This window comes from Protomyctophum bolini (assembly GCF_963924005.1).
Source record: "Protomyctophum bolini genome assembly, chromosome: 19".
Taxonomy (NCBI): Eukaryota; Metazoa; Chordata; class Actinopteri; order Myctophiformes; family Myctophidae; genus Protomyctophum; species Protomyctophum bolini.
This window is the reverse complement of record NC_137880.1, coordinates 12,929,093-13,505,808: the sequence shown is the minus strand read 5'-3', so window position 1 is coordinate 13,505,808 and position 576,716 is coordinate 12,929,093. Positions and strand designations below refer to the sequence as shown.

The window sequence follows — 576,716 nt, the reverse complement described above, 5'->3', positions numbered from 1 at the left end:
GTCATAACCATGTTTATTGAAATTATAGCTGTCATACATTTACACCTAACACCGATTGCTCCATCACCTCTCTTATGCTGTGTAATGTGTTGGCATGCTCTGAATGAAGAAATAACACTAATATGTCATATTAACCATGTTTATTAAAACGGTTTTAGAATAACACAGATTGCTCCAGGACCTTAATCTTTCCACTGCTGATCATGTCCAGCACATGTAAGAAACTAAGAATTAAGCAATATCGGCAAGTTAGCTGACGCGCGACGGAGAATAGTGTTTATGTTTGACACATGCTGCATGGATGCGTCACCATGGCAACCAATGTCACCGGAGGCTGTTTGCTTAACGATTTTGACAGCTACGGCGTGGGCGTCATAGCCGCCGTACTTCCGCGTAGCGGAGCCGTCCTGAAAACAGTCATTGCAAGTCCCTAATGTTGGCACCCGGGCCTAGGGTTGCCTATCCTTGCTCTAGTCTAAACCAATGACATCGTCCTGCACAACAAGCCGTGCCCTTATGATGAGAAAGCAGCTTTTAAACAAACTGTAAAAGGTATCTCCCATACTATCCGATCCATCACTCTTATTGCCACATACCACCAGTCACAAACACAACACCAAAGTGAGTAGAGTGCTCTGCAGCAGCATTTATAACAACCTTTACCACGTGATGGTGGTGTTAGTGTAAGTGAAAGAGCATCTCATAGTAAGTGAGTAGAGCTTTGGTCCCACTGGGATGACAGTAATTGCAAATTGCTGACTCACTGGCCCTGGTCTTGGATTGTGTTCCGCCTGCTATTAACGTGTCCTTCTGCTATTAGTGTGACTCACTGGCAGTGAATCATCATGCACACAACAAATCACTCTGCCACTACGAGAAGACTTAGGTCACCCTTCTGCTGCTTGATCTCTGTCCTGTCCGTCCGTCCGTCCTTCCATCCGTCCGACTGTCCGTAGGTCTTTCTTTAGGGTTTGTGATTTGTGTAATTTTTGTCAGGCACAGTAATATTTTTTTTCTAAATAGTTGTATCTTGTAAGTTAATAAAGGCTTGTTTTAATACAATACAAAAATCTTTCTTTCTTTCTTTCTTGTAGATTTCTCTGTCACTCGGTTCCACTTGCTGTGCTGTTTCAGAGCCAGCCCAGGTTGTGTGTGTGTGTGTGTGTGTGTGTGTGTGTGTGTGTGTGTGTGTGTGTGTGTGTGTGTGTGTGTGTGCGTGCATGCGTGTGTGTGTGTGTGTGTGTGTGTGTGTGTGTGTGTGTGTGTGTGTGTGTGTGTGTGTGTGTGTGTGTGTGTGTGTGTGTGTGTGTGTGTGTGTGTGTGTGTGTGTGTGTGTGTGTGTGTGTGTGTGCGTGCGTGCGTGCGTGCGTGCGTGTGTGTGTGTGGGGGGCAGCCTATGTACATTATTGATTGATCATGCCCAGGCAGCAGCAGTCTCTGCCCTATTCTGATTGGCCGGCCCACTTCCATCGGCCCCTCACTACCTGATGTGTCCAGGCCTCTGGTGATTGGCTCTCGGTGTGCTGTCTCATTACGTATTCATGGTGATGCAGGCTGAAGTCACACCACCGCTCAAACAGATGAGCTCATTCCACCTGAGCCCACGGGAGTGCCCCCCCCCCTATATATTACTATACTTGTGAGGACATCAACCTTTCATAGGAAGGTGATTGTGTCACCCTAAAGCCACAAATAGCAGATCTACAAACTCAATAGATCGGCTATTTTCCAGCACGCAACTAAGTGCCAGGCAACTACCATTTATAGTATTATGGTTACGCTCTATTTTATACGAAACATTATTCCCAAATAGCCGATTTACAAGCTGCAAAGCGTTGTGAGCTTGTAGATCTGCTGTTTCTTTTTGTGTTTTTTTTCCCACGATTTTGCAACCCATTTTCACCCAGTGTCAATTATCTAATGTGAACCTGGGCTAGTCTACACACCCTCTGCCAACCTGGGGAGAGCAACGGACTGACCTCATGTTTCCTTCGATGCATGAGCGTCCAAGCTGCTTCTTTTCACCTGACAGGGGGGAGTTTCCCCGGGTGGACGTAGCGCGTGGAAGAAACACGTTATTCCAACCAGTTCCTTTCCCCTCCATCAGGCGCCCCGACTGGCCAGGGGGAGGCAGTTTAGAGACCAGGATTACTGCATGTTTTTTGTGAGGGTACCTACCTTAGGGAACACGGGGAGAACCTTCTAGCTGTGAGGTGACAGCACTACCGACTGTGCCACCGTGCCAGGTATACGCCAGTGTTAATATGATTAACAAGTAATCCCTATTCCCAGTTCAGAATCAGATCAGGTTAACCCTGCACATCCCAGTCCCGCATGGGGGGGGGGGGGGGGGGGGAACTTGCAGGCTAATTCCGACCCCAAAGTCCAGAATCTACAAGCATTCACGTGACTTTCCTTCTATGACTATCACTCCTGTCAGTAACACTAACAGCTACTTTATCCGCAAGCACGAAACGGTATATCCTGTAAAACTATAAAAGTGATTGGCCATTTAATACGTGGGAAATAAAACATGTTTCTCGGACAGGAGCGGCGATTGGAAATGTCATCATGAGGGTGGAACAGTAACAGTGATGGTATCAAACTTCCCTGTGCTTGTAAAATTTGATGGACATTGCTGGAGGGAAACTATAACAGATGACAAATAGTTGTCATTGCCAGGAACACAGACTGCTGGTAGAGTCTACTTCAGCATTCCTCACAGCATACAGTAAATAAATAAATTCATTCAGGCATACAGTAAATAAGAATCATTCCTTCCTTATACGTTTCTTGGAAATGGTGTTAGGCCACAGAAAGTTAAGGAAAGTTATACTCTAACTTTCAGTCTTTTCTATCTTATACAGTACATGCATGGGTTCATAGAGTGGGGTCCGTGGACACCCAGGGGTCCTTGAGGAGTTTCCAGGGGGTCCCCCATGCAAAATGAGTTAGTATCGCAACCATTTTAATCCTATTTTATATGTCGCCTAATCAAAAATAGTCAATATACTAGCTCATAAACCTGTGAGCTTGTTACATCTTTTAACACACATCTTCTCTTCTGTTGGTCCCTGGCACAGAATCTTTTAATTTGCATAAGATAGCCTGGCAGCATGAGATTGTGACGGTAAGTGACAACAATTGGGAATGAGTCAGCAGAATATAGCTGCTATAGGGTCATGATAGTTATACCTCTATAGGCCAGTCAATCTTTGATTTGACCCAAAAGAAATTGCAATATTAATCGTTCAAGGTTTTTTATGATCCATAGGGTCATCCAAATAACATATTAAAATTGAGTATTATCTAAATTTATGGCCAAACAAATCTAATTATGCTTCAAGAAGCATGTAATGTGTCAAACTAGGGGTTTTTAATGATTCTGAATCTATTCCAAGCATTAAAAACGGCCATAGCCACTTGCCCAAATGTGATCAGCCCATTTGGGCACAAAGTGGCTAAGGCTAGGGCCTAATTTAACCCAATGAGTGTTTTTCGTGCAAAACTAATGCGCGGAATGGATTCAGAATCATGAAAAACCCCTAGTTTGACACATTACATGCTTCTTAAAGTAGATAATTAAATTTTGATTTCATAGGTTTTAATGGTAGATACTCAGGCCATTGTCAGTTTTTAGCTTGTATTGACTGGCCGACCAGTGTGTGTGTGTGTGTGTGTGTGTGTGTGTGTGTGTGTGTGTCTGTCTGTCTGTCTGTCTGTCTGTCTGTCTGTCTGTCTGTCTGTCTTATTATTATTATTATTAAATAGTTGGGGAACAAGGAGAATATAAACATGTTTACTCTCCCATGACTGAGTTACCAATAACTCATGATGACTCATTAATAATAAATAGCCTTGGAGAACATTACATTTTGGAAGATAACATAAACCATGTTTTTGTTATCTATCGATCGTGTATGTGCGCATGCATGCACGTGCGTGCGTGTGTAATATAATTAACCAAAAATAATTAGACACAATGCAGAATGTGCTTTTCTTTGCCATTTTTTTTTTTTACACACTATATTTTTTATAGTGCACTTTGGACGGCAGCAAAGTGCATTAGGCTCTATGGACCAGAGCTACGGTACCTTGAGCCACATCATGCAGGTCAGTTGCAGTTTAGTCTCGGAAACCCGGACGTTTTGAGAAGTGTCTATTTGTACGTCTCTAAATATTTTGATGAATTGAACAAGGTGGACCCTCACCCTCTTGTAAACAAGTGTAATGCTTAAGTGGGTTGTCCACTCACAGTTAACAGTCTTTGTGTATTGAGTTTGTGCTTGAAATGTAGCCTACTGTAATTCTGCAAACTGTTAATAAATATTTAAATCAATCAATCAATATGTTGCCCCGCCCCCTTTCCCCCCACACCTGCCGTAAACCGTCCTAAACAGCGATATGTTAATTTGTTTGGAAGTACCGGAAGTAAAAAGAAACAACTTGCCGTGTTGTCAGGGAGTGAAGGTGAAAGACTGACAAACTGTCGGTCGTTTGCTTTCCATAATGTGTTTATTCTTCTCCAGGTAAAGTAAAGGTGGTTGCAAACGCTGCTAAAAATCCGAAAAACGCGCTCGGTGTGTGGGGATCTTTAACGTTTGTGTGCGTGCGTGCGTTTGTGATTTGAAACCTTACAGACAATCTAGGCTAGCAGTAGGCCTAGCACAGCAGTCATATTGGAAATAAATTCCTTACTTTCTTAGTTCCTTCACAGGTGTTACCAATACAAATATTAATTAAGGCTGTGTTCTGTGTATCAATAAGGTGGAAAGCCTGGTGACGCGATTAAGCAATTCATATCAAGCCCCCCACACACACACACACACACACACACACACACACACACACACACACACACACACCTGTAAGTGTGGCCAATTTAGCAGTGACACAAGGGAATTAAAGGAACTATGGAAAGTGGGACATACTGGTATGGTATGACCTTTTGGCTGTAAAATAATAATAATAATAATAAAGTCTGCATGTGAACAGTAACGTATGCATTTTTGCCATGAACATTTTGTGACTAATGTTGTATTGATCAACTGCTGTAAACTATTGACTAAATAAAATAAAATGAAAAGTGAAATTGACTGTCCAGAATAGAACAATTATTGGAGCAAGTTTTTACTGAAGAATAGCACATTTAGTTACAAAAAATACAAATATTCAAATGTAATTATTGTATGTCTGCCCTACAGATGCCCTGGCCATTATGCTGCACCAGCTATGTGCAGGACTTACTGGACTAAATATCAACCAACTAGCATGATCTATCGTCGGAGCTCCCAGCTGGGGAGGAAAGTACAGGCGAGCTAGCCTGATGTATGGAGATGCTGCTGGAGTTTGACCCTACGCCTACGGTCTATGGTTTGACCCTGGCCATCACTTAACACGGAAGTAATAGAAGACAGCTCAAGGTAGAAACATTTATTTCTTAAGATTTGGCTGCTGCTGCTGCTTGTGTTGAGCAGTGTGTATCAAACTATTGTACTATTGCTGTTATGTGACTGTTTCTGGCTCTGGGATTGAATGCAGTTTAGTGAGTTGCTCTTGGTCACTTATCCCATGTGTGAGTTTGCTTCACTTTTAAGTTCAAGTTTTGGGTTTTGACATAAACAGCAGTCAATTACAAAGGTTCTTTTGGAATAGAAGAGATGTGGATTGTGATGTGTAGATCAAGGTTTTCATACAGATGCAATGTTGGTGAGTTTGACATTGTTTAATACAATCGGATAGGACTTTTCTGTTTGGATGAATGGGCTGTCAATGGAATAGTTGCAGCGGTGTGCATTGGTTCATGTTCTGTGTCTCTCTCTCTCTCTCTCTCTCTCTCTGTGTTTTTGTGTCTATGTACCTAGGACTAAGTTAAGTGCTGTATAACAGTCATACTTTGTTACTTCTCACTTCTGCTGATTGCCATGGTGAAATCAATGACACAGCTCCATGGGAACCACTCCACAAAATCTGTTAAATACAGCATTTTCCTGTAATTTACAGTTTCCTTTAGCTGTGTTGACACACCCATGAGAAGAGCTCTGAAGTCCATTTATGGAAATAAGAGCGAGCACACAAAAGAAAAACGTTAGATAAAATTTGTCTCATCAATGACAAAGCACAAATTGTTCTGGTAATGAGAGTCAGTCATAAATTGGCTAATAGCGATATTCCCACTGCAGGCATACATGGTGGGAAGTTTCAAATAATGTAATTGTCTCCACCAGGCCGAAGGCATTGGTGGAGTGTATGTTTTGCACTCCATCCGTGTGTGTGTGAGACTGTGAGTCCGTCCGTGCGTGTGTGAGTGTGTCCGTCCGTCCATCAGTTACCAGCTAATCTCCTGCACAGTTAATCCGGTCGATGCCAAATTTTGCACACACACTCCCTGGATGCCAACGATGAACCTCTGCCCCAAACTTTCCAGAACGGCCTGTTATAGCGCCACCAGGAGGCCGACTTTGAAAAACATTTTTTTTATATTACTCCTCCAGATTCTGTCCAAAAATCCTGCAAATCGTTACACACCATCTCTATAGTCATGTGTTCAAGACGGATCTGTCCGATATTTCATATTCCATCCTAATTGACTAACATTGGCTTTCAAAATTTGCAGGATTGGCCTGTTTTGAACAAAAAGCCTCAGATCATGAACACAGCGTGCAATTTACGTGAAATCTTTCAGGTGGCACCCTTTTCACATTGGCCTGTTATAGCGCCACCAACAGGTGGCACCCTTTTCACATTGGGCTAATGACCTTTTGCAGACCGCGGCCATCTTGCCATCAGAGTTTGGAAGCACTCGTTTTCAGTAAAGCAACCTCCTGCTGCCTCCTGCATTATGTGCCAATTCAAAACAGGTGGTACTAGTTTATTATTTTGATGCCAGTACTTTTGTACATTTAGTACATTTCGAATACTTCTACTAGTATTGCAGTATTGATACTTTTAATTAAGTGAAACATGTAAGTGCTGCCAAGTTCAACACCCGAGCTCAGGAATGTGGGTCTGCCCCTGACCATGTGCAGCTGCATACTCAACTGGACTCTGTCGAGCAGAATGGGCACGCAGGCACGCACACAGAGCTAGTGTGTACACACTCACACACACTGAAAACCCTGGACCCCCACCCTAACAAGCACTTGGAATTGTAGGCATTACATAATATGCCAATCTCACAAGGCCTCTTGTATATCGACTATTTCATCATCTTTTGGGACTTTCATCTTTCTTAGCTAATATTTGGCAATTTGGCCAATGTTTGATAATTTATAATTATTATAGTATAGTTTGTTGTTTACTTTTAACATCGCCATGGTCTTATTTTTAGGGCTTTTATTAAGAAGCCTTTTTAAATAGCAACTTTAGTATATGTTTACTGTATGTTGGATTGTTGGTATGTTTCTGTTGAGTCAGACAACAATGTTGCCACATTAAGCAATTCATCCCCCCCAATACATAAACAAATAATTAAACAACAAACACATTAATTAAAAAAAGGGGAACCAGTGCTGTAAGGTTCCTGGAGCCTTTTCCAGGCACCAAGTCTTATGACACATTATATCCTGTACATGTACATGACATGCCTCATTCTGGCAAACCCCTCAGAGCTGAGAGGATGTCCAGCACAGTCTGAAAAACCACATAATGAACAGGTAGTATCTGTATCACATGACAGCCGGGGGGGATTTTTCACTTTTCCACCAGCGGGCACACAAAAGAGCGCTGTGGAGCAAAGGGCTGATGAGCAAAACAAACACCACAACAAAAGTTGCGTGTGACACATGGTCATGAGGTTCGTTGCAGCTGAACCTGTTTTGTGGTTTTTAAACCTGACTCGTCACCAGTGTTGCCATGGCTGCTTATTATTATGCAACCTTGGGCATGCTTTTCTGTAAAGTTGCTCATTTTTTGGGGGCTTGTTTCTAGTGTAGTTCAAGAGTAGTCGCTGCTTATTTGTTTTTTCCCCCTAATGTTTAAATCAGTGGTTCTTAAACATGTTCATGTTGACCCCCAAATTAATTTGCATATGTCTGCGGACCCCGAATCTGAAAACTTTGTGCCAGGGACCCCCATACAAGATGATGCATTTCAAATGAAAATAGCAGATCTACAAGCTCACGACATTGGTAGCTCATATGGCTCGTAGTCTTTTGCGATTCTTTTCATAGACCTGGTTTCTTGTTTCTCTTGCAACCTCTGGCAACACTGAAACGTGACTTGTTGTCACATTCATTATCACACACAGTGTGGAAAACACCCTCAGTCACCATGTCGGGTTACTCAGCAACTAAATGTCTATTTTATGCAACAAAGAGCTTCTATTCTCCTTCAACTCTGTGATTTGATGTGTTTGTTTACCCGGATATCTCACTCTATTTATGGGTCATGAAAACTGTTTCGTCATTGTGACTGCATGGTGAAACGTCTCGTTTCTCTCACACACATTTCGTGCAATAGTTAGTGAAGGAATGCTATCAATGTTTAGCATCACTGTTAGAATTAAAATGCAAGATGTTTTGGGGGTCTGACGCTAATTCCTATTTTGTATAGTCCTGATTAACAATGGTTGATTAACTTGATTGATTGGATACTTAATTAGACAGACATTTGCATACATTTGGGCTAAAAGGCTGACACAAGTCCTGAGAGGACTTATTTTCATTGTGGTCCCATGCATTCAATTCATCAACATGATGAATCATTATGTATGATGTTTTGTACAAAATACAAAATAAAAAAGAAGAAATGTGTTTCTCAATTTGATAAACTTATATTTGATCAAATCCTCAATTCATTCAACATTCACATATCTTTTAATAAATTAAGTACACTGTATCAATTTATGAATAGAACTTCAATTATACAATCATGAACAAGCTCTAACGGGTTCAATAGTTGGACAGCTGACAATTTGTATGTTTACAGTATGTGTTATGTCAGCCGTGGCTGTCTAACACAGTGGTTCCCAAACCTTTTCGTGTCAAGGACCCCCACATCAACATGTATTAGGCCATGGACCCCATTTGAAAACATATGCCAGTTACCCCCCCGATAAGGGAGGATTTTTACGGCTCTAGCAGTGATTCCGAAACATATTCATTTCAAGGACCCCCAGTTTTACACGCATTATGCTTTGGACCCCCTATTTAATGGCATTTCTATCTGTTACCCCAATTTATATTGTAAAACCACTGTTAGGGCTAGTATCTCTAATTTTGCTAGGTACAGTACCCCCTGGAACTCCCTCAAGTACCCCTAGTACCCCACTTTGGGAACCACTGGTCTAACACATGAATATAACAATAAAATCTACTAAGCTGAAAAAATTGTCACGACTCAAGACGTGTTACAAATCGGCTGAATGATGGCCAATACAGATATTAAAACCAAACCAATCGGTCAGGCTCCACTCCTGACCGGTGAGGTAAAGTCTGTCCCTTTTCTTTAGATCATGTTATGTTTGACTCAATAACCCCATCATTTAACACCATGGAGTTGTTTCAATCCTTTAATCGTACCGTGGAGTTTCAATAAAATCCTTTGATCGTATCTGACAGGCACCGACTGACACTGTCCAAGTGTCCATATACGGTCAAATCTGAGGCGACCACACAGATGGGTCAATAGAATGATGATGCCATTGTTTGAGTCACACGGGCAACCAGGAAGAAAATTAGCTTTGTAATCATGATGATTAAGTTACATGATGATCGCACGCAGCCACGCACACAAACGCACACAAACGCACACAAACGCACACCCATTCCCCTACATGCAGTACTGTACTGTGCATGACTTTGTGATGTCAATCACAAATATCATATAGCCTCTCTCTGTCGGGTGGATGTCCAAAACTGTTACTTTTCATAGGATTCAAATTCAAACACTAGTTTTGATGAATTTGTGTGACTCTGTAGTATGATTACTATGATAACATTTTAGAGTTAGAATGTGGAGATAAGAGATTCCTGCCCGATAGCAACGATAATATGTTACATTGTACAGTGTTATATATATTATATAGTATAGCTCTTCATATCACTCTGTCGGCCTATCATCTATAAAGTTCCGTGTATGGATTGATTGACAGTCTCTGTACTCTCCTGTAGGTCATTTTCTTGGTCTTAGTGTTGCATTGTGACTCTTGCCCAGTACAGTGACACGCCTGTATTGCAGCAACTGTCTTGTCCTTCTGTTTACATTTCGGTTCCAGTTGTTAACGACACCTAGGCATCATCATGCCAACCTCAAAGTGACCTCATCAGCCCCGTTAGTCATTCAAATCTCTGGCAATTCAGAATTGCCAAATCAGCTTATGTCACGAAACTAATTTAATCTTCTCTTGACAGTTGGTTTAATAACACATCAAGACCTGAGGCCGATTCTACAAATGCCTTCTACATCCTAACAGTTTTCTGAAAAAATGTTGTTTTCTGTTTTTAATTTGAATCCTGAACTGAACAGAACAGTTCTGGACATATGCCATAATGTTTCCACCCAACAGGATAGCTAAAATCTAAAATGACAGAGATGCTTTCCCGGTTTTAATTAAAAGGGAAACTAAACCCTAGGCAAAGTTTGAGTTTCTTGATCATGCCAAGATAGTAAAGTCAGTGCTTGCTCATTGCACACCTACATTTAACAGATCCGTTATTAACTTATTATTGTACACTAAGTGTACAATACATAGGGCTGAAGTGTTTATATGTTTTGCAATAATCTACAAAGTAACTACAACTAAATATTTAAAGTAATTTTATTGAAGTAACAATTACAACATCTGCCTCTGGGATGTAATGGAGAAGTAAACGTATAAAAAATTAGAAACACTCCAGCAAAGTACAGTACATGGGTAAATGTACAGATTAGTTTCTTGAGCCATTCACACTTCACAGTCTCTCTGAATTCTATGCAATTACCTTATTTATTAAGTCGCTCTGGATAGATTAGAGCACCTGCTATCAGCTATGCCTAAAAGGTAAATTGGCCAAAGGAGTAGGGACCAAACTATGGTTATGGCATAAAGCCCCAGTGGCCTACCATGCCTTCTCTAGGCTACTTTCACTGTGTTATGTACTTAACGTAAACTAAACCGTGGCCCTGTTGTATATGTTTATGACATCAGGGCACTCCATATATGGATTTATGTAAAATACTTTTGGGTCCTTGGCAATATTATACTGGCTGACCGTCACCAACGTGCTGTACAAGTCAATGAAACAAAGACAAGGAACTAATGAGACAAAACAAACAAAACATTACACATAATAAATACAGAAATAAATCCTTATAATAGCAGTGCACAGCAAAGCCGGGGGTTTTTATCATTATGCTCATCTAGGATTCAAGGCCAGGGAGAAGTGAGTTTTTAAGATTTAAAAGCCACAAGGGACTGGGCAGAACAACTATGCAGGCAAGCTGTGCCAGAGCATACGGGCAGCCGCTGCAAAGGCTCGGTCACCTCTGTTCTTTTGCCTCGGTCTTGACCCCAGATCTACGGTGACACTGTATGAGTTTATATATATATATATATATTTTTATATATATAACTACGGAGGAGCCAGCCCATTTAGGTCTTTAAAAACAGACAAATAAAGTCTAAAATGGATGTAGAGACAGTGGAGTGAGGCCGGAACTGGGATTGATAATATTATGGTCTCGCCTTTTCTTAGTGAGGAGGCAAGTGGTCAATGGGCACTGGTCAATGCCCAAATTCCGGGAGATGCATGTGAATCAAGCTTTGAGGAAACTTTGGCCTTTATCTAGGCTAAAGTCTAAATCCCACTCCCACAAATGATTCACCATGCAAGCATTGGTGCGGTTGATGATAACCTTAAAACTGTTTAGTTATAAGGAGTCGCGAGTATAATTTGCATTGAAGAGGCTGGTTTTGACGAGAGCTCTCTTTGTTTCTGGTTTTTGAGGGGCGCTAGCCCCTCCTGTGCCCAGCTTTCCGGGTTTGTGTGAACACAAACATTGGCTTGTGATCGGCTGATCACCCCATAGCGATGATTTGATTGGCTGAGCAAAGTACAGTACATATTGAAGCTAAAAGTGAGGGCAGAAAAGTGAAGACACAAATTGTGATTGGCCAGAATGATGCGTGATGATAAGAGCACCCCTCAATTCACACGGGTGTGATTTGTTTTTACTTCATACTAGAGGGCGGCACGAGTGTGTCTGTATACATGCGGTGGATGTGGCTGTGGTCCACGAACTGCTTCAGGTTGCCCAGGTTGTCCCACCACTCGAAGAGGAAGGTCTCGGCAATGAGACTGAACCAAGGCGTGATCTCTAGCTCCTTGCGCTTCGCCCTCCTCATCATCTCCTTCAGCTCCTCCCTGGAGACATAGCGGTGGGCCTTGACCTCGTTGGGGTCGGGGCGCACCTCCACGTCCTTTTGCACGAGGAGGACGTAGTCGATCTCGTGCTCTCCCCACAAGCCGTCCGACCGGGCCTTGTAGTGGATCCTCGTCAGGTATGTCATGTCGTCCGGCGTCACCTGCTCTGCGGGGATTCCCAGTTCGGCTTTGAGTCTTCTCTGCGCGGCTCTCCTCACTCCCATGGTGTCCCTCTCCTCCAGCTCGCTGGCCGTGTGCAGAGGGTGACTGCAGCACGCATTTGTAAAACAGCCTGGGAATGTGATCTTGGCGTCGGACCTCTGCTGCAAGAGCAGCCTCTCTTCGCTGTCGAAGAGGAAGACGCTGAAGGCTCTGTGCAACGAGCCTTTGTCGATGTTGGCGTTCAGGTGGCAGTTTTTCTTGGTGTCTTCTCCGATCTCGCGGTCGTCGTGGTCGACGAGGATGCACATCTCCGAGAGGAGCTGCACCTGCTTCTCGTCCAGGTCATCTGTGTTTATTTCAGACGGGGTGCGGCCGCCTTCCAGTTGCTTGTCGGCAGGGATCAGCCTCTGCTGGTCAGGGTGAACGCCTACCATGTCCTGGATGTTGGCCTTGACATTCTCAGTGTGGTCACTCGGCTCAACGTCCAGGGTGGTGGTGGTCTTGCCGGTAAGGGTCTTCATAAGAAGCTAAAATGGATGTTAGCTAATGTTTTGCACAGTTTGAGTCATTGCTACTGTGACTAAGCTGTAAAGTTGTGAAAAATGCTTGAACGCTCTCTTTTATGTTGGCGGTGACATCACAGTTCCAGACTCACATTGTGGCTGAGCCGCTGCAGAGGTATTGTCAGCGTTTCCTAAATTAGAAATTCTATAGTACTACCTGTTGTACCCGCTGTACTTATTGCAGCATACATTATTGGAGAACTTACACCACTGTGGTTGTGTAGGGTGACAGTATTGTAGCATCAAGACTTGGACATTTTTTTTATATTTGAGAGTAATTATACGTCATTATTACTCACAGACTGTAAAAAGAAACATGGACAGTGTCACAGTGACATCATCATCACCCCTTGGTTTGTGGTGTCCCTTTTAGAATCCTGCAGTTCATTAGATTGATCGATTCGTCATGAGCTGGTCTATGGTAGCAGAATAGCAGTTACTGTTGGTTTTAATTCCTCAATATTAATTATGCAATTACAGAAATAATCTAGTATAGAGGTTTTCTGGACCCACTGAAAACTTTCCAATTCATTATTCTAAGCCTAGAATCAAGTCATTCAGGATACTGGTGAATCATGAGCATAAAACCTTTGATTCTGTGGAAAACAAAAGAAAGAAAAATGAATATATAATTATGATATACTACATTTTATAAATACTCTTTGTTTAGTGATTTTCTTTTTTTCACAGAATCAAAGAAATGGTCATGACTCACTGTTGATGGCTTGTTTCTAGGCTTAAATAATTGATATAAATATTTTTGTGATTCTCTATGGGAAAGATTAATAGTAATTTTTTCAGTGGCTCCATAAAAGCAGGCCCACTGCTATGCTCTATAGCAGCACTGTGTTTCGACCTGGCAGATCTGCTACTTTTGATGCTTAAGCTTTTGTGTCACAGTGACACTGTATTATGATCAAGTGGCCCTACTTGATGATAGGCCGGGCATTAATTGACGAAAAAACCCCACAAAGTTAGAATATGGAGAAGAGGTTTCTGCCCGAAAGCAATAATATGCATTTATTATTTTCATTTTAAAGTACCGATATGACATTGTAACTTGTATGGTGGGCACTGGGCAGCATAGAAAATTACAGGCTATTGGGCTCATACAGTACGTGTGCTTGCGTTTTGCTGCCATCTAGTGGCCGAAATGTGGTGGCTGCAGACAGAGAAATTGGATGAAAGTTGTACTGGGCCTCCGTTCCTGTCCTGTCTTCTCGTTGTGTTGCCGGATAAGTTGTCCTCAAGGTGCGGCCCATCCTTGAGTTGGTTCCAGGGGTCCCCCATCAATTGCAAAATTAGTTAATTTAGATGACAATGCTTTTGTATTTTTACTAAGTATATTTTGAATTTCTGACATTTTCTATATTGCAGTATTATTTAAGTAAAATGCTTGAGTACTTTCTCCGCCTCTGTCTGCATGCCAGTCCATCGTTACGTGTAAACCAGCTCGTTCACACGGCCCTGCTCGCCCCCGGTCACCCCTCGCCTGGAGCTGGAAATGCCATGTCAGAATCATACAGAGATGACTGGCTTACTATAGAGCTCCAGAGATTAAATGAGAACTAAAACCTCTCTGGTAATTGGTCTGTCCTCGTGTAATAAATCAATTACTGTGCATGATACTATAGGGAGAGGATGATTAAGCTATTAAGACCTGACTGAGGCAGATTCTACAAATGGTTCTCAAACGTTCACGTTTTCCCCCCAAAAAATAGCATATGTACGAGATCGCAGTGCGGCACAAAGTGAGCTTGCACATGTACTTTCATCATTTTCATTTCATTTCAACCTTTATTTAGTTCTCGGAGAACACACTGAGGGCTGAGACCCTCTTTTTCAGTGTATGAGTGTCTATTTCAAGTGTCTTTTGACTGGGGGGGGTCATATTTTGACAGCAGGAATTGCCTGTCATAATTTGACCACCCAGTATTAGGATGTATTAGGATGTTGATATTCATTCATCAGCCAACACTCCACTGACAGGTAGTACCCCCCCCCCCCCCAGATAGGATGTACAGGGCCTTAGTCCTACTCCTCCTCCCAGCCAACACTCCCCACTGACAGGTAGTTACCCCCCCCCCCCAGATAGGACGTATAGGGCCTTATTCTCAATGTCTGAAAGTCTGTCTGAATGTCTGAAACACTGTCATTGCTCCTCACTGGCTGCACCAATCGCTCTGACTTCTGACCTCACACCCCCACCCCCTTGCATCACAGGCCACCGTTCTCTGTGTTACCCCACTGTCATACTTCCTCTGCTACAGCCGCAACACAACAAACAGTGGCCTATCCAACACACTGTGACGCCCCTATTTCATCTGCTGCACAGTGTACTGGACTGTAACAAACTTCCACCACGGCGACCACACGCATTCCCCACATGTTGCTGCATCACGGACGAGGACACACTGCTGATCACTTTCCCAGTAGCCTAAAGGTGTTTAGACACCACAAAATGGAATGACCAGGTCCATTTGGTTTAATACACTCCCAAAGTTTAATTACTGTGTACTATTTATATCTGTTTGTTGTATCATAATATATCGAAAAATGCATCCACCACTCGAGGGAGGGGGGAGACAGCAAAAGCTCTTGCATGATGGAAAGAGCTTTAACCAACGCTGATTCATATATTAGAATGGGTAAGGACTATAGTAAGTAAAACATGTGAGTACTTTTTCCACCAATGCGCGTGCTAGATTAGACCTAGAATGTTTTAACATGCTGAATAAAATATACAAAAAAATATAATAAACATGCAGACTTGCATCATCGGAAGATTCCAAACAATAAGGGCCTTTCTCGGCCCCACCCCTCTCCCAACACAATATAAACAAATGAGAGAGGGGTGGGGCCGAGTTCCAAGCCAGAACTCTAGCTTGTACCACTACCTGGTGCCCACATTTGGTTCTGAGAACACTCAATGTGAAAATCCAGAACCTGTGAAATACGCTAACACGGCACGGCTCGCTTGGGTCTCGCGGTGGAAAAGAGCCGTTGGTTGCTAGGCAACTGCAGGGTGATGTTGGGTGAAAGGTTCCCGAGGGACAGGAAAGGATCAAATGACATCCCTTTTTAGCAGGAATCTCAAAAGTGTCATTTCATCTTTCTTTGTTCCCCCCTAGAGAGGCAAACATAACTGCACCATTTGGTGCTGTTCCACAGTGTTTTGAGTAGAACATGAAATGACGTTTGGTTTGCTAACTTGACGAGGCAGCGCTGCAACCTGTTTTCAACCTGAATTTTTAACATGTTTACTCTGTTTAAGCAGTGGTGGAAGTACTCACATTTGTTTTATTAAGTAAAAGTATCACTAACACAATATAGAAACTGATCTATTTAAAGTCCTGTATTCAGCATTTACTTTAGTAAAAGTAGCTACAAACGTATTGGCATCAAAATACTTAAAGTACCAAAAGTAAAAGTACTCATTATGCAGACTGTTTTCAAATGTACAAAATGTACAAGAGAAAAATCCTTTGAAAATAGCAGATCTATGATGCGGTGCATTCAGTGAGCTTACATTGGCTAGCCTATTTTCAAATTGCCAATGTAAATTAAGTGGTTAATGTATGTTTTGTTGTATATTCTAAATCTGCAAAGTAACTATTAACTAAAGTTTTCAAATAATTGTAGTTGAGTAAAAAGTACAATATTTGCCTCTGAGATGTAGTGGAGAGTAGAAGTAAAAGTACTCTACTTGGGTACATGATTAAATTAAAGTTACACTGACGTCTGACTTCATACTTTGAGGCATCACTGCAATGTGTATACATTGCAGTGATGCTTGTAACCTGCTTGCAAAAGTCCATTAACGGGTTTACTCAGTTTAAGTGTCGTGATTTAACGTCATTGTAGAACAATTGTTTTCTTATCTTTTTACTTGACATGTGGGTATAGTAAAAGCTACTGGGACTTCAAAACGTCAAATAAAATGTCTTTTAGTACTGCGACACGTCCTTAAAGCCAACATCTACACGGTATAAAACCTACCCCTATTTATTATGTTACAGTTACAGTGAGTGACGCGTCACATTTTCATTTGATAACCTCGCGAGGCCGGTATCTATCTGAGTAATGCTGATGCTGATGCTGAAGAGAGAGAGATTAGGAGAAGAGCCAGTAGGGGCAGGCCAAAAAATCTATTCACTCAAATATCATGATTTTTAAAATCTATTTTAAAGTAGGCAGGCTAGCAGCCATACTCCAGAGCGCCACGTACATTGCATATATACTGCCGGAGTGTCGGGCAGAGACCTCTTATCTCTGTATTTTAACTTGTTTTTCGTAAATTAATGCTCTACTACTTTGTCACACCAAAGCAGCAAAAATGTACAAGCTCAACACTCGATGTAGTGCGGCGCGTTTTGAGCTTATAGATCTGCTATTTTGCTATATTTGAATTGGAATCCTTAAAAGTAAAATGTATTAATTTCAAATTAATTTAGTTAACTTTATGGACTTAAATACAAATATATTGGACATAAAATAGACTACATTTTCAATAGTCCTACTAGTAATACTAATTACTAATAGTAATACTAATAATTAAGGTACTTATAGACTGAAGTAATTAAAGCATTTGCATGTTTTGTATTGTATTGTAACGCCTGAAACCAATCACATATCAGTATTTGTATGTTAACCTGTGGGCCACCAGTTGCCATAAATGTTCTAATCTAAACTATAATGTCTAATCTGATATTCTATTCTCAGTGCAGTTACTCCACTCCGCCACAGGGGGGCAGTGTATGTACACGGTTGGACTGGCTAACGGGATGCTTTTAGCTCCACACAATAGAGACTGGAGAGGATGAATGTGTTCAATAATGAGGTTATAGCGCCGCAGTGTCAGTGGGGAAAATGGCGCAATAATAATAACACTCCATAAAGACCATTAAAGGCTAGGGCCAGGTGCATGCTGGGATAAAGGTGAATACAAATAAGTTTAGGGTCCTTCTGCTGCCATTCACGCTGGTTATACTGTGTAAAGTGGGAACTGTTTATCGTGTGTGTGTGTGTGTGTGTGCATGGGTATGCATGTGTGGGTGTGTTGCTGTCTTGAGTGTTGATATGGAGGCCATGAATAAATTATCTGTAGTATAAAAGTGTGTGTGTGTGCGCACGATACAACCTCACGTGTGTGTGCGCATGCATGCACGTACATGCGCGCATGTCACCAGATCGTGTGTGTGCGTGTGTGTTCGTTCCACGGGGTGCATACGTTTGTAAGATATACTAACAGTCCGACAAAAACACCTAACGCGTGGCAGGTTAAAATTCACCTGTGGCTCCCGACATGCATGGCAGGTTAAAACTCACCTGTGGCTCCGGACATGCATGGCAGGTTAAAACTAATCCGTGGCAGGTTAAAACTCACCCGTGGCTCCCGACATGCGTGGCAGGTTAAAACTCACCCGTGGCAGGTTAAAACTCACCCGTGGCTCCCGACATGCGTGGCAGGTTAAAACTCACCCGTGGCAGGGTAAAACTCACACGTGGCTCCCGACATGCGTGGCAGGTTAAAACTCACCCATGGCAGGTTAAAACTCACCCGTGGCTCCCGACATGCATGGCAGGTTAAAACTCACCCATGGCAGGTTAAAACTCACCCGTGGCTCCCGACATGCGTGGCAGGTTAAAATTCACCCGTGGCTCCCGACATGCGTGGCAGGTTAAACTAACCCATGGCAGGTTAAAACTCACCCGTGGCTCCCGACATGCGTGGCAGGTTAAAACTCACCCGTGGCTCCTGACATGCGTGGCAGGTTACAACTAACCCATGGCAGGTTAAAACTCACCCGTGGCTCCCGACATGCGTGGCAGGTTAAAACTCACCCGTGGCTCCCGACATGCATGGCAGGTTAAAACTCACCCGTGGCAGGTTAAAACTCACCCGTGGCTCCCGACATGCGTGGCAGGTTAAAACTCACCCGTGGCAGGTTAAAACTCACCCGTGGCTCCCGACATGCGTGGCAGGTTAAAACTCACCCGTGGCAGGTTAAAACTCACCCGTGGCTCCCGACATGCGTGGCAGGTTAAAACTCACCCGTGGCTCCCGACATGCGTGGCAGGTTAAAACTCACCCGTGGCTCCCGACATGCGTGGCAGGTTAAAACTCACCCGTGGCTCCCGACATGCATGGCAGGTTAAAACTCACCCATGGCAGGTTAAAACTCACCCGTGGCTCCCGACATGCGTGGCAGGTTAAAATTCACCCGTGGCTCCCGACATGCGTGGCAGGTTAAACTAACCCATGGCAGGTTAAAACTCACCCGTGGCTCCCGACATGCGTGGCAGGTTAAAACTCACCCGTGGCTCCTGACATGCGTGGCAGGTTACAACTAACCCATGGCAGGTTAAAACTCACCCGTGGCTCCCGACATGCGTGGCAGGTTAAAACTCACCCGTGGCTCCCGACATGCATGGCAGGTTAAAACTCACCCGTGGCAGGTTAAAACTCACCCGTGGCTCCCGACATGCGTGGCAGGTTAAAACTCACCCGTGGCAGGTTAAAACTCACCCGTGGCTCCCGACATGCGTGGCAGGTTAAAACTCACCCGTGGCTCCCGACATGCGTGGCAGGTTAAAACTCACCCGTGGCTCCCGACATGCGTGGCAGGTTAAAACTCACCCGTGGCAGGTTAAAACTCACCCGTGGCTCCCGACATGCGTGGCAGGTTAAAACTCACCCGTGGCAGGTTAAAACTCACCCGTGGCTCCCGACATGCATGGCAGGTTAAAACTCACCCGTGGCTCCCGACATGCGTGGCAGGTTAAAACTCACCCGTGGCTCCCGACATGCGTGGCAGCAGGTTAAAACAAAACCGTGGCTTCCTGTGAGGTTAGGTATCAAGGTCGGGTTTGGGGTAGGGAGTCAGACTAATGCCTGTCGGATGGGAAGCCCTTCCCTATGCATCCCTTTTAAGATGTTAATTTAATTAATCATTTTTGAGTGGTGCTAGCCACTCCTATAGACAGCTATGTGTGTCCCTGACTGTGTCTGTCTTTCTGTCTGTCCGTCCGAGTACGAGCTTTTTTTTAAAAACATACTAATACAAATCTGGTACGGGGCCCCCGATTGCACAACACATTTTCAGATGTGCGGTGCCGCGTTTAGGGGCAAACAATTTAAACAATACAAAATGTGGACAGCCCCCCCCCCCCTAGAAAGAAACTACCAATATTTTTCAAGCAACTGCAGAAAAACAAGCCCAAAGTCGCTTATAATAACGCTGAGTGCTGACGCAGTGTATAGTCTCTACTCTCTAGTAGTGGTCTATTTTCATGGCTTTCATTCCATCTATATTGCTTCAAAGCCTGCGTGAGTCAGAGCACTTCTTTCTTCTTCTGAGGGCGCGTTGCTCACCCCTTGCTCCACCCCCCCTGAGGCGAGCAGTGGGAATAACGCGCCTCATAATGGAATGAATGGTCTGGTGGCCTCTGGGCTCACTGTGGAGACTGTCTATCGTCTGTCTATTACTGTACACCCCCTCCCCGCAGGGTGGAGTTTACTGTATCGTAGGCAGCAGTGGTGGAATGTACATTTGTACAGTACTTTACTGGAGTATTTTCAATTTTCAGTCAGGGAGCTCCACTACATCTCAGAGGAGAAAAGTCGGAAAACTTTAGCTACTTTGTAGATTTTACTCTTATTACAATACATACTTTAACCACTTCAGCCCTATTATTTTGGCCATTTTAAAATAGCCGATCTACAAGCTCACAATAGTGCTGCCAGAATTTGAATTCGAATGATTTCGAATGTATATGATTTGATATGATAATATGAATATGATATGAATATTGCAGAATAACATGCTGTAAAACGTTCTCTTTCTTTATCTTTATGGTCCGGTCCTGTATGGACCGCCATTGGTGCGGTCTTGCGAGCTCAAATGAATGATTCATAATTATCTTATTTATCTTAGTTTACGTGGCACAGAGTCTCGCCAGAACTCTCACAGCAATTTTTATTTTATTTTATTCGAATCTTAATTTAAAATATTCGATTATTCTTTTATTTTTTACATTCGAATATTCATTCGAATATGGAATATTTGTTGGCAGCACTAGCTCACAATGTGTCTCATTGGGAGCTTGTAGGTCTTTTTAATTGAGCAGTATATAGACTGGAAAGGAGGAGAGAGATGGGGAGTGACACGCGGCAAAGGCCGTCGGGCTCGGGAGTCGAACCCGCGGCACGCCATCCGGCTGGCTTAGCAGCCTAGGTTCCCAGACGGTTGAGCTAAACGCAAAAGATTTGTATACATTTTAGGCATTTGAAAACTTTCCACTTCTCGTACTTTAAGTACATTTTTATAGAGCACCGAAGTCCTGACGTAACTCGCTCATCCCGACGATTCCCCTGGTTCGCTATAATAATATAATAATTTCTCTATGGAGAATAACATGGGGTGATCTTAATATCGTCTACTATAAGCGTTGTGGTCCAAAAATAAACAAGCTGTCTCTGCGTTATTGTTAGGGAGGTGTCTCTGTATCGTTTGCAACAGTCAGTCACTCATATATGATACAGTCTGCTTCTAGCGAAAATCTAACTAATTCAGCAGCAGTAACATTAGCGTTTTCTCTCAGTCAGTTGATTCTTCATATCCATATGAGTGAAGCGGCCGAGATGACATGTTTATTTTTCAAACACAGTTGTTATATGAAGCAATCTAAAAATCCTCCTATGGCGATTTCAATGCAACTAAAAAAATACATGAACCTGGGGACTGACGCCCTCTACTGAAAGTGACGTCAGACTTCGGTGCTCTATACCAATGCTTTTGTATTTTTACTGAAGTAAATGTTGAATTCTGTACTTTTACCTGTAACAAACGGTGTCGGAAACTTTAAAGTAATATTTCTTTTTTCCAGTAACTACTAGTAATATAACTAATTACTTTACATTTTGAGTAATAATACTAATATGTTACTATTTTACAAAAGTAACCGTCATGAGCCTTGCTGCCTGGTACTGTGGGCTGGAGTGTTTATTAATGGTAGACTTGGTTGGGATGGAGTTGCTTTGCAGGCTGCTGAGCCGGTCTAGATCTAGACTCTTCACTCTGGAGAAGATATGGAAACGATGCGCACTTGTCTGCACATGTTATATTATTATATTATATTACTCAACCAAAACGATTTTTACATTACTCAACAAAAGATATTTATACATTACTCAACCAAAACGATTTTTACATTACTCAACCCAGAACAAAATGATCTTCAGATTACTCAGCCCAAATCAAGCATGTCATAATTTACTCCAGGGCTCTGTGACAAGAGAACATCTGTCCAGCATCTGTCGGAAGGAAGGAAGTCAGAGCAGTTTTCCTTTTTTTTCTCTCCGTAAAGCAAGCTTTGACAATACAATTTGAATTTGTCGTGTCTTATGACTGCCCTTTATCTGATTGACCCAGCTAGTACATACATGTGTTGATTGAATCACTCATCTGCATTGAGCACATACATACTGATGCATTTGACGGCATGACAATGAATCAAGTGCTTTATCAGATAGACTAACGTCCCATGCACAATGACATGAGATGCATGTTCTGTTCCTACTCATTCTGTTCTTGTCCTTGTGTCATATCTTCTGGTCACGTCATGTCACGTTATTTTTTGGTTTCCTACATTAAAAATGAATTAATTAAAAATTAATTATGTGATTTTCCCCCAGTAATTCCATGTAAAAATTAACTAAAAATGTAGGAAACTAAACGAATGTTTAAGAAGTACTGAAGTAAGAAGTACAAGCTCATAACGTGAGCTTGTATATCTTCTATTTTCACTAGTTTGGGTCCCGGGCAAACATCACATTTCTCGTTTTGATCACAGGCTAAAAAGTTTGATTGATTTTGATCATCATACAAAACCTACATTAACCACTTCAGCCCTATATCCTGTTGATCGTCTATTCGAAAATGGTGGATTCTCAAGCCACAGCGGTTCCGCAGGCTCCACCTTGCCCTTGGTGGTGCCGCAGGCTCCGCTTGAGGCTTGAATGGCCCTCCTAAAGGCCTCACCGTGGGTTTGTTGGGCTTCTTCCTCACGGAAGACACAGGCTGGGGTGCCAACCCATACTGCTCCCGGGTGCCGTCTAATTTCCGTCTGCCACCCGTCTCTCCGGTGGTCACCAGACTATTCCTGGTTGTCACGTAGTCCATTCCCATGAGTCACTATAAATAGAATAACTATAACAAAATACATACATAAATGGATGCACCTGGGACGTATCCTTGATGTATCCCAAGGTCATCAGGGTTTCGGGTCTCCCAAAATCATACCCCTCACTCAGGTGACACAGCCGAGGTGATCAAGTCCCAACTTACGTCCCAGTAGCTACCCTCGATCAGTCCCATTAGGGAAAAACAATTCTATTAATGTCTTCTAAATGCTGACGCATGTTTCTATGTCGGTCGTTCGCAAAAAGATTCGCGTCAAGGACCCCCAAAAATGTTCGCTCTGAAAGAATATATATTCAAAGATTTGTGCCACTTGTAGACCTGCTATTTTTCAATAACTAAAGTATAACGTAATGCTTAAATGACCATTTTTTTAAACAAGATTTTTTTACAAAAATGTTTAGATTTTCATTATCGTGAGAACGATGGCTTCCATTTTCGCATTGCAACTTTTCAGGACTAGAAAGCCTGCAGTTTCTATTAGCTTGTATTCCCCATCGATGATTTCACTGGAAGACGGTTTCTGAACTGCCCACTTTAAAACACCAAAAGGGGTTCCCGCCCTGAATGGGTTAATACTATACTTATGCCAAATTGCCAATACTTTTGTACTCTTACTCAAGTACATACCGGACTTTCACTTGCAATATTGATGAATTTACTTTTTTTTTTAAAGTGAGTGCTTTATCCACCGCTGGCGTTTGGGGTAGTGTGTACTGTGTAGGCTGCCTAGCCTGACGGGGAGAATGGCTCACAATAGTCACTGGTCCCAGAATATCATCACGTGGTCGCAGCCAGCCAGAAGCTCTTCCAAGTCCACGGAGAGCATGCAGGCAACCAGGCTTTTGGAAGTCTTCCAGGACGGGGAGCTTATAGCCCGGAGATCTTACAGCCCACGCCTCCCCTGTCAGATATAATCTCTGCCGCACGCCGCCAAAACAGGCCTTATTAAGAGTTTAACTGAGATCAGGCCGGCGGCCCCCGATCCGAGGAATGGGGGGGGGGGGGCGGCGCGATGGCGCGGGGGGGGGGGGGGGGAATCGCTCACCCAAAAAAATCTCAAAAGGATCTCAAAGGAGGAGGTGGCATATGCGCTGGCACCGCTCAGCGGCGGAGGCCCCGGCCATATCGTCACCGCGTTGCCTTCCCTCTCTGTCCGCTTCCCCTTCTGCTTCCTCCATGCCTCGTCTGTTGAGCGCTAATTAGAAACCAAAGAGGAAGGAGATGGATTTGAAGTTTTCAAGCTGGAGCCGGGCCCAGTGTGACATCAATCCACCCCGCAAGCCAGACGCTTATGTCAACAACATCCCCTTTCTGAGCGGAGTGCCACCGGGCTCCCAAAATACACTCAAAGCAGCCATCGTTTACGAAATATTGTGTCTGTCAGGTGGAGACATCATATGTCCACAATGGTTAACTATTCAGAATTCGAATTCAAAAACATCAAAAGTAGCAGATCTACAAGCTCGACACGCGGCGTGAAGGGACTCGTTTCAAGCTTGAAACGTGTCCCGACAATATGTCTTTATTTAGCGCTGTCAGACATTGTAGCACAGTACATAGTAGAAGGGGAAGTAACGGATAAATAGAGGAGATGACATTGGGCATTTATTTCCCCAAGAGGTATTGAAAGATACAGTAGGTGATTTATTGATCCTCAGGTGTGAATTAGGCTGTCTTATAGCCAAGACAGAGACAGGAGGATCTAAATGTAATTTCATTTAGCAGGCTTTATACTTTTGCTTCCGGTCCATCTCTGTTGTTCCATGATATGCATGCTATAGCCTCTATAACATCGTAATGTCATGTTTGTCATCTATAGTGATGAGCATAATGTACATGCCACAATATGCATATCAATGCTTTCACTCAACGACTCAAAGGTCTTAAAAGACCATACATTGTCACTATAGAAATGTGCAGATACTGTACATGTATGTTGGTTTGTTCACTGTCCCAGAAGAGGGATCTTAGGGAGGGAGACAGTTCGATGGGACAGTGACGTTGTCAAGACGTCGATGTCATTGGTAGAGCTGAGAATCAAGCTGCGTTCTCTCTCTCCATGTTTTAATTCACTCGTTTGACTGATGAGATAATGTGACAAATTCGATTGGTTTCATTTTTGGGGGGGGGGGGGGGGGATATGTCCCCAACATTTATCACAAAGAATTGGATGTGAGAAGAATTGTGAAATTTGATTGCATTTTCAAGTCATGGTGCGTTAATTTTAAAGGGTGAGAATACTTTAGTAGCGGTTTGGGTTGTGAATGTGTATCTTGCCATAATGTGACTACAACGGTAGTTGTATGCATGTTGTGCTGCATGTTGCTGGCTTTGGTTAGGTGGGAGTGAGCTTCGCAGTGGAAAAAGCTTGCACACAGGGTGCAGGTTTTATGTGCTATGTTCAGCTGAACTCGAACTGACCTGGCTGCCAGAGTGAGCCAACCCAACTGCTGGAAATGCTGTTTGGTTTTCCAACACGCTCCCTTACAGACAGCCCCAAGACAACCCTGTCCAACATGCTCCCTTACAGACAGCCCCAAGACTACCCTGACCAACATGCTCCCTTACAGACAGCCCCAAGACAACCCTGACCAACACGCTCCCTTACAGACAGCCCCAAGACAACCCTGACCAGCTTATTCTGAGAAACCTGCAACTTGTCCATAACGCCCACATCCCATTACTCCGATTTACGTGGCTTCACGCGTGGTTAGGGTTACAGTAGTAACGCGGCGAGTTGGACCAAATGTTCCGTCGGAACAATGACATGACAACTTTTGGTTAGGCCACCGACACCGTACCATGAGCCACTGGCATAATCGAAACCACATAAAACCAGTGAGTTTCAAGAACAACCAAGAACTTGGTTGTGCCATTCACCTTGCTCATGGTCCTAAGAGCCACCCAGGCATCTAGCAGGCAACCACGGTATAGGTTTCTTCCTAATAATAGCAAGTTGACATTCTTATTTATTTATTTTTTAACGGCGTTTGGTGATGTTCTACATTTTCTACGTTTGTGTAGTGTTTGTGTTTGTTTACGGGCTAAAAGAGTGACTTTGAACGAGGAGCATATTTTCTTTTATCAATGTAGCACTTATTTTAGAGTTCCTGTCCATTTTTGTTGTTACATCATAGCAAGGTAACTTCACCTCTACCAAAGTGTTCTTGACCTTTTTTAGTTTTGAAAATGAAAAGGTTGAAGGTAATTTAACGTAACAGAGACTGCATTGAACAGGTTGGCAATGAGATAAGAAACCTTTTATCGATTCCCGTAGGGGAATTCAGCAGCACCAGCCTTGAAGTGTGAATCACAGGATAAGGTGATAGGTAAGGTATAGGTAACACTAGAGAGATAAAACTTGAAATAATATAAATAGCCTTAGAGTCTGACACTAGACGACTGCACTTTAAACACAAGCGGTTTGAAAAACTCTTGCTTTTGCATATATTTTGCAATATATGCATTTGAGCTTGTAGATTTGCTAATTTTTAATAGACAAACAATGTATATATATATATATATATATATATACACACACACACACACACACACACACACACACACACACACACACACACACACACTATACCTATACAATCTAAAATGACACGGATGCTGTCCCAGATTGAATGAGTTGAATCTCTGCAGAGTACATGCAGCGCTCCGCCTGTCACACTCATCGTAACGCCTTTAAACCTCACAACTTTATCAATCACATTTGAACACATTTTTGTTTTTGACTCATTGGAAAACAAAGTCTTGTATCTGAATGCCAAATAACCTGCAGGCAATTGTCAGGCAGTTGTACTTGTTTTGACTGCATGCACCAGAGCAGTAGTACTGTACACGCTGAGTGTGTCTGGGAAATGCTTTGTTGGATACAGCGTGTTTTTACATCCAGCCAGAGATTGGACAGGGATTAATCCTGATAGCCTTTCTTATAATAATGTCCACATTATTTCCCTGTAGAGTTGCTACTGAGTACTTGTAATGATTTCAGTTAAATCGTCTCTGTGATTACCGTTAAAACATACTCATGATATGGAATAGGTAGCAGAAGTGAGGGGCTTGCTAGTAGGGATTTTTATTTCAGGTAAAGATTTGGGATAAAAGTTGTTCACTTTCCTTATTAAAAATGTCCTGTGCCAGTGGCTGTAATGGCGGGGCCAGTGACCTAGAAACTCCACGGGACCGGAGCACCCTGTATGTCTACCGCTGATGAAGGACCACCTGTTTTAACACTTTAAACTGAACCGATCAACAGTATTTTATCTACTTTTGATATTTATTTTGATAGGTTGAAATGGCTTAGGGTTTGACGACGGAGTTCAGCATCTTGCAATGGGCCTGGTCTACATTCTACAAGATTCCAAACGCGTCTCTTCGTCGATCTGCTACTTTTTGCCGTTATGGAATTTGAATCCTGAAGAGTAATCTCTTTTATGTTTTGGACATAATGAGGTTTCCACCCGGCAGAGACGTCATGTTTTATGATCCTTGCAGATGTTGCAGAGGATCAATCTCCTCCAACGGCTCGCATGATGATGACATGAGTTTCTTCAAAGTTTTCCATATAACGTTCAGTCGAAGCGGTGACTGTGCCACGCTTAAAATGTGTGGTGCGATGTCGACGCTGACAAGGGATCAAATAGACGAAACATGGAGCATGAGAGAGAGGGAACGAAAGAGATATGGCGAAGGCAAGAGAGAAATATGCTATCCGTCAAGTAGGCCTATTTGTTTCTTTTTTTTTTTAACTTAATTTCTTTGCATTGGCTATTCAAATAATGTACAGAGCTGCGAGCTTGTACATCTGCTATTTTTAACCATTACAAAAAAGTGTGAGAAGGCATTTTGTAGAACCGGCCTCAGGTCTTTTATAGGCTACATGTCTTCTGAAATTCTCTGCTCAGTTCGGTCACTGGACATAAATGGACATTTGTTCCTCCACGGAGCACCTAGTCCCCTGTGGTGGATTTTTCAGGGGTGAAATCTAAAAGGTTTTTTATTGAGGAGAATGACAGCATCAAAGCAATAAGCTGCAACACAGCCTGGCCTCCCGGCTGGCTGGCTTCACACCTCAAGTCCTTTCTCTGTGCCCCCCTGTGTGTCCTCCAGTCCTCCAGTCTGAGCTCTCCCAAATAAGAATCTTCAAACGCCTATTAATACCGGCCAGGGCATAGCAGTGGTGGGCATTTTGTGGTGCAGCAGATTCATTTTTCTTGTGGAGATTTCTGAACATATTTATTATTAGTATGGTTGGCCACAGGGCAACCAGACTATTGTTTATTGTATGTTTCTAGAGTAACTTCTGACGTCATGTGGGTCTATGGGATTTTCTATTAGTATGCCATCATGCTGATGCCATAATAATCTATGGGGTTTTCCATTATTAAGATGTATGACATCAGCATCTCAACTTATATAAACCATATATGGAGCTGACCTGTTGACATTCCATATGTTGATCCTTCCCCATCCATCCTTCCTCTTCGATCTCTCCCTTTTAATTAACAATTTGTGTGCCCAAGACGTCCACAGACGTCCTGAGAATTACCGCTATGCGGTGCCCAGGACGTCTGTGGACGTCTTTCAAAAAAATACCACACCTGTGTGAACTGAGTGGTGCAACTCCCCTCTCCCCTCTCTCTCTCTCTCTCTCTCTCTCTCTCTCTCATTAGCAGGCAACAGTGCAGCACTAATACTATCTCTCTCTCTCTGGCACAACAGCGCCCCTACTGGTACCCTATAGTCATTGCGAACGCAGTGAGCACTTACTATGAGACCTAGCAGATCATGTCTGTGTGTGTGTGTCTGTCTGTCTGTCTGTCTGTCCCGCTTTTGTGCCCATATATGGAGCTGAGTGATTTGTTTGTGATTGATGCAACACACTCCATATTTGGACGTATAGCTGCTTTGGGGACTCCTTATATGGTTATGGCTAAGTAAAAAACTTAACTTAAAAATAAATCTTAAAAAACCCCAAATATGTACGAGCTGCGTTCGCTTCCCGTGTTTGCGCGTCTTACTGGTATACTGGTGCTCATGGCCACATAGGCGCATAGGCGGACACGGACATTGCTGTTCCTTGGAGTGGTTTCACCACTCAAAAATAACATTGGGCACCCTGGGTCACTATTGAAAGGGCACACAATGTGTTTAACGTGAAAAAATGGTCCATCCAGGTATTCCCAGACCTGTTGTTTCAGCGTGAGGTTGCTCTCCGACAATTGCGTAATAGGCAAGCCACGTCTGTGTCACTGTGTCATTTGTTTAGAGCCCAATTATAAATTCCCCAACGCGAGACAAGTCTAGGGACTAAATACTGCCCTCACTGCGCCCCTCACTTCACACAAGTGTGAATTTTCTTTTCACATTACACAGGGTTTCCAGTTCTCCACCGCCACCGCTGCGATATGTAATATGGATAGCTGTGGAAGACGGACAGACAAAGAGCGGAGCCGGCAGTGATGCCCGTGATGTATTCTGGCATTGTTCAGTGATATTAGCCAGAAAGGTCAGACACCGTCCGCACAAAGAGCCCATTGTGGACGAGGGTGAGTGGGTCCGTGGCATGGACGCTCTGCTCGGGGCTTCCTTCCATCATGGTCGTAAAGGACAAAGCACAGATGGCAGATATAACAGTATAGCGTATACATACAATGACAGCCCCTCAGGTGTCACTGGCAGAGAGAGAGAGAGAGAGAGAGAGAGAGGAATGTAATGTTGTCTGCCTAATATGTTTCCTGTTTGTCATATGTGTCTGGCAAGAGGTGTAGTAGTTGTAAAAAGTGTGACTACCTCCAAACTACCCCCCCCCCCTGTGAACTGTGTCTGAGTGACTCCCTCCACAGCAGGAGAATATATAATATAATACATAGTTTCCAAACATGTGAAACAGTGCCTGTGAGATTGTAGATCTGCTATTTTCCAACATATAAATGGTGCAGCTGGTTAAAATGATTGTGATGCTGTATTCACTACTTTATCTCGGGACCCCCTGGTACCCCTCAAGGACCCCTGGGGGTCCGCGGACCCCACTTTGAGAACCACTGGCATAGGCTGGCATAGGCTGCATAGGCATGATTTGAGTCACAAAGTATGAATTATAAGATTTCATACTTTGGCTAATATTCGGAAATAACGGATTTACAAGCTCTATATGAACTTGTATACACTCGTGCGTGCGTGCGTGCGTGAGTGTACACCGAGGGAGATGGAGATAGAAATGACGAGAGAGAGAGAGAGAGTAAAAGAACGTCCTCTCTTTAGTCACGGCCAGTGGACTGGAGCTGCCGCTGAGTAATATTCACCATCACAGCGTTGTGGCTGACGTTTCCTGATAACACAAGGCAAGAGGAGATTCATCAGTATTCTGCATGTTGTCGCCCGCAGGCTGCAGCACCATCAGTCCTTTATCACGGCGGCAGCAACTGTGGCCTTCCTCCAGGAGTAAGGTTAAAATGGAGATTAGGCTTTTGTTCCTGTACAACCTCCTCCTGTAATGAAGCTTATCTCGCCCTCTCTGTGGTTCGTCTCTTCATACCGCCTCTCTCTTCTTCTTCTTCGCACGATCGTTGCACGCACTTCCTGTGTCACTTGCACTTTGGGGACGTTCATTTGTCGTCCTTGTGACGATTCTGTCAGTATACATTTTCGATTTGAGAGGCACATAACTGATATTATATATCAACGACTCGACAGGAACAAATTCTAATCGTTTTTAAATAATCAACTAATTCAATTGGTAGGATTAACCACTTGATGCGGCACTAAATTACAACATAACTTATACTACTACTACTACTATACTTACTAATATACAATTGGAGTGGTTGTATTTTTTTTATCTCCCTGCTCTTCTATTGAGACATTTAGATTGTGTCAAAGGCCATACTGTATGTCTTACCTAGACACAGGATCTGACACGAATTTTGACCTGAAGGTCAAGATACAATTTATCCCCTGAGCAAGCAGGCCGGCTCTATTAGGAAGGGTTATTCTTTGTGTGCGTCATTGCATAATGCACACACACACACACACACACACACACACACACACACACACACACACACACCAAAGCTCTCTAGAGCTGGCATGATAAATCTACATCCACATTTGCCAAAGAATCCTTCTCCCATGTTTCTGTTCCCCTCCATCTATCCTCTCCTGCTCCTCTCCTCGCCAGCTCTTCCCCTCTCCTCTCCGTCTCCATCTCTGAGTCCCGTCCTCATTTGATTTGGGGTGCATGTAATCACAGGCATGGATCAGTGGTGGCGGGGGGTGTGGAGAGGAGAGATTGTGCTGTGTGCTGCTCCACTGAATGCTGGGGGACGGCGATAGGAGAGTGAGTCGTACCCAGGGGACTTCAGTCATCCAGGCTGCTGTTAGTTAGCTGCTTACCCACAGCTCCGAGCTCAGTGCAGTATACCCGGCGATGGAATGCCAAGGTTGGCAGCGCCAGCCAGTCTCTGTGCCATTGCCACACACACACACACACACACACACACACACACACACACACACACACACACACACACACACACACACACACACACACACACACACACACACACACACACTCTCTCTCTCCTCTGTCTTACTCCCCTGTGTGTGCTACTTACTGTTTCTTCCATTCTTCTCTCAATCACCCTCTCTTTCTCAGCTTCTGTCCCACATGCAGTGACCGATGTGAAGGTTTCTTTCTAAACATTTTCGATAAACACATTGTCTGCTGAAAACATATATATATATTATATACTGTATACCTTTTATAATAGCCATCTGTTGTCTGCGATTGATGTATAGTGACGAAGTTAGGGGTGCCTGGTAATGTGTGTTTAATGTGCTCAACATTAAAAGTCCATATAGGCCTTGCGGCGGAAAGCAGTGGGAGGAATTAATTGGCACGATGACGAAATTGGAAGAAACAAAATGGGTTCAAATAATTTGCTGCTCTAAACAAATGATAAAAGCATGGATTGTTGACCATTGTTCTGAATGCACTTAGTAATGTGTTTTCAACATGCCATGAACAATTCTATGAGGGATATGTGTGATCCAGGATTACTGCTGCAATGTTTTGTTGGCAATTAAGTCTCGACAGGTTGATTTAAATGCTGTAATATAATAATCAGTGCTGCGCAAACGGTACGTATCTGTGGTGAAAATGTGTGCTCATAATAACATAAATGTGTGTAAATTACCATTTGTAGTTGATAGAATAGGGGAATGTTTGGTTTATGTTAACTCCCCGAGCGGCAAGGACGGAGTTCTCCGTTCAATCAATTAGTAACGCCCAGCGCTCAGGACGGAGATTGATAAAAGGACGGAGATTTATTGATATCTAAACCGATCGCATCGCTCCACAGGCTGGGAGCGTCTGTTGCGCAACATTCAATGTTATTTTCCGGTGGGACATCATCGAAAATGAATAACGACTAATTCCATCGCGGTCCCGTCGCTAGTCGGTTTAGAATGAATCATACCTCCCGTTGTTGTCGATCGCATCGGGAGTGTTTTGGCTACATCTAGCTACTTCAGCTACATCCGGGATAGCTCCTGGTCCGTAAGGAAAATGTGGTAAATGTGCTCCGCTGCTATAAATCGCTGGGCGCTCTGATTTAATGGATTAAATAACCCCGGGCGTTCGGGGTGTTAAGAGAAGGAGAACAGGATAAACAATGCTTATTGCATAATAAAACGTCTGCTATTTATAAGTACAAAACATTTTTTAATGGGGTTCCGCCGGCAAAAATATATCAATCCTTGGGCATGGAAAAGTTTGAGAACTACTGTTTTAGAAGACATTAGTAGAATTGGCCTCACGTCTTAACTGGATGTCCCGATCATGTTTTTATTGCTCCCAATCTGATTCCGATCATTTGATTTTGAGAATCTGCCGATTTCATTTAAACCAGGAAATCGCCTGTGTTGTTTTAGATTTTAGCGTTGGCTATTCAAAAATAGCACATCTATACAAGCTCGTGCATCTGCATTTGTAGAATCAGAAGTCTTAACTGGTTATGTACAAATTCAGAGTACTTATTCCACCACTGGTCATCTCGCCACACCTGACGGCACTAATTCTTCTCCCACTGTGCCTTCCTCCCTCCAGACTGTGACCATCCACTATATACTGACTGTACCGCGGCTGCCTGCCACCCGGTAATCAAGTCCCTCACACAGAATAATTATGCCGACACAAGCGACTGTTAAAAGCCCCATCAGCCTCCTGTGGTTTTCAGGCCCACATACTGTACAATATGAGAGTCACTGCAGCAACGGGGGCTGTAATTACAGTCAAGACACATACTGTACACTTATGCTATGGACGGAGACAGAGAGGAAATATTAAGCTACCTCCTCCGGGGAGCTGAGACCTAACAATTAAAGCCTCAGCACGCTCCAGTACATAGCAATCAGAGTTACCAGGGTTATGACACTTAATTACATGACATTGACAGTGCAAGGCCCCTCCCCCCCCCCCCCCCCCCCATCCCTCCCTCCTAAATTGGCTCCCATAAGAAATTAAGTGTGCTTGCGTGCCCCATGGTAAATATTTTAAGTAGGTCTATTTTGGTATGGTAAATATTCAGACTCAGCTCCCCTTGCTCTCCGGCGCAGCCTTGAGATCCAGGGTTGTGACTGAGGTGGGTTACCCAGGGCCGTCTCAAGAAATGATTTATTCAGGAAAAGGAGGTTTGTGGTGCAGGACACCCCCCCCCCCCCCCTCGTTTAGGCGAGCGTGCTTCAAATTCATTCATCCTCCCACCACCCGTCCCCCGTGATCCTCACACTTTTATTGATTAACCCATTCTGACCTGAGATCAGATTCTAAAAATGTCTTCTACATCCTGACAGTTTTCCATTCTGACCTGAGATCAGATTCTAAAAAATTCTTCTACGTCAGTCGCTCTTCGATTTTTCAATAGCTAAAGCATAACATACCAAAATGGGTTCCCGCCCAAAATGGATTAATTTATGGCCCTGATTAAATTTTCACAAGTTGCCAAGTGTCCTTCAACAACTGCTGACTCCCACGTGGTGACGGGTGACCCTCCGGGTGATGGGAGAAAGGAGAGGGAAAATTGTTGCCCCCTCCAGATCATTTACTTCCAGACCACGGAACCAGTTGGCCCAGACAGATCCTGCTCTGAATATTTCTCAAATTGCAGCAATTCTTTAAATATATACATTTGTTTTTCTCCATTCCTTTATTTTTACCATGCAAGGTTAATTAAATATTGATGATATGCTAATTAATATGTGGCAGGCCGTTTGGATAACAGCCCATATACGGGCTAAGGAGTGTCAATTTAGCAGGATGGCAACGGAATGGAAATGAGTTGTGTGTCTTTAATAGGGAGATTCTGATGGATTAGTAGAGGTGTTGTAATGAACCGTCGGTTCAATAATGAAAGACAACTTTTCACGATAGGAACACTCTTTTATTATCTCCTCCAGGCCGGAAATGGTAGGGGGGGAGAGTTTGTTTTCACCTGTCTGTCTGTCTGTCTGTCTGTCTGTCTGTCTCTCTGTCTGTGAGTGTATCCACAAACTATAGTACCTTGCAAACTAGCACTAAAGAAATCGGTGTCATATTTAATTCACAGCACACACACAAACTGTGAATTGGGGCGTGCTTCCATGTACTTAATCATTCTGTGAAGAGGACCATGTGGACCATAGGTTAGGAATAGCTGCGGTTATATGATTTGCACATCAGAATATGCACACGCACGCACGCGCACACACACACACACACACACACACACACACACACACACATTTTAACAATTTATGTCCACATAAATTGTTAAGGAAATTGCATACTTTCATGTGATGGATCAAGTATAGGGCATTCATTTACGAAAAGAAAAACACAAAAAGAGATTTCTGCCCCCGCAGAAACGGTATACTGCATTTCCACGCTGTAGTGTAGAGGCGCAGACGGATGTGTCTGCGTAGGTATAGCCTGCGTCTAAACACCTACATGTGCGTGTGGTCAACTTCCTCTCTGATTGTGTGGAACGGCGTGCAGTTCCACATTGGGAGGTGGAAGGAACGGCGCATCACTCCCGTGTAAATGTACATTGGTACGTCCTCGGCTTTACCATTCTAGTCGAGTCGTACATGTGAAATTGGAAAGCGCGGAAGGCAGTCGCCGTGGTAATTGGTAACTCAGAACTCGAGGAGGATAAAGACCATGTGAAATTGAAAAGTGCATGCTAGTTGGAGAGAGCCAGCGAGCCAGGAATGATATGATGTATATCAATATCTACATACATCACATACTGTAGGGAGGGGGGGGGGGGGGGGGTGTTGGCAGCCTGCCTTTGTTTGCCCCAACTTTTAGGTATTTTTCAGGGGCGCAATGGCCCCTCCAACGTCTGGCTTTCACTCATAATGTGGCAGCCAAGTCCGTCCCCCCGTTTTCAGCGTGCCCCCCATGACGTTATGTGGCAGCCACAGTGGGCGCCGGGCGCTATACAGTATACACACTGACCTGCTGTCACCATGAGTGAACTGGCTAGCAGATTAAGCAGAAGGACCTCAAGATGTCTTTTTTTTTTTTTTTTTTTTTACATCATAGCAATTGAGTTGAGGTATTATTTAGTTTGACTCGGTTCCGCAGATAATACTTGTGAAAATAGCACATCTCTTGTAGATCGGCTATTTTTTTTTAAATGTTTGACTCATTCCTATATTCTGCTACAATGGAATAAATAAAATCGAATTATTCCAAGTAAAAAAAAAAACATATTTAGAAAATAACGATGTACAAGTTGTTCTACAGTGCATGGCTTTGCGGTGCGCTGTGAGCTTGTAAGCTACATGGGCTCTTTTCCAAGGGCCAAGGTATACGGTATTACCCTTGAACGTTGCAGCGTAAATTGATAGGTCATGTGTCATGATTGCTGCCTCCACAAAACTTACCAGGAATTGTTGTTGCTTTTTTAACACCATCTGGTAAAACAATGTTCACAAGACAAAGGTACTGCAACAATATAACCTTGACACCTGTATGAATGTGGTAGCAATAAAGCTGCGTTAGTGAACGTATCAACTTAATTCCCCCAGGAAATGGCTAAATTCTCTTCCATGTCTTTTGAGAAGAATCGACGCATACCGGTAACTGTTTTTCTTTCACATTCCGCATTCCACAAAGCAGCCTCATCTAACACAGGAAAACTCCTCTGACTATGAGGAATCACTTTCATTTCTCTGCAATAATAGAATTGAAACCTTGCAATATTTCCCCACAACTGATTGCCCGATACTGCATGTGCACGCGCGCACGCACGCACACACACATGCACACAGTATTAACAGACATCTTACAATAAAAGCACATAATCTCTGTAAATATCTTTAATCTTTAAACTTGGAACGATGCAAGTAGGAAATGTATGCCCCACCCAGTTATTACTTGCGCAAGCAGAGAACGCAGGTATTGTGGTCGTGCTGGTACGAATGTACGAATGTGCGTATGTTCAGAGGTATGTATACTGTTGATGGTGACGTAATTAAGATATGTTTCAATGTCGGGTTATAAGTGGCTATTGATGGTGACGTAATTAGGATATGTTTCAGTGTCTGGTGAATTAAAGGTAATGTCTGTACAGTATGTGTATACATGTATGTAATCTGAAACCTATCTTTATTACGTCACCATCAAAAGCCAGTTATAACCCGGCATTGATACATATCTTAATTACGTATAAAACTTATAAAACATCCAGCCGACCACAGTATAGTACTTTCAACTTACAACTTACATACATGTTACCTGTTACCCAACCAATATTGAAACATATCGTGATTACGTCACCATTGACAGCCAGTTATAACCCGACTTTAGTATTTAATTTAAATGTTTTACAGAGAGGCTGAGATTTGAAAGTTCGTAGCGGTCGACAGTAATACTTGTTTGCAAAGCACAAGTAGGCACTCGACAGAGTGCAGTTCTAGTTATGTCTGTGTCCCTTTTATGCCCATATATGGAGTTCTTTGTCAGGCATGACCAAATATGGAGTCTATGCACACGTCGGAACGTATTTATGATGTCAGAACAGGCCACTATGGACACTGGGCAGGGGCTCTGTCCAGAGCCCGGGCAGAGGCCTTTTGTGGCGGTTCTGGACAACCGTGGGTCAGACCGACTTGACACCTGTCACTGCACTCTCTGTGGGGGTGTGGAACGCGTGTGTCCAATTTGAAGTCGGTGGGCCGAACGGTTCTTGAGTTACGTCGATTACAGCCGTACGTACAGACAGACAGAGACGTGTTGCATGTATTCGACCATTGGAGCTTAAGCGATGTGTCGCTTGGCGACCACAGAGACGTCGAGTCGGTCGGACAGACTCGGCGATGTGTCGCAGAGTCTGTACCTCCACATCCACAGTCTAGTACATCCACAGTCCACACAATGACAAAACTAGGAGAAAAACTTTTTGGCCATAGAAATATAATATTTGTATCCGCTACAAGATGAAACTGATTTCCATAAGCAGAGGATATGGGCTCTACAGTGAATTATCGGTGCACAAATATCTGTGGGCCTGAGCACAAAAGGATTGTGTGTGTGTGTGTGTGTGTGTGTGTGTGTGTGTGTGCACGTTTGTTTGTGTGTGCTTGTGGTTGTGCGTGCGTGTGCATATGCCTGCTGCTTTACAATATTATTATTATTATGCTGTATAATGTTGGAATTCATTTCTTAATCCCTTAACCCAGTCCTGAGGCCATTTCTACAAATCTTCCAAATCCTAACACTGTTCTGAAATTATCGTTGCTATATCAGTGGTGCCCAAAACCTTTTCATGTCAACGTCCCCCAAAATGTTTTTGGCCCCCTTCTCTAAGTATTTTTTCTAGGGACCCCCAGAAGAAAGGATTTGAGTTAGAAATGATTACTATGAAATCCTGCAAAACCTGTCAGTCAGTCCGTCACGCCACCATATATGGCCGTCAATAGCCATCACGCCTCGTGACAACTTTAATTTCTGAGATAAAAAAAAAAAGCTCATAGCACGGCACAAAGTGACGCACTATGAGCTTGTATATCTACTATTTTTGAATAGCCAAAGTACAGTATGAAATAATGGTTAAAGTGTTTTAAATGATTGTGATGCTATATGAGAACCAATGTGCTATACAGCAAAAAAATCTACCATGCTTTCCTGGTTTTAATGGGTTAAGCACTCTATGTGTACTATGTGTATGTATACTTAACAAAAAGCCACACTGTGCAGATGCTGAACAGCAGAACAGCTGAGTAGAGATACAATTCTGTGGAATCTATACACATTCCTGCTGCTGTGCCCACGGGCAGACAAAAAAAGCACAGATACTGTTAAGAATGCATGAAAGGTAAATGGATCCTTTTCACAGCAGGCCTTTTTACAGGTACACTCGGCTGAATGTAATAAAGTTAAATGGGGCATCCACGTTGGCGCCTTTAGGTTTACATGCACTGTGCAGTATACATCAGTAGCTCTCAACCTTGTCAGGCCCCCCCAAAAGAATCACATTTGAACTATGGATACCTGATCACGGGATCATGCGCATACCCTCTAAATGAATTGTGAAAATATTAGCCTACAGCAATTCAGAAATAAGACTTTTACTGTTACTTTTACTTTTACTTGTACTGTTTGAGTATCCGCTTCCCCTATTCCCTACATGACGTATGCATAGGCAGAAGGTTAGAATCATAGTCTATTGTGCAGGTGACTTTGCTGTAGATGTCAGACTTGTAAATGCATCCATAATTGATGGTGGCAGTGCAGCAGCAAGTGGAGTGTATAGTCATACTGTACACATGCAGTGATAAGGCCTTGCCTGCATGTGTGAACTGAAGGGATGATGTGATGGTGACGGGGATCAGGCCATTTGTTCAACAACTTAGACCAGTGGTTTTCAACCAGTGGTCAGGAGACCACCAGTGGTCCCTGAGTGGGTTCCAGGTGGTCCCCAGCTAGCTAAATGAAGGAGAGTTGGTAACCAAAAGGACCCTTTTAGATGTTTAACTCTTCTTGAGAGTGTAAAATGAAACCAAATGAATCTTACAGGTCCATTTGGTTTCATTTTACACTCTCAAGAGTTAAATCATTGTACAACTGCATTACTACTTTACTACTACACAATTAGACAATGTAGAAGAATTGTTATTTTGATCAACGTTTGCCTGTTATCTCTCCTAATGGTATCTAGTCAATACACTGAATACAGCATGGAATTGTGGACAAAATCTGATCCAACAACAACAAAATATTCAACGTTTTGGTTCTGAGAGGCTAAATGTCATGAATATGTCTTTGATATGAAAAGGTTTAAAAAATACTGACCTATAGCCGGAGGACTATAGTCTGGTGGAATGGCCTTACAGTATTTACAATTTAGTGAGTGACTTACTTACACTAAGCAAGGTAAACACGAGGTGTGGAATAGTCATCTAGGATCATAGGCAAACCAAGAACCTATCATCGGTCTAAGCAGAATAATATCAAGAAAATAAATAAATCAGTAAAACTATAGGATGCCATGAACCTGGCATCTGTCTACATACTGTAACATGCTATCTAAATTACATTTTGCACAAGTCTGTCAGGGCAAGTGCTCCGGTCTGAAGAGTTGCACTATGGCGGAAGATTGGTAGTGCGGTCTGCAGTTCCAACTGCAATGGAGAGTTCTTTCCACAGTAGGGAGAAGAGCCTGCATGGGACTTTAGACACAGGCCGTACTGTATACCGCTTGAGGCAAAGTGATGTATGGATCTGATACAGAAGCATGCAGCGTTTGTGTGTGTGTGTGTGTGTGTGTGTGTGAGAGAGACTGTGTGTGTGTGTGTGTGTGTGTGTGTGTCGTGTTCCTATAATGTCTATTTTCCTCTCTGCTGTGCTTTCCTGTAAAAGTTAGACTTGCATAAAAATAAACTTTAGAATGCCCACAAGAAGAAAAACAGTGGTAGCATCATCAGCAGACGGTAGCTTGATTAATGACTTGAGGGTTCCAATGATGACTGTGGGCTCGCCAGCTATGCTCTTTAACTGTGGCACACACATCGAGATCAAACGCTATGATGACTCAACGTTATTATATCCATAGTCTTGCTGTCGTCCTACAGTCTGGAGCACGGAAGCCCTGAAAGTGATGGAGCGATAAAGCAGATGTGCCCTCCTCCCTTTCCTCAACACATATTGCACAAATCTATCCAAATATAAGTCAAAATCATCCAAGTATAATAGCTTGCTGCTTAGCAGAAATACAAATTAAAACATTACATGTTTTAATTAAAACATGTAATGTTTTAATTAAAACATTACATGTTTTAATTTAGGGGTCCCCATGCAGCTAAATTCGTTAATTTAGCGTAAAAGTCATTTTAATCACTTTAGCTGCATTTAATAGTTTGGCTATTAAAAAATATCAGATATACAAGCTCATAGCGCATTATTCTATACATCAATATGAGCTTGTAGATATGCGATTCATTCTTTTTTTTACAAATCATATCAATATATATATTTTTTTCTTCTTTTAAAGGGAATATGTTTTACTCAAATCTTTACATACATAGACACTATAGTTAACAGCACTAGTCTACTGAATTGTAAGCTATAGTGGCTAAGAAAAAGCCTCTCTCTCTCTCTCTCTCTCTCTTGCTTTTTTCTGTATACCATTTTCATTCCAGTGCTCCGGCATCTGGCTGAAGGGGAATAATAGACTAATGTTCCCTGCTGTGCTGGTATCAGACTATCATCATCTGGCTCTGTGCGCATGCTCTCTCTCTCTCTCTCTCTCCCCCTCCAGTTATATGACCCGCTGGCATGAGCATCACTCAACCCCTTCCATTCCCTTCCCGCTCCCTCCTTAACACCTACACCTACACTTCCTCCACACAAAGTCCACTCCTCATTTCCCAGCATATCCAATTGTCCTCGCATTCTTTGTTGCTGCACATTTTTTTCTTTCTTTTTTTCCACCGTTTTCCTTCATACTTGTTACGACCCAATTTGTCTAGGGGTAATTAAGTGTAACATTTAATGGATCGACAGGACACCAGCTTCAAAATGCGAATATTTATTTCCTTAAAGATGAATTAAATAATGAATGGGTACAGAATACAGATCAAACTCAAAAGAAAATATACCTAGCAAACAGACACAAATTAGCACTACAACTGAAAAGCAAACGAATTCCTTTCCGAAGGGAATAAACTAAGGAATAACGTTTGGCGTTAGTCCACAGTCAGTGTGGCGGCTGGGAGAGAGAGGATTCCGGCCTGTCTCCCCACCGCCTTCCAGGAACAGACTGACTCGTATAGTGAGTAGGGAGAGCCATATGATCAGGAGCACTCCCACTCTAGACCGACAGCCAGTCAGGGCCGATCACTCCCTATACCCAGTGAAGTAAATGTTCTGTACTGTACTTGAGTGCAAATTCGAGGTATGATTTTGTTTTACTTTTCCAATGTTTCAATTCCAACGTCACTTCGACTACGCATGCACCTCATGGTACCATAGCACCACAAAGGCCTTAAGAAACGATGCTCCAGAGTAGACGTCCCAAAACAAACTGGTGAGGCTACTGCTTGGCCTTACATCTACAATTCGTTTGACCCCTGCTTATTTTGCCAGGATGGGATAGCTCAGGGTAGAGGACAGAGTACAGCAACTTGCAATGGGCCTGGTCTACAAGATACAGTATAGGCCTACACCACAAAGACACCCATGTACCCGTCAAACACCAGAGAGAGCTCCACAAATCACGTTTAACCCAGATTTGGCACAAACAAGGGGCAAATTTTTTTCTACTGCTATGCCACCAAAATGTGGAACGCAAAAGTCTTAACAGACTTACTGCTTGTGACGTAACGCTCCACCATACGGAATCCAACCGGCAAGTGCTCTTGGCGGATTGATCCGTCTGATAAGCTTTATTATATTGATATCAATCTGGATCGCTGATTTTTTTTTGTTTTTGTCTTGGCCTTTCCTTCTTTAGCGATCCTAGACTGGGTTGCGCAACCTCACCCCAGTCGGTCAGTCCACGGAATAACTCCTAATCTACAGAGCTCTCTGCATGATTTGGATAAAATGCGCGATGTTCTGAGGTCTTTGCTGATTATCTGGTGGTTTAGATGGAAACATTGGCACTTTCTAGAGCAAGGATGGCTTCATTCTAGCTCGCTAGCATTGACGCTAATTATTTAGCATCAACAACGGAAGCCGTGCTTTTAGTATTTCTACATTGCAGTATTGATACTTTTACTTAGGTAACCTTGAGTACTTTTTCCGCCACTGCTCCACACGCACGCACGCACACTTCTTCTTTACCTTTCTCTCAGTCTTTTGCTCAGGTTCGGGGGGTCGCGCACACGACCCCCATGGGGGCACTACTATCCCCACTGTAAACGAATGAGTCTGTCACTCCGCAAACAATCTGCATTCATCACAGTCTTATCTGCCTCGCGGGCTTCCTCCGCAAGCTTGCAGACGTGCAATGCTGTCCGGTGGTGGGGGTGTGGGGAAGGGGGAGAGAGAGGAGGGGGGGGGGGGGTAAGTGCGGGAGAGAGACGTGGCGCGAGGGTCAAGGTCTGCACTCTGCAGCCTGATGGGAAAACGCACTATGCATCTGCAGCAGTCACGGTTGCCATGACCGCTTATTGTTCTGTAAAGTTGCTTGGAAATATTGGTTGTTGCGGTTTCTTGAAATGACAAAAGCATAGTCCGAGGAAAGGTGCCTGCGTGCGTGCGTGTCCATGAGATGGAGAGACTGAGATAGAGAGAAATGTCTGTCTTAACTAAAGTGTAATTTATGGCGCAAAGTGTTGCACAACACATTCTCAAAGTGTTGTTGTCACTCACGCCATGGTGTTGTTTTAGAATCTGGCACACACTCGTTTTGCAAGACTGATTCGTTTTGGTGCAATTAAGGCTTTGCTGATTGTTGGCAGCGGTCCTGGTAGACATTTTTAGCCACTGTTAAACACATTTCTGCTTCGCAGCCGTAAGTCATAGATAACGTCCATGCATACGACAGACAGAATGCAAATGTAATTGATCAGGGCTGAGAACCAAAAGCTGTTTCCTAAATATAGACCATAACGAATAATAACTATACCATAACATAATGTGTGTTTATCATGGGTGACAGCGACTGTAGTCTTCTAGGAATTATTGTATATTTGGAAACGTAGCCTACTTACTGTATTGTCTCTCCAACTGTCTCTCAAGTGCTTTCCCATCACAGGTCCTAAAAGGGAATAGCTACGTTCAGTGGTCTTCAACAGGGAGTCCTTGGAGTTACTACTGCGGAGACCACCAAATCTTTGTGTGATAGCACTTTTGTCTTTATTACATTAACCACTTGAACCTTATGGCATCCCTATTCTGAGGGGAACATTAGCAGTAGAAAATGTTAGAAAGAAAACTACATCCGCAAAATAGCTATTCTTGTAGAGAACGGAGCTTTTCAGAATAATAAATAGGGCCTAAGTGGAATATACATTCACACATACTGTACGTATAGCAATTCTATGGAGGGATTTGAAGGAGGCAGTTTGCAAAACGCAAACCCAAGAATGAGAGTGAACCAGAGGCCATTCTTGTGCATGCAGCGTGAGGAATGGGCTAGGATTACTCAGGAGTGCTGCCAACAGCTGGTGGCTGCGTGGCTATGCATCATGTTTGCAGCAGGTCATAATTCATCAAAAACGGGGACTCTACTAAGTAGACGCTTGTCATGAAGGAGCTGAATAATTTTGAGACGGCAGTAGTCATTGAAAGTGTCATTTAGTGTTGAATCTGACAAAAACAAACTGACACAAACACAATAGGAAAGAAATGAAAGAAAGGAGCTTATCTGTTTGGATGCTGTACAAATCCCCAACACGGTGCTCTTTGGTACAACTGGTTGACAAAGTTAATGTAAGAAAAGGATTAAACCAAGCCTGTTGTGGAAAAGTTCTAAAGCCTTTAATAGTCTGGCAAATCCATATAGGAAAAACACCAAACTATGCGTTATGGCGGCAATGCCTTCACCAGGGTTACAATAAAAGGGTGGCTGATATTGTCCTAATGCGTGAGGAGTCTGTGTTTTTCCAATTACCCTTTTCATTTATTTATTTAATTTACCCCCATTTTTTAAATGAATAAATACATGGAAATCATAATTGAACAAATATGGTCATCTCCTCATGCATTTGAAGGACAGTCTCAGTCACCAGAACCAAGGACAGGTGTTTTTCAATGAGCCTAACCTTGTTAAAATGGAGTTTGAAGTTACAATGGGTTTGTATAGGAGGCAGGCATGTCTGTTAAAATGAATATCAAACATCAGGTCTAGCCCCACACGTGTGTCCAAGTGAGACGTACATTTTGAGCGAAGGCAGAGAGTGACGCGTGTTTGGCCACTGATGGTGTTGTTCCGTGGTGTTGTTGTTTTCTCCATGAATAAGAGAGAGAGACAGAGATGATCCGTGGTGTTGATGCTTTCCCTTGGTCCATACAGAAATAAAGGGCTCTTTTAGTTTCACTTTCAACTCAAGACTGAGCGACAGACTGACTGCTGCTTGTAGTGATTGGCCAGTAGTCGCCCCTCCCCACCCACACACACACACACACACACACACACACCCACACACACACCCTGATGGGTTGAATACGCAGAGGTAACGTGAGTGACGTACCACGGCCAGAAAGCACTGGCGTGAATGGGACTTCTGCATACTGGGCATACGTCGCGGTCTATGACACCTGAACTGGTGCACAATATTATACAAAATTGTGGGCATGGAATTGTGGGAAATGTAATTATCATCATACTATAATTCTGACAATGTCTGTCTGAATGTGTGTGTCTGTCAGAAACACCGCCGTATCTCCTCGCTGCCTGCACCAATCGCTCCCACTTTTCACACAGGCATTGACCATAATAATATGGAGGTCTTAACAAAGCCCTTTTTTCGATTTTACACATTAATGATATATCGGGTATAACGGGTACTCATTAATATATGGGTGTTTTGTACAGTAATAATAATCAAAGTCTACAAAGTAACTAACTAAACTAAAAGTACAATATTTGTCTCTGAGATGTAGTGAAGCAGAAGTAAAAGTACTGAACATTGGAAATACTCAAAATTGCACTTAGGTACTGTGTACTTGAGTAAAAGTACACGGTAGTAGTGCAATACTTAGTACTTATGGCAGAAGCATGAAAATGCCTTTAGTGTTTTTTTTTCTTCTTTTCTTGGAGGAACAAGGCATGATAAAACAGAATCCACATATGCTATTCCTGTGATCTAGGACGGATTCAATAAATATTTTATATCTCTCTCTCTCTCTCTCTCTCTCCCCCACAGAGCTCTGTACTCCGACATGTGTGTAAGTTCAGGAGGATGAGATGGTTGACATCAACAGATGTTCTAATACAGTCGACTCACCGACGGCTCCGTCCAGAGGCTCACATCTTCCGAGACTTGAACAAAATGGTAAATGGTGTATCTTTATCCAAGGCGCTTGACATAGATTGTGCATTACATTCACCCATTCACTCACACATTCGTACACAGATGCAAACCATGCAAGGCACCAACCAGCACATCGGCAGCAATTAGGCGTTCAGTGTCTTGCTCAAGGACACTTTGACACTAACTCTGGGGGAGCCCGGGTTCGAACTGGAACCCTTGCGGTTACCGAAACGTGTCGCTTCAGAGTTTGTGGATCTGGTCATTTAAATGCTTTTGTTGCGTGACGCTGTGGAATAGGGCATTAATTTACGGAAAAAACACAAAGATGAACATGTAGATGAGAGGTCTGTTTTATACTCTTACTTTACCATTTACATTATTATTATTTTACTAATTTGGAGCTGCACTACATTTTTATTCATTCCGAGATCAGTGGCACTGAAACATTTGTAGTGTACAAGTGCAACCAAATGGACACCACTTCTAGAGCCACTATTTTTAAATGACACACTGGTATCGGATCGGTACTCCCTATCGACCGATATTCAAGTTATGTGTATCCTATCGGAAAGGAAAAACACACATGCACACTAGGGCTGCCGTAATTGTCCAAAAATTGGATTCGGATATTCGTTTTAAAAACCCACGTGGATTCAAACAATTCGAGCCATTCGGATTTCGGATTTCAATTCGAGCCAATCGGATTTTTTAATAATTATATTTACACCAATACAACCTGAGACATAACATTTAAGATCGCATTGCTGGCGCAACTCTCTCTCTCCGCGCATTGGTGTTGCTGAAAACTGAGATGGAACGGAACGCATACATTCTCCCTTCTCCAGTAAAACATTTTTCTTAAATGAGCAATCCTACCACACAGCCTTATCAAAACGAGGCACGGAGGCAGTGTTAATTCTGCTGCATTATTATTATCTGTGGACTGTGGGTCTGCTGCCGAGTGCCGACGTTATGAAACTTTTTAGCTGGCTAGCGCCTGTGCTCCGCTGTTATGCTCAAATTAGTGACCCTAAAGAATTCTGAGGCAACATGGCTGGAGACGAGGCAGCCAATCAGAACTGCGCTGCGCTGCGCTGTATAGTCTGTGTTTAGGAAATGTGGCAGCTGATTTATTCTTCAATGTATGCCGTTGTCGGCGTGTCGCGTGGCAAATATAACTAATCTACAAGCTCACAAGTCACAACGCTTACCCATGGCACCGAAAACTAATAATAATAATAAATAAAAAAATATTTTTTATTATTATTTTTAATTCGAACCTTAATTTTATATATTCGGTTATTAATTATTTTTTTTGATTCGAATCTATATTCGGATATAGAATATTCGTTGGCAGCACTAATGCACACTGCACAGCACACGCATGCAAACGAGACTGTATCGGTAGTGAAAATACACAGCCTGAGGTGTTTGCGACATGTCTCTCTCGTCTTTCCATTACATTCACACAATCAATGTTTCATCTGTTGCTCCTTCTGATCTTGCCTGAATCATAGATTATATTCTTGTCTGAAAAGTGCATTGTGGGTGTATGGGATTTTTCTCTATCACGATATCACTAAACCCCAACACTTGCCTGTAGAAAAAAACAGGGATGTGAGCAGTGATACAAACCTACCTTCTATGATGTCACTGAGCTCCATGAAGCTACCCAAGGACCAACTCACCTCAGATATTATGTTTATGTGAAAATCACATAAACATAATAGTTGAGTGAGAAAATAATGTTGCACATTATAGGCTAATCATCTGGGGACCGGCAAAACTAATTTGTCGACCCCCATGCGGTTTGGGAACCATTGAAATAGACCACTCACCTATTAACCACATCAAAACGTATCATATGGCTCCGGCTGTTCACAGCACCGATTGTTTCCAAAGTCTGGTTTCATTCCATTGCATCAGTGTGTCTGTGTACAAGACAAAGCCTTTAACCAACCTGAACCCATTCCTCCTTTCCCCGATAACATCCAACACAGGTTCCGTACAGAGACTCACACTAATGCTAACACCAGCTCATTTGTAGATAGACCAGGGTTTCTCAAAGTGGGTGTCGCCTCCCCCTTAGGGTGCCGTGACGCCAAGTCCAGGGGTGCCACAGACTACTTTGATAATATTTGTAATTAATCAGTTTAACCACCAGATCCTCCTCCATACTTAATAAAACGGCCCTGAGGTGCACTGTACTAGGTGCGTTCTTATTTTTAATCTGCACCAAATGTCTTTGCCAAAAATGGCTCACAACGCGCCACAGTATGATGCGTTGCGAGATTGTAGATCTGCTATTTTTGGTGAATGTTCCCACCTCAGGGATAGGGATGCTGGGGTGGTTAAATATCAAGTCTAAAAGTTTTTTTAATCTGTCCTAGGAAATGGATATTCTCTCATGCTTTCCTTGTGTCATTCTGTATCTTGGCGGGTGGGGGGGAGGGGTTTGGAGAGATTAAGCCTACATATTTACATACTGTCTGTGCCCTTGCCCTAATGTGACATAATGTAAGGTTTTAAAGATGGGGTGCAATGGAGCGTTGCATCCCTTCAGGCTATGGGATGTAGCTCCACGACGCGTGGAGTTGTTTGTTTACAAAACCTTACAACTCAGAGACAGACGCGCAGAAAAGCATGCAGCTGCTATACGTGGCTTATTTCTAACCTATAATGTTTTGCTGATTGAGTTTAAAATTAGTAATATACACTAAGTACTTCTGAGTACTTCTGTAATCATAATCAGCTGTGTTTGGAGGAACTGCAGCAAACGAGCAACGGGAATCAAATGGGTGAATGTAATCAAGACATTTCGTTCAAAGGAACTACCGGTAATTCAAATTTGATTTTTATGGACTTTTGCCAGTTAAGACTCACACGTGGCTCCAACATACTTGGCCGGTTAAGACTCATTCGTGGTTAGGTTAGGGTTTGGTGTAGGGTGTCGGACTATTGCGTGTGGGACTGTTAGGATGTCGGACCAAAGATATGCACCCGGTAACGGTAAACGTCTAAACCCAAGACCACAGGATATTTACAAATCACATAGAGAGAGAATAAAAAGTATTCCAACATCTTTCTGGGTCTAGCGAAGCTGTGTGTGAACTGAACTGGGGCTGCTAGAATGAAACCCGCTGCTCTTGACTGATAGCTACAGAGCTCTGCTAATGCATATTTAATCGCGTGACCCATTAAGACGGTGGAATATTTCAATTACATACATGCATTATGCCTTCCTCGGAGGAACGCGCTCCGCGCTTTAATTTGATTCTGTATAATTACTGTAAAATGAATTTTAATTGTTAGATCCATTCCTAAAATAAATTCATTTTTTTCCCCCTCCCACTGCACACCCGCAGCCGTGAGAGACGACTTTTCATGCAAATGGGAGGCGTCGGGCTATATTTGGGGCTAAATTAAGAAAACGCGAGTCCATACTGATAACTTTGTTTAAGGGAAAACCATGATGACAATAAGTGTTCAATTATGAACCACTGTGCAGGAAATAGCCCCAGTGGTAATCTCATATGTAAGTGGAGTCACATTCTCAGGCTATGGTGGTGAATGGATTTCAATGGAAGCGGAAGAGAGAAAGAAAATAAAATGGGACTGGAGTGGCAGTAGTGGAAAGCAACAAAGTACATGTACTCAAATAAGGGATATTTTACTTTGAAATAGAACAGACATTCATGGAAAAATCACAGCTCCCTCATACATCAGAATGTCCTTCTAATCAATCTAATGTGAGAGGCCGGGCTGTGATTTTTCCATTACTTTAAAATAAATGTTTTATTGGATTTTATTATGCGACATGCAGGTTGCTGGAGTGACAGAGGAAGACGCAGAGAACAGAAGCAGACGGAAACATGTGATCCGCTGTGGCCAATCGATCAGAAATATCCAAAAGAAGAAGACTTTAGTTGAGTATGTTGATGTTTCAATACTTACTCCACTGCTAGCTGGACACTGACCGAGCCTGAATTTTCATTTTGTTTCACTCGTGGATTGCGATTCAGGGCCACGTTACTCCACTGCATCTCAGATCCATCCGCAAATTATTTTATAGCTTTTTTTATAGATTTAGATTATTGTTTCAAAATGTACATGAACCACTCTGTCACACTTCAGCTATTCTAAAATAGCTGATCTACATTTTCTTCTTTAGTTGTAGATCTGGCCCTGCTTGGGAGTATTTACTCCGCCAGTGGATGAGTTAATAATTATGACCCCTTGATGGAACGTGCCATGGGGAAAAAAATGTTAGGAGCTTATATTGACATATAAGTTGGATCGGCGGTGCACATAGATATGAGGGCTGCGTACAGTAGTATTTCTACATTGTGCTATAAATTACTACTTTTACTAAAGTCAAGTCAGTACACCAGTGGAATTCAGTGGGAGCTGCAGAAAGAGAAATGGACTTAAGGCACAGGACTCGGAGTGAAGCCTGATTGGGCATGCTGTGACTCCATTCACCGGTTGTCATGGATATTATGGGGGATTATGAGGGCCTTGATATCATGAGTGTGTGCTGTGTCTGCCACAGCTGGCCGTCCACTCTTCTTTATTCTCACATGAACAGTGCTATAGCTACGACTGCGTCAGCCTCCATGAATTCTTTCTCATTATGAGTACATCTTGTACTTGTTTCTATTTGACGCACGCGTCCCTGTGTCTTGGCGCAGCGCCAACCTGTCAGGCAGTACATATCAGTTTAACCACTTAAAGCCCATTATGGGTGAGCGGAGTCCCTCGGGGCTCTGTACTAGTCTCTCTTATGTTTTGTGATATCGTGGTGGAAAATATTTTCCGCAAAAGCTTCCCCCACAATATGGATGCTTAATAATAGCACAACTCTAGCTAAGATCTTTCACGCTTTATAAAAATGTGTGAAAAAGAAAAACAACAACAACATGTTTATGAAAAAAAATTATGAAATTTAAATATAACCAATTAACTTAGGTGTCCTTGACATGGGCAAGTTTGAAAACCACTGGTGGTGTATAGCAGAGGTTCCCAACCACTGGTACGTGGAACGGTGCCGGTCCGCGGGACACGTGCCACTGGTACGCGAGAGGGGAATTCCAAGTTTTGCGTCGTATAAAAATTGAAAACACTGAGAAAAGAGAGAGGACACCAGACCTGATGGCCGTTGCGCGTAGAGCGCGACGCTCAATCACCCATTGGAATGCAAATGCTTGCCTTTCAGGCTGCCTTTATATCCTACTCGTCTCTTTGAAAACACTTCTGATTGTGATGGTGGGTGTCAGGGGGCGGACGGACGACGGGGACCAAACGGCAGGGGAAAAGTTGACTCGTCCGTTCACTGACTGATTTATAAACGGATTCGAGTCAGTGTTACTTTCATGTTGCGTAGCACGGTCCAATCCTTGGTAACTTTACCGTTCATGTATGCTCTGCAGGCAGCAGCAGCTGTAGGCTATTTTGTCACGATCGCGTTAATGAAACCAAACGCTACACGGTGACGGTACAGGATTATTATTTCATGTCAAAATGAAAAGATGATGTTATCCAGGTAAAGTAGTGGCCTAATGCCTAATGTGTCACTATACGTTTTCCACATGTCCAAAGCAATTTATGGAAAAGACCCTTTACATTTTTTTATCATAGCCTACTATCATTGTTGATAATGATATAACGCCATTTAGGTCAATGATATATAACAATACTAGGCCTATAGCAGCGGGTAGCCTATTTAAGGGCCAGTCAACTGTCTTCCATGAGAACGTTAGGTTTTGGTACGATGGCGCGTACTTATATCTCTCGCTATGTCTTCACCATTCGCCAATATTGTAGCTCCCCTCTCTCCTGCCCCCACCCCTCTCCACTCTCTCTTTCTTTCTCTCTGGCGGGTCTTGCCGTCCGAGTGAATCCAGCTAGTCTCCGTCGGGCAGAAATGAAGCTTCCCCTCGTCTAAAACCCAGAGACGCACAGCCTGTCTGATAATTAGATTTGCTTTCTGTGTGTGGTGCCAGTCCCTTCAATCTAATCTATTTATTCATTCCATCTTTCAGGCCTCATTGAGATTCTATCACCTTGTATTTGTACTGCAGGCTGACTGTCAAAACGGCCCTCTTTTCTTCTCTCTTGGCCATTTTGGGGCTCATTTCAGCGGCGGAGATGGGAGATGGTTTTGCCCGCTGGTCTCATTGCAAAATGCAATGTGCCGGAACACACTATGCCTGTTTTAAAAGGTGTGTGTGTGTGTGTGTGTGTGTGTGTGTGTGTGTGTGTGTGTGTGTGTGTGTGTGCGCGAGCGCATGCTCGCAGGTTTATTGAAATAGGACACGTGCTAGGGCACATGCTTGGGCCAGTGTTGCACGATTTTGTGGGAGAAATAAGGTCAACCAGGTCTATGGAAACAAGCCCAAAAGAAGCGACTATAGGCCACATCGTGAGCACTTAAAACCTACAGTATACTCCGTTTGGAAGAGTTTGAAACATTCTAACAACACAAATCTGGTGAGTGGATCTCCCTGGCGCAAAACATTTTCAGATGGGGGTGCAGTGACAAATACATATTAATTGGGAGGACCACCGGTTTAAATGATAATTATTAGTGGTGCACATCTGCATGTGCACGTAAACATTGTGATGGGTTCCACTTAACGCTGACAGGCTGACTCCGGCGCCTCACTGTGTGAGTCACTTGGAAGCGCTGAGCCTTGTCACAGTTCCCTGCCAATTCTATCAGCCATGAATGGCAATGTCCCCGCCGCCAAGGACGTGGCAAGGCCTCGGCACATCCATTGGAACAACAAATTACCTCGCTGACAACAATGAGCGCTATTTCCCCCAACTAGTCTGTTGTGATTTTATCATTGTCCAGCTGACGTCGAATAAAGCAATGCCGAGCGGCGGTCGGGGCCTTCGTTTTGTCCTATCGGACGTTTTTCTGTGATGAGGCTGTTTTGCATCGAAGGACGCCCGAGGAAATTTGGAATCGAGGTGAGCGAGCTTGTTGGAGAAAGTACTAATGGTAGTGGTGTCAAAAAGAATCGATTCCGCAATAATCATAATCGATAATGGTATTACGACCGAAGGTCGCAGTTAACTATGGAATCGTGCGTTTTTCGTCACTCGAAATCCCCATACATGGGATATTGTGCCCAGGTCTCGTGGCATCAATATGACATCATCATCCCTATACATGGGGAAAGCCCCCATATATTGTGCCCAGGTCTCGTGGCATCACTATGACATCATCATCCCTATACATGGGGAAAGCCCCCATATATTGTGCCCAGGTCTCGTGGCATCACTATGACATCATCATCCCTATACATGGGGAAAGCCCCCATATATTGTGCCCAAGGTCTCGTGACATCACTATATGATGTCACGAGATGTACACTCAAGACAAGCTCCATATATGGCCAGCGCACGCGACCTCACTCTTTAGGGCAAGGTCGCTTCTCGCCCTCATGCGTCTTACTGGTATATAATTATAATGCTGTATATAATTATTATATATAATATCATTCTAAATAGAATATGTAGTTCAGTATATATGCTTGTATTGCAATATTGCCACGTGCAGTATTATAGAAAAGTGTGATGCATTGCAGTGCATCACAGAATTGAATCAAACATTAAAAGTGAATAGACTTGGCTGCAACGAAAACCAGACAGTTGGCCTAGCGCCCTTCAAAACGTGGCTTTCGTCTGGGGAAAGTAAAGCTATAGGCATGGAGCAGATTGTGAATGCAAGAAACATGCAAATGCGAGATTTAAATATTCCTCTACGCTTTATGAAAAGAAATGAGCCGGCCATGAGGGCAATATTCCATGGCCAAATAGCTTAAGCAGAAATAAACACATACCATGCACATCGGCACATGACACTTTGCATACTGCCCACACAAACATAATTATGCAAACAGTGAAACATAAACATACACACATGCATGTAAAACATTGATATATTGTTGCTGTCGGGCAGAAAGCTCCTATCTCCATATCTCACGTTTTTACGAAAATGAACGCTCTGTGGTATCATACTACAGCGTTACACAAAAGCATCAAAAGTAGCAGATCTGCTACTTTAGCATTTTTTCCTTCAATGTAACAGCTTTGGACAAATGAGGTTTCCACCAGACAGAGATGATATACGTATATATTTCTAAACATAATGCACAGTGCGCACATACACAGATGGCTATATCATATTTAGAAGTATATAGGAACCATGCACACAGCACCTTTTCAGAATAGATACTTCGTACTCTTACTCAAGCAACTATTTGGATGACAGCTTCTACTTAAGTCAACGTTATTTTAAAGTAACAATAGCAATTGTTTTAGGCTACTGTAATCGACCGGCTTAAAACAGCTGTGCGGTCTGCTATAGCTTTGCAACTCAGTACGACGTCAAATAACTCTGAAAAGAATGTCGCCATGATTTCTCCAATCTGGGAAACCATTCATCTTTTTTTGGTCTCTGGGGGCACCACTTGGTTTGGCTCCTCCCCTTCCATAGTCCACTTCCTCCCGGGTGCTTCTTTGTGTATTCCTAGATTTCCTACTAACAACATTACACGTTCAAGGCACTGGTGCTGACAGATTCTGCTGTTAGCAGAGGTTATGACTATGATTGAGAGATTGTGATATTTAATCCTTAAAGGACCACTTCACCACTTTTCAACCTATCTTCATATAATAGGTCCTACACTAATAATGACTTAGTAGAAAATAAATCGTGCCATTTCATCATGATTATTAGTGAGGACCTATGAAGATAGTTTGAAAACTTGTGTCGTGGTCCTTTAATTCTTTGTTTCAAGCATTTTCTTTTTAATCGTTTAAAAAAAAGCAAAGATCTTCATGAATTAAAACCAAACTCAGTGATTTTTATAAATGTAATAAATATGTAATAAATGTATTAAATACATTAAAACAATAAATAAAAAATATATATCAATGAATTAGAAAACAAATGTTTAAGAAGTAGTGAAAATAGCCGATATGCTTGAAGCTCACAACGCGGTGCAAAGCGGCGAGTTGTTTGCTTGTAGATCTACTATTTTCAGTAGTTTGAGTCCCGGGGCGGCAATATGTAGGTAGATGGCATGCCACAATGCTGAACTATCATATCGTTGCTGTCGGGAGGAAACCTCCTAACTCCGTTTTAGATGAATCGGTTTTGGCATAAATCAGTGCTTTTGAACACCCTTTATGTCTGTGTTGTTTCGAAAATATTGAACCAATGGAAAGTACACGTAGTTAAAAACACTTGGGACAAAACCTCTTAAAGTTATTATAAGTTATTAAAGTTATTATAAGTTATTAGAAGTTACTTCTAACTTCTAACTTCTAATCACAGTAGGCTATTAGGGTTATTACACTATTACATATATTACACTATTGCACTATTGCACTTATTACACTATTACAGTTACTACTATCTCTATTATTGTGATGCCATGTCCTAGTGCATGATGGGTCCAATTTGACCCAAACAGACAGTAGTCCTAGTGCCTGATAGGTCAAATTTGTCCCAAACAGACATTGCCAAATATCTCAGACAAAAGTGAGGTCAATTGTAATCTACTTCAATATTTCTATAGTTGAGTCATCGAGTTAGCTGGTGTGTATTTTTATTTTAGCACAACTATTCTCAGATTTGGGCAGTAAGTCATGTACACTGGCAGCCTAGAGCCATGTGCCGTCATCTCCACTTCCTGCTTTTTCAAATGCATGTAATTTATTCACCAAACCACTTGATGGCTGCCAAAGTGCTTCCAGTCCTACCTTGGCATGTGCCAAAACTGACCTATCACCTATATTTGGCCATTAACTGGTATTTGCCAAATTTGACCCAGTCTTCCAATAGTTGAATTTTCGATTATTATCACAACTTTGTCATAATTAAACTCAGACAAAGTAGATGCCAGCGTGATACTTTGCCTTTAATGATTAATCCACAATCTGGCTTTAGCTTCCATGTGTTGTTTTGTGGTGGTTCTTTTTTGGCTACCTGCCCAGGGATAACGGATGCAAATTAGCTGCTGGCTACGCTAACTCGTAATTACGTTTAATCAAGAGCTGTTACTGTAACAGGTCCACATGTAAATGAAATGTCACCGAAATGAGTGAAAGTTCAAGTCGTATGTTTTGCAATTAGCAATTTTCACACATCTTATGCTGCGTTGATGCATTTTTATGTACAAATGTATTTGTCAGCTTACTGATCCAAAGAATTTAATCATAATAGTTTTAATGGATTTGTACAAAGGGACAAAAGGTATTCCTATTGTTACTGGAAAATACTGCAATGGATGTTTGTGTCTATTTCTGTATTGTGAACAGTGATCATTTCTCAATTGAATTTAACTAATTAATTAATACTAAGCTACTAAAGGCCTATTCATAGTCTGGATTTTCGATGGTGAGGTGACCACCGCTCCGGTGGTGAGCTGACCACCGCAGCTGAAATAACGTTGAGCGGTGGTGAGTAAGGGCTGGAGCGGTGGCGGTGGTTTGCTCTTCACCGCGGCTCGTGACGTCATGTTGTAGTTCGGTGGTCACCCCACCACCGAAAATCCAGACTATGTATGAGCCTTTAAAGTTTAAACTATATGACTAAATAGTTTTAAGAAATAAAAACTAGACAAAAATGTTAGGAAGAGCCTCCTGGAGAAGAGATCCAGTTGAACTAAAACAAGTCATGTCATGGTTGCACACGGATGTTGCACTCCGAAAATAGGTGATGCACAGTACAAGCTCACAGCTTATACATCGCCTACTTTCAGCATGCAGCCAAGTATAAATCAGCCATTATGCCATCATGGGCCACCAAAATAAATTGTAGTCGACTAAAGCAAGTACTATTTAATCACGTAAAACTAGACTAAAACTAAAACATTTCAGAATGAAAAAAATAAATACATTTTATTTAATTTAAAAGATATTCGGTCCAAATCAACACTGATTGTGTATCATCATTGTGCCATGCTCTGTTGCTAATGTGTCTGGAATAACGTACCACTGCTATTTGATAGCTGGCATCAACATTCCCCTAACAACAGTGTTGTTAGTTGTTGGATGGCATTATGCCGTGCATAATATGGGGCGGCAGTGGCTCAGGGGTAGAGTGGCCGGTAGAGCAACTGGATGGGAACTGTGAGGTTCCCAGTTCGAACCCGGGCTCCCCCAGAGTTGGGTGTCGAAGTGTCCTTGAGCAAGACTCTGAACCCCAAATTGTGTGAATGTGGGAAGTGAGGACGCTGGTGTCGGCTGTTCACCGCTTCACCTCGAAATGTATGAATGAATGGACCATTGTAAAGCACTCTGAGTATAAGCACTCTGTGCATAGAAAAGCGCTATAAAATGCAAGCCATTATTTAGGTGTGATTTAGGGGTGCTGATTTTAGAGGGTCCTTTCCCAACGTCGCAATCTGGATGAATGCATTGTATGGGGAACTGAGGTCTGATGCCAGGTGTAGTGCATTCTGGGTAGTGATATTTGGCTACAATCAGGACAAGAGGTGCGAGTTAATGACAGATGTAATGGAGACAGACCATCAATCTCATCAGCAGATTCATCTAGATCACGCTGTTTCAAATTGTATCTCGTTAAATCATGGAATAGTCTTCCAGAGACCTCTTTGCGGAAATGTAAACAAACCCCCATGAAGTAATTTCCATGAAACAAAACCATCCCACCTCTGACTGCTAAGCAAGAAGATAGAACGGCAAAGGTGGAATAACTTACATTTTCCTTGGTTAACTTGATGTGTTTTGGTTAAAATAAAACGTGTAATATTAAAAAGCTCTAAATTCTAATCATAATCGTTGCTATAGAGTGTTTGTTCAGCATCAAGGTCTCCTCGTCTCTTCAGCTCTTTAACCCATTCTGACCTGAGATCAGATTCATACGAGGTTTCCACTGGACACACACTGGTCTGATGAACCCATTCTGACCTGAGATCAGATTCTAAAAAATGTCAGTCGTTCTTCGATTTTTCAAAAATAGCAGACCTACAAGCTCGTAGCGCGCCACTCGGTGGCGCGATATGAGCTTGTAGATCTGCTATTTTTCAATAGGTAAAGCATAACATGATGCTAACACCAAAATGGGTTCCCGGTCAGAATGGGTTAATAAACAGAAAAAACATTTTCAGCTGGTTAACTTTCATCCAACCCCTCAAAGCTCATTTATCAGCTTGTGCTCCAGTTCCAATTTTGTCTGCTCATTTGTTTGTTTCCCCCGACTTCCAATTTCACTTGTTTATCCTTCATCCTGTCGACTTCTCTCTCCTGATGGGATGCAATTGGTACCCTGACCTGAAAATGTATTTTCTGCTTATTAAAGAGCCGGGGAGATGGGGAGACCCCTGTTGTTATAGAACATAAACTCTATTATAGCAATCATTATTATGGACATACTGTAATTGTCTATGTCCAAAGCTGTTACTTCTCAGCATTCAAATTGAAAAACGGCAGAAGTAGCAGTACTTTGGATGCTTTTGTGTCACGCGGCGGCAGTGCGATCAAGTAGGACGTTGATTTACGGTTCAGAAAGTGAACATTTGAAGATATGAGGCTTGCCCGACAGACGATATAATGTACATCTACTGTATTAACATATAAAAAGTGACTCACGGGCACAGCGTGAAAAGTTTTATGAAAAGTGACCGAGTGACAGCCTGTATTTGTGCTGTCTCCCCTTGTCTCTCATCATTCACCTCTGTTTGTTAGCGGCTATGTTGCAGAGCCAGCAGGTCCTGTGAGCTCCAACCAACAGGCGCTCGGCCCCATAGACAGACAGACAGACAGACAGACGGACAGACGGCGTACTTGTGTGGCTGAGTGATGGTCTGTGTGGCAGGCGTGGTGGGGGCCTCTGTCACCATCACGCATGAGCCGTCAAAACCAGACTGCGAGCTGGTACCATGTCCCCCGGCTCCCCGGGAGCCCCGTCCCGTTGCCACTTGCCAGAGGGATAAACACTGTCACTGCTGCTTGGGTTTTTAATTCATTTCATTTTAATAATTCATTTCCGACTAGTTGAGCATTTGAAGTGCTCAATAGTGGTCTCAAACGTATTCATTTGTGTTCAGTGTTGATGTGACATGCAGTTCAGGCAGCGGCTATGAACACACGCTCTGCGGTGGAGTTTCTCTAGTGTTTAACGTGTGTGATGTTTGATCCCACTAGAGTTGCCGATACCACTGGGTTGTTTGTGGTCCAGGGACCCTCAGGGGTCCTTGAAGGGGTTCAAGGAGTCCCAACATGTGCAAAAGGTTAAACGCTTAGGCCCCGTTTTATTTTTCAGCTATGCCAGAAAACAAAATAGCAAACCCAAAAGCATTCATGGCATTCATTGTGAGCTTATACACCAATGTTTGAAACATTTTGACGAACTCTGTCCGGGCCACGCCTCAACGTCATTTCCTTGGAACTTCCTCCAAATTCCATTACTTCCATTTAACCTGCAGCTAGGTCTTGCCCAGCGTGCTAAAGGACAACTTTAGTTTTTTTCAACCAAGGTTCATGTTTTAGGTTGTTATTAGAGAAACTAAAAGGTGAGTGTTCATTTTCTTTCATTTGCTGCTTTCTTTTGTTTTTGGGATTTAAGCAGTTTTTGACAGGGGGGCGGGGGCATTCGAGCATGGGGCTAAATATGTATTTTTTAAACAAAATATTATGGGGATTAATTTTTGTATTATTTACTATAGTCCTAATAAACCCCAAGAAATTACATCTGACCACAAAAGATCACAGGATCTATTGAATGTGACAAACTGACATATTGAGCCTATACACACAGTATAAGCCTTCCCCCAGTAGGCTACCTTCACATTCAGTAGATCCTGTGATCTTGTGTGGCCAGATGTAATTTCCTGGGGTTTATTAGGACTATAGTAAACAATACAAAAATAAATCACCATAACATTTTGTAAAAAAAATACATATTTAGCCCCATGCTCGAATGCCCCCGCCCCCCCCTGTCAAAAAGAGCTAAATCGAAAGAAAGCAGCAAATGACAAAAAAATAACACTCATCTTTTAACTTTCTCTAATAACAACCTAAAACGTTGAAAAAAACTAAAGTTGTCCTTTAAAGTCTGGCTGGGAAGCTTCTTCCCTTTCTTTGGATCCCTATATCTTCTGTTATTCAGGGAGACTAGAATTTAATTTCAATTTGACCTGGTGTATATCAGTTGTATTTATTATCCAGTGTATCTTTTGGGTTTGTTTCGACCTTGGCCACCTTGGCATCTTCGTCTTTCTTAGGTCAGACAGTAGGCCTATACATGTTTAAGGTAGTGTTGCTGACAGATTCTGCTGTTAGTAGAATAATGTCTTGAGAGTTTAATTCTCAGGTTACCTGACTTGGGTGTCGGATACATCTCAGAGGAAAACAATGTACTTTTACTCCACTAACCACGTCAGCCCATATACTTTGGCTATTTGGAAATATCATTGTGAGCTTGTAGAACTGCTATTTTCAAAGGACTTTCATACATAATGAGCACTTTCACATTTGGTACTGTAAGTAATTTGATGCTAAATGTTATTTTACTCAAGTACATTTTGAATACTGACCTATTACCTGCAACAGAACATTTCTACATGATGATGGTATTGATACTCAAGTTCAAAAAATTTACCTTTCCCACCACTGGCTATAGGTACACACTGAGTGCGTGACAGGTGACGTTTGCGTGCAGCCACATGCATGCACAAGCCAGCTTCTACAGTACAGTAAACGTTTTCATATCAAAAATTGAGATTTATTAGCCTGCAAACCCCCATTTGAAAAGATGTACCAGGGACCCCATAAGAGAAGACTTTTACGGCTCTAGCAGTGATTCTTCTTAATTTAAAGGACCCCCAGTTGCATTAGCTTACGGGCCCCCATTTAATGACATCTCTGGGATCCCAATTCATATTGTAAAATCTATGTTTATTTAACTTAAAGTGTAGAAATGGAACCAAATGGACCTGTTTGGATCCATTTGGTTCCATTTGTACACTCTCAGAATTACAGATCCATGAGGATCAATTTGGTTCCTAACTATCTATCATTTAATAATCTCTCAAGAACAGATTTCAAGCTATGCTAAACAGCAGAGGATGCTGTTTTGCTGATGGGTTCCCAGATTGATCATTTAGCTAGTAGAACTCCCGCCTTTGGACCACAAGTTCATGGGTTCCACCAACCGCCAACTCAGCGTATGAGTTGCACGGCTTGAGTGCGGCATGTTGTGCGGGAAGTACTGGGAGCTGATGGTAGGTGTGGCGGTCCACCTCAGCAATCCATCTCCCAGGGGTCTAGCGCATTGTTATGGGGACAGACTCCATCTCCCAGGGGTCTAGTGCATTGTTACGGGGAGAGACTCCATCTCCCAGGGGTCTAGCGCATTGTTACGGGGACAGACTCCATCTCCCAGGGGTCTAGCGCATTGTTATGGGGACAGACTCCATCTCCCAGGGGTCTAGCGCATTGTTATGGGGACAGACTCCATCTCCCAGGGGTCTAGCGCATTGTTATGGGGACAGACTCCATCTCCCAGGGGTCTAGCGCATTGTTATGGGGACAGACTCCATCTCCCAGGGGTCTAGCGCATTGTTACGGGGACAGACTCCATCTCCCAGGGGTCTAGCGCATTGTTACGGGGACAGACTCCATCTCCCAGGGGTCTAGCGCATTGTTATGGGGACAGACTCCATCTCCCAGGGGTCTAGCGCATTGTTACGGGGACAGACTCCATCTCCCAGGGGTCTAGCGCATTGTTACGGGGAGAGACTCCATCTCCCAGGGGTCTAGCGCATTGTTACGGGGAGAGACTCCATCTCCCAGGGGTCTAGCGCATTGTTACGGGGACAGACTCCTGCGTGTTACCGGCTGATACCGACAATGAGCCACTCCCGATCTACTTCTAGGTGGGGACCCCTGGAACTCCCTCAAGAACTCCTAGAGTTCCCCCGGACCCCACTTTGAGAACCAATGCAGTTTGACGAAATGAGACATCACGCATGGGAGCACCTTGGGCTTATACATCCCCTCACAATACTTGAGCAAATAAGATTAGACCAATTTAATTAGGCAAGAAAGCCGCCTTAATAAAGCCATCAAATTAGTCACCGGCATTGGGGCAACGAGTGGAAAAGGATTCCTACTAATTAACCTTTGTCTCTCAGACTCTCACTGCACACGGCTCGTCATTACCGCTTGGGTTTGATGCCGCCGTGACCTGAACGTCCTCACCTTGTCCAAAGCACTTATATTCTCATCTACTTTGAAAATTGGCAAAGTTCATTAGGATAAACGTGGCCGAGGTGAGCAGTCATTCTTTTACCCTCCCGCCTCGATCCCCTCAACCGGATGCTTAATGACTGGCTAATGTAAGGGCCGTTAGAGCCCGGCGGCTTCAGAAGGCATGCTGACGTGCATGGCCTCTGTGCGGCTCAGATGATCGCTCTGGCTTTCATCTGTCGCGAGGGGAGAAATTGTCCTCGTCGTCTGGACCCTTAATTAACTGGGTGTAAACAACAATGCAGTGATCACACCGGAGGTGGAAAAACCACACCTAGGCTTAAATTGGTTTGTGTTCTGTAGCCTGGCATTGCCATGCAGACTAATCTCACTACATAGACATTAGTCTGGAATCTCTGCATGGATCCTGCATTTCCAAGGAGTGGATTAAAAAAAATGCCGCAGGAGATAAACCCTCCCCATCTTTGCATAAGGGCCCTGATTTTTCCCTCACTACTTGAGAGGGAGTGAAATCCAATCACAGCTGAGCGGTGCCTGACCAAATTTGCAGAGGGCAATTTTCTTTTTTGCAGAGTTTAATTTGCACTAGCACAGCTAGTGGTTCTCATAGTGGGGGGTCCGGAGACCTCCAGGGGGTCCTCAAGGTGGTTCCCAGGGGGGAACAGTTCAAACACTTAAGCCTGTTACTGTCCCTTTTGTTGATGTATTACACATTTTATTTTACAGCTCCTCAGGAACCCCCCCCTTCAAATGGAGATTGTGGGGCAATTGAGCAGTAGAGGAAAATGATAGATTTGTCTACCCCAAGGAGAAAGACAATAGACTTGTCACTTAGACTGTCTTTTGTGCCGGTAGCCATGAAGATTTATAATGAGGCACACGGTTGTAAATGGTGCCAGTCAGTGTCTTGGACTGGGAGGGAACCCCCAAGTGATTAGAAAACAACCTGTGATATGTCTTTTTTTATATTCCTTAACAGATTATATATTATAACGTCTCAATTGTTCAGAAATAATATTCGTTTACGAGCTGGTCCAGCCGGCTCCCTTCCGGTGCGAGATTTGCCTCCCATGAAAGCGCCCATTATAGCAATCCAGCCATGAGACCAGTGTCCTTGAAATACTAAAATATCTAGAAACACAAACTTCCCACGTAAAAAACACCAGGAAAGTGTTTCTTAATTGTCTCCCATGTAAACATCATTAAAATAATGGTTTCAAAAGGGTTGAAGTGGCCCTTTAACTGCTGTGCTTGCGCTGTGCTGTCTTATCTTATATTGTGAGCTTGTATACAGTACGTCTTTTTTGGAAATATTTAGAATAACTTCATCCTGTTAACACCTGTTTGCTTACGTGTATGTCTCTACAGTGTCTTGCAAAATCTGGCAACAGTGTTTCAGATGCGTCTGCGCGGCCAAATGCGTATCAATTTGGGAGTCCTTCACATGAAAATGTTTAAGAACCACGGCTCTGGGTGGCCGCTATACTGCTCGTATCAAACAGGCCTTATCACACTTTTTCTGGAGCCAAAAGCATAGCAGAGAGAGAGAGATATAGAGAGGGTGAGAGCAGCAATAAAGAGCAAAAGCCCATGAACTTATATAAATCACAACTCAAAATGATTTTTTTTGTTAGACTGCAGAAAAATCTCGTCTTGGCCCATCAGCCCGTGGCGGCTTGATTTATACCACCGCATCATAGAAAATTACTTGAAAGCAATCAGAGAAATGCATTTTTCATTCTCATGCGGGCTTGTGGTGGAAAACATGAAATGATATACGCATCTTAGTGATTGCTTTTTTTTTCTTTCTTTTTTTACCTCTCCCCCGTTGCTGTTCCTCCCTCTGCAGGTAGAGGGCAAGCATAGCACAGAAAGAAAGAAGCATCACATGTTACAGCACCTCTTAGTTACAGCATGTTGTATGCATTCAAAAGGTTGGGAGAAGGGTTGCCATGAATACTTATTATAAAGCGACTTTGGGTCGATGGCCATCAGGTTTAACCTCATAGATATGAAGACCTACATGCCTCATTGGCTGCTGCAGTTCATTGGAGCGGCCTGTATCGTGGAAGTGCAACGGAAGTGCGGAAGGCATGCTGCCACTGGCCAATCACATCTTTTCCGGGACTTATCAATTCAATTCAAAGGAGCTTTTTTGGCAAGAGAAAACAAACGTTTGCATTGCCTCTGACTGGCCTGCCGAACGTGTGCGTCACAGAAGCTTGCCTTCCCTCGAGATCCAGACGTCCCAGAGCCAAAGCAGGCGTCTATACCTTTCTAAGTCTATGGTTAATGCTTCCCATTCCCTCCAGACGGAAACACTAGGTTTGACTGAGTACAAGCGGTGTAGTGATCCTTCCAGTATGGAAGACTGATGGACTGGGTTTGTCCAGTTTTGGCTACACACATGAACAATTCCTAATTGATTTTTTATTTTATTTTATTCCTAGATCAGTTGTTCTCAAACCTTTACATTTTAAGGACCCCCATAACTTTGAGCATGTACGGGTCCATTTGGAATCCCCTCAAGAAACTCTGATGGTCCCTGGACCCCACTTTGAGAACCACTGGCATAGATTCATTTTTTAATGAGTTTAAATTGCAGACAGAGCGTCTGCTAAATACCTAAATTGTAAATTGTATGACTGCTGTAACTGCCTTTGGCAAATGAATACACCTTGCGGTATCCGTCATCTAATGCATTTTTAAAGCTTTATTCAAATGGCGTGAAGAGCCAGTAAGAGAGCAGAGGGAGTCGAGCTATACCGTATAAACATGACAGGAGTCAAGTCTATATGGAACACAAGTAGCACATGGTCAGTGAGTGCACTAACTGGCTGAGCCATCAGATGACATTTTTAACACTTCCCATCATGGAAACTTGCTCAATTATGGAACGACGACCATCCAGATTAGCCTACTTGACAAACCAAATCCACAGGCCCCATGCCTGTCACTCAGTGTTATGCTGAAAGGATGTGACACGCGCATCCTCCCCGCGTATGCCATGGCATCCCGTGAGAGTCACAGACGAACACGAAACATGACATGTTAAAAGATTCAACATGAAAGCCCTCTACGGATATGCGTGCGCTCCCATGTTGACGCGCCACTGGCTTTGGGTTCTGCCATGCCTTGACCAAGCGTATACCCATGGGGCCTCGCCTAGCCCCTGGCGTTGTCATTGTCCATTGATCAGAGGCGGGGAGAGGCTAACAAGGCCTCCAGGCGACGTTCCCCCCGCTATTACTGCTTGCCGTTATAGACCTTCACTGCTCGACACGCAGGCTGTGTGGAGGAGACGGATTGTTGTTGTTGCTCGGGAGCCACAGAGGATTCCCGAAGGCCTCTCTCGTGCATGCAGAAGCTTTGCTGGATCACTAGAAGCTAAATCTGCAAGAAGATTGGTGATCGTCATCTCTTGCAAGTTGTATGACCGGATGGCGCCGACCACTTATCGCTACTGTACATACCCTACTTGATACCGACTGGAGACCCTCCGTTAGGCCCATTTACACTTTGATTGATTCATTGATTGATTGAATACTTTATTAGTCAGGAATGTAAACGGCACATGGTATACATGTGGTACAGTCAGACATAATGCTAAAATACCCAAGTCCCAGGGACTTATTTCCATTATGGTCCTATTTATTCAATTCATCATAAAAACAACAACACAAAAATACATACACAAATACAAAACGCTATATGTACGTTGGAGGACAAAACGCAGTGAATGTCACCTCCTTTCGATCGGAAATTGAAAAACGTTGAACAATTGTTAACAGGCCGACGGTAGGCCTCAATGAAGTTGCATGGGATCAGGTCAAAAGGGGCGGGCGGCAGGACACCAGAGATAAAGGAAGGCGCGAAAATCAAGCGCTGGTTACAGAGCAGGGGCGGGTGAGTGTTCAGGACAGCTCACAGTTGAGGAAAGGGTCACCGCGCCGGCTAGTGGCACAGCCTTCCGGTTATGAGGAAAGCTTTCCCAGGTTGTTTACTGGGCGACCCCAGACTGATAAAAGCACACAACAACAGTGGGGTCACGGGGCTTACAATAAGTACACCAGGGCGGAGGAGTTATCTCCCACCTTTCATGTGCAGGAGGCACGTTCTTGCCAGGATGGCAGGGCCCGTAAATCTTCTCCTCCAGCTATGGATGGTTACAATGGAGAAGTCGGGGCAAGGGACCGGGATATGAGAACCGAGCAGAGAGGTCCGGGGCTGCCCCAGGGGAGAAGGGTCGACGGTGTCAGAGTTGAAGCAGGATTCAGGGCAGGACGTGTGAGGGGCCGAGGCGGAGCCAGTGTGAGACCTTACCGCAGGGCTGAGGATTTTTAATAGATCCACAAAGCAGGCCCACAAAGAAGGGATTGTTTTTAGTGATGAATAAACTAAAGTAAATGAGATCTTTAGTATATTTCAGTTAAATGATTGTTTGGTATGGAACCATATTTACTTTTAAGTGCGTATAAAGATGCCTTGGTTTTTTGTTTGAATTTGTTTTGGTTTTGCTGTATTTGAGTCTAGAGATAAGAGGGAAAGATGGAAAGATAACAGGTTGTGTGTGTGTGACAGATCTAGTTGTTAACTGTCCCCCTCTCTGCCCCCCCCCCCCCCCTTCCCTGACGGTCAGAGGATTAAGGGAAGGGTTGTAGCCAAGCCCCTCTCAAGGAAGAGAACAGGATAATTATGTGTTTTTATTTTCATTTATTGTGTCGCTTTTTAGGATATAGTTCGATTAATGGGATAGAAGTATGATGTTCCGTTAAACAAAGTTTTAGCGTAACATACCCACTAAGAGTCTTACTCATGGAACGGTTTATTATTTTGTTTTTGTATTTTAATGTTTTAAAAGTGTGATTACAAAAGAAAAGGGGAAGATTTTTCACCTCCCTGCCAAAAATAAAGAGAAAAGGATAGAGTAGTGAGTTTTTAATATAGATTGTGCATGCCTTTGGTAGGATTAAGCTTCCAGATGTGCATGTTAAGAGTAGTGTTTAAATGTGTGTACTAAGGGTATCTGAGTCATAATTTTGAAGGAGGGATTAACATTTTGAAGTGTTTGTAATAACAAAGTCATGAAACAGGCCAGGGCCTGATGGTCAAAGAAGATAAGGATTTGGGAGGAGGGTATTTGAGGAGGGAGGCTAGAGGAGAGAGGGACCTTTTTTCCCCCATTGCTAGCAGTGTCCTCAGGAGAGAACAGTCCTCTGTTTTTGTGCTCCCGGTGAACATTGAATTTTTTCCCTATAGTTTTAGATAAGTTTTTTTTTCCAGTCATTTCCTTTTTACCTATTTGATATTCTCTTTTCAACGGATATTTTTCCTATATCCCATAGCTTTTCTAACTTTTTTGGTTGTATTTTTGACTATTTTGCCATTTAACCATTTTTCTTTGCTGTAAACCGTATATCTGCAAATTATCTGGAGAAATAAACACATTTTGGATTAACAAACAACTTCCGCTTGCCGTTCATCTATGCTGGTGAGTAATATTGATGTGTTTGTATGAGTGTATGTTTATATGATGTTATGAGGCGGATTTTAATCCCTGCCTCATTTTATGTACTATCTGCTGTTATCTTATCATAGTTGGTATATTTTGGACAGATGCAAAGTGAACAGGTAATCTGAAGAATTACACCGGAATTGTGCAGCAAGCAGTGTCCACGGGCGAGTCACTGGGAACTCTTGCTGTTTTTCCTGTCAAAGAGGTGCTATCCCGCTCTATATGAGAGCCGGTTTGTACCCTCTCAGGACACCTGAACAGTGGTATTTCCTGGGTCCTATTGCCAAGGGCAGTAGGGGCCTGGGATCTGACTGCATCGGAGCGTATACCTGGATTTATCACTATAACCGACAAGGGGTGTGATCGTCGGAAATCGAATCTACAACAGGGAAAGATTTGTTGCGGTGACACGCTCAACTGGTCGACAACAATATGTGTCGAGCGAGAACACGTTGTCTCTCAACGTTTTGAACATTCATACCGTCTGCAACTGCATCTCACTGACACGACAGGGTTGCCACAACCTGTAAGCAAGGAAGTGAATGTAGTCTTGTGCCGTGCGTCTTCCCAACCAATATAGCATTATGCAACATAGTATCCTGCTCTTCCATTGAAATATTTAGATTGCGTCAAAGGTCTCAAATGTCTCAACTGTAGAAGTTTGACCTCATGGACAAGATTCAACTCATCCCCTGAGCAAACAGGCCGGCTCTGTTAGCTCCATGGTTTCAATAAAATGTCAGCACACAGGAAACTGGGTTCAAACCGGGCTAGAAGAGGAAACTTATATTGTACATCCTTAACTGCAAAACTAACTAAATAAATAAATAGCCCCCCCCCCCCCCCTCATGGCCCCTGTCGTCGACCATTAAGCCCTGGAAAAAGAGAAACCCATCATGACCACAGAAAAACGGGGACCATTAGCGGAAGGCGGACGAAAATGTCTGTCGCGGGGCCAAACCCCCCCGTTCTCTGTACACAGCGTATAGCTCATTAGATTGTCTCCCTTGCCATCAGATCCAGAGCGGTGATCCCGTCAACCCCCTCGTACTGTACCTGCATACTGCATAGCAATCACCCCCCGGGCCTCAGCGCTGACCTCCGGTGGCGACCCCGTGCCGGCTCCTCCCCTCTCTCTCTCTCTGCACACCTCCTCGTTAGCCTGGCTCTCCCAGCGAGAGATTCTATTAGCAGCTGTGGCGGTAAAGGTACTCAATTATTTCACTTAAGTTAAAAGTGGCAATACTGCTAAGTAAAAGTACAAAAGTATCGGTATCGAAAATGTACTTAAAGTACTGAAAATAGAAAGTGCTCATTATGCAGAAGTATATATCCTAAATGTATACAATGGACATATATATATTTTTGAAAATACCCAATCGGCAAGCTTGTAGATTGGATATTTTCTAATATTTATTGTACATTTTTGTATACAGAGCTGAAGTGGGTAGGTTTTGTAATAACAAACAGCAGCTACAAAGTAACTAGTAAAAAGTTTTAAAATGATTCTAGTGGAGTAAAAAGTATAATATTTGCCTCTGAGTTGTAGTAGTGGTGTAGAAGTAAAAGTACTGACAATTGGAAATACTCCAGTAAAGTAAAAAATACCGTAAAACATACAGTAAATGTAGTTAGTTCATTTACAGGACTGATTAGCAGTCTGTTCCCTCTCATTGCATGGCTTTACCCGTTTCTTTCTCGGCTCCTTTCTTTCTTTCTTGCTTTCTTTGCCTTGACAGTACAGTATAAAATCCTGAGAGTTCGCATTTGGAACCTAAAGTAAAAGTGGAACTATTTCTAAAATAAATACATATATTTAAAAAATAAATAAACTATTTAACATTTTTTTCTTAAGTTTAAATGTTAGTTATAGTCCTCGGTTTCGTGTACTTTTTTATTTGTATTATAATCCATATATGAACTGTATTTGAAAAATAAACAAATCATCCCGGCAGTTTCACTCATATGGATATGAAGAATCAACTGATAACTGAAAATGCTAATGTTACTGCTGCTGAATTAGTTACATTTTCGCTAGAAACGGACTGTATCAAATATGATTGACTGAATGACAGAGACACCTCCATGACAATATCGCCGGGACAGTTTGTTTATTTTTGGACTACAATTCTGAGATTTTAAGATGACCCCATGTTATTCCCCATGGAGAAAAACTTCCATGAACCATGATATGATCAAGTGACTTCAGGACTCGCAGGAAATACGAGCACCAGGAAATAATTCCCCATACATTTTCCCCATAGACCTTTCAAAAAGTATTTATTTAAAGACCTATAAAGCCTCGGACAAAGCCAACTTGGCAGGTGACAACTCATGACAATAAACACATTTTTTGAGCCGCACAGATACACTTTTTTTTGTTGTTTTCCTCTTTCTAATTATTTGTTCAGCCCAAAAAAAAAGTTTATTGTCATGAGTTGTCACCTGCTGAGTTGGCTTTGTGAATATTCATATTTGCACATGTGTCCCTGTGAATATTTATGTAAGCCATCTACCACTTGAGTGAAGTAATGGCAATCAGGCATCACAGATGGCTAAGAGGTACGGCTGATGCAACAGACATTCTGACATGAATTATAGATTTCAGTAGGCCATAGCATGAGGCAATCGGGCTGATTCATAATAAAAATTACAGATTAATCGAAAATGGAGATATGCAGTGCAATGTCGCATCCATTCGTGCACTCTCAGAGTAAATTAATGGAGAACTTCACTTCGGTCGGACTTTTTTTTCTCTTTCCACAAAAACAATGGCTTCCCCATCGATGATGTCACTGGTAGGCAGGTTTCTGAACTTTTCACAGCCCTCCTCTGACACACAGACCGAGTAGACAAAAGGTCGTCCTAAAACAAACAAACAAAACAAAAACATTTTTAAAACTCTTGACCAAACCAAATTATGTCACTGGTGGTGCGCAGGTTTCTCAACTGTCCACGGCCCAGAATGAATAGAAATGGTACCATCTTTTACCAATATTATTATTATATTATTAATTTGAAGATAGGTTGAAGTGGTCCTTTAACACTCAGAATTTGACAGTGTAGCTCTGCAAAAAAAAGAAAAAAAACAGCAACTGTGAAACCCCAATCAGGCTGAGAAGTAACAAACTAATCAGGCGATCTTCTAATTAATCTCACTATCTAACCTGAATATCTTCCAGAAGCAACGTGACACAAACCTCGCTAATTTACACCAATTAGGTTCAGCAGTGAAGCAGTAGGTCAGGGTGCTCTAATTAACTTTTTTTTTTTTGTGCTGCAATTTTTCGTAATTGTAAACATCATGAAAACGCATGTAGCAACAAAGCGTGGCTAATTGTAGTGTGGCTATAATAGCAGGCGCCAGGAAGAAATTAGGGGAGGTGTGTGTGTGTGTGTGTGTGTGTGTGTGTGTGCGTGTGTGTGTGTATGCGTGGTTGGATCCAAAAGGAGAAAGGTGGTGGATGTGTAAGCACCCTCTTTGAGACAACACACACTCACAGTATAGAGCAGGGAAAAAAATAAACAACAAATCAACATTAAACAAGCATGTCAAAGATATCATATCCAGATATTTACATACACATAATAACAAAAGACCCACAGATAGTATGAACAAGACTTTGGTGAGAGAGTGGTACACTGGGACTTATATACTTCATACTGTACAGTAGCAGCAGTCGACTATAGATGTAAGGTGCATACAACTAAAAACAATTGTCACTACAGCTGTACTAATCATACCAGGCATGATGCATTACACTTCCAAGCTGGCATACCTATTTTGGTCATTCACCTCAAAGGCTAATGACTGACCGGTGCATATAAGCAGGAAGGTCCAGATGTTCAGAAAGTGACTAAGTGCATTTACTTGAGGTATTTGTACATTACTTATTTCCAATACTTCCAGTACATGTCAGAGCCAATTATTGTACTTTTACTCCACTACAATGATTTGAAAGCCTGACATATTCTTAATCTGCTGTATTTAAAAAAATAATGTTTTTATTTATATTTTCCTGAAATGGAAATCAAACTGTCAAAATCGGGTTTCATGCCCCATTAAAACCGGGAAAGCATCCGTGTCATTTCAGATTTTAGGGTTGGCTATTCAAAAATAGCAGATCTACAAGCTTATATACATCTGCTATTTCTGAAAGAAAAAATTGAGAAAGTGTTGGAAAGATAGATAGAATAATTTTGAACTGTGTAACACAAATCTACTCCTTCTGAGGGGTCCCTGCAAGACACAAAACATTTTCAAAATGGAAAACTGTCAGGATGTAGAAGACATTTTTAGAATCTGATCTGAGGTAAAAATGGGTTGAAGTGGTCAACCTCTGTCCACGGCCACTCTGCCATCCTAACGCTCTGAGGGGGTTCAACGGCACGCAGCCCTTTTTATTCAATCTAGCAGTCGATCATGCAGATAATGAGTTTGGGGAGGGAGTTCGGCAGACGGGGACATGAGGAGGCTCAGTTGGGGCGTGACAGCCACCATCCACCAGACATGATAAAAAGACAGCTCGGGCTCTGCCAGAGAATGGCAGCCTAGCTGGACAACATTCGTATCCCGCACGGAGTTGCACTGCACTGCATTTTTTTAACTTGTGCTGTATGAAATACTTACCATTAATATAGTGGTTGCAACTGTATTAATTGATTGCCCGAGTCCCATGGTGGGAGTTCTGCTCTGGTTTTGGTGAAATATTAAGTAGTTTCGGTCAATTTGTGGGGGGACACTGGGGGCCACACTTTAAAAGTAAATGAATCCACAAAACTAACGTCATTTGTAATGTTGACCTACAGTATTTCTAAAATATTAGTGCAACTTTCGTTCAATTTTGACCACTCTATCACACGGAACTATGTTTTTTGTGTCCATATCACTACGCCCTAAAAATAGTTCCATGTGATAGAGGGGTCAAAGTTGAACGAAAGTTCAACTTTGTCCAGCTTTTGGTGTGTTCCTATGTCCAGCTTTTGGTGTGTGTAACCCAAATTTTGTCCTAACACAAACATTAAATGCCATGGACAATTAATGGACAATTTTGAGTGTTTGTGTAAACACAAAGACGAAGGTGAGGAGTGGACGCAAATTCTGATTTGCCTGGAATGAGATGATGTAGATGATAAGAGCTCCCCACACTTCACACGGGTTTGATTATATACTGTGTGTGTGTGTGTGTGTGTGTTATGGATGAAGTGCTCACATTTTTACTTGAGTGACATTACATTGAGGTATCAATACCACTATCTTATACGTATAAAAAAATGTATGAGTAAAAGTTCAAATGTATTGAAATGAAAATGTACTTAAATGTACTAAAAGTAGTCATTATGAGAAATGCCCCATTTCAATGTATAGGAATGTATATAGGAATCGTTTGAAAATAGCACATCTACAGGCTCGCATCGCATTGCGAGTGTGACGCGTTGTGAGCTTGTAGATCTGCTATCTTGCTGAGGTATAGGGCTGAAGAGGTTTTATAATGACATTGCAAATCTACAAAGTAACTATAGTAACTAATGTGTTCAAATAATTGTAGTGAAGTAAAAGTACAATATCTTCCTCTGAGATGCAGTGGAGTAGAAGTAAAAGTAGCCTACTAATTGGAAACAGTCCTGTAAAGTAAAAAAAAATGTACTTAAGTTCGGCAGTAAATATACTTAGTTACTTTCCACCAATGCACACGCGTGTGCGTGCATACATGCGTGTGCAGCGGGATGCTGTAGTCTGAGTGTTAATGGAAGCCATTTCCCATAATGTCATATCCAGTGAGAACAGCTATGACATACAGTTGTATTAACTCGTAAATGTCACAGCACAAACCCCCTCCAGACACCGCTCCCCCCCCCCCCCCCTCTCTCTTCCCATTCCTTTATGCTTTTCTTGCTTGCACAGGAAACCTCAGCGGAGATCTTTCCCCGGAAAGATGCCCATTCTCCGGAGGTGAGGAAAGATGCCCATTCTCTGGAGGTGAACGCTCCGCTCTTCTCAGTCTAAACATCAGAGATCTTCAACGTCGTTTGGTAGGTTGCACTGTTCATTTTGTCGACTAAAACTATGAAACTTATTCGTCGACTACCATTTTTAGGGATGAGTTCCCAAGTTTCCCCCTCCTGCCTCCATCTGGGCTCTTTCAAGCGGAGACAATGAACCGGAAGCAGCGGGACAAACATTTGATATCTCCCTAATAATTTCGTGTTGTAGTCTTGTTAGGTTGTGTTTGCATTTGCGCTGTGGCACCGCTTCATTATGTCATAAGTCTCTCGTTGATCCCACCTCTAGCGGCCGCATACGGCTGCATATCGCTCCGGTCTGATTTGGTCCGGAGTACATCGTCTCTGCCCGAGAGATACCAGACTCACCTTCTGGCATACATGGCTCTGTGCAAATGTTGTCCAGCAGGGGGAGTGGTTACACCAGGCTATATAGTAAATCACCTGGCATAGTAAATCACCTTGATCATTCTACAGCGTCACCAAAAGTAGCAGATTCTACTTCTTTTTTATCTACAAGCAGTAGCTTGTAGATCTGCTACTTTTGCTGTTTTTTTTATTTCAATCCTGAAAAGTAACAGTTTTGCACATCGACAGAGAGAGACGATATATTCCTTGTTCAAGCCAACTTCTATTTAGTAACTAAATACCTCACCCCAAAATTAGTTTGACATCCCTAATCAAAACAACAAAAAAGGATCCCCTGACCCAGCAAATTTTTATTTGGTTCAGTCACAAAAATGACCCATTTTCTATGACTAACAATGGTTTTGTACACCAAGTCGCCTTTCTTTCTGCTCCAAGATTGCGAGCGTATTCATGTCATGGAGGAGAGAGAGGAGGCGAGGTGAGAGGCATGGAGTGCTTCAAACAAAACCAAGATGCACCCGAGAGGCTCTACTTGTGTTTTTATTCCAAGACACAAAACGTGGCCATGCGTGGCTGACACAGATACTGTACAGTCTGGTCCCACATGGCCAGAGAGAGACTGAGACAGAGAAAGGGAGGACATGCCACTCTCTCCCAGAGAGAGATGGCTCGTTTGCTGTACAGATGGGCACAGCTGTGGCATGCTGGCATCCGCTGTACCCTGCTCTGGGTGACCCTCCCCTGTGCCTGGCTGGGCTAAACGTTGCAGCTGTGAGAAACCTTTGCCATACACACTCGATCACAAACACCCATTTCTCCCTGGATCTGGCTGTATGCCGCTCTCTATCTCTCGCGCGCGCACACACACACACACACACACACACACACACACACACACACACACACACACGCATATGGTGACAAATACAAACTGCCATCATACACAGCATATGGTGTGTTTCTAATGGCGCTCATCTCTGGGGTTCTTTCATCGGTTAGTAACGTAACACACCGTTCGAGCTTTGATATGAATTATGTGCTGAATATTACAAGCACACCATTGTTTTTTATGTACAATCGTTTGTACAGTGTATTTGTACAATAATTGCTAGTTAGTTGGATTGCCAAGGATGGCTCGAATACTGCATTCCACCGATTTAAAAAGGAGCCTAATCGTTTCATTTATTCTTACGCAGGTGGCACTGTGTCTTGTTTGACGAGGACGACCTTGCAAGTGGAAATTATATTCCCGAGGTGAGACGCGGAGGATTGAGAAATTGAGAAAAGGACAAAAGAAAAACCTGGTTCAGTCACACAACAACAACAAAATGAAAAGACCAAACTCCAAGGACAGCGTTTGACGATGACAACAGGGCGACGCAAACCCGAGAAATTGGCAGCTGACAGGTAAGCAAAATCAACATGAAAAGCAAAACGAAAGTAAGCATGTGTCAGAACTAACACAATAATACAGATAGCATAGAGATTCATAGAGACACACACAAGCTGTGCATATTTGTACATCACAATATTGATAATCTAGGGTTTTATCTTTAAACAGTTAACAAAAGGTACAGGCGGTACAGTCAAGGAATCGCTTAACAGTTTGAATGCGGGACATGCTAAACCTGTCTTTGGTTTCATATGTTTAATTCTTAAAAGTGATCAAATGTTTTTTGATCACTTTTAAGACACCTGTGATACGTCACACGTTTGGATCACTTGACCGAAAAAACCCCACTGACGCTCGATTACTAAAACCGAAACCGAGGCCCAATGCACTGCCTACTGTGCGTTTCGGCCGATCCGGCTTGATCTGTTCCTTGTTTATGTTTTGCATCGCCGCAGTGGTGGAATCCCCGATTCAAATGCAAACGATGGGACTATTTGGATTTTCATGAAATTTAGTTACAATTGCGATTCTTCAAAGGTCAGTGTAAACACCGGCAGGGAACGGGAGTTAGATATTGATTTATAACCCAGTAAATGTGTTAACAGAAGGAAAGGTCGCTCTGGATGCCGGGGAGGTGCCATGACACTCATCATATGGGTGGCAAACCTCGCACCACAAGTTTGATGAAACACATGGCAGTGGATGGAGCCGGCTGAACCAGCTCATGATCGTAAAAGAAGACACATCACAGGTTGTTTTTCGAATTACTTGCTCTTCGATGTGTACAGTACATAATTGCATTGAAGATCATTGAAGTGGAGTAGAATGTATAGCATCTTCATTGAGTCAGAAAAAAACACTACTTCAAAACCCTTCTTGACTACTAGAAAACACAAGTACGGTAGCCCACTAAAGATGGCAATAAAAAAAAACCCACTGGTATTTCTCTTTCATTAGCCACTAGAACAAGCAGAAATATAGGAGCACACACACTGTATTGTTTTATCCATAGCACTGTGTTCGTTCAGTACTGTGGTCATGTGGTGTATGTAGCCTATATAGCGGCCTTTCATCTGACATGAAAAATTCACAACGTGGCGTCATATCACCACCATCGCACCCAGGGAGACATACATGCATCAAAGCGTGTGCTCTGGGTTTTTGTTTCGTAACATCCGTGTGCCTTCTTCCTTCATATGACAAAAAAACCTCCCGGCTGATGTAACAGAATAATACCCACATGTGTGCTCATTCCACGCGCGTGGTGAGGAACAATGGTTCAAAGTACTGTAACTAAGTGCATTTACTCAAGTACTGTACTTAAGTACAATTTTGAGGTACTTTACTGGAGCATTTCCAATATGGTCAATGGCCCGGTTTCCCAAAGGACACATGGTGTAAGAGGTATGGTGTTGCACATGCTCAGATGCCCTCTAGGCCACACAGAAGCCTGTGAACATAGACATTTCGTGCATAGATGTGCCATGCAATGGTAGTTCCTAAGGCCTCAGGTCTACCATTCTGAAATTTAATTTAATAATATTTGGACTGCTGGACAGCTGACAGTAGGCTCTCTGTAAAAAAGAGTTAAAAAAATAATAATTATATATATATATATATATATATATATATACTGTCAGCTGTCCAGCAGTCCAAATATTATTAAATTAAATTTCAGAATGGTAACCTGAGGCCTACCATACCAGGCCTGAGCCTACCATTGCGTGGCACATCTATGCACACCATACCTCTTACACCATGTGTCCTTTGGGAAACCGGGCCAATACTTGTACTTTATACATTTGTGTTATTAGGCTGATTCTAATGCCTTCTAAATCAATATTTCGCACACTTTCGAGATGGCAGATGTACAAGCTTGCAGTGCGGCACGAAGTGACACGCTGGTAGATTACAACGTCTTTGCTCAAGAGAAAAGGCACCTCTGTGAGCCTGATGAAAGGTGTTCTGGTTATATAAACTCATTTGGTGTGAGCTGGTGCAACAATAATGGCTAATCCTAACCACGACCTGAATTTATTCCTAATTATAAGTCTCACACCCCGAATCATTTTCAACCATAAAACAACCATTTCTCTGGTGAGGACGGATATTTTGTCCTCACAATTGTCTACTACTCTAATTCTTCTGTTCTTGTAGGGACATTTGGCACTAATATAGCAATACACGCACATGCCACACGCACGCAGTCGCTCGCTCACGCAGTCGCTCGCTCACTCACTCACTCACTTACTCACTCACTCACTCGCTCGCACACTCACTCGCACACTCACCAGCAATCATTACTTCCCTGCGTGGCATATAAACCAATAACGTGATGGAGAGAAAACCGATCCAAAACCATAATACTGTAGCTCAACAAAAGCAGCTCCAACTTTAAAAAAAATCACTACTCAGAAAGATTGAAAGTTGAAACAGAACCCACAGAAGTGAAGTCCTGCCAATCAATGGATGTAATGTCGCTGAATGATTTTTCAGCTTATGTAGATGGGTTGTCTTTCTTGGCTTTGCATGCAATTGAATCCAATTAAGAGCCAATTAAGAGTCTGAGCGTCTTTGATTCATGCAGCGATGGATGATGGATCACAGCTCTGAGCTCGCTTTAAGCCACCCAGTGGGTTCATGCACTCGCACGGCATTGTGGGTGAGTAGCGGGGTGCAGCCACCTCCTTTCACTCCCCCAGAATGAGGAGGTAATTGCATGTCCAGAGTAGAACAGCCACTTTAGGATTACGGACATGTGTCCTCTCACTCACACCCACACTCCCCGCAGCGATTCTCAGCCTGTGATCCCCAGCAAAATGCAGCAGCCCACCCATCTGACCTTTTGCTGCCGAAAGGCAAATAAGCTCTCGGCCACACAGATGGAGTCTCTTAACAATCGGAGAAAATGCAGTGTTACGGACGGATCCATGCTATGCTGTTTTTCATACTGTTGAAATAATAATTCTATTTCTAACAGCATGCAAAACAGTTTGTGTTCAATATGATTATAATGCTCTAAAGGTCAAGTCACACTTACTATACTTCAAAACACAGACAAACAAGATGTCATATTCCTCCTTTTTTACCTTGAAGTGAAACGGGGAGAGAGAAAAGGACTAATCAGAGAAAAGTGTAATCAAGCGTTGATGGAAGAAATGACTGCAAGGGATTGAATCATAATTGAATAAATGCTCCGTCACATTCAATGTTGAAGGCTACGGTACATTAATGAGTATTGTGTGCAGAACTGACATACTGCGTAGAGCGGGGGGGGGTCCTTGGGGGAGTTCCAGGGGGTCCCCAACAAAAGTATAGTAAACACAGCAACACCATGATTTTTAACCACTTTATCCATTAAATGCGTTGGCCATTCAAAAGCAGCAGATGTAAACGAACACGGAGGGGTTGTGCAGTGTATACTGTAGCTGTTGCATTGACTTTGTGGCGGTTAATGGAAAGGGCGAGGGTTTAATAAGAGAACATTTACGTCAGGTCTCTCCTTCCCTGACGGTATTCTCTCCCTGGCAGTCAGTCAGTCCTCCAGAGCCGTATGGTCCTAAGTGGCCGGGCGGTCGACGTTTGCCGCTGGCTTGGCTCTCCTCTCCTCTATCCACGAGGGCCACCGTTTTGCTGTCCTTTTACTGTCACTACATTCTTCTCTCCCTACTCTCTTATATTAACCTAATCGCTCAGGCAGTCTCATTCCCTCAACACGTGCACCTCTCTCCGGCCTCCACGAGTCCTCTGGTTGCTTTTTCCGTCCCGAAGGGGAGCGCTGTTGAAGGTGAGTCGGCCGATTAAGCGTCCGGCTGATGTACTGTCCTGTCCACCCCCAACCCAGCACCTCCCACTGGGTCAGACCTCGCTGAGGTGTGTGGGACCACAAGGTCAGGCTCAACCTGGATGGGGCTTTGAGAAGAGCTGAGCCAGGCTGGATGGATGGATGGATGGATGGACGGACGGATGTATGGATGGACGGACGGACGGACGGACGGACGGACGGACGGAGGTATTTCTTACTTCTGTGTGATCACAAGTGTCAATACGTTTTCTCCACTACATCTCAGAATAAAATGTTGTACTTTTACTCCACTACAATTATATAAAGACTTACTACTAACTAGTTATTTTGTAGATTTAGATTAACCACTTCAACCCTATATAATTTTGACAGTTGAACTCGGCACATTTCAAAAAAGATATATTTTCTTTCTTTAAATTGGACATTCAAAATTTCTGCACAATGAATATAGCTACTTTTACTTTTGGTGGTTTACCGCAAGTACATTTTGATGCCGGTACTTTTACTCACGTACATTTTGAATACAGGACTTGCAAAATTGATACTTTTCAATAAAACATGTATTCCTTCCATCACTGGGAGCTGTTTACATAACTAGAGCTGTACTGCTGCTGGTGGTGGTGGATCACCAGGGCAGGTCAAATGTCCATGTGAACAGCTGTGCAAACATCTCGTCCTCAGTTGAACCGTCCTTCAAAATGATACATCCTTTTAGGATAGAGGAGAGTGAGGATTACTGCTTAATAGATACACCTCTCTCTCTCTGTCTCTCTCTCTCTCTCTCTCTCTCCCCCTCTCTCTGTAATTATATATCCTCAGATCAAATTAGCCTGGAAACCAAACAAATCTGCCACAGGGATTCTTTTACCAGCAGGCATTGCTGCGGTGATCTGTGTGACGTGATGCACAAGACATGCGCGCCCAGCTAATTGTTCGAAACCTCTCATGTCCATATTTCATCGTTTTGTGTTTTCTCGTAAATGAACGCATTGTGCAGGTGCTTTTCTTTGTCATTCAGAGATCCCTTTTGATTTCGCTTGAAAGAGACAAAATATGTACAATGTTCTTCAATTATTAGGAGGAGAAGAAGCGAGCAGAGAACGCCAGTGGGAGTTCTATTCTACTCAAAATAAAGGATACGGCCTGTCAATCAGCGACACTCGCCACACAGGAGGAAGAGGAGGAAGAAGATGATGATGACAACACGTCACCACAAGGGGGCTGCGCTGTAGAACCAATTTTGAGGTATTTGTACTTTATTTCCAATTTTCTATATTTTTACTTTTACTCCACTACATCTTCAGAGGCCAATATTGTACTTTCAAAACTTTAGTTATACTTTTTGATGATTATTACAAAACATACATTAAACACTATACATTTTGGTCATTTGAAATAATAGCCAATCTACAAGCTCAATGTGCATCGCAATGCAACGCATTGTAGATTTGCTATTTTCAAAAGATACATTTGAAAACGTTCTGCATAATGCGTACCTTTACTTTTGGTACATTTTGATGCCAATACTTAATATGTACTTTTACTCAAGTACATTTTGAATTCCGGACTTGTACTGTTGTCATATTGCAGCATTGATAGTACGTTTTCCACCATACACACGTAGATACCTCATGCTGCTGCTGTTCATCGGAGTGATGCATCAACCCAGCCGCTATGTTGGTCTGATCAATCTGTGTTCTCTCCAAGCTCACAACATCACCTACTGCGAGGCGTTGTGAGCTTGTAGATCTATTTTCACAATGTTTACCTCTTTGTTACCTAATACTTCACAATATGTCTAATTTGGCATCAAAAAGGTCTCACAAGTCATTCAATTGCAGATAATATGTATACACATATACGGTATGTTGGTTTGTTACTGTTGAGCAGCCTCGGTACCCAGGCTTTTATTTGCGTTCGCATTCGGCTCTGCTGAGTGATAAAACAATGTTGCAGTGGGCTATATAATACCCGCCTGGCATTAGCCAGAATATCTGAAAATTATTTGTGCTTTTCACTGTTGTACTGACAGCAGTTGAAACGCAGTCAGTGATTGGCCCCGATCAGTTTCTGATTTCTCGCCTATATGGGCCGAAGTCCAGACTGATACCGTGGAGCAACGTGTGAGTGAATCCACATTGTCAGTCTGGCTAATGCCAGGCTACTATAATACAGCATACATGGTTACATTTAAATTGTGTGCTTTCATTTCATACAAAAATGACAGTAACACTAATGGTTATAAATGAGAAAAAATGCGTTAGTCTCCACCAGGTGCTGATTTCTGACTCGGGCATATTTCTTGCAGTGGAGTTATGGCAAGTTGCCCGGACCAATATGGTGGGCGACGTTGATGTACGATCCAGTGGCCAATGCAATGTGGCGTCTACAGTACGTGTGTTATGTCTGTGGTGGTGGGTGATGGCTGATTTAAGCAGTCACACCTGGTCTGAGTTAAACTAATGAATTACCCTCTGAGCTGGGTGTGACCGGCACACCTGTTGTGTTGTTCATCAAGCAGCTGTTTGGTGCACACACAAACCAGCCAAACAGAGACATTATACCAAAGATGGTTAATTTATGAAGATACAGTACACACCATCCCAATTAGAGCCACTAGAGGCGATATGGTACGCAAATCCTACAAATGGACTCCTAATGGTCTCCTAAGTGGTTACCATTGTCTGACAGCAAATCTCGTGAACTATGTTATTCTGGTGTTTATAACCCGCAAGAGTGTGTTGCTGGGAGAGAGAGAGGTCGATAATAAAGTTGATTTTCTCCTTATTCGTCTCTCTGAAAAAAGCCATTTCAGTATGAAAATGTCAGGAGGATTGTGTGGCTTGTGACGATTGATCAGGTCCAATATTTAGTTCAGTGACAGTGACCATGGGGCTAAAGAATGGTTCAAAAGCTTCACGTTGAAAGTGTTCACGTTCACTCTTCCATTGGAATTAATAGACTCCAACTTGCTTCCGGTCTTCTAAAAAGGCTGCCACCCACTCAAGCCTCTATACAGTGATGACAGGTTGTTTTATCTACTCATATTTCAATCTTATTAATTCTGTGTGGCGATGATCATACAGAAGCAGCACACTTTAATGTTACCTAACTCACAACTTGCAACCTTACAAACCATCTGCCAAATTTTGAGTTCAGTTTACAGAAGAAGCTTCGGAGAAGTTTGTCTTAACAACTTTAAGCTCTGATGTCTCTGTTTTTGGGGCACACATTTGGCATACGATGAAGTAGCTACAACAATTAACTCAACAATTGCCCTCTTCAATTCATGGATTAGAATGCTGCAGTGCTGTATCTAAATCGGTATTGTGTCTTCCCCCCCCCCCCCCCCGGCTCACCATATGTTGTTTATCATTTCTGCTCACCATCAAAACCCACTCCCCGCAACGTTCATTAAAAAAAAACGGAAAGAATGAAAGAAAATTACATCAATGTCCATTTCATGCTGGGTCCATCTTTTCCTAAGCTTTAGCTGTATAGTCTGCTCGGCCAGATGGATTGCCTTGCTTATTGCCTTGCTTACTATAAGTTCAACGTGAAACCACATAGAACCAGATGGCTGAACCTTCGCTCGCAACTTCGCATCCCAACCAAAAGCTAGGGCATAAATGTATTATTTAGGGTTGTGCACTTTATAGTTACAGAAAGGTTGATTGTTTTTTTTTTTTTTTATAACTTTATTTATAAGATTTCCAATTTTTGTAGACAAACAACCCCACATATACCCCACCCTCCCCGGTTCCATCACAAAGCAAGACAACAACAACACACACAAAAAAAAAAACAAAAAAAAACATCATAATAAAATAAACAGGTATTAAAGGATATAAATAATAAATTAAGTAAATACAATAAAATAATTTTTTTGCCTTTTACTAGATTAAGGGGCTACACAGTGAACCAAATTACATGTAGGAAAAACACTTAGGACACATCATCAAAGGACAGTGAGTCGGAGGACAGTGAAAGGGTGAATTCAAGGAAAGGGGACCAAGCCTTTACAAATTTCTGGCGAGATTTGAACCTGTTGTATCTGAGCTTCTCCAATGGAATAAAGGATAGAACATCCTTGACCCAACTTGTAAATGTTGGAGGTTTATCAGATTTCCAATTGCGGAGAATAAGTCTCCTCGCTATGAGTGAAGCAAAAGCTATGAAATTGGCTTGGGAAGAAGTAATTGGTGCATCGTCGTTGGGAACTCCAAATATAGCAGTTATCGGGTTGGGCGCAATTGGCATATGACAGATGGTTGAGAAAGCATCAAAAATACTATTCCAAAATGGGTTCAAGGAAGTGCATCCCCAGAACATATGTCCAACAGAGGCTGGCTCCAGATGACATCTTATACAAGTAGAGTCAATGTCAGGATAAATTTTAGATAGTTTTTCTCTCGAGAAATGCAAACGATGTACTATTTTGAATTGAATTAGGCAATGTCTAAGACATAAAGAGGTTGTATGAATACGCCTCAAAGAGAGTTCCCACAACTCTTCCTCCAGCTCTAAATTCAGGTCCTGTTCCCAGGCTAATTTTGTTTTATCCAAGAGAGGAGGGCCAATCTCCTGTAAAGCCTTATATATATTAGATATGCTACCTTTGGTGTATGGGTCCCAGTCTAGTATGGTGTCTACTATACTCTTATCTGGCATAGCTGGAAATGGAAAGTGTTCCTTAGCAAAACTTCGAACTTGGAGGTATCTGAAAAAGTGAGAATTTGGTAGCTCATGGTCATCTTGGAGGTTTTTAAAGGATGCAAATGTGCCATCTATGAATAAGTCGCTAAAGAAAATCAAGCCATTGACGTGCCATGTTTTAAAAGCTGAGTCCTCTCGCGAGGGAGGAAAAAGATGATTGTTGGTCACGGGCATATGGCCACACGTATTATTAAAATCAAAGTGTTTTCTGAATTGGCGCCAGATTCTGAGAGAGCTATTTATTACTGGATTGCTAGAGCGTATGGAATTACCATTTGGCAGTGAGGAGCACAACATGGCCACTAGAGAGATCCCGGGATCAGTTAGAGTTTCCATACTGGCCCAAATTGGACCATGTTTGTATTCATGGACCGCAACCCAATAACTCACCTTTTTAATATTTGCCGACCAGTAATAAAACATAAAATTAGGCAATCCCAGGCCTCCTGATGGTCTTGGTAATTCCAAAAGAGCTTTTTTGGCACGCGGACGGGCTTTATTCCAAATAAAAGTAGAAATACAACTATTAAGGTCCCGGAAGAAGGTTTTAGTTAAGAACAAAGGAATCATTTGGAATAGATACAAAAAACGGGGCAAGACAGTCATTTTAATTGTGTTAACTCTGCCTGCTAACGAAACGGGCAACGAAGCCCATCTCACGAGATCCAATTTTGTGCGGTCTAGAAGCTTTTTAAAGTTGTGTTCATACAGATCCTTATAGGAACGAGTAACGGAGATTCCCAAGTAGGTAAAGGAATGAAGTTCCAGCTTGAATGGGAGGTTGGTATAGTCAAGATCTAAGGCCAGGTGGTTAATTGGGAAAAAAAGACTTTTAGAAAAATTCAATTTATAGCCTGAAAGCCTGCCAAAGTGATTGAGTATGTCTATGAGCGGAGGGATGGATTCGAGTGGATTTGAAATATATATGAGCAGGTCGTCCGCGTAAAGCGAGGCCTTGTGTACGGAGCCCCCCCTCTCAATGCCAGCTATTCTGTCATCTTCTCTAAGAGCTATAGCTAAGGGTTCAATAGCGATATCGAATAAATATGGTGAAAGACTACAACCTTGGCGGACCGAACGCTGGAGCTGAAAGTAATCTGAGCATATAGAATTTGTCAGTACTGCAGCTTTAGGAGCTGTATAAAGAAGTGTGATCCACTTGATAAATGATGGGCCAAATCCAAACCTCTCTAAGACCGTTAGTAGGTACCTCCACTCAATTCGGTCAAAAGCCTTCTCCGCATCGAGCGACAGTACCGCCTCCGGCCACTGGGTCGACTGAGAGGAGTAGAGTATGTTGAACAGTCGACGCATATTATAAAAAGACTGTCTACCAGGCACAAAACCCGTTTGACATGGTGCGATAACCTTGGGAATTACTGCATCGAGCCGATGGGAGAGGATCTTGGTGAGGATTTTATAATCACAACAAAGAATACTTATAGGCCGATATGCACCACAGTCTAGAGGATCTCTACCCTTTTTAAGTAAAACTGCAATAGTTGCTTGTGTCATTGTCTCCGGCAACTTCTTGGCTATAAATGCTTCTTTGTATACTGAACCTAGGATGGGGGTCAATTTTGCGGAGAAGGCTTTGTAAAATTCTATAGGAAAACCATCAGGCCCCGCTGCCTTGCCGCTGTGCATAGAAGTAATAGCTTGAGCGATTTCCTCCAATGATATGGCAGCCCCAGTACTAGCCTGGGCTGCTGGGCCAATTACTGGAATGTTAATTTCGTCAAGAAAAGCATTAATTTCTGAAGTATCAACATTGGACTCTGATGTATAAAGATTACTATAAAACTGTCTGAATTGATCATTAATGATTTTAGGATTTGTGGAGGTCTCACCCGGTGCTACACGTATCTCTGGAATAGCTCTGCCCGCCGCTGCCTGCTTAATTTGGTGGGCTAGGAGTTTACCCGATTTATCACCATGCTCGTAAAACATTTGCCTAGATTTAAATAGAAGCTGTTCAGTATGTTTTATCGATAAGTTATCAAATTCCACTTGCAGCAGTAGACGTTCTTTATATAATTCAGGATCAGGGTCAACAGAGTATTTTTTGTCTAATTCAGCTATTAGAGTGGACAGTTCTGTAATACGTTGGGTACGTATCTTCTTATCAAAAGCTGAATAAGAAATAATTTGTCCTCTTAGGTAGGCTTTAAGGGATTCCCAAATAACAGTAGAAGACATTCCTGGGGTAGAATTAGTAGTTAGATAAGTATCAATATGGCCATTCATTAATTTTATGAATTTATCACTGGTTAGTAATAGAGGGTTTAGACGCCAGGTTCGCTGAGGCGCTACACTGTTGGGGAAACACATATCCAGTTGGACTGGGCTATGATCAGATATTACTATACTGTGATATTGGCAATTTGTAACAAATGGGAGAGAGCCACTATCGAGGAGAAAGAAGTCGATTCTGCTGAACGAGTGGTGAACGGGGGAAAAAAATGAGTATTGTTTAGCTGTTGGATTAGCCCTCCTCCAAGGATCTGAAAGTTTATAGGAGTCCATAAATGATAAAACAACCTTACCGGATTTGGAAATTGTACTGCCGGGCCTAGGTCTGGATCTATCTAAGTCTGGGTGTTGAACAAGGTTCCAGTCCCCAGCTTGGATCAGATAATGTGTGTGGAGATCTGGTAGCTTTGCTATAAAACGAGAGAAAAACTGTGGATTGTCCCAATTAGGTCCGTAAACATTAGCCAACACCACCTGTGAGCCAAAAAGACTTCCAGAAACTATTACGTATCTGCCATTGATGTCAGAAATCACTGAAGTGGGGACAAAAGGGACCCCCTTCTTAATCAGTATGGCTGCACCTCTAGATCTATCATCAAATTTAGAACAAAAAATCTGTCCGATCCAACCTCTTTCAAGTTTAGATGCATCACTTGTACGGAGATGGGTCTCTTGTAAAAACATGATTTCTGCACCCATAGATTTCAAATGCGTAAATACACGAGTACGTTTAATTGGATGGTGGATCCCCTTAATATTCCAACTAATAAATCGAATTGAGCCTAAGTTACCGACATTGGGACACATCATGATAAATTAGTGAAAATATTGAAAGAAAATATCAGGTACAACAGGTCCAGCAGGTCCAGATACGACGTAACCCTCAAGCATAATCGTTCAAAAGTGAAAAGGCACACATTATAATAATGAAAACCATATTTAACAAAAAACAAATGGGGAAGGGGGAAAAAAAGAAAAAGGAAGGAACCTAAACCCCTGTGCTGATCAACTAACCCGAAAGAGATCGCACGTTCCTCCTCTAAGCTAGAGAAGGAAAAGCACATAGTGAGTGCTCAAAACGCTGGGAAACCGCAAAGCAAAAACGGAGAAACCACACTTTAAGAGTGTAGTTAACGAAGAGCCCTGAACCTAACAGACGGGGCTCCGCCAAAATCCAAATTGGAAATAAAAATATAATAATGAACACATTATTACACATTATACATAGCCTAACTCAAATATTCAACGCCAAATATATCCCTATTATTGATTTTCTTTTAAAGAACAGAAAGAGTATAGATGTGAAACATTCGGTTAGCTTAAAGACACCCATACTCGTATCAATAACAAATCTTTGATTGAATATATATACTGTATAAGTGTGTATACCGAACATAAAGCATACAGTATGTGGGAGGTTTTGATGATCTAAAAGTAAATGTGCACACACACACACACACACCCACACACACACACACACACACACACACACACACACACACACACATACACACACACACACACACACCCACACCCACACCCACACCCGCACGCACACACACCCACACACACCCACACAAACTTGTGACTTGACCAGGGTCTCCACTAGAGTGGGAAACATCAAACTCTCACGCACGCACGCACGTACGCACGCACGCACGCACGCACCAACCTTAAACCAAATTTCCTTCTGAAAAATAATGATAATAATAATAATAATAACAAAAAATAGGGAATATATCCGAGTTTGTTGTGCTGTTCAACAAACAGCATGTTAGATATCTGAAATATAACCATCCTGTCATATAAGCTACAACACAGCGATAGAAAAAAAAATGATATATACAATACACGGCTCACAAGGAACAGAAAAGAGTGGACACGAACATTAGGCAGCAGACAGTGTCTGTAAGCATAAACAGTGTCCGTAGAAGCCAAGCAGGTCTAACTAATAAAATAATACAATGAGAACAAACGCAAGGGGCAACGACACAGCCTCTCACACACAGAAAGAATTGTTAATTGTAAAGGGAAAAAAATAAAATAAAATGCACTGCACTGGTAGTATTTATCATGATATGAAGTTCAAATACACAATTATGAAAAGAAAAGAGCAACAGTAGTCATAAATATAGTTCCAGAATAGTCAGCCAACAGCAGAAGTATAAATGTGGACGTGAAAAATAGTTGGCAAACTCGGCATACATAATAAAATAAAATAAAGTTGTCCATTATATCAGCTTCTTTGTGTTGCCAATCAAAATAGAATTAGATGGGATCATGGGCCATATTTAGAACGATGTGTGCAGTCACACTGACAATGCACATTATTTACTCACCCGAGGGAGATTACCAGGCAGGCAGGAGTCATTTCTGAGTGAGAGGGTTCGAGTCATTTGTGTTACAGTCTAGACAATCAAGAGTCACGGCATCAGTGCGTCTGTCACTGTCATTATGGAACGGAAGGCGCAGGGGCGTCTTTGCTGACTTGCGATGATGGTGCCGCTTGCCGAAAGATGTGCTTCGCGTATGTCATGGCTTCGTCGGCATTCTGAAACTGCCTCTCAGTTCCATTATGCTTTATGAAGAAGCGCGATGGGTAGATGAGACCATACTCCTTGATCCCACGGTCACGGATGAAACGTTTCACTTCTCTATACTTCAGCCTAGCCTTGGCCACAGCCTGGGGGAAATCTTCGTTTATGTAAATGTTGCTTCCGTTGTAGTGGAGGGGGCCTGCTTCTCTGGCACGTCTCATGACATCAACACGGTCTTGATGGTAGTGCAATTTTGCCACGATAACGCGAGGGTTACCCCCCACTCCTCTTGTTTGCAAACCTCTGTGCGACCTGTCAATCACAATGTCCCGGTCCAATCCCAAAACCTCTTTTAATAGCTTGGAAACTGCTGTTGGTGAGCTTGAACCTGCCGTTTCAGCTACGTTTGCAATTCTTAAGTTGTCTCGTCTCATTCTTCCCTCTAAATCCAATGATTTCTCCTGTAAACTTGCCACTTCTGACTCTAGTTTACTTATTTTCGTCTGCGCCACAGTCATATCGTCCGAGCACGCCGACAGGCCTCTTTCCATATCCGCCACAGTAGTTTTCATCTTCTCCACATCAGAGCATATTGTTGCTGTATTCTTTGCCACTTCTGTCTTAAGTGAGTTTAACTCGGACCTGACACTGTCAAATTCCTTAGCCATCACAGCAGTTAATTCAGACCTGATCAAGGCGGCGATGTCATTTTTCAGTGAAGAGAGAATTTCAGCTTTCATGTCTGCTGGGTCGGACATTGCGTCAGGAGTCCGGGAGGAGTGGCTTTCCTCCTGGGTAGTAGAGGCACTCGAGACCGCGGCTGCAGGCTTCGGTGCGGGTGTTGATTTGGTGGCCGTGGCGAAACTAAACTTCCGTAGATTATATTCCATAAAGCAGGCAGGCCGGGATACAACTAATGTATCTTGAAGATAACAGGTTTGGCGATACTTTACGATATTTTTTAAGGTTGAGTTGTGTTCAGAAATAACTTTTTTAATAGATTTTGGCGGAGCTCGTCAAACACACAACCTACTCCATTTCTTGCTCGTTAGCGCCCCCCCAAGGTTGATTGTTAAGACATTTTGTCTCATTCTCTTATTCTATGTATGAACAGCAATGGATTGTTTTAAAGAGCATACGAGTTTGTCTAAAACTGTACAATTTTCTGATTCCTCCCCACCACATTGTCACTGCTGTACTGACTCACCTCCCAATGAGGAGCCCTCACTAGGAGGACTTGGAGCCTTGTGCTTCTCCTCCCATGCCCAACACGCCCTGCTGACAGGTGCTCCCAGCCCGTAGGATTACTGACATGACAGTATTGGATGACATCCAGTGGTCGATGTCATAGTTTATCCCTCTTGATCCTTCCTTTTTATGGGTGGTGCGGATATGTTTCATCCCTATTTCCGCTTAGGCCCGCTACAATAAATGGTAAATGGTGCATTTATATAGCGCTGTTATCCAAAACACATAGACACACTTTACCCATTCACACACCGATGGCGGAGGAAACCATGCAAGGCACCAACCTGCACATCGGGAGCAATTAGGGGTTCAGCGTCTAGCTCAAGGACACTTCGACACTAACTCTGGAGGAGCCTCCTTTAATAAGTGGTTAATGTGCAAGAAATATGGATGGGGGCACTCAGAACATAAGAACACAATAATGAGACAGCTGCTGCTTTTGCTACGTCTGAATTTGAATCAGGGAAAGTAACAGTTTTGGACATATTTGGTTTCCACCCGACAGAGATGATATAGGCCTACTTCACGTGTCTGTGTGATGGTGAAACAAAGGCATTGCTGGGGAAAAAAAAGCATTTGCGTGCTCAGCGAACCTGCCATGCTTAAATAAAGGGTAAAAAAAAGTCCCTCCTCTGCCCTTTTTTCCTTTACACATCAAAACCCTGATGACATTCACATGTGCGTCACTTTCAGTTCAGTTCAAACCAGTTCAAACTGCTGTGTTTGGATAAAAGCGCTACATGCACCGTTTTTCATTTAATGACACACCAAGTTTCTCTCTCTCTCTATTTCTCTCTTTATCTCTCTCTCTCTCTAGTAACATAGTCCTGTATTGATTTCTCGATGTTCACCAGTGCCGATTGATGGATATTTTTTTGATAAACACCTTTAAACAGTAATATCCCTGTAACACCAGGCAATGAACAAACCTTAATTAATAGACCCAAAATAGCAATTTAGACGACTCCGGAATATATACACATGACACCGGAAAGCAAAGTAACAGTTTGTTTTCCTGTTGTGGTTGGATGAGGATGGAGTTCCGGCGGTGTGGCGGTTGATCCGGCGAAGCGATGATGGTTGTGACGTTGAGTCACAAGAAGATAGATGGTTAAGTCACGTTGTTGTAGTAACCTGTAGACAGGCCAGACTTTACAGAGTAAAACACCTCCTCATGCAAAACCACACCTTTTTCATACCAAGGGCTGGATAACGAGGCTATACTGTAGCAGGCTTTAACCAAAACATTGTCATCAGTATTAGAAGTTAGCCGAGTGGGGACAGAGACATTATGATGAATGTGGTGACAGAAATATGATAAATTATGGTGCCCTGAGATTTATGAACTTTGGACGGAAATAACAAGGTCACTGCAAAACAGGGACTAGGCCAAAGCTAAAATGATTAGAGACTTCTGTCTAACAGGACATGGAGTTATGAAGACAGAAGACAACATATGATACAGAATATGACAAAAGGAAAACATGGAGAAATATAATTTATAACTGATCTCAAATTTAGTTCCATCACCGATTGTTGTGTTTTCTGTCTCCTTGCTTTATTGTTTTTTTACATGTTTTGCTTTTATGGTTGTGAAGCACTTTGTGACTCTGATGTCTGTGAAATGTGCTCTAGAAATAAATGTACTTACTCTGTGTGTCTCTCTCTCTCTTTCTGCACGAAGAGAGAGAGAGAGGTTTGTCACCGCCTTCGCAGGTTTGTCACCTCCTTAGAGCCTTAGAGAGCAATGTGTGGGGATGGGCTCTGTCAGTGGCAGCGCGCCACTGGAGAAGCATTCATTTTTGGTGATGTACTGCCAGGTTTTACTCTGTATGTGGCAATTTATCACAAGGGGCCACTTTCAAATTTCATTTGGGGCCTCCTCCAGATACACCCCTGGAACTGAGTAACGCGAGCAAATAAAACAAATTCTATTTTCCTGGCTAATGGCGCTTCTGTTGACAGAGAAAACAAAGTAACAGCTGGAGCAGTGGTTCTCGGACCTTTTCATGTCAATGCTGGCCTTGCGGTTCGGGCACCTAGGCCAAGTAGCCTGCAGCGCACCCGCACCGCAGGTTCGAGTCCGGTAGATCTGCTATTTCTTTATATTAAGTATAAAATATGGTTAAAGTTGTCAAATAGCAGCTCAGTTGGCCTCGTGATTAGAGTGTCTGCCCTGAGACTGGGAGGTAGGGGTTCGATCCCCGGCTGGGTCAAATTAACGTGGTGCTAATTTAGCTGGGGACCTGTGACTGCCTGTCGCTGTCCATCGTCAGTGGTGCTGAAACCAATAACCTGTAGAGTGCCGTGTGCTGTCCTTGTAGCCTGACACTCAGCCTGAATTTTCATTTAGTTTCACTCAATCATTCAGCCAAAAAGCCCTCTCTGCGCAGGGCGCCCCCTTTCTGAAAGGGGGCGTGGTCAAAGTGGGACTCTTTATCTATTGGTTACTGGATTATCTTGATCCCGATTTGCCCGGGCCACCGGTTACATTTTCAACCGAGAAGACCTCGCCTTCAACAGCTTCACCAGATCCTGAATGCGAGGCTAGAGATCTGCTGGCGATTCAGGGGCTGGACCGAGGCTACTATGTCCTTGGTTTTATTATGGACAATATTATTAAAGTACATGAGTGTAAGAGTAAGGATGGGGGAGTCAGCTCTTAGATTGACACCTGCAGTCGAGTTAGAATTATCACATTGATGTGGGAAGTTGCCTGACGAAGGCCACATAGGCCGAAACGTTGTGTTTTTGACCACCATTTGGTAATTCATTCAAAATGTTGTGCAGACCTCCTCCTTCTCAAGTTCCAGACTAGACATTCAATGGGACACATAATACATAATATTTGGCAATCTATAAATTCTGCCATGACAGTGGCAACTCTCACACAGCTCAAGGTGTTTAATTGTGCATATTATGTATTGTATAATTGGCATACAATATTGATAAAGCACTTTTCATTCATCTCTTTAGACCAGGAACCCCTATACGGAACTATATCTTTCAATCCGGGAACCCCATTTGAGGTTGTTGTTAACTTGTTGCTAATACTACAGTTAACCCGTAGATCCCACTCAGGACACTTTGAGACCCACTGGTGTTTCCAGTGAGTCAACACGCACAATAGCAGCACCCTGACTCTGTTTGACCAGAATGGAGCAGAGCCTTCATTAGTATCATTGGTAACACCTGTGAAGGATGCAGGGAAGGGACCCAAGTTCTTTCCAAAAGTATGTGTGCTTAGAGCCCATACACGGTTTCTCCCCTTGTGGCAGTGTACGGGGAGAATGGCTAATGTTATTTTTTACAGTAGGTCCAGCCATACAGCTACTGTACAGGCAATCTGTTGCTTTGGATTCTCTGAGAGATTGTTGACGGATTTAACAGGAACACCATGTATTGACCATGAATCAACAATAAAGACAGAAGATATGGTTGACAAACAGTCGAGTATGCACTTGACTTCCACAAACACAATATCTATAATCCTGCATCCACCTGCCAACTGCCTTTTCTCACCAAGATGGGAGAAAGAAATTAAACCTTCAACAAACACAGCTGAAATCAATCCCAAAGGAACCTCCAGCCATCTGGCCGGGTAGATTCGTACAAGCTTGTAAACAGTATAGCCAAGAAACAAAACTCTTATGTCTCCCACAGGCCCACGTGAAATAAAAACTTCTCAAAAGTTCACCTCACACTCACGGTACCTAACCCAACATAGCTGAAGGAGTGAGTGCATTCTCCGGCACCGGCAGCAGCCACGGCACTGCCGCACACCTCCCGGCACGTGCCGCACACCTCCCGGCACGTGCCGGCACCTTCCGGCACCTTCCGGCACGTGCCGGCACCTTCCGGCACATGCCGGCACCCCTGCCGCCCTGCCACTGTCTTTGGGGGTCTCAAGGTTCGGGACCCCCAGGGACCCCCCAAGGACCCCCGTCTTTGGGGGTCTCAAGGTTCGGGGACCCCCCCCGAGACCCCCCAGGGACCCCCAAATGGTAATTGTCATTTTTCAACCGTTTTGGACGGGGGTGGGCTCGTTGTGATTGTGTCGCCCCCCTGGGGGTCTTTGGGGGTCTCAAGGTTCGGGGAACCCCAGGGACCCCCCCGAGACCCCCAAATGGTAACTCTGTCATTTCTCAACCGTTTTGGACGGGGGTGGGCTCGTTGTGATTGTGTAGCCCCCCTGGGGCTTTTGGGGGGTCTCAAGGTTCGGGGACCCACAGGGACCCCCCCGCCACCCACCGGCACGTGCTGGCACGTGCCGGCACTTCCCGGCACACATGCCGGCACCGTCCGGCACATGCCGGCGCCCCGCCACCGTCTTTGGGGGTCTCAAGGTTTGGGGACCCCCCGAGACCCTCCAGGGACCCCAGTCTTTGGGGTCTCAAGGTTCGGGGACCCCCAGGGACCCCCCCGAGACCCCCCAGGGACCCCCAAATGGTAACTGTCATTTTTGAACCGTTTTGGACGGGGGTGGGCTCGTTGTGATTGTGTCGCCCCCCTGGGGGTCTTTGAGGGTCTCAAGGTTCGGGGACCCCCAGGGACCCCCCCGAGACCCCCAAATGGTAACTCTGTCATTTCTCAACCGTTTTGGACAGGGGTGGGCTTGTTGGAATCGTGTCGCCCCCTTGGGGGCGTCTTTGGGGGTCTCAAGGTTCGGGGAACCCCAGGGACCCCCCCGAGACCCCCAAATGGTAACTCTGTCATTTCTCAACCGTTTTGGACGGGGGTGGGCTCGTTGTGATTGTGTAGCCCCCCTGGGGCTTTTGGGGGGTCTCAAGGTTCGGGGACCCACAGGGACCCCCCCGCCACCCACCGGCACGTGCTGGCACGTGCCGGCACTTCCCGGCACACATGCCGGCACCGTCCGGCACATGCCGGCGCCCCGCCACCGTCTTTGGGGGTCTCAAGGTTTGGGGACCCCCCGAGACCCTCCAGGGACCCCAGTCTTTGGGGTCTCAAGGTTCGGGGACCCCCAGGGACCCCCCCGAGACCCCCCAGGGACCCCCAAATGGTAACTGTCATTTTTGAACCGTTTTGGACGGGGGTGGGCTCGTTGTGATTGTGTCGCCCCCCTGGGGGTCTTTGAGGGTCTCAAGGTTCGGGGACCCCCAGGGACCCCCCCGAGACCCCCAAATGGTAACTCTGTCATTTCTCAACCGTTTTGGACAGGGGTGGGCTTGTTGGAATCGTGTCGCCCCCTTGGGGGCGTCTTTGGGGGTCTCAAGGTTCGGGGACCCCCCCGAGACCCCCAAATGGTAACTCTGTCATTTCACAACCGTTTTGGACGGGGGTGGGCTTGTTGGAATCGTGTCGCCCCCTTGGGGGCGTCTTTGGGGGTCTCAAGGTTCGGGGACCCCCAGGGACCCCCCCCGAGACCCCCCAGGGACCCCCAAATGGTAACTCTGTCATTTCTCTACCGTTTTGGATGGGGGTGGTCTCATTTGAATCGTGTTGCGTCCCCGGGTTATAGCCCATATCGTACAGCATGCGATAGCACGCCGTTTTTCATCATTTTTGAGGATTTAAAAAAAATGACGAAATGACAAAAACGATGGGTTATAGCCCATGTTTTTTGAAATTTTGAAAAAAAAAGTTATCCTCGTTTCTCATCATTTTGGACCATGGGCTATAGGCCATATCGTACGGCATACTATGGCACGCCGTTTTTCATCATTTTTGAGGATTTGAAAAAAATGTAAAAATGAAAAAAACGATGGGTTATAGCCCATGTTTTTTTAAATTTTGAAAAAAAAAGTTAGCCTCGTTTCTCATCATTTTGGACCGTGGGCTATAGCCCATATCGTACGGCATACTATGGCACGCCGTTTTTCATCATTTTTGAGGATTTGAAAAAAATGAAAAAATTCACACACAGAGCTGTGCTGTGAGTAGAACACCACTGAACCACTGCACTGACACACCATGCATTCACACACTGAGCTGTACTATGAGTAGAACACCACTGAACCACTGCACTGACACACCATGCATTCACACACAGAGCTGTGCTGTGAGTAGAACACCACTGAACCACTGCACTGACACACCATGCATTCACACACATGGACGGGGGTGGGCTCGTTGTAAAAAATAGACGTCTAAAACACGTCTATTTTTAGACTTTTAGAAAATAAATTACCCTCGTTTTTCATCATTTTGGACCATGGGCTATAGCCCATATCGTACGGCATACTATAGCACGCCGTTTTTCATCATTTTTGAGGATTTGAAAAAAATGAAAAAAACGATGGGTTATAGCCCATGTTTTTTGAAATTTTGAAACAACCAAAAGTGTCAAATAATGGTTAGAAGCTGTTTTTCAACAACCAAAAGTGTCAAATGCAGTCCTACTTTAGCGCGACACTGTCATTTCACAACGTATAAAATAGCTCATTAATTTATGGGGAAAATATGATAAGATAAAATAAAAATATGAAGATACAAGGTTTCTGACTCAGTGTGTTTCTTGCTGCAGGAACGAGGCTCCAATCCCCACCCATTTCTTCGTAATGCTGTCCAGCTGTGCGAACTCTAGCTTCAGCCCTATGGACTGTGAGGGTCCCCTACAGGTTCAGTCCTACATCCTGCCCCACAGAGCAGACCACACCGAGAGCTGTGCTGTGAGTAGAACACCACTGAACCACTGCACTGACACACCATGCATTCACACACTGAGCTGTGCTGTGAGTAGAACACCACTGAACCACTGCACTGACACACCATGCATTCACACACTGAGCTGTGCTGTGAGTAGAACACCACTGAACCACTGCACTGACACACCATGCATTCACACACAGAGCTGTGCTGTGAGTAGAACACCACTGAACCACTGCACTGACACACCATGCATTCACACACAGAGCTGTGCTGTGAGTAGAACACCACTGAACCACTGCACTGACACACCATGCATTCACACACTGAGCTGTACTATGAGTAGAACACCACTGAACCACTGCACTGACACACCATGCATTCACACACATGGACGGGGGTGGGCTCGTTGTAAAAAATAGACGTCTAAAACACGTCTATTTTTAGACTTTTAGAAAAAAAATTACCCTCGTTTTTCATCATTTTGGACCATGGGCTATAGCCCATATCGTACGGCATACTATAGCACGCCGTTTTTCATCATTTTTGAGGATTTGAAAAAAATGAAAAAAACGATGGGTTATAGCCCATGTTTTTTGAAATTTTGAAACAACCAAAAGTGTCAAATAATGGTTAGAAGCTGTTTTTCAACAACCAAAAGTGTCAAATGCAGTCCTACTTTAGCGCGACACTGTCATTTCACAACGTATAAAATAGCTCATTAATTTATGGGGAAAATATGATAAGATAAAATAAAAATATGAAGATACAAGGTTTCTGACTCAGTGTGTTTCTTGCTGCAGGAACGAGGCTCCAATCCCCACCCATTTCTTCGTAATGCTGTCCAGCTGTGCGAACTCTAGCTTCAGCCCTATGGACTGTGAGGGTCCCCTACAGGTTCAGTCCTACATCCTGCCCCACAGAGCAGACCACACCGAGAGCTGTGCTGTGAGTAGAACACCACTGAACCACTGCACTGACACACCATGCATTCACACACTGAGCTGTACTATGAGTAGAACACCACTGAACCACTGCACTGACACACCATGCATTCACACACTGAGCTGTGCTGTGAGTAGAACACCACTGAACCACTGCACTGACACACCATGCATTCACACACAGAGCTGTGCTGTGAGTAGAACACCACTGAACCACTGCACTGACACACCATGCATTCACACACAGAGCTGTACTATGAGTAGAACACCACTGAACCACTGCACTGACACACCATGCATTCACACACAGAGCTGTGCTGTGAGTAGAACACCACTGAACCACTGCACTGACACACCATGCATTCACACACTGAGCTGTGCTGTGAGTAGAACACCACTGAACCACTGCACTGACACACCATGCATTCACACACTGAGCTGTACTGTGAGTAGAACACCACTGAACCACTGCACTGACACACCATGCATTCACACACATGGACGGGGGTGGGCTCGTTGTAAAAAATAGATGTCTAAAACACGTCTATTTTTAGACGTGTTTTAGACGTCTATTTTTAGACTTTTAGAAAAAAAATTTACCCTCGTTTTTCATCATTTTGGACCATGGGCTATAGCCCATATCGTACGGCATACTATAGCACGCCGTTTTTCATCATTTTTGAGGATTTGAAAAAAATGAAAAAAACGATGGGTTATAGCCCATGTTTTTTGAAATTTTGAAACAACCAAAAGTGTCAAATAATGGTTAGAAGCTGTTTTTCAACAACCAAAAGTGTCAAATAATGGTCAGAGAAAGTTTAAAAAATCAAAGCAAATACAGGTAATTCGAAAATGTTATTTTTTTACTTTTGTTTTTCTCTTCTTTATATATTACTTTACTGTTGAAATGTAAAATGTAATGTAACCAGGTAGACCTGTTACTATGGCAACATCAGCCAGGTGCTCCTTGTTTCAAATTAAGGGTGGGGTTTATTGGCAGACCCCCCAGGGACCCCCAAATGGTAACTCTGTCATTTCTCTACCGTTTTGGATGGGGGTGGTCTCATTTGAATCGTGTTGCGTCCCCGGGTTATAGCCCATATCGTACAGCATGCGATAGCACGCCGTTTTTCATCATTTTTGAGGATTTAAAAAAAATGACGAAATGACAAAAACGATGGGTTATAGTCCATGTTTTTTTAAATTTTGAAAAAAAAAGTTATCCTCGTTTCTCATCATTTTGGACCATGGGCTATAGGCCATATCGTACGGCATACTATGGCACGCCGTTTTTCATCATTTTTGAGGATTTGAAAAAAATGTAAAAATGAAAAAAACGATGGGTTATAGCCCATGTTTTTTTAAATTTTGAAAAAAAAAAGTTAGCCTCGTTTCTCATCATTTTGGACCGTGGGCTATAGCCCATATCGTACGGCATACTATGGCACGCCGTTTTAATCATTTTTGAGGATTTGAAAAAAATGAAAAAAACGATGGGTTATAGCCCATGTCTTTTGAAATTTTGAAAACTCTAGCTTCAGCCCTATGGACTGTGAGGGTCCCCTACAGGTTCAGTCCTACATCCTGCTCCACAGAGCAGACCACACCGAGAGCTGTGCTGTGAGTAGAACACCACTGAACCACTGCACTGACACACCATGCATTCACACACAGAGCTGTGCTGTGAGTAGAACACCACTGAACCACTGCACTGACACACCATGCATTCACACACAGAGCTGTGCTGTGAGTAGAACACCACTGAACCACTGCACTGACACACCATGCATTCACACACTGAGCTGTACTATGAGTAGAACACCACTGAACCACTGCACTGACACACCATGCATTCACACACAGAGCTGTGCTGTGAGTAGAACACCACTGAACCACTGCACTGACACACCATGCATTCACACACAGAGCTGTGCTGTGAGTAGAACACCACTGAACCACTGCACTGACACACCATGCATTCACACACTGAGCTGTACTATGAGTAGAACACCACTGAACCACTGCACTGACACACCATGCATTCACACACAGAGCTGTGCTGTGAGTAGAACACCACTGAACCACTGCACTGACACACCATGCATTCACACACAGAGCTGTGCTGTGAGTAGAACACCACTGAACCACTGCACTGACACACCATGCATTCACACACTGAGCTGTACTATGAGTAGAACACCACTGAACCACTGCACTGACACACCATGCATTCACACACAGAGCTGTGCTGTGAGTAGAACACCACTGAACCACTGCACTGACACACCATGCATTCACACACATGGACGGGGGTGGGCTCGTTGTAAAAAATAGATGTCTAAAACACGTCTATTTTTAGACGTGTTTTAGACGTCTATTTTTAGACTTTTAGAAAAAAAAATTACCCTCGTTTTTCATCATTTTGGACCATGGGCTATAGCCCATATCGTACGGCATACTATAGCACGCCGTTTTTCATCATTTTTGAGGATTTGAAAAAAATGAAAAAAACGATGGGTTATAGCCCATGTTTTTTGAAATTTTGAAACAACCAAAAGTGTCAAATAATGGTTAGAAGCTGTTTTTCAACAACCAAAAGTGTCAAATAATGGTCAGAGAAAGTTTAAAAAATCAAAGCAAATACAGGTAATTCGAAAATGTTATTTTTTTACTTTTGTTTTTCTCTTCTTTATATATTACTTTACTGTTGAAATGTAAAATGTAATGTAACCAGGTAGACCTGTTACTATGGCAACATCAGCCAGGTGCTCCTTGTTTCAAATTAAGGGTGGGGTTTATTGGCAGACCCCCCAGGGACCCCCAAATGGTAACTCTGTCATTTCTCTACCGTTTTGGATGGGGGTGGTCTCATTTGAATCGTGTTGCGTCCCCGGGTTATAGCCCATATCGTACAGCATGCGATAGCACGCCGTTTTTCATCATTTTTGAGGATTTAAAAAAAATGACGAAATGACAAAAACGATGGGTTATAGTCCATGTTTTTTTAAATTTTGAAAAAAAAAGTTATCCTCGTTTCTCATCATTTTGGACCATGGGCTATAGGCCATATCGTACGGCATACTATGGCACGCCGTTTTTCATCATTTTTGAGGATTTGAAAAAAATGTAAAAATGAAAAAAACGATGGGTTATAGCCCATGTTTTTTTAAATTTTGAAAAAAAAAAGTTAGCCTCGTTTCTCATCATTTTGGACCGTGGGCTATAGCCCATATCGTACGGCATACTATGGCACGCCGTTTTAATCATTTTTGAGGATTTGAAAAAAATGAAAAAAACGATGGGTTATAGCCCATGTCTTTTGAAATTTTGAAAACTCTAGCTTCAGCCCTATGGACTGTGAGGGTCCCCTACAGGTTCAGTCCTACATCCTGCTCCACAGAGCAGACCACACCGAGAGCTGTGCTGTGAGTAGAACACCACTGAACCACTGCACTGACACACCATGCATTCACACACAGAGCTGTGCTGTGAGTAGAACACCACTGAACCACTGCACTGACACACCATGCATTCACACACAGAGCTGTGCTGTGAGTAGAACACCACTGAACCACTGCACTGACACACCATGCATTCACACACTGAGCTGTACTATGAGTAGAACACCACTGAACCACTGCACTGACACACCATGCATTCACACACAGAGCTGTGCTGTGAGTAGAACACCACTGAACCACTGCACTGACACACCATGCATTCACACACAGAGCTGTGCTGTGAGTAGAACACCACTGAACCACTGCACTGACACACCATGCATTCACACACTGAGCTGTACTATGAGTAGAACACCACTGAACCACTGCACTGACACACCATGCATTCACACACATGGACGGGGGTGGGCTCGTTGTAAAAAATAGACGTCTAAAACACGTCTATTTTTAGACGTGTTTTAGACGTCTATTTTTAGACTTTTAGAAAAAAAAATTACCCTCGTTTTTCATCATTTTGGACCATGGGCTATAGCCCATATCGTACGGCATACTATAGCACGCCGTTTTTCATCATTTTTGAGGATTTGAAAAAAAATGAAAAAAACGATGGGTTATAGCCCATGTTTTTTGAAATTTTGAAACAACCAAAAGTGTCAAATAATGGTTAGAAGCTGTTTTTCAACAACCAAAAGTGTCAAATAATGGTTAGAGAAAGTTTAAAAAATCAAAGCAAATACAGGTAATTCGAAAATGTTATTTTTTTACTTTTGTGTTTCTCTTCTTTATATATTACTTTACTGTTGAAATGTAAAATGTAATGTAACCAGGTAGACCTGTTACTATGGCAACATCAGCCAGGTGCTCCTTGTTTCAAATTAAGGGTGGGGTTTATTGGCAGACCCCCCAGGGACCCCCAAATGGTAACTCTGTCATTTCTCTACCGTTTTGGATGGGGGTGGTCTCATTTGAATCGTGTTGCGTCCCCGGGTTATAGCCCATATCGTACAGCATGCGATAGCACGCCGTTTTTCATCATTTTTGAGGATTTGAAAAAAATGACGAAATGACAAAAACGATGGGTTATAGCCCATGTTTTTTGAAATTTTGAAAAAAAAAGTTAGCCTCGTTTCTCATCATTTTGGACCGTGGGCTATAGGCCATATCGTACGGCATACTATGGCACGCCGTTTTTCATCATTTTTGAGGATTTGAAAAAAAATGTAAAAATGAAAAAAACGATGGGTTATAGCCCATGTTTTTTGAAATTTTGAAAAAAAAAGTTAGCCTCGTTTCTCATCATTTTGGACCGTGGGCTATAGCCCATATCGTACGGCATACTATGGCACGCCGTTTTAATCATTTTTGAGGATTTGAAAAAAATGAAAAAAACGATGGGTTATAGCCCATGTCTTTTGAAATTTTGAAAACTCTAGCTTCAGCCCTATGGACTGTGAGGGTCCCCTACAGGTTCAGTCCTACATCCTGCTCCACAGAGCAGACCACACCGAGAGCTGTGCTGTGAGTAGAACACCACTGAACCACTGCACTGACACACCATGCATTCACACACAGAGCTGTGCTGTGAGTAGAACACCACTGAACCACTGCACTGACACACCATGCATTCACACACAGAGCTGTGCTGTGAGTAGAACACCACTGAACCACTGCACTGACACACCATGCATTCACACACTGAGCTGTACTATGAGTAGAACACCACTGAACCACTGCACTGACACACCATGCATTCACACACAGAGCTGTGCTGTGAGTAGAACACCACTGAACCACTGCACTGACACACCATGCATTCACACACAGAGCTGTGCTGTGAGTAGAACACCACTGAACCACTGCACTGACACACCATGCATTCACACACTGAGCTGTACTATGAGTAGAACACCACTGAACCACTGCACTGACACACCATGCATTCACACACAGAGCTGTGCTGTGAGTAGAACACCACTGAACCACTGCACTGACACACCATGCATTCACACACATGGACGGGGGTGGGCTCGTTGTAAAAAATAGACGTCTAAAACACGTCTATTTTTAGACTTTTAGAAAAAAAATTACCCTCGTTTTTCATCATTTTGGACCATGGGCTATAGCCCATATCGTACGGCATACTATAGCACGCCGTTTTTCATCATTTCATCATTTCATCATTTCATCAAACAACCAAAAGTGTCAAATAATGGTTAGAAGCTGTTTTTCAACAACCAAAAGTGTCAAATGCAGTCCTACTTTAGCGCGACACTGTCATTTCACAACGTATAAAATAGCTCATTAATTTATGGGGAAAATATGATAAGATAAAATAAAAATATGAAGATACAAGGTTTCTGACTCAGTGTGTTTCTTGCTGCAGGAACGAGGCTCCAATCCCCACCCATTTCTTCGTAATGCTGTCCAGCTGTGCGAACTCTAGCTTCAGCCCTATGGACTGTGAGGGTCCCCTACAGGTTCAGTCCTACATCCTGCCCCACAGAGCAGACCACACCGAGAGCTGTGCTGTGAGTAGAACACCACTGAACCACTGCACTGACACACCATGCATTCACACACTGAGCTGTGCTGTGAGTAGAACACCACTGAACCACTGCACTGACACACCATGCATTCACACACAGAGCTGTGCTGTGAGTAGAACACCACTGAACCACTGCACTGACACACCATGCATTCACACACTGAGCTGTACTATGAGTAGAACACCACTGAACCACTGCACTGACACACCATGCATTCACACACAGAGCTGTGCTGTGAGTAGAACACCACTGAACCACTGCACTGACACACCATGCATTCACACACAGAGCTGTGCTGTGAGTAGAACACCACTGAACCACTGCACTGACACACCATGCATTCACACACTGAGCTGTACTGTGAGTAGAACACCACTGAACCACTGCACTGACACACCATGCATTCACACACATGGACGGGGGTGGGCTCGTTGTAAAAAATAGATGTCTAAAACACGTCTATTTTTAGACGTGTTTTAGACGTCTATTTTTAGACTTTTAGAAAAAAAAATTACCCTCGTTTTTCATCATTTTGGACCATGGGCTATAGCCCATATCGTACGGCATACTATAGCACGCCGTTTTTCATCATTTTTGAGGATTTGAAAAAAATGAAAAAAACGATGGGTTATAGCCCATGTTTTTTGAAATTTTGAAACAACCAAAAGTGTCAAATAATGGTTAGAAGCTGTTTTTCAACAACCAAAAGTGTCAAATAATGGTCAGAGAAAGTTTAAAAAATCAAAGCAAATACAGGTAATTCGAAAATGTTATTTTTTTACTTTTGTTTTTCTCTTCTTTATATATTACTTTACTGTTGAAATGTAAAATGTAATGTAACCAGGTAGACCTGTTACTATGGCAACATCAGCCAGGTGCTCCTTGTTTCAAATTAAGGGTGGGGTTTATTGGCAGACCCCCCAGGGACCCCCAAATGGTAACTCTGTCATTTCTCTACCGTTTTGGATGGGGGTGGTCTCATTTGAATCGTGTTGCGTCCCCGGGTTATAGCCCATATCGTACAGCATGCGATAGCACGCCGTTTTTCATCATTTTTGAGGATTTAAAAAAAATGACGAAATGACAAAAACGATGGGTTATAGTCCATGTTTTTTTAAATTTTGAAAAAAAAAGTTATCCTCGTTTCTCATCATTTTGGACCATGGGCTATAGGCCATATCGTACGGCATACTATGGCACGCCGTTTTTCATCATTTTTGAGGATTTGAAAAAAATGTAAAAATGAAAAAAACGATGGGTTATAGCCCATGTTTTTTGAAATTTTGAAAAAAAAAAGTTAGCCTCGTTTCTCATCATTTTGGACCGTGGGCTATAGCCCATATCGTACGGCATACTATGGCACGCCGTTTTAATCATTTTTGAGGATTTGAAAAAAATGAAAAAAACGATGGGTTATAGCCCATGTCTTTTGAAATTTTGAAAACTCTAGCTTCAGCCCTATGGACTGTGAGGGTCCCCTACAGGTTCAGTCCTACATCCTGCTCCACAGAGCAGACCACACCGAGAGCTGTGCTGTGAGTAGAACACCACTGAACCACTGCACTGACACACCATGCATTCACACACAGAGCTGTGCTGTGAGTAGAACACCACTGAACCACTGCACTGACACACCATGCATTCACACACAGAGCTGTGCTGTGAGTAGAACACCACTGAACCACTGCACTGACACACCATGCATTCACACACTGAGCTGTACTATGAGTAGAACACCACTGAACCACTGCACTGACACACCATGCATTCACACACAGAGCTGTGCTGTGAGTAGAACACCACTGAACCACTGCACTGACACACCATGCATTCACACACAGAGCTGTGCTGTGAGTAGAACACCACTGAACCACTGCACTGACACACCATGCATTCACACACTGAGCTGTACTATGAGTAGAACACCACTGAACCACTGCACTGACACACCATGCATTCACACACAGAGCTGTGCTGTGAGTAGAACACCACTGAACCACTGCACTGACACACCATGCATTCACACACAGAGCTGTGCTGTGAGTAGAACACCACTGAACCACTGCACTGACACACCATGCATTCACACACAGAGCTGTGCTGTGAGTAGAACACCACTGAACCACTGCACTGACACACCATGCATTCACACACTGAGCTGTACTATGAGTAGAACACCACTGAACCACTGCACTGACACACCATGCATTCACACACAGAGCTGTGCTGTGAGTAGAACACCACTGAACCACTGCACTGACACACCATGCATTCACACACTGAGCTGTGCTGTGAGTATAACACCACTGAACCACTGCACTGACACACCATGCATTCACACACTGAGCTGTACTGTGAGTAGAACACCACTGAACCACTGCACTGACACACCATGCATTCACACACATGGACGGGGGTGGGCTCGTTGTAAAAAATAGATGTCTAAAACACGTCTATTTTTAGACGTGTTTTAGACGTCTATTTTTAGACTTTTAGAAAAAAAAATTACCCTCGTTTTTCATCATTTTGGACCATGGGCTATAGCCCATATCGTACGGCATACTATAGCACGCCGTTTTTCATCATTTTTGAGGATTTGAAAAAAATGAAAAAAACGATGGGTTATAGCCCATGTTTTTTGAAATTTTGAAACAACCAAAAGTGTCAAATAATGGTTAGAAGCTGTTTTTCAACAACCAAAAGTGTCAAATAATGGTCAGAGAAAGTTTAAAAAATCAAAGCAAATACAGGTAATTCGAAAATGTTATTTTTTTACTTTTGTTTTTCTCTTCTTTATATATTACTTTACTGTTGAAATGTAAAATGTAATGTAACCAGGTAGACCTGTTACTATGGCAACATCAGCCAGGTGCTCCTTGTTTCAAATTAAGGGTGGGGTTTATTGGCAGACCCCCCAGGGACCCCCAAATGGTAACTCTGTCATTTCTCTACCGTTTTGGATGGGGGTGGTCTCATTTGAATCGTGTTGCGTCCCCGGGTTATAGCCCATATCGTACAGCATGCGATAGCACGCCGTTTTTCATCATTTTTGAGGATTTAAAAAAAATGACGAAATGACAAAAACGATGGGTTATAGTCCATGTTTTTTTAAATTTTGAAAAAAAAAGTTATCCTCGTTTCTCATCATTTTGGACCATGGGCTATAGGCCATATCGTACGGCATACTATGGCACGCCGTTTTTCATCATTTTTGAGGATTTGAAAAAAATGTAAAAATGAAAAAAACGATGGGTTATAGCCCATGTTTTTTGAAATTTTGAAAAAAAAAAGTTAGCCTCGTTTCTCATCATTTTGGACCGTGGGCTATAGCCCATATCGTACGGCATACTATGGCACGCCGTTTTAATCATTTTTGAGGATTTGAAAAAAATGAAAAAAACGATGGGTTATAGCCCATGTCTTTTGAAATTTTGAAAACTCTAGCTTCAGCCCTATGGACTGTGAGGGTCCCCTACAGGTTCAGTCCTACATCCTGCTCCACAGAGCAGACCACACCGAGAGCTGTGCTGTGAGTAGAACACCACTGAACCACTGCACTGACACACCATGCATTCACACACAGAGCTGTGCTGTGAGTAGAACACCACTGAACCACTGCACTGACACACCATGCATTCACACACAGAGCTGTGCTGTGAGTAGAACACCACTGAACCACTGCACTGACACACCATGCATTCACACACTGAGCTGTACTATGAGTAGAACACCACTGAACCACTGCACTGACACACCATGCATTCACACACAGAGCTGTGCTGTGAGTAGAACACCACTGAACCACTGCACTGACACACCATGCATTCACACACAGAGCTGTGCTGTGAGTAGAACACCACTGAACCACTGCACTGACACACCATGCATTCACACACTGAGCTGTACTATGAGTAGAACACCACTGAACCACTGCACTGACACACCATGCATTCACACACAGAGCTGTGCTGTGAGTAGAACACCACTGAACCACTGCACTGACACACCATGCATTCACACACATGGACGGGGGTGGGCTCGTTGTAAAAAATAGACGTCTAAAACACGTCTATTTTTAGACGTGTTTTAGACGTCTATTTTTAGACTTTTAGAAAAAAAAATTACCCTCGTTTTTCATCATTTTGGACCATGGGCTATAGCCCATATCGTACGGCATACTATAGCACGCCGTTTTTCATCATTTTTGAGGATTTGAAAAAAAATGAAAAAAACGATGGGTTATAGCCCATGTTTTTTGAAATTTTGAAACAACCAAAAGTGTCAAATAATGGTTAGAAGCTGTTTTTCAACAACCAAAAGTGTCAAATAATGGTTAGAGAAAGTTTAAAAAATCAAAGCAAATACAGGTAATTCGAAAATGTTATTTTTTTACTTTTGTGTTTCTCTTCTTTATATATTACTTTACTGTTGAAATGTAAAATGTAATGTAACCAGGTAGACCTGTTACTATGGCAACATCAGCCAGGTGCTCCTTGTTTCAAATTAAGGGTGGGGTTTATTGGCAGACCCCCCAGGGACCCCCAAATGGTAACTCTGTCATTTCTCTACCGTTTTGGATGGGGGTGGTCTCATTTGAATCGTGTTGCGTCCCCGGGTTATAGCCCATATCGTACAGCATGCGATAGCACGCCGTTTTTCATCATTTTTGAGGATTTGAAAAAAATGACGAAATGACAAAAACGATGGGTTATAGCCCATGTTTTTTGAAATTTTGAAAAAAAAAGTTAGCCTCGTTTCTCATCATTTTGGACCGTGGGCTATAGGCCATATCGTACGGCATACTATGGCACGCCGTTTTTCATCATTTTTGAGGATTTGAAAAAAAATGTAAAAATGAAAAAAACGATGGGTTATAGCCCATGTTTTTTGAAATTTTGGAAAAAAAAGTTAGCCTCGTTTCTCATCATTTTGGACCGTGGGCTATAGCCCATATCGTACGGCATACTATGGCACGCCGTTTTAATCATTGTTGAGGATTTGAAAAAAATGAAAAAAATGATGGGTTATAGCCCATGTCTTTTGAAATTTTGAAAACTCTAGCTTCAGCCCTATGGACTGTGAGGGTCCCCTACAGGTTCAGTCCTACATCCTGCTCCACAGAGCAGACCACACCGAGAGCTGTGCTGTGAGTAGAACACCACTGAACCACTGCACTGACACACCATGCATTCACACACAGAGCTGTGCTGTGAGTAGAACACCACTGAACCACTGCACTGACACACCATGCATTCACACACAGAGCTGTGCTGTGAGTAGAACACCACTGAACCACTGCACTGACACACCATGCATTCACACACTGAGCTGTACTATGAGTAGAACACCACTGAACCACTGCACTGACACACCATGCATTCACACACAGAGCTGTGCTGTGAGTAGAACACCACTGAACCACTGCACTGACACACCATGCATTCACACACAGAGCTGTGCTGTGAGTAGAACACCACTGAACCACTGCACTGACACACCATGCATTCACACACTGAGCTGTACTATGAGTAGAACACCACTGAACCACTGCACTGACACACCATGCATTCACACACAGAGCTGTGCTGTGAGTAGAACACCACTGAACCACTGCACTGACACACCATGCATTCACACACATGGACGGGGGTGGGCTCGTTGTAAAAAATAGACGTCTAAAACACGTCTATTTTTAGACTTTTAGAAAAAAAATTACCCTCGTTTTTCATCATTTTGGACCATGGGCTATAGCCCATATCGTACGGCATACTATAGCACGCCGTTTTTCATCATTTCATCATTTCATCATTTCATCAAACAACCAAAAGTGTCAAATAATGGTTAGAAGCTGTTTTTCAACAACCAAAAGTGTCAAATGCAGTCCTACTTTAGCGCGACACTGTCATTTCACAACGTATAAAATAGCTCATTAATTTATGGGGAAAATATGATAAGATAAAATAAAAATATGAAGATACAAGGTTTCTGACTCAGTGTGTTTCTTGCTGCAGGAACGAGGCTCCAATCCCCACCCATTTCTTCGTAATGCTGTCCAGCTGTGCGAACTCTAGCTTCAGCCCTATGGACTGTGAGGGTCCCCTACAGGTTCAGTCCTACATCCTGCCCCACAGAGCAGACCACACCGAGAGCTGTGCTGTGAGTAGAACACCACTGAACCACTGCACTGACACACCATGCATTCACACACTGAGCTGTGCTGTGAGTAGAACACCACTGAACCACTGCACTGACACACCATGCATTCACACACAGAGCTGTGCTGTGAGTAGAACACCACTGAACCACTGCACTGACACACCATGCATTCACACACAGAGCTGTACTATGAGTAGAACACCACTGAACCACTGCACTGACACACCATGCATTCACACACAGAGCTGTGCTGTGAGTAGAACACCACTGAACCACTGCACTGACACACCATGCATTCACACACTGAGCTGTGCTGTGAGTAGAACACCACTGAACCACTGCACTGACACACCATGCATTCACACACTGAGCTGTACTGTGAGTAGAACACCACTGAACCACTGCACTGACACACCATGCATTCACACACATGGACGGGGGTGGGCTCGTTGTAAAAAATAGATGTCTAAAACACGTCTATTTTTAGACGTGTTTTAGACGTCTATTTTTAGACTTTTAGAAAAAAAAATTACCCTCGTTTTTCATCATTTTGGACCATGGGCTATAGCCCATATCGTACGGCATACTATAGCACGCCGTTTTTCATCATTTTTGAGGATTTGAAAAAAATGAAAAAAACGATGGGTTATAGCCCATGTTTTTTGAAATTTTGAAACAACCAAAAGTGTCAAATAATGGTTAGAAGCTGTTTTTCAACAACCAAAAGTGTCAAATAATGGTCAGAGAAAGTTTAAAAAATCAAAGCAAATACAGGTAATTCGAAAATGTTATTTTTTTACTTTTGTTTTTCTCTTCTTTATATATTACTTTACTGTTGAAATGTAAAATGTAATGTAACCAGGTAGACCTGTTACTATGGCAACATCAGCCAGGTGCTCCTTGTTTCAAATTAAGGGTGGGGTTTATTGGCAGACCCCCCAGGGACCCCCAAATGGTAACTCTGTCATTTCTCTACCGTTTTGGATGGGGGTGGTCTCATTTGAATCGTGTTGCGTCCCCGGGTTATAGCCCATATCGTACAGCATGCGATAGCACGCCGTTTTTCATCATTTTTGAGGATTTAAAAAAAATGACGAAATGACAAAAACGATGGGTTATAGTCCATGTTTTTTTAAATTTTGAAAAAAAAAGTTATCCTCGTTTCTCATCATTTTGGACCATGGGCTATAGGCCATATCGTACGGCATACTATGGCACGCCGTTTTTCATCATTTTTGAGGATTTGAAAAAAATGTAAAAATGAAAAAAACGATGGGTTATAGCCCATGTTTTTTGAAATTTTGAAAAAAAAAAGTTAGCCTCGTTTCTCATCATTTTGGACCGTGGGCTATAGCCCATATCGTACGGCATACTATGGCACGCCGTTTTAATCATTTTTGAGGATTTGAAAAAAATGAAAATAACGATGGGTTATAGCCCATGTCTTTTGAAATTTTGAAAACTCTAGCTTCAGCCCTATGGACTGTGAGGGTCCCCTACAGGTTCAGTCCTACATCCTGCTCCACAGAGCAGACCACACCGAGAGCTGTGCTGTGAGTAGAACACCACTGAACCACTGCACTGACACACCATGCATTCACACACAGAGCTGTGCTGTGAGTAGAACACCACTGAACCACTGCACTGACACACCATGCATTCACACACAGAGCTGTGCTGTGAGTAGAACACCACTGAACCACTGCACTGACACACCATGCATTCACACACTGAGCTGTACTATGAGTAGAACACCACTGAACCACTGCACTGACACACCATGCATTCACACACAGAGCTGTGCTGTGAGTAGAACACCACTGAACCACTGCACTGACACACCATGCATTCACACACAGAGCTGTGCTGTGAGTAGAACACCACTGAACCACTGCACTGACACACCATGCATTCACACACTGAGCTGTACTATGAGTAGAACACCACTGAACCACTGCACTGACACACCATGCATTCACACACAGAGCTGTGCTGTGAGTAGAACACCACTGAACCACTGCACTGACACACCATGCATTCACACACATGGACGGGGGTGGGCTCGTTGTAAAAAATAGACGTCTAAAACACGTCTATTTTTAGACGTGTTTTAGACGTCTATTTTTAGACTTTTAGAAAAAAAAATTACCCTCGTTTTTCATCATTTTGGACCATGGGCTATAGCCCATATCGTACGGCATACTATAGCACGCCGTTTTTCATCATTTTTGAGGATTTGAAAAAAAATGAAAAAAACGATGGGTTATAGCCCATGTTTTTTGAAATTTTGAAACAACCAAAAGTGTCAAATAATGGTTAGAAGCTGTTTTTCAACAACCAAAAGTGTCAAATAATGGTTAGAGAAAGTTTAAAAAATCAAAGCAAATACAGGTAATTCGAAAATGTTATTTTTTTACTTTTGTGTTTCTCTTCTTTATATATTACTTTACTGTTGAAATGTAAAATGTAATGTAACCAGGTAGACCTGTTACTATGGCAACATCAGCCAGGTGCTCCTTGTTTCAAATTAAGGGTGGGGTTTATTGGCAGACCCCCCAGGGACCCCCAAATGGTAACTCTGTCATTTCTCTACCGTTTTGGATGGGGGTGGTCTCATTTGAATCGTGTTGCGTCCCCGGGTTATAGCCCATATCGTACAGCATGCGATAGCACGCCGTTTTTCATCATTTTTGAGGATTTAAAAAAAATGACGAAATGACAAAAACGATGGGTTATAGTCCATGTTTTTTTAAATTTTGAAAAAAAAAGTTATCCTCGTTTCTCATCATTTTGGACCATGGGCTATAGGCCATATCGTACGGCATACTATGGCACGCCGTTTTTCATCATTTTTGAGGATTTGAAAAAAATGTAAAAATGAAAAAAACGATGGGTTATAGCCCATGTTTTTTGAAATTTTGAAAAAAAAAAGTTAGCCTCGTTTCTCATCATTTTGGACCGTGGGCTATAGCCCATATCGTACGGCATACTATGGCACGCCGTTTTAATCATTTTTGAGGATTTGAAAAAAATGAAAATAACGATGGGTTATAGCCCATGTCTTTTGAAATTTTGAAAACTCTAGCTTCAGCCCTATGGACTGTGAGGGTCCCCTACAGGTTCAGTCCTACATCCTGCTCCACAGAGCAGACCACACCGAGAGCTGTGCTGTGAGTAGAACACCACTGAACCACTGCACTGACACACCATGCATTCACACACAGAGCTGTGCTGTGAGTAGAACACCACTGAACCACTGCACTGACACACCATGCATTCACACACAGAGCTGTGCTGTGAGTAGAACACCACTGAACCACTGCACTGACACACCATGCATTCACACACTGAGCTGTACTATGAGTAGAACACCACTGAACCACTGCACTGACACACCATGCATTCACACACAGAGCTGTGCTGTGAGTAGAACACCACTGAACCACTGCACTGACACACCATGCATTCACACACAGAGCTGTGCTGTGAGTAGAACACCACTGAACCACTGCACTGACACACCATGCATTCAAACACTGAGCTGTACTATGAGTAGAACACCACTGAACCACTGCACTGACACACCATGCATTCACACACAGAGCTGTGCTGTGAGTAGAACACCACTGAACCACTGCACTGACACACCATGCATTCACACACAGAGCTGTGCTGTGAGTAGAACACCACTGAACCACTGCACTGACACACCATGCATTCACACACTGAGCTGTACTATGAGTAGAACACCACTGAACCACTGCACTGACACACCATGCATTCACACACAGAGCTGTGCTGTGAGTAGAACACCACTGAACCACTGCACTGACACACCATGCATTCACACACAGAGCTGTGCTGTGAGTAGAACACCACTGAACCACTGCACTGACACACCATGCATTCACACACTGAGCTGTACTGTGAGTAGAACACCACTGAACCACTGCACTGACACACCATGCATTCACACACATGGACGGGGGTGGGCTCGTTGTAAAAAATAGATGTCTAAAACACGTCTATTTTTAGACGTGTTTTAGACGTCTATTTTTAGACTTTTAGAAAAAAAAATTACCCTCGTTTTTCATCATTTTGGACCATGGGCTATAGCCCATATCGTACGGCATACTATAGCACGCCGTTTTTCATCATTTTTGAGGATTTGAAAAAAATGAAAAAAACGATGGGTTATAGCCCATGTTTTTTGAAATTTTGAAACAACCAAAAGTGTCAAATAATGGTTAGAAGCTGTTTTTCAACAACCAAAAGTGTCAAATAATGGTCAGAGAAAGTTTAAAAAATCAAAGCAAATACAGGTAATTCGAAAATGTTATTTTTTTACTTTTGTTTTTCTCTTCTTTATATATTACTTTACTGTTGAAATGTAAAATGTAATGTAACCAGGTAGACCTGTTACTATGGCAACATCAGCCAGGTGCTCCTTGTTTCAAATTAAGGGTGGGGTTTATTGGCAGACCCCCCAGGGACCCCCAAATGGTAACTCTGTCATTTCTCTACCGTTTTGGATGGGGGTGGTCTCATTTGAATCGTGTTGCGTCCCCGGGTTATAGCCCATATCGTACAGCATGCGATAGCACGCCGTTTTTCATCATTTTTGAGGATTTAAAAAAAATGACGAAATGACAAAAACGATGGGTTATAGTCCATGTTTTTTTAAATTTTGAAAAAAAAAGTTATCCTCGTTTCTCATCATTTTGGACCATGGGCTATAGGCCATATCGTACGGCATACTATGGCACGCCGTTTTTCATCATTTTTGAGGATTTGAAAAAAATGTAAAAATGAAAAAAACGATGGGTTATAGCCCATGTTTTTTGAAATTTTGAAAAAAAAAAGTTAGCCTCGTTTCTCATCATTTTGGACCGTGGGCTATAGCCCATATCGTACGGCATACTATGGCACGCCGTTTTAATCATTTTTGAGGATTTGAAAAAAATGAAAATAACGATGGGTTATAGCCCATGTCTTTTGAAATTTTGAAAACTCTAGCTTCAGCCCTATGGACTGTGAGGGTCCCCTACAGGTTCAGTCCTACATCCTGCTCCACAGAGCAGACCACACCGAGAGCTGTGCTGTGAGTAGAACACCACTGAACCACTGCACTGACACACCATGCATTCACACACAGAGCTGTGCTGTGAGTAGAACACCACTGAACCACTGCACTGACACACCATGCATTCACACACAGAGCTGTGCTGTGAGTAGAACACCACTGAACCACTGCACTGACACACCATGCATTCACACACTGAGCTGTACTATGAGTAGAACACCACTGAACCACTGCACTGACACACCATGCATTCACACACAGAGCTGTGCTGTGAGTAGAACACCACTGAACCACTGCACTGACACACCATGCATTCACACACAGAGCTGTGCTGTGAGTAGAACACCACTGAACCACTGCACTGACACACCATGCATTCACACACTGAGCTGTACTATGAGTAGAACACCACTGAACCACTGCACTGACACACCATGCATTCACACACAGAGCTGTGCTGTGAGTAGAACACCACTGAACCACTGCACTGACACACCATGCATTCACACACATGGACGGGGGTGGGCTCGTTGTAAAAAATAGACGTCTAAAACACGTCTATTTTTAGACGTGTTTTAGACGTCTATTTTTAGACTTTTAGAAAAAAAAATTACCCTCGTTTTTCATCATTTTGGACCATGGGCTATAGCCCATATCGTACGGCATACTATAGCACGCCGTTTTTCATCATTTTTGAGGATTTGAAAAAAAATGAAAAAAACGATGGGTTATAGCCCATGTTTTTTGAAATTTTGAAACAACCAAAAGTGTCAAATAATGGTTAGAAGCTGTTTTTCAACAACCAAAAGTGTCAAATAATGGTTAGAGAAAGTTTAAAAAATCAAAGCAAATACAGGTAATTCGAAAATGTTATTTTTTTACTTTTGTGTTTCTCTTCTTTATATATTACTTTACTGTTGAAATGTAAAATGTAATGTAACCAGGTAGACCTGTTACTATGGCAACATCAGCCAGGTGCTCCTTGTTTCAAATTAAGGGTGGGGTTTATTGGCAGACCCCCCAGGGACCCCCAAATGGTAACTCTGTCATTTCTCTGGATGGGGGTGGTCTCATTTGAATCGTGTTGCGTCCCCGGGTTATAGCCCATATCGTACAGCATGCGATAGCACGCCGTTTTTCATCATTTTTGAGGATTTGAAAAAAATGACGAAATGACAAAAACGATGGGTTATAGCCCATGTTTTTTGAAATTTTGAAAAAAAAAGTTAGCCTCGTTTCTCATCATTTTGGACCGTGGGCTATAGGCCATATCGTACGGCATACTATGGCACGCCGTTTTTCATCATTTTTGAGGATTTGAAAAAAAATGTAAAAATGAAAAAAACGATGGGTTATAGCCCATGTTTTTTGAAATTTTGAAAAAAAAAGTTAGCCTCGTTTCTCATCATTTTGGACCGTGGGCTATAGCCCATATCGTACGGCATACTATGGCACGCCGTTTTAATCATTTTTGAGGATTTGAAAAAAATGAAAAAAACGATGGGTTATAGCCCATGTCTTTTGAAATTTTGAAAACTCTAGCTTCAGCCCTATGGACTGTGAGGGTCCCCTACAGGTTCAGTCCTACATCCTGCTCCACAGAGCAGACCACACCGAGAGCTGTGCTGTGAGTAGAACACCACTGAACCACTGCACTGACACACCATGCATTCACACACAGAGCTGTGCTGTGAGTAGAACACCACTGAACCACTGCACTGACACACCATGCATTCACACACAGAGCTGTGCTGTGAGTAGAACACCACTGAACCACTGCACTGACACACCATGCATTCACACACTGAGCTGTACTATGAGTAGAACACCACTGAACCACTGCACTGACACACCATGCATTCACACACAGAGCTGTGCTGTGAGTAGAACACCACTGAACCACTGCACTGACACACCATGCATTCACACACAGAGCTGTGCTGTGAGTAGAACACCACTGAACCACTGCACTGACACACCATGCATTCACACACTGAGCTGTACTATGAGTAGAACACCACTGAACCACTGCACTGACACACCATGCATTCACACACAGAGCTGTGCTGTGAGTAGAACACCACTGAACCACTGCACTGACACACCATGCATTCACACACATGGACGGGGGTGGGCTCGTTGTAAAAAATAGACGTCTAAAACACGTCTATTTTTAGACTTTTAGAAAAAAAATTACCCTCGTTTTTCATCATTTTGGACCATGGGCTATAGCCCATATCGTACGGCATACTATAGCACGCCGTTTTTCATCATTTTTGAGGATTTGAAAAAAATGAAAAAAACGATGGGTTATAGCCCATGTTTTTTGAAATTTTGAAACAACCAAAAGTGTCAAATAATGGTTAGAAGCTGTTTTTCAACAACCAAAAGTGTCAAATGCAGTCCTACTTTAGCGCGACACTGTCATTTCACAACGTATAAAATAGCTCATTAATTTATGGGGAAAATATGATAAGATAAAATAAAAATATGAAGATACAAGGTTTCTGACTCAGTGTGTTTCTTGCTGCAGGAACGAGGCTCCAATCCCCACCCATTTCTTCGTAATGCTGTCCAGCTGTGCGAACTCTAGCTTCAGCCCTATGGACTGTGAGGGTCCCCTACAGGTTCAGTCCTACATCCTGCCCCACAGAGCAGACCACACCGAGAGCTGTGCTGTGAGTAGAACACCACTGAACCACTGCACTGACACACCATGCATTCACACACTGAGCTGTACTATGAGTAGAACACCACTGAACCACTGCACTGACACACCATGCATTCACACACTGAGCTGTGCTGTGAGTAGAACACCACTGAACCACTGCACTGACACACCATGCATTCACACACAGAGCTGTGCTGTGAGTAGAACACCACTGAACCACTGCACTGACACACCATGCATTCACACACAGAGCTGTACTATGAGTAGAACACCACTGAACCACTGCACTGACACACCATGCATTCACACACAGAGCTGTGCTGTGAGTAGAACACCACTGAACCACTGCACTGACACACCATGCATTCACACACTGAGCTGTGCTGTGAGTAGAACACCACTGAACCACTGCACTGACACACCATGCATTCACACACTGAGCTGTACTGTGAGTAGAACACCACTGAACCACTGCACTGACACACCATGCATTCACACACATGGACGGGGGTGGGCTCGTTGTAAAAAATAGATGTCTAAAACACGTCTATTTTTAGACGTGTTTTAGACGTCTATTTTTAGACTTTTAGAAAAAAAATTACCCTCGTTTTTCATCATTTTGGACCATGGGCTATAGCCCATATCGTACGGCATACTATAGCACGCCGTTTTTCATCATTTTTGAGGATTTGAAAAAAATGAAAAAAACGATGGGTTATAGCCCATGTTTTTTGAAATTTTGAAACAACCAAGTGTCAAATAATGGTTAGAAGCTGTTTTTCAACAACCAAAAGTGTCAAATAATGGTTAGAGAAAGTTTAAAAAAATCAAAGCAAATACAGGTAATTCGAAAATGTTATTTTTTTACTTTTGTGTTTCTCTTCTTTATATATTACTTTACTGTTGAAATGTAAAATTTAATGTAACCAGGTAGACCTGTTACTATGGCAACATCAGCCAGGTGCTCCTTGTTTCAAATTAAGGGTGGGGTTTATTGGCAGACAGGTTTAAAAGGGCTGGGCTGCTTTCATTCAGGGGATCCCCTAGCTTGCTGTAAGGTTGACGTATCTGAGGAGGACAAGAGTTTGAAGGCATGGCTTTCCTAAATGTATCAGCATACTGGCTGCCTGGTGAATTAATATAGAAATGCCCTTATTCCATGCTGCTGTGCTCCTCCTCCGGTACGCCAGCCAAGTGTATATGGTACAGTATAGTATGGCCTGTTTTTTTATATGATGTTGACTTTTAATGAGTATTTTAAAAGAATAACTGTACAAAACGAAAAGAGAATAAAATGCCTTGTTTGAAATCCCAATATGTCTTATTTCCATGCTCAACCTTGGTCACACGAACCTGTGCTTTATATTGTTAAAGAGGACCTTCCCTCTAGAAAAAGGTGGCGTAGTTTAGTAGGCATTAAGTATATATTATTAAGCATCCCTCAAAAGTCCCCCCTGCTACATTTGGCGTAAGTCGGCAGGACCAAGGGTCCGAGCATGGAAATTGAGTGTATAAAAAAAAAAGGGTGTAGAGTAAACGTATGATTGATGTATATTTGGATCTGATTACGTTTATTTGATACTGTCAATGGAGTGGTTCTGTCCTAGAGTTATTGAGGAGCCAAGCATCTGGGACTGTGGGAGCTCTAGAGTGCTGTTGCTGTCATGGCTGCATTCTTCACTACTGCTGCTGCTTCCCCTCAGAGGAACTGTATGAAGAGCATGTGTGGAGGTCCAGAGCTGAAGGTCAATCTATGGAGTGTGGGCATATCGGAGGCCGCACTCCTGTCAACCTCGATCAGCTGACCTCTTGTGTGAATTGCTGAGGAGCCGTGCCAAAGGTCCCCTCCTTTGGAAGTGGTGTGAGAGGCATCATAGCCACACTCCTTTGAGCCTGGATCGACTGGCTTGGGATGAATTGCTGAGGAGTCGAAGGTCCCTTCCTTGGGATGCGGAGTGAGCGGCGTCATAGTCACACTCCTTTGGGCCTGGATCGACTGGCTTGGGATGAATCGCTGAGGAGTCGAAGGTTCCTTCCTTGGGAAGCAGAGTGAGCGGCGTCATAGCCACACTCCTTTGGGCCTGGATCGACGGGCCTCACTGTGCTGTGTAACGTGTCGAGTTGGATGGTGTCACAGCCGACGGAATGACTGACTACTGTGTGTGTGTATACTCCTGAGGTGGACTGTCTAGCATGATTCCCAAATGGTGATGTCCCATGATGTGTCTGCACCCACCAGATTGATGAGCGAGCCCTGACTGGAGGGGGGCCACGATGACAGGCCTATGGACTGGAGATGACCCCCACATGTTTTAATGTGGTTTATTTGCTTCACTGAATTGAAGGTTATTTTTTTGTGTGTTTCATTGAGTTTAATAGCTTTTTGTGTGTTTTGTTTTGAAAAATGTGAGGACACATTTTAAAACTTTGTGGGGAGATATGTAACCAGGTAGACCTGTTACTATGGCAACATCAGCCAGGTGCTCCTTGTTTCAATTTAAGGGTGGGGTTTATTGGCAGACAGGTTTAAAAGGGCTGGGCTGCTTTCATTCAGGGGATCCCCTAGCTTGCTGTAAGGTTGACGTATCTGAGGAGGACAAGAGTTTGAAGGCATCGCTTTCCTAAATGTATCAGCATACTGGCTGCCTGGTGAATTAATATAGAAATGCCCTTATTCCATGCTGCTGTGCTCCTCCTCCGGTACGCCAGCCAAGTGTATATGGTACAGTATAGTATGGCCTGTTTTTTTATATGATGACTTTTAATGAGTATTTTAAAAGAATAACTGTACAAAACGAAAAGAGAATAAAATGCCTTGTTTGAAATCCCAATATGTCTTATTTCCATGCTCAACCTTGGTCACACGAACCTGTGCTTTATATTGTTAAACCTTCCCTCTAGAAAAAGGTGGCGTAGTTTAGTAGGCATTAAGTATATATTATTAAGCATCCCTCAAAAGTCCCCCCTGCTACATTACATTTCAACGAAAGGACCTGTAAATGACAACACAAAAACTAAGGCACTGGTGTCGTACTTCTGGTTTACCGGAACGGGGTGCAACTCCCTGCAGTGCCCTGCTCAATTTGTTGTATTTACATGGTTCATTGGTCCATGGTCTCAGAGGTCATCGCTATAGTCTTCATCATTGTTGAGGATTTAAAACACGACACAGCATGCTATAACACGCCGTTCCACATAATTTTTGAGGATTTTTAAAAATTCCGCAATTTCCGCAATTTTCAATTTCCGCAATTTCCGCAATTTCCGCAATTTCTGCAATTTCCGCAATTTCCGCAATTTTTGCAATTTGCAATTTCCGCAATTTGCAATTTCCGCAATTTCCGCAATTTCTGCAATTTCCAAATTCCGCAATTTCCGCAATTTCCGCAATTTCCACAATTTCCACAATTTCCAAATTCCGCAATTTCCACAATTTGCAATTTGCAATTTGCAATTTCCGCAATTTCAATTTCCGCAATTTCCGCAATTTGCAATTTCCGCAATTTCCGCAATTTCCACAATTTGCTATTTGCAATTTGCAATTTCCGCAATTTCCACAATTTCCGCAATTTCTGCAATTTCCAATTTCCGCAATTTCCGCAATTTCCAATTTCCGCAATTTCCGCAATTTCCGCAATTTGCAATTTCCGCAATTTCCGCAATTTCTGCAATTTCCAATTTCCGCAATTTCCGCAATTTCCGCAATTTCCACAATTTCCAAATTCCGCAATTTCCACAATTTGCAATTTCCGCAATTTCCGCAATTTCCGCAATTTGCAATTTGCAATTTCCGCAATTTCCGCAATTTCCGCAATTTCCAATTTCCGCAATTTCCGCAATTTCACGTGTTTTCCGCAATTTCCGTAATTTCACGTGTTTTCCGCAATTTCCGCAATTTCCACAATTTGCAATTTCCGCAATTTCCGCAATTTCCGCAATTTCCAATTTCCGCAATTTCCGCAAATTCCGCAATTTCCGCAATTTCCACAATTTGCAATTTCCGCAATTTCCGCAATTTCCACAATTTCCGCAATTTCCGCAATTTCCAATTTCCGCAATTTCCGGAATTTTCAATTTCCGCAATTTCCACAATTTCCAAATTCCGCAATTTCCGCAATTTCCGCAATTTCCGCAATTTCCACAATTTGCAATTTCCGCAATTTCCGCAATTTCCACAATTTGCAAATTCCGCAATTTCCGCAATTTCCACAATTTGCAATTTCCGCAATTTCCGCAATTTCCACAATTTGCAATTTGCAATTTCCGCAATTTCCGCAATTTCCGCAATTTCCACAATTTCCGCAATTTCCAATTTCCGCAACACTCTTTTTTAAACACTCCGCAATTTGCTAATATTTCTCATCCTCGGCAACAACGCAATTTTTTCGGTAAATACACACATTGAGCAGGGCACTGCAGGGAGTTGAACCCCGTTCCGGTAAACCAGAAGTCCGACACCAGTGCCTTAGTTTTTGTGTTGTTCATTTACAGGTCCAGGTGTGCATATACATGTGCGCCTGTGCGTGTGTAGGTGCACGCTTCAATATAACCCATCGTTTTTTTCATTTTTTCAATATTGTCCAATTCTCCATGAGTAGCTGTCTGTCTGTCTGCCTGTCTATGAGTAGCTGTCTGCCTGCCTGCCAGCCAGCAAGTTGGTTAACAGAAAATAAATTGTTATGGCTGAGTAAAATAAAATACAATATCCATTTCCACCATTTCCACCATTTCCGCAATTACCATTTCCACAATTTCCGCAATTTCCGCAATTTCCGGATAACTTTTTTTTTCAAAATTTCAAAAATTGCGGAAATTGCGGAAATTGCGGAATTTTGAATTTTGAAAAAAAAAGTTATCCGGAAATTGCGGAAATTGCGGAAAATGAAAAAAACATGGGCTATAACCCATCCTTTTTTTTCTAACACTCCGCAATTTGCTAATGTTTCCCATCCTTTCCGGTAAATACAACACATTGAGCAGGGCACTGCAGGGAGTTGAACCCCGTTCCGGTAAACCAGAAGTCCGACACCAGTGCCTTAGTTTTTGTGTTGTTCATTTACAGGTCCAGGTGTGCATATACATGTGCGCCTGTGCGTGTGTAGGTGCACGCTTCAATATAACCCATCGTTTTTTTCATTTTTTCAATATTGTCCAATTCTCCATGAGTAGCTGTCTGTCTGTCTGCCTGTCTATGAGTAGCTGTCTGCCTGCCTGCCAGCCAGCAAGTTGGTTAACAGAAAATAAATTGTTATGGCTGAGTAAAATAAAATACAATATCCATTTCCACCATTTCCACCATTTCCGCAATTACCATTTCCACAATTTCCGCAATTTCCGCAATTTCCGGATAACTTTTTTTTTCAAAATTTCAAAAATTGCGGCAATTGCGGAAATTGCGGAATTTTGAATTTTGAAAAAAAAGAGTTATCCGGAAATTGCGGAAATTGCGGAAAATGAAAAAAAACATGGGCTATAACCCATCCTTTTTTTTCTAACACTCCGCAATTTGCTAATGTTTCCCATCCTTTCCGGTAAATACAACACATTGAGCAGGGCACTGCAGGGAGTTGAACCCCGTTCCGGTAAACCAGAAGTCCGACACCAGTGCCTTAGTTTTTGTGTTGTTCATTTACAGGTCCAGGTGTGCATATACATGTGCGCCTGTGCGTGTGTAGGTGCACGCTTCAATATAACCCATCGTTTTTTTCATTTTTTTATTTTTGTCAAATCATCAAAAATGATGAAAAACGGCGCGCTATAGTATGCCGTACGATATACGCTATAGCCCATGGTCCAAAATGATGAGAAACGAGGATAACTTTTTTTTCAAAATTTTGAAAAACATGGGCTATAACCCATCGTTTTATTTTATTTTTGTCAAATCATCAAAAATGATGAAAAACGGCGCGCTATAGTATGCCGTACGATATAGGCTATAGCCCATGGTCCAAAATGATGAGAAACGAGGCTAACCTTTTTTTTCAAAATTTCAAAAACATGGGCTATAACCCATCGTTTTTGTCATTTCGTCATTTTTTTCAAATCCTCAAAAATGATGAAAAACGGCGCGCTATAGTATGCCGTACGATATGGGCTATAGCCCATGGTCCAAAATGATGAGAAACGAGGCTAACTTTTTTTTCAAAATTTCAAAAAACATGGGCTATAACCCATCGTTTTTTTCATTTTGTCATTTTTGTCAAATAGTCAAAAATGATGAAAAACGGCATGCTATAGTATGCCGTACGATATGGGCTATAGCCCATGGTCCAAAATGATGAGAAACGAGGATAACTTTTTTTTTTTAATTTAAAAAAACATGGGCTATAACCCATCGTTTTTTTCATTTTGTCATTTTTGTCAAATCGTCAAAAATGATGAAAAACGGCGTGCTATAGTATGCCGTACGATATGGGCTATAGCCCATGGTCCAAAATGATGAGAAACGAGGATAACTTCTTTTTTTTTAATTTAAAAAAACATGGGCTATAACCCATCGTTTTTTTCATTTTGTCATTTTTGTCAAATCGTCAAAAATGATGAAAAACGGCATGCTATAGTATGCCGTACGATATGGGCTATAGCCCATGGTCCAAAATGATGAGAAACGAGGATAACTTTTTTTTTTTAATTTAAAAAAACATGGGCTATAACCCATCGTTTTTTTCATTTTGTCATTTTTGTCAAATCGTCAAAAATGATGAAAAACGGCATGCTATAGTATGCCGTACGATATGGGCTATAGCCCATGGTCCAAAATGATGAGAAACGAGGATAACTTTTTTTTTTTTAAATTTCAAAAAACATGGGCTATAACCCATCGTTTTTTTCATTTTGTCATTTTTGTCAAATCGTCAAAAATGATGAAAAACGGCGTGCTATAGTATGCCGTACGATATGGGCTATAGCCCATGGTACAAAATGATGAGAAACGAGGATAACTTTTTTTTTTTAAATTTCAAAAAACATGGGCTATAACCCATCGTTTTTTTCATTTTGTCATTTTTGTCAAATCGTCAAAAATGATGAAAAACGGCATGCTATAGTATGCCGTACGATATGGGCTATAGCCCATGGTCCAAAATGATGAGAAACGAGGATAACTTTTTTTTTTTTAATTTAAAAAAACATGGGCTATAACCCATCGTTTTTTTTCATTTGGTCATTTTTGTCAAATCGTCAAAAATGATGAAAAACGGCATGCTATAGTATGCCGTACGATATGGGCTATAGCCCATGGTCCAAAATGATGAGAAACGAGGATAACTTTTTTTTTTTAAATTTCAAAAAACATGGGCTATAACCCATCGTTTTTTTCATTTTGTCATTTTTGTCAAATCGTCAAAAATGATGAAAAACGGCATGCTATAGTATGCCGTACGATATGGGCTATAGCCCATGGTCCAAAATGATGAGAAACGAGGATAACTTTTTTTTTTTAAATTTCAAAAAACATGGGCTATAACCCATCGTTTTTTTCATTTTGTCATTTTTGTCAAATCGTCAAAAATGATGAAAAACGGCATGCTATAGTATGCCGTACGATATGGGCTATAGCCCATGGTCCAAAATGATGAGAACGAGGATAACTTTTTTTTTTTAAATTTCAAAAAACATGGGCTATAACCCATCGTTTTTTTCATTTTGTCATTTTTGTCAAATCGTCAAAAATGATGAAAAACGGCATGCTATAGTGTGCCGTACGATATGGGCTATAGCCCATGGTCCAAAATGATGAGAAACGAGGATAACTTTTTTTTTATTTTTATTTTTTTTAAACATGGGCTATAACCCATCGTTTTTTTCATTTTGTCATTTTTGTCAAATCGTCAAAAATGATGAAAAACGGCATGCTATAGTATGCCGTACGATATGGGCTATAGCCCATGGTCCAAAATGATGAGAAACGAGGATAACTTTTTTTTTTTTAATTTAAAAAAACATGGGCTATAACCCATCGTTTTTTTCATTTTATCATTTTTGTCAAATCGTCAAAAATGATGAAAAACGGCATGCTATAGTATGCCGTACGATATGGGCTATAGCCCATGGTCCAAAATGATGAGAAACGAGGATAACTTTTTTTTTTTTTTTTTCAAAAAACATGGGCTATAACCCATCGTTTTTTTTCATTTTGTCATTTTTGTCAAATCGTCAAAAATGATGAAAAACGGCATGCTATAGTATGCCGTACGATATGGGCTATAGCCCATGGTCCAAAATGATGAGAAACGAGGATAACTTTTTTTTTTTAATTTAACAAAACATGGGCTATAACCCATCGTTTTTTTCATTTTGTCATTTTTGTCAAATCGTCAAAAATGATGAAAAACGGCGTGCTATAGTATGCCGTACGATATGGGCTATAGCCCATGGTCCAAAATGATGAGAAACGAGGATAACTTTTTTTTTTTTAATTTCAAAAAACATGGGCTATAACCCATCGTTTTTTTCATTTTGTCATTTTTGTCAAATCGTCAAAAATGATGAAAAACGGCATGCTATAGTATGCCGTACGATATGGGCTATAGCCCATGGTCCAAAATGATGAGAAACGAGGATAACTTTTTTTTTTTTAATTTCAAAAAACATGGGCTATAACCCATCGTTTTTTTCATTTTGTCATTTTTGTCAAATCGTCAAAAATGATGAAAAACGGCATGCTATAGTATGCCGTACGATATGGGCTATAGCCCATGGTCCAAAATGATGAGAACGAGGATAACTTTTTTTTTTTAAATTTCAAAAAACATGGGCTATAACCCATCGTTTTTTTCATTTTGTCATTTTTGTCAAATCGTCAAAAATGATGAAAAACGGCATGCTATAGTATGCCGTACGATATGGGCTATAGCCCATGGTCCAAAATGATGAGAAACGAGGATAACTTTTTTTTTCTTTTTTTTTTTTTAAACATGGGCTATGACCCATCGTTTTTTTCATTTTGTCATTTTTGTCAAATCGTCAAAAATGATGAAAAACGGCATGCTATAGTATGCCGTACGATATGGGCTATAGCCCATGGTCCAAAATGATGAGAAACGAGGATAACTTTTTTTTTTTTAATTTCAAAAAACATGGGCTATAACCCATCGTTTTTTTCATTTTATCATTTTTGTCAAATCGTCAAAAATGATGAAAAACGGCATGCTATAGTATGCCGTACGATATGGGCTATAGCCCATGGTCCAAAATGATGAGAAACGAGGATAACTTATTTTTTTTTAATTTAAAAAAACATGGGCTATAACCCATCGTTTTTTTTCATTTTGTCATTTTTGTCAAATCGTCAAAAATGATGAAAAACGGCATGCTATAGTATGCCGTACGATATGGGCTATAGCCCATGGTCCAAAATGATGAGAAACGAGGATAACTTTTTTTTTTTTTAAATTTCAAAAAACATGGGCTATAACCCATCGTTTTTTTCATTTTGTCATTTTTGTCAAATCGTCAAAAATGATGAAAAACGGCATGCTATAGTATGCCGTACGATATGGGCTATAGCCCATGGTCCAAAATGATGAGAAACGAGGATAACTTTTTTTTTTTTAATTTAAAAAAACATGGGCTATAACCCATCGTTTTTTTCATTTTGTCATTTTTGTCAAATCGTCAAAAATGATGAAAAACGGCATGCTATAGTATGCCGTACGATATGGGCTATAGCCCATGGTCCAAAATGATGAGAAACGAGGATAACTTTTTTTTTTTTAATTTCAAAAAACATGGGCTATAACCCATCGTTTTTTTCATTTTGTCATTTTTGTCAAATCGTCAAAAATGATGAAAAACGGCATGCTATAGTATGCCGTACGATATGGGCTATAGCCCATGGTCCAAAATGATGAGAAACGAGGATAACTTTTTTTTTTTTAATTTCAAAAAACATGGGCTATAACCCATCGTTTTTTTCATTTTGTCATTTTTGTCAAATCGTCAAAAATGATGAAAAACGGCATGCTATAGTATGCCGTACGATATGGGCTATAGCCCATGGTCCAAAATGATGAGAACGAGGATAACTTTTTTTTTTTAAATTTCAAAAAACATGGGCTATAACCCATCGTTTTTTTCATTTTGTAATTTTTGTCAAATCGTCAAAAATGATGAAAAACGGCATGCTATAGTGTGCCGTACGATATGGGCTATAGCCCATGGTCCAAAATGATGAGAAACGAGGATAACTTTTTTTTTATTTTTATTTTTTTTAAACATGGGCTATAACCCATCGTTTTTTTCATTTTGTCATTTTTGTCAAATCGTCAAAAATGATGAAAAACGGCATGCTATAGTATGCCGTACGATATGGGCTATAGCCCATGGTCCAAAATGATGAGAAACGAGGATAACTTTTTTTTTTTTAATTTAAAAAAACATGGGCTATAACCCATCGTTTTTTTCATTTTATCATTTTTGTCAAATCGTCAAAAATGATGAAAAACGGCATGCTATAGTATGCCGTACGATATGGGCTATAGCCCATGGTCCAAAATGATGAGAAACGAGGATAACTTTTTTTTTTTTTTTTTCAAAAAACATGGGCTATAACCCATCGTTTTTTTTCATTTTGTCATTTTTGTCAAATCGTCAAAAATGATGAAAAACGGCATGCTATAGTATGCCGTACGATATGGGCTATAGCCCATGGTCCAAAATGATGAGAAACGAGGATAACTTTTTTTTTTTAATTTAACAAAACATGGGCTATAACCCATCGTTTTTTTCATTTTGTCATTTTTGTCAAATCGTCAAAAATGATGAAAAACGGCGTGCTATAGTATGCCGTACGATATGGGCTATAGCCCATGGTCCAAAATGATGAGAAACGAGGATAACTTTTTTTTTTTTAATTTCAAAAAACATGGGCTATAACCCATCGTTTTTTTCATTTTGTCATTTTTGTCAAATCGTCAAAAATGATGAAAAACGGCATGCTATAGTATGCCGTACGATATGGGCTATAGCCCATGGTCCAAAATGATGAGAAACGAGGATAACTTTTTTTTTTTTAATTTCAAAAAACATGGGCTATAACCCATCGTTTTTTTCATTTTGTCATTTTTGTCAAATCGTCAAAAATGATGAAAAACGGCATGCTATAGTATGCCGTACGATATGGGCTATAGCCCATGGTCCAAAATGATGAGAACGAGGATAACTTTTTTTTTTTAAATTTCAAAAAACATGGGCTATAACCCATCGTTTTTTTCATTTTGTCATTTTTGTCAAATCGTCAAAAATGATGAAAAACGGCATGCTATAGTATGCCGTACGATATGGGCTATAGCCCATGGTCCAAAATGATGAGAAACGAGGATAACTTTTTTTTTCTTTTTTTTTTTTTAAACATGGGCTATGACCCATCGTTTTTTTCATTTTGTCATTTTTGTCAAATCGTCAAAAATGATGAAAAACGGCATGCTATAGTATGCCGTACGATATGGGCTATAGCCCATGGTCCAAAATGATGAGAAACGAGGATAACTTTTTTTTTTTTAATTTCAAAAAACATGGGCTATAACCCATCGTTTTTTTCATTTTATCATTTTTGTCAAATCGTCAAAAATGATGAAAAACGGCATGCTATAGTATGCCGTACGATATGGGCTATAGCCCATGGTCCAAAATGATGAGAAACGAGGATAACTTATTTTTTTTTAATTTAAAAAAACATGGGCTATAACCCATCGTTTTTTTTCATTTTGTCATTTTTGTCAAATCGTCAAAAATGATGAAAAACGGCATGCTATAGTATGCCGTACGATATGGGCTATAGCCCATGGTCCAAAATGATGAGAAACGAGGATAACTTTTTTTTTTTTTAAATTTCAAAAAACATGGGCTATAACCCATCGTTTTTTTCATTTTGTCATTTTTGTCAAATCGTCAAAAATGATGAAAAACGGCATGCTATAGTATGCCGTACGATATGGGCTATAGCCCATGGTCCAAAATGATGAGAAACGAGGATAACTTTTTTTTTTTTAATTTAAAAAAACATGGGCTATAACCCATCGTTTTTTTCATTTTGTCATTTTTGTCAAATCGTCAAAAATGATGAAAAACGGCATGCTATAGTATGCCGTACGATATGGGCTATAGCCCATGGTCCAAAATGATGAGAAACGAGGATAACTTTTTTTTTTTTAATTTCAAAAAACATGGGCTATAACCCATCGTTTTTTTCATTTTGTCATTTTTGTCAAATCGTCAAAAATGATGAAAAACGGCATGCTATAGTATGCCGTACGATATGGGCTATAGCCCATGGTCCAAAATGATGAGAAACGAGGATAACTTTTTTTTTTTTAATTTCAAAAAACATGGGCTATAACCCATCGTTTTTTTCATTTTGTCATTTTTGTCAAATCGTCAAAAATGATGAAAAACGGCATGCTATAGTATGCCGTACGATATGGGCTATAGCCCATGGTCCAAAATGATGAGAACGAGGATAACTTTTTTTTTTTAAATTTCAAAAAACATGGGCTATAACCCATCGTTTTTTTCATTTTGTAATTTTTGTCAAATCGTCAAAAATGATGAAAAACGGCATGCTATAGTATGCCGTACGATATGGGCTATAGCCCATGGTCCAAAATGATGAGAAACGAGGATAACTTTTTTTTTTTTAATTTAAAAAAACATGGGCTATAACCCATCGTTTTTTTCATTTTGTCATTTTTGTCAAATCGTCAAAAATGATGAAAAACGGCATGCTATAGTATGCCGTACGATATGGGCTATAGCCCATGGTCCAAAATGATGAGAAACGAGGATAACTTTTTTTTTTTTAATTTCAAAAAACATGGGCTATAACCCATCGTTTTTTTCATTTTGTCATTTTTGTCAAATCGTCAAAAATGATGAAAAACGGCATGCTATAGTATGCCGTACGATATGGGCTATAGCCCATGGTCCAAAATGATGAGAAACGAGGATAACTTTTTTTTTTTAAATTTCAAAAAACATGGGCTATAACCCATCGTTTTTTTCATTTTGTCATTTTTGTCAAATCGTCAAAAATGATGAAAAACGGCATGCTATAGTATGCCGTACGATATGGGCTATAGCCCATGGTCCAAAATGATGAGAAACGAGGATAACTTTTTTTTTTTAAATTAAAAAAAACATGGGCTATAACCCATCGTTTTTTTCATTTTGTCATTTTTGTCAAATCGTCAAAAATGATGAAAAACGGCATGCTATAGTATGCCGTACGATATGGGCTATAGCCCATGGTCCAAAATGATGAGAAACGAGGATAACTTTTTTTTTTTTAATTTCAAAAAACATGGGCTATAACCCATCGTTTTTTTCATTTTGTCATTTTTGTCAAATCGTCAAAAATGATGAAAAACGGCATGCTATAGTATGCCGTACGATATGGGCTATAGCCCATGGTCCAAAATGATGAGAAACGAGGATAACTTTTTTTTTTTTAATAAAAAAAAACATGGGCTATAACCCATCGTTTTTTTCATTTTGTCATTTTTGTCAAATCGTCAAAAATGATGAAAAACGGCATGCTATAGTATGCCGTACCATATGGGCTATAGCCCATGGTCCAAAACAATCAGTGCAACTGCCATGGCCCTGTATTTCTCTACAGCAGAGTATGCCTGCTCAAGCTGGAGCCGATCACGTCACACCAAATTGGTCGACACAGCCCTAAATAACAACTCCTTTCGTGGCTGTTTAAATTCGAGGGTCGCCGGTCCTCTCGAACGGAACAGTTTAACGTCATGCCCAGGACGAAAAGATATAGAGAACACCAACATGAAAAATAACAGTATATAGCGTTGTCTATATAGCGCGCCGCTCAATGACCTGAGACCATGGACCAATGAACCATGTAAATACAACACATTGAGCAGGGCACTGCAGGGAGTTGAACCCCGTTCCAGTAAACCAGAAGTCCGACACCAGTGCCTTAGTTTTTGTGTTGTTAATTTACAGGTCCAGGTGTGCATACGCATGTGCGCCTGTGCGTGTGTAGGTGCATATGTGCATTTGTGTGTGCACGCTTCAATGACCACTGTTGGACCCCATGGGGATCAAGGACCTCTGGGAGCCACCCATAATTCACAACGGTCACAGCGAACTCTGTTGCATCACAACTGGTGGCCAACAGTCGTAACCAACACCGCCGCCGACCCACAGGAGAATACCATCGCACAGTGGTATCAGACCAACCACAATCAGCCAACGCTCAAACCAAACCCTTCGACCTAGAAGAACTCGGAATTGCAATGGGAAAGTTGAAACCCGGAAAAGCAGCAGGGATTGATGACATACTGGCAGAAATTATACAGCACCTGGAACCTAACGCAAAGACCTGGCTCGTGGGGATGCTGAACACATGCATGGCACAGAAAACCATCCCTTCTGTCTGGAAAAAGGCCAAAGTGGTTGCAATCCACAAACCTGGCAAAGACCCATCATCCCCAAAGAGCTACCGACCCATGTCCCTCCTTTGCATCACCTACAAGCTCTATGAGAGGCTGCTACTCCAACGCCTTCAAAATTTAAAAAAAACATGGGCTATAACCTAAGTTCTCAGTTATTCCACCTTATCAACATCGAAAGCTGATTCAAAGCGATATAATACTCTTCTTCAAGTAGATCATATATGAAGTCACTACTTAATAGCATGACCGCTGGTGAGGGGCAAGGAGATCATTGGACAGCAGGAGGGGTGGAACCTTGTGGCGACATGTAATCAGGGCATCGTGATGAGAAAAGGTCATTAAGCGCTAATGCAACACTTTTTTTATATACGATGATGAAGACGTCAAGCTACAGTAGTGTTAGATTGATGATCCAAAGGTCATCGGTGTCACTGCATCTATTCTGCCCCGTGGGGGTGACACACGAATACAGTGGTGGATGGAAGACATACTCAGATGTTTTCATTTACAGTGAATGGATATTTCACTTAACTTTGGGTCATTTTGTGTTTTATTTTTATTTTCCAAATAAATTATTAAAAATAAATGAGCTTGGCAATATCAGTGACCAGAAACAATCTAACGTGGATAAAATGGAGTTTGATGTGACAACAGGTTTCAAACAACAAGGTAGACAATAAAGCCTGAGTAGATGATACAATTTTGTAAGTGAAATATCTCATTAACGGGTAGGGTAGGTGATTTGCTTTGGTTTAAAAACAGTGTCAAATTGCCCTGGTGGGGCCCCTCACTGCATTGCATCGGTAGGATACATTAAGACCAGTGACACCTCTCACAATGCGTGTGGGGAGGAATTCATTGACATTCTGACTAATTTGGGGAATAAAAGGGGTACAAAAAAGAAATGTACTTCAGTAAAAGTACAGAAGTATACTTGTTGTACCAAATGTATAGAAGTACCATTATGCAGAATGACCCGTTTCACAACCATATTGGCTTGTAATTACACATTTATGTGTTCAGCACTTTAAATGTTAAAGCTGGTAAAGGCCAGTCATCATCATTTATGTGTGTTTTGAACTGATAGTAGTTGCATCCCTAAAATGTATTGGCATCACTGCACGTGTTAGAAATATATATGCTATATCACTTTGACAGCTCTTCTGCAGTAACTCTGAGGACCTTAGGGTACCCCCTGTTGAAGACCCCTGATTTAGACACCAAATTACAAAAAAGAAAATCTGTACAGTGATATTTCTATTGGCATTGCTTTTGTGCTGCACCATTATGTGATGTAAGCAAAACAATACACCTTTACAATATAGTCAGTGGCGATGAAAGAACAAAAAACACATTTGTACTTACAATGACATTGTATAATAATAATGCCTTCTAAACTGCAATGCAGATTATATTGTCCAACTTCATAAGCAATAATTTCCAAGGCAGTTATAGCCAGAAAGGGTGTATAATTTTTCATTCCAGAGAGTATTAAGAATAAAAGGCTCGTCCCAGGGAACAAGGTGCTAAAACGTATTGCTAAAGGTTTATAGGCCACGGCTATACTCTAAAGTTTGGCTGTGTCCTTTTATGGTCACGTTTTATCCTGCGTGCCCTCCGCGAAGCGTGACCGCACCTCCTTTGTGTCCGGATAATAAGTTGGTCCCATAAAGAATTCCGATTGTTTCTGCTGCCGATAACCCCTGGTAGCATTTTGGCCTTTAAAATCCCAGGCACTTTCGATTTACCTCGGAGCCCCATCCCGCGTCCCATAGCCTACTGCCTTATCGTCTCACTCCTCTCGTTTCCAGCCCGGCCAGAGGTTAGCCCCTGTAGATTTCCACATTAGAATGCAGCACCCGGTATCGCCGCGGACAAACAATGCCATTTTACATTACATTCACTCAGTGGTGGAAAGTAACCTTTTCAGGCATTTGACAATAGCCGATCTACAAGCTCTCAATGTGTCATAATGCGACAGATTGTGAGCTTGTAGATCTATTTCAAAAACTTTTCTATACATTTTAGAACTTGAAACAAGTCATTCTGCACATCGGTTACTTTTACTTTTGGAATTTTGATAGCAATACTTTGGTACATTTACTCGAGTCGTAGCCCATAGCACTTGCAGTAGGCCTATAGCACTTGCACTAGCCTTGACGACGACAGGTGTATGCAAAGGAGCCTTTGCGCAAATAAGGTGATAATTTTTGCTTTACCTCTGGTGTGGTTTCCCCCTTTTTTGTTGTGGCCCTGGAAATCTGCCATGGTAAATATACTTACTTAATCTGCCATGGTAAATACTTACTTACAGTACTTTAAATACATTTTGATGCCAATACTTGGTGCTTTAATCAAGCATTTTTTTTTTAAATTATTTAATTATATATATATATATATATATATATATATATATATAATTAATATATATTCTTTCCCAGACTTTTACTTGTACTTGAGTATTTCTCAATTGGCGCTTTTGTTCACAGGGATCCGTTTGCTTCCCAAACGGATCAGGGGGAGGGGGAAATGTCAGGGAATGCTAATGGTCTGCTAATGCGTCCTCTGAAGGGGGCCAGAGACCCACGTCAGTCAAACCAAATCTATTCAGCCGTTGCCAGCCTTGCAGCACAATGTCATCGGTGCGGGGCAGACAGTCGGTGACCACGCCTGAACCCCCTGTCCCAGTATTGACCACATTATGAATGTCAATCTTCCATCTATTTAACGTCAACACAGCATTTCACTACGGCGACATTTAGACTGATCTGTGTTCCGGACCGTTGAGGAGGGCTTCTTGCAGGAGTTGATTGCATGACAGTATACATGCATCATCGGCGGTTAAAGCTTAAAAGAAACCCTCGAGCCTCGGTGCATGTTTTATTTGATTTAATAAAGCCCCAGTGAGGAGTCTTACTTAAGTAACCTTCCAAGTTGTCAAAAGACATCAAGATGTCAGAATAAGTCATGACAATGACTCTTATTAGGAACATACTTTTTTTATTGCGACTTACACAATGCAAGCCACAACGGAAACAAGCCTTTCTTGGCTTGACAAGGCTTTCTTGTGTCTGTATCCTTTTGAATTAACTTTCAATAAAGGTTTCAATAAATCAATCAAAAGTACACAACAATAACAGTGTGTGTGTGTGTGTGTGTGTGTGTGTGTGTGTGTGTGTGTGTGTGTGCGCGCATGCGCCTGGAGGATGCTGGGAAAATCCCTCTCCCTTCCATTGCGCACCCCGGGACACTTACAATAGCAAAATAATATTAATCAATTGAATAGACCTATATGCAGGTGCATTCACTGCGCTGCATATCTCTTGGCATCTCTCTTCATCAATTGCCTCTCAATTCCATACAAGTTGCATTTCAAACCAACTCGTACAGTAGCGACCGCCGTCAATTATTCATTCTTCCATTATCAGCAGTGCCGACTTGCCCTCTCTATACATTCATTTGAGTTCCTCTCCCACTTCAACTTGTGGGTCTGAGAGACGCCGCTGTACGCTCATAGATATGACATAAATGAATCCCTCTCATGCGCTGCCATCGCAGCCCACATGTCGTTGCAACAAAAAAAAGCAGAATAATTTATCCGTCTGCCCTTCAGAGAGGCTGGCCGGCGTCCCCACCATGTGCCACTGCGCATAACGAGAAGTTCTCCTCAGAGTCTGCATGCTGCTGGCGCTGGTTCACACATCTGTGCCATGTGATAAGAAGAGCACACAGCAGGGAGGGAGAGGCATCAGATCTGGTCTGATGCTTCTATAAGCGCTGTGTTGGATCCGTTTTCCCACCCCTTGTAGTCTACGGCTGTCGACTTGCGATCTTCAAATCAAAGGCCGGATGATGTTTGGGACTCTTGAGTGAAACGGAGACAGAGGTTCCGCGGTTGACGAAGATTGACCGAAGCGCAGTGACAAAGACTGTCACCTTGGACTCCCAACTACTACTGTACTAGGGTTGTGAGGGGTGACCTAGCACATAGCCATGCCATTAACCACGATATTGCATTCATGCTTGTGTCTTATACTCTTATTGCTCATATAGCACTGACAAAGGCTGGCCTTCACCATAATGTGGTGAATTGGTTCCCAAACATTTTAGCACAGGACCCAAATGGGTAATTTGATGTAAGTCCAAACACAATTTTCTCTCTATATGTATTCATGACATTCATGCCTGTTTACAGGCTCTTAATTTAAACTTGCACATCACATTAACACCTTGAATTGAATGCCCGGATGTAGTTGGAACCAGTAAACAGGATGTAGTTGGAACCAGTAAACAGGATGTAGTTGGAACCAGTAAACAGTGTTGGGCATCGTTACTTTCTAAAGTAACGTCGTTAGGTTACTGGATTACTTCCCATAAAAAGAATCCCTTACCGTTACAGATTACCTTCTGAGAAAAGTAACAAGTTAGATTATTTTCCGTTATTTTCCGTTACCAGACAATTAAAACCCATTTTTTTATGCTTGCGCAAGTTGGTTACATTGTATTAGCCCTACTGCCTACCGTCAATGAGCTGCATTATCATGGCCCGGTTAAAAACGAGAATGATACACACCATGAACTGACCATAGACAATATCCCCTTTAGGGACTGATCGTTATTTATCAAAGGTTGGTATGGTGCAAAAAAGGGGGGGGTCATTAAACTATTTTTTGAGCCTGAGGGGGGGATATGTTTATTTTTATTTTGGCTTGGGGGAGGATGTACAACTTTATTTTGCTGAATTTTGTATTTAAAAAATGTTTTGATTATTTTGTTTTTCATAGTGTTTCACTCATATATATCTATATAAAGTTTACCCTGTGTGGCGAGTGTACTTGGTATCTTCCATGTGTGCGCAACTGCGCATGCAAATAGAACAGATCTACAAGCTAACAACGTGTTGCTTGGTGACACGTTGTTAGCTTGTAGATCTGATTCTGTTCTACCAGCAAAGGTCCCTCCCCCGGCCGCTGATGTAGTTTACGTCTGACGTGTACCCACTTCAAAACAGCGCGGGACAGATTGATTCTGCGTTCATAACATTTCCAGTAGAAAAAGCGAAAAATGTTTCAAGCTATGAACCGCGATGTTTGAATTGTGGGCCAGCAGCAGCAGGCCGCTGTAAAGAGCGAGTGTTGTCGGTCAGAGAGGAGGAAGGCGAGGAGCAGGCTGACAGCACCGCTGCAACAATAATAATAATGTTGGGGCTGAGGTCGTGGATGATGTTACGATATAAACTTCTCACAAGTTACTGTTTGTGACTGAAATTGATTGTGAACGAACATAGAAAGTAGCAAAACATCACAGGAACACCTTGAGGCCTTTATGTTGATGGGCATGGAACATTTTGATGGAAGAGACTCTACCGTCTTTGGACAACGCATCGTCAACATGGTGGCATGCAGGCGAGACAGATTCTCATTCAGAATACGGTAGGGCTGGTCTAAAAGCATGCAGCTATCATATCATGTGCATCTTTGCGCACTCGCATTGCAATGGTGGATTGTTGGTGTGTGCGTCACAGTAGCCAGGGCTGCCATGTCTCACCCTTTGAGTGTGACAGTCACGCAATTTAACCCTTTACCACGCACCACGCCAGTGACGCCACACATGCCATTTGATTTCACACGCATTATAAATAAATAAAATCTCCGCGGCTCCGCCGCGTAATAACGCGCACTCATGTGTGCGTCCTCACAAACGGAAAAATAGCCGATCTGCATGCAGCGCTGATATATGCAGTAGGAGGGTAAACAGTGGACCAAATCCTCAGCAGGGTCCCTGACTGTGTGACGGATGGAAATGAGCCACAAGTTTAGTAGCCTACTTGTGTTTTGTCCGCGGTGCCATGTACTTTTGTCTGCGTATGTGGTTGTAATAGATTAAAGAAAGAGTTATACTATTTGGTGGTGCCTGGCTGGCTAAATGAGCCGAGCAGGCAGTTGAACGTTGGTGTTGCGCAAATTGTGCTTTTCTCTGTGGAGTATGACGCTGTAGTATTATGGTATGCGACTGCGTGATTTATTTAGCATTCATTCATTTTCATCATCCTGGGCTTGGGCACAGAGGCGAGGGGTGCCCACTGCCTTGGCAGCTTGGCTAGAATGACTTTACGCACGAGGCTCACCTTAAAAATAGCCAATCTAAGCTCATACATTTGCGTTGTTGTTGTGAGCTTGTAGGTCTGCGTATGCTATTTTCGAAGCTGCCAGATTCATATTTAAATCTTTAGTTGGAAGAATGCAATGGCATATCATCAGTGTTGAGTGTTGACCATAATGTAATGACGGATATGGAACCAAATGAACCCCAGACGGCCGCCGCCTAATAAACGATCAGCGTTTACTTTATGCTGCTATACTGTTGGTTTGAATATAAAATAAATATGGTCTATGGTGTTGGGGGGGGGGGGGGGGGGGGGAGGTCATATATATTCTTCCAGTCCCTGAGGGGGGGTCCCGAAAAAATATTTGGAGGCTGGGGGGGGGATGAGGTAAAATAAAAAAATGAAATCACATCTGCACCACCCCCCCTGGTGGATAAATAACGATCAGTCCCTTAGAGCTCTCTTTATTAACGAATATAAGTCGCCACAATCGCCAGCATATACACGTAGGACTGGACAGAAAGAGCTAGTGCAGAGAGTACAGACAATAATACCATACTAGGCTGTTGCGCTGCGCTCTGATGCCCTCTCCACGCCGCGCACCGTGGCCCATGAACAACAATAACAACTCCACGTGGACCCACGTATGAATTAGATAGTTTATAAGAAATGGCACGGCGGCCATCCTTGCAGGCAGTGACACTGTGACAGTAACATAATGAGAATCCTGTAGGCTGTGTAACCTGTTCATTTTGGGGGGCATCATCAACAACAGCCTTTTGATGATGAATGATACTATGAAACTTAACAATGAATTTACTAGTACTCACCTAATGACGCCGCCACGGAGGATATACCATGTTTAACGTAATTCCAAAGTGTTTAGCCTACATTGTTTAAGTCATAGACGCATGCGGTTTTTATGAACTTTGGCTAAAAGCATGTTTTTATTATTCCACCACCAGGAGCGGATGTGACGTCGGTCTCCTGCGCGAAGCCTGGCGAAGGACGGACCCCACAGACATTTGGCAGCCACAGAGATCCGGTACTCACAGTAAATCAGTAAATCAGTGTGCCCAGCGATTTGCAGCTTCAGAGCCCATTTCAAGGTGACACAGCCTCCATCTTGGATAGCATAAATAGCATATAGCATCCTTCCAAAACACCACCCAGAGGAACGCCGACCAATTGGTTACTTCTAGCGTGACTATACCGACAGGACCGCGATGGGCCGTCAAAACACAATCTTTGATTAGAATTGGTTCAATTGGAATCATTGATTTAGATTCAGAGTTATTCGCGTTTATTTTATTTTATTACAATGTTCACCGTTTCATACAGGGCCATATGGAACCGACTCAAGGACACTTTGAGACACACTGGTGTAGCACAGTGTTTCCAGTGAGCCAACATGCACAATAGCAGCACCCTGACTCTGTTTGACCAGAATGGTCCGGTTAATACTCTATGGGGCATGCTTTAGCCCGTTTAACCGTACTAATAAGGAGAACCCAGCCATTCAGCACATCAACTTGCTGTAGGGTATATAATTTAGGGTTGTCCTGATCGGATCGGGTGATCAGAAATCGGGGCCGATCACGTCATTTTCAAATAATCGGAATAGAGCACCGCAGTCCCTCCCCCTTTCAGAAAAACGAGTGGCCCAGGAAATGAAACCCCAATGCATTCTCCCATCGAACTTCTTATTTAATTTATTTAAAGACGGTTACGCTGCGGACAAAGCCAACTCGGATCGTGACAAATCATGACAATGAACACAATGTTTTGGGCCGATCAAATCATTGGAAAGAAGAAAAGAAAGTCAGGGGACAACACTATTTGTTTTGTTTTTCGTCATATAAATTATTTGATCGGCCCAAAACATTGTGTTCATTGTCATGATTTGTCACGATCCGAGTTGGCTTTGTCCGCGGCGTAACCGTCTTTAAATAAATTAAATAAGAAGTGCCGATGGGAGAATGCATTGGGTTTCCATTTCCTGTGTGTGCGTGTGCCACGTGTTATTTTCCACTATGATCGGCCCCCACTTTGGGAAAAGAACCCTGTGAACTAAGCAATAATTGTATACATTGCCATAGGTGGCGAGAGCAGTGAAGCACTGTAACACTATGTGTGTGTGTGTGTGTGTGTGTGTGTGTGTGTGCGCTCACGCTGCGGTTGTCTCTCTCCACACACATCACACCCAGCCTCACGCTCCAGGCACGAAGCAACGGCTGTTTCTTTGAAATCTATATGATAATGTACGTGTCAAAAAAGAGAAATGAAAAATATTCAACACCCACTGTGTGCCATGCGGGGATCCGTCTAACACGAGCACAAATGCATGCGCAGGCGGCCACAGATCGAACCCTATATTTACAGTCAAAGCGACTCCCACACTTCACTCCCCTACGTTTCATCCCTCATCCCCGCATGGCTGCACAGTGGTCGCTGTCGGCTGGAAAACTTGTATGTTTGGAAAGAACCTGTGTTTTATTCACAAGTCACAAGATCTTGTTAAAGTGGCTGTGGCATCCAAAAAAGGGGGGTATAATCGGAATATCTGATTAGCTAATAGTTCTATGACGCCACGCCACCTGGGGAATACAGCGCATGCATGAAGTGAGTGTCAAATCGAGTGGCAAAGTGAGTGACAAAGTGAGTGGTAAAGTGAGTTAAAAGTCTATTAATGTCATTTAATGCAATCCCACAGGACTTTTCTGTTTGGCTGTCAATGCCAGAAAGTAGTTTTTTGGCCACTCGACGTTCCTGCATACAGTAACTTCCGGGTATAATAATGACGATGTCACATGCATAACCTCTATTTTATATTGAATTTTAAACTATAAAAAGTCAAACTATAGCGATTTATCATTTCGATAAAGTAGCATAAAACAAACTACTCCATATGTACAATGTTAGTGTAACTTTGGTGGGGAATATATAGGAAATATATAGGAAATTAAGTTTGTTGCAGTGGCAGACCCTGCATTTCTCCAGGCAAATCCCCCTCCCCTTTAACCACTTTCACAGAAATAGCAAAACATGGCAGATTTACAAGCTCACAACAACGTGTCATCATGTCATGTTGCGACACTTTGTGAGCTTGTACTCTTTTTTGCTACTTTTGTGTGACGTTTTTTGTGTGAAGGTGTATTTGCGTGCACGTGCACACGTGCACGCGCATGCACGAGCGCGCACACACACACACACACACACACACACACACACACACACACACACACACACACACACACACACACACACACACACACACACACCTATTTAGCGGGCAGCCTCAGGATAGCCCTGAGGCTGAAAAAAGTGGACTGATGTCTGTCACGTCTGCATCTCATAAAACAATAAAAACCTCCTCCCACTGTTCCCTCAGGCTACAAGACTGAACAACAACAACAACACCCCCAACCCACGCATGCCTTCTCTCCAGGAGTGAGTTCCACAGCCAGTGGCATGCAGGCCGTGTGTGAGTGTGAGTGTGTGTGTGTGAGTGTGTGTGTGTGTGTGTGTGTGTGTAGTGCCGTCGCTACCTATAGGGCAACACGCCGAGGGGGGGGCAACAAAATGTGCCAAGCCGACCCTCAAAATAACAATTTTCACAGCGGTTCCGGCGCGTAATAACGAGTGGCCGTGTGTGCGTCCTCGCAAACAGCGAAAATAGCCGATCTGCATGAGGAAACACAGCTCACTCATCGGGAGGAGGGCAGCACAAATATCCTACGAGTATAGGGTAACCAAATGGTCAGCTACGGCCCTGTGGATGTGTGATATGTCAGTATCTACGGCCCTGTGGATGTGTGATATGTCAGTATCACTCAGCTACGGCCCTGTGGATGTGTGATATGTCAGTATCACGTCAAAATCACAGTCAGTGTCAGGTCTGCATCTAGTATGGTTAGTGTCATGTGAGGGTAACTGAGAAATCTAACGAGTTAGTTTGCAATTTAGAGTAATCCGTTACTTAAGTTACATTTAAAACATATTTCCCCGTTGTTTTCTGTTGCCACAAAGGAAAAATAATCCATCCGACACATTTTGTGCCGTTTACTGAATGAGTGAGCTCTCTCTCTCTCTCTCCATCAACGGAGAAGTGACAGGCTGCGGGCATGCACCGTCGTGTCGCAGTGTTACACAGACATTGTGTGGAGAAAAGTGGGGAGGAGGCTTGGCTTCACATCCAGCTTCATCACTTGCTCATTCTCAGAGCTTCCGTGCTCCAGACTGTATGACGGAAGCATTTGAAAGTTTCAGGAGGCAAACAGGTCTGGCCACGCAAGACTAGCCTAGGCATGATGCTGGGGTTGAAGTGGTTAACAGAGGGGAGGACAACTCATTGTCAAACTAGCCCACAGCTGTACCTGTTGAATAGCTACATTATTAACTTCAGCCAGTGAGGAGGGAGGCGTCCTACAGCTGGCTGACCTCTGGATGACTTCCAAGTCTCTCAGCACACCATTGTTATTCCTTCATATTACCCTCTGATGTCCCTCTCCTTTTCTTTTTTTCACCTCGATCAAGTCTCAGAAGCGTCTGTGACTCTGAAGTCTAGAGAGGTCTGAGCGAACACAACAATTTGCACAACATCACAAAAACACTCTCATTTCCCCACCGGTCCTTTAAGAGGTGGTCACTATGGAAACAAACAGAGGTGTCGAGAGTGAACATGGACCAGATCATCGAAGTCTGACGGGATTTACACATGCTACCTGGTTTACGGTTCCCCCTCCATTCTGAATTCCCATAGACGTTTTAATTTTATTTTATATTGCGTCACATAAGAACTGCTTTCCAAAAAAACTCACAGATCGTGGATATGAAGAATCAACTCACATTACTGTTACTGCTGCCAAATTAGTTACATTTTCGCTAGTATCAAATATGAGTGACAGACTATCGTAAACGACAGACCGATAAGAAACCCAATGTTCTCCATAGAGAAAAACTTCCGCAAACCAGGGGATGAATGAGTGACGTCAGGACTTCTGTTCTCTATAAATGTAGTTGTGCTTATCACGGCAACTCCCCGTCCTCAATCGCTTCCCTATCTACCACATGCCCTCACTCAGCCACTCCCCATTCACAATCACCCGTATCCACTACACCTGCCTCCACTCACCACAGCCAATCTTTGCTGCAAAACACCAGTGATATCTCGGCCGGCTTGTCTGTTCTGCTTCACAACATGGGTCGTGAGTACTGCTCTTGTAGATCGGCCAATCACTTTGCTTTCAAATTCATCGTCCTCCTCTACCCCAACCTCCTCCTTCCTCGATTCTCACTCTTCCTTCTGCATGTCTCCATTTCTCTAGGAACCCATGGTGGGCAGTGACGAAGCAGAGACGACCGACCGCTCCTCGAGTCTCGCCCTAACCTTTGGTTCCTCATTCCACATGCATCTGATTTCGTTTCAATAAACTGTCAAACTTAAGTAGAGGTGTGAATAACGGCACAAAAAAAGTCCAAAAAACATGACTTCTTTGACACAGAGCATAAAATATTCCTTTTCTTTATTTTATCATTAGTTGCAGATATGGCACATAAATGGGTGATAAATCCAAAAGGAATACCGTGAAAAAGAAGCCGGATCATACTGTATATAAATATAGAGCACAAAACAGAGAAGAGCGACAGGTCAGGTTTTGTTGTTGGCACAGTACAAGTTAAATAACATCGGCATACAACATCCACGACAGCCCTAACAGTTTGGGGACTGCGTTACTGTACACAGCAAGATGCTGTCCATTCATAACTCTGAGAGCATAGGAACGTAACCACTTTTTGGTTATGTTCGTGTACTCTCAAGAGTTAAATTACCACTGCGAAACACAGTCAGTGTGCTCTCTGTGTTGCTCAGCATCAATTCAACAGCGGGCGATTTTCAACAGCGGGCGATTTTCAACAGCGGCGACTGTTTCCTCTTTGTCCTTCACGTACAGTCAGCTGTGCTGATGGCGGGAAGAAAAAAAAGTCTTGGCAGGTGGGAACAAGGTCTTTGTGAGTGTACCACATATTGTTCCCAACCACACTGTGATTTATAATCAGAGCAGGCGACAGAGAGAGAGAGGAGGGGGCGGGGGGACAAAGCCATCAAGGACTCACAGCAGCAGAGCAAGAATTCAAGGTACCAAAGAGGGTTGGGTGGGGGAACGCTTTTGTCCCGTCGGTGCCATCGATTGCTGCTTCTCTCAGCGAGACAAAACTATATATATTATATATCAATATCAATTTCGATATATATATTTCAATCAGTTTGATTGAGTCGACAAAAGTGCTGGAGCGTTTTAAAAGTAATCTCTTAAGCCGCCATATACTTCGTCGCACGATAAATGCCTGAAATAGATGAATAGGTAAACATCTTCGGGCTGAAAGTGGTTAAATCAGAAGATATTGTCTGTCGGGTGGACGCCTCATTATGTCCAAAAAACAAAACCATTAAAATTCAAAAGTAGCAGATCCACACGCTCGAAACTTGTCGCGAGCTTGCGGATCTGCTGCTTTTGATGCCTTTGTGTGACACCGTAGTATGGCGTGAAAAAACACAGTTAGAATATGGAGACAAGAGATTTCTGCCCGACAGCAATGGTGAGCTCCTGAGTCATTTGGTCCATTTAGTTTTGTTGCTGCCAAATGAGTGTTCACGCGTACCATGACGCGTTCACTCCCCATTCCTGGCAACCGCCTGTACTCTCTGCTGAGTCAGAAAGTGGGGGTGTCGTGTCGACGGGATAATTAGGGCTACCAGCTGTGATGATATATGCTGCTTGCGAGACCGAGCGCTTATCTGGAAGGGATAAAGTGGCGTGGGAAAGAAACGGCACGACGTGACACAAAGCCCTTCTTAGCACGAGGACCGTTTCCTCTCAGAGGGAAACGTCTCGGCGAACTCAAATCCAACGCTGACGAAAATAAGAAGTACTGTACTGTACGGACTTTGGCACTTATCTTCATGAGGATATAGTCAAATAACAGCTTGGATATTTAATCTCCCCGTATATCTTTGAGCAGCGTTAAGTCCATGCTTGATTCAGACACGGATGTACCGAAGGTGTCCCCGCCAGCCGGATGCCTGACAGGCTCTCGATCGACACGGAAAACACACAAATGTACCGTTTCTGAAAACGTTACACCTCCCACCGCTAAGAAAAGATTAGCCTTCTCGAAACAAAGACATCGTATTATACCCGCTCCCTTTCACTTACATTTACATTCATCGTGATCTGGGCATTGTGTGGCAATGAAGAAAAAGGGAACAAAATGCAGGGTCCTCAAATGAGATGGTGGATAGCAGATAATATATGTCTCAGTTATAACATCGTATAGATAATGATCCAATACAAGGACGCCCTGAATGCCTATCATTCTGCTCTGTTTTGCTTTGCTATGTTCATCTTCTTTACATGTAGGCCACCTATTGTACACTGTTATGCTCACACACGTATGCGACTGACTCCGACCGACCCAGGCTAATTATGCAGAATTCATGCCCACCTCGCTACCGAAAGTATGGACAAGCTTACGACGCGTTGCGTCGCCACGTGCCGTAAGCTCGTTCATCAGGTATTTTCGAGTGATGCACGTGGCAAACGTACAATGAAGCATCGATCAAGGTTTTTACCCTGAACAGGGCTACGTTTCTCCACAGCCACTTCAACAGGAATACCAAACATGTATTTTCAACCGGCCTCGTCGCCAGTGGCCAGTTTTGCTTTTTTTCCTGCCGTCATATTTTAAAAAGCTTGACTGGTGGGAGTAGGTCACATATGTGCAGATACTGTATATATATATACTGCATTTATTCTTTTTATTATGTCAAGACCTTATGTTGTGCTTCCTGTACTCCAACATAAAACGTTTACCATAAACCTCTGAATAGAACGTCTTCTACATTTACAAGTTATACAATTTACCAGGAATACACAGTATAATCCCCAGTTTTTTTTTAATTAGACTCCACTCGGTTTGAATTGAACGCTTAAAGAGTTAAATCTAAAGCCTCTTGGGCGTTAACTCAACAGGTTAAATCTTAACACTTGGGAGTTTAATTAACGTGGTGGTGATTTTACTGTGTGCGTTTACTTGGTATGCTTCCATCGGTTTTGATACGTCAGCGATGCAAAGGGAGACAACAAGAAGAGAAAGTAAGTTAAAAGTCATTTTCAACAAAACAAAACAAAACAAAACAAAAAACTGAAAATAAATGAAAATAAAACAAACAAGACAAGTCCTCAAAACATCATATTTTTTCATAACCAACAATGTACGGAATTTCTCATTTTCTCATTTTATCTTCGTTTTTTTTTTCTCTCCTTTTTTTAACAATAGATTTTTAAAAAACCCCGCTGGTTAAGGTTATGGTTGTCAGGTAGATCGTCCACACAGTCTATAGCTTCACAGTTTGTGTAAAAGCAGAGAAACATTCTCGCTTGAGTAATAAAATATCATGACTATTATTATAAGGATCAGTCTTTTAGTTTTTTTTTCTTCTGAATCTTTTGTTCTCATAACGTAGCATATAAATGGTGGAGGTGGGTGGAGGAATATGAACCTTTAATGACGTGCTCCTTATAGTCCCGGAGTCCTCGTCTCCCCGCCTCCTCCCTGTACAATGCCACGTTTTATTTTATTTTTTATTCCATAATTGTTCCTCCTCGGCATGTTAAAAAGCATCCTTTGCCGTCGCAGGGAAAAAGTGGAGCCGCGGGAAGAGGAGTGAGCAAAGCGAGGCGTTCATTCAAATCTTCGTCCAACCTGAACGATCCTCAACCGTCTCTCAGGAAAAGAAAGGTGAAGCAGTAGTAGTAGTCCCGGGGTCTTGCTTTTACAGTCGCCGTCATATTTCGTATCCCCATTCCATCCCATGTGATGGGGGCCTACCCGCACTGTCTGGTTGGCCCTCCTCACATTTAACCACTTAAACCCTAAATACTCCGTTGACCGGCGTCCCACAGGGGTCTATACCTCGCCCCCTCCTCCCCCAAAATGGGACGGCCTGGAGCTGAGTAGGTTGAGAGGCCATGAAGGTCACCGCCGGTACGCCTCCCAGTCCCGCCCATGTCCACGCGTCCCTGAGCAAGACACTTAACCCCTAATCATCTGAGCCGCCATCAGCTGATGGCCAAACTCCCCCCCCCTCCATGGGATTAACAAAATGCCTCCTGTCCCCAAAGCTCTTGGACCAAATTAGCCAAACTTCAAGCGTACAAACATGTCACAACTGAGCTTCTAGATTGGCTATTTTTGCAGAATGTTTGCCTATTATTACCTGCTCAGAATTGGGACGCTAGGTTTTAAGTGGTTAAACCACACTTCATCGCGCACACGCGCGCGTGTGTGTGTGTGTGAGCAACATCCAGGTGCAGCACAAGCCTTCTGAACAAGCTTTCCTTCTCGATCAGCACTTGTGGGGGCAATAGTAACATGTAGAAAATAGCCCATCAGTGACAGAGCAAATTTGATGTTAATCAACAAACACCCTGCAGGCTCACGACTCGGATTGTATTCTGAAGGCACTTTGTTTCATGGCAGAAAGTGGCTTCTAGGTTCCAACAGGCCGACCGCTCCGTCTGGGATAGTTTGAGGCAGGACTCTCGTGTGTGGAAAAGCCTTTTTACCTTTCCACAGTAGGGCTGGGTAATTAACCGAAAATACTGTATATCTCTGTGACTCTGTGACTGTTTGAGTCGGGACTCTCATAGCATGAGTTTTCACCTTTTCCCCTTTCCACTAGGGCCGGGTAATTAACCCAACTAGCCGACTGTATCTTGCTCATGTAGGTTAATCGAAAAACCGAGATTAATTTTTTATTTCTTATAGATCAACGAATCAACAAGAAAAAAAATCTAATAGTTATTTTATAATCAACTTAATCAATTGGTCTTATTATCCACTTAAGCCCTGTGCTATACTTTGTCGTAGCCTACAACGGCATCGTACAAAAATTGGCCAGCCCGTAATATTTACAGCACAGACCTTGAACTACGAGTGCGGTGTACAAAAAAAGGGTATAAAATAATCGTTCATTAATCGCAATCGAGGCAAAAGTTTGAAATAATGGTGATATTGATTTGACTTCGTATCGCCCCCCAGCCCCGTCCTGCTCAATCTGTTCTCTGCCTCTTTCTTTTATCGTCTGTCTTCTCCTCTGTCTCGGCCTGCCGTTGCCTGCTGATTTCTCCCCCCCCACGTGACTGCTGTTCATTTGTTCCGTTATCAAACCTTCAGTTGGCCACTTGGACTCGTGAGCACAGTGTTGAGAGATACATACTAGGCAGCTACATGGGCGCACAGGGCGGACGGAAATGAAGGTGTCCAGTTCTTGTTTTCCTACAACACGGCACCGAGCAGATCAAGACATGGTGCGGTTGTGGCGTGATGCTGGGTGGCAAAAAAAAAAATGTGTTGGTGATTGGTGTCTGTAGCAAGAAGATGAAGAAAAAGGTATAGAGAAAGGTCTTTGTAAGGTATTTCCATTTTCAAAAAAGTTCAGCAGTGTCTCGACCCGTCCCCTCGCCTTCCAAGGAACATGTTCATACCTGTCAAAATTGTTATTGTGCTTTACAAATGGTCCTCCTCCCCCTCGATGCTCGGGGAACTGTTTCACCAAAGTCCAGGTTTTTGTTTGTCGATGTTACCCAACCTGTCTTTGTGCTCGTAGCGATGTCCAATGTCCTGCTCCCAGACAAGTGGCCGTCTGGAAAAAAGAGGTCTCTTAAAAAAAAAAAAAAGCGCATCTTTTTCTTTATTACTTTTTGTTTGTTTTTTTCTTCAGTTTTTTTTATTTTCTTCCCGGTCCCTCTCGCGGTCCATTTCGGGGTCCTCGCCGCCTTCCAGAATGCGTGACTCTTTGGTGATTGGATGCAGAGGGTGCTAGCTCACAGACGTCGGGTCTGACGGTTCGCCTCCGAGACGACGACGACGCACAGGAGGGTCACCTCTGGCCTTCCAGCAGGGTCACCACCAGGGTGACGCACAGCAGCCATATATGGGCAAATGTGGGCGGAGCCGTGGATCTGCTATCTAAAGACGGGAAGGGAAAAAAGAAAGTGTCATCCACATAGAAATTAGGGTTTTCTTCACATTGTTCAAAGCAGAGCAGAGCATGGCCCTTTACATCTGTGGTTCCCAACCTTTTCTAGATCGCTTGAAAATCTCGAAAGTGTCCGTGGCCGAAGTGTTTTGGAGGAGACCGGTTAAGGGTCCACTTGTTATATTAGAGTTATAACACTGATTATTTTTACAGTGTATATTGGAGTCCCCGAGAGAGTAAATCCGTACTCCGTGGTTTCACTTAGTAAGAGACCACACCTTCGCTCAAGATTAACAGTTTATTGAAACAGAATGAGATGAATGCATGGAGTGGAGTGAGGAACCCAAGGTAGGGCGAGACTCAGGGTGGGGGCGTAGTCTCTGGAGCTGACGGTCATCTTTGCTCTATACTCGGAATGAGCGGCTGGTCGTCTCTGCTCCGTCACTGCCCCCCCTGGACTCCTAGAGAATCTAGGCGGAAGGAGGAGGTTGGGGTGGAGGAGGATGGCGATCTTGAAGAATAGTGAAAATGGCCGATCTACAAGTGCAGTACTCACAACCCATGTTTGGTCTGTCGTGGAGCAGAACAAACAACTTGGTTGAGAGATCGCAGGTGTATTTATGCTGTGGTGATTGCGCCAGGGATTGGCTGGGTGATAATGAAAGGCAGGTGAGTTGATGAGGAGGGAGGAGTTGTTGATAATGAGGGAGGAGTGGTTCGGGTGAGTTGATGAGGAGGGAGAAGTTGTTGATAATGAGGGAGGAGTGGTTCAGATGAGTTGATGAGGAGGGAGGAGTTGTTGATAATGAGGGAGGAGTGGTTCGGGTGAGTTGATGAGGAGGGAGGAGTTGTTGATAATGAGGGAGGAGTGGTTCAGATGAGTTGATGAGGAGGGAGGAGTTGTTGATAATGAGGGAGGAGTGGTTCAGATGAGTTGATGAGGAGGGAGGAGTTGTTGATAATGAGGGAGGAGTGGTTCGGGTGAGTTGATGAGGAGGGAGGAGTTGTTGATAATGAGGGAGGAGTGGTTCGGGTGAGTTGATGAGGAGGGAGGAGTTGTTGATAATGAGGGAGGAGTGGTTCGGGTGAGTTGATGAGGAGGGAGGAGTTGTTGATAATGAGGGAGGAGTGGTTCAGGTGAGTTGATGAGGAGGGAGGAGTTGTTGATAATGAGGGAGGAGTGGTTCAGGTGAGTTGATGAGGAGGGAGGAGTTGTTGATAATGAGGGAGGAGTGGTTCGGGTGAGTTGATGAGGAGGGAGGAGTTGTTGATAATGAGGGACGAGTGGTTGTGGTTAAGGTCAAGCGGAAGGAGGTCTCTTCTCCCTAAACTACGTTGTATAGTACAACTTCCCCTAATGCACATCAAACTAGGGATCCAAAGGATATACAAAACACTTATCCTGGGATTCATAACTGATTCGGCATGTTCTTTTTTTCTCTCACTTTTCAAGGGCCATATACGAGAGAACTATTATTTCAAACGTCACCTCACCAAGTCAGGAAGTGATGTGAATTTGACACACACGCACGCATGCATGCAAGCGCGCACGCACGCACGCACACATTCACCGTGGCGCTAGGTGCCCGCTTTGCCCCTTGGATAGGAGTTCCAGACTGAGAAGCGAAGTGGTAAAAAAACCCAAAAAAAGAATCCGCCAAATGGAGAAATTCTGTCTGAATCCCAGGCTACAAAATACTCACAATTCCACGTATTATTCGCCTAGCATCACATAAAAAAATATCAAAATGACAAAGGGCTTATTCATTTCAAGAGCCTGCCTCACAGAAGAGCAAAGAGCCTGCCTCACAGAAGAGCAAAGAGCCTGCCTCAGAATGCACGCTCTGAGGAAGGCTCTTTCCCGAAAAACGCGTAAAAGCGTCTGTCTGATGTGAGCCAAATAAGTGGGGAATTGTCAGCGTTTTGTCCTCTGTGAGTTGAATTTTGAGAAGCGCTACGCCGCTACCCGTTTCATAGCTTTGCTGTCTACTACAGCGTCACACAAAAGTAGCAGATCCACAAGCCCGAAACGCAACGCAAATTGACATGTTTCAAGCTTGTAGATCTGCTACTTTTTATATATTTCTGGACATATGAGGTTTCCCCCCCAACAAAATATTGCTTTTTAGAATATGTTTACTGGATGTGTGGGGTTTAACACTCCACCGAGAATTGTGCAGTTGAATCGTAAGCTCTTTTCTTCCCCCTAACTTAATTTTTTTGGGGCTGTTAGCTGCTTTTATAATGGGTTCTCAGTTTTTTGGAATACATTAACGAGAGAAACTAAATTATTTCAAGACAAAGAACTTTAGACAAGGGCTAGTTTTGCTCACTTGACGATTAAACACACCAGTTATATATTCATATAAAGCATTCTAAAAAGCAAAGAAAAAATAAAAAGATATTCTACTCTGTCTTCCACAGCAGTTGTTCTCAAACTTTACATTTCAAAGAACATAACTCTGAGGATAACCACATTTGGTTCCATTTGTACACTATAGAGTTACAGAATTGTAAGGGTCCATTTGTACACTATAGAGCAGTGATACTCAACCTCAGGCCACATCAGGCCCGCGGGACCATTATGACTGGCCCACCAATGAAAATCAAAAAAAAAGAAAAAAAAATCTGGAAAATGAAATAAAAATAAATAAATCTGAATGAAGTTATCTTTAATTACATTATTATAAGTAATACTATTAGAGTTGTACTATTACTCGAACGAAAATAAAAGCTTGGGGCGGGGGAGATGCAATGCAAATGAAAGACATATACTGTGTATCCCTATTCCCTGACATAATTTTATAGCTAAACGGACAGAATTCTATTTTATTTGAATGATGAAACCCAGCTGCCATTAATAGTTCTTCACTTATAGCTATCTATTTTCAGGTAGATTGTTTTATTTTACTCAGTCAGCCATATCACTACTAATTTTTTTTCATGAAAAAGGTCATAGCTGGGTAATCTATTTTCAGGCAAATTGTGTTTATTGTATTTTATTTTACTTAGCCATAACAATTTATTTTCTGTTAACCAACTTGCTGGCTGGCAGGCAGGCAGACAGCTACTCATAGACAGGCAGACAGACAGCTACTCATGGATAATTGGACAGGCAGGCAGTCAGACAGCTACTCATAGACAGGCAGACAGACAGCTACTCATGGAGAATTGGACAGGCAGGTAGACAGCTACTCAGACAGGCAGACAGACAGCTACTCATGGAGAATTGGACAGGCAGGCAGGCAGACAGCTACTCATAGACAGGCAGACAGACAGCTACTCATGGAGAATTGGACAGGCAGGCAGGCAGACAGCTACTCATAGACAGGCAGACAGACAGCTACTCATGGACAATTGGACAGGCAGGAAGGCAGACAGCTACTCATAGACAGACAGACAGCTACTCATGGACAATTGGACAGGCAGGAAGGCAGACAGCTACTCATAGACAGACAGACAGCTACTCATGGACAATTGGACATGCATGAAGGCAGACAGCTACTCATAGACAGACAGCTACTCATAGACAGACAGACAGCTACTCATGGACAATTGGACAGGCAGGCAGGCAGACAGCTACTCATAGACAGACAGACAGCTACTCATGGCCAATTGGACATGCATGAAGGCAGACAGCTACTCATAGACAGGCAGACAGACAGCTACTCATGGACAATTAGGCAGGCAGGCAGGCAGACAGCTACTCATAGACAGGCAGACAGACAGCTACTCATGGACAATTAGGCAGGCAGGCAGACAGCTACTCAGACAGGCAGACAGACAGCTACTCATGGACAATTGGACAGGCAGGCAGGCAGACAGCTACTCATAGACAGGCAGGCAGACAGCTACTCATAGACAGGCAGACAGTAAGACAGCTACTCATTGACAGACAGACAAATAACTACTCATGGACAGACAGACAGGCAGGCAGGCAGGCAAAGAGCTACTCATGTTATGTTATTATGTTATTATAACAGCTACTCATGTTATGTGCAATAATTTGTGCAGTTATGGAAACAGCTCTTTGTGTTTATGCAAGAAAATGTAACACATTTATTTATTTACATATTGTGTGCATGCACATTGTACTTTGATACATTTTGCGAAAATAAAGCAATTGAAAGAGAGAAGTTATCAAGTATCATTAATGTCGTAATTTTATCTACTGGCCCCTGGCCCCTTGCCATTTTTGTAATGTGGCCCACAGGTAAATCTATTTGAGTATCCCTGCTATAGAGTTACAGAATTGTAAGGGTCCATTGAGATCCCCGTCAAGGAACAAAGGGACCTCACTTTGAGAACCACTTTAGTTGCACAGTATTGGTGGAGACATGGCGAACACACACACACACACACACACACACACACACAATGGCAATATTTATTAACCACTTAAACCCCAGCATTTATGTTGCGGGGATAGCTTTCCTTCTTCTTCCACCACTTTTGACAACCTGTATTGCCATGTCTGCCTATTATAAGTGACTTAGTTTGTTTTCTTTAAAGTTGATCATGAATGTTGGTAGTTGCAGCCATGTAGTTGCTTATTTTGGCTTGTTTCCTAATGTTGTTCACCCTAGAACACCAAACACGGGGGTGATTTTCACCCGGACAATTATGTATTTGTAATTTTCATAATGTTGCTGATGTCTGAGGTGGGAGGGTCTTTCAGTACCTTCATGGTGCTCAGTGACATCATAGAAGGTAGGTTTGTTTCCCTGTCCACACCCCTGTTTTTTTCTACAGGCAGGTGTTGGGGTAAATTTCACCTGTTTAGTGATAGATAGTTCCAAACTACATTATTCTTTTTTTTGCCACCATGGGACCCACGACGTGTCCAAGATAAACAAAGGCAAAATACATTGTAAACACGATCCTACTGTAGTTTCTTTAGTTATGGGCCGTTGAATATAGCTTGTTTTGACTAAAAACGCGACCTGGGTAAATAATCAGAGATAAATGTATTTTCTGAAATCTGATAACGTGGAGGTAGACAATAGCAAAAATCACTTCCGGTTCACATCACGTTGGTATCCGTCTCCTAGCAACCTTGCATCAATCATACGTTGGCGAAGGGCGCCCTCTAGCGTAATCACTGAAAACACGCCATTCCATGTCCATGGCAGTCAAATGTGTTTTAAATCATATCATGTTTCAATATTTTTCTATATATAGGTCCAATATAAGGTCCAAATGACCCACAGTACTATGGCAGCTGTCTACAAGTGGGCCTCCAACCCTCCTCAGGGGGGAGGGGCAGGGGGGGAGGGGGTCTACTCACTGGGCTGGAGGTCTCGACATTCCCCTTCCTCAAGGGTCACGTCATCGATGGCAATGTCCCCTTCAATACCAGAACCCCGGATACCTTCCAGTACCACCTAGAGAGAGAGAGAGACAGAGAGAGAGAGAGACAGACAGAGACATCAAGTTTTGCCAGGAGTAGGCTGAGCTGTGGACATTGCTTTTGTCTATGTTTTTATGTGCACGCACGCACACCCCCCCACACACACACCCCCCCCCACACCCACACCCACACCCACACACACACAGCTGCTGCCTGTGTTGTGTGTGATTGATGAGGTGAGTCTATTCGCGGTACTTCCGTCTCACCTGGAAGGATGCTGTGGGGTGGATGCTGACTTTGGCCTGCCTCCAGCGGTCACCTTGGTTACCAGTCAGCGACCACACAGGACCCTCGGAGGTTGTTTGGCCCTTCTGCTTCAGCAAGGCGTTGAGCGTCCCTGTAGCAGAGAGAGAGAGAGAGAGAGAGAGAGGGATGATGTTATGTTACACTGCTGCAAAGCGGGCAGAGACCTCTTATCTCCATAGTTTTTCCGTAAATTAACGCCCTACTTGATCATACTACAGCGTCACAAAAAAGCATCAAAAGAGACGAAATACAGATGAGGTTTGCACGCGCGCACACACACACACACGCACACACACTGTTACACACGCCGTTGTAAAATACTCAATAAAGTGGTGCATTTATATACAGTGTATAGTGCTTTCAAATGTGCATTACATTCTCTCTCTCTCTCTCTCTCTCTCACACACACACACACACACACACATGCGCTTGAAAACACAGGTCAAACTGATACGTATAGATTTGGAACTTCATTCAAAACTTCATCTCTCTCTTTAATTAACTTTAACTCTCTCTCTCTCTCTCTGTTCCAAATGTATGAATTCCTCTGCATGCATTCAAAGCAGATCTGGAGCGCTATCAAAAGGTTAAAAGTGGGTCATAATGAATGCATGCATTTATTAATTAGGTGGCTCTGCGAGCAACGATTAAGTACCGGTAGTCCTCAGCATTATAATGCAGACATAATAATGGAGTCATCAGTGCCCAGTGCCCACACCCGGGGCGGGGTGGGCGAAAGGGCCTTTCTGTGTGGAGTTTGCAAAACATGCAGTAATGCTGGTCTCTAAACTACCTCCCCCTGGCCAGCCGGGACGCTTGATGGAGGGGAAAGGAACTGGTCGGAATTAAGTCCACGCGCTATGCCCGACCGGGGAAACTCCCCCCTGACACAAACCCCCAAAGTATCTTTGCAGTGAAAAATAAAAGAAATGCAACAGTCAAGTCTGGCTGTTTTCAAAGCCATTTGAAATTCATTTCTATACGTTCCATTCAGCCGTGGGGACCCCCTGGGGTCTGCACCCCGTGGGGACCCCCCTTGGGTCTGCAGCCGTGGGGACCCCCTGGGGTCTGCAGGACATTGACAACCACGGCTTCTCTCGATGAATACCTGGCATCCTATAGTATAATCCCTATACCACCAGTAGCCTATAATAACCAGTAACAAACCTTCCCCCAACGACGCGTATATACGGAATTAGCCCAGATTAAATTAAATTACATTAAATTGAAAGAGAGAAAACTATTTCTGAAATAGCATTTCTTTTTATTCATTTTGTGTTACTATAAAGATGAGACACACTATAGCGTTAGGTTGAAACGCATACTGTAAGTAGGTTAACAACCGGAACATATTGCCTTGTAGCACAGGAGAGTTGTGTTAAATCGTTTGAAAACAGGACAGGGAAACAGAACGGCTTTGATCTTGTTTTGGCAAAAGAAAGAAAGAAAGAAAGCGCGCATTCACAGCATTTATCTCAGGTTTAAAGGGAATGTGGTGAAGGAGATGACAGTGTCCCTTGTGGCATTGGCTGGGGTCCGACTGGGGACAGGGGTGTGTGTCCCCCATGCAGTCACAGCCAAAGCAGTTAACGGAGCGTCACAATCTTAATCACGTTTTCCATTTACAGTACATGTTGGCTATACTAAAATAGCATTTGCTATTTTATTCTCTCGTGGCTCAAGTCCGATTTAGACGCAGTACCTCTTTCGTTTTATTTTATTTTACGTCTCGGGTTTGAGAACGGAGCTTCCGTATTCCTGGAGTGCGGAAGCCCGAAAGGCGAGTGAGAGTGCGTTTTCTACAAGCTCAAAACGTGTGTCTTAGTGCCGAGTTTTGAGCTGGTAGATCTGCTACACTTTTGATCAAGTAGTGTGTCAGTTTGCAAAAGAAAAAAGAAACGCAAAAAGTTTCGCAATATGGAGATAGGAGGTTTCTGCCCGACAGCAATAATATGCTAAATCCCATCCACATCACATTCAGTGTCTCATTCTAGCCCTTTTTATTTCACTGAACCAGGCCTAAATTGTCTACAGCTATAATTTGCATGCTCACACACTTTTCAATGTGCTTAAAAGGCATAATCATTGTTGGGGCTATTATTTTCTAATTGCTTTATTAAATAAAAGGACAGCTTTGCAGAGTTTTAATCTAATTGCTTTATTAACCAAAGGGCAACTTTGCAACGTTTTTTTTTTTTTAACTTGAATTACATCGTTTTACTGTGAGGACGAGGAAGACTTTACCATGCATTCTATCTCATCGGCAAACGCCTGCTTTGGGTCTACTACAGCAGTGCTTTTGACAATGCCAAATTATAATACAGGTTATGTTTTTCACATTATTTGTATTTAGAATGATCTCATTTCCCTAACGGCGATGAGCTGATCTACAAGCTCACACCACAGCACGCACATGATGTGCAGTGAAGAGCCTGTGGACGTGTGGAACGTTGTCCCCGGATGTTTTAGGGAAGGTTCTGACAAGCTTCCCTATACAGGTATAGCTGATCTGAGTGAGCGGAAGGGGTTGTAGGTTTGAATCAGGCTTTGAAGATATGGGGGTGCCATACCTTTGGTTGCTTTGTAGGCCAACATTTGAGAACCACTGACAAAGAGACAACCAGGTGCTCACCGAAGACATATAAGTCAATAGAAAGGTGCTCCTGGATCTGCACCACGTCTCTGTGTGTACGTCTGTATTCCACGTGAATAGAGAACCACTCGCTCCACTAACTTCAAATTTGACACACACGTTCCACACCACCGCAGGGAGTGCAGTGCCCGGCTCGCTGGTTGTCCAGAACCAGCACAAAAGCCTCTGCCCAGACTCCGGACAGGGCCCAAATCCAGATCACCACTAGATCTCCATATATGGACCTGGCCTGTTCTGACGGTTGATCACCCCCCAACGGGCACTGATCACACCTAGATAGCTGCCTGTTCTGACATCACAATGGTCAGCCAATTGATCACACCTGATCACCCCCCAACGAGCACTGTTCTAGTCAGATAAAAAAGGAGGAGATCCGGGAGTTAAAACGGGAGAAGATACTTAATTAAACCAACATGTTTCGACCTATAACGGTCTTCATCAACCCTGACGAAGAGCGTTATAGGTCGAAACATGTTTATATTTACAGCTGTGAGCGGCTCTAAAGTCTAACGATTCGCAGCTGCGGAGTTTTCTGGCGGCCCCCCTCTGGGACCGGTGCGGTGCAGTCACAGCCAGGTTGCCCCTCCGCTGAGCGCCCTCCATCAGCTTGATAAGGGCCCCCTCCTCCCCCCCCTCCGCTCTGATGAGAGCGGTGGCACAGGCTCAAAGGGACTCTTCTGTCACCAAGCCTACCTGCGACAAGGTCACACTTAATTAGCCGAGCACACTTCAAAGTTTGCCTTTGGAGCCCGTGTCACATTTGTTTACAGGATTAAGTCCCGCAGCACCGAGGCACACACAGAGCCAGTCTGTTAGGAGCCCTGGCAGTGGACTTGTCCTCTTGAAGTCCTCCCCTGAGGTATTGTACAATCAAAGGTACCCCACATTGCTATATTCCAACATTTTCTCTATCAACCGTATTTCTATTCATTTTATTTTTTCCAAAAAATGTCACCGCCACATGTCGTGTGAAAAGAGAAAGGCGCTTTTCTGAGCATATATAGCGTTATGACTTTGCTGAGGTTGCGGTGACACTGACACCACCGATCCAAAAACGCAATTTTGTTCAAAGGGAGGCAGCCAGCTCAGCAAGTTTTCCATCCCACATGCTAAACACTCACAGGGAGATGAAACCGTGGGTCATGTTCCGTTCGAGTGCTCATCCTTCGCTGGAGATTGTGCTGTCGTGAGTGTGCCACACAGATGTGTGTGTGTGTGTGTGTGTGTGTGTGGAATGAGGCGCTTTCCTTCCCTCTCGCGAGCGCACTCTCTCATAGAGATCCATTGGTCAGGCCAGTGTACTGAGCCAGTAATGAGGCACCTTGCTGAGCCGAGGATGCATCAAAAACGATGCTCGGCATGGTCGCCTCCTACACTCGCCAATCGCCTGGCACCAGCAGACGGGCGTCGTTCCTTCCTCATTCCTCCGTTGACCTCAGGGATGGACACCCTGCTGAGCTGGCCAATGACCTTGAACCTTCGGCCTATACCTGTTCCCCGATATCCCTCCTTTCTGCAGGGTATAGTAAAAAATATACGAATCGACGCGAAACGATCTCATCTGGCTAATCGCTCTTTATATACATTGAGTATACAAACCAACAGTATTCAGAACATTTATCCTGTATTTGAGAGTATTTCTGAGCAATGCTCTCTGTGTCTCAGAGTTGCAGACCTGTAAAGGTCCATTTGGAACCCCTCGATGAGACCCTGAGTGTCCCTGTTGCCTGTACTTTGAGACCCACTGCTTTAGACTAAATGCATGAAATGCATTCATGCTTGCCCCGCTATTCCACACCAGTAGGCCTACACTTTACATCTTGATTAAGAACAAAAATAACAATAAATAATCCACGAGGGAGGTCAAGAGTAATAAACTTAATCAGGAAGACTTAAATTAATGAGGAGCTTTAATGGACCGCTTAAGTGTAACATTCACTAATCACTGGTTCTAAAACAGATACGATTGGCTGAGTGCCGTTGTAAAATGCTCAATAAAGTGGTGCATTTATATATAGTGCTTTACAATGTGCATTGCATTCGCTCGCTCGCACATGTGCGCGAGCACACACACACACACACACACACACACACACACACACACACACACACACACACACACACACACACACACACACACACACACACACACACACACACACACACACACACACACACACACACACACACACACACACACACACACACACACACACACACACACACACACACACACACACAGTGTCTTGCTCAAGGACACTTCAACACTAGCTCAATCAAACCGGGAACCAAAAACATTTGTGTATCAGTATCACTCCGCCAACCTCGTTTACAATATTCACCATTACGTTCATGTATGTATTCCGATATTCCATGGATGTCATTATGCAATATTTTTCAACCTTTGTAGGTGCAAGATCTTTTACATGAACAAATCCATAAACCAATACCATTTGGCAACTTCTGTGTTTGTGCAGGCAGTCGCAGCCTCACATTGGACAACTTTCTTGTAGAAATTATTTGTGTATTGAACTTTTGAACTGTTGAAAACTGTTTTAATTGGTTCATGTCTATGAACTTCACAGTGCCATATTTGGAAATATTGAAAACTGTTTTAATTGGTTCATGTCTATGAACTTCACAGTGCCATATTTGGAAATATAAGCGTTTTAGAAAGCCCTGCAAGGCCGGGGTTTGCCATGATCTCAGAGCAGCAAAGAGCCACTCCTCTCCGCGCTGAGCCTCGCTACGCCTCTCAGCCGCTCTAAAACCCACTGCAAACCGCGGGCCTCTCGAGGCGTCTTCCTTTGATATCAAACGCTCCCGAAATCTCAACACAAATCCAACATTCCTTTAACTGACAAGAAGAGGAGTGAATTCCTCGCAGACCAGGAGAGGTGCCGATGCTAAATGAGGCATCGGGCCTCTGCTGAATGTGAGCTGGGCTTCAAGCCCTTGACATTTAGCCCATTCATCATAACATGCCAACATCTCCGGGCCTGGGCTCCACCACAGACCGGGAGGGTGAAGGAGGAAGGGAGAGAGGGAGGGCGGCTGGCGATCAATCTGTGCAAATTGGAAATGTCATGGCCTCCTCGACCTCGGCAGGGAGGCTGGAGGAGCCGCTCGTCTTCCCCCTCGGCCCCGGGGCAGAGGCCCCCCCACCACAAATCCACAGCTTTCCTATCCTCACATCCCTCACCTACACCTTCTGCTCATTCTTCTCCTTCCACGTTCACCCTTCCCCTCCACCCATCCCATCGCCCACCCACCTCCACCCATCATATCCCATCCCAAATGGCCCACCCTCCACCCCAAGGCTCCATCTGGGTTCAGCTATATGATAGGGATGCAGCAGCCCCTTGAATCCCTAACCACTTCAACCATCTGGGCTCTGGCGAACCAGACCTGCGTTGCTTGCAACTGTACTTGGATCACTCACCCCACCAGATCCCTACGCGGAAAATAGCAGCTCTGCAAGTCACCAAACCCAGTGTTGATTTTGTCGACAAAAACCTCTTTTCCGTTGACTACCAATTTTCACTGACAAAAATAAAACAAACACTAAATATATTGACAATTTCGTCAAACTGTTAGTGAGGGACTATAGTGACGAAGAGATCCAGTAGAATTAAAAGTAATATTAGATCAACAAGCTCACAAGGTGTCTACTATTTCCGGCCCGCCAAAGATAACATTTATAAAACGTGTTTCTATAGACTTAAAGGCCCTCCATTGCGACTAAGAGAGACCAGCATTGCTTTTTATTCATCTATAAAGCTCTAATTGGGATTTCACCTTCTTATTTAAACTCTCTTTTACAATGGAAAACAATTTCTTATCATATCTTATCATATCATCAAGATTATTCGATGCTTGAAACCACACATGCCTCCACGAAGTCTGGACTTAGTGGACACTTAGTGCACACTTGCAACACCTTACAGACTTCACTCAAGTCCTTCTCTAGGTCACTTTCAATTGGACAACTTTGGTAAATCTCAATGTACCGGTTTTAATTGATGTTGACTCATTATGTTATGAAATGTTCCTTTATTAACTTATTTTTAGAGATGTTCCGATACTGTATCGGTATCGTAAAAGGTATCGATATCTGCCCTTTTGGTAGTCATATCGGGTCAAATCGGTGTCGGCGAATATGCCCAACCACGGCATGTAAATAAAATGTTGGGGCATGCGGATTTAGCTTTCGAGTTGCCCAAACTGCAAGTGTACGTTTGAGTGAGGAGTCTGCTATTAACATACAAGATAAAATATGTCATTTTCTTTTTTGTATTATTATAAATTTCCTTTGTCTCCCCCCCACCATTTTTACATTGTACATTATTGTTGCGTTTTGAAAAAGAGGGTCCCAGGCCAGCCCTCAGTGTGTTCTCCGAGAATTAAATAAAGGTTGAAATGGAAAAAAAAAAGTAAAACATTCAAATGACCACAAAACTAAATCAAAATGTCTGTCATAATCAACACTGCACTGACCGCACGGTGCATCATGGTAGCAGTACTGCTGTACAGTACCAACCGCTGATTTGAAATGTTTATTTTGAATAAAAGGCAAAAATAAAAATGAAATTAAACGATTCATAATTTAAAAATAATTGCATATTCAAAAAGGAGTGAGAAGAAATGTAACTTAACGCTCCTCTAACTCTATGTTCTCTCTCTACGCTCAACAAACGCTGTCTGTCCAAACCTATAGCTATAGGTCACATTGAATTTAACCGACACCTGGGCGGTATGCGTGATGTGCATGTACAACACGAATACAAGCATGTATGCACGCACGGTATGCACACAAATCGGTATCCATCATGCTTTGGCAGAGCACAACAACGAGGCAGCATTTTTCAAAGCACTGTATTCTAACCACTACATTAAAAACACTACAACAGGTTTACCAGCATCCATCTTCTCTCTGTCAATCTCTCTCTCTAGTCCTCTACCGTAGTTAATGATAGGAGAAGAGGCTGACACTGAGAGATAGCCACGGCTGTATGGGCCTGCTGCTTCTGTACTAGAGATCCAATCTGGCTCCCCTGGTTCGCACGGACAGGCACGCACGGGCGGGCGCGCGCACACACGCACAACTCCACAAGTCATACTAATTTAATCTTAAAAACAGCCATTTCCTCACAATGTCTATTTCGCAAGTTGTACTAGCCTACACCAAGGGGACATTATTGTTGCCCTCATAAGTATAGTCACACACACATCTAGTCCAAACATTAATGCCAGTGGCTAAGTGTCCTGGGTCTCTCATGTCTTCCAATGCTCCAGGGACAGTCTGTAATTCGGCCATTAAAAATGTAAAAGAGTCCATTATCTAATAACATATTTTAAGATATCTTTTACAATGTCCATTTCTGCTCAGCAGATACAGGTTTCGACACATTTAGTTTCCTCAGTATAGGCCTATAGGAGTTACGTCCTCAAACTTCTTCATCCCCAAGAACCTGAAAGAGAAATTGTATGTCTCTCAGGGACACAAACTTATAAAAAACACAACACGGCCAACGTGTTGTGAGCTTGTAGATTGGCTATTTTCAGTTATTAGTTATTTTGCGATGAAAGAGTAGGCTATTTGAAGTGGTCAAGATGTTACACAGCCCAAAAAATATATATCAGGTGTACATATTACATCTGTAATTTCACAAAGTTAAATAGCATATTTATTGTAAACAACCTTGTTTGAGACTCCTACGTGGCAAAAACACATCACATGCGTGGAAGCAGGCAACTTGCAACCACTGAACTTACTGTACGCAACTGCAGAGGGGGGCAAAGACATGGGGATTCTTGGGGAAGTGACCGTATATATCATCATCCGACATATTTGACCGTGTTTGTTTACATGCCAGTAGCGCTCGTTGACTGTGTTTGTAGGGTTAGCAACCGGGTTAGCCACATTGACAACGATATCATCTGCTTTGCTACTATTTTCATTGGTTGGTGTGATCCAATCGCCGTAGACTGCCGCTTTGGCAACGTCCATCCTAGAAACTGCTGCCGTGGGAAGGGCTTTCAGTCTGAATGATGAAGTGAAACGAAATGAAAATTCCGGCTGAGTGTCAAGGCTATAACGACATTCTGCTGAGACTCTTTTTTTCACAGGCACATACATGGGGACTTGTCTTCAAAAGTTTTTTGGTCAAACTTGTTCTGAGAAAGACATTTCTCTTTTTCCCAGACAAGAAGCCCGAGAGCGGAAAGAAGATGAGCTTAGTTCCAAAATATCTGTCAGCGTGCTGGTGTACTCTAGGCTACAGGGAATCAGATTTTTCCCTTTGCTTTAAAGAATAAGATCAAGTCTTCTTCCTCTTTCCTCCCAGATGACCAGAGGACTCTGTCATTGACAGCTTCTTCTTCCAAGAGTAACTCGCTGAGAAAATGTGCAGCGAAATATACAGGTCACGGACGAACGAACGTGATTCTATGACAGTCCTTATCTCTAAATGACTCCCCGTTTTAACATTTCAGTGTCGTGCGTGCCGTCACTCAGACTGACACCTTCCTTTGAACGCTTTGACGGATTCTTTATTAGAGACGTCGCGGGTAGATATGTCACGATAACACAATGCAGTCGATTTTAGCCTCTCTCTGTGTAATTTCAACGAGAACAGACTTGTTTGCTTTTGTCGGGTACGGAAATGAGTTCTGATATGTAGGTCGTGATGACATTTATTCTTATAGCAACCATCCATTATCTTGAACGTAACCTCAGTAAAACCTAAACCTAACCTTTATTCCTATTTCCTAAGCTTAAATTCAGTAAAACTATGCCTGAAAGTAACCTTATTCCTACACTTGACCTCAGTAAATAAACTATGCCTAACCTTGTTTCTAAAAGTAACCTCAGTAAAACCAATCCTAAACTTTTACCTAAACTTAACCTCAAACTATGCCAAACCTAACCTTACGTGGATTACAGGCATACAGTACATACAGTACACACACGTACACAATACACATGTACAGAGAGCCGGTGCATTTATTGTAAGATTATTATCTACAAGCTCACAACGCATCGCAAAGTGAGCGTGTAGATCGGCTATTTTCAAATTAAAATGGTTAAAAGGATTTGTGATGCTGTTAAACAAATTTTATCAGGTGGGACCCCCCCTCAAGGACCCCTGACTGATGGTCCCCGGACCACCCTGTAATAATAAGAAGAAGAAGAACTCACCGATGTGTTTCCCATACATGTGGAAGTAGAAGCCGAGGCAGTAGGCGGGTGGGTTGGTGATGCCGTACGGGTTCTTGGGAGCCACGTTGAAGAACGGACTCACCAGGCGAGCCTGGTCGCCGTCCTTCCGCGGCCGGGATGTCTCGATGTACATGTAAAACCCTGCAAGGACACGCACGCACACGCACACGCACACGCACACACACACACACACACACACACACAGTACAGCAAACATCCTTTAGATGATGAATGTCCATTTTTCAGCGGTGTTAAACAAATGTGCCTTTGTGTGTACAGTATGTGTGTCTATTAGTCGGTATATAGCAGCACGGTTACTGTGGTCACTGCCTCTATACATCATACATCATCATCATCCTCATCATCATGATCAAAGGCACTGCTCACTTCAAACAAGTGTGATTTTTTACTACCTCAGGGTTTAGCCTAAGGCTTCACTCACAAATTTCGATCTAGCATACAACATTGATGCATGCTTGTTGTATGAGACTTATTGACTGATGCAAGCTCCCAATGCATTTCCAATGGAAGTCACATGGTTGACACAACATTTTTGTTGTACGGCTTTCGGCTGTGTTTTGACTGCCCCCCTATCCCTCATACAACAAAAATGTTGTGTCAAACCATGTGACTTCCATTGGAAATGCATTGCGAGCTTGCATCAGTCAATAAGTCTCATACAACAAGCATACATCAATCTGTTGCGAAGGTGTGAGTCAGGCCTTAGACAACAACAACAACGAAAACATGCCATGTCCGGTTTACTTCCCATAAGTGAAGTAGGAGACGCGAAGCAGGTTGGAGTCTATTATTTCCAATGGAAGAGTGAAGTCACACAGCTTCTGAACCATTATTTAGCCCCACGGTCACTGAACTAAAAAAGAGGACCCGATCGTCACAAGCCACACAAACTAAAAATGTCTCTTTTCAGAGATTCAAATCAGGAGAAAATCAACTTAGTTATGAACCTGTCTCTGCCCCAGCAACACACTCTCGCAGGAGCTATAGCACCAGTAAACATTTGACGTTTGCAAGATCAGCGCCAACTTAGAAGACCTTGTCGAATGTGCACGTAGCATTTCGCCTCTAGTGGCTCCATTTGGGATGGCGTATCTTTAATAATTGAATGTCTTTGGTTTAACTAACACCGGGGGGTGTTGTTGCTGTGTTGTCTTTACTCTCCCGACAGGCCTGTTTTCCCTTTCTAGCCTTTTCCCTGATTTGCAATCTGCGAGTCAGTCACGCTCGAACATTAAACACAACAAAAAGCTCTGAAAACAGAGCTTCCTGCCAGACAATCTGTGGGGCTGTCGGGTGGAAATCTCCAACGTCCAAAATCGTTCCTTTTTTATCATTATTTTTGAAACATTGTAAAAAAAAAAAAAAAAATTGTGAAAATAGCCGATCTACTTTTGTGTGACGCTCTTGTAGGACGAAGTAGGGAGTACAAAAACCATGAAAAGTTATGGAAATATGGAGATACATGATTTCTGGCCGACAGCAGATGATTTGTTGCTGAAAATCACAGGAACACAACGGCCCTGATTACGTTTGATTGCTCTCCACCAATCTGCCGTGGATTCAGAATGTCTCATCTCACAATTGCTTTACAAGAAATGGTAAATGGTGCATTTACATAGCGCTATTAACCAAAGAACTTATACTTGTATACAGTAATGGAGGAGGAAACCATGCAAGGCACCAACCTGCACATCGGGAGCAATTAGGGGTTCAGGTCCCTATATCAAACTTTCCGCCAGGTCATACAGGTCATACATTGACCTCTCTCTTTTGTCAACTCATGTTGATTAGGTGATTAGGTGCCAACACCAAACATTAAATTCTCTTCATTGTTAATGGGATTTAATGTTTGTGTTAGAAGATGACATTTTCCCTTCATTGTCAATGGTGTTTTTAAAACAAATCTGTATATAGGAAGGGCTAGCGCCCCTCAAAAATATAAAAAAAATATGTCAAGTTAACGAAAGTTATAATAGATTATGCAGAGCGAAACATGTTTCTGTAATTTCAAATTTCTTTATTTAAACGAGATGAAGAAAGAAAGTCCCTGCAGTGAACGCATGCATGCAACAGGGAGGGCGAGGCAGAGGCAGCTCCACTACGCACAGCAGACACACACGACTCCATGTGTTTCTGTTCTAAGCATGGGAAAACAGCTGCATTTGTGCTGTTCAGTTTCATCAATTCATTGTGCAGGAAATTATGAATTATACTAATGCATTTATAATGGATTACAATAATGTAAAATTCCCCGCACTCAGTAACACGTAGGAAGAAGACAACTGATTCGTGCCTTCCATTCGCTCCATTCAGTTTCCGTAATATTAAGTATCGGCTGCCATTCCCTTTAAAGACCAGCGTTAAGTGGTGAGACCAAAACAGAAAGACTATATTGTATTGTATTGAAAGGAGAAATGTCCAAGTGCATGCATGGCCATAATCATATATGGTCGCACTCGCCATCCCAATGTTTGCGTTTGACAGCTTCGGTGACAGAGGCAAGACGAACGCCCCCCATTGTGCCTGAAGTCAAAGTCAAAACCCCCTGCAGCCCTGTGCACTAGCTCTTCCCTTCCCCTTCCCCTTCCCTCCCCTCCAGTCGGAATAATCAATTGGACTATAGTCCTCCTTGGTCTGAATTGGATATCAGATCATTAGAACGCTTGAAGGAAAAGTCGGGTCGCTAATGAAATCCTGTATTTCTTTTTCTCTTTTTTGGGTGGTTAGACCATTAGAGTGATTAGAGCCAATGTATTATTTAACTGAATCAGCTGAACCAGACAGACACAACCACTGCTTGTCACCTCCCACGCCCCTCACACACCACTCTGCCAGGCAGAAGCCTCTTATCTCCACATTCTATTATTTTTATTCATGTTTTGTAAATTAACTCTCTACTTGATCATATACTACAGCAGTTCCACAAGCTCGAAGCGCGGCGACATGTTTTGAGCTTGTACTGTAGCTCTGCTACTTTAGCTACGTTTGAATTTAAATCCTAAAAAGTAACATTTTTGGCCATAAAAAACTCCATAGGGAGGTCCTTGAGGCACGTCCCACTGGGATGAGACCCCGGGGCAGACCAAGGCGCAGTTGGAGGAAACACATCGACTCACTGGCCTTGGAACGTCTCGGGATCCCCCAGGAGGAAGACTGGAACACTCTGGTGGAGCTGTTGCCCCCACGACCTGACTACGGGTAAGCGGTTGAAGATGGATGGATGGATGGATGGAGAGACGACACCTTCCACTGGTGTAAGATGTACTGAAGTATCAATGCCACAACGTAGAAATACAACCGGCGGGACTACGAGGGGTCGTGAGGGGAATTACATACGTGGCCCCCAAATATCTGGCAAAACACACAAGATTATAATGAGCAAATTGACTACCATGTCTGTCTATGTCATCTGTTGTTTTCAGTGATTACGCTAACCTATGACGTTATAACTTCCAGAGAAGAATAAACCTGCAAATTGTGACCTAAAATAAAGGATTTATGATTAGGATTATATCCTGGGGGGGGGGTCTATAGGATTTATTTTTAAAACCCCCTGCTCTAAGACGAGAGGGTTGAGATGGTTAAATATTGAGTACCAGTGGTGCGTATACAGCCATGCTGTAATGAGCTGCACTGAACAGCACACATCTCTGACTCAGGTACCCATGGTAACGCCAGTGGAGGAGAGTCAGCGGCCATATCGCCATGGAAATATAGAGGCTGCAGGGCTGCTCTTTGTGAGATTATAGGTATCGTGTCAGACCGTACAGTACAGTACAGTACAGTTGATGTCATGTGTTGTGTACCTGGAAGAAGTCTGAAGAACGCCTTGTTGTCGGGCATAAACCTCTAATCTCCATATTTTTGATAATGAACGCCAACCTTGATTGTATAGGGGTTCTCAACGTTTTTGGCTGGGGACACCCGGAAATGCTTTGGCCAACAGAAGCAGATGAGTCGCTTCGCACTGCGTTTTGAGCTTGTCGATCTTGTCGGACATAATGAGGTTTCCACCCTACAGAGACAATCTGTACTTGGACAATTCTAATGCTATCTATTTAAAATACTGCACAGTATTTGTCTGTCTGTCTGTCTGTCTGACTACCTGCCTGATTCAATCAACCAACCAACCAAACAGCTGCTCCTCACCTTGCTTGGATCCGCTGCGGTCTCCGCTGGGTCCCGTGTTGGGCGTGTACTTGGTGTCGCGGGTGGCGGCGCTGTGTCTCGTCCAATCAAACTCGTCGTTCTTGTCCTGGGTGAACATGCAGATGGGCTCCTCCTCAAAGCTGCACTGGAACTCCCCTGAGGATGCACCAACACACAATAATACTATGTTATTGTTTACATTCATACACTGGAACTCCCCTGAGGATGCACCAACACACAATAATACTATGTTATTGTTTGCATTCATACACTGGAACTCCCCTGAGGATGCACCAACACACAACAATACTATGTTATTGTTTACATTCATACACTGGAACTCCCCTGAGGATGAACCAATAACACACAATAATACTATGTTTACATTCATACACTGGAACTCCCCTGAGGATGCACCAATAACACACAACAATACTATGTTATTGTTTACATTCATACACTGGAACTCCCCTGAGGATGCACCAATAACACACAACAATACTATGTTATTGTTTACATTCATACACTGGAACTCCCCTGAGGATGCACCAATAACACACAACAATACTATGTTTACATTCATACACAAAGCAGTGCTTCTTGAACCTTTTCATGTCAATGACCCCCATCATGTATTTGGCTGCGGACTCCCATCTCAAACAATACGATGTGCCAGGGAAGCAAAGTAGAGTAGAGTAGAGTAAAATGTCCACAGAACACTAAACATAACTAACAAACCATCACTAAACCTGGGTATATTTTACCCAAAGTACAGCAGTATGGCAACTTGAGGTACTCTTCTTTAATATTTCCTCATGACTTTTCACAAAACAACTAAAATAATGTTGGGGGCGGGCCCTATCATATGTGGGCAAAATCTGTGATTTTAAAAATATTTCTAAAAAAATAAAATGCTGCTGGGAATTGAAAGACCACCCACCTCAGACATCAGCAACATTATGACATTTGCATAAATATAATTGTCCGGGTGAAAATAAATCACGCGGGTTTGGTGTTCTAGGGTTAAAAAGAAAAGAAAAAAAAAATGTTTTTACCAAATTATATCACTTATTTAAGTGAGTCATGAGCCTCTGTGTGGCCACAGTGAAACCGGTTTCTCCTGGATATTAGTATGATGTTCTATTATGGACACCTCTCAGGGGCACATTCCTCATTACGCTGCACATTCCTGTGTGCTACATTATCTATAAAAAGATGTGACTCCCGTTGTACGAGCGAACACATCATCTCTCTCTCTGGCGATGAAGAGACGCACGTATGCTTGGGTTCAGACACTGTGTGTGTGTGTGTGTGTGTGTGTGCGCGTGTGTGTGTGTGAGTGCGTGCGTGTGTGCATGAGTGTGTGCGTGCGTGTGTGTGTGTGTGTGTGTGATGGTACGCTATACCATGACAGCTCACAATTGAAACATGATGGATGGCACATAGCGGCCTAAAGTGATGTTCTAGTGCGTATACACACACAAGAGTGTGTACACATACGTGCAGACGTGTGCACGTGCGCACGTGTGTGACAGTGTGTGTGCGCACACACACACACTTTGTATACAGAGTATGGCCTCAGCACACAGACACGCTCACATACTGTAGATACGCGCACACACGGGTATGGCCTTGACACACAAACACACACGAAGCTCCAGTGCGTATTATAAAATACAACCGTGTTTACATTGAGGCCAATACAATGCATTTGCCTTGCATGAGGTGATGGTGTAGGTCATGTGTGACGGGGGACATGGGATTGATTACACACACACACACACACACACACACACACACACACACACACACACACAGCTATAGATACAGCCTCGACCAAAGAGGCTACGCCTCTGGCACTCGCTCGGTGCCAGAACGATTCGATTTGCATCTTAATAAGGGAAAATTAGCAAAATGTGTTGAAAATATGCACAAAAAAATGCTTACCACTATCTTTCTACACAGATGACAAATGTGTTCATAAAAGGTGTCTGCTATCCCCTATTAATTTGCTCCAAACCAACTGCATTGGGAAACTTTGTGACAGCTGCTGAAAGTTGGGGTACCATTAACAACCTATAAGGCAAAGTTCTCTAAATGTCATTATGATTTGTCAAACTAGGGAGTTTTCATGATTCTGAATCCACTGCAAGCATTAGTTTTGTACGAAAAACACTCCATTGGCTAAAAATGCATATAGCCGTCATCACAAATGTTATGAGGTCAGCACATTTGGCCAGGCAAATCGCTATAAGGCCGAATATAGCCCAAAGAGTGTTTTTTGTGCAAAACGAATGCATGTAATTACAATCATGACCCCTATAGTTTGAACATATCACATGCTATACTTAAAGCATAATGACATTTTGAAAATGTGGTTAATGGTACCCCAACTTTCAGCAGCTGTCACGAAGTTAAGGGAAACTAATTGGAACAAATTGATAGGTGATAGTAGACACCTTTTATGAACACATTCGTACACACACACACACACACACACACACACACACACACACACACACACACACACACACACACACACACACACACACACACACACACACACACACACACACACACACACACACACACACACACACACACACACACACACACACAATTAATACAAAAATAAACAAAATAAACAAATAAAAATCAGCAGCATTTGGATTCAGGACGTGCGGCAGGCAACAGTGCGGCGTGATAAATATTCATTGATTTATTAAAAGGTAGCTGCGAGCGCTTTGGAGGAGAGTGGTGGTGACCTTGAATCCACTGCTCCTTGCACGCAGGTATAATGGAGAGAACCAGGAAGAGATGGAGAGAGGACGCAACAGAGGTGGGTGGGCGGGCAGAGGGAGAGAGAGAGAGATGGAGAGAGAGAGAGAGAGAGAGAGGCGTGCGGAGATGCTACAGTACATGACAGCTAGAGAGGAGGAGAGCAAGAGAGACAGGGACGCACAGAGAAAGAGAGAGACTGACAGATTGAGAGAGTAATATAGAGATCGAGACAGAGGTGAGAGACAGCGAAGGAAAGTTGGACAGATAATAGATAAAGAAGCAGGGTGAGAGAGAGAAACATCGACAGACAGACAGACAGACAGACAGAGACGGACACATGGATTAAAGCAAAATAAAATATTACGACTGCATGACCAAGTCCTAAGGAGCCCCCCACACTAGCTCTGTTTCCTAAACAAATAACTCTCAGAGTTACATTGGTTCCATGCATACACTCTCAGAGTTACAGGCACATATCGGTCCATTTGGTTCCATGTGTACACTCTCAGAGTTACAGGCACATATCGGTCCATTTGGTTCCATGTGTACACTCTCAGAGTTACTGGCACATATCGGTCCATTTGGTTCCATGTGTACACTCTCAGAGTTACAGGCACATATCGGTCCATTTGGTTCCATGTGTACACTCTCAGAGTTACAGGCACATATCGGTCCATTTGGTTCCATGTGTACACTCTCAGAGTTACAGGCACATATCGGTCCATTTGGTTCCATGTGTACACTCTCAGAGTTACAGGCCTGTATGGATCCCTCTGGACGTCTGGTTGTCCTCGCGGACACAACGTTGAGCTATGCTAAATGTTTTCGCCCACCAGAGAGATAGAGGGATTTGCAGGATAAGCTGCAAACAGGATGGTGGAGAGGAGAAGCGTGCAGGCGAGACAGTGTTGCTTTCTTCCTTCGGGGGTTTTGCTTTAATGATGTTAGTGATTACGATTGTTTGTTATTATATCGGGTTGTGTTGTTGTTATATGTTGTTCTGTGCAAAAAAAGAGAACATAATCGATGGTGCAAAACTGTGCTTGCCTAAAAAACAGCAGAAGACGCCTGCATGCACTCTCGAGGCGGGAAAAACGCTAGTGCTCTGCGTTTCGCACGACAAGACACACCGGCACGTCGGTGTCACCATGGAGCTAATCTCAGAACGTCAGTCAAGGGAACAAACATTAACACACATGAGCTCGTCATGCGGCACCGGCGCTCACTCACTCACGCATACTTATAATTGCGGAAAAGAGCTGCACATCCCACAGCAAAACACAACCACTGCACAACGCCTGCAGATTGGAGGACATTTCTGAGAAATGATATACTTTCTCGTATAACAAATATACAGTATATACCAGTAAGACGCCCTGAGGGCGGATGCATGCACGCATGGGTGACGGCAGACTGCTGGTCGAAGCGCTAGCGCTTTGGCCTGGGGGGTCAGATCAACAGATGAAATAAATTCTGTACTGGCCGTGTACACTGGCCGTGTGTCTTGAGTGTACAGGGTTTGATGAGGTCAGATCAACATATGGAATGTCAGAACAGGTCAGTTCGATATAAGGGTGGCAGCAGGGGCAGTGTCTTGAGTGTACAGGGTTTGATGTGGTCAGATCAACATAATGTCAGAACAGGTCAGCTCCATATATGGGTGGCAGCGGGGGCAGTGTCTTGAGTGTACAGGGTTTGATGAGGGCCCAGGTAGGGCCGGGCCTTAATTCTCTGCTGTCGCTTTGGCATGGGATCAACTTTGACCAAAAATGTAGGTATGGCTAGGATTCATGGCCAAATATAGCGTGAAATTGTGTATAGGGCAGTGTTAGATGAAAACACATGGATCTCCAAGCTGACTATAATCACCTGGATCTCTACATATGAAGATTACGACACTGACCTCATCAAACCCTGGATAGCCTACATGCTTTGACATACTAGATCTGCATGTATGGAGCCGGCCAGCAACTCTACATCTGACCTCACTGTCTGTCACCCGATTGATAGTTTAACTCCTGCTTCTCAACTGTGCTGTATTAAGAAGCTGTTGTTTCAGCGCGACCTCGCCCCAAAGATGAATGAATGAAAAGGCATAGTACTCACTCAGATGGATGAATGAATGAATGAAAGGCATAGTACTTACTCAGATGGATGAATGCATGAATTAATGAAAGGTACTTAATCTGATGAATGAATGCATGAATGAATGAATGGCATAGTACTTACTCTGATGAATGAATGCATGAATGAATGGCATAGTACTTACTCTGATGAATGAATGAATGAAAGGCATAGTACTACTTACTCTGATGAATGAATGAATGAATGAATGAAAAGGCATAGTACTTACTCAGATGGGGGTTGATGGGAGCTGAAAAAGAGAGAGAGAGAGGAGCAGTAATTAGTGAAAAATACTGCAGTGTGCTGTCATTATCTTGATGAAACAAACACTCATTAATAGTAGCTAACACACACAGGCTCGCATAAACTTGCACGCATACTCAGGAACTCACATGACTGCACACAGTACAGCAAAGCGCAAGCACACAGTTTAGTGCTCGCGCGCCAACACCCAACAGATATAATAATGTGCTTGTGTGCTTAAACACAAACACATATGTTTGTGTGGACAACGGAATCTTAGGACAGCATTTTGGTCAATGCCATTTTTACCATTTTTTGTTGTGACACCAAGAATAGCCAATCAACAACCTCTGAACTCATGCCCCGAAGAGCTTGTAGATCTGCTATTTTCCAGTGTGCGCCACCGGCACATAACAGTAAGAATACATACACACAATGCTAACCACAAAACCTAAACTGAAAATCTTTTCCTAATTTTAGGTCCCCAAAGTAAACACTGAACTGGGAAAAATAGCCTTTTGTCTTATAACCACTTGGAATCACCTACAGCTTCATGTTCTCCCATATGGTCAATTTAAATCTTTAAAGAGGGAGTGCCACAGTTTTTGTATAGGACAGTACTTCATTAGACACCCTGGAGTCGTTTTTATGTGCAATGGTGTATTAACTTTGTATTTTGGGTTTCTTCCTGGAGGCTGAACAGTCAAACGGGCCAATGAAATAAACAGAAATATAGTGACATCACACTATCAGCCCCTCTCCTAAACTACCCCTTTATCATACAACTACAGCTGTGGGTGCGGCTTCAGTTCAGGTGGATCACCACCCATCACCACCCACCAGGCAAACCAGGCATACTTAATGAACTGGTGGGCGTGCCCACATAAAAACAACTTTTTAACAAATACTGTACACTTTTTTGAAAAAAATATACCTCCTTATATAACAATAAGACCTGATGATCATGTTTTAGGGTGGAGAAAGATCACGGCACTCCATCATTAATTGCAGACCTACCTAGATGTCTGAAACTGCTCACGAAAAGGGAACGTTTCTATTGCTTCAACATTGATGTTTATATTGATAGTAAAATTAAATTATACTGTGCTGTATCTCAATGACAATGAGAAATGAGGGCAACCTCAATGTCTTTCTAATGAATAAAGGTTTGCATTAAAAGTGCAAATATTTAATTAAAAAAAGAGGGACACAATTAACTAAATACTTAATAATACCAAGAAAACAGTCTAGTGGGCACTGCACTAGCACCCAACTACAGGTACAACATGCATAGTTGTTCTATTGCAATAGAACTATTTTCCCATGGCAGAAAATCTTTTTTTTAACAGATGCCAAATGAGGTCCCCAGACCGTACTTTGTTTGGACTGAGCACTCACATCTATTGCATGGTCCTCAAACATTTTAATTTCAACAACCGCCTGAAACTCTTTTCGAACAAAGTTTGCATTTGTTTACTTCTGCCCACGCACCCTTTTACTTGTAGCAGTGTATTTTATTATATTGGGTAAGTGTTACTTTTACTTAAAAGGACCAATGGGACCCCCATTCTCAACCACATCTCCATATAATTGGTCGTCACTGTCGACATGCAGTTCAGAAACCTGCCCATGTGGCATCATCAGTGCAGGGTGCCACTGCTTGGCAGGCATATTGCCAGGCGCAGATTAAGTCTGGCCTCTCTCAATTGTTGACCAACCAACCAGGGCCCAGTATGAAAAATGGGGCAGGACATTGCAAAAAAATAAAATAATAATAATCAAATACTGAGAGGAACGAGACTAATATCCACGCAGTGATATTAGTATCGCTACACGAGGCTAGCATGGCGGGTGAAGGGAACTATCCCAGTACACAGAACTCTGATATGATGAACTATATCGCAGCAGCACAGAGAACTCTGATATGATGAACTACTGTTATCACAGCAGCACACAGAACCCTGACACTACTGTATATCACAGCAGCACACAGAACCCTGACACTACTGTATATCACAGCAGCACACAGAACCCTGACACTACTGTATATCACAGCAGCACACAGAACCCTGATACTACTGTATATCACAGCAGCACACAGAACCCTGACAAGATGGCAGACATGGTAAACCAGTGGTTCCCAAACTTCTCGGGTCGAGACCCAAAAAAGGAGATTAGACGGGACTCAAGCTGGTGAAAACACAGCTTCTTTTGATTCGAATTATTTTTCATTCATGGAATGTGTTTGTTTATTTGTTTGTTTTAAATGGTGTAACATTCTTTAACCTTTTCTTTTTCATTAATTTTTTTTTTTGACCCACTGTTTGGGAAAATTATGTGAAGGATTTCAAAAGCCCAGAGTCATCTCTCTCTGTCTGTGTGTGTGTGTGTGTGTGTGTGTGTGTGTGTTATCAAATGGAGAGAAAAAGGAGGGGGATTAGAAGAGGGGGTGGCCAGGGCCTCACATTAATAAGCTTACTGCACAACTGCTTATCATTATTGCCATTTATTGTCCTTGCTGATGTCCTTACCTCAAGGTGACTTCCATTTAGAGGCTGTTTTTCATTTCCATTTAGAAGCCTCATAACTCACAGTATAGCAGGGCTGAGTTCTACAGTACAGTATACGTCCACGTAGGGTTCTATCTATGTAATGTTGCTGTCGAGGCACAAACATCTTATCTCCATATTTTACTTTTTTCCAATCTAAGGTTGCAGATCTACTGTTTTTGCTAAGTAACAGCAGTGCGTAAGTGTACATATATTCAAGTAATCGTTTGAGGTATATTTACTTTACTGCAGTATTTCCAATTATTGTACTTTTACTCCACTACAATTATTTGAAAACTCTAGTTACTACTATTCATTTGTAGTTTTGATTATTACAAAACATGCATTAACCACTTCAGCCCTATACATTTTGGCCATTTAGGAAATAGCAGATCTACAAACTCACAATGCGTCACATTACAACGCATTGTGAGTCTAAAGATTGCTGTACCTAATAAATACTCTCTACTTGTGTTACTTTAAGTACATTTTTATGCCAATACATTTTATGCCAATACATATTCCAAGTACATTTTGAATTTCGGACTTCTACTTGTACCGTAACCGATTATTTAGTGTTACTTCAAGCTAAAGTAGCAGATTGTGACAATTTAAAGACTTTTAAGACCATTTTACATAAAAAAGTAAACAAGCCAGTCTATAGAAACTGGTCAAACATTGTAGCCTGGCTCCAGCCCTGAATCGCTACCATTAAAAAAATATGTCCGGATCGCAGCAGCTGATTGGCCATCAGCCCCATCACTCCACAGCGTCAAACAACAACCATGGCTGCCCCCACTGCGGTGACTCACGACCGTATCAAATCGACCTATGATAAATAGTTTTACATAAACGTCAGGTTTTATAAACATCATCATCCGACATATTTTACTGCTTTTGTTTACATGCTAGTAGCGCTCGTTGACTGTGTTTGTTTGGTTAGCAACCGGGTTAGCCATAGCCACATGATTGACAACATCATCTGCTTTCCTGAACCAATCACCGAAGACTGCCGCTTTGACAACGCACATGCCAGAAACTGCTGCCGTGGGAAGGGCTCAGTCTGAATAATGAAGTGAAATTAAATGAAAATTCATTGGCTATACAAACATTGGCTAAATTGTCAAAAAAATGTAAGAAAGAGGCAACAATTGTGAAGATAACTGATCTACAAGCTCACAACACCTCACAGCGTGAGGCATTATGAGCTCGTAGCTCTGCTATCTGCTCCTGCAATGCCAAGTGCTTGTCAGGGGAGTGAGGGGACCAAGTTCAAATACCATTATGTTTGGCGGATCCCCAGTTAATATACGATATCAAAAGCAGAGGCATGGTGGACACCTAATGCACTCGGACCGTTTTGTGTGTGTCAAGCAGGTCCCCTTTTAAGTCACACCGACTCCATATTGTTCAGATTTACGCTGAGGAAGGCCTCCGGCCGAAACGTCTGTATGTTGTTTGCTGCTGGGTGGAAATGAAAGAGAAAAAAAAAGAATCCTATTGGATATAACGTGAGTGCTGGTATTCTTTTCTATGGTGGACTCCTCCACAGTCCACACCGAGTCCAACCATGAATATAATCAACAAAGTCAAACACAGCTATTTTATCCACCTTTTTCCTATAACCTAAGTCTTTGCGTTTGTGTGTGCATAAGTTCCTCTCTTTCTTGCTGTTGCCAGTTTTGCAAGAGAAACATTTGGACATGTCTATGAAAACAAGCACAAATGAAAATAGCAGATCTACAAGCTCGCAGCGACACATTGTATATAATATACATTTCTTAACATTTTAACAAAATATCTTCAGATTGATGTCCATGGAAAATTACATATTAATCTGGGGTTCCTTGACGTGAAGAAATGTGGGAACCACTGGTTTAAACACCATTACGAAGCAAGCCCAAATAAGCCACTACTGTACACTTTAGAAAGAAGCCCAAAAAACACAACCAGCAACTACCAATGATTTATTTACAAGCGCATTTACAGAAAGAAAAACAAGCCAGAGGTCGCTTATAATAAGCAGACAAGGCAACACTGCCTGAAGGAAGTGAATCACAATGTGTGTGCTTCACTGGGACTCCTTGTGGAGGAGCCCCAGTGACTTCCCGCCCAAACACGTGGATACCATAGAGAAATGTCTGATGAAAAGAAACATAGAAAATACACTCCAATTCTGTGATTAAATTTCACCAGAGAGAGAGAGCGAGCGAGAGACAGAGAGAGAAAGAGAGAGAGAGAGAGAGAGAGAGAGAGAAAAAGAGAGAAAAAAAGTGAGAGAGACAAAGAGAGAAAAATAGAGAGAGAGAGAGACAGAGAGAGAGGCTACCCCAGAGTTAGTGTCAAAGTGTCATTGAGCAAGACTCTGAACCGCTAATTTCTCCCGATGTGCAGGTTGGTGCCTTGCCTGGTTTCCTACGGCATCGGTGTGTGAATGGGTGAATGTAATGCACAATCTACGTATGTAAAGCGCCTTGGATAAAGGCGCTATATAAATGCACAATTTACCATTTTGCGGTGTGTGGTGTGGTGTGTGTGTGCGTGCATGGCTCATCCTGAATTCTGTGCACAGAAGTTCCACGTAAATGCCAATAAGTCATGGAGTCCATCACACCAGAGTACCAGAGTGTGCGTGTGTGCGTTCGTGCATTTGTGCGTGCGTGTGTGTGTGTGCGTGTGTGTGTGTGTGCGTGCGTGCATGGCTCATCCTGCATTCTGTGCACAGAAGTTCCAGGTTCAATGCTCTCTTCATTCATTGACTATTTAAAAGGAGACATCAGCCAATAAGTCGGCAGCAGCAGCCAAACTCATGAAAAGGTCACGGTGCACAAAACCGCTGTTTGTTTGAATGCAGAGAGCCGATTAGTGCACTAGTTCAGTGTGGCAGAGTAAATACAATTTAAGCTGCCAACAAGATGCATGGGAACCTGCATGATGCTGATCGATTCCCGTCTACCCGCGGCCAAACGGACGCCATACGTCATTCTTTAACCGCAAAACACAGTATGTTAAACCGACCGCCCGTTTGATTTATGAATCGTCCCGTCGTCCGTCCGTTCACGGAGGGCTATTGATTTCAATCTCATTCAATTAAATCCAGTAATAACAAATCGTTTGCGGCAAAAGGGAAATCTTGTTCAAACGAGGAAGCGTGGCGTGGGGAAGAGGAGAGCACAAGACTGGGTGTTTGTTCTCTATTGTTGATGTGGGACTTTTTATTTTTTTACTTTGGGTTTTTGTCAAATCCCATATTTCACAATGTTTTGTGGAAGGGTGAGAGAGAGAGAGAGAGAGAGAGAGAGAGAGTGAGAGAGAGAGCGATAGAGAGAGCAACAATGAGAACAAAGCAGTACTACATTTCCAAATTGCTTTCCCAATTTGGTTACATAATCTTCTCTGTTGGGTGGAAACCTCACCGTGTCCAATACTGTTACTAGGATTCAAATTCAGATCTCTAAGCTCAAAACGACTTTCCTGGGGCCTATTTCACGAAACTTGGATTAGAGATTAAGCCGGGCTTTAACACATATCCTGGCTTAATATATCCTGGATCAGTGCTTAACCGGTTTCATGAAAGCTGGTTGATCTTGCCAGATTAACTTAACCAGTTAACCTGGATATGTTGAGGCTTGATTCGGTTTCATGAAAGTGATGCTACATAAGTTACCATGGGAACTTATGCTTTGGACTTAGCCTGCTCCGGACCAGGCTAACAGCCAGGTTTAACCTAATCCTGATGTCTTTACTGTTCATTAAGCAGTCAAACTGATCACAAACCAATGATGTTTTCCAGATGTATTCAATTATTATGGGTTTATGTTGCCTTATTTGTATCGGTCTGCATTAAAGGACTAATTTAAGCACTATATAAAATCAAATAACCAAAATATATAGGCTGCACAACATCATGACAGCTTGTGAGCTTGTAGATCAGCTGCTTTTGGTGAATGTTCCCCATGAATAGGTTTGCTGTCGTGCAAGTGCACGGTTAAGAATAATTATTATATTATATTATTATTCTTTGTAAAAGTGAAAACCACTAAATATTACCATTACTCATTGTTTTACAACATATTGTAACGTTTCACCCACTACTAGTCCTACATACTTACACCTAGAAACCCCATTCAAACCTATTTAGGTTCATCCTACGGTGGACATGTGTGCCTGAAAAGGAATCTTTGAAATGTTTCATAGTTTTAGAAATATAGTGCTTTCAAATTTGAGACATTTATAGGCAGATAGTGGCACTTCAAAAAATCACTTTCACCTAGAAACTCCATTCACACTTTGTAAAATTCAGCTTACTGTGGAAACACATGCTGGAACTTTTTACTTTGAAATGTTTTGTAGTTTCGGAGTTATGTAACTTAAACGCCCAATGCATTCTCAATGGCAATAGCACAAACTTTGGCATGCTAACCCATGAACCTATGACCCTCACCAGTCTGGCCCCTGTCTGGAAAACAACCCCCTTCCCCAAAGGTAGCTCCCTCAGAGGAGGGAGTTATGGCCAAATATCACAATGCGACAATATCATTATGCTTACAATATTAAGAATTCTGTTTTAAGTTAATAGTAGTGGTAAAATGTAAACTATATTTTTGGGGTAGTTAATCATTATCCACTATCCACTATTGAGAGTATGTTCTCTCTTTAATTACAGCAGCAGTATTTATTTTAGAAGCTTAAGTCCTTGTATCAGTTGGTCTTGAATAGATTAGTAAAGACAATGAGATATACAGAAGGGGGCTGTAATGCAACTATTAAGGATGCAAACTGCCTTAATACCCCATGAAGAAGAAGGATCAGTAAATCTTTGATCCACAGAAGGGGTCTAGAGACAACAAGCCAGACTGTCTATTAAGCCAGGCTTGCTGATCCCGGCTCGCCAAATCCGCCAATTCTGAGCCTCGCTTGGCTTTAGTGGAACGGAATAAACCAGGCTGTAAAGATCAGGATTTAAAAAGCCTGGCTTTGGCCTATATCCTGGATTAGTTAATCCAAGATTCGTGAAATAGGCCCCAGGCTGCTTTTGATGCTTTTGTTGTGTGTGTGACGCCGTGGTATGATCAAGTAGGGCGTTAATTTACGAAAAAACCCCAAAAGTTTAAATATGGAGTAACCAGTAAGATGTTTCTGCCCCGACTGCCACGATAAAGCTGAATTTCTACTCTGTTTGATGCCGTCTGTCGCTTTGCTGGAGAATAACTGATCTTCCAAGTTTAAACAAACAAACAAAACAAAACCTTGTTAGATCTGTTCTTGTCACCAAGCAGAGTTATAATAACAATTAGGCATGATATACTGTAGCTGATAGCTGCAGTATCTCAACAAAACACTTTTGTTTTTCATTTCCCCCACCAGTTTGGAGTGTGTATTAGGCACACTAGCCCCCATAACTCTTATTGGACTTTGTATATTGTATTTGACCTTGCCTTCGTGGCGATATCTCTCGTCTCTATTCTAACTGTTCCTGTAACTGCTAAAAACACAACGATCCCAGCCAGTGACTCTGTTACCACTCTGTAATCATGTGTGATGTGACAACGATTCACAGCTCATGCATATCAAACTGTGGGTCCTTGAAATGAAAAATACTGTTTAATACATGACAACTAGTAGCCGCCGGGCCCCGCCGAGACATGGATGCTGAGCTTTCCAATAAAAATCTTGATTCGTTCACAACTCTCTCTCTCTCTCTCTCTCTCTCTTCCCCCCCCTCCCCCCTGCTGTTTCACTTTTTCCTGCGTCTCCTTGAGCTCTTCTCTTTTCAAGACCTTGGCTATCGTCTCTGTCGGGTGGAAACCTCATATGTCCAAGACAGACAGCTACTCGTCAGGAGGATTCAAATTAAAAAAGCATCGAAAGTAGCAGATCCGCAAGCTTGCGGAGCGTGCTCAGCCTATCAGCTGAGCAGTGCTCATAGAGACACACAAAGCTGTGCATATAGGAACGGCTAGCGCCACCAAAAAAAACCAAACAGATAAGAGGTTTCAGCCCGACAGCAACAATTATGGTAATGGCGTTACGTTTTTTTATTTAACCTGCAGCTTCCTCTCAGACTAACTCAACTGCCTCATCTGCAGGAAGGCGTCTCTCTGACCCTTCCTGATGAAGTCACACTGAGCCTCTAGCTCTGGCCCATAGCGTTAGGAGTTCTCTCTCAGCGCTATGGTACTCTCCAACCTTTCCCCTCTCACCCTTTCAACTACATTAAAGCATGGTGAGTAGCGAAAGAGTATGTTTTGTATTTTACTACAGACGAGAGGCTGCTCTACCGGGAGGTGCGCGCAACGGCATACTAGGCATAGTACTACTCTCTTCTATCTCTGTTTATCTCGCTCTCTCTCTCTCGCACACACTCACACGAACATGAACACAACTAGATTAAAAAAAACAGACACGGACGGGGCCTGAATTGAAACAACAGCCCATGTACGCTGTTAGACTCAAACCACCTAATTATCTATGCTGCACCCTGGTCGACTCGAAGACTTCAAATAAAACATTTGTTTACATCAAAACGCCACACCACACCACACCGCCCCGGTCTTTAAGCAGCTGTGTGTTTACGTGGAAGGAGGTAGAGGAAACCATGATAAACCCTGTTAAACAAGCGTGTCTCGTACAATTTACAGGCACACTGAGCCATATTAAACATGGATTTTAGGAGCCCCAGAGCTGTGTGAACCCCCCAGGGCTGTGTGAAGACTATAAGCCTCGGTTATACTTAGTTGCGTGTGGGTGTCGAGGCGGGGCGTCGGAAAAGAGACATTTTAAGGTTGTAGATCTGCTCTTTGCTGTGTGCGATGCCGGGACACAACAAAGTATAAATCATCAAGGCTGGAACACTGAAAATGTCATCAAACGGCTGCAGGCGTCAAGTTTGTACGTCAAAACCTGTTGATGCATCTTTCGGAGCTCGCCTGTTCTATTTTGGACCGTTGACACATGGCAGACCATCCATCACAAATTGTAGAAACAAGCCAACGACGCAAAAATACATGTATTTTTCTCTCAAATGTACATATTGCAGTGTTTGTTTACATCGTTCTAGGAATACAAGGTCATTACGTGACGCACGTTCAGTGACGTCCGACTCAATAATATGTTTTATTTTCAGTGTGTTGTCATAGCCTTAGGCTTTTGTTATCAACCTTTAGTGCTTCAGTAAACCGCCTCATCCTCACAATGTCACACATTCTATCGTTCTATAGATACAAGCACACAGATGAATGGAGCCTGTATAACGCAGCCTCTCTGTGTCCTGTCCTTAACCCGTCTCCCTGACTTACTTTTCCCCAGCTGAGTGAGGCCACAACACGGCCACGCACCAGCGCCCCGCTTTCAATTTGCTCCGTTCCGACTCAAAGTGAGCTCACTTTCCGCCAAAGAAAAAAAAAAGGACAGCACAGCACAGCGGTTCCACAGAGGCCATTCTGGACACAGACGCTGATTTCATCCTGGCAGGATTCCCTGCCCACTCTGCTTCTCTCCGCTGCGCTTTACAAAGCGAGGGCGATTTAGGCGGCCGCTGCCAAGTGAACGACGGAGTTTGAGTTAAGGCCTCACGAGACCAAAAAGGGGATCACCAAGATTCCCCATCCATCATGGTCTAGGGAAGAGTGTTCTTCAGGGGAAGCCCGGCGAGCGCTGTGGCCTCGCGAAGCGGCTCAATGTCGCTCGATTGGATCAAGTCACGGCTCTCGGGTTCGAGTCATTTTCATTCGTCTTCATTGGCGGTGGCTCACAAACGGAGAGAACGCGGGGATCGCGAGTCCGCTTGAGTTATATTATATACTTTTATTTACATTTTAAGATATTTTTGAGGGGCGCTACCTACTGTATATACAGGTTTAATGTTTTTCCTTAAACAAACATTAAAAACGCCATTGAGATGGACAGAGTTTAATGTTTGTTTTGTCTGATAATTACGTCATGAAAGACGTATATATAGTGCCCCTCACTTCACACGGGTGTTAACTTGAATATGTTGACCAGGGTGGAAACCTCATATGTCCAACACTGTTCATTTTCAGGATTAAAATTCAACAGCAGCCAAAGTATGGAGATCAGATCCTCCTGTTTGTTGTATCCACTGAGCTGACGGACTGCTCCCAATGAGCAGGTCGGTTTGCATGGTTTCCTCCACCGTGTGAAACGTGAAAACACACACACGCCACACACACGCGCCCCCCCCCCCCCCCACACACACACACACACACAAGCAGCATGCCCTCAACCTCTTTTTCCTGCCTCAGTGAGTTGGGAGGGAGTACATTGGCGCGGCGAGGAAGTGAATCCTCAACGGGAGTCTGTGTGTTTGTGTGAGCTCTGATGTGGTTTAAACTTTCAGCGACGGGGGAGTGGAGTGGAGTGGAGTGGAGAGGAGAGGAGAGGAGAGGAGAGGAGAGGAGAGGAGAGGAGAGGAGAGGAGAGGAGAGGCCACTGAGGGAACACATGAGTACATGGCACTCGGTGAAACCAAACCAGAGTGACCTTACTGTGACCTCTTGGCAAAGTGGCTCGCCCACCAGCCAGCAGAGGTTATTTATCGTTAGATAGACCAGTGGCACTCAATCATTTTCAGGTCAAGGACCCCCACCTCAGATTTATATTTATTTGGCTGCATGGCGACCCCCATCAGAATAGCAGTGGTGCCAGGGACCGGCCGTATAAGAGACATTTTAATTATGTCAAACGCTTTTACAATTCTTCCATGTTTCATCTATCTATAAATGCACCACGTCTCTGTCTGTCTGTACAGTATACGTGTGTACGGCTGTAATGCACGTTAACTCGAGAACCGTTAGCCTCACCGACTTGACACACGCGTTCCACACCCCCACACGGAGTGCAATGCCGGGTGTCGAGTCGGTCGGACTCACGGTTGTTCAGAACCGCCACAAAAGGCCTCTGTCCTGGAGCTGGCCCGTTCTGATATCACAAATAACCAAACTATAAAATATTGTTACAGCGGTTAAACTGATAATTTGGGGTCCCCTGGGAGCAGTGTTGAATTTGACAGCAAATTTTTATTTGGTTTTAGTCAGTCTTTTGAAGATTTTACACTGCATGCTGAAAATTAGCTTCTATGAGCTTGTAGATCTGATCTGATTTTCAGAATAATTCTTCTACTGGATCTTTTCCACCTTAACAATTTTGTCTAGTTTATTTGTTGACGAAATTGTGTAGGAGCGGTAGCTGTCGAAAAAAAAAATTAAAAAAAGAAAGAAAAAGAAAAAGAATCAAATCCAAAGAAAAGGAGAAAACAGCAACACTGTTTTTAAAGTGACAGGGCAGCTTAGGGAGGCGTAAACCTCCCGTATTACCGTAAATCTCGGAGGGATTGGGGGAGTGAAGTCCAAACAGATGCAGAGTTTGCCACCGTGGCAGCATTTGAGAGAGTGTCTGTGGGAGCTGGATGACACCGCCCATCTCTCATCGCACGGCTGGGGACACTATAAGCGCTTTTGTGTCTTCTCCCAGTGCTGGCTCGCCAGCCGCCCCTTTCTCTCTCTCTTTGCGCCTGGCGTTCGTTGTCAGGATGATGGCTCGTCCTGTCAGCCTCGTGATGAGGAAACTCACTCAAACTCTGATTTCAGACGGCTTCTATTTATGCTACATCATCACAATGCTGGGGAGGACTCTTTACGTTCTTTCTTTATTTTTCTGTTGGTTTGCCTACTCACTCATAACAGTCAGGAACTAAATATACTGACGTCAACAAATACAAACTAGACTAAGGCCACATTTTCAACAAGAACGGTCGGCATTCTCATTTTTTATCGAGCCTTTACACGAAAGCAACCATTTAATGAAAACTCTGCATGCCAAGTCGCTAGGTGGCGGTGACGGACCGCCATATAGACCAGTCACCCATCTACAAGAAGTGTGACTTCCTATCAAGGCTTTTTGTTTACATCATGGTTTACATTCACCATCACTAGTAGAGCTCTACATTTGTATTTGTAGGATGAGCGGGGCGAGCGACCGCTTGCTCATTCTAGTCTCTATTCTATTCATTCTATTCTCGTGAAAAGGGGGTCTAGTTACTTAAAGTTACTTTTAGTGCAGTAGCTAAGCTTAGGGCCATATTTTAGAGAAATGTGGACACGGCGGACAAAAGCGCCACATTTTTGGAGAATTAGAGGATTATCCCAAAACATTCATTAACAACTTCAGACCTTTTACTTTTCAGGATTTAAACTAAAAAAGTTAAAATCTGGAGGTTTCTGCCCAACAGCGACGATAATACACATTATGGTACTTTTACTTAAATTAAGTACAACTTCAACCCACTGCCGTCGAGAGCCTAACAAAGAAGAAACGCTCAGTCCACTGACTCCCCCCCCCCCACCCCCTCCTTCGCCACGCCTGTTTGTGGACGCAGAGACAAATTGCCCCCTTGATGAATCACAATTACTGCATGTAACATAATTACGGGTGCGACACAATCATGGCAAATTACTTTGAGATCGTACAAACATTCATTTCCATTTGCTCTCAAGCTGTTCTGTGACATCGTCTCTGTCGGGTGGAAACCTCATATTGTCCACTTATACTTTTACAGGATTCAAATTTAAAACGAGATAGTAGCAGATCTACAAGTTGAAAACGCGTTGCTTTGCGCCGTGTTTCGAGCTTGCAGATCTTCTACTTTTGATGCTTTTTGTGTGACGCTGTAGTATGATCAAGTAGGGCGTTAATTTACGGAATAAATAATAATAATAAATAAAATATGGAAATAAGAGGTTTCTTATTACAACCACACACACACACACACACACACACACACACACACACACACACACACACACACACACACACACACACACACACACACACACACACACACACACACACACACACACACACACACACACACACACACACACACACACACACACACACACACACACACACACACACACACACACACACACACACACACACACACACGCTATCAGTTTAGACTAAGTGTTTGAATGTCAATGAATCAAACACAGGATCTGACACAAATTTTTACCCAAATGTCAAGATTCAATTTATCCCCTGGGCAAGAAGGCGGGCTCTATTTGCTCAGTGTTTAAACATTTCAGCACCTGCACAAGGACACAAGGTTCAAATCCGGGGTAGAAGAGGAAAGTTGTACAGTGCTGCTTTAAGAATCCTGATACGAATGTTGACATTTTTTTATTTCTTCTACTGGAAGTTAGGGAGCTACAAACCGCATACAAGCCACAAGCCACAAGTTCAACACTGCTTGAAGCGATATCTTGTCCCATCGACACCCTCTGACCTGCTTCTCACATCTCCCATCCCGCCTGCGGTGAGAGGGAAGGGTCAGCGTGTTAATGGAGATAATACTGGACTCAGTGGACTGTGTTTCTGTCACGCATCTAACGGGGAGAGAAGCAGCGTCCTCAGGACGAGCAGGCCTCTGTCAAGTAATGGAAAGTGTTTGTTTTTTTGTTTCCCGATGTGCAGCGCATGTTTTTAATAGCACAAAACATTTTTGGAAACTCCAGCAGCTTGCCGTTGCGCAGGGGCATTTCATGCGCGTGCATTAAACTCGGGCGCCTGGAAGCGCTTTTAGGCTTTTGAGGTGCTTGATATTTTTGGATACATACAGTAGTACATCTCAGAGGGAAATTTGTACTTTTTATTCAACTACAGTCTTTTGTATGATTTAGCTGGGGATTGAACCCTTACCTCCCACAATCTCAGGGCGGACACTGTATAAGCACAAAGCTCAAGTAACATTTTTAATGCAAGTCTTTTTTTAATCCCATGATTTTGTAATCCATTTGTCAGTGCATGTCAATCACAGTGTCAATTATCTTCTAATGTAATCCTCCCCTCTCCCTTTGCCAACCTTGGGAAAGCAATTTATATTATTTCATTGTTGTCGGACAGAAACCTTCATCTGCATATTCTAACTTATTTTGTATTAATTAATGTACTACTTGATCATACTACGGAGAGTCACACAAAAGTATCAAAAGTAGCAGATCCATACATTCGAAAGCCATGCTCTTCGAGTTGCAGACGCGCTACTTTTGCTATTGTTGAATTGGAGTCCTGCATGAGAAGTACGTTTTTGGACATAGGCCTATGCGTTTTCCATCCAACAGAGACAATTTACCAAAGTAAAAAATAAAATCAGAGTACTTCTACCAACAACTATAGTCTCTGTCAGGCTGACATGGATGAGAGAACAGAGCAAGTAGCCCTGCAGTGGTAATTAGCCCAGTGTGTGGTTGGCTCTCTTCACTTTCCATCTCAACATACATTGTTCCCTTTGCTACAAATCTGCATAGGCTGCCCTGGGCGCAGTCATTGCTGTGGTGTCACATTAAGCGCAGCTTGACACAGCAGCATTGCATACAGCTGGCCTGCAGGGCACCGCTCCATGGATTCGGGTATAGGTATAGGTATAGGTAGTAGTCTGTAGGTAGCTAGTAGCTAGATAGTAGGTAAGTATAGGTATAGCATAGAGTTAAAAAATAATAGACAGGGAAAAGGAAATTCCCACCCATCCACTTGTATGGAGTTGCTCACCCTGCGCAAGTGCGCATATACTCCCTTTTGGGAGAGTTTGATGAGTGGGGCCTGACCCTGTGTGCAAACGTGTGAGTCGAGCCCATTGGTCAAAAACGTTTTCGCTCATTCATGTGTCTGGCCCCAGCCCAAAACATCATTTACAATTCTGTGCCTATCGGTAGATACTTCGGACGGCGCAAGCGAACTTTGCAACGTTCGGCACAGCGACCAGCTAGCTCGCTGTAGCTCGCTCGGCTAATCAGAGGACTAATCTATCAGAATGAGTGTTCTAGGTACAGTAGGTATAGGTATTTAGGTAGGCAGCAAGGATGCGGCAGTAGCGATGAAACAAAGCTACAGGTTGAAGTTTGAGGAAAAAGCACAGAATATAGGCCTAGTAGGGTAACACTATTTCAAAACCGGTTAAAAATATAACAAAGTTCAACAAACAATATAAAAGTTGACACCATGGGCTGCCGAGGTTTGCATAATGTATGTATGCTGTATGAGGCATAGAAATAGAGGCGTATACACTACAGTATAAATTATGTATGGTATCCGTGTATGGCAATAAGCAGATTTATGACCTTGGCGCGAAGCGACATGTAGTAGCATGTGGGTCTGCTATTTTCACTACTTCTCAAAATTATGATTATTTTTCTTTTTATGGAAATGATATGATTAATTTATTTTTTATTCATGAAATACTTTAGAAAAACGTTGGAATTGTTTTTAATTTATTAAAAGTAGTTTTTTACTCGTTGAGATCGACCCATAAAAAATACTGGTCAGCAACCAAAACACAGGTCCCGACCCACTGTTTGGGAATCAATAGATGGCCGTGAATACTGAAATGAAGTGCTCACGATATCTTATCTGTAATTCAATCCAGTTCACTGCAACTCAAACAGGCTGTGTGAAGCGCAGCAAATATGACAAAATGTCACAAAAAATAAAAGAAAACAGAACTTGCATCTCTGACTCCCTCTAATCCCAGATGAGCTGCCGAGAAGCTGAATAATTTACAACCACGGCACAGGCAGCCAGAGCGAGTCAGAGAGATGGAAAACAGTCCCAGTCACGTCAGTTTGTCTCTGCAAACACACACACATGAGGTAAGTAATTCGTTCACCGCTCTGCTGCTAAGCTTCATGCATGATGGAAATATTTTCTCACACGTTTTACTTGAGTAAAAGTAGAAGTCCTGCGTTAAAAAACATATGTAAAAAACAAACGTATTGGCATCAATACTTTGGTACTTACAGTACCAAAGTAAAAGTACTCAATGTTTAAAATGCATAAATAGTAGGCATACTAGTAGTAGTAGAATTAATACATCCCCATGTTTGCGCCAAAGCTGGGGGAAATTATATCAGTGACACTGTACTTTGTATCCAAATGACTGACATCTGATTGTCACAGAAACTATATGCTAACATAGTTTAACTCCAGTACAAACAAAAACCACAAATCATAATTCATAGATGGATTAAGTAAATGCTACTATACTGAATCCAATTCAACTTTACAGCTCACCATTATGTAATCCGGTCAAGAGAACAGCTGCTATAGGGAACATTTCTGATCAAACAAAGCCCAAGAAGATATTTCAGCATGAATGCAACAAGGAAGACAGCACCCTCTGATTTCAAACTCAAATTATGTTTAATAAATTCACATTGACGCGTCCCTCCGTATGCATACCATGCATGCTATATCTCTATCAGTGCTCTTTGTCATTATATGACTGCTGACATCAGGGGGAAATAATCTCTGATTTGGTCACGGATCAATCACCAATGACACTTTGCAGCTGCTGTCATCCCTGCATGCCTCTGGTGGCTGGGATTGTAGGACTGGGAAATATATCGATCCGGATGTAAGACTAGCTATCGCCTATCTCCATCATACTACAGTGTCACACAGAAGCATCAAAAGCAGCAGATCTGCAGGCTCAAAGCGGCTTTTTAAACCAATGACCCATCTGCTGGGCCATTAATTAGCACTGCGTGCTGCAAAATTACTTACTATTTGGCCTCAAATCCCAGGAGAGCTTCCTTTCCCACACACTAGAGGAAAAGGTACTAGTAGTGATGTTTTACTCAAGTAAAAGTATCAATAATGCAATATAGAAATACTCTTTTACAGGTAAAAGTCCAGAATTCAAAATGTACTTAAGTAAAAGTGCAAAGGTATTGGCATCAACATGTACTTAAAGTACCAAAAGTAAAAGTACTTATGCAGAATGTCCCATTTCACAAGTTTTCAAATGCATACAATTTATACAAATATTTTGTCAAATGGCTGAAATGTGTAGAGGGCCAAAGTGGTTAATGTGTGTTTTGTAATAACAATCAAAATCTGGTAACTAAAGTATTCAAATCATTGTAGCGGAGTAAAAGTTTAATATTTGCACCTGAAATGTAGTGGAAGTAAAAGTACAGAAGTGAAACTACTGCAGTAAATTAAAAGTACCTCAACATTGTACTGTTCCTGCACTACTGTGCTTGTGAGGGACAAATACAGCCTCCAAGTGTGTACATGGCCCCTTCTGGGGTCACTGTCACTGTTCCAAGACTAGTGGCTTCAAGGACCATTTGTAATGGTCAGAGTCACAAGAAAAGCGCCCCAACATCACAAATCCCCTGGTTGAGAACAGAAGTGCCACAAAATGTCTCGAATCCCATAATCCCCCATGTAAGACTTTTTGACACACGGCGCGTGCACACACCCCTGTGCACACGCGCATATACTCGCGGACACAGACGTTTGCAAAATGCCTAAAACCAAGGTGAACTGCAGGGCTAGTACAGTACTGTAACGTCCCTAATTCCCATGCATTGAAATCATTTGAGAAATCAAGGCAAAACAACACCCATGCACTGCACAGCAGGAGGGTTCACAGGACACAAAGCTGTAAGTGAACTAAACGCTATTTAGACCACTTTGGATATCTAATTATAGGTATTTAATGATTTATTAGATACACGTACAATGGACAAACGAGAAACAAAATGACACTACAGTCAGTACAGTGTGTACTTGCACAAGTTGCACGGCACAAATTGTGCAAGTGTGCAAGTGTACACACACACACACACACACACACACACACACACACACACACACACACACACACACACACACACACACACACACACACACACACACACACACACACACACACACACACACACACACACACACACACACACACACACACACACACACACACACACACACACACACACACACACACACACACAGTTCAGCACCCCTGCAGTGATCATGTCATACCGCTACCTGCCTCCACTAATGAGCAAAGCCTCTCCTATTAATTAACAGGTGAATTGGCATGGCTGTCTCAGTTCACCAAGTAGCCTAGTACCCACCAAGGGTACTTGATGAGCCGTCGAGTCATGCACAATGTTCATCTTCACCTAATCACTTTAAATTGATAACATGGTCATAGTCCGCTCAGTCCGTGCTGTCCCCTTTGTGATACTCACATCGTTTTTTTCATTCGTTTTAATGTGGAGAATGAGCGCTCAGATTTTGTGACGGAGACGTGTATGTATGAGGAGGAGCATCTGAAATCCAGCGCAAACTTAACCAAAGTAAAATACGTGTCTAATTGGGGCAATGCACGTGTCAGTGCCACAATGCTGCATATATGCTCAGCATCACTCCACATTCAGGTCTCCGATTACCCATAATGGCACTGGCAATCCCCATAGTCCTCCAGTCTGAAATACATGGGCATTAACAGCCATTAGCCCTTTGGAGTTTTGCCCACTCCAAGCCTAAATAGCCCTCCGACCCGGACATTATACCCCCTGCCGTTGACCGGCCCCTCTGCCCAGCTGTGTACTGTGTAATGGGGGGTTGGGTGGGTGGCAGCAACCAACACCTTTTTACTGATTATTTCCACACTAACGCATTGAAATAACGACTCGTTTCTGTTGCACATACGCCTCAGAAAGTGACAGTATGTATGCTGCAGCATAACCCTATAAAAAAATTATGCATAAGGAATACCTTATGTACAGTGTGTATCCTTATACATTTAAAACTGATTTGGCTTTTTAAAAATAAAATAAAAAAAATTAAAAATATCCCCCATAATTAAGATCTCCCGGTGGAGCTGTTGCCCCCGCGACCCGGCTACGGATAAGCGGTTGAAGATGGATGGATGGATGCCGTATATACACTCACCACTGTACGTGACGATGCGGATGGTGGAGTCTCCCTCTCCGAAGCGCGTGATGGGCGTGAGGCGCACCTCGTAGGACTCGGGTTTGATGAGCTCCGTCAGGTTGTGTGTGATGAGCTCTCCCTTGTCGATGCTCCCCTCCACGGGGATCTCCTGCTCCCACCAGCGCTGTTGGCCCGTCTGCGTGGTTGGGAAAGGAACAGACAAATGTTTAACCTGTGTAGGACTCATCTGTGTCACCCGATAGCTATTAAACAATTTAACTCATATCTTTGCTTCTGGGGTGTCCCTGGAACAACATATGTTCTGATCGGGGTCCGTGGCCGAATACATATTTTGACGGTCCTTGACATGAAATAGTTGGGGCACCACTGACATAGAAACATAGGTTTTTCAGAAAACTGTCATGACATTTCATAGAATATGGTCTATGTCTTAATGGGTTAAAAAGGCTGCTGGGTGGGCAGTGGTGGAAAAAGGACAATTATTTTTTTACGTGAGTAAAAGTATCAATATTGTAGTAGAAATGTGATTGTGGACAGAGGGGAAACATTTCATCGAGCGACCACAGCAGAAGCAAGCATTGCCTAGCGACGTATAAGCTAAGGTACGGTAAATATAAAACAGCCTATTCTGGATTAATAATAACATACCCAAAAACACGCCAAAGGCAACGAGCGCCATTGGGAAATAGGACGTCAAAGATGTCAAAGGCAATGAGTTAAAGTACTAAAAGTAAAAAAAAGTACTCATTATGAAAATTTCTAATAATTAAAATCTACAAAGTAACTAGTAACTTAAGTGCTGTGTGTGATAGGAACCACTTGAACCCTACTATCCCTTTTCTGGGATGAACTTTAGCAAGCTCACAACGTTGTGAGCTTGTTGACTGGCTATTTTTTGGTAAAAAGGATTTGTGTAGCAAGAGCAAAAAGGTAATTAAACTTAAAAATACGCATTACAGTTACAACATGAATCCAACATACACTGATGATAGTGCTGTCAAACAAGTCTATGAAATCTATGAACAGTTTTAATCTGCAACACAATTTTATACAAGTGGGGGTCCCTGCTTCATCTCATCTCTCTCCCAGCTAAGGGATCCTTACCGTCCTTGGCCTGAAAAACGATAAAGACCCCTGCAGTAGAGCCACTTCAGACTGTAGTTTAAAAAATCACACCTGTGTGAACCGAGTGGTGCAACTCCTCTCTCTCTCTCTCTCTCTCTCTCTCTCTCTCTCTCTCTCTCTCTCTCTCTCTCTCTCTCTCTCTCTCTCTCTCACAGCACTACCCCTCTCTCTGTTTCTGGCACCCCCTACTGGTATTAATAAATGCACGCACGCAGCATTACCCTGTGTTCCAATTTCACGCATGCGCACACCACTAGTGCTCATGACCACTGATACAAACAGGTAGGTAGGTACACGGACATTGCTGGTTGTAGGAGTGGTTGCACCACTGAAAAAAACATGTGTCAAAATCTCAAGGCATTCATCATAGCGGAAATAGCATATCTACAAGCGATCTACTGTACCTATGTGACACATTCTGAGCTTGTAGATATTTTGCCCTATTTTTTAAAAATGTGTGAAAATCTTTCTCAAAGCAGTTTTTTTTGCCCATAATGACAGGGATGCCGGGTAGAAACTTTATCTGTTCAGTATCAGTATCATGTATGTGTTTATAGGGAATAGAATTCGTTTCCAAATTGGGAAACATTGAAGGAAGCATGCATGAGCTCAGTTCGGGGCCCTTCCCAGGTTGGCAGAGGGAGACTAGCGCCTAGGATTACAGCTCAGGCAATTGGCACCGGGTGAAAAATGGGTTACATAGCCTAGGACTGATTTTTTTTTTTGGATAATAGCGTCTGCAATTCAAAGGCTACCATTACAAAAAAACATTGTCTCCACTTCAAATAATAGTAATGACTCCATTCAAAAGGTATTTGGTGGTGAGGTGGCGTAATTACAGTAAGTGCTATGATGTCTCAGTATACCGTCATTAAAAGACTGAACTATCTTGAACTCAGAAGATAATATTATCTTGTCTTGTGTGTGTGTGTATATAGATGAGGAACAAATATGTCTAAGCATAAAACTGCTCTTCAAATTGTCTTGTGATACAAAGTAACCTTTTTTTAAACAACTGAATTCCCGAGGGCGCTATTGTACTTGTCCCAAAGAAGGCAAACATTTTTAACTCAACATCTTTGCTTCTGGGAGGTCCCTGGCACAAAATATCTTTTCAGATGTGGTTTGGCAGCCTAACGCATAATTATACATTTTGGGGTCCTTGACACAGAAACAAGTTTGAGAACCACTGAGAGAGAGAGAGAGAGAGAGAGAGAGAGAGAGAGAGAGAGAGAGAGAGAAAAAGAGAGAGAGAGAGAGAGATACCCTTTTCCACCGCGGTTGAACCTGTTCGGTTCTCTAATATTGAACCAGTTCAGAGTGTCTCCACCGAAAATGAATTGGTTCAGAACCCTAAAAATTGGCTCGTGACTAAAAAAAATAAAAATAAAAAGAGAGAGAGACAAAAGCCTGCCGGTTCCGTGGAAGTACCGAGGTTCCACGAATCTATAACGGATCCAGTTCTAGAACCAAAGATCTTTTAGTGGAAAAGGGGCCAGAGAGAGAGAGAGAGAGAGAGAGAGAGAGAGAGAGAGAGAGAGAGAGAGAGAGAGAGAGAGAGAGGGAGGGAGAGAGAGAGGGAGAGAGAGAGAGTGGAAGGGAGAGAGAGAGTGGAAGATAGAGTGAGAGTGAAAAGGAAAGGCATTAAAAGTGGTCGGTAGTGTATAGGTGCGAGGACAGTACCAATTAAGTCATTACATGGAAAATGTGGATGCTCCACAATTAAGGCACAATTGTTGCCATTACAGCTGCAGTAGTTCAGGGATAAACGGAGACGCCTTCCTACACGACACTAGATAATTGCACATGATTTGCTTGTCTCTGCCGATGCTTTCAAATCCCCTGTGCTCCTCTCTCTGGACCAACAAAAGGCCTTTCAAGGCAGGTTAATTGGAAAGAATTACATGGTATGGGCTCTGCAAAAAAATAATAATCGTAGCCTATGTGGTGCGAGCGTGCGTGCGTTCTACCGCAAAGGAGAAAGACAGAGATCTCAAATGCCAATCTCATCTCGTTCAAAGCCGATAATTCCACATTTTCTTTCCGTATCGGAAGATATGAGGTTGCAGATGAAATGAAATTGAAATGCATAAACTACTTAGACCACGTACGTTTAGGGATAAGTGGTAACGGTTGGCGCAATATAGTGCCCAAGACCTTTCTTCCCCGTCAGCAACTCTATCTAAAATGACACAGATGTTTTCCAGGATTTAAAGGTACGCATAGTCTGTCCAGTCTGAATGGATGAAGTTCATTCCTACAGGAGACTCAGTCATATAACATGTTTCACTCCATACAGAGACTCAGTCATATAACATGTTTCACTCCATACAGAGACTCAGTCATATCACATGTTTCACCTACAGAGACTCAGTCATATCACATGTTTCACTCCCTACAGAGACTCAGTCATATCACATGTTTCACTCCCTACAGAGACTCAGTCATATCACATGTTTCACTCCCTACAGAGACTCAGTCATATCACATGTTTCACTCCCTACAGAGACTCAGTCATATCACATGTTTCACTTGATTGCGGCAACAGTTCATGACGAGGGTTTTATGGCAAACTTTGAAAACCAGCGCGGTGCTCAGAGAGAGAGAGAATGTGTGTGTGTGTGTGTGTGTGAAGGGGAATAATCAAAGTGACAGAATCCTGATCCAGATTGCCTGCATGTAATTAGTCTGCCTTCCCATTGATCTTCCTCCGTTCTGACGACAGACACACACACACACACACACACACACACACACACACACACACACACACACACACACACACACACACACACACACACACACACACACACAGTGAGTGGCACATCAATGGCGGGAAGAAGAAAAGCGAAGAGGAAGAGGAGTAGGAGGAGGGAGAAGAAAGGAAGTGATGTACTGTACTTTTCCATTAGTACAAAAGGCAGCGGATGGAATTAAGGGGGTGACATCCATCGGGGTGACTAGTTACCACAGAGAGAACAGTGGTGGAAGATGAACTCACAGTACAGTACCAAATACCACAAAGTAAAAGTACAGTACCAAATACCACAATGTAGAAATATGCTGTTACAAATAAAAGTACCGGCATTCAAAATGTACTTGAATAGAAAATAAATTAAAGAGCACATTTATCATGATCAGGTCAACCAAAGTGCTGTGCGGCCAGTGCGGGTAACAACAACAACAATGCAAAGAAATGAAACAACAAACAACGAACAGCAACATACAGCAGACATCAATCACAATCAGTCCATCATTTACTCAATGGAATCCCCCAACCTTCCATCATTGTGCTGTCTGTCTTTCCATCTAGGAAGAGAAAGAACATCCACACACTATAGTTTCTAGAGCGTTGTTGCCTCCTGCAATTTTCAAACGCTTCCGTCATACACAAAGGACAAAGCGAGATGAGTCCTTCTGTTTCTTCTTTACCGTCGCGCAAATTTGTCCTGATGTAAATAATCAAAGCATACATTGCTTCTCAGAAATGGACATTCTAAAATAAAAAGATGAAAGCTATCAAATGCTGTATATTTTGGTGAACGGACATGACGGCCAGATGACGCCTTCCGTTCCTGGGCTTTGGGGATGTGCAGTGGCAGACTCTACACATAGCAGTCGTCTGTGCAGTCCTTGTGTAGTTGTCTCGGCACTCATTCATTCTGAGGCCGCGAGGGAAAAACCATAATGATCCTCCCCTCGGTCGGGAGAGAGCGGTTATGGACGAGCCGTTTGGTGCCGGCTCTAAAAATAGATTGAGAGCTGTGTGTGTCTGCGTGCGTGCGTGCATGCGTGTGTGCTTTCATTACTGCAACACTGTCTGTTTCTCAGTCAGTCCACGGATAGAGCTCCAAATGTATTTATTTAGGATTGAATCCTCCCCTCCCACTCACCTCTCCCTCTATTTTTGCTCTTATTTCTTCTCTTTCTCAATATTCTACCTAACTTCTCAAACTTTTTCATCACCAGTGCTCAATTATACCCTCTCTCTCTCTCTCTCGTCTTCTCATCTCACTCTCACTCCGTTCATTACCACACTTGAGAACCAAATGGTTAAAGAGGTTGACAGTCGATCAAGTCAATTGGAAGTGTTTATAGGGAAGAGAAAAAAAGCATTCTTGCAAACGTTGCTTTTCTCAAAGAAAAAATAGAAGAGGTGGAGATGTTCATAAACAACAACATAAAAAGTGTGTTGGTGGGGTGGGGGGGATTAAAACGTTAACGCGATTGCTGAAATTACCGCGGGGACCACTTTGGAAGCTGTTGCAGTCTTAATCTGTGAAACGGGGGGGGGAAAAGAAAGAGCGTGGCTTTGAAATGGGGAACGCTAGATAAAGTATATTCACTGGCAAGAAGCGCCTCCGTCCAGGCAGCCAAAGCCTGGCACGGCGTGCCAGCACAGCACGGCACGCTCTAGCGGTTTTCCCACGGAGGATAAATTGCATGCGACGCAACATCATTTATTACCGAACACACACCGGGGTGACGCCTGACAGGAAAGAAAACAAACTAAAACAAGACTTAGTTTAGAGAGAGCGTTTTTCGCCAAAACCTCAATTCCTTGAGGAGCGCCGTGTGAAACAAATATGGAATTATATTAATTACGGGGAAACACAAGGAGCTGTCTTACTAAGGCTTACCAATTCACTGTACTGAGACGAATGAATGGGGACAGATAAGCTGTTTTTTTTAATTTCACATAGTTTTTATTATTTTTGTTTTTCCAAACTGGGCAACAGAAAGGACAGACAGACAGACAGACAGACAGACAGACAGACAGACAGACAGACAGACAGACAGACAGACAGACAGACAGACAGACAGACAGACAGACAGACAGACGTAAAGATGCAGAAACAGAGACTGCCATGGTTCTTTGCCGCCTGGCTGGCTGTCAACACTTGAAGTAACAGGTACAAATATATAGGAGCTACTGTAGCTGTGCCTGCTGCTGTTCTCCACATGAATGAACCATTGGCCGGGAACAGAAATGATTCGATGAAAGAAAGAAAAGAGAATATTAAAAAATGGGGACCTGCAGCTTGGCTCAGCTGACTGCCCCCGGCAGATTGTTTGGGAGTCAGATTCATTCCCTACCGGCACCCCGCACAAAAATAAAACAAGACCAAAAAAATACAAAAAAGGGGGGAGGGGAGGGGAGGGGGGTGGACAAAACAAAAAACACAAAAAAGCAAATAGACAGAAAGTAGAGGTTGCGACAACCAATGGATCGCTGCACACTGCACAACAATCTTCGAATAGAAAAGTAAAAACAAATGGAGAGGATGGAGAAGACTGTATAGACTTACAGTCTATGACAATACATATACCGTCGCTGTCCGGTGGTATCCTGATATGTTCCAAAACTGTTACTTTTCAGGATTCAAATTCTACTACAACATGCAGCAAAAGCAGCAGATCTACAAGCTCGAAACACGTCGCTTCGCGCCACGATTCTAGCTTGCGGATCTGTTACTTTTGATGCTTTGGTGTGACGCTGTAGTATGATCAAGTGTGGCGATAATTTACGGAAAACAAAAACACAAAAAAGAACTCAAAAGGTTAGAATGTGCAGATGAGAGATTTGTCCCAGACAGCAACGACATATACTCTATGTACTCAATGGCTATGGACTACATACACTACAATGACTACATAGTACTGCATTGTACAGTTTGTAGACTACTCTCACTCAGCATGCTTACCATGAAGCACAGTACATACGGTACTCATTGAGAAAAGCAGACATAACAGTAGAAATATGAGTGTATTGTTTTTATTTAGCTCAGGAAAATCTGTAGCATCCACCATGTTTTGAGCTTGTAGAGCTGCTACTTTAGCTACTTTTGAATTTGAATACATAGTTTTGGACAGATGAGGTTTCGCCCGGACGGAGACTATATCATGTCTGTAGCGTACGAAGGATCAAATGAGCAGCACTTCTCTCCAAAAAGTCCCCAAAGTCAGCATAATAGTTTGGGTGTGCAAGGCACGTGCATCTCCCCCGGGTATGTTGTATGGACTAGTACTGCAATGAAAGTTAGAACTTAAAGCCGGGACAGAGCAACACACAGACAGCTACTCCATCAATCTAAAGTGCCTCGATAATGTGTACCATTCTACCATTCTGGTACCCATCACTGTACACTATGGCAGGGGGCTCTATGGCAGTCCAACTACAAGACTAGTCTAAAAATTAAGGAAACACCGAAAAAGCCACATTTCCAATGTGGCTTTTTCCAAAGGCCAAACCTCAATGAACAAAAACATTGTGATTAATGATGAAGTTACAAAATGAGGCTTCGTTCACAAAATGTGAAGAGAACATATAATTAACAGGTTATCACAGGTGGATAAATAAGTAAGTGGTTAATACTCATCAGGCAATATCACTCTTGGAATAATACCTACAACCTTGTTAAAAACAATGAAAATAACTAATGAACTAAATTAAGCGGGTGTCGCATGAGGCCCACGGGCCGCAGGTTGAGTAGCACTGCTCTATGGGAACGCAGGCTTATCCTCTGTCTCCTGGGAGGCGGGATAAGCATTGCCATCTGTTTATTTTTAAAGCCATCTCAGGAATGCTCCGCCCTTATATTTGTTCTATATATACAGTATATATGTGTTAGATCAGAATAGGGGTTCTGATCAAGTACTGATCATACTAGGGGGTACCTACCAGTCACGCTCAAGTGACTTGATGATGCTCACGGTTCCTTTCGCTCGAACAGAACTAGGCAAGGCAGCGTTCTCTGTCAGTGCCCCCTCTGCTTGGAATGAGCTCCAGAAGTCCTTAAACCTCAGATCACTTCCACTTTTGTTCAGGATTTCAACTGCTTTACCGGTATTTAATTATTACATTTTGGTCTGTTTATTTATTTTTTTGCTCACTGCATATTTTTCAAGTCATTTCTGTCGTCTGATTCATGTATTTTGACGTTGCCGTCTGTATGTTAATGTCTGTTGATTATCATGTTCTGTATCTCGGCTACATTGAAAACTACATTGTGAGCTTGTAGATCTGCTATTTTCAACAACCAATTTTCGCAGCCTACTGGATCTCCTCTCACCAGTCCCTCCCTAACAGTCTAGTTACTTGTATTCGTTCACAAAATCATCAATATATTTTAGTCTTAGTTTAATTTAGTCTTGTTGAGTCAACATTTTTCATCATAGTTTTGGTTGACGAAATCAGAAAAAAAAAGACAGACAGACAGGCAGACAGACAGACAGACAGACAGACAGACAGACAGACAGACAGACAGTGTCCTACCTGTCTAATGCCCAGCCTGTAGGCCACGATGCGGTCGACGGCGGCAGGGTTCATCTGGGTCCACTGCAGCTTGAAGCCGTAGACCCGGGGTCTGTTCTGCCACAGGGGGCTGTAGGTGTCGTAGTAGAACTCTGGGGCGTAGGCCTTACCTGGGAACAGAGCACCACATTTAAAAAGACATTTAGAACAAATGATTCAATGCAGTGGTTTCCAACCCTTTTCATGCCGAGGTCTATTTACTCGGCCACGGACCACCGTTTGATGAAATGTAGCCTCAAGATTTTGAATATTTTGTCGTCGTTGGATGAGATTTTGTACACGATTCTATGCTGTATTGATGTTGGTGCCATGGGAGAGATAACAGGCAAACGTTGATCAAATAGTTTAAATAGGATCATTTTATTTTATTATTATTTTATTTTATTATTAACCCTTGATCGAATCATGCGTCTGACAGAAATGGGTTTTATTAACCTCTGCTCTATTTATATAGCGCATATACAATCTGCATACTGAGTACTTTCTACTTTTGGTACTTTACGTACATTTTGATACTATACTTTTGTACTTGTACTCCAGTAATTACATACATTGCAGTATTGATACTTTTGAAAGAAATATAAGAAATGCGAGTACTTTTCCCACCACTACCTGACAGCAACGATATGCGTTGAGTATACACTGAACTATAAAGGAAAAAGTCTGCGTGGACAGTCCACTGGATGCCCTACAACCAAGAGGGTTTTTTGTCAGGTGAAACCTGACTAGTGAAAGCTCATGAAATGTAGAAGACCTAGTCATACATGAGTCATACTGAGGACCTAGTCCCATGATTGGCTGCCACACACGCTGCTGTCATGTATTGGTTGCTCAGGTCACATGACCAGGAAACAGATGAACAGGTAACAGAAATCTGGAAAAGACACGCAATGTTATGTAACGTAATGTTATGATTGAGACCGGCCGGTTGAGAGGAGCGTTCGTTACTAAATAAAGAAACCAGTTTCGCCTGACAAATATCACTATGTGATCATTTCTTGTTTTTGTCTCACTCATACAAGGACAAGAAGTGAAACGTTCGTGGGACATACGTGTTTTCCACAATACAATAGAACAACAATAGTGTTGCTGTCGGGTATAGAAACCTTCCAATGATTCTATCACCAGTCACCATATCATAACTCATGGTAAAGTAATGTGCTACTACAGTACTTGATCATACTAAAGCGTCACACAAAAGCAACAAAAGTAGTAAGATCTACAAGCACGAAACGTGACGTGATCAGCTACTTTTGCTATACTTTTGTTCCCTTATATTGAATCCTGAAAAGTAACAGTTTTGGACATACTGTATGAGGTTTCCACCCGACGGACAATAAAATACATTTGACGCAATTAAGTAAAAAAAGTTATATAATAGAAATAAGCAAACTATAGATGTCATTGGATTTCACATGAGCAAGCATGCACCACCACAACTCAAGACTTCCGATGATGTTATACATTTCAAATTTATGGGACTTGGGTTGTCAGGCTTTTGCTTGGAGTTGGATTTGAAACCAGGGTGATTTTAATTGGAGTCAAGGACACGACACAAGCCTCTTTCAAAGCATCTCTTGTGAATCTTGGCGCTTACGCTGTTATAATTACTGCAAAGCAGAGTTTTATACACCAGACGCTCGAGATGACGGGAAGGTCGTTAGGAGTGCGACCCTTTCAAAATACGTGGCCTAGGTCGCTGTGCGATCGACATGTTTTCAGTTTGGTGTACTGTGTGTGTGAAAGTAAGAGTTTGATTAAAAAAACAAAAAACAAACAGATGCTAATGTTATTTGTGATTAAAATATTCAGAGATGCATCTAATTACAAATCAACTGTCAACAAGCTGTTTATCTTTTTGTTCGTTTTTTGAGAACTGGTGCCTCAAGAAGCACACTGTGAATTAATTAAGTTGTGTATGACTCCTGAAACCTCATATGTCCAAAACTGTTACTATTCAGCTGGATTCAAATTAAAAAATCACACCTGTGTGAACTGAGTGGTGCAACTCCCCTCTCCTCTCTACCCCTGCCGGGGTCTCTCTCTCTCTCTCTCTCTCTCATTACCAGGCAACAGTGCAGCACTATCTCTCTCTCTCTCTCTGTTTCTGGCAAAACAGTGCCACTTTTGCCCCTACTGGTACTCAGTCACACACATACATAGTCACATAGGTTAACACGGACAAGTCACATAGGTTAACACAGACATTGCTGTTCCTTGGAGTGGTTGCACCACTCAAAAATGGCAAAAGTAGGAGATGTACAAGCTAAACATGTGGCGCGAAGTGACACATTTTGTAGATCTGCTACTTTATTGCTTTTGTGTGATGCTGTAGTATGATCAAGTAGTAGGGTAAATTTATCAAAGAAGACAACAAAAAAGTTAGAACATTGAGATTAGGAGGTTTCTGCCTGACGACAACGATATCCTTTCCTCCCTAAAACTACAATAACCAGTTAAAAAGCCCCCACTAGCAACCCCTAGAGGCTGTGCTGCCACACAGGCATTCTGGCCTATAAGAAACACAAACGGGGTACACCAAAATCAGTACTAGGGTTCATCCTGCAATGTGCCAACAACAATGACATTATCATCACAGCCACCGCCGACGGCACAACTAAAAAGATCACGGCTTGTTTAAGTTGTTCCTGTTCAATATTTTTTTCAACCCAGACTTATGAATCACTTTCATTCCTACACTATAGTGAACAGCCAGTCAAAAGGACTGGCCTCGATTGGCCTGTATTCATCAAGTTCCTGCTGGAGACACAAGGACATTCGAAGTCCTCAGATTGTCGTGGCACAATCATAGCTCTGCCAAAAAGCCACTGCTTTGTCCATCTGGGTACATGGAAGCTAGAGGCCAAGAGAGTCCAATCACAACATTCACATTCTGCCTCCTGAGAGAGAGAGGGAGAGAAATAACGCTATTCAGCCCCATGGATCAAGAAATGAAAAAATGTTTGCCCTGGATAACAGCCAGATTTCTGACACCCTAAAGCAGCTTGGGTTGGATCTGCATCCAGGCTGTGTCAAGGACACGGACCCTTTTCAAAGCATCTATTACGAACCTGGCATTTGGGCGCTGTTATAATTTGGTTGGTTGCATCGCCTGATTGCAGACTGAGAGTTTGGATAAGGAGCTGGGTGAGCAGACTCCTTGGAGAAGTTTTTTTTTAATTACAGTAAAGTAAAAGTAGTAATGCACACGATACAGAAAACACATGTGTTAATAGTCCTGCATTCAAATGTGTGCTTGAGTTTAAGTAGTATTGGCATATATATAAGTATTTAACATACTATACAAAACGTATAGTACTTATATCGTCTCTGTCGGGTGGCAATCGCAAATGTTACTTTTTAGGATTCTAATTCAAAAACAGGAAAAGTAGCAGATATACAAGCTCAAAAATGAGTTTCGAGCTTGTGGATCTGCAACATTTGATGCTTTTGTGTGACGTAGTACTATGAAGTAGGCGGTTAATTTACAAAAAAACTAAAAACTAAAAAAAGCTAAACACAAAGTTAGAATATGTCTGTCCAACTGTTTGCGTGCAGCTAGTCTTGGTCGTGACTAGACTGATCAGCATAAAATATTTGCATGTGCACTCCCAGTAGAAGAGACTCCAAACCATTTAAATCAGCCTTGGGCAGCTTTGCTGAGCTGATCAATGTGTTTTGCAAGTGGTTGGGAGTAGTGTTGATTTCACTGACAAAATGATGACATATTTTTCTCGACTACCTTTTTACACTGACAAGAATAAAATAAAAACTAAGCTATGATGACTAAAACTGAGGCCAAATATATTGGCAATTTGTTCAACAAATAAAAACTAGACTAAAATGTTAGGGAGGAGAGACCCGTAGGACTAAAAGATAAGTCATTTTCACATTGTGAGCTTGCAGATCGGCTATTTTCAGCAAGTCCAAAGTCAGGCATTACGACAGTTTGACATAATTATAAGTGGAGAGATGTACTAACGATAATAACCCACAGCTGGGCTGACGGTGTCTTCCCTGCCTGGCAATTTGCACAGCGGAGCTGTCAGGCCAGTTCATGTCACTGATGACTTAGAACAAGCTGGTATTCTCCCAGACACTTTCAACACTCCCCAGAGAGAGGAGCGAACCGACAGCCCCCTTGGGCTCAGGAGTGTTCAACACGTACTGTACTTGATTTGACCCGGGAGGACAAAAAGACTACCTGACGACAGTGTGTTAAGGTCAGTGCGGTTCAAATGGGACATGTCTGGTTCTAATGGCTGCCATGTCTCCAGTGTACTACATACTGCACTGCAGGCTACAGTGGGCCTGCATTATGTTGTATGTGTAACCAGGTACATATTAGATGGACCACATACCTAGTATTAATTGGTAATGTAGAATATAAAATCACACCCGTGTGAACCGAGTGGTGCAACTCCCCTCCTCCCCCCCTAACCATCTGAACCTCTCACTCATGATTAAGTTAACTTAGAAGGATAAAGCAGCCAGTCATGACCACTGGTGATCACCATCTGCGCAAGACATGGAAATGGAAAACAGTGAATACACAGCTGGATACCAATAACAGCGACATTTCATGAACCCCGATTGTCATACAAAATACTTACGTATGACTGGACTATCTAGATATATGAGCTAAGGACACAACAAAGACACAAACCGCTACAGGTGAATACACGGTGAGTCAATGACATTGACGTAGACGCCGGAGACACACCCACAATACTTGTCCACACCGCACGCCTCCCCCACCCGGCCACATATGGATATTACCTTGTACTTGTCATACAATGGTTAGTTTTCCAGGACATGCAAAAAGTATTCCTAGGACTGTCTAACTCCTCCTCCAGTGTTGATTTGAAGGAATGCCTGCTCATTATGTTAGGGGTGGGATGGCACACGGTAGAGGACAGAGTACAGCCACTTGCAATGGGCCTGGTCTTCAAGATACTCAACGCAAGGGACCACTATGGACTATGGTTCACTGCCGTCTACACGTGCGCACGTCTTCACGTGTGGACTATAGTACACAACACACACACACACACACACACACACACACACACACACACACACACACACACACACACACACACACACACACACACACACACACACACACACACACACACACACACACACACACACACACACACAAAATGCCTCTTTTTACCTTCTTTCTTGTGCCATTTCTACCCCCGAAGCCTGAGTTATATGCTTCGCAGCGCCAACGCATTATTACGAAACGTTCTGCCTTTTCCTGGGAATGCAATGTGACACATTTCCATTTGAAATGCATATCACACCTAAGGAAACTAATGCATTTACAAGAATGTCGTACTATAGCTTGTGCTACCAGGGAATGGCCCCACAATGTCTATTTGTCAAAATGATACTACGTATACTTGAGGGGACGATTCACCCTTGTATTATAGTAGTAATACAGTAGTGTGCGCTACACACGTACGTACGTCTCTGAGATATAAAGTCTGGGAGACAAACTTCCATTTACAGAAAATAAATTACATTTCATAGGCAGTGATATCTGACCTACTGTAGCTGCCTCATGAATGTATACTGTATGTACAATGTGTATAAGTTCACTGACACCAGATGTAATAATCATTTCCAAAAATCCACTAGGTTCCTTTACAGTTGTATAGTCTTCTGATGATTGGCCTATTGTTTTCTCCCTAAACAGTAAACAAACCAACATACAGTATACGTGTATACAGGGTAACTGAACATTTGTAAAGTTACAAGTGAATGACTTCTAAGACCTTTTTGAATACCAAATTGTCAAATATTTCGGAAGAAAGAGGCAAACATTGTGAAAATAGCCGATCTACAAGCTCACAACGCCTCGTGGAGAGCTTTTAGTTCGGCTAGTTTCACAATATTTATCTGTGGAACCGAATCAAACAAAAATTCCAGATGCTTGTCAGATTGTGGGGGGGGGGGGGGGGGGTGTCCTAGTACAATTGTCATTATTTCGGGAACCGTTGCTTTATAGGGAGGAAATCATGATTAGTCGTTTCATTCCACCTCGAGCTGGTTTGATCAATTCTAATAATCGTCCGTGATAATAAGTCAAAATCAGCAACCCTTTTGTTCTGAGTTTTACACAATAAATCAGGTTAATGATGCATTGCATTTGTTTGGACAGCGGGCTGCAGATCGCAGGGCATTTACATGGATAGAGCTGTTTAAAAAACAATATTCTAATCTGCCGAAGAGGGACCCTCATTCATCAACTGGATAAAATCATTTGGCTAGAGAAAAACGGTGTGTGTGTGTGTATGTGAGGGGGGGGGGGGGGGGGGGATCTAATAACACCCTTATGAAAAGATGTTTTAACATATTGTGTTGTCCTTATGATCCATTAGCAAAGTGGCTTCTGTGGAAATGGATCTTAAGTGCAGCTGTTCCAAATTGTTCTTAAAAGGTAACCAGGCCCCATGTCCGTCTGTCCGTCCAGCTAATCTCCGGCACATTTATTTCTTCTCCAAATAGGCCAATTAAAGTTTTCACCTGGGTACTCGGTCAGTCAGCGTGACAAGAATTTGAACACACTATTGGACACTAGACGGAGACTCACTGCCATCTTTATTGTAGCTCGGACACGGTTGCCATTAAACACCCTCCCTCTGGAGAGAGACAAGCATTACACATTGTAGCATTTTCATTTTGGAAATGAGGGGAACATATTGTACAGTATATTCCAGTGTTGATTTTGTCGACTAAAACTAGCACAATTCTTTTTTCCGTCGACTACCATTTTTCACTGACGAAAAAATGCTATGATGACTAAAATGACTAAAACTAACACTAAACAACAAATAAAAACTAGACTAAAATGCTAGGAAGGGGCTAGCTAAGAGATCCAGTATAAGTTGTTTTATACTTGTGAGCTTGTAGATCTGCTATTTTCAGCATGCAACCAACACGTCGCAGTCATTATGATAGCATCAAGACCCGGCAAAATATCGTACATTTTAGACGACTAAATCAACTGTAAATTTAGTTGACAAAAACGAGACAAACGCAAACAATCCAGGTGACTAAAATGTGACTAAAACGAAAGAAAAATTATTCAAGCGAGATATTACTGAAACTAAAATCAAAACAAATCAACACTGCTCCGGAGAGAGACAAGCATTACATATAGTAGCATTTTCATTTTAGAAATGAGGGGAACATGTATATTCACTTCCATGTCTTGGTGTGTTTGTGAGACTTTGAACAGTAGTTGCGCACACACACACAGTCACACACACACACACACACACACACACACACACAAACACACAGCGTATGTCTCACACCGTTTCATTTCAGTGACACACTCCTTCCTGCGAGGTGACGTGTTGAATATTAAAATCATGTAAAAAGTCACGTCTGATGTAGAACGGAGAGAGGGAGAGAGAGAGAGAGAGAGTGAGAGAGAGAGAGAGAGAGAGAGAGCAGAACCCCCAGCAGAATAACAGCCTTCTACAGCAGCAGGCAGGGAAAACAACTCTACCTCCTTGCATGTGAACGCAAGTGACACACTGCAGCCTCCAGCGGCATCATACACACACACACACACACACACACACACACACACACACACACACACACACACACACACACACACACACACACACACACACACACATTTGTATTACTTACTACACCTGTGAGGACATCAAAACGGACAGCAACTTTCCATATCGACGCTGTCGTGGCGAGCAGAAAACCTTTATCTCCTTATTTTAACCATTTGTGGGTTTTTTTCGTGAATTAATTTCCCTACTTGACCACACGACGACAGCGCCACACGACAGCATCAACAGTAGCAGATCCATAAGCTTGATGTGTTTTGAGGCTTGCAGAGCTGCTACTTTTGATGCTATTGAATTTTGAATCCTCAAAAGTATAAGACTGGGCATATGAGGTTTCCACCCGAGAGACGATATGTGAATGCAAGTGAACACAGTCACATACAGCCTTCAGCTACTGCACACACACACACACACACACACACACACACACACACACACACACACACACACACACACACACACACACACACACACACACACACACACACACACACACACACACTCCTTCTGCACAGCATGTCACGTTCTTGTAAATGTAATAGTTTCCGTGGGTGTTTTTTTTTTATGCATTTCAAATGGAAATGTGTCACATTGCATTCCAGGAACAGGCAGAACATCTGTAATACACTATTGCGTCCTGTTCAGATATAAAGAGCTGTCTCTGAGTTCTAACAATAGCAGAAGTGTTGTAGCGGTATCTATGAGGGGCATGCATGCATGCTAATTCTGAAGTGGTCATGTGAAATTAATGAACTTGGTTGATGTTTTATTGTATCTCTGCACAGCAGCTTCATGCTGAATGTTTATTAGAGTAGTGTTAAACACTGAGATGCACTTTGGTGTAAAAGCTTTTTTTCTGTACTGCATGTGTATATAGGCCCTTATCTGCCCTTGCACACACTACTGTATACTGTATGCAGTATACAGGCCACATGCCAATGTTTTGATCCTGCATGGTGTAGCTGTGTTAAGCCATTTCTTGTGAAAATAATGTTTTTTGTATCAGGACTGATACAAAAAAACACTTTAGCTGTTGAAAAATAGCAGATCTACAAGCTTATAGAGCGGCACAGAGTGCTGTTCTACGAGCTTGTAGATCTATTTTAGAAAAATCATGAAAATGTGGCACACATCTTTGAATATATATTATTTTAAAGCAAACTTATTTAACTCATCTTGTGTACAGATCTGGTATTGTGTACAGACCTATAACATACAATTATTTTTCAATTTATTTTGTGTTTTTGGGGCTCCCATATGTGTTTTGTATCCCCACAAATAACCAATTTTGAACAATCAGGCTTTCATATCATATTAGTGTTTTAATGGGAATTGCTCTCAGGAACAGCTCAACTGATTTTGGCCTCATCATGATGTCATCAATGTCACCCTACTTTGTATAATTCCTCGTCTTCAGTCTTCAGTTTCAAATTTGCATTTCCACTTTGTTTACAATGTCCACCATTGTTGATTTTCCAAGCTGGCATGGAATGGAAACAAGCCTGGTTTTATCTAGCGTCAGTGTTGTTTTTGGCAGCAAATTTCAATTTTAGTTTAGTCACAGTCTTTGGACTGAAACTTAATTTAGTTTTAGTCACATTTTAGTCACCTGGACTGTCTTAGTGTTAGTCTAGTTTTAGTAGACTAAATGTCATACGATTTTAGTCGACTAAATCTACAGGTGATTTAGGCGACTAAAATGTATTTTGGCGGGTCTTGATGCCGTCGTAATGAGTGTTTTTACACTTGCTGAAAATAGCCGATCTACAAGGTCACAACGCTCGTTGTGAGCTTGTAGATCAGCTATTTCCAGCATGCAACCAAGTGTAAAATGACTTATACTGGATCTGTTGTCCACTAGTCCCTACCTAACATTTTAGTCTAGTTTTTATTTGTTGACGAAATTGTCAGTATATTTAGTCTTAGTTTTAGTCATCATAGATAGTTTTCATTTAGTTTCCATTTAGTTTTCGTCAGTGGAAAAAGGTAGTCGACGAACATTTTTCGTCTTAGTTTTAGTCGACGAAAACAACACTGTCTAGCGTCAGTAGGGACGGATTAACCCCCATGAGGGCCCCTGGGCCAGTAATATTTCCAGGGCCCCCATAGCTCACGTGCGCGCGACATTTTCTTGTTTTTCCGTGTTTTTATCATCTTTTTAACCTAAATTTAACAAAATCAACAGCCAATGAAGGGCCCCAGGAGCCCTTTTCAGGGCGTCAAACCTAGTACCTCACGGTCCAATTTCCCCAAAGGGCCCCTGATAGTCAAGGGCCCCTGGGCCAGGGCCCCACTGGCCCAATGGCTAATTTGTCCCTGACCGTCAGTATTACAATGACTCAAATATTAAATAATCTGCATATCAGCACCCCCACCACCTCAGGACATTGTGGTACTGCAGCTAAAACTGCTTTCAAAGTCCAGAAAGAAATGCCAAGGACTGGTTATATCAGAGTGGTTATTGAGGCTCAAACCATTAGAAATAATGTTGAGGGACATAGACAATAACAGAGGTGCGCCACTCCAAATTTGGTTTGGTTTTTTACCAGGGAGGGGAGGAGGGGGGCGGGGCGGGCACTCAGATCAGTGAACCAATAGGATCCACTGCCTGTTTTGGCCACTGCCCGCCCCTCTAGACCAGAAATTACATAGGCTGGGGCAGGCTAAAGAGTGAGTAGAGTAGAGTAGAGTAGAGTAAATGGAGCCATCTTAAATGAGCATCAGTGAGGACCATTTCAATTTAGATGGAATGGGGTGGCCCTTCAGTGCAGAATGGCTAAATTCACAGCAGCCATATAGATATCAAATTACAGGGTAAACACAGGTGTTACCAGTGATACTAATTACCGTAAGGCTCTGTTCCAATTAGCGTATGGAGGAGCCAATTTTTAAGTGAGCCAACAACATGCACAACTAATAGAAGCATGCTGGCCTCTGGCCTGAATGTAACACAACCTTGATTAGTATCATTGGTAAAATCTGTGTTTACCCAAAATGGCTGCTGTGAAAAAGGTCTATTGACTATTTTAGAGCAGAAGAACTGCCTACGATTGGCAGGAGCCCCAATCTCTTTTCGTTTAAAGGATCTGTATCTGTGCATTAGTCCAAAAAGCATAATTCCGGAGTAGCCGATTTCTTACCGAATTCTGATGTTATTATATCCATTAACAAGAGGCGATCGAGGAAGAAAAAATGCAGAGGGCACCTCAGCTCTGACCATGCATGGCTCCCCCTATGTCCCAACTCGCTGTCTGAGGGGGGGTCTAGCCCCCCTCAAAAACACTGACTGTAAATGCCAAACGAGGAACTGGATTTATGAAAGGAATAGTGGTACCGTTTGGACATGAAATAATTACCCAATGATACTAATTAAGGTTCCCATTCCACTCAGGTCAAACAGAGTCAGGGTGCTGCTATTGTGCATGGCTCACTGTGGAAAGGCTAATGCTAAATGGGACAGAAACCTAATTAATTTAATCCATTATTCCTGTGTTCACCTGCTATACAACTGCCATGAAGAAAAAAAGGTCTATTACACAGGCAACCAGATGCAATAATGGCTGAAAAGTAAAGGTTTAGAGATAGAAAATTGTCCCATTTATTTTTCCCGCCTTTAATAGCTTTAGTCAGCTGCACCCTCTTTAGATTTCAACCACCAGCGTTGTCATGTTTTCATATTATTAGCTTGTCTTTCCATAAAGTTGCTTCTAAATATTTGTAGCTGCGGGATGCGGTTTTGTGGGCTTGTTTCTAAAGGGTAGTTATTTAGGCTCTCAAACATTTTCATGACCTCCCAAATTCAACTGTATGTATAGGCCTATTTGTCTGTGGACTGATTTTTTATATATATATATTTTTTTTTGTGAGAGATTGGTGTTCTATTTATTTCACATTGTTCCCAAGATTCTTATGAAAATAGCAGATACTGTGCAAGCTTGTAGATCGGCTATTTTCATGTGGCCTAGTAGCTTAATTATTTTGGGCATGTTTGGTTGCTTATTTCACAAAACGTATTAACAAAATCTGGCTCAATCAGTTAGTTCCCTAAAGCTGAAAACAACATGCCCTGCAGTCCTGATTGGCTCGCTCCATTACACCCTGTGGCGAGAGACTAATGTCCTGCGGCAAAGTAGTGGTCAAGGTAGTAAACATTAGCACAACTCCACACTGCTACAGCACAAATAAAAACATCCTTATTTGTGTGGGATGTTGTCATTCTTTCCATTCCTTCCAGACATTGCATGGGCTCATTCTCTGCACATTCCCCAAAGACTCTTTGTTGTGGGGCAGACACAACATACTGGATTATCCTCTTATTTGTGTTATTTCAGATATGTATGTATAGCACTGTGCACTCTGTCTGGCTATCTGAACAGCAGGAGACGCGAGCATCGTTGTATGCTTTGTTATCGCTAAGGTTTTTGTTGCCTTGGACTGAAGGGAGAGAAAGCTAGGGAAAAACACGGCACGGCAATTATAATGTCCCACATGTTTCAAATGTATCTGCTATTTTTAAAAGATTATTATAACTTAATTTGATAACTAACATTCTGCATAATGAGTACTTTTGGAGCCAATAAGTTTGTACTTGAATTTCAGACTTTTACTTGTAACAGTATTGTTATATGTATTACTATATTGCAATATTGAAACTTTTACTTAAAATGTATTTCACTGCTATGTATGAATATGTTCTGATCCCCAAATTGTTGCTGATGTGCTGGTTGGTGCCTTGCATGGTTTCCACTGCCATCGGTGTATGAATGTGTGTGTGAGTGTAATGCACAATCTAAGCAAAGCGCGCTATATAAATGTAAAGGCACTATATAAACGTTCCATTTACCATTTACAATGGTGGAATGGGGGCTGCTCAACAGGCTGTGAAGTGTGAACATGATGGAAAATCACTGGATGGGCTGGCAAAGGTTAGCTACACTTTGCTGCCACCTAGCCAATACCAATGCCAGAGTTAAAAAAAGTACTTTTTATTCCCACCACTGGTGACAGACACTCTCCAGAGTCCAGCAGATCTCTGATGACGTAATTCATATTGTGCTCTGCTCAGAGCGAGTCGAGAGACCATGTAATGTCAGTCATTACCAGCCATCCATCATCCTGTCAAACCACGTCTCTTTGAGACGCAGATAAAGCTGTTCAATGCCATCCTCCCTTCATCTACAGCAGCAGCAGAGAGGTACCCTACCTGAAGCTGTTCAATGCCATCCTCCCTTCATCTACAGCAGCAGCAGAGAGGTACCCTACCTGAAGCTGTTCAATGCCATCCTCCCTCCATCTACTGCAGCAGCAGAGAGGTACCCTAACTGAAGCTGTTCAATGCCATCCTCCCTCCATCTACTGCAGCAGCAGAGAGCTACAACCAGGCCTGGTTTACCAATGGAACTTAAGTGCCACAGCCCACACACTGCACTCATACAGTAGGTCACAGATTTCAATGTAATGCAACACACAGGAACCCCCGCTAGTGTTTTTGGCCGTCCAACAGCATAGATATATACACCATAGAGTTAAAATATATCGGATATAATATATCGAAGGAGAAAAAAATAATTAAAAAAATTGCTGAATTCTTCCTGGATGGGAAGTGTCAGAAGGTTGTTTTATAACAGACGGCCAAGATTAGTTTGGCCCGCTGATGAGCCAGCGAGCCTCAATGTCAGGAAAAACCTGGCCGAAGGTTTCAATCTCCCCAGACCTCCCCGCTGTATCAACCATCTACATTTAATCAAGTACTGTACTTAAGTACAACTTTGAGCTATTTTTTACTTTACTGGAGTAATTCCAGTTTTCAGTCATTTTACTTCTACTCCACTACATCTCAAGAGGCAAATATTATACTTTTACTCCATTATACATTATAATATTATCATAACATGTACATAATGAGTGCTTTCTACGTTTGGTACTTTAAGTACATTTTGATACCGATGCCTTTGTGCTTACCCAAGTCCATTTTTTTATTCCAGACTTGTACTTGTAACAGAGTATTTCTATAATATTGCAGTATTGATACTTTTACTCGAGTAAACATGTTGAGTATTTTATAGACGGCAGTCTGCCCTGCAGGGTCACCGGTGGAACATTTGTCACTTTGATCCGTCCGCCGCTTAAGCCACTCTCGCCCCTGATACAGTCTATTCATCGCTGTCCACTCGCTGCCGCGCTCCTAAATCTTACCTTTTTGTCATTGATTTCTCTTCCATTTCCTTTTCTCTCTCTCTCTCTCGCCTGAACCTCTTTCGCTTAATTGTTTTATTTTTTTGTCCTCCCTCTCTTTTCCCTCTGTTCCCATCACTCTCTCCCTTCCTCTCTCTCCAGTTGGCCTGGAGAGAGATGGACGTCCTCTCGTGTGTGTGTGTGTGTGTGCGTGCGTGTGTGTGCGTGTGTGTGTGCGTGCATGTGCGCGGGCGTCATTTCCCAGCTATATTAATGTGGTGCGCTGTGCAGTGTTATCAGTGGGTATAGAGCAGAGAGGGTCTGTATGTTTTGGTGTCATGACAGGGCGCGTGTCTTTCGGGCTGCTGTCCCATCCTTCAACCCTCCTTTCCTTCATCCCCCCTACATCTCCTGTCCTCCATCACTGTCCCAGCGTACCTTCATCCTCCTGTCCCCCCCCCACACTCCCCTCGTCCCCTTTGATGTCCCGTCCCTCGCGGCCTGCGCTCCCAACATCATCCCTCTCCATCTGGACGTCGGGGCGTGCCAGAGGTACAGGGAGGCTACGCCATCGGTCATGCTCGGGATGCAACGGGAGCAAAAACAATCCACTTTGACTCCTCCAGTCAGTGGTGTAACTGTAACTGGCTAGAATATGTGAGCTTGTAGATTTGCTATTTTCAAAAGATCTTTATACATTTTAAGCAATTTTATTAACCACCCGAAGAACGCATGAGTGAGCACAAGAGCTCAATCCGCAGGAGCGACAGAGAATATCCTGCCGCTGTTCATTTGAATGACTTAAAGCATGACACATCCTCTTTTAGATTTCAGGGGATAGAACAAGTCCAAATGCCACCCAGAGGTGGCGACCTTGACCTCATGCTAACAAGAAGAGAAACATTCTGGATCTTTACATTGCAAACCCTGCCCCCTAATGATGAATTCACACTTATATGCTGTGATTTGTCATGCGTTGATTGGATACATATAGGATTATATATTTGTGCTTTTAACTTTTTGTACTTTTATGGCTTCTCTATAATATTGTATTCCGACTGTGTTTTTAAACTTTTGGATCCACTAATATGACTTCTCTTGTCTTTTAGATATTGAAGACCTGGATGACTTACACTGTCATTGGGCTTGGGCAAACGGTGCAAAGCGTTTGCGGCAGGCGTTGTGAGCTTGTGTACATATTCTATTTTCATTGAATATTTGGCACATTTATAACATGCTCCAGACTACATCGGGGGCGTTATCAGGATAATGTGGTTAATCTACTGGACAGGCAGTGGATAAACACGCGTATATCTCGGCGGTCCACTTTCATCCAACTCTGGGGGGGGATGGGTGTATGAAGCTCATGAGATGATAGTATTGATGTGTTGTTTGTTAAGACGCACTGGGATGGGGAGAGAGACAGTAATCTCTGCACATCCCTCGGATCTCCTTCACTCCTAATAGAGGTTCTGGGCTCCATGTATAATAAAAAACATCAGTCCAATGTCTTTGGCAAGGAGCCACGGAGGAGTCGATTACAGCAAATCCCAGACGGCAACTCATCAACACATCATACAAGCGCGCGCACACGCATGCACGCACACGCGCACACAGAAACACACTGGCGGTGCAACAGCCGATCGTGCTCAGGGGGCCGCGTCAACACTGTCTGTCTCAAGAAGTGCTGCTTCAACCGCGTGCCAGAGCGACTGTGTGTGTGTGTGTGTGTGTGTGTGTGTGTGGGTGGGCGCTTGTGCGCTGTCAGGGCCACACGGACATCTGCCGAGACAGCGGAGTTGGCGGTGATGGCCAAATTGGCCGTTAAATCATGCCGGAGGGGGTTAGAGCACTGAGAGCCATCTAATCTGTACCACTGGGGCTTTGGCTCAGACACGCACGACTCTTGAGTCTCAGCCATGTCCCTTTTTGGCTGCCGTTTTTTGCGAGTCTTGTGGAGCCATCGGTAGCAACACAGGGAGAATGTTATGTTATGGCTTTCACAATGTGATGTTTGGGAACCAGTGACTTACACCACCGAGTATTGTACAGTGCACATTCCACTGGATGTAAGTAAGACATGATAAACATGGGAGCTATATTATATTCCAAAAGGCGTATAATACTAAGTCACTGTGATGGGCTCTGCTGGATCGTCAGCCAAAACCATGCAGTCCTTTTTTTTTCTTCTAGCAAACCACTTTTACCACACGAAGAGAAATCAATTCCTCGCACATTTGTTAAAGCCTCGAATCGGCCTCGTTTTGTGTAGTGTAGCGATTACTGTTTTGATTGCAAAGTGATCCCGACGGCAGAGAAGGAACATGGTTTATTTTCTTCGCGTTTGCGTGCGTCGAGGTGACTCTACTTAATGAATTAGTTCTGAAGAAAGGCTGTACGGCCTGCCCTTCCTCTGTTGTGCAGTGTGTGTGTACGTGTGTGCTCATCAATCGGTATACACTTGTACAAATCCTGACAGGTCATTTAACTGTGAGCGGGGTACAAATTGACCCAAATGGTTTCATTTACACTCAGAGTTAAATTAACACTGAGAATAATTGTTGACTTATAAGCATTTTAGTACAACTTGGTTTCACTGTTCACTGAAAACCAAGGTGTATTAAAATGCTTATTACTAAACAATGGAATATGCTAGAGTCATAATTTTTTTTTCATTGTGAAGTAGAGACATGCAGCTTGAAAATGAGATATTTCATGCCATTGTGGTCATATCTCACATTTTTCGATTGCCATTCAAAAAGTCGCCAAAGCTGGCCAATGCTGGCCAATGCCCCATTTCTTAATTCGTCATTTTCATGCAAAAAGAAAAAACAGCGGTCTAAATAAATTATATATATATAATCCGGCAATTTCACTGTAACACCCAAAACTGCCACCAGATGGCGGGAACGCACCATTATGCTGAAAATGCCGTTAGAGTCAAATCTCTTGACATCACTTCCTGTTCAAGGGAGTAAACAAGAAGTGAAAGTTTGACATCTCAGAAGATACCCTGACTCTTCCGCATTGCTAAGCTAGCATTAGCTCTTTCTTATTTTACTCAAATTAAGCTCAAAAAAGGCCCAGAAGATCTCAAAATGTCCGATTTTTTGCCGCGATTCACATAGAGACGGCGCGCGTGCACGATAGTGCACGATCGCGCGGATTTCGGCCGGTTTTTGGTAGATTACATACAAAATAAAAAATAAAAGTCTAAACATCGATTATTTTGTTATAAAAAGACGTGGCCTTGACGTGGTATGTATACCACGTTAAGACCACGTCCTTGGCCTTGAGGGATTTGTATTAACACGTCAAAAAAGCACGTCCTTGGCCATCAAGAAGTTAACACCCCGAACACCGGGGTTATTTAATCCATTAAATCATAGCGCCCAGCGATTTATAGCAGCGGAGCACATTTAGCGACGGACCGGATGCTATCCCGGATGTGGCTGAAGTAGCTAGATGTAGCCAAAACACTCTAGAGGTGATGGACAACAACGGGAGGTATGATTAATTCTAACGTGACTAGCGACAGGACCGCGATGGACCGTCTAACACATAATATTTTCTTAGAATTAGACGGAATGATTTAGATCAAGAGTTATTCACGTTTTAAGATTTTCGATGACGTCCCACCGGAAGATAACAATGTTGAATGTTGCATAACAGACGCTCCCAGCCTGTGGAGCGATGCGATCGGTTTTGATATCAATAATCTCTGTCCTTTTGATCAATCTCCGTCCTGAGCGCTGGGCGTTACTAATTGATTGAACGGAGAACTCCGTCCTTTCCACTCAGGGTGTTAATGAGTTACATTGCCACGTTTTGTGAATGAGATGTTTATGGATTTGTTCGGTTCACTGTAAAAAACAAGCAAAAGAAAAAACAAGTTGAAGTTACTATAGGTTTCTATAGGAAGCGGCAGTGTAGGAAAACAAAAGCCAGTGTAGACGTTACAATGACCCTAAACGTGTTTGAAAGGGAAATATCCCTTTAAGGTTCGTCCACACCAAGAATTGATAACTGTAAAGATGACTATAACGACATTGATGTGAGCAGAGATGAACGATAACGTTCTGTAAACATGCTGAATGCCAGTAATATATCGAACATGACACCCCCTGCTGATCAATCCAAGGGATTGGGGTCAACTTGCACACACCTGCAGAAAGTGACAAAATGAATTGCTACAGTACATGAAGGTGTACAGTACCAACTCCTCCTCTCATCTTATTCCTCGGCTATAAATCCTTCTCTTGGCAAACCTGACGCAGATTAGAATACAAGGAACTGGGGGGGGGGGGGGGAGTCAGGGACGGAAGTTGACTCTTTGTTGAGCGAGGATTATGAGTTGTTTGTCCATCATGTGAATAAACAGTTATTCATTATGCTCTCCAACTAGGAGCTGTAGCCTGAAATGTGCACTTTGCCTTTGTTGTTGTGACGAGTGTGGCTAATGTAGATATCAGGCAGCTAAGCCTGGATAATCATGTCAGAAGTTGGATAGCACACGGCAGCTCGTTTGTAGGACGGTTGGCTTATTTTATTTCTAAAAGTCTATTGTCTATTGAGTCTTTTATTGTATTACTATTTCAGCAGTGGCACATGGCGTGTTGTCGCCATGTACTGTAGCTGTGATATTGTTTGACAGGTGGATTTTAATAAGACCCTTGGGGGGGGGTTTCATATTCAGAACTGTTTGAATTGATTATTATATTTCTCTTTGCCTTCACATTTTGTTATTTTTCATATAGAGCAAACACATACACTTGTCCGAATTGGATTTACACCCAGCTACACCTGAATTAATTTAAGCGAATCCTTAGTATCATGTGGTACTACAATGTTGGCTTGATGATGTTGTACCATCTGTCTCAAGTTGGCTCCATAATGTTCTGCAACTACTCCCACTAGAACGTCTCACACATTTTCTCCAAGGAGAAATTCGTTTTTCTTAGTTTGGGGCCCAGTTGTAGAATATATGGGAGGGAAGAATAATATGCCGACATATTATCAAGGGGTTGTGCAAATTAGGGAACCAAACAACATCCAAGTTATAGAATTCCCGTCATAGGTTATACAAAGGTTTTATGATTTTGCTGGCTGGCTGGCAGGCTGGCTGGCTGCATGTCTGCATGTCTGCCTGTCTGTCTGTCTGTCTGCCTGTGAGAGGGTTAAACATTATCTGTTGATATGCGAGTCATGCTTGTGGAAAACCTTAATAAAATGATTGAAAGAAAGAAAACTTAAGCCTCTGCTGTGCTGTTTTCAAAGATGTAGTCTCTTGCTCCTGTATTTTATTTAACTATAACTGTATCCACTGGGGACCCCAATGAGACATTCTGACTTTCACAGTGCAGCAACTCTTGCTCATTAAAACTTTCTACTGTCACTCGGGTGGTGTGGACTGTGGATAACCAGCCGTTGATTGCCCCGTGGCCCATTTAAGTTTGTTCTTTTTAAAAGAAAACATGGTTACACTAGAAAGGTCTCCACCGGGAAGGAAGCATGGCCCTAATACCTCTCTCTCAATCTTTGTGTCTGACTTCAAAACGGCTCGAGTTGAATGTGCAGGACATTCAGTGTCCTATTTTCATCAGTGCTAAACCCCTTATCTCTAAACTTCTTTTTTACTATTTTGAAAAACATTTTTTAATAGTTCAAATGGCCGTTCTTTAGCACTGACAAAAATAGGGCCATTGGGATCTAAAACAGGTTATCCATCCATCCATCAGCTCCAGGCCTGATTTTGCTATAGAAATGAGCATCCAGTCTGTGAAAACAAGCTAAACTATTATAGACCACATGAGCACTATAAACCTATATGCGGCTGCTATTAGCTGATCTACAAGCTCACAGCATGAGCACTTTAAACATCGCCTATTTGAAAATAACTTTATACATCTGCTATTTGGAAAATAGTTTATGTAACAGAGGTATTTCAAAATGGCTGTAGCTTGTAGATCTGCTATTTTGAAAACAAAATCTAGTTTTTTATGTGGGATACTGTGGATCTTTTTAACAACTCAAATATTTTATGGGGGAGCCCCTCAATTTGCACAAAATATTTTGAGATGGGGGGCCCACGGACAAATACATTCCCTTGACATGGAAATGTTTGATAACCACTGGTAACACCGGGGCTCCACCGGCAGCGTCGCGTCTCCTTCACCGTCAGGGAATGTTTTTTATGTTTTTAATCAATGAAGGGTGGCTCCACTGCCCGCGTTGCGTGACTGCATTCAAATTGCCCTGGTTCGTTTTTTGACGCACGCACGCGCGACGCGCCTGGTGGAGCCCCGGCGTAAAATAAATTAAAAGGAAGCAAGCCCAAATAAGCAACCACATTTGTAAAAAAGAAGCTGTGGTGCCCCCTGTAGTCAAACTGTTTGACAAAAGTCTTGGAGGATGCTATTTGCTGCATACTGTATATCCCCGTTCCCTGCCTCTCTCCTGTATAACAATGAAGGTGGAAAAGCCCAAGAAATATCGTAACCACTCAAACCCCACAGAATGCCTATTTTGGGTGGGAACATTTGCCAAAAAACAGCTGATCTACGAGCTTGTAGATCGGCTATTTGTGGAGAAGATATTTCATGTAGAATGAAAAAAGCGTTCAGAATAGAAAAGAAAAGTGTAGGCCCTCCAGAAAATGTATGCAATTTACCGCATAATCAGCCAAATGGCCTCTATTCCACATATTTCGCAACTTTCCAGATATTTCAAACTTCCTGCATATTTCACAGGATAAAATCACATACAACCCAGCATAATTATTTTTGATACCTACGTATCTAATATTTATCTAATATTCTAGTCTGTGCAAACAGACCACTAGGGGGTGTGCCCAATGTGTTTGCACAGCTTTTTGAAAACCTTACACCCATACCTAACACCACACCACACTAATCAAAAATACAAGTCCGCCCCCAGCTAGAGTGAAAACAATCTGCAAAACAAAGGAACAACAAAACAAAGCCACTGACATAACCGGTATAAACAGCCCAGGTGGACTAACTAAATGTGCATTATTCAACAGGACAGTGTGTTCTTCCCCGCCTCGGCTGTCATTTTACATCTTCGAGCCCTGTTATGTTAGCTGATGATGACAGACAGAGATCGTGTTTGCTGATGTCTCCTCCTCCTCCTCCTCCTCCTCACCTTGACAACCAACCGGCGTTGTGTTGTCTTTCCCTCGTCAGTGTTCACACACCACACATACAGACAGACAGACACACGGCAACACGTCACAGAACTATAAGTGACACTTTCATTACGGCAGAGCCCATTTAACCATCAGCAGGAAAACATGTCAGTCTGAAAAGGCCAACTGCTGCAGTGTGAAAGTGCAGAGCAGATTGTTAGACAAACAAGACGTGAGCTGATGGAATAGAGGACGACACAAGGCCTTGACGATCGACGTGGAGGTTTCATTTTTTTAAATTCTATTAAGAATGTATGAATTGCTGTCAGGTTTCAACGGAGCAGGACCTAAAAGTCTGGCACTTGCCTGGAATGCCTTGGATGGGATGAGGAGAGTGTGGGAATCGGACATGGGAGAATACCTCAAGAGTGATCATAGCTACAGTACAGTGGAGTCAGTAATGCTGTATGGAGACACGGACCCTCACAGCCCTGTACTGTATGAAAGTCTACTAGGTGTCACATGAACGGACCACATCATAAATGTGGTCCTCTATGGGGACCTACCACGGGTCACAGACAAAGTCAGAGATGGAAGGATGAGGCTGGCAGGGCACTGCGTCAGGCAGACGGAACTACAGGCAAGCACACTCACTGACACTATGGGAGCCAAGTTGGCAAGGGCACAGCCAGGAAAGGCAAGAAGCACACATTGATGCACTGTGGCGCGACAACTTAGCTCAAGACCCTGACGCCAGATATGAGAGTGCTTTTTTCGTTTGTAAATCAACACTTCTGGTGCCGCCAAATATTTCAGAATAAAGGCGCGAGAGTGCCAAGCAGATGAGGGAGATTTTACGTGCGTACTGTACGTGTGTGCGAGCGTGCGTGCGTACGGTTGTAATGCACGTAACTCGATAACTGTTTGACCCACCAACTTCCACACCCCCACAGGGAGTGCAGTGCCAGGTATCAACCCACGGTTCTCCAGAACCACCACAAAAGGCTCTGGTCAGTCTCTGCCAGTGGGCCTAATGAGGCCAACTCCTTTCACCTGGGCCAGGCTCTGCCAGTGGGCCTAATGAGGCCAACTCCTTTCACCTGGGCCAGGCTCTGCCAGTGGGCCTAATGAGGCCAACTCCTTTCACCTGTGCAATTTCCAGCCTCTGCCTCAGTCATGCCAATCAGGCTCTGCCAGTGGGCCGAATTGATTGCCAAGTACACTTTTCAGTTTGCAGTCTTCACACACAGGCACACACACAGATCTCCATGTGGGACACCGGCTGACAGTTAAAACGGGTGCTACGTATGACAACGTATATCATTAGGTTCCCAAGTTGCATCGTTCCCAAGTAGGCCGGTGGCCGACTGCGACGGGCACGTACAGGTCTAGTATCTATAAATGCACCACGTGTGTACGTCTGTATTCCATGTGAATAGAGAACCACTCGCTCCACTAACTTCAAATTTGACACACACGTTCCACACCACCGCAGGGAGTGCAGTGCCCGGCTCGCTGGTTGTCCAGAACCAGCACAAAAGCCTCTGCCCAGACTCCGGACAGGGCCCAAATCCAGATCTCCATATATGGACCTGGACTGATCTGACATCAAAATGTTGCGCGACCTCGCCCTTTAGCCAATTGATCACCCCCCGGGTGATCAGGGCACTGTTCTAGCCCTGCTGTGTGTGTGTGTGTGTACGGTTATAATGCACGTAACTCGAGAACCGTTTGCCCCACCGACTTCATATTCGACACACGCGTCCCACAACCCCGCAGGAAGTGCAGTGCCCACACTCGAGTCGGTCGGGACCACGGTTCTTCAGAACCACCACAAAAGGCTCTGCTCAGGCTCTGCCAGTGGGCCTAATCAGCCTAAATCCCCTCACCTGAGCTATTTCCAGCCTCTGACTCAGCCAATTGATTGCCATGGCAACCCCACACCTGACAATTGATTAGCCTACTTAACCAGTCCACTTTTCACAATCAGTCAGCCCTCTTCAGACACAAGCAGATACAGAGATCTCCATTTGGGACACAGACAGACAGTTAAAACGGGTGCTATGCCAAGTTGACGGGTATTATTAGGTTCACAGGTTGCATCGTTCTCAAGTAGGCCAGTAGCCGACGGGCACGTAAAGGTCTAGTATTTTGAATTTAGATTATTTTAGATGTCTTGTCCACCATCATGGCTGATGGCACAACCCAAACCTCTAGCAAAAGTGTTCTTGCCCTTTAACAAAGTCAATCGATTACTTTTCCACATATTGCGAAGTGTTAAGGTCATTACACACTGGCGAATTAGCGACGCGATGCGAATAAGCAATCTGAAAATGCGAAATATTGCATGTTGCAGTTCGCCTGCGAATCTCTGCAAAATACAACACCAGAGCGAACAAATAAAGAGCGAAAACGGTCGCATTTTCGCACATTCGCCACTGATGTGGAAGCTTGCATGGACTTCAATTGTTTTTTTTTTAAATGCGAATTATTCGCACGAATATATCGCGTCGCCAATTCGCCAGTGTGTAATGACCTTTAGTCTCACTCATTTTGGGAGCACAACATTTTTTTCTTCTTCTTATACTTTTTCTTGCAATTCTTTGCATTTGTCTTCCACAAATGGGCAGGTTGTCTGGTACAGGTCTGCTTTCTGTCCTTAGAGTCGAACTAAACGTTCAGTCTTTTATGTACTCAAATATCTGGAACAAACTCCCAGAAAACTGCAGCCATATTACAGTACAACACTCATTGCTTTTAAATCAAAGATGAAGACTTTTTTTTCTGTTTGCCGTGCACTGCTGCCTTTTACTGACGTTTTTAAATCCATGTCCTGTTCTGCACAGAAACTATCTTATTATTCAGTTATATTTGAGCCCTTTCTTACTTTGTATTATCTTAAAACCTTATTAACTATTTTAATGAAATGTCTTTTCATCATGCGTTTCTTTTGATCTTACCGTTTTCTGCGAACTGTGAAGCACTTTGAATTGGAGAATTGCCTTGTTGAAATGTACTATGCATACACTATAACCTTCCCTTTGTTGCATTCTTCTCCGTTTCTGAATGGCAGAAGCAACAGCTCTTTATGTGATCATGGCCCGCAGACACCCAAGCTTTCTGCCAACGCTCTTGCGATTTCCAAGTGGACCTACAGACAACGACGACAAAAGAAAAACAAAGACAGTTCCTCCTCCTGCTGCTGCTTCTTACCTGTGACCTGGAAGGTGCACTTCCCCGTCCCGGCCTCGTTGATGACGTTGCAGGTGTACTCGCCCCAGCCGTCGCGGCTCAGGCTGCGGATGGTGTACTCGGTCTCGTCCCGCTGGTCGGCGAAGGTGCCGGCGTGCAGCAGCCGGTTGGACAGCAGCCACTCGAAGCGGAGCACCCGCGACGGGTGAGCGCGCAGCACCCGGCACGCCATCACCACGGGCCGGCCCAGGCCCTGGCGCATCTCCATGGCAACGGGCTCCACCGTGGGAGGGTCTGTGAGAGGGAGGAGGGTGGCCAGGGTTAGTCCAAGTGATCCGCTATATTGATCATGGGATAATATACGACGCGGCAGGTAGTTGTTGAGAAATAACACCCTGCAGGATGATTAAACACAGAGGCCACGACAAGGTGTTTATCATCCCGCTTATTACATGGCTACTTAATTAATACATTAATAAATGGACCCAAAAGTAACAACAAAACAAAGTATTTCTTTGCTCCCTGTAATGAAAGTATTCCGTAGGTGTTGGCCGTCTCTCCAGCACAACATGGAAGACAAGGAAGATCAAATTGATCAAAAAGAATAAAGTTTCGGTTACCGCATCCAGTCTACAGTATATTTCTCTCTACAAATGTTTTCAAAAACATTCTTGAGAGCAACGTTTAGTTGTATGTTGTGTGTTTGTTTACATGGCTGTCAGGTGGATATGGCATGAGATCAAAGCAGCGAAGCTACATGACTAATTTTACTATTTTTGATTTCATGAAAAGTAAGAACCAAGTTACAGGTTATTTTGTTCCCCCACTTCCTGCAAAGAAACATCGTCTCTGTTGGGTAGAAACCTCATTATGTCCCAAACTGTTACTTTTAAAGGCAATTAGAACATTGCAAAGGTAGCAGATTTAAATTTTTATGCTTTTGTGTCACACTGTAGTACGATCAAACAGGGCTTTCATTTACAAAAAATGCATAAAATGTGAAAATATGGAGATAAGAGGTTTTTCTGCCCGGCAACAACAATATTTGAATGCTCAGTCTGTATACTTTGAGTGCTCTGTATACAGTACATATATCATATATAGCAATATTATCCAGGTGACTAGGTCCCTCCTGAGGCAGACTGTCTGTGAAACTCACACAAGGATGTCTGGAGGAGAGCACAAAGCCTCTGGGAGAAACAACCAACGTGACACATTTATGCCTGATTTATGTAGTTGTTGTCCGGCAGAAACCTCTTATCTCCATAATCCTAACTTTTTGTGGGTTTTTTTCCACGTAAATTAACACCCTACTTCATCATCATAGCCGGAGCGTGTCACGAATGAAAAGTAACAGTTCATTATGAGGTTTCCAAACGACAGAGAACTATGTTTGGTTGCAGTAAGAATCAGTCCTCATAGGAATCATAGGAGGGAAGATTAATTTAAACTAAGCATTTAAAGTATGAGGTATAAAGTAGAGGAGCCTTGTGTTCATACAACAGAAAGATCGGGAATTGGTTAAGACTGACGTTATGCATCTTTCAGGACCTTTCACTGCTTCGTCTCAACCATTACTCTATGGCTCTGGTCTCAGCCACCGCGGTGTATTTTTTGACATTCCGTTTATCTCCAAAGTCGAATGTTGCCACTACTGTTGGAGCAGCCATAAACTACACAGGTTCATCCCTACTGTTGGAGCAGCCATAAACTACACAGGTTCATCTCTACTGTTGGAGCAGCCATAAACTACACAGGTTCATCTCTACTGTTGGAGCAGCCATAAACTACACAGGTTCATCTCTACTGTTGGAGCAGCTATAAACTACACAGGTTCATCTCTAGTGTTGGAGCAGCCATAAACTACACAGGTTCATCTCTACTGTTGGAGCAGCCATAAACTACACAGGTTCATCTCTACTGTTGGAGCAGCCATAAACTACACAGGTTCATCTCTACTGTTGGAGCAGCCATAAACTACACAGGTTCATCTCTACTGTTGGAGCAGCCATAAACTACACAGGTTCATCTCTACTGTTGGAGCAGCCATAAACTACACAGGTTCATCTCTACTGTTGGAGCAGCCATAAACTACACAGGTTCATCCCGATGTTCTGGGCATCTTTGTAAAGTTAGTGTTAGTAAAAAGCAGCTAAAAGTAACGTTTGAGCAGACTGACATCTGTCACTTTCCCATTCAATGTAGTAGAAGAGCCGACTGTTTACACCGCAGATATCTCGTCTCCGCCTACAGGATATACGTTGCCGGCTGCGACCATGAGACCCGTTTCTGAATCGGTCTATAGGCTCCTGAAAATAGCAGATCTACAAGCTCACAACGCGCCACAGCACGCTATTTTCAGTATGCAACAAAGTGCAAAATCAGACATTAACACTTCTTCCTTTCTAGAACCCACATTTTTATATCGTCGCTGTCCGGGCAGGAACCTCTTACTCTAACGTGTAATATAACAATGTTCAATCGTAATCAACTTAAGCATACTTAAGAATCATTTCATATACGATTCTCTAGTCTAGTAGAATAAACAGGAATGGCATGAGGTGCCATGAATGAAATTGGCGGATCATTCCAATTCCCCGCCTCAAGATTTGATAACAGTGTTATTGCCATTGTCTACACAACCATAATTACATTTTTCAAACTGTGAATAAAGTGGCTCAAAACATTGTTTGTTTCCCCACTGTAAAATTTCTCTGCGTTAAAATCCAACAATAATCCATTTCCTTTCTAATCTGATTACAGTGCATGTTTTTTTGTTATTTTGTAATAAGTAACACATTACTCCCGTTTGTAATCAGATTATTATAATCCCTTTATATAGGTAATCTCTTAATCTTCCACCCCTGCGACAAAACAGAACAGTATAAGTATTTCTGACAAGAGAGGTTGAACAAACACGTGGGCACGTTGCTGCAGATGAAAAGCCCCAACATCAAAATCAACATTTCACTTTCATGTCTACATCACAAGCCATTTAGAGTTGATTGAGATGACTTTCATGGATGAGTTGCTCCCTCGCTGCTTGAACGGAACGTGCCCCAATGGACTCACGGGTTGAGACGATAACTAGTAGCGGATAATAATGTGGGGTGCGGCGGGTGGAAACCTCATGTCCAAAAATGGCAAAAGTAGCAGATCTACAAGCTCAGCTTGTGCATCTGCAACCTTTGATGCTTTTTTGTGACGTTCTAATATGATCGTGTAGACCCTATACGTATACTGTACTTGATAATCTTATTTAACACCTCTGAAATGCAATGTTCATTGTGTCAAAACTTTAAAGTAATCAACAAACTATACCACTAGGCAAATTGTAAAATATTACCTAAGAAAGAGGCAATTATTTTCAAATGAGCTGATCTACCCGTACATACTCACAACGAAGGTGAGCATGTAGATCAGCTATTTTCACAACATCTATCCGTGGAATCGAGAATGTCTCAAATCCTACAATTACAAGTGCTTGTCAGGGTGGACTGGGGCGTTCCCAGTTCAAATATGATTATTTTGGGGCGTTGCGGCGTGAAAAAGGTTGAGAACCAATGGCTTTGGATGATAATAAAGCATCATCACATGTGATTCTACAGTAGGTGAGGGGGGAAAAGGAAAGAGAATAATGCCTTTTTTTATCACACGGGAAGAAGAGAGGAAGCAGCCATGTTTGGCGCCCCGCCAAGGGGGAGCATCAAGTGAACTTGAAGAAAACGAACACTCGTACGCCTTTTTCAATCTGAATGTATTCCATATACTGTAACATATATACTGTACTGTACTGTACTGTACTCCATACAGCACCTAATTAAGGACACTCGTGGATGTTTTTGTGGGCCGTGAATGAACTTTGCAAGATGAAACATCCGTGGCTCAGAGTGGCGTGTGCGTGGGAGGACAAAACATCAATGAAGGAAGAGTGCACTGCACGCATGAGGCAATCTTCTCACGCAAATGGCCACAACAGTGGGTTGTTGGCTTCAACGTGTCCGCGTTTGTACATCTTCCTTTCATTGCAGCTTCTAAAGCATGCAATTATGAATATGTTTTTATTGTTGGTTGATTTAGCAAAGAACATCTCAATTGCGCACATATCCTGATTTCGGGTCCTTTCATCTTGTGCAGCGTCTTCAAAGCAAGAAAGGCATATAATGAAAGGACTTATTAGGCCGTTTGTATTGAGAGATCAATCACTCTCCCACCCTCTCATTTCATAGCCCACTACTTCTCCCATATTTACTTATTGATAGCTGGCATCAAAACCCAAGTTCAGACCTCCAATGAAAGCAAACAATCAGATACAGAGAGAGATCTCTCCGGACCCGGTTGTTAAATTGCCCTGCCAATGTTGTGCTCTCATCACAAATGGTTGTGAGTGAAGGTATACTGTACAAGTAGTACTGTAACTAGGTATACAGTACAGCACCATCAATCATCGGTGCAAATCTGCGTCCTGTTGATTTGGATGCTGAGGCTAGAGGCCTTTCGCTAACAATGCCTCTGTCTACTGTTTAGACTGATGATAGCTCATAGCTTATTGGTTTACGTATCATCCTAGATGACTATTTCTATGCATTTGATGTATTACCTTGTGTTTGCCTTGCTTACTGTAACAACTGTAAGTTGTAATGAACTGTTCCCTGTTCCTATCTTTATAGGAATATTCTATATGGATTCTAAAGGAATCGGCTACATATCATCACAGTCGGATAGACACATTGTATGTACGTAATTTTCATCTTTTTGTTTGTTCTTTTGACACAAAAATGGCTTGCAGAACAGCTATTTTCCCCTATTTTCGCCTATAATGACATGCTCAGTCTGCAGGTTTTACAGTATGCATATTTAACCAATGAAACGTATTAATAATAATAATAATAAAACATTATTTGTATAGCACCTTTCATGACATGAAATGCAGCTCAAAGTGCTTTACAGAGCAATGGAGGAAAAAAAGAAAAGCAAGGCAACGACATTAAAAAACAAGCAATAATGCAATACAGTGAGGACATGAATAACAAAAAATAAAAGATCAATTAAAAGCAATGTTGTAGAAGTGGGTCTTGAGCTGTGCTTTAAAAATGTCTACAGAGGCTGCCTGACGAAGGTAGAGTGGGAGCTTGTTCCATGCCGACAGCCCGTAGAAGCAAAAAGCTGCTTCCCCGTATTTTTTAGTTGCCATTTATTTAGGCAAAGCGAGCAGGCCAGCAGTGGAAGACCTTAGGGGGCGGTTTGGGACATATTTAGGCAGGCAGTCATGTAGGTAGGAAGGTGCGAGACCATTGAGAGCTTTATACACAAGTAAAATAATTTTAAAATGAATCCTAAAAACAACCTGAAGCCAGTGCAGTGAAGCCAAAACTGGAGTAATATGTTCTCTCATCTTAGTTCTAGTTAAAACTCTGGCTGCTGCATTTTGGACAAGTTGTAATCTGTCAGTTGTTTTCTTAGGCAGTCCTGAAAAAAGTGCATTGCAGTAATCAAGCCGAGAAAAAACAAAGGCGTGGATTAGCGTTTTTGCATCGTCCAAAGACAAATAGGCTCTGATTCGTGCAATATTTCTAAGGTGAAAAAAGGCAATCTTGGTAACATGATTAATGTGTGAATTAAAATTAAATTCAGAATCAATAATGACCCCCAGGTTCTTTACTGTACCGTTACTTTCTACAGTCTTTATACTGTTACTTTCTACAGTATTAAGAAGAGCTTGTGACTACAGTAAATAATAACTATATTTGAACCCAGGTACATTTTTCCCCCGACCTCATATGTCCATAACTGTTACTTTTCATGATTAAATAAAAAAGATAGCAATAGTAGCAGATCCACAAGCACAACCAGCTACTTTTGATACTTTCGTTTGACAATGTTGTCTGATCAAGTAGTAGTGCATTCATTTATGAAAAAAATACAGATAAAAAAGAGAGATAAGAGGTTTCTGCCCGACAGCAACGATAATATGTTACATCATTATCCTCTCTCTCTCTCTGTCTCAGTGTGTATGAGCAACAGGCCAATCCCCTCCTCGCCTGCATCTTCCAGGTTCCCATAGCATGAGCCTAGCCGCCTTTGGTGGCGAGCCACGGTTTGCAAAGTCGCGTTTAGTTAACTGGATCACGGAGAGAAGCCATGAGGTACGGCCCCTCTGTGTAGCAAAGAGCATTAAAAAGGCGTGAAGGAGCGACTCCGGCAAAGTCGACAGCTTTGATATGTTAAAAAAAAAGAAAAGCCTGACATCTGTTTGGCTGGCAGAGGCAGCACCAGGAGGAGATAGGAAGGTTGAAGGGGGAGAAAAACTGACGTTGTCCGCCTTTAGAATAATCACTCTAATAGAATTGGAAGGAAAAAAAAGGGGAAAAAAAGCCAAATCCCCAGCTGTGAAACTCCTAATGTTCTTAGGCAAACTGACTTGGCTTGTGATGCAGAGAGCAGTTTTGGGGATATTTGAGGAGGAAGGGAGGAATGGAGCAGTGGTGGAATTTTTGAGGGGTGCTAGAGCCCCTCCTACTATATCCAGCTTTTGGTGTATGTGAAAACACAAACTTTGTCCTACACGAACATTAAATGCCATTGACAATGCATGGACAATTTTGAGTGTTGAAGACAAAACTTGTGATGATGTATTATGAGAGAGCGCCCCTCACTTCATACGGGTGTCATTTTTACTTAAGTATCAATGCTGCTGAAAAATTAAGGCCCCCTCACGCATTAGATAGAATATCCTTAAATGTGTGCAGGGGCCGCGATTTTTACATATTTATTTTATAATATGTATGTTTATTTATTTGAAAGTGAAATATCCCTCTAAAGGAGGCAGAAAGAGTGGCATTCTTCTGGCCTAGATGTCATCGGCTGATGGCAATGCATGGCAGGAGAGCCGTCAAAACATCTTACCTCAGCCCCCCAAGATGCTCCTTTCATCCAGCCACACCGCCTCCCTCCCTTCTGTTCTGTCCATGACGCAACAGTGTGGTCCTACCCCCCACCCCCACCCCCCTCGCCCCACAAGCGAGACCCGGATGGCACACCTCCCCTAATTATTACATTATATTATTCAATGCATTATAAATCAGTTGAATCAGCCTGGGCCGTGGCTCAGCGGTCCAGGCACCTTGGCTGGTAATCCAGTCTGGCAGTGTGCCGCAGGTTCGACTCCCGATCCCGACGGCCTTTACTGCATGTCATCCCCCCATCTCTCTCCCCATTTTCCTGTCAGCCTACCGTCTGTCCCTCCATAAAAAATATAAAATAAAGGCGAAACCAGAATCGAGTTAATCGTTTCATATCGGCCGCCTCTCTTCCCCATAAGATCTGCCCGGTCAATTGGGGCTTTTAAATCCCTACTTAAACCCCATCTGTTTGTCCCTGGGTTTTAATTTCACTTGAGCTCATCTAATTGGTTTAACTCTGCATATTTTGTTTTGTGTTGATGTTTCATTTGTTTTGATTTAACCACGTAATGTTCAAATGTGTCCAATGTAGTTATTATTTAATCACAAGGTGTTGCCAGTATAGGCTACTTTGAATTGGGGAACTCATTGAACTTAACCTTTGACAAATCATAGAATAGTATCCTTCACAACGATCCACTCGGAAACTGTTCCGTTGTGATAATCCATTCCATGGTTTTGTGGCTTGTTTTCGCCACAAAACAAACAGCAAGCATAGATAAGTGGATTTTTATAAATCTTTTAGCATTATCCTAAACCAGCTGGAAAATATTGTGATAACGTGACTTCTGGGTGCACACTTCCTCGTTGATCCTGGGATCATTCACAGGCTGTTGTACAGCCCCCTCTATCATAATCATGCACGGGAATGGCATTAAACGTGAGGGGATTTCTTAATCGAATTTGAACGTGTATGGGTCGAAATGTGTTAACTACTTTTCCTGAGGACCCCCTGGAACCTTCTCCAAGGAACCCTGTGGGGGTCTTTTAGAACCAATGGTTTAGCGTTACTGAATGTTAAGTCTCCCACAAGAGTCATCCAAAAAGAAAAACTAAATAACAAAAACAAGGTGTAGCCCTATGCTTTGGCATCCTTGCCCCCCACCCCCCAAGCTACTCGAAGGCCGTCACTGTACGCGGCCAACAGCGTGAGAAACATCATGTGACAAGCAGCGCGATGCTGAATGGATCGCTGGGCCGGAACGGTGAGGAATAGACGGTATAAATCTCTGTCCCGGCTGTGGCCGAGAGGAGAGAGGTGCGGAGCGCACAATGTCACGGCCGCTGCCCACCCAGCCGCGAGCGAGCGCAGAGGAGAACGCCCACCCCTCTGATAGGTGGAGAGAGGGGACAGAGAGAGAGAGAGAGAGAGAGAGAGAGAGGTAAGAATGAATCAAAAGCTGACCCACTTGAGAGAGTCAGAATTTTGGCATACAAAAGGGTGTGTGTGCTCTCTCACACACACACACACACACACACACACACACACCAGCCCCTACAGCACCAGTCTCTGTTCCACATCCACCTTTTGAATTACTCGTCCAAAGTGGTGTGAAAGAAAAGCGAAAGCTGATTGTAAGCTGATTGTGACCGACGGCGGTTAGATTCATGGTTCAGCGGCCCAACGTTGTGCCAAAGATGCAGGACCAGAGCAGTGTGCATGGTCAGACCGACTAGATGCAGGACCAGAGCAGTGTGCATGGTCAGACCGACTAGATGCAGGACCAGAGCAGTGTGCATGGTCAGACCGACTAGATGCAGGACCAGAGCAGTGTGCATGGTCAGACCGACTAGATGCAGGACCAGAGCAGTGTGCATGGTCAGACCGACTAGATGCAGGACCAGAGCAGTGTGCATGGTCAGACCGACTAGATGCAGGACCAGAGCAGTGTGCATGGTCAGACAGACTAGATGCAGGACCAGAGCAGTGTGCATGGTCAGACAGACTAGATGCAGGACCAGAGCAGTGTGCATGGTCAGACCGACTAGATGCAGGACCAGAGCAGTGTGCATGGTCAGACAGACTAGATGCAGGACCAGAGCAGTGTGCATGGTCAGACCGACTAGATGCAGGACCAGAGCAGTGTGCATGGTCAGACCGACTAGATGCAGGACCAGAGCAGTGTGCATGGTCAGACCGACTACATGCAGGACCAGAGCAGTGTGCATGGTCAGACCGACTAGATGCAGGACCAGAGCAGTGTGCATGGTCAGACTGACTAGATGCAGGACCAGAGCAGTGTGCATGGTCAGACTGACTAGATGCAGGACCAGAGCAGTGTGCATGGTCAGACCGACTAGATGCAGGACCAGAGCAGTGTGCATGGTCAGACCGACTAGATGCAGGACCAGAGCAGTGTGCATGGTCAGACCGACTAGATGCAGGACCAGAGCAGTGTGCATGGTCAGACCGACACAGGACCAGAGCAGTGTGCATGGTCAGACCGACACAGGACCAGAGCAGTGTGCATGGTCAGACCGACTAGATGCAGGACCAGAGCAGTGTGCATGGTCAGACCGACACAGGACCAGAGCAGTGTGCATGGTCAGACCGACACAGGACCAGAGCAGTGTGCATGGTCAGACCGACTAGATGCAGGACCAGAGCAGTGTGCATGGTCAGACCGACACAGGACCAGAGCAGTGTGCATGGTCAGACCGACACAGGACCAGAGCAATGTGCATGGTCAGACCGACATGCGTCACAGTGTCCTTGAGCTCCGGATGAGCATGTTGTTGGCGCCTTGCATGGTTTCCTTCCGCCATATCGGTGTGAGAATGTGATGCACACTGGAAAGCATTTTAGATCAAAGTGCTATACAAATGTTTGTATTAACTTGTGGGGACATTTTTGCAATTTGTTGACATTTTTAACCGTAAGCCTAAAGCCAAAGCATAGTTCACAACTCTCATTGTGCAGGGTTTGTAGATCAGCATTTATTTTTTGCTTTAGCCAATAATTATGAATCGAGCATAACTCTAATCATAAACCTAACCTCTAAATGTCTAATCCTAAACATAACTCCAACCTGAATTTTCAACCATAAAACAAGACATTTTGTGAGGATCAGGAAAATGGTTTGTCACAACATCTATTTCTCAAATTGTACTGTACTACGCACGCAGGCACGCACGCACACACGCACTAGCTGCTCTGCCGTCCTGCCTGTAGATGGTGCTATGCGCGTGCCGTGGGGAAAAGGCCTCTGTGCTCCTAAATGTTGTTTTCCTTGGCATTACTGTCGGAGGTATCCACTGGTGACTCATGATGGATTACATCCCTCGCCTCCCCTCTCTCCCTCCCTCTCCACTAACGTGTGACTTACATCAGGCAGCTCGTGGTGTGGACTCACTGCCAGTGTTGCCACATTTATCGAGAGAAATAAACAACCAGGTCTATGAAAACAAGCCCAAAAGAAGGCACTAGGCCACATGAGAACATGCATGTGCACACGTAACCACACACACACACACACACACACACACACACACACACACACACACACACACACGAAAATGTGTTGCAATGCAGATTTAACACAAATGTTGTGGGGGGGGGGGGCGGGGGGGGGGGGGGCTGGCTGGCTGCCAGCGATATTGCAGCTGATCGTGCTCCAAACAGACAGACACACGCGTGCAGTCATTAGAGCGGTTAGGCACCGCTCAAAAAGCAAACAACTTAAAAGCCCAAAGTCACTTAGAATAAGCAGACTTGGCAACAGTGCTCACTGCAGCACTAGAAGCACACAACACATAGAGGGTGGACGGACTGCCCCGCCCCCAGCTATTCATGTCAATGGATGTTGCTCACTGGTATTTGAAGGACCCGGAAGAACACTCTGCAGTAGTTCCTGTGTGTGTCTCCCTGATTCAAGCTTCAAAAGGTCTCCTCGTGGTTACATAGTGGGCACCCACACTAACTAGATGCAACCCTTGCACCAGAGGCCCTCCTCCTTCCACTCTCAGCTCTTCCAGTGTCTCCTGAAGCGTGTGATGACTCTGCATCCAGGTGCCACCAGAAGCAGTCAGGCCTGCACTGTGCTAGTGACCCTAGTGTCAATCGCTACGGAGACAGAGGAGGAGGCCATGGTGACCATGTGTGATGGAAGGTGACCTTTATACCTTGACCGGACCGCTCAGAGGTCGTTGCACATGCTCTGCACTGAGAGCACCGTCATCACTCAGTGCTCTGCGAAGATATGTCACGTCGTCTGTCGGGTATGTCCAAAACTGTTACTTTTCACGATTAAAATTCGAAACTGGCAAAAGTAGCAGACAAAATGGCAAAAGTAGCACTTGTATCACAAGTCACAACGTGATACAGCGTTGTGATACATTTGGCATGAATAATGGCTAGGGCCTATGCCCTATACTTTTTCAGAAAAGCCCGTTTCAGTGTAGAACTTCACTGTCTGTACATATTTTAATGATCTATCAAAATGTATGTATTTTGACATGACAAACGGTCTAAGCATTCTTTTGAGCTACATTATAATATAATAATATAATTCTATTTTTAAAAAGAGAGTGATGTCAAAGCGACCAAACCAGTGCACATTGGGGACATCATTGCTGTGAGACTTGGCATGAGGTTCAGCGTTGGTGGTAGTTGTATAGTCTACTAACTCATAATGTAAGTGCCCCAGCTGTATACTGTATAAGCCAACACAGGGCTGGTCAGTCACTGGCATAAGCACTCTATGTGGTTAGTTACTTATAGGGGCTACAACCACTAGAGGAGCCGGTGAGCATGTCATAGTCACAGAAATTGTTCCGACTAATTTAGAAACCTGTGAATATTAACACCTCAGAAGATCACACTTATTGAGAAAGCTTGGCCTTTTTCTTTCTTCCAATGACTCCTGTTCAGTCATCTGTGGTGAGATCAGCGTACGTCATTTCCAATGAAGATGTCTGCTCTTTAATAAACCTTCCTGGCACTAGACAGAGAGAACTGAGGCCATGACTCATAGGGAAGTAAAGTGGGCATCACATGATTCAGACGTACTCTTCTATGGTTTCTGAAGGAGCAGGAAGAAGAAAGGCCAAACTCGCATGGAAACAAAAAGTGCGAACCTACGTTCTTCCTGAATGTTCACAAAATTGTACTGTGATTGTAATGGACTGTGACTCAATTAACAGGTGAGAAAATTCAGCCTGGTCAAAAATGTCAAACTGGCCAGGGGTGCACATAACTGGTGCGCATGCGCCGCCAAAATGCTTTTCTGCGCGGCAGATCAAAGTCATGGGGGCGCTCTAGTGTCACGTACTACAAATGTCTATCTACGTCCTGTAAGTAGACTTAGGGTTGACTAATCCACACTGCCAAGAGCCTCTGCTACAATGCCTAAAATTGCACTTTCAAAATGTTTCACAAATCTGATCTACAAGCTCACAATGCAACAATGCATTGTGATGCCTCATGAGGTTGTGGAACTGCTACTTTCGCTCGAATCTCTTGTACAAAGTAGTATAGGGTGTTAATAACAAATAACAAATAACAAAAATTATGCTAGGATAATGGAGATAAGAGGTTTCTGCCCGACACCACCATGTACATACTGTACATGGTGGTGTCGGGCAGAAACCTCTTATCTCCATTATTACATTTTAAGAAAATTAACACCCTACTTGATCGACTACAGTGTCACACAAAAGCATCAAAAGTGGCAGATCCGCAAGCTTAAAGGGCCAATTCACCCCTTCTGCAACCAGATCTTATTTTAATGATGTTTGGGAGATAAGAAACACTTTCCTGGGGTTTTTATGTGGGTAATATGTGTTTTTAGATATTTCAAAGAGTCCATGGGCTCCATGATGTCATGGACACTGGGTTCACTTACTTCCTTAGTTACTAAAGCACTTGTTCAGGACAAGGCAGCTCTGACTACAGTGTGGGCTTGTTATCTTGTTTGCCTGTTTTTAGACACCCCCCCCTCTAATTGTGACGCCCAGAGGAGACAAATGATACACAGACTTATAAAGCTGCCCCCGGTAGCCTTCCTGAGGAGGTCTGCATCACGGTGAACTATCGCTGCCCGTGGGAGTAAATTGCTCTCCGCTGAGGGGGAGCAACAGAGGGGAAAAGAAGCACCATCCATTCATCTCTTTGCTCTAAAACCAAGTTTTTCCTTTTCAAAGTGGGGGCAAACTGGAAAGGAGATGGAAAGGAGACCTCACAGCAGCTCCAGTAGCAAAGTGTTACTGTACTTAATCACTTTCAAAGCCTGCGGCCCTAGTTTGGGTCACGTCATTATAGGCATTAGAAAGAAAGAAAGAAACTAGCATGTTGCCCATTTCCGCCACACAACACCATTGTACAATGAAGTAGGAAATAGAGCATAACGGTATAATTCTCCAAATTTTTCCTGTTTTTTATAATGAAACACCTTGATATAGTTTTCGCTGTTGCTAATCTTGTGAAGCAAAAGCTTTCCCCACAATACTGATGCTGGGGTTCAGTGGTTAATTTGCATTTGATATCGAACGCATGGGTTCACAAAATACGCTTCGTCTTCCAGCCCCCCGACTCGACATCCCAGGCGACAACAAACGAGCGCATGTAAAAACATAAAGCCGTTTAATCTCACATTTTCTGTTGATCTCGACAGAAAAAGGCTATCAAGACTCCAATCGTGTTCATTTCATTTGACAGTTACCTAACCATCTGTTCCTCCCCCTCCCCCATCTCCCCCTCCCTCGCAGCGCGGCCGCAGCCGGCCCTGGCGCACGCCACGGCACAGCGGCGAGGATCTAACGGGTGACGCTAATTAATAAAGGGCATCTGAGCTGCCCGGAAAGCGTTTGTTTACTCTCCCAACGTTAGCATCGGTGCGTGGCGGAAGCCGCTCACCTCTAGCCGCGGGACTGTCATCACGAGGCGTAATCACTATCAATTCAGCCACAAAAAGAGGAAATCAACACAAGTCTTTAAAGCTCATAAAATCGTCATTAATTCTCAAGTCAGAGAAGAGCGAGAGTCGTTAAAAAGGGCCTGGCCTGGACGTGATGGCCATACCTAGCGGTCTGACTCTGTACGCTACGCTGCCGTGCGATGTGGGAAAATAATGTACTCAATGTGACAACAACGAGAGTTCCTCTTCAGAACAAACTTCTGCGGGGGGATTTCAAGTGCAATTAAAACTTGCTAAGCCTCATTAACCAAATGAACCCTTGCGGTCCCTGAACATTTGTCGGAAAATAGCTGATCTAGAAGCTAGCGTTGCAACACATTGTAAGCTATATTATGCATGTTTTCTGCGTTCAATATAATGGCTTAAATGTAGCCGATGTATACACATTTAAAGTGGTAACATAATACAACCTAGTGGCTTTATTTCAGGTTTGTTTTGGTAGACCTGGTTGCTTATTTCTTAACAAATCTGGCAATACTGCTTAGGATCCCCTTCGCCACTCTCTCTCTCATTGAGAAACCACACTCTGCCTGGTCCCCTATCATCCTTTAAGATGGTGACATTCATAGATGGCTTAACGGCTAATTAGCGTGCGGCTAATTTATTCCCGCCAGTATTCATTTTGTATTCATTTATGGAGATTTGAATGGAATATTTAAGATGAAAGACGGCGAGTCAAAGTGGTGTCACTCATTCAAAAGATGAAGCCGGGGAAAAAAGTTTGCGTTTCGGGCAGGGAAAAAAAAGAAGAGAACCATACGGGGAGAGGAGGACGAGAAGACGAAAAAAACAAAGAAAGGGAAGGAAATTGGAGCATTCCGTGTCGGGCGAAGCTGAATGGCGAGCAGCGAGTAGAGAGGAGCTCAGCCAGGAATGTCGAGTGTCTTTGCCATAAAACTCCATTGTTATGGGAGCTTAAAACTTTTTTTCTTTCTTTTTTCTGGCTCAAGCCCCATTGTCTTTCTTCCCTCGTGGCCTACTTATTTAGCTAGGCCATGCATTCTTCTTTTCTAAACTCTCGTATTTGTTATCCTAATCAAGAAGAAAGGAACCCATGCACTACATTCATACCCATTAAGGCTAATTTTATACTCTGTGTAAAGAAAGAGTTTTCTTTTTTTTTTCAGTTGAATATTATGTTATCTCTTTTTGTACTGTTCAACTTCGAAGCAGTTTGCCGTTGCTGTCAGGCAGAAACCTCTTATCTCCAGATTTTAACTTTAAAAACAGCAAAAGTATCAGAACGGCAAGCTTGAAACGTGGCGAGAAGAGACACATTTCAAGCTTGTAGATCTGTTACTTTTGCTGTTCTTGAATTTGCATCCTGGAAGATAACAGTTTGGGACATGAGTTTTCCACCCAAAGGGGCAATGTCTCTTAAGGTAAAAAGTAAGGAAATACGGGGAAAAAATATGATTTATGTATTAATCTGGCAGTGATTGAGTTAAATATAGACGATCTACAGAAATGTATGTAGATCTGTACGTTTTTAAATGTTCTAATGAATTGAAAATGGAGGACCCTGGTGTAAACAAGTCTAGTGCTTTTCGGTTTCGTCCTCAAAGTAGCAGTTTTTATATTGACTTGTGCTTTTGTTTGAAATATACCCAGTCTATGAAATACAATTTTCAATCAAACAAGCTCAACATATTATGTCACTATGTTTCAGTTGTTTTTTTTTTAACGACATTTGGAAACGAGCTCCTCAAAAACTGCAACCCGCAACCAGCCAACCACCAATATACACTGCTTATAATAAGCAGACATGGCAACATGGCAGGGACAGGGGCGTCCCCCCCTTCTACATCCAACGGGCCTGACAGGGAGCACCGAGGGAAAGGGGGACTCACTTAAAAGAAGTGACTGTCTTCAAAGGGAAAGTGTATGGGGCGCACAGGGACAGTGGTGACAGAGCCATATTGGTCACACAGGGGGCTAACACTGGGCTATTCTGGAGGAGGGAGTGTAAATTAGGACTCCAGACACGCATATGATTAATCTCATGCGGGGAAAAACAAACTCCCACACCTAGACAAGAACTGCAGCTGTATAAGCAGTGGCGTGTACAGTAACTACTGTAAGTACATTTCCTCTACTAAGTACTGTACTTACAGTTTTGATTAATTTTTACTTTACTGGAGTATTTCCAATTTTCAGTACTTTTACTTGTACTCCCCTACATCTCAGAGGCAAATATTGTACTTTTACTCCATACAATTATTTGAATTTGTTTAGTTACTTTACAGATTCAGATTGTTTTAAGTGCTCGAGGACACAATCTGCAAAGTAATAAAAAATGTCAAAGACACAGAACCCCTGCTCCCGATGAGCAGGTTGGTGCCTTGCATGGTTTCCTCCACGTGTGTGTGCGTGTGCGTGCATGCGTACCATTAATTCATAGTGTAACTAATGATTAAAGACAAAAAACATGCAAGGAATAGCTAAAATATAACTACTGTGATATTCAAGATATCCAAGGGACCATGGCCATGTACCTGTCAAACCACTTCAAAGGAGTGAGAAACACACACGGGCGCAACACCAGATTCAGCACAAACATGGGGATAGTATGCCACTACCTGAATGTGGAATGCCCTACCACCATATATATATATATATATTTATATTTATTTATTTTTAATCACTCGTCGCACGGGTTTTTGAATCCGTTAATTCTTGAAGATAATTTCTGAAATGCTCTGAAAATGTAAAAATCTGCATAAACAGATATAAAAAACAACAACGCTGCAACCTGCAATCAAACAATCCAAAAAGCTGTGAGTCAGTACGTGCCTTCATCATCATAATAATACTCACACTGCACGATGAGCTCCACGATGGCCTCGCGCGGCTTGACGTTGAAGCCGTTGTACTGGCTGGTCTGGCAGCGGTACGAGCCCGTCATGTCGCGCGACACGTTGACCACGCGCAGCGCGCCGTCGTAGCTCTCCGTCTGCATGGCGCCGTCCGGCATGGGCGCCTCCTTGTCGGCGCGCGACCACAGGATGATGGGCTTGGGCTTCCCCGACACCAGGCACTCCAGCTCCACCGTGTCGCCCTCGCGGGCCACCAGGGGAGACTTGCCCCGCGGCACTGTCAGGTTGGGGGGAACTAAGAAAGAGAAAAATAGAGGCGGGACTGATATGGGGATCTAGAAAGCCGGCGGGCGGGGTCAGGGGTCAAGGTCGACGAGGGAGGGAGGGAGGGAGGCGATGGGGGTGGGAGTCGAGGTGGGAGAGGCGGCGTAAAGATGCAGCGAATGGGGCGTTTCGAGATGCGATGGACACACAAGCGCACAGACTGAGCAGGTATAAAAAAGGGCAAAGTCAACACAATGAGCTGCAGCACAGTTGTTACGCTGCGTCCACACTGGCGGATACAAAACAAACATAGAAGGCTACACAGCATAATGTTTAGCTTGGTACCTTTGAGATGAAGTTGAAACCGCCTCAACCTTTTTGTAGCTTTGTATAGCCACTGTATCTTTTATAGCTCAGCTACAGACGTTGGATGTATCTTTTATATCGTCATGTGGCTGGCTTCCATTGAAAAAGAATGGTAGCCTGCTGTGTCTCCATAGCTGCCAGTGTGAAAGCATAAAGTATTAATTTATCCTCCGTCGTGGACATAGCCCGACTGCAAAGCTCACGATGCGCCATCATGAGCTCTACACCGTTTGTACGGCGGAGTATAAATCGAGATCTTTTCATGTTAATAAAGCAATGAGAGCGACGGGCAATGCGGAGGAGAGCTGACAAACGATTCCAACAAACAAACTAAGATCATGACTAGAAATGCATGCCTTTTCAGACCACCATCCTGACTAAGAATCAAACCTGGGGACCACACTGTAGAGATTACGGGGGATTCTGCCTGAAAAGCCATCTGTAACTTCACAAGGGATTCACAGTGTTTGTGGATCTTAATGAGGTCCTCAGAAGGGAAGGGACGATGTGAAAATTACATGTCACGATTATTGTGGCAAAAATAATTGTGAAAATGTGCTTAAAACTTAAAATGTCACTTTTGTTTAAGCACTTGAACCCCCAGTATCCATATTCTGAGTGGAACGTTCTCCAAAAATAACCAATTCATCTACTTGTAGAAAGATAATCGAAATAACAGCATCCACATTTCCACATAAAAAAATGCATTTACTAATCAATAATATTCTCTCTCTCTCATTGTGGGTGCCTTCACTTTCTCAGACAGTGCCACACAGACAGACAGACCAAACCGACAAGTTTTATTCTGTGCACAGAATGAAATAATACTCACTTTTGACAAAGGCCATCTTAGTCATAATAATTAATAATGGATTGCATTTTCATAGCGCTTTTCTATGCACTACGTGCTTACTCAAAGCGCTTTACAATGGTCCATTCATTCATACATTGGGAGGAGAAGCAGTCAACGCCAGCGTCCTCACTTCCCACACCAATGGTGGCAACCACTGGAGGCAATGCAGGGTTCAGTGTCTTGCCCAAGGACACTTCGACATGTAGACAGGAGCCGGGATTCGAACCGCCGACCCACGGATCATTGAACGACCTGCTCTACCTCCTGAGCCACAGCCGCCCTACAACTGCCTCATAACTGCATCACCATGACAACGACTATAATTTCCAGCACCGCCTCAGTCTACAATCCATAATGTTGTGTGATGCACAGCCGTCAACACAAAAACCTCAATTCCCTAAGGCCATAGAATGTATATAATATTTAATACAACATAACATACAGCACTGAGCACTGTGCCATTATTCCAGACCACAGAGCTATATTTCCACTCAAAGCTGGAGTTTAATGTTTAGCTTTTAGTTTTTCTTCTACCGAGGCTGCCTTAAACTGAAGCCTTAATAATGTAAGTACAAAGTATGCGTGTGCGACGCGTGCGTGCATGCATTTGTGTGTATGCATTTGTGTGCGTGCGTGTGTGCGTGCGTGCATGCAGGCATGCATAAATATGCATATGTATACATGTGTCATGTATGTGCATTAGACCAGGATTGAGGACAAGTATTTGACATGAAACTAGTTGATTGGGGTCGGCAGGTCAAACCGGGGACATGAATTGGTATTCACAATCAGATTGAAAGTGAAGTTCCATAGGCTGAGAGGGTGGGCGTTTAGGGTAAGGGGATATGGAACACATTGGGTTCATTTATTAGTTAATGATTAGTGTAATGAGAATAATAAAAAAATGAGTGTTAAAAATCATGTATTGCTTTATATCGTTATAGCGGTTTTTTTAACTGATAAAAATTGCTATACCTAGAAAGCGATAAAATAATTTTCATTTTTTAATTATCATCATTACAAACTAATGAGTGAATTCTTGTGCCGTGGATTCGCCAAGGCTGTAGGTTGTATGATAATGGGGGAGGGTTATGTCATTAAAGTTGTGTATTTCGATTGGGCCTTAAAAGGCTTTCAGCTTTCAGGAAGAAACCAAAAATACACAGAGAAGACATATTTGAATATTCTAACCACACCTGGGGGTCTATTAGAGTAATATAAACTCCATAGACACATACAAAACACCTGGGGGTCCATTACAGTAATGTAATGGCACATACAAAACAGAAAAAGTACAAAAATCACAGCACTAGACCTTTAAGAAAAAGTATCAAATATCAATACTGCAATCTAGACACTAGTGAAAGTTTCCAGCGAGGAACATTTACTCGAGTAAAAGTGCAAAAGTATTGGCATCAACATATACTTAAGTACCAAAGGTAAAAGTACTCATTTTGCAGACTTACCATTTATGATACCACACGGCATCATAGTATAACATTTATTAAAAACCTTTTGAATATAGATCTACTTTGTAAGCTCACAACACATCACATTGTGACACGCTATATGAGTGTGTAGATCGGCTGTTTTCGAATAACCACAGTATATATATAGGGCTGAAGTGGTTAACTTGTGTTTTGTAATAATTTAAAATAAAATCAGTTTGTTAAGGTCAACACCTCCTCTTCAGTTGACTACATCTACCGGTGCCCCCCAGGGGACAGTGATTTCCCCAGTCCTGTTCTCGCTCTATACCAACAACCTGAGGGGCTCGGACAGTGCGAGCATGGCCGTGAAGTTGGCCAGATGATACTGCTCTGGTCGGCACCTCGAACAGCCCTGCTCACTTTGAGGAGGAAGCAAAGAAGCTTCCACCAGTGGTGTGAGGAGCACTACCTTCAGCTGAATGTGAAGAAAGAAGACCAAGGAGCTCCTCATAAGCCCTCAGAGGAGGGATCAGGGATGACCTCGACCCTATCCCGCAGCTGACACTGCATGGGTGGGTGGGGAGGTGGTGGAGAGGGTCGGCTGACACTGGGTGGGGAGGTGGTGGAGAAGGTCGGCAGCTACAAATATCTCGGGACCACTATTGACAGTGGGTTGACCTTTAATGATAACACACAGGCCATCTTCGCAAAGTGGCAGCAGCAGCAGCAGCACCTACCTCCTACGGAGGCTGAGATATATGGAATGGATGTTGCAAAAAAAAAAAAAAAAGTAGAATATTTGCCTTTGAGATGTGGTTGAGTCGAAGTAAAAGTTCAGAAAATTGAAAATACTCCAGTGAAGTAAAAGTACCACAGAATGGTACTCAAGTACAGTACTTGAGTAAATGTTATTAGTTACTTTCCACCAATGCAATGTCCCCGGCAGGTTTGCACAACCGTGCACTTGCGCACGTCCTCAGACAGGTTGTACCAGGCTGTCTGGAACCTCACACAGTTTGCCTGCCAACGGGATTTGTTTAATTAGTACATTTGGCTATAAAAACACAGACTCCTGGAGAGATCTTTGTGTGTACTGTGTACGTATCCGTGTCCGTGTCCGTGTGTGTGTGTGTGTCCGTGTGTGTGTGTGTGTGTGTGCGTGCGTGCGGTGTGTGTGACACGTTGCAAGCTTGTAGATCTGATATTTTAGGAGACATTTATGCATTTTATACGTTTGAAAACTGGTGAAATGGGGTGATTCATGCACAATGACTAGGCTAATTCTACTTCTGGTACTTTAAGTACATTTTGATGCCAATACCTTTGTACTTTTGTACTTCTAAGCCACTTCCCTGCCAGTTGGTTGGTGGGCGCCGGCCATGCTGTCGCGCAAATAAACCATCTCTAGCCCATGATGAAACCCAGCAACCATCAAATCACTGCCATTCCTCTGGAGATGGAACGAATTAACTTGTGCCACATCGAGGTTCTTTTTCTCCTTCTTTTTGCCATGATGAAATAGCCAGCAATTCGACCAAAACAAGAAAGAAACACTGAGACCATAAGACGCATTCCACCCCCTCAAATGCATTCTGAAGTTTGGTTATAGAAGAAGGGAGTGAGCTCAAAGGTTGTTTTCTATCCCTTAAAGTGAGTGTGGCATTACTGGCTCTATCTTCTGTTAAATTGAACATACTAAACTGGTGTACAATTTAGGCATTTTACCAGACACTCTTAATCCAGAGCGATTTACAGTAAGCGTACCCATACTGAAGTGTACTGTAGTGTGTACACACTGTGAAGTTCTTTACACAAAGTTAGGTAGCAGCTACTGGGGGAAAGCAAAACTAATGCTGCTAGTATATACAATATACCATGATTATACCTGTATGCACATTTCATGATGCTCTTGAATATAGTATATTCTCTCTTGCTCTTTTTTGCGCTCCCTTTCTTTCATTAAATCTTTTTACTATTTTCATCATTAGTCTGTTGTTATTATCTATGCGGCTGCATTGAAGGAAGCCAAACCAAAATGGTATGTACTGTACCTGTACACAGCATGTAACAATAAAGTACAACCTTGAACCAACCTTGAATCTGTCAGGAGTGGGCTGAATCACACCCATTCTTCCTTCTGAACCTTCACACAATCACACACACACTCAACTGTACTCTCAACAACTCAAATAATTTCACTGCCAGCTGAGGCCAATTCTAAAAATGTCAGTTGTCTGGAAAAAAAACATGTTATATATCGTTGCTGTCGGGCAGAAACCTCTTATCTCCATATTATAACTTGTATTTAATTTGGTATATTAACACCGTCCTTGATCAAAATACAGCATCACACAAGCATAAAAAGTAGCAGATCCACAAGCTCGAAATGCGATGCAAAGCGATGCTTTTTGAGCTCGTAGATACTATTGATACATTTAATCCTTTAAATGTCCACTTTTGGACATGATGTTTCCAACCGACAGACAATAATATACAGTAGATCAAATATAAAATGTCACAGATGCTTTCCAGGTTTTAACAGTTTGACTGCATAATCCGTGTTCCACACTATTTAATCCATGTTCTTCCCCTGCGTAATACGCTAAACCCACTATTTGTTTTATGTGTTTAATGTCTCTGTGAGCCCTTACTGCTTGTTGTTCTTCCGCACCACGACGGTGGATTATTTTTCGGTTAGACAACAATCACAACATGGGACTATTTTCAGGGGAATTTGCATGGATCAAAGGCACAAATACTTTGGCGTATGCTCCAAAACAATTCCGGCAGCCTAGGTATATGTCAACTTTTAAGAAAAAGCCCTCAAGTGTTAATGGATTAAAGTGAGTGTGGAGTTACCATAGGAGTCAGATCTAAAACAAACACGTTGAACCAAACGGTACACCCGTTGTTCCTTCTGAACTTTCACAACCACACGCTCAACCATGATCACAACAACTCGGGAGCATTTCACTGGCAGCAATGAAATGACTGCTATTAAAGGTCAAAGTATAAAGTTTATAGTTTGTTTCCTGGCACAGTGCTGCTGCAGTCTGTTGCTTCACATAAAAATAATATACGAAGTAAATCTCAACATCATGACAAGCTTCCGACACGATGCTAGACTATTGTTTCTCATAAAATCACCTTAACCACATGTACCCTATAACCTGGTTCCCCCAGCGTTTTCTCACCTCACCAAGAGAAAGGGTCAAATAACCACATCTCAAAGTGTCTGAGTGCCACTTCCATTGTATGTAATTCCCCTGGAAGTATCACTACACGGTTGTCACGCCCTCTGAGATTATAAATATGGTCTCGGTCGGGTGGAAACCTATGTCCAAAACTGCTACGTTCAGTATTCAAATTCGAAAGTAACAGATCGACAAGTTCAAAGTGTGTCGGTTCAAAATCGAGCTTGCGGATCTGCTACTTTTGATGATTTTGTGTGATCAAGGATCTTAATTTATGAGAAAAAAAACATTGACACAAAGTGGTTTCTGCCCGACAACAACGGTATATGTGAGTTCCTTGGGCAACACTTCCTCTACTTCCGTTTAGCCTAGTGGTTTTCAAAGTGAGGAGCAGGGACCGGGACCCTCAGGGTTCCTTGAGGGGGTTCCAAATGAACCCATTCTGTAACAATCACAGTTATGGCGGTCCTTGGGTTCTTTTTTTTTTTAAGTGCGAGAACCACTTGCTTAGACACATTGTACCTCTTGAGTTAAATATTTATATAGGGCAATTATAATGTATTCGGGCATATTTAGCTTCCAGGGATCGTTTTAAATGGCTAAGGATAAGATATATTATTGACATGTAACATTGACAACATGACAACAAAACAATAAAGGTCCTTGCAGACTGGACACGTTTATCGGAAAACCAGCAGAAAAACGCTTCTTTGCAGCAGTGTGCAGGGACCTTTAGAATGATATGAAAGTATTTAATTTCATTGTAAGATTCAGCATTTAGAGTTCAGCAACTCTGACGAAGTGCTTGGAACAAAACTATGGCTCTCTGATTTGCACTTTGGCACATAGGTCTTCCCAACGGCAGAAGTTAATATTATTCAGAGACGAGGAGAGTCTGCAAATGATTTGTTGCTCGTTTCAATTCTGAATGGCTCACAGTGTTCTATTAGTTCTATTACCTTCACAGCTGATTTGGCTTGCATGCTGGCATTAAGACTAGCTTTTTTTCTTCTCGCAATTTCAACCGCATTGTTGTGCATAACATATAGAGACTTGAAAATTGAAACAAAACAGCATCTCACAGCCAACAGCACGGCCTGCCTGACCTGACAGGCCCGATAGGTTGATTGCCAGATTGGGTGGAATGATAAATATTGATCAAGGATGAGGGAGCAAGAGACAGACAGACAGAGCTGAACTCACAACACCGCAACACAGTGCATACTCATAGAGTGCATAGTCTATAGAGTGCAATTTTGGACGCAAGGAAAACTACAAAAACATACATACAAAATGACTTAAATCACTCCCTGCTCATCCCACAGTCTCGTGGAAACCTCATAATGGCAAAAATAAGTATCATATCTACAAGCTCAAAGCATGTCACTTTGCACCGTGTTTCAAGGTTACAGATCTGCTACTTCTGATGTTTTGTGAGAAAACACAAACAGTCGTAGTGGTGTATAATATTATGTGTAGTGATCAATATTATACCCAATCAGGGTATTTATCCCACAATGCATTGTGAAATGTAGGTCACTAAATCCTACATGCAATCATGCATTGCGTTCAAAGAAAATCATGAGACGTTAATCTGGCACGTTTTAATCACGCGGCAGCAATGACGTCATAAACGTCATGAAAGTTCACTATCCACGAGTTTCCCACGTCCCTTGAGGTCTTGCGTGAATTATTATTCCAAAATAGGGTCCAGGGACCCTCACAGTTCCCAGAGGGGTTTTCCGAATGACTAGCCCAAATAGGTCCATTATTTGTACACTCTCAGAGTTATGTGTACTTGAAATAAACAAAACAAAAAAACATCTTGATGCGTCCATTGTGCACCATGCTATGACAGATTTTCAGCATGCTTTTCATTTTCTCTTATTTCACTTTAATCACTCTGCAATCCTCAACTATACACAGACACACCTGGCTGTAATTAGCACGAGTGACTACAGCTACACATGGAATTCCCACTGATAATAGTGAGAGGATGTTTTGTCTGAATAAAACCCAGTCACGTTTTTGTTTCCGGCAAAAAGCCCTCCTACTGACTGGTGGTGTTGCAAATTAGCATCTGCTACGATAAGCACTGTGATGCTTGCCTTGGACATCTGTTATTCCCTATGTACTATGTACTATGCACAGTAGGGTATGTACTGTACTTGTACTGTAGTGTACTGTAGTATGTACAGTACACTGTATATGACCCTCCTTCCCTATGTACTATGTACAGTATGTACTATGTACAGCACTGTATCTGACCCTCCTTCCCTATGTACTATGTACAGTATGTACTATGTACAGCACTGTATCTGACCCTCCTTCCCTATGTACTATGTACAGTATGTACTATGTACAGCACTGTATCTGACCCTCCTTCCCTATGTACTATGTACAGTATGTACTATGTACAGCACTGTATCTGACCCTCCTTCCCTATGTACTATGTACAGTATGTACTATGTACAGTACACTGTATCTGACCCTCCTTCCCTATGTACTATGTACAGTATGTACTATGTACAGTACACTGTATCTGACCCTCCTTCCCTATGTACTATGTACAGTATGTACTATGTACAGTACACTGTATCTGACCCTCCTTCCCTATGTACTATGTACAGTATGTACTATGTACAGTACACTGTATCTGACCCTCCTTCCCTATGTACTATGTACAGTATGTACTATGTACAGTACACTGTATCTGACCCTCCTTCCCTATGTACTATGTACAGTATGTACTATGTACAGTACACTGTATCTGACCCTCCTTCCCTATGTACTATGTACAGTATGTACTATGTACAGTACACTGTATCTGACCCTCCTTCCCTATGTACTATGTACAGTATGTACTATGTACAGTACACTGTATCTGACCCTCCTTCCCTATGTACTATGTACAGTATGTACTATGTACAGTACACTGTATCTGACCCTCCTTCCCTATGTACTATGTACAGTATGTACTATGTACAGTACACTGTATCTGACCCTCCTTCCCTATGTACTATGTACAGTATGTACTATGTACAGTACACTGTATCTGACCCTCCTTCCCTATGTACTATGTACAGTATGTACTATGTACAGTACACTGTATCTGACCCTCCTTCCCTATGTACTATGTACAGTATGTACTATGTACAGTATGTACTATGTACAGCATTGTATCTGACCCTCCTTCCCTATGTACTATGTACAGTATGTACTATGTACAGTATGTACTATGTACAGCACTGTATCTGACCCTCCTTCCCTATGTACTATGTACAGTATGTACAGTACACTGTATCTGACCCTATCATATTAAACTTGTTGATTGTTAATATCGTCGCTGCCGGGGCAGAAACCTCTTCAAACTTCGTTTTTTTCCCCGTAAATGAACGCCCTACTTGATCACACTACAGAGTCACACAGCATCAAAAGTAGCAGATGTGCTTTTTTGTTTTTCTTTTGTTAATTTTCTGAATACAAATACAAAAATGTTATTATCTGCCATCTCTGGTTTACTTCCCGTATCTGCTTGAAGTATAGTAAGAGGACACATTTTTAGGAGATGGGAAGCTGGTTGGAGTCTATTAATTCCAATGGAAGAGTGAACGTGAACACAGCTTCTGAACCATCGCGAGATTTGGAGCCCACTTAGGAGCCACGGTTTGAGCTTGTAGATCGAATATTTTTTCATATTCTTTTCTTGTAGTATGATGAAGGGGAGCGTTAATTTACGAGGAGAAAAAAAGATAGCAACATAACATAAACCGTAAAAATATGGAGATGAAGATGTTTCTGCCCGACAGCTTTACTATGATGTGATTGTTATGTGAGTTTAAATTTCAAACCAACGTGTTTTTAGTTCCTGTATAAAAGGCAGGTGGCGTGCGCACATCCAGTTCCTGGCTGGTGCTGGACTAAAGGTAGATACATGAATGAAGAAAGAAGTCTGCACACAGGCTCTGCTCCAGTGGTGTTTTGTTTATTTAAAACACCATTAGTTGGTGTGCCTTAACTAATGCCTTTAAATAAAACAAAACACCACTGGAGCAGAGCCTGTGTGCAGACTTCTTTCTTCATTTAAGTTCCTGTATAGCCAAAAGATAAAGAGCATCTGCAAGTAATGAATTATAAACTGGGAGGCCACCCTCAACAGAAACCGAATGATACAACTTAGCAGGGTGGAAAATGGGCGGCACAGAGACCACATGTTCATGACATCATTTACAAAATTCCCATATTAAAAACAAATTAGCATGAGTAAAAAAAAATATATATATATTAAAAAAATATACCCCCACAAGATCCTTTTAAATATTATCCACTGATTAGCTGTTGCATTAAAGTGCCATAAAACAGTGCTTAGCTTGTACGTGTCCATTAAGTCATTACAGACCACATGTAGCATACTGTTAAGTAGCTAATCCCAACATTTACACCAATTTATAAAATAAGCCGCTCAGGCACTTACAGTACGGTACAAAGCTGTGGAGAACATTAGCAAGTGTTGTTAATGTTAACCACTTCAGATTCTAGGGGGGGGAGGAGGGCGACATGTCAGAGACAATGAAACCGTAATTTTGGGATTTAGCATTGCTTAAGAGGTGTTCTCCGAAATAATTGATATCTTGTACCCCAGCCTAAATCCCTAAAACACCTCCGCTACCCATTACGTTATGCATAGGTGTGGTTTGGGCGTTACAATAGAAACCAATCGCCGTGCCACATGCCATTGCCTTTAACCTAATTATGCTAATGACGTATCCAAACCGTATCCAATAATCCAACTCAATCAACTTTAACGACCGTCCGACGGGAGTTTTCATGTAAAGCATGGTGAGACTACGGTGATTAGTATTATTGTCATCACCTGACATGAAGCTGTGTACAGTATGTGTTCAACAACATGCAAAATAACATTGACAGCTATGAGGTTGTTGAGGTGACGACAGCTTGCCCAGCTTAACAACGGTTGCTATATACCATTTTAATTGGCATTGAATAATCACTTTTGAAGTCGGGTTTAGCGAAGGGCTAATTTAGATTTCAGCCAGACATAATCGGTAGGCGGAGATCTCAGATGGCCTGGCGTTAACACGCGAGACTACACCTCCTACTGTTACTGATTAGAATTCACAATGCATCTCCGGCAAGCACCGGGCTTGGCAGATGTCAAGAGCTGACATATTCCTCTCCCCGTAACAATATTTTCTCGTCTCCAATCCTCCGGCCCTTTCCTGGCGGTCCAAAACAATGGCTAGACAGCACTGTGTGCGTGTGTGTGTGTGTGTGTGTGTGTGTGTGTGTGTGTGTGTGTGTGTGAGAGAGAGGGAGAGGGAGAGAGAGAGGAGCCAGCAGCCGCGAGCGGCCATTAGCGAGGGGACGTGAGACGTTATTCAGCGAGTTGCCATCACTATGCTGGGAGGCTTTTAGACAGCCAATTACAGCCCGGCCGCCTATGATTTTTGTATTTTTATTTTTTGCCTGTGACGACCGCCAAAACCCGTCAACCACCATCGTCTTTGTTTGCAGTGGACTTGCATGCATGCTCAAACCTGCAACTTGTCAAAATGCGTATGATTATTCTCTCTCTCTCTCTCTCTCTCTCTCTGGTTCTCAATCCTTGAGGGGGGGTTCCACAGGGTCAGGGTCCTCAGCTAAATAATTCATAGTTAGGAATCAATTAAGGGTCTCTGACTGTAACTCTGTACAAATGGAGTGAAATGGACCCTTATGGGTCCATTTTATTCAATATGAATACTGAGAATGTTACAAGTGCAGATTGGATATGCAGAGTGGCGTAAACATATCGTTGCTGTCGGACACTTCCCATTACAATCAGAACTGCAGCATCACTCCCAATCTTCCACCGTAGTCTGAAAACCCACCTTTTCAGACTCCATCATGGCCCATAGCACTTGCCCTAGCCAGATAGATAGATAGATAGATAGATAGATAGATAGATAGATAGATAGATAGATAGATAGATAGATAGATAGATAGATAGATAGATAGATAGATAGATAGATAGATGATTGTCAGTGTTGCCAGGTCTATGAAAGCAATGACACCAGAAGCGAGCACACACACACACACACACACACACACACACACACACCGGTTATTCTCATGTGAAAAATGTGACATATTTTTGATAATGTTCAACAACACAATCTGGGGTCTGTAGAGTGCAGACAAATCTGTATTATTCTGGGGGTCCTTGACATGAACATTTTTCAAACATGACATAGCAAGTGCAGAATAAGCAACAGCACTTACAGGAGAATTCCTGACTAGAGCTTTTCTAACCGTAATTATTATAATTCATGAATGATGAATAGAAAAGCGCTAGTCTGGAATTCTCCTTTCAGAAACAAGAAATCGAATGTAAATAGATAGATGCATTTAATATTTGTTACAATAAGCAGGCATGGCAACCCTGGTGTCAGCGGGCTCTGCCATCCTGGCTTCATTCACTGTGTTCCCATTGTGCCACTGCCATGCAAATGCCACTGATGACCACGGGGTATGGCCGTGTGTGTGTGTGTGTGTGTGTGTGTGTGTGTGTGTGTGTGTGTGTGTGTGTGTGTGTACGTCTGCACACGTGTGCATGCGTGCGTGCGTGCGTGTGTGCACTTATGTGGAATAAGACATCATGCTACAATATGATGGTGCCTCAGCGATTCACTAACATGCCCTATGGTTATATTTCTGATGTTGACCCAAAACGCTGCAGAAGCCTTCAAGTATTCCGCGCACGGCGCCGGGCAGGCACATTTGCATGTGTGTGACTCCCACTATGTGTCTGTATTTCAGAGCTGTGTTTTAGGTCATGTGTGTGACTCCCACTATGTGTCTGTATTTCAGAGCTGTGTTTTAGGTCATGGAAGGGCTCTGATTTCCCCACAGAGAGACGCGCGCACGCAAGCGCAAGCGCGAACACGCACATACACACACACACACACACACACGGGGGGGGGGGGGGGGGGGGGGGAAACTGCTTCCTCACATTCTGCTGTAGTGACAGTGAGCCAGAGAGATAGAGAGAGAGAGAGAGAGAGAGAGAGAGAGAGAGAATAATATTTCTACTCCTCACCACTGTGCTGTGACATCACTCCCTGTCACCATGGCAACGTGGTCCTCCTTGCTCCTGCAGAGTGTGTGTGTGTGTGTGTGTGTGTGTGTGTGTGTGTGTGTGTGTGTGTGTGTGTGTGTGACATGAATAGGCCTATGTGTTGAAGTGGCTTAGAGTGTTGATAGACTGCAGTGCTACACTACTGACCACGGGCCATCACTCTGTGAGTGTTTGGGTGTGCACGTGTTTGTGCGCTTGCATGCATGCGTGCGTGCGTGCGCGTGTCCTCGACAGTGCCACTATAACCAGATATTGGTTGGGGAGTTGGCGTGGCCAACACTGGATCACGCTAGTCTGTTTGGAACCAAAACCAGGCTTTCTGCCATGTGGGAAAACAAAGCCTGGTGACGCGAGGTCGCCCAGCGCCGACCAACAGAGTGACACAGCCATCCTTTGAGCCCTGCACTCTCACTAGTGGTGCTAGCTGTTGCCAGCAGCGGTGACCATGGATACGGCAGCTGGACTCTGATGAACCCACTCCAGGTGAGACAGATTTCTCTCTGTTTTGGGCCTAAGCGGAATCAGCAAATGTCCCAAACATGGCAGAACGGGACGGAGACCAAACAGACCGCAGGCGTACCATTCCCATTCACAGAGCGCACGGCCAGCCAGCCAGATGTTAGCAACGCATTTATATAGATTGTGCATTACTTTCACCCATTCACACACGTGATGGCAGAGGAAACCATGCAAGGCACCAAACCTGCACATCGGGAGCAATTAGGGGTTCATGTCTTGCTCAAGGACACTTTAGCACTAACGCTGGGGGAGCCCAAGATCAAACTGGCCAGAAAATGCTTTTCCTGTTTAATACAGAGCTGGGGAGACATGTGGGGAGACTCCTGTTGCTGAACAAACACTATAAAGAAATTAGTACTATCAGAATATAGAGCTATTTAACACTTTAACCAACGGAAATCACTTGCCCTACCTTTAAAATTGTGAAATAGTGGTTGAAATGAGAGATGGGGGAATATCGGCCGCCAGCTTTAGATGTAACGTGAAATCACTTCAGAAAAAATGATAAGTAAAAGCTCACAGATGGCTATAGGATCAGAGCAGCTCACAATATAACTCATACAATCTGTATGATAGAGTATGTTAATACAATGTAACTTATATAATATACTGGGATGGTTGTACTTTGTCTCCCTGCTCTTATATTAGGACATTTAGATCTAATTATGTCAATGGTACGAAAGGAATCCAGCGCTACAAGAAATCGGGTTCAAATCCGGGGTATAAGAGGAAAGTTACATTAATTAACAACAAAACACCAACAATATGGAGATAAGAGGTTTCTACCCTGACAACTACAGCGGTACACTGTAAGGCACAGAGAGAGACGAGACTTTGAGGCTGAACGTGTACAACTCTTACGAATCAATTAGACTCGAGGCTTTGGTTAACCGCAGTCCTGCTGAAAACACAGCAGCCAGCGCGGACCATTTAAGATTTGCATTTATAAAAGTTAGGCTCATCGCCATGCCGTTCACAGCTCAGTTTAGCATCGATCTCCGAGTGTACCCAGGGGGTCTGAAAAAAGGAAAACAACCCTAAAGCGGTGGGATGGACCTTGAGGAGCACGTAAGACCCAAAGCGAACACAATACAAATGGTATCTATCACTAGTTATTTATAATTGTGGCAATAGGCTCAATGACCTGGGCGACGTCTTGTCCGTGATGTCGGAAGCTACTTTCATTATCTCTTAATCCATCAGTAATATAACTCCACGTTGCTATTAAAGCCTTAATCTCAAAGATGGCCCCATTAGCACTTCCAACCGGAGGCCAAATTAATTTCAGAGTCAGCGCTATAGGAACGCCAGAGATCATCATCTAAATATAATCCAGAGACATACAGTACACACGCACACACTCCAAACACACGTTCAACATAGAGGGTAATGAGGAGATTAATCTGCCAAGCAGCTGCATGCTGGAAGCCTAGATGAGATTGTGTCTTTTATTTACATATTCTATTAAAACGCTGATGCCTTAAGTTATTTTTTAAGACAGTGTCTTGGTGAGTCCTTAGCTCATATAGAGCACCGAAGTCTCACGTCAATATCGGTAGAGAGCGCAAATCCATGGGTTCATGTACCGCCTCACATACAGTAAGAACGGTGTTTGAAAAGTAATGTCATCCCGGCCGTTACACTCATATGGATATGAAGAACCAACTGACTGAGAGAAAACGCTATTGTATTAGTTACATTTTCGCTAGAAACAGACTGTATCATATATGGGTCACTGACGGTCGTAAACCATACAGAGACACCTCTCTGACAATAACGCAGACACAGCTTGTTTATTTTTGGACGACAATGCTTATATGAGACGATTTTAAGATGAGCCCATGTTATTCTCCATCGAGAAATTACTTCCGTGAACCAGGGAAATCGAGGGGATGAGAGAGTGACGTCAGGACTTCGGCGCTCTATGTAAGCATGTTGTATGATAACAGGGGTTTATGAAAATGTTGCTGTTGTTGATTTGCTGTGTATTCACTGTTTCCCATTTCCATGTCTCGCACAGATGGTGATCACCAGTGGTCACTGCTTTAGCCTTCCTATTAAATTAGCCTATACAGTAGGCTAATTAAGAATAAGGGTTCAGTTGGTTAGGGGGAGCATTCGTGTTCATGTGTGATTTAATATAGTCTCAAATTTTATTGTTAACTTTGTGATAAGTTACTCGTTATAAAGACTATATTCTTATATTCTGCATTGTCCAATAAAGATTATATATTTTAATAATAAGTCTGTGGTCTGTCTAGTATGTATCTTAAGCCTTTGGTCACACATGTTTATCCCACAATTTATCCCTCGGTTGGACCTAGCGCGTGGAAGGAACACGTTATTCCAACCAGTTCCTTTCCCCTCCATCAGGCGAGGCCAGGGGGAAGCAGTATAGAGACCAGGATTACTGAATGTTTTTGTGATGTTACCTACTAAATCTTTTTCATAAATTTACACCCTACTTGATCATACAGCGTAACACAAAAGCATGAAAGTAGCAGATCCAACAAGCTTGAAGCGCAACATGTTTTCAGCTTGTAGTGTAGATCTGCTCTTTTCTTTTCTTTTTTATCCAGTCAAGTAACAGTTTTGGACAAATGAGGTTTCCACCCGACAGAGGAAGCTCTAGGATGAACTTGGGACGGTGTAACGCCGAGCGGGAGCATCGTGCCGGGACAAGGGCGAAAGAGGACTGTGGGCTGATGAACAGCCTCATTTCCAAACCACTGGCCGGCCTGCAGTTTTAATCTAATCTAAATGCTTTTATTAAAGACTTCTAATTGCCACACAGACTCTCTCGCTCTCACTCCCTTCAGGAGTTCCGCCAGCAGAACAAAAGCTGGACTTGTTCACCCCGCAAAATGGACTAATCGTGTGCAAAAAGGCACACAAAAAAAGAAGGCACAAGCTGTTTAAATCCACAGCGGAAACCACAAAGAAACCGACACTTCTCTGAAATAGAACATCAGTTCATCCGAAACAAAGAAAATGCATACACAGTATCATTGCTGTTGGGCTCTCACCTCCATATTCTAACTTTTTGTGTTTATTCTTTTCAAAAAGAATGTCCTACTTGATGATACTGCAGTGTCACACAAAAGCATCACAAGTACTGTATCAGATCCACAAGCTTGAAGCCCGGCGTGGAGCGATGCTTTTTGAGCTTGTAAATCTGCTACTTTCACTATTGTTTTAATTTTAAGCCCACCCAACATCAATGGTTCATTTTAACACCTTACAGCAACGATGGGGAAAGTCAAACTGCACTAAAGGTTATTCACACATCAGCTCCACATGTAGTCGCCCATCTTCCACACAACACTTTCAAAACATTTCACACACCGACACCTCCGAGTAACAATCGTTAGCTTAAGGAGCAGTCATAATCAAAGATGCCTGCAGTGTGAGCGCCACTTTCATGTCATTTGTCACTTGATTTCCTCTGTGTTACACCCGCCATATTTATTTTTCATACACATTAAAAGTGCCTTGTGTATATTATTTGGCCCTGCATATCTCTGTCAACGAGGAAGCAAACGGGAGCTAGCTGCACTACTTAAAAAAACATAATGAGGAAACACGGCTCGGCAGGTACGATTGATCCCACTGTTTTTACAGTGCTGAGGATTATCAAAGTCTTATCTGACGATAATTATGCGGCGAGGTAGACGGAGCTGCTTTTATGTTATTACTTTGACTGGCAGCAGCGAAGATGCGCGACAGAACGCATGTAGCGCGAAGGAGAGAGGGAGATGGTGTTGCGTGTATGTGTGTGTGTGTGTTTGTGTTTGTGTGCGTGTGCGCACGCGTGCAGCTTACTGTGCACTCATGTGTTGGGTGGAAACCTCATATGTCCAAAACTTTTCAGGATCTGCAACTTTTGATGCTTTTGTGTGACATTGTAGTATGATCAATGACCCCCCCCACCACTAGGCATCTCAGATCAACGGACCTGGAGCTTCTAGATGTCCCGACGACCAAATTGCGGCTTAGTGGGGGCCGTGCCTTCTCAGTCGCAGCCCCTAGGCTGTGGAACACCATCCCCTACTCCATTAGAACCTAGCTCCCCCTCTCCATTGACATTTTTAAATCCAGGCTTAAATAAAAACCCCTAGCCCTGGGACTTCAGTGATGCTTGTGCAACTCGACTACGTCTCGTTCCTGAGCGCATCACCACCTTGCCAACAATCACGGTAAAGCACACCCTCTTGTGTAATATTGCTTAATTATATTAAATATCAACTTCAACAGTACTGCGATGAGCAATCTCAATCATCTGCAACATGTCAAAAGGCATTGAGTCGGAAGCATTAGGGAATTAACTCTAAAACAAACGACATGCCATGGGATATTATTAGCATCAAATATAAATGGCAGACTACAGTATAGGCTACACAGAAACATAAAGCATTACAACAGAACCCTAATGGATGACAGCTCCATCAATAAGTGATACAAGTGACAAAAGAACAGACTCAACAGCACATTACAAGAGCAGACAGCATGAAACAGCAATCTCCAAAGGAAACACAATTAACAGCCTTTCTCTGTGGAGAGAACACATCCATCATTTCAATAAATTGTTGCAGAAATCTCATATCTCCATATTTCAACTTTTATGAATTAATTTTGTATCGTAAACTAATGCCCTACTTGAACACAAAACATTTAAAACCCGAGCAGCAGCGGAATTATAAATGGCAGGGCTGCACAGTTCCTCGAAAGTACTCGAAAATCACAATTTTTCACAATTAATGTAACTTAACGTAACGTAATTGGCTATTCATTGAAAATAGCTTGCGTCTTTCTCAGCATTACACAAGAAGTGAATAACCAGAACGTTGTACAAGCCATCATTCCAATCCATCAGGCACACAGAGCCACTACACCAGTGGTTCACAAACGTTTAAGCTCAAGACCCAAACAAGAAATTAGACGTTTGCCCAGGACCCAAACTAGTGAAAATAGAAGAACCCAACGTGTCTCTTCGCGCCACGTTGCAAATAGTAAGTACTACTAGGGCAGTCGCCACAAAGTTGTCCTAACATTGTCAACGACCCACAAATGGGTCCTACTCCTGACGCCGTGTTTGGGAACCATGGCACTATGCTATCACAGAGGCCCTCACGGTTACTACATGCTCAAAGCTAGGCTGGTATAGAACAAATTAACCACTTAAACATCTGGGCATGTCATAAATAGGTGAGCAACATTGCCGTGCAAAATGTATTTCTATGGACTTTTTTGTGCTCAGTTGTCCATCCATCCAACCATCCATCCATCCATCCATCCAATGAAGCAAAAACAAAAAGCCACAAGAAATATCTTCAAAACAATTTAAGAATGTACATCATCGTAATAATCAATAGCTGGAGAGAATGTGCACCACACTTCATTAATTTTATTTACGCTGACTTTGGACCAATGCACTTTTCAGCTGAATTAATTTGATCAATACTAGGCTATACTTAAACAGAAACCCCCCACACACACAAAAAGAAAGAAAGAAAGAAAAAAAAAAGAATTGATCTCAGCTTTCCCCACCTATATATATATATATATATATTGCTGTTGGGGCAGAAACCCCTTATGTCCATATTTTAACTTTTTGTCTTCTTTCACAAATTGATGCCCTGCTCCATACTGCAGCACAAACAAAAGTAGCAAATTATGTGAATGCTCGAAATGCAGCACGAAGATCGAGCTTACAAGTAGATCCGCTACTTTTGAAACTTTTTCATTTTGAATTTTAATCATAACAGGTATCAGTTTTGGACATATGAGGTTTCCCGTCCCGACAGAGGGCGATATATAAATTAGGTGCAGTTCATTAGCACAGCTGAATAGAAGAACCCACGTACGCATCGGGCTGCTGCCTACTGTGATACCACACCAATCAATCAAGAACCGCAGGCTTTACTGTACTCACTCACTCACCGTCCTCCAATCCATTATAATATAGCGCAATGTCACGGCTCGGTAAGACAAGCCGGATCGGTACGTACTGTCGGCGGCCGTTATCAACATGCTTGATGTCAATGTGAGCTGAGCTAATGGATGGAGAAAGGACAGAAATGGAGGTTTAGTCTCTGATTAGTGGTGGAGGGGTGTGGGGGGGTGGGGCGGGGGCGCCTGGTTTGCTTCACAGGAATCCAGCTGTACTGTACATAGAGTCTATAGTTCATTGGTTCTCAAAGTTGGGTCAGTTGAGTCATGCCTACAGTAGTATAAACGAGTGCTCCTGCGGCAACACATTTCCATAATCCTTGTTATAGTCCCCACCATGAGTTTAAGCTTTCCCAAAAAGATGCATGCTGTGACAGTATATCGTCTCTGTTGGGTGAAAGCTATATATAAAATATATAATTATGTCCAAAACAGTTATTTTTCAGGATTGTTTGAGGTGGCAGATCTGCTGACATTGTTATGTTTGTACCAGTATTGCCCAGCTGAAACCATTTGGTGTTGCTGGGGCTGAGTTGGCCCGTGGACACACTGACACTCTCGGACTTGTGGAGACTACATGATCACGTAAAAAACTAAAAAAGGTTAGAATGTGAAAATACTGTAGATTTCTGCTGGACAGCAACGACATCGAAGCCTTGTATCGCCATGTTCATATGTTACTTTTTTCATATTTGTAATTTGTATGCCCTACTTCAGCGTCAGAAAATGGTTGGTGGAAAAGTAGGAATAGGGCAATTCCCTCTATATTGTGTTTTATAATGGTTTTAACCAATACATATTATGAAGTGCCCGAGAACAAATAATCACTACACTGATTCCATTGGAACACAGGATTTGTTTTCCCCTCCATTTCCTGAAAAGGAACAGTTTTGGACATAGTTTTTCCCACCCGGCAGACACGATGACATGCATATGACTGCCACCACGATTGCAAATGTGAGTGTGTGTACATGTATGTGCGTGTATGTATGTACAGAATATGCATATACTGTAGGTAGGCCTACATACCGAATATGGGGGGGGGGGGGGGTAGAATAGATGCTAGGCAGGGAGCAGGGGGGGGGGGGGGGGGAGTGGGGGCATGAGACTCACCAGTCGTGGACGAGATGTTGACGTCGATGCTGATCTCGGGAATGCCGCCGCCCCGCAGCGCTGCCACGCAGGTGTACGTGCCGAAGTCGGTGAACTTGAGGTCGATGATGTCCAGGTTGGTGGTGCCGGGCGAGATGTCGGGGTCCGTCTGCGTGATCACCATGCGCTCCGAGCTGCGCAGCGCTCGCCCGTTCTTCAGCCAGCTGAACGTCAGCTCCTCGGGCGGCGTGGCCTCCACCTTGGAGAAAAGGAGGGAGGGAAAGACCGGTGGTGTAAACTAAAGCAGTTGACTTTCAACCATTTTCATATTCACGTTCATTATTTATGCAGCATTTGATCAAAATAACAATTGTTCTACATTCTCAAATTGTGTAGACGTTTTGTAAATTAAGTAATTCCAGGTGTTTATTAATATTTTTTTCTCTTGAGAGCGTAACTGAAAACAGATGGATGAATAGCGGGGGGGCGGAGCTTCGCGCCAAGTTTCTAGATGTCAGTGTGCCATATCAACATTAATTAATTTGAATGACACCACGTGAAAATATATCATATTTTGATTGTCCACAAATATAAAGTATTTCCTTCTTTTTTAATATTTTCTTTCACGTTGTTATAATGATCATTAGACTCAGAGCAATAACAGAGTTCAGTTTTAATTAATGTAGAATGCAGGATGTAATTTACACACAAATGTGAGAGACTTCATTTAAAAGTTTTAAAATAGTTTATTTAAAACCAAAAATACCCTCTCACACACTTGCCAGTGTGCCTAGCGATCACCCTCCTTTGTGCCAATGTTGGCACTGGTGCCTATGGTTGCCTACCTCTGCTCTATGGTAACACCGGAGGAGTTTTTGATTGATTGAATTGATTGAAAATGTATTAACAGTTTGCAGAATTACAGTACATTTCAAGCACAAACTCGATGGCCCAATTAAGCATTACACTTGTTTGCAAGAGGGTCCACCATGTAATGTTCAATTAACCAAAACATTTAGAGACGTACAAATAATAGACACTTCTATATAGTTAAAGAACAGAACAGGAATTCATCATAAAGGAAGCAAAAAGGGGAAAGAAACATACAGTGAGGGAAAAGGGGAGTAGACACAGAGCACAGCACGCTCTGCCTGTGTGTGTGCCTGCCTTGAAGTCCCTTCTCTCCTCCATCCCTCCCAGTCCCCCCCACATACACAAACGGAGTAAAGAGAGAGAGGACCAGGGCTAGAAGGAATAATACTAACCTTGTAACCATAAGCTTTGCTGTTTTCATCTTGAATTAACCAAAATAAAATCCACACGTGAGAAGGACAGTCTGACAGAGGGTGTAACAGTGGTAGACCTACGTTAGCCAACGCTAGCTCCTAATGCTAACGCTGCAAACTTACAGCAGCAGCAGCTGTAAACAGTTCTTTGATTGCCTGTGTGTGTGACGTGTGTGTGTGTGTGTGTGTGTGTGTGTGTGAGACGTGTGTGTGTGTGTGTGTGTGTGTGTGTGTGTGTGTGTGTGTGTGTGTGTGTGTGTGTGAGACGTGTGCGTGTGTGCGTGTGTGTGCGCGCGTGTGTGTGTGTGTGCGTGTGTCAACTGAATGTTTTCTAAAAGGACGACTTGTTTTCCCCATCCTGATTCCTGACCAGCCTATTATTAGCATTGCATTTTGGCTATAACTAACTGCAAGCCAATGAAGAATGAACCAATCAGTAGCATTGTCAGTATTTGTCTTAATTTCTAATTCATATTTATTTAGTTGACAATAATTGAACTGGAGGCCAGTATTTTGAGACATAGGCTATTGTCTTGTATTTCTATAAAATTATGATCTTGAAAGTGACAAATTTCAGTGGTGGAGTAAAAACAACAAGGTCACATGGCTTTGGGGAGTTTGGGCAGCAGTTCTACAAGCTCTCAACATTTTTCCCAGATATATTTTTTAATGTATGAAGCCTGTGCCTGCACTTCATACAGCACTATGTTCCATATTCTGCTACAGTACATGTTTGCACTTAAATTAAAGCTGCATTTGATGAGGGTGTGGGGGGGGGGCGTTGTTACTGAAACAATGTTGGTGCTTCTTGCACTTCCTTTTTATAAGCAATAAATGTTCTCCAATGCATTTAAAGGAATTATTGTGTTAGAATTTATGTTACTGTAAAAAAAAACATTATTTTTAACTTAAATTCATATCGGCTCATAATATCGGCTATCAGGCTTTTTGATTCTCCACTAATCGGTAATCGGAAATATTAAAAAAAACATATCGGTCGATTTGGTTTCATTTTACACTCAAGAGTTAAAGATCAATTAAGGGTCCATAATTATGGTCACCAACTCTATCATTTAGCTGGGGACCACCTAGAACGCCCGGACCACTGGTTGAAAACCACTGGTGTAAAGTAACTAAGTATAATTACCCAAGTACTGTACTTATATACTGTACACTATACAAAAGAATTATACTTTTACTTCATTGCAGGCAAATATCGTACTTTTACTCCACTAAGCGTATTTGAAAACGTTATAGTATAGTTACTTTGTAGATTTTGATTATTATTACAAAACATACAGTAACAACTTCGGCCCCACATACAGATTTAGGCCATTTGAAAATAGCCAATCTACAATCTCTTTGCGCCGCATTGTGAGCTTGTAGATCGGCTATTTTCACAAGTTTGGATCCCGCGGGCAAAAACGTTGAATCTCTCTTTTGGGGCTCGGGTTAAGACGTTTGGGAACCGCTGACTTACCTGACAGGATATCTTGACCTCGCGTCCGATCTGGATGTTGTCGTCGTTGTGGTAGGGGTCTGGAGTGATCCAAAAACGACCCTTTTTCAACGCTGTGTGCCAAAAAGACAGAAAAAGGATTTTGTTACACAACAACAAAGTGCTGACAGGCAGCAGTCAGTGTCATCTGGGGTGAGAAGACACGTGCAGTGGAGGTTGACTTTGAAAACTGAAACTAATTTGACATCGGCTCTTTGAACACGTAGGGATACCACAGCCCTGATCTCAATCACGCACAAACAAACTCAAACGCAAGGACACACACGGACACAAGCAGGCACGCACACATACACGCAGACACACGCACATATACGAACGCACGCAGGCAGGCAGGCATACACGCACGCACGCAGGCAGGCAGGCACGCACGCACGCACCATGGAATTGGAGAGATAGCTAACAACATTCAACCATTGCTAATCCAATTTGTTTTTGTTTTCTTCTTCTCGTTTTTTAGGGGGGGGGAAACTCCTTCTCCTTTGAATGAAAAACAAAAAAGCTGAAGATTTCATTATGATGCAGAGGCTGGATTGGTTCCAAACCCCAGCGCCTACTGTTTCACATTCATTAATCTCCCCCCAAAAAAACCTAATAAATAAATAAAACAAACAACATAAATATTTTCATCTTGCAATTTTGCAATGATGATCATCTTGCAATGATCCGTTTGTTAAGATGGAAAACAAAACAAAAACCTGGCATGTCAGATTTAAAGCACAGAGAAATTGGATGTCGTTGCCGTCGGGCACAATCCTCTGAACTCTATCATATATGTTTTGTTTTGTTTTTCATAAACACCCTACTTGATCATATTACAGCATCACACAAAAGCATCAAAAGTATCAGATCACGTTGTATTTCGAGCTTGTAGATCTGCTACCTTTGATGCTTTTGAAAAGTATGTGCATTTCAGATAAAGTACCAACTTTTGGTTGGTTTATCGATTTAAAGTTATTGCTTTCCTTTTCGGACATTTTCATTCATTCATTCATTCAAGTAAGTCACAGTTTTGGACATATGAGGTTTCCACCCGACAGACGACGGAGCTGGGAGCTACAGCAGTGCTACGCACGCCTCCCCTCCGGCGTGATGTGACGTCTCTGAGTTTCTATTTTTGCCGCGTGTCAAACCCGACGTGACGGAATGGTGACTTCTGCCGTCAGTCCCTCAACTCAGCGCTCATTCCTACTCTCTCTCTCTCTCTCTCTCTCTCTCTCTCTCCGGTGGCGGCCACGGTGTGTCGACATCCGGTGCGATGGTTTTCCAGAGTGTTGGCATGGCAACTGCAGCGGCGGTGATGTGTCACAGACTCACAGTGTGAGTATGGTATAGAGTGATTGAAGATTGGGCAAAATGACTTCTTCAGGAAGTACTCTGTCATTGTGTCCAATCTGTAGTATAAGGCCTGTATGTACTATTGCGTAAAAGTACAACAGTATTGACATCAATGTATATGTACTGTACCAAACTGAAAGTCTGCAGTTTGTACCTTATTGAAAATGTCCAATCTACAAGCTCACAACGCTTCGCAACAACCTTGCAAGCTTGTATAAGTATACAAATAAAGCGTAAGCTGGTTAATGTATGATTTTTAAATATGAATGTAAAAATCGTTTTCAAATATTTGTAGTGCAAGTGAAAAAGGTTCACTCCTCAAGTAAAGACAACATTGTACAGTTATACTTACAGTAGTTACAGTACATGCCAGTGCCATGCACCGTGCAAAATGTCGATCTATAAGATCACAGCAATGCACCTTTTTAAGATCAGCAATATTAGGCTTTTTATTGTAAAATTGTAAAATTTGTAAAATTGCCTATCCTAAAATGTTTGTCAGTAAAGTAAGTAAGTAAATATAGTGTAATATAGTGTGTGTGTGTGTGTGTGTGTGTGTGTGTGTGTGTGTGTGTGTGTGTGTGTGCACGCGTGTGCGTATGATACACCCTGCATGTAAAAGGAGATATTAACCACGAGCCACGATTCTTTGTTTCCCTGTGGATCTCACTCCTTTAAGACTGTGTGTGTAAACATGGTGATGTTCAATTTCCCCCCAGAGAGGAAATCATAATATTTCCATCGCCATATTGTACATAATATCGTCACTGTCGGGCAGAAACCTCACATCTCCATATATCCATTTTATTTTATTTATTTTGTGGTGCAAAAAAGTACAGTATACTGCAATATAGTACAATATAATAATACTCTGTAAGTAAAAGTCTAGAATATGAAAGTTTTCAAAATGTGTAAAGAATATTTTGAAAATAATCTAAATGTATGTACAGTATATAGGGCTGAAGTGGTTAATCAATGTATGTTTTGTAATAATAATTAAAATCTACAAAGTAACTAAGGTTTTAAACTAATTGTAGTGGAGTAAAAGTACAATATTTGGATCCGAGATGTGGTGGAGTAGAAGTAAAAGTACTGGAAATTGGAAACACTCAAGTACCTCAAAATTGTACTTAAGTACAATACTTCCCACCACTGTTATTGCTAGTTAACTTCTTCATCGAAGAGTCTCATACAAAATTAGTGAAAACGTCAGATCTCACAAGCTCGTTGTGAGCTTGTAGATCGGCTATTTTCACTATTTTAAATGCTTTTTTGACATAGGAGGTTGTCACCAGACGCGGTGACAATATTATGCACAATGTGAGGTTAATGGCATGGCATTATGCACCCTGTGCCGAAGGCCATTAAGACGACGCATTCCTGCATTCAAATAATATCCCCGCGTACACATATAGATACAGTATAACATCAATATTATGAAACTATCAGGCAGCATTGTACACTGATACTCTATATGCTAGCAGGAGATCCGCACCCCGCCGCCCGCCGCACAGTGAGAGCGCTTTCTAGAACTCTCCCGAGTTAAATTAACGCTCACGAGATCGCTGTGTGACTGCCAAAGCACAGCTGGTAGGCAAGCTTTTGAGAGATGAAACCGCATTTGTTAGTGTATATTTGTGAGTGTGTGCATGCTTGCGCGTGTGTGTGTTGTGCGCTTGTGTGCGTGTGTTTGTGCGCGTGCGTGTATGACTCATCATTGTGCTGTCACAGGCGACAGTGGGTAAACATTTTAATGAATTGCTCTTCCGTTCTGTCCCCTTCGCATGTAACAAATGTCACAGACTGATCTCGTACTCCCAGCTGGAGGGACACGTTTGCATTTGTGACGGGGATGCTTAATCAGAAGGACAATGAGCTCTCCTTAGTCGGAATTATTATTACCGAGTAATAAGCCTTGCATGTGAACTGAGTTTGCAGCCCACAACAAACCGTTCATCAACAGCTGAATGCTAATGCTGTGAAGTGACACATTCTGAATGAAGTGACACATTCTGAAACACGATGAACACCATTGGTGGAGTGTGTGTTTTTGTTATAGAGGCTGGCTTGATCTTTGGCCTAGGGGTGCTCTGCTACAAAGTACACGTATGAGTATCCTTATGCTTGAACATGGTTGAACAGTGGATGTCCTCCAACCACCTCAAACTGAACCCAGACAAGACTGAGCTTCTCTTCTTCCCAGCTAAGTCCTGCCCTATGCGGGAGCTAACTATCTCCATAGACAACGCCCTGGTAACGTCTGTCCCAACAGCCAGGAATCTTGGTGTTGTCCTGGACAGTCAGCTCTCGTTCAAAACTCACATCACAGCTGTCACTCGATCCTGTAGGTTCACACTCTATAACATACGACGAATTAGACCGTTCCTCACCCAGGAATCAGCCCAGCTCCTAATCCAGACAACAGTCTTGTCAAAACTTGACTATTGTAACTCCCTCCTTACTGGCCTACCAGCATGTGCACTTAAGCCTCTCCAGCTGATCCAAAATGCTGCAGCTCGCTTGGTCTTCAACCAGCCAAAATTCTCACATGTCTCCCCCCTGCTCCGCTCCCTCCACTGGCTCCCGGTCGCTGCCCGCACAGAATACAAAACCCTGATGCTGGCATTCAAAGCAACCAAAGGTATGGCTCCCCCATATCTTGCAAGTATGATCGAACCCTACAAACCCTCCCGCTCACTCAGATCAGCCAACGCAGGGAAGCTGGAAGTACCCTCACTAAAAACGCCGGGACAACGCTCCACACGTCCCAAACTCTTCTCCCTTCTGGCTCCAAAACTGTGGAATGCACTTCCCATTGCAGTCAGAACTGCAGCATCACTCCCAATCTTCCGCCGTAGTCTGAAAACCCACCTTTTCAGACTCCATCATGGCCCATAGCACTTACCCCACCCCCTTAGATAGCAATTCTAGTAGTCATAGCACGTCATAGTACATATGTGTAGCATAGTAGTATAGATGTATAGCTTATATGTATAGTTTCATTATAGATATTCCACTGTTACTTTCTTAGCTACGCATGTTTCATGATAAATGTCTTTATGTGATGTATTCCCATGCTTTTGTTCTTGCTTAATGTAAGTCGCTCTGGATTAAGAGCGTCTGCTAAATGCCTAAATTGTAAATTGTAAATTGTAAATTGTAAATTGTTGAACTTTGCATAATATACTGTAGATAAAATCCTCATCCTCATCAAACCCTGTACACTGACGACACGCTCCATATACGGCCAGTATACAGAATTCTTCCATATGTTGATCTGACCCCCCATGCCAAAGCGCCAGTGCTCGCCCAAAAGTCTGCTGTCACCCAGGCGGATGCGTGCACGCGACCTCGCCCTCAGGCGTCCGTCTTACGGGTTTTATTTGTATATGCTCATGGTAAGGCACCACGTCATAGTGAGTTACAATTAGCAAATGTTTCGGTCCTGGGACCTTCGTCAATGCCTTTAAAAGGGCTTTAATTTTTCATCTCCCCCACCCTTTAACAACTACATTGGCTTCCTGTCAAGCTCCGCATCACTCATAAACTCCTCCTTTTCACCTGCAAATGTCAAAACCCCCTGGCTCCACACTACCTCTCAGGCCTCCTCCATAAACCTCCTGTGACACGGAACCTGCGGTCCACAAACTTGGACCTCCTCTCTGTCCCCAAGGCAGTCAAGCGAACCGTCGGGGACAGAGCGTTCAGTGTGGCAGCCCCCCCACCCTGTGGAACTCTCTCCCATGCTCCAACACTGGACTCTTTCAAGGCTGCCTTGAAAAGACACTTCCACATTCTCTCAGGCTTATGGCATATAGTTGTTGACAGTACAGTACAGTACAGTACAGTACAGTACAGTACAGTACAGTACAGTACAGTACAGTACTCCACTGTGGCTGTTGTGCTCATGCATTTTTCAAAACGTGGCTTGCCTCAAACATTTATAATCAGCTTCCCTTAATCTTTAGATTTGTCTAGGCTCCTTTGGCTTCTGTCTAGTGTATACATGAAGCACTTTGAATTGCCTCTCTGAATGAGAATGTGCTACGCAAATAAACTGGCCCTCGGATGGGAACACTGCATTGCAAGTAGCCAATTCTGCTACGATGACCGCGTTGCGCTCAGGCGAGATAAGTGGGCACTTCATCTGCATTTCACCGGACAGTTTGTGGCAGATGAAGCAGTTGCAATTCTGGAGAGTCATACAAGCATGGAGATCTTTTAAAAGAAGCCCTTTCTAGCGCGCTCTTGTGGTGCAAGTGTTCCCGACCGTTCCACCACAGCAGAGTCTATAGGGTAGGAGGTTCTCGTGTCAAGGACCCCCAATGAATATGTATTTGGTCGCAGAGTGTTGAGACGGGATGAGTAGAACAGAGGTGCTACAGTATGTCCTCCCGTCGAGGGCTCCTGACTGGCATGTAGTGGCAGTGGCAACACAGAAATGTTAGGTGAGGGTTAATTGGCCACGCGTGTGCGCGCACGCACGCACGCACGCACACACACACACACACACACACACGCATACACACACACCACAAACTTATATGATATGAAAACTAAAGAGACACTTTGGAATTACTTTAAACATGGAACCGATCCACAGCATTCGACGAGTACTAGTGTGTGTGTGTGTGTGTGTGTGTGTGTGTGTGTGTGTGTGTGTGTGTGCGTGTGCGTGTGTGCATGTGTGTTTGCATGCTTGTTACCTGCCGGTCTGCCGAGCCAGAGACTATATTCCAGCTTGGTGCGTGAAACATTACAATTTATTAAATCAAATATAAAATATTCCCTTTCGTTTTGTGTAGGTGGTGACAACTGGTGTTTGGATGGGAACTTTTCTTATTTTATTCTCCCTCCACCAATCCAGACCAAATGCAGATTAACCTTTTATGAGGATTCTGCCCGGTAACAGGATTTAGTCGGGTAAGTAAACTGCGTCTCCAAACTTTGTTGCATAATTTCCTGGGCTTAATTCATTCAGTCATGTAATGTGCGTGTGTTTATGCAGTATGTATATAATACATTATGCATTTGTGAGTGTGGAAGGGACAGTGGTACAGTACGTAATGGCAGGGTTTTTCTTTTCATTTTTTTACAGAAAAGCCCCATTGTGGACATTGTCAAATTTGTATTTTTGCCACAGACATACAAAATGAGCAGACAACCCTAACCCTGAAAATAAAATATTTGAGAACCACTAGTAGTAGTGTCGTTGTAAATAAGTATCATACATATTCTGAAGAAAACCCGGAGACTTGACATTCAGTTATCGGGTCTTATGATTAAAATAATCACATTATAATGGTGTGTAAAAGAGACCAAGTCTTTGCCACGGACACATTTGTCTGTGTACGGACATTGATGACACCTGGAAGTAGCCAATCAGAGGGATGGACCTCTAAACTCTTCTGGCAGAGCCAAGCTGTAAGCTGATTGGCCACAGCCGAGCAAAGCAGCAGGTAGCAGGGTTGATTTTGACATTGTCATAGTTATTTGAACAAAATTCTGCTAAATAAGATTTTAGTAACCTGAAATGCTTTTAGTCTAGTTTTAGTTGACTAAATATAGGATTTAGTAGACTAAATCTACAGTTGACAAAAATGCAATTTTGGCCGAATGTGCAGCGGGGTCGGGCTATAGGGGAGAAGCGCTTGTTTTCCCTGAATAACGTTCTTCCGTGATGTGATATCACTCCTTGCCTGCATTTCCTCAATGCTTTGGTGATATATTCATGGGTAAACTTCAAGAAGACATTAAACCAAACACACACACACACACACACGCACACACACACACACACACACACACACACACACACACACACACACACACACACACAAAAGACATGGTTTTGAGGGCAAGTAGTTATGAAAGCATCTCCGGTATCTGAGGCAGTGGGCTGCAAAAACAGCAAGTTAACATACATACATACTGTACATACTGTGCACGAAAACACAACGTTCCACCTGAATTATTGATGGATTTTTCTACGTGTGTTTCCTTTCATCGCCCTCGGCGCGCTCTGTCATTAAACCTTGGCAGTCTCTGCGTGCGTGCCAGAAAGAAGAGCGAGGGATAAAAGCAAAAAGAAATCAAATAAAATAAATCTAATCAAACTTCCAACAGGAATTCTTTGCACTGCTCGCCTCAAAAGATGCCTTTACCGCAGTCCTGTTTCCTTCCTTCCGCGTTGGAAGGATCAAGAGACAAACTAAAGGCTCTCGCTTGTGATATAATAATATATGCATTACAGTTAGGCTCCCCCTCACAGATAATACGGAATAAGGCTTTGTCTCTCTCTCTCTCTATTGTATTACAGGAGGTCACGCACGGTTCAATGAGGTTTATAGTGCAGCATGTGTTCAGGTGCTCGCCCGGGTTCTTCGGCTCATTATTGTCCACATTTGAATATTCCTACTGCAGTGAGAGAGAGAGAGAGAGAGAGAGAGAGAGAGACGGCTATGATTGTCTGTGCTTTATTTTCAAAAGTCTGCAGAAAGAATGGCTGCCGCGTACATGAAAAGTGCAGATAGTCACACAAAGGACGAAAGAACGAAATGAGAGGAGGGAAAAGAATGACCCCCGGTCGTGGCAGTGTTCTTCCACAGAGAGCTGGTGTCACACGTCCAGGATTAAAACGTCCCCACAGGCGACACGTCTTAGCGAGGCAGAGGTACACGCTGTCCCTGTCCCCGGCTCCCGCCACATACTGACTGTGACACACTGCACACGCGTGTTACAGCGGAGTGCACATAACGTTCTTCCCTATGGTATGGGCTCCATTAAAAATTGATAAATGAACAATGAGGGTTTTGACTGTGTGTGTGTGTGTGTGTGTGTGTGTGTGTGTGTGTGTGTGTTCAAACACTGACAGAAAGATACACACACAGAGACAAACAGTCACAAAGCCAAATATAGCAACATCATTACATTCTGAATGATGAAGAGAACTCTCTCAAACTGTGAGCATGTGTCTGCGTGTCCGTGCGTGCGTGTGTGTGTGTGTGTGTGTGTGTGCACACGTAGAGAGACACACGGCACACACAGAGACAAAAAAAGAACTTCTTCTCAGCTCCTTCCCACACTCGATCTCTGTCTCGTGTCCCATCCGTCAATCTGTGCTCTCGTTTTTCACGGGGCTCTCTCTTTCTCTTTCTCTCTCTCTTTCTCTCTGCAGAGACACGTGCTGTGCTCTCCATCCACCACTCTCTCTCACAGCCAGTGGTGGAAGTATACTCTAGGCTAAGGAGCAAAAGTAAAACTACTCACTGTGCAAAATGTTCCGTTTAGTTTTCAAATGTATAATAATCTTTTGATGCAATGCGACACATTGTGAGCTTGTAGATCAGCTATTTTCAAATGGCCGAAAAGCATAAAGTAGAGGTCTTTGGGTAAACCCGAGAGGAGGAAAGGAGTGGCACGGTGCCTGCGTAACTTTAGTAAGGAAGTATTAACGCTACTGTGTAGACCGCTTGCTATCCTGCCTCCTGCCTCTCCTCTCTCTCTCCCCCCCTCTCTCTCTCTCCTCAAGGTTAAACACATCAGAGGACAACAGGCAGTGCCATCCAAAAAACACAGAACACAAACGTGACATGTTTTACAAATACATGCCCCTGAGAACACACACGCACGCGCACAAAGATACAGAATGTTTAGTGCACAAACGGCACTACAGCCACATGCTAGCAGCATGCATGCATGCCTCACATGATAGTACCATGGATGCATCTCACACACACGCACGCGCACAAAGATACAGAATGTTTAGTGCACAAACAGCACTACAGCCACATGCTAGCAGCATGCATGCCTCACATGATAGTGCCATGGATGCATCTCACACACACGCACACACACACACACACACACGCGCACACACACACACACACGCGCGCGCAAACCACCATGCATGCACCAGTGCGTTAACAATCACAGGTGCTAATGGCTGTTCTCCACCTTGAGGCTGTGACCTCAAGCAGCAGTGTCAACCTTAGTCACTGCTGGCCAGAGGCACTGACATGTACTGCACACGCACACACAGGGCCACATGTTTTTACAGTATTCACGCAGCTGACATTTGCATTAATGTTCTCAGGTACGTGCAGTCCTTTTTGTGAACGTTCACAAACATGCACTCTCACTCACACACACACACAAGACACAAAGACATGTCCATGCAGTGTGTAAGCCTGTAAGGTCTGCTGGGTATCTTGCATGTGCCAGAGTTCTCTCTCTCTCTCTCTCTCTGCCAGAGCCCTGGTCAGTCCAACCACAGCCAGCTTATCATTTATGAATGGAAATGTATGCAGCTTCTTTCTTTTTCAGCCACAACTCATTCCAAAGCAAATTTGATAAGAGTATACTTCTCCTGTTGGTTCTGTAGCAGACAGACACCCCCCTAACCACCACCACGCAGTGCAAATATCGTTGCTGTCGGGCAGAAAACTCCTATCTCCATGTTCAAACCTTTTCAACCATTTTCACATCAAAGCCCAGTACCACCATGTTTGATGAGATTTAGCGTCTCACACCCAAGACTTATAGACTATGTTGTTGTCGCTGGATGAAAGATTGTCCACAATCCATGCTGTAATGATGTGGTACCATAGGAGAGATAACGGGCAAGCGATCAAAATAACAATAACAATTATCTACTGTAACTGTGTAGCCTTCTTGTAAATTAAGTAGGCCTACTGCAGAGGTAAACAAAAAACTCTTATAGTGTAAAACATTATGGGCCAATGGGGTTCATTTGACATAATCTAAAGATATAATAAGGGTTCAATTGGTTAACAACTCTCAATTTACAATTTACAATTTAGGCATTTAGCAGACGCTCTTAATCCAGAGCGACTTACATTAAGCAAGAACAAAAAAGCATGGGAATACATCACATAAAAAGCATTTATCATGAAACATGCGTAAGCTAAGAAAGGAACAATGGGATATCTATATAATGAAACCATATACATATAAACTATACATATATACTATACTATGCTATACATATGTACTATGACGTGCTATGACTACATACAATGCAATTATAGTGCTGTCTACATAACATGGTATGTATGTCTGTATCAAATGCTATCTAAGTCTACAGAAATGCTATCTAAGGGGGTAGGGTAAGTGATATGGGCCACGATGGAGTCTGAACTCTCCATCATTTAGCTGGGGACCACCTGGAACTTCTCAAGGACCAGGGCTGGTCTTCGGACCACTGGTTGAGAACCACTGTAGTACAACATCGCAAAAAAAAGCATCAATAGTAGCACATTCACATTCACAAGCAACGCGTTTGGAGCTTGCAGATCTGCTTTTGCCCTTGTTGAATTTGAAACCGTTTTGGACATACAAGGTTTCCACCCAACAGAGACGATATAAACCGACTGAATATACAACACATTTCACTCTCACACACTGTGTGTTTTTGACAACTCTATAAATATCACCAGAGCTTACGATTCATGTCACGTCGATGACACGCAGAATAATACGACCGACCGTGCGCATAATGTATATACATTATACGGCACAGAGTACACTGTACATTTAAATAATGCAGGCAAATGTAAACTCTGAGACTGTACAAATGTAACCAATTGGACCCTGTAACTTATACACATACAGGTCCAGTTGGTTACATGTTGTGCAGTCTCTTTCAAAAGGATAAATTGACACTGAGGATTGTGTTGTGCATATGTGTACTGTATATACTCTGGACGTGCATACACAATCATTTTAACCACTTTATACATTTATGCGTTGGCTTTGCAAAAATAGCAGATCTATTCAATTTAATTGACAAAGAATCTACATTCATTACAAGCTCATATCACACCACTTCATTAGCTTGTACATCTGCTATTTTTGAACTTTTTTGAATCATTTTGAATAAAATGTTACACAAATCTCTTCTGGGTTTCCCTGGCACAACCAATGGAGAAACGCTGCTAAAAATCCGAAAAACGCTCTCTCTGTGCAGGGACCTTTATTTCTCCACTTCACACCACGGAGCAAAACACAGTGGTGGTGGAAAAAATTATTAACATTTTCAAATGTATAAAAACCTTTTGAAAATAGCAGATCTCTACAATCCACTTGAGTCACGAGTGACTACAATGGAATGAAATAAATACCCATTAGGATCCCATTGACATTAACATAATGAGAGCTGTCTGGTGCTTATAGACGGCTATCTTGTTAAGTAACAGAGCACAGCTGCCTGCTCTTGTAGTGTTTTCTGGACAAAAATAATAATCTGGTCTCGGTCTCAACCCGGTCTCGACTCGGACTCGATCCCCTCCCACACTCTGTCTTGCTGGACTTGCTTTATAGGTGGACTCGACAAGACTTCTAATGGAATATTTCACAACCGACGGAATATGCAGCCAAAGAAATGTAATCAATAAAGAAACTGGTGAAAGAACTCCTTTACCTCTTAAACAAGTCTCTCTCTCTCTCTCTCTCTCTCTCTCTCTCTCTCTCTCTCTCTCTCTCTCTCTCTCTCTCTCTCTCTCTCTCTCTCTCTCTCTCTCTCTCTCTCTCTCTCTCTCTCTCTCTCTCTCTCTCTCTCTCTCTCTCTCTCTCTCTCTCCCAGGGCTTATTAATAACATGTTTGTTTATAGAAGTATCACAAGATAAAGTTAATTCAAGGCAAGCAAGATAAATAATCCACAGACTCAGTTTTGAAGGTGGCATCGTGTTGTGTTCACAGTTTGTTTTGTATGGACCAATTCGCCTTTGGAAAATATTAAATAAAGACACTATATTAATTGTCCACACTAGACTCATCCTTTAATAAAAAGAGGCCTATTCATCCTATTGCCCAAGTCCTCTCTCTCTCTCTCTGAAAACGTATATTAATTTCAAATGCAATGTAATGTAATTTCATAAACATTACCAATCGCAGGGCAGATATGGCCTACTACACACAGTTGAGAAAATGCATGCATCAATGCCTGTCTTAAGGCAACAGTGGGCAGTTTATCTAGCTCTCTACTGCCCCTTGCGGACACTATAGTGGCTTCACCTCAGGTCAACCACACCACACAGGTAAGGGTGACTGAAGGTAAAAGTGTCTGAGCGCGTCACTTCGCAGGCTAGACACACAATTATAGTCATCGAGCATTTGGGCATTTTTGTTTTTTCATGTCTTGTGAAAGGCATGCAAAGCAGGGAAGCATAACTACAAATATATGACATATTGGTTGTACACAATGTAGAGTTTTGAATATATGACTTTAAGAGTGATGTATTGCACAGATGCAGCGACATGAGAAAATATACAACTTTTAACCTCAAATCTTTGCTTCCCTTCCCTTTGGGTCCCTGGCACAACATATTTTTGAGATGGGGTTCCGCGGTATAAAGTACATACCATCTTGGGGGTCCTTGACAACCAACAAGGCAAAGTCAGAATAAATATACCGATCAGAGAGTTCAGTTGCTCTCTGTCTGACAGAACATGATCCGATTAAAAAGTATGGATTGCCAAGTCATATCATGTTTCCAGTACTGGAGGAAACAGAAGATGACCGACGCTGACCAACAGATCTTTTTTTTTTTTGCACCTCTGCCCGACTGCCCTTGAACACCGTTGCCAGATTATGCGAGAGAAAATCAGCGACCAGGTCTTAGTTGTATGAAAACAAGCCACATGAGCACTTTAAACCTACACACATTTGCTATTGAAAATAGATGGTCTACAAGCTCACATGCAGGCTAGTAGAGCTGCATGCTATTTTCTAAAGAAAATCTGAATATTTGTATGGCACAAAATATATATTTTAGATGGGGAGGGTCCTTGAGATAAACAAGCCCAATAAGCAACTAACTTTAGAAGCAAGATTTAAAAAAAACTGCAACCCGCAAAACTACCATATCTTACAAGCTACATTACAGAAAAACAAGCCCAAAGTCGCTTAAAATGAGCAGACATGGCAACACTGTCCTTGAGCTGGCCTGAGAGTGCAGGAACCGTGTCGTGGCCTTTACTCCATGAGAGAGCAGGGCTGTGTGAAGCCAGCGGCATGCTGGGAGCACAAGGCCCTGTGAAGCCAGCGGCATGCTGGGGTTGGCTGAGGACAAGGCCAAGGCCCGGAAACTAAAGGCACAGGGTCCAGTGAAAGCAACTAAGTACATTTACTCAAGTACTGCACTTAAGTACACAATTAAGTCCCCGCCTGATATGTACTACTTCTATTCCACTACATCTTGGAGGCAAATGTTGTATTTTCTACTCCCTACTACAAACAAGTTACTACGATTTTTAGACTATTATTACAAAACAAAACTCCCCCCTATCAGGTGATAAGAAGCAAAGAGAATAATAATAATAATAATAATAATAATAATTATAATTATACTTCCTTCACTATACTTTTACTTAAGTAAAATAAACCGGAGTATACTTCTCCCACCACCAAAAGGCCCTGGAGGGCAGGCAGAGGGTTTTGGCGTGTGAAGAGAGCATGGCCGTCTGGCTGGTCAGAGGATGTGTCTGGGGGTCTGGTCTACAACAACACACACACACACACAGCAGACTGAGGGAGGAGGGGGGCATGTCAAGGACTGGACTGGAGCTGCGAGAGGAGACAAGGTTGAACGAGCACAGCACGCCGTCTCCCCCGCCCCTGCTGCTGACCGGTGGGTCAGTAGGTTGAACGAGCACAGCGCGGCGTCTCCCCCGCCCCTGCTGCTGACCGGTGGGTCAGTAGGTTGAACGGGCACAGCCCGGCGTCTCCCCCGCCCCTGCTGCTGACCGGTGGGTCAGTAGGTTGAACGGGCACAGCCCGGCGTCTCCCCCGCCCCTGCTGCTGACCGGTGGGTCAGTAGGTTGAACGGGCACAGCCCGGCGTCTCCCCCGCCCCTGCTGCTGACCGGTGGGTCAGTAGGTTGAACGGGCACAGCCCGGCGTCTCCCCCGCCCCTGCTGCTGACCGGTGGGTCAGTAGGTTGAACGAGCACAGCGAGGTCAGTGCATCTGTCCAATTGCTCCATGCACCGTCATGCACGTCCATGTTGTTAGCGGCTCACCCCGTCTGGCCTCGCTGTGCTCCACATGCAAATATGTAAGGGTCTGGCCGCTTGACCTCTAATGCTTTGGTTGACTGGGGGGGGGGGGGGCTGAATGTATGAATGTATAGCTATTCATATGACATCATGCCCTGAATAAGGATGATAGGGTTTTCATTTTGGTTAAAAATAAAATAAAACCAAAATTGCCACAGACAAGATCAAGATCAACGGACACGCTTGTTTGTGTGTTTGGTGTTCATCGAATAATCACCACCACATCACACTGCGATGATGATGATGTATACATAAAATTGAGACAGCAGGACCAAGGTCCAAAAACTCAAGAAGAAGCATGCAGCCCTGCACTGTTCAGAGCTGTAGGTTGGTAGAGTGAATATCGTCTCTATCGCGAAACCTGGATTCCAAAACTGGATTGAAATTCAAAAACAGCAAAAGTAACAGATCTACAAGCACCAAAATGCATTGCTTCGAGAGTGCAGATCTGCTACTGTACTTTTGAGGCAAAAGTTATAATATGCCCGACAGCGGCAACATGAGCTAAATTTATTCACTGAAGCCTTGTAATCTGTTTTGTGTATTTGGCGCACGGTCACAGAAACAAAGGTGCACCCACGCATCTGCCTTCAGATGTGCACAAACATGCACGTCTCCAGCTGTCACTTCCAGTTCCAGCCCGTCTCAAAGTGCTCGTCGTAATCATCTGAACATAACATAATGTCTTCTCTGTTGGGTGGTGGATACAGTACCTCTGTTCAAAACTGATACTTTTCAGGATTCACATTCAAAAACTACTGAAGCAAAAGTTACAGATCTACAACCTCAAGATGTCAGTCATTCATAGCGAAAACTCCTAACTGAGCAGATTTTTCTTTCACCTCGTGTAAAATGAACATTTTGGAGTTAGCTGTCCAACACACACACACACACACACACACACACACACACACACGCACACTTCTTATCCACCCTCGACACATCCTGTTCTTCTCATTTCAAAGTGTCGAGTCAGTCAAACGCTTTGTGTAGCCGGCGGATGGTTCTAGTCAAGCAATTGGAAAATACATAATGTATATGACATTAGCTTATTAAAAAAAACTAACCATGCATGAGAGATTACAGAAGTAAAAGCTTTTTGAATTCGAACAGAATTCATTCTTGTTGGTCCTGTTATCAAGACAGGTTCTATGCGGAACAGGAAAGTGATGTATTTAGGCTCCTTATGAAAACCCAAATGGTTGCTCTATATTTGCATGTGCCTGTGAGAACGGAACCTTTTTATACAACTTTAAACTTGACAGTCGTATTTTTGGCATGCAATAATAGGTGGAAGATTTTCAATGATTTCACCACACCATCATTGGACAGTATACAAAGAATAAAATCACCCCGTGTGAAGTGAGGGGCGCTAATATATATAAGTCTAAATCATGTTGATTAGGTGATGTAATGGTGATGTAAAACAAACGGTGCCAACACAAACATTAAATGCCATTAACAATAAAGAGACAATATGACGTAATGAGGGACAATATGACGTAATGAGGGACAATATGACGTAAATGTCACCTTCATTGTCAATGGCGTTTTTAAAACAAACATGGAACTAAAAACAAACATTAAACCTGTATATAGGAGGGGCTAGCGCCCCTCAAAAATCAGACCTGTCTGAAGTGAGTGGTGCAACAGCACCACTTTGTCACCTGTTGGTACCCTAAACATACACACATAAATACACAAATACATACATACATACATACATACATATACATACATACATACTATTATGTTATGTCATACGTATGTGTGTGTGTGTGTGTGTGTGTGTGTGTGTGTGTGTGTGTGTGTGTGTGTGTTATGCTGCTCAACAGTGACGCTTGGTGACCAACCAATGCTATTGCCGTACTAATGTGGACATACATACACTGAAACATAGGGCTTAAAGGGGAATACCACTAATTTTCAACATTTTACAATGTCATTAATATACCTTTGAGCTGTACAAGATGTGATTTACCATGTTAATATTTTTTTCCCAGACCTCCAGTTCTAGGAAACACAGAATGGGGGGACTTTTTTTTATTACAGCTCAAAGGTATATTAATGACATTGAAAATGAGTGGTATTCCCTTTTAAGTAGTTAATGATATCCTTTAATGACAATGGTAATGTGATGCCTGCAGCGGTCCTATAAAACATGTATTTACTCATTTACTGTTATCTAATGACTCCTGTCCATTTTACAGCACGTCTTCCTCTAATAGTTGTCCATGTCCAGGAGGAATGTAGCGTCGCATCATCATTAAGTCTCATTCAGGCTCCGTCACGTGACGTGCCGCACGCCGAAAATAGCAGACCAACAAACTCACGACCGCGACACAGGCGTGGGACGGAGCATAACTTTGGCATTATCCATGCAACAACGACGGCTAAATATGATCTTGTTCGTGTACTATGAGAGAGAAAGAGTGAGAGAGAGAGAGAGAGAGAGAGAGAGAGAGATTCAGAGACAGAGAGAGGAATATTGAATGAGTCAGAGAGAGAGTGAAAGAGCGAGAAAGAGAGATTGAAAGAGAGAATACAAAAAAGGTTGATTTTATTATTTTCCTGTGTATTCCTGTGTATGTGTGGAATCCCATTCGAATCATACTAATGAAGACACATTATCACGCCTCGCTGCAGTTGATAATAAAAAGACAATCTTCTCTGCTACAATGTGAAGTATAGCAGATTTACAAGCTCAAGACGATTCGCTTGGCGCCGCATTTCAGTTTTGCGGATCTGCTGCTTTTGACGATTTCGTGTGACGCTGTAGGGCATTCATTTATGAAAAAGTTAATTTACGTTCATCATGATTCATGACGCACTGTAGACATGTTACCATAGTTTCTTTACAGCCCCCACGAGGGGAAATGCCTCGGATACGAGTCCTTGTGCTGCTGATGTTCAGGGAGCGTTCTAATGGCTCCTGTCTGGCTCGCCGCTTTAATTGCCGCAAACACTCTTTTAATCAGCGCGTGTTTAATGAGCGGTTTCACAGCACTTTGCCTCAAGCATTGCCCTTGACTTTCTGCTAGCCGGGCCATTCTTTCATTCATTCATTCATTCATTCATTCACCACACAACACCGTGGGATGGGACGCGCTGTGCGGACGTGAACACAAAGCGCAGACTCGCTGAGATTGTGTGACTCATGTCCTCAAGGTAAACATCACCGTTGCTGTCAGGCAGAAACCTCTTATCTCCATATGTTTTATTAACGCCCCACTTAAAAAGTAGCAGAACCGCAAGCTCGAAATGCGGTATAAAGCAATGCTTGTGGATCTGCTACTTTTGATGCTTTTGGATTTGAATCCTGAAAAGTTACAGTTTGAACTTATGAGGTTTGCACCCGACAGACAATATGGAATATGAGTAGATGTTAGTGCAAGGGGTGCAGCACATCATACACCACCAGAAACACTAAACTTATTTTTATAGAACTCCCAGGGTGCCAATAACATCTTTAACATGTTTTTTCTGGATTGAACAACACACCGATGTTAGCGGCTCAATACTAAATCCCGGTTACAGCGCATTTAAAATATCAATGCTTCTGAAGACTTTTAAATAGACGTTGATCACATTCACTTTTGTCGGTCCTCGCTAGCTGTTTTTGTTAAGACCATTTCATGTGAAATAAAGCGAGAGTCTATGGTTGCAGCAGCAACAGCTCTCCAGGGTTTTAGTGGTGGGCAATCAGTCTATTAGATGTAATCAGTTATAATCAATTCATCATAATTGACTATAATAACATAGGAAACAGGATTATGACGATTATCATTGTGCTTGCATATCTCAAATAACTGCGATTAGGCGATTATGTAATAATTATAAGAGGCCTAGCCCCTGAGTGCTCATCAAAACCATCTCAGCAGCAGCCAGCCATCTGGTAAAGCTGAAACAAAGATCTCTTTGTCCCCCTAGCCGTACCTGCCCCACACTCTCCAGGCGTTGAATCACATTAATTACATGAAAAACAAAACAACGACCCGACTTTTTGTCTCTCTCTCACCTCGGACAACGATGGCGGTGGACTTCTTGGCCGGGTTGCCCACGTTGTTGCTGGCCACGCAGCTGTAGACGCCCGCCTCGTCAGAGGTGATGGCGGGCAGGGTGAGCGTGCCGCCCTTCACCACGCTGCGCTGCGGCAGGCTGTCGTTGCTGCTGATCCAGTGGAGCGCGGGCGCCGGCTCGCCGCCCGTGGTGATGCACACCAGGGACACCGTCTGGCCCGGGTTCACCACGATGGGGTCCTCCACCAGCAGCTTGATGGACGGAGAGGCTGTGAGAGGAGAGGAGAGGAGAGGAGAGGAGAGGAGAGGAGAGGAGAGGAGAGGAGAGGAGAGGAGAGGAGAGGAGAGGAGAGGAGAGGAGAGGAGACTGTTAAGTGTTTTGTTTATTTGTTTATGGGTCCCGACTTGAGTAAAGATCTTCTAATTTTCTTTCAACATTCTTTCCAACATCGTCTTGTTGGTGAGTCTGAAGTTGCTACGAGGCTAACGTCGTGCTACTGTATCCTGTCTTGTTGGTGAATCTGAAGATGCTACGAGGCTAACATGCTACTGTATCCTGTCTTGTTGGTGAGTCTGAAGATGCCACGAGGCTAACGTGCTACTGTACCTGTCTTGTTGGTGAGTCTGAAGATGCTACGATGCTAACGTGCTACTGTACCTGTCTTGTTGGTGAGTCTGAAGATGCTACGAGGCTAACATGCTACTGTACCTGTCTTGTTGGTGAGTCTGAAGATGACGCTGCGGTCGGGGATGCCGCACACGTTGCGCACCGAGGCGATGCAGCTGTAGTTGGCGTAGTCCTGAGGGCGCAGGTTCTTCAGCTTGAGGATTTTGGTCTCCCCCTGCAGCTCAGAGCAAAAGACAAACACTGGTGTGAAAAAAGGACATCCACATAAATTATTGAACACACCACTCGCGCAACATTGCCTCAATGTACGCTGCTCACAAGCACCAAGCATGTCCTTGCTTGTTAATTTACTTAACTTTCACCTCCTAGCATTACGCCGCCATTTCCTTCCTCTTATTGGCGTCACGTGTCACGCAATGAAATGCATTTTGGGATACAGATGCATGACGGGAAGCTATAACTAATTTACTTGCCACGATGCCATCCTGAGTAATTCCTCCCACACCCTCCACCTAGAGATAATCGGGTACTGGAGAAAGTGCAGGAACGACAGATTCACCCTCCCAGCACGTAGGTGTGAAAGACTTGGGAGGTCCTTTGTGCCTGTATGCGCTGAAACGCTACAATGAGACACAGAACGGCCGTTTGGCTAGGACAATCGAAGCATAACATGGAATAAACAGCTGTTTCATGATTATGACCTCTTAAAGGACAACTTTAGTTTTTTTCAACCAAGGTTCATGTTTTAGGTTGTTATGAGAGAAAGTAAAAGGTGAGTGTAATCTTTTTTTCATTTGCTGCATTTTTCGTTTCAGGGATTTTAGCTAATTTTTACTTTCTCTCATAACAAACTAAAACATGAACCTTGGTTGAAAAAAACTAAAGTTGTCCTTTAAGACGTTCAGGCCTGACGTCGAAATAAAAAATAAAAAAATCTAAATCATGACAATTACATTTTAACGATTTTTCAAAAATAGCTAAATTATAATTTCTATCTGGGGGGGGGGGGGGGGGTACTGATTATTTCACGTCTCACGCTTTCTTGCACTGACAAATGGACACTTGGCTTTGCACCATTGACTTTATTTATCTTGTATTTCTTATCACGAGGTGCAGTGATACACTTTATGACACACTGATTGACCGTATAGTCTATCTTATTTGTGTACCCTTGCTTGCCCTGTAGTATTTTATTATTATTGTTGTTTCTTGATGCACCTTGCCTTTCCTTCTACTGTATACTACAGTGCTTCTCTTTTTATTACGTGTGTTGTAACCTTAACTGCTGTGCCGCCTCTGGGCCGCGGGATAATAGAGGTATCTATCATCTCTCATCCTTTCCCCTCCATCAGGCCCGGCTGACGGAGAAGGTGCGTTTTAGAATTTAAAGTTAATACAATGCAACTTTATACAACTGGGGTGGTTGTATTTTGTCTCCCTGCTCTTCTATTGAGACATTGTGTCAACGGTCATGTCTCACCTAGACACAGGATCTGACACGGATTTTGACCTGATGGTCAAGATTCACTTGATCCCCTGAGCAAGCAGGCTGGCTCTATTCCCATCCCCGCCATTAATGTATTTATTTATCACGCATTGTTTTTCCCCTTTCAACCCTTATTTTGAAGAGCGAAATATCTTGACCGGTTGTTCTCTCGCTGGGTGCAGAAAAAACCTGACTGCGAGTATCACAGCGCCGGTTGAAAAACCTTGTTTTGCCCAGAAACGACATTCATTGCCCCGATTTGGAGATTAAGGCCATTGAAAGCAGCACATAGAGTGCAAGTGGATGCGCGCTCATCTTTAAATGGTGCCGTCCAGTGTCACACTTTACACCGGGATGCTAATGGGAGACCGCTATCGACTCGATCATATCAAAACATGGATTAATGAATATAACGATATTTTTCACGTAGCCATACGGTCTTGGCGGCTGGCCAGACTAAAGCTTATTTACGGTTTCTACGGTTCTGGCGGGCTGTTCAAAATGTCAGCACTTGCACAGGAAACAGGGTTCAAATCTGGGGTAGAAGAGGACAGTTGTGTAGTCGTGAAGTAAATTGGTTGGTATTTGGTTACTTTCCACCACTGCATATATTGAACTAAGAGAAAACACACAGCCTGTAGTAAAAAGAGTGCAAAGTACGGGCGGTTTGTGAAATCAAACGAACATAACTTCTCCTTAACAGCTTAACAGCTGAAAAGGAAAGGGTCACAGCGAGGAGTGATTACGAATTCATAACCGACTGCGTTGCAATTTCCGTCTGAATTGGGTCTCCATTAGAGAAAGAGTTCAACCAGAGTTCCCCCCAGTTGAAATGTACCGTGTCTGTTGGGGGAAAATGCAAAAATTAAAATAATTCTAAATTTATATCCCAAAACAGCAAAAGTAGCAGATCAACAGAGAAGGGCGTCAATTTATTAAAAAAAGAAACAAATATATGGAAATAATAGTTTTATGCCCGACAGCAACGAGCGTTATGTAAATTCGCGATCAAAAACCCCGCCGTTTATGCGTGTACGCACGGCAGGGGAGATTTTCATTTCGTGCCGGCCCGTTTTCCTTTTTTATTTTTTTTGCTCCAGGGAGATTTGTTCGTTCATCGTTGGCTAGCTTGATTGCACCGCTGTCCGCGGAGGGAGGTCCCTGCCTTGGAGTTTTCAACCGCTGGGGCAATCAGGAACTGTCCGGGGGGTGCATGTGAGGGGGGTGGAATGGGGTGGGATCTTCAATCAATCTTTAACCACTTTCAACTTGGTGTCCCTATTCATGGCATATGCCATTTTCCCACTAATGTTCCGCAAATGTTTCAACAAATTGTCCTCTACGTTATATTATGACATAATTATTATGACAGATTTTCAGAATGAGAATTGCATATTTACAAAATGTATAAAGATCATCTTCACAGTAACAAGCTGTGTTTGAGCTAGTTTTAAAGGGATATTTTCACTTTCAAAATAAATAAAATAATTAAACATCAAATCATGATGGCCTTCCAGCCAGTGGCTCCAACTACATAGCTGTGGAATTGGATAAGGATGTGGGGGTCAAGGGAGGTGAGGTGGGTGGTTGTGGGGCCTTTGATCAGCCTCACCTCACAGATGGGATGATATGGGGGGGGGGAGGGGGGGGGGTAGTGATGGAGGGGAGGGGGAGGTCAGGCAGGGTTGCGGAGCAGCACAACAGATTAAGACCAGAGTCACTGGCCTCACGCTGTCATCATCTCATCTTTTTCATTTCCAACCACTGTCCACTGTATTAGATTAGGAAGGAACAAGCACCCCCCACAACCCCCCTGTGCGGTCCAGCCTCTGTCTGTCTACTATCAGCACATCAGAGAGAGAGAGAGAGAGTGTGGGTGTGTGTGTGTGTGTGTGTGTGTGTGTGTGTGTGTGTGCTATTAAAAAACAGACCAGAGGCTCGTCTCACAACTTCACAGCAGGAGGCCAGGACATATAGGAGCCTGGAAATCAATTTGCGCACACACGAGTGTGCAAACTGTGCATATGCACGCTTATGGTGCGTGCGTGCGTGCGTGCGTGCGTGCGTGCGTGCGTATATTACTGTGTGTCTGTTCTTATATTACTTTGTACAGGCCAAATGTCTCCTCCACATCAAGTAGCTGTGGGAAAAATGTTCAGCCTCGGGGAGAGGGCTACAAAATGGCTTCATCAGTTCAGTGAAACAAACCTGTGCATGCGTGTGTGTGTGTGTGTGTGTGTGTGTGTGCGAGCAGTGGTAGAGGAACATGGTGTGTGAACACGTTACACAGGATTGGATGGAGGGATTGATGGACAGACTGATGGCGGAGCGCTGGACAGGTTGGCCCCAAAGGAGAGCCGGGGAGGAATGGAGCCATGCAGAAGAAAAAAAACACACACACACACACACACACACACACACACACACACACACACACACACACACACACACACACACACACACACACACACACACACACACACACACACGTACGTCCTGGAACGACCCGCTACTTAGGTAAACATCCTACTCCCATGCTTGCGTCATCGTCACTAGCGGTAAACGAGCTGCTAACGAGGTCGACCAAAACGCCTCCACACACTATCCACTGTTTATTTCATATCCTCCTGCAGCAGAATGAATCAGAGAGAGAGAGAGAGAGACACCAGAGTGGAACTGTTCTCCTGACCTGCCTGTGACCGTGGTCTTTCATCCGTGCCGCTAAGCTTTTTGCCGTGGGCTGCGTCGGGAAGCAGAGGGAACGACCGGATGGTTGGGAGGAGAGACGGGGCGAGGGGGGCCGAGGCACGCAAGATTGTAATAGATCGACTATTTTCGGCATGCAGCTACTCTATAAGTGAGAAGCTGGTGCCACGGCCCGCCCCCAAAACATGTTTTAGTTGACTGTATTTGGTCGACTAAAATCTTATATTTAGTCGACTAAAGCTAGACAAAAAGTAAAACATTGCAGGTGACTAAAATGTGAGTAAAACTTAACAGAATTTTATTCAAGAGACGGACAAAACTAAATCAAAAAGGGCTGTCCAAATCAACACTGCAGGGACGAGCCCCTTGAGCCACACAATTTGGAGAAACTCTGATGGGTTTGAAAGCACTTTGGATAAAAGGCAGCGTTTAGCATTCGACGGTGGACGAAGGCATGGGAGTTAATATGGCTTGTTTCACACCGAGGAAGATAATAATATGGTGTAATACTAATATGTTTTTTTTCTTTTTACTGTGAATCATGCAAAGCTGCTCTAGTGGAGTCCCAGAATATAAGTATAATAGTTGGAATTGAGTTTAATAATAAGTCCCCCTTTTTAATGGAATCGGAGAACTTGCAGCCGAACATATCTGTACCGTAGCGCGGCGGCGTGCACCTAAAATAGCCTAGCTGTCTACAGTACAAGCTTACAACCAGTGGTTCATTTTGACAGCAAATTTTGATTTAGTCATACAGTACAATTCAACTTAGTTTGTCACATTTTAGACATCTGAAATGTTTTAGTTTAGCAGGGTTTAGTCGGCTAAATCTACAGATTAGTCGACTAAAATGTATTTTTGTAATGCCCGATTAATAATTTGTAAAAAGAATTACAGATCCACAAGCTCACAAACGTGTTGAGCTTGTAGATCTGCTACTTTTGCCGTTTTTGAATTAGAATCCTGAAAAGCAACAGTTTTTGGACATAACGAGGTTTCCGCCCGACAGAGACAACGGGTAAAATGTTCCCAAATGGAAACTGTAATCAAATTAATCAAAATGACACGAGAGGGTGTGCTTTACCATCATTAATGTCATGCATGCATTGCTGCAGGAACGAGCCGATGGGCGAGTTCCGTAGGCAGCGCAGAAGTTAATTAGTTTAACAAAAACATGTATTATTCTATTACAACTAAGATATTCGCTAAAAATAATCATATTTTTTTATGACAGATCTAGCCACTACGACCAGAAAAAAGCACAGCTGATTTTCTTGTTTTGATTAGGTGTTCCATCATGCTCATTTGAAGCACGGCTAGATGGCTATTTCAACCAATCAGATTGCTTCCTCGAAACGACCTGTTGTATAATCCAGTGGTTTTCAACCAGTGTTCCGGAGGGGGTTCCGGGTGGTCTCCAGCTAAATGATGCGGAGCTGGTAACCAAATGGACCCTTATAGATATTTACCTCTCGAGAGTGTAATACGAAACCAAATGGACATTTGATTTCATTTTACGCTCTCAAGAGTTAAATAATTGTTATTCTGATCAACATTTGCCTGTTATCTCTCCGTTGGTACCAACATCAATACCGCATGGATGTATAAATAATGCTGAATAAATAATGGGTCTTGATATGAATAAAAGGTTGAAAACCACTGTGTATAGTCCAAGCTCTGGACCTACCTGTGTGAAGAAGGGCTCGTAGATCTCCACGCCCTTGTCGGAGCCCTGTGACAGCACCTCGCGGCCGCGGTGCCAGCTGTAGCGCACCGGCGGGTTGGAGTTGGCCACGCAGCGCAGGAACACCGTGCGCTCGTAGTAGAACTGCTCCTTGGCCTCGCCGATGCTCTGGTGCACGGTCACCACGGGGTCGTCCAGGTCTGTGACACGCACACACACACACACACACACACACACACACACACACACACAGGGGAGGGGTGGTCAAATAAGCAAAATTACACAAGGGTTCATTATCGTGAGTTTTGGCATGACAGTGATATACGGTCAGGAACGAGGCGGAGCGGAGTCCTGCAACTTATTGTACAGAAAAATAATGGTCGCGTTTTTAGGACAACCAAGGCATGGATGTGTTTGTAATAGTGTTGAATGTTAGTGTTTCGACAGCAAATTTATATTTAGTTTTAGTCTCACTTTAGTCATATCTTTAGTCAACGAAATCTAAGTACATTTTTCTTCACCCAGTGTCAATTGTCTAATGTAATCCTGGGCACCACACTCCCTCTGCCAACCTGGGGAGGGCAATGGACTGACCCCATGCTTCCTTCAATGCATAGCATAGCAGGACATTAGATTTAGGAAACACTTCTAAATCATTTGAAACTCCCACTGATTTAATTTGGTGGAGGAGCCGCTCGCCACAGACACCGCTGGTCATCAAATTATTGTCTTAGAAATGTGATAAAATCTAAGACGTCTGTTTGAGGAACTAAAGCACTGTGATGGCCGTGACCACAGCCACACATTTAGAAAAGAGGCAAAGACTTGATCATAAGACCACATTACTGAATGTCAAGTATCCAGGTTTTCTTCAGAATATGTATGACACTGACTAATGACACATTGGCAAATTGTGTTTAATTTTCAAGGACCAAATTTGCACACTCTCAGAGTTATCAGGGAATCAGGGCTAGCTTTTTGTGTTTCTGATAATATTTTGTCTGCTCAAAATGTTATGTTTACAGTTACACACACATGTCCACCACAAGTCAGCAAGGTGATGGCCCCTGTACTGTACCACACACTTAACTGCAAGCAATTTAGATGCTATAAATGATAGATCTACATCAAAGTTGAAATACAACTTAGATGCTATAAATGCTATCGGCATCTAAGTTGAAATACAACTTAGATGCTATAAATGCTATCTACATCTAAGTTGAAATACAACTTAGATGCTATAAATGCTATCTACATCTAAGTTGAAATACAACTTAGATGCTATAAATGCTATCGGCATCTAAGTTGAAATACCATTTGCATTAACCCATATGCCACTACATTTCTTTAGCTATTTTGCATTTGCAGTAACATTAAAATAAGACAAAACCAGTTTGTTTGCATTGTTTATCAAGAACATGCACAATTGCTGGGCAAATGTGTTTGTCTTTGTTTGAGTTACCTAACCATTTCCTTCTGACTGCATCCTGCACTGGCAAAAGCTGGGGCTGAGGCAGAGAGCTGAGCCAAGGACCATACCAAGTATCCTGATTGGACGGGGGGAATTCACCCTTTGTCAAGTCCCACCCGTGGTTGTGCCCCTCTTCGCACCCATTGGTTGCAGTTTCGTGGTTGGACAAAAATCCTCTCTCTCCATCCACTACCATTGAAATAATGTTTTTCAGTTGCTTCATATTGATATTCTGTGCACTCGATTGTTATTTTAAACTTGGTGTCAGTAAAAAGGAACATCACAGGTGCAGCATGGTGACTGGGCATATCATGTTTGTTTTTAGTTTTTTCCAAAAATAATGTTTTAGCAAATTCAACATAAACAAGGCGGAAACAGGGCGGAACAAGGCAGAAAGAGCCTGCTGGTTGGTCAGTCAGGGACCAATCAGAAGGCTGACAAAGGGTGAATTGGGATTTGTACGATTTTCAGTTGGGAGTGTTGGGAAAAGTACTACTTAAGAAAAAGTATCAATACAGCAGACGGCCAGACGCTGGCGCTTTGGCATGGGGGGGTCAGATCAACATATGGAATGAATTATGTACTGGCCATATGAGTATACAGGGTTTGATGAGGACAGATCATCATAAGTCACGTCAGAACAGGTCAGCTCCATATATGGAGATCTAAGGGTGGCAGTGTCTTGAGTGTACAGGGTTTGATGGGGTCTAGCTGGCCAGTGTCTTGAGTGTTGATCAGACAACCGAGGTTTTTAAACCTTTCTCGAGAAAGATAGCTAGCGTGAGCTAATGCTAACATACACCTTTTCTTACAATGACAGGGCAAGGCGTCTGCGAGTGAGGAAAATGGAAGTACTTGAGTAGTAATCTCTTCAATTCCGGCTCCGTGCAAACTATTTACCACTTGTGACCACACGGCCGCAGTCTAAGTGCCCTAATCTGTTGCCATATCTTTAACATTGTGCACAAATAGACCAGAAAGTGTCCAATTGCACAGTCGGGGTTAAATGAACTGTACATGTGGATCAATCCATCATATTACGGGCAAACATTCCTCAGTGAACACGAATGCGGAGCCCTAGTTGTGGTATTGATGTTATTAGACTGATCAACAAGGCCATGACGATCAATGACAGCCGTGTTCAACACAAATACAATAACCCATGACCCCATGACCTTTCGCTTGATTGCGTTTAGAGGGGCTGGCCAGAAAGGTCAGAGGTCAAGCCGCATTCAGAGAGTCTTGTTATTGGCACGTGACGATCGGGGTTTGCATGTGAAACCTCATAAGTCCAAAAGTGATACTTTTCAGGATTCAAATTCAAAAACAGCTACAGTACATTTGCAAATCTACAAGCTCGAAAGGCTATGTGTGATGGTTGCGGATCTGACGCTAATTTATGGGGGAAGAATAAAAATAAGAAATATAAATAAATGAAACACCACAAAAGTTAAAATATGGAGATAAGAGGGTTCCGGCCGACAGCGACAAAGTAATTCAATACTGAGCACAACCCCCCATTGTGTGTGTGTGTGTGTGTGTGTGTGTGTGTGCGTGCTGTGTGCGTGTGTGCGTGTGTGTGCGTGTGTGTGTGTGTGTGTGTGTGTGTGTGCGTGCGTGCGTGTGCGTGTGTGTGTGTGTTTGTAACCCAAGGACACATTGACTCCTCAGATCAATGAGCCAGTGGCTATACAGTATACAGTACGTGGAGCGTTCATTTCAGCCTCCTTACAGCGCTCAAAGAGGACTCAAAACATACGCTTTGGAATGGATCACTAATATTCACTTATCTGATGTCAGTCAGTCAAACAAATTATATTTGACTGGTCTCTTGTAGTGATTAATCACTAGTGGAATTGATTTTTTTTCTCTCTGGTCGACCCATTTTCCCCAGCAGATCTGAAGGGACTTTTCTTTTTTTCCCCTCCCTCTTTTTCCTATTTTTTGACACGCGACTTCCTATTGTTTTGAGAGAGAGAGAGAGAGAGAGAGAGAGAGAGAGAGAGAGAGAGAGAGAGAGAGAGAGAGAGAGAGAGAGAGAGCACTCGTACTTGATTAAACAGATTCAAAGCTAATCATCTTAGCCCATGCTACCACATTAAGCCTGGGCCAAATGGCATTCATCATGACTGTGCTGTCTTTTATGGCATGCTAATGCTCGCCTTTTTAGATTATGTCCATTTGCACGCTCAAAGAACTTGTGGGGAGCTCCCGTCATTTCCCTTTCATCTGTCCCTGAGATGCAATCAGCTCTCAGTGGCGGCAGGAAAAAAAAGGGCAATTTAAGGGGAGCGGATATAAATGCGAGTTATCAGTGGTGGAAAGTAACTACGTACATAGTACTAAGTATACATTTCATCAGCCACTTATACCCAGTGGTGAAAACTAAGTACATTTACTTAAGTAGGCTATACTGTACTTAAGTACAATGCTGAGGTATTTGTACTTTACTTGATTATTTCCAATTTCCAATGCTTTTACTTCTACTCCACTACATGTCAGATCCAAATAAAATGTTGCCTGCCGACGTTTCGGCTCCACGTTATCCCGTTTGGAAATTTTTTTTTTTTTTTTTTCTGATACTTTCCCCAGATCATTATACAAAATCTGCTCTAGACAGCCTTTGTTTACATCCTGGACACATGACGGGTCCTGTGGGTCGACAAAATAAGGTAAAAAACACTTAAAAACACCGGAGGTGGTGGGATAATTCATTAATTAATACCTGACAATTCAAGGTGTTAAGTAAAACAGTAGAAAAAAGTTGCCAAAAATAGCAGACCAAAAAGACTAGACAGAAAAAGCAGCAACCAATTACAGAGCTAAAAGGTCAAGTAGTGAGTGTTGAAGTGGTAAAAAACGTCTAAAACAAACTGAATTTACACAACGCTGATGATAGTTCTGTCAAACAAGTCTATGAAATATGAAATATAAAAAGTTTAATCTGCAACACACTACTCTACAACAACTTTTATACAATATGTAGTGGGTCGGGTGTCCCTGCTTCATCTCTCTCTCTCTCTCTCTCTCTCTCTCTCTCTCTCTCTCTCAGCTATAAGGATTCCTTGACCTGAAAAACCTTGAAGACCCCTGGAATAACTGATACATTAAGCTGACCTTCTGGAATAACTGATACATTATGCTGACCTTATAATAATAATAATAACTGATACATTAAGCTGACCTTATAATAATAATAATAATAATAATAATAATAATAATAATAACTGATACATTAAGCTGACCTTATAATAATAATAATAATAATAATAATAATAACTGATACATTAAGCTGACCTTATAATAATAATAATAATAATAATAATAATAACTGATACATTATGCTGACCTTATAATAATAATAATAACTGATACATTAAGCTGACCTTATAATAATAATAATAATAATAATAATAACTGTTACATTATGCTGACCTTCCTGCATACAAAATGTGTAAAGTAATTACGAGCATCATCAAGAGAGTTAGTGAATCAGCAGCTGACCAGATCGATCCACTCACTGGCTGAACGATCGAGTGAGAAAACCGGCGAATGAGTGAATGGCTTATTGACTGACAAGAGTCAACGAGCAACTATCCAAACGAGCAAAGTAACAAACCACATGGTTTAGCCATTGCTTAATAATACAGCATGACAATCATTTCAACCATTTTGACGTTGGCTATTCAAAGAGAGCAGACGCTGTGCTTGGGTGGCGCAGTGGTGTAGACATTGCATTCTATAGTGTATACTTATAGTGTCATTGTGCATTGACAACACAGACGTGATGTGTGGGGACGGGAGGAAATAATTTGCATAACTACTAATTTGGGGAGAAAGGGTGTAATTGGCTAATCTAATTTAAGGACAATAAAAAACAAAATACAGCAGATGTACAAGCTCGTACATCTGCTATATTCGAAAATGTTTTTTTTCTTTATTTTTTACATAAATCTTCTCTTATGGGGGGGGTGGGGGTTCCCTGGTGTGAAAATGCCTTACAGAGTGGGAATGTTTGAAAACACTCCGCCTCTCGTCTCCATATTAACAGGAAAAACGATTAATCCGCAAAACGTGACATCATGGCTCATGTCACTTACTGTACGTTTATTATATTTTGCGGCAGAGCAATAGGCAATATTTGGAGTTCCTAGGACGATCAAGTGGTCCCTCGCCCCTCTCATCCTAGGAATTAAATGCAGCAAGCCGCGAAATTACGCTGCATTGGTGAATGTAAACCATAGAGTTATAGATGTAAACAAACGGAAGTGGTTCTACTACGCATGGGTGAAGTCTTCCTTTAAGTAAAGAAAAGTCTGATTTTACCTTCTGATGAAAAGATACAAAGTGGTGGATTTTAATAACGGAGGGATTTGTCTCCCCCCCCCCCCCCCCCCCCCCCCCCCGGGCGGCAACGACATGTCTCCCCAGTCCCCACACGCATGCACGCACACACGCACGCACCCACCAGCCAAAGAATGCTGATTCCTCAGTTTCATTAAAGACATGTTCTGCCCTACAGCCCCTTAATCAAAATCTAGCGGCGGTCAATACTTCATCCAGGATCCATTACAGTGGCTCAGGTATAAGAACAATTACCTTTGGGGATAGGAGGGGGGTGGGGCACAATACTATGGGGGAAAGACAGAGCGATTGAGTGTGGCTATTCTAAAAGGAGCAGATTGCCTGTAAGTAAATAACAAGCGTTGGGGTGGGGGGGGGGGGGGGAGTAAGATAAGTATTATACTCATGTCATGTACTTCATTGGTTCATAAAGAAGGGCCCTTTTCAACCAGAGTTGCTTTGTTTCTCCCCCCCCCCCCCCGCCTGATATTGAACCAGTTCTGTCCTGTTTCTACTGGAAATTAATTGGTTCAGAACCCTAAAAGTTGGTTCCTGAACTGTAACCAAGAGAAATGGCCGCCGTTTTCCGTGAAAGCACCAAGGTTCCAAGAATCAGGAATCAGTTTTAGAACCGAAGTTATTTTGGTTTAAAAAGGGGCCAAAGAGGGGTCCTTTATAGGGGGTGCCAGGGTGGTCCCGGCTAAAGGAGTAAAGCATCACAATCATTTATACAATTGGCTATTAAAAAACGGCAGATCTAGCTCACAGCACGTATACATTCATGTGGGGTGCGTTTCGAACTTGCAGATCTAGCATGGCAAGGCAATTTTTGATTACAGCACCTTTCGTACACAAAGGCAATTCAAAGTGCTTTACAGAATAAAAACAAATAGGCTACAGAGTGCAACAATGTAGCCTACTTTAAAAATTAAATAGAGGATACAATAGATACAATTAAAACAAGATAAAGGAGCATATAAATACTTGTTATGCTTTTTTGTGACACTGTAGTATGGTCAAGTAGGGTGTTAAACATTGGAGATATAAGTTTCTGCTAGAGACAGCAACGATAATGATACTTTTACTGAGGCCAACAGTAAGCACAGACATCGCAGTACCACAAAGAAGGAAGGAAGGAAGGAAAGAATGAAGGAAGGAATGAAGGAAGAAAGGAAGGAAGGAAGGGTGTATAAATCTTGTGTCTTATCTCTACACAGTGCCCCCCCCACCCCCTCTCTCTGTGTGTCTTAGAGTCTCTCTATCTGCTATTCAAACAGTCAATTTAGCAGCAGTGGCAGAAAGCGGACTGATTCACTGACAGCCCTATCTACCCTGCTACACGTATACCTCGGAATGCCCTGCAGGGCTGATTGGGGGTTGTCACTGCACCTGTTTTGTTGAGAGCGGTGACAAAGTGTACAACAGGCACTGTTATAGATAGGAGGTGTGTGTGTGTGTGTGTGTGTGTGTGTGTGCGCGCGAGTGTGTGTCTGCGTGTGTGTGTTAAGCCCAGAGAATGAATTAGACATTCGTGTACTGTGCGTGCGTGCGTGCGTGCGTCTGTGTGCTACAATAAGTATGAGGACAGGTTTGAACTATTAATGGGGTCATAATTATATGCAGGGGGGGTGGGTACTCTTGAAGGAGTGCGCCAAGATAAATATGGAAATATGGAAATGTACGAGGCTGGATTAAAATGTGATGAATTTCAAACAAAATTCCACCTCCGCCATCAGCAAGAGTCCTCCTCCCCGCAAGGATGTTGCTATCGTATGTCGCTCTTGTGGCAATTACCTTCTGAAGTCACACTCGGGTGATCGTGAAAAGCCCCCCCCATCCCCCCCCCCCCCCACACGCCCCGGGAGGAGATCGGTGGCGAGCACGGGGCCACGTGCCGAACGGGACGCGGATTTATAGGGTTTGTAATTCACCGCTGTCGGGCAGAAACCTCTGTTCTACATCATTCTAATAGAGCTCCCTATACTTGATCATACCACAGCGCCACGTTTTGAGCTTGCGGATCTGCTATTTTTGTCGTTTTCATTTGAATCCTGAAAAGCAACAGTGTTGGACACATGAGGTTTCTATACCCAATGGTTATGTAAAGCCTTTTGCATTTCATTTTTTACGGGTTGACAATAACGTTAACAGACAAGACACTGGTTCTCAAATATTTTCACTACACGGACCGCCCCCAAACTGATGTATTTGTCAGGGACCTCCAGGAGCGGACCACGTCTAAATGCGTCGTCATGGTGGCCTCAGGCGCAGTCAAATCGGTCAGCTCCATATATGGTGGGCATAAAAGGGGCAAGGTCTGACGGACGTATGGGCATTTTGGTGGGATCGGCAGTGCCACATAGTTGTGATGAACTCTATAGATGTGAGGGCCGCGTAGTGTTCCGACCTCGTAGTTAAAGTCTTTCCCTGCCATGATTAATTCATTATTTCACCTCGTACACGGATTCACGCAAGTGGCGGGGAAAGTGTGAACATATTTGGGCATACTTGCAGTTAAATTGTTATTGTCCATACCATATACTGTATGGACATACTGTATATGCATGTCTGCCAATACTTTAATATCAGTACGAGAAGGCTTTGATTGGAAAGAGGAGGGGATGAAAACAGTCGTCTCTGTGAGCCAATACAGGAATTACGATTGCTTGATTTTTGTCTCCCATGCAGGTAATGGATGAGGGAAGCATTCCCATGTGGGATGGATACATGCACTGTATCGGCCCTGTATCGGATGGATACATGCACTGTATCGGCCCTGTATCGGATGGATACATGCACTGTATCGGCCCTGTATCGGATGGATACATGCACTGTATCGGCCCTGTATCGGATGGATACATGCACTGTATCGGCCCTGTATCGGATGGATACATGCACTGTATCGGCCCTGTATCGGATGGATACATGCACTGTATCGGCCCTGTATCGGATGGATACATGCACTGTATCAGCCCTGTATCGGATGGATACATGCACTGTATCGGCCCTGTATCGGATGGATACATGCACTGTATCGGCCCTGTATCGGATGGATACATGCACTGTATCGGCCCTGTATCGGATGGATACATGCACTGTATCGGCCCTGTATCGGATGGATACATGCACTGTAACGGCCCTGTATCGGATGGATACATGCACTGTATCGGCCCTGTATCGGATGGATACATGCACTGTATCGGCCCTGTATCGGATGGATACATGCACTGTATCGGCCCTGTATCGATGGATACATGCACTGTATCGGCCCTGTATCGGATGGATACATGCACTGTATCGGCCCTGTATCGGATGGATACATGCACTGTATCGGCCCTGTATCGGATGGATACATGCACTGTATCGGCCCTGTATCGGATGGATACATGCACTGTATCGGCCCTGTATCGGATGGATACATGCACTGTATCGGCCCTGTATCGGATGGATACATGCACTGTATCGGCCCCGTATCGGATGGATACATGCACTGTATCGGCCCTGTATCGGATGGATACATGCACTGTATCGGCCCTGTATCGGATGGATACATGCACTGTATCGGCCCTAGCCTTGGACTGTTGGACAAAATGGAGAGGAGAGGAGTCGGGATAAAAGAGAAGGACACTGAAGCAGTAAGGAAGGTGCTTCATTATCACATCAAACCTCTGCTCCCGCCTTTCATGTATGCACAAACACAAACACACACACACACACACAAACCCCTGCACAAAACACACGTGTGAACGCACGCAAGCACACACACACACACACACACACACACACACACACACACACACACACACACACAAACCCCTGCACAAAAACACACGTGTGAACGCACGCAAGCACACACACACACACACACACACACACACACACACACACACACACACAAACCCCTGCACAAAAACACACGTGTGGACGCACGCACGCACACACACACACACCTTGAGTGTGTGTCCCTGTGGTGTTAATCTAATGCATGGCTCCCTATATACACGTCTTCTATTTTGTTGTTGTGTTTCTTTGGCGTTTGAAGTCTCTTGGCTCTCTGCATGCGTCTCTGATCTCCTGCAGTCATGTTGAGGAAGAGAAGAAAAGCCATCATCATGCGTGTGGCGAGTGTCACGTACGCCATCCAATAAGACACACACTAATCACTAGTGTGCCCCCCCCACACACACACACACACACACACACACACACACACACACACACACACACACACACAGTTCGTTAGCACTGGACCACCATGACTGACATTATAATGTCCTCCTTTCAAACGGGTAGAAGAAAAGATGTTGCATCAGTGAACAAAGAGAGGGCATTCAATCACTGTCTTTCATACAGTACGCTGTGTTGGGGGACAGAGATGCATTTCTGCTATGTGGATCAAGCTGATTTCAAAGCAGATCTACAAGGGGTGTGGGGAGTATTAGCATTTGCCAAAGTTATTATTTTTATTTTATTTCTGCAGGCCTTTTGGTTCATATCGGCTTGGAAACCTCATCCACAAGCTCGATCTTGCAAGTTGCTTACAAGATTTTCTACTTCTGATGCTTTTGTGATGCTGCAATATATAGTCAAGTATGGCGTAAATTTAAAAAAGAAAAGAAAAGAAACGCACAAAAAGCTAGAAGTTCGAAGAAGAGGATTGTGGCCCGACGGCTACAATATGCCAGTTTAGAACGATAAGACAGAGGGCTAAAGAGGCTAATAACGAAATAGAGGCACCATTCCACGCAATCATGCCCACTAAAGCCGTGACCTACTACTCTCTTTGTGAAGAAGCTATAAAGAGGAGGCAGCGGGAGGCATGGAGAGATAGAACAGGTATTCCATTCTGAAATCAAGTTGCTCTTTTTACCACCTGCCTGCCCCCCCTCCCTTTAGAATGGGCTCCAGAACAAATAAACGCCGGCACTGGGCTGCTGCTGCCTGCTGGATAAATTGGAGGCAAGCGGGAGGTTGAACCTGCAGCTCAGGCTTCTGCACCGAGCGCCACGCCACGCGGCGCCGTCCTGCCCACAACGCCACACAACGCAGATTGATGATTCCAGACATTCAGACTGGCTGCTGAAATTGGCGCCCGTTGCACCGAACAGATTAAGTGTCTGTTCCAAGGCGAGTCTGAGCGAATAGAGGAGTTGCCCCCTAATATCTGAAAGTCGCACCGACAGGACTGCTTAGCAAATGAATACATGGGGGGGGTTAAAGCCTGCCGGAGAAATAGAAAACGTGGTTTACTTGGGGTCGGTTTATTGGAAGGTGGGGATAATGGATTGAACTAGGGATGTCCCGAACGCGTTTTGTTTTGCTGACGATCCAATTCAGATCATTTGATTTTGAGTATCTTTGAGTAGCCGATACCGATTTTATATTTTTATAGAACACATAATATGCCATATCACAATAGTACAATATCCAAAATCACAGACAATATCCAGTCCAATATCATGATATGGATACTGTACTGTATGTCTCGATCACGTTTTTTTGCTCCCGATCCGATTCCGGTCATTTGATAAGGATGTGATCGGCCCTGATTTCCGATCACGTGATCGGAATAGGGACAACCCTACACAGACCCACTGGTGGAAAATGTCCTGAGACTTTCTACTTAGAGTAGGTAAATGTAGTAATCAATCAGAATCACAGTTGTACGTGTTTTTATGCATAGTTCAATGGCACAATGTAGAAAGACTTTGTTATAATGCAAGTAAGTCCTGTATTCAACATATTACTGGGTAAAGAAACTATGTATCAAGTATTGGCATCAATGTAAGTAAAATAAGTACTCTAATTTGCCCGATATTTTCAAACTTTTTTGGAAAATCTAAGCTCACAACGCAATCGACTCTTCCACCCAAGATTTGAACCAGGTTTCCTTGTGCTGAAAATGTAATAGAGCTTTTAATAGAGCCTGCCTGTTTGCTCGGGGAATAAATTGGTATATCGGATTCAACTTCTAGTGAATTGACGCAATCCCCCCCAAGGGCATGCACGGGGGCTTAATGTATAGGGGGCTTAATGTATAGGGGGCTTAATGTATAGGGGGCTTAATGTATAGCTCTGTTCTGTTGTGAGGGGGTGTCATATACTGTATAATGCCGTATAATTTACACCACACCAAATGTGATATCAATAAACATGCTACAGCTGTGGATTTCAACCAGTGGTCCAGGTTGTAACCAAATGGACCCTTATTATTACTTCATCACATTAAATCTTGAGAGCATAAAATGAACTGCAAGACTTAATTTACAAGAAGTGAGACAAGAATGTAGAATAATTCTTATTCCCATCAATCGTATCCAACGACAACAACATATAAGTCTTAGGTCTGACGTCTGAGAGGCTGAATCTCATGGTTCGAGGCTCAAATGCCGAATAAATGATGGACCTTCATATGAAAAGGGTTGAAAACCACAGCGTTAATGTACAGACGGCTCCACCGTGCTGCGACGGGTGTCCTATATTATATAATTTACACCACACCAAATGTGACATCAATACTGTACACGTAAACATGCTACAACATTAAGGTGAGATACGGATGTGGTGTCATCATTTGCTGAATGGAGCGCCTTTGTTGCCGTGTTTGATTTATGCGGGTCGCGAGGTTAATAAGCCATATTGGAGATATTTATATAGCTATACAATATACGGCGTTCCTGTGATGGAATATGTGGCCCCGGGATGCAATTTACTGTCAGGACATTTCCTGTCCCCTCAGCTCTCAGTCCCCAGAGCGCCCAGTGACCCCCCGTCACCTGGGTATATTGTACAATAACTAGCTGCATCTGCTCCTCGGCAATATCTATTTACAGTCAGAGGGAGGCCATCGAAACCATGCATGCTGGAATGCAGTGGGGGGGGGAGTATTCCGTTGTATCTCCAAATTCTAACCGGTTATGTTTTTTATGTAAATTAACGCCCTACTTGATCATCAAGAGTATCATAAGTAGCAGATCTGCAAACTCGAAACATGGAATGAAACGACCCACTTTGAGCTTGAAGATGCTTTTTGATACTTTTATGAATTTTAATCCTGAAAAGTTTTGGACATACATTAGGTTTCCACCTGACAGAGACAATTTGCATGTTTACTTTATACAGTACTTCTACTCCATTACATCTCAGAGACAAATATTGTACCTTTTTATTTTTTTATGTTTTTATCCCACGATTTTGCAACCCATTTTTTTCACCCAGTGTCAATTTTCGAATGTATTCCTGGGCGCTACACTTCCTCTGCCAACCTGGGGGGGCATCGGACAAACCTCATGCTTCCTTCTATGCATGTGGAGTCCAAGCTGCTTCTTTTCACCTGACAGGGGGGAGTTTCCCCGGCCGGCCGTAGCGCGTGGAAGGAACACGTTATTCCGACCAGTTCTTTTCCCCTCCATCAGGCGCCCCGGCTGGCCAGGGGGAGGCAGTTTAGAGACCAGGATTACTGCATGTTTTTTGTGAGGGTACCTACCCTAGGGGACACAGGGAGAACATGCAAACTCCACACAGAAAGACCCTTTCACCAACCCGAATCCTGAAAAGTTTACATTATTACAATAATGACAGGGGCCACATGGTGTGCACTGACACTATGAGGCAATAAAATAAAACTATATAAATTACAGAAAGTGCAACAAGGTGCAGTACAATGAGATACTGTAGTAGCAGGGCATACGCACGTCGGCCAGGGGGAGAACCACGCTAGAATAGAAGTAAATGGAAAAGATGACAAAAATAAAAATGTTATGTCTCGAGCCCCGAAACTAGTAGAAATAGAAGACCTACAAGCTCTCAACGCTTTGCAGGAAGATCGACTGAATACTAATATGGAGAAAAGGACAAACAGCTGGAATGGCACCTCTTTTGTCTGGGAACATGCCCCAAAACACACTCGCTGATTGGTCAAATCCGACTACCTCATTACAGTCACCCATGGTATTCCAAAAAACATAACTCAGTAGACACCATGCCTAAACCTAACCTTAACCTCAGTACAACTATGCCTAAACCTAAACTTATTCGGAACCTTCATACACAGTCAAATAAATTCAAGAATACAGCTCAAGCCACTGTATAATAATTACAGCAAACACAGTTTATTGCAGTGTATATATGCCTGCTTGCAAAACATAGGAAGCCTTTGCAAAGCCCTCTGTAGTGTGTAATTAAACAACAACAAACTTGAACCACGGTATATTTCGATTATATATACAGTATACTGTATATTATACAGTGCTGTATAATGGTTTTACAGTATATCAATGGTATAGCTGCTGTGGGCGTCAATAATGGGCAGCTGCACGCGGCTCAGTCATAAGTGGCTTCTTCCTTGCACACATTACACAGCGTCTCTGTTGGGGGGAAACCTCATATGTCCAAAACTGTTTCAGGATTCAAAGTGTCAGACCTACAAGCTCGAGTTTGCAAGCTGCGGCGGATCTGCTACTTGTGACGCTGTACTATGATCAAGTAGGGCGTTGGTTTACGGAGAAAAAAACTAAAACTTAAAACATGGAGATAGGAGGTTTCCGTCTGACAGCGACGATATCCTATACATGATGGTGTGTAGGTTACCACAGTACAACTCAGCACCACACCACACAGTTTATCCTATATATGGTGGTGTGAAGGTTACCACAGTACAACTCAGCACCACACCACACAGTTTATCCTATATATGGTGGTGTGAAGGTTACCACAGTACAACTCAGCACCACACAGTTTATCCTATACATGGTGGTGTGTAGGTTACCACAGTACAACTCTGCACCACACCACACAGTTTCTATCCATTTTCAAATTAACATTTGGCTCGTTCTGTGTGAATAATATACTGCGAGGCAAGTTTTGGGGTGGCGACACACCTAATTAGCTCATTGTGTTACTATAATGTCAGTGGCATTTTCCATTTCTAAACACCATTGTCATGTGAACAGGCTGTTCTTGTCACAGTTCATATGTAAAGGCACTAATACTAAACAACCTTCCGGCTGAATCCCCTCTCTAATAAAGCATGCAGCCCTTTTAGTGTGTGTGTGTGTGTGTGTGTGTGTGTGTGTGTGTGTGTGTGTGTGTGTGTGTGTGTGTGTGTGTGTGTGAGAGCGTGCGTGCGTGTGCAATTATTTGCTATTTTTGCTATTTCTATTTGACTTTTGAACAGAATTAAAATATCATATTTAAATAGGTTGTTTCATTTATGAAATGGGACCTTCAGCATAGTAAGTAGGTCTACATTTAACGTGTGCATACTGTATGTATACGATATATATATATGTTGATGCTAAATGCTAATATGTTCTTACATATTTAATTTAACTTAAGATAACTAAGATGCAGGCCTTTTACTTTGTAACAAGGTATTTTCCGTACGGTATACAGGTACTACTAAAGCCAACAAGTGGAGCTGTTCCTCCAATGCGGTGTGCATGTTTATGTCATGTTTGTGTCAAAAGTCGGTGCACGTTCACAGTTCACACATGACACCAGCATCTAACATGCCGACACGTTGCCTGTAAATCTTGTATGTATCTGAACGGGGCTCATGTGTTAGCATGTAGTTCATTAGCCATACTGGCCCAATCCATGTTGTTCAGAGGGCTCTGAAATGGTAATGAAACCACCAGGGCAGCCTCGGCCCTGGTGGGAGGGTGGCTCTAGATGTTTAGGGCGGAGGGTTCAACAGAGGGGTCCCTGTAGCGGCGCCCGGCGGGAACGTTTGGGGGCAAGTCAGGTTAAGGTTTTGTATAATGACAACGTGACACTCCTGCCACCGCTAGCACCGCTCTGGCCCTCACCCTTCTGGTACAGCAGAGAGAGAGAGAGAGAGAGAGAGTGTCACATGTCCTGAATTATTCATGGAGCGTTTGTGCATCATGTCCTGGTGCTTGCTTCCCACTTGGACACAAACAACCTCCAGCTGTCAGACGGATGGAGGAAAAACTCACTCACTCATGTAGTCATGTGTGTCTGTTTTGTATTGTAGCTCATCTTTCACCTAAACCAGTGGTGGGTGTTAAACTTTTTCCATGTCAAACAGCGGCAAGCGTTGGTGGCGGATGACACCCCCCCCCAGCCATCTGAAGATCCCATATACAAGATGTGTGTTGTTTAAATGTTTCAAAGACATTCTTACAAAGAAGAATGTGTTGCATTGTGACGCGTTGTGAGCTTGTCACTGCAGCTGTATAATTATCGTTGATTTCTAATAATCCATAATGTATACATACATGCATTACACGCGCAATCTTTAGCTGATTTTCTTTTCAGATTCTCAGATTGAGGTGAGCTCAATAAAAATTAGCGTGACCTCGCGGGCGCCATCTTGAGTAGGCTACCTACAGACCTAAACCAACCCCCCCCCCCCCCTCCCCCTCTAGCCTTGATCCCCTCTCTCTCAATTAAATTCCAATTCACAGAGCTTTATTGACATGAGAAAACATACGTTTACATTAATTGCCACAGCAAAAGGTGGAACAATCAAAACAAAATGTATGTACAATTGAAAGTAAATCAATGTCTTTGTGCCAAGGTCACTCGATGCAGATATTGCAGGAATACACAAAATGATTAGTAGTCTTTAAGGTGGTTGTGTTCCTTTTGATATCCTTCTCCTGTCACAGCAGCTCAATAATCTTGCTGCTGTGTTTGCACATTGTTGTACTTCGTCCAGCAGATATGGGACACTCTCTCTCTCTCTCTCTCTCTCTCTCTCTCTCTCTCTCTCTCTCTCTCTCTCTCTCTCTCTCTCTCTCTCTGGCTATCAATGAGCAGAGGATTAACCTACTGTAATGGAAAATAACTGGCTCTCTGCGGCCACAGTCATTGGGCCTGGTTGAGTGTAATTACTGGCAATTTAAGTTGCAATGCGGCAAGGAATCAATGGAGCAATGAAGTTAAATCTACACTTAAGTGTTGTGTATCAGAGTAGTTTAAATTAATTTAGACGGCGGCCCGTGTCCTTGTTACCATCGCGGTGAGGAACTGCAGTACGGGAGTGAACATATTCATTAATGGCTGCTAATCAGTGAGTGAGGCCAAGTTTTTTTTAGATCATGTCCTCGTACTTCAGATCAAAAAACTGCAAAAGTAGCAGATGTACACGCTCCAAACGCATCTTGTACTGTAGATCTGTAACACATTTGTGTGACTCTGTAGTATGATCAAGTAGGGCATTCATTTAGGGGTAGGGAGATAACAGGTTTCTGCCCGACAGCATCGACATGTATTTAGTTTACTTGCAAAAACAGCAAAAAACAGCAGATCCAAATACATGCACAAGTTTGAGAACCACTGTAGTAGTGGACAGTGTTTTCTGCCCTCAGGCCCAGACAGACGGTTAGCTGGCATCCTGCTGCAGTTGGCTGTACAAAACTATGCCAGTGAATTATGGTGATATGTGAGCTTACCATAATCACAGTAATCCTTAATCATATTCCATCATTCAAGGGCCTTTGTAAAGAAATTAAACAGACTCCATGCAGTCACTTTCAGTTAGAGTGATGCAGAGGCTGAGTCTGTGACTGTGACCAGCTGATGGTCGTTGAGGCTTAATTGATGCATCAAGGAAGGCAATTATGTTTCTGCACTGTCAAATAGGTCTACATCTATTCTAAGATAGCATCTTAAATAAATGTTGTGAAAATGTGTTGTGACTTTGATTGAAAAGTGTTAATACAAATAGTTCCAATGACATCTAAGATGTAAGGTTGCAAATAATGCTTATCGGTGTTGCGAGGATAAGGGGGTACCTGGAAAAAAATATTCCCCCCAAGGGGTATCTGGGCCATAAAAGTTTGGGAACCCTTGGTCTAAAGTTTAGACCAAGGGTTCCCAAACTTTTATGGCTGGTCAACGTTGAAGCCACCGACCGGTAGTGGTAAAAACTGGTACTGCAGGAGGGCTGGGCCCAGGTTAAATTCATGAATGCATTAAGTGATGTAGAGGTACCACAAGAACAGTGTGAGGGGTACTATCATAGGAGCCAACCAATCATATCAACGCTTACTACCCGGAAGACTCCGTCAGACCTCGCCCTTTAGCGAGGCAGCTAGACTGCTGGGCGAGTCCTGGGGCATGTCTTCAGTGTGCAGGGTTTGATGAGATCAGATCAACATATGGAATGTCAGAACAGGTCAGCTCCCTATATGGAGATCTAAGGCTGGTAACGGGGACATTCTCTTGCGTGTACAGGGTTTGATGAGGCCCCAGGTAGGGCCGGCCCTACATTTTCGGGCCTGTTGAGAACTCTAGTTTTCGCCGGCTGCCAGGCGTGGCTGCACTAACAACGTTGGGGCAGGCCCGTCTAGAGTTGGAATGGACAGGTATCAGTCAAAGGGAGGGACAAGGATGGATGGGGAAGGATCAACATATATGGAATGTCAGAACAGGTTCTGTCATATATCCATAGATGGAGATCTAAGGGTTTGAGATCAGGGATCTCCATATACTGTATGGCTAAATTGTGACAGCATTTACTATGACCATCAGTGATCGCCAACCCTCATGATGCCCCAAGACCATCTATGGGGATAATAAGCGACTGACTGACGGGAAATGGACATTTAGTTAATAACTATGCTCTAATAGAGAAGGAACCTGAGTTCCACTTAGTGATGGCTGCTGAGCCTCTATGCGACACACAGGTGTTGTTGTGTGTTTTCCAATTAAACCCAGACCTATCTACTGGTGTGTGTGTGTGTGTGTGTGTGTGTGTGTGTGTGCTGCGCGCGTGCATGTGCGTAGGCCGTTAGTGTTTGCGTGCACAAGTGTCCATTTGTCTGCGTGACGTGTGTGCATGTGCGTGCATGTGCGTGTGCGTGCGTGCCTGTGTGTGCATGTGCGTGCGAGTGAGCGTGATGAATGTACGGCCAGATGTCAGCAGGGCCCCCAGCGGTGTCTTCAAACCAACAACTTCCTCTCATTGACAAGGATGAGCCATTAATGAGCTCTGATGGTGGGGGGGAGGGGTGATGAATCGTCTCCCGTGCACGCACGCACACACACGCACACACACACACACACACACACACACACACACACGCACACACACCAGTGATGTGTGTCTCCTCCCATCTCCTGTCCCATTCATCTCCCTGGAAAACAACCAGCCAGCCAGCCACTCCTCTGATCTACTGGTTATCTTAGTGCCAAGGACCCCCAAATTGATATACTGTATGGCCTCCACATTTGGACATGGGGGGGGGGGGGGGGGGGGGGGGGGGTTGGGGGTGCATGGAGACACATTGTTCATGTATACTTTGTGGGGTGCCTGCTGGCCTAGTGGTCCAGGCGCATGCTGCCACATAATAGGCTCTGGCCTGACAGTGTGTCGCGAGTTCGAGTCCTGTTCATTATGACCTTTGCTGCTTGTCTCCCTCCCTCATTCTGTCCATCTTCACTTCAAAACATATTATATACGGTGGTGTATGAATGTGTGTGTGAATGGGTGAATGTAACGCACAATCACACACACACACACACACACACACACACACACAACACGGTACGACATAGTATACACCTGACTTCTTCTCTGTCTGTGACCTTTCACAATGCCAGGGAGGGGAGGGAGGTGCACCCCCTCCTGCCTCGAGGCCCAGTGGAGCTGACATTCGTTATATCCGCTCAACGCGTAACTTATTTACAAAACTCACAAGCCACCGCTCTAAGCACATTTATATATACCTGCTGACGCCTCACTTGTGTGTGTTTTTTGTTTGCAGCCGTAGAGGTCTGCAGGGAAAGAAGTGTCTCTCGCCAAAACCTAGTAATGAGGAAAACATTTGGCCAAGCTGGCCTGCTGCTGCTCTCGAACCTGATCGATTCGGTGCCCACCGCCTCTCCCGCCTTCTTTACCTACGGGGGCAGTCTTTCGCAATGTTTTCATTTAATTTCCACCGCCATTCATCGTGTTAGGACACCTTAATGTTTCACTGAGTGACTGAGGGAGATGGGGTTATAGAGCTCTGCTGGGGGGGCTTATTGTGGTGGCCCAGCAGGGAGGTCATTGACCGATGCCATCTATCTGGAGGAAGATTGGCTCTATCAACAGTACAAAGTGGCTATGTGCCGCAGTGTCCAAATACTCTGTTACAAGTGGTGGTGGGGGAAAAGGACTTAAAGCCCAAACCACTGCACCAAGGATTCGAGACGCAACAAAACCGTTTTAGCGGTCTTCGCAGCGGTCTGATGTATGTCCGTTGCACGTTGGCGCATGCCGTTGCATTGCGTTGCAAGTGAATCTACACACACACACACACACACACACACACACACACGCTCATTTATGCAGAAAGGACAAATTAAGGCTTTGTGATTATATCAAAACTATATTAACTCTACAAGCTGCTGTAGGCTACTGTATGAGTCATGCAGGCAGTGGCAGTCCGCTAAATATTCCAAAGATTCTACGGAACACACAGTTTCATCATTCAGATCTGTTTCGACCGAGTCTCAAGGCAAAAACATGCAAGTGGGTTAAGCATGTGGGGGTAAATACCTAGATCCTCGCCCATGCAAAGTGTAGCCCGGAGCAACCGCGTGTTATCGAGCAAAACTGCCGGGGTTGAAATGCAACGTTTGTGGGTTAAAGAGAAAAAAAGCCTATAGCAGCTCTACCTTAACGGAGCCCGGGGCGGCGCCCCGTATGCAGTGCTTAAAGGAGTTGATAAATGGCCATTCTAAAACTCAGCACTTTGAATAAAGTCCAGCCACGAGATATAAGAAAACTGTATGTGGCAACAGAGACACTGCAGAGCGAAGGGGAAAAAGCACATTTGCTGCACGCTGTGAAAGAACAAGCCATTTAACAGAGCAGGGGGAAAAAGGCATTTTGTACCGTCTGGCTAATACAAGGCAGCTGATGCTAATGACTTCTTCCCTGGCTGGATAGTGTTGTTAACCACTGGTTCCCGAACACTGGGTCGGGACCCATTTGAGGGTCGCGGATACATTTTTATGGCTTATGGGTTTTAATGATATTATTTAAAAACATAAAAAAACTGTCCCAAAAAATAAAATAAATAAATACAAATAATAAACCTACATTTAAAACAAATTTGAAGATTTTTTTCCATAAATGAGAAAACAAACATTTAAGTACTTGTGATGAGACATCACATTCTCTTTTGGGTCACGGGCTAAAAAGTTTGGGAACAACTAACTATCACTGACAGGGAGAATCACAGGGTTGCTATCAGGCTGCTTTTGGGAGAAATAATTTGCTTTCCCCCACCCCCCCCCCCCCCCCCCCCCCCCTACTGTAGATATCATTTTGGTCAATCGTCATTTTGGCCTTCCCCGGGTTCCCTGGGTCTCTTTTCTCTGCTTCCAAACAAAGATTAGAAATAAAACAGTGGTGGGCTTCTTTATTCCTGTTATCTGTGGACAGTCTTATAGGCTCCCCATGTGCCACATTACCAATGCAGCATCCACCCAATCTGTGGCCAGCCAGCCAGCCAGTCGTGTGGTGTGCTTGCGTACAGTATGTGTGTGTGTGCGTGCGTAGGTGTGTGCATGCATGCGTAGGTGCGTATACATATACCAAGAGTCTTGAGCTAGAATAACGTTTTTGGCAGCCAAAGGCCTGCTGGGATTTGTGTGTGTGTGCGTGTGTGAGAGAAAATAGAAAGAATAGTTTTAGATTCATGTCCACACTTATGCACGACCACGAGCGCCATCAGCAGGGTCTGACACGGACGCACGCGGCAGAGGGCTTAGCGGCGCCTCCCCGGCAGTGCGTCCCTGTCGGCCGGAAACCTCATACGGTAAATAAAAGAACCTGTTACTCTTCAACGGTTCAGATTCAAACGTGGCAAAAGCAGCAGATCCGCAAGCTGCAGTTTGCGACGTGGGTGGAGCTTGCATATGTGTATCTGCTATACTCTTGATGTGATTTTGTGTGACGTGTAGCACGATCAAGTATAGGCCGTCGATTTACGGAGAAAACGCAAAGCATTAGAATATGGAGATATAAGGTTTCGGTGGTGCGGTGTAACGCAGTGTTCCGTGCTAAACTCCCGGGGGTGGGACCGACCTGCAGCAGAGCTGTGTTGGCTTTATGTTCAACCCCACACACACACACACACACACACACACACCGTTGAGTGACTTCATGAATGAGCGGCAAAACGAGGCCAAACGGCCACAGCTGATGGGGTTTGTTCAGCGCGCTGCACTGGGCTTTGCTTTTCACTGCCCCGGTCACCGCAAGCGGCACTTCCTTGTCACCTCACCTCACCCTCCCTCGCTCACTCTTTTGCTCCTCGCCTCTCTCGCCTCTACCCCCTCGTCAGAGAGGGCGTGCAGGTTAAAGGCAGTAATTGTTATATAACATTTTAAATTCAGTGACCCTCCCCACGGTTTGGGTTATTTCAAATAACACTTTATTAGGTTATTAGGCCATGGGCGCCGCTAAGTAGTGCATTTCGTCGCTAACGGGGCAGAAACCTCTCATCTTCATCTTCTAACTTTTTTCAATTTTCCCCCGTAAAGAAGGCCTGACGCTCATAAAAGCATCAGAAGTAGCAGAACAAGCTGCTCGCAGATCTGCTACTTTTGAATTTGAATCCTGACAGGTAACAGACATATGAGGTTTCAACCAGACAGATAGGATTTGGGATTTGGGGGGGGGGGGGGGGGGTTAAGGTGACTAGATTATTGGGTAAAAACCTCATATGTCGAACAGTTGAGACTAATAACAGTCTAAATCCATAATTTATTCTGACCCCTCCCCGAAAAAGGCCTATCTCTCCTGACCCTTATCCATGTATTGTTTATACAGTATTGATAATTAGTGTAGACTTAGACAATTATTCGTCTAAACTATTATGTCCAACACTGTGGACTTTTCAGGATTCTAAATGAAAAAGTAGCAGATCTACAAGCTCGAAACACCGCAGCAGTGTTCATTTTGTTGATCAAGACTAAGACTAAAAAAGGTTTTTGATATTTAGTCAACTAAGACTAGACTAAAGGTCATTACACACTGGCGAATTAGCGACGCGATGCGAATAAGCTATCTGAAAATGCGAAATATTGCATGTTGTAGTTCACCTGCGAATCTCTGCAAAATACGACACCAGAGCGAACAAATAAAGAGCGAAAACGGTCGCATTTTCGCACATTCGCCACTGATGTGGAAGCTTGCATGGACTTCAATTGTTTTTTTTTTAAATGCGAATTATTCGCACGAATATATCGCGTCGCCAATTCGCCAGTGTGTAAACAATTTCAGATATCTAGGCTAAAATCAAACGGTGTGTCATTCAAAAGACTAAATCAGAAATGTATGTAAAAATGATTAACACTGTGCTGCAGATGTGCTCATTTTGATGCTTTTGTGTGACGCGGTAGTGTCGGTCGAGTCGGCCGTTGAATTCAGGACAAAACACGAAAAGTTAGAAGGTGGACACAAGAGGTTTATGTGACGGTGTGTGTGTGTGTGTGTGTGTGTGTGTGTGTGTGTGTGTGTGTGCGTGCGTGTGTGCGTGCATGTGTGACTGTACACGCAGAGAGGAGGATGAGGAGAAGGGTTAGCGTGTGGGAGGAGGAGGAGATCTCAGGGGATCCTATCGATTAGCGGGTTCATTTGGAGTCGGCAGACGCAGGAACCCGGTTCAATAGGATGAGTTATGAGTCACACTGGAAGGGAAGACATAATTGTTAGTCGGTTGCCGGAGCGCTCTCTCTCTCTCTCTCCCTCTGAAGATGAATCCCTTGCACACACAATGACTTATCCCATGACCATTTGTTCTGCACATCATAACAGTATAACGCATACCATGCGTCATCCAACACACACACACACACACACACACACACACACACACACACACACACACACACACACACACACACACACACACACACACACACACACACACACGCCTTCTGGTGTTGTTCGCTCCCAGTGCACCGCACTCTGAATGCCCGACACAAATAGCATCTCCTCTGAATTTGTATTAACCTGAAAGGGATTTTATATCGTTGCTGTCAGGCGGAAACCTCTTATCGTTATGTGGTTATTTTTGGGGGTAAATAAAACGCCATACTTGATCATAATAACACGTCAAGCTGGTTTTCAAGTTTCGAGCTTGTAGATTTGCATTTCAAATTGCTCCTATCTACTGTTACTGTACGCAAGGGATGGCCCCTCCATAGGTGAAGCGATAGAGATCTGTAGTCGTTACATTTGGTGGTATGGCGCTATTTTCTCGTACGCTTCCTCAATTCATTGGATGCATTTCTAACCTTGTTCTCTTAAATGGTGTCTATGGCAATTGGCACATGTGCATGCAATAGACCATAGTCACACGGCGGCCATCTTGCCATTAAGTTAATGAAATGCCACCCCGTTGTCACCATAGGCATATAAAGGTAGACGCCTCTTCCGTCTCTGGGGCCTCTGTATCTCAAAGGAGGGCAACATGGAGGCAACGGGAGGCCATGGCGATGCGTGATTGCATTGGCAAGCTTTCCCGAGATTCATTGCGAAGCATAGCGGAAGCAAAACGGAACAACGGAAGGGGACGATCGGTAGGCCAATCAGAGGCCCGTGCCTTCAAGATTCCACTTGACTTCTTCCCCCCGTTGGAGACGTACTGTATATATATTTATATATGTATATTTTTTTAATATCTATGGTTGCCATTGCCACCCTGCTTTTTCAATGCAAAATGCCAACATGGCCGCCGTGTGAATATGGTCTACCGGTATATACACTAGATACCGTGTATCTCATTTGAGCTTGTGGATCTGCTACTTTTTCTATTTTATCATTTTAATCCTGAAAACAGTTGAGGTTTCCACCCGACAGAGACGGCCTATTGTTGTTGTCGTCGGGTAGAAACCTTGCATTTGCATATTTCCCCGTTTTTTTATTTGTTTGTTAGAAAATGAACGCCCCCTACCCCCTAATCTACAAGCTCACAACAACGCGTTGCATATTCGTGAGCTTGTAGATATGCTAATTTTGGTTTAAGTGTGTAAAATACATTGGATCACCAGTTTTTCCCCCTATTTCCCTTAAATTAACAAATTACAATTTTCTACCCGATAGCGACAATATATTATATTATATTTAAATATATCACATGAAATTATACAATTATTACATTAGGCTACATGTCGTTTTTTGCCATCTGTAAGGATCAGGTATTATATATATGGACAAAGATCTATGTGCGCCGCGGCCCCTTAAGTGCGTTTGGATGTAAATGACTCGCCGGTTGATGAATGGCGCCATCCTGGCCCTGGTGAGCTTTTTATCCCGGGTTCTGTTTGAGCGCCGGCCGGCCCAGAGTGAATCAGCACATTATGTGTACATTATGTAAATGTTTGGCTGGCGTGCTTAATGGAGGTAAAGGCGCTTCATGACTGCCCATTACTCTTTCAAGGACTTCTTTCTCCTGTGTGTGTGTGGGAGGGGGGGGGGGGGGGGGCGTAATCAGAGAGAGTTGCATGGGTCTGTCTAACCTCCCCCTCCCCTCTCTCTATAACCCATCACAGCAACATCATCCATGTATTTGGTTTTGAGTGATGCTGCAGTATGATCAAGTAGGGCATTCATTTAGATTAAAAAGGGGGTTTTGAAAAAGAAAAAAGGTTTTTGCCCGACAACAGGGTGTAGATGCAGAGTCATTATGTCAAACATGACAAACGATACGTCAATGACCAGATACAAAACAATGATCGACCTAGACATAAAACGATAATTATTCAAGCAAAAAGGAAATCATTATCTAATGGGGATCTGAAGCCGAGCTATTAACTATTAGATGAATGAATTATCAACTGATCTGTTGACATGGAATCAGGCAAAGCAAGCGTGGTCATTTAAACAAACAGGGAGTTGAGGGTCTTTCATTACCACGGGAGGAGGTCAGGGAGATTTCCATTTCAGATGGAGGCGGAAGCTGCATTGTCAGGCTGATGGAACGGCAGGGCCAAAGGACAGACTTTGAGAGCCTGCAAAGTACCGCAATAAGTGTTTTCCATCATCATCAATGTCCAATGTCAAAGGCAGGCAGTCATAAAAAACAACAACAGCCCAAGAGTTGATGGCTGGCTATCAATATAGGGAACAAGACCAGGGAAGAATTATTGTCCATCAACTGGGACAGAAAAGCAGTCTCGGACATGATAGTCCAACAGGCACTTGGATGGCACAGGGGGTAAGGTGCCGCCCACCATCACCGTGGCCGGGACCAGTGTCTATATCAGTTGGTTCTTCAACGTTTTACCAGCCTTAGCGGAGAGACAGATGAAGCAAGGACCCCCCCCCCCCCACACACACACTACATATTGTATAAAATAGTGTTGCAGATTAGATTTCATAGATAGATTCATAGACTTGTTTGACAGCAGTATCATCACAGTGTTGTACACTGTATATTTAACTATACTTAAAGCCTCAATACTGTCCCTTGTACACCAAACACTTTGCCTACAGTACAAACTCATATTCTCATAAACTCATATTCTCATAAACTCATTTTCCCTAAAGAGCACAATTCAATGTCAAAGGCAAATTCCATTATGTTCTCTATACGGTAAACAATCAACAATAGCATTTTAAGGTATTTGTCATGTTTTTTAATTATTTGCCTTTTTCTGCTTCAGCATACATACAATCTTGATGGGAAAGAACTTGAGACAAATGAATTCTTACACATTGTCTCTGTTCGCTCTCTGCAACGAAACAAAGGGAAACTACTTTACAAGTGTGTTGTTGTTATTTTTGTTCCATCTTTAGATCACTTGTAACGGATTTAATGCTCTATTAAGTACAGTGAAGAGAGGGAGACAAGATGGAGAGGAGCCACGGGTGATATTTTAGTCCAGAGCCAGTGGAACACAGCAAGTCCCAATTAAACGAGGGCCTGATTTATATAGTTACCCGTGCACCGATACAATGAAGCGTTGCAATTTGTAGATCTGCTGTTTTCCGATGTGCAATCACACTGCCTCACAATTAACGACTTGAACCATTGTACAGTATTGTCGGGGAAGAAACCTCTTATCACCATAATTAATCAACTTTTAATGTTTTTTCCCAGAGAAATGCATTGTAAAATAGTGCCACAGTCCACTTGTAGATTGTCTATTTTCACTATTTTAACCCTAGAACACTAAACATGGGTGACTTTCACACAGACAATAATGCTTATGTAATTTCCATAATGTTGCTGATGTCTGAGGTAGGTGGGTCCTTGGGTATCTTCATGATGCTCATTGAAGGTACAGTTTGTTTCGTTGAAATATCAAAGAAGAGTACCTACATTTTGCCATGTATTGCTGTACTATATCTATTGATGAGAAATATTTTTATGGAATATATTACATCGGATAAAATATACCCGGGTTTAGTGTAAGTTAGTGTAAAGGCTGGCCAAAACCTCGTACACCTGCATTGACATTTATTCCTTCTTGAGCCTGCATGCGGTGAAATAGTGACATCTACTGGACCATTAATGGGACCTGCACCCTAAAGAGATTCAGGAAGTGGGCGTGGGCGGAGCACAACACGAGGTGGTACTGTATTGTTGTTGTTGTGTGGCCCCGCTGTCCTGAACACACATTCTTGTTTTTAACGCTAATTAAAAACCAAGGCTGCAAAAGCACTAAAAATAAACGTGTACAGCAAGTAGCCCATCAATTAAACTCCCCCCTCCTCCCCCCAGGGGACACACGGCTATAACGCTTCCTGGGGAGGAAAGAGCGGCGGAGCTTCTGCTGGATGTTGCAACGTACGCAGCACTAAACTAATGAAGCGCACGGCGACAGCACCGGGGCCAGATGCAAGTGGCACTTTAAAACGCTGCTGTAGATATAATTTTTTTTTTCGACATAATGAATCAGCCTCTAAACGTTATTTTAATGTCTTTTATTTATGTATTATTTATAGAAGAGCAGAGCTAAAGGCATGAGAGGAGAGACGGGGTGGTGCACTCCACATCGGGCTGGAAGAAGTTGTTAAAGTATCAAGGCTATCAAACTGTGGAAATACTCTGTTACAACTACTGTAGTAACAGTAAAAGTCTGGCATATAAACATTGGTATCAAAATATACTTGAAGTATTCAAAATCTTTTGAAAATACCGATCTACAAGCTCACAGCACGTTGTATTGCAACGTGTTGGCAACTTGTAGATCGGCTATTTCCGAGGCAGTGGGGATCCAAGCCTCCTGGGTATTGCAATTTGTATGGCTTTATAATCCCTAATTTCTCTGCTCAGAGGGAATGAAAACAGATATGTTTCATATTACAAGCCACTAAGCATTTTTCAGGCTATTAGAAGTCTAAAATACTTCTAAAAATGCGTTATAAGTATAACTGGTCTAAAACTGAAAGAGATTTTGGTGCTTTTGAATTTGAATTTGAACAGTTTCGGAGGTTTCTACGTGACAGAGTCGATATAACAAGTCAATGATCATTTCAAAAGGTTTGGCTCGTTGACAACAGCATATCTACTATTTCCGTTACTTGTCGTACAAAAGGAGTATTAAGTGGTTAAACACCCCACCCTCCGCCCCCGTTTTCTTTTTCCATTATTCCTGCATGTTCATGCCTTCGTGCATACCAGGAGACAATAACAATAATTATGCAAAACGTGAGATGCGCTACAAACACAAACTGCATTATGCTAGCGCTACACGTGCGCATCATCATCGCCCCCCTTCTTTCTCTCCATGCATATATGCACGAGCGCCTCTTAACACAATTATGATTATTCAAGCTCACAGGGCCCCATCTATGCAATTTCATCAAGATGGCAAAGTTGATAAAAACGCGCTCTCCTAAATGCCAAACCAGTACCTGCTGCGTCCATTAAGCACCAAATTATACCTACTTTATAGAAGCCCTAATGGCATTCAGACACTAGACCTTGAAACGGCGAACCGATGAAACTCGTCTGCTAATGATGCTCCGAGGGAGCTGATTATGTCCAGGTCTTCCTCTCTGCAACGCCTAATCTGGCTCCTTTCCCCCGCCCTGCTCCCCACCGGCCTGTTACTGCAACCAAGGAGTAGATGGAGGAAGAATTACTCTCATTCCTTTATGTAGAAATACTCTTGCTACTACCTTAAATTGTTAGGTATTATTAAGTAATACGGTAAGCACTGTGTTCAACATTTTACTTAAGGTCACTGCACACGCGTTTTTCAGATTTTAACTGCGTTTTTACGCCGTTTTCCCCGAAGAACACGGCCACTCCACAAGGACCTTTAGCGTTCAAAAGTAATTTCAAAGTGCCAATCGATCCAATCTGCAGAGATCCTTTCAACTTTACTGTCTGTCCTCAGAGATCCTTTCAAACCTACTGTCTGTCTGCAGACACAGTCGGGTTGAATGAATGGATCTTCCGACATATTTGAAAAAGCATGCTTTATTCCAGCATCCCCGATGTGACTGGAACATAACATACAGGTAGCATCCCTTAACGTAGCTAACCTGAGGAGAGGAGAGGTACTTAGTCTTACACTAAAGTACTTAGAGGCCATTAGTGCATATAGTGCCACTAAAGGAAACAATGCTTTATACTGAAAGAGAGAGAATGGGTGTCCTTGTGCACTTTGTGCACAGTAAAATAACTCACTGTTAATTAAAGGCTGTACAAATGGAACCAAATGGACCGGCAAAGGTTCCATTTGGTTCTCTCTTCAGAGATCCAGGCTCCGTTTGTACACACAGAAGTGTATGAATGGGAGGCACCAAAGCAATAATAATAATCTCAAATCTAAAAAGAGTTTGTATGATGAGAGGTGAGCAGGTCAGGATGGCTTCTTCCCACCATTCATCTTATTTAGCCCACAGTAACTTTGTTCCAACACCTGCTTTCTCCTCCCCGCGGCCCATGAAATGGATTTCTGACGCCATTTTACCAGCCAGTGCTCCATTTTATGAGCTTGTCTCCGTAATGCAGAGGACAAGAGAGAGCACTTATAAAACACCCACTGAAGCAGCCATTGAACAGAGAGATGCAGGTGCGTACTTTGCAGAAAAGTGATTAGCGCCGTTGTGTGATGAATGGCGTGCGCGGCACATTTAAACATAGTGATTTACAGATTTACGGAATGCCACCGGGATCTTAATCAGCTCCATTTCTCGGAAATGAAACGATTAGCCCGTCGCATACGGAGGCAAAGCGCCACATTTTAGATTACAATTCAATTTCTCGAAAGTTATATATTCTTTAAATCACATCATAATTCTTATACTCGACTCTATAATAGCGGAAACCTATTCTAAATCTGTCTGGCTATTCGTTTCAGCAAATGTCCATTGGCCAGATGCCCATCATCATTTTAACGAGTCGTCTTCGAGTGCTGTGCTGCAATGGAAACCTTTCCAATTCTGTCCTCATTTTGGTCAAGTTTTACATAGCAGTAAAAAGTTGAAAGGAGTGAGGTTGATTGCCATTTGGCCGGGCTCCTAGTACCAATTACCATAAATTATAATTATTATATAGGTAAAGTTTGCCATCAACTTTTTAAATAAAAAAAATAGTCTTGACCCCACATAAGAGATCATTATTTGTGCCATAGACATTTGATTTCTTTCTTCACAGCATTTTAATGTCAAGGACACCCAAATTGGGCTGCGTGCGTACCCTCTTTGAAAAAGATGTTGTGCTAACGATGTGCCAAGAATCTGACTACTGTATCTACTGTACCATCATTCTGACGTTTGCATAGACTCCATATTTGGGCATGCCTGACAAAGAACTCCATATATGGGCATAAAAGGGACAGCACATTAAAACTACCTTACCTGGTTATAAAGTGTTGATTTTGTTGTTATGCATTTGAGTTTTATGAAGCATTATGTGTGTATTATTAAAGCAATAAGCCACGAGAGGTCTCAGGTTACCGGGTATTTTACAATGGCTGGGGGCGTAGGCCATTGTAAAATACGCGGTAAGCTGGGGCCTCGAGTGGCTTATTACTTTTCTAAAAACGGTTACAAACAATATTAACCTAATAAAACTATTAAATTCACAAAAGTAGCTACGCTTTGCGCCACCAGAGCGAGCCACATCACTTCCTTGTTTTGCTGCAAGTAGGCTATGTGACGGGAGAATAGCGCTTGATGTCTTTAAGGGGCCGCCTGGAGCCACACATTCACAGTCATATGAGCCGGGCGGTGCTTAGACGCCCGCACGGCATGGGTTTGCAAAGCAATGGGGCTACCCAGAAAATGCATTATAGCCGGCCCGACCAATAAGGTAAAGTGTCTCTGGCTTTTAGTGCCAAACTCTTCTTTTCCATTGACTATACGTTTTGTGCACCTCTTGCTTGTACTTCCTAATAAATCATTTCACCTGCACCTGTATATCATCCAGCCTACGGAATAGCATGTCTACACACGCACGCAAGCGTGCGTGCACACACACACACACACACACACACACACACACACACACACACACGGCTTAGCACTGGTGAGAGAGGAGAAGGAGCTACAGTACCATTCTGTAACAGAGTGGAGGAATATAGGCGAAATTTCATCCATCATGTACGGACCACGAGAAAGCATTTTAAGTGTACCTTTATAGCCGCAGCCACAGAAAGTACCCCAGACAACTATACAGCAGATAGTTAATGTCTCGGTGGGCACATAAGATCATGTGCCATCTACAATAGGCCTGCAACTATTATATATTTTCTTAGAGGTTATTCTAGAGATTTTAGTTTTTGTAATGAATCGAGAAGCATGTTCTTATACAGTATATATCTCTGCGGGCAGATACCTCTTCTCTCCATATTCTTTTTATCAAGAATACCTGATCATACTACAGCGTCATCAAAAGTAGCAGATCTACAAGCTTGAAATTAAGTGCGAAGCCACACATTTTGAGCTTGCTGATCTGCTACTTTTGAATTTAAATTCTGAAAAGTTTCCACTGATGTTTACACCCGACAGACGATATATATTTTTAATTAATTTAAAACAATTATTATCATGCTTTTTTAATATATCAACACAAAATTCAAATAGATATTATAATTGACTTTTGAGTGTGATTAATATATAGCTATAAAGTGTGGGAACAACTTGTTTAACCCAATCAGTATCCTGAGGTCGATTAAAAAAAAACTGTCTTCAAAATCCAGACCTAAAATTTCTGGAAAACATTCATGTTTTATTCCAAAGAAATATGTTGCTATATACTGTAACTGTACATAGCAACAACGACCCCAAAAGTGGTTTCCTATAGATTTAAAGGTAAAACCCTCAAAAAAAGGTTTTCCCATCCTAAATGGTTTCCTAAAGGTTTACGTTAAACATCACAGTCCAATGAATGGTCAATAATGTTTTAACTGTGTGATCACATAGAGTGCTCTCTTACAGGCGGTAGACGTGTCAGCATGATAAAAGCTTGCAAGACCTTAATGGGCCTCCTCAGTGTCTCTTTGAATGCACTACTTCCAAATAACTAGGTTTACACGATAGAGTGGTGCTAGAAGTGGAACAGTGTCGCAGTGGGTTAGAAGGTTGTACTTTTCTAGTTATTACGCTAAACGTAAATCTTATAGTGAACTTAATTAATTACAAGCTAGGGTAACAACAGGCTCTCGTTTGTTAACTGAAGCCACAGCCGGATCCGGCTGAAAAGGTCCCCACTATCGTCACGTCTTTTTCCAGGGAACATATTTTTTATGAAGATAAACACTGAAAAAAGCTGCTGTGCTCTGTGTCTAATAGAGCGTTTGCATAATCACCTCTGTTGGCGTGGAAACCTCATCATAATTATGTCCAAAACGGTTCGATTAAATTTCAGTGGTGGAAATGATCTAAGTGCACTTACTTAAATATTGCAAATAAGTACAACTTTGAGGTATTTGTACTATTGTACTATTACTTACTTATATTACAGCCGATCGACAGGACAAGTTCACAATGTGTCTACAAGCTCACAAGTGCTTTTCAGGGAGTTCAATCATGGTTAGTTGGCTGCCTGAAAGTTTAAGAACACCCCTTAGGGGGGTTATAGGCTAGAGGAGAATTCCATACTAAAAAGCTTTCTTACCTTTCTTTGTAGTTGTTACGTCCCCACCAAAGAGGTCCAGCTGTTATTTTGTGCAAAAGCTCCTTATTGGCTATTTCCCCTACCATAAGCCCTAAATGAATTGCATTGAATGGGAATTGAATGGGGCTATGCGGTGTTGTGCTAATTTGCTTATTTCCATCGCTCAAAATTATAATTTATTTGTATATATCCTCTCTTCATAATGTAAATAATATCCCAAGCGGCACACTTTACTACTTCTTTCGATGGAAATAAGAGAATTAGCATAACACCCCATAGCCCCAATCAATTCCCATTCAATGCAATGCAATTCATTGAGGGCTTATGGTAGGGAAAATAGCCAATAAGGAGTTTTTGCACAAATAAACACCTAGACCTCTTTGGTGGGGACGTAACAACTATACAAAGAAAGGTAAGAAAGATAAGAAAGCATTCTAGCATGGAATTCTCCTTATGCATTGGACCCACGAAGTGATACCACCCAAAAAACAAACAAAATATAAGTAAGTGGCCTCTGGTTGATTGTTTTTTATTAAGTGTTAAGAAACTGAAGCAATCCTGTAGCCATCTAATTTATTTAATACAATAATATTGCTGTGAAGACTTTGGATTGATTTTCTTTTCCTTTTACTATTGGGTGGTAAATAGTTTTTCTTGCACTGTAATAATGATCATAAAAGTAATAAAGAACTTTTGCTTGGAGCTGCATTATTTCTCAATGCATATACAGCTACACAACACATCCTCAGAGAGTATTTTTGCCTTAAAATGATTTAGAATTGTAAATTGTACGGGAATAACAAACAAACAAACAAGCAATGCTTTCATTTATCTTATCCATTTTGAACTCTAGAGTGAACACAATGTATCCAACCTCGTGGGTTTACATTAACAGGATCTTATAGTGAACTTAATTAATTACAAGCTAGGGTAACAACAGGCTCTCGTTTGTTAACTGAAGCCACAGCCAGAAGTAAATAGTACAGTATTTAGAGTATAAAACTGTCATGCACTGTCATGCTTCATCAACCGAAGCAACTCAAATATGACTGTAAATTAAATATCAGTTAAAGATAAATTAAGTGGTATCAGATCGCCATAGACTGACATAGACAGACTGGCAGACTGGCATAGACATGGATCGCCGATACTGATACCAACATGATAGGCAATATCGGCAGCTTTTCCGATACTGGTATCAAGTATCAGTATCAGAACAACATTAGAGTCCTGTGGTGCCGCAGAATACTTTGATTACATTTGGAAATTATCACGATGAAATCAAGATTACTTCAGTTCAAGCACTAGACCCTATACACTTAAAGTGGACCTGAGATGTACTGGACTACTGGAGATTCTCTTAAAATCTACACCAAAAATTGCTGATCTACAAGCTCAGAAACGCTTCGCTACGTGTGAATGTACCCCCCAGAAGTTATTTTCCATCTGTCCTTAATGGAAACCGATGGTTTTCCTCGTGACTTACGCTATCAGGGGGAAAGATTTGCATATATATGCCCACTGTAAATGTGACCTGCTGCAGACTCTGCTGCTACCAAGTAATTATGTAATTCATTCATGTAGTTGTGGATGGATGAAAAGGTTATTTACAGCAGTGTACTGAGCCAAAAAGTCCAATCATACGGTGCAATAATGACGCTCTTATTCTTGTGTGATGATCAATGCCCAAAGACAGACTGGAAATAAGGTGTCACTGGCATAAAGAACAGAACTACAAGCCAACACTGTATCGCAATGCAACATGTTTATAGATCTATTCCTTTTTTTGGCACATCCTGTACACTAGTGTACACATTAGGCAACAGGTAGGCTATCTCACATAGTTTCAGAAAAATATAATCACACTTGTGCCCACTGAATTTATATTGGCCACATGACATCTTCCATAGACTTGGCTGACAAACAATTGACTTCATAAGTGCTCTAAACAAACAATAAAAATCCCATAGACTTGGCTGCCATATGACGTAATCTTCAAAAGCCATGCATTGGAAAATCAACAGCCAACAACAACGTATATCCAAACATTTTCCAGACCTTTCCCAGGCCTGGAAAACGGTTACGAAACGTTTCCCCGGGATTTTGATGACCGCGGGAAGGAACCCTGTGCTAAGTGGATGTACTCACAGTAGACGTCCACCCGGATGGACTTGATGGCGGGCGAGCCCAGGCCGTTCTCAGCCTTGCAGTAGTAGCGTCCTCCCTGCGTCCTCAGGATCTTGGAGATGTGCAGCGTCTCGTTGAACACGCTGGAGTCCTGGAAGCGGTCCGACACGCTGCCCGCCGTCTTGGTCCAGCGGATCTGGAGAGGATGGGAGGAGTACGGTCATTAGAACGTCACGTTGCCCTGGAGGCAATGCAGAGTAGTGACCTGGACATCCTTGCTTAATTTGGGTGCATATGTTTGGTCTGATGTCCTAACAGTCTGACACCCTACCCCAAACCCTAACCTAACAGTCTGACACCCTACCCCAAACCCTAACCTAACTGCACGCGGAAGCCACGGGTGAGTCTTAAGCGGCCACATATATGTCAGACTATTGGTACGTCGGACACCTTTAAGGTATATTAATGACAGTAAAATGTTGAAAATTTGTGGTATTCCCCTTTAACTTAACACACTTCAATGAATGAGTCCATATCAGTGTGGTTTGATTTTATGATCGTTTTACTGGACATCAAGGAACTGCAACAAGACAGTTAAACACACACAAAATGAGTGAGACACATGTTGTCCAGCTTGTATCACATTCACCTTATACAGGATGTTTTGGCTGACTGACTGACTAACTGGACATAACAAAATAACATCACATTAACACACATTCAGTTTAAACAAAATAACAAAAATACCAAATAGTTCTGTTTCCACAATAGCATATCACTATCACAGTGAGTTGGAATTATTATATCAATAACATCAGACAGTCACAGTAGCAGCTTGGGGCCTCCTGCAGTCACTATCACAGAGTTAGAATTAGCTGCTAGCTAAGCATGTAGTCTACAGTCTACATTTTCACACATTTTCCACTATCAACATATATCCCCTGCCACTTTATACAGTATGTCTAAATTAACCCACTCTCTTATATCTCACCTGCAACAAGACAGTTAAGCACACACAAAATGAGTGAGACACATGTTGTCCAGCTTGTATCACATTCACCATATACAGAATGTATTGGCTTCCTCATTGCCTGTCCTGACTGACTGACAATAACATCACATTAACATTTAAACAAAATAACACAAATAAATGACACCAAATAGTTCTGTTTCCACAATAGCATATCACTATCACAGTGAGTTGGAATTATTATATCAATAACAGCAGACAGTCACAGTAGCAGCTTGGGGCCACCTGCAGTCACTATCACAGTTAGCATTAGCTGCTAGCTAAGCTGCCAAACTGCTAAGCATGTAGTCTACAGTACACTAAAACCTTGTGGAGCCACCTTTTCCACTATCAACATATATCCCCTGCTACTTTATATGTCTAAATTAACCCACTCTCTTTATATCTCACCTGCAACAAGACAGTTAAACACACACAAAATGAGTGAGACACATGTTGTCCAGCTTGTATCACATTCACCATAGCCTACAGGATGCATTGGCTTCCTCATTGTCTGACTGGCAGAAACATGCTGACTCACTGGAGTAAATTGCCCCCTTGTGGCTTAGAGGAGCTATAGCTCTGTTTTGTTCTTGGCAGGGAAGAAACACAGTGACTATTTGTTTTTTAATTAAAAAAGAGACTAACATTAATGACAAAATGAAATACACTTATGCATGAACTTTTATCTTTTTAACTATTTGACTTGTAATCCCATTAACTGCATTATGAACTTGAGTAAGAATGAATTATAATGAAATAAACAACCAAAAAATAGGGGGTGGCTTTGGCTTATCCTACAAATCCAGTCCAAAAGTCTAGAGTAACTCTCAAAAGATCAGCAAAACTTTGAATCAATACAATTTCAAGCTATTATATAAAGATGTATTTACAGCGCTGCAACATTCACACGTCATACAAATCAGTCCGACACCAGCAAAGCACACAAACAGTAAATATGTTTTCAATGTAGTCCCGGGGACATTTTATGAGTCCTGACTTCAACAACGTTAGAGTACAGTACTGAGTACAGTATTGCATCCCAGGACCCCCGGAGGGTGACATGATTGCGCCCTTTCTCAATTTACTGAGTCTAAGCATGCAGGATGCAGGCTATTTGCATCACTGCACAAATACTGACCCGATCTTCGGGTCAGATTATAATTGTCTAAAGCAAAACAATATCACGTTGCTGATCTCTTCTCCTAAGCTTGTTAGTGCTACAACTTATCTCCCTTGCGCAGCCATTAAACAAAAGGGACCATTGACTTGCTGGCTGCTGTGACCTAGCGAGCGATCCCTGCATGCCTTATCTAGGTGGCTAGGAACACAAGAGTAATCAATACTAAGAAAGATTATACCAGCAGGACGCCCTGAGGGCGAAGTCGCCATATATGGAGCGTGTCTTGAGTGTACAGCGTTTGATGAGGTCAGATCAACATATGGATTCTGTATTGGCCATATATGGAGCGTGCCACGAGGCATCACTGACTGACTGACTGACTGACTGACAGACAGACAGACGCGAAATGCAGGTTTTCATACTAAACTACGACCTACAGTACAATACGGTTGCAATAATTATAAAATATGCTTAAATGCTGTTAAAATCCATGCACATTCCAGTCTCGTTATTTGAATAATGTAATACTTCATTAACAAAATTGTACAGGTTGTACAGTCAAAGGTTATGCTAAAGAATAACACAAAAAGTCCCAGGGAGCTTGTTTCCATTGAGGTCCATTGCACTCAATTAATCAGTAATACATACAATACAGGTAGAAAACTCAGTAGCATCAACAGGTCTATTTCGAGAGAAAGGGGGTGTGGTGACAGGACGCTCCTACCATGGTGCTCAAGGAGTTAAAACTATATGCTCTTGAGATCAGTTATACTTTGTAGTTTAGGACTGCAGAGTCAAGATCTTTAATTAATGGGTTTTGGCAGTTAATTTCACATCACGGAGGAGCATAATTGAAAAATCAGACCAGTCTAAGCATGTGCTCACAAAACGTTGCAAAACTGCAAAAAAAAACTGCAAAGAACTGCCTCCGTGGCTCTCTTGGATTATATGGGGATGTGTGCATGCGTGCGTTAGTGCATGCATGTGTATATTGCATGCGCGTCAGCTCATTCTCTGTGATGGTTGGTCAAGGATGGTCACGTAGCGCTGACATTCATAACTGGTTGTAAACCTTTGACACGCAGCACTGTAACCTTGCATTATTTGGTCAATTGGTATCCTCTCATGTAAATCCGTCCTTGGACAGTTGCCCAGTTATCTACTCACTTACATGTTATAGACAGTATAAAGCCTATATGCTCCAAGGGCTCCATCGTTCTCTTCATCTCCTCCTCCCTCCATCCATACAGAAAGAACAAGTCTCTGCCCGACTGCCCCCTCTTTCCTCTTCCACCCCTGATTTGAACCCGGTTTCTGTTTCTTATGATTGAAAGATTTATGCACTCTATAGGTAATATGATTTATACAATGTTTTGATCTTTTTTTTAATTTAATGTGTATTGATAACATAGGTGAAAGCATGCAAAATGTTTGGTTTGGATCACTCCAGATTTAAAAAAAAACATTAAAGGCATACTAGGTAGAATCATGGATCAGTTTATGCACGCACGCATGCACGCGCTGAACTCCCCCCTCCCCTCACAGAAACGCACGTCCCTGCAAGGGATTGAATGTCAACATAAGCAGATAATAAAACAATATAAAGGTTTTGTACTGGCGGTTGCAGAGTACAGGACGATCAGCCTGATCTGCCGCGTCGCGCACGGAGAACCCCGGAGACGCGGAGCGGCGCGACGCTGCGCTTCAATCCCTCATAAAAAAGTCATCGGCAGATGAACTGGCTTTGCCTGCAGAGCCCTCACATCTCTCTCCTGAACTGGCTTTGCCTGCAGAGCCCTCACATCTCTCTCCGCCTGGGCTGGCTGGGATTGAAAGGCCATGAATTGGAATTCAATATCCCCACAGTGACCGGTGATAGCATCACGCTGGTAACTGATAGCATCCTATTTGATAGAGATACCATCTGAGGAGGGAATGAATGGTGGTGGTGGTGGTGGTGGTGGTGGGGGGGGATATAATCGCATGGGAGGATGGAGGTATCGGGTGCTATCTCTGGAGATTGATGTCTGCACTAGCTAGACATGCTGGGGTCTTTACCCCCTATAGCGCTCAGCAGTGGTGGAACAAGTACTCTGAAGTAAAAGTAGTAATACCACAATATGAATCCAATTTGTCTGCCGGGTGGGAACCTAATAAGTTCCAAAACTGATTCAAATTCAAAAGCGTCAAAAGTGGCAGATCATCAAACTCAAAAACGTGTGCGTTTCGAACTTGCGGATCTGCTACTTTTGATCTTTCTGTGAGACGCAGTGGTATGATCAAGTATAGCATTCATTTATGGGAGGGGAAAAAAACACAAAAAGTTAAAAGTTTCGGGATTCTGCCCTGACAGCGACGATAAGTAAATGTAAGTGTAATTTCCACCAACAGCACCTTGGGCTACGTCTCCACACATGGAAGTGCACGGAGCTGTTGAAAGCCACAGTGCAAATGTGAAGAAGGGAGGTGAGGTGAGGTGAGGTGAGGAGAGAGATAAACTACAGTAAAAACCTGACAATGGTTTCATAGTGTTGCTGTCGGGCAGAAACCTCTTATCTCTTTATTCTAACGTTCTGTGTTTTTCGTAAATTAACGCCCTACTACTTGATCATACTACAGTGTCACACAAAAGCATCAAAAGTAGCCGATCTGCAAGCTCGCGGCGCAAAGCGGCACGTTTTGAGCTTGTCGATATGCTACTTTTGCATAAAAATGTATATGGATCTTGAAAAAGTTACAGTTTTGGACATATGAGGTTTCCACCGCACCAAGGCGATATTATCGTGGGAGCTTCGGGGAGCTGTGCTGTGTGAGAGAGATACAGGCAGAGAGGTGGAATTCACACAGAACCATTAGCCTCTGTAATGTCCATGTCTGGCCTTGGGCATTTACCGTAGGTAGTCAGAGTTCAGAGGGGAAGGGAAACTAACGAGGCAGAAACTCAGTTGTACTTCTGAACTGTTTTGTACTTTTCTCACATAACCCCTCCAGCAAATGAAAGTTTCACACTCCAAGTCTCCAACTATAACCTCTCCGCCAACCCGTTTTTGCAAAGTGATTAACCATTTAAACTAGGGATGTCCCGATCACGTATTTTTGGTCCCGATCCGATTCCGATCATTTGATTTTGAGACATGCCGATACCGATTTTTCCCGATCATTTTGATTGATTGATTGATTGATTGAAGTATTTATTAACAATTTGCAGAATTACAGTACATTTCAAGTACAACTCAATACAAAAACTGTCAACTGTGAGTGGACGACACCATAACGTATTACACTTGTTTGAGGGTCCACCATTTTCAATTCATCATTCACTTCATTCATCAGTCCGAATCTTTACATTTTATACAACACTTATGCCAAGTGACAATTGTTGCCTTTCAATTATTCAAAGGCATAAATATGTGACTACTTTTATTAGAACTAAGGACTGTTTGTATTGTTTTCATGTCATATGAAAGCAGGAAAAAAAGAAAAGAATAAAAAGAATGATATATTGGTTAATTAGATTGAGTGAATCTTGTAACTACAGCTTATGTAACTGAAAACTCTTGTAGAGAAAAAATATATAATCAAGGCACAATGATTATAGAACATTTCTTGTTCTTGTTTCTTGTTAAATCGTTACTCTATGCTGTAGGTATGGTAACAAAAAACAAAACAGGATACAGTGCATACAAAAAGGCCTCAGGGCTGCTTCAAAGACATCAGGAAAGATATGGAGAAAACATCCCATGGGCGGCGGTGAGGGTGGGATATAAACAAAAAAACATTAACTCAGCGAGTGATCAATGGCGAACAACCACAACTGTGCAGGAAAGTCGAAGCACCATTGTAGGGACATTGTGAGTTCAGCAAAACAAGCCTCAGGGGTTGAATAAGTTAAGAGCATACATTAGATAAAGGAAAGTTTCTGAATTCCCTGTCACTCGCCCAGCATAAACTCTCCCCCCCCCCCCCCCCCCCCGACCGCCCCGAACACCCCAATTGCAAATGCAAAGCGAGCAGGCTTATGGCGACCTCAGCAGAAATCCAATATTCTTGCGGCTTATAGCCTCCAATTCATTTCCTCTGCCTTTTGTGTGGGAAAGCGTTGAGTTTCATAGGAAGGCATATAGTATCAATAAGTGCATTGTTAAGAGCGACACTGAGATGCGGGTGCTCAAATAATACCCTTTCATATTTATATTCACGGGGAAGTGATGTTGCCGTTTGTTTTCAAAGGGTGGCTATAGGCCACATTGTGGGTGAGCCTTTCAACTCCCCAGGTGTCCCTATTTGCTATATTTATTCCTGTTCTTCGCTCGTGAGCACCTCGACCCACCGGGGGGTCGTGGAGTGTGCCTAACGGAGAACAGTTTGAGCCCATTCTCTCTCCTGAGCTCTAGTGTAAACACTCTTGATCTGAGAGGGGATTGTGTGTTTGAGGAAATACTAATTGATCTTCTCTGGTTCACTGGCAGCCCAGGTGGCGGTTTAGCTATTTATACCTTGTTGTAAAGACAAGTAACGGAAATAGCGGATCTACCAGATCACAACACGCCATGTGGCGATGCATTGTGAGCTTGAAGATCTTGTGAGCTTTTAGAGCTCGTCAACGAGCTTGCTATTTTTGCTGTTTTCAAACAAATCAAATGATCAATCAATTCAATCCGAATCAGATCCTGGTATCTCCAGACTTGGCCTTGTGGTTAGAATGTCCGCCCTGAAACTGGGAAGTCAGGGGTTCGATCCCCGGCTGGGTCATACCAAAGACTGTAAAAATGGTACCCAATGCCTCCCTGCTTGGCACTCAGCATCAATGGGTTGGATTGGGGGTCAAATAAACGAATGATTCCTGAGCGTGGCGCACGCTGCGGCTCACCGCTCCAAGAGATGGGTCAAATGCGGGGAACAAATTTCACTGTGGTAACGACTTATCGTACGACTTTGACTTTGTTACGTTAGTGACATTGGCCAATCAAATCTGGAGGTAGGTTTGTGACGCCCACGTACCCATGCATCCACCGTCAACACATAAGCCAATTTTATACGGTAGACTGTAATATTTTAAAATTACCCTTTGACAAGTTTCCTTAGAATGACTTGCTCAAATGTTGGAACGTTAAAACAAATGAGCAGATATGCGAGTTATTCTAGTATACATCAACCATTGATTCAACTTTCTCCTCGCATAGCCAGACGATGACAGATCTATGCCTATTGATACATATCTAAATTCAATAAATTGATTAAAACAATGTGAAAACTATTCTGGAATTCACTCTTCCGGGTGGTCCTTCATCTCAGGACGGTATGAGGATTGCTTTCCAAAACAGATTGCTTTCCAAAAGCAGTAGGCGTACAGGTTAGTCAGTGGAGGTTTTCTGGAATTTAGATTTCCCCCGACGTCTCAGCAACAGGCAGAGATCTCCAATCGCCTTCCTACGCCGGTCTATTTCAAACTTCTCCAATCCAGCAGTCACTTTGCCCTCGTCATTACCATATTCAATATGATGCTGTAATTACAATAAGGCAAGACATTCCTCATTCATTCCTTCCTTCACCTTGTGATTACTACCGTGGAAGTAAAATGTTCACACTTCTTAGCTATGTAAAAACATAATATATTCATAGTGTAGTTGATAAGGTGACTATCAACAAATGCGGCTCGGTTGGCCAAGACCTCCGAGGAGTCGGCGCTTCTCCGCAAGACGGGTTACAAATTTTGCACATAGTTGTCAGTCAGGAACCTCTTAACTCCATATTTTAACATGTTATGTTTAATTTCGTAGATAAATGCTCTATGCTTCGGTCATACTACAGTATCACACACACACAAAAGCCAATCTACAACCTCAAAAGCCGTTTTGAGCTTTTGGAATCCGGAAAAGTATAACCAGTTTCAGAAATACGTGAGGTTTCCACCCTGACGCGATAAGCGCCACGGTGACATTCTGCGTAAAGTCATTAAAAAACATGAAAACCTTTTAGAAGCTCCCTAGGAAAAAGGCAAACTCATTACGATGATAATGTAATTCCCCCATAAAGTCAGCGCGCCGGCTGAACCCAATGGAAAGATCAACATTTGCTTACATGGAAAGCAGCAAACCTTGCCCCCGTGATTTGTATCTTGGAGAGGGAAAAAAAAATCAGCATCCACTTGACAACATATGCCCGGCACAGTCACGTCGAGAGCTAATTAAAATGCAACGCGTCCGTCTAGCTGTTCTGCTGGAATCATGTCCCAGGGCAAAGCGGCATTCTGTGCATCTCCAATAAGTGCCTGCTGTGACAGTCGTCCCTCCCTAACTACAGGCCTGTTTCTAATTGCTAAGCATCTTAATTTTTTTCGCTCTCTTTTTTTTCAGCGCCAAAGGGGGTCCGTGCCCCGCACAGCTGGTGCAGCCGAGCGTGGCGGAGCGAGACAATCAAGTGATCAGAGGATGGCAACAGGGGGTACAAAATAACAATTAAAAAAATTATATATATATATATATATATATATATATATAGTATATATATATATATATATATATATAGATATAGATATTGAGTACCGACTCCAACGAGTCATAATGGACCTTGATACGGTGTGAATAACACACATAATGGACCTGTGTACATTACAATCTGGATGAGTAAGGCTTGACGACCGAAACATGTCTGTGTAATATGCCTCTATTAAGTAAAAGTACCAGAAGGATTTAGGATTATTGTAAATTTTCATTTAGTTTAGCCATAGTCTTTTGAATATCATTTAGTTTTAGTCACCTGAAAAGTTTTAGTTTTAGTTTTAGTTAGTCAAGTCAATCTACAATGATTTTGTCAACAAAAATGAATTTTGGCGGGCCTTGATGGCGCCATAATGATTGATTTTACACTTGGTTGCATGCTGAAAATATCTGATCTACATGTGAGCATGATTGCCAATTTTCAGACCGCAACACCCGAGCGCAACCAAAGTTTTAGTTTAGTAATTTGTTGATGAAATTGACAAATCGACAATATATTTAGTCTTAGGCATAGTTTTGGCATAGTTTTGATTTAGTTTCTATTTATTTTTTGTCAGTGAACGGACATTTTTCATAATAGTCGACAAAATGTGTGAGCCGTGGACCCGGCAAACTGTATATGAGCGTGCCCGGTTTTGTTTCTACTACAACCTGGATAACCCACACGATAATGATATACACACAACCAAGGGAACAAACCAGAGATCACCCCCTGTTTCAAAAGGAATAGTAAATCAAAAAGACTTCTAGATCATCTATTTGTATTTTCGTATCAAAAAGACTTCTAGATCATCTATTTGTATTTTCGTATGTCTTTGATCACTTTAACCCATTCAGACCGGGCACCCATTTTGGTGTTGGCATCATGTTATGCTTTAGCTATTGAAAAATAGCAGATCTACAAGCTCATATCGCGCCACCGAGTGGCGCGATACGAGCTTGTAGGTCTGCTATTTTTGAAAAATCGAAGAACGACTGCCATTTTTAGAATCTGATCTCAGGTCAGAATGGGTTAATCAGACCAGTGTGTGTCCAGTGGAAACCTCGTATGAATCTGATCTCAGGTCAGAATGGGTTAAGCCAGTGGTTCTCAAACTTGTTTAACTTCCATAACTCTGAATGTGTAGCCTACAAACAATGTGTACATACTCTCAGAGTTAGCAAATAGCATCTGCTATTTTGTGTAAAAAAATGTATTAAAAAAAGTTAAATACAAATAAATACAGGGGTGACGTCCTTGACTATATTGTACTGTCATACAGGGTGAACAGCCATATACTAGGTTCTGCATTGTTTAGCCAGCACTGGTGAACTAGATTTGGCCTGATGAGGCTGCAACAACAAACACGAGAAGTATAAGTAGGACATTTGCATAACGGGACCACTAATGCCCTCGGAACATGATTAATCTAACAGACTGTATGCGCAGATGAATCACACCCATTTGGGGATTTCTTTATCGTTGTGTGGAAAAGCTGGAAGCTTCCGCAGTGGAGAGATTCTCAGTGATCCTATTTTTGACGAGGCAAATTACCAGAGCAAGTTTGTGTCTGCGCACATCACTCACAGACAAGTCTATGGACTTTGAATGTTTGTTTAGAGCCTAATTATAAATTCCCGGTCGCCAGCCAAGTCTATTGACTTTAATGTTTGAATTAGGACAGTATGACGATATGAGACGTCATCTCACTGACTAACTATGGAATTGTGCATTTCCCGTGTGGCGGGCACCATATATGCCCCTCACTTCACACTCTTTTACTGCCATTGATTCCTGCCGTTGATGTGAATCGCACTAGCCCCTCCTATATTCAGCTATAGTGTAGATTTTAGAGTGCCCCTCACTTCACACAGGTGTGATTTTATTCTACAGTACAGTAGCATTCCACGTTGCTAGGCAACGCTCGGCTCAGTGTATTTGACTGTAGCAAGATGGCCGCTGTATAGACTGCTGTAATGGCTGCGATCTTTCATGGGTAAAATGTTTGAAGTTACAGTGTGGTGGAATATCAATGGGCGTGTCCGATATAATTAATATCAAATGTCTAAATACTGAATCAAGCAACTTAAAAACTGCCCGGGGTGCTCACACAAGCTTCTTAAAACCTAAGGCAGTTTCATGAAAGACACCCTAAAACCTGAGGTCTTCCTGAGAAACAGAATTGAATCCGGAAAAGTACAGAAAAATACTACAAACCACAAAGGATATGTGCACACCTTCCCGGCTTCAGAAATATAGTAACGCTGCCGTGGGAGCTGGTCTCAAGTGAAAAGTAACGTGGCCGTGTTAGCTTTGGGTTAAATAAACATGGAAATATTGCATGTTCCCCCACACAGGAGCAGCACTAGGCTTCATAGCAACCTCCCACATCCAGCTGGTCTCTGTACAGGGAGCTATCGCTGGGACTCAGAGAGAGAGAGAGAGAGAGAGAGAGAGAGAGCGGGGCTTGTTTGTACTCGCTGAACTCTGAGCTCCGTGGACTGAGTCCAGGCCCGGGCTGTATATTGAAACAAAACGTACAAAGTGTTTGCCGTGTGTTGTCGCTGGCCTAGCCATCGGTGCCTGCTAGTTCAACACGGCGGTTTGTGGACACAGCCGGGCACAGATAAGGACAGCCGCCTTTTCTTCACCTTGCCTTGAGCTTCACCTCTCTGTCTGTCAGTGTCCCGACATGGCCGAACCTCAGCCTGATGGCCTAAAAGTCAAATATTCCCTTTGGCTTAGTGGGAAGACCCAGATTTGAATCCCGGGCATTACATTGGTGCGGTGACCCGGTTCGGGTTTCCCAGTGGGAGGAGGTCAAAAGGGCGGTGAGTGTACAGAGTGGCTCACAACCTCCGCCTGATGGCCTAAATTCCCTTTGGCTTAGTGTGTTCCCTTTGGCTTAGTGTGTTCCCTTTGGCTTAGTGATTAAGATGTTGGCTTTGTACATTTGCTATTTTTGAAAATCTTTGAAAAATAATTTATGTACATTTTCATATTAATATAAATTTGAGACAAAGGGAAAAGCACTGGACTGAAGGTAGTAAAGATGCCCACCAATTTAGGACTCTTCAAAACCGGGATCGGACCCAAAAAATTTACGAGGCGTGAGGCAGGAGCAGACAGCTTCACCAGCACAGATCACTATGTCTGTTCAGAGAGAGAGAGAGAGAGAGAGAGAGCAAGCAGCCCGGCTGGAGAGATGGGGAACAGGTAGCCTATAGCGTCACCTTGCACACACACACTCCATAAAGCTGACATTTAAAAGGAGCGCTACAAATGTCTCCTCGAGTCCTCGGTACAACCAGTCCAAAATGTCACTGGTTTTTATCAGCATCCATTACTTACTGCGAGAAAAGTATAGTATATAGCAGTAGACCGAGGCCTGGGTATAACAGAAACCCAGGTAGAAAGGGGTTTAATCATTTATTTTTATTTTCATTTCATGAACTTTGTCATTTTCCGAGTGATGTTTTATATGCAGTTATAAAATATCTCCAGTATGGCTCAATTTATAATGAGAATAGTTTGACAGTTAATATCAAATTGTTGAGCCAACCGTTTTAATATGCTCCTGGCATAAATACGGTAACGTATATTAGGGATGTTAAAATGTGTGGACTGTTGATGGATGGGTTGATGGGTTCAGCACGTCGACGGTAAAAAATAGTAATCAGAAAACCTTATCGTATTTCCTTTTTTATAACCAGGGTTGTAATCGCTTGGGTAAATGCCTCTGGTCACTGGATATGTTTTATCACGACTTCTGGTCAGACGAAAGTAAATATAGGCTTTTACTCGGGTCATGCATTTGCTTGTGGCAACCCCGTCTGTTGTTTATCACAGTAGCTCTCAAAGTGGGGTCCGGGGACCCCCAGGGGTCCTTGAGGGGGTACCCAAGCAAAATGCATTAATACAGCGTCACAAACATGTTAACCTACAGGCAGGGTGATGTTCTGACAATTAGCACAAAGCAGTAAAGAGAAGAGCAATTTAAATCAGACCTGTCTGAAGTGAGTGGTGCAACAGCTCCCTCTGTTGGTACCCTAAACATAGGGAGGGACATAGGGAGGGACAGACATTGCTGTTTCTAGGTGGCTGCACCACTCAAAAAACCTGTTAACCTATTGGTTAAATAATGTATTAGATTCACTTCTTGGGGATCTGCCAAAGAAAGTTTTTTCTTCTCAGAAATAGTGTAAGAAACAGTCGATCTACAAACATGTTGCTTCACCAACGTCTAGATCTGCTACTTTTGACTATACTTTTGTCCGACACTCTTTGTATGTTGAAGAAGCAGGGCGTTTGTTTACCAAGTATGAAATAACGGAGATACATGGTGTCTGCCCCGATGACGGTGACGATTATTCAAGTAAGCACCGTAAGCAACACTTTACACTGTATTGCTCATTATGCTGGCACCCATGCTGTAGGCTACTTTCAGTACGATGACCCAGATTCACCAAGTGGTCAAGCGTCCGTCCGTTGACGGTGCAAGGAGCAGACAGACAGCCAGGCATGGAGGACAGAGTACTCAGTGATGGAAGAGGTACTCACATCTATCTATAATCTCTGTAATCTGTAATCCTCGTTACTCGAGAACCGTTCGCCACACCGATTTCCAAACATATTTGGGCATGCCTGACAAAGAACTTCATATGGGCATAAAAGGGACACAGACATAATAACTGGGTGGAGCTTACATTTCCAAGTAGGCCAGTGCCTAACCTCACCACTCTAGTGTTTTACATACGTAAAAAAGTGTCAACACTGCAATGTGGATATGCCTGTTAGAAGTAGAAGTCCCTGTACTAAAAATGTAAGTACAAATCAAAATATGTGTAAAGTATCAGAAGTAAAAGTAGTCAAAACCAGAAGTAACATTAGTCAAAATGTCCCATTTCACAAAAAGCACAACACAAAGCAATGCAACGCAACACGTGTGGCGATGTGACGCATTGTGAGTTTGTACATCTGCTAATTTAATATGGCCGAATTATACGGCCGAAGTGGTTAATGTATGTTTTGTAATAATCATCTAAATCTAATCTAAGCGACTAGTAACTAAAGTGTTCATACAAATGTAGAGGAGTAAAAGTACAACCTTTTAGAAGTAAAATCTCAAAATGGTGCATGAGTACATGTACTTGGTTACTTTACACCACTGAGAGTACAGCTCCTTGAACTCCTTCTCCATCCACATCCACACATACAGGGCAGACTCTCATTACTGAAGCACTGGGGGGTTTATAGCCAAAGATATTGTTGATATCGGGCAGAATTCTCTCATCGCCATATTTTAACTTTTCCTTGATTCGTAAATAACACCATACTTGATCATACTACAGCGTCACACAAGAGCATCAGAAGTAGCAGATCTGCAAGCTCAAAACGTGGCGCTTCGTGCCACGTTTTGAGCTTTTAGATCTGCTACTTTTGGTGGTTTTGATTTGAATCCTGAAAAGTAACAGTTTCGTACATACGAGGTTTAGCGCCCCACAGAGACGATATGCAGCCCTACGCATTCTTGGAGGGATGTGGGATTTCAGCATAATTTCATGATTAAAGTACTTGAGCCAGGCTATAATATCCCCTCCTTCGCCGACACGTCAGCAACACGGTAATTCCCAAACTAATATGAACAGACACGAATAAGAGTTGTCAGAGAATTGTCCACTACAGCCCGACGTAGCTCTCATTATGAACCGCGTGGACCTCCATATAACGTGCATATGATCGTTGCTGTTTAATCTCCATATTGTAACTTTTTGTGCTTAAAAAAGAGATATAAAAATTCTTAAAATTGATAATCTATAATCATTCCTGCATTGCAACACGCCTTCCATATTAATTTATATTATATAATTTGTTTATAATTGCCCAGCCCTACTATTAGCATGTGATTTAATGTAAAACACTTTTGATCGGGTGGAAAGAGGACTAGAAATTCAGTATACATCTAGTCAAAAGTATTTTTAAAAGCACAAATTCAACTCTTTTGAATGCTATATTTTGAGGCATATGTTGTGGCATCCTGATGGTAACCATTTCAATATCGTCTCTGTTGGGTGGAAATCACATAAAACATACTTTTGGATTCAAATTAAAAAATATATCAAAAGTATCAGATATAGCTCAAAGCATGTCGCTTCGCACCGCGTCATCCTTCTCCACGCCGGTGGTGCTCTGATAGAAGTGGTGACCAATCTCGTCTTTATAAGAAAGCTTTCTCGAAGATTACCTCATGAGGGAAAATGTGCTCAAACCACAATTTACTTTGTGGTTTGAGCACATACAACTTTTTAGAGCACCGTAATCAAGTCTCAAAGCACTCCCCCCAATTATAACGTGAATGAGGGAATGCCCCTCCTTGACCGGACAAGGAAAAACTCCCAAGAAAACAGTCCCTTGACGGAAAAAGTGAACAAATAAACCATTCGTTCACTTTGAACGAATATTATTTCAAATTACCACAGTAAGATGGAAAGGGATAAGATGAGGCGAAAGTGGGGGGGGGAAGAGACCGGCATCAACATTGAATCCAATCAGGGACACGGCACAGAGAATCAAAACATTTGTTTTTTATTCTAATCTTATTAAAATCGAGGCCTCTGAAAAATCTCCATATAAAGTGCTGGTCTCGGTATGGCCCACCCGTTGTTATCATTATTCATGCCGCTACGATATCCGATGATCCGGAATAAAATCATTCCACTCTTATGTACCCACGTATACAAGATGTGACAATAATGAAACCCTGAACCTTAAAGCCTTGGTCGATATTGACTACATCAATATTTTATGACATTTCAAATTTTGTGTTTGAATTATTGATGTCATTTGGCCACGTAATAAGCGCGATTAAATATGATGTCCCCTTCAGGCTGAAGCAGAACCTCCTCATGTCAGTCCTGCATCTCCCTGTCGATGTTCCTTTTCCAGTAATGATCCCACATGTCGCTGCTGTCACGTGAATACCTTGTATCTCCATATTTCTACTTTGTATGTTCTTTTCATAAATTAATGCCATACTTTAGTGGTTCTCAAACATTTCCGGGTAAAGGACAAAACATTTTCTTTGACTAACTTTTTTCACTGACGAAAACGAAATAAAAACTATGCTGACTAAAACTGACTAAAACTATGACTACCATATTGACAATCTTGTCAATAAATAAAAACTGCAAAGGGTGTTGCACTCTGAAAATAGCAGATCTACAAGCTCAGCGTGACATGTTGTGAGCTTGTAGAGCGGTTATGTTCAGCATGCAACCAAGTGTAAAATCAGGCATTATGATGACATCAAGGCCCGCCAAAAAAAAAGAAAGTCTAAAGTCTAAGACTTAAAATGTTATGATATTTAGTAGACTAAAACTAGACTAACACCAAAACATTTCAGATGACTAAAATGTGACTAAATGGAAGTTTATTCAAAAGACTATGACTGAACTAGGCTAAATCAAAATCAAAATCAATATACTGTATATGGAAGTGTGAAGTTCACAGTATATGAAGTGTGAACAGTGTTGAACTGTGACCTGGCAGGCTCCCAGGGCCTGGCCGCTGCTACAGTTAACACCTTTGAATGTCAAAGCCACAAGGCAGCGGTGAAGGAAAGAGAAGAGGAGGAGGGGGAAAACAGAGCACAAAATATTTACACCGAATGGTGTATGCTTGATTGACGGGAGCACGTATTTATTTGACAACGAAATGGAAGTGTGTGACAGTGTGGCTCGGAGTTTGCGCATGAGTGCGCACGTGTGAGGTGATGTATTTGCATGTGTGTGCGTGTGTGTGTACTGTGTCTGAGTGCACACATGTCAACCTGAGGTCATATGTCACCAGATTTGACTGAGAGCCTGCCATCGCGCAATTTTTTTTCTCCAAAATGAGTTAATATCACAGGCAGACTAGAGCATGTCTGAAATAAGTATCAGAGCTGAAATCGACATGTAAATATGAAATAAATGCTTAAACATGTAGCTAGCTGTAAATTAATGTTAGAGACCACAGAAGTGAACCTTTCAAGCCTGTTTTCTCAACTCGCTGTTTCTCTGCAAGACATTACTCTATAAACCATATCTCCAAAACTGGTGTGTCAAACTGAACAACCAATATGTCAATGAGTGTAAATCTCATTATTTCCAAAAACTGTCTTTCAGGATTCAAATAAATAAAAAAATAGCAAAAATAGCAGATATACAAACGTTTTGAACTTGCAGATCTGCTAATATCGACGCTGCAGTATGATCAATTAGGGTGTTCATTTACAAAAAAAACACAAAAGGTTCGGCTAATGGATATTAGAGATTTCTTCCCCGACAGCAACAATATACTCTGGTGTGTGTGTGTGTGTGTGTGTGTGTGTGTGTGTGTGTGCGCGTATGCGCGTATGATTGTGCTGGATGTTGTTATTAGCAGAAGCAGCGAGTGCATAATCCGGAAACGCCATGAGACGCAGCAGTGCCGCGGGGAGGACCGGCAGTAGGTGGATGGATTATGACAGCTCCGTTCCGCTGCTCTGTCGCTCCACTCGGCAGCCATGCTCCAGCCGCCGCAACCGGTACAGGTAAACTGCCGGTAAAAGCCACGGCGCTATCGGGGGGAGGGGCGGCATGTGCTGGGGGATTATGACTGATGGCGCCGAGAAATACTGGCGCCTGCCGCGGGGGTTCCGCGGCTGATGACATGCGTTGCGTCATGCTTGCGGTTATGGTTAGGGTAAGGGGTAGAGTGGGTTATGGTTAGGGTAAGGGGTAGAGTGGGTTATGGTTAGGGTAAGGGGTAGAGTGGGTTATGGTTAGGGTAAGGGGTAGAGTGGGTTATGGTTAGGGTAAGGGGTAGAGTGGGTTATGGTTAGGGTAACGGGTAGAGTGGGTTATGGTTAGGGTAAGGGGTAGAGTGGGTTATGGTTAGGGTAAGGGGTAGAGTGGGTTATGGTTATGGTAAGGGGTAGAGTGGGTTATGGTTAGGGTAAGGGGTAGAGTGGGTTATGGTTAGGGTAAGGGGTAGAGTGGGTTATGGTTAGGGTAAGGGGTAGAGTGGGTTATGGTTAGGGTAAGGGGTAGAGTGGGTTATGGTTAGGGTAAGGGGTAGAGTGGGTTATGGTTATGGCGGGTGTTCCACGGCAGATGTTGGTGCCGGAAAATGCACTCGCTCTGTCTCATTATTAGGAAGTCTTCTTGTTTTTCCTTTCAGGCTATGGGCAGACAGACAGACAGACATGCCAGCCTGACAGACAGACAGCCAAACGGACAGACAGACACAGCATACTGTGAGGAAAAGCTGTTGCCCGGTTGGACGGAATCCAAGGGCCATCCATCAGGCGCCGGGGCGCCTGAGGGGATTCTTGGGTAATTTAAGGAAGTGTGTGCATAATGATAAACGTGCATGCGGAGAATTAAAAACGCCGGAACGAAGCGTGCCAACCCACGGCCTCCATTCAGTCTGTCGGTACGGCCGTTGTTGCCGCGCTGATGGTGTAGTTGGCACAAACTCAACCCTTAGCATGAGTTAAACTTCGCTGCGCTCGGGTGTCGCGCCGACCGACCTACAAGCTTTGCAATGCATTGCGGTGCGACGCGTTGCAAGCTTGTAGATCGTCTATTTCCTTGTGCCTGATGCCCCCCGTGTGCAACAGAGCATAAATCAGGCCTTAGCTGGTCCATGTGTTATCGGGGCCGCCGCAGTGTCTCTTGTTCAGTGCAGTGACAAAGATGTCAGTAATGGAGAAAACGGCAGTTGTGTGATTTGCTTAATGCAGGCCAAATTGAGGCCATTTACAATGACGGAGCACTGTGACTTGGCCAGTTGTCAGACTGCTGTGGCCCAGATTGTCAAGGTGTCTGGAGCTCATTGTAAAGAAAACAAAAACAAACAAAAAAAAAACAGAGAAAAGATTGGTTTTACTGGGTGGCCGTAGCTTAGTGATGAGAGAGGCCGTATGGCAGGGGTCTTCAACAGGGGGTCCGGACTCATAGGCACGGTAGTTATTAAACCTTTTCTTGCCAAGGACCCCAAAATGTATATATATTTGGCCACGGACCCCCATCTGAAAATAATTTAGATTTATATTAGAATTATAATTAACAGATTCCAAGCTGCGCTACTGAATTTGTCAGCAGGGGCATTCAGAACCCAATTCGCGACTGTAACCCACGAAAGGGAAGTGTGGAGTAGGCTTCACAATCACGTTATCCAGGCGGTACCCAGCTAAATTAGTCAATATAGCATAATTCACAACCACCATCAGTTTAACCACGTAATCCATTTATATCTTGGCTGTTGAAAAATAGCACATCTACAAGCTCACAGCGTCACTTAATTGCACATCTGCTATTTCTGAAAGATTTCTGTGGGTCCCTGGCCAAGTCAACCTGGGTGTCCTTGGCACAAAAACTCTTGTGTGAGTGTACGGACTACTTTTGAAAATTGTGGAAGCCACATCTATCTCAGGAGACTAGTAGTCTAACACCAGTCTTATTTTGGATAAAAAATAACTTAAAGGGGCCCAGTTTGACCAACACTGGGCTGTTTGCATTTATTTTCCCCACAGTTTTGGAAATACAATTTATAGAAATAATGACAATGGAAAATCACACATACTGAGACAAAAAATGCTTGTCTTTTTCAAAGCGTATAAACAAAAGAAAAATAGAGTCTATACTCAAACAATGAGAGCGGCAGTCATGACTGCTAGTGATGGAGACAGAAATGGAATACGCACGGGAGCCGCTCCTGTCAAGTGGATTGATAATGCCCCGGTCGCGTAAATGCCCTCTCGAGAGGGCCCCCCCCCCGTTTGGTGAGTTAAGAAGACAGAGGAATTGGCAGCAAGCCTGGGGTGGGAGAGGACCATTTCAAAGTTTCTTTAGGCTGGCTCGAGCGATTTGAAAACGGAAGAGACCACTTGGGGTTGTAATAACCCTCCAGATTATAGTGATCAATTTCACCCCCGGGCTAGACGTGATCACTTTAAGAGGTTTCCTCTGTAGAAAAAACAAAAAGCTCTTGGAAGATGAGTTTTTTTTTTTTTTTTTGGATGGATTCTAATGAGGAAGCTTACGATCTCAAACTATGAACGATGGAGCTCTGAGGATTAACGTTTTAATTCCAATGAAGAGACGACGTTATTAAATGGAGGAGTCTTTTCCCGAGTGAGGTAAGATGTCCTTGGCTTCAGTGGTGGAAAGTCACTAAGTGCATGCATGTACTTAAGTACTGTACTGTAGCCTAGTTTATTTTATTATTCAATATATATTATTATTATTATTATTAACTTTACTGGAGTATTTTTTATTTTCAATAGTTTTACTCTCATCTCACAGGCAAATATAGTACTTTTACTATTTTAGGGTGGCGCGCTACGAGCTTGTAGGTCTGCTATTTGTTTAAATCGTGAAAATATTTATTTCAGAAAACTGGACGATTTAGATTTTTTTTCGAGATCAGGCCTAAATGGGTTAAAGCTGAGCACCTCACCATCACTGGGTTTGCAACAGGAACCCTGATCTGCCCTTGCTACACATGTACGTACAGACCTTTTGACTTCACATTCTAATTCTAATTAAGAGGGAGACAATGAGCTGTCAGCCGGGATGACAGTGAGAGACGAATGGTGTGTGTGTGTGTGTGTGTGTGTGTGTGTGTGTGTGTGTGTGTGCGCGAGTGTGCGTGTGTGTGTGTGTGTGTGTGTGTCGGAGCCCTCTCTCACTAATTTACCTGGCCTCACCTCTTCAATTGAAATATAAAAATCGATAGGGCGCTTTGGAGAGGAAGTGTACACCACGTATCGATCAAAAACAGGGCATCATATTAATGAATGCAAATGAGCTCCCGCGTGGCTTAAATTGAGTTTTTAATTTTCCCCATCTCAACAAATTGGACGGGTGCTGGTCAACCGCTCAAAGGCTTAGCGTGATTGCTGTTCATTTGTGGCAGAGCACATATGTTCTGCCTGTGTGGTAGGCTATGATGTAATTCATATGAGGGCTGAGCGATATGGACTAAAGCAAATAGCTCAAGTTTCTTTCTGACGCACGCGCGCATGCACGCATGCACGCACGCACGCATATTAACAGTATATATGATGATTTGGGGTGTTATAGTACAGTACAGTGACAGACTGACAGTACAGTACAGTACAGTAGAGGGCCCACCTGGGGACCCTCACACGGTAACTCTGTCATTTCTCAACCATTTCGGATGCGGGGCGGCTCGCCAGAACTGGGGCGGCCCCCTGGGCGTGTTCCTGGGGGTCTAGATGTTCCAGGGACCCCCGGGGGACCTCCACATGGTAACTCTGACATTTCTCAACCGTTTCGGACGTAAGGCCCAGGAGTAATGAGGGGCCTGTTACAGTACAGCTCTACTGCAGCAGTCATTCAGAACACAGGAGTAATGAGGGGCCTGTTACAGTACAGCTCTACTGCAGCAGTCATCCAGACCACAGGAGTAATGAGGGGCCTGTTACAGTACAGCTCTACTGCAGCAGTCATTCAGACCCCAGTAGTAATGAGGGGCCTGTTACAGTACAGCTCTACTGCAGCAGTCATTCAGACCACAGGAGTAATGAGGGGCCTGTTACAGTACAGCTCTACTGCAGCAGTCATTCAGACCACAGGAGTAATGAGGGGCCTGTTACAGTACAGCTCTACTGCAGCAGTCATCCAGACCACAGGAGTAATGAGGGGCCTGTTACAGTACAGCTCTACTGCAGCAGTCATCCAGAACCCAGGAGTAATGAGGGGCCTGTTACAGTACCGCACCATGCACTGCAGCAGTCATCCAGACCCCAGGAGTAATGAGGGGCCTGTTACAGTACAGCTCTACTGCAGAAGTCATCCAGACCCCAGTAGTAATGAGGGGCCTGTTACAGTACAGCTCTACTGCAGCAGTCATCCAGACCACAGGAGTAATGAGGGGCCTGTTACAGTACCGCACCATGCACTGCAGCAGTCATCCAGACCCCAGGAGTAATGAGGGGCCTCATTTGATGCCCCGGCAGGTCTCTTATGCAAAAACAAAGCTTTATAATTACGTTTCACTTGTATCGCCGCCTTGCACTAGCAGCGCAGTTAATAGGCTAGCACGACCTTTTGATATGTCACATGTTTTATATGTTTGAAGTGTCGCTCAAAGTAAAGCACTGCCACCGTCCAGAGCAGAGGGATGGGGAGGGAGATCAGCACCATGGCCAGCTCCATGCCCCAGTGCTCGCATGTAAACATGTAAGCTCATGCAAACAGCGTTCAGAAAACTGAGGTCATATCTGGGTGCGGGACAGGGACACAGGGACAGGGGGCAGGGGGCAGGGGGTCCCCTTCAATCTGGTGTACTTTGAGATCAAAATTAAGAGGCTAGATCGTTTTAGACAGTTTTTTTGTGATCTTGAAATATATAATACTTCTGTTGTGTGTAAACATTCTAACAATGATCCCAATTCAATTGTCCTCAAAACCACACCCACTGTCACAGTCGCTGTCATATTGATGATATTCACACGGCTGCGATCTTACCAGCAAGGTGATACCTAGGTGACACTTCCCATTCATCCAAACAGAAAAGTCCTCTCTAATTATATTAAACGTCAAAACCACCGACATTGCAGCTGTAGGGAAAGCTTGACGTATCCTCTTTCAATCTGTAAAGTTTTTGTTTAATAAAAATCCACCGTAGACATTTTATGAGCTACTTCCTGTCAAGAAATTCTTTGCAGATGATTATTTTATTAAGTATTAGAGTATGGAAGCAACCTCCTGCTGCCTCCTGCATTACGTGCACATTCAAAACAGGTGGTACGCATGGGCCGTTGAGTGAGCTCTAACGAGCACTTCCAAACTCCAGCACTTCGAAAAAAAGCATCTGCAAGGAATTTCTTGACAGGAAGTAGCTCATAAAATGTCAACGGTGGATTTTTATTAAACAAACACTTTACAGGTTGAAAGAGGATAATTCAAGCTTTCCCTAAAGTTGCAATGTTGGTGATTTCGACGTTGTTTAATATAATTAGAGAGGACTTTTCTGTTTGGATGAATGGCTTGTCTATGGGAAGTGTCACCTAGGTATCACCTTGCTGGCAAGATGGCAGCCGTGTGAATATCATCAATAAGACCGGAGGGAGAGCTCTATGACGATCACGGCACCAGAGCTTGTAAATCAGCTGTTCTCGGAGTTGGTACGCAACATCACCTCACCAGCCAACAGAACAGAATCCTTGCCGCCTGGCCCAGACAAGCACTGGGAGCAGAGGGATGGGAGAGAGTCCAGCAGCACCTCCGGGGCCCTTCGGTCAGCTCGTTGAAGAAAGCTATGTGCATCTGTGTACACTCAATCAGCTCCAAATGACGACACGCACCTGCAATCTGATTAGAAAGCGCTGACAGCTGCGCTGACTCTGATCAACCTTGGGCCATGAATTCTCTCTCTCTCTCTCTCCCTCTCTCTCTCTCTCTCTCTCTCTCTCTCTCTAGTGAACTACACATGGTCGGGCAGCAATGTGGGAGTCTGTGCGTTGGAACCGAACCTTTCTTTATTGGACAATTACACAGACGAGGGAAGAACCCTTGTTGTTTATTGCATGTTGAATGCTTTCCGCCTCCCCCGCTGAACTCTGAACTCTCCGCCTCGGCTGTTAGTGTCGATCAGTCTTCACAATGTTATATAATTATGTCTAAAGAACCAAGACATTGATCTGTTATGTTCATGCCACTGACTGCAACTCAACGGTATACTTGACTAGAGCCGGATCGACACATCAGAACTGACAATTATGCAGCCTTTTGTTACGCATTACTTATTAATGCATATGTTTTTATTTTTATTTTGTAACCACTTTCAACCTGGCATTCATATTTTCGGTATGTCACAGGCAGAAAGGCAGACACAAGCTGACGTTTTAAAACGTCACAAGCTGACAATGTGATGATCACATTGTCAGCTTGTTTTTGAATGTTGTTGTGAGCTTCTATATCTAGTATTTCCACTAGTCCGAGTCCTGGACAAACATCCAATTTCCCGTTTGGGTCTCAAGCTAAAATGTCTGTGAACCAGTGGTACAAAGCGTCATTAGCTGGCATATGGGTTAGAAACGTAACAAGTGCTACGCAGTCCTAAACAGATATGAAGGTAATAGAAAAGGGGTGCATGTGTCATACAGTCATGAGTCCGACACCGTACCCAAAACCCAACCCTAAAATAAGGAATCCATGGGTTAGTTTTAACCTGCCACGCATGTCGGGGAGTGGCGGTGTTGTCAGATTAATGCCTGTCGGACTAACAAACATATGCACATCATAGAAAAGAAAGCCATACAGAGTCGGTCATGAAACAAGCATCAACTAAATACTTCATCGCCTCCAGACTCATCATAATAGTTGCTGGAAAAGAAGACTTTGAAGGCATTTAATTTGAATGCACCGTTTTGCCTATTTCTAATAAGTTGATCCTTGAGTCCAACTGGTCATTTGTGGCCAAATGTCATGTTATTCCGCCAAGGCTTTCCCGAGAGCGTTCACATTATGTTGGGACTTCTGTCCGTACAGAAAGGATGGACACACAAGATGGCCATGTGGCTGCTGCTGGCGCACGCATCACAATCATTGCTGAATAGGAAACTCTGCCATCAAGAAGACTCGCCGTGCCAAAGTGCAATTCAAAGTGCTCAAATTGCTTGTTCCAGCCTCCGTCAAACTGCTGAACTCTGATAGCTAAATAACCGTTGCAATAGAGCAGCATGCAGTAAATAAGCACTTGATACTTTTGCACTTCCATTCTTACGGTTTCCCTTTTACGAAGTCATGTTGTCAGTGTTAAATGCATAGTCAATGTCTCTTTTAGATACTTTTATGTGAAGCAACGGTCTAGTGGCAAATTCTTCGCATGATGCATTGCAATGTTTTTTTTTCCTCTTTTTTTTTCTTTTTTCCCTTCCCTCCCCCTAGAGTTCCCGCTCTGAAAGAGCCACAACCCCGGTATCTTGTACCATATGAAATAAAAGGCACATACAAATATACAGTACATAGACATAATAGAAGACTAATAGAAGTATGCAAACAAATAATAATAATCATTGCGATGTTTAAATGTCATATTTATATTAAAGCTCTTGGTCTACCGGTCATTCTTCCTTCCTATACTCCCACCTAAGGCCGTGAAATATGGGTCAGGATGAAGATTAGCGGGTTGTCTCAGAGGGTGGGTGGCATCTGCCTCTAACCCTCAGGGATAGGGTGAGAGGCTCCGTCATCTGTGAGAGTCCCATAGATCTTAATGTTCCCAAACTTTTCAGGCTGCGACCCTCCAAAATAATCATATTTGAACTGGGACCACCCACCCACCCCACACCGCCCCACCCACCCACCCCCACAAGCTCTCGGAATTGAGGCATTTAGTTTAGTTTGACTCGCGTTATACTGGGGGCCCCCGAATTGACATGACAAAGTTTGAGAACCAGTGATATATATATATATATATATAGGTCAGATGGATGGGGGGTGTGTCATGCATGGCCTCACCTGTGGCCGCGGGTGTCCAGTGACCAGACAGGTGAGCTCCAGGGTCTCTCCCTCTCGGATGGTGTACACTCTCTCTGTGTGTCTCTCCTCCTCCACGTTGCAGGCGTGGCCCGAGTGCACGATGCGGACCGACGGGGGCGCTGTGGAGGAAAAACACAGGGACGATCAGACCAAGGTGTTACATTATGTACTAATGACTGGAACGCCGTTTTGTTTGTTCTTCTTGGGTTTTTTCCGCAAATTAACGCCCTACTTGATCACGCTACAGAGATAGCCTGTGTTGCTCACATACACGCAAACAAAGGAGACGGCAGGGGCACAGACACCCATATTGAAGAGGTACTGTCGCCGACAGACAGACAGACAGACAGTAACTGTATACACTATAGTGCATTGGCATACTATTACTACATATACTGTACGCCCATGTGAACTGAGTGGTGCAACTACGCATGATGTGTGTTGGCATGCGTGCGTGGTTTTGGCACCGCTCAGAACCAGTGTTTGGAAAACGTGATGAGCCTGATTTAGGAGCATGGAGCCCACGAGGATAGACATCTAGTATACATGAACAGAATGTAAAGACTTTGACACGGTGGCAGAACTTGACAGATGGAGATGTCTCTCTCACAGAGCCTCCGTGCACGGTACGTTCACAGTTCAGACACGCTCCTCCAGGTACCAGGGGGGGGGAAACCAAATAAACAAACAGATATGTTCACAGTTCAGACACGCTCCTGTAGGTACCAGGGGGAAAAAAAACCCAAATAAATAAACAGATAACGAGATTTATGCTCCCATTGCGTTGCTTTCACTTTGGACGTGTTTGACTGATTGAATGGCTTTTAACTCAGTTTTACCCCACAAGAAGCAGAGGCAAATCCACACGGAGCAGCACTATAGATCAGCGAAGAAGACACACGCATACTGCGCACATACATGCACACACGCACTCGGCACACGCACACACACACACACACACACACACACACACACACACACACACACACACACACACACACACACACACACACACACACACACACACACACACACACACACACACACACACACACACACACACACACACACACACACACACACACACACACCTTTATAGCTTAAATAATGGCATCAGAGAGTTACTGACTGAGGCACTGCATGTTTTTTCACTGGTTCTCAATTTGAGGTCCAGGGACCACCAGGGGTCCACATTATTGCCGTTTGAGGGTCTGTAACTCTGAGAGTGTATACAAACGGAACAGTCATTTCCATTCCAGTTGTAGACTCTGACTTAAATGAAAAGGATTGTATAGTGTAAATAGTGTAATTTGGGGTCCCAGAGATAAAATAAATAAATATGAATAACACCAAATTGGCCAAATTATCCAAAACATTTCCAACATATTTTCACCATATTTTCACAATAATTATCTGCGGAACTGAGTCAAACTAATTCCAAGTGCTTGTCAGAGGGGTGGGGGGGTCCCCAGTTCAAAGTGCTTGTCAGGGTGGTGGAGGGGTGGGGGGTCCCGACTCCCCAGTTCAAATAGGCTTACATTGAGGGGTCGTGGGCTGAAAAGTTTGGGAACCCTAGAAATCGGGTCCATATCATATCAAATCAACTACATTTTATTTATATAGCACATTTAAAATGACGAGGTCAACAATGAGCAAACAATGCAATATAAACAAACATTAGAAAACATGAATATAAACAGGCATTAAGACAATAAAGACATGTCAAACTGGGTGTCAAAAAGTTGAGATTCACTGACATGTGAACCTATAGTAACCTTGTCAAGCTAGTTGTCATTTTCTAAAATGCCTGAGGCTCGGAATAACTATTTATTTATAGTTTTCTTTTTTTTTCTTTTTGTATAGCACAGTTGAACAACAAGGCAATTCAAACTAAAAGTGCTTTACAAAAAAATAAAACATTTAAAAAGCAGCAGTCGCCTTGAGATCACTGAAAGGACAGTAGTAAAATGTAGTTATTAAAGAGTTAAGAAAATATACCAGAATGCCCGAACAAAAAGGAGACAAGCGGGCGGCGGACACAAACAGCTAAACGACGGTGTTGTTCCCGTTTGTTGAGTGATCCAAGGAATGAACCGCAACTCAATTTGCTGCCCGGTGCACTAGACATTGCAATTCAAACGAATGCTCTGTCGACTAAATAAAAAGTGATGCCAGGGCTGCAAAGTCAGCAATTTCACTTGTTTGGTTTCTTTCTGTTATTGCCTTCACTTTATTTCCCGTCCTTCTCAATCTCTCTCTCTCTCTTTTGTCTTTCTCCCTCTCCCTCTCTTGACGCCAAAGTCTGTCTGTTTCATTCTAAACTGCTGTAACTGCACACACGCACGCACACACACACACACACACACACACACACACACACACACACACACACACACACACACACACACACACACACACACACACACACACACACACACACACACACACACACACACACACACACACACACACACACACACACACACACACACACACACACACACACACACACACACACACACACACACACACACACACACACACACACACACACACACACACATATATATAGGAGGATATAGGAGGCACCACGGGGTACAAGCCATTCTAAGGCATTGCTTCTCAAAGCTCTTCTTTTCTTTCTTCTCCCTGGAACAAACTCTTTTGAGATCGGGGGCCGAAAATCAATTTGGGGGTCCTTGACACAAAAAAAAAACGTTTGAGAACTAACATATCCAAGTGAACAGAACCGCTCGCTTCAGTCAGATAGACCAGCAGCAACCCGAGCCGGTCCACTGAACCACTGAACCATGACAACAAGCCACTCGCTGCCATGCTAGCTCGTCTAATCGGCGTTTATACCTCCACTTCAACGTGTGTGATTAGCGAGGGGTTGGGGGCGAGTTAATAATGAGACAGTGAACAGGAGAGAGAGAGAGAGAGAGAGAGAGAGAGGGTGATACCGGTATACACAAGGTCAAATCATCAGTGTTAATTAAATACAATCTGTGGGATTCAACCTCTCAATAGAAGAGCAGGGAGACAAAATACAAGCGCCATAGTAGTTACTCCACCGGTACAGATTGGTCAAAAAAGTTACAGAGTGTATTATTTCTGAGAGTGTATACAAATGCAATCAAAATGGGCCCTTGTGGGTCCATTTGGTTACATGATAAATTAACACTTGACTGTGTAAGAGGATTCTTATGCTGAGTGTGTCTCTGTCTCCACTGAAACGCAAAAGTGCCACACTCATTATTGAACGTAATTACACAAATTACTGCTGTCTGCTTGGAGGCCAAACATCACCAACAAATAAACATAATCCGTTTCTTTTTCTTATTTTTCTGAGAACGCCACGGGTACCGAAAGGCGAAATGTTCTTTCACTGAACATACCTTTTCAACCGGAGCCCAAGTGCTCTTTGTGAGATGTTTCTTTTCCTTTTTTTATTCAATTCTTCTCTTTTTTGTAAGTGCTTTCTGCCCAGCCAGAACCTGCCAACTCAGATAGTGTACAAATGGAATCAATGTTCCATTTGTATACACTCTCAGAGTCAAATTAATATTGATTTTACGATATAAATTTACGAAATAAATGCCATTAAATGGGGGCCTAATGCATGTTAAACTGGGGGTCCTTGAAATTAAGAAGAATCACTGCTAAAGCCGTAAAAATCTTCTCTGCTGGAGTCCCCCTGGCCCATTTTTTCAAACGGGGGGGGGGGGGGGGGTCAATTGTCTCAATTTAGGGGTCCTTGACATGAAAAAGTTTGCAATCCACTGGATTGGTCTACTTTAATTGCGTGTCAAAGGCACCTGACTGGCCCGTGGGCCTTCTTCAGTGGACACAGTCCCAGCAGCTTCACAACGTGACGCCAGGCCCTCCCCACTTTTCAACCGTCACGCTGTGCGACCGACCATATTGTCAGCCTCAGTCATCCTTCCTTCGGCTCGTTAGCTAAACTGGCCCTTCGGTGGGCGCACCCAGGTGGCCTAAACGCCGCACAGAGCGATGAGGAAAGAGATTGATGGTAACTACTTGGAAAGACTAGAGCCGGCTGCTCCATCGTACGACAGTTCTAGGTTGCGGCAGATGTACAAGCTCAAAAACAGCACGTGGACGCGATGCGGCTTGGGGAACTGCCCATAGATCTGAAGTCCCGTTAGTCCGAACATGCATGAAGGTTGGCGAACATGCACTGCTCCCGTGCTTGCGGTTATGTTTAGGTTAGGGTTAGAGATATAGGGATAGTAATTTCGGAACAATGAACCTTCTGACTAATGACATGCTTGTACACCGGCTACTTTCGCCACATGACGCCATTGCACAACAAAGTATAGATCGGGCTTATCTGGACAACAAATCTCTCCCTCTCTCGCTCTCTCTCTGCCTCCATTAGGGGGTAATTCTACTTAGGGGGTGAATTCCAAGGGGGTGGATGATACAGGAATGAGGAATAGACTTAGGGGTGAGGGAGCTTCACGCAAGGCTGCCACTTAAAACAAAGGAGGTCTAGATTCAATGCCCTGGGGGCCGCCAGACACAGCACAGGGCTAATGACATTTACCCCAATAAGCCAGTATCAGTGCGGCGTGCTATCGGTCTGGGCCAAACACCCAGCTAATTAATGGCCCTCTCTTACTTGTGTTGCTAATACGACCTGCCGAGTGCCGCAGAGACAGACTCCGTGGGGCTCGCACCCACGTGCACATGCACACGCACACAATCATCCATAGCTCTGCACACTAAAAAGCTACAAATCCGGGACTTATTTGAATGAATAACACAACATTGTATTGACAAAATCTAGCAGTGATTCTCAAACCTGTGGGCCGGGGACCACTGGTGGGCCGTGAGACATTTCAGCTCTAAAGAAAACTGAAATTCAATGTTTGCATGGCTCTAAACCGAATCCAATGTGCTATGGGCTTGAATGTTAAACAACATTCAAGTTTTCATAAATAAGTTATTCTGATTAAATATGTGGGCGAGGGGGGGGGGGGGTTGGGGGTGCATATAGCGTTCCCAGATCTGTGCTTATAGCACACAAAGTGAAAAAAGCAACACACTTATAAACATAATATACTGTGCACTGTGAGACAGGGATCTTTCATCACTGTAATGACGCATTCTGAAGCCGGGGGACATGCTGAGATGGAGGGAAGGCGGGGTGGGGGGAGGGGGGGGCTGGCAGGAAGTGAGTTGTCATGGCGATGACGAGCCGGAGGTGAGAGATGTGCTGGCAGGGGGGCACGGCGCTGATAGGGGGGGGGGGGGGGGGGGCAGGGGGGGCATGGCGCTGACAGCCGCACGCGCCGGAATATTTCAGGTAAACAGCGGGGTGACGCACCGCCACCGCCACCGCACCACGGGGCGCTTTCATTACCATTTTAAATATGTCGTCGGCCCCCTGGGGCAGAAACCTCTTATCTCCATAGGTTAAAACACCCAAAGGGGTTCCCGTCCTGAATGGGTTAAAACACCCAAAGGGGTTCCCGTCCTGAATGGGTTAAAACACCCAAAGGGGTTCCCGTCCTGAATGGGTTAAAACACCCAAAGGGGTTCCCGTCCTGAATGGGTTAAAACACCCAAAGGGGTTCCCGTCCTGAATGGGTACAGCAGTGCTTTTCAACTCTTTTCATACCAAGGTCCATTATCTGATCTCAGGTCAAAATAGCTACCAACTCTATTCATTTAGCTGGGGACCACCTGAACCTCAAGGACCACTGGTTGAAAACCCACTGTACTACAGCGGCACTCCGAAGTAGCACATCCACCGGCTCGGAACACGGCTCAAGCATGTTGTGCATGGATCTGCTACTTTTGCCATATTTGAATTTTAATCCTGAAAAGTAACAGTTTTGGACATATGAGGTTTCTACACCTGACAGAGACGATAAGCTACCCATGGTCTATAATCATGGCTTGTAGTGTGAGTGTGGTGTGTGTAGATATAAATGATTACGAGAAGCGAGCAGAGGGCTGCAGCGTAGCCTTTGGTGAGAATCAGTGAGGTCCTTCTCATTGCTATTGGACATCAGTTGGTGGTAAAAATAAATAAATCAAATCAAATCAAATCACACTCGTGTGAAGTGAGGGGTGCTCTTATTATCATACATCATCTCATTCCGAACAATCACAATTTGCGTCCTCACTTTTCCTGTCGTCACTTTTTGAGGGGTGCTATCTCCTCCTATATCCAGCTTTTGGTTACTGTCCACAAACTTCGTCTTAAACAGACTTTTACATCATAGTGTCTGAGCAAATAGGCATGTTTTAAGACCGTTTTCATAGTTGAAATAGCAGTGAACGGCAGCACACAATATAACAAAGCAATCTACAAACCTGCAAAATAGCCAAACAATCTACAAGCTTTCAAAATAGCCAAGCAATCTACAAGCTCGCAAATGCTCTTGAAATGAGGAATCATACACTGCCACCGTATTGACCTTTCCCCCTTTTCTCCTCTGTAGCTTTTTGTACTTGATAGCATGCATGCTCTGTTGATGAATTCAATACACAGGACCACAATGGAAACAAGTCCCCAGGACATTTTGGGGTTTTACAGCAGTGGTTCCCAAACTATTCTGGCCCAGGTACCTCTTGGGGGGAGATGTTTTCCCACCCTCTCATCCTCGCAACACCGATGAGCATATACAGTACCTACAACCTTACGATGCCATTGGAACCATTTGTATTAAAACTTAAACAAACTAAAAAGTCACAACACACTACCACAACTTTTATTTAAGATGCTATCTTTGAATAGATATACCTATTTTGCAGTGCAGAAACACAATTGCCTCAATTCCTTGATGCATTAACGAGCATCAACGAGCAACAGCTGGTCACAGAAAAGCAGCCTCTGCAGTGCTCCAACTGAAAGTGACTGCATGGAGTCCATTTGAAAAAGCCCTTGGAAATTATGGAATATGATTACTGTGATTATGGTAAGCTCACATATCACAGATACCACAATTCACTAGCCAAAACAATTCAGAAAAACTGAATTAGTTCACAGACCCCATGGCTATGTGTCGCGGAGCCCCTGGGAAATGTGGTTTTACAGCACTTCCATGCTGTCAATATGTAATACGGTCAATAAGGGACCCCAAGGGACATTTATTTTCCTTCGTGGCACAAAGTCGCACACTGTGAGCTTGCACATACATTATTTGAATAGCCAACATATAAATGGATAAAGCAGTTAAAACATATTGTGCTTTGAGAACTTTGAGAACCACTGAACTAGTCACACACACGCACACACACATACCCACACTCATACAGTCTCTTTCACCCACCTCACTCTATTGCAAGCATAATATATTCTCTCTCACACAACCTGCATTCACCCACTCACTGTCTTCTCGCATTCACTGTCTTTTCGCTCACACACACGCACGCACGCACGCACGCATGCACGCACACACTGTCAGTGTTAAGATAAAACAGGAAGCAGAGCGGCCAGAGGCAGGGAACAGGAGTCCCAGATGTGCTTCTGTTTCAGAAGCAGGTGACATCATTCCCCTTTAATGCAGAGAGAGAGAGAGAGAGAGAGAGAGGACAGAGACAGATAAAGAGAAATTGACAGACAAAGATAGATACAGAGAAAGTGACAGAGAACAGAGCTTTATGTGAGTGCTTTCAACATGGCAGTAACAAGACATGACAGACAGACAGACAGACAGACAGACAGACAGACAGACAGACAGACAGACAGACAGACAGACAGACAGCAACCGTGTGACAGATATATAGATTTCAGTGTCTATTTTGTTTCTGCGTGCACGACGTGCACACATTTCACTCATGTGTGCAATATATGCATGTGGATGTTTTTAGTTGATGAAATTATTTAGTTTGATTAAACTTTTCTTGTTTATACTTTATATATATTTATAGTTTATAGTATATATTCTTTCAAATGTAGAAAACTAGTGACCCTCGACGTTCTGTCAGCTGTGTGTGTGTATTGAGCAATGAGCAGTGCACGTTCGGTCAGCTGTGTGTGTGTATTGAGTGTGCACTGCACTGCAGTGCACGTTCTGTCAGATGTGTGTGTGTGTGTGTGTGTGTGTGTGTGTGTGTGTGTGTGTGGAGCGTGCACTATTGAGCGGCCATCTCCCGGTGGAGTGCCTGCCTGCCTGCGCCACGCTGGGCTCCCTGGGGGGGTGGAGAGTGTGTGTGTGTGTGGGGGGGGGGGGGGGAGGGGGGTCTCTGGAGAACAGCTTTATCCAACTGGCGGCCAATAGAGATTTAAATTGGATTTGGCTAAAAGCTAGCCTTGTCACCAGAGTCCCGGAGTGTTGGACGTGGCAGAGGGGGAGCTCTTGGCACGCAGGGAGAGAACTGTCTAAATTTGACAAACAAATGACTGTGGACTGAAGCCACAAACAGCTGGGCTTTCAGTCCACGATGCCGGCTTAATGTCCCGAGAACAACCCCCGAGGACTGCTAATCATGTCGTCCCCCTCCCCCTCCCCGCCCCGCCCCGAAGAATGGACCAACCCGATATGAGCGAGGGAAAGAAAGGGATGAGAGAGAGAGAGAGCGAGAGAGAGAGAGAGAGAGAGTATCTCGGCCGGGCACAAACCTCATATGTCCAAAATAATACAATTTAGGCATTTAGCAGACGCTCTTAATCCAGAGCGATTTACAGTAAGCAGGAACAACACAAGGTAACACCATGCCAGATGAATAATGACGGAATGAAATCTGTCTACATAACATGGCATCTGAAACGAAATCTTTAGCCTCTGCATACACCTGCAAGGTCGTCGAGGCTAGGGCAAGTGCTACGGACGGGTTACGGTGGAGTCTGGAGAGGTGAGTCTTCAGACTACAGTGGAAGATTGGGAGTGAATCTGCAGTAATGGGGAGTTATATTATAGTATACCGTATATAGTATAGTATAGTTACTATAGTATAGCAGATCCACAAGTTCGGAAGGCTTGTCGATAAGCTACTTTCAATGCTTTTGTTGTGATGCTGTAATGTGATCATGTATGGCGTTAATTTACAAAGCAAAAAAAAGTCACAATATGGAGATATGTGGTTTCTGCCCCGACAGCGAATACACATAATAATAATAATAATGCAATACAAGAGGGGGAAGGGAAAGGAAAACATGTTTGTGTTATCCCGCTGAAGCCATTATGGGTTTTGCATGCCAGGACCACCACGCTGGAGAAATAAGCTCCAGCGTGTGTGTGTGTGTGTGTGTGTGTGTGTGTGTGTGGGGGGGGGGGGGGGGGGTCGTGGCAGAGAGAGAGGCTCATTTCAGCCTGCCGATAAGGAGCGGGTACAATGGCAGCATAAAAGAGCAGCACTGTAGCAATAATAAGCTCAGCATAATGAAACTATGTAGTGAACGAGGCCTACGTTTACAAGAACATCAACATATTGGTTGGAGGAGAAAAAAACAGCGGCCGGTCAAGTTCAAATCATGGCTCAATGTGCTGCTAATAACATTACACTACAGGCGGATGAGCCGATGAACCAGACAGCAGTTCTGGATCAAAGGCCACTTGGGATAACTTGACAGCGTTGGTTCACAGCCCGGCCGTCAGTGGTCAGATGGGTGGGCCGGCTGCATGGCCCAGCGTTGCTTCACAGCCCCTCCGTCTGACCACTATAACGTCAGCGGTCCACCCATCTGATGGGTGGGCCAGCTGAATGGCCCCTCGTGTTTTCAATTTACTGCTCCATTAGTCTCGCGTTACCAGACTGTTGCCTCTCGCAATTTCAAAATGCTTCCATCATACAGTCTGGAGCAACGGAAGAGCTGTCGTGAGTCAAATATAAAGAGCCTCCTCCCCACTTACGTTTCGTCTTTAGTCACGCAAATGTATTCTAATATAAATAGAAATCATCTAAGCATATATAGCTTGCTTATTAGCGGAAATGGAAATAAAAAAACACACCTGTGTAATATATTAAAGTCTAACTCATGTTGATTAGGTGATGTAATGAACAAACGGTGTTGCATTTAATGTTTGTGTTAGGGACAAGATGACGTACATTTTCCCTTCATTGTCAATAGCGTTTTTAAAACAAACATTGAACTAAAAACAAACATTAAACCTGTATATAGGAGGGGCTAGCACCCCTCAAAAATATAATATCTTCAACCCGCTTATCCGTAGTCGGGTCGCGGGGGCAACAGCTCCACCAGAGAGCTGGGGATTCCGAGACATTCCAAAGGCCAGTGAGTCAATGTATTTCCAAAAATATAATGTAATGATATTTTAAAATATATTTTCGTGAACGGTACTCAGATTTCGGGAGGTGTATTCTTCATTTCTCAGATTCTAACTCCCTTTTTTTTGTAAATTAACACCCTGGGGTGGGGGTAAGTCCCTGTGATATACCAGCGTCTTGTCCAGGGGGATGTGAAGTACAGTACAGTACAGTACAGTACAGAAACAGGAGATAGGCTCCTGCCTTGTGGGCTGCACGGCTCGGCAAGGCTTGCTTACCACCGAGAGCACTGAAGTAATTGAGGAGCGACTCAGCCATCCGTGGACCCGAGGCGAGGCCCCCTTTTCCCGAAAGTGCCGTTGCGTTTCAGCCGCACATGCATATTATTATTACATCACGGCTTGACAGAGCGTATGGATTACATACAGTAATGCACTCGCATGCGTTCCCCCCCCCCCCCCCCCCCCCACACACACACGTTATTGCAAATGAGAGCGGCCGTATGGATCCGGCTTTGGCGCCATCAGCACGGACCATCCATCACGTGGAGCTGCCAGAGGTTCACCGCTGGGAAACGCAAAGCATTCATGCGGTGAAGATGTCTCTTGGGAGATTCAAGCAAGAACAACTGAAATGGAAAATGACACTTTTTTTTTGTTTTCCTGTCACAATCATGTGATTTGTGAAACAACATTCACAAGCTTTTGGAGCTTGTAGATCTGCCATAGCTGTTTTTTAAATTTGGACAGTTTTCCACCCAGCGGAGATGATAGAAGTCTATGCACGTGACATCATCATAGCTGGAAGTTATGCGGGAACGCCCACTGAGTGGCAAAAAGCGTCTGGCCTTGACAGCCCATACTCGAGAGAACAGCAGCTTCAATTAGTGTGTCTTGCACAAGGACACTTCAACACTAACTCTGGGGGATAAAGTCACTATAGTGCCGGTTTGACCCATTGCAAAACTATATGTAATCTCATGAACTTGACTGAAGTCAGTCATGGCGACTAAGAACTCGAATCCACGGGTAGAATAAGAGACGCCGTGGGGTCAGGTGGTGTTTTTGTGCCACAGAATGGAGCACTTCCACTTAGCTAATTAACACAGTGGAGGGGTTTGTTTGTCCTCGGTGTGTTGGGCTGAACGCAGCGTGCCACGAGAACATAGAACAAGCACGCACAGCTGGGCCCACAGAGATGCTATTTATAGACGGCAAATACACACATGCACAACTACACATGAACACATACGCATTGGCGCAGACACACAAACGCTCCATCTCAGGTGCACACACACACACACACACCTATACCTCCCACCGAAATGAGGCCACTGTGAACTTGCCAGACCCCTAGCGAGATGGATGGAGGGAACAGAGGGGGTGACAATTACATGAGAGGCAGTGTGTGTGTGTGTGTGTGTGTGTGTGTGTGTGTGTGTGTGTGTGTGTGTGCACAGTGCGACAGTGCACAGCATGTGTTCTGGCATAGTCATACTTTATGTCTTCTCTCTCAGCTCACTGAATCGACACTAATCCCGCAATTAATTTAATTGGAATTTAATTGAAGTCATTCTCATTCTATTATAAAATGTTTCATAGCTTTTACACACATCATCTAGATCATTTTGAAACAAATACAAAATAAATGACGACTTGAATGTCAGCATAAACAACAGAAGCTGTCTGTCTGTCTGTAATATTATTATTATTATTACAGTACCTGATGCCATTAGATGTTTTATTTTATTTACAACATTGGTTCTTAAAGTGGGGCCCCAGAAGGCCATGGGGGTGGTTCCAGGGTATAACCACTTTACCCATTTATATGTTGGCTATTCAAAAATAGGAGATTCACAAGCTCACAGCACGTCACTTTGTGCAGCTCTGCGAGCGTGTAAATCTGCAATATCTTTGCAAAAATATACATTTTGAATACTTCTGAAAAGGCAAAACATTCCTTACAGCACAGTACTGGATGGTAGCTTTAAAAAAAATAACATAGTTATTAATTGTATAACCTTTTGTGTGAGGTTCAAGCTGCCTCTAAAATGATTTTCTATACTGTAGATGCTATTTTGTTCAGATTAGTATGCACTAATGTGTACCACTGTCCATGGTGCTGAAAACAGTCCTTACTTCAACCGCCCATGCATCCTGCCCAATAAACCAGAGCACACTTCAAAGTCAACAATAAGAATAATCCAGAATTCACATTCATAAAATGTTTCACTGCCTTGCTGCCAAGCCACATGTGGGTCGCATTCAGAGAAGATGCCAAGCAGTCTCTGTGTCTCTTGCACCATTATATGGGTGTACTCTTAAATTGTTCCCAAACTGGAAACCCACATGATCCAGATGGCACAAAAAGAGGGGGGAGGGAGGGGGAGAGAGAGAGAGAGAGAGAGAGAGAGAGAGAGAGAGAGAGAGAAAGAAAGAGTAAACAACAACAACTACTACTACTACAACAACAACAACAACTAACTAACTACCGTACATTATAAAAACTGGTCAACATTGCCGAAATTGTCAAATAAGAGGAAAGAACTGTGAAAAAGCTGAACTTCAAGCTGATCTATACAAGCTCACAATTATGGTTGCGAGGCATTGTGAGCTTGTAGATCTGCTATTTTCAGTATCTGTGGAAACGGAAAAAAACTAAATCTAATGCCTCAACTCCTACAATTCCAAGTGCTTGTCAGGTTTGGGTTGGTCCCCAGTTTGATTCATTGGGGGGGGTTCCAGGCGGGTTCCAGGGGTTCACAAGCCAAAACAAGGAATGGTTTAAACAACGTTAACCCCATTTCATACTTTTCCACACTTCATAACAAGTTATAATATCATAACACCTTGGAACTGGCACTAGATCGATCCATGCTCCTCTCGTTAACCAAACGTCCTGTACTGAAAATAAATCATTTTTAATCATAGTTCTTATTCTTCAGTCAGTGATAGAAGGTCTATAGAAATTGCACAGCACTTTAGAGAGAAAATGAGACCTACCCACTGGTGCTAAACAACACGTTAAGAAAGGGGCAATTTATTTGAAAAACCAATTCACTTATTTTCTTCTTTCAACCACATCTCAGCAACAGAGGCAGGGATCTAAAGTGTTATTAGAGCATTGTTCTAATTCTAAGAAGGGAAAGAAAGCTGCCTGCAATATGGAACAAGTTATTGATCGGCCCTGTAAGCAATGGCCGGACAATGGACAGGTACAATTACATGAGCGCAGGGGGAAGTGAGCACGCGCCCCACACACACACACACACACACACACACACACGAGTCCTAAAAACAGGGCTAGGGTACAGCCTTAACAGTAACACTAGTGATCGACCGATAATCATGTTTTATATTAATATCGGTATCGGTGGTAAAACGAAGAAAACGGCCGATTATTATATTTCGTCATAAAGGTGCAAAAAAGTACAACAACCACTCCACTCTCATTGAAAATCCGGTAGAGTATGGTTGTAAGGAGATGTATATAGCTTAGCTGCGTGTCTGTAACACCAAGGAGTACACACACACTAAAAAGAGAGAGGACCAGGGCTAGAAGGAGTAATACTAACCTTGTAAGCATAAGCATTGCTGTTTTCATCTTGCATTAACAAAAATAAAATCCACACTGAGAGGGACAGAAGGTTTAACAGTGGTAGACCTACATTAGCCAACGCTAGCTCCTATGCTAACGCTGCAAACTTACAGCAGATGTAAACGGTTCTTTGATCGTGTGTGTGTGTGTGTGTGTGTGTGTGTGCGCGCGCGCGGGTGCGTGCACGCATGCTGTGTGCGTGCGTGCGTGTGTGTGTGCGTGCGTGCATGCATGCGAGCCAACTCAATGTTTTCTAAAAGGACAACTTTTTCCCCCCATCCTGACCAGCCTATTATTATTATTATTGCATTTTTGCTATGTGCTGTAACTATAACTGCAAGCCAATGAAGAATGAACCAATCAGTAGCATTGTCAATATTTGTCTTAATTTCTAATTCATATTTATTTAGTTGACAATAATTTAACGGTAGGCCAGTGTTTTGAGACATACAAGGCTATTGTCTTGTATTGCTATAAAATTATGATCTTGAAAGTGGCAAATGTCAGTGGTGGAGTAAAAACAACAAGGTCACATGGCTTTGGGGAGTTTGGGAAGCAGTTCTACAAGCTCTCAACATGTCATGCTGCAATGTGCTGTGGGCTTGTAGATCACCAATTTGGATAAATAAACTGATTATTTTTCCCTGTTTAAAAATAAATAAAAAAAATTAAGCCTGTGCCTGCACTTCATACAGCACTATGTTCCATATTCTGCTACAGTACATGTTTGCACTTTAGTTAAATTAAAGCTGCATTTGACGGGGGTGCTTCTTGCACTAACTTTTTATAAGCAATAAATGTTCTCCAATGCATTTAAAGGAATTATTGTGTTAGAATTTATTTTTTTACTTAAATTAATATCGGTCATAATATCGGCTATCTGGCTTTTTGATTCTCCACTAATCGGTAATCGGAAATATCGGCCAAAAACCATATCGGTCGATCACTACTTAACACACACACACACACACACACACACACACACACACAGTTCCTGCAGCAAAGTTAAGGCATTGGCTACAGTACAGCATTGGTTCTCAAAGTGGGGCTACGTTGGCTATTCAACAATAGCAGATGACGTACATCAACTACTTAAAAAATTAAAGAAATAAAATAAATATATACAAATAAAATCTATATCTATACATTTGAGACAGGCGGAAGTGCACAAAAATGTGCGCCATTTCAGATCGCCAAGTCACAGACCGTGACATACATGTAACCTACAGTAGGCGAAACTGACTGATCCCAACTGTGCTTTCTGGTCCTCATACGTCACCGGCTTCCTGTTTGCATTCTACCATCTCCTCCACGCCCCTCGCGTGACATTGATCTGTACTCTGCCACCAACATAGACTCCTTGCACCACCTGTGTTTCCTTCTTCCGATTGGCTACGGCCGATCATGTGGCACCCGCGTTGACACAGTGCAAGCAAGGCATGTTGGGTTACAGGTGCATAACGGGAAGCGCTTTTTTTATACATATTTTCTTTTATGCACGCCGCTAGATGTGAGTGCGCCAAAGGCGCGCGAACCTCTAGTTTAGCACAAATGTTCTCTTCTGGCAGAAAACATACAGTAGTAAAACCACACACACAGTACACGACCTTGGACCATATGGGCTGGTCTAGCAGCTCAATACCCACCTTATGCCTCCACAATAATATGGGGAATAAACACGGAGGCGTTTACGAGGCTGCACTGTTTACATTTATCATGCTATTAAAAGAAAAGACCTTAACCGTTAACATGGTACTACTATCTCATGGTACCAATTACTGGATGCATGGTTGACTTGTGTTGCACAGCTACACTATATAGTAAGCGCGCGCACGCACGCATGCACGCACGCACACTCTATGTGCAGTATTTTGTGTCACTGGTAATTGCTTATGTATATTTACTCATTTGTCAGTGGATCACGTAACTTGGCTTCATTCTCTACTGCTTGCTTTGCTGTAATTGCTTACGCTCATCTAGTAACGCTATTTTTTCCGCTGGTGGCACTTGTGTTATATTTATTTATTTTGCTGCTGGATAATGATGGTCTTTATCGGGTGAATCATGGATCTCTCAACTGCTCTAAACAAACATTAAAGTCCATAGTCTTGGCTGGCCAAAAGACACATCATCATGTCCACATAGAGATACAATACAAGGACACAAATATTTACAAGGTGCTGTACAGAATGCAGTCAGCAAATCTTGGACAAATACCCACACACCCTTCAGGGGTACAAGGAACAGCGTCTTCGCCATATTTGGCAGCTACCGATAGTAGAAGACATTGCATGACGTTTAGCTGCTTTTTTGGCATCCAAAAGTTGTTGGAAGCCTCTTATAACCTATGTACATGCCAAAAATGAACACAAGTAGATTGCACAGTATACTATATTCTATACTGTATAGCCTAGCTCTGTGATGGTCTGGAGGAGTGGCTGATAGTGGCTGACTTTGGTCATAAAGGCTAAGCTAGAATCAAGGTGTACTAGATGTGCAAAGATTTCAGGATTTTCAGTGCAAAGTTGAAACATGGAAAGTTTGACACAGGAATGTTTGTTCATTCTCGCGCACACAGCAAAAGTACAGAACATTTAAAATAATCCAGTAAAGTAAAGATCCCTCAAATCAAAAGTAGCAGCTCTGCAAGCTCAAAACGCTTGTGGATCTGCTACTTTTGACATCCAGCCCTGGGCTCAGAGGGCCAGGAATAGCTCACTATGAAGTGTCTTGGCAGACACCGCTGAAGATTGCGTTCAGTGGCAGACGCCAAGAAACTGTCCACTGATTGGCCGCCACAAGCGCCCACAGTGAACTGCTTGTCCTATCAAAGCCCATGATGCAGGCTTGGCTGCTCTAGCGAGCCTATCCATAACACCTCCAGGGGGCATATGTCCAGTCTCTGAGTGAGTGAGAGTGTGCATATGTGTGCGTGCGCGCCTGCTGTGTGTGCATGTACTGCAGTTTTGTTCATGTTCACAGTTAGATGTAAAACAACAAAAAAATTGCCAAAAATGTTAAGGTACTCACACGTATATAACACAAACATGTGTGCGCACGTGCATGCGTGCGTGCGCGAGAGATAGACCAAGAGAGAGAGAAACAGAGAGCGAACGTGTGCCATCCATAACTCTTCCATTGTAAGTCGCAGCCAGCAGGCCTAGCTGTAACACCTCATTATTCCAAGCCAAGGCAGGAAATGGGTTTTCAGAGAGCACTCACCAGGCTGAGCTCTCTCACATTAGGGAGGTGCAATAATAGGTCCACTCATACCACCAGCAGTGTTGATTCCGTCCACTAAAACTATGACGAAGAATGTTAGCCTTTTTTCACTGACGAAAACTAAATGAAAACGAAGCTATGATTGATGACTTAAGTCTTAAACTATGACGATTTCAGAGGGACTAGTGGAGGAGAGATCAACAAGTAATTTTATGCTTTGGTTGCACGCTGAAAATTGTGAGCTACTATCTTCAGCATGCAACCAAGTGTAAAACCAGCCATTACGTCGACTAAATCACATGTACATTGACTCAAGTCTTTTACCCTCGGTCCCAGGCTTACTTATCTGCAAAAAGAAAGACCAATCACAACACTTGTTTCATCAAATCCCGCAACTTCCGTTGATAGTCTTTTCAGCGTAGGTCTTGCCCAGGGCGCAAGTCTTTTGATATTTAGTCGAATAAAACTAGACTAAAGAATGTCAGATGGCAACACTAAGCAGCACAAGCTAGTGCAGAATTATTATTATTCAATTTGGTATGCACAGATTAGCTAACAGGGCACTTCATCCACTAACAACATCTACTTATTATGCACATGCACACGGGCATCACATGCATTTGGCTGAGCTAGAGTGACTGAGAGCTAATGAGACTGAGTTTTTGTTTCCAGAGAGCTGGTTTTCATCCATGGGGATCGTGCTATTAACCACTTAAAGGACAACTTTAGTTTTTTTTCAACCAAGGTTCATGTTCTAGGTTGTTATTAGAGAAAGTAAAAGATGAGTGTTATTTTTTTGGGTCTTGACCTGAAACGTTTGGGAACGACTGCTCTAGACTGTTAACTGGAACACTTTTCTTTCTCCTTCACCAAATCTCAACAAAAAATATAGCTCATCACAGGCATTACAGTACTGTAGATATTTTGTATTTAGTTGTTTCTTGTTTGACCCCCCCGCCCTCTTCTTTCCCAGCTAATGTTCCCCACCAGAAAATGGATGCTGGCAAGTGGTTAATACAGAACAAAAAATGTAATAAAAAATACCATAGCTTAAAGCCTCACTGAAATATTGTATTAAAGTTGTAAAAGTTAACCGGGCTATTTAAATAATAATAACATTCTTCATGAAGAAAACAAGGATGGCAGCCAGAACAAGTGCAAGTTTAACGAGGATATGGGAAAATATGCATGCAGGAATTATGTGTGCCAGTTACAGTATACAGTATATTGTATTAACATACTCTAGCATATAGAGTTCGGTTTACCACAAATGTTTTATTCATTAAAATTAGCCCTGAGTCGGGGCTTTAACCTTTTCGACTGGCATTCTAGCAAAAGACGAAAAATAATCGATAGCAAACACTATAGGGGTTAATAATAATTATTTAGCCCTTACTAAATCATTGATTTCTCAAATCCATTATAAGCAGTATAACCTCCAGCACTTCCCTTGACGCCGGGCAAGGTGTTTACAAGCTGAAAACATGTCACCCTCATTCCACTTTGCTGTATCACATGCAGGTGGAAATACATTTAGGTATCTTTACTAGTACTGTACAGCACGATGTAACTTTGTCTTTATCAATACAATGTAATGTTGTCAAATTGAACTAAGTAACATACTCTACCTGTATCGAGCATGTAAATGCAATATAACTTTTTAATGACAAATTTAGATCATGTTCAAAGGTCATGTCTCACTTACACACAGGATCTGACATTAACAGCACTATACTAGGCTACGGGCCTTTTACTTACTGAAAGTAAAACATCATAGTCCTTCTTCCACCATTAATACAATATAACTCATACACACCTTGTAGGTACAGTATGTAAATGCAATATAACTTTTTTATGACAAATTTAGATCATGTTCAAAGGTCATGTCTCACTTACACACAGGATCTGACATGAACAGCAGCACTATACTATAGGCTACGGGCTTTTGACTTACTGAAAGTAAAACATCAGAGTCCTTCTTCCACCATTAATGAGTAGTATAACCTCCAGCTCATCAAGCAAGGTCTTTACAACCTCCCAACACGTCAACCACATTTCACTCAGCCCTACTCATCTCCTTATTAGCATCCCTTACAAAATCCACCTAAATGTGTAAAGTGCTTGTTAACTCCTATTCATCACGACAAGATCATTGTCCACGTGGACTGGCCACTGGATCGGGGGCTTAATCAATTCCATTACAATAATAATACAACTGATTTAATTTCTCCCTCGCAGCCACTTAAGAGTCTTTGTCATTCACACCAATTAAGACGGGGTGCAAATTGAATAGATGTGCTCCCGTTTGTTCGAATCTCAGTCAATTAGGGTAACAAGGTGTTTACATTACCTCGGGTTGAGGTACCGCACCGCAGAGCGGAGACGAGAGAGAGAGAGACACTAAAAGGTTAAACCACTATATTCTGATAGTAATCAGTGCGTGTTTGTTCAGTCACAGGGGTATCTTATATATTTTTAATAAACAGAAAATATATTTTCACCTTAATTTTTTATAGTGTTCTACTTCCAATTGTGTTGCCATCACTTCAAATTTCACTCTTTTAATCTGTATCCTGAGTTATCCATCCTGATTGGATACAATTGGTATTCCGACACGTTTAATAAAGAGTGGAGAGACTCCCGTTATCCTCGATAGCAATGAGCACTATCAGAATATAGAGCTATTTAACACTTATTTTAACCAAAGAAAATCACAGACACTACCCTTAAAGTAAACCCATAGAGCCCCCGAAGTCCTGACGTCACTGTCAGAGGGCGTCAGTCCCCAGGTTCGTGTACTTTTTATTTGCATTGTAATCTCCATAGGGGGGATTTTAAATTGCCTCATATAAGAACTGTGTTTGAAAAATAAACCGATCACCCCAGCCTTTTCACTCATATGGATATGAAGCATCGACTGAAAGTGAAAATGTACAAATATACCCAAAGAGTAACGAAATAAGCGTTAGAAATGAGTCAAACAACCCAGAGACTACATTTCCGGGTAGGCGGGTGGCTGCATCTGCACGGAAACTGATTGTTAATTATGTTTATTTTTATTTTATTGATATTTAATGTTTCGTGGTTAGTACAAGTCAAGTCACCACCAGCTGAGCTTACGTCAACGAGGAATCTCAGGAACGCAATGTGTTGACAGCTGGGCGTGGCGTATATTAGCAGCGACATTGCCTTCTTATGTAGTTTCAAGGCTTTTGCGGCCACATTAATTCCATTTTCTCCAGAAACTGGCTGTATCAAATATGAATGGACATCATTAACGATGCACAGCCACTCCCCTGACAGAAAGGCCGGGGTGGTAGGTTTATTTTTCAAACATAGTTCTTATATGAAACGACCTAAAATCGCCCTATGGAGATTTCACTGCAAATAAAAAAATACATGAACCTGTGTATTGGCGCCCTCTACTGAAAGTGACGTCAGACTTCGGTGCTCTATAATACTTTGTTGACCACAACAATCTCGTCGCTGAAAATAGACGTCGTGAGCTTGCAAAATGGCTACTTTCGCAGAATGTTTGCTTCCAGAAAATAGGGTTCACGTGGGGAAAAAAAAAGACGCAAAGCTGTTTCTACAATATTGCTTCCTGTATTTAAAACAATCCATATTTTTGGTTTGTGTTGCTGATTACAATAAGCTCCACTGTTTCCCCGCTGCAAATCAGAAGCGTTGTCTTGAGAAGCACAGCTGGAAGAAAATGATTAATCCAAAGCTTATACAACACAGCATAGTGCACTGCACTTTATTGCATGTGACACACTGCCATACAAAACAACTCATTAGTCATACTGTACGCGTTATGGAGAATGAACCTTGCACGCCAGATGGAGAGCAGAGTGAGAGCAGCTATAGTATAAACGCACAACAAATCAAATATTGTAAGCTGTGTGTAGTTATGTGAACGACGTCTATGTCTACTACAGAATACTACGTGTAATTGTCGGAAGGCCCGTTCCGTGATTTGAAATGTACTTGTATTGTTTGATTCTTTGAATGTTTTATTTCTCGCTGAACTTCACCATGTTATGCCGTAACAGTACGTTATTGTCCGATTTTATTTATTCTGTTTTTACGGCAAGCACTTTGTAACTTTGTTTTTGGTAGTAGTAGTAGTAGTTGGAAAGGCTGACGTGTGAGGCAGCTTGATCGACTGTAGGCCTATCACCTTGGATATGATGCTATATTTCACAGACTTTCCCTCCCAATCCAACACTTGATGCTGAGTAATTGGGCACCAGTTTTTATCTTTGGTATGACTCTGCCGATCATATGAAAGTATAGTAGTAATAGCAGCAGTGGTAATTCTTGTTTTTCTTGCGGCTTTCGCCTTTATTTTATATTTTTTATAGAGAGACAGATAGTAGGCTGACAGGAAATGGGGGAAGAGAGATATGGGGGTGTGACGGTAAAGGATGGGGAGTCAAACCCGCGGCACAATGCCAGACTCGGACTACCGGCCAAGGTGCCTGGACCACTGAGCCACGGCCCAGGCTGTGGTAATTCTTGTTGATGTGTGCGAGTATGAATAATGAAGGTATAGTTATGAGGTCAAGTTAAGAGAGAGAGAGAGAGGTGAGGGGTCATCTTAGTGGGGTCAGAAGACAAATCGCACAGACAATCAGAGAGCACTATAAAGTTAGTAAACGAGAGAGGTAGATCACGCAGACCAAGCTAATGTGTCTCATTCGACAGCACAGCCATCGTACAGTCTTCTTGGCACTGCACTGCCACCAAGCGCCAGCTATAGCGGTTCTAAATGTTAAGCACATTGTTTGATAGTCCATTAAGTAAATTGATATTGCTCATTGACTGTTGTCCTTGCCCCCCCCCCCCGGCCCACACACTGAAGCCGGAGACATGGATTGAGGCAGACACTGAGAGGTGTGCAGTCGGAGATAGCACAGGGCTAATTGGGCATGTTGCTTGTGTACATAGTTTGTATGTATGGTACAAAACAGATGGAATTGTGTTTACATACGCATAAACTGTGAGGCTGTAGCCTTGTGGAAACCATGGGATGTCATCAACTGTCGTCAACCTTAAAGCATACATACAGTAATAAGCACAGCCTATACATATGTACTGTATTTAGAAAATATGCAGCGCAATTTACAATTTGCAGGCTTGCAGCACTTCCAGCTGAACTCAGTAACCACTGTATAGCGTTTATTTTAGGAGACTCTGGAGAGGGTGATTAGAGGACATGGTGAGAACAGACCAATAAAAGAACAGAAAAAGCTAAACAAAAACCAATACATGAAGGTTGAATTTCATTGTCTCGTACGCCGACAGGGTTGCATTAGCACTGACAGCTCGGAAAGGTTGTCTGGAGAGCCGCTGTGTCTTTGGTTAACAGGATATTATGAACAATAGAAGTCAAGTCGAGTCACTTTTATTTATCCGCCGCATTTTAAAAAGCAACACGGGAGAGTTGACACAAAGTGCTTCGCAGGCGGCCGAGGCGGGATGGATTAACAACACAAAGCAGACTATGAATAAAGGAAAGGAGCAACACTCGAGTTCACAGCAGGACCAACGAGAGACAACACACAAGAATAACAACCGGAAAAGAAACAGCAGATGGAACACAAAGGAATTATAACCGTTATAGCCACACAAGGAGTGCAAGTAGAACTTAAACTGATTAAGATGCAGAAAGAGGACATTAAAATGCATTTAAGAGTGGACTTGACAAAAAACCTCAGGCTAAAGAAGGGCCATTCACAGCAAGCACTATAACTCTATCATTGTTGTAATTGAAGAGGACGGCACGGTTGGTGAACGATAGTAATAGTTATCGTTATGGTTATAGCATTTGGTGTGAAAAGCCCCTTAACAAGAGAGAAAAGAGGGGTGTTTAAATGTAATTTGAAATGGTCATTTGTGCAATAGGATTCAGAGGGAATGTAACTTTACTTTACATTCATACAGGTAATTAGCTATTAACACTTGCGTGACGGCATAAAGCCGACCTACCACACAAACAAACTTGAGATAAAATGCATGTTCTTTTCCCTGCAAATTCATTGGCTACTGCCTCCCTCCCCCTCGGGGCTCCACACCTTGTAACACCTACTCCCCCACAAAGGGGGGGTGAATTAATGTATGAGTTTATCATTAATTCATCGTTAATCAAGCGTTAATTAAGTCTATGGTTTAGCCCCTTAGAATAAAGTGTTACCAAGGGAGGTGACCCTTTGACCTTGGTTAGTCTTTTTACAGTTCAGGTTAAAAACTACAGCAGGTAAAAACATGGCTAGGATGCATATATGACACTGTGGGACATTGTTATGCAGTGTGAAGCGTCACAGCTGCAGCTGAACCCATTAAAAGGGATATTTCACAACCAAAAATACTTTTCTTCCTATCAATTAGTCACCCAATGGGGCTATGCTCCCTATACTCCCTATGGAGACACACCAATTCTCCTTTGTGTCTCCATAGGGAACCACTGCTGGTCAAATTATTGGCTTAGTAATGTGAGAAAAAAATTATACAAAAAACAAACAACAAAATACATGCCATCTCCGATATTCATAAGTAGGTGGCCGCCGTCTTAGGAGACTGGAATCTGTTATGGGAGAGGGAACCTGAACACGGCTTCTGAACCATTCTTTATCCCCATGGTCACTGAATTAAATCTATCTTCCTCAATTAACCATCCTTGGTTAGATCGATGTGGGTTTGTATTGACACAGTATACTGTTGACTATTGTCTCTGTTTGCTCAAAGGCACACCCGTGGCTCTGGGTCACACCTAAGTCTAGCACACTCATTATTAAATGAATTAGCTACAGCTGTGTTTCTTGCACTGTTTTAATCTTCTATAGCTTTTAGTCAGACTTGAAAAAACAAACGACAACATCAGCCTAGTTAGTAATGTCCCATTAATGTGAGATGGAGACGAGAGCCAATTGCTGAAAAGATGACCCACTGCACTATGTCATGGGTTCTCAAAGTGGGGTCCGGGGACCCCCAGTGGAAGTTCCAGGGGGTCCCCAGCAAGAGGGGTCCTCCAGTTAGTTAACAATCTAGCGGCTGTACAGTACAGTATGTAGTCAAACCCATACAGGTACACAGGGACTTTAAGACACAAATTGGATTACCTGTCCACCCACACCCAGTTATCCCATTCTGGCACACATCATGGACACGTGGTCACAGATACACACATTATGGAATCTCCATAGAAAAGTGCTTGTCAAAATAGGGTTTGAGCTTGTACAAATCTTCTCTTCTGAAAAAAACAATTGTGATGCCAATAAATATTTTTGTACTATTTACTATGTAATATTTTAATAAATTCTGGATTTTATTTCTACATTTCAGTATTGACACTTTTACAAAACATGCAAGTACTTTTCCCACCACTGGCTGGTGCTGCATTTTGAGGCGTCTGTGGATGCACTCGTTTAAGAACACCCCACACCCACCCTGCCAGAGCGACTGCTTGAGTTTACCCAATCGATCACTCCCCAGCCGCATGGATTGTGTTTCGATAGAGATAGGACACTTCTCACTCGCCGCGACCTCCATGGGAATTATATCACTCAAATAAATCCCACCCCGCACACTGCCATCGAGTCAAAATCTCTTTGGATCCACATCATTCACATGGACGGCATATTTTGTATTCAGAGCGGTGGTGAATGTTTTGCCCAAACGCAGCGAGTTTGCTGCCATTTGATAATGTGCATGGGGAGCTCATATTTCATGCATTCACTTTCTCTCTCTCGCTCTCTCTCACCCCCCCTCCCACGCACGTATAAGCTCGTTCACAGGCTGTGTTGATTTTTAGTCATATCTTTTGAATAAAACTTAATTTAGTTAAGTTACAACTAAAATAAATATAACATTTTAGTCTAAAATTTCTTAATATGTATGTTAGCAAGTCTTCAAGGCGCCATAATGGCTGATTTTACACATTTTTTTCACACGGTTGCATGCTGAAAATAGCTCACAACGTCTCATTGTGAGCGTGTAGTTCAGCTACAGAGATTCAGAGTGCAACACCTGAGCAGAACCAAACACAATATGACTTGTATTTACCGGTAGTTCTTCTGGATCTCTTCTCCACTAGTCCGTCCCTAACATTTTAGTCTAGTTTTTATTTGTTGACAAAATTGTCAGTATATTTAGTCTTAGTTTTAGCTTAGTTTTTATTTAGTGTTCGGTGAAAAAAGGTAGTCGAACATTTTTCGCCTTTTTAGTCGACAAAATCAACACTGCTCATAAGTATTGTGTAAGCTTGTTCTTGTTTTACACAAGCACGCACACACGCACGCGCGCGCTTGAGCGAGCGAGCGACAGACCAAACGTGTTGTTTCCCCTGCAATAAATGCCCATATTATGGTGATGTAGGAGGTTAGGGAGCCGCGTCATATAAAATGGCTCTTTGATGGCGGCTCTGCCGTGGCATTGACTCCGGTGTGAAACCCAACCCTAAAAAAACCTTTACAGCCTCGTGAAACCTAGAGAGCGTTCGTCTCTGCCCCGAATAAACGTTCAATCGAATCTCCCGCTTGATTTACGAGACGGAGTAAATCTGAACACACATTGTAGTAAACATTTAACACGTCTGGGAATTTCTTATTTTTTTGTCATAATCTTTTACTGTTAATTGGCTTTGGGACACTATACAAGCTGCTAGTGCATTGGCCTGCATCGGGTGGAAACCTCAGTCACATGTCCCAAACCTCAGTCACATGTCCCAAACCTCAGTCACATGTCCCAAACCATTACTTTTATCAAGATTCAACTAAAAAGAAAAACACAGCAAATAAAATTGCCAATCTACAAGCTCACTATGTTGCTACCTTTCCGTGACACTGTAGTAGGTAACTTACGAAACAAAAACACGAAAGGTTTAAATGTGGAGATACGAGGTGTCCGGACGACCGCCACACAGCGTCTGAGACGGTCTGCTTCACCGGTGATTACGACACTCTACAGCTCGCTCGCTAATTGAGCCATTATTATTATTATGGTCACTTGAATCAACAGGCTTTAGATGGGAGCTGCTCTGCAAATAGATCATCACACCCGACAGTGTATGTGTATGTGTGTGTGTGTGTGTGTGTGTGTGTGTGTGTGTGTGTGTGTGTGTGTGTGTGTGTGCGCAGTCTGCGCACTACTGGTGAGGGTCAAATGTCTCCAAAACAAATTGGCTAGGGAAATCGACATTGTGAGGACAATTTATCTGGTCCTAACAAGAGAAATGTTTGTTTTTATGGTTACGTGTTACAATTAGGAAAATATTCTGCATTTAGAAGTCAGGTTCAGGGTTTGGGTTAAGAGTTATATGTCTAATTCATGCTTTTTTGCATGCCGGTTGCTCGACATCGCACTTAAGTCTGAGTGTAACTCAGTTTTTTCACTTATTCGTTTAGTACAAGACACAGAATAAACAAAATCGTATCCATGGTCAGGCAATGCCCTTTTGATTGTTTACTGTCTTAGTATACATATGATACGGTTGATGATGATGCGTGTTCGGTCTTTTAATTAGATTTTCTTTTATTGTATTTTTTGTATTTTTATTTGTTTATCTTGTCTATCCTTGTATTATATAATGTTTTTGTGTTCATACATAATGTCCATGCATACGTATTCTGTTGTTGTTGCTTGTGTTTGTTTTTTCTGTTTATTTGTAAAAAGAAAATCAAATAAAGTACTGATCATAAAGAATAATCGTATTAGTAGTATCAATACTATTTATGACTATTATATACTGTAGGTTCACGCCATCTTCATCTTGGGGTCTTTCTGTCCTAGTGAGAACTCTACACGAGTGATTATACGTTAGACCACAGACCCCCACAAAAGTGTACTAATAGAACCACATGGACCGGTAAGTCCATGTGGTTTGATTTGGTTCCATTTGTACACTGAGTTACAGACCCGTAAGGTCCATTTTGTGTCTAATATTTTTTGCTGTGGACCCCTTGGAAACCCCAAGGGGTCCTCAAAGACCGCAGACCCCACTTTGACATCCACCGCTCTACACATCATACATTCTCAGAGTGCATTGACGCGTTCAGTCCAATCTAATCCAACTCTATTTATAAAAGCACATTTAAAAAACATCAGAGTTGGCAAGAAATAAATAGGAGGCTCGCATAAAAAAGCAATGACCAGAATACATTAAGAACAATAAGACTGGAAATAGAAATAGGCACTCAGTCTCAAGCTGTGTAAAAAGTCAAGGAGTTAAAATTAGTTTCAAGACATTAAACATGTAGCATTTATCTGTCCATTTTGACACCAAAAAGGACAAGACTCTAAAATTGGACTACTTTTGATCAACATACGGTAACATCAATCTGGAGGGCTGAAGAGGCAATTGTAGACGTTTAGTTTGAATTCTAACCAGACTGTTTCATTATGCTTTAAATGCCAGAGTAGATTCATTGTGGGGAGAAAACAGACAGATTTAACTTTTAGTGAATTGCATTTCCACCAGTTTTGATTTTGACAGTCAGTTTGATTTAGTTTAGTCGTCATAGTAATTTGAATACAATTCTGTTAAGTCATCTGAAATGATTTAGGCAACTTTTAGTCTAGTTTTAGTCGACCAAATATAAGATTTTCTTTTTAAATGTATTTTTGGCGGGCTGTGATGCCATTTAAATGGCAATTTTCACTTGCTTGTAGATCTGCTCATTTCAGAGTGCAACACCCGAGCACAACCAAACTTCTACTGGATCTCCTCCACCACTAGCCCCTCCCGTCTAGCTTTTTATCTGTTGACGATTGTCAATATATTTAGTCTCAGTTTTAGTCATCATAGCTTTTTTGTCATCTGTTGTCATCTGTGAGACAAAAGGTAGCCAGAGACCATTTTTGGTTATAATTTTACTCAACAAAATCAACACCGTTTTCCACATCATATTAATCAGAGAAAATAACCCCCATCCTAGTTCCCTCTCAATATGGTGCATCTCTAAGGCGTGACCCTGGATCAGTGGAGGCTGTGTGATATCCGATGCTAAAGCCTGTGGTCACTTTAATCCCCTCACAATGAGATTATCCCTATGTTGGAATAGCGGGCAGTGACCTCCCATCAGATGTGTGTCTAAGGCGTACGCACACGCATACGCGCACACACACACACACACACACACACACACACACACACACACACACACACACACACACACACACACACAGAAAAAGAGTGTTGATTCCCCTGCCCTACCTCTAATAAGTGGTGGACAGTAGCCGACTAAGTGCATTTACCATCACCATAATCTCTGAGGGAAATATTGAATGTTTTACTCCATAGCTTTTGATTGTTACTGCAAAACATGAGACATGGACTGAGTAGGCCTAGAAAAACATTGTGCTATTTTATCATCATCATTAGTGAGGACCAATTATATGAACAGTGGTGAAGATTTGGTTCTCAAAGTGGGGTCCGGGGAACATCAGGGGTCCCTCAGTAGTTCCCCCAGAAATAATTGTTATCATATTCATATAGCGTCACATCATTTTAACCACTTTAACCATATTTCACACGTATAAACAAACCATGAAAATGTGTTCAACTCAAATCTTTGCTTCTGGAGGTCCCTGAAAATATGTTTGAAGTGGGTCTTCAGCCAAACATATCATTTTGAGCCTCCTTGACATGCAAAAGTTTGAGAACCTTTGTCTACAGGTGATTTTATTGTATAAGTGGTGATATTAGTACTTTTTTGCACTATTTTAACTATAGGATCATCTGCAAAACTTTGGTCATTCATGCTTTTTATGTATTTGGAAGACAATAAAGATCTCTCTCTCTCTCTCTGAAGTACTTTTACTTTTGCTACTTCAAGTTAGTGATGGGACGATTATAGCGAGATAAATAATTGTGGGTTTACGATCACAATAATGCATGCATTTATTCCACATGTATGAAATCACGAAGCAAAACACGAACAATGCAGCAGCCAAACAACGCAGTAGCTAAATAATACATGCAAAATGATGAATAATACATAAAAAGTACATATTTAAACAGCCATGCAGGGCTGCAGGACCTCTGCCTTCAAAGCACTTCAACTGTAATAAAAAAAAACTATTTTCACTTCTTTCGCTTCTTTCTTTTTTCACAGAGCCTCAGTTAATTAATTCTGTCCATGTTTTAAATTCACGGATAATAGTAAAACCGTTTAATAGTCCCGTCCTTACTTCAAGTATGCCAATACTTCTGGCCGCGTGCACACACACACACACACACACACGTTGCAACGTTTACTTAAGTAAAACAGCTCCGACTACACTGTGTGTGTCTAAGACAGACCCCCACTGATCCCTCTATAAGCCACACCTTAGTGACCGGTCCAGTATAAAAGGCCCGGTCCTCAGCAGACAATCATCATCAGTCCTCCAGCAGCAGCTCACATCTGGAACATCCTCACCTGAACCTGACAACCAAGAGAACCATGGAGCTCAAAGCAACCATATTGGCCCTTCTTCTCATGGTGTTCCTGGGACACTCTCACACACACCCGGTAAGAACCTGCCTGATGGCTCAAACTTGCACTACACTATCAACTTTATAGTTTACATTTGTGTGATTATTATAATCAGTTTGTCTGTTATACATTGTTACAGCAGCCGATCTATTACGTCACATCTGCTATTTTCCCTATTTTGGGGAAAGGTTTAAGCCTAGAATGCTTTCACCTAAAATGAAATGGCCAAAATGTTGATGCCAGGCTGAAAGTGGTTAAGGGAAGATCATCTTTCCCCACCAAAAAAAATCAAAACAAAACAAATTGATAAGTTCAACTTCAATAGCACCCCTACTGTCCACAGTACTGCGGGTGACATATGATAATAACCCCTACTGTCCACGGTAGTGCGGGTGACATAATGATAATATGAAACATTGACCCTGTCTTTTCTTTCCGTCACAGCACCAGGGTACGAACGGCCACGGTCACGGTCCCGGTGAGTGCTCTCGTCTATGCCAGTTAATTTCTGCATTTCTGTCTTCATTGATGACATTACACTATTATTATTATGATTATTTATTGTATTTGTCTTCTACTGTACAGAGGAGCTGCTGGGATTCGACGACACGGACTTCACAGACATCATCTTGACCATGAACAACGGTTAGTAGTCTATACTGTACAGGAACTATGGCTCAATGCCATAGTTCCTGTAGATATGCATTAGGGCCATTTGATAGGATTGTTTTATCGAAAGGGGTTGTGAGCTACGTTTACTTTGGTACTTTAAGTCTATTTTGATGCCAATACTTTTTGTACTAATTTGTTTTGTACAGTGCACAGTATCAATTATGGAATAAAAGCGTCTAATATATTATTTATGCCCCAAAATCTATAAATCTCAGACACTATTAAGGTTTACCTAACGTTTAACCATAACACATATAAAGAAAACCTTGAACAAGATGTCTGGCTGACAATCTCATCTGTCTATGTTGTGTTATCTCTGACTACAGGGTCTAGGGACTTTCTGCTGGAGGGAGACATATTTGTTTCTAGAAAAAGGAATGCCATGAAATGCTCCAGCACAACATTCGACTGTTACTGGCCAAAGTCAGCCAACGGCAACGTGGAGGTCCCATTCATCTTCAGCCCCAAATACAGTAAGGTTTCCTACTCGCCTAGAGTCATGGTTTACCATGGTACATCTCTAAATACAGTAAGGTTTCCTACTCGCCTAGAGTCATGGTTTACCATGGTACATCTCTAAATACAGTAAGGTTTAATAATCGCCTAGAGTCATGGTTTACCATGGTACATCTCTAAATACAGTAAGGTTTAATAATCGCCTAGAGTCATGGTTTACCATGGTACATCTCTAAATACAGTAAGGTTTAATAATCGCCTAGAGTCATGTTTACCATGGTACATCTCTAAATACAGTAAGGTTTAATAATCGCCTAGAGTCAAGGTTTAAAATGGTACATGTCTAAATAAGTAGGGCATTAATTAAAATAAGAATAATGTTTATGGAGATACGGAGGTTTCTGCCCAGCAGCAACACATTATTTTCTGAAACCTTTAACTTTTAGATTTTTGGAAACCTTTCACCTATGACGGCATACTTAAAATAGTGATCAATATTCTAAGCGATTATTTTATAAAATTATCTATTATCAGGGTTTTTTTTTAATTGATTAGATCCATCAGTTAATGAACCGTTTCTTCACCAATAGTCATTCCACACGTTGTGCTGACACACTCTATGCTTTCTGCAGACTCGGCCGAGATAGAAGTGATGCGGGGCGCCATGGAGGAGTTCCACTACAGGACGTGCGTCCGCTTCGTCCCCCGTCCCGCCGGGGAGAGGATGTACCTCAGCATCGAACCCAAACACGGGTGAGGCAAAGGCGCAACACGGCCCGACGGCCGTTCACCACTTGCACACTTGTTAACGCTGAACCCATTCCCATGGAGCGTCACCATACCGCTATAGACCTGGAACGCATCGGTGTCACTTTTTTAGCCTGTGTCATGCCGTGCTACGAGCTTGTAGATCTGCTATTTTTGAAAAAAGTTCGTGAAAACGTGTGCAAAATATTCTTTCACAGCACACGTTTTCACCTCAAATATTTGCTTCTGGGGGCAAAATATTTTCGGATGGGGGTCTGCAACCAAATACAGATAATTCTGGGGGTCCTTGACATGAAATAGTTTGTAGCAGCACTGATAAGTCGTTCAGAAAACTGATTTTAGAAGACATTTTGTAGAATCAGGCCCTCTGGTCTTATAGGGTTAAGGGCAGCCCACACCAAGCACTGTAACTGCGTCGTTTAGCACTGTCATCATTATAGCTGTTGGTGCGTGGGCTCCACTTGAGTTAGTACGATTATTAAAACTATAGCTTTATAGTTATAGTTACAGTTATAGTGCTTTAGAGTGCCAGAGAGTCAAATATTTTATTTACACTAATGCGTTCTCTTACAGTATGCTTATATAAGTTTGTTTGATCCTATACAGTATGTTGATGCCAGACGAGTGGACACAATGAAATATAACTTCCGGAAATGTAATGAAATGACAATCCCGAGAGTCAGGACTGTGTTTGAAAGTTAATTTCCAGCGGCTCTAATCTGAGCGCCCTAACGCAATAAACCCCCGCCAGACTGCACGGCTCCAAACACCATGAATCAAACGCGCAATTATTAGCAAAATGCGATTGGTCTCCAGGCGGCAAAGTAGTCTCTCTCTCTCTCTCTCTCTCTCGTGAAACAAGACAGGACATTCTGCATAATTTACTTTTGAAGTACATTTTGAGTATTTCTACATTGCAGTATTGATATGTACTTAAGTAAAGAATGTGAGTACTTTCCCCACCACTGGTTACAATACTGATTACTCTCTCTCTCTCTCTCTCTCTCTCTCTCTCTCTCTCTGCAGGTGCTACTCGTCAGTGGGGCGTATGGGGGACGTGCAGGTGGTGTCGCTGCAGAGGATCGGCTGCGTGACGCACGGCGTGGTGCAACACGAGCTGCTCCACTCGCTGGGCTTCCAGCACGAGCAGAGCCGCAGCGACCGCGACGAGCACGTCCGCATCAACTGGGAGGACATCCTGAAGCGTAAGAGAATGAAGCAATACTAGAGCGCCGCCCGTCGGGCACTGGCCCACTTGGAACGATGCAAGTTAGGAAATGCATGCGCCACAGGCACCAGGCACCGCCCTCCCTGTGGTGGTGTGGAACATGTGTGTCTTATTTGACAAACCTTGTGTTTTTCACAATATTTATCTGTGGAACAGAGTCAAACTAATTCCTACAAGTCCAAGTCCCTGTCAGGGTGGGGGTCCCCAGTTCAATTATAATTACAATCATTCTTTATGATGTAGGAAGGACATTATCTAAATCCTTCCTTACAGCAGATTAATAACACGGCAGGCTAGTGCATTAAGTAACACAGCTGCAGTGAATCGAATTGATAATGGCCGTGTTACATTAAGGTGTGCCACTGTGCAAACAAAGTATTGACAACACACACCTACATCCAACACAGCTGTTATTAGCGAGCAGGGGCCATGTCGCTTACACCACACTACAAGGTCAGTCCTGGGAAGCCTAGCCATGTTTTTACCTGCTGTACTTTTTACTCTGAACTGAAAAATAACAACAACAATAATACAATAATAATAATACAAAATCAGCCAAGGGTTTCATTGATCTTTAAAATGAGTTTAAGTCCAGGACTAATAAAACGTTATTAAAGTGAATGTTGGTCCACCTTGACACTTGTCTCCTTTGCCTCATCAGATTCCAAGGTCAACTTCAAGAAGCGGGAGACCGACAATCTGTACACTCCATACGACTACAATTCTGTAATGCACTACGGAAGGTAAAGGCAAAGGAACACTTAAGCCACATTAGCCTAGCGTCCGTATTCTGGGAATGTCAGGAAAACATTGGGCCGATCTACTGTACATGCTTTGCATTGTGAGCATTATGTGTCTTTGAAATGTATTACAAATACTTAAAGTACAGACAATCCAAAAAGTACTTTCCCCCCAGTGTTGATTTTGAAAAATATTCAGCGACTACTGTAAATCTTTTCCAGCCTCGTTCGCCCAGACTTTTTTTTCCTTTGAAAACAAACATCACCACACTAACTGTACTGCATCTAGGCCACCCCTGACCCCCCCCCCCCTCCCCGTCTCTAAATCCACTCCAGCCCTTTGTTTTCTTTCTCCTTTTCTTAATGCTTACGTTAATCCTCTTGCTTCCCCTCTCCGTAGGACCGCCTTCGCCAAGAGCGCGCGGCGTGAGACCATCACGCCCATCCCCAACGCCAACATCCGGATCGGGCAGAGGAAGGGCATGTCCGACATAGACGTGCTGAGGATCAACAGGCTCTACAAGTGCCCGCCGGTCACCAAAGAGCAGTGGAGGCAAGGCGAGGCGGTGAGGCAGGCCAAGGAGAAGAAGGAACGAGAGGAGGCGGCCAAGCCCAAGGTCAAGAAACAGTACTTCAAGAACAAGTCAACAATGTTTGGTTGATCTACAAGCTTGTGGATCTGCTACCTGTTGATGCTTGTGTGATACTGTAGTAGGCCTATGTTCAAGTTAGAATATGGAGATGAGGTTTATTTGCCACTCACTTTATGCAGGCCAGGCGCATACCCTCTATATACTTTTCAGAGCATTATAACACTGTACACTTAATGGGTGTATTCATCTTGTTTAAATCTGCATTGCATGACACTACATTATATACAGTATACTGTGCATTCACACTGCAGAGAAGCTTCTCTTGGAATACTTGCCAATGCATACATTTTAAAGCCATTAATGTTCCGGACGATAAAACATAGTGAGTTAATTTGCAGTTCTAACTACTGCATCGTGACTGTAATTACATTTAACGCTAAACGTCTCTGCGCATATACGAGCCAACAATGTGCGCCAGGGTGAGGTAACTTCACACATTCTAAAGTAATTTATGCTGTCATGGAAAGTGTCAATTTGTTTCTGTTACTGTGAAATATGTATAAATAAAAAAGCAAGCAAACAAAATGACACAAGTTGCAATTATTTGACTCTTTGAAGATGAAAGCGCACTGAGTGTGGTGGGCCCTCTTGTCGTTTGTTTATTCAGTGAACGCGTTCAGAAATCATCATTGAGCCAACTAGCCTCCAGGCTCTACAACAAAGCATGAGACCCTGGCCTGTTCTTGGAGTTCACATGGACTACTGTCATGTACTCTCTGTGAAACCACGTCAGATGCCTTTTAACAAAACGCTTTTAAACCAAAACTCTCACCCCAAAACACAATCGTCCCAGGCACAAATCCAGTGACCTCGCTTTATGCCTAAAAAAAAGCTAACCTTATTCCTTAACCGCAGTAAAACGGTGCCAAAATCTAACCCTATTCCTAAACTTAACCTCAGTATGCCTAACCTAAAAACTAATAGGTTACAAGGATACAGCCCCAGCATGCAGTTGGCAAAAATAAATGGGGGCGTGTGTGTTTTGGGGTGAGCCTTCCGGTTACCCTTTTAACCACTCAAAGGACAACTTTGAGCCTCTCCATATAATCGGTCCTCACTAATGCTCATGATAAAATGCTACGATTCTTTTCAGAGGAAGGCTGTGGCAGTTCACAAACCATCCTACCAGTGACATCATTAATTATTATTATTACTATAATTATTATTAATGTGAAAACAATGATAGCATCCGTTATAGCATGCTAACTTTCCAGTTTCCAGGAATAGAAAGTCTGCAGTTATACTATTACTGTATGTTGCATTTCTCATGGATGTCACCAGTAGGCGTGTTCCTGAACCGTCCACAGCCCTCTTCTGAAACATGGAGTCCGTGGTGGTGATGATCCATCCGAGGTTCAGATGTGATTTGTGATTTTTCATCGCATCCCTCCCGAGTCCCGACATATTATTATATATTTCTGCCGAAAGGTAAACAGCGCGAGCTACTGCTAACACAAGCCGTTTCTTACAATGGAGGTCTGCGAGCGAGTAACCCAGATGTGAGAACATGGTAATCTGCCCCAATTCTCGAAAATGTTCCCCCCCATTTTAGCCGACGAGATCGAAAATCTTAAAACGTGAATATACTCTTGATCTAAATCATTCCATCCAATTCTACGAAAACACCCTGTGAAGGATAACAACTGTAAACGTTTCATTCTTGATAGACTATACAGTCCATATCGTTGCCGTCAGGCAGTAACCCCTTATCTCCATATTTCTTTGTAAATAAAACGCCCCAGTTGATCCTACTACAGCGTCACACAAAAGCTTTTGCTGTTTTTTTATTTGAATCCTGAAAAGTAACAGTTTGGGACATATGAGGTTTCTACCCGACAGAGACGATATATAATCCAGATACTCTATGCTGAAGGTCTGGGTGACACGGCACATATATCAGTCTCAGATCCACTGTTTATCTGGCACGAATAACTCACTCTGGATAGGGGTGTCTGCTAAACGCCAAAATTATACATTTACACATCCCATAAACTCTCGTGAGCATCCCAGAATAATAGTTCTGTGGTGGAAGTATAGCAGGCTACACAGATGTTGTATTATTGTTATTTACTTAAAGGGCCACTTCACCCCTTTTGCAACCAGATCATATTTTAATGATGTGACGTGATGATGCTGTCATGGACACTGGGCTCACTTACTTCCTGGACTACATGTTGTCTCAGCTTTCCACAAGGAGGAGCAGTGGACTAAAGTATTATGGGAATTGTAGTTTAGTGTATCTAAAAACACAGATTACCAAGAAAAAAACAAAACATGAAAGTGTTTCTTGTCTCCCAAACATAATTAAAAGAGAGAGAGAGAGAGAGAGAGAGAGAGAGAGAGATGATGGGGAGATGAGGACAGAATGAGTGTCCTGCACTAGCTATCTTTTCTTTTGTCCTAAGTGCCATATGCAGTGTCCTTGCACGGCCCTGCTGCTGGGAGATGATTTAAGAGCATCCTAACGTCTTTCTCCTCCAGAGCGCTCCACCGCATTTGTAAGTGCAGACGCCTCTCTGAGTGCTGCTTATCAAGTATAGCCGCGTAGTGTTTTACAGGGACACGACGTTGCTGTTGTGCTCATATCAATGTCACTTCTCGTTTAATCAACAGTGTGGATGAGAGGCGGGATGACCACTTGCCTGGGAACCCAATCTAGGGGAAATAACAGATATACAAGCTCACAGTGCGTCGCTTCGCACCACATTACAAGCTTGTAGATCTGCTATGTTCACTACTTCTTTGTTTGGGTCAGCCACCCAAACTTGGGTCCCGACCCACTATTAGGGAAACAGAGATACGCAACAATGGAGGGAAACAAACGAACATCCATAGTTGTATGAAACAGAATGAACAGGAAGACTACCTCTACACACAACGGCAAACGGTGGGTCACAAATTCTCTAAAAGTGCTATACCCACCCAATCAGAAATGATAAATGGTACCGATATTTTGTGGTATTTTTTATATTGGTCAAAATATATATTCCCCATAACTTTTGATTGGGTGGGCAGGACGCACTTTTGGGTGGGCACGCTTTCCCCTCCCCCAGAACCGGCCATGCGACACTAAAGCCAGAGAGACAACCTCTACACTATAGCTGTATGAAACAGATATTACCACAGGAAAGCCAGAAAGACTATACCTCTACACTGCATGGCTGGACATGAAACCTTTTCCCGTTACATTTTTTATGTGTATGGAATGGATTCTATATTCATATTCCCTGCGGCCACATAGTCTTGGCTACACCAAGTGCACCTACCCTATAGGGGACACGGGGAGAACATGCAAACTCCACACAGAAAGGCCCTTTCACCAAGCCCTATGGGCACTGATGACGGGGAGGAGAGAGAACACGCCCACACTAATCGAATCCAAATGCACTACAAGTTACGACAGGAACTTTTCTCTCCGTCGCTGCCACGTGAATGCAGCTGAAGAGGATGCAGAGCAACCGGCTCTCTGAGAGAGAGAGAGAGAGAGCCCCTACGCTATGTCCTTTAACCCATTCTGACCTGAGATCAGATTCATACGAGGTTTCCACTGGACACACACTGGTCTGATTAACCCATTCTGACCTGAGATCAGATTCTAAAAATGTCAGTCGTTCTTCGATTTTTCAAAAATAGCAGACCTACAAGCTCGTAGCGCGCCACTCGGTGGCGCGCTATGAGCTTGTAGATCTGCTAATTTTCAATAGCTAAAGCATAACATGATGCTGACACCAAAATGGGTTCCCGGTCAGAATGGGTTAATGTTTCATGAAGTAGTTTCAGTTCATATCAATCGTTCTGTCCATGCAATATTTATATACTTGTTTACTGAAATATTTAACGGTTCAGCTAGCTCTCTGTTCATACTCCAAGACGTTCATTCTCGAAGACGTCTCAAAACGCCAAGGTCTGCTGTGCGGCTATATAGCTACAGTGGTATATGTGAAATGATATCTCCACAATTGCATGATTAAAGTCAGATTATATATGAGGCAAATGTCCTGAGACTAAATTACAAGCGTGGCATCTCCGGGAGCACATGCTGTGACTCAAATAAAAAAAGAATGAAAAAACACACACCCAACATTCCTTATCAAAAAGGGACATGAGCTCTCTGAAGTGTTGGCCTGCCTGCCGTGAATCAAAAAAACATCTGATGGAATATTTTATATCTATCGCAAAGAACAACCAATTCACAAGTGACAGCTCAAGTACTGTAGCGTAGATCTGGCTGTGCTCTGCATGGGAACTGTGGAGGGAGGGCAGCATCATCAGAACACATGCATGGGTTCATAATAGTTCCCGTGCGTGCCGTGTGCACCAAGCTCCTCTGCCTACTCTACAGTACATGCCGTCTGGAAACCGGCCTGCCCCTAGGTCTGTCACCAGTGGTGGAAAGAAACCAAGTACTGTACAATGTTGAGGTACTTGTACTTTAGTGTTGAGTGTTTCCAATTTCCCCTCTCACAGGCAAATAGTGTACTTTTACTCCACTAAATGTATTTGAAAACGTCAGTGACTAGTTACTTTGCAGATTATGATAATTATTACAAAGCATGCATTAACCACCACATGTCGTACAAGCTCACAATGAAAAGAAACAGTTTTGGACATAATGAGATTTCCACCCGACAGAGACAATATATAAAAACAAGAAACGAAATCTGGACATACAAGGTTTCTGCCCCTATACTGTATGTTCCGGTCACATATAATATGGATTTGTGTGTGTGTGTGTGTGTGTGTGTGTGTGTGTGTGTGTGTGTGTGTGTGTGTGTGTGTGTGTGTGTGTGTGTGTGTGTGTGTGTGTGCGTGCGCGCGTGTGCATGCTTTAATAAACTGCCTCACAGTCATCTTATCCTCTGACCTCGCCGCTTGCTTCACAGATGAGTCATGGACCTGTTCCATGGCGGTCATATTGACACGAGACAGCAGGGTTAAACGCATTAGTACGAGTGGTAACGCAGCCTGTGTTTACCGTGCTATTTAATGTCAATATGCTGTGCTGTGAAAAACCAACGTATGCGACGTTGGGCTGGGCATGATATCACCCTGGCCATCAACCAACAACCAATAAAACCATGAAGTCGTGCTGTCACTCCCCCCCCCCCCCCCCCCCCGACAATAATAAATAAAAGCACAGCGTTAGGGATATGTCACCGTGACTACATAATGCTTATAAAAAAAACACCTCTCTGCTCTCTGCTTATGGTCAATGTCCAATGTGCAAGTTAAGAACTATCGGTCAAGCGCCTGAGATTTATTCATTTATTAGTAGTATTTAATATTAGGATAGACTGCTGAGTTTCCCAATTTAATTGACTAAGACCTCTTTCCCTGCCGACCCCGAGTTACCCAAGTTATGTTTTGTTTGTTTTATTGGGGCGATTTTTATACATTTTAAGATATGCAAGGTTTTCCTTGTCACACGTTTGGATCACGTGACCGGAAGAAAACAACAGACACTCGCTTCTGAGGGATGCTGGGTAATGGAGTGTCCATTGGAATGCTATGGACAATGATGGCCGCCTGCAAGCAGAGCTGTTTTTCTTCCTTGCCGTCACTGCAGGTGATTGTGGAATATGGACATTCGATGGCACTATTTTATGGCTTACATTCGTGCAATGGAGATACTGTACGTACACGATCGGGTGATTCTTCAAATCAGTGAAAGTTAGTGGAAATCATTGTCAGGGAATAGGCTTTTCTTATTGATTGCTCCGGCGATAAGTCACCACCTTTAACTGTTTCAGAAAAGCAATAAGCCACTCGAGGCCCCAGCTTACCGGGTATTTTACACTGGCTGGGAGGTAGAAGACCCTCCGCTGCGCGTCGGGTCTGCCTACGCCCCCAGCCAGTGTAAAATACCCGGTAACCTGAGACCTCTCGTGGCTTATTGCTTAATTATCATAATAGATGAACAATATGCAGATATAGGCGAACGTTAGGCAAAACAATTGCCGATCTACATAACAAGCTCAAAACGCTTTAGAGCTGCCACCAAAGAGATAAGATAAGATTCACCACCTTTAGTAGATTTAGAGATCACGACAGAATAGTCTAGACTGGTTTTTAAAAGAGGTTTTACTAAGACTGTTTAGAGTTTAACTTCATTTTGGGAGTATACATGCATGGCTACTACTACTGCATTTTATTGCAAATATTGAAACTATTGCTTTCTGCTGGCTTGTTGTTGATTTTATCTTGTGCTTTTCTGTATGAATGTTGACTTAAAGTGTGTGTTTCTTCGTAATGCGCACGTCATTTAGTCAAATTCACCTTTAGTAGAGGAGCGATAGTTAGATCAGTATATTGTAATTCACAAGGCTGAGTTGCATCTTGTTCCACTTTTACCTCAACCTTGACCTCTTGACGTACGCAAAATTACTGCATATATAGATGTATTCATATTGAGCAACGTGAGAACAGGCACAAACATGAACATGCATTATTACGAACGTGGAAACAGAACGATTAAAGGGGTCGTTTTGTCCATTGCCACCTCTGGTTTGTCTGACCAGAGGCGTCTGTGTGAACCAGATGTCTGTTCTAATGAGAGCGAGGAGGAGGCAGAGGTGAGCTAAACGCACTGTGATCTGGGGTGTCACTGCTAATAAGCTGGCAGAGCAGCGACCACAGTGAGCTTCCTTACTGTTGGATTATTACACACAGTCGCTACATCTTGTGAGAGAAATAAAAAGGGCTAGGCTGATATATCAAATATGTCTATTTGTAAATAGCCAATATAATCTATCAAAAGATATAGGAAAAAAAAGTGAACTATATATAGGCCTAATGAAAAAAATAAAAGGGAGTCTACGGAGAAAAACATTAATTTGGGCGTCTTTGACCTGGCAAATATTTGAGAACTGGTTTAAACAATAATTAGCCTGCCCCAGCTAGTGTGATTTCTGGTCTAGGGGGAAGGATTCAAATTTGCCGCCCAAAAGAGCCCGTGGATCCTGTTGGTTCATAATGAAACTATTTGGAAGCAAGTCCAAGTCAACGACCCTTATAATCAACTACACTTTAGATACAAGCCCAGATAAGCAACTTTACAGAAAAACAAGCCCCAAAGTCACTTATAATAAGCAAACCGGCATGGCAACGTTGATTCCAACAGCATGGCAGCTGAAAAGTGACAGAGAGAGTTGTTTGTGTTTGTCTGTGTCAGCCGACATTACAATCAGCGGAGCGCGTCTGCCTCGGCTCTCTCCTGGAGGTCGCCGGCGGCAGCGAGTCAAGTGAACCACTAAGTTCTTCAGCAACATGAAAGACGGGGTCAGAAAAACAAGTGGATTCAGCAAAGACAAACAACAGATGTGGGATGGAGCGTCTGAGACTCACGGCCCCATGGACACCTTCCTGGAGTATGATGAATAGGTCTGGAGATGGAAGCCAGGACGAACATGAAGCTGTATCAGGGTTCCATTCACTGTGGCGGGAGCCTTTGATTTTGATAGCCGCATGCAAGCCCACGGCTCGTCAATCATTTTTATGGCCGATATTTTTTGTTAGATATGATATCCGAGCGACTGAAATATCAAACAAAAATAAAAAATACAAAAAATGGTTTCATGACTCTGATGAAGACCGCATTGGTCGCAACGTTAGACGTTTTTGTATACTAGCACCTAATTAAAAGGCTTAAAATGTTGCTCCATTGTCCCCTCCTCCTTCTGCATACATAACATGGTATGTTAAAACACATTATAGCAGGCATCGCCATATTTGGGACAAATTCAACAAAATGTATCAACATTTTGTCAAAGTATATATATATTTTTTTTAAATAACAAGGAACTACTTTCACTGTTTGTAGATCAAAGTAGTATATAGAGCTTAACTGGCTATGAAAATAACCAGATCTTTGGAGGTAGAGTGACAGCCTTGCAGTCTGCAGGCTTTCATGCAACAGTTCCACTCGGCCTATCTCTCTCTCCTCCTCTCTCGTCTCCAGTGAAGTGAAGCCACGCTGAGCTGCAAGATGTGACTGAATAGCTCAGTGGATGGTGTGTCTACTGCCCGCTGCCACTCTGTGTTCCCGTCTCACACATTCCTCATGCATTGTGCTCCCCACATGCATTGTGCTCAGGGCCTTCATGCACGCCACTTGGAAAGTTCAGACTGCTGGCATTTTAAAGGAGTCGTGAAGATGAGGCGATACGAAGCATGGCATATCCTCGACAAAAGAGTGAAAGGCGAGGCAGATGATGAAGGGAACGGGGAAGTGCAGCGGTAGAAGTGGTGTGCGCCACTATGTTCTGTTTTCTTTACCCGTTTGTCGCGCTGGCACGTCCTTATCTTATACAATACAGTAGTCTTCTCTCAAAGAGAAGTGATACGTTTGAAAAGAAAGGCACACCTTTGTAAACTTAGCACTCCCCCCCCCCCCGCCGCCGGAGCTTGGGCTTGGCTCCGGCAAGCGAGCAACTAACGTCTCTGTTTGTCAGCGCTGAGGAATCGTGGCTGTCAGAACTGACGGGGTCTCTCATTAGTGACGGATGGCTACGTGAGGCGGAGGCAGACAGGAAGCCATTGTTGGGGACAAGACGATAACAAGGTACTCATTGGAGATGTGAGGGATGGCGTTCGTCGTCTCACTCCCCACCGTCTGGGAAAGGCATCCGGGGAGAAGGAGATGGAGGGGTTAAGATAAAGACACATGAGAGAGAGAGAGAGAGGGTGGTGGTGGGATGTAAGGTGTTGAGCACGAGACGAGAGGGAGCGAGTAAGTAAGTAAAGGAAGAAAAAGGATGGCGGAGATAAGGTGAGACAAATGGAGAGCGGAAGAGATGAGACCGGGGTGTAAGAGAGTGAGCGAGCGAGCAGGACAGCACTCAGCAGAATGGAATGGAGAAATACGAGGGCGGAAAGCCGTGGGTACAGCAAGTGAATAGGGAGGGGAGGGGGGGGGGGGGGGGGGGGGAGAGAGAGAGAGAGAGACACTAGAGAAAAAGATTTAGACAAAAGGCCCAGGTGTAAGATCCTGTGCCTTGGGGAGACTGGCAGGTTTATCCACGAGGATTTACTGATCTTTCCTCCCAGAGAGCATTTCTCTTCTGAGAGCTAAGCTGGCCGGCCCCATAGAGGGACAGCTGGGGGTCAGAGGAGAGGACGGGGGTGTTATCTTACAACCAAAAAGTCACCTCAGCCTCCCCGCCTCCGCAACCACCTTTAAGTAATGACTCTCTCCGCCAGCGGCCTGCCTCAATTAACTCTCTTAAAGTCACTATTAATCACGGCGCCGGGCCGGGGCGTCCATATTACGGCCGCGCAATTACCATGGAAGACGGCGCTGATGAAACAGCAGCTCGTGGTGACTTTCCAGTTAAGATCGCCGGCTGCTTGTGACAACATGCGGCTAAAACACAATTAACGTCATAATTACTCCAAAAAAGTGTGCTCACAAGTGTAGACTGTTGACGGGGGGGCTGCCATGTGTGTGTGTCAGGAGAGGATGCAGGGGGGGGGGTCATAATTAGAGGGGGTAAGGTAAGCGGGTAAGCTACTGTAGAACTTGAGACCCAAAGAGAAACTGCCTGGGAACCAAACTAGAGAACATAGCAGATCTACAAGCTCACAACACATCTCACTGTTTGAGATGTGCCTCACAGTTTTAGAAACAGTGTTGTAGAAGTTATCTCTTAAAAAATGGACTATGTTCTCATTTTCTCAATGGAATAGGTTGACTGAAATTTTAAATATACTAAAAATGTAAGAGTCCTCATCCCATCCCATTTAGGCAACTGCCTCTTTAATATACCTATGATTTAACACAAACTAGTTTTACCCATCGACAATATGTACAACTAGAGTTTCATCAAACTAGAGATAAAGTTTGAGTCAATACGTACCTCTTCATTGATCTGACTATTGTCTTAACAAATTGCTGCAGTATAGCTAATACACAATCTTAATATTCCTGTCAAGTTGTCCTGTTGTAGCTGCTACAATAGTCCACTTTTAATTACAGTATGTTGCCGTTTTGAACATTGTGTTCGGATCATGAGATATTAAATATCTCATGATCCGAAAACAATGTACATTTTATTAAACTAAGGACTGCTCCAAACTGCAATCTGTAGTAGGCATTTAAGTAAGTAAGCAATTAAGTGAGCCTACTGTACCCACTTAATTGTTTTCAAAGATCTTCCAGAGATGGGGCCCACGGAGACCGATTTGAACAGGGCCCAGAACACTGTGCTACACCTCTGTCTTCACCCACGAGACTAGAGCACAATGGAAATGTTTGTATGCTCGCATGCGTGTTGGAGCTCGCACGACAAAGGTGGGATTGTATAATTGCTGCTAAAGAACTGTAATTACAAGCTTTGAATGGGTGATTGTTAGTACACCTGCCAATTACACAGGTTGTGTGTGCATGTGCGTGCGAGCTTGTGCACGTACAGTACGCGTGCATCCGGAAGAACGCCCGTGAACGCGCCAGGATCGATTTATGAACGAGCAATATATGTTAAATGCCAGCTGCGCGCTCTTTTGCTCGTGCATGTACTGTACTTCGCCCGCCTAAAGTTCCAGCTTTGGCCGGTCGAGTAGAGCGGCTTCACCGTTTCCCAGACACTCTCCCCACCACATCCAAATCCTAGACCATTGTAGGCTACTGCACAGGTGGTTAATTGCATTCACCTGGCACCAGGGAACGAGGAGACTAAACTTCCTACTGGAATAACAAGTACCAACGGTACTTACGGAAAGTAACCCCGGTTCTATAACCCTGTCAGGATGATCCGTCTGCAACCAGAGGCAAGCTGACTAGTCTAAACTGCTCACAGCTAATTATCATAGCATTAGGCGGAGGCCCATTCACTCTGTCCTTGGTGGACTTGCCAATAAACCCAGGTGGGTGGCGATTGCTGGCCAGCTGTTCCCCATTTGCAGTTGATTGCGCGCTCAGAATTTCAGTGAAGCCATTAATTAAGTTTGTGCTGCCGTCCCATGAATCACTTCACGAATAGAAACCAACCCACGCCAGGGGTTTTGGTCTGTTGCCCATACCGATTTTGGATTGAGAAATTAATTTGAAAAACATAACTTACAATAACTAACTAAACAAACAAACTGAACATAACTTTCTTTTTATTTAATTACTAGCCTCAAAATATTTAAAACATAGCTGATCTACAAGCTCAAAATGTGTCACGGTGTGACGTATTGTGAACTAGGATTTGGCTATCTCTGATGATTTTAGCCTAGAACGACATGCACAACATATGGTAGCCAATTTGAAAGTGCTTAAAAGCAGGGAAACATTAGCTGCACAATTATTGTGGAATGAGCACCCGCAGGCCCGTCGGGAACAGCGTTAGAGATGTTTTTGAGGGGTGCTAGCCCCTCCTATGGACAGCTGTGTGTGTTTGTAGCACGTAATGTGGTGATTTGATGTCTGATGTTACGTACGATGATGTATGATGATACATAAGAGTGCCCCTCACTTCACACAAGTGTGATTTTTGGCTGGCACAGCACAAACGGGACGAACCGAGGTGAATGTAAATTCTGGTCTGAGTGCAGCATAACACGACAGCATCATAAAATGCAGATGAAAAAAGGAGCAGCCAAATTAAAAGTGACTGATGTGGAGGGAACTGGAGATGATTAAACCAATGACAACCACAATTCCCAACAGCAACCGCAGACTGTGAGCGATTCCCAAAGGTAGGACACTGTCTGTTGATGTTAAAACACGACGTTACAACAAGCTGCCCGAGAGTACCAGCGCTCCAAGACGCAGGCCAACGAGGGGAAATTATGCTCTTTTTTTTCTAATCTAAATGTTTGTTTTGTCTTTGTTTACGGCATAATGTTCCTAAGAGGACACACTGTCCCTGCAGAGATGCGTTGCGCGTTTATAGATATATATTTTTTGTTGTTTTTTTGTTAGTATACTCGCATATTGCACCAATTAAGGCTGTAATTAATGCAGCCGAGTTGGCGCTCACAGGAAAAGTCTGAATGTTAAAGCAGATGACAAACCAACAGCCGCGGGAGGAGGCTGTCTTATGTAAGAGGTTGAACAAGGCCGAAAGGCGCCGGGACTGTAATTTACCCCCCAAATTTTCCTTTGATGGTGTCTTTGTCGGGGGCTTTTTGGACTCATCATGCCGCTGACTGTTTTCAGCTTGTCCTCATGGACCTACCTGTGGATTATACCAGTGTTACTTATACCGTATGTGGACTATTCGGTCCACATGACATTTTGCACCTCAATCTCATGGACGAAAGTTATTTTTTCCTCGCACCTTATACCTAATGTCATCATGTACAGTATTTTTGCTGCGATGCTCACGTACCTCTATGCCTTAACTCATGGGTACACTCCAGCACCAGAAATACAGTAGTACGATGTGTATGTATGTAGATAATTTGATTTACGTTTTCTATTTTATCGTTGAGCTCCACCCCCTCTTCTTCCTTTTCTCTCATTGAAATATCAAACAATGTAAGAGCTTGCACAAACTTCACCCACTGTTTTACGACTGTAAAAAAAACAATAAGGACAATGTAATTTCTTGTTGTGGAGCGAGCGGGTCGGAGAGAGCACGCAGATGTCTGCTCCACTGATGCACGCCATGTGTCTCTGTCTGGAAGCAAAGCACATTGTGTTCACAAGGACAAGCTTAAATCAGCAGAAAGGTCAAGCGACTCGCTGCATGCGTGTGGATGGCTGCGCCTTCTGAAAACCAGACAACGGGCCATGACGGCCGTGATGGAGATGGGGATGTTATATGGGCTCTCATTGTTATCCATTTGATCAGTTCAACAATCATCATCATTATTCCAAGCTCTGACAACGTGTGTGGAGAGAGAAAGGTGAGTGTCTCTAGAGTCGTCAGGGACGCATCACTGACTGTGGTTTATAAACTGCTTCGAGTCCGTGTTACTTCTGTGTTGCATAGCATAACAGTGACGTCACTTTAGAGCAGCAGCAGCGGAACAATAACAAGCACAAGCTGCTAGTGAAAGAAAACACTACACGGTACGGGATTATTATTTCATGACTCAAAACATATTTGAAGTAACATTAGGTGTTACCCAGGTAAAGTAATGTGGTCACTTTCTGCATGTTTAACTAAAGTTGTCCACATGTCCAGTCATTTCTGAATGAAAAAGACATAGGTCTAATCCTTTTTTAATCATACTATCCATGTTAATATAACGTAATTTAGGTCAACGATCGATATAACATTATGTTATGAATGATATAATATTATAGCAGCGCAGCGGGTCAGTCAACGGTCTTCCCCGTGGGTTAGGTTTTGCAACCCCACTGGTCCGCTTCATGAACTGTGTAGAAAGGCTGGGAACCACCCTGATCGCAAAACAAACATTAAAAGTCCATAGACCTGGCTGCCACATGACGCAATTTCGGAAAGCCATGCATTGGAAGGACTAGCGCCCCACAAAAAAACAGCAAAAGTAGGAGATCTACAAGCGCAGAGCGCGTCACTTCGCACCCGTTTTGAGCTTGTGGGTCAGCTACTTTTGAGTGATGCTGTTGTATGATCAATTAAGGCATTGAAATTAATGAATGAATGAAAAAAGACTCAAAGTTAAAATGTGCGGCGATAAGGTGACATTAAACAGATTACAGGTAGGTAGGCATGTAGGTACTAGTAATCAATACTGCAGGGCACTGTAGTCACTAATATGCCGGGGTTATTTAATCCATTAAATCATAGCACCCAATCGATTTATAGCAACGGAGCACTTTTACCGACGGACTGGAAGTTATACCGGATGTGGCTGGAGCAGCTAAATGTAGCCAAAACACTCTAAAGGATGTGGCTGGAGCAGCTAAATGTAGCCAAAACACTCTAGAGGATGTGGCTGGAGCAGCTAAATGTAGCCAAAACACTCTAAAGGATGTGGCTGGAGCAGCTAAATGTAGCCAAAACACTCTAAAGGATGTGGCTGGAGCAGCTAAATGTAGCCAAAACACTCTAAAGGATGTGGCTGGAGGAGCTAAATGTAGCCAAAACACTCTAAAGGCCATCGACAACAACGGGAGGCATGATTAAATCTAACGCGACTAGCGACTGGACAGCGGGGGGCCGTGTAACACAGGGGGGAGACATTTTCAATGACGTCCCACTGCTGTGCAACATCAAGGATTGTGCAACAGGCGCTCCTAGGCTGTGGAGCGATGCGATCGGTTTTCATATCAATAAACTTTGTCCTGGGAGCTGCTGGGTGTTACTAATAGAAAGGACGGTGAACTTCGTCCTGGGCGATTGGGGTGTTAACTTGCAAAATTCTCATCAGAACCAAAGTAAGAATTTGTTTAAATTTTCTTGCGTCCCCTTCCTTATAGCCCAGGATATTCAAAGACGGCAGCAGCTCCCATTCCAGTGCCGATGCACATGGCCACCACACCGTAGCCCCTCTTGCCCCTGCGCCTGAGCTCGTTGAGCAGGGTGACCACCTGACGAGTCCCAGTGCAGCCCAGAGGATGACCTAGAGCGATGGCCCCTCCGTTGGGATTCACCTTCTCCATGGGAATCCCCAGCTTCTCCACGCAGTACACGGCCTGGCTGGCAAAGGCCTCGTTGATTTCAAACACGTCAACGTCGGCTACGGTCAGCCCGGCTCGCTCCAGCGCCGCAGGGATGGCGTAGGCCGGTCCGATGCCCATGACGTCGGGCGGCACCCCGACCACCGCACTGGCCCTCAGGACCCCCAGGATGGGCATGCCGCGGGCCTCGACCACAGACCTCCGACCCACCAGGAGCGCTGCCGCGCCGTCGCTCACCTGGCTGGAGTTCCCCGCGGTGCTTCTGCCGTCGGCTTTGAAGGCCGGCCGGAGTTGAGCCAGCCCCGCCAAGGTCGTTCCCGGTCGGATGCCGTCGTCCTTGGTCACGGTCACGACACGCTCGTTATTCTCGGCGTCCACAAGCTTGGTGGTGACTGGGACGATCTCCTGATCCCACAGTCCCTCTTGCTGCGCTCTGCTCGCCTTCTGGTGAGAGGCGAGAGCGAAGGCGTCCTGCTTGTCCCGTGAGACCCCGAATCTCTGGGCCACGTTCTCCGAGGTGATCCCCATCGGGACGACGCAGTCTCTGGCCTTGTCGTTGTCCGTTAGTCTGGAGCTCACGTCGCCCGTGCTGCTGCTGCCCATGGACCGCAGAGACATGCTCTCCACGCCGCAGGCGAGGCCCATGTCGATCGACCCGCTCCGAATGGCGCCCGCTATGTTAAACAGTGCCTGCAGGCCGGAGGCGCATTGCCTGTTGACGGTGTAGACGGGCACGGTCTCCGGAAGCCCACTGAGGAACTGGGCCACTCTCGCCATGGTCGCCCCCGCCCCCGGCTGGAGCACGTTGCCCACGCAGACGTCCCCCAGTTTCTCAGGTGACATGCCCGCGCGAGACAGGACGCCGGTCATCACGGCACTCAACAGCTCGTCTGGGGTGGTGTCCTTAAAGGAGCCTCTCTTAGCCTTCCCGATGGCAGTCCTCAGGCCATGGACGACCACTATGTCGTCCGGACAGGTGGCTGCTGGGGTTGCACCAGAACCGTCAGGTTCATACGTGTTGGATGAAATCAAATGGCTTACTTTCACTCTACGCATCGTTGGTTTGGGCAGATAACGTATAGCACCCAATGATCAATGCAAGTCATTGCCAAACTATACTCTGGCGTAATTGCATCACTGATGTGTTACAGAGTGCATCGGCCATGTTCATGAGGCCGACCTGTGACATCAGTCAGCTATGATGTCAGTCGTCTGTGACATATCTATGATGTATGACTCCAAAAGGTAAGGCAAAGATCAGAGCCCTCTCCTGGATGACTGACATCACCGGCTGGTCACCGGAACAGTATGCCGTTAGAGGGTTACAACTCCTAATTAGGCCTGTCACAATTATTACAGAAACCCCTTTTCTCCAATTACGACCTACTTTGAAATGTAATTCAAAATGGTGGGAGATCTAAAAGTCAAAGGTGAAAAGTCAGAACACGAAAGTTGTTCAGCATGAGTAGAAGCATATGTTATGTGTATTGAAGTTGTATTGCTGACGGTCAAACAGTTCTTGAGCGACGCCTGTTAAAAATTAGCATTTTCAATTGAGTTATATAATGATTAGATCCCCCCCCACACACACACACACACACACACACATTCTTACAGGACTGCGGTTCAGTGCAAATCTCCTGCTGAGTGTTTCATCTCCATATTGTCAGTAATACCTGCTCCCCTGCCTCCCCAGCGACAGTCCAGGCAGCTTCTTTCTGAAAGCATGTATTTTTCCTGCTATACTCGCATATGGAGAAGGCACTCTTACAAGCCAGTTAGTGAAGAGAAACTAATTGAAATACCCCGTTTAGATTTCGTCTCCCCCTCACCTCTCCATAACCGACGTATCATGCTGTGTGCTGCTATGTGAAAAGAAGGTCAACGTGGCGTGAAATTGAGCAATGTTACCTCACTCTATATGAAAAAAACAACCACAAAGATATTAAAGGGGTGTGTGTGTGTGTGTGTGTGTGTGTGAGAGAGAGAGAGAGAGAGAGAGAGAGAGAGAGAGAGAGAGAGAGAGAGACTGACGTTTGTGTGTGGTGTGTGCGTGCGCCTGCCTGCCTGCCTGCCTGTCGTCTGCTTCAGTCTAAAAATACAAACTTACTATGTCAGTTCCATTGATCCAAGCTAGAACCCAATCAATTGATTGATCCTCAAAATAGTAATGCTCTGAAAATGCCCCCAAATGATGGGTATTTTTGCTATTCGTCCCACACCAAAGCATATAGTGTCTCTGTCGGGTGAAAACCTCATATAACCAAAACTGTTACTTTTCAGAAGGTTTCTGCCCGACAGCAACAACAACATAGGGCTTAAGGGGTTAAAAAGGTAACAACACGGCACTCTCTTCTCACAAGACTAAGCAGCCATTATGCTGGCTAATGCATCGCACAAATGTTAAACACAAAATATAGGGCACCAAACACGTTTAAGCTTGATTGCCTTAATCAGGTTGTATTTAATCACTGATTTAATTGAATTAATGTCTAAACTGATTGGCGGCTTGTTACAGCAAGGGGATATTTGAAAATAATGTGCGCACGCACACACACACACACACACACACACACACACACACACAGTTGAATTAGCGCATCGCGGTTGTAAGCCTCTGTCTGTGTGCAAGGTCAAAGTGACCTTTACCTATGACCGCCGACTTCTAATCACTCCATTGTTGAGTCAAAGTGGCGGTTTGAGCCAAATGTCATGACCCTCAGGGGAGGGAAGGCGGCCGGTATAGGGTGATAATAGAGTGTCGCAGTCCCGACAGGCCCAGGAAATAATTCCCCATCCATTTTTCCCCATAGACATTTCAAAAAGTATTTATTTAAAGATCTGTAAGCCTCGAACAAAGCCAACTCGGATCGTGACAAATCATGACAACAAACATTTTGGACGCATGTGACGCTGGCAGGTCAGTCAGTAGGACACAACAGCATTAGCTCCGCTCCATATAGCGTTACCCGCACAAGTGTCATAACTAGTCTGAGAGAAAACCATGCACAATATGGTCTTGTGTGATCAAAATAGGAACATTATATAACAATGGTGTGTAAAAAATACAATCTAAATGTTGCCGCGGACAAGGACAAGTCTTTGCCATGGATACATTGTCCATGGACATATTGATGACCCCTGGCAACGACTGCCAACCACTGTAAAGGGGCTTATGTGGTGGTAATAGTATCCGCTTGTGGTCGCGGCAGTGAGAGAGGAGGACCCCATGCATCATTCACACTGAGACTGTGTCCACAGTGTGCTCTCTCTGCCCTCTATGATTGATCACCTCGCACTCCGCTTTAATTCAAAGTCAATGGAATCTATGGATACCTGTCAGAGCGGAGCGGCACGTAATGCCTCCTCCTCGGCCCCCCCGCCCCCTCCCCCGAACCCACACACACACACACTCACACCAATCCGTCCTCAGGAGCACCGGAGCTCAACGCCAAATGGTTGCTTTAGTGGGGTCTGGGGTCGGCCCCCAGGAACAAAGTAGGGGGGGGGGGGGGGGGCATAGTGGAGCGATGAGGCGCTGGCGATCGTTCATCCAGCTGTTCTGGAGGGGGGGGGGGTATATACTGTATATACTGTAAGCTCGCTGGTCGCTTGGAATGAGGATGCAGCGCGACGAGACGACAGGGGATAATGTGTTCTGATGTGGAACAAACGACGAGAAGTGCACGAGCGCATGCATGTGCGCACGCACACGCACGCACAGTCGCACACACGTATTATTTTTGTTTAGATTAGTTTATAGTTTATATTTATTTTATATTGGGGTACAGGGACGTGCTTGCAGAAGAGGGCCATAAAGAGACAGGCGTTAATAATAATTATGGCTTGTTTCAGACAACAGGCTGAAAGGAGTAGTCTGCATAAAGAGCCAGTATAAGATAAATAAGTAGTTGTATTAACTGCGAATTATGCAAAGCTACTTTAGTGGAGTCCCCAAATAGAAATATAGAGCTGGAAATTAGCATATTAGTGTACTTGGTTTCTCTTTAAACAGATACAATTCTGTGAGAGAATGGCACCCTCCGTGTCCATAGTTGCCTCTGGCACTGGCTTGATAAGGCCAAGGTTAGATCAACCTCTTCCAAGAGAAACGAGATCACTCGAATTCCTGTGAACTTTTTTAGTGCATCTTACCAAACTATTAGTCAAGTCCGAGCTCACACACATATAATATCAGCCGAGGAGGCACTCAGGGATATGTGATATATTAGAGATGGAAGAGTTAGATAACTGATACATGATTTTTGTTCAATCTGCCTGGGTAATTCTAGACCTGTTTTGTGCCAGGGCACGCTGCAACGCTTAGAGGTTCACAATTTTAACATCCCTCTGAAAAAGATACGTATCTTTAAAGCAATTTACATTTTTGGTGAAGACCGTGTAGATCACCTACATGAGACGAACAAGGGTGGGAGGTGTCACTTAATTAAATTGGGTGCCAAACTACAAATTCCTTTGATTTGTGATCACAATATCCAACATATCACCTGAGCCTTTTCCCCATCAAATAGCCTCTTGGGAATATCAGGTTCCTTTCATGATGCTTCTAAAGTAATGAAAGAAGGTGATACTCTTTTCATCCGCACGGAGGTATGAATAAACCCAGTTAGCCTTTAGAACAATGACAACAATGAATACAGAAATATCGTCGGGTCAATCACGTCCCTGTACATGGGCCATGGATCAGTGGTTCTCAAACCTTTTTTCAAGTTCAAGGAGTTTGACAATGCACCGACCCTTTTGTTCCTCGATGCAATTGTGAACAATAATAGCCAACTAAGCCATAAGATAATCCATTGGCGAATTAGCAAAGGGACCCCGTGAAAACCCTCCTCAAGGACTCTTGTCCCGATGAGCACTGAACCACTGCTGTCGGGAGGAAACCACCTAACTCCATTTTTTAGGTTTTAGATGTGCGTGTTGGTTGAAATAAATATTGAACCAATGAAAAGTACTAAAAAGCTTCGGACAAAACCTCTTAAATTCATTGGACCCTCAATCTGTCTGCTAAAGCAACTAACTCCACCACCTCTTCCCCTCTCATGCAAGTAATTGACAATATATAAAGTCACAATACCAACTTTGATGAGGCAGTATTGCTTTGTTTTCAAAATATTTCCTGAAAAATAAAATTGTCCGGGATTGGGGGTTTTCCAGTGGGAAAAGCGGAGGGTGAATGTAGAGAGGCCCTGTACGACGACCAGAAGCCAATGTGTCTCACTTGACCACTGCCCGAACCCTCTCTACATGATTGGTTTCCCATGCGAGAGAGGAAATGAAGTGGTTACACGTCCATTTTAAATACTAGTATGGAATTCTGATTTAGCACATGCAGAGCATTTTGATCAGCACTGACCATCGGACACTACTATAGTATACTGTAGCACACACACACACACACACACACACACACACACACACACACACACACACACACACACACACACACACACACACACACACACACACACACACACACACACACACACACACACACACACACACACACACACACACACACACACACACACACACACACACACACACACACACACACACAATTCACTTGCTTTCCCTATACTCTGCCGCAGATCAAGAACCACCCGTGCAAGCATGTCGGAGAACACACAACATATGGAGAACATGGAGGCGTGCCATCTCCGATGGCTCAGAAGTAAAGGGTCATCCATGTGACACTGCATGTACTGTGTACACACACACACACACACACACACGCTACAATAGGGACAAGATGGCCCTGATGTTACAGAAGCCGCTGCAAGCTCTTTTCAGCTTCCAGCAGAGTAACTGTGAGTGTGTGCGTGCGTGCGTACATGCGTGCGTGCGTGCACTCCCCAGTGAAGTTCCTCTGCTTTCACTGCATTCATTGATTTCTCTCTATAAACCACATGAGCCCTATACTAGCAGCTCACAGCACATCGCATTGCGACATGCTGTGAGCTTGTAGATCGTTATAGTTTTCAACAAAGACACTTGGTAATCCTCTACGGAGGGAACTGGGCATAGAGTCACGTGTCCCGATCCGACCCCCGATCAACAAAGCATATATACACGCTTTGCATAGGTTAAGTGCTTGAGAGCAACGTTGGCTGGGTGACTGCAGTCACTCTGAGGTGAGACTCTTTTGGCTCCAGTTCAACTGTGTTTTGGCTCCAAACTGGAACGGTCACAGGATGCAACGCCCGACCCTCATCCCGCCTGATCTTCACTAAAGTCACCTTTGAAAAAGTTGCGGTGGATGTGGTCCTTGTGTGGTCCTCGTTATTTATAAACCACTGCTTTAAAGCTAATGAATAGACAACTTCCAGTGTACACAGAAGTGAGTGATGTTGCCAAACAGATTCAAATCTGGCTCTAACTCTGGTCCATATGCCGTTGCATTTAGAGCTATGTTACCGATGATATGTTACCACCGACTTCCCCCAGTGAAAAAATAAATCCCTTTCTGGCCAAAAAGTACATTTTATACGTGTGGTGGGGGGCTCAGAGTGCTTCCACTAAGGAAAGTAGGCTTTCTAATGACACAACCCGCCTTTATATTGGTGAGTAGCAAAACATTTATTTTTATTTACGCTAAAGACGAGAGGCTGGTCTGCATTTATGCGAGCCCCGGAAGTCATCGGTAACATAGCTCTGAATGCAAGTTATGCAACAGCATTAGAGCTATGTATGTAATGATTTTTTATTTTCATTTCTGCTAAGCAGCAAGCTACATATGCTAGATGATTTCTATTTATATTAGGATACAATTGCGCTACTGTAAAGACAAAACGGAGGTGGGGAGGAGGCTCCACTTCTGCTTTAGATTTTACTCATTTGAAAACCGCGAGACGCAACAGTCTGGCAACGCGAGGCTATGCTGAATGATATACAGGCTGCCCTCGGCACGTACAGTATGCTGTGACTACATCAGACTGGATACATGCAGACCCAAACCTCCATCTTATCCTGGGCTGGAAGACACTGACAGAGATGAACACGCCGTTGGCTATAATTCACCCAGAACACCTACAACTATGCAGGGCTGCTGCTGACCGTGGCCGGCTATGTGCACACACAACAACCATACGTTTAACAACAGGGCCTGATTACACGAGGATGAAGCGTGGCGTTGTTTATTATGGAATACAAGACCATGACCGTGTGCCGAGTGCACGTGCGTGCAGGCGTGTGTGTGTGTGTGTGTGTGTGTGTGTGACTGTGTGTGTCTGTCTGTCTGTGTGTGTTTTGGGGATAAGTGTGCAAGGTTCATTTTGTTAATTTCACGCACAATAAACTGTGCCATGAGTGGCTGCACTATCACAGTTTTCTTTTAGTTGACCCAAATCTTCAACAAGTGCGTGTGCGTGTGCGTGTGTGTGTGTGTGTGTGTGTGTGTGTGTGTGTGTGTGTGTGTGTGTGTGTGTGCGCGTGCGTGCCTCAGCTCTGCCAAGCAGCCCTGCAGAGTTCCAGTTCTCAGTGTAAGTGAGATGAGTGCCTTTGGCGTGGTCATCGTCCCATCAACGTCCAGTCAGAAAGGTGGAGAAAAGGATCTCTCTGCTCGGCGAAGAGGAGGCAGAAACCTCTCATGTCCATATTTGAACTTCATCATACGACAGCGTCACGCAAAAGCATTGAAAGCAGAAAATCCACAAGCTCGTTTATAGCTTGTGGATCTGCTACTTTGGCGGGTTTTGATATGTAACCAAATGGACCCGTAATAAGGATCCATCTTGTTTACATTTGGACACTCTTTGGGGGTTTAAATGAATACTGAGTATTTGTACAGTGAATATTATTCCTATACTGTAAGCAACGTGGTTGTGTGGTATTAAGTATCAACCCATCTGGTGAGCCATTCATGTCCACAGAACCGTGGGGAATATCTGCCAAGAGTGGAGCTATATTATTTCCTATCAGTGGATGAAAAATATGCCACATCTTGTAAAGCAAGATGATAGGAACGGTAAAAGGACTACAGTTTACACAATACACACTGCACAGATGCAATCACATAAGAAAACTCCAGCGTTACTGTACTGTATACTACAGATACGGTATTTACTTTAGTACGACCACTGCAGTCAATATGTGATATGCTGTACAGTGTACAGTATAGCATTGATGTCGGGGCAGAAATCTATTATGACTATATTCTGACTTTTTGTAAATATACTATATGTTGTTAAATTAACACCCTGATTGATCATACTACAACGTCACACAACCGCATCAAAAGTAGCAGATATGCACGCTTCGTGACGCGTTTGGAGCTTGTTAATCAGCTGCGTTTGACGCTTTTGAATTTGAATCCTGAAAAGTCACAGTTTTGGACATAGTTTTACACGCGACAGACGACTGTGCGTGCGTACAGTATGTGTGTGATGAGCTGCAGGTGCGTATACTGTGGGATCAGGACGACTGGCATCCATCTGCTAGTTAGCGTCTAAATTGCAACACAGCATAAATTCCCGGCATGTTCATTTGGTCTACACTACAGTATATAAAGAAAAAGCCCTGGATAAATTCTACGTTTTAAGGCCTCACATCAAACATACGTGATATGTGAAAAGAAACTAAAAACCCAACACGACGATGATGAGTCAGCAACACACGTTCTTGCAGTACATTTTCCCTATAAAACACATGTAACATAGAGGCATATCCATCCAGGGCCGGTCTGGTGTACAGGCGAAACAGTTTCCTGCCTATGGGGTGTCAGGTTGGCTAGTGGGGCTACAGTATGTGGCCCTCAAAGAATACATTAATACAATACAAAATAAATACAATCGCTGGTGGGTGCCCAGGCGCCCTCTCCCCATTGAACAAATAAACAAGAATAAACACTTTTGCGCCACTGTTCTGTTCCTCACAACGATGTTTCATCTGCTGCACCGCTGCCAGTGCTGGTGCCTGCTTTGTCCCATGTACACACTTAAAGGGCCACTTCACCCCTTTTGTCATGAAAATGTGGTCTCACTGCCTTCCTGGACTACAAAGTCACACCTCCATGCAGCCTCCCCCTCTCCACAAGGAGGGGAAGTGCACTAAAGCATTATGGGCATTAAAGGAATTCAGCAATCCAGTCAAATCCGAGTCAAACACACAGACTTCATTATTTTTCTGGACATATAGGGTGCAAATTTCAAATTGTGCTATACTGTTATTACTTCCAGCGGTGAAATGTCCCTTTAACAGGCGCCCGTGGCCATCAATGGAAATATGTCCCCGGACGGTCTTGTGAAATGCTCAAACTACTGTAAACCATGTGGTTTCATTGCTTTTCACATAAATCAAATCACATGAAAAAAAACCTGAACAGAGACGATATAAGTTATTGGCATCGTATAAACATTTGTCCAGTATTTTATTGGGCGTCATGTTATAGTGGTTACCAGTCATTAAAAAAAAAGTATTCTTTGCTGGAACTACTGCTGCAAAAAATCTCCTTGTGTCTAGATGGAAACCTCCACATAGTCTTGCTGTAAAAAAATGGAAAATACTATTTCTGAATGTATTGGGGTTGGAAATATCAATTGCGAGAACGAATGGAGCAAAAAGGCAATCTATTGATGCACTTACAGAGGCTGTAGAAAAGGTCAAAGCACAACTATAATGCCATAATGTAACTATGTATGTTGTATGTATGTACACATGCCTACTTTTCAATCCTTATTTATAAGTCTACCAACCATATTTATTTATTATTATTTATTTTTAAATGTCAAATTAACTGATGAAAAGTCTGTTCTTGTTGCAATGATAATTGGAACCTTGGGGAGGGTGGGGCGATGGGGGAATTGTAATGAAAATGAAAAATGCTTAATTTTTTTTTGTATAAACACAGTTTCAAATCAAATATTCTGCATAATTTACACTTTTACTTCTGGTACTTGGTACATTTTGATGCCAATACTTTTGTCCTTTTAATCAAGTACATTTCGAATTCCAGAGTATGTCCATATTGTAAAACATTTGAGTACTTTTTCCCCCCACTGGTGTCACACCGTACCGTACATTACCCACAGTATATGACATTTCTCTACAGTCAATACAGCAACCGCCTTAACTCTGTCAACCGTAGACATTTTGCAACCCGCTAAGCGTAAAATCCTCTCCCGAACCACGTTCGTTCGTATACGCCAAAACCACATTCGTCTACGCCGAGCGCGTCCACCGTTCCACATGAGCAGACGCCGCAAGTCTCTCCCTGCCGCCCCCGTTCCTCTCACGCCGCCCTGCGCACGAGAGCATTTACACATCAACACCACCAGTTCATGAGCGGATTTATCGCCTCGGCGTGCCCAGAGTTTATCACCATGTACAAGACTAAATGCGCTCCCATTTGCATGGACATTACACGTCGAGCTTGAAGAGGCGCCCAATCCCACAAGTTTCTCTTTCCCCCCATCTCTTCTTCTCTCTTTCTTGAGTCCGTATTTAAACAGCCCACAACATGCCACGAGCACGATAACCCCTTCCTCTAATGGTGGTTAGTCAAAGCAGGCATCCCTGAAATGTGAGAATCAATCATGGAAGACAGCTCATTTGGGCTATCTACCAAGGGACCGGGGGGAGGGGGAAGGGGGGTGGGGTGGACGCACATCGTAAGCGGGATAAAAGAGTAGAAATTCCAATTACACAGTGGACGCCCATTGGCTCTGCGTGGATGTATCTAACCCCTCCGCTCACGTTGTTGATGCCTCTGTGTAGTCTTCATAATGAGTGCCGCTGTCGACACGGCTCATTCAATGAGGCCGGGGTAATCAGAGGGATATGCGCGGCAGCCGGTTGATGGTGCTGCGCCGCAAAGAGAATATTCCAGGTGCTATAATGAAGTAGACGAAAGAGGATGAAAGATGAGATATATGGTGTCTCTCCGGCGCTCAGGCAACGGGGGGTGGGATCTCGTTGTTTCTTTTTCGTGGCAACCGCGGAGATAGACGGACGGGGGGGAAATCACTCCATTATCATCCGCTGCACAGAGTGGATGAGGAGATGGTGATTATGTCCAGGGAAGAATGGGCTCTAGAACGCGCACAAGGTCAGCCCTCCTCCACATAATGCTCTCTGGCAAAACGGGGCTGGTCTCCTCTTTTGAATGAAATGTCATTTAGTTATATATTCATGTTTAATTCATCCGAAAAGTTTTAGTTTCAGTCAAGTGTTAGACTAAATGCTAAATTTACAGTTGATTTTGTCGACAACATTTTACACACACATGATGAAAATAGCCGATCTACGATCTGACGTGTCGCAGCGCAACGTGTTGAGAGCTTGTAGATCTGCTATTTCCAGGACAACAACTGAGTGCAACCAAACAAAATGACTTGTCTTTTAGTTCTACTGGATCTCTTCTCCACTAGTCCCTCCATAACAGTGTTTTATTCAACAAATAAATTATTTGTTGACGAATGATGATGAGTTTTAGTCATCATAGCTTAGTTTATATTTTGTTTTTGTCAGTGAAAAGGGTAGTAAACGAACATTTTCCGTCATAGTTGTATTAGTCGACGAAATCAACACTGAAAGCATATTAAATCGAGACATAATGCCTAGGATGGATGGCAACGTTGACCTGAATAAATAACATGTACCTACAATAACGCCTCGTCATTGAGTTGCATGGCCCATAACCAATTTTAAATTGCATATATATCATCGGCTCCGCTGCTTTGCTACACTCGGGTAAATTGCCTGTAAATTAGCATAACCACACATTGTCTCGTCGGTTGACTGGAGTCATCCAATTTTATGACGGCGTGGCAGCTCTCGTGGCAGACGGACGGGGCTCACGGTAAAAACGACCACAACAAATCAACAGGAGGAGATCAACATGGCCGTCAGACATGACAGCGGCTTACATGACCCACTTAACCTTCTGGTGAGGCGAGCCGCGCCGACCGCAGCAATCTGTGCATCGGCCCTGTGGAACCGAGCCGTGCGATGCGCGGAGCACGCAACCCGCCATCCAGAGCAAACCGCTCAGAACTAATATAATTTTGTTCCGGGCAATCTAATAAAAACACAAGGGTAGTTTTCTCTCCCCGTCTCCCCCTCCCGATATCGCTCTGCATCCATATCTATCCGAACGGGGAGGCGCGGCCAGTGATTTATACAAAGGTGTGCCGGCGGTGGCCTCTCAACATGCGATGAGCGAAAGGCACCTTGGGGAATTTTATGATCCATGACGAAGCGTGCGGGATCATTTCAGATGTATGCATGTGTCACTGCATATTAATAATGGGCTCCGTCTCACACGAGCCCCTCTCTCTCTCTCTCTCTCGAACGCCGGCGAACCTTCAAAAAGAAGATAATTTAATCTGCCGCCGCCGAGCCTGCTCTCCTCCCCCTTCGACGGAGGCTGATGCTTAATTTATGCCCCGTGGTACGATGGCGCCACACGACCAAAAAATAGCCGATCTACAAGCTCTGTGGCGCGTCACGGATGCCATGCGTCGTGAGCTTGTAGATTGTACACCGTGTGTAAGTGGGGCTTAATTATTTCCTACAGGATCCCGCTCAAAGCGTCTCTTGCATTGTGCACTTTGACGTCGGGAATAGTGCTGTTACCAGTGGGGAGGAAATTATGTATCAATGTATCAATACTGCAGTGTAGAGATGCTCTGTTACAAGTAGCAGCGGACAGACCTCATGCTTCCTTCTAAGCATGAGGAGTCCAAGCGGCTTCTTTTCACCTGACAGGGGGGAGTGCCCCTGGCCGGATGTAGTGCGTGGAAGGAACACGTCATTCCGACCAGTTCCTTTCCCCTCCATCAGGCGCCCCGGCTGGCCAGGGGGAGGCCGTTTTAAATCGCTCTGGATTAAGAGCGTCTGCAAAATGCCTAAAATGGAAATTGTAATTGTAAATTGAATTCAAAAGTACTTGAGTAAAAGTACAAAAGTATTGGTATCAAAATGTAGAAAGTGCTCATTATGCAGAATGTCTCATTTCAAGTTTTCAAATGTATAAAAAAAATGCTATTTTTGAAAAATCGTGAAAATCACTTCTGGGGGGGGGGGTCCCTGGAACTACACAATTTCATGTATGAAATTCGGGGGTGGGGGGGTCGCAGCCAAATACAGATAATTCTGGGGGTCCTTGACATTAAAAAGGTTGAGCACCACAGAAAACATAGAAAACTGTTAAGGATTTAGAATAGTTTTTTTTAAAGTCTGCCTCGGGTATAAATGGGTTAAGTAAATGTACTTATTTACTTTCCACCACTGGGAAACAGGAAATGACAGCCGAACGGGAGGGGGAAATAAGCCGCATGCAGACGCGGCAGGACACTGTCGGGGAAAGATAAACGCACGGCTGAAATATCTTCCGTTCTCTTTACATATGCAAATCCTGCTGGTCGCAAACGACCAGACACCTAAAATATATCCTGTTCTCTTTACATAATATGTAAATCCAGCTGGTCACAAACGACCAGACGCCAAGGAGGAGTCTGGCTTGTTTTGGAAATTGGCTTATAGGCCTATTACATCATCCCTGGGTTTATTTTACAGCATGTGTGAGAGAGATGCGTGCTAAAGAGGTGTGCACTAGCAGCAGCAAAATGCTGCTTTTCCGTCTCACACACACTCTCTCTCTTTTCCGCCACCCCTCCCTCCCCTTTTTTTAATGAAAAGTGTCAATACTGCACAAACAGTCTGATACAAGTAAAAGTCTGGCAATCAAAATGTAGTTGAATAAAAGTGCAATGTCCAATTCCACAAGTGGTATAAAACGTGTTTGAAAATAGACGATCTACAAGCTCAAAATGCAATAAATTGTGAGCTTGTAGATTTGCCATTTTCAATGGCCAAAAAAAGGGCTCAAGTGGGAAATGTATGTTTTTTTTTAAAATATAATCCAAATCTACAAAGTAACTACGTTTTCAAATAATTGTAGTGGAGTAAAAGTACTCCAATACGTCAAAGTACAAAATTGTACTCAAGTACAGCACTTGTAAATGGAGTATCATTGTTTGCACGCAAGCACGCATGCACGCACGCACACACACACACACACACACACACCTTTTGCGCCGACAGCCAGCGGAAACAAATGGGAACAAGGTGCTTGCTGTGTGCTCTTTGACAAAACAAAACATTCGTTTGCTTTATTTAGATCTGAGAGAGTTGAGATCTGAGGGTAGACAGAGGGGTGTAGACATGGCAACACACGGCTCTGACTGGAGGACGACAGGAGGATGCGGCTGTGCAACCGCAATGTTGCCTCATTTTCTCTTTCCCCTGCACTACAAAGGATAAAGTAACCTAAACCAGAACCTGAAGTGTTCCCCCAACTCAGGGTTAGTATATACCTCCTGGTTCAGAGAAGCTTTAACTCAGGGTTAGTACTAGTCCTATACCTCCTGGTTCAGAGAAGCTTTAACTCAGGGTTAGTACTAGTCCTATACCTCCTGGTTCAGAGAAGCTTTAACTCAGGGTTAGTACTAGTCCTATACCTCCTGGTTCAGAGAAGCTTCACTGAAACCCAGCCACAGCCTACAGATGTGCCATTCCAACTATTCAGGCTTTCCTGACCTTTTCCAGGAAAAATAAATCATGTTCAATAAATGTTCAATCAATAAAGCATGTTTCCCCTACATTTTTCATTCACTGATTATAGCCTTGCTAATTATACTGCTTTGCTACTGAGAAGTGTCCAGCAGAGGAACTCTATCTATTCAGGGAATCAGAATATAATTAACATACCGGTACGTATAACACCTTCTCACTGACAATGTTCACACACGGTTATTTGAAAATAGCTTGCGATGCAACATTTTTTTAATCATGTTTTGAATCATTTTGAATTTTTAACACAAATCTTCTCTTCTGGTAGTCCCTGCCTGGCACCATTTTTCTTTCCAGATGGGGGTCTGTTTTAGAACTACTGCAGTGGACAAAGCCCAGGATACCAGGCAGCCATGCACTGGTCCATTTGAGACAACCATCTCCTCTCCAGTGTGACTGTGACTCTTTGCTTTGTGGGCGCCATTCCTTTTTTTCCCCTCCCTTTGAAGTGCCACAACGGTTTTATTTCTTCCTCAAAGCATTATAGAACCAATGCTGTAGCGTAAATCTATTTACTGTGTGAGTCCTTTTCACCCACTCCCATTTTATCTGTGTTTTCATATGCCACTACTAAGGCTGCCAAATAACATTGTTTATCGTTCGCTACCTCCTCAACTAATGTTTTGTGTTCACACAGTCTGTTAAGTTGCACTTCTTGTTCCACTGTTTGTATATAAAGCCATGATGCATTCAATGTGGGAGTTCTTCAAACCACTAGGAGTGAAGATAGGTCGCCACAACAAAAACAGGTGTACATATTTTTCATACATCTAATGAGATAAATTCGTATGGATGGAGAAACAAAACAATGTGTACAGTACACATATATTTAGCGTGGGCTTGCAGGTGTTGGTAGCAGATTGCTAAAAAGAAAATGAGGTATTAAAGTAAGGAAAGATAAGAAGTAAAGAATAAAAAAGGAAGACAATGGAGTATGGGAGACAAAGGAAACGTTTGAGTTGAAGTTGAAGTGTTTTGAGTCCATAGCTTATCAATTTGATCAATTGATTTCAAATTGAAAAAGTGCAAGTGGATTTTAATAGTGGAGAGCAAAGGTGTGGTGGAACATGGGTTCAAACAAGAACAACTCTAAAAGTTTAAATTGCACAGCTTAGATAATCACAGTTCATGGTATTACTGTATACAATCTGTAGCGTAACCAAAAAAAAGATGTGGGTGTAGAGAGCACAATTGTCTCCACTCTAGCTAGATGACATTTTGCAATAAAAGGCAAAGAAGATAAGGCTTTTGTGCTCGCTATATAGCGAGCCACGGCCCAGATCAAATAAGAACAGCTCAAATGCATTGCTGTGGAAGAAAAACACTGCATGTCCTGGTCCCTGTGATGCACTTCACAGCTTTACCCAGCTGATGGTTACTCAGTTAGTAGGCCTGTCAATCATTATAATAATTTCCAAGTTCAAAATCTAACTTGTCAGTGTTTGAAGTGAGGGGCGCCTGGCTGGTAATGCTGCCATCAAGTGCTGTAAACAAGCATAAAAGTCCATGGACTTGGCTGCCACAGAACGCCATGATTACTGCTCTAAACAAACAGTACAGTCCATAGACTTGGCTGCCACATGACGTTTAGTGCTCTGTACAAACATTAAAAGTCCATAGACTTGGCTGCTACTCTGTTACTATAAGACATACAGTACATACAGTGCTGTCCGGTTCCATAAATCAAAGGCAGTCAATAATTAGCTTAACCTCCATTTACAGACTTTAAACTCCCACACATCAAAACATACATTTGATGGTGTCAAAAGCACGAGAAGTCTAGTCGTTGCTTCTGACTGTTATTTTGTTTTTTTCAGACAGGCAAAGTGCTTGCGCACAGACAGCCACCTCTAACCTTGACAAACACAAAAAGCAGCATAAGGGCCTACATTGATTCTCTCTTTTTACTGTCACAAAACAGCAGAGTGCATGAGGGCTGGTTAACCTCTGTCTGGGCGGGGGGAGGTCTCATGAAGGCCTTTCCATTATGCAAATAAATAGATTCAACAACACATTATCCGGCACGCACACATCAACAAAGCATTCTCGGCATGCAGACTGCCACGCCAACATACAGTCACTTGGATTAAAGCACATTATACAACAGGTCGTTTCGAGGAAGCAATCCGATTGGTTGAAACAGCCTTCTAGCCGTGGTTCAAACGAGCACCACTCGACTCCACACCTAATCAAAACAAAGAATTCAGCTGCTCTGTTCTCCCAGAGCGCAAAAAATTTGCAACAATTTGTAAAACGTTATGAAAGGAGCAAATCACACTAGCGCTGTTTCCTAATAAAATATTAACATAACGTGTAAAACAAAAATGATGTTCCTGCCGTTCTACATGCCAACCAGGTGAATAAATCACACATTGAGGCTTTAACCTTTACTTTTATATGAAATATCAGACAGTTTGACACTTCAAATACTCTTAAAATAATAACTGAAAACAGCTACAAGCACTCGAGCCAATAGATCGGCTATGCTCGCTGCGCAACATGCTTCCATAGAAGACAAACTTTATTCCATGCCCTCACAAAACAACCCAAAGATATATGAAATTCAGCGTGGGATCTTATCCATCCATAAAAACCGCAGACTCAAACTCTAATTGCCAAATACTGCAGAATGCTGCAATAAAGATTCAACAGAGCATAACTCGAATGAGACTCATTGAAAACAGTCGGTATATGTTTGATTAATGAAAATCTATTTGATCATGTACTGTATAATTAGACGCGCACGTGCACGCACACACGCGCACGCGCACACAGCCACACACACACACACACACACACACACACACACACACACACACACACACACACACACACACACACACACACACACACACACACACACACACACACACACACACACACACACACACACACACACACACACACACACACACACACACACACAATATACCGGTATATATATATATTAGTCACAACCAGCTTTTGAGTAGATAAATAAATCTGTCAAATAAGACGGTATAGTTGAATAATTGCCATATTTTGTTCTGTTGCAGCTTATGTGGTTCTTTACAGAAAGGAGAGTGCTAATATGTCTGGAGGGAAGTGAGGAAACAGCAGCACTCAAAGCAAATTACTGTAGGACAACTTCTAGAGAGTTACTGTACAGATGAGACCAAAAATGCTTCAGAGTTCAGAGCAGCTCGGTCTGTATCTGGAACTCTAGTGCAGTTTATTTCTTTATGTATGTATTTTATTTTTCAAGGACCGCCCCAGTATTCAAAGCATTAGGCCACAGACCCCCATAACTCGAAGAGTATACAAATGGAACCAAATGGACACGGACCCGAACTTTGAACATAAGAACAGATATCCCCTCATTGTGTGTTTTTACGATGGTGGTGGAGGAGAATACTGTCTAACATATCATCCCAAAATCTCCCAATAGGTGTTCAACGTTTCTTTCTTTTTTATTATTTTGTTGTTGTTGTAAATGCCCTACTTGATCATACACAGTGTCACACAAAAGCATCACAAGTAGCTGCTACTTTTGAATTTGATTCCTGGACATATGAGGTTTCCACAAGAGCCACTGTAGGGGTTAAACATTCAGGCCTGTAGTCATAGCACTCGCCAACTTGTGGACAATATGGTGTAGGATATGACGAATCTGACAACCATTATTACTTTTTTTCCCCCTCTCTCTCGGTAGAGCAGACCAGAGCCTAGTGTTCTTTCTGGTTATTTCTTTTACCTCTGAACTGTCAAATGTGCATGTGTCATGGTAACGAGAGCTTTACACACACTGCAACCTGGCATGCCACTTTTCAAAGTGGTACTGCATATAGCACTTTTTGTAGAGTGGTATGCCAAAGACCACTTTTGGAGCTCGCCCCCCATGCACAGTCTGATCACGTCCTGCATTGACGTTCTCCGTCACACGAGGAAGAGTTGTTCTTCCGTTTGTTTCGTTATTTAGTTTTTTTCTCTCACGTGCCACACTAACGCAACGAGCATCACAGCCATTGAATAGGTGCTTTTAAACCAGTGGTTGTCTCAAACCCTTGGTAGGGCGTAACGTGTGGAAGGAACATGTTATTCCAACCAGTTCCTTTCCATCAGACCAGGGGGATGCAGTATAGAGACCACTCAGACCAGGATCACTGCATGTTTTTTGTGAGGGTAGCTACGCTAGGGGACACAGGGAGAACATGCCACCCAGAAAGGCCGTTTCTCCAACCCCACCTAGGGTATTGGCACTGGCAACACAGAGGAGAGAACACCCCCCCCCATCTGCATCCAAAATGGAGGTCGACTTGGACCTGCTCAGGATGTTTACACATGCAACACAGGATAATACAGTGTTCATTTCTTATTTGTATCATACAGTAATGCACCTGTATGGAAGCATCTGCATTCATTATGTTTCTCTACTAATTTATTCAATGTTTTCTCTTTAATTTGTCACCCATCTGCGTGCAGTGTACTGTATAATGTGTTGGAGGATTTCTGGACAAATTTACCATAATTACTTTGCGGCTACTTAGGATTACACGAGGCCAAAACAAACAAAAACTAAAAAAAAGAGGAAAAAAAGAGAAAGGAGGGGGATAAAAAAAAAGAAAAAAAGCTTATTAGACAAAGACTGCTGGCATAAAACCTTCACTACTGTTGTGAATTAAGCTTGTAATCTGCATATATCCAATGAGGCCTGAATTAAAGAAGAAATAAAAGAGCACGGCTGACACAAATCTGATTAATCTGGTTCCAGCGTGCGAGGGAGTTGACTAATGGAGTGTTTGCTGCAGCCAGGGTCCCATGGCCCTCGTCAGCTAGGGGGCCTCGCCTCGCCTCGGAGGAGGCAGGAGGAAAACAGACTGGAAATGGTCACGAGAGGAGCTCTCTAGTGCATGGGATCTCAACCGGTGGTTATTAACAGCTTGAACAAAAGCCAGATGTAGGCCTATTTGACAGTGCAGTGCAGAAACATAATGGCCTTGGTGCATAACAAGCATCAACGAGTCATTTCTCTCCAAAAGCCCTTGAATATGATGGAATATGGTTAAAGATCATTGCTATTATGATAAGATCACAAAATCCCCATTTGCGGGACACGGGACAGACGGTGCAATCTCGCCATTTATTGATTTGAGAGTTACTCAGGTATGCGGGTACTGAGGGCAGTGAGGGCAAGGTATTTACAATTTTGAATGTCAATCCCATTTTCAATTGCTTAATTCTGTCTTCTACACCTGGAGCCAGTTTAGACTAGCAATGGGTTGAAAAGAGGTGGGTCATGGGGCCAAGGCCGAGAAGTCGTTTTGGGAGGTCTGACGCCTCAGTCTTAAGTGACATTGTGATGCTGCAGAACCAAGAGGTTTGCATAGTCAAAGGAGGGCTGAATTAGAGCTCCCGCAAGAGTTCCGAGAGCACTTTTGTTGACAAAAGAGGAAATTCCGCCCAGGAATCCTTTTTTGATCACCCTTATTGCCATGCTTTCTGCACTTGTTGTCAAGAATACAGCCCAAATATGTAATCTCTTCTTTGCTGGAGATGACAACTTTCAGCTTGAAATCTATGTGGGAGGAGGGACAGCGCTTACACGCAGATGGATGAATATAATTATTTATTCAACAGGTCCAGTGCAAAGCCTTACCCCCCCCCCCACCCCCCTTCTGTAAATGTGCACGTCCTGTCCAAAGCAGGGGACAAAAGCCCACATTGGGTGAAGCCTATAGTCCCGCAAACACCTTTATGAAGATATTAATGAACCAGCTGTGTAATACAGAAATGTTTTACCGTTATTGCTCTTTTTGAGCAATACAATAGCGTATTAAGTCACTTGGCTGAGGCACAATCAGTAGATCCAAAATTGTTAATACTGCAAAGATTGGAGACAGAATGTTTTTAATTTGGAATTCTGCTATCATAAGCAAGATAAGAACCTAACATCCGTCTAACATTAGAATAAATGTACAATTAACCTATATGAGTATACACTGTAGAGTGTTAGGTCTACATAAAAATGCTATCTAAATTACATGAGTTTAGCCTTTGCATACGTTGTCGAGGCTAGTGCAGTGCTACGGCAATGCCTGCGGCCTAAGATGGTGAGATGGCTAAGATGGTGAGTTTTCATGGAGAGTCATATGTATTGCTGTTCGGCCTGCACCTGTCCTTTTAACACAACATTCAGTGTTGAACATTGTGATCTTACCATTCATGGTTTTGCACTCTAACTCAGGGGGGCAGTCAGACAGATATTTTGTGAAGCCACTAAGGAAATCGGGATTTCCTGAAAGTTATATAATGGTCTGTTGTGGAGCTGTCATTGGGCCCAAAAAACCCCATAGCTCCATAGAGATCCATGTATTTGGGCCCAACTACACCTAGACTGTATTACCTTAATAAACATGGTCATGAATACTTTCTGCTTCCAGTCACTAGTTTAAAGTCTCATTTCTAATGTCATAATATTTGTCCTGCCCTGCATCATATGAGCGTATACAATTGTTTTCCTTCCGTAAGTGACATGCCCTGAGAGTCAAAATATAGCAGGAGCTGCAAGCTATCACAATGTCTTAGAATGTTATTTAGATTCTCACAGTTTTTAGCTCAAGACCCAAAAGAGAAATTAGACATTTGCCCAGCTAGGGACGACCCATAAAAAAAAACATGAGGCCTGACCCACTGGTTGGGAAATAAAGGGAACGGTTTCTATAGGTTTCCAAGCAACAGAACAGCGGTGATACATTGAACCGGAGCACAAAGGTGTCTGGAATGACACAATGAAAGGCTTCCTGCCTTTCATTTGAGAGATACATAACAGAGGCGGGTCAATTAACGTCTCCATAACGGCTGGCCTATCTGACCCCTTTTTGAAGACCACGCACGTCATTTGGTTTTCACACGCGGGTGAATTTTCACAAGCGTGTGTGGGTGGGCGGGTGAGCTTTGTGATGGGGGGGGGCTAATGACCTCATGATCAAATCATACTCCCATACCCGCAAATGCCCCCATAACATGTGCAACAAGCCACTTAATGGGAAAATAAATGGACCAGAGGCCCCGCTTACATATGCTAGCCCTACAGGTTGAGAGAGAGAGAGAGAATATACAAAATGTATAGTGTTTTTTGCACTATAAATGGTAAATGGTGCATTTAGCGCCTTTATCCAAGGCGCTTTACAGAGATTGTGCAAGTGTAAGTGGTGCCTTTATATAGCACCTTTATGCAAGGCCAGGTGTTTGGCCTTGCATAAAGGTGCTATATAAAGGCACCACGAAACAGATGCAGATGTGAAGAGATCTGGCCACACATGGGGACAGCTGGAGAAGATGGCCCAGGACCGTGATGTCTGGAGAGCTCTTGTTCGTGGCCATGCCCAAAGTTGGGCTATAGGCGTAAGTAAGTAAGTAAGTAAGTTTATGCAAGGCACTTTATAACGTGCATTATATTCACACATTCACACACCAAGGGAACCAAGCTGCTCATCAGGAGCAGTTAGACGTTCAGTGACTTGCTCAACAACACTTCGACACCAACTCTGGGAGAGCACGGGTTCGAACCGGGAACCTTCTGGTTCACAGATACAATATAAGTGTGCGCGCACGCACGCACGCACACACACACACACACACACACACACACACACACACACACACACACACACACACACACACACACACACACACACACACACCGTATCCTGAAGGCACAGGTGGGGTGGGGTGCTGCCACACCCTAGGTAGCCTGGAAGGCCATCGTCAGTGTTTTGTACCGGGGTGCGGGGCACCAACCGGAAAGCCAATTAGGGTGGACTGTGAGCCTTCCCCAATCCCATCTGCCCCACACCGATGACCAAACACACGCCCTGCTGTGTTTCTAGGCCAGACTTACGGGCGAGAATAGCCGATGTACAAGCTCACAACGGGGTGCTTACGTGTCCCGTTGTGAGCTTGAACGTCGGCTATTCTCGCCCGCGTGACACACCGCCATACAACCAAAGCACTTCAAATTAAGCATATGGTTTCTCTCTTCTCTCGGCACGCTTCCACCTCCTCGTCTGCATGGAGAGAGCACAAGGAGGTCGGGAGCGGTGTTGCCATGTCTGCTTCTTATAACCGACTTTGGGCTTGTTTTTCCTGTAAAGTTGCTTGTAAATTGGTTTGCGGGGCTTGTTTCTAAAGTGTAGTTGCATTGTTTAGACCAATGAGGATGTCAAGGGACCCCCACATTAAGATCTGCAGACTCCAATCTAAAAGGATGACGTTGTGCCAGGGTGTCTCCACACAAGATTGATGTTTCAAAACAGCCTGGGCGGCTGGCGTAACCGTCCGGGCACCTAGGCTGCTAATCCTGCCTGACAGTGTGTCACGAGTTCGAATCCCGATCCCGCTATATATATATATATATATATATATATATATCTACGAGCTTGTAAATCGGCTATTTTCAAATCACTGACATAAGAGGGCTCGACTGGTAAAACTGGTTGCTTCTTTTGGGCCTGTTTTCATAGACCACCCGGTAGCATGTTTCACTTGCACAATCTGGCAACTGTGGTTGAGAGGTGAGCAGCAAGGGAAAGAGGCACAAAAGGGCCAGGAATTATATTATTATGCAACTGGCCCAAAGAAAAAAGGCCCACACAAAGCGGGTTCTCAGGCTCCAACAGAGGAGGCAGCAAGGAGGAGAGGAGAGGAGAGCAGGGGGAGGAGGAGAGAAGAGAACCCTCCACTCACACCTCAGCTTCTCTCTGATCTGTATGAGTCAGCAGGAGGGCAGTACACAGGACTGAGAGCCTATACAGCGCATAGGCACACGCGCACACACACACACGCACGCACACACGCATGCGCGCACAGAAACTGACACTGATTAACCATGGACTTTGGCAGCAGAAGAGATGCTCATTGTACTGTAGTTCCTTTGAGACTATGTGCTATAGTGTGTGTGTGTGTGTGTGTGTGTGTGTGTGTGTGTGTGTGTGTGTGTGTGTGTGTGTGTGTGTGTGCGTGCGTATCTACTTGCATATGTGTGCAGTCAGGGTAAGGTCACTGAGATGTAGATCACAGTTACTACTATAGCCTATACTGTACTAGTCATCACCATGAGGGTCGAGTTATCCCAAAACAAGTCATTATTCATACGGAGCAACTTCCCTTGACCCCTCGTTGGCATGAATTATTAATATTGTCCATGCAGTCAGGCCAAAACCTCGTATGTCCATTTCTAAACTTGTTGTGGTTTTTGTGTTCTTTTTGTTGTAAATTACAAATCGTACAAAATAGTGAAAATGGCTGTTCTACCGAGCTCACATTTATTACCAACTATAATAAAAAAGGAAACATTTTGTACATACAAGGTTTCCACCCGACATTGACGATATGCTTCATGAATTATGAATGGTCGATCTACAAGATCACCATGCATTGCTTCGCCAACACGTGTTGAGCTTGTAGATCGGCTATTTTCAGAAAGGACGACAATATACAACGTGACATAACGGAAAACATAGAAGGCACCGGTACAAGTATCATTCAGAGAGAAATGGAAGCACACGCACAGTCGCACACACACACACACACACACACACAATATACTTGTACCAGCATTGTGTTGGATATTCCAGTGGAACTCATAGTTACATGGCAAGGCAGAGCGGTGAAAGAGAAAGCTGTCAGATCAGCACCATGGACAGCTCTCTGACACGGGCAGTGTTTCAGTCAATCAAATCAAGTCAAACATTGAACCAACCAGGCCTACTGGGAGGGTTTACATTACATAAACTACAGCAGTTACTGCATGGGAAGAAGAGGAAAGGCGCTTGTTATGAATTAACTCATTGGTTTAAAAAAAAAAAAAACATGCCGTAAAACTGGTCTCTAAACGACCTCCCCCTGGCCAGCCGGGGCGCCTGATGGAGGGGAAAGGAACTGGTTCCATGCGCTATACTTCCTATACCGGGGAAACTACACCCCTGTCAGGTGATAAGAAGAGGCTTGGACTCCTCATGCATTGAAGGAAGCATGAGGTCAGTTCGGGGCTCTCCCCAAGTTGGCAGAGGGAGAGTAGCGCCCAGGATTACAGTTTAGGCAATTGGCACCAGGTGAAAATTGGGTTACAAAAAACGTGGGATAAAAAGTATATATATAAAAAAAAGAGCACCCAAAAAACAGTCAAAAAAGGGTGTCATTAATGTCTTAATGGGCTTTCATCCGACGCTACATGGGGAGGAAGAAGAGAGAGGAGGGGACGAGAGAGAGAGAGAGAGAGAGAGAGAGAGAGAGAGAGAGAGAGCGGGGCTTTTGCAAGCAAAAAGAGAACAGGGGAACCATTTGATGTTTGCCAGTTGAAAGAATAAGCCTTTCCTTTGGGTGGTGCTTTGCACTGCAGAGGCATGCTGGGATTGAGAGTGCGCTCGCCCGGGGCTAAAGGGGACTTTTGGTGGGCGTCATACGGTACATCCAATTACCTCAGCAGCATCACAGAGACCCACCGAGGATACACATCATACACAGTCGCACGCATACACCCACATATGTGCATGATGCACACACACAGAGACACAGACACACACACACACACACACTAGATAGACGAGCTGCTGCCAGTTTCCACCATTTCACACATACAGTATACAGGGTTGGGTGCATGGAATTCATGAATATTATCAGCGTGTTGATAGATGGCTCGTGATGTATAAATATGTATATCAATATGGGAGAGAAAAGCATTAAAAAAATGCCTTTTGCTGAATTTGCATGGGGCCGACTGTGATCGGCAAAGAGCAACTCAATTCCCATTAGTGGGCTGGTGCATTTAAAGCTTTTTTTAAAGTCCTCTATTATATAACAATAATAACGCATTGTGGAGGCTTTATTTATTTATTTCTTTTTTCAAGCCATTGCGCGCAAACTTTCAGATTCGTTTCAGAACTAATCCAAAACATGGAAAAACTTTCCAAACCCGAGCATCCGGGGAAATAATGCGATATTTGACTTCCACATTCACGGGTTCATAACTTTAATAATTTCTCCCTGCCTAAAACACGGAGGCACCACTCGATGCCAGGGGGAAATCACGTTTCGATACACATTAATATAGGATTGATTTTTGCCGTGTGGCTCTCTCTCTCTCTAATTATACACGATTCTTCATTTCCTTTAGTACCAACGATGAAGTAGCCTGGAGCACTAATTCTCTTTTTATTGAAGCTGCTAAATCTTCCTTGTCTTATTGCATATGGAGTGCACTCACCTGTCCCAAAAGAAGGGACCAGACTCACCGAGCAGTGAATACACCCGACGCATTAAGCATGACGCCCACAGCTGTTATCTCAGTAAATAAATATAGAAATTATTCCTCGGAGGAGTCTTAACCACTTAAACCCGATCTGCAAGCTGTTTCTTGTAGGTTGAAAAATAAGTAATATAAATGATATTGTCTCCGTCAGGTGGAAACTGTTACTCTTCAGGATTCATATTCAAAAGCGTCAAAGGTAGCAGATCTACAAGCTCTTGTGGATCTGCTAATTGTGATGCTTTTGTGTGACACTGTACAGTATGATGAAGTAGGCCATTCATTTACAAAACACAAAGACATTATGGAAATAAGAGGTTTGTGCCCAACAGCAAGGATATACTGTATCCACTCTCACTACAGTACACATTTCGGCTTTAAATATTTTTGAAAGGATTCAACTATAACTAGAGTGCCAAGCAGATGAGGCAGATATTACTCTGAAAAGCACCGCCTTCCATATCTCCCTAAAACCGTGAGGTGAAATCTTCCATTATTACCAATGCGCTGATACAGTATGTCTGATCTCTCTTTAGAAGCCTGTGTTGAACTAAAGACGTGTCCGTGTGGACACATCCTGGGCATCAGAAGTGTTTTAATGACTGATGATACCATGTTACATGATCTGTCACACTCACACGTGTTGTTAGCACCTTCAACACAATGGCGGACTCCACACCTCCAAATACTATGCCCTTGTCGGTCTTAAGAAGCACTCCATCTTTAAGGTTCAAATTGTGAACCAGTTTCGGTACCAAATGGGAGTAGCTTGTGTGTTCAGCTGAGCATGTGTGTGTGTGTGTGTGTGTGTGTGTGTGTGTGCGTGCGTGCACACCTGCATAAATGTCCAGAGCTAGTGTGTCCTCAGCCTGGTATAATGGTGGTGAAAGTAATAGTAAGAAAGTCACAGGAAGAGAAAGATGATAGGGTACAATATGGAGCTATAGGCAGAGCAAAATGACACATCCATTATTAGTTGTGTGTGTGCATGTGTGTTTGTGTACACGCAGTAGTTGTCCGCAATATCCCGCACCACTTTGCTGCAAACACCCCCCCCCCCCCCCCCATGTTTTCTCCACGTTCACATGCGGTTCCATTTATTTACTTTGTCATGTGTGTTATTTTCTATTCTGTTCCATTAGCCACCACTCTCTCTATCACCGTGCCGGTGTTACGCACAGGGTTGTGACCCGTCCCCGTGTGTGTACCTCTGGGTAATGAATCACACGTCTTCTATCCTAATGCAATGCACGGCGCCGGCTGCATGCTGGATAGCAGTGTCGCTGTCGGGGCAGAAACCTTGCATCTCCATGTTTTCAAGTGTTTGTGTGCAGTGTTGCCATGTCTGCTTATTCTAAGTGACTCTGGGCTTTTTCTTCAGTACAAGCTTGGAGGTTTTGCAGGTTTTTGACTCAGCTTGTGTCATGTCAAGGAACCCCGAATTAATCTATTTGTCCACGGATGCATTTAAGAATATTTTGTTCGAGGGATCCCCCTCGAACTAAATATGTGGCCATTTTGTTCCATCTGTACACCCTCAGAATTACACACAGAGTGCTTCCAGTGAGCCAACATGCACAATGGCTGCACATACCCTGACTCTGTTTGACCAGAATTGAACAGCACCTTAATTAGTATTATCGGTAACACCTGGGAAAGAAGTTGGAAGAGGCCCGGAAGTAGGAAGCGTTATATCCTAAATGGTGTTATGACCTATTCATGGCCTAGGAAAGAAAAGAACTACAGTACAGAATGGAAGACAGCTCTCGACCTTCACTGGTGCACAGAATGGCTGCGAGCCTGCGAGGCATGTCACCAGCAGTACCCGCCATGCTCTCAGACAAGTCCCTCCCCACACTGCTGGGAAATCCCAGCAGGACTGTACCATTTAACTCACAAGGGCGGTTCCTTGTTGACACACTAACATTAATATATTCATTGAAGTATGTGAGCGAGTAAGAAAGTAAAGGGATTATTGAATTTAAGTGTTGACTAACACTTTCAACCCGGCAGGCATCCCTTTTTTGGGGGACCTGTCATTATAGGAATTTCCAAAAATTTATAAAACAAACAACGTGAAATATTTAAAAAAAAATAACGGGAGAATTGCATCAACGTGTTATGGGAATGTGATAAAGGAAATTGTCCGACATTAGCCGGCCCTCGTTTGGATATCCTGAGGCAACGACAAATGCCTGGGTCACAAATCATCTTTAAAGTGTATATACGATATACAGGGATTTATTGATCCGAGTCCATATTGCTTTGAAAACTTCCTGTTGGAATGAATCACTGTCGGATGCTGCAGAAGAGGCACAGTATCATTATTCTAACCACCTAGCGGAAAGGAACTGATAACATGTTCCTTCCACGCGCTACGTCCGGCCGGGGGAAATCTCCCCCGTCAGGTGAGAAGCAGTCCAAGCTGCTTCTTTTCATGCATAGAAGGAAGCATGAGGTCAGTCCGCTGTGTAGCGCCGAGGATTACATTAGATAATTGACACTGGGTGAAGAAAATGGGTTGCAAAAGTCGTGGGATAAAAATGATAATAAAAAAATAAATAGACCATCTACAAGCTTGTTGCAAACGTTGTACACTATGTAAACTATTGTAAACAATTTTCATCAAGGACAATTGGTGCAGTGGGAAAACAGGAAGGGGCCCAGAATAGTTGGCTCCTGGAGGAATCCACACTCCATGTTTAAGTGGTTAAGATATATCTTAACCACTTATATTTTTTGTTTGAATCCAGTTGATGCTTGCACATACCGTGTGTGAGCATAATGATCACGGTGGTGCCGTAGCCCCAAATGAAGTGTTCAAGTGTTACACTCTGCACTTCAAACGGTAAACATTTTGATGAGATTATCAGACATTTGCATGTCAGAACTAGTCGCTCCGAGGGCGGAAGAATGAAGACGTCATGAATAGTTAACGTAAGCTTTTGTCTGTTGTGACAAGCGTAAAGGGAAGAAGAAAAATCAAGCCGTAATTCCACTGAAGGCGGTATTAAAGCGTGGGTTGACTTTGCTTCTTCTGTATACTACGAGAGAGAGAGAGAGAGAGAGAGAGAGAGAGAGAGAGAGAGAGAGAGATTCTCTCAGCACACCTCTCGCTGTGCAGAATGACTGGGTTTGTGGGCAAGAGAATTGGATTGCTGATATTTGAATGCCAACACTTGAATTTCAATGAGGAGCCAGCTTACGGACTGCAAGCACAGTCGCACAATGCAGCAAAAAAAAAGAAAGGTAGGGGGGAGAAATAGAAAACCTCCCAGAAGCTGGCCTGATTTGACTACTTTTCCACCCTCACAATGGCACTGCTCTGCCACAGTTGCCTAGCTACGTACAGGTACTCTAATATAAACTAAAGTATTAAATGTTAGATAGGATGGCGTACATTTCCGGGTAAAATAAGATGTCCTTCACTGCGGTGGCAACAGAGGAGTAGAGAACAGAGGGGAGGAGAACCGTTGTGCAACCAAACACAAATTGAATCATCTCTCCTGGTATTGCTGCTCATGAAATCTCGACAGATAATCACTTTGCCTGCGAACTGACAACCCTGCTTAGTTCACCACAGGGTGCCAAAAGCCTCACGAGACGCAACAGCCTTTTGGGACCACGCTGACTTCATCTGGGGAGCGGAAGAGAGACCAAAGACAATGAATTACTGACAGAAGAACAAGGCCTCAGTGAGAGCAACGAGGAGACACTCTGAGGCCTTTGATGGAGCAGAAAGACAGCCTTGTGCACACACATGTTCAGGTGAAGAGAGAGAGAGCCTTGTGCACACACATGTTCAGGTGAAGAGAGAGAGAGCCTTTTGCACACACGTGTTCAGGTGAAATGATCCCTTGATAGCGAGCACGTTTAAAGGACAACTCCAGACTGACGCATGCATGCGCACAGTGCACACACACACACACACACACACACACACACACACACACACACACACACACACACACACACACACACACACACACACACACACACACACACACACACACACACACACACACACACACACACACACACACACACACACACACACACACACACACACACACCCCCCTACTGTAATTACAGTACGTTGATCCCAAATGACTTCCATGACAGTCCAGTTTCCTTAGTGGACCCCAGCAGCCCTCATAGCATAGAGCGGATCCCCCCTCTGATGAATGCGTTATTAGTTGTCACTAGCCCTTACCCGTTGTGAGATATTGCCCCCCCCCCCCTCCATAAATATATTTAATTGCCGTTCATTATACTATAATTCAGTCAATGTCTGTCTGTCTGAATGAAACACGTATCTGTCAGAAACACGTATCTCCTCACCGCCTGCACCAATCGCTCCCACTTTTCATTCATTATTCATTTATAATTTGTTAAATTGAAAAAAGGGCTTCGTTAAGACCTCCATATTATTATGGTCAATGCCTGTGTGAAAAGTGGGAGCGGTGTTTCTGACAGACACACATTCAGACAGACATTGACTTAATTATAGTATGATGATGATGATATGATATGATGATATGATATGATGATGATTACACACCCATCCATGCCTTGGGTGTCCCATGCGAGCCGCCACAGTCTTGTAAATCATGTTTTGGGGTCAGTCACTTTGATTGGCACAACTGCCAATCAAAGTGACTGTACCAGCCAATCACAGTGCGTCTTTTTTCCGAGACTTGGCAATACACATAACAGCATCGCATCGGTTTGGGTTCTGCTGGGGAAACGGAACTGAAGGCGTGCGTCATGACTAGTTCACGTGCTCACTGGTGGGAGACCAATGTCGTTCAGACCGGCTGACACGCGAACGACGAGTTCTCACACGCTGTTGAATTAATATCTCAGCGGTTTGTTGGCCTAGAAATATAGATGAAGAAGTATGCACACACAAGCACACGCACGAACACACGAACACCCATGCGCTCGCATGAGAACATAATCATGCATGTTGAGTGTTAGATGTTTGAGAAAAAAGTATGCAAACACACACTCACCAAAGCACACACACACGAGAACATAATCTCACATGTTGAGTGTTAGATGTTTGACATTTGATGAAAAAGCATGCACACACAGGCATACTATACACACTTACAGTACATGACCTATACGCAAATGCACATCAATGCATACACATACACGCACGTCGCACACAAGACATCCACACTCGCATACACAACCAGCATGTTGATTGTTCTTTGCAGCGTGTACCATCACACACACACACACACACACACACACACACACACACACACACACACACACACACACACACTGGAGTGGAGTGTGGAGTGTGTTGCTCCGTGGAGCATGTTAGTACAGTAGCTCTGTAGAAGCACATAGTCGTTCAACTGGCATCTTGTTTGTGTGTTTAAATGCATACGGTTTCCTCGTATAAATGCATGCACCGTGGACAATGCTTGCACAGTCTTTTTGTCACCTTTTACTTTTTTTTTTAGAAGCTAGCCGGCTACTGAAGGTGTCACTGTCTATCATCATGCATCACAGGGCAGTCCTGCTCGTAAAGAGCAGCTTACAAAGATAAGCGTTGGAATGAAATCGCCTCTCTGTCGGGTGGAAACCTCACATGTCCACTGTTACTGTTACTGTTCAGGATTCAAATAATTGTTTTTTTTTGCAAAGATAGCCGATCTACAAGCACAAAACATGTCGCGTGGCGACGCATTTAGAGCCTGTAGTTCTGCTATTTTGCTTACTTTCACGCGACACTGTATTATGACGAAGTAGTATTAACCCATTCTGACCTGAGATCAGATTCATACGAGGTTTCCACTGGACACACACTAGGTCTGATCAACCCATTCTGACCTGAGATCAGATTCTAAAAAATGTCAGTCGTTCTTCGATTTTTCAAAAATAGCAGACCTACAAGCTCGTAGCGCGCCACTCGGTGGCGCGCTACGAGCTTGTAGGTCTGCTATTTTTCAATAGCTAAAGCATGACATGATGCTAAACACCAAAATGGGTTCCCGGTCAGAATGGGTTAAGTCGCGAAAATTGAAAGGCAGCGAGGACATGGTGACTCTCTCCCTCTCTCCCTAGACAGATTTCCATGTGAAAAACGCACGCACGCACACACGCACGCACACACACACCCGGCCAAGCCTTGCACAGGCCAATGTATGAATGAGGGTTATATTCTCTCGGCCGACAACAGTCCCGTAGGTAAAGCCGTAAAACTCCTGTGTGCTCTTGCGCGACAGTAAAGCCGCTGCAAAGGGGCTGTTCGCTCACGCAGTCACTTCACGTCTCGTCGCCGCGGGGCAGAAACCTTGTATGTTCAGAACGGTTGGTTCTCAGGAGGATGTGGAGGAGATCCAATGGAGTTAGCAGCGCTGGAACATTTTACTTAAGGTAAGTAAAAGTATCAATGCTGAAATATAGAAATAAAAGTCTGGAATTCAAAATGTACTTGAGTAAAAGTACAAAAGATGTACAAAAGTAGGACGTGCAGAATGTCTCGTTTCGCAAGTTTTCAAATGTGTCAAATGTCTACACAACACAGCGTTAATTTATGAAATAAATAAAAGAAAAACGTAAAAATTATTAAACATTTAAGGAGAGGAGAGGAGAGGAGAACTGGGAAAGTCAGCAAGACATGCAAAGCCAAGCCTCGCGTAGGGTCGCCATGACAACAGACATCATTTTGGCAGGAAGCAGCACTTAGGATGCCTGTGTGGGCTGGAGCGACACAGTTGAAGGTTTGGCATTAGCCTCTTGTGGGCACCGCGTCGGACCAATCCCCCTCCCGCTGCGCCTTTTCGCTTTGTTCTTCCGCTATAGAGCGCAGAAACGCCTGACGTCACTCGTTCATCCCCCGCTGCGCAGACGTTTTTCTCTATGGAGAATAACATTGGTTTTCTTAATTCATTTATACTGCCAAGGACGACTTTTAAGACCTTTGCCCAATGGACTGGAATGCCAGAGATGACGGAGCTGGTCCATTTCATCTGTATATAAAATGATATGTGACCAGTTCCAATGTTTGAAGACACAAGTCGGCGCTAATGGAACTCCACAATTGACCAAAATTGTTTTGTGTTGTTAAAATGTTAATGTTTCATATTTTTTCAAGATTGTTTGGAAAATACCATATCCGCAAGCGCAATGCAAAGTATCGTGAGCTTGTAAATCTGCCATTCTCAAATAGCCGATGTTGCCTAGTTGAACTGTTTTTCATGCTGTATCATCTAATTTGCTGGGGACCCCCTGGAACCCCCTCAAGGGCCCCAGAATCAGAACCAACAACATTATAAAACTCGATATCAATGTGAAGGCCGGCTCACATAATGCAGGAGTGTGGGACACTGCGACGGTTCATTATAATGTCGGAAATGAGAACATTGATATCGAGTTTTATAATGTTGTTGTTGTTATTTAAGGCAACCTGTTACTCTTCCCAGAGAACGTCTCTTTGGAACAGCTGGGTGATTTGTAGTTTAACTGCGTTAAGGCCGGCTCCATTGCTGGGTGATTTGTAGTTATCTGTGCTAAGGCAGGCGCCGCAGTTCGGTTTCACAAAGACAGCTTACTGTAAGCGAGAGAGGGGAAAAAAAACATGAAGAGAGACAGGAGATGGATTCATATTCAATGAGATCCTTTCATCGTTTGTGTAACTTTGAAGGTGGTTTATTTGTACGATTCTGTGTGATCTCCACAGGCGATCTGATGACAACAGCTTAAAATGACATGGACGATCGCTAAATGATCCAGATTACAATCTAGCTAGTTAAGAAAATGTGACTCTCGCTGTATACGGGCCAATGAATTTGTTTTTGTTGGGTGGAAACCTGTCAAAAAACTGTTGGCACTCTGAACAGACTAAAAATGGAAAAAGTAGCTACAAGCTCGAAAGCATGTATGATGGCATAGGGCATAAAAAAAAGGGAAAAAGAACACACAAAAAGTAAAAGAAATATATAATTAGATAGGTTTCTGCCTGCCAGCAGCTTGAGAATCCAGCAGCCTGAAAGTCAGTATACACAAAGTCACACCATTACTACTGCTACAGTATTACTAGTCCGTCACCACTGCACTTGTTGACCCGTCTGGAACTGTTGAAAACTTCCTCAAGCTAAATGAGGAGAAGACAGAAAGAAGTTCTCTAATTGGTTCTAGTGAGCAGAGAGAATCAATAATAAGTAGACTCTGTAACCTCACTGTAGAACTACAGTATAGAACCTGGGGCCTATTAGCTAGCCTATTGATTCTGAATCAAATTTAAATTCACACATTAATCATGCTACCAAGACTGCCTTCTTTCATCGTAGACATATTGCGCAAATTAGAGCCCATCTGTCGTTGGACGATGCAAAAACGTTGATCCACGCTTTTGTTTTCTCTCGCCTTGATTGCGGCAATGCACTTTTTTTGGCCTGCCAACAAAAACAATGACAGACTACAACTTGCGACAGCCAGAGTTTTAACTAAAACTAAGATGAGAGAACATACAGTATTGTGTATGTCCTCACTGTTTTGTCTGATTCACTACAAGCTCGCAAGGCGTCGATAGCGTGTAGATCGGCTATTTTCAAATAGACGCTGTAAACAGTGTAGGTTTAAAGGTGCTCATGTGGCCTAGTCCTTGGTTTCCTAGACCTGGGTTGCTTATTTCTCTGGGAACATTGTTTACCACTGCCACTAATGCCCTTTCTGGGTCTGAACTACTAATGTCCTGGTTGGCATGGAACTACTGCCACGATGCCATGGCTGGCCCTGAACTCCTGCCCACTGGCAGTGCAGAAAGACAAGCACAAGAGGTCAACATTAACCATACAAAACAATAATGAAGTGTCGAAGAGCAGCTAAATATTTCAATTTATAATAACCACCACACAGCTGCCTTAACCACATGAGCCCTAGCATTATAATTTATGTATACCTATTCCGGGTAATGAGCATGTCGTAATAGGCAAACATTCAATGAAATTAACAGAGCTACAAGCTTTCGGCGAAGAGACAAGGGAAAAGGGATTGGGGCCTAGCATAAACACCCCAGCAAACAAAATATAATATACTGGTTAACGGGTTTAAGACGATGGAATCCAACCATGTCAGCATGAAGGAATTAAGACCATTGGCAGGAATTTAATCAATACAGATGAAAGAATTATGGGCCCATAAGTCCATAATTGGACATCGAGAATTAAACCCTGGCCTGCTCCACTGCAGACCATGCAGAACACAATGGAGCACTTTATTAGTGTTTCATTGACATCTCTGGGATGAATGACACCTCTGGCTCTGACCAGGGCTCACTCAGCACTTCGCACACCGTATTGGACCTAATCAAATTAAAGAAATTGAATTTGATTATTAAATATGAGACTGAGACCGAGCTGGCTTGCAGTGTATTGCAGATGATTAGTAAGCAAACGAACATGCAGTATGCTGGACGGGTACCGTACGTGTGTACAGGATAAATGTAGACAAACTCACAACACTCAGGCTTGTAGATGGGCTTTATCTTTTGATGATATATTTTTCTTTATCCGAATATCTGTGGAAACGAGTGAACAAAATGTAATGCCTCAACTACAATTCCAAGTGTTCGTCAGGGTCCCCAGTTCAAATATTATGTATTTATCATTATTATTATTTCATTAATTTATAATTCGTTTTTATGCACATCCACAGACACATTTGACCCCTGATGACCCCTGACAACAACAGCACTTTGACATCTGAGAGTGACATCTGCAGAACAAGCAGCTGTTTTGGGGCACGCTGGGGGTTTAACGGCGCAGACAGACGGGTTACAATAAGCCTCTTTGGGTCCAGAGTGGGGATTTGCCCTAGAACGACGCAGAGGTGAGTCGTGTTCCTGGTCGGCTACAAATCCTCTCCACACAAGAGACACACAAGGACTACAGCTGTGCATGTTTGCACAGTAACAATCAAAAGACACTTTATACTTTTGGGAGATATGCGTATATTCTGTTCACAGTTACCAAATTGTAAATGTCTAGACCATTCTGGCTTGTGGTGGACATTTTTGTCGAAATGAAAATGTTGCCACAGACGCACAAAATGATGACCTTATCATCACCAGAAACACATACTACATGCAAGTGGATAGAGCTCGCGAGATCACGCGATAAGACGACACTTCACGCTTTACGGCTGGAACACAGCAACGGGGGTTACTATGCAGTAAAGTGTCATGCTACACATACTGTTGACATTATGAAGAGAGGATTTATACCAAGAAATGGATTTTCGAGCGATGGAAATAAGCGAATTAGCACTAAAACCCAGCACCCTATTCAGGGCTTATGGTGGGGAAATAGCCAATAATGCGTTTTTGCCACAAAATAACACCTGGACCACTTTGGTGCGAACCCAACAACTGCCACGAAAGGTAAGAAAACCATCTAGCATGAAATTCTCCTGTCCGATTCCTTAACGGTCTTTAATGATTCCTATAGGCCGGGGGGTTCCAAATGGACCCTTACAGGTCTGTAACTCTGAGTGAATCACACATTATATGAATCAAGAAAATCACCAGCAAGGCAAGACAATAACTATGCACCAGAATTGATGAATGTTGAATTTTGAGCACAGTTACTGTAGGTAAATAATGCGGTGTACCATCTATTCTATTCTCTGCCACCAACTTGCTCTGAAACTCTCATAGCAGCTGGCGAACCAAACACTACTGTATCTTCCCCTCCAAAATAAACAAAAAAAACCTGACCAGGAAACAAGCTTTAAAAAAAGCAAAAGCAAAAAAAGGCTTACGTTTCTCCTGACTTCGCAAAAACTAGTGCAACTGGACGTCTTGGACGCTCCAAATAACCGGGGGCTCCGAGAGATTCAATTAATTTTAATTGGTTATTCTTTCCTCTCAAAAACTGCAGCGCACGGTAAAAAAAAAAAAAAGAAGACATAATCCGGCTTTGACGGGCATTCAAGTTAAATTGGGATTTAGGAGAAATTTAATTTGTAATTGGATTCGACTTAAAATAGTCAACAGTGCTGGCAGGCAGCACTCGCGACTTGAAGGTTTAAATGTGCTTTTGTGCAGCAGTGTGTTGGGTTGCTTGACGGTCTCAACAGGCAAGGTCCAAGGAGGACCGAGACACTCGCTATGATTAAGCTGGTTGCTATCTGAGGCCCCACCCTGGGGCGTACGATGGTCCCTGATGCTCCGTGCTGCTCCACTGCAGCAAATTAATGCCAACACAAGTTATCCCACAGCTGTAGTACTGTGTGTATGTAACCTCACCCCGCCCGACCCTCCTCTCTCTGACTGACCTCCCCAGACTGATCAGTCTGTGGGGGAGGGGGGAGGGAGGGAAAGAGAGAGACAGAGAGAGAAGCAGGGCTGGGATCCTTTTAACGATTCCCTCTTAACAGTCCGGTTTCCCTCTAATGACTCCTACAGGGGGTTCCTAAATCTAAGGTGAAAATACAGGTCTGTAACACTCTCAGAGTTATGTTGGTCCAAAAGTTAGAGAATTGTAATTGTAAAAGCAGACGTGAAGTGAAGTGCTGTTTTCTAGCGGGGAGGGGAGCGGGGGCGGGCACATCTCAGAAGCAAATGTTATATTTTTACTCCACTACAATAATTTGAAAACTTTTGTTACTACTAGTTACTTTGTAGATTTGGAGTATTAGTAGTACAAAACATACATTAACCACTTCAGCCCAATATACATTTTCGGCCATTGGAAAATACTAAATGTGAAGCATTGAGCTTGTAGCCTTGTAGATCTGCTATTTTCAAAAGATTGTCATACATTGGCAAAATTGTGAAATGTGACATTCTGCACATGAGTTTACTTTTGGTACTTTACGTACATTCTGATGCCAATACTTTAACATTTTGAATTCTGCACTTTTACTTGTAAAGTAGTTCTATATTGCAATATTGATACATTTACTAAGTAGCCTACAAAATGTGAGTACTGTTTTCCAGCACTGCTCGCTACGGTGGGTAAATGTGAGGGTCCTGATGAAGGATGGCGTGGAGGACAAGGCTACGGTGGGTAAATGTGAGGGTCCTGACGAAGGATGGCGTGGAGGACAAGGCTTCCGAGGGCCAACAAAGGCGGCTTTAGTTTCGCTGGCAGAAGCATTTGCATAGCTTAGAAGCCAAGCAGCACGTCTGAACTGGGGCCTCGTGAAAAGCAAAAGGAACCCCTAAACACCTCTTCTCCTACATTTATAAATACACCAGGGCACAGCGGTGGTGTCTGTCGCTCGCCGACAAGCACTGACCGTCAGGCCGACCAAACGTTGTCAGCTTGAAGATCCGTCCTTTTCTACTATGACGTGCTCCGTGCGGTGGATTATAAACTCGAGCTTATAGGAATTGCTTGGACTTCGATGCAAACGAGAGAAGGGGGGGGGGAGTAAGGGAGCGAGAGGAAGAAGGAGATATAGGAGAGAGGGAGATAGAGAGTGAGAGTGTGGTGGGAGAGCGGGGCGAGAAAGAGGGAGAGAGGGGAAAGGGAGAAGATAGAGAGGGGAGGAGATATGGAGAGAGGCATAGAGGGGGATAGAGATGGAGAGAGAGGGGTTAGATAGAAGGAGAGAGGGAGGGAGAGGGGGGAGTATAAGGGAGGGAGAGGGGTGGTATAATAGAGTAACGATGCTATATACTGTAGGAAGTTGTTTGCTTCTCTGCAGTGGTGCTGATGCAAAAAGAAAAGATCAGGAGGCATCCCGTGACGGTTGTCATGCCGACTGACTTTGATGCAAAGAGAACAACCCGAAGGCGGGCCCCAGTGGTACTGCACATCCACAGATGAAGCGACGCGCACGCCACGCCACCAACACCAGTCATGTTCACATCCCTACTGTTTTGATAACGCTATTTTAAAAAGGCGCTATGGTAAAGTGTACTGTATTTTTGGATGGTCGCGGCTGCCTGCCAACGCCACGGGCCGGCAGCGTGTGGTGTGATGGTGTTGCAGTGGGCGTCTTTCTTCCTGCTACGAGGGATGATTCAGCCGTGGCCTGACACCGGAGCAGCCAGCCAGCCAGCCTTATTGTGCCTCTTGACACACGAGGGAGAAGAGATGAACAAATAGTGTGATTTAGCCAAGAGAAAGGGTGGGCCTTTTGCATGCCTGCGTGTGCACGCAGGCACACAAGTGCGTGTGTGCGAGCGTGCGTGTGTTTTGCATGCAGACTGCACAGTACAATCCTCAAATACAGTGCACACTCGCACATGTACAGTACCCACTCAAGAGCTAAAGTAACAGTGAGAATTGGACTGCAAGGGCATCCTTATGTGCGTACACACACACACAGAGAGAGAGAGAGAGAGAGAGAGAGAGGACGTGGGACCATAGAACAGATGTTCTACTGTCACAGTGTCTCTGCAGTCACAAGAGGATGACCATCAGTCATCAATCCTACTTAATGACTGTGCCGGCGCCACTGAACACATAATGTGATTTTTTTCATTACTGGCTCCTTAATTGCATGTCCATTCAGTGGGAAACACTGACTGGGACTTCTCACGTTCACAAATACTACACCCCAGGGGCGCCAGGGCAAAAACAAAGGATACCATATATCCGTGTTTATTATATTGGCTTGCCCGGCATTGCCGGGGTTACTGAGGTGATCAGCGTTTCGGTATAGCCGGCATTGGCACGGTTGGTTTGCATCAGTTAACACCCCGAGTGGCATAAACAGAGTTCTCCGCCTGGTGCGTTCTCGGCTGATCCTGGCAATGAAGCCTCTCCGACTTACTTATTTTACTGGCTTAATACTCTCTCCTGCTGATTGAACTCCACATGTAGGCAGAATCCAGGCACTTAATACTGAGAAGTAACGGTCGCCTAAGAATAGTGATTTGCGCTGACATCGGGGGTTTCCATATAGTTATTATGGGCATAAAACCGATCCCCAACCATGTTGATTTGCCCTGACAGCAGGGATCTCCATATGGGGCTAATCTGGGCGCACACAGGCGCAGACGCATGCACGCACAATGTGGTGGTTTGCTCTCCCTCTCCCCCTGCTTGATTTTAACAAACATATTGTGACCAAGCAGGTCACTACCCCAGGGTAAGGAGGGATACGACACAGGCAGTTGTTCTCAAGTAGGCTGTTTTATTCCTCTTAAGCCAGGGCATAACAATTTGAAAGCCTCACAAAACTCACAATACAAGTTTACAAAGGAGAGCAGATGGCTCTCCACTGTCCGGACAGAGGCTATCTCTCGAGTGTTTGTGGAGATGACTGATTTAACCTTGATCAAGTCCATGCACAACAGGTGCGCAGCCACACCCAGCTCTGAGTCCAGTTCTAGTTTGACTCAGGCCAGGTGTGACTGCTTAAATCAGTCATCCTCCCTCTCACACATATGAATGAGATTTGTTTCAACAATATCATTTCACTTAACATATATCTCCATTGTGTGGATTCCTCATTAAGGCACTTTTGGTTCCAAATTGAAATATCCGTGATTTTAAATGTGATTGGAAAAAAATGCAAATTAAATTATGATTAAACTGTGATGCATTGCGATTAATCACAACAATTAGTGTGATTAATTAGTCGTTATTCTTTTGATCATTTGGCAACCCTTATATGTATTATGTAACCAGCCTATATTTGGCATCAGTGTAGGAACGCGAAAAACTGGCTAAAACCATATCTTCCCTATAGGGATTATACAGCATCTGATCAATCAGTACAGCTGCATGCTGCACAGGCATCATGATCGACCTCACGTAGCCTTATTTTATGCTTAGACATTACTAACCCTACCCCAAACCATAACCATAACTCTTAGACATTACTAACCCTACCCCAAACCATAACCATAACTCTTAGACATTACTAACCCTACCCCAAACCATAACCATAACTCTTAGACATTACTAACCCTACCCCAAACCATAACCATAACTCTTAGACATTATTAACCCTACCCCAAACCATAACCATAACTCTTAGACATTACTAACCCTACCCCAAACCAGAACCATAACTCTTAGACATTACTAACCCTACCCCAAACCAGAACCAGAACCGCACGCGTAAGCCACATGTCATGGGTCTTAACCGGCCACGTATGTCAAACTAACAGGATTTTAAATAAATAATGCAGTTACACCCAAGTATGGAGTATGCTGTCTAACCTCAATGTGCCGTCATGGCATCAGGCGCAAACAAATCAGTCAGCTTCATATATGGGCAAAAGTTAAGTATGCCAAACTCACTGCATTATGACTATAGAAACTAGAGGATGCTATGCCTACAAAATATAAATGACATAATTTCAGCCTCTGCATGTGCCTGCAAGGTCGTCGAGGCTAGGGCAAGTGCTACGGCAAGTATACTACATATCCGGGACAAATGTATTTCCAGGGTAAATATATGCTTAAATGTGCCTTTTATTAGCTGTTAGGGAGCTCTGCTGTGTGTTTTTTCAGTGGCACTGTGGTGGGACTTGGGTAAGTGAACTGTATGTGATGCTTCGATAGCAGCAGCAAACAGGAGATGATGAAATCTAGAGATTGAAACCAACTCACATGGAGCTATAGTATGCACTGCAGCACAGACTGGTACCTTATGGTTGTAAAATAAATTCACATTAACATTATAACTAATGCGTATAATTAATGCCAGCCCTGTATAATAGGCGGAGCTGGAATTGGTGATAGCCCTTAATGGTAGGGCTGGGCAATATATTGGTATTATATCGATAGCGTGAATACATCATCTGTGATTTAGTAAAAGTATAGTCTTTTCTTGGTTTGACAAAACATGTTCACCGACTACCCTTTTTCACTGACGAAAACTAAATAAAAACTAAGCCACGATGACTAAGACTAAATATACTGACAATTTCATCAACAAATAAAAACTAGACTATAATGTTAGGGAGGGACACGAGCAGAGGAGATCCAGCAAAACTAAAAGACAAGTCATTTTATGCTTGGGTGCATGCTGAAAATAGCAGATCTACAAGCTCGCAACGCGTTCCGTTGTGAACTTCCAAAGACTATGACTCAAACTAAATCAAACTTTGCTGTCAAAAATCAACACAGCAGCACCACGCGCGCATCAGGCTTCGCGGCGGCTGCCCCCGATCCCTAACTGCCAACCAATCGCAAACACAACGGCAGTCCGACCCCGCCGTGCGCAGCATGCAAATATTTGACTTCCTATATCCCATCAATAATGAAACGTCGGCGACGCTCCTCGGAGACCCGCTGCTCCGTGTGTGCTTTGAACGCCAGCCCACATCCCCTGCCAACGGCTCTCCTCCTCCTCACAATGTAATGGAATGTGATCATATGCAAGCTCCAGTTCACAAACATTAAAGTCGTCGCCACAAGCGACTGCACTCGTTTAGTGTTAATAACTGTAAATAGCTGCTGTGGTCACAGGGCATGTGTTTAGTGTTCTCTCCCCCCCCCCCCCCCCCGACTCGTCAGGGGAGCCAGAAACAGGGGGAGGATTAATGCCATTCGCTGGTCCTCCGAGGCAAAAATGTTTGGATTGTTTATTTGTTTTCTGCCCCTAAAATGCCAGTGATGACACCCTCATCTATCTACATATTTATCTGTTTGTCTGCCAGCCAGCCGTTTACCCTGTGAACGATGGGAGGCACACTGAATGAGCCATCCGTCCCATACGTCCTGTGCTTAGTACGGTTCTCAGAGTGTTTCATGTCAAGGACACCCAGATTAACCCATTTTGACCTGGGAAGGATTCTGCAAATGTCTTCTAAATCCTGACTGTTTTCTTGAAAAAGCTATGTTTTTCGATTTCAGTCGTTCTCAAACACTTTCATGTCACTTTTTCACGATGCTTCAAAAATAGCAGACCTACAAGCTCGTAGCGCGCCACTCGGTGGCACGCTATGAGCTTGTAGATCTGCTATTTTTCAATAGCTAAAGCATGACATAATGCTAACACCAAAAGGGGTTCCCGACTTCCCGCCCAAAATGGGTTAATACTTAATTAGCCCGCGGAACCTCATGTGAAAAGATATGCCAAGGACCCGCCATAAGAGACGATTCTATAGCAGTGATTCTCAACCATTTTAATTACAGCCCCAGCACCCAGTTTGATGTGCATTAGACCACAGACCTCCATTTGACGGGATTTGTATCTCAGGGACCCACATCTACACTGTAAAATCACAAAATGTAGTATGAATGGTTCCATTTGTACACTCTCTCTCAGTTGCAAACCCATAAGGTCCATTTGGTTCCTATTCCTCAGTATAAATCATCTTGGCTGGAGAGTCGGGACCACCTGGAACTGCCCCGAGGACCCCTGGGGGCCCCGGACACCACTTTGAGTGGCAATCACATGTCAAGGAACGCCCAAATGTATATATATTAGGCCATAGACCCCCAAAGTTTCTTTGCCAAGGACCCTGGCGATGTTTGTTGGTTAAAATTAGCTTACACAATTCTACAACTGTCAACTTACTGTATATGCATATGATCTGAATAGGCATTCCTATACATTATTTCATCGTCAAACATTCAATCTGGCGAGCCCGAGTATCACGAGCCAGAATGTTCAAGATACTTCCGTCCTACAGTCTGGAGTCCCTCACCACCAGTCGTAGAAGATGGGGTCTTTTACTTTGAAGACCCCAAAATTCACTTCCCGAAAAGCAGGAAGCAAAATTACCTATAGTTAATTATGTGACCATCGTAACGTTAATAGTCATCAGAACTTAAGCGTCAATTCTGCACCCTAACCCTGGCAGAGACTATACAATTTCTAAAGCAACCTATAGCCATTGTGAAATCAACATTAGAATGTTCAGTCCATGGTGTCTGCATGATTGACTCCATTTGTATAGAATAGATTATTCGTTGAGATTCTTCGTTAGGCAAGCAATAGAATAGAGCATAGCCCTAATAAACATAGCCTTGAGACACACACACACACACACACATTACACTCATTATTGTCTGTCGGGTGTAAACCTCATATGTCCAAAACTGTTACTTTTCAGGACTTCAAAAACAGTAAAAGTAGAAGATCTGCAAGCTTGGCGCTGCGTTTCGAGCTTGCGCATATGCTACTTGACTTTTGATGCTTTTGTGTGACACTGAAATATGATCAAGTAGGACGTTAATTTGTGGAAAAACTAAATTAAAATATGGAGATAGGAGATTTCTGCCTGACAGCGATGTTATACAAGCACATACACACATGCACACGCACAGACACACACGGCCGTGCATGTGCACAGTACACAGACCTCGACACGAGCACACACACGCCGCACCGTCTCCCATCATCCTCTGCCTAATACAGTGAAATGCTCAAACAATCCCATCTGTTCCATGGCCTTGCTGTATGTATTCCCAGACTGTGCTGCTATACTGATGTCAATTAGCCTGCTTGTTATATCGCACCACACACACACACACACGTGCGCGCCCCGCCGCATGGAGCATTGTGGCGTATAATTATATTTAATGACCTTGCCTCTCGACGTACAGTACATGCTTATGTTTATGTCACATGCTGAGAAGCAGCAGCTTTCTGATATGACATCTGAGTCACTCCGATGGAGGCCTATATAGCATGCTGTAAGAGGCTGTCTCTCCGGGCAACAATTGACCCAAATGCTCCATTGCCGGTTCATTTGGGTCCATTTGTACACTCCTGAGTTAAATTAACCATAGGATAAGTATCGTGGTTTTACTATACTCGAACAGTGGCCGTTGGAGGTTGATCAGGTGTGATCAATTGGCTAATAAAGGGCGAGGTCGAGCATCATTGTGATGTCAGAACAGGCCGTGGATTACAGACACGTACAGAGACTTGGTTCACACACACACACACACACACACACACACACACACACACACACACACACACACACACAGAGGTATTTGGCTAGAACATATTGTGATTTGTGTCCATATCACCGAGCCCAATTTCCAATCTTCATAATGCCTTGTGCGACAAGACAATTAGGAACGTGTGCTAGTGCGCTACTGGCTCACCTGCTCTAGCGAACATGTCAGAATATGATTCATGGACCCACAGTGCGAGGCACACTGCCACCACTGTCTGTAGCATAGCTACTGTCACATGAGGAGAGAGACCGTACTCTGAAATGGTTCTTAAACAAAGCAGTGGTTCTCAAACATGTTTTGGCTCAGGTCACCCCTTGTAAATAAAGTTTTCACCAACGACACCCCTGAATTGCATTGTTACTTTTATAGTACCTTATGTCATATTAAAAGGTATGTAAATATGTAAATACCCCCCCCACCCCAAGATACAGCATGTCAAGAGGAAAACTTGAGAGAATAACAGTTTCAATTAGGACAGACTGGAAATAATTGTTATACTTGGCCTTTAACCACTTAAACTCAAGCATCCCTATTCTGAGGGGAACATTGACAAAACAAATTAGCCGTGAGCTTGTAGAAAATCCAAATTTATATGAAAGTATTCTGAGGCACCCCTGGACTTGCGTCACGGCACCCTAGGGTTTTTTTTTTTTTTTTTTATAAAATAATAAATATTTAATCTAGTGAATGGTTCTTTGCGTTCCTTATATGGTTGTAGACTACCTTTTCTTTTCGTCAAAGGAACCAAAGATCTGGCTATTTTTGGCTACTACTACTACAACTACTAGATGTGTTTATTGTCTCCACCAGGCCGAAGGCATGGGGAGAGAGTATGTTTTGCACTCCGTCCGTGTGTCCGTCCGTCCGTCCGATAATCTCCGGCACCGTTAACCCGGTCGATGCCAAATTTTGCACACACACACACACACACCTGGATGCCAACGATGACCATTGGCTTTCAAAGTTTGCAGGACTGGCCCATTTTGAACAAAAAGCCTCAAATCATGAACGCAGCGTGCAATTTACGTGAAATCTTTCACAGACTTTCCTACTAGGCTGAGGAATATATCGCAACCCTTTTCACATTGGCCTGTTATAGCGCCACCAACAGGTGGATTTTTGCAAAACCCATTTTTGGAACAAAATGCCTCAAATCATCCAATTGCCATCCAAGGCGTAAGAAGAAATTGCACCCTTTTCACATTGGCCTATTGTAGCGCCACCAGGAGGCCACAACCTGACCTGCCCTGGTGGAGACCTTTATCTAGTTTACCCTGCACGTGTATTGTTAGTGACGTACTGGTACTACTACACATGTTTATTTACCCTCCATGTGTACTCTAGGGAGATACTACTATATGTCCGGTGGTGCCCCACGGGTAAGCTTTGTCACGCTACTCCATGACACAGCTTGACCTCACACTACACTATAGCCTCTCAGCTCACACACAGCCCTCACTGTGGTCACTGCACACCATAGCAGTCACCGCCGCCGCCGGCCGGGCCTGCGAGAGGAGGGGAGGGGACACCTACTCAGCTGGGTGTCTGCATCATAACAGCCCGTTTTTGTGGAATGTGGAAACATGGCTTGTGGTTTTGTTTGTCACTGCTGCTGCTCGCTCTGCTATATCGGCTGAAAAGATGACAAGTCATAAGGCTAGAGATATAGCCTATACTGAGTACTGACTGACTACTATACCCTACTACTGTAGTAGCATCAGCGCCCACTGGTTGCACAGGTGTGTGTGTGTGAGAGAGAGAGAGAGAGAGAGAGAGAGAGAGAGAGAGAGAGAGAGAGAGAGAGAGAGAGAGAGAGAGAGATATATACAGGCAGGCAGGCAGGCAGACAGACAGAAATAAGGATAGGTATGCATTTATGCAACACAAGACTTCAACTAATGCAAGACAAGTGCCAACCTCCATGGCGATCGTCCTTGAATCTGTTAGTGGCAATTATTTAACACAATGACCATTGTATCTGGTTGAGAGAGAGAGAGAGAGAGAGAGAGGGGGGGGGAGAGGGAGAGGGAGAGAGAGGAGCACAGCTAGGGCTTCAAGACAAATTAAAATTGACCCCATAACATCGACCTGCTATAATCAATGGCGATGAATTACTAAATCTAAAAGACTCACACTGGCCGTCGTGACTCGTGAATGATGGATTGGGGGCAACAACAGTGATTCGAATCTACACGACATGTCCTTACAGTTACAGATAGAGATAGGCTACAGGCGAAAACCAGAAGGTTTTCACAGAGATGATTGTATGATGATGATGATGATGCTTCTCGTTCCTTCTCTCGACAAACACAACATAAATACACTCAGTCCTGCACACACAGAACACATACACTCCCCCTGCGGCGTTTTAATTCCGCTCACATAAAACTGTGTGCTTTGCGTTGCAAGAAGACGCGGTGTTTTTTGACGGGCAGTCAGTTCACACACAGGCAGTATATTAGGCTCCTGTATAACATTAACAGCCGCCCACACTGTCTCACTGTCTCTCACACAAGGTCAAGATCATCACATTCGTTCCAACGCAAACCGAACGCACAACATTTCTCCACTTACCATACACTCCCTGGCAGCGGACGCCCTCCACGAACAGCGCCAGCAGCCCCAAAACACACGCGATTAGATCCATCCTTTCACGTTAATCTCAACATATCCAGCTGTCAATGGCAAGAAGTCCTTCTCTCTTCCCTCGCTCTGTGTGTGTCCGCTCCGATGGATGGATGGATGGATGGATGGATGGGTGGATGGGTGGGGTGGGGGGGTTGACTTGACACTGACAGACCGTCCGTGTTGGGCTGTCTATATGCCCAGTGTGCATGGAGGGTTCAATCCCCGCTTCCAATCCGTGCGTCCAGGATTGTAACGTTCACAATCTGGCTGCGACGATCCGGCGTCAATGTGAACGTAGCCTATACTGGTCGCGTCTTCCTCTTCAGAGCAGCGGCTGTAGCCTATGATCTGTCAAAGGCAAAGCCCAGCAGCGAGGGACACACACGCACACACGCGCGCACGCCAATATTTAGAATTCGATCTACATGCACGCTACTTCATTCAAGCAGTCGCTCTTCCGAAGAGGCGCAGCAGAGCATGCGAGGAGACGAGGGGGAGGCGCCGGGGAACGGCCACCAGAAGAAAAAAAAAACCTAAATGTCGGCCTTGGTATATAATATGCTGCTACACGGATCTCCTCGCTCGGTTTCAAACGGAGGGTAGAATAGGATAGCTGTATTCTCCTCCGTCCTCCTCAGCGACGAGACGACCCCCGAACTGCCTCAACAGGGGGGTCACTCACTCACTCGCCAGGATGCGCGTCCGATCTGTCCTCCTCCGTAAAGCAAAGCCGCGGACGAGACTCTGGAAGTTCGAGAACGCAGCAGCACAGGACAGAAGAGAACGGAACCCTCGTGCGCGAACGCATTAGCTCCTCGATCAATTCCAGCTGTTGTCAATTAAAGGCTTCGATTCAGGAGGAGGTGCACCGTGGAACCGTTGCATGCATGCTTGCTGCTGCTGCTGCTGCTGGTTAAATGACCGCGCACGTACGTCGTCTGTCTGACCGGCGTGAGTCGAGAAGACATCTCATGGTAAAAAGAAAAGCGATCATAGGCTATAGCCTACTAGATCTGTGCGGTCGTTTTGCCTTTCAGCGAAGTCAAAGCATTCTCCTCCTCATCCCGCCCCGTGGTGTGTGTGTGTGTGTGTGTGTGTGTGTGTGTGCTGCTGCTATACGGACTTTAAGTGCGCTCGGCACAGTCACATCACGAATGCACCGTGCTGCTGCTGCTGCTGCTGCTGCTGCTGCTGCTGCTGACGCTGTGCGCCGCGACTCATCATCATCTCTCCTTCTTCTTCTGCTCCCGGAGGCGAGGAGGAAGAGGAGGAGGAAGAAGAGGAGGGAGAGAAGAATGGGCGAGTGGTCAGTCAGTCAGTGCATGGGGTTGTTGTTGGGATGACGTTCGGAGCGTTTCTCTCTCGGGTTCGTTGTGGTTAAAAAGAGAGAGAGAGGCTATAACGAATGGAGACGGGCGGGTTGGTTGGTGTTGGTATACATGCTGATGCTACTGAGGGGAGTTGAGCGTCAGTCACGTTGCGCAATACGTGCAGAGCGGCGCGCGCGGTGTGTGTGTGTGTGTGTGTGTGTGTGTGTGTGTGTGCGTGCGTGCGTGTTGGATGATGATGCTACGTCAAGAGGTGCGTGCTTGGCTTCCAGCACTCATCTGTATGGAAGACTTCGCTCAGCCAGGGAGAGAGAGAGAGAGGGGTGGGGGGGAGATAAGGAGAGGGAGAGATATATAGAGAGAAGGGGGAGATGGGGAGGGAGAGAGAGAGACACAGATAGAGAGGTGCAGCTGCTAGATGCTGAGAGAGAGAGAGAGAGAGAGAGAGAGAGAGATTGAGAGGGGGGGAGAGAAAGATGCTGATCGAGAGACAGAGCTCTGTCTCTCCCCTCAGCGTCTTTCTCTCTGGGAGAGGGGGGGGGGGGCAGGGTGCATGTGTGTGTGTGTGTGAGGGGGGGGGGGGGGGGCTTATTGGAATTCAAGAGATCTAGTGTTGACTGACTGACCAGAGCAATCAACAGCTCACAGACATGGCTGTGGCGTCTCGTTCTATTTCTCCTCTGTCCTCCCTGCAGCCACATGCAGCCATGCAGACAGACAGGCAGACAGACAGGCAGACAGACAGGCAGACAGACAGGCAGGCAGACAGGCAGGCAGGCAGGCAGGCAGACAGGCAGAGAGACAGGCAGACAGGCAGGCAGACAGACAGGCAGAGAGACAGACAGGCAGACAGGCAGCCAGTGGGATGGCTGCTCTATCAGTCATGTCAGGCTGGCCTGTGTGCCAGCTTCCATTTGGCATTTGACAGTTCCAATTATAACGCTGCAAGGAGAGAGCGGCGCCCCGTTAGCCAACAGGTGTAACTTCTATGCCACAATACACAAAAGATACGTACAGTGTGCGTTATCTCGGCATATGCTTAAGAATAATGCTCTCCACACGCACACACACACACACACACACACACAGCTGAGGTGCTTTGACTTGTCATGTCATGTTTTTCAATTGCGTCGTGATTGTCATTACTTGTGCTTCACGCAGAGCTTATAACACACGTTTCTGACATAACATGGGGCGGAATTGACTCAATCAACACATACCTTCTGGTGCCGTTGGAGTGGCCATCAACGCACCTGCTACAGTGCACAGCCAACGGGCTATAACTGTAACGGCTGTAGTGGTTCTGTTAGTTTAACTCTGCAGGGTGCCGTAGAAATGGACCCCCAAAACTCAGGATTTCACATGCAGCGTGTTTTCTTGGATTGGTGAAACATTCTGTGGTGAGCTGCACCAATGGGCAGGTCTCAATCTCACGGCACAGCTATATTCGCAAAGTGATCATTGTGAACCTTGAATACTTGGTCTATTTTTGAAAACATTTTCAAAAATGAATTAAACTGAAAAAGGGTATACGTAGAATGAGACTAAATAAAAAAAAGAATCACTATACAAGTAATCATATACAGTATATTACAATAATAATGTGTATAGGTGGGGGTGCATACTGTTTAGACTAGTCATTGGTTAGACATGGGTTAAGGTCAGGTTTAGGTGTGCTGCCCCGTGGGAGGTTAGGGTTAGGGTGAGGGTTTGAGATAGGTTGTAGTTGTAGGACTAACCAAATTACTAGTCTAAACCAAGTACTAGTCTAAACCAAGTACTGTCTAAACCAAGTACTGTCTAAACCAAGTACTGTCTAAACTAAGTACTGTCTAAACTAAGTACTGCAGCACCCGTATAGGTGACCGTGTCACACAATAACCAAAGGAACACCTGGACTTGCGCGTGCACATGCATGTGTGCAAGCGTGTGTGTGCGTGCGCACACACACACACACACACACACACACACACACACACACACACACACACACACACACACACACACACACACACACACGCACACGCACACGGCATGCACACACACGACAACTGATCTAAAATATGGGCTCACAGTCAAGAGGAGGCTGATGTGCTATTTAAGCCAATAGCCATTCAGAGTTGCAGTCGCCCACAGAGCAGGTCAGATGCTATGGCAGATCAAAAGACTCTAATGAAAGAGCAATAACTAAAGCTTGGAGGAGGCTTTCTATTTTCCAATCCTCTCTCTTTAGATGGATATATTCCTCAAAGAAGAGACTGCATGCATGGGGCTTCAGCAGGCGCACAGGCGCCCTCTATGGGCTCTTCATGCAATGATTAACTGTAATGATGGGAATTGTTTCCCTGCTTTGGTGCGGTTGACTGTCTCTCAGTGGTTATAATGCCTAACCTCCTTAAACCTAACCGTAATCTCACTAAAACAAACATTACATTTAAACTATGCTAACTTACCTAACCTTAACCCTAAACTTAAAGGGATAGTTCAACCCCAAAATGACATTTCATTTCAATCGATTACTTAGACCATGGAGACTTGAATTCACGGAGATGTTTTATTGTTTTTCTCACATTCCTAAGCCAATAATGTGATGACCAGCAGTGGTTCCCTATATGGAGAGTGGAGACACAAAGGATACTCGTTGTGTCTCCATAGGGAACGACTGCTGGTCATTTGTATATGCCTCACCTTAACCTCACAAAAACTATGCCTAAACCAATAACCTCAAAACGACACCACCTGGGTGAATCACCGGGAAAGGAGAGTCCTTTTGATGACATGCGCATAGTCCATTATAAAGCGTAGAATACAATTTGACACATAGTCCTTTAAAAATAAGGGATCTTGCCAGATCTTGCCAAAGAAACAAACAACCAGGTCTATGAAAACAAAGCCCAAAATATATTTTGTGTCAGTGAACCCTATACATAAGATTTGTGGTGTTGGAATATTTTCAAAATGATGGTCATGAATCTCTACCCCCAAATAAAAGAGACACTGCAGCAACCCACAAACGACTTTACAGACAAACAAGTGTTACTATATAATGTGACAAAATGTGTGTGTGTGTGTGTGTGTGTGTGTGTGTGTGTGTGTGTGTGTGTGTGTGTGTGTGTGTGTGTGTGTGTTGCAGTGGTCAATGTATACAATGTGACAAAAAAACACTCCAAAGGTTTGGGGACTATTCTACTATTATATTCTAAACTTTTGTGTGACACTGTAGTATGATCAATGGAAGAAATATGGAGATGAGAGGTTTCTGCCCGACAGCAACAATATAAAAAGGGGACACATGGACAGCACAACAGTGCTCATTTCTATACTGTTGCATGATACCACCATTGTTACTGCCCAATCTTAGTGCTTAGGTCTTCACAGTGGAACAGTTAACAGATTCTTCTGGAGTTAGTCATTTGAGATGGGGCTACTGTTTAAAATGTAATTTTGTAATCTTAATAATTAACCCAGTCCATCAATTTTATGTTATCATTAATGCAGTGCCCATTTTTTTCAGTATTAGAGATACTTCCCAGGCACTGCAGCACAGTGCAGATAAGGCACTGCGACTTCTATGAACATTCTATGAACAGATCTTATTTTCTGCTAATAATTGGCTTTTGCTTTAAGTCCTCTGGAGCAGGAGAGGTCTGCGGTTTAATCTTCTCATGTAACTAAAATGTGTGAGCGTTTGCTCATACACACATAATAGAAAGACTGATAGCAAGTGATTTGATTTCACATCGTGACCGCAGCCTCAACTATCAATTATCTTATTAGTGATTTATTCTATCAATTACCTTTTCGATTACATCTGGTAATCTTGAAGTACGTAATATTTTATCGACTATTTGACGCAAACAGATTCTAATTAAGTTGATCTAATCAACTAAATAAAATATCTGATCTAAATATCTGATCTACAAGCTCACAGTGTGTTGGATGATGTATCCATAGAGTTATATACAGTATAAACTAGAACCGGAAGTACCTCTGGTTGGCCTCTGAGTACCTCTCGCGCTGCTCTTGTGGTACCTCTACGTCACGTCCTGCGTCACGTCAGTTCCGGCTTTGATCAGTATAGGGCTTGGGGCTTCAACGTTCAACGCTGGATCGCCATGCCTGTGAATTTGTAGAAGGACAAATTGTTGTTCCACCAATTCAATTCTCTCTCTCTCTCTCTCTCTCTCTCTCTCTCCCTCCCTCCCTCCCCATCATTGCTTCCAGTCATGCCGGTTCTCCATATACGTCTAGCCAGCTCATTGGTGCTTTGCGCTACTGCATCTATCTTGAGTACATCCACATACTGTACGTTAATGTGGGACGTCCTCGTGTGTTGGTTCCCACTTCCCACAGCACTAACTTGCTTGCTGGCTGCTCACAAACTCTCAAATGTTTAAAGTTGGCGATGATGATGTATGATGCTAAGAGCGCCCCTCAATTCACACAGGAGTGATTTATACTTCCAACTGTTTATATGATGTTTTGCATGGTATTCAATTTTTGTCTGTCATTAACTGTTTCGATTAATTTAGTACATGCACTAGCACATACCCGTTCGGAGATATGACATACCGTACCCCCCGTTTAACATACGATTTATAAGATAAATCCTGATCGATCCCAGAGGAGAAATTCAGGAGTTGTAGCAGCAAAAGTGAAAAACAGGAGGTACAGGTTAGAGTATAGAGGTAAGAATATAATGATACAATAAGGATAAGATGGAATCAAATAAATAGACATCCTGAGTTTCCATAAAAGTACAAATGTAGGCTACAATCTAGCACCAGTGAAGTATACGTTAATATCGGCAATATGAATGGACATAATATCGTTGCTGTCGGGCAGAAACCTCTCACTGTACAGTATGTCCATATTCAACCTGATTTATTCTTTTTTTTTTAACCAATCAGCGGCAGCTAGAGGCGGGATCAAGGCAAGACTGATGACGTATTGAAGCTGTGCCACAGCGCACATGTAAACACAACTCCAAATGGTTCATCGTCTCTGCTTGAGAGAGACCTGCATATGGAGGTAGGAGGGGGGAACTTGTGAACTCAATACTGCCGCAATCTGGCGGAGTCAGGTTAATTATGAGAGACCTTATATGTAGACTTATTTACTGTATGTACAGTGTGTACTATAGTCATTATATTCATATTCACTGTTGATAGTGTATGGACAGTATATCAACAATGAATAATATGCCTATACATGAATATAAATATCCCAACAGCCTATCTAGGCACCTGTCATGGTTCTGTATAGTGTATCAGTGTGTGTGTGTGTGTGTGTGTGTGTGTGTGTGTGTGTGTGTGTGTGTGTGTGTGTGTGTGTGTGTGTGTGTGTGTGTGTGTGTGTGTGTGTGTGTCTGCGTGTGTGTGTGTGTTCGTGTGCGTGCTATAAGCACCCATCTGCCTGTGGCAGATCGTTTGGTTTTTCATATCGTCTCGGTTCGGGTGGAAACCTTGTATGTCAAAAACGATAACTTTTCACCTTCAGCTAAAAAAACGAAAGATTAAAAAATAACAAATAAGTTGCAAATCTACAAGCCTCACACAACATGTCGAATAGCGACGTTTTGTGAGGCTTGTAATGTAGATATGCCATTGCCTTGTTACTTTTGTGTGACACCAGTATGGCAAGGTATAGGGCATTCAATCTATGAAAAATGCAACGAAATATGGAGAGATGCGAGGTATCTGCCTGACGACAGCTGCGGTACGCGTACCTTTGCATCAGACCTCCCAATACAGACTATAGCGCGGTTAGCGGCTAGGGACGCTCCCACGTTAACTCTCCATCTGTCTACTGCTGATACGTCTCTGCTCTCTTCCTCCCCTCGCTCTCCCCCCTCCACCATCCCCCAGTGCCCTATAATGGACTATGATACAGCCTCTCAGAATATCCAAGATGTCTGCGTAATACCACCTCAGCGGTACGAGACTTGAGTGCTATACCCACACTCAACGCCGCTTATTTGTCGCGCCAGGTGTCGCCATTCAACATAAGAAATAAGGCTTATGGTATGAGTGCATTGCGCCATCGGATAAGCTCTCGGGTCGGGCATAATATCTAGTTGAAGCCATTTCCAGTAAACACGTTTGATCATACGGTTCGCGAACGATGCGTCGGAGAGGCAGGATATGAACGGGCCAATTTGGCGGTGGCGGCAACGACAAAAAAGCACTCTGAGACTTCTTCAAGGAGGAGAAGACTTCCAAAGTGGCGTACGTGGAGTGCGTGTGTGTGTGTGTGTGTGCGTGCCATGTATCAAAAGGTTTTTGCGTTTGCTGAATTTAACTAACACCGTTTCCCGCTCTGTTTGGCATAACACATGAACAAACACAGGACGGAACAGCATGTATTTTATTTTTTCCACCTGACCGACCATCAAAAAGCCAGCCATATGATGATAGCCAGTAGCCACCTGTGGAAAAGAAGACCCCCCCCCCCTCCAGCTCAAGGCCCGGCTCTGTTTTTCTTCTGCACTTACTTGCTGTTGCTTCCATTTGAATTGTCAACATCGCCGTTCAAATGTGGCATTTGAAGCAAATGATTACTTTGAACTTCATGTCTGGCGAACAAGGGAGCCTTTGTTCAGGACCCTCTGGGAGAGCCGCGAGCTCAGCACGACAGAGTCCTCAAACGACTGGATTCAAAGCTCTTTGATGGGCCCCGACATGGCACGATTACCCTTTTCCTGTGGCAGACCGCGGGACACTGGGACAAGTCATTAAGCGTGCAAAGCGGAAACATGGGACTTTTCTTTCCTTGTTGTACAGTGCATGTGAAGTGATGGAGTTCCCGTGGGGCGCTTGTAATACACTCTGCCGTGCTGCGGCGTCGCTCGCTTGAAATAGCAGACCTATAGTTATTATTGATGATTTTATATCAATATTTGTGATAATGACACTGGATATTTTGGGATTTTTGGAACTGTAGTATTTTAGTATGGTGTCACAAAGTGACTCTTTATTTAAGATCTGCTATTTATGCAATGTTATGATTACAAACATTTGTGTCGTCTCAACACAATATTACCACACACACACACACACACACACAGGATGGATTCCAACATCCCTTTCTTTGCGTGCATACATGCCACATTTGATAAATGATTTCCTGCGAAAATAGGTCACCTCCACACGAGATTTTGGGGAGGGATAAACGTTGGCGGCTGGCAGCAGTCAGATAATGATACAGTTTGTTTGTTTCTCCCATGCAGAACTCTGGCAGCACGTTGCATTATGCTACAGCTTATCAGCTCTGTCGGGTGGAGAATACTCATGTCTCAAGACTGTTGCTTTTCAGGATTCAAAATTCAAAATTCAGCAAAAGCAGCAGATACACGCTCTCGAAACGCGGCACAGACTTCTGCTACTTCTGATTTGGGGAGTGCACGTGCGCTCCCCAACTTCACTTAAAGGACAACTTTAACTTCAACCAATTAGGCTCATGTTTTAGGTTGTTATTAGAGAAAGTCAAAGATGAGTGTTAATCTTTCTTCATTTGCTGCTTTCGTTTCGTTTTAGGGATTTTAGCTGTTTTTTGACATTCGAACAAGCTTAGGGGCTAAATATGCATTTTCTTTTACAAAATTGTATCACTATTTCTTTTTTTTATTATTTACTATAGTCCTACTAGACCCCAAGGAATTACATCTGGCAACAAAAGATCACGGGATCTACTGAATGTGTCAAACTGACATATTGAGCCTACGACACACAGTTTCACCCCTTCACATTCAGTAAACCATGTGATCTTCTGTGGCCAGGTGTAATTTCTTGGGGTCTATTAGGACTATAGTAAATAATTAAAAAAATAAATCGCCATAATATTTAGTAAAAAAATACATATTTAGCCCCATGCTCGAATGCCCCAATGTTGTAGTATGATCAAGTAGGACATGGGAAAAAAAGGGGAAAAAAGAGGGTTAGGGTTAACCCTTAAAATGTGGAGATAAGAGGTTTCCTGTCCCGATGGCGACATTATCTAACTAACTGGGAGGGAGGTGACAGTGACTGTATATAAATGATTCTAACAAGCGGCGCTGCATGTTTCTCTTCCTGGGTTGCTGTCGACACAGCTTCAGACGGGAAGGTGAAAATTGTTGTTTTGAGTAAAAAAAAAAGAAATAAACTCTGCCACTTATGGATTTATATACTGTATGTTTGCTCTTGATCCTGCAAAGAGACAACAAGCTCTGTTTTTGTAAAATAATGTCTACCATGCCTGGCAGTCTGCACAAAAAGGGCTGACTCATGCCGATTCAGAGTGTTTATTTTGTTTTTCCACTCAGCTCATACGATCAACAGAAAGACTCTGGTCGAGCCACCAGATGTTTGTTTGGTACAGTTTGACAAACAAAGGGAGACCAGGCACCCACTCCCTTTACCTATTGCTGCATGCAACATCAGGCCAATCACACACACACACACACACACACACACACACACACACACACACACACACACACACACACACACAAATCAGGCCATTGAGAGAGATACAAATGATCGTAAAACAAAGGAAAGGGGAGAATAAAAAAAGATCACAATTTTTAATTCATAAAGTGGGGTTGGGGGAGGGGTGACTTTGCCTGCCATTTACGCCTGGCCAAAAGGGTTGTAAAACTAAAAACCCATTATATTTTCCCAGGAAGATTCAGCCGTTTTTGTGCATCATAAAGGGAGGCATCCATGTACATTATGTGCTCAGTGCAGTGCTTTACCACAGACAGTCAAAAAAACTAAAAGGCAGCTCTGACAGGCATGATGATGTGTGTTCCTATAATACTCTGCAAATGTTTCCTCAGAGTGACGCGTTGGGAGCTTGTAGATCTGCTACTTTTCCAAAAATATATATATATTTTTATACAATTCATTTATACATTTGAAAACCTGTGAAATGGAATATTATGCATGAACTTTACACTTTTGGGATACCAAAAATAATATGTTTATCCAGATTAGTAATCCAGATGAGTGATTTACAGTAAGCAAGGACAACACAAGGTAATCAACTCGGATCATAAGTAAACTATAAGAACCTATAACCTAACGTCTGTCTAACAGTTGAGACTGTCAATGAGACTGTACAAGTAAACACTATAGAATGCCATGTCTACGTTATATATTCTATCTAAATTACACATTTTAGCCTTTGCATGCGCCTGCAAGGTCGTTTCTACACTGCAGCATTGATACTTTTACAGTAAATGAACAATGTCAGTCATTTTTCCACCCCTGAACACAAGCCAGATCTGACAGGCACGATGTGTTTTTATTTCGCAAATGTTTCCTCAGACGCCTCCTCCTCCGCCCCACCTTCCCCGGGCACAGCGGCGCTCCGACACACTCAGTATTCACAGTGACGGGGAAATATTTACGCGAGCGGGCGGAGGTGAAAGGAGGTAGATTTCACAATGAGGTGCAGCGGCTCGTGGCAGCCGCTATCGCCATGCCGTCAGAATCATAACCGCGCAACCCCCTTTTGTGTTATTGTAGTGCTCCGGTGAGATACGGGAGCCGGTCTCCACCGAGGTTGAATTGTCAATTAATCTAGCGGGTTCGTTGAATTAAGTGGCTGTCTCGGAGGACGTTCTCCGCGAGCCCGAGGTACAGGCTGACATCACTGGGGTGAGAACGTGCGTGGAAAAAGACATCGTATGGATCAACGTGTGAAAAGACAGATAACCGGCGTCAAGTCGTTCCATCCTGTGCTTCATGAAGTTGCTCGCTGTGAGACGACCGCGCAAGCCCTCAAAAAGTTCTACCTCTGTCCTTACGTGAACTGGAACGTCAACTCTGTCTGCCATTTCGATGGTTCATGGCAGGTCTCTGAATCCCTGCTCCGAGCGGTGAGGAGGGAGGATTTAGCAGGTACGTGGTAGCAGAGGCTTCTATTAGAGAGTTGCGTCACCTCCGTTCACTTCATCAGGCCAGGTATTTTACATAGACTTCTATTAATTGGACTAAAGTGACAAAGCCCTCAACCCGGAAGTTTACGGAATGCACTGTAGTAATCTAGTAATCTCAGCAAGGCAGATGGCTTCTTGGTTAGAGTGGGTGACAATATTATCACACTAAGAGGAAAATTACCTACCTAGGTTCCATCCTGGAGGCTAATCTTTCCGGTGATAAAATGGCCACCAACATAATCAAAAAAGTCAACCAAAGAACAAGATTCCTATACACAGGATCTCCTCATTTGTCAACAAAAACTTAAAACTCCAGACTTCCCAAAACAAACTGGTCAGGCTACTACTTGCGGCCTCACTCCCCGAACACAACCCTGGCCATTTTGACAGGCTGGAATGGCTTAGGGTTGACAACAGAGTACAGTATCTTGCAATGGGCCTGGTCCACAAGATTCGATACACCACCAAGATACCCATGTACTGTACCTGTCAAAATACTCCCTTAATGTCAACAAAGTCCACACCCACAACACCAGAGGGAGTTCAACAAACCATGTGCAACCCAGATTAGGCACAAACAAGGGACTAAATTAATTTGGCTATATGCCACCAAAATGTGGAACGGCTTACCGGTCTTAACAGTCATTAAGACTTCTTCAAAACCGCTCTCAAAGGGCATCTACGGACGGCTGCAATTCGAAACTCGCCCCCGTAAAAGTCTGAGTTGAAATGTACCTATTCTGCATACTGTTAATAAATAGTTAAATACTTCAATCAATAAAAAAAGGCTTAGAGCGTTTGTCACTATTTTGAGTTACATGAGCCATGTGATGTGACCGGCACTGTTTTTTGCCCCCCTCATTGGCACAAGTCTGTAATAGAAGCCTAGAAGGCTCTGGGAGGTAGTAGTATTTTTACATTGTGGGACAGTATTTGGTACTTTTACTCCCATGGAACATTTATGGGAAGTTAAAAATAAGTTATAGGGCGCTCTTGTCATCATACATCATCACATCCCGGTCAATCACAATTGGCGTCCTCAATTGTCTGTCCTCACTTTTTATCCTCAATATGTTCAGCCAATCAAATCATCGCTATGGGGTACACACAAACATGGGGGTATAGGAGAGGCTAGTGCCTCTCAAAAAGAATGGACTCGCTTGCATATACATGAACATGTACATATCTATCAAAAGCATAAAACAGAAAAAGCCAGAGTATATATCTCAGGGAATTCACACATACAGTACAGTGTACTGTATGTGTACCGACTACACAACATCAACAACTAAATCATTCTCCAACTGAATCCTGATGTTGTTTAGTTCGCTGTTGAAAATCCCTTGAGTTGAACATTATTCAAAAGGGCACGATTTGAGTGTGCATCTCTCTATTCGTATCGTATCCCATGGCTTGCTGTTGCATCTATGCATTGGCTTTATATTGAATTGAGTTTCTCAATACAATCGTGCCTGGTGTGAATATACCTTTCGTCAAGTAGTCGACTATGGATCAGGTCTAATTCCCGCACAATTTAACATGCAGACAATCTTGAATAATAGACAAACATGTCACTGTCAAGTCAACATGCAGGAGTACCGATAGCCAGCCGTTCCACTACACTGAGAAATCCAGGAACCACAGTAAAAATGTCATTGTTAATACAAATTATCTTTTAAATATATTAGCACTCATTTAGTTCTTTTTAACTCTGTAGCACTCACCAGGCTCCCTGTGAATGAAAAGGGAAATACAAATAAAATACATTATTATTATTATTATTATCCTTCTAATGGAAAGGGAGTACACATGGCCGTTTATCCGTTTGCCTTTTCCTACCAAACCACGTCAACACACATCTCTCCATGCACGCCACCCACAACCATATGCACTACATCGCTTCCCCACAACTGCCATATTTACTGTACAAATATTACTTTTGCCTGACACCCTGTTATTGTGCAACATTTCGCTGTGATGCACATTACATCACAACTTCCCCATTGTACAGTTACAGTACAGTACAGTACAGCACAGTACAGTACAGTACAGTACAGTACAGTACAGTACAGTACAGTACAGTACAGTACAGTACAGTACAGTACAGTACAGTATTCCCGCTAGGTATACTGTACTGCGACATCCAAGCAACTTGGTATATAGAAACATTGTAACTTGCCATGCATGCTTTTACACAGAAATAAAAACAAGCAAAACTAAAAATAGGCCCACTCAGCCAGGTTGCCAAGTTTGCACTTTCCAATTAACTGGGTATATGAAAACATCATGGGTTGCCATTTTTGCTTTTCCAAGTGAAAAAAAACATTCTAGTTATTTCTAGAATTCTAGTTATATTCTAGTTATTATTATTTAGTTTTTTTCCATATACAGACTATACAGAAAATTATTATTCCCTAAAAACAAAAGCATCACATCAGCTGGCAGATTGGCTATTTTCACTAATACATAACCTTGTGTCTTGATTTATTAGATATTTGTATTTGCCCATTGGTGAAAACCACTGATATACATAATACTCCTATATAAAAACAAGCAAATAAACCCTCAAGAGTTAGGATAACGCTGGCATCATGTGTTGCTCTATACCCGTGGAAGAGTGATTAGAATTCTGAGTCCATGGAACTGAATGCCCAGCCATGTAAATCAAATCTGCTAGCTTTATGAGGCAGACGCAACAACAATTTTGAGAGCAATATGCAATATTCATTGTGCATCAATAATTAATTTGTTTGCTCGCAACTCGGCGGGAAAGTGATTGTGGCCCTTTTTTCCCATTTCACATCGTGTGTGTGTATCTGTGGGTGCAAATTCTCTCTGGCTACATTTAAATTTCATTCACATACATGCCACTTTACCCCACACTTCATTGCATTCTGCTATTGCTCGTGGCCTCCACTCTGAATTTCTTTAGAAAGAGCTCATTTTCCACAATTATATCTAAAAAACACAGTCATTCATGCCGAATAACATCTGCCACAGAAAATGAAAAATAAATATACTGTAATTGCATCTGTCTTATAGAAATACATAATTATCACTGCAATTTTTGCACACAAACATTCATTGCCAATGGCTTTGAAAGGTGGTTGCTGCTTGGGAAACTGTGTCATGATGCAAGGTTAGCCAGGGTGCAAACCCAGAAAGTGAAGTTTTTTCTTTTTTTCCTTTTTTGTTTTGACTGGAATTAAGCCAGCAGTTGGCTTCCCAGCCTCATCTGGGATGGTGTGAGGTTCTGTTCTCTTCTGCGGATTTGTTTTCCTGCCTCTGGTGGAGCCAGAGGCAGGGGAAAAAAAACATGTAAATAAACCTTCTCACACACTCCTGCCAAATGGAAGGGAAAGACTATACAGCAAAATCTTTCTTTCTTTCTAAATCAAAAGGAGTTAATAGTAATAGTAAAGTAAGTGGCTGCAAACACATTAAAACTTGTGATAAACTGCGACCGCAAATAGATTTACACACTGAAGTAATATGATTTATTAATTGCCGTTATTTGTATTTGTATTAAATTGGAGAAAGAGCCTGTGTTCCAATGGATCCAATGTAATTATCATTTAGCCACACGCTCTTGTTATTACTTGCGCAAGCAGAGCGCGCAAGTACTGCGATCCGCTGTGTATGTATGTCGGAGTGTCGTGTTGTCCACCGGCCAATAAGTATGTATGTATGTCGGTGCACCAGAGCTAGAGCTCACTGAACCTGTGTAATAATTATTGCCATTCTGACAATTAAAGAAGATCATTTTAGCAGGTCATCATGACAGTGCCATGTAGCATAAATAGTTAGGGTTATGTGTGACAGTGTCATGTGACAAAGTATAACAGACAGATTTTATTTATTCTATTTCATTTTTTTACCAAATGGATTCCCAGACTGCTCAGCCGTATTAAGGTCACTCTCATACCGTACAGCACATAGCCAACTGTGACCCAAAATAAATGAACAAGACAACAGATGATTATGTTAGTAATGTCACAATAAAAGGCTTGGTTAGTTGGCAAATTTGGCTCAAGCTCAAGGCAGCATGCCATGTTAAATCTGTGCTGTCCTGCCAAATAGGGCATGGCAGTAGTGGTGGAAAAAGTACTCAAAAAGTATCAATACAGCAATGTAGAACTACTCTGTTACAAGTAGAAGTCCTGAATTCAAAATTGACTTGAGTAAAAGTACAAAAGTATTGGAATCAAAATGTAATTGAAGTACAAAAAACAAACAAAAAACAAAAACCTTTGAAAATATCTACAAGCTCACAGTGTGTCGCATCTCACCCTAACCCCCTAAATACTTTTATTCTATGGCCATATGACCAAACAACGATTTTCTGGTGTTCATTTTCACCCCATGTTGCACATCTGGTGCCCACTTTGGAACGTAATCGAGTGGTCAAACAAACACAGCATGGAACAGCTGCTCTGAAGACCTTATGCTTTTCTATTCAGCACCACACGGTTGCGCACGCGTGTGTGCGTGCGTCGAACCATTTTCGACTTGGCATCCTTAGTCTGGTTTTTTAAATGACGAAAGTAGCTGATATACTTGAAGCTCGAACGTGTTGTCGCGATGAGGCTATTTTCGCAGCGGGACACAAGAGAAAGTATAGGGCTAAAGTGGTTTTAAAAGAAAGAGATTTTGACTGTCTGGTTTTGCAGCTTTTATAAACTTGAGAAGGCCATCAAACAGATGCCAAAGAAGCCCCACTTCAAAGTTTTCCATTCCATTTTGGATTTAATCCACGGTTGCACGCTGATTGCACCCTGATTTCACTCATTAAAGGCATACGCCAATGCTTTTCTCTGTATCCAAAGCCTGTGGATAGTTTCGTTTGTGAAGAAAGCAATTGTTTTTGTTCCCCTTCCACCCAGCCCTTGATTTCACACTGCAATCATTGAAGTGTGAATATCCATGTGGGTTTTATACTTCTTTAGTTTTTTTAATTCTCAGGTGTGAACAAAATGCTCAAAGGCTCTGTTATATCTATAACATTTGAAGAGACCCGCACCGCAATAAAAGAAAACTATTCTGGAGTCGAATCAGTTGACTGCCCCAGAGTTCATTTCAAACAGCTCCAGGAGTGGATTTTGAACCACAGGTTATTTCTTTCACCATTTCCTGAACAGTACTAGTGTTTTTGGACATACGTTTCCACCTGACAGCAACAACATATCTGGCGAGACAGCACCGGAGGCTAGGGGAATCGTCTTCTTTTTTTGCAGCGAGTGTTAAAATTGGCTGGCGTTATGGCATGTGATGGTTAACCCATCACAGGCCTGAGACCGTTTCTGAAAAACCGATGCTATAACAGTGGTGCTCAAACTCTTTCATGTCAAGGACCCCCACAATTATATGCACCCCCCCCCCCCCCCCCCATCTCAAAATATGTTCCAGGATCCGCCAGAAGCTTAGATTTCAGCAAAAAATATATACAGTACGGTATAGCAGATCTACAAGCACAAAGTGAAGCGCTATGAGCTTGTATACCCGCTATCTTTTTATATAGCCAGTTTAAAATAATAGTTAAAGTGGTTACAGTAAAATGATTGCTATTGACTATTTTGCTGGAGACCCTCTGTGAGGAAGAGAGCGAGAGAGAGAGCGGGAGAGAGTGGGAGCGAGACAAAGACAGACAGAGAGAGAGAGAGAGAGAGAGAGAAAGAGAGAAAGAGAGAGAGAGAGACAGAAACTGTTCTACCTCTCCGCTCTCTCCGCAAATTACCGCAATCTGACATTTGAGTCAGATGTGGGAAACTGGGAATCAGCCTTGTGTTCACCTGCTGTCAAAACACACTATACCAACAATGCAATGTTAAAAGCCAACTGCAGTGCCTTCTTGCCATGATGACTGAGGCTAAGAATAACCCAGTTTATTCATCAAAACCTATAATAGCCAAACTACCAGTCAAGGTCGCGTGGACTGCTGGGCGAGCTGGCACGTTGGCATACAAAAATACTTTGGTGTACAGGGTTTGATGTGGTCAGATCAACATTTGGAATGTCAGAACAGGTCATCTCCATATATGGAGATAAGGGTGGCAGTGGGGGCAGTGTACACACTGTACAGGGTTTGATGAGGGCCCATAGAGGGCCGGGCCTTAGTTTTCGGGCCTGATGAGAACTCTAGTGTGGCAGCAGGGGCAGTGTCTTGAGTATGCAGGGTTTGATGACGGCCCAGGTAGGCCTGCCAGGTGCGGCTGCAATAACTTTGGGGCAGGCCCAGAGTTTAAATGGACAGGTGTCAATCAGTCAAAAGGGAGACATCAAAGAGGAATGATGGATGGGGAAGAACAGGTCAGGTACAACAGATTAAAAACAGTCAATACAGAGCACAGTTAAAAGCAAGCAAAAACTAAAGTACAGCTTGCAGCAGAGACATCTGCGGTCAGCCATATGCCGGCCTAAACAAGTGAGTTTTGAGGTGGGTACGTATGTGTAATATATATGGTCATGCCTGGGGTGACCAATCAACTGACGATTTCATATAGTAAATGTCACCTGCAGTCGCAACAAGAGCTATTATTGCAATATAATAATGTAAAGTTGTATACTATAATATGATGATAATATTTAATATGGTATAAAATTGTCTGTCGGGTGGATACCTCGTCCAAAACTGTTACTTTCAACTCAAAAACAGCAAAAGTAGCAGATCTGCAAGCTTGAAGATCTGCTTGATCCACTACTTTTGATGCTTTTGTGACACTGTAGGCATGATCAAGTAGGGCGCGTTACTTTACGAAAAAGTACGGGCTTCTGCCAGACATCAACAATATTAAAATGTCATATAATAATACATCATCTCATCTCATGTTGTGAATACACGGTAAAGGTTGCAATAAACGTGTGATCTAAATTATCTCACACAACCGAGAGTTGAGAGATTTACGGTTGTTGTTTTCAAAAGGCCAATTTGTGCTTGAAGCGACAAGGGATGAGCGACGTGTCGCATCACATCTCTCACCATGTACTGAGATTTGAGCAATTAGGCTCGTGAAACAGGTGACGTCAAAACTACAAAAATGTGTCGCAGAGGACGTCCATGGACTGTGTCGGTGGTAGGACAAGTACTCAAATGTTTTACTTAACACAAACGATTCGATGCTACGATGATAGCATTGGACGACCAACCTTTTCCTAGGCCGACAGTAAATGTTCTCTTATAGCGAGAATCACAAATTAATGCCATACTTGATCATGCTACAGCGTCACGCTAAAGTATCAAAAATAGCATTTACAAGCTCGAAACATGGCACAAAACGGCGCGTTTCCAGCTTGTTGATCTGCGATTGTTGCTATTTTTGAATTTGAAATCCTGAAAAGTAACAGTTTTGGACATACAGTACACTGGGTATGTGGTTTCCAGCCGACAGAGCGTATATCTAAAGCATAGCATAAACTATGCATTAAATGCTCAAAACATGACGGCTTTATGAAAAATAAACTGTAAGAAATTAAGAATGGAAGTGCAACAGCCTTAGCGTTTGTTTATTGCATGCTGCTCTATCGCACAATAATTAGCATTTGAGTTCAGCAAAGCTTGACGGAGGCTGGAACCAACGCTGGCTTCAAATGCTTTGATTTGCACATTGGCACACAGAGTCCTGATGGCAGAGGTTCATATTACTCAGAGAAGTGTTGGTGATGTCGAGAGTCTGCATTGATTTTTCATGCTTGTTTCATGACTGTCTGCTTGTGTGGCTCATAGGGGTGTAAAATACCAAACCGAATCAGAGTACCAAACCGAATGGCTCGTACAGATTTAAAAAAGTATTGCATCAGCAGAACTAAAATACAAAATACCAGCATATTACAGTATACCCAATCACGACAACACCACTCCACGCTCTGTGTTTTTCTTACCCCAATGACTAGTGAACAGTGAAATAGTTTCTACAGAAAGTTTCTTATTTACCCAAAAGCTGACATTTGTTGTGTAATATGATAGTCAAATAATAGTATATACGGGTTAAAGTTCCCAAACTGATTTTGATGCTATACTCAACTGTATGAAGTCATTTCGCTGGGGACTCCCTGGAACCACCTCAATGACCCCTGGGGGTCCGCAGACCCCACTTTGAGGACCATTGCCCAAGTTGCTGTGTAGGCCATTGTTCAACAAAAATCACACACGTGTGAACTGAGTGGTGCAATTCCCCCCCCCCCCCCCCCCCCTCCCTCTCTCTCTCTCTCATTAGAGACACAGCACTACCCCTCTCTCAGTTTCTGGCGCCCCCTACTGGTATAAATAAGTCACATACTCGTGCTCTTCCAGGTACACAAACAGGTACACAAACAGGTACATACACGGACATTGCTGGTTGTAGGAGTGGTTGCACCACTCAAAAATATGTCGTTTTAATAATTACATCAAATAAAAAATAAAAAATCATGGAAGTTATACCAAAATATCGAACCAAAAGGACCCAAAATGTTTATTTTGTGAACCATTGCTTCTGACCTTCATAGCCTTTTTTGGAATATGTACTTTTCAGTAGCACTGTTAACTATGTACTGTACAGTACACCGTAATTCCACATGCTGTTGTCTATGATCTGACTCTGACTGCTCTATACAGCTTTAATCGCCTTAGAAAGTCCCTGGTGTAGTCTATACTGTCGGTACAATTGAATCAGCTGCAGGTTTGAAAGTTATTCATCTTAATAGTAGGAGCCTAAATTGTTTCTAAACTAAAATGGATCTCCTCAGAGCCCAGGGTTCTCTTCACAAAGCCAATAATATTGGCTTCACTATCTCTGAAACATGGCGGCTTAGTAAAATCATAGAAGATTATGAAATTAAAATTGACAATTTTGTTCTCTGTAGAGGGCTGCTAGCCTGTGAGTGGAGATGGCGTAGACACGCCATGCCAAAGCCTATACAGATTGTGCCAGGAGTCGCTGTGATTGGCCAGTGCACTTGTGGAAGGATGTGCTGCGTGATTGATTGGCCAGTAACCACTTTGAGTGGAAGTTGGGGAAAACGCTCACCCCAAAACATTATTTAGTATTCTATCGGGACGCAACAAAGGTGGTTCAACAAAATGTAGGCAGGTTAAAAAAATACAGACGAAGTGATGCCAGACACACGCTCACAGTAACATTGTACGACAAACTTGTAGGAGTATATACATTATAGAGACACGGACTAATTGTATACATAACAGAACAGGAAACAGGAACAGAATTACTGTATAGGCCTAAAGGTAAAAAAGAAAAAGGAAATCCATGCGCTGAGGGACAGACTGTGACAAATGGGCCTATATACGGTACACAGTACTTACCTTCATACGGTAGGTGTTACCAATGAAACTAATGAAGGCTCTGTTCCATTCTGGTCAAACTGAAAAAATCTGGGTGTTAATAGTAAGGGTCCATGTATACATTTGCACACTCTGAGTTATGGGTGTCCTTGAATTTAGAGCCTTCATTAGTATCATTGGTAATGCCTGTGAAGGAAGTAAGAAAGAGGCTATTTTCAAATGGCCAAAATGTATATAGGGCTCAAGTGGTTAATGTATGTTTCGTAATAATATTCTAAATCTACAAAGTAACTAGTAACTAAAGTTGAAGTAAAACTCCAGTAACGCCATTGTTTAGTTACTCCAGTAACTAAACAATTTACAGCACTGATGACAAGTGGTCACGCTGTTCTATGTGTCTGGAACATTCTAATTCAAACATATCCTCCTATATTAGACTCAGACGACGCGAGAATATTAAGTTAAGTTTTATTCAAGACTTAATTTGCTATTAACTGGGAAAGACGTTGGTTTAATTGAATTCCCTTTTTGATCATGCACTTATTTTGTACTGAAGTTATAGCGTAATTGATAAACATGCCTCCATGAAAACAATCCAAGAGTTTCAAGGTAGACGTTTATCCTGTACAGCTCACATCTTATCAGCCTCTTCAAACCGGGAGAAGTATTGATCGTCTAAATGGTTTCTCAACTGTTTCCATTTCAAGGATGCCCGGTTTTATATTGCCACTGTCTGGCAAAAACCTCTTATCTTTATATTTTAATCTTTTGTGTATTGTGTTTTTTTTCTTCGTGAATGAATGTCCTACTGCCTATTTGATTATACAGGATCACACAAAAGCACCAAGAGTAGCAGATATGTAAGCTCGAAACTCGGCACGAAGCGAAAAGTTTTGACCTTGTAGATATATCTGCTGCTTTAGCTATTTTTGAATTGTTTGTATTTGAATCAGATTTGGACATACAGTATGAGTTTTCCACCCGACAGAGATGATAAGATGCTATTATAGCTGAGACCCAAATGCAATGTAAAATCCTCAAGTGTTATTTGAACTCGAGGGCCCTATATTTTGACAACGCAAATAACGCCTGCCCTGCCGTTTTTTTTAAACACGGTACTGCATGTCGCATCAAAGAATGTGTCCTTATATTATAATCACTTTACCCAATTACAGCTCAGTGGAGTTGGGAGGTTTATGACCATTCATGTGGAGATAGTTGTTTTGTCCATGGTTGATTAGAATTACGAATTCAGATGAAAGAATTATAATAATAATAATAATAATAATAATAATAATAATGGTGTTAAGTGGTTTGAACAACATTTTGAGTTAGCAGGTTTGTTCTGTCTATGTCTCATGTCCAACAGGTAAGGTTCTGGTGCTAGATTAATTGGGCGCATATCTTTGGTCCGACGTCCTAACAGTTCGACACGCAATAGTCTAACCCAAACCCTAACAGCACACGGAAGCCACGGGTGAGTCTTAACCGGCCGCATATGTCGGAGCCACAGGTGAGTCTTAACCGGCCACGTACAGTATGTGTCTTAACCGGCCACATATGTCGGAGCCACAGGTGAGTCTTAACCGGCCACATATGTCGGAGCCACAGGTGAGTCTTAACCGGCCACATATGTCGGAGCCACAGGTGGGTCTTAACCGGCTACGTATGTGTCTTAACCGGCCACATATGTCGGAGCCACGGGTGAGTCTTAACCGGCCACGTATTCCCCCAGATCATTTGCTATCGACACAAACCAGGTTCTATTGCTGTGCGGTGTGGGGAAGACATAGTGGTGGCGCAATCATTTTTACCACCAGCCACAGAAGATAGGACCCTGAGACGGTACAAATGCAATATTTATAAAACCCACACACAGACATAACGACTTTCCCTAATTCACTTTAAAAAATGTTCTAACATAGCTGATCCACACACCCACAAAGCGCAACAATGCAATGCACTGTGAGCTTGTAGAGCTGATATTTGTACTACTTTTGCATGACATGCTCTTGTACGATGAAGTAGGGCATTCATTTACGGCAATTTAATGGATATTCTTCTGCCCGACAGCAACACTATACTGTATTTACTGTGAGTTAAAAGAAAGCGTTACTGTAGACGCTGGTCCAGACGGCATGGAAGCTGGATTTGATTAACTATAGCTGTTGAGGAAATAATCTATCCGCCTTGCACATATATTTAACCTGGCTCTGTCTACTCCTTCAATTATCCCTATATGGAAATGTGCCAGAAATAACACTCTTAAAGGTGTCCAATATTCTGTCATTTGTAGTACTTCATATCAGATCAGATCACAGTGCATCGTTCTGGTCAATATTTTACCTCCATCCCAATCAGGCTCTTAATTCTTCCACCGTGACTCATCTAAAATTCACCAGTGATGCATGTATCTCATCCTTTCATGAAGGCCAACTCACAGGTGCAATTTCCATCGATCTTTCCGAGGCTTTTGATACGGTTGATTACTACCTCCTGCTTGACAAGCTCCATTCAACTGATTTAAACCAAAGTGCTCTCCTCTGGTTAAATGCTCGTCTTCATAACAGTCTTTCAGGGACCTCATTCTATTTCAAGGTTTCTCTTTGTATAGCCAGAGTTTTCAAAGACGGACTGAAATAATCTTCGTATTTTTCTGAAATACATTGAACATAAAAAAAAGACAATACAATTGTATTACTAGTCATTAAGCTATGGATATAGACTGAAGTAATTAAAGCGGGTCATATTTGCATGTTTGGAATTGTAACAGCTGCAATCAATACTCAGTATTCCGGGCCAATACCTGCGGGGCACATTATGTGAAGGTGGGGGCTTGTGGTTGTTGAGTATGTAAATACAATATAACTTATACAATCCGTATGGTAGAGCAGAGGTCCCCAGCCTTTTTATACTGAAGTACCACCTCAGAAAATATGTGGCTCTCTGAGTACCACGATAATAACTGAAAATACAGGAGTGTATACTGTACGTGCCCTTTTTGTTCTATTCCTAAAGGGCCTTTCAAACGTGAAGCGATATACAGTAACGAGCCTATAGTTCATTTTCAATGAGACCTGCGTTTTCGCGTGGAGCACTGGGGAGCAGTCGCGGTGCGACAAAGCAAGCGTATTTACGTGAGCACGGTCCCGTGAATTTGTTGCGCGCGTGCTCGTTTCGTGCACACGCAACACAAGTGCACAGTCAGCACACGCTGACTCACCAGACCTCGATACTGTTTAGCTTTTTCGTCACGCTTGCGTTGTTGCGCCGCTCTTGAGCAGACCGGGAGGAGAGCGGTCGTTGATCCAGGCAACAACGCCTGCGTTCCTCGCTTCCCGTTTGAAAGGCCCTTAATGCCGTCATGCTCATTTCAGCACGCTGGATAGCCTATTTCAACCAATTGCTTGGTCAGAAGAACTACCTGTAGTAATATAAATATTTCATTCCACTTTTCCCCCCGTATTTGGGCGAATGCTCTGTGTACCACCAGAGGGGGACTCAAGTACCACTAATACCAGTGGTTGGTAACCTCTGTGGTAGAGTATGTTAATACAATACAACTTATACAATCTGTGTGGTAAAGTATGTTAATACAATACAACTTATACAATCTGTGTGGTAAAGTATGTTAATACAATACACCTTATACAATCTGTATGGTAGAGTAGCCTATATTATGTTAATACCATCTATAACTTATACAATTGGGGTTGTATTTTGTCTCGCTGCTCTTCTATTGAGACATTGAGATCGTGGACTGCCCCGCCCCCCAGCTATTCATTTCAATGGTAGTTGCTTACTGGTGTTTCAAGCACCCGGAAGAACGCTCTACTTCTGTTTGTCTTGATTTGGGTGCCAAAATTTGGTGCCGAAGTGCTAACCTCCATGCATGAACGTGCTTGTTAAACCCCAGTGCATGCGCACTCTTTTGCGCGCGTGTGTGTACTTTGCCCACCTGCGGTTCCAGCGTTGGCCAGTTGGGCAGGGCGGCTTCAACGTTTCCCAACACTTCTGGGTGCCTGTGATACACATATGGGATGATTACAAATTAAATACAGCTGGGGCAAACAGAAACATTGAACCAAGAATACTAGACCAGGGAACAAAATACTGTACATACATGGAAAAACAACGCCTAGAAACTAAAATCAATGACAAAGTCTGCGACTGTGACGCAAAGTTTAAAATGGGTGAACATGTGCTCCTTTAACACAAAAGTTATACGCCTTTAAATCTGCATGTACAATTGTCATCTTATTTGTGCTGCAAGGAAGAGATTTGTTTTAATTGCTCTTTAGACTGGATGTATGTATTTATTCATTTTCCTGAGGGCTGCATGGTGTGGGCGGAGAGGGTGAAGGATCTCTGTGTTTGCACTGATATGTAATGATGTTTTCTACATTTGTGTCTATAGGACTGCCCTTGGAAATGAGATGCTACATCTCAAAGGCATTCCCCTTTCAATCAATTCAAATTAACCTTGCAAAGTGTGCTTTCAGGTCAAGTCTATGTTATTATGTTAACGTATATAATCCGCCTACTTTGGTGTGTGTGCTATGCCAACGTGTCAAACATTGTATCTTGTCAAAAGCAACATTTATTATTATTATTATTATAATCATTTTGGCCCTGTTACAGAATTCACAGCGTCAACACGTTGTGAATTGTTGATCAGATCAGGTGTACCTCATATGTCAAAAAATGTTAATTTAAAGGATTCAAATTCAAAAGCATCAAAAGTACCCAAAAGAGTGATTGTTTGCCCGGGACCCCAGGGGTCATCAATGTGTTCGTACACGTGGACTTAATAGGAAGGACAATTAATTTAATGAATTTAGAAATGCCACTGTTGTAGAGTTACAATAATTCTATATACTGCCCTACACAAAGGGGTTAAAAGTGTTTCAATTGGTCAACCAAACCATTGTAAATATGTTCTTGAGGTAATTGTTTGTCCCACACAATCACAAAGGCTAATTTGACCTTTGGCGTACACAAATAAGTCCAAAAACTTTAATTGAGTTTATAGCCTACTCATCACAGTTTTCACTTTACTTCAATACATTTAAAATAATGATTTTAAATTTATTTTACTCTAGTACACTATCATTGGACACCTCGTTACTGAAATCAAATCAGAATATAATTGCAAGTCGCTCATCATCATATTGGATTATCCACACTGTTCATATTCACAAGCAGGCACAATATTCCTGCTGTCCATTGTTGTATGCTGATGTATAAAATAGGTTTCAACTGGTTAAACAGATTTTGTCGCTATTAAGCAATTTTGCTACGGCCACCCTCTGGAACCCCCTTTAAGGATGTTGATGCTGACGTAATTAAGATATGCATCAATGCATAATTTATAACTGGCTTTTGGCATATGACGTAATCTAGACTTGACTGCCATATGACGTAATCTAGACTTGACTGCCATATGACGTAATCTAGACTTGACTGCCATATGACGTAATCTAGACTTGACTGCCATATGACGTAATCTTCAAAAGCCATGCATAGGAGGGGATAGCGCCCTTCAAAAAAATATATATAATAAAGGGACCCATAAAAATAGTGTCCATGACCAACAAAGGGGTCCAGTGACCCAGTGATTGGGAAACAGCGAGCTATAGCCTTGCAGAGAGAGAGAGAGAGAGAGGAGCACCAGGCCCGCCGGTGCTGCGGCTTGCTTGCATTGGCGCATCGCTCCACTGGTAATGAGCTGCCTGGTGCCTCAGCATTTCTGATGAAGTCTTGCCTTGTGATCAGCGCTCCGTCAAATCCCTGACGGCCATGGCTCCTAGCTCCTAGCAGCCTCTGCCTCCCCATTAGCGGCTAACCCTGGCTGCCAGTGCATGTCGAGGAAGTCTCACATTAACTCTAGATCTCCTGACCAGGATTAACGGCAGCCAGCCAGCCAGCGCGGCGCGGCACTTTGCAAACGAGGAGGGGCTTTGCATGCATGCATTGCCGCGGAAACACATGCTATCAAACCTCTCGCTGTGCATGATGTGCATTCTCTCACCGCCTAATGAGACACATGCATGCATGCCAGGGGAATACCCCCCCCCCTCTCTCCTACCCCACACACACACACACACACACACACACACCAGGAATGAGTATGATTAAAGTATAGCCAGAGCACGACTGATGCAAAAAAAATTGGCGGGGGGTTCGATGCTGATTCTGATTTGGGAGATTCCCTAGACCATGCCAAATTATTTCCTTTTTGACCAGCCTTTTGTAAGTAAAAAATCACACCCGTGTGAAATGAGGTGCGCTCGTCAATTTATGTTAGCGGACATTTGACAATGCTACATAAGGTACATAAGGTGGTCACTTATTGGTCAAGCGCAACATGTGATTGGTTAGCCGATTAGCTCGTTTACATATGACGTATGTACGTCAATTGATGATATGCACACGGCTGCCATCTGGCCAGCAAGGTGCTACCTATACTGTAGGTGCAATAGACAGCCCATTCATCCAAACAAAACAGTCCTATCTAATTGTATTAAATAACGTCAAACTCTCCAACATTGCAGCTGTACGGAAAGCTTAAATGATCCTCTATATGTAATGTATTTGTTTAATAATAGAAGCCCTCCTCCCTGGCCTGTGTGTGTCTGTGTCTGTGTGTTTGGCTGTGCAACAGTGACACTTGGTGGTGAACAGACGCTATAACGCTATTTTCGTGCTTGGACAGACAGACCCAGCGGGACAGACTTCCAACTCTTCAACATAAAGACACAACGGCTGCTTAATTGCGCCAATGTCGTCCTAAAAGTCAAATCATGGGTGATGTTATCGGCCAAACTGATAGATCGACCGGGCTGTATATAGAGGAAATTACAAACAAACGGTGCACGTGAGTATACTGTGCCTAAGCTCAGTTTGATGGCTTATTAACGGGCCGTTTCGGCCCTGGCGCCCATCCTGGGGGTTTCCCCCTGCCGGGACCCGTCCATATGTCGTATTACAAGTATCCATGAGGATCACTCATGTCCTCCTCCGCGCCCAGCTTTGAATAATTCATGCTCCAAAACCCCATGGCTCCTCGCATATCTAGCCAAGGTTGATACCAGCACTGCAGGCTCTTGACCTTTAGGGAGCTAAATGGCTCCCATGCTCCTCCGCTCTCTTCCTACACCGCGCACACGTCACCGTCTAATGTTCATTTGACACAGAGAGCATGCACAATGAACAGGTTTCTTTTTTACTGCATATTCTCTCCGGTGTTTCTCCTTTTCTCTGTCAGTCATCCCTCTCTCCCATCTCTCCCTTTCTCCCTCTCTCCCTCTCTCCCTCTCTCTCTGCATGCCTTCTCTAGGCTAGCTCGTCCACATCCCTCTGCCCTCCCTCCATTTCTGACTTGAAGAGGACAGACGGCACTAGACATTATTCCTTTACGCATCCTTTGACTTTTCTCGGTTTCATTTAGTTTTTTCCTCGCTCTCTTTTCTCTCTCAAAGCCTGTAAGCACCGTTATTCCCCAGAGGAATTTTCTTCACACGTTTGTCTTTCACCTTTCGCCTTTTCACCCTCTTGTCGTAATCTTTCTCATCTTTCCGCCCCCCCCCCTCTCTCCCTCTCCACTAACCCCTAGTCCCTTCCATCTCTCTCTCTCTACTTGGTCTCTATCCACCCAGACCAGATGCTCCCACTGACCTGCCATAAAGATGTGTTCTGCATACACATCCAGCTCTCTCTCTCTCTCTCTCTCTCTCTCTCCTCTCTCTCTCTCTCTCTCTCTCGAAGGTGACCGTGATTCAAGGGCATGGATGGCTGCCAATGAGAGCCATGATCGTGCCATCCGGATCAATGGCATGGCGGTAGACTTCTTTGCCATGTGTGTGACTCCCGGGAAGCTCTCATTTTGACACGAGGACACTTGGAACGCATCCCCACCTGCCACCAGGCCCCTTGGTGCGAGGCCTATGAGTTTAGTTTTTGGTGCCTGATTCGCACTCACATCACGTGCGGCGTCCGTGCACCCCGTAAAAATAGCCGAGAGTGCAGATGGGCAATTTCTGATTTGCGTCACGCATGGCACAGCTGGTAACTGAGAAGTCCACTTATACGCATGCAGCATGCAATGCATTTATTAATGTATTTAGTCAGCTGAACATTCAAGTCTCGAGGCAACTCTCTCTCTCTCTCTCTCTGCTCATGTGCATGTTTCATGTTTCATTGGCTTGGACCCCCTCGGCCTCGCCACACAAAGCCCTCCTCGCGGCATGCATTTCAACAAAGTGCCATCTCCTCTGGCATCAGCTTTACTTAAATCCAGGAATTAGTCAGAATTTGTCCGAATTTGCCCTAGAGGGTGAGCTCGCGTGCACGCATCCGCCTGGGTGCTGGGCGGGCACTGGCGCTTTGGCATGGGGGGTCAGATCAACATATGGAATGAATTCTGTACTGGCCATAACTATATGTAGTGTGTCTTGATTGTACAGGATTTGATGAGCTCAGATCAATATAAGGAATATCAGAACAGGAAGGACGGGTGGGGAGGGTCAACATATGGAACGTCAGAACAGATCAGCTCCATATATGGAGATGTAAGGGTCTGAGGTCAGATGTAGAGTTGCTGGCCGGCTCCATATATGCAGATCCATATGATCCAGTGACCATATATGGAACCCAACCAACTGATGGGAGATGCAGGTTTTCATAGTAAATGCGACATACGGTCGCAAATTACTTTTCTTTAGGCTCCTATATACATACAGCTTTTGTCCCCACACGTCTCAAGATTAGCCATTGACAATGAACGGAGAAATTAGGTCAAAATTCCACTAAATATGACGTAAATCAACACATTAAACGCCATTGACATTGGAGGGAAAATGTACGTCATATTGTAAACGTGTAAATCAGCTAACCAATCACAGGCAACAGGCATTCTGATTGGCCAGTATGAGATGATGCATGACGTATACGTACATATACAGTACGTATGTATCCTGCTGTATTGGGAGTGTGCATGAAAAGCATTCCACTTCCTAATTACCACGTACAGGACGAGGAGAGGAGAGGTGATCAGGAGGTCAGTCTCTGCGAATCAGCGTCTGGCATCTTGTTAGGGGATTGATTGGTCCCGCCAAGATAAACATCTACTTTACTAATGGGGGCTCGATTATACTGTAGTGATTCTAACGAGCAGCAAACACCACTGATTCCTTCAGCCAGGGAGGAACACAAACAGTGTTTAGAGGACGTAGTAGTAGTTTGTTGATTACTTTTGATGCAGTCATTGTCTTTTTTTCCATTTCATTCAAAATATTAGCACTTAAAAGTACTTGAATGGTCACTTTGGAGGTGTTTTTTTTCTTACGTAACCATAGGGTAGACGAAATAAGCTTAGGCTTCAGTTTTGTATGGAATAAATAAATAAACTGATAAACTAAACTAAACTTTACCATCAAGGGGTCACTTCCCTGTTAGTGTAGGACTATACCATATACCATTTTTTGATTTTATTCCATAAATCAGTGCTATTGAACACCCTATATTGTGTTATTTGATTTACTGTAGGCCTATACCCTGAAATCTTGAATAAACTAAACTGTGAGAGAAAAATAAACTTTACCATCAAGGGTCCAAGGGTCCCCCCCACCACCCTGGAGACACAAAACAAAAACAAATGAATCATGTAGGGATCCAACCCTGAGGTGTTCTAGGAGCATTAGCACTTTTACCTCAAACATGTTTTTCTTCTTTTTGTCTCTTTTTCATTTCTGCCTCCAGGTGCAAAAGGGAGACCGAAAGGAACACAAGAGGTTGGGGGTCGATGGTCGGCACAAAATAAAAATAAAACATATTTTATTTCATGTACCATACCCAACTTGATTTAATTTCATGCCTGTCCCCAAACCACGCACCACCACCCAGCCTGATGCATTGTGGGAGACTCCGTCTACCGGGTTAAAGATCGGATGGCTGCCTAGCTGTGCATCAGTGTCTATTGGGGACAGATGTTTTTGAACCTGGTGAGTCTAATTGGGAACCACCTGCCAAGTGCCTCTAATGGGCTGTAATCTGTGTCCCAGGGGCAGCTGCGTGCCCGTAAACATGGCAGACATGCTAGCAGACTGATCTGTTGTCAGAATAACGATGTTAAAACAGTTGCCACCGTGTTGTGCCCTGGGTGTGTTCATAGCATAATTTTCTCGTTAATTGCCTTTGAAGCCGGCCACAATTATACGCCTTTTCATAAAAATCTGTCACTTTCCTATTCCGGTGCCATTGACATTGACGGCCATTGCCATTGCCATTGACGGTGCCATTGTCTGCTAAATGCCTAAATTGTAAAGTGTAAGACAAAATGCACTCCTAAAATGTACTGAAACAGCACAGCACAGGCTCTCTCACGTGTGTGCGCACCCACACACACACACACACACACTCCGTTCACAGGGAATGTCGATGAGGCAGGTTTAAATTGACGTGTGCCGTCTTCCAGTGCTCTTAGTAGTTGTGTAGTGTGCGTGTGCGTGTGTGTGCGTGCGTGGATCCTTCCAGGTAGAGCTGTGAACGCCTCTGCCTCTCCGTCGATGACTTTAATCTTTGCCCAATAATGAGCTGAACGCGAGCAGGAAAGTAATGATTATAATTTGCACGAGGGGACCGACAGTTCTCGGCCCCTGAATCACGTAATCACTACTCTCACATCCCCATAGTGTACCGCAAGAAAGTAATCTATTTAACACTGATGGTTCCTGATGTATTTTCCACAATTATGTTTTAGTCTTTTTTCCCCCCCCCCATTTCATTTCTGTACTGATCCAAGTGGTTTTGAAATAAAAGAAGAAAAGAAATAGCCTTGCGACTGTATGCCTGAGCTGGTATTTATCAGTTGAACTCTGGATAGTGGATAGCATACAAATGTAATAACCCAATGGACCGGGTCCATTTGGTTACATCTGTACGCCATCAGAGTTCAATTCAATTCAATCTCGCGGCATTGTGCCGCGGGTTCTACTCCCGAACCCTGGCGGCCTTTACTGCGTATCACCCCCCATCTCTCTCCCCATTTCCCAAGAGAGGTGTGCCACAGGGATGGCACATGGGGTCTTTCCATACAGTATACTTGACACAATACTTCTAATACTTCTTTAGACTGCGGCACTGTGCGGCAGGCAACAAGGCTGAACATTTTAAGATGGGAAGAATAATGACAGTCATAATAATAATGACATTCTGGTTCAAACACTGGCCAGAAAGACTTTCAAATCGAATCTGGATGACACAGGGAGTCGGTGTAGTCCAGCCAAGACTGGAGTAATTCTCTTTTTTTGTTTGTTTTTTGCTAGCAGCAGAGTTCAGTAAAAAGTGCACTGCAGTAGTCCAGCCTATACTTGAGATAAAAGCAGGAATTAGTTGTTCAGCATCTTGCTGAGCTAGGCAGTTTTTCTGAGATGAAAGAACACCGTTGTGTTTTCGTCATTTTATTTTTATGGGACTATTTTTCATGAGTCTAAAATAACACTGGCTTTTTTTATATCTTTTTGATCAGGGGAGTCAGGTTGAGATGTCTTTTAATTAAAGAGCCCATCCCTTTTTGCTTTGAAAGGGATGTTGTGAGCTTGTAGACTGTATATTTATGCAGAAGATGTTTGGTGTAGAGGGAAAAGGGAAATGTTTACCATTGAGCTAATAGAGCCTGCCTGCAGGGGATAAATTGAATCTTGACCATCTGGTCATTTTGTGTCAGATCCTGTGTGTAGGTGAGAAATGACCTTTGACACAATCTAAAGGTCTCAATAGAAGAGCAGGGAGACACAATACAACCACCCCAATTGTATAAGTTATATTCCATTAGCATATCCTATTTCTACCATACATTTTGGACAACATTTAAATGTATTCATGAAAATAATTACATAGTGCTACTTTCATTTATTATTATTTTTAAAGCGAAGTATTGTGAACTGCTATTTTCGCTATATTGTACAATGAAATTCATGGTGATGAAGATGGCGATTTATCACATGACTATGCTCTTTAACCTTGAGTGGTGCGCCTACTGTATATAGTATATAGTTTTTGTTTTGTTTTGGGCTGACAATTCCATTTTGGCTGTGAGCAACTCACAGTATGCACAGATCAACAGAACATGTTGTACAAGCTAAACGGACTCGCTTCATGCTGCAGCATCTAAAGAACTGTATTTTACAGACAAAACATTAACCAATTGAGCCATATAGCTTGTCTGTTCTCGGACAAGCATTCAGCGAAAATAGCAAATCGTCTCTGTCGAGTGGAATCCTCAATATGTCCAAAACTGTTGCTTTTCACGATTCAAATTCAAAAACAGAAAAAGTTGCAGATCTACAATCTCAAAACGTGTCCACTTCACGCTGCGTCTTAAGCTTGCAGATTTACTATTTGTGCTTTTGCGTGATGCTGTAGTATGATCAAGTAGGGGCGTTCATTTATGAAAAACACGACAAGGTTTAATATGGACTTCTGCCCCCACAGCAACAACATGCATTGTGATCTTGTAGGTCTGATAGATAGTTTCAGCAAAGCGTTTGGGTATTTAGGGGGGGAAAGGATCGGACCAAGCATAGTACCCTCACTGCCCTGGGGGACCCCAGTCAGGTATATGCGTTTTAAGTAAAAAAAAAAGTAATTATAAAAAATATATACATACAAATAAAATAAATAAATAGATCTGAAACAGATCCCCAGAGTTATAAGACACTAGGGTTGTCCCGATCTGATCACATGATCGGAAATCAGGGCTGATCACGTCATGTCACGATCACTTTCAAATGATCGGAACGGGATAAAAAGAAACTTGATCGGGACATCATCATTAGTATCATTATATCCATATCATATTAGATAGGAACATTGTTATCGGCAGATACTCAAAAACAAATGTTCGGAATCGGATCAGGAGCAAAGAAACGTGATCGGGACATCCTTATAAGACACTGAAACATTATACTGTAGGTGATGAACCCTTTTGACACAAGGAGACATCAAGTATCTAGCCATGCTGATGACTGAGTGGCTTTAGTTATTATGCTGAATAAGTCAGTCTTTCAAGTAGATTCATGAATTCCATAGCCTTAGAGTCAGCAGCGGCACTGCTGTTGTTAATGTGTGAATGTTGAAAATCTCCATTGAAAATTATTCTGTCACATCCGGTGATAATGAAAGCAGTCTCAGCTCAGAAGAATCTGGTATAAGTCGAGACACCGTATCCTATATATGTGTGTGTGCGCCTCGGAGGGCCGTATATCATAATAATAAGTACAGCTGGAACAGCTTTTAAGCACACAGAACAATATATTAAAAAGATGAGAACTTTACCCAGGTTGACCTTTTTGTACCAGTAAACTTTTCTGAATAGATAAGTGAGCAATTGTCGTTCCTCAGACTGATGAAAGTGCTATTCTGGTGGACATTATGCCTCAATGACTTCCACAGATCCTCCATTCATGGTCCAACCTAGTTTCAGTTTGTGCATGAAGTCAAGCTTATGGTTATAATTAGTGGTTCTCAACCTGCGGGCCGGGGAACACTGGTGGGCCGCGAGAGTACCGGTAACTACATAGCGAAACACTACGATTTTAAATGACTCAGTGCCAATACACAACACAAGCAGCAGCAAAGAAGCAAAGAACAAAACAAAACAAAGTTCATACCTTGAGCCATCTTCTACTAGACTTCAACAGTTCTCCATCCTCCATACATCTTGTCTAGCTGGCCAGTAATTTCCTCCCAGCATCAATGGCACCGGCCAGCCTCATTCTCCATCTTCTCACTCAGCCTTCAGACGTTTACTACTGCACATAGCATTCTGGTGTAGTGCAGTGTTCAGGGACTTAAGGCTCTACGGTCCAGCATTCACAGCATGTTACAGGAGAATGGGCTCAGGGCTGAGAAGAAGCTGAGCTACGTAGGGCGGGGTCTAGGGTCATCACCCTGGCTCGTGTACCTGTTGAGAGAGGTTGAGAGAGACAATATAAGCTTTGAGTATAAGTAAGTAAGTAAGTAAATAAGTAAGTAAGGTAGAAAGAAAGAAAGTGAGCTGACCAAGAGTCACACACTGTACACTGTACCCTCTTAACAAACTAGCAACAGCAGACAAACATGTATTAAGTATACTGCATCGTTCCAGTTACAACATACTGTCAGTATACAGCCTAGTATACAGTACATTTAGCCTATTATATCCTGGCCCACCCCTATAGTATACATGTACATACGTATAGGCTGTTAGTTATAGTTTTATATCAGATAAATAATACATTTTATGAAGGATGGTTCCCCTTATGCGTGAGTGTGTGAGTGTGTGTATGTGTGTGTTTGCACGTGCATGTGCTCGCTCGCCTGAGTGCCAGCGCACGTTGCATAGGTAGTTAATTGTTTTATTTCCCTCTTTTTACTACCAAACATGAGGAGCTTGTGTCTGTTTGTGTGTGTGTGTGTGTGTGTGTGTGTGTGTGTGTGTGTGTGTGTGTGTGTGTGTGTGTGTGTGTGTGTGTGTGTGTGTGTGAGAGAAGAGGGGAGAGAGCGTGGCACTGGCTATACTATAGGATGCCAGCTACAAATGAACCTGGCATCTGTCTACATAACATGTCTAAATTACATTTTAACCTTTGCATAAGCCTGCAAGGTCCACATCATCAGTGATTCTTTTTCATTTCTAGGACTCCTCCGCCCGGTTTATATTTGATACCAAAATCTACAATGCAAAGATCCTCAGTGTTACAGCCAGGTATTTTACCTCCTACACATTTACTTACTGTCTTCCAGATCAACAGTTATCAAATATGGATCTTTATTTATAAACTCAAACACATCCCGACTCTATTCCCAAACCTTTTAACAATTACTTCCAGACAGATTCTCAAATACACAAACAACTACTCATCTCCATCCTCCCCTTTATCGTACCAATCATAGTCAGTTTTCCATCAAATACAGATAAGAGGTACTACTGTGATAATGCTGGCCGTTGGCCGGAGGTTCCAGGGAGTAGACAGGTCCACAAGTATATTGGCATTTTATTTACCTCCAAAGTAAATACTGGCCAAAATAACATTCCAAAAATAGGAAACCAATACACCTGCTGGCTAAACTTTAAGGAAAACAACCGATCTTGAGAGACTGTTACAGGCCATTATCCTTCGATGAGGTCCTGGCTTGCAGCTCTCCTTGATGTCTCTTCTAGCCTCATGTAATACTGAACTGCCTCCACCTGCAGCAATCCTGCTTTTATACAGGTGGGGAAAACCATCCCCTAATCAGCAAGTGGCAATTAATTGACTCAACCACACGGCCAACTAAGGCTATACTTTAGAGGAATATACAGAATACACTCAAACATATTTCAAAGGCCCAATTCATTCACATAACATAAAGACCAAACATAATACACACAGGAACAAACACCCCTCCTCCTCTACAGTACTTGGCACCCTCCAATCTAGAGAGGAGTGCCAGCACTGCAGAGGGGAGACAGGTGACAAACAGACCAATGCAACTTCAGTGTCAATAAATACAAATACCGGTAAACATTTTAAACCCTTTCAAACATTGTGTCTATAGGGCACGGGCTGGCCCATGACAACTACACTTCACCCTTTTTGCAAAAAAATATATGTTAATGATGTTTAGAAGCTTTAGATCACTTTCCTGGGGGTATTTATGTGTGTAATATGTGGTTTTAGATATTTTAGATTGTAGCAGTGAGCCTGTTGTCTCTGATGTCATGGACACTGGTCTCACTACCTTCCTGGACTACAATTCCCATAATTCTTTGGTGCACTGCTCCTCCTTGTGGATAGGGGGGAGAGCTGTCTTACTGAGACAACATGTAGTCCAGGAAGGTAGTGAGACCAGTGTCCATGACATCAGAGACACCAGGCTCACTGCTACAATCTAAAATATCTAAAACCACATATTACACACATAAATACCCCCAGGAAAGTGTTCTAAAGCTCCTAAACGTCATTAACATATATTCTTTTGCAAAAAGGGTGAAGTGTCCCTTTAAAGGGGGTGTCAGTGATTTCAGTCAAAAACCCTTAGGTTTAGTTTTTGCCTTGGGACACAAGCTTTCATCCAATCAGGATAGAGAACAAAAACGAAACCTAAGGTTTTTTGACCCCCAGGGGTTAACTGGGGACAGGGAGGAACTCCTTATATGGTCAGCACACTCTATAGTAGAGAGGATTATCACAACAAAACAAAAAAATAAGTGATATTTGAATTAAGTGAAATCACTGACTCTACCTTTAATTATTCTATATTTAAATTATTTAAATTATTGTATTTTCCATGTTTGTTTGTATTATTATTATTATTATTATTAGATAATAGAAGTATGTTCACAATCCATTTTCGATATTCATGTTGCAGATATTCAAGTCTCGTGTTTTGATCTAGACTTTTTCTGTATAGCCTACTTTGCAATCATGTTATCTGTTAATAATTATGTATATTGCATTCAAATCATGTTTTTAAATGTTTGGTTCTTGTACACAGGTTGAGGCCTCGTATAAGCCCTTCGGACTTCTTGTCTCCTCCTAGCACCTTTTTTTATTTACTACATATTTGTTTTGGTTCCATTTTGTACAGTCTCAGTGTGCAGACTTGTACAGTAACTCCTCAATGGACCCCATGGGTGGGTGGGGCGCGGGGGAAACCACATTGAGAACCACTGCTCTAACCCATTAAGACCTGAGGCCGATTATAAACATGTTTAGACGGTTTCTATATAAGTGGCTCTGATTTCAAAATCAGAGCCACTAAAATATTTTGTTCACACACAAAGATTAGAGATAAAAAAATGTTTGCTTTACAAAAATATATACATTCAGAGATTCACCAACATGTTCACGATTTTGACCTCACTTTGTGTAGATCTGCTATTTTCGATGAATCAGAACATGTATAGCTCAAATCTAAGATGCTTTTTCGGTCTCACTGGGATAAAATAATTGGCCCGACGGAGTGAAGCAGAGATGACGCAAGGCCCTTTCTATACCTCGGCTTGTTGGCTCTGATGCAAGGGGCGGCAAGACGAACATGTGCCGGGACAGAGGTCCACAGACATCACACAAAGAGTCAGTGGAATGATTGTAGTGGACATGCTGCCGGTTAGGCTTTGTGGGAGGAAGCCGGCTGCCGGGAATCAATCAGGAAGCCGCCTCGAACCGGAATTTACCGCACGATGCGAGCGCCGAGAGCCGACACACACGGTCACCTGTCCAACTGAAACCACATTAAGGAGTCGCCGCAGTCGCGTCACGTGGCCAGATGAAAGAGAAAGCTGTCTAGCGGTCGATCATGTTGCTCCACCGCATTGACAAGAGAAAGTTACATAAAAATAACTGTGTCGTTACATCGATCAAAGATGGCAAGCTTCTACACGGTGGTGATGACACACCGCGGGAGAACATCAATTCAGTCCCCTCCACCACACACACACACACACACACCATCCACTGTTGCCAGATTTTGTGAGATAAATAGGCTGTGTTTTTCTTTGTCATTGTGTTCTCTCTGTTGATACTGTTATATGTTGTGGTTGCACTAAACGGAATTCCGTTGTATGTCTCATACAGTGACAATAAAGATCTTATCTTATCAACCAGGTCTGGAAAAACAGGCCCTAAAAGAAGTGACAATTATAGGACACGTGATGCGTCGCATTGTGACCTTGTAGATCGCCTATTTTCAAATGGCCGAAATGTATACATGGCATAAGTGGTAAATGTATGTTTTGTCATAACAATCAAAATCTACAACTACTAACTAAAGCTTTCAAATAAATGTAGCGGAGTGAAAGTAGAATTTTTAGTAAGTAGGTAAGTATGGAAATACTCAAGTATAGTAGAAATACCTCAAAATTGTACTTAAGTACAGTACTTGTACTAAAGTAAATGTACATAGTATACATTCCACCACTGGTGGCCTGTGATCTCTACAACATGCATGTGTGTAGCATGGCCTTTACATGTGATCTCTCCAACATGCATGTGTGTAGCATGGCCTTTACATGTAGTCTCTCCAACATGCATGTGTGTAGCATGGCCTTTACATGTAGTCTCTCCAACATGCATGTGTGTAGCATGGCCTTTACATGTAGTCTCTCCAACATGCATGTGTGTAGCATGGCCTTTACATGTGGTCTCTATAACATGCATGTGTGTAGCATGGCCTTTACATGTGGTCTCTACAACATGCATGTGTGTAGCATGGCCTTTACATGTAGTCTCTCCAACATGCATGTGTGTAGCATGGCCTTTACATGTAGTCTCTCCAACATGCATGTGTGTAGCATGGCCTTTACATGTGGTCTCTACAACATGCATGTGTGTAGCATGGCCTTTACATGTGGTCTCTATAACATGCATGTGTGTAGCATGGCCTTTACATGTGATCTCTCCAACATGCATGTGTGTAGCATGGCCTTCACATGTGGTCTATCCAACATGCATGTGTGTAGCATGGCCTTTACATGTGGTCTATCCAACATGCATGTGTGTAGCATGGCCTTTACATGTGGTCTCTCCAACATGCATGTGTGTAGCATGGCCTTCACATGTGGTCTCTCCAACATGCATGTGTGTAGCATGGCCTTTACATGTGGTCTCTACAACATGCATGTGTGTAGCATGGCCTTTACATGTAGTCTCTACAACATGCATGTGTGTAGCATGGCCTTTACATGTGGTCTCTACAACATGCATGTGTGTAGCATGGCCTTTACATGTGGTCTCTACAACATGCATGTGTGTAGCATGGCCTTTACATGTGGTCTCTCTAACATGCATGTGTGTAGCATGGCCTTTACATGTAGTCTCTACAACATGCATGTGTGTAGCATGGCCTTTACATGTGGTCTCTACAACATGCATGTGTGTAGCATGGCCTTTACATGTAGTCTCTACAACATGCATGTGTGTAGCATGGCCTTTACATGTGGTCTCTACAACATGCATGTGTGTAGCATGGCCTTTACATGTGGTCTCTCTAACATGCATGTGTGTAGCATGGCCTTTACATGTAGTCTCTACAACATGCATGTGTGTAGCATGGCCTTTACATGTGGTCTCTACAACATGCATGTGTGTAGCATGGCCTTTACATGTGGTCTCTACAACATGCATGTGTGTAGCATGGCCTTTACATGTGGTCTCTACAACATGCATGTGTGTAGCATGGCCTTTACATGTGGTCTCTACAACATGCATGTGTGTAGCATGGCCTTTACATGTGGTCTCTACAACATGCATGTGTGTAGCATGGCCTTTACATGTGGTCTCTAGACTCTACAACATGCATGTGTGTAGCATGGCCTTTACATGTGGTCTATCCAACATGCATGTGTGTAGCATGGCCTTTACATATGGTCTATCCAACATGCATGTGTGTAGCATGGCCTTTACATATGGTCTCTACAACATGCATGTGTGTAGCATGGCCTTTACATGTGGTCTATCCAACATGCATGTGTGTAGCATGGCCTTTACATATGGTCTCTACAACATGCATGTGTGTAGCATGGCCTTTACATGTGGTCTCTCCAACATGCATGTGTGTAGCATGGCCTTTACAGCGTGCGCTACGTGGACGGAGAGTCAACCGCCTCTCGCAGGAAACGATCGAACATGCACTGTCAGCGCAGGTGGGACTTCCTCAACGCCTCAGCTGCCTCCCTGATTGGCTGTCACTCAGTGCCACTCACCCAGAGCCTTTCCGTCAATCACGCGGAACACACACATGCATGTACGCACGCACACACAGATACGCGTCCACAAATGCATACACAGCTCTGTGTGAGCACACATGGTACGTGGACACGCACGCACGCACACAGTAATAAATCGGTCCGTGGAGAGAGTTAGGGTAAGGCTGGATTATTTGCAAGTAAATTGCAAAACTTTCATTGAAACAGAAATACCCCAGAGAGCGGATTGGGAACGGTTGCGCCCATGCATGCACATTGTTGCACGGCAGCAGTTTATACTTGTTGGAACGAGAGAGAGAGGGGCTCGTTAAGCCCACGGGTCCCTGATGAGAGACTTTAATTACACGCCACTGGGACTGGTGTGAGTGCTTGAGCTGCCATTGCAACTTTTATTAACACTGTCACTATTGTACAGTATGTACACTCCACCCATTTATCTGTTTCGCATATTAAACTCTGAGTGTGTGTGTGTGTGTGTGTGTGTGTGTGTGTGTGTGTGTGTGTGTGTGTGTGTGTGTGTGTGTGTGTGTGTGTGTGTGTGTGTGTGTGCGTGTGCGCACATGCGTGTGCTTGTACAGTATGTGTGTGCCCACCCTACTTGATCATACTACCTACCTCACACAAAAGCATCAAAAGTAGAAGATCCACAAGTTGTAGATCTGCCATTTTATATTTGAATCCTGAAAAGTAACAGTTTTTGGACATAATGAGGTTTCCCCCCGACAGACGATATGCGTGTTACTATTAAGTATCTGTCTCTGTAGTGTGAGGGTGCCTGATGTGCAGGTACTGTATACATCCTCCAGCCCCTGGACATGACCCCAGTATGTTGCAGGGACTAATAATCATGTATAGTCCTTGGGATTGAACCCCCGACGTCCCGATCTCAGGTCAGACTCGCAGACACTCTCAGCCCAAGGCCACTGAGCTGATGCTGGTGTGTGTCACATTATACCGGACAAGGCGGACATGCACACGTGTGTGCGTGCGTGTCCGGTATAATTGTGAGGAGGAAGTGACTTGACTTAAGCGCTGTGCATCTGAAAACCTCAGTGCAGTGTGTGTGTGTGTGTGTGTGTGTGTGTGTGTGTGTGCGCGCGCGCGCATGCGCGTGCGTGTGTGCGTGAGCGCGAGCGCGCATGTGTTTGCGCTTGTGCATACCCGACACCGATAATGAACTCCATTGCTATTGATAAGAACAGCTGACAAAATGTTCAGTTACTGCCTCCCTGGCGTGACGCTTCCAGGGACCTGACAGGGACCAGATTAGCCCAGCTAGGAGACTGGCGCTAGCTGCCGTGCTCCACTTCCCTTCATTTGCACAACAGTCTCCCCTCTTCTTCTCCACAACATCGCAGCTTACCTCATCCTTTCCTGTCCTAGCGTGAACTTCCACCAGTCTGTTCCTTTAATGGCATTTGCATATTAGGTGCAATTGCTTTGTACCACGCCTGGTGTATGATTACCCCCCAACCCCCTCCACTCCCCGCCCCCTCGCACCTCCTCTCAGCTTTTACATCAGTAATGTTATTCCCTACCCGAGTGCTCTCTAATGTCGACATTGTAAATTGACTATTTTTGGCCCATCAGCGAGGTGCTAAAACTGATATTTTTTTTAAATGCACTTAATTCGCTGTCACGTATATATGTGTCCTGAGTATACACACAGAAGGGAATGTTTCGTTTGAAATTTTGTAAACAATGAACGGAGTATCAACAATTGTCAAAATGCCTTAAATTAGGACCAGTCTTTTAATTGGTATCTAAATGCTGTGTTTCAGGGAGTACTGATGATTATTGTTCCTAATATAAAATATAGGCAAAACAAAGCAAGAAGCAATTTACAGCAAGTTTTTCACCGTGAATAAAAGCCGCCACCTGTATGACAGTAACTGGGTGAATAGATCGACACGGAATATTCAACACATGTTCGCATCGCTCAATTGTCATGTATGAAATTGCCTTGTTCTCACACTTGATGCAAACTGTAGTCAAGTATGTACATGATGAACCGTGTACTCGACTATCTTTACAAGTGCACCTGATACGGTATATGCCGTGTTCACGCTAATCAAATACACTTTGGACTTTGGGTTCAAGTGCCCAGATTTTTGAGGATCAATCATATACATACAGTATTCATAGAATACGGAATACTATTCCATCTTCAAATACTAAACGAGGGCAAGGATATAGAGCAAAGACAAAGGTACCGTAAATCTCCTTCAACATACAACTGTGAATGGGGAAGGGAAAAAAGTTCCAATCATACAATAGTAATTTGAGGACCATCTTCTAGGTCAATATACATTTCGGCTGTTTGAAAATACTTTTGTATTTTACTCAACATTTTGACTGCCGTACTTTTAGGTCTACTTGTAACTGTCACGATATCTGTCTGTTGTATACCTTTTATTATGGAGCGATGTCCTAGTGTTTCCTGTTTTTCCTAGTTACTGTTTCCTGTCTTGTCTCACCTTACTACTAGCAGTTTTCTCCACTTGTGTCCTGTTAGTCTCCCAGCCAATCCCTGTGTTGATTGTTAGGTCTGTTCACCTGTGTATTGTTATCCTGTGTCTACTTAAACCCTCAGTTCCTTGTGTTCCCTGCCAGATCAGATACAGTGTTCAGTCCTAGTTATGTTCTCGTAGTGTTCTTTGTATTCTCCTGCGTTCTCTTGTGTTCCTGTGCTTTGGAGAATAAATAACCTACATTTGACGTGTTCTGCTCCTGCTCTGTTTCTGCAACTGGGTCCTACAGTACATCTCCTGAGTCGCACCGTGACAGTAACAGCATTTCTATAATGCAGTATTGATACTTTTACTTAAAGATACTTTAAAGATAATTGAATTGAATTGAATTGAATTGGATAGGAGGAAGATTGATTATTATTTTCAAAAATGTGTACAGAAAGTGTTAAAAGGATGTTTGTATGTGGCCACACCCACCAGTTAATTAAGTATACCTGCTGGTTTTCACCTTAGCACCACCCACCTGAACTTAAGGCTCAGCTTTCAGAAAGAAACCAAAAATAGGACATATTTGAATATTATAACCACACCTGGGGGTCTATTAGAGAAATGATAACTCCATATAGACACATACAAAACTCCATCTCCATGTAAAATGTTTGAGTTATTTTTCCACCACTGGATTGGAGACCCCATTCCCGGTGGGTCCTGCTGCCTGCCTGCCTGTGCCACCAACCCATTCCCGGTGGGTCCTGCTGCCTGCCTGCCTGTGTCACCAACCCATTCCCGGTGGGTCCTGCTGCCTGCCTGCCTGTGCCACCAACCCATTCCCGGTGGGTCCTGCTGCCTGCCTGCCTGTGCCACCAACCCATTCCCGGTGGGTCCTGCTGCCTGCCTGCCTGTGCCACCAACCGCGGCCTCTTTAGCATGTGGATGTGATTAGCTAATGTCACCGCAGGGCCGCATTCAGCCTTAGCTGCTCCTCCCCTGCTGGAGTCACTTAGACATCGCAATCCTGGAGGAAAATCAAATTATAGAGCCATTAATTTGTCTAGGTAATCCGGTCTGTCAGCTGCGCCGGAGTAAAGCAATCTCCCCGGACTGCGTTCATCAAGTGTGTGTGTGTGTGTGTGTGTGTCGCGATGCCGCGCTAGAAGTGAAGCATTAGCTAATTAACGGGAGGGCAGCCCTGTGGTTAGCGGTCACATAATATGACATCTCTTCTCGAATGGGGTCCGGGGACCTCGTCCAGGGGGTCCCCAGCCCACAGAGCCTAGTCCCTCCATTTGCCAGAAGTGTACCTCCCAGCCCTGGCAGAGTAGTTCTGAAGTAGTTCCAACGGATTGTGTGCCCCTGGTTTTTCCCTAGTAGGACTGATTGAGGGTAGCTACTGGGACGTAAGTCGGGACTTGATCACTCCCGGCTGGGTCGCCTGAGTGAGGGGTATGATGTTGCGAGACCCGAAACCCCGTTGACCTCAGGATACATCACTGAGGATACGTCCCAGGTGCATCCATGCGATGTTTTTTTGTTACTGTATGCCGTAAAAAAACTTCTGACTGATTTTGGAGAGTCAAGATTATAATTAAGTGTCGGAATTGGCTAAAGTTCACAATGCGACTGACATTGGCCAGCAGCAGCATAATTCTATTCATGCGACTCAATTCAACTCGTACAGCCTGACACATATTGAATCACATCACCGCGTAACCGTAAGAGTTAAAAACCTTTACTGCACGGCACAACCACTAAGATGAAATGAAAGCATGCATTTCCAATGACCCCAGTACATCGCATATCTACACTACTATCCTATATTGATTCAGCTTAAACACCCAGACATATAACCATGTCAGTATACTCCACGTCCCTTTGCAGGGAAATATATGGAGTAGTTGCAATAAAGTGCCAATAAAGTCAGAGAAGCTCCAAAGGCAGGCGAATTCAAGATTTCCTCTGGCTGGGAAGATTACATAAATCCCTGCTACCTCCTTTTGTGGCCCTTTGGCTCATTTCTGCCGCATGAAAAGGGAACAGGCTGAGAGAGCTGCATGAAAAGGAAGACCGGCTAGTTATGTGGCTTCCTGAGGTAGGTTTTTGTGGGGGAAAAAGAGGAGGCCTTTATAAAGAAGCTAGAGCTGCGGGCTCTATTCATGGCCTCGGAAATTCCACACTAATGGTATAGGTGTTACTTTATATTGCATTTACACTATAGCAGCCACAAAGATACACACAGTGTGGTGGGCTAGGGGATGTATAACTTATGTAGTAGAGGAGGCTGAATAAACAGTCAAAAAGGACACGCACATCTAAACCTATAGGCTGGGTGCTGGATCAGAATAAAGTCACAATGAAGAAATGAAATGGTGTGCGGATTTAACTTATGGCCATGCAGTCCCCTCGCAACACGCCATGCTCGTTGATGACATCAAGCATGCGTCCGTGTGTGGGACGGGATGAGCGGGGGAAATATGGAGGAAAATATCATCGCAGAAACTATCTTATTTTTATTTTATCTTCATGAATTGTGCTATTGAACACCCTTTATGTATAACCAATGAAAAGCGCTTCTGACTAAACCTCCTAGCGCTCTGTTGGAACCTCAAACTGTTGTTGACTGGACAAAACAACTATTTCCACATTAATGGTCAAAAACCTCCTAACTCCACTTGAGCTGTATTTGGGTAACGTGCAATATAAGGACACATTCAAGTATCTGACAATGTGTAAGTATGTGGGGGATGCGATAAAAAAAAAGGAAAACGCAATATGTCTTGAAAAGGTTAAGATATAACGGAAAAGCCTGGCAGTGGATGAATGAGGCGAGTCATTTACTGACTCGAGTCAGTAAATGAGTACAAATATGGAGATAAGAGGTTTCTACCTGAGTTGTACTTTACCCACAACCCTTTTAATTAGTATTCTTTTCGTATAGACTCAGCAAAGGAGGAAAGGATGAGCTATTAAAACAAATATTATTATGTTTTACCATGCATGCACTCCTATGTGTATTTATTCTCATTTAAGGAGGGATTTAAGACTTTGCAAGTTGATGATTTTGCATTGGAAGAAGATCCAAGACGCAGTTAAAAAATAATTCAGAAGTTTTCACTCCTCCGCTGAAGAATGGCAGAGTGGGGAAACTAATTAAGAATCAAGACAAAACTGACCTGTACATTTAATCAAAAACTATTTTCTGCTCCACTGGGAATGCATGCAAGCTGGATATGGAGCCATTAACCCATTCTGTACGGGAACCCGTTTTGGTGTCAGCATCATGTTATGCTTTAGCTATTGAAAAATAGCAGATCTACAAGCTCATAGCGCGCCACCGAGTGGCGCGCTACGAGCTTGTAGGTCTGCTATTTTTGAAGAATCGAAGAACGACTGACATTTTTAGAATCTGATCTCAGGTCAGAATGGGTTAATCAGACCAGTGTGTGTCCAGTGGAAACCTCGTATGAATCTGATCTCAGGTCAGAATGGGTTAAACCATAAGGACTATGAAAAGTTACATTTTTGGCAAAAGAACCGAAGGGACATGAGTATCAAAGAACACTCATAATTATAATGTTTTTCTTCCGATATGAGAGAGATAAGATCGTTTTTTTTACATTATAATAATACTTGGACTGATGATAGGTTCTTGGTTTAGCTACGATCCTAGATTACTATTTCTATGCATTTGATGCATTACCTCGTGTTTGCCTTGCGTACTGTACATGGCTCTGAATTACAGTAAGAGCGCCTACTAAATGCCTACATTTGTGAACTGGTAGTATTGATTGATTGACTGAATACAGTTAAAGCACATTCAAATAAAGATAACCCAAATAAGATAACCTTCAGGGCTTGTTTCCATTGCTGGGTTATAAGTAGCAGGAAAACTATTTCCCGGTCAGACACATGCATGAACAAAATATACAGAATACAACACACCTTCAACATATATTAGTATATTATGCATATTGAACATACTGTATATAGCAGGACAAAATAAATACAAGAGAACGCACAGTAAGCATGTCAGATAGTGTCCATACTGCACTGAACTGATTTTTCCGAGCAATTAGTCTTCTTACATCCCATGGTGTGAGGATCTAATACACTGCAGCTGGGCATCTGGCACACACCAGGCTAATACGGGGCGATGTACTAACAGTCCGACATGCAACAGTGAGCGGTCCAACATGTGTGGCCGGTTAAAACTCACCCGTGGCTCCGACATGTGTGGCCGGTTAAGACTCACCCGTGCCCCCCCGACATGCGTGGCTGGTTAAGACATACAAATATGAAACGGTTTAGCCAAAAATCTGCTTTTAACATTGGCCTGGTTGCTAGGCAACGGCCAGCAGCAGGATCTTTGCACACGGCTCCCATAGACCTCCGTTCAAAGTAGGATCTTCATTGCCTCATAGAGACACACAGGGACTACAGATTTCACGCCCCCAAATAAGACAGCGGCCCCACTTCTGGTCCGTTAGAACGGTGTACTGCAGGCCAGCCCAAAGAAGTCTATTGAAATTGAACTGTAGTTTGCCTACTTTTAAAATAATACAAAATGAACTGAAGACTATATTGATTTGAATAAAAATATGTTTCCAAATGTATTAAGTGTCTTTGGCAACATATCTCGTTGTTTTCTCAATAGAGGATTTCACATTTAGTTTACCACTTGAATGAGTTACCCCTATTGTTGAACCTGTCGCTTTTAAGAGACGTCACTCACTGCCTTTACGAATTCCTGATCCCGACTGACTTTGTTCATTCATGTCTATATTTTGAACAGGGCATATATATTATGTTCTACCTACACCGGAGCTCCGACGGTGTGTTTTACCGTTGTCAACTTGTTGTATAATAATGTATATGAATACCGGTAGTTGGGAAAATACCCCAGCTAAATGGAGGAGACATATCCTGACATTTTCAACTACCTATAGGTCGTTGAAAATGTCAGGATATGTCAGGATATGTATAGTGAATTCCCCAGATGAGTATTAAGACTCACCCGTGGCTCCGACATGCTTGGCCGGTTAAGATACATGCGTGGACGTTCATCTTTGTTTGAAAGATGAACGTGAAGACTCTACATGTTTTGCGAGATTGAAAAGACAAGCCAGATTTTTGTGACATAAGCTCCTTGGGCAGCGTGCTACAGTGCAGTGTGGTGTGACCAGAGAGGATTGCTACAGTATAGCGGGGTGTGGCTGTGCGTGTCTTGGGTTCCGGTGTGCTGTGGAGCAAGGCAGCAAGCTAAACCTGCAGGCCTGTGTGAACTCACTGGATGGTAGAGTGTTAGGCTTTGCATCATCTCTGAATAAAAAATGCACTGTGCACTGCAAACATATACACTCCGGCAAGAGACTCTTTGAGTTTCCTACCGGAGACTCTGTCGGTCAAACCATGTGGTTATAATGGAAGTCTATGGCACAAATTGTGTGGTGAACACTCCCAACGTAACAAAAACATAATCACAAGAGACAGTGGATATGGAAAAAACATAAATTACAAACTACAATGAAAAACACTTTCCTCCCAAATATCATGGTTATAGGGATAAAAATACATACATTTCCCTAACCAGGCATAAGGGTTAAAAACAGTATGGTATATGAAAAACCAACAGCCTGGCCCTGCACACTGCAACTGCAACTCCGAGTGATTTTCAAGCCTGCCGATTTCTAGCCTACTTCTGACTTGACAACAGGAAAATATACAGCACCGTTTAAACACACCGTCCAGGTTAGATAACGTACGTGATTAGTCAACAAAATGCTGAGCGCGCGCGCGCGCACGCACGCACGCACGCACGCACGCACGCACGCACGCACACACACACACACACACACACACACACACACACACACACACACACACACACACACACACACACACACACACACACACACACACACACACACACACACACACACACACACACACACACACACACACACACACACACACACACACACACACACACACACACACACACACACACAGCTGAGCCATGCTATCAATTTTCACACAAACACAACAATGAGACATTCTGAAAATAGCCCATTTGACAATATGTTTGTGATTGCCCTTCATTGGCATGTGAGATTGCTTTATTCTGTCTTATACCACCCAAACTGCAGTCACGTGCCTGCATGTGTCTACGTGTTTGAACATGTCTCTATGGTATGTTGCGGCATGAATCATGATGTATTGCACCCCATTCTCTATCATACTGCGGTTTTACAGAGACAGGCGGGGGGGGGTACACTCTTTGTACAGGCCTGGTAAACATTCCTGACAGCTGCCCAAATTTAAAGGCACCCACTGGCAAAAGGTTTATTAAAAATAAATAAGAAAGAAGCCTTTTGTAAACGCCTTCAACAACATCTTCAAGGTGCAATCCATAACTCCTCTGGTGAATATAAAAAATAAATACTGTTATGGTATCCTTGGTTGCATGCAGAGAATAGCAGATGTACTGTACAAGCTACGAGCAACTTTAAACAAAGCTGAAATTAAGTCAGGTTCTTGCAGCAAAGAACTGTGGATTGATTGTGCTGTGTGTGTAACATGGTGACAGCAATGTTTAGATGAAGAAATGCAAGAATATTCACGTATAGTAGACCTATACGGAGTATACGCCCAAAGCTCCAAAAATCTCCAATCATAAATCTGTGATAGAGAGAATTACCTACCGGTAAGGCGGTATTAGTTTGCCATAATGGTTAGATAATTATGTGTACTATGTGTGATACAAAACTGTATTTAAGACATGCAGGGGCAATATTGAAACATATTCTTTGGGAGGATTCGCTAAAAAATATCCAATCTACAAGCTCACAACACTTCACACTCACAACAGAATACATTGTGAGCTCACAGGTTGATTGACATGGAGAGGTAGATAACCATTAAAGATGGTGTGCCGTGATCCCCTTCCCTCCTAAAAGCTGAGCATCATTATACTATACTTTTTCAAAATAAAGTGTACAGAAAGTGTTAAAATGATGCGTTTATGTGGCCACACCCACCAGTTCATTAAGTATACCTAGTTTTCACCTTAGCACCTCCCACCTGAACCTCAACTTCAACCTCGCCCACAGCTGTTGTTGTATGATAATGGAGGAGGGGTTAGGGCAGTGGTTATGGTTATATCACTAAAGTGGTGTATTTTGACTCTGCCTTTTGACTCAAAGGCTTTCAGCTTTCAGGAAGAAGCCAAAAATACACAGGAAAGACATTTGAATATGAATTATAACCACACCAGCGGTACTCTGTTAGAGTAATGCTAACTCCATAGACGCGTACGAAACAGAAAAAGTACTAAAACACGGCATTCCATTTTTAAAGGACATGCTCATGGGAACAATATGCTTTTTCTTTTTTCTTTTAATTCCACAGGGATATAAATATTTGTGTTACATGTTACTTCCTTCACATTATGTTATCAATAATACTATAAAGGCTGAGTTCCGGTGTTCAGGTTCAGGTGAAACAAAGTCGGGATGCTCTTTGTGCATGTTGGCTCACTGGAAAGACTCATTGGTAGTATCATTGGTAACACCTGTCAAGGTACTGTAACATTTCACAATTATTCATGTCAATATTACATGAATGAAAGATCCATTAATCCTTTCCCTAATCCTTCTTCCTAGTCTGACACACTGTCTGAATGTCGTTTCACTTATTATCCAATCTGAAAGTGCTCTATTTGTAGTTTTCCAATATGACAAAGAGGGACTGACATTGTAAAGTGACACTTGTTAGATAGCTTGCTAATGAAGTAGCTAGATACAATTTATAATTTAGGCATTTAGCAGACGCTTAATCCAGAGTGATTTACAGTAGGCATAGACAGTGCCTCAGTAATCTAGGATCATAGGTAAACCAAGAATCTAGCTTTAGTCTAAAGATTAGCATGTTAGACATTATTTTTGATACTGTATTAATATGTCTAAATAACATGCTTTCAAAATGATGTTGCATCCTTTGCAAAAGACTGCATGGTTGGTTAAAGTATACCGGTATGTATGAATCAACGGGCAATGTATGCTCTATATTTGTTATTCCTGTGATACTATTCAACACAAATAGCTACCTTAAGTATAGCCTACAGTATTCAAGTGGTTAAATACAGTGTTATTTCATTTCTTTGATGCCATGTCATTTGAGTTCATGCTGGCTTTGGTTTCCGTTAGTACTAATCAATGTGCAGCCCCTTCCTGTTCGCTGCATGCCGCCACCTGTGACCTTCCTGTCCCTCGTCGGCTCCCAGGGAGCAGGACTGCTCTTGTACGTGTCCCACCCCCTAATGGAAAACGTCAGCTAGCTCTGCTCCCACGAGCCATGTTCAGGTCTCCAATCGAGCGCAGACTGGTTCAAAGGGGGGATCTGAGCTTTAACGCTGGTTCTTTACTGGCTAGACAGACAGACTAGATGTGAGGCACGGATTTGTGACGAATGTGCTTATAACACGGGAACCGTCTGCATTTGTGCTGTTGGGAGAAGTTGGAGGCGGTTGAGAAGAAGAAGAAGATAGAAACGTTACTCCCTGTGAGATGGGGGCCCTTAAAACGGACAGATTGAGTGTGCCGTCCTTTAATTGGCAGGACGGGGGCGGGGGCGGGGGGGGCTTAGCGACTGCTACTTTTAATGCAGTGACAGCAGCAACGTAATGAGCGCTGAGGACTGCTGATGCCTCTATGTGAAGAACGGCCTCACAGGAAATCACTAAAAACTCCAGTCCACTCATTATGCTGTATCCACACACAGTGCCAGGATGGAGCCTACTGTACCGCCGGACGCTGCTACAGTGTGCATGTGAGGTGTGTGTTCCAAATGCACGGAAGAAAGTGTGCACGCCGTCGTCTTTGTGCTACTATGATTGGCGAGGACATCATCATCTTAGAACAAACAATATTATGAATTCTAAAGTGCACACTAGAAAGTCGCCGGGACTTTGTGTTTAATAAAGTATTCAAAATCCATCAATAAAAAAGTTAATGCCATTAGAACAGTGGTTCTCAACTTTTCTTTACTGAGTAGTGAGTACCAACTCAGACAATATCTGGCTCTCCAAGTACCACCATTATGACTTAAGTTCAAATACAGTAGCGTGCACCTAAGCTAACCTATCCAATGCTCCTTCACACAAGGCAAATTCATTCTAATTGATATACTGTATATACATTATAAGAATATATTTTCCCACAGATAATAAAATAAAACGGGCACTTTAACTATTACAGTTCTCACACGACAGACAGACAGGCAGACAGACAGACAAGTGATGAAAATAGATTTTCAATGTAGTGAGTCCAGTGACTCACTGGTGGTCATTTGTATGAGTCCCATAAATTATTTTAATTAAAATGTTTTGAGAAATTGCAGTGTTAAACCCATGTTGATATCGGCTATTATCATGGTTATATTCATGATGTACTGTATGTTGATAATGTATATGGAAAAAAAAAAGTAAAATCTGAATCATTTTGTGGGGAAAAGGTCTGACTGAACTATTCTTGTTAGACTCAGTTTCTCTTTCTAGCTGTAGGGGGAGTGAGAGAGCAGGAGAAAAGAGATAGGGATAGATAGGGGAGAAGAAGAAGAAGAAAGTTAAGTTTGTTGGTGCACTGCAGTTTCTGTACACGTTGAATAAACACACACAAAAGTTGATATTTTCCGGAGACACCTCGTTCTAATATAGCACCACAGTGTTTACACCGAAAATAACTATTTACCCAGCAGTTTCAACACGGCCGCTGGACAAACAATAATACACGGGGGAGGAGGAGAGGGGGAGGGGGGCTCCGGCTGCTCGCTGCCTGTAGAGAGACACAGTCACGCAGCTGTAGAGAAGCAGACATGTCCCGCTGGGGCATTCACGTTGGCTCCAGGTATAATATTAATGCTGGATTGTCCCGCATTATAAGTGCACACCACCACCTATATGCATGCCACCAGTTCACCACACCGTGTTGTGTCTGCGCCAACTCACAGCGTATTTAAATACGTAAGGAATGCGTCTACGTGCTACTCCCCCCCCCCCCACTCCACCTTTTTCATTTTCTGCAAGATTCTGCATACCACCAAGTACCACTAAGGGTATGCGTACCATAGGTTGAGAAACACTGCACTATACAACATTTGAACTAAAGCTGAAAAAAAGCTGATCTTGACAGTGTCTAAAACATGCATAGTCTACTCTACTCTAACACGAAAACATAACCCCTAAATGTCTAATCGTAACCCATTAGCCCAACCCGAAACCTTTTCAGTAACCTTTTACTGTGATTTACAGTAAGCAAGGACAACACAAGGTAATACATGAAATGCATATATTGGTAATCATCTAGGATCATAAGTACACTAAGATCCTATCATCCGTCTAACAGTAACTACTGTATAAAAACTATGCCAGATCAATAATGACCTGGCATCTGTCTACATAACACATCTAGCTACAGTAAATGACATATTTTAGCCTTTGCATAAGTCTGCAACGACATTGCAAAGGTCGTCGAGGCTAGGGCAAGTTCTACGGCAAGTGCTATACCGGGAGGTGAATTTCCAGACTACGGTGGAAGATTGTGAGTCTGCACTGCGATTCTAATTGCAATGGGGAGATAAAAGGTCATTTCTGCCCGCAACGATATTCACTCACAACTCATAAAACATTGTCCGTGACCACAACAATGGCACTCCGACCCATTGTTTGGAAAACACTGATGTACAGTACGTATGTCTCTCGCTCTCCGCGTCTCTCGGGTGTCTCTCTTTGCGGTCTCCCCCCCCCCCCCCCACCCCCTTCCCTCCCTCTCTCCCTCTCTCTGTGTCTGTCTCTCTGTGTTGATCATCTGTCAGTCTCACGGTGCTCCTGGGAGCAGCTAATTGCACCTCTTGCACTCCTCCGGTCGCGTCTGCTGTGATAGGATGCCGATGGCGGCTGCTGCTCACTTTTAAAGCGATCGATGACGGGAGTTGCTAAACAGCCTCGGCACCGAGCCGCCTCGCCTCGCTGCCAGGCCGGGCCAGCGCGGTGGTCGATGCGAGAGGCTCGTCGGTGGCCTATTGTTTATGCATTTTCTAAGGGCTTCTTTTTGCACTCAATCACGTAGCACATGCCACTCAACGCACGCACACACACACGCTACTACTGTAGTGCACACAGAGGGGTGCCCTGGCTTGTGTCATCTCAAATTGAAGTGCTCCGTCAAGCAGGGATTCATGTGGGAGCGGCCCTTTCAGCATAATCTTCCTCTCCGCGTCGGTAATAAAGCTATCCAGACTGGAAAAGGGGCTTTGGGTGGGTTGGAAGTTATGAGCTGGATCTGCGTTGGCCCACTTTAAGCTGCCCTGAGGGGAGCCATGGGTATAAACAAACCAACGCACGGGCGGGTACACACACACACACACACACACACACACACACACACACACACACACACATACATTCTTCCAAGCTCAGCGAGAGGGGCAAGTTTAAAGTTCTAACCTTTTTCACTTAAAAAAAAAAGTAACCACAGTTTTTTAGGTCCTTTTACGTATATTGACTATTTCAAATGTTTTTTTTTTATATACTTTATTCTTCTACTCCGCTACATCTCGGAGGCAAATATTGTACTTTGTACTTGTTTGAGAGCTTTGGCACACTGGCACCTGGACCACCAATGGAGCCCATTTAGATCAACATCAAGTTCACCCAACAGGCCTCCCTCCCCACGTTGGAGGTCTACTGGGTACAGTCAGACCTAAACGTTGGCTCCCCTCACCTCCCCTGATCAAAGTTTTTTTTTGTTGCTTTTTACTCCTTTTGTATCCCAAATGTAGTCGGTATGCCAATCGATTCCTCAATCCTCAACATACATTTGTGTGTTGTCTCTGCTGTTGTAATCCTACTGACTCACCTGCCAGTGAGGAGCCCCCACCGGGAGTCCTACTTCTCCCGCCCAACACACTGAAAATTGGGGGATTCAAACATGCAACCTCCGTGGCGGGGGGGGGCAGGTACTTTTACCGCCACCCGAGCACCACGACACGTCACATGAATGTGAATGCTGAGTGAGTACTCCTCCCACCTCTGCACGGTGCGTATACTTCATCTTCCGCAGAGCGAGACGGGCCAAGTTTAAAGTTCAAACCCTTTTCCACCGGCATAAACGGAGGCTGTCTTATCTGGTGTGTCAGTGTCAGGTGTCCCGCGGGCTTCCCGGGGTGACGGAGCCGCGGCGTGCGAGGCGGGGATAAACAGAGAGTTGGCATTAAGGACAGACAACAGAACGTGTCAAATTATCACTCACCAGTTGTCAATCATGGACGCCCGGAGGCTGTTTTGTTTGTGACACAAACAGCAGCTGCGGTCTGCGGACGTGGTCACGTGGGAAGATGACATTTCTAAAGGTTCGGGTTGTGTCCTCGGAATGCAAAATGTGTTTATTCTGCCTATGTGTTAGGTTAGCGGTGGAGGCACTCCTTTGTATGCAGAACAATACAAAATGTAGAATGTTCTCTGTATAGGCTCAAAGCGGCACTATGTAACTTCTGTAATGAATACAATTTAATTTTGTCCAATCTGTATGATAGATTGACAGGTGTTAATACAATATAACTCATACAATCTGTATGGTAGAGAATGTTAATACAATATAGCTCATACAATCTGTATGGTATAGACTAGAGAATACACAATACAATACAATTTATGCAATCTGTATGGTAGGGTTAGTATTCGCATGTTAATACAATATAACTTATACCTTATACAATTGGGAAGGTTGTATTTTGGAAAATGCACTCGCTGTCCCTCCCTTTTTTCCTTTCTTTACATTTACACCTACAATAGCGACATGCCTGAAATAGAGACGGCAGGTTGAGGCTGCTCTGCACACACAAGCACAGATTACAATATAATGACATCTCATTATGGTTCATTCTCCTGCACAGTGCACACTCACTCGCTCGGCTTGACAAAACGCTGACAACGATTACAATCTCAATTTCCGACAAGCATATTTGCGTCATCCTCCATTTTTGTATTTGTGTGGCATGTCTGCTTAAAGACTCCCTCCAGGCACATGCCGTACCGTGCCGAGGCACAGTGGAGGCTTTGCACGTCACACGTGTGTCATGCGTCATGACATGCCAGAAATGATGTGTTAACCCATTCTGAACGGGAACGCATTTTGGTGTTAGCATCATGTTATGCTTTAGCTATTGAAAAATAGCAGATCTACAAGCTCATAGCGCGCCACCGAGTGGCGCGCTACGAGCTTGTAGGTCTGCTATTTTAGAAAAATCGAAGAACGACTGAAATTTTTAGAATCTGATCTCAGGTCAGAATGGGTTAATCAGACCAGTGTGTGTGTGTCCAGTGGAAACCTTGTATGAATCTGATCTCAGGTCAGAATGGGTTAATGTGATTGTGGACCAAATGCTCCCGAGTGCCGAACGTGAAATGGTAAAGAGGGAAATGAAACGAAGAAGGCCTTTCAAAGTGAGACTGTGTTCGGCTGGGAGTCGGGACGAAAGCTTTAATTGACGTGCGTGGTAGAAATCCTCCAATACATCTAGCTACAGTATGATATTGATGTTCTGGCAACCCACCCAAAATGTGTGAAAATATGTAAATACAAGGTTCCTGCCTGACAGCAATAATATTGTCTGTCGAGTGGAAACCCTCATTAACCCATTCTGACCGGGCACCCATTTTGGTGTTAGCATCATGTTATGCTTTACCTATTGAAAAATAGCAGATCTACAAGCTCGTATCGCGCCACCGAGTGGCGCGATACGAGCTTGTAGGTCTGCTATTTTGAAAAATTCTAAGAACGACTGACATTTTTAGAATCTGATCTCAGGTCAGAATGGGTTCATCAGACCAGTGTGTGTCCAGTGGAAACCTCGTATGAATCTGATCTCAGGTCAGAATGGTTAAACATGCAAACTGCATTTCGAGCTCGTAGATCTGCTACTTTTGATGCTGTTGTGTGACGCTGTAGTCTGATCAAGTAGAGCATTAATAAATAATAAGAACAACATGAGGGGTTTCTGCCGGACAACAGCGGTATATGGTCGTAAACTGCAAGGCAGAGGCTCTCAAGGTTGTGAATATAGGCCAGACAGACAGACACAAATAACCCAAAAACAGACAGAAACCTGTCATCGCGGCGGGGTCGGTACACACACTCCAGATCTCGCCCCCACACAAAGCACAAGACAGCAAAAACAACATGCTACTCAAGTCTGATTGTTGTGTTGAGCAACTGCTACAGTATATGTATTCGCACAATAAAAACAGTACAAAGGTCACAAGGAGTGGAAATTAGTGCAGGGTGAGAAACACCATATCTACTGTAGACAGTGTAGAAGAGCTTATACAAGGTTTTCACTGTAAATAATTGTCTGTTCATGTGTGTGCATGCAGTACTGTATGTGCGTAGTGTGCGAATTAAAATCCTGGCAAGATGAAAAACACCACAGAATAAGCTCCTCTCTCTCTCTCTCTTTCACTTCCCCATCTCTCAACGCAAAACTTACAGTAAAGGCTTGTCATTATCAATGCCTAATTAGGCTTTGACTTTCTCATCAGCTCCGAACCTAATCAAGTAGAAAATTCATAATTCAAAATCATCTTTTTCTGAGCAATGTTCAACTCCATTCATGTCTGCTAATAAGTGAGTCGACAGGCTGATGTGCTCCTTAATTATCTCCTTGCTTGAATTTATTTCTCCCCCACCCTAGCCTGCACTTCTTCTCATCGCTGCATCATCACACCGGAGACTCTGCTTGACTGTCTGCCTGGCTTTGATCAACAAGGAGGCAAAGGAGGTCGATCAGGCTCATTCTGTTTTTGGCACCTCAGCAGGTACAGTATATGTATCAAACACACATTAGACTGATCAGCAGGGTACTGTATATGTGGATCAAACACATTAGACTGATCAGCAGCAAACACACAGGGTTCAATCCCAGCCGAGTCATATACCAAAGACTATAAAAATGCTACTGTATGCACACAGTACTCATTGTACGGATACATGGCACAAATAGCCGGGTTTCTGCGGACAACAGCGGTATGGTCGTAAACTGCAATGCAGAGGCTCTCGAGGTGTGAATATAGGCCAGACAGACAGACACAAATAACCTGATCAGCAGGTACTGTATATGTGGATCAAACACATTAGACTGATCAGCAGCAAACACACAGGGTTCAATCCCAGGCCGAGTCATATACCAAAGTCTATAAAAATGCTATGCACATTGCACACAGTACTTCATTGTACGATACATGGCACAAATAGCCTACAAGTGGAGCGACGCTCAGTGAGCTTTTAGATCGGAAATGTATGATTTTAATAAATAAAAAACGCTGCATCCTACAGACTACTTTCCCAAAAGGAAATTCAGTCTAAAGGTCCTTTCAGATGGGGAGCTGACTGGCGCAGCCTAGTAATTAATTTTCAATGAGAGGTGTGCGTTTATTTAGGGGCGATTGTTCAAGCGTATTTTCACGGGCGCGGCCCCATGAAATTGTCGCGCGCGTGCTTACAGTGAGTCATAACTGTTGCATTATGCAAATGAAACGATGAAGGAAAGCTTGAATGTACACTGTCAACCGATGTGCTCAACAGGCCTGTTTGTCCTACCTGTGTGTGAAATACATAAAGATCTCATGTACACACACACACACACACACACACACACACACTCTTTGGTCTGTACCTACTTACACACACTCATAAATACGTGACCAGTCACACACTGTGCAATATTGATGTCCTCAGCTTGTCCAGCTGCAAGTGGAGAGGAATGGAGCGGTGAATAAATCATGGGAGAGATGTCTGAGGGGTGGGGGGGGGGGGATAGGAAGAAATGGAGACAGAGAGACAGAGAGAGAGAGAGAGAGAGAGAGAGAGAGAGAGAGAGAGAAAGAGAAGAGAGAGAGACAGAGAGAGAAGAGAGAGAGAGAGAGAGAGAAAGAGAGAGAGAGAGAGAGAGAGAGAGAGAGAGAGAGAGAAGAGACAGAGAGGAGAGAGAGAGAGGAGGGGAGAGACTTTTTTTGACTTTTTATAAACCTTTTATTTACAAACTAAAAAAAAGCAACAATCGCTTGTTTTCAATCAAACATTCATGTCGTTGACCAAGGGCATTTTACCAAAAAACATAAAATAACATCAACTGAACAGCATCGTTACTCATTCAACACCATTTTTGCACTAAACTAAAGCAGAGGTTCATCCAGTGACGTGCTGCTGCCCCTGAACCCCCCCTGTGCACCGAGTCCTCCTCCACACCCCAGCCCGTCTCTGGGCACAACACACCACAACAGTACAGTACAAGGTCATTTTCATTTTCAGTGTCCTTCATAGACCGTTTTCCGCTGCACAGTTCTGGGAAGCAACCCACACGGCAAGATGATATCAGCCCCAGCAGATCAGCTACTGCTCCTGCATCCAGCAAGCTTTGACCAAATATATCCAACAGTTCCACTGTCACACAGGCTGTGACGAAGGCCCATCCTGGCCCTTCCAACCAGCGGCCCGTCTGAGAATCAGAGCCTACACGTAGCAGGCTCCAGCCGCTCCACCATTGTCCAGTCAACCCAAAGCCAACAAAGCTCACAAGTGGCCGGCTGTATCATTGTCCAGTAAATCTTCATGTCCATTAAAGACAAAACCAAGTGCAAAAGAGGACCCAGCGCACAGAAAGGAACCCAGCGGCACCACCACCATCACGCGATCCTTTTCAAGGCTTTTTCAATTTCCAATTCTGCATCAACCCTCAGCACCAGTTTCCTCATTCTGAAAATCTCTTGCTTGTCAAAGCATACTCCTTTGTTAACTTCATGTTTTGCCTGGCAGCCATCACAAAACTCTTCACATCTGGGAAGTACTTTTCAACTCGGATCAGTCTCATGTTTTTTGTTTTCAGCAAAAAAATGCTTCATTTCTGACACCCCATAAACATTTTTTCTTTTTTTTTCCCACATTTTTCATCATCGCTCACCCAACCACAAGCACTATCTTCTGAAATGATTTTTCTTTTCTGCCCCACCACCTTTACCCCTTCCTCCTCAGCCCCCATCTCCATGTCTGCTACTTTAGCCCCTCCCTCCTCCACTTGACTGACAGGAGGACTATTGTCCTCTTGGGAGCTTGTGTCAGGCTCAGCCACAGGTTCAGCATTAACCACTTCTCCTTCACCTCCACTGTTTTCATGCTGATTAATTTCTTTTCCCCCTTCATCTCCACCCATTTGCTCAGTGGCAGTGCCCTCCCCATCCTTATTGACATTCTCTGCCAACACCTTGGGTTCAACACTTCCTCCTTCATCCTCACCCACAGTTCCATCCCCATTAACGTTTCCCATCTCCTTTTCAACATTTTTCCCCCAGGGGTTTCCCCCCCCGCCCCCCCCTGGTAGCATTGCTTGCCCCCTCGCAGGGTCAACAACCCTCTCTGGACAGGACCTTAATAGGTGCCCTTCCACCCCACAGCCAAAACACTTCATGTTCTCGGTTGTAGCAAAGAGAGTGTATTCAAAATTGTCCACTTTGATCTTAAAGCCTGTAATCAGCTCTTTGCTACTGTTTTTCAAATTCATGAACAGCAATCTCCTGTGAGAAACAACATGTCGCAGCTCCGGTGATTTACACCCTGACGGAGCTTTTTAATCGGCGACACCACCTTCCCAAACTTGATCAACTCTCTCACTATCAGTTCGTCGTCAATGAATGGGGGACGTTTGACAGGAACACTTTACTCGCTGGCATTGCGAGTGGTGTTGCTTTCACAAGCGTGCCCTTAACCACAACGCCACTCTCAATCACAGCGTTTGCTTTATTCGTCTCATCGACAAAAATCACAACACCACCGTTCATCCTGGCAGCAGATTTAACGCTAGCGGGTCCGACTACTTTCGCGACCGCTAAACTACAGTCCTCTACAGAACACGGGAAGGCTGGCGAGATCTTAAAGCCGTGGCTTCCGTGTAAGAGTTGTGAAAGCCATAGCGACGCCGACAGCCGTCAGCGCGCAGCAAAACACAAAACCACCAACAGCAGTTTAAACACTAGACCAGTGCATAACCGCAAAAAACAATACCAGCGAGATAGAAAGAGCAAAAGACAGAGTTTAGATAGAACAAACACTCACTCCGTAGAGACTCACTCCGCACCACCACCCCACACACGCTCGCACATGCGCACGAGAGAGAGAGAGAGAGAGAGAGAGAGAGAGAGGGGGGGGGAGAGACAGAGAGAGAAAGGGGGAGAGAGGAGAGAGAGAGAGAGAGAGAGAGAGGGGGGGAGAGACAGAGAGAGAAGGGGAGAGAGAGAGAGAGAGAGAGAGAGAGAGAGAGCAGAGAGAGAGAGAGAGAGAGAGAGAGAGAGAGAGAGAGAGAGAAGAGAAAGAGAGAGAGAGAGAGAGAGAGAGTGGAGAGAGAGAGAGAGAGAGAGAGAGAGAGGGGGGGAGAGACAGAGAGAGAAAGGGGAGAGAGAGAGAGAGAGAGAGAGAGAGTTGGAGAGACATCTCAAAATGTAACCATTAGTGCAGGGGTTTTTTTCTTCAAGGACCCCTATAACGGGTGAAGGTCCATTTGCTTCAATTTGTACTCTCAGAGTTACAGACCTATAAATGTCCATTTTGGAACTACTTTGAAGGATCAAAGTAGCCCACTTAAAGTGGAGTGGAGAATGATGCCAAAACATTGTCACTTTGACCTTGTTTTTGCATCATTCTCCATACATACAACGATATATGGTCATAACCCTATATCATGCCCATATTGCAGGGCATAGCGGTTGGATAAGCGTTTCTGAAAAAAACGGACTCCACATATGACCATATATGGGCATAACCGTCAGTTCGGCGGCCCTGAGTGACTTCACACTGGGCACAGCACTCCCCTCGGGTCCTCGTGACGTGCATGCCGAGTTTGAAGTCAGTCGGTCGTATGGTTCTCAAGATGTTGCAAAGGAACAATGAACACGCATTCATTCACACAGAGATTTGCGTAATTCATAGAAGGAGTTCTGGACAACCGCCAGTCCTGTACCGACTTCATATCGACTCGTGACACGACTTCCTCTGATCTTCTGTGATACACATGCCAAGTTTGATCAGATGTCAAACGGTTCTCCATATATATGTTGGTAGCGAAGGGACAGACGGATATGCAGACAGTCAGATAGGCACAGATGAGTCCGTTGCATTTAGATGTCAGAAGTTAACCCGTCAAAGGTCCAGACAGACGACTCACAGTCGAGAATCGACGCCCTGCCTGCGGCTATATTTTACCCATTCAAGTTAGTGATACTGCTGAGAATCACAAATACCATCTGACGAGTCCACTTTGAGACCATGTGCTCACCTTTCATCTCCATTCTACTTTTCTCTCCTTTCTCTCCCTCCCCCACCCCCTCTCTCTCTCTCTTTCTCTCTCTCTCTCTATCCCTCTCCCCCCTCTCTCTCTCAGTACAGTGCAGCGTACAGAATAGGTTCTTTGCTCTGACAGAACAATGCGCTGCGATCTATCGTTCATAAGGTCTGCTATGGTCAGACTGACCTTGTCCTCGAGACGAGTATGATGGGGTTGATGCAATCTGCCAGTATGAATAGACAGTATAGACATTCGCATATGTATGAAAAAACATATTGGTAACACTTTTCTTTTGTTTGTCTGTCTAACTAGTGTACAGCATGTTCTCTTGGTCCCAAAATGTTCAGGGGCAAATGATTTGTTTGTTTTGATTGTTGAGGTTTAAAGATGGAGTGCCACGATGTTTTTCCACCCTAAAACAAGATCATCAGGTATTATTATAATATAAGGAGGAAGAACTTTTTTCCAAAAAGTGTACAGTATTTGTAAAACTCATGCTTTTATGTGGACACGCCCACCAGTTCATTAAGTATGCCTGGTGGGTGGTGATAGGTGGTGATCCACCTGAACTGAAGCCGCACCCACAGCTGTAGTTGTATGATAAAGGGGGAGGGGTTAGGGGAGGGGCTGATAATGTGATGTCACTATTATTACTGTTTATTTCGTTGGCCCGTTTGACTGTCAAGAGTTCAGCCTCGAGGGATAAACCTTAAATATAAAGTAAATACACCATTGAACATACAAAACCGACTCCAGGGTGTCTAATGAAGTACGGTCACCTCATAGACGCATGAAAAACTGGAAAAATACAAAAATTGTGGCACTCCATCTGTAATGGATTTTGGCCTGGGTCTTTTCAGATGGATACATCAGCTCATTAAGTGGTACCAACTTTGTCAGGATCACTGCTGCGTGGTGTTCCCCCCCCCCCTCTCTCTATCTGAAATCTCTCTATCAAATCCTGGCACCTACTGTACTAAATCAGATCAAAATTAATTTAAATGTTCTGTGTGATATAGTCAGAGGGCCTGGAGATTATATGTGCTGTGTGTGAAGCAAATAAATCGCAACAGTGGAGCTTTAATAACAGACAAATTGGCAGGCCTCGCACTCCTTGGCATTCTAATGCAAATTGGATTTAAAATGCCGTCTGTACAACTGGTGCTCGGCTGAGTTTGGCAACACATTTCTAATCGTGGCACACCTCGGAGTCGTCAGTGAATAAACTACCAGAGCTGTACAACCTCTCACCACTCCATCGATATATCTTGCTTCTCTCTTCCTGAAAAAAGTACAATGTCTACATTCTGCACAATATGTACTTTTACTTTTGGTACTTTAGGTGCATTTTGATGCCGATACTTTTGTACTTTTACTAAAGTAAAATTTCAATCACATCTACATTGCAGCATTGATACTTTGACTTAGTATAAGCATGTGAGTACTTTTTACACCACTGGCTGCTCAACCTGGAGACAGCATGCAGTATGGATGGACTGTTTACACCACTGACTGCTCAACCTGCAGACAGCATGCAGTATGGACGGACTGTTTACACCACTGACTGCTCAACCTGCAGACAGCATGCAGTATGGACGGACTGTTTACACCACTGACTGCTCAACCTGCAGACAGCATGCAGTATGGACGGACTGTTTACACCACTGGCTGATCAACCTGCAGACCGAATTTGAGCCGAATGCTAATGAAAATAAAAGCCTGGGTACCGAGGCTAGATTACTACAAACCAGTGACTACAACATGACGTAAGTTACCTTAAACTCCCGACCGCATCCTAAACCCGAAAATGGTATGCCTCCCAGGCTACCCAACTGACCACTTAATCTTCAGTGCATCTTCAGAGCGCAGGGCGAGAAACAACCATAGCACATAGACGACTGTAGTACACTGTCTGATGTCATTGGCTGGCCACGTGATGCCTGAGATCCACATGGAAGTCACGCTGTTGGAGCGTGTCTTTAGTCTCACAGCAGCTCAGCAGGCGGTCGAATCAGGCGCACACTCAGCAGTAGGTCCATCATCATGTGTATTGATATCATAACAGATCGATGTTACCGCCACAGACCTGATGTTTGGGGACGTATAGCCTATAGCTTTTTATCAGGGTACCCGTGGAGTGGGTTGGTTGTTTTTTTCTAGGACAGCGGCGCTACTTGCAGCTTCTACAAGGTCAACTTGTCATTAGTGTTTGACTCTCTCCTAGTTTTCCACTGCAGTTTGAAGACTCACTTCTTCAGACTGCACCTCCCCGCCAGCACTAATCTGTCCTTGACTCCTTGTATCCCTTCTTGTTGTCACTTCTTGTATAGATAACAGAAAGCTAAAGCTCTATAGGCTATTCTGATACTAATCATTGTTAGTTTGTTCAGTAGCGGAAGTCTGTCTCTCCAGCTCTTTAATAAATCTAACAATCTGTGGAAAAACAACATGGCCGTTGCTGCTTAGTGCATGGTTCTCAAACATGCGACATGTCTCCACGGGACCCAAACTATAGTGACTAAAGCAGTTCTACAAGCTCAGAAGACATGGCCATGTGACGTGAGCTTTTACATCTGCTATTTTCAATATTTCACTTTCACTACATTTATTTATTTATTTTATATATTAAAAAAAAAAAACATACATAAAGGTGTATTTACTCACGACACATAGGCTACAAATGTATCTGCGACCCACAGATGGTTTGGGAAACAGTGCTCCGTGCGTGGTGTGTTTTTATTTGAATGGTGCAGTATGAATATGAAATATATGTAGCTCACGTATGTGTACAGAAAACGTTGACCTCCCCTGCAGCAACTTGACCCTCATCTTCAGCCTGGCTCTATATATCCTCTGATGTATTTCTCTTTAATCTGTACTGTACGTTTTCCTTTTCTCTGGCCCTGACCTGCATCAAGACTCTTGCTCTTCTGTTCTTTTCGACTCCATCTCTGCACTTCTTCCACTTTTCTTTGTGTGCAAACAATTTTGGTGATTTATTACCTCTGCCGAGGCAGTCTTGTTTTCACTCCAGTGAGTGCGTGCGTGCGTCCAGCCGTCTGTCTGTTAAGCATGGCATCTCCAGCAGTTACGAAGGGAAGTTGTATATAACGTAGTTTCAGGAGGAGAGACCTCCTTCTGCTTATCACGGCCACTCCCTGCTCACCATCTCCTTATCATCACCACCTGCCTTCTCTTATCAGCCAGCCAATCGCCGTCACAATCACCGCAGCATAAATACACCTGCGAGCTGTATTTACCTGTACTTAATTGTTCTTACTACTTACGTGGTCTTGAACAGTCCCCCCATCCACCCCTACCACCACGTCCTCCTCATTCTCGCTCTTCCTACTCTTTTTTTTTTCTCTTCCAGGAACCCGGGGCAGTATCGGAGCAGAGACAACCGTTTCCCGAGCCAAGCACCCCCCACCCTGAGTCTCACAGTACCAGCGTTCCCCATTCAATACTATACTCATCCATCCCTTTTCGTTCAAATACAATCCCTTAAACTTTAAGCAGAAGGTGTGGTCTCTTACTATAGTGAAAGGGTTCTTTGTGAAAGGTTAGATCTGGGCAGACAAAAAATTAAAACAAAAAAAGCACACAACTCAGTTCCTGTGTCTGACAAACAACTCTGTTATTATCCAGACGGATAATAGTGAATGGAAGTGATACCAGAACCAAGAGCAGTCCATTTATTTAGGGCTGGGCAATTAACCCATTCTGACCTGAGATCAGATTCACACGAGGTTTCCACTGGACACACACTGGTCTGATGAACCCATTCTGACCTGAGATCAGATTCTAAAAATGTCAGTCGTTCTTCGAATTTTTCAAAAATAGCAGACCTACAAGCTCGTATCGCGCCACTCGGTGGCACGATATGAGCTTGTAGATCTGCTATTTTTCAATAGCTAAAGCATAACATAGTGCTAACACGAAAATGGGTTCCCGCCCAGAATGGGTTAAGCGAAAACATATCGAAATCGAAATGTACTCAGCTTATTATTTCTTTAAATCAAGTCCAAAATGCCCCGCATTGTATAAAGCCACTGAACAGTGAAATAATGTGTTTGTTTGTCTGCCCATTTTTTTTTAATGGTCTCTTCAGTTGGTCTTTCAATTACAGCAGAAGAAATCGATTTCTCTTTTGTACCCGACAAGAGCAAACATCCTAAATCCCCGGGATAGTTATGAGACTACATTATGTGAAAGCAAATGTCCTCCTAGATGCTACCAGCAAGGCTCCCCGGGCCCTAGGCTTTGATTGTGCGTGGATCTTACCAAGCGTGATGGCGGGTGGATGGTGGAATTATATTTCTACTGAAGATATTTGAAGTGCTTAAGTTATAGCGAGAAGGAAATCAAAGCCGAATGCAGTGCACATTGGTGTCACGGAGAAGCACAAATACCATCTGACGATACCGCTGTGACTCAGATAGGCTGCGGAGAGAGACCATGCACTCATGTTTCATGCTCCAACTGTTACTTCATTTCAATTCCTCTCCTCTCTTTCCTCCTCATCTTTCAGTTTTTTTCCCTCCAAATCTGATTTAACTCTCTCTCTCTCTCTCTCTGCTAATATGCCATCTTTCAATTCCTCCCTTTCTCTTTCTCTCTTTTTTTCACACACACACACACACACACACACACACACACACACAGAAAGAACAGAACAGAAATGTATGCTAATACAGCCTGACTGCAAAAAATGGAAATTGGAAAGTGAGCAGCTGAACGCAGCCAGAGACAATGCGGCCATATGAGAGACTGATTGAAAGAACAGACGCCCCAAAACAAGACGATAAGAGCTTGTCAGATTTGATTCAGAGATGAATAATACATCACATGGCGGAAAGGTTTGGCACCGGGGCAACCTCTATGATCGGGTCCCTTTATCTTCCAGTCTGTTTCATACATCAGAGCGCTCGTCCACTGGCCTGCCATGTTCGTGTATTTTGTGTGTGCGCGTATGTCGGTATGTGTGTGTATATACTTCTTGTATTACTGTCCATATTTATTGCTGGCGGTGCTTCACGAACATCGTGTCATTATGCAGCTTGAAGTGTGCAACGACTCGAAAGACGCAACCCACCTCCATCCATCTCAGACTCCACCTTGTCTCACTCAGTCTAGAGTTGAGAAGGGAGGAGGTTCATGTGCACTAAATACCACCACCAGCGTCAGCGTGTGGGGTGTGTGTGTGTGTGTGTGTGTGTGTGTGTGTGTGTGTGTGAGAGAGTGAGTGAGTGTGAAAGAGAATGGACTGGCATGTGCATATTGAATATGAATATTACGTGCATGCACATATGTGCATATGATTTTTTTGGGTCCCTGTGTGGCAACCTCATACAGTATGTCCAAAACGGTTTCATAAAACATTGTGACAATATAGCAGGTACAAGGTTTTTTCCCCGACAAGTGGCGATGCACGAAACATTATCTCAGAGTCATTACAGTGAAGGAGAATAGCTTTGCCTTGGCCATTGTGCGCCGTAATTCCTTGGACGTTGTATCCCCGCCTAGCTCTCGCCCATCTCGCCAACATAAAAGACCCCCACTCAGATCTCTCCAGCCCCCCCTTCACCCCAACCTCCCACCCCGCAAAGCACTCAGGGGAGAGATTCAGGTTCCCCAAGTTAATGACATCGTCACAGCATCCCTTTATGAAATCTCCAGCGTGTAAGCAATAACATCTGGCAAATAGATGCCGCGTGCTCGGCCCACATCCATGCACAGCAGGTATACTGTAACCATTCACTCAGCTCACAATACGCTTCACGGTACCATTTTTCACAATTGTTTTAAACACTAAATTATTTTCCAAATAAATGATCAAAATGTATTTCTTAATTATTTCTACTATATCCAGTATTCTCTTCTTCTTTTTTATTTTTTAACAATACTGCAATGAGCCATCGAAACTTTCTCTTATACTCCTTTCCAATACAGTAGCACATGAAACTGGAACTTTTGTTTTATCAATTCGCTTACAAAGATTCTGTATATTCTTTTTTCTGTTTGCACAGTTTTTTTATTAAATCAATTTAAATTGCCACTAAAAGTACAAAAGTATTGGTATCAAAACATTATTAAAGTACAAATGTAAAACTACTCGTTATGCAGAAGCTCCCATTTCACAAGTTTTCTGGCATATCCTATAATTTACCGGTATGTACAGATTATTATTTTTGACTGATGCTACATTTTTGGTCTCTGCATTCCATGCATGTTGTTTACCTTGCTTACTGCAACTTGTTTACTTGCATACTTGCTTAATCGCTTTTTAGACAAAGTCTGCCCGTGCATAAAGTGAGTGGCAAATCGAGTGGCAAAGGGAGTGGCAAAGGTTGTTTAACATCGTTAAATAATGCAATCAGATAGAGCGTTTCTGTTTGGATGTAAGGGCTGTCAAGGACAGAAAGTCGTTTTGTGCCAATCAGTAGGCATTCCTGCATAACTTGATGTATGATGATGATGTCACGCACATACCCTCTATAGGAGAGAGAGAGAGAGAGAGAGAGAGAGAGAGAGAGGGCGAGTCAGACATTAATGCAACAGATGGACATTTACAAGGCGGGGGGGGGGGATCTGGTGCCTCAGACCATCTGCTCTGTGTGAGCACCACCAGGGCCCCCCAGTTCTAACCGGGCCCCCATATCCACTCGCACGTCTCTCTTCTCTGTGCCCTTCCTTTCTGCCTCTCTAGTATACACTCTCCTGTCTGTAGTTTTATCAAGGCTGCGATATGACTTATTCTGACACATATACTGTAGGTCTGAGCCGGTTTGGTTCATTCTTCTCGCCTATAATTTTGAACCAGAGTGTTTCGAATGAAAACTGAGTTGGTTCCGAACTCTAAAAGTATGTTCGGAACAGGAACTACAAAATACTGAAGCGGTACTGCGGCGTTCCCAACTCCCAACTCTTGCGAGGTTTCTTTGTAAACAAGTCGCCACGCTGTTTGAGAGGCACCCAGCCTCGCAGACGAGCAGTCCCAGACACAGACACATGTCGTAGACATGAGCAGAGCAAGTCCAGTCAGGGAACCTCACTCCTGGGGCTGTATTTTGCGTGTCTTACCAGGTCTTATTCCCTAACTTGAGTAAACTAAAGACCTGGAGGCGTGATCAATGCCATTTGGCTATTCTGAGTGGCCAAAGGGCATTGATCACGCCTCCAGCTGTATGCATGCGAGGGAGCTCGCTCCACTCGCACGCCCACCCACCCCTCCACCAAGCCTTGGAATTCACCCCGTTATGAGTGGAGGTTGATTCAACAACAGGACAATCAGGGGGCATGATTCCTCTCATCTCAGTTGGTCTTAACACGAGTGTCTCCAGTGTGTGTGTGTGTGTGTGTGTGTGTGTGTGTGTGTGTGTGTGTGTGTGTGTGTGTGTGTGTACTGCACTTGTGAGAGCCAAAATACTGTATAGTGGAATTTAGTATAGTGGATAAATATAGACATTGTGAGGACAAAGGAGGACATTGTGGTTACAAAATATATATGTATTTGGGGGGAGGGGGTGGGGGGGGGGGGGGGGTGTTAGGTTTACCATTAGGAAGACATTCAGATTGGGGTTATAGGATTAGGTAAGGGGGTGGGGGGGGGGTGTTAGGTTTACCATTAGGAATACATTCAGATTGGGGTTATAGGATTAGGTAAGGGGGTGGGGGGGGGGTGTTAGGTTTACCATTAGGAAGACATTCAGATTGGGGTTATAGGATTAGGTAAGGCTGCATGCTCGATAAGGCCCTAGAAGTTATAGGTTTAGATCTTGTAGATCTGCTATTTTCTGCTTTTGGGGTATAGGTTTAGATCTGCTATTTTCTGCTTTTGGGGTGAGGGATTAAAAATATTGAAAAGATATAGCATTCAATACAAACAAGCAAGTATAGTAAAACAAACATGTGTATGTGTGTGTGTGTGTGTGTGTGTGTGTGTGGGGCTGGGTAGGCCGCTAATCAGCAGATGAGGCGAGGGGTTGAGAGACTGATGTGATTATCTATTTATTAGACGGTTGTCCCTGTGTGTGTGTGTGTGTGTGTGTGTGTGTGTGTGTGTGTGTGTGTGTGTGTGCGCGAGCGTCGGGACACATCCCTTTTAGAAGTGTGCGGTCAGCAGTGCTGAGAGCAGCACATACCCCCCCCCTTGACACACGGCGTAATTGGACGCCCCCCCCTCTCCCCGTCCCATCCTCCTATCCGCACATTCTGCTTGGCTGCGTTCCCCCGAGACACACTCATCATGTGGACATACACTAATCACACGAACACACACGCGCGCACACACACACACACACACACCCACACAAATGCACATCCATGCATTTACTGTACAGCATATTGTTGCTGTCGGTTGCTTATCTCTATTTTAACATTTTGATATTATTTTTAATGAACACCTTACTTGATCATATATAGGCTACTACAGCGTCAAAGAAAAGTATATCAAAAGTAGCAGCTGGCGGACGAGCTTACAGATCTGCTACTATTGCTGTGATTGGATTTGAATCCAGAAAGGAAACATTTTTGGATATATGAGGTTTCCACCCGACAGAGACGATAATATCGTCCCATATTATGTCAAGGTAACTGTAATGTATTCATAACAGCCTTTACTGTAGGCTATACCTAGCACCAGTAAGACGCCCTGAGGGCGAGGCTGCGCTGAAACAACAGAGCTTCTTAATACGGCACAGATGAGAAGAAGGAGTTTAACTATTAATCTGGTGTCAGTGAGGTCAGTGAGTTGCTGGCTATCTGCGTAAAACGACTTTGGAGAGTTTTAATCAAAATCAGAGATCGCCTACAACAACGGATGAATGTACTGATCATCCAATATCAGTAATAAGGATAACTCATGAAGGACCACTGGACGTCACCAGATAGCGTTTTTCTCGGATTTGAGCATCCGATTGAGGTGATTGAACAAAACATCGATGTTAGGAGCTCAATAAAACAATCTGCGCTTATTTGCGGTTACAATATTAGCGCTTATGAAAGATGAAGTACCGATCGGGACATCAGCAATGGCCGATCACATTTTGACTGAATATAGCGGGTGGCAGCCAAAGTGTGAAAATAAAAGAAACATGAACATTACGACATGCCCAAAATAGGCTTGAAATAGGCTCTATATTGTGATAGTACTCATTTGGCTTGAATATATAGGCTCTATATTGTGATATTGCTCATTGCTATGTATAGTGTTCAGTAACAGGAGTCTCTCCAGCTCTTTCATAAACATAAAATACATTTTGTCAGGTCAGGATATACATTTTCAGGATAGAGAATTAAACAAGTTCAATTGAAAGTGATGACGCAAAGAAATGAGCAGACACAATTGGAACTGGAACAAGCTGATAACCGACTCTCCTGATTGGCTGACATTTTGCAACCCACCTGAAAATGAATTTTCTGTTCCGTAGAGACGGGGAGACCCCTGTTACTGAACTAACACTGCAATGATTACTATCAGAATATAGAGCTTTAATCTTCTAACAGAAAACTTTTTGTTTTAACCAAACCGTATCAAATAAGCTCCATTATTTGTTTTGGGGGGGCATACAAGGTTTCCACCCTACAGAGAGATATAACTTAATATTCAAAGGAAGTGTTGCGTCTGTTGCATCTGTGCGTGTTGGGTCTGTGTGTGTTTTGCTTTTGCGTGCGTGTTTGCACGCGTGCATGTGTGTGTGTGTTACACCACGGCTGTCTATTCCTATCTTTAAACAGACATTAGCCGTGTGATGGAACGTCTGCCTCGTTGGACACCTTCCCAAGCAATTAAACCACAGCCAGAAAAATGTTATGAATGATGATATGGGAAATAAGTACATCTTTTTTGAAAGATCTTAATCATCTCTCTTTCGCTCTCTCTCTCTCTCTCTCTCTGTGAATTTGTATGTATGTATTATTATTATGCATGTGTGTGTGTATACACAATAACAGCACACATTCAAATTAAGGAGTGTTTAAGAAAAAAGCTGGCTTCATCTCAAAAGCAATTTGCATCATGGTCCTCAGCGCAAAAGAGAAGAAGGAAAAAAGAACATCCCTCTCCCATTAATCTGATTTGGTAATGAGCTCCGCAGAAAGATTTACAGTTCAACAGCTTATGGAATCAAGGAGGTGTTGCATTGTAAATTCCACCATCAGTCAAGACACACCACTGTGAGCTTAATTAACATGAAAATTAACTGTCTTTGGGTGAGCTGGGGAGGACAACTGTTTTCCTCATGGCACAAACAATGCATTTGTTTGCAACTTTTCGTTCATTAATTTGCCAAACATCAAAGTTATCGCAAGGTATAAAGGAGCGAGTGCAATTATTTTGTGTAAGCTTCCTTGCCGTATTGCAGTTACTTTTTAATCTGTTTCAAAACCGCTGTGCCAGTTTTGGGGGAATGTCGTTATGGACTGAATTTTGCGAATACAGCAAAAAACAAACCAAAAAAAACCCCCAGCAGATTGACAACAAGTACAGTAACAACACATTGCACGGCGATGCATTGTGGGCTTGTAGATTGTATTTCTACATTGCAGTATTATTTTAATACACCCCCCCCCCCAACCGTTCTCTAGTTGTACTGGTGTTGCCAGAGTGTATATCTTCATGGACTGTGACATGAGAGACAACACGAGGAGAATGCCGTTAGTAGTCTCTGGAGACATACTGTTGGTTCACACACGGTTCAAATGCTTCTAACGGACTGTGCTGACAATGAGTAAAGTCCCCTGTGTGGTGTGTACTAGACTTTATTTTGGCTGGGCTGGCACTACTGGGGCAGTAGGCGCACATATGTACATGCGGTATAGCATATAGTTGGTACTACCTGTCAGTGGGGAGTGTTGGCTGGGAGGAGGAGTAGGACTAAGACCCTATACGTCCTAAATAGACACATGCTTTCCAAGGTGTGATTTGCGGTCCTAAGGATGAATACAAACATTTTAAAACCAAAATGTTGAATTGTGGATTTGAGCTCACATGCCCTTTTGATGTAAATAAGAAGGGGGGGGGGGTAACTACCTGTCAGTGGGGAGTGTTTTTCTCCCTGTAAATTAACACCCTGTGATCATGCTAAAGGGTCACCCAGATCTGCTACTTTTGCTGTTTTTTTCATTTGAACCGTGAAAAGTAACAGTTTGTGGTTAACATAATTGTAACATAATTGAGGTTTCCACCCCCCCAACAGAGACAGGTAAAGGATTTTTGCGTTGGCTACCCAAAAATAGCAGATGCACAAGCTCACAGCGTGTCACTTTGCCACGCTGCCTGCAAGCTACTATTTTTTTTACATTTTTGAAAAGTTGAGAACTAGTGTTTTCGAAGGCCTGTGTAGAATCGGCCTAAGACGCTTGGAAAACCGGACGGTCAGTGCTCTGGCGGCAACGCTCCGCGCACACTGAACTTTCTCTCTTTCTGCAGCATTGGCAGACAGGAAGAGATTACCCGACTTGAGTCGCCAGTGATGCAGTGAAGTTATGTGTTGTGCTGACAGAGCCTTGAGCCTTGATCCGTGCTTCTCACAAAGATAGGGTGATGTACAAGGATGGGGAACATGGAACATATCGTTGCTGTCGGGGCAGTAACCTCTTATGTCCATATTCTAACTTTTTTGTGTATGATTGATTGATTTGATTGATTGATTGATTATTTTATTTTTGTGTCCTGCACACAAATGCCCAACCCTCATGGGTTTATAAAGACACCATTTTAAGCTTACACCACCTGATCCTATATCCAAGTGCGGCTGTGCCATGGTCTCTCGAGACTGAAGGCCGCTACTACTACTACTTCTCTCCCAAGCTTGACAAATAAAATATGCCGCAGCACGCTCCTTAACAAAACATATCAAATTTTTTCAAAATAATCTAACTCAAGGAAATCAAGGAATCTTACTAACAAATACTTATGTCATCATATTTAGGGCAAATAAAAAGTGAAACTCATTTTCAATTTCACCAACAAACAGCATCTTTCATTAAACCTGCCAGTCTCCAGTGTTCCTGACCATATTTGTGCACAGAGAGATAGTTGACTTTTGTTTAAATTACACATAAGGTTCTACAGTGTATTCTGAGACAGTTACGTCTTGCAACTTAGGTGTATACCATAAAATAACACTACACCATTGTACTTTAAACAGCCTAACATGAAAAACATCAAAAGTAGCAGTTCTACAAGCTTGAAAACACAGCGCAATCTTGCAGATCTGCTTCTTTTCCCATTTTGTTTGTTTGTTGAATCCTGAAAAGTAACAGTTTTGGTATTATGAGGTTTCCGCCCGAGAAGAGACAATATACCGCTCGCTGCAAACGTTCCATCACACTCGAATTCTACTAACTGTTGCAGTTATGCACTAGCAGACTGGCAAACACAAGGGCAGGACGTTGTTGCCGTTATGCACTAGCAGACTGGCAAACACAAGGGCAGGACGTTGTTGCCGTTATGCACTAGCAGACTGGTAAACACAAGGGCAGGACGTTGTTGCCGTTATGCACTAGCAGACTGGCAAACACAAGGGCAGGACGTTGTTTCTGTTATGCACTAGCAGACTGGCAAACACAAGGGCAGGACGTTGTTTCTGTTATGCACTAGCAGATTGGCAAACACAAGGGCAGGACGTTGTTTCTGTTATGCACTAGCAGACTGGCAAACACAAGGGCAGGACGTTGTTGCCGTTATGCACTAGCAGACTGGCAAACACAAGGGCAGGACGTTGTTTCTGTTATGCACTAGCAGACTGGCAAACACAAGGGCAGGACGTTGTTTCTGTTATGCACTAGCAGACTGGTAAACACAAGGGCAGGACGTTGTTTCTGTTATGCACTAGCAGACTGGTAAACACAAGGGCAGGACGTTGTTTCTGTTATGCACTAGCAGACTGGCAAACACAAGGGCAGGACGTTGTTTCTGTTATGCACTAGCAGACTGGCAAACAAGGGCAGGACGTTGTTTCTGTTATGCACTAGCAGACTGGCAAACACAAGGGCAGGACGTTGTTTCTGTTATGCACTAGCAGACTGGCAAACACAAGGGCAGGACGTTGTTTCTGTTATGCACTAGCAGACTGGCAAACACAAGGGCAGGACGTTGTTGCCGTTATGCACTAGCAGACTGGCAAACACAAGGGCAGGACGTTGTTTCTGTTATGCACTAGCAGACTGGCAAACACAAGGGCAGGACGTTGTTGCCGTTATGCACTAGCAGACTGGCAAACACAAGGGCAGGACGTTGTTTCTGTTATGCACTAGCAGACTGGCAAACACAAGGGCAGGACGTTGTTTCTGTTGAAACGACGTGGGCATGGAGTGGTGCTCTTCAGCCAGTTGCATGAAACAGCTGGACCAATTTAGTGAAGTCTTTTCTCTCCTCCGTGCTTTGTGCCAAAGCTTAGCGCCTACCCAAAGGCAAAAAAAGAAGAAACCCAACAAAACAACTACCCACAAAGTCTCCATGGTAACGTTTGTGGCATACCTCATGTAACCTACAGTACCTCTGCAGCTGCTAGTGTACATTTACTTAAATTAAAGGGATATTTCACTTTCAAAAAAACTTTTGGTCATGTTATCGTGTACTCAGACTTATGCGAACACCCCGGACAGTTTTTACGTTGCTTAATTCAGTATTTAGATATTTGATATTCATTTAGCTGCCCCACCCCCTTCCTGTACAAACCAATTGTAACTTCAAACTCTATTCTAACCATGATATATTCATCGAAAACACCCGTCCTTTTTTCTGCTGCCTGTTATTGTCCATCTGATAAGTCCTTGTTTTTTCAATTACTATTTTCATTTATTTTTAATGAATACATTTTGGCTAGTTGAAAATATCAGATCTAAAAGTTCACAATGTGTCAATGCTAGCTGCATTTAACTGTTGGAAGGGTGGGGAAAATAGAGAACAGGGGTCATCTACAGTATGAAGCAATTCAAGGCCAACATGTATGTTGAGACTGATTCAGGCCAGGGTACTTGTGTTTTGGTGTGGATTTCTCCTTTAATCCTATAACCTTCTTAAGTGTAAGCCTAAATCTAAAAAGAAAAAGACCTAAAAGAACTGGCCAGTATATTTATCAAAATCAACAATAGTTTGTAGTTTATTTTGTAATAATACAAATACTCTCTCTCACTCTCACTCTCTCTCTTTCTCGCTCTCTCTCTCTCTCTCACACACACACACACACACACAAAAAGCTTGCTAATCCACTCATTAGGAACATCGCAGATCACATTGCGATTATGTAATAAGAGCCTAGTCTCCCTGCATGAATAATGATTTGTGCTGCATTGATGCCTTGGCTTCAATGCAAAGTACTGCTGGAACGCACACGCACGCACACACACACACACACACACGCATGCACGCACACACGCACGCACGCACTCACACACGCACACACACACACACACACACACACACACACACACACACACACACACACACACACACACACACACACTCTGGAGTGCCATGCTGTGAAATGTGATGCAAATGAAGGAATTAAAGCTGTTTTTGACAAAACGCTCCCCACCATTTCCGGTGGAATCCGGCAGCAGCACGTACAGTACTGTATGTGGTTCTTTTGAGGACAAGCATGCAGATTCGCCTCTGTCGGGTGGAAACCTCATATGTACAATAATATAATATCCTTTTCAGGATTACAAATTATTTTAAAGAGAAAAATCAACTGGAAATGCGGCGCAAAGAGCTTGCAGATCTGCTACTTTTGATGTTTCTGTGTGACGTTGATAGTATGATCAAGTAGGGCGTTAATTTACAAAAGAATGGAGATAAGAGGTTTCTGCCTGACAACGAGACTGCGTCTTCATGACATCACAGGCCCGTCACACTTATTACATCATTAATCGCCTAACAACAATTATTGGAGATACTCTCACAATTATTTGGTATAATAATCGTCCTAATCATTATTTCCATGTTGAAAAAATGTCAAACACATTAAAAACTTAAAAAAATCTATAGATCTATTTTAAACATAACACATTCTCTATCAATTACACACCCATATGAAGCCTTGAAATCATGGAGATTGTTTTATGAATACATTTTAATAATTTAATGACCGGTTCATCGGTCAGTATGGGAGACGCTTTAGGAGACTCTTTGAGTCTACCAGACCGAAGACATTGCCGGTCATCAAAATAAACTCCATCTGTACGTGATAGAATATATCTATGAGTGGAACCTTATTACTGGTACTGTAACTCTGAGAGTATACACACTCGGTTTGAGAACCTGGCTGAATTTAATGCAAACTGCCTGGGGGTCCATGAAATTAAAAAAGGTTGAGAATCACTCTTACACCATTTTATACATGATTACAAACAAACAAACAAACCAAAAAAACAAACAAGGGCATGCTGGCACGCAGGCAGGCAGCGACAAGACCCCACTGCAGAACTGGCGCGCACACGCATACACACACACACACACACACACACACACACACACACACACACACACACACACAGTGTTGGGTATGTTTGCCAGGCTGTGCTGTGAGGGAAATGCCAACTCAACCCAGCTGGAGGTTCTAACCGTCTGTAACGACGCTTCATGCCAGATGGGGAAGCAACCAGGTCTATGAAAACAAGCCCAAACACCAGAACTAAGTACATCTACTTAAGTACTGTACTTAAGTACAATTTTGAGGTATTTTCTTTTTTACTTTACTTGAGTATTTCCAATTTCCAATACTTTTACTACTACACCACTACGTCTCAGAGGCAAATATTTTGTACTTTTACTGGATTTGGTTGACTATTACAAAACAAACAGTAACGACTTCAGCCCTATATACATTTCGTACAGTTGAAAATAGCAGATCTATCCGAGTTCACAATGCAACGCTTTGTGAACAAGTCATTTTATGTTTGGTTACACTCAGATTTTCCGCTCTTAGGGGAAAAAAGTGTTCAATCTGCATTTTCGTCGCCAAATAACATTTAAGTCGAGAAAATCAACTGTAGCTCAAAATGTTACGATAATATCGTAACATTTGAGCTACAGTTGATTTTATTAGTTGACTAAAACTAAACTAACACTAAAACATTTCAGATGACTAAAGCCCTAACCACACCAAAGGGTCAAGACGGTTTTAGCGTTGACCCTGCAATGTGATATGTCTTGTTGCACGAATGCACGTTGACCCACGTTGACCCTAGTGATTCAACGCATGGAATTCAATGGCCCAAACCACACCAAAGGGTTTTAGCTTTAACTCCTTGCAACCGTTTGGACCCAAGGAGTTGCATGGTGACCATTTGGTGTGGTTAGGGCTTTAGATATGACTCAAAATGTAATTTGTACTCAAAAGACTAAGACTATACACACACTCATATTATACATCACAAGATAAAACACAACCTTGAGCTCGCTAAATTAACAGATTTAACTCACAATAACAAAGACGGAAAATTGCTGGACTAGGAGAACAAACTGTCGTGGTGGATTTACAGTCAAAGCCTTTTTCGAGAAGCAAAGAAAAGCTTGCCTTTGTAACGAAGGGTCGGCATGATATGATCAGCCATGGTAAGGATATTACATGCGATGCGATGCAGCTTATTGATCATTGATCGTTTTATGGCCGGGTCCGGGTTGAAGAGAAAAACAAATTATACGTTAGTATACCCGGGTCGGCTGGGCGCTGGCTATGCGCTATGGCTGTTGTGAACTTGTGGCTGGTGCTCACTGCTGACAGTGTGTGCCTGCAGCCTGTGTGGCCGAGTCTCTCTCAAACTCAGTGCCCACTTAGTTGTAACGTGTGCGCTGCGGAGCTCTCTCTCTCTCTGTGTGTGTGTGTGTGTGTGTGTGTGTGTGTGTATTTAGTCCCCCAGTGACAGGTTGACACTTGACAGGCTGCAGCTTATTATTATTGTTTGTGTGCTTTCGTTGTTCCAGACTTCCAGTATAATAACGTGTGCATTGTAATGCCGGTCTGTGTGTGTGTGTGTGTGTGTGTGTGTGTGTGTGTGTGTGTGTGTGTAGAGACAATCTGTCTCTAGATTGTTGAAGGCCCAGTTCATTTCAGTACGGACCGCCACTGCTTAAGAGATACATTGTGGATATCGTCTCTGTTGGGTGGAAACCCCATGATTATGTCCAAAACTTTTACTATTCAGGATTCAAAATCAAGTATCAAAAGTAGCAGATCTGCGAGCTTGAAACTTGTGGATCTGATACTTTAGTGTGACACTGTTGTATGATCAGGTAGGGCATTACTTTAAGAAAAGAAAAAAACACAAAAGGTTTCTGCCCGACAGGGACGGTGTTTGTATCAAAAAACACTCTAGACAGGCCTTTTTATTTAAACACCACCAAAGTCAGTTAAGGGCAATCTGCATTGGTGTTTGAGTAGAATCATTAGCGGCATAAATCTTCAAGCCCTTCCTGGCATTGAGTGGTATATATATAATCCGGATAAAGACGGTAATGTGGAGAGCACTTGGCTACTCTTGCATTGTGGGTTCCTCTATTTTTCTCTTTAATCTCATTGTGGTCGTGGTGTTGATCCAGTAAATGCAGAGGCGTACAACTCATTAACTGACTCTTCAACGTCCTTGGGGTTCAATTTGTGGGAAAAAACAACAGCAACATTTTCTTTACCACTTAAACCCTGTATTGCCGCTGACGGGCAGGAACCTCTCGTCTTGAATGAATAAGTGTCGTGTTGAGTATTTAACATCTATCGCCATGAATATCCCGCTACTCTAACGTTTACAGCCATGAGAAACTGGGAATCAACATAGCTGATGGTGTTGGGTGGACCAATCAAGGAAGCGGTGGGTTTGATCTTCCTAATATGGTAAATGTTTCACCGGTCCATAGCTGCATGTGCATACTTCAGAAATCATCGTTTGGTAGTTGTTTTTGTTGTCTTATTAACTCAATGTCTGCCAACGACCTAATTGACCTCTTTTTTAGCAACTCCCACAGCGCCAACGACGTCTTTATCGTCTTTTTCAGACGGGTATAACATTGGACAAAAAAAAAAAATGAAAAAATTAAAATGAAAATTAAATAAAAAAATGTATAGAGACTGGCACTTAGGGACTTTTTGGCACTTCTTAAAAGCGATGGATGAGTTAAAACAAGATAAAAAAATCACACCCGTGTGAAGTGAGGGGCACTATTATATTAAAGTCTATCTCATGTTAGATTAGCTGATGTAATGGTGATGTAAAACATCAACGAAGTAAATCTTCCATTCATTGTCAATGGAATTTATAAAACAAACATTGATATATAGCTCAAAAATCACACCCGTGTGAAGTGAGGGGCGCTGATATAGTCTAACTGTTGATTAAGTGATGAAATGGTGATGTAAAACAAACAAACATTAAACGCTATTCACAATAAAGAGACAATATGACGTAAATGACACATCATGACGTGAATTTTCCCTTCATTGTCAATGCGTTTACAAAACAAACATTGAACTAAAGACAAACATTAAACCTGTGTATAGGAGGGGCTAGCGCCCCTCGAAAATATATATTTAGATTTGCATCAATATGAGAACAATGTCTTCCATCATAGCATGCTAACTTTTCAGAAACTAGACCGGTGCCCGGCTGTAGAGCACCGAGTCAGTAACGATGGAAGTTGGGAGTTCCATGACCCACCCGGCTATGCAATACCCGCGTCAGAGTACCCGTTCCACCCATCTGTCTGTGTCCCTTTATTCCTATATATGGAGTTCTGTGTCAGGCATGCCCAAATATGAAGTGTCCAGAGGCGGGGTAGCTACCTTTGCGCTGGTTCTGGACAAGTCGGTGGGGTGACCGGTTCTCGAGTGACGTGAATTACAGACGTACACACATACGTGCGGTGCCCGTTGGGCACTGGCCCACTTGGAACGATTCAAGTTGGAAATGAATGCCCCACCCAGCTATTATATATGTGTCCCTTTTATGCCCACATATGGAGTTCTTTGTCAGGCATGCCCAAATATGGAGTCTATGCAGATCAGAACAGGCCAGCTCCATATATGGACCCTGGGCAGGGGCCCTGTCCAGACCCCGGGCAGAGGCCTTTTGTGGTGGTTCTGGACAACCGTGGGTCCGACCGACTCGACACCAGGCGCTGCACTGCCTCGAGTTACGTGGATTACCCAATGATGACATACCACTGGTAATCAGGTTTCTGAACTGTCCTCAGCCCTGCTCTGATACAGAGTTAGTAGACAAAAAATGGTACCATATTATAAAGACAAAATTTGACTTTATTAGATTTATCAGATGATCAAACATACTGCCAATAGTGTATATCAGACAGGTCTACTTTTGCCAAAGGACATGCATGTATTTAATTCAGGGAGAGGAGAATCTGATTATAATATTCAGATAATATCGTCTAATAATATGTCCAAAACTGTTAATTTTCGGGAGTCACGTTCAAAAACAGCAAACGTAGCAGATCTACAAGCTCAAATCGAACCATGGCCGTCCCTAAAGGTGACCATGCATCATATTGTTCCGTCCTCATAACAAATTTGATAAGAGTTCATTATCTACGTAGGAGTCCTGAAGTCGTGAATCCCAATCTCCGCCTCAGGAGATTGGGACCCCTGTTAAAGTCCCAAGACTCTGAATTAGTTGTTTACCGCTGTTTATTTTTGCACCCGCGCAGCAAATCAGAGGCCATGTCCTCCCGGGCCCGGCCCGCGCATCAAATGCAAACATGCGTTTTACAACTCAGGGAGGAGAAGGTATAGGTTGCAGTCAGCACATTCTGCTTTTGGCACGTGGGACGACAAAAATAAAATAAATAAAAAAACGACAGGAGTGAACCTTATTCCATATCACGTATTCAGCGAATTGTTAATGCATCATAGTGAAAAGTCAGCACTGCTGTTATTTCGATTCATTGTCATTTGCACATAGCCTTCTTTCATCCGAGGATCATCACAGAAATAACCAACATACTGTACACCAAACTAACTCATTGAAACCTGAAAACCTGATTCTACACGTCTTCTAAATCAGAAAAAATATATATGAGTAGTTCTCAAACTCTTTCACGTCAAGGAAGGACTCCAAAAATGATATTGTAATTGGCCGCTGACCCCCATCTGTTCCAGGGACCTCCCAAAGCAAAGATACGAGTTAAAAACGTTTGTTGTGAAAGAATATAATATTCAAAGATTTGCACACGTTTTCATGATTTTTCAATAGCTACTAAGTTTTAAATAATGCAGTTAAAGTAGTTAAAACGCTACGGTGACACAGCTGCGTTCCAGCTCCTAATGGGCTAATGCAAGACTTAAAAGGGAAATGTTAATCCACGTGTTTTAAGTACCACATGAGCCCTATGCAACACATTGTGAGCCTGGCTATTTTCAGCCAAGACATTTGGGGCCCTACCTTACGCCTAAACCTTTTAGGCTTTTTTTTCTAATTTAAAAAAAAGTTTCAAATAGCCGATCTACAAGCTCACAACATGTCAATGTAGAGTGACTATTTTACTATTTTAAAAATGTTTAAAAAAATGGTAAAAAGTGTCTAAAAGGTTTAGGCATAAGGGGCCAGATAGGGACACTTGGTGTAGAGGGGAAAAAGGAGGAGGCCAAATAGAGCCCTGGGGGACCCCGGTTTGTATGGGGTTTGGGGAAAGCCACCGCCTCCAACCACTTCCTGTTTCCCCACATTTTTTCATCAAACCATGTACCGTGTGCTTTTAATTTGTATATCACGCCGCACATTATTGGGAGCTTGTACAACAAAGAATAATGTTGTAATCTTGTGATGTGACAATAACGTTGATTCACACCAAGCCAAGGCACCAAATGTTCCACCTTACACCTATAAAATATAATATATATATATATATATATAAAATCTAATTCATGGTAAAGCCTAGATTTGACAAGCGACTAGAGAGTCACAGCGTGACTATCCCTCCAGATGATGAGATTAGGATATTAGGATAAATGTCACTTTTAGAAAAATGCCATTCTAAGAGGATCTTACTATTTTTCTTTCTTTCTTTTTTTACTGTCCAAAATGTAGGCATTGTTTCTTGTATTTGTTCGTTCATATTTTTATTACTAAAAATAAATTATTTGGCTATTTCAAAATAATAAGCTCACAATGCATCGCATCGCAATGTGTTGTGAGCTTGTTGATTGGCTATTTTCAAAATATTTCTATACATTTAGAAAACTTGAAATGGGACATTCTGCATAATGAGTATACTTTTTGTACTTTGAGTACATCACATAGACTTTTTTACTCAAGTAAAACACTGCAACTGCAACTGCCAAACTTTCTCATGTCAAGGACCCCTAAATCGACATTTATTAGTCTGCGGAAAAGATACGCCAGGGACCCCGATATAGACAGGATTTTTGTGGCTTAACCATTCAAGAAATGAATAAATTAACCCTAAAGTATAACAACAGAAGGATTTCATTGCTTAATGTAATGAAGACATTCTATTATTTATGCCAGGTGCGTCTAGTGCAACAGCGGTCGCTTTGGAAAACCACAGGCAGTGTTGATAAAATAGAATCTATATTCGGTTGCTGCATTGTCTATTTATCGCCTCAAATGTTTCAAATAATGAGTCAGTGATTGATGAATCGTGGAGCTCAAGTACATGGCTTTGAAGTGTAACAGATCTACAAGCGCTGAACAAGGTTTGAAGATATATATATTTGGGTCAGCCCTATTTAAAATACATGTATATATATATATATATATGTTATATACTATACTACAGTATAGGTATCAGTCAACCCCAAATGGATATGGTCTGAAAAGCTCTGAATCTTGTATTTTGATTTCATGGGGACTTGAAGGATTTCCTTGCTATGTCAGATCGCATGACAGACTAAAGCAGAGAATGATGAAAGAGTAACAGGATTATTGAAGCCGCTGGCGAGATATCCATCTCCATCCAGCTTGATCCAGCCACCATATCTGGAACCCCCACATGTACGGCACAATAACTCTTGGGTTAGGGGAAAAGTCCACACTTCATCTGATGTCTGTGACATAACTGCTTCCATAATTTCTTCAGACAACGATTCTTTGTGTGCACCTTGACAACCCAAAGCCTGAGCTATACTTTGTTGCATTTGGGTATCGCGCTACCAACCCAGGAGATGTACAAGCTCAAAATATGCGGCATATGTGACATACATAACATATAACGTTCATACAACAAGCTCATCACAAATTACAAACGGAAAGACAAACTCACAACCTGTACAATACATTCGATAGGTCTATATTACGTTTGAATGTTCAACAGAATTGAATCGATAAATATCATATCTCAATGTCCAAAGAAATTATACTGGTATGTACAGTATAGCTCATAGCCCCTTCACTTCTTCTGTGAACAATTGCAATTGTAACTTTTTGAGTGGTGCAGCCACTCCATTGCAAGCCATTTGTGTCCCTGCCAGTACGTGTCTGTCCGAGCACGGAAACTACCTGCCTGTACGTGTCTGTCCGAGCACGGAAATAGCGTTATAATGTTTGTTGACCACCAAGTGCCACTGTTGCGCGCGCACACACACACACACACACACACACACACACACACATGGAGGGCTTGTACAGTACAGTACAACGTCTACAGCACAAGTACAGTACCGCTCAGTTCAGACGGGTCTGATTTTCTTAATACTCATAGTATTGCTTTCAGATAATCAAAAAGTAATTACCATTACTCTGCCACCCCGCAGGCCACCTACAACAGCACGCTGACGCACAAGTAACTATGCACAGACGCTGTGCTGTCTGTCACCCAACATTGTCATCTGTTCAACGGTGGCTCTCGGGCGGCCATGGTAGTGAGGTGCTTTTGGTGTAATTAGACAGCTGTCATTCCGTAATCACGCTAATCTCCGGCGAATCGCGGAGGAAAACAGCACAAGCCGTTCCCTTATTGAGAATGGCGCCTCCAGCGAGTCATCTGTTTGACTGTTTGCCTTACAAATATGGGGACATAATCCTCCTTGTCTGTGATGGGATGGATACCCATCATCCCCCAACCAGGAGCGCAAGGCAGATCGTTGGCGTCAGGTGAAAACCTTGCGTCTACAAAACCGTTACTTTATTAAATAGCCTATTTACAAGCTCAGAAAGATCAGCTATTTTCACTACCTTATGCGAAACCCTCGTATGATGAACTACCTATGAAAAAAACCCCCCCAAAAAATAGGTGAAATACTGTATGGAGATACAAGGTTTCTGCCCATCGACAGCTACGAAATGTGAAGCGCAAATTCTACCAGTGACAGCTGGTGCACACACGCACGTGCACATGCACGCGTGAGAGTGCAAAATGTATGGTTGGCAGGGATCAGCAGCCGATGGTTTGTGACATCCTGCTTCAGATTTTGAAGCTACAGTATACGGTCTGGCCTGACCAAATGTGTGAAATTCACTCTGTGCCACTGGAATTTGCATAATACGTGGCTGGAAGGCTCCTGTTGTCGTTAATTGGACCAGCTACATCATGCTGAAGTAGTGTATTTTTCCCCTCTGTAAAACAGGAATAGTCTACTTTGGCCAAATAAGTGCACATATCCACCAATTTTCATACAATATTGCCAATATATCGCTATCGAAGCAAAATCATTTCCAATTCAGAAAATACACTGTAAGCCATCCAGGTTCATTGTGAAGGGGATTATTATGCATGGGATGGAAAAACCTGCCCTCTTCTGATTGGCCAGGCCCAAAAACCTGCCCTCGTCTGATTGGCCGGGCCCTAAACCTGCCCTCTTCCGATTTGCCAGGCCCTAAACCTGCCCTGTTCCGATTGGCCATATCACATCAATGATGTGATGTTTAAAGTGATGAAAATACAGGCCTCAAGTTCAAAGTGTGTGACTTCGTGTCATGCTGCGAGATTGTACAACTGCTATTCTTGAAAGTACGGAACTATTGATTTACTGTAGACGAATCGGCCTCAGGCATATAGTTCACCCAAAGAATTGTCTCCACCAGGCTGAAGGCATGTGAGGAGAGAGTATGTTCTCTCTCTCTCTCTCTCTCTGCAATTACAACTCTCAAACCGGGTACATAAGGCATGTGAGGAGAGAGTATGTTCTCTCTCTCTCTCTCTGCAATTACAACTCTCAAACCGGGTACATAAGGCATGTGAGGAGAGAGTATGTTCTCTCTCTCTCTCTCTGCAATTACAACTCTCAAACCGGGTACATAAGGCATGTGAGGAGAGAGTATGTTCTCTCTCTCTCTCTCTGCAATTACAACTCTCAAACCGGGTACATAAGGCATGTGAGGAGAGAGTATGTGAGGAGAGAGTATGTTTGCTCTCGCTCTCTCTCTCTCTCTCTCTCTCTCTCTCTCTCTCTCTCTCTCTCTCTCTCTCTCTCTCTCTCTGCAATTACAACTCTCAAACCGGGTGACAATAATTGTATTGTGATTGTTTATCAAAAGATATGGGGCTATTGGAGGGGGGGGGGGGGATTCTATTAGCTTCTGATTGCATAAAAGTTTGATTTACTTGCAAACTCTACTGCAAAGTCCTAACGATGCCGTTATAGGCAGGACTCACAGTAAAACAGATGCATGTGCCCTCATTTGACTCAGCAATGTTTAACATTATGACCAGCAGTGGTGGAAACTAACTCACACATTTTGTACTTGAGTACCAAAACCATGTAAAAGTTCAGTATTAAAAATGTACTTGGGTAAAAGTACAAAATCATCAACGTTCAAATCTATTGGAGTTGGTGCATCTTACTATATACTACTGTACTTCATCAAATGATTGGCCATATCACATCAATGATGTGATGTTTAAAGTGATGAAAATACAGGCCTCAAGTTCAAAGTGTGTGACTTCGTGTCATGCTGCGAGATTGTACAACTGCTATTCTTGAAAGTACGGAACTATTGATTTACTGTAGCTACTATATACTACTGTACTTCATCAAATGAATGACAAAACATGCAACTTAGCATTATTATGTTGTCTACTGGCTAAAAAACAACATCAACGTTGTAGATTACTTTATTCTTCCATCTGGGAATTTTCTCCTGGTTTGTGTCAGGTACAGTAGGCCTATATGTCAGCTGCCACATAAAAATACATAAAAGGTCCATCTTATCAAGTATGTTAAAAACCGAGGAATCTTTGCAGGGTATTTTCTCTGAACACACATTTCAATGAATGATAATACATCATTATGAAATCCTACAATCTGTACGTTCATAATTATGTAAAAAAAAAATGGCAGTGGCCCCGTAGTGTCTCAAAGTAACCAATGTATTGAGTCACATTTATGGAGCTGAGGTGCCATACTGTATACATAATGTTGATATTCATCCAGAGAGCCTATATGTTTGGTGCCCTTTGGCAGTCTGCCTTGATGGTATTACCCATAAGAATGTTTTCTGGGGAGGACAGGATTAAACGATGGCGAGGGTTTTAAGACCACATGGCTCCGGGGCTGGGGGAGCTTTAAGCGTCGGCAAAGTTGATTCATAAGCCAAGTTTTGTGGTCGGGGAATGCCAAACACCATCATTCCAACAAGCCCAGGGCTATGTGGGTGCCTCCGGGGGCCTTCCTATATGTTCATATAATTTCATTCCGTGCCATATAGATAGAGGCGTACTCTTCAAAGGAAGTTATATAAATTGATTGGGGGGGAAAAGAGCTCTCTCTATTCCCGCACCACTGCAGCGTGAACACCCGGCGCTATGCATCAGAAGTAGGAGCTCTTTTCAGAGGCACGGCTGGAGGGAGGAGGGCCTGATTTATACTTCCTTGTGCACGGTCTATAGCGCCGCTCAAAAATAGCCAATCTGCAAACCTGCGATGCGCGGCAACGCAATGCATTGTGATCTTACAGATTGCCTGTTTCCCGCTCGTGACACCGCCGTACGACGGAGCATACGGATCGTGGCTCAAAGCGAGACAAAACATTGCATGCATTCAAATGGCAGGCCTCTGTGAGTTGATGGGCGCCAAAGCGTGGAGCCTTTCTGCAGGGGAGTTATTTGCAATTTTGCATAATGGGAAAGAAGTCAGTTAGACCGTCATCGGTGTGCTGCGGCAGGCCGATCAGATAAGGGCGGCCAATATCGCAGGGCTCTAAGTGGAAGATGCATGCCTGCAATATATACCGTCCCTTTTTGTGCGCGCCGCCCCGTTTCACCAGCCAAACGATTTACCAAGAATCCACGAGCCGCTCTGTCTGAGCCAATATGACCCTCGTGGATCGACTTCTGGAAGGCTCATTAAGACCACACAACAGTCTCCCGTCAATGCACTGCTGTTAATAACACAAAGGCATGATCTTTTGGATCGTTTTAATTTGGGCCCCAAAGAAATGTTGGATGTTATATGTTTCCGAAAAATATATACTTGAGCCGAATCTGGATATGCAGCCCACGTACCTCCCCCCCCCATCCCCCAAAGCTCAAACTTCAAGCCGGCACTCACAGTTCATGGCACAATTATACCCGCAGATCTACAAAGCGCCATTCAAAGTGATTTCTGCTTCAGTGAATGCACGGGCAGAGCAAATTAAGAATCAATAGCCTTTTGCTGCATCAGTGGCTGACAATAACATTTCAAAAGTGCATCATATATGCGGGGGGTTTCTTCACACTCCCTGGAACCAACAGCAGCCCGCTGCGAGGAGCAGGGGCTTGGTAAGGCAAGAATAACAGTGTACGCGCACATGAAAGCATATGAAGCCGCGGCGCTCCAAGCGTGTCACGTTGCATGATTTATAGACCCTTGGCTTGCTTTATGTAGGCCTTATGATGTATGTGTACACTTACCAGAAACAAGGTAGGCCAGGAAATGAGGATCGAAGAGGATGATGTACCCATCATGCATTTTTCAAGGTGCTTCGGGGAGCGTCATGGCGGTTTCCCCTTCCACAGCTGTATGTGAAGCAAGAAGCAGGGAGAAACAACAGTAAAGTATAGAGTAAGGCATACTGTGTGTTTGATTGGCATAGTGGAGACAGAATCGTGGGAGGGGGGGGGGGGGGGTTGCTATCTCTATATTTCATAGAAATAGCAACACTTTCTGATGCAAGGACTGCAACAGAGCACCGTCTGCACAGAGCATTATATACTGTACGTACACAACGTTCCGAAATAAAGTGTAAATCAGTGGCTCTCAAACCATTTCATGGTCAAGTCTACCAAATTCATATGTACAGTAAGTGGTCACAGATCTACAAGCTTGCAGATCATCTATTTTCAAATAGCTGATGTATATAGGGGATACTGTGTTTAAACGTTTCATGCTATATTAACACATTTAACGGGGGACCCCCCTGGCACCACCTCAAGGACCCCATTTTGACAACCACTGATATAAATGACAACATTCACACATGGTAAATGGTGCATTTACAGTATATAGCGCTTTTATCCATACATTCACACACACATGCAAGGCACCAACCCTGCACATCGGGACCAATTCATACCCCAGTATTAGGAGATAAGGGTGATCACTGAAAACTACAACATGACGTCACGCCGCGGTGATAAGACGTGGTTTCTCCATTTAAAAAGGCAGATTTTATAATACTATTTCCACTATACTTGAAATAGGGCTAAAGTAGTTAATACCTAATGCATTTCTTACCTAGAAATGTAAGTATTTAACTTTGAAATACACTGGAGTGAAAGTAATAAGTACTCAAGTACAGATCATCAAAAAAAAATCACACCCAAGTGAGCGGTGCCTTTTTATCATTGATGTATGATAATGTATTAGGCCCACACCATCTCTCATGGCGGTAACCACAGTTAACCATGCTGCGACCGACTAATAGACACACAAACACACAACGTCACATGTTGTGGCAGTTCCGCGCTCAAGAATAAACTTAAAGGGGAATGCCACTCATTTTCAACATTGAACTATGTCATTAATATACCTTAGTAGGCTTAGTTTGTGTGGAAATAATAAGAAATCCCCCCCCCCCCCTTCTTTTTAGCCTAGAACTGGAGGTCTAGAACTTGAAGTCATGTGATCAGTGACATCACTCGGTACACCAACATGTCACCCAAGTTCTTGACCTCCAGTTCTAGGGGGCTTTTTATTATTTCCACACAACAAGTTATATTAATATTAATGACATATAGTTAAACGTTAGCTCAATCACCACTTACATTTCGGTCTAGTAGCCCATACTGCTGTTTTAGCAACATAGCGGGACTGCAGGTATACTGCGCTATATAAATTAGTACTAGTCCTTACCCGTTCTGAATATATGAACAGCAAATGATGTTCAGTGTGGGTAGTGTGATAGGGGGGGGGGGGGGTTGGATTGTTTACCCAAGTGGGTCTGTTGCGCGGAAAAGTGTGTCCCAGTATTAATCTGTGTCCCCCAACATGCATTTCACTGGTGACACGTGATTTGCGGGAAGATGTTTGGTTTTTTTACGCAAATTAAGATGATTGTTAGAATGTTTGGCGTGTGTAATGCAGGGCAGAGTGAGGTTGGAGGACAGGGCTGTGCGGCGCTAGGTTCCGTGAGGCGGTCCAATGCGTCGTGGCATTGTGAGATGGCGGAGAAAGCGAGCAGCTGTCTTGCTCTATGCTAAGGAAGTGTGCATCCGTAGTGTGCATTGGACAAGGGAGGGACGTCCCAGCATGCCTTGCGCACACACACATTTTTGTTATTGTTTTATTGTCGTTTAATTAAACAGTTTGTCATGGGAATGAGTTGGGAGGGAATTAAATGAGTTAAAGTATTGTTTATATTATACCACAGAGGTTTAATATGGTTGTAGAGAGTACTGCCCTCCCTTCAAAAGCTGTCCCTATCAATCACCGCCATGAATTCCTCTGCTGAACACAAGCCCCAGAGTCTCAACACACGCTGCTGGAAAAGGAAAATCAGCATCAACATAAAGCTTGTCAATACGGAGGCACAAAGTGCCTAAAATATCATAATAGATTGTTGTGTTGAGACTCTGGACATGACAAATCACAGTGATGATTTAGGCCGTGCTGGTGTTGATCCACTGACAGTGAAAACTTAAAAATGGTTTCAACACAGCCATCCTTTTAGAGTACATTGTGCTTCAGTATGTTGACAAGCTTCATGGAGATGCTAATTTTCCTTTCCAGCTCGATTTGGCACCTGCCCACAGTGCCAAAACTACTACTAACTGGTGTACTAACCCTGGTATTACTGTGCTTAACTGACAGCCAACTGGCCTGACCTGAACCTCACAGAGAATCTAGGTTGTATTGTCAAGAGGCGGGTGTGAGACATAAGACCTCAACAGTGCCACGCCCCATTGACGAAATAATTTGTTCAAAAGTAGCCCAGACCAAGTATTAACTGCATACATTAATATACTTTTCAGATGGTCGACATTTCTCATTCATCTTTTTAGTGGTCTCGTAACAATTCATTGAGATTGAGATTTTCATGAGCTGTACGCCATAATCATCAAGATGAAAACAAAAAAAGGTTTTACATACTGAACTTTTACACAACAATTCATTGAGATGGACCTGTAGGTCTTAAAGATGCAAAACAGTACCAATTCATTCATTTTCTCTCTCTACCTCTCTGCTCTACTCCCTTCAGCACCATGGACAGCACCATGCAGTAGTATGCATGAGTAGACTGCAGAGCCTAAAGGGATCTGTCCATGGTGCTGATCATTTCAGCCCTATGCAGTACCAGATCCTAAATGAATGGATCTGTCCATGGTGCTGATCATTTCAGCCCTATGCAGTACCAGATCCCAAATGAATGGATCTGTCCATGGTTCTGACATAACAGACGTTTCAGTTGCATTGTGTTGTACAGTGGTCAAAGAGACTGGATCAGATAATAAGCTTCAAATGTTTTATAGTGAAAAGCTTCAAATTAAGTGTTTCATTACTGTCATCCCGATGACAGGATAGGATAGAACTACATAAATCTTAAATCTTGACATCTTGCAAAATAGTAAAAGAAAAAAAAGGCAAAGAATTTAGGGATAAGGGGTTTAGCCCATAGTCTTCTAGGATCAAAAGCAAACTAGGAGGAGTATCTGTACAATGAAACTAAGAACCTACACACTATAAGAACCTACACTATACGAACCTACACTATAAGAACCTACACTAACTGTAGAGTATCTGTACAATGAAACTAAGAACCTACACACTATAAGACTATAAGAACCTACACTAGAAGAACGTACACTATAAGAACCTACACTAACTGTAGAGTATCTGTACAATGAAACTAAGAACCTACACACTATAAGACTATAAGAACCTACACTATAAGAACCTACACTATAAGAACCTACACTAACTGTAGAGTATCTGTACAATGAAACTAGAAGAACCTACACTATAAGAACCTACAAACCGGAAGAGTATCTGGATTAAAATGGGATAAATCATCCTTCAATATGAATAAATAAATAAATAACTGGTAAAATAAAAAATCTGTCATATTCCACTGAAATACCCATAGAAAACCCCCTCAGATCAGTTCATCTAGCCATTACATTTTATCAGCTTGACTGACAGTAAGCTCTGGCCCAATCCGTTGAAGAGTTATGGGGTGGTGTCTACCCCAAACTTGTCTGAGCAAGTGCCAATTGAGCAGCAGGTGAAACGAATCCCAATCAATCAGAGTGAGGACAGAGAGAGGAACAGAGAGGAAAACTGCAGAGTGAAAAGCTCCAGAAAACGTCAGCCTAAGAAAACCATATAGTAATAAATGTCAGTTGTGTACAACACAACACACTGAACACAGCATTAATTACTTTAGCCCGCTGTGAGGAGCAACATCGAGTCATCTAAACAGAGCTGATTTAATTTGCAAACCTTGGTGATTGACAGTGTTTGATGCATTAGCTGCTAGTTGTGTATACATGAGTGAAGGCCCAGCACTGCTGGTGACTAGACTGCTTGTTCAATGAATAATTGAGTAATGAAACTGTAATTTAAGTTTGTTTGGTGTTCAGCTAAAACTGTTTTGGACTAAAGTGTATTATAATTTCATTTGGTAAAAATAATGTGTTCCCAATTAATGTCACTCATTACTTGCGCAAGCAGAGCGTGCAAGTAATGTTATCAGTCAGGTGCTACGAAGCGTGTGTCCCATGACGTGATGAAGACATGTACCAATATCCCTTAGCAGCAAAATATATGACGCCATATGTTGGCACGGGACATACGGAAGCAGACCGTGCAGGTATGTTTTCCGAGTATGTCCAGTTGCAGGGGAGAATACAACAGTGAAATGTGATGTGTGGTGTCTCTCATTCACTCACAAACACAAAGAATCAGTGGGAAAAGGGTTCATTGTCACTGCTGAATACAAACACAGCATCTAATATCACACATGAGCAGACCATACACGTGAAGTTTGAAGTGGGTCTGTCCCAAATATATGCATGACCATGGGTATAGCGGTCGGATCTGTGGCTCTCGACATCCAGATCTCCATATATGCCTGATGTCATGACAAGGTTTGCATTATGGTTATGTCTGAGCCACAGTGACGGCCTGCCTGCCGGCCCGCCCACCCATTAGCCACGTGAGTGGCGCTCTTATCATAATAAACAAACTAATGGAGAAATGATTCTGGCTAGATAATCTGTTCAGAGAGGATAACGTTACATTAACGGATAATGTTATTTTCCAGTGCAGGGGCGAATACAACAGTGAAATGTGATGTGTGTTGTCTCTCATTCACTCACAAACACAAAGAATCAGTGGGAAAAGGGTTCACTGCTGAATACAAACACAGCATCTAATATCACACATGAGCAGACCTTACACGTGTCCATGTGCATGTCCGTGACTTGCTTATCAATCGTCTAGGAGCGCACAATAGCAGAACATTTAAAACATTCATCCTATTAATAAAGTTGGCTTCACAACAATGCTATTGTAACTAAGACATTAGCTGCAACAACAGGCCAATCCTGAAATCATGGACCTCCATATTTGGGAAAGACGGAGCCAGAATGCCATACTTGGGCTGACTCACTGCGACTTCATCATGACGACAACAGCGTCGGATCCGGGCCAACTTAAAACCGGATTGCACAACTTCAGTGACGAAATCCCGTTCAACACTCACTGCTAGTTCCCTTTCCCTGAGGAATCCACATCTAAGAGTGTTTGACATCAACAGTTCCTTCCAGCACGGCGTCAGCGGCTGTCCCTTTCTGTAAAAGGCGATGTCTATGCCCAGGCCCAAGATGAGAGGTCTGCTGGGGACGCGGCTGCGCTTCCATCTGCCCATTGGGTTCGCCCTGTCCCTGATAGGCGCCGCCGCGTTCAAGTACGGCGTGTCGGATCCCCGGAAACAGGCCTACGCCGACTACTACAAGCACTACGACGCCGACAAGGAGTTCAGCGCCATGAGGGAGGCGGGGGTCTTCCAGAGTGTCCGGCCCTCTGGAGAGTAAACCTTTCAACCTGCGGGTTCCGGGGACCACCGGTGGTCCTTGAGGCGGGTTCCAGGTGGTCCCCAGCTAAATGATGCAGAGTTGGTAACCAAATGGACCCTTATAGATCTTTAACTCTTGAGTGTGAAATGAAAACTAAAACAATTTGGTTTCTTATTACGTTCTCAAGAGATACATTATTGTAGAAGAATGTTTATTGATCAATGTTTGCCTGTTATGTCTCCTATGGTACCAACATCAATACAGCATGGAATTGTGGACAAAATGCTATCCAACAAATATTATTTCACTTTTCCTCTGAGAGGCTAAATCTTATCAAATGGTGGTCCGTGGTCCCGGTCCAGGGCTGAAAATCACTGCTCTAAAATCAGAGGTTCTGAATTTAACAGACCCTCAGGATATAATCGGCAGTTCTGGCCAGTTCTGGACAACCACATACATACAGTATATCCGAACCATTTGACCGAAGGCATCGCAGTACTTGGAATCCTTGCCGGTGTGTGCGGGAAGTTTGAAGTGGGTCTGTCCCAAATATATGCATGACCATATATGGGTATAGCGGTCGGATCTGTGGCTCTCGACATCCAGATCTCCATATATGCCTGATGTCATGACAAGGTTTGCATTATGGTTATGTCTGAGCCACAGTGACGGCCTGCCTGCCTGCCGTCCCGCCCACCCATTAGCCAAGTGAGTGGCGCTCTTATGATAATAGTCATACATCACATTCCGTGCTCAGCCAATAAGCTGAGCACATTCTGTGCAAAAAAAGGGACGGTTCTAAAACCATAAAACATGTGAAAGTACTTCTATGTCCTACTACTGGCCGCGTGAGCAGGAAGTTTGCTAGATTAACTCTAGTCTGTACACACAGACAAAAGACAATTAAGACGACTGACTACCTCCCCGGACCTACAGTCATGCCATGCAAAGAAGACAAACACACACATACACAGGTCAGACATCCTGCTCCCACATGTTAAAGTGCTCCAGAGGTGGGGGTGGCAATGGCCTAGTGGCCACATATAGGCTCTAATGCGAGTCACAGGTTTCATTCCCAAGCCTAACGACATTTGCTGCATGTTACTCCCTATTTCCTGTCACTCTATCACTGTATTATCTGAAAAAAGGCATTAAAGACGAAAACATTTCTCAAGTGCAGAAATGTCGACTCTGTAGATGAATGGAAAGCGTAGTGGAATCGTGGCACCTCCCTCCACTTTAGGATTTGGCTTTGTTTAAACCGGAGAAAATCCTTGGCACATCCAATTGCCATTTTGTTTCAGTGCACTTACTCAGTGTCTTGTTGCACCAGTCATTTTAAAACCAGTGTGTTAAAAAAAGGCAATTATCTGTCCAATTGTTTGGTACGAGTAAGGCTGAAGACAGTGAAGAGGAATGAATACCACATTTCGTTGCCGCGGGACTAGAAACCTCGTATCTCCTCATATAATTAATTATTTCAACTTTCTTTTCACACACACACACACACACACACACAGACACACACACACACACACACACGTTAACTCAAATCTTTCTGGGGGTCCCTGGAACAAAATATTTTGAAATGCGTGTTGGCGGGCAAATACGGTACCTACAGTAATTTCGGTTCCTTGACATGAAAATGTTTGAGAACCACTGATATAGCAACATACTGTACGTTATTCAGAAAACTGTTACGATTTAGAAGACATTTGTAGATTCGGCCTGGGTTAAGCCCAGCAGACATCAGCAGATTGTCACCATCGTCGGAAAGAAACCTCATACAGTATCTCATTTCAATGTTATATACCCCTCTCTCTCTCTGCCCTACTTCATCGTACAAAGATCACAAGCCCTGTCTCTCTCAGAATGGCCTCGAGAGGGTTCTCCATGCATTAATTTCATCCAGATTAGACTACTGTACCTCTCTGTATGTCGGCATATGCAGCGATCAATCACTGCTTATGGCGCTTGCAGCAAGACCAGTTAGACCACTTGACCTCGCCACCATTGCCCGCCGTACCTCCATCCCCCGAGTGGAGGTTTTTTGGAGCGGTGCCTAACCACTCCAATGACAGGCCCCGTCCGTCTGCTTTGTGTGTTTGTGTGATTTGATTGGCTGAGCACGGAATGCGAGGATAAAAATCACATCTCATTCCGGCCGATCACAATTGGCGTCCTCACCTTCGTCATCAATGTTTGTGTTTACACAATGTTTGTGTTTACACAAACACTCAAAATTGTCCATTCATTGCCACATCATTTAATGTTTGTGTTGGGACAAAAATACATACACCAAAAGTTGGACCTCAAAAAGTGAGGACAGAAAAGTGAGGACGACAAAAGTGATTGGCCGGAATGTAATGATGTATGATGATAAGAGCACCCCCTCACTTCACACGAGTGTGATTTTTAAGCTCATGGTTTACCTGGTCATGTTAAATGTGCCATACTGTGGTAAATACATTTTGAGTTGAGTTGAGTATGAGTGTAAAAAATACCAGATCTATGAGCTCATTGTGAGCTTGTATAGGTTGGCTATTTTTGATATTTTCAAAAGTATTAGCAAGAAATTGTGACTAAATATTAGCTACATTGGATTCACTGATTGTTTATTTTTCCATTTCCTGAAAACTGTTTTGGACATGCAATGTTTCAAACCAACAGCAAGACATATCAGTTAGATCTTGATCTGGGCTAAGAGCTGATTATGAATTTATATCTACCACTTAAAAAAAAAGAGGCTGTGATAGCTGTTATACAAGGATTTGACTGATACAATGGTGACATTCCACGGTATGGAGTCATTGGAGTGTACTCATCTTTGATGCCTTTGGATATCCCCAAGCCTGACAATGAGATGACGGATGCGATATAACTTTCATACGAAAGGATTGTCATTAAATGTTTGGAGGGGCGCTAAGGCTATAGCCCCTCCAATGCATGGCTTTCCGAAATTGCATGACTTGGCAGCCAGGTTTATGGACATCTAATGTTTGTTTAGAGCCTAATTATTCCATGTCTCCTAGGGTAGGTCCCCTCACAAAAAACATGCAGTACTCTGGTCTGTGGACTGCCTCCCCATGGCCATTCTGGTCATATTACTATATTCTGCGTTAGCGTCATCATTCCATATTGCTTATGTTCCTGGCTTATATTTGTGTGTCTGGAGAGAAACCACACAACATAAATGTTTCAGCAAACATACAAACATAAAATATTCAGATTCAATATTTGCAGTTAACCTTAGTTAAATTATTCAACATCAGTGTTTAGAGTAAAGTAGCACTTTTGTTCATCCCGAAGGAAATGTCAGTTGCTACAAAACATTTTAAAAGTTTGAAATAAGCAGTATAAAAATAAGCAGAATGATGCAGAGTACTAATCAATCGTAAAGCAGCAACACATCAGTGTGGCAATATGAAAAGGGCATGCTAACGCACAAATAAAATGCACATCATTACTAATTGGCTACTCTCTGAAACTACTTTTCTATTAATGTATTGTAAACTATCTTTTCTTTATCTAGATTTTTATCCCACAATTTTGTAACCCATGTTTCACCCAGTGAAATTATCTAATGTAATGCTGGGCTCTACACTCCCTCTGCCACCCTGGGGAGAGGCAGCTTCTTTTCACCTGACAGGGGGGAGTTTCCAAACCAGTTCCTTTCCGCTCCATCAGGCGCCCCGGCTGGCCAGGGGAGGCAGTCCAGACTCCAGAGACCAGGATTACTGCATGTTCTTTGTGAGGGTATACCTACCCTAGGAGACACGGGGAGTAAACTGTAAACTCCATACAGAAAGGCCCTTTCACCAACCCCGCGTCGGGTATGGGCACTGATGACACGGAGGAGAGAACACGCGCCCACCACAGCATCCCCAGCGGGACCTTCTAGCTGTTGAGGCGACAACACAATGTAAACTATCTTGATGAACAGAACAGATGGGGGTAATTCTCTTGTGGCAGAAATAAATAAGTATCGCCTGTGTAGTAAAAACAGATTATCTATAAGGAGGAAAACAAGGTCACCACCTTTTCCACCCACCTGCACTGATTGTTGGAGTAAATTAACATTTTAAGGTGTAGATTGGGCTGCCAGGAAAAAAATACAAAAAAATATTATCAAAAGATGGACCCACGGCCTATAATCAATGCATATTAATATTGGGATCCTTTGAAATTTAAATTGTTGAGAACACACGCCTCTTTTCTATCTGCATAGACTGCAGTTTGCATAGAAAAGTTAGAACTGTTAGAAGTAAGTTATGACAAAGACAATGAATAGAGGATGAGCTCTGATGAGCGCCAACGAGAGCACACTGACAGGCAGCATCGGAGTGGATTCACCAATGCGTGGAGTTTACTAATTGAAAAGCAGCACTAGAAAAGGCTCATATTTCTTTCTTTTTACATTGATTCCATCTTTTTACACATCATTTTAACTCATTCACTGCCAGATTAAATACATAAATACCAGCTTATTTTCCTCTTTTCTTTTTTTTAAAAAAAATATCTCCATACAGTACTGTATGTCACAGAATCTCCGGTATCAAACCAAGGGAAAGTATTACAAAAACCAGCTAACTCCATTGGGCCCTCAAACTGTCTACTAAAACAACTAACTCTACTAACTAACTCCACCCCCCTCCCATGCAAATGAGAAAGAGGCGAACACTAAAATTAACATTTTAGAGTTAGCTGGTTTCTGCCCGACAACAGAGATACACAGTATTGACACACCTATAATTGTTACTCATTATTAATTGCGCCTGTGTAGCTTACTGTACATCACTGTGCAGTGTGCACTATAACAAGGTTAGTGTTGTGCAGGCGGTGCATACGTTGGTTAGACATACTAACAGTCCGACAGGCATTAGTTCGTCAACACCGTCGCTCCCGACATGCGTGGCCGGTTACAACTAACCCGTGGTAGGTTAAAACTAAGCCGTGGCTTCCCGTGATGTTAGGTTTAGGCTTGGGTTTTGGGTAGAGTGTCGGAGAGATAGTACGTTGGACCAAATACATGCACGCCCGTGGAAAACAAATTCCAAAATCAGCCTATGGTTTCATTCCCCTTTGGACTACTCTGCCAGAGAACAAGAAATACCTCTAAATGTACGAGTTTGTGTATTTATGATTGTGCTGCCGTTGCATTATTGCTGTTATAATGTGCTGGTGCTGTGTTTATTGCATTTTTATGGCGTTTTCTAGGTTCAATTTGTGTCTCTGTAAGGAGGATGTGATTTTGCCTCGGTAAAACAGGGTGTTAAGTAGCCTACCGCTACAGATATTGTACTTGTTTAGAAAGGCTTGCAGATAATACTGTGAACGCATTCTTTTTTGCAAAAAAGAATTGTTGCTACAATTCTTTTTTGTAAAATCGATCCCCACAGCCCACCAGATAGACCAGTGGCTCTCAAACTGCATAGGGAACCAGCAGTACATGGTTCTCTATGCTCCCTATGGAGACACAAAGGGGACTCCAAAGGATGACCTCAAGTCTCCATGGGGTGAGTGATCGATAGAAGAAAAAAAAAAGAAGCTATTCATTGGGGTGAACTAATCCTGACAACATGTAGCGTTGTTGTTTGTAGGAATGGATGAACACAGAAGCACCCGGGAGGAAGTGGACTAAGAAAGGGGAGGAGTCAAACCAAGTTTTCCGTTTCTACACAAAAAAGGTGGGCAAAAAACAATTTGCTTTCATGTAGGCCTAGCGTACCAACGCTGAACAACACTGTGCTTTTCTCCTCATCACTTCTGTGTCCCCATACCAACCCCACCTGCTTTCTCACTTTGAGACACACGCGCATGATTTGAATAAATCATCACAAACACACACTCACTCTAATCACAATGCACACAACACACAAACACAAACATTTACACAAGCACACACAAAAATTAGGACACAAAGACTCTCGCTCGCACGCACGCACGCATGCACGCAGGATTAGAAGCAACCATCAGCGTGGCAGGTTGGTACGGCGGGCTGTAGGAGATATGTGGAGTGTAATGATTAGTGCCTTGGCAGCATAATGGGATCTTTCTCCACGCCACCATTTGAAGAGTCACCGATCGAGGCACGTCAGCGCCAGGCAGGCAGGGTAAAGACTGCCACTTATGATGTGCCGTAGGTACAAATGAGAGGCATTTAGTTTGCAGAGCCCTCATATGAATATCAATGCGTTGCTACTTCCATTCTCTAATGCTGTCAGAGAGCAAAGATGATGGAGAGAGGGGGGGGGACAGCGACAATGTATCTCCTTAATTCAGTAGTTTTGAAACCCCATGATATGTTATTTGACCAGGGACCGTCCCATCTGAAAATGTTCTGTGCCCGGGAACCCCCAGAAGACAAGTTTTGTGTTGAGAAGCATTTTTCAAAATGATTAAAACATCTCCAAACATTTTCGATAGTTTTCAAACTCCGGCACCATTGGACCAATCAGCATGAAACTATACTATAAAGCTTCTGAGATGCTTCTGGTGGGGATGTTATATTGGTGCCGGGTCCCTCTGTGGTGGAGCAACACAGCTGGGTGGAGGAGTCTGTCTCCACCCAGGGTGTTTCTTTAAGCACTGTGAGCTTACAGATCTGCTATTTTCAAAAAGGCTGAACTGTATAGGGCTGCAACTAATTTACAAGTAACTAGTAACTCATGTTTAAAAATAATTGTCTGGGATGTAAAACATGGGAAATATTCCAATAAAGTAAAAGTACAGTACTTAAGTAAATGTACTTAGTTATTTCCCCATACAGCATCTGTATGGGGAAATGCTGTACACGGTACATGGTACATATACCAACTAAATTACAGTCATCCAGTTTATTGTCAGCTTAATCTTGCGTGTGTGTGAGAGCTATTATTAGATCTGCTATTTTTGGGAAATGTTCCCCCAAAACAGAGATGCTATAGGCCAGGGCTTTTGCTGTTACTGTACATACAGTATAGACGGTGCAGTGCTCAGTATGTCAACACGCGCCATTTCAATTTCATGACTTCTAGAAACCTGACAAACCTTGACATCTTATTTTATTTTTCATCCTCTGAGCATTAATGCGTTTCACTTTTCCTCCACTCCACAGCATTGGGGGCGATTGTTTTGTCTGTGGCTTTCATTCTGTTCCTTGTTCGACTTCTCCATGTTTATTTCAGAGTTTTTGCCCTTAAGTTGTAACCATTGTTGCATCATTTATTTCAATAAACTATTTTCTTTTCCCGAACGAGGCCCCCGGTCCCGTTGACATCTTTTTTTGCTGTATTGTCAAAGTCATATTGAAAAATAAACAGAAAATAAATAAATACATGAATAAATGGGGGAAGTAGCTCAAGGTTCTTTGATTTTCTCTCATCCAATATTGAATTCTCCTCACAGGCTTCACTCAGAGGGAGCTGGCGTTTCCTCTGCTCTGCTCTTTTGAAAAATAAATATTTGAATTAAATTATATAACTATTGCACTAACCTGGTAAATTGTTGTAAAGCAGTGGCAGGATTCAAAGAAGTACACACACAATAAGTTAACACAGTCCAGAGTTTTCTTACCCCATGAAGCCTCTGTAAATCTAACAGTTTTCTGAACTTTTTTTTTGCATTGCTAAATATCATTTCGAGATGAAATGACAAATGTTTGAAAATGAGAGAGCGACACATTCTCAAAGGCACGCACAACTAAAAGTTTTCGATATGTGGATTTGAATAAAACTCTCACCAATGAGGACATTTAGCTGCCGTACAAATGGATTTGGCTTTCAGATTTGTCTGCAGGGCCGTCTCTGGAACTCTGTGTGCTGTGGCCCTCACCCTAACCCTAACCCTAACCTCCCCCGGGGCAGACACCTAAACCTAACCACCCACCCTCTCCCGACCCCCAGCACACCTCGGACCAATGCTCCTTCGGAGCAATGGTCCGTCGGATCATAGGGTGCTTCCCGTGGTGTGTGTGCGTGTGCGTGTGCGCGTGCACGTGTGTGTGTGTGCGCGCGTCACACTTATGCTGTCTGGAGCCGAGAACAAGTAGAACCCATAGATGACAGCGCCGTTTGAAACCACTTCACACACAACTTAAGGATCACCTTCCACCCTGCATGCTGCCAACCATAACAATAACAATGCGGCAACAAGCGTAGGTGTCTTTGTTATGCGCACTTGCACCCGACAAAGGCATTGTGGCAGTTGTCATTGCATATGTTTTTACTTTAGGTTTTTGCTGATATTTCCACCGTTACTGTATTGCTACTCTTTGCTATTTTGTGATTCCGGGTCTAAGACTCAGAATCCGATAGCTTTATACTTGTGTAATGTAATGGGACGGGACAATAAAGGATCTATCTTTCCTATTTTGTATCTTGTGTTCACATCACCACCAGCACCCGCTCAACATCAACATCTCACAGAAAACACTTGCTCTGCTCGGATCCACCGTGACTTGAAGTGGGTTAGACATACTGCGCATATAAACACACACACGTAGCTGCAATTTTAAACAGATTTAAGAGATTTTAAATCTGAGGCATTTTCGTATAGGCCTATACTATTTAAATAATTTGGAGAGGAAAATGCTGCTATTTGTCCCAAAGTGACTGCAAAAGATTGCTGCCATTTGTTTCAAAAAGCTTTATACCAATGACACAATGTGACAGTTTACACAATGCTGTACCTCTTCAACTGTATATACTTTCCCCATTTCCAACTGTTATTATATTTTCACACTTTTGGCATGTTTTCTCATGCCAAACAAGTGAAATGACATTTTCCTCACCAATATGGACGGTATAGGCGCAAAACGTACAACTGCACAAAACATAACTGTCAAAAATGTAGACACGAGCCTGAATGTATTTCCATTGTGACACTTTGGTGTCAATTCTTTCCCAAAAATAGCAATAAAAGCAGTTCAAGAAGCTTACAACACGTCACTTCGGTGACGTGTTGTAAGCTTGTAGATCAGCCATTTCTGCTACTGTGTATATATTATTTTGAAAGCATGTCAGTAATTTATTCTGCCTATGTGCAATTCTTGATTACAAAGCCTAAAAGGCAAACAAAAATATAAGTTGTATAATGTTTCAAAGTCATACGATTTGTCACACACGTTACCGCAGTGAAATTTGTTCTCCGCATTTGACCCATCTCTTGGAGCGGTGAGCCGCAGCCAAGGAGCGGTGAGCTGCAGCGTGCGCCGCGCTCGGGAATCATTTGATTAGTAGATTTGACCCCCAATCCAACCCTTTGATGCCGAGTGTCAAGCAGGGAGGCATTGGGTCCCATTTTTACAGTCTTTGGTATGACCCGGCCGGGGATCGAACCCCGACCTCCCAGTTTTAGGGCGGACACTCTAACCACAAGGCCACTGAGCTGGTAAATGAGCAATGCCAAAAACACAATTCAATTGTTAATCACAATTATTTGTGATTGAATGTGTGTGTCAACTGAGAGTTGTGCATGCGTGCGTGGCTGCAGAGGGATAATAATCAAATACAGATAATCCATATTTAGTCAAAACCAGTGTCAGTATAACCAAAGAGACCATGCAAGTGATCTCTCTGCAGACATAAAAGATCAGCTATTTCTGCTACTGTGTATATATTCTTTTGAAAGCGTGTCAGTAATTTATTTTTATATAATTTAAGTTATTTGTCATATCTGCCTGTGTGCAATTCTTGATTACAAAGCCTAAAAGGCAAACAAAAATATAAGTTGTATAATGTTTCAACGAGCAATGCCAAAAACACAATTAAATTGTTAATCACAATTATTTGTGATTGAATGCGTGCGTGGCTGCAGAGGGATAATAATAAAATACAGATAATCCATATTTAGTCAAAACCAGTGTCAGTATAACCAAAGAGACCATGCAAGTGATCTCTCTGCAGACATAAAAGACGATAACAATAGGGGAAAAATATGGAAGCTGCTGCAGCTTTACTAAATTATGGCTATAATTATGTCCAGCAACCGTTCAGCCAGCTCTTTAGGGAGGACTTAAAGGTGGCAATAGTGCTAATAGACTTAAAGCTCGCAGGAAACCCATTCCACTTAACCGTCTGCTGCGAGTATAAAAACAAGTTCTTTCCCATGCAGCTTTTGAATACATGATACAAAGTCAGTGAAGACGCCTCTATGAAAATAGTGGTGTACATCTCTAACCTTATAGGAGAATACTGGCAAAGATATTTGGGTAGCATTATTGTCTAGAATCCTGTGAACCATTTTTAATATGTGATAGTCTCTGCTCCACACCGAGGCTAATGAACTTATCTGAGAGAAGGCAGAGGTGGAAATAACCAAGTAGGCCTACGTTTAAGTACAATGTTGAGGCATTTCTACTTTACTTGAGTATTTCCAATTTCCAATACATTCACTTCTACTCCACTACACCTCGGATCAAAATAGTGTACTTTTACTCTACTACGTTTATTTGAAAAGAGTTACTAGTCTATTTAAAAAGTGGATATAATAATCCACTTTTTAAATAAAGTGCTCTCGAAATATTATTCTGGCAAGGAAACTATGCTAATTAAAGGACGACTTCACCACTTTAAAATCTATCTTCATATAATTGGTCCTCACTAATGGTCAAATAAATTGACCCTGTGGGAGGGCTAATGGGCAGAAACCCATCTTCCAGTGACGGTGATCAGGCAGGCTTTCTATTCCTGAAAAGTTGCAATGCGATAATGGAAGCCATCATTCTCACGATAATATAACATTATATATTTATAAGAAAAGTGTGCCGTTTTATCATGAACATTAGTGAGGGCCAATTATATGAAGATAGGTTGAAAAGTGGTGAAGTGGTCCTTTAAGTGCTTCCTGTAACTATAAAATACTATAGGCACTACCACTCTGAGGAGACTTGTACAGTTTTGCATTAGACCCAAAGAGTTTTAGCAACATTATCTGCAAACCAGGCTGCTGCTGATGTCTGGAGTTCTAAACTAAGTCATTGATCTATCTCATGATGAGAGAGTGGGACCACTGAAGCATCAGCAAAAAAGGAACAGGTTACAATCACATGGCTCACATCATGTCATTAAATAACCTAAACTGCTCCCCTGAGGTTGTGGCGAGGACATGGTGCCCTTCACTTCACATCCTTTACATCCCTTGGTTTCTGTCTGCCTGGAGGATCTGCTGTATGTTCACCAAGAGCAACATTAATTATTTTTCTGTCATGTCCGTATATGTGCTTTGCTAGGTGCGTACATACAGTATATACGGACCCCAACGTATTCTCCGTAATTGTTGAGCCCCACGGCAGCTTTTAACATTGATCCGGTTGCTATGCAACGCCTCCGTCACCACCAGCTATGGGACATTAAATCTGATCAGTTACAAGCAGGATTTTCAAACCTCCACAAGTCGGAATCCAGCAGAGCTTCAGCCATCCAAAGTTCGGAATGTCATTTATGACTTTGTACTGCGACATGCAAGCGTTTCTGGCGAGAGGTAAACAGTGTGTGCTTGTGCTAATAATACGAGTAAGACGCGCGAACGCGGGAAGCGAACGCCATCACACTCATGTCACCATGACTCACAAATCACTCAGCTCCATATATAGGCACAAAAGGGGCCAGGTCCACAACAAACAAATCACTGGCCCCTTTTGTGCCCATATATGGAGCTGAGTGGACCTGGCCCCTTTTGTGCCCATATATGGAGCTGAGTGATTGCTGATGCAACACACTCCATATTTGGATAGCGGGACAGACAGACACACAGACAGACACACACACACACAGACATGATCTGCTAGGTCTCATAGTAAGTGCTCACTGCATTCGCAACTAAAGTGTCCAGACGTCGCTCTCAAAGTCACTGGCAAATCTCCGTTATGTAAAAACATGTGAAGCTCATTTTAAGCAGGGGAGTGACCGGCGGCTAAATCGCGTCCGCGTCGATGTCGACACAGCTAAAAGAACAAAGGCCACAGCTTGTAGAATCACATTAACTGTATGAGAAGAGACTTACAGATTGTCACATTATTATGCCCAAATAGCCTCTAACACGAGGGAAGAACGGGGGAGGTTGCACTGAATAATATCTTGCACAACTCCAATCATCATGAAATATTAAACAACGCATTTCACATCTCCAATGGAAATATATGAGAGGAGACGTGTGGGCGCCTGTTTGAATGGATGCTACGCTACTGTATGAGCGTCCGCTCTGACATGCACGTACTGTACTGTACAGATGGAAAACACTCACCACGGCGCGTCTCTGAATTCATGCTGCAGGCGTTTCCATGTGCGCGTATTCTTCTGGATGGAGGGAGCACCAGTCTATCTGCAGGGGATGAAAAGCATGCAGAAACTGAGTACAATGACTATTGCATTTGGTATTATGTGCTGTATTATGATTATATCCACACAATATAAATGTACGGTAATCTTTGGCGGCATGCGGAGAGAGATGTGTGTGAGGCCTGAGTTATGCTCCCCTGTACAATGATGTTGTTGCTGAAAATAACAGACCTGCTGAAAATAAGGACAACTGGGAGCCTTTGTGTGAGCCATTTTCCTTCTTTCTTTTTCCCCCCCGACACAGTCACAAAATAAAACATTGGGGCCTAAAGAGTTTGTTCGTGGTTCTCAGAAGGCTGAGCATTTGTACTCATTAAGTAGGCCAGTGGTTCTCCAACGGGGTTTCGGGACCCCACATGATTTTTTGGGGGTCCCCAGACGACAGTGTAGTGACAATGTAAGGACTTTTATCACAATCCCCGTCACGATTAATTAAAGAATGATTACTATAGGTCAGGATTTTCCCCCGTTGAACCCTTTATTTTTTGTTGTCGGAATAGGTGTTGATCTCTCGCTAGCCGGTGAGAAGTGCATGCCGGTGCCATTAGAGTGACCGCTATGCTCTAATAAGCATTGTTTTGACCATGAATGCCGCCTGGGAATTGGAGATAAAGTGTGCGTGCACGCGCAAATTCAATCTCTTCTGGTCTCGGTCTTGACTTTAAAGGTTGTCTCATAAACAACACTAATCTGCATTGTGAAGACGTCTCTGTAGCAAAGAAACATTTGTCAAGTCGGTTTACCATTTCCTCCCATCATTCCACAGTGGTATTATCTCCTGTGCTCCGTTAATGGGAGGACCGAATGGAAATGTGAAGACGAGACGTGCATTCTCCGTTACACTTCAACACCCCCGAAATACGTGTTCATTTAATGCTCCATCTCTCTCTAATATTGTAAGCCCAACAAAATTCGGTGGAATTGTAATTTCGTCCCTCACCACCTCTGAGTCAGTTGGTTATAAGAGCCAGAAGTCCATATTTCAGCGGAATACATATCTAACAGGGTCACTCCCTGCTCAGCTTACAGCACATGTACGTAGTCAAAGCAAGCTATAGAACCGTGTGCGTGTGTCTTGTACACACACGTGTGGTGGGCAAATAAGGCGGACAGATTGAGCTACAATGTGTTGTGCTTGATACTTGATGCAAAGCCAGATCTCACAGCCCCAAATCACATGCACACTTGACAAGGGGGCTATACGCTTGCGTGCGTATGTGCGTGCGTGCGTGCGTGCGCCTAGAGTATACACACAAAGAAACAGCATAATGGACATTATTGCTGTTGGGTGAAAACCTGTTCTTTTTTATAAACTATTTAAAAAAAATTAAAGTAATAATAATAATGTTCACAATCACAATGCCTCGCATCGATTTTGTGTAACACTCTCGTATGTTGGGGCAAATTCACAAAGAAAAAATCTAAACAAAGCATGAAAAGATAAATTATGGAGATAAAGTACAAGGTTTCTGCCTGACAGATAGAACAGGGTAAATATAGGCAATCACTACACTTGAATTATTAAATCTTGCCTTTCCAGGTGGTTGAATTAGCCGCAGTCTGTCTCTTTTATCGTCTCTGTCGGGTGGAAACCTCATATGTCCAAAACTGTTATTTTTCAGGATTCAAAATCAAAAGCAGCAAAAGTCTCACTGGACCCGGTTGAAAAGCATTGTCTTTCATTAGCTCTGCGCCCTGTTCTGATTGGTCGATATTTTTTTAGGGATATGTCATATGTTCTACCTGTCAAGGTCAAGGTTCAAGGTCTACCTTTCAGGCACCACTGAAGTAGGGCATTAATTAACCAAAAGAAAAGTATGGAGATAAGAGGTTTCGGCCCGACAGCAGTGATATGGAAAACAGGCGAGAAATTACCACCACCTGAGATGAGCTTAGAGCAAAGTGAGCCAGCATGCAGCCCTCCAGACTTTTAATATGCATTAGATGGCCCCGATTCTGACATTTTATTAATAGGGTACTGTCAGCCGAGGGATATGGAAATTCCTTGTTTAATGACTGTTAGGTTATTGTATATGAAATGGGGGGTTTGGGATGACACAATAATCTCATTGCATGACAACGGCATATTAATGTGTGCCAAAAGATATATATATAGTTTTTAAATATCCATTATTAACCCATTAAAACCAGAAAAGCATCTACATACATACTTTTATATTTTAACCACTTCAACAATTAATTTATTTGGCTATTCAAAAATAGCAGATATACAAGCTCTTAGCGCATCACTTTGTGCTGCGCTATTAGCTTGTAGATCTGTTATGTTATTTTTTTTATTTTATAAATTATATTAAATTATAAGAATTGTGCACAAATATTTTAATACCTTTTTAATAACCTTTTTTGCTGCAGTCCTTGGGGACTATTATATCTTCTATATTCTATATCTAATTGGTCCGCGGCCAAATAGATCCTTGACATGAACCACTGATATAGCAACTGATTATTTCTGAAATCATTCTGTATATTCTGTATAATCGGCCTCGAGTCTTAATGGGTTAAGATGACTCACGACTTGATCAAACACAGTGCGGTACTCAGGGAGTCAGTCAGATCACGAGCAAACAAATCTGAAAGTAAGACAAAGAACGGTGCAGTCCAGGTGAACACGGCAGAGATTAAAAATATCAGAATTAAACATGAGGGGAGAACTGTGGAACGCTCGGCACTGGGTATAGAGAGACAAACTGACCTTGTGGCATCAGGCTTTGCACCACGGAGGATTCTAACACTGAGCTGTGTGATCCGTCTTATTGTTCCCCAATCCCCACACAATGCAAGTCAATGAGTTTATCAATGAGTTAGAATAAAACATGGATATACCAAACAATTATTATACCAAAAGGAACAAAAGCAATTATACCGAACTATATACATTTAAAACTATAGTGGGAATAGTTTTGTGAGGTTTTCGGCACACTTGGTTCCGGTCGTGGGTTCGAGAAAACTATCTCAGGCTGGAGATGAACTGTCACAGAAAGGAACACACTAAAATACACTTGAGATACCGGTAATTATAGGGACAGGTGAAACTAATCACAGTGAGGTAGTTAGGGACAGGTGAAACTACCACAGTGAGGTAGTTAGGGACAGGTGAAACTATCACAGTGAGGTAGTTAAGGACAGGTTAAACTATCACAGTGAGGTAGTTAGGGACAGGTGAAACTAATCACAGTGAGGTAGTTAGGGACAGGTGAAACTATCACAGTGAGGTAGTTAGGGACAGGTGAAACTATCACAGTGAGGTAGTTAGGGACAGGTGAAACTATCACAGTGAGGTAGTTAGGGACAGGTGAAACTATCACAGTGAGGTAGTTAGGGACAGGTTAAACTACCACAGTGAGGTAGTTAGGGACAGGTTAACTATCACAGTGAGGTAGTTAGGGACAGGTGAAACTATCACAGTGAGGTAGTTAGGGACAGGTTAAACTATCACAGTGAGGTAGTTAGGGACAGGTGAAACTAATCACAGTGAGGTAGTTAGGGACAGGTGAAACTATCACAGTGAGGTAGTTAGGGACAGGTGAAACTATCACAGTGAGGTAGTTAGGGACAGGTTAAACTACCACAGTGAGGTAGTTAGGGACAGGTTAAACTACCACAGTGAGGTAGTTAGGGACAGGTGAAACTAATCACAGTGAGGTAGTTAGGGACAGGTTAAACTACCACAGTGAGGTAGTTAGGGACAGGTTAAACTATCACAGTGAGGTAGTTAGGGACAGGTGAAACTATCACAGTGAGGTAGTTAGGGACAGGTTAAACTACCACAGTGAGGTAGTTAGGGACAGGTTAAACTACCACAGTGAGGTAGTTAGGGACAGGTGAAACTATCACAGTGAGGTAGTTAGGGACAGGTTAAACTACCACAGCGGGGCCGGTAGATAATTAGGTACAGGTGAAACTAATTGGGGTGAGGTAGATAGTTAGGGACAAGTGAAACTATCACAGCGGGTAGATAATTATGGACAGGTGAAACTAATTGGGGTGAGGCAGACAATCATTTGGGTGGTAGTAGTATAATTATACAATACTGTCAAGGTGCGACTCAAGTGGGACCCAAGTGCAGGAGCAGAGAATGTCAAATTATTTATTATACTGAAAACACTAGGTGAACAGAACACCATAATAACATCTATACACTAGCAGGGAACACAAGAAACTGAGGGGGATAACAATACAATACACAGGTGGACAGAACTAACAATCAACACTTGGATTGGCTGGGAGACTAACAGGACACAGGTGGAGAAAACTAGTAAACACAGGGAGGTGAGACAAGACAGGCAAACACCACTAAGCAGAACAGGAAACACTAGGGCATCACTACATAATAAAAGTACACAGTACACAGATCATAGTTCATGACAGTACAGTTCGTGACAGCCTCAACAACCTGGTTGGAACAGTCTGCAGGTTGGGAAACTGCTAGCACCATTTATCCAAGGCTCTTTACAATGTGCATTACAGTATGTTGACCCAAAAAAAGCATTGTCATTCTGTTGGACTGGTGGATCTGTCAATCAAACCTCACACAACCCAGTGGAATTCAAACCCGTGGGATATTTTGGTCATTTTATCGTCTACTCAGTCTTATGTGAACACCCCAGACAGTTTTTACATCCCTTTAACCCCCCACATGGCACACGGTGTTGTTGCTACTCAGCGAGCGGCTAGGGCCCTCGGTAAACGTGCCAGAGTTGGTGTCAGGCACCTGACACTACTGATAATTCTCCCCACTTCTGAAGGCTTAATTTGCGACATACTGCACATCATTTATTGCTTGATTTAGCAAATAACTACTGAGCTGACTCGCAGGAAAACAAGCTAGCAGAACAAACGGCGGTCCATGTTTGAGGCTGAGCCAGCTGTGAAGTGTAGCCTACTGGAAGGGCTCATTATGGTGCAGGAATGGCAGCTCTGCAAACACCGTCACTGTCGGGCGGAAACCTTGTATATCCAAACACCGTAACGTTTCAGGAAATGGGGGGGGGGGGGGTCTGTCTGGCTGAATGGTGAACTAGTGTCACTGCCGTGTAACCTTGCTGTCTGGCTGAATGGTGAACTAGTGTCTTTGTCGTGTAGCCTTGCTGTCTGGCTGAATGGTGAACTAGTGTCTCTGCTGTGTAGCCTTGCTGTCTGGCTGAATGGTGAACTAGTGTCTTTGTCGTGTAGCCTTGCTGTCTGGCTGAATGGTGAACTAGTGTCACTGCCGTGTAACCTTGCTGTCTGGCTGAATGGTGAACTAGTGTCTCTGCCGTGTAGCCTTGCTGTCTGGCTGAATGGTGAACTAGTGTCACTGCCGTGTAACCTTGCTGTCTGGCTGAATGGTGAACTAGTGTCTTTGTCGTGTAGCCTTGCTGTCTGGCTGAATGGTGAACTAGTGTCTCTGCCGTGTAGCCTTGCTGTCTGGCTGAATGGTGAACTAGTGTCTCTGCTGTGTAGCCTTGCTGTCTGGCTGAATGGTGAACTAGTGTCTCTGCCGTGTAGCCTTGCTGTCTGGCTGAATGGTGAACTAGTGTCTCTGCTGTGTAGCCTTGCTGTCTGGCTGAATGGTGAACTAGTGTCTCTGCTGTGTAGCCTTGCTGTCTGGCTGAAAGGTGAAGAAACACGTTGACGCACCAGTGTTAAATTGTACTAATTCACAGGTGAATGTTCCCAGAAAATCACACAAATTAGGAGCACTGAGAAGCAGAAAGGTGTGAGATGACTGAATGACTCACTGTTAGGGCTGTGAATCTTTGGGTGTCCCACAATTCTATTCCGATTCTTGGGGGTCACGATTCGATTAAAAATACTACAATACAACACAGCTGTGCTGATCTGAAGTGACTAGTAGGCCTACTGACTACAGTAACTTGAAAATGACTGAAGACATGATGTTTACTGTGATTAGGGTAAGCTTACATTTCATATCACAAACACCGTAGTGAAAACTGTAACTGTAAGTAGAAAAAAAAATCAAATTTCCATCGATTTTTGGAAATTATGAATCGATTTTGAATCGTTCATAACGGGAATCGCGATTCTAATTCGAATGGATTTATTTTGACACCCCTACTCACTGCCTGCCTGCCAGTGGTGGAAAGGAACTACTTCAGTACAACTGTAAGGTTTTTGTAATGTACCATTTCCAATATGGAACTTCTACTCCACTACATCTCAGATAAGTACATACAGTACAAATGCACGCGCACACAGCACATGCACATACACACAATTCAAACACGCACAATGCACGCGCACAAGACAATCATTTGCATAGATACTTTCACTCTCACACGCACGCACGCACACGCACACACACACGCAGTGCCACGCATGCACGCACGCACGCACGCAGGCACGCATGGCGGGCAGGCTTTGTTCATATAGTTTATTTTCTCCCGGCATTAGACTAGCTGACAGAAGGTAATGGACAGCGCCGGTTCAGGTACGATGGTAATTATGCATAAGGCTGTGAGCAGCTCATCTATCAGGAGATGAGAAACTCTTTATTCACTGGGCTGTGATCGGGGGATGTACGCTACAGGGAGATGTGAGAATGTGTTGCAAAGTTGTTGTTTTTTTTGCCCTTTTGCCCTCCCCCTCCCCATCATCAACCCGCTGCACGGTTGCTCTTTAAGATAACGCATTTGTTTTGTCATTACACATGCAATGGAAGCTCCTTGTGTGCATCGGAACGCAACCGCCACGTGATTAAGATTCTGGAGGCCGCTCTTGCTCACGCACGCACGCACAGACACAGACTATCTCCTTGTTTCCTACAATGATGAGAATAGGCCTACTATGTGTGTGTGTGTGTGTGTGTGTGTGTGTGTGTGTGTGTGTGTGTGTGTGTGTGTGTGCTGCCGATGTACACGCGTACATCGGCTACTTTTGCTATTTCTGTGCGACACAGTATGATGTAGTAAGGCATCAATTTACCAAAAATAAAAGGTTTTTTTTAAGATTTGTTTTGGGGGCTTTTTATGCCTTCATTGATAGGAAACAGTAAGCAGACAAGGGAAAGGGGGAGAGAGATAGGAGTGACACGGGGCAAAGGCCGACGGCACACCGTCCGGCCGGTTTGGCAGCCTATAGGTGCCCAGACGGTTGAGCCAACCGTCCAGGCCAAAAATAAAACATTTGAATGTGGAGATTCAAGTTTTCTACTCGACACAGCAATGAGATAATATTATGCAGGAAGTACTCCAAAGACCTCAATAAAGTACAGCATGTACCACGCTCTTTCTGTCTGCCAGCTCCCGCTCCAGAGACCACATCACAGCAGTCCTCCATGACCTTCACTGGCTCCCACTACTTTTCAAAGTCACTGCTCACCAGTTACACTACAAGGCCCTCGACAACCTACCGCAAGCAACCTCCCAAATTCTAATAAAAAGTTAACCTGTGTGTGGCCATAAGCTAGTGTGCTGGACGGTGTTGTCAGAAGTGGAAGGAGTTAAAAGTACTTTGCGTTGAAGAAACATGCAGCTGTTCAACGGAAAGAAGCTCTGTAGCCTCTTTGGCATTTTATCGTTTTGACAGAAAGGAACAATATGTTCATGTTTATGCAAGCGTAAAGCGTACAGCGTATGTATTCAAGCGTAAATCAATCAATAAACATGGTTTACTAGAGATAAACATCAAGCAAGTACCAAAAGAAAACAGCAATACCTTGCAAAACAGAATTATATTCCTCTCACCCCATGTCTATGTCAGGAGGCTCCAGAAGCTTCCTTAATTTGTCCCTTTATTCTGTTTCAGTTCATAATATGAATCATCACTATTTCTTCTTCATTTCAACCAAACTTCAAGTCTTATTGCGAACGCACTGAGCACTTACTATGAGACCTAGCAGATCATGTCTGTCTGTGTGTCTGTCTGTCTGTCTGTGTGTGTGTGTCCCCTTTGTGCCCATATATGGAGCTACGTCCAAATATGGAGTGTACTGTTGCATCAATACGTCACCATGACTCAGCCATAACCATATAAGGAGTCCCCAAAGCAGCTATACGTCCAAAACCCAAATATGTACGAGCTGCGTTCGCTTCCCGCGTTTGCGCGTCTTACTGGTACCTAAAGTTCATCGGCCACAATACTCAATGGTGTACTTACTGTATAGTCCTGATTTAGATTACAGTGGAGGCTCTTTCTTGCACTTTCATTTACCCAAAATGGAACCCCATAGCCCCATGTTTTTAAATACACATGCTGTGTGTCAAACTCGCACTGGATAAGAGCGTCTGCTAAATGTCTAAATTGTAAATTGATAAAGTCAAGTATATTAGTTTTTGCACTCTATAACATTGCATGGTTCTCAAAGTGGGGTCCCCAGCAAAAGTAACGTCGGACTCGCAATCATTTTAACCACTTTATCCATTTATATGTTGGCCATTAAAAAATAGCAGATCTACAAGCACGCAGTGTGGCACAAACATCTGCAATTTTTGAATATTATTTTCTATTTTTAACACAAATAATTTCTTCTGGGGGTCCCTATGCATGCAGGCACAAAACATTTCCAGACGGGGGGGTCCGCGGCCAAATACATTTCAATTTTAGGAACCTTGACATGAAAACGGTTGAGAACCACTGATTAATAAAAACCATGCTGGGAAAATGGAAACCACAGAAATGATTGAATGTGGATCGAGTCACATTTACATTCACACTGAGCGTTTGCGTTTGGTTTTAAAGGCCGTCCCAGCAGGGCGTTTCACATTATGCCATGTTAGCTTTGCTTCTGTAATAGGCCTATTGAGGGTTAGTTGAGTTTTTTTGTTCGCACACACAAGTCAATTTTCCTGCTGGTTCCCTTTGCTGTATTTGAAATCACAGTGGGATGAATGAGATGCAAGTGTGCGTGCGTGCGTGGTATGTTTATCCATAAGTGTATGTACATAATGTATACTGTGAGTGTACAATTTCCTTTCTTTGTATTCATGTTTGTCCATAAGGGCATGCATGCATATAACTGTATAATGCACACTGTATGTATGCATATCATTTGTCCCGTGGAAATTATTTTACTTTTCAGGATTCAAATAGTAATAGTAATAGTAATAGTAATGGTAATAGTAATAATAATAATAATACAAAATCACGCTGCAGATCTACTATTATTGTATGATCAAGTAAGGCACTAATTTACGAAAAAATAAAATAAAGAATAAATATGGATGTAAGAGGTTTCTGCCCCACAGCAGTGATAGGTGTATGTGCATGGTAAATGGACTGCATTTATAGCACTTTTCTCCAAAGCCATTTACAATGTACTTCACATTCACACCACGATGACGGAGGAAAGCATGCAAGGCAAAGTTTTGGATCCGGTGTGCGCGCGCGTGTGTGCGCAAGCGAAAGAGAGAGAGAGCGCTCTCGCACATGTCGAGGTGCATGACGAGACCAAGCCCTCGTTGACTGTGTTCAACATACAATATGGACTTTAGAATGTAATAATTACAACGCACGCTGCACGCATGTCTATTTTTGAAACCTATTTTTAAAGTTGAAGGGTTTAATATAAAGCTCGGATCCTCACGGTTATTTTGGGTAATTGCATTTCAGACGCTCCGACCGAGACCCGCGGCAATTTGGAATGGATCCTACCCTGAGGTACCCCCGAGGGACAAGTCAATATTTTGGGTCCGAACCGGCTCGGTTCTCGGTTGGGCTCTCGGGTGTTGGGTTCCGGATGGACCCGTGCTGCCCTCTAGTTCAGTGTCTTGCTTAAGCCGAGGACACTTCGACACGCAGCCTTGCAGGAGGAACCCGGGAATCGAACCCGAGGGCCGCTCTACCTCCTGAGCCACTGCTGGCCCCATAATGTTACTTTAAGCACGTGAACCCTAGCATCCCTATTCGGGGTGAACATTCGGTAGCTGACCTACATCATCACAGTGCGTCGCATTGCAAGCTGGTATGCAGATAACATGAGGATTACGGGTATGTATTCAAGATGTCAACAAGATGTAGATTCGGTCAAATTACAGTATGTGTGCTTGCATGAGAAATAGACCCTGAAACTTCACATTGACTCACTGGCCCACACACCATCAACATCTACTGTATATATCGGCTATTTTTGGAACAGAGATTTGGTATTGAGGGAAAAAGGGAGCAGATCTAGAGTAGATCCCTGGGGGACTCCATTCAACTAAGTACATAGGGTTAAAGTGGTTAACAGTTGAGTTAAACACAGCTCAGGTAGTGTTTATTTGACCTCATTGTTCAGCAGTCCGCAGGGATCTGTGATCATGTGTGTGTGCATGTGTGCGCGTGTGTGTGCGTGCGTGCACTGTGGTGGAAAGTACAACCAAATACAGTTTTGATACTTTAGCTTAGCTTGAATACTTTCATTTTTTCCAACAGTATTTTTGCATTGCAGTGTTTTTTTCCACCACTGCATTTATGTTATTATTTTTAGGTTTATGGGAGCAGGGAGAGGAGAGGAGAGGGGAAGACGAGGGAGAGGGAGATAGAGGGTAGATGATAAGAAGAGGTCACCTGAATCCTCACAAAAATCCACACAAATCCATCAGCAGTGAATCGACCACCTACTGCAGACCCTCGGTTCAATATGATCTATTCATTCCTTTTATTCATCTGGGCACTCAAAGGAGCAAGGCCACGGAGAAGCATGCAGAGGATGATGAGCATGATGCGTGGCTGGATAAATGTTCAGCCAGCCATGTGTGTTTATCCAGAACGCGGCTGCCCGCAGGGCAACATGATGAGAGGAGGAATGTCTTTCTCTCTTGTTCTCGTGCGTTTGTTCTCCTCCATTCCTGCTCTACCTCCTGCAATATATCTCTGCATCTCTCTCTTCCTATACATGGAGACAGGGTTCCATTTGTAAAAAAAGAAACACACTTTATACGTGTGAAGTGGGGGCCGGGCGCCTCACTCCTTTAAACAGTGTTATTATTGTATAAAACAAAACCGGTCACCTGCTGTAAACAAGCATTAAGATGTCCATAGCCTTGGCTGCCGCATGATGTCACATGTAGTGCCCTAAACAAACATTAAAAGTCCATAGGCATGGCTGCCATATGATGTCATTTCACAAGCCATACAGGCATTGGAGGGGCTGGCGCCCCTCGAAAACTATAAGAAAATAAATTAATGACAAACAGAAGTCATTTTCTTAAAGCATCACTTCACCCATTTACTGTATATCTTCATATAATCCTCACTATTCATTATGAGCATGGTATCATTTCCTACTTGTTCTGTGTGTGTCTCAGAGGAGGGCAGTGGACAGCTCAGAAACCCTGGGACATATCAAAAGCATGGCACCCCAGCGTTTGAACTTGTTTTGTGCCAGTGGTGCGCTGTGACGCATTGTGAGCTTGTAGATCATTATTATTTAATTCTTTTGCATATCCGCCAGGTTTCTTTTTTTCTCAATGGGACCAAATTAGAAAAACGGCCATGAAAAAAAGATTGACGAGTTCAATGTTTTCCAAATGAGGAAGCCTTACACACGTAATTACACCACGGAAGTGAATGGATCATCATCACGACACCAACTCAGGCGAGGATATGCTAATTGCTCATCAAACACGAGGCTTGCCGTGTCAGCTACTGTTAACACACAACTGCAGTATTGCGGCATATTATATTTGTGTGTCGGGCATATTTCAACGTATGTTCTTTTTGGTAACACTTGACTTAAGGGAAACTAGGTAACATTTTGGACTATTTTTCAAATATGTATATGCATATTTTAGCCCTTATTCCCCTCCTTCAGCCACTATTGTTATTGTGCTGGTGTGTTTCCTTGCAGAAAGACAAACCCCTCTGGTTGTATTTTGGTTTTGTTCCACTGTTTATGTTGACATTCATCGTGTCTGTCTGTCTGTGGGGGGAGGGGGAGCTCGGAAAGATCTAATTGATCCATTTGAACTTCAAAGTGGTTGTGCACCGAGTTGATTGAGCCATAAACGTGTTAAACTCCCTCTGTGCTCGTTAGTGCTCCCTCTAATGAATTAAAGCATCAAGACTACTATCACCTGCTACCTGTCAGAGGGAGGAGTGTGTTTGTACACAAACACACACTCTCTCACACACACACACACACACACACACACTTGCCTATAGTGTCCCTTTAAAGGTTGGGTCTAAAATATAAATATTCACATTTCTAATGCATTATAATGTGAATTTAAGGGATTGTGATACTCAAAGTGTCTTTTGGGCTTGTTTTCATATAGACCTGGTTGCTTATTTATCCCACAAAATCTGGCAACTCAGCTGAGATTAATGTGATCCATCTTCCTTTTGTCATGTGTTCATGATTTCATATTTACACGTCCTGGTATTGAGTGCTGCACATCATGTGATCTTGCATGTCCGGTTTCTCCATGCATGCCATGATTCAACATTTTGCCTCATGTCTCATGCTATACGCTCTCTGTACAGATGCACAGACAGACACACTGACACACAGACACAGACAGACACACAGACACAGTCTCTGTCCAAAACAGACTATTTGATACTTTTGTGTGACACTATGATTTACGTAAAAACGGAATGTGAGGTGCGGCAAGAACAATATCTTATCCTGTCTTTCTCCACCGTCTGTCCCCTCCAGCCATTCCACCTGCATATGCCACATATTTCTTCCCTGCAGCCGATTAAGCACAGTGCTTCTCAAAAAAAAAATCATACAAAATAATATATTTGGCCGCAGACCCGCTGTGACATTTGGCCCGTTATAGCACCACCATGAGGTTGATTCGATGTTTTTTAAGTGGCATTTCTTTCCATCTGTCTAGTGGGGATGTGTGTGCAAAGTTTCACGGAAAGTGCAAGCTAGTGTTCATGATTTGAGGCATTTTATTAAAAATGGACGAACCCTGCAAACTTTGGAAGCCAATATTAGCCAATCAAGGACAATTTGACAGATGTGTTGATCCCATGACTATGCATTGCGTCACACATTGTGACGCAATTGTGACACATTGTCGCGTTGCGACAATGTGTTTTTCAAATAATTGTATTGGAGTAAAAGTACACATTTTGGCTCTGAGATGTAGTGGAGTAGAAGTAAAAGTACTGGAAATAGGAAATACTCAAGTAAAGTACAAATACCTCAAAGTTGTACTTAAGTACAGTACTTAAGTAAAATTACTTAGTTACTTGATATTGTGTATCGAGTAGGAGTTTTCTCAAAAACTCTGCCTACATACAGTAGTCTCAGGCCTTCGGCCTTGCGGAGAAAAAAATGCGGCGCTCCGAGTGCCTGCGAGTGCTACAGCGCTTGCCTGCTATGACAAGTTGACAACGGGTATTATTAGGTTCCCAAGTTGCATCGTTCTTAAGCAGGCCAGTGGCCGACGGGCACGTACAGGTATACTAAAGCACCAAAAGTGAAAGTACTCTTTATGCAGAAATGTCCTATTTCACAAGTGTTTCTGAGTCTTGCCTCAGATTCTGTTTTTGTTCTGTGTGGAGTTCTGTCTCCAGAACGTGTCTGTTTTTCTGACATTTTTCCGGTCTTTGGGATATTTGCTGATTATTGCCTGCTCATTGGACTCGTTTGCCTTCCTGGTTCGACTGAATACATTACTGGCTCTGCCTCCAGTTCTGCACTTGGTTACTAACACTCTCCTCCTGACTCATTCCTTATCTATAACATTTGACTTGTTCTGTGCTCTTTTCTTCTCTGCCCTAATTCTAACTCTTCCTCTAACTGTAAAGTTAAAAGCAAGTAAGATTTTTGCCCACTTTTACACCTGAAACAATGTTATGTATTTATTCCGATTATGTATCTTCTAGTAGTTGTCAATATAGTAAGCACATTCATTCATAATATATATATGCAACGACCGGGATTCCAACCCTGGTCTCCCGTGTGGAAAGCATAAAGCCTCGTCATCAGGCAGAGGCTCTGAGCCATTCTGCTACAGTAGCCTACATATCACTGTTGTCGGGCAGATACCTCCCATCTCCATATTTTAACTTTGTGTTTATTTGTAAATTAACACCCTACTGGATCACACTACAGCGTCAGACAAAAGCATCAGAATAAGCAGATCTACAAGCTTTTGAGCTTGTAGATCTGCTACATTTAATGGGTTTTTTGAGGGGCGCCTCCTATATTCAGCTATTAGTGTAGATTTTTGGTCGTACACATTGACAATGAATGGAGAATGTTACGTCATAGTGTCTGAGCAAATAGGCATAGTGTCTATTTTACGTCATGATGTACGAGAGTGATTTTTATCATTATAACAAACAGACATAATGAGGTTTCCACACGACACAGACGATATATTCACTGTTGATAAACTGCTAATATGTTGTGAATATATCCATGATTCCATAATCATATATTATTGCTAGACATTAAATGTATTTATTCATAGATATAGATGCATATTCATCCATGTTCACTGCTCATTTACATGTACAATGTTTGCCCATTCATAGATCCAGTGCAGATATCTGGGGCTCAGCAGCTCAGCATTTTATTTTGTCATAATGTCCAAAACTGGACAAGCTCAAAACGCAGCGTTTGGAGCTTGCAGATCTGCTACCGTTGATGCTTTTGAGTGACGCTGTAGCAGTGTTGTAGTATGATCAAGTAGATAGGGCATTCATTTACCCCCACAAAAAAACACAAAAAGTTAGAATATGAAGATAAGAGTTTGACATTTCATATTATTTACCTGTACCTCTCTTGCATTTCATTCTCACTGTGTTCTTGACACCTATATCACCCTCTGGGGATCAATACAGTTTTATCTTATCTATTTTTTTGCCAGGACGACCAAACAAATGCAACGGCGACAGACATATTTTGGCTGTTGCTTTGATGCATCTCGACCCCCTGGTTATAGCGATTACTTCCAGCCTAATCTCTCCCCCTATAACGATTTAAGCTGTGGCTTTATACTTAGTCGCGCTCGCAGTGTCATGCTCTTTAAATAGCAGATCTATAAGCTCACAACCCGTCACGTCCGTGACACGTTGTGAGCTTGTAGGTCTGCTTTTTTTTTACGGCGCGCAACACAAGCGTGCGACCAAGTACACATCAGGCTTTGATGGTGACATACACATACACAGTTTGACAGCAGCTCATTACAGACATTTCTGTCAGCGACCAGACATCTTTAGTTCGGAATACTAAATACAGTGCTGTAATACTTGGAGTAAAGATGTGTAATTTGAATAAATCCGCTCTATGTGTCACAGGGTTATGCTTATCATCTGAGGCTAAAACAGCCATCGTATATCAAGTGAGTGAAGCTGAAGGGAGGGGAAATGTAGGTTCAAATTAAATTCACATGAAGATATATTAGGTCCCTTTGATGGCCCTATACTACAGCGATTTTCATTGCTTTTATCCTCCTCATTTTCATTTGCCACATCCACAAATGACTTGTATTTAAGCTAATTATTCTATCCCCCTTTATACATATTCATAACCACGGAGGTTTCTTGACCCCAACTAATTCTACCAGAGGACTGACTGGCGTATCAAATTTGTGCATTTAATTCTCAGAGCCGCCTCACTTTGTTTGAGCCGTGGATGATTCTTCTGAACAACACATCAGTGAGATAAGCAGGTGTGATGCAGTTAGTCTCCAGTTATGGTTTTCTGTTCAGTGGTGGGAGAACTATACTCAGATTGTTGGGGGGTTTTTTTAACTTTAATTGCTGCACTTTAACTGTCCTCTTCTAGCCCGGATTTGAACCCGGTTTCCTGCAAGTGCTGAATTGTTTTTACCATAGAGCTAATAGAGACAGCTTGCTTGCTCGGGTAACGAATTGAATCTTGACCATTAGGTCAAAGTCCGTGTCGGATCCTGTGTCTAGGTGAGACATGACCTTTGATACGATCTAATTGTCTCAATAGAAGAACAGGGAGACAAAATACAACCAGCCCAATTGTATGAGTTATATTGTATTAACACAGATTGGGCACATTTGCATTTCATTCATTAACAAATGTGACATAGTGCCACTTTAAACAACCTTTTTTACATGTTTACATGTTTGAACCATAATCTGATCCCGACGTTAAAGTTATGAGAGAGTTATGAGTGTGTGAGCTGCCTTTTCAGTAGACATTTGCTGGAAATAAACTTCAACAGTTTACGATGTGTGCCTTAATTCATCTTTCAGAAGGTCAGGTAAATACAGCGGTTCATATATTGCGGGAGCAGACCCGAATGCTTATCACCAGCGGGTCGGCAAGGTCCAGTACTCTGTACCACTGAAACATTCAGTCCTCGCAGTACTGGGAAGAAGACAGGACATCAGCTGCCTGTCAATACCACAGAGTTATAAATAATAGACGGCACCGCATTTCTCCTCCCATACACTTGCACCGAGTGGCTCACCCAGCCGTCGAGTTGTTCGGATATACGGCAGCGACCGGTTGTCCAGAAGCGCCCGACACTTGTCGTGTGTGAAAACGGCATGACAAATGAAAACGTATCCCCGCTGGGTCGTTACTGGCTGCCGAGCCTCGTTCTGTGAACCACCGAAGGTCACTGTTTTCCACTCTGTTTTGGTACGTTCATGCCCAGAGGTAGAGGAAACTACACGGTTTCCTCTACCACACATAATCAACTGACAGTAACGGTGTTTCTGTTTGGCGCCGGAGTTGTTGTCCACACCTAAAGCAGAGAGGCTGCTCACAGCCCACCGGACCACTTCCGTCGTGCTGCCATGAAAGCAGGGTGGGATGTGAGCAGTGCTAGGGGGTACGTATGAGTCAGAGGTATAGGAAGAGAACGGCTGTGGGGAGACTTGAGAGGATAGGATAGGTCATTCCACAGCTTGGGAGCTTGGCTTGCACTGTAATCAAAACGAATAAATTCCAACCGAAAACAGCCAAAACTCAGCCTAATTCTTTATTCTCCATTCTATCCCTCAATTCTTGTAAAATATATAAATATAATATATAATATATAAATAAAAGCATGTATCGATCGAGCTCTCGTCCGACATCATACCCAACCTCCCTCCCCTCTCTCTTCTCTCCCCCTATCACTCTCTATCTCTCTCTCTCGTGCTGATCGACCACTGGTCTGATGTCAACATACATAACAGAAGCAATTTGCTAAACAATGGCGATTTGCAGGCTTCGGGCATATCCACAATTATGTGGACTCCATTTCTCGATTATTCCATTGATCAAAAAGCAATCTATAGAATAATCGCAAAGAAAATAAATAATCGATAGTTACAGCTTTACTTCATGCAATACAACCTGAGGCACGGTAACCGACCATTACTAACACAATCGCAAACCTAAGCAGCACGGTGATTTGTAGCCCGCAGGACAGGTTAGACTAACGGAAGGTCTGACTTAAGGACAGTCGCCACGGGAGCCAACATTGGCACAGGGGAGGGTGATCACTGGCTCACGTGTGAGAGGATTTATTTAACAATTTAAATGTATTTCTGTTTTTTTAATGTAGTCAATTGAATTAAGTCCCCTCACATCTGTATGCAAAATACACTCTTGAGTCTTCACATAATTCTAAATCCATTCAAACTCTGTCTGTGGAGGGAGTCTGGGAGACAGATGGGTTATTACTTCTAATTAAAATTGTAAATATAGCTGCAAGCAGCTATAAGACGGGGTCAAACCCAAAAAGATACACAATATGAGCTACTGTATTTAAACTGACTGAAATTATTTGACAAGTAATACATAAAAATCACACTTGCATGAAGTGAGGAGCGTTCTTATCATCATACATCATCACATTCCATGCTCAGCCAATCAAATCATCCCAATGTGGTGCTGGTTGCCCAGCTTTGTGTGTAACCAGAGTCAGACTTCATTCGCATGTACGGTAATGCAATGTATTTGATGTGGCCAAAAAAAGGCTGAAAAATGGATCGAGCAAATCAGGAGGGATGCCGACCCCTGCAGTAGACAAACAAAAATCACACCTGTGTGAAGTAAGTGGTGCAACTCTGTGTTTTCTCACACCCAGCCAGCTACCCAGCTACCCACCCACCCACACACACACAGCTCCATAAGGGAGTGGTTGCACCACTCAAAAAGCAATTGTTTCATGTCGAAATCTGGCTACCAACTCCCCATGCAACTGGCTTGTGTTTGTGCTAGTTTTACTCTGTAAAAGTTCCACAATGTAGTAATACTATGTTACAAGTAAAAGTCTGGTATTCAGAATGTACGTGAGTAAGTAGGCCTACAAAAGTATTGACATTAAAACACTCATTATGCAGAATGTCCCATTTCAATTTAAATTACACCTGTGTGGCTGGCTACAGTTATAGTGCTCAGTGTGCACTACAAAACAACCCAAGATTAAAAAAATAAATAAAATAAAGTTGTAGTGGCGTAAAAAGTACAATATTGGCTCAAGTAAAGTACAAAAAAATACCTCAAAATGGTACTTGAGTACATGTGCCCAAGTCAAGTGTAGTGTCGTGTTGAGTGGTGGAAAGTACATCAGCATTCAAGATCACGCTGCAAAACTCCACGGAGCAAAAGGGCACAACAAATTCAGATAGGACCAAGCACCTCTTAGTTTAGCACAACAAAGCAGAGTGAGTGACTTTAATGGTACAGCCAGAGCACAACAGAGCTGAGTCACTTGATAGAGTGGGGAGGATGGAAAACAAATACAACGCAATGTTCAAAGCCGCAGCTATCCGGCTCCACACGGTCATTTATCAAAAATAGGGCCATGGGGAAGCAAGCTCACTCAAGAGTGGGGTAGTGGTGGTCAGTTAGTTTTCACCCAAACAAAGGAACAGTGCTCCATCCACCAGCCTACACATCAGTCGTGGGAAAAGTATACTCACATTTTGTACTTAATTAAAAGTATCAATACGGCAGTGTGGAAATACTCTGTTACAAGTAAAGGTCTGGAATTCAACATTTACTTGAACTAGCCCTTACCCGTTGTGAGATATTTGCCCCCCTCTTGTGGCCGTGGGGGGGTACTGCGCCCGGTGTGTTTTTAATTCACGGAGAAATGTTGCATCCTTTGGTATTCTTCTCCTGATAAATTACACGGTTTGCACACATCTCACCATGCACAACGGCGACAGGTAGCCTGTCCACACATGGACCGCTACTTTGCATTCATATTCATGTCATATTGACAGTACAATACCCATTTTTGCATTTTTTAATCCACTAATAAATTCACTATAAATCATTAATGTGTCAAATGGGAAAAAGGGCTCCGTTACGCCCTCCATATAATTACGGTCCATGCCTGTGTGAAAAGTGGGAGTGAATGGGCCAGCCAATGTTGAGATAGTTGAGATAAAGCGCTGTCAGGGACATTCAGACAGACAGACATTCAGACATTCGCTGAATTTTAGTATGATGATGATGATGATGATGATGATGATGAAAGTACAAACTAAGGTATCAAAATGGCCGAAATGTATATAGGGCTGAAGTGGCTATACTGTATGTTATTGCAATAATATTCCAAATATACAAAGTAACTTTAACTAGGGCAATATTTGGATCTGACCTGTAGTGGAGTAAAAGTATTGGAAATTGAAAATCAAAGGACAATGAATGGAGAATTTACGTCATGCATGTGTCTGAGCAAATCAGTATTTTTTGTTAAATTCCCATTGACAATGAATGGAGAATTTACGTCATGTGTCCGAGCAAATCGACATGTTATGTCATGATGATGTATATACGATGATAAGAGCGCCCCTCACTTTACACGGGTGTGATTTATTTTATTTGAATTCTGAAAAGTAACTGTTTCCACCCAACACTGATTTCAAGGGAAAATGTTAAACTTCCCTTGACATGAGGCGGAGGTACTTTTCTTAAAAAGGAATTGGGCCAAAACATCAATCGGGAGCTGCCTGGATCACACGAACATGCTCCTAACATCAGAGGAGAAGTCGCAACTCAGCCTGGGGTTCAAGCCATGTCGCAATAGGGGGCCCATGCACAGCCAGAGGTGATATTTGGAGGTCGTTGGTTGGAATATGGGTATTCGAGCCGGAATTACCTCACGGAATATTGGTACTCCATATATGGAGATATCCGATATCCGGGCTGATCTAGAGCTGAGACGACGGATACATTTACAGCAGGGTCAAAGACCACAATCATTGTCAGCTGCAGGGGTGAATGGGTCATGCTCATATATACACACTGGCTCACTTAATGTCAATGGGTGGTGCTCATACAGTACATACAGACAGACAGACATAACACACAAAGTCACTTAATGGGGGCAGTTGGCACTAGTCAAAAATAGCAAAAGTAGCAGATCTACAAGCTCGAAACGCGTTGCTTCGTGCTGCGTTTCCAGCGTTCACATCTGCTACTTTTGATGCTTTTTTTGTGTGACACAGTAGTGCGATCAAGTTGGCCGTTCATTTACGGAAAAAAAACAAAACAAACTAAAAGAAAACACAAAGTTTACATGTGGAGATAAGAGGTTTCTGCCCGGCAGCAGCGATTTACTCCGGTAACACAGCCAAAATGTTCCATATTGCCCCTTTGCCACTTTAAAAGGCTAAATCTGTCAGGAGCTGACTAGACTTTGACGGGCTTACAGGAGTTCAGGCCAGGTTGAAGCTCACATCCATCTACTACTACAGAATGACTAGTTTGCAGCAGGTTGACTGGACAGTATGTGGACCACATAATCCCTGATTCCATTCAGTCCGGATGGCCTGACCTGCAAGACCTTCCTCCACTCTGGCCTCGGCCTCACATCTTTCTAAAAAATATTTAAGCCGGGCAGAAACCCCTTATCTCCATATTCTAACCGTGTATGTTTTGTTTTTCCGGGGGATAATTCACGCAAAAATAGTAGATCTACAGAACGCCTCACAAGTTGTCTATTTTCGGTTTAGATGGAGAAAAGAGTATACACCAAGTACAGTTGCAACTCAGGTCCGTTTCACTAATTGGTTAAGAAAGGAAAAAGGACAAAAAAACAGCAGTATGCTCGTATAGGGCCGGTGTTTCCTGTAGTCCAGTGGGTCTAAAACCTTTTTCATTTCAAAGAGCGGTCAGTGTGGGATGAAATACTCTATGGACCTTATAACTGTGAGAGTGTACAGATGGAGCCAGATGGACCCTTATATGTCCATCTGGCTATGGACCTGTAGGAGTCAACCATTGATAATTTACCAAGGGACTCCCCACACCCCCTCAAGGACCTATTAGGGTCCAGTCTGCAGACTCCACTTTCAGAACCCCTGCCTGCTATACTGTAGGTGACGAAGGCATCCCGAGAGGCTTAATTCTGTCCAGAAAAAAAATACTTTAGATTAATATTGTGCAATCAGTTCTTCATCGCTCATTTAAACGCAGCGTCACCATTTAGGTCAATTAACCATGTCCAACGGAGTTGGCAACCTGGTCGTAGTTTGTAAACTAGACAGTGAGTGACTGCGAAGGTCTCTCTCTCCCTACGCAGAAGTGCAAGGTGGGGAAAGGGGTGGAGCTATTATGTCGATTACAAACCAACTAGCACATTATCGATTCGGTTGGACCTTTCATTGAGGTGACGTCGTAAAGCTTCACTCTGATTGTATTGACTAAGACTTAAGCTCGGCAAACAGGGACTTTGCAATGCTGTGGGCTAAATTAAAAGACGTCTTTCAATATGCCTAATTATCCGAGGAGGTTGTTGTGGTTAATTTGTTCCCTATTGAGTTGGACCCTATTTTGAACATTCTAATGAATCTTGCATGAAGACATGTATTTAGGCTGTCAGGCTCACATACTGTATTTCAATAACCTTCCCCCCTTTTTTGTCAAGGGGGGTGGAGTTGACTTAGGGTGCCATACGAACTAGAACAGGTACTGGATCTAGAGAGGAGCATGGTTGGGAACCACATGGTTTACCACTGAACCCATTAGGAAATTAGGCCCATTCTAAAAATGTCTTTTCAGATTTTCTGAAAAGTGTACGTGTTGCTATAATCATGTCTGTGGGAACCACAAAATTATAAGCATTTTGCTGCGGACCCACATATAGAAATATTTTGTTCCAGGGACCCCCAGAAGCAAAGATTTGAGTTTAAGAAATGTTCTTCTTTTACAAGTTTGCGTCACAACTCACAATGTGAGCTTGTTGATGTACTACTATTCATTCTACTATATTGAGTGAAAGTCTGTCTGTGGGTTTTTAACAAGAGCTTGTGACTAAATAATATCGATTGGATCCATTGGACCACAATGGAAACAAGCCCTCAGGGCTTCCTGAAATCCTTTTAGCATTATTGTATAACTGTACCCCTGTACCTTCTTAACAAACTGTTAATAAAGTAGGTTATTTCTTTTCCTCCATTTCCTGAAAACCGACACACAAGGTTCCCACCCAACAACATACGCCACTTTGTGGCCACTTTCATCCAAACCACTTCACCAAGGAGTGGATCAACAGCGGGCTACAGTACCATCCATCCATGTGCCTATTCAATACACGAGACTGTACTGTGCCGTTTGTAAATTAGCCCTACGAGAGACCCTACGAGTGTGTGTGTGCGTGCGCGGAACAAGCTTCAAAAATGGCTTTCTTGCTTATCTCCTCAGGAAGCCCCATACAAATCAAATGGTCCACTCCACCCACAACCGATGATGGGCACAGCACACAGTCAATCAGTTAATTAAGAGTGTAGAAATGTACATGTGTGTACTGTGTACACTCGTTGTCACACTAATGGCCCTGACACGCTGAAAAGGGTGCTCATGTTATTGACGCAAGCATCACTGACGCGTGTCCCTGTCGTGCGTCATCCATCTATTCCACCGTTTCCCAGACAGTGGGGTCGGGACTTATTTGTGGCACATTTTTATGGGTTTGTTTAGTTTTTTGACGTGTTGTGAGCGGGGCCCACTTTCTTTTTTGGGGTTTGAGTTATAATGTTTGGGAATGGAACGGTCAAACATTGGTCAGACAAAGTGGGAAAAAAAACAAGTGAAAACAAACATACATTGCAATTCAAGTTTGAAATATAAAGATGTTGCTTTTCTGCGTCGCTCAAACTGAAT

General features: G+C 43.2%; 5 protein-coding genes across 6 annotated transcripts; 2 read left to right on the top strand and 3 right to left on the bottom strand.

Moving 5' to 3' along the window:
- Nucleotides 1-12,151: 12,151 nt before the first annotated feature.
- On the bottom strand, nt 12,152-13,027 carry LOC308334564 (isopentenyl-diphosphate Delta-isomerase 1-like; the record flags this gene model as incomplete). The annotated part of the gene is made up of 1 exon (XM_080791362.1): nt 12,152-13,027. One exon carries the CDS (start codon nt 13,025-13,027, stop codon nt 12,152-12,154), a length of 876 nt encoding a protein of 291 aa, XP_080647488.1.
- Nucleotides 13,028-148,337: 135,310 nt separating this feature from the next.
- On the bottom strand, nt 148,338-447,097 carry LOC308334137 (MAM domain-containing glycosylphosphatidylinositol anchor protein 2). Of its 2 annotated transcripts, none has more exons than XM_080790725.1 (18): nt 446,833-447,097; nt 350,960-351,099; nt 325,852-326,026; nt 290,845-291,041; nt 285,047-285,179; nt 284,337-284,606; nt 265,869-265,960; nt 263,124-263,361; nt 242,299-242,592; nt 225,627-225,899; nt 201,444-201,592; nt 193,040-193,217; nt 173,713-173,733; nt 168,579-168,734; nt 164,388-164,549; nt 154,494-154,624; nt 154,161-154,261; nt 148,338-148,863 (listed from the first exon to the last, which is right to left on the bottom strand). In XM_080790725.1, the coding sequence occupies exons 1-18, from the start codon at nt 446,903-446,905 to the stop codon at nt 148,779-148,781; spliced, it is 2,868 nt and encodes a 955-aa protein (XP_080646851.1). In that variant the 5' UTR covers nt 446,906-447,097; the 3' UTR covers nt 148,338-148,778. The 2 variants fall into 2 exon arrangements, with proteins under 2 accessions (XP_080646851.1, XP_080646850.1); XM_080790724.1 differs by having other exon boundaries at nt 148,338-148,867; nt 154,165-154,261.
- LOC308334078 (low choriolytic enzyme-like) lies at nt 380,452-385,010 on the top strand (the record flags this gene model as incomplete). Its single annotated transcript, XM_080790666.1, has 8 exons — nt 380,452-380,520; nt 380,929-380,962; nt 381,070-381,129; nt 381,483-381,629; nt 382,245-382,365; nt 383,407-383,585; nt 384,270-384,351; nt 384,749-385,010. 8 exons carry the CDS (start codon nt 380,452-380,454, stop codon nt 385,008-385,010), a joined length of 954 nt encoding a protein of 317 aa, XP_080646792.1.
- LOC308334077 (3-ketoacyl-CoA thiolase B, peroxisomal-like) lies at nt 399,328-400,590 on the bottom strand (the record flags this gene model as incomplete). Its single annotated transcript, XM_080790665.1, has 1 exon — nt 399,328-400,590. The coding sequence occupies one exon, from the start codon at nt 400,588-400,590 to the stop codon at nt 399,328-399,330; it is 1,263 nt and encodes a 420-aa protein (XP_080646791.1).
- A 94,090-nt stretch (nt 447,098-541,187) lies between the features above and the next one.
- Nucleotides 541,188-541,418, top strand: LOC308333805 (cytochrome c oxidase subunit 6C-1-like; the record flags this gene model as incomplete). Its single annotated transcript, XM_080790288.1, has 1 exon — nt 541,188-541,418. The coding sequence occupies one exon, from the start codon at nt 541,188-541,190 to the stop codon at nt 541,416-541,418; it is 231 nt and encodes a 76-aa protein (XP_080646414.1).
- Nucleotides 541,419-576,716: the final 35,298 nt, after the last annotated feature.

Excerpts from the sequence above, each read along its gene's own strand:
- LOC308334137 (XM_080790725.1), bottom strand. The coding sequence starts at position 446,905 with ATGGATCTAATCGCGTGTGTTTTGGGGCTGCTGGCGCTGTTCGTGGAG. Across the intron at positions 326,027-350,959 it reads CTGGACACCCGCGGCCACAG|ATCCGCTGGACCAAGACGGC; the intron begins GTGAGGCCATGC and ends CATCCTCTCCAG. Across the intron at positions 263,362-265,868 it reads AGGTCAAGATATCCTGTCAG|GTGGAGGCCACGCCGCCCGA; the intron begins GTAAGTCAGCGG and ends CTTTTCTCCAAG.